This window comes from Brachypodium distachyon, chromosome 5, assembly GCF_000005505.3.
Source record: "Brachypodium distachyon strain Bd21 chromosome 5, Brachypodium_distachyon_v3.0, whole genome shotgun sequence".
NCBI classification, from domain to species: Eukaryota; Viridiplantae; Streptophyta; class Magnoliopsida; order Poales; family Poaceae; genus Brachypodium; species Brachypodium distachyon.
The window spans coordinates 13266522-13817450 of NC_016135.3; the positions used below are offsets into that span (position 1 = coordinate 13266522).

Genomic DNA, 550929 nt, shown 5'->3' on the forward strand with positions numbered 1-550929 from the left:
TCCTCAAGGTAGAGGGGACGGTAGCCCTGCTTCCACCAACATGAGGCCATAAGAAATTCCCGCTACCACCTCAACGAGAGTATTCAATAAAAGCGCCATTGCCATCTTAACATGGTGCGGGTACATCATGTTATTAAGCAAGCTTCCAGAGACCCCGACCTTCAGTATAACAGTGTTCCTCAGCATGCTTGATGAGACGTCTAAGTAGAGCATCCATCTATAGTAGCAAGGCAACGTAAACAATTAGATACCTAAGTAAGGTTGAGGTTAACAACTTTCACAGGGTGGCCTTGCCTTTCTTAATACTTTGCTTTCCAAGTGTCCAAAGAGAAAGTTACCAAATAAAGTGTATGTTTTCCTTGAAATCATATTATTGTTGTAATATTGTCGCCTTGCTTTACATCATAAAGACAAATGCTTGTTCTGTCAGCTGGTGAGTGTGTTATAGCTCGACGACTTGTACTCTGGCCTTGTTATGTTCCTTAGGCCCTTTTTGGATTCAAGATATTTTCTATGGAAGCTTATATATTTAGTTGATCGCGTGTGCGAACGCGGACACCGGGAGTGCGGACACTCCCTTTTTTGTTTAGGTAGAGTGGGGCGTGGGGAGAGTGCTCCGAGCCTCATCAGTATGGACTTCGACTCTGGCGATTTACCCAGGTTCGGGCCACTCGAAGGTGTAATATCCTATGTCCTACTTTGTGTGTATAGATGGTGGTGGATGGCACAAGGAGTGGTTACAACGAGCGGCCAGAGCGGCGAGCTCAAACCTAAACTACGGCGGCCCGAGGAGGAAGGAGAAGCTAACGCTGCTCTTCTCCGACGGTCGGAATACCAACCCTTCACCTACCCGAGCTGTCTGTGTCTGGTCTATCCCTGATGCCAACCTGTTTGAGTGGAAGCCTTGGGCCTCCTTTTATAGTTCAAGGGGTCACCACAGTGGCGAACTTAGGGCACACGGCATGCGTGCTGCTACAGGGGGAACATCCCCGCTACAAGACGAATATGAAGCTGTCCGCCTGCTCTGTGGCTCCTGTCCAAAGCGATCTGTACCCGGTCCAGGGCGCAGAGAAGCTTTCAGCCCTGTCTGGGCCAAAACAGTGATAGTCCTGGTTTGGCATTGAAGTTGGCCGATCAAAAGGTAAAGGGGACTTGCTGCGTCCTGCCTGTCGTCCTCGCCAGCGATCGTCACACCGCAATCGCTCAGTCCCGAGGACGTCCTTTGAACGGGCAGATTCGTACTAGTCCAGACTCGTGGGTGCAAAATTAGCCGCCTAGGACTGGCTGAAGTAAACAATGACGCATTCTCTCCCCGGGTGCCAGACCAGGCACCCCCGCGGAGCCTTTCGGTCCCGGGCCCGAGGGAGGAGAGAACAGTCACAAGTTTTCCGAGAAGACAATCCCGAAAAGGCGGTCCCGGGAAGCCTAATGCTGACATGGTGGGGCCGCATCTCACGCTCCTAGGATCCGGGATACCTCCGTATCCCCGGAGCCGACACAGTTCAAATTTGAACTAAATAATGAAAATTTGCAGGGGAATACACCTCTTCCAAACAGGGCTTGCTTCTTTAGTATCCACGTGCTGCATCAAGACAGACGTTTCCATTAATTAGCTCACTGAAGATATGTTACATATTAATTAAACATGTAGTTCTACAATGTTCCTTTCAAACAATAGGTCCTACATTAGTGATTTTAGGACAAACACTGATAAACCTCCAACCCGTATGTACATTAGGACACTAGAGCTACAACAAAGAATAACTGTGAACTCACAGTTCGCATATTGCATAAAACGATAATCCACAAGGCTTACAAGACCGAAGGCCGAAGCACAATCTGCAAAGCTCTTTTCCAGAAAGTAATGAGTCCAAAGACAGATGAAGGCCAAGGATTCTTTGAACTCCAACAGTGACATACATTTTTGCAGAAACGTGCTAATAATTGGTGGAATGGTCTCTAGCCTAATGGTTAGGGACTCCTGTGGAACCCTTGAGGTCCTAGCCTCCTAGGTTTGACTCCCTTGGCAACAAATTTTTAGGCTCGGGTTGGGGTTAAAAAAAATCCTCGTCCGTCCCACACCAAAGCCACCAAAACACAGGTCTAATTAAAAAAAAATCCTCATCCGTCCCATACTAAAGCCACCAAAGCACAGGTCTAAGATTCGGCCTAATGTCACACAGGTTGCGATGCCGCTGGGTATGGGTGGGACCGAAGTTCGGTGATTTTCAAGACTTGCGTGAGAAGTTCTTAGAAAAAAACGCCCTGGGGCTGTCAGCTCCTGACGGAACCTTTTTTTTCATGTGCTGATTATTTCTTTATGTCCTTTATCGAGGAAGTTGTATTTGCGAGGTATATATGTTCTCATCTGAACCTGCATCATAAACAAATGAGAAAAAGTGAGCAGCCCATTCAAAATAATTTCAACAAAATAGTTGCAGCTGCCAAATTTTGGAAGGGTGCAACTTCATAAGCCTGTAATGAAACAAGGGTGAGCAAGAACAAACAACTGAATGGAGTATGACTTAAAGTGCTCTGATCATCTCCCAAGCGGCAAGAACTAGAGAAGTCAAACGCAAACTTGTAAACACCCATCCGTTCTCCTTTTCCTGGATTGGTTTCGGCCAGACTACCGAGAAAGCTCTCCTGCTGGGCTGCATCCAGCAAATTCTTCAGCTCAAATACCTACCAAGTTGAAACCCACCCTATGCCGTTTGGTCCAAGCACACCCCTAGCCGCAAAGACCAAGAAGGCAAGTAGTCCTTGAGGTCCAAGTCCACTGGAATGCCAGTGTAACTGCTTCATGCAAGGAGGAGAGGACACATCAAAATGATCAAATCGAACTGATCAAGATATTCCACGATATCTGGGTGCAGATTTACTGTAAACTGAAAGGTCTGGTTTGAGGTGAGGGTTAATCATGCAAGTTAGGCAGGCTATTTTACTTATGAAATACTCCGCACTAGTCATTCTGTATAGCAGATACTCCGTAATTGAATATACAGTAACATACAGAGCATCACGGTATGGTTGCGTCTCCATTAGCATTAAAGCATATACGGAAGAGAAGAGACCGGCTAAAAATCGATTGATTCCTCAAAAACGCTCGGTATTTGTACGAGTAATTGCTATGAAGTCTAGCGAGAAAAATTCTGAAGTGCTCCTACCTGATTCAAATGTCGGACGAAGTCCAACAACATGGAAACTGGGGCCCCGTACAGCACGGCCCAGACGGCGCTGCCACAATCTCCGGATTGTCTTGTCCAAAGTTCAAACTGGAAAGTCCAAGCACCCAGATAATGGGTTTGGTACCACCGAGCAACCAAGCCAGCAGCTACAGGCATGCCATTCAAATGCTCGCTATAAAAGGCGCCAAACGCGGGATCAGTAGGAGCCAACCAAGCAGCGAAGAGTACATCAATGGCCACCACTAACATGAAGAGCCTTGCCCTTCTCCTCGCTCTCGCTGCGACGCTCCTGTCCTGCTGCACTGCCTCCTCACCGGCGGCAGCTCCGGCTTGGGCACCCGATGCTGACGGTGCCTCCCCGCCTCAGCAGTACACGTTCCCGCCGGTGGCAGCACCAGCTCCAGCCGCCTATGGCGAGCCACCAATGACGGCGTTCCCTGCACCTCAGTCCGGGAAGCCTCACCACCATGCCAACTCGCCGGTTGCCGAGCCGCCAGTGTACCACAATGGTTCTGAGGAGCACGGGAAGCATCACCACCATGGTAACTCGCCGGCTGCCGAGCCACCGGTGTACCACAACGGGTCTGAGGAGCACGGGAAGCATCATCACCACCATGGGAAGAAGTCGCCGGCTGAGCCACCGGCGTACCACAATGGAACTGAGCACAAGAAGCACCATGGTCATCTTGGGCATCACCACCAGCAGCACCACGATGCTCCGCCGTCTCCATCCCCGGCTCATCACGCGCCACCACCTCCGGCTCACCACTCGCCCCCGCCCCCGGCTCACCAGCACTTGCCGCCGCCACCACCATCCCGTTATCCACCGCATTTTCCAGCACCTCCGGCGCATAAGTATCCACCACCCCCAGCCCATCACGGCAAAGCACCGCCACCGCCGCCACCACGGGGTCATAGGAAATTCCCACCTCAGTCGGGGTACTCGGCAATGGCGCCATCCCCATCTTATGACGGTGCGGAAGCAACATCTATCTAAGCCACGTCCAAGCAGGGCATTAACAGCATTAACAGGAAGATAAACACTTTAATTATTTGTCTAAGTACTAGTAACGTCGTGGTCGTTCAACTACTGTGCAAGTGATCAAGAACTCATCAACAGCCTTCGGAGGGCGTCCTTGCCTGTTGTAATACTTTGCTTTCCAAGTTCCCAACAGGGAGTTCCAGAATAAAGTTTGTATTTTATATACTCCGTATGTCCTAAGAATAAATGTTTGTTCTGTCAACTACTCAGCTGATGAGTGTTCTGTCAACTACATCATAGTAAACTGGAAGTATTAAGGGATAGGGATCCTTCGAACTAATTAAAACTAACTGTTCTTAAACAAATTGATGATATTAATTGTGCCCCAAAAGCAGCTAGGCCTGAAACAAACTGATCATCCATATTGCAATCACAGAACCTGCAGCAATCGCTCATGCAAGAACCGAATTAACTCTTCTGGATGGGATACATAGGGTGTCTTCTCATTCTCAACCACAACAACTCAAGAAACGAACTATCAAATGACAAAAGAGCAGGAGACAATACTGTATAAACTATGAATCCAAACTGCTAAAAGATTACACCAAACCAAAAGCATTGAACAAAAGTGTGAATATATGGGACTCTATTCTCCAAAGGGACTACCTTTCTAAGATGTCGGCATCGACACCTAGTATATGTCCTATTCAACAATGCCTAAAATAAATGTGCATGTATCTAAACTTGCTGGATATAGCAGGTCAAGCGAAGAGACATTAATTGGTCAGAGCTTTCATGTGTTTTTTTAATAACAAAAGCACCCCTGTTTGGTTGGAGGATGGGCATCATGCAGACGTGACAGGCGATTCGATGAGAAGAACTGAGAAGCCACTTATCTGAACGTAGAGGCCAGGGGTTTAACCTCCTCCTTTTCGAAAAAAGAAAAGAAAAAGACAGTACTTATCTGAGTCTTGGGCTCTTGGCCTACTCATCTTTTGCTTCAAAAATTTGTACTCCCTCCGTCCAACAAAAGAAGTCTCAAATTTGTTAAAATTTGGATGTATCTAGACCTGACTTAGTGTATAGATGCATTCAAATTTAGTCAAAGTTAAGACATCCTTTGTTGGATGGAGTATCAAATTCCACCTCTATATCTTAGTTTATTTGTGTTTCCTGGTCGTAAAACAACACATTCACATTTGGTTGATACAAACACCAAAAGGCTAAGTAAGAGTGTAGATGCATGAGTAAGTAGTCTAGACAAATAACAGTCTGCATTATATGGACAGATACTGTGCACAGACGGATATCAGAAACAATTACCTCGTGCCAAGCGGATTGAGGTACCTGGAGAACTCGGAAGGAAGAAAGGTGTCATAGAACCGGAGTTTTTGTTCGGCAAAATACTTGGCTTCATCACCAGAGAGGTCCCCGACTTGTTCTACAAAACTCATGTATAGAGATGACGACTTCAACGTGGTGTTGCTCATGTCAATGGCAACAAGCCATACCTTCTTATGCATGCCATACCCTTCCCGCTCCAACATGAAGTACACGACATTGGGCTCATCCATGCTGATGACAGGGAATTGCAACGGGGTACGCGGAAGATGTGCAAATCCATCAAGATCCCAAAGCTCACTGGATCTAAGAATTGCATCCTGCTCCGACTCCATCGTGTTCTCGCGTTCTGTTATCCTAAGAGACCAGGAGGTGACAGTGAAATCAGGAGTGTCAGGTTCGATGGTTTCAGGAAACCAGCCCTTGCCACAGACGACGGTTACAAATTTCATGATATCACCCTTGGTGACACCCACAGCATGGTAGGCCTGTATCCATGTCCGGGTTTCGCTTCCACGAGCAAATTTGGGGAGTTGGGAAGGAAATTGCAGGTACTCGAGCTTGGGGCTCTCATCGAACACATCGCAGAACAAGATACCAAAGCAGTAGTCAACCCAGCACAGGTAGTTCTTGAAGGGGATGACCGTGTCAGCATCGAAGTAGAAGAGCAGCTCCTCCAAAGAAAATCCCCTCCCACAATTGCAGTGCAGGGGAACAATGGGCAGGGTGCTTGACCTCCCATCTCCTAGTAGATTTGGGCGAGGAGAGGAGGACGTGGAGCTTGGGTGGCGCCTTGGACCCGGTGATCTCGAGCTCGGCGACGGCAAACTCAAACTCCCCCTCTCCGCCGCGGCACAGCACGCCTAGGTCCAGGCACTGCATCCTGCGCAGGCGCTGGTTCGTGAGACCGTTCGTCTTGGCCTCGATCCGGTCCCGGACCTCGGCGATGGTTCCACCGAGAGGGGGAAGCAGGGTCAGAGACGGTCGGGAGCAGCCACCACAACCGGCGCCGGTCCGGTAGATGAAGTAGTCGATCATCGGGTAGTTGTTGTGGTATCCGGGCATGGAGATGTGGCAGCCCATCGCGAGGGGCAGGACGTCGCGGTAGGAGGCGACGACGTCGAAGCTGTGGAGATCCGACATGGCTTCCTCCTCCTCCTCCATTATTTGCAGGTGAAGGCGGGACACGCGCGGCGGCTCGACGAGCTTGAAGCAGATGCGCAATTTTTGGCCAATGGAGTTGGTGCCGTAAGCCAGGGTCGATCCGGCGTCCTGATCGGGGAAGGCGAAGTGATCGCTCCAGAACACGAAGCGGTCGAGCACCAACCAGTCCGGGAAGGGGGGTGGAAGCCATCGCGGGCGGCGGCGGCGGTGACAAGGGGAACGAAATCACCCAACCATGCAACTAGTATAGCGAGGATTTGCTTCTTAGATCTGAGGGCGTACATGCCGGGCACCGTGCAGTTCAGCACACGTAGCCAACGAAACCCGTTGTTTCGGCTGAGGAGACTACCGTGCTCGCCGGGGTGCACTGTTAGATCAAGGTTTGTGGCAATGAATGATCAAGGTTTGGCTAATACTCCTCCGCCCCATCACATTAAGTACTCCCTCCGATCCTAAATTGTTATCGAAATATTACATGTATCTAGACATTTTTTAAGAATAGATACATTCATATTTAGACAAATTTAAATCAAGAGTTTAGAATCAGAGGGAGTAACTTTCTATTACATGTATTTAGACGCTTTTTAGACGACAAATTTGAATCACTTAATATGGGACGGAGTGAGTATATCCTTCTGTTTCAGTGGCCGGCACTAACATTTCCTGAAATCTGATAAGTTGTGATACTTATGCATGAATCTCGATGTACATGAACACACCTTTTAACTAGAGAATGTGGCATCAGCTGCCAAAATTAAGTCCTATGTGGCCCTGTTTGGTTCATCTTAAATGTGGATTTTCATTTTTGTCTTATAAGTCACGAAAGAACCTAAACTTTGTCTTTTTACTTATACTATCGTCTAACAATATCAACCTTTGGCTTTTTACTTATACTATCATCTAACATAAATAGGTACTTTTGTGCCCTACAGCATGTACAATGGTTGATAAGGTCGCATTTCCTTATGTGTTCCACATCATTTAGATAAGACAAAAAAAACATGTTGTACTATACGTCATTTCTTAATGACATATCTTACAATTAATGCGTAGATAAATAAAATTAATCAAATAAATGTTAAGAAAATGTGAAATCTATTACAATGGTGAATTTGCCTATTTTTTTGCCTCATTCTTCTTGTGAAGAGATCATTTCTTAGCTAAGAGAAGGCTCATGCCTTTCTTCACCTCTCTCTCTCTTCCACGCCAGCAATTATCCTACGTGGCAGGCTTAAGAAAAGGCTGACGTCACCCCATTGTACATGCCCTTATTCTATATCTAAGTAGGAGAACCCCACTACTTGATTTCTCTCAACATGCAAGCATGCCACATCATCATGTCATTAATAAGTTCACGCCAATTTAGTGGGAAACTCATATTTTTGCAATGCATGCTATTTTTTATTAAGCTATCATCACTAAGTGAAGAATCTATTATACAATTTCATATATATTTTCAATTTTGAATACTCTTTCGTTGCTACTCAATATCACTCACGATGCTAACTAAAAATTTCCGCAACAACGTGCAGGGCACCATCTAGTAAGCCAAAAACCAAAACCAAATTTAAGCCTAACCAAACAGAGCATGTGTCTCTTAAGTAAGGAATTAACATCTTCATATTGTTGTTTCATAATCAAGATGACTGAAATGTAAGTCTTTCAAACTAATTCATATCGTTGAATCTTTTATCATGTGTGTTGTTGTTCTAGAAAACAACAGGAGTATGGGGTGCCAATGCACGATGGCACAAATGCGAGAATAAGGTGTATGGGGTGTACGCCGGCCTTATAGCGAAGGTCGCTGTACACTTGGGACAAGTTGACGCGTCGATATTTTTTGAATAGGTTCGGTCAACCCTGCGGGTACGACTTAGTCCTATGTTAGGAGAGGCTTCGAGGGGGTCGTTAGCCAAGCGCTTGGGCCGAACTCGTCTTCTCAAGTCGCCTATGGCGAGAGATCTCTAGGGGCCGCCTCAGACTTGAGCCGAACTTGTCTTTCCAAGTAACGAGGTTGTGATACCCTCGAGACTCTAACCCGATCCCTCTACTTCGAGTCGAGGTCGTACTAGACGGCCCGGAACCTCGAAACTAGGCTTCCCAAGTTGCGACCCGAGGTTGAGTCGAGACTAGGCTCGACCCAAGCACTTGAGAGCGGGCTCCTTGAGTTGTTGTAGTCTTCTCCACTTTGATCTTATTTCAATGGAGAGTGAATGATACATTCCCCCCATGGAGGGTATTTATAACTTAGGGGTACATGACAAAAGACCATGGCTACCCTTAAGGGAGAGGGAAAGTGAGGGTAAGGTGGTAAATTTACTCTTAGAGTTTTCTTGGCCCTTACTCTAGCTCTTTTGACCATGGCATGGGGGGCTTGACCCTTTGATTCCTTTGACCAGCACTTAGTTGGCACGGCTATGCCTTGTTTGCAATTTAACCGGTTTTTGGGATTCGTTGACTTGGTCGCCGCCACGTAGGATCGCGGCCCAGCCCACGTAAGGATTTCATTAGATTACAACAATGTGTGTAGCCGGCCGGTACAATTTGAGACCGGAGGCACAGTAGGCAATTTATACCAATATATTAAATTGGAGTTGGTGGTGATGGTACGGTCGCCGCCTTAAGTTAACTTCGTTAAAATTACAACCAATATGCCACGGCTCATTATTCTCTTTTCCTCTAGTTTTTTTTTCACGATTTCTCCTACTCCGTCTAACAACCGACGCCACCACACCCGCATGCCGATCTCGACAGCGTCATGAATTGCCTACACAAAAAATAAAAATAAATAGTTTGTGATTTCGTTGACCCGTAGCAACACGCGGACATACTTGCTAGTAATAACTGACTTAAGAGCCACCTTCTGTTTCAGTACCACCTGACCACTACGCATGAACTTTGGTCCATCGATTAGAGTCGATCTGAATATTCATGCATATATAGGAAGACATCACTGTACTAAAGTAAAATATTGTGTCTCCCAGTCTTTGAATACGGAGTACTGTTTTTTGAGGGGGAATAGGGAGTACTGTTATTTTGCGTGTGTTGGCAATTTGCCTGCGCAGAAATCGGGGTGCTAATTTTCTCACCTCGCAGGTGTATTGGGCCTTGTGCGGCCCAGTGGATGCGCTGTTAGCCTGATCAGGCTTTGTGAATCTGAGTCGGGCCATGGCGCATAGCTCGACCCATGAAGCCACTACGAGAGCCGAGTCAACCAACCATTCCTCGCCCGCCCAGCCGCCAGCTCCTGCAGTCTCCGCCTCTGCCTCCACCCTTCTCGAATCCACAATCCCACTCTCCAGTTCGGCCGCCATGGCGGGCAGCGTCAGCAATGGCCTGGCAGAGCTAGGGAAGCGGGGGCTCCCCGAAGAGGCCGCAGCGGCGGCTGCGGAGCCGCTGCCCGAGGAGCTGGAGCCGGAGGTAGCGGAGGGGATAAGGGAGATCGTGATGGGGAGAAACGTGCACGCGTCGTGCTTCGCGGTTAAGGAGCCCGACGCCGACGACGAGGTCACCGGCGAGCGGGAGGCCACCATGGCCGGCGTCCTCGCGCGGTACCGCCGCTGCCTCATCGAGCGCACCAAGCACCATCTCGGTAAAGCTGGCGCCTGGCGCCTGCCTCCCCCTTCGCTTCCTCTCTTCGTCCCTATTGCCTTGGGCTGTGGCCTGTGGTGGCATATTCCCCTTTTGGAACCTGTTTTAGTAAAATGCCGATTTAGTGTGGAGAAATCGGGATCCTAGTGCATATTTATATCACTTTAGCTGACCACGCGCTCTTCTTCGAGAAATCAATTAATTGCTGCCTGATTGTGATTGTTAACATAGCGTTATTACATTATCATCTAGCGATGGAACGATTTGCAGGATGAGGATAAGTAGAGAACAATGTATCGCTGCTGCAGTCTGGTTTAGTCACCCCTTCTCATGCTGACACCCAAATAAGTGGATTGCCTAGCCCTTTCCATGCATGTCACCATCATGCTGCACACATGTCTTACAATTAGTTAATGTGTGTTGTCACTATGATTAATACAGTCTATATGCATTGGTTGTTGACAAAGTTGTTCTCCCGTGTGTTGAAGAGTGGATTGCCTAGCTTTTTTGGTTGCTTTGGCTAGCGCATGAAGCTCTTCATGGTATCAGAGCCAAGAGGTCTCGAGTTCGAGACTGGTTTGCCGCAATTATATTGCGATACACTTTCGGTCCACGTTTAGGCCTGAGGGAGCCACACGTGAGGAGGAGTGTTGAAGTATAAGTGGATTGCCTAACCCTTTCCATCAGATCGGTCTTTTCGTTGCGTTGGCTAGCACATGAAGCTCTTCACCGTGGAACAAAAGAATGAATATCTTACCCCTGATTGATGGTTTCAGCACAGTCAGGTCCTTCTCAATTTAGTCAACAATCTGAGACGGCAAATGCAAAACCGTGTACTGGAAAGATAAAACTGCTGGGTTACTGTGCAAGGTTCTGTTAACCTCGTGGTCTTGACACATAAAAACGTCCCACCCTCTGACTATTATTTGTATGTTATGATGTTCTGTAGTTTGCATTCTCTCAAAATGTGTACAGTACTAATTATGTTATGGTGAAAATCTTCGTAGAATTCAGATCCTGTAGGGGCCAACTAGTTTCACTCTTACAACATTCATTTGTGTGCTTGTAGGCTACCCATACAATCTGGACTTTGATTATGGTGCTCTTGCCCAGCTGCAACACTTCTCCATTAACAACCTAGGCGACCCATTCATTGAGAGCAACTATGGTGTCCACTCTAGGCAGTTTGAAGTGGGTGTGTTGGACTGGTTTGCGCGTTTGTGGGACCTGGAAAAGGACGAATACTGGGGATACATTACAAACTGTGGCACTGAAGGAAATCTGCATGGGATTCTTGTAGGGTTAGTACTTGAAATGCCTATAGAGGAATCACTCTTATTTGTGAAATCTATTTACATGTCAAACTATTTTACAGAAGAGAAGTTTTCCCTGATGGGGTCTTGTATGCCTCTCGTGAGTCCCACTACTCAGTATTCAAAGCAGCAAGAATGTACAGGATGGATTGTGTTAAAGTGGAGACTCTTGTCTCTGGAGAAATAGATTGTACTGATTTTGGAAGAAAGCTATTTGAAAACAAAGATAAACCTGCTATTATTAATGTCAACATTGGTAAGTTATACAATTATACTATACTCATTACTCCACTTGCAAAACTATGATCTGGCTGCCGTACTCAGCTGTTCTTTCATGTAGGAACAACTGTCAAGGGGGCAGTTGATGATCTTGACTTGGTTATTGAAACACTTGAAAAAACTGGGTTCCAGAATCGGTTTTATATACACTGTGACGGTGCTCTATTTGGGCTGATGATGCCATTTGTTAAGCTGGTAAGTGGTAATTGCATTCTGCCCTTTTCTTGTTCCCCTAACTCATATCAATTTCTCTTCTGAGAAACTATTTTATCCTGTGTTGATTTATTTCCTTTATTACCACTGTTCATTAGGCACCTAAGGTGTCCTTTAAGAAGCCCATTGGAAGTGTCAGCGTGTCTGGTCACAAGTTTGTTGGATGCCCCATGCCTTGTGGCGTCCAGATAACAAGGTTGAAGCACATAAACGCCCTTGCTAGCAATGTTGAGTATCTAGCTTCAAGAGATGCTACAATCATGGGAAGCAGGAATGGTCATGCTCCCATCTTCCTCTGGTACACCCTGAACAGGAAAGGTTATAGAGGCTTTCAGAAGGAAGTGCAGAAGTGCTTGAGAAATGCACATTATCTGAAAGATCGTCTCAGGAATGCTGGAATCAGTGCGATGCTTAACGAGCTCAGTAGCACAGTAGTATTCGAGAGGCCAAAGGATGAGGAGTTTGTGCGACGGTGGCAGCTTGCTTGCGAGGGAAATATATCTCATGTTGTGGTAATGCCTAGTGTCACCATCAATAAGCTGGATAGTTTCTTAAATGAGTTGGTGGAGAAGCGGGTAACCTGGTACCAGGAAGGAATATGCCAATCTCCTTGCATTGCAGGAGATGTAGGCCAGCACAACTGTCTATGTACTATGCATAAGGTGTGAGTTTGCCTAGGGATGCTCTCTTGTTCATCTGTGAGTTCAAATGTTGAATAGTTGAGTATTTACATTGTTTTATGTTGTATATTTCACCTTACAATCTTGCATCCTTTTTGTTCCTTTTAGTTGTCATGCAGTCAATTAAAATTAAGTCAATGAATCAAGTTTGTACCAACTCAATTCCTCGCTCTCTGTGTTTATGAGCCAGATTTTAGCACAGTAGCATGCATAACTTTATGTACTTTTGATGTGTCGTTATTGTCTTCGTCTATTCTTCAAATAAAGTTCTGTCGAAATGATATATGCAACCAAGTGACCGGTGCTGTGTCTGCCTACCATACCCATGAAAGATCTTGATTTTTTTTAAAGAAAAGCTCATCTACTTATTAATGAGACTTAATTTTCATCAAAACACAGAATTGCTGTCTATTCTTTTGCTGGCATGAGCTGATAATAAACACATGGTTAAAGTTAGAGTCGATTAACTGTGGATGATATAATATTTTTCATTTTTCATGAGAAAGAATGGCACATAAAACTCCAAAGAATCTTGACATGTCCTCTGCACATATTATAGTAAAAGCTTAGCTATCTAAAGTGCAGTTATCCTATCCATAACTTGAAACGCCTTACATCCGTGTTCTGTAAAATTCTAGTGTAGGTGCATGCAACCAACTCTTGAATCTTGATATGCACCCTGATTTGAATGTGGTTCATGTCGGAATAATTACCGTACAGAGGATTGCCGGACAGCATGGCTGGAAGTTGAAGGAGATTAGGGTATTGAGACATATGATGATATGAATGAGAAAACTATAATGGTTGGGAGATGGCAAATGGAGGTGAAATTTGTTTTCCCCTTGCTAAAAGAAGAAACTAGACCAACAGGGACTAGCCCCTGTGACTTTTAAAATTAAGTAGAGACAACCATGAAGCACCCCTGCAGAGCACAGGGTTATGGGCACAATTACTGTTCACGCGTGGTACTGTAGCTCAGCAAATCCTAATCTGTTCCGATCAAATACAGATGAAGATCTTACTTAGGAAGTCAAAGATAGGAATAAGATTATTTTCTTTTAAAGATGGTTTTCTTCAAGTTAAATTACTACCTCCATTCCAAAATGTATGAAGTTCTAGCTTGTCTCAAGTCAACTTCTTAAAATTTGACCCAGTTTATAGAATTAACATCTAGAATATCTAATTGAGTATACTATGAAAATATATATCATGATGGATTTAATAAAACTAATTTAGAACCATAGATGTTGGTAGATTTGGACACTAAGATTTGATCTCTGACATGGAAACTGACTCACTCCTATCTCTTCTCTTTCCCTCTACTGGACAAACTAACATATGGACTCTATTTATTATCTCTAACCTCAAGCTATCCTAATATACTATGGACTCCCTGGACCATTTAGTTGCATCATCTGCTGCTGGTTTCCCCAACCCAATCAGGAGTCCACAAAGAACACAGTATCATTAAATAAACTACCTTCATCGGTGTTTTTTGGCCTGTGATTGAATGATAAGCTAATTGCCGTGGTAGAAGTTTGCAGCCCGCATTAAAATAGTTGATTTTTCACAGTAACTGTGTTCTGAATTCACCATGTAAGTGATGAGATGCTGCCTCATAAAGTAGACACAATATGGAAGTGCCTCTCCAATACATGTATTACTCGTTTTTTGCTGTGTATGTCGATTTCATACTCATCCCAGCCCAGGTGATAAACTTGTGTGTCAGCTTTCACCACAAAGTGCTCTAAGCCTATTGTACTTTGTTCTCCTTTTGACTGTTAGTCACACCTGATTATTCAAGTAACATGCTTTAGTTGTTCTATGGTTGCTACGAATTAGATAAAGTCACTCAAACTTTGAGGGATTATGCATGCTGTGTCTAATCTAATGCAGTTGACTGACCCTATCCCTTATCTAGTATTTATCTGCTAACTTTATATGATGCAGAAGTGTGGGCAAGGGATAACTTCCTTAATGAATCTGTGACATGGGATTTCTTTCCCTTTTACCGTGAGTCATCTGGATGCACAATTCATCAATATTCATAGTTTTATTTTAATTTCCCATATCCTGAGTTCCACTTTCTTCTTTGTCTGCTGAACCTGGATGGATGCTATTCCTGAGGTAACCTATAGATTTGAGGCATTGTGCTCTTATAACTTTATTTGTTAAATAGACTAAGACTACAAAGCAGAAAGTGACTTAAGATAAGGTTAAGCTTGAATGATCACATGATTTTTACACGTAGATGTCTACAACATCATCACTGAATGAGCGTTTCAGTGCCATGGTTAGACCAATAAGTGTTTGCGACAAACGCTTATATATTTGAAACCAGAAGTTTGGAGCCATTGGCACATACTTTATTGACATTTTACAAGATGATCATAGGATAGCTTTGCTCTTTGCAGATATCATAATTAGAGATTAAAGACATCCGCCTTGTGGGTACTGGGTAGTAGTAACAGGGCTTTTGATTATCCTGGTGAGGTGATCCTGCAGACCATGCATGATGTCTTTGTGAATGTTGTTACCTGAACTTCATTCTTTTGTCAGATGATGTCTTCTTAAATCAGATGATGTCTTCTTATATCTTGGGCATTACATTTACACCTCATTTAGTATTTTTGGCTAAATGAAGCATTGGATCCTTAGCCATCCTACCGTCTCATCTAAAGCAACCAGATCTCTTTAGTTCACGTGTCATTATGTAATTTAATGGTTACCTAGCAATCTATATCCAGAAAACATCCTTCTTCAGCTCCGTTTGGCATTGCGGTGGATTATTATAATCCCGTTTTTTCCACCCGTTTTTCACTATTTTCATGTTCTTCTAACCAACTTTTTCCTACTTTTGTGTGGATTTCTACACAGCAGATTATAAAATAAGTTCAACGCAGCACAGTTCAGCAATACCAAACTGAGCCTTCATGTTTCATTGTTAATCTTTGCAACTGTGCATTCTGAATAATGTCTACTAGTATTACTGAAGAAGTTACTATAATACTACCCTGATTGACAAGATATTGGATGTAGCTGACTTGGATACCAGACTAGCCATTGAGCTTGTAACCGTCAGCACCGTGTGAAAGAAACATACAGCTTCATGGAGGAAGCAGCACTGCAGCACTCACGGTTTGTATAATGCTTCGTTACGCAACGTATTTAACTTGTTTTTGTGTGCCAGAGTTGCTTTGTTATCGACTAATCACTCATTTAACAGGTGCTTTACCCACTAGGATTGTCCAAGCAGCTTTTTGTGTGTGTCAAATCAGCCTCCAAATTGCTACATGGCCGATTCTGGTGCACTCATAGTGGGGGGCGGTTTCACAACAGGATAATAAACAACCACAGCAAATACATGGCTCTTGATTAGCTTTGTGCTGAAACATAAATGATTCTCTCTTTTCCTTATTTAGTATTTGGTGCATTCCTTGTAGAGCTACATAGTTAATTTAAGTTGCGACATATTTATAATTTATAACTAGTTACAATGATTTCTCCTTGGATTTTTCAATACCAAAATAGAAGCATTTTCACGATACGTCGGGTTAAATACATAAATCATAAAATCAAGACTATCCAAGATGCCCTGGAGCTGTTATGTAGAGGATGCAACTACACAAATAGGTCGCTATTTATACAATTCTAATCTCCTTGCTTACATATGTACTTAATAGCATTATTAGGCAGACAAGAGATGGTGCTCTGTCTGGCCCCTCTGATTCCCAGAAAACGCACTGCGAGCAGCCCACTTGCCACAAGCAAAGAAACTTCCAATTGTGCACCTTCTGACAATTGCTAGAAAGCATTTGTCTCTATTGGCTGGTAAGGACTAAAAGAATAGTCTATCATATCCGTACCAAATAAAATAATTCACACCATGTTGTTGCAGTCTTAAAGGAGTCTATAAATACTTCAGCTTAACCCCAGCCTATTATTCTACCTGAGGCAAATCAAATCACGTAGCAACACACTTACTAAACCAGATTGATCCACATATTTGCAGTTGCAGGATTCTGAAGAAAGATCCAGCCAGGCAGGGAGGGTAAACATGTATGCAAGAAGGACACTGCTGCATGCATTCTCTGGGCAACCCTCTGGTCCGAGCCAGCCAGTGGCTGCAACCTCGGCGACTGATGATGGCGCTCCGGGAAGCAACTTCGATGCGAACGTCGTCATGATCCTAGCTGTTCTTCTCTGTGCATTGATTTGCGTACTCGGGCTCAACTCGATAGTCCGGTGTGCACTGCGGTGCTCGAGCCGGGTGGTCGTGGACTCTGAGCCAAATCTAGTAGCACGGCTTGCTAAGGGTGGACTGAGGAGGAAGGCCCTCCGAGCCATGCCAATCCTGGTATACTCGGCTAGGTTGAGGCTCAGTACTGCCAGCCCGTTGTGCGCGATTTGCCTCTCGGATTTTGAGCCCGGGGAGCATGTAAGGGTCCTCCCCAAGTGCAACCATGGTTTCCATGTCAGATGCATTGATAGGTGGCTCTTGGCGCGGTCGTCGTGCCCTACATGCCGCCAATCCTTGTTTGAGGCGCCACAGAAGACTGGTGGCTGCTACGAGGTGAGCCGGACCGAGCCAGTGCAGCTCCAATCTGTACTGGTGCCACTCAGACCTGAAGGTTTGGTCACTGCATATGACTTCTAGAATCTTCTTTAGTACAGTAGCTTCCAGTTGTTGCAGGAAGAGCGGGGATATAAGAAGAATATGAAATTGTGTTCAGTAGATGTTACTGCCAAACTGGCTTCTAGAATCCTGTTACTCCTGTACATTGTGAAGTCTCTAGTAAAAGAAATTGTACATTTCATCGCGGTTTACTTCATGTGTTATACAATTATTGCTGGAGAATGTGTTATAGAAAGTTAAAAATACTAGGTGTCATGGGTTTTTGGGAATCACATTTAAGTGCCATTTTGGAAACGAGAGAGAGAAAATTGAGGGAAAGGAGAAGACTAAGACTGGTGGTCTAATCATATGGCAGGTTCTGCACCACCATTATGCTGAATGTTGATTGGAGATCAAACTTTCGAGTAGTGGTTGCTAAGGTTCAAGTCTCGGTGGGAGCAACATATTCTCTAGCCATTACCAAGAGATCAGGTCTTGTAATCTGCCTTAGAGATCATAATTTTGCCCCCCATAATTGGCTGGGCCCAGTGCCCACACCCAACTATAGCATGGCCACTTTGGGTGTTTGAGTGATTTGCTGCTGCCTGTGAGCCTGTCTACATAAGTTCAGGAGACATGAGGTACCTGGCCAATGCTAAAGGTCAGGTCATGTGTCGAAATGCTATTGCATAACTGTTTTCTCTTACATTCCTCTGAGGCTCATGGAGTCATGATGCCTTGAAGTGAAAATCGGCTAACTTAGCCGTGGCTCTCGTAGTCTCGTGAGACTTGGCAAGAAAATAAGCAAGAACATTGGATTGTGCTCACTGAAAACGAAAATTCCATGAACGCCCACCGGATGGAAAGCTGAGACTTTTAGATCTTACGTGGTCCCGTTTAGACCAGACACTTCAGTGCCACAATGATTATGGGAACGTTTTAACTTTTAACAGTGTTTATGAAGAATGTGTTAATAGTTTCTACCCCATTCTCCTCTTTCTGAGGAAAATTCCACTAACTTTCTAAGGTCCCACTCACAAGATTTGCCAACTAAACATGATTTTGTCACTGCTGCTGGCCCAAATGTTGAAACCGAGTTCTGCGCCTGAGTTTTGACAACCAGGTACAGTACACCCTTTCATTTCTCTGACGAACTGTTTGTCATACCTGTTGATTTTTTACAAAAGCCAAGGCATTTATGTAGGTATGAAAACACAAAATCGCCCTAGGTTTGTATTTTTCTTAAACTTTTAAAAAACTCAGAACAAATTTATAGTTGCACGCATTCGGGGTTAGACATGCATGGCCCCTGTTCTTATCAGTCAGATCATTATTCCTGACCGCTCTTATATCTATCTTGCGCATGGTATGTTTTGATACATTATGCTGATCGCTATCTGCCTATCTTGCGAAATCGAACAAATCACTAAACTTTTCTAAACAGGTTCTTCCTCCACCTGAAAGATATCGTATTTTCTAGACCACGGCTCGCGCACCTATGACTGGCACGGTTGAGCAGCACATATCGAGATAACCTAGTCTACAAGTGGCAAGCTTAAAGCGAATCTGGCCAGTGAAGACAAATCATGTAAAGCTTAAGGCTCTGTTTGGACACAAAGTTATTTTAACAACTGCGGTATTCTAAAACTGCAGTATTATTTATCTAGGGCAAAGAATACTCCAGTTTCCAAAAAACCTAGATTTTCTGAGTTTTGACGAAACCACGAGTGCGTTTGGCAAGTGCTCTGTTTTACCATGTACAGTATTCCTTTAGTTCCGCAGCGTGCGTGGACTTGTTTGCAGCAGGCAGCGACCTGCAGCGGACGACGGCGCGGCGGTCAGCAGCGGGGGCGGAGCGGCAGCCTGGACCGGCGCACACGGGGCGAACAACGGCGGCGGCGGCGGCGGGCTGGCGACCCGCTGCGGGCACGTCCTGCAGCGGTGGCGGCGCGACAGCGGCACGGCGACCCACCGCGGGAGGCCTGGAGCGGCAGCGGCGCCCGCCGCGGTGGCCCTGTAGCGGCGGTGGCCCGACAGCGTAGCGGCCGATAGCGAGGGCGATGCAGTGCCCTAGAGCGGCAACGGCGGCCGCGCATCGACCGGCAGCAGCAGAGGCACGATGACAACTCGATTCCATGTCATGCTCGGCGCCGGCGGCAAAGGATTCAATCATTTGAGGTGTCCCCAATTTCTTCACCTAAATTCCTCGCGGCTGCAGCCTCCCGAATCAAGCTCCAATGGTGTCGTCTTCTGCCTCCCTACGCTCCAATCTCTTGTGCCCCTCTCTCCAGCTCCTCCCTCCGTTGTTCCCTGCCGATGGAGCCTGCATCGCCCGCCGCCGCCCACAGCACGCCAAAGCTGCTCCAATTTCTAATCTATGGTGGCGGCCGCGACATCGACGTCTATCGTGACGGTGGCTGTTGGGTCTGCGTATGCGTCGTGCTGGGAGGCATGCGGCATGATGGGCGTGCGTCCTGCCGGCCGGCGGTGGCGCCGGCGAGGGGACATGAGGCTGTTGCTTGAGGGAATTGCAAGCGAGAGTAGCTAAAGACCACGCAGCGACGCAGTGCTTCGTTTTTCCTCCGTGCTCTCTGAAAAATAAAAATAAAGACGTCCGGTGCTCTTTATTTTATACTGCGAAAATACCATAGATTTAGCGATACTACGGTATTAAAACTACATTTTTTGTTGTAGCCGAACACCTCAAAGTATTTGAAACCAAAGTAATTTTAGAAACTGTAGTATTCACACAATACTCAAAAAATACAGAGCTACCAAACACAACCTAAGACGATTCCCATGCGATAGATAAGATTAGCTTTGAGGATCATGTCAAGCGGCGAGTTTAGAGCTCAGTGGGCAGGGCTCATACGGGTGCCTTTCAAATCCCTCGATTTGACGCTGGCGTAGGTGAAAACGGGTGGATTCGTGCGTGCATGGCTCTTCGGGTAGAGCCGGGCCGGGTCTTGTGTTCGTGGGGAGACGACACGGCGCCGGCGGGAACAGCTAGCCTACTGGCTTCTACTAGGTCTTTAAAACTTCTTTTCTTCGCTCCTACGGCGATGAACTCTGTAGAAGTTGGAAGCGCATCCATCCAGGAACCCAATCATGTCTTCCGTGCTGCATTTTTCTCATGGAAGGCAGCGAAGACACATCTTGGTAGTTAAAGCAAGCCCGACGGGTCAATTCATACAAGAAAGATAAGCTGATCATATATCAGCACTTCGGCAGGTAAGTGGAAGGTTTGTACGTTATCATGGCAGGGCATCCACACGATTGATTTGATTTGACACTCGCCATCCGTTGATCTCGTTGTAAAAGTAGTCTGCTTTCGACTTTTTTTTTTATAGAAACAGTCTGTTCTCGACTGAACACTCAGTTTTTCCTTTTGAGCCTAGACTGAACACTCGGGTTTTCTTTTTAGCGTTAGAGGGCGTCTGGCCTCGGACACACCATAATGGGCCAATGGCCATAGGCAGACGTGACCACGCCCGCGACCCTTGGGCTGTTGGGCCTCTCTCGCGGGAAAAGATAATACATAAACTGAGATAGAATCACACCAGCGCTTGTCTCGCGGATCGGCACTAGAACTGGCGTCATCTCCCCCGTCGATATCATCCAACGCTCCATGCTCAACCAAATCCGGAAAACCCCGCCCGAGCTCACCGCCCGAAATTTTTCTCGATCCCGCCTTCCCAGCCACCACAAATAACTCCCCTCCCCCAGATCCAAATCTCAAACCGCAGCAACTCCACAGAGCCATTCCCCTTCCAGTTTCGAATCCACCAAATTCCTCTCGATCCTCTCCAGCGATCCCCAATGGCCCGCACGAAGCAGACGGCGCGCAAGTCCACCGGCGGGAAGGCGCCCGGAAGCAGCTGGCGACGAAGGCGGCGCGCAAGTCGGCCCCGGCCACCGGCGGCGTGAAGAAGCCGCACAGGTTCCGCCCCGGCACCGTGGCGCTGCGGGAGATCCGCAAGTACCAGAAGAGCACGGAGCTGCTGATCCGGAAGCTGCCGTTCCAGCGGCTGGTGCGGGAGATCGCGCAGGACTTCAAGACGGACCTCCGGTTCCAGTCCTCCGCCGTGTCCGCGCTCCAGGAGGCCGCCGAGGCGTACCTCGTCGGGCTCTTCGAGGACACCAACCTCTGCGCCATCCACGCCAAGAGGGTCACCATCATGCCCAAGGACATCCAGCTCGCGCGCCGCATCAGGGGCGAGAGGGCCTGATGATTGAGCCTTTCTCCTCCGTGTGTTCTTCGTTGTTAATGTTTCGGTCTCTCGTTGTTTAGGAAATGGTAGAGCCTAGATCCGTTTTCCTCTGTGACTTCACCCCAAACCCAGCGAGCATTTCGGGCGAATTGGCAGGTGCTTGCCCTTGTATCGATGGCTCCGTCTATTCGGCTACTGCCCAGGCAGCTCAGCACAGCGGCGGCACCCTTGTTTGTCCCGGCACAGGACGGTGAGGTTTTTAGGCTAATACGGAGTAGTTTTTTTTTTGGAGATTTCTGTCAGAGATGCGCCAGTATAATCTCAAGCCTCGACAGGGTTCTCATTTTAGAGTACTCTTATCTGGTATAGAGCAGTTCTAGAATGTTCTAGACGGATTTGCGTGCTTTGCCGCGCCGCTGAGCATGATAAGTTTTGTAGTACGGCAATCAATCTATTCACTTTGACTAGTATTGAGGAAGAAAGCTACTTCCTCCGATTCATATTAGTTGTTGAAATATTACATGTAGGAGGAAGTAATTTTGGATCAAACTAAGGTAAAGTACATAATGGTTCAAACAGATACTAAGCAAATAGGGGTGGGCATGATTCGAACACAATGGTTCAGCACTTGAAATTGGCAATCCAAAATACCATATAGTTATAAATTGTTAATCCATTTGCTGATCCATAAAGAACCGGATGTTCCAATGGTTGTGAATGTTCGAACCATTTCAGCATTATTGCACATATGACATAGATAGCACGTACAACATCAAGCACAACAAGATAAAAATAATAGTTCACAAATCTCTACTTTTCTAGCATGAAAATGACAGTTCTCCACACAACAAAACGCAGCAGCAACAGTGTTCAGAGATCCACCTTCAATTGGGCAGGAAAATTACATGTACAAAAAGGTCACAACTATGCTTTCAACTGGATTACAAACCCTTTTCTAGCAATTTTACATAAGAAGGTTTTGCTCTTCCACACGGGTACATGTTTCCATAGATGGCACTTCAGTGTTTAGTCTCATTGTGATCAGTTTCACAATAAATTGCACCCTAGTGTTCAGGGCCATTGTGATCTTCGGATGCAGCCCGCGGGAAAATGGTATCATGCTCTCATTGTCTCAAAGTCCCACCAACCTGTAAAAGAAGATACAAGTAACAATGTTCATCACCCAATTTATGAAGAACATTGTTCAGAACAAAGAAAAAAAAAGCCGCTATAGTGCTATAATGTTCACTGCCCAGTTTATAATTGGATCAGATTCCAGCATGTAAAAAAAAGTGATCCCCATTCCACATATTTCTTGCATAGAACAAAATCAGTACAAAACTTACATAAAATGTATGTAACCACTAACTCAAAAGGCAATTCCATCAATTCACACAGCTTTTACTCTTTATCCTTTTCCTGTCTTTTGCCAAATATACAGCTAGAAATGCTAACTACTACCAGGTAAAAGCTAAATTTGGATCAGACTGTAGACTCCCGTTTCAGCGGAAAAAAAGATTGTAAACTTAATTAGACAGTGGATCACTTGAAACAAAATATACGCATGAGTAATGCTGAGGCATGCTCTACTATACTGGGAAATCCAACTGTGGAGGCAAAAACACAACTCTTTTTTTACAGACCATGGCTGAACCGTCATGTAGTTGACAAAGCTGCATGCTCTACTTACTATATGTAAACATCAGTTCAAATTGAGTGTGGCAAATATCCAGGGAAACAGGTGCATAGTACAGGCCATTCCAATGCACATAATTGGGACAAGCTTGACATATATTAATAAAGTTGCTTCTCAAAATCTGTAAAAAGGGGCACCGACCAGGCAAAAATCTGTAAAAAGGGGAACCAACCGTGCAACCATTACAATTATGATGTGTGTTCGTAGATTTAGCAAGAGCTTCTAAAAAATCTGTAAAAATCCCTAAAGTCGCCTACTGCAGTTTTGAGATATGCTCTTGGCTCGAGGATCAAATAAGTTTTTCCTTATCACATAGAGCATAATCTAGCTTCCTCTTTTGTACAAGATTAATCACCTCGACCCAATGCCTATTTCCTAGTCTGGATATCAAACATGAGCCAATTTATCTCGTCGAAGGATAATGAGTCAATAGGACAAAACTGAATTACAAAAACATAAATATGCAGCTCTTCTGGATGCATGAGTATCCCAAAAAAATTATGTGATGATCAAATTACCAAATTGTGCCTTCACTAAGTCCATGTAATCTCATTTCTTCATCCTACAGTCTGGGCTCCCAGGCTTCCAGCGATAGTTCTCTGTGCAAATAAAACTAAGAAAGCAATCAGAATATGCATCATTAAACTGAGCTTAATTGCAAATGCAAGAGCATGACCTCACACAAGAAAATACCTCGCTGCAGTGGTCCTTGGCCACGACGCGGTCGAATGGCTCGCCGCTGGTGCACGAAGAGAGAGTCCTCATACGAATGCGGACGACGTTGGGGTGCTCGGATTGGTGGTGCACGATCTGGATCTTGCGCCAGACGTCCTTGTACTCCCCGCGGCAACATAGGGGCATACGGTTATGCTGCTGCTCAGATCAAGAACCGACCGAACGGTGCCGCGGAGGAAAGGCCGCGCCGGAAGGTAGACTGAGAGAGGGAGGCGGCGCACGAAGGGGAGGGAGGCGGCCGCGCCGAGAGGGCGGCGCTGGATGGACAGGGAGGCGTCCGCGCCACTCCATGGGAGAGTGAAGGGGGCTGCTGGACGGAGAGGGAGGCGTCCGCACCAAGGGGAAGGAGGCGACCCGCCGAGGGGGCGGCGCTGGATGGAGATTGAGGCGTCCGTCTAGTGTCGCTGCATGTCTTCTAGCGAAAGCCTCCCTTCCGTCTTCTCCCAGACTCCCAGCGGCGGCAGATCGGAGAAAGAAACAGCAAACGTCAGCGATCAGGAGAAGCGAACGGTTCAGATAGGAGCGCGTGGACACAAAAATAAGGCCTCAAATCTTTCGCCTTCAGAGAGGAGAAATATGTTTTATGTAATTGTGGACACCTGTGCAGAGCTGAATCTAGGCGTGTTGGACGAGAACTCAGCCCACCTGCTGTACTTCACAAGTTTCTGTGCAGTGCAGGGCACAGTGACCCAAGTAACCAGGTGTGCATGAAAGATGCTACTTTCTCTCTCTCTGATCCATATTATCTGTCTCAAATTTGTTCAAATATGATTGTATCTATGTTGTTTTTTTGACGAAACGGCAGTAGCGCTGCATTTCATTGATTAAGATATAACAAAAGAGTTATTTACAACTCCAAGAAGGAGAACAAAAACAGAATGTATCTATGTTTAAAAAGCGTTTAGATACATGTAATATTTCGACAAGTAATTCCGGCCAGAGGAGATTAGTTTGTGTTTTCTGAAACGTTCTTGCTAAGTTGGGTTGAGATCAATGCTCAAAGCACGGCAGGGGTTACCACCTTTCATTAAGAACATGAAGTTGAGTAAAAATACATGCTGTCAGCCTAGACTGGTCAATGCATCTCAGTGACAAGTTATTTGCATCCAGAAATCTAAAGCTCCATGGATATGATGGAATTCTGTGAAGTTGAAGCAAAATGGTATAGCACCAGACTACCAGTGATCTTGATTAGTTAACCTAAAGCCGAAGGTAACTTGATGGTGACTGCGAAATTGCAGTACTTATTACTGTTTTTTTTACCGAATACTTATTACTGTTTTGGCTATTGGTCATCTGCAAAAATCATCCTACGTCAATCTCTAGAGCAAAAATCACATAGTCCTAAGAAAAAACCGTTTGTTAGTTAGCTGTTTATTCAGGTGTCCCAATTTGCTTGACGCTGATAGAGCCTGGACATTTATGGTTGTTTCCTGGCAGGTGATCCTTGAAGAAAGTGAAGATTTTGCGTCACTGTCAGGAAAAGAAAAGTTATGTTTCGCTCAACACTTTTGTGGTTAGCAATTCAGTTGTGCCCCAACGGCAAGGGAAGCGGTCACGATCTCTCCAGTCTCTACCATGTCTAATCTCCTACTGTTGTACTATGTTTCCTTTCCATATAATGTTAATGCAGCCGATTGTATTCTTATAACCAGTGCCACATTGTTTCCTCATCTGTTGTACTTCAACATGCTTCTTCTCCTAATACTTCTCGGACATCTGTTCACCCTACACATTCCTACATGCTCTGCTGCCATCGACTCCATTTCACCTGGGCAAGGATTTGTTTGCGGGGACAAGCTTGTCTCCCAGGATGCCAAGTTCGCTCTTGGCTTCTTCCAAACAGGCAGTAAGTCCCACAACACCTTCAACTGGTACCTAGGCATTTGGTTCAATAAAGTCCCCAAGATAACTCCAGTATGGGTCGCAAACGGTGATAATCCCATCACAGAACCTGCGTCAGTTAGGTTCACAGTTTTCGAAGATGGCAATCTTGTCATCTTAGATCAGGCCAACAATTCCATGATCTGGTCGAGCCAAGTTAGTCCGAAAACCAACACCACCATTGCTGTACTCATGAACAATGGGAACCTTGTACTACGAAATAATTCAAGCTCATCCAACATCTTATGGCAAAGTTTTGACCACCCAACAGATACTTTCCTCCCAGGTGCAAAGATTGGCCGAGACAAGACCACCGGTTTGACTCGTCGTCTTGTTTCCAGAAAAAACTCAATTGACCCAGCTCATGGTCTATACTATTATGAGTTAGAACCTAACCGGCTGATCCTTGCTGTTTTGGGCTCATCCGTAGTATACTGGTCTAGTGGGGAATGGAATGGACAATATTTTAGCTCGATACCAGAGATGTTGAGCCGCAGCTTGATAGACTTCGAATTTGTCAACAATAAACACGAAGAGTACTTCACATACACCTTACTGAATGACACGATGATCATGCATCATCTCCTTGATGTCTCTGGTCAAATGAAGACTTTAATCTGGAATGAGGCCTCACAGGATTGGATAGGTTCCTACGCCAACCCCAAAGCTCAGTGTGATGTCTATGCTCTGTGTGGACCATTCACTGTGTGCAATGACAACCCAGCTCTATATTGCAGCTGTATGAAGGGTTTCTCCATAAGATCACAAGAGGACTGGGAGCTAAACGATAGAAGCGGTGGATGTGTGAGAAATATTCCTTTGAATTGTGGCAGTAACAGGAGTACTGCAGGAATGACTGATGAATTCTACTCCATGTCCACTGTTCAATTGCCTCAGAATGCCCACAACATAGGTCCTACTACTAGTGCTGGAGAATGTGCAGAAGTTTGCCTAAGAAATTGCTCTTGCACTGCATATTCTTACACTGATAGCAGATGCTCCATTTGGCAAGAGGAACTCCTCAACGTAAAACACCAGCATGCTGAAAATACTGATACAAATGGTGGAGTTCTTTATCTTCGCCTAGCTGCAAAAGAGATGCAAACTCAGAAACATGACAGAAGAGTGATCATTGGGGTTGCAACAGCTGCCATTGTTACTGCATTGAGTTTGCTGGCACTCATATTGCTACTATTTTGGTTACTGTTGGTTTGGAGAAACAATAAGTGGTGGTATGGTGGGACATTTAAAAACCTTCAAGATTCTGGTGGAATTATTGCATTTAGATACATCGATTTGCAGCGTGCAACAAGAAACTTCTCAGAGAAGCTAGGTGCTGGCGGCTTTGGTTCCGTGTTCAAGGGATATCTAAGTGACTCAGCTACAATAGCAGTGAAAAGGCTTGATGGTGCTTGTCAAGGAGAAAAACAATTCAGGGCTGAGGTGAGTTCCATTGGAATTATACAACATATCAACTTAGTTAGACTGGTCGGTTTTTGTTGTGAGGGTGAACGGAGGTTGCTTGCGTATGAGCACATGCCAAACCGTTCTCTTGATATCCACCTATTTCAGAGCAACAACACGGTTTTAAACTGGAGTACCAGGTATAAAATAGCTCTGGGAGTTGCTAGAGGACTGGCCTACTTGCATGAGAGTTGCCAAGACTTGATCATACACTGTGATATCAAGCCACAAAACATACTTCTCGATGCATCATTTGTTGCTAAAATTGCTGACTTCGGCATGGCCAAGTTGATGGGGAGGGATTCTAGCCGGGTTCTAACTACAGCAAGAGGAACTGCAGGATACCTTGCGCCCGAATGGATAAGCGGGGTTGCTATCACATCAAAAGTGGATGTTTACAGCTACGGGATGGTGCTAATGGAAATCATTTCAGGAAGAAGTAACTCACTTGAACAGTTCACTGCAGGAGGTGATCATGCTGTTTTCTTCCCTGTGCATGCCGCACATACACTTCTCCAGGGAGATGTGGAAAACTTGGTGGATGGAAAATTATCCGGTGATGTAAATCTAGAGCAGGCTGAACGGCTATGCAAGGTTGCTTGCTGGTGCATTCAGGATGATGATCTTGATCGGCCGACGATGGGCGAAGTTGTTCGTGTCCTAGAGGGTGTGTTCGATCTTGAAATTCCCCCGATGCCAAGGCTACTTCAGGCCATTACAAGGAGGGCACACCCGGCATCAACCTATCTGCCCAACGAATTGGAACAGTGAAGATGTAGCGTGATGTATGTATTGTCAGCATCTACCTATAGGCTATAGGAAGACAATAAGAGAGACCGAGCTCAGTAAGAAGAGTGTCATCCTAGTTGTGTAATTTAAGCTCTACCTTGTACCAACACCAGGTGCGTAAATGGTTATGCATTTCTATGAGAACCTTGTGCTCTTTTGTTTTGTTTTCTGTTATGGCTGGTGCAACAAAGTGGTTTCGTCCATTCATTTTGAGCCGCTTGGATTGTTGTATTTTTAGTGGGAGGGCTGGTATTTAAATAAAGTTCAACTTTCCTTGTTCCATTGTCTGGCACGAGCCTGACGACGAGAGCTCACAGGCCATGGTCCTGGGCATAGATGCAAGGAATCTGTCTTCCTGGTTCCGTTGCTAAGCCAGTATATATAAGCCAAAGATCTCCAAGAAATCCAACTGCATAAACGGTTTGCTTCTCTTCAAGTCCCAGGGTCAGAGGAATACGGCGTTAAATTTCCATTGATTTCAGTTTCCACGACGACGTTGCGTCGTTGTTAGCCGTCATACCATCACGTGTTATTTTTTTCAATATCGTTGTCAAAACTTGATTCCTCACTAGTTGTGCGAAATCAACATGTATATGTGTCGTTCAATTGGGATCCTCCAGCATAAATATTTGGTTTTTGTTTGTGAGGGTGACAAGAGGCTGCTTGTCTTTGACACATGCCAAATATTTCCCTTGATGTTCATCTGTTCCGGAGAAATGCAGAGACAGGTGGGCGATATGGGCATTAGCTATTTTCAGTTTCAACCGAACGACCACCATGGCAGATTCATACTGGTTCGATCATCGCTTACTTCATACAGTTTCAACCGAACGACCACTCCGACTGGCCATCACCTCTGTTATTTAAATTGATTGAAACTCTGAAATAGCAGCATGGTTGCTTAGACAAAAGTAGCTAAAAGTTATCATAAAAATTAATCATCAACAAGGAGGAGCCATACTAGATGTAGATGAATTGTCAACCGGTTCGGTTTTATTGAATAGTAACAAGCTCTAAAGTATCAAATGACTTGGAGTCCATTTATGGCATCAAGTTTCGCAAGAAGCTCCTTGAGGACAGAGGGACTAACGCTCCACAGATGTTGAAAGTTATCACTTGTCATGACTAACTTAAGATTTTTGCCTGGAGTCGTCAGGAACTTGAAGCATTCATCCTTGAGCCCGCAGCAACCGTGTTGCTCAGCCAACGCTAACGTAGCGGCTGCTGTTTCTGTGTCAATGCTGTTGCATAATATGTCCTCGCAGATCAACTTTAGCCTTTTGAGGTCGTATCTATCCGCCGCAACAAGCAAATGCTGCGCCATCAATATTTCTTCACCTTTGTCAATGTCAGGCAGCGAGTCATTGTACACAAAGTAGAGAAAAGCTTGAAAGACCGAAGGTTCTAGGTCATCAATTCGTATAGAAGTTGCTGTATTTTCTTTCATCGGACCAAAGAGCTCTGCCATAAACACCGGCGACCGAGCGGCGAGCACGCATCTGTGAGCCGCAAACGTCTCGCGGCCGACCTCAAACGTGACGTCTGTCCCTTTGCCGGTCAGGAGGAGCTGCCCAAGATGCTGGTGAATGTCAGACAGTGGCACCACCACGGACTGCTTCGTGGTATCCTCGGTGCGGATGCCGCTGGTAATGGTGACATCACATCTGACCGTGAAACAATCACCTTTAAGATAGCTCGACTCCAACGTTTTCCTTTCAATGAATCTTGCACTGACCAACGGCTCCTGCCTTGTCGACAATGTAGTCACCGTGTGGGTTTCCGTGGTGTAGAGCGGCACCGGTTTGCCACCATGGTCGAGCAAGCTAAACTTAATCCTTGCGTTGATGTGACTAGCGTGGGTTTCCACAAAGAGTAGACCAATGGATACCCAATCGGCGCAGTCCGAGCGACATCCATCGGGGTAATACACAATGCGGCAGCAATGCCCTCCGACACGGAAAGTGTCGGATAAGATGCCGCCGAGGCCAAGGCCCTTTGTGTGGGAGTAACTCTTGATCTTCAGAACATGCGACCCCGACACGGTCTTGGCGACGATGGCCGACGCTGTGTGCTGCGCCGACGCGTCGCTGTCACAGCCGGCGAGCATGGTGGCGTTCGTGATCGTGGACGCGCCGTGCTGAGCCGGCGGCATCTCGTCGCCGGCATCGGCATCGGCATGGAAAGGCCCTGGCACTGAATCGACGACGATGGCCGACGTGTGGCCTTGGCCAATAGCAGGCCCGGACACGGCCTCGGTGATCGTGGTCGACGCTGCCTGCTGAGGCAGCATGTCGCCGCAATCGTGGACAGATCCGGGCTCCGAATCGGCGACGATGGCCGCCGATTCGTTCTGCGCCGCCTTATCGCCGTCGACTAGACCTGGCTCGGCCACGGCATCGGCGATGATGGCTGACGCTGACTGGCGGGCCGGCCTGCCGTCGCCACGGACAGATCCGGAATAGCTTGACATGTGAACGAGGAACGGGGACGAGAATTGCTGGCCCTGCGGCGGTTCGAAACGGCAAAGAGAGACGCGATTGATTCGAGATTTCGAGGGGTTACAGGTTACTGGTTCAACAAGTATTTATGTCGAGTACATAAGTTGGGTACGGCACTACTGTGTCTATGTTGAATCAAATTAAGTGGAGTCGGATGCGGTGTCGGGAGTCGAAATCCGTGGGTTTCCTTCTCCGTGAAGACTCTCCATCGCTCGTGAATATGTGTACGTATTTCGCGTGACCAGAATCAAGATAAGCAAGCTGCCTTAGAGGCCCCTGGCACCTTGCCGCTTCTCTCCCGCATCCTCCAGACTCTTCGTTTTCCTCCCGTCCGGCCTCCCTCTCCCCCTTCTCCGGCTGCTCCGGCGGTTGGAGAGGCCGGAGAGGGAGGCCCGGTCCCTTCTAGCTTGTGTATTACCTCCTTTTCTCTTCTTATTTTCCATCCAGATCTGAGGCTATTCTTTCTCTTCTTCTCCACTGCTGTTTTAGTCATGGTGGCCTGCACGGTGGTGTCTAGAGACGAAGAATGCTTCAGATCTGTATCACAGGTTGGGTTCTTGGCTGATTTCTCTCTAGATCTGAGCTTGGACTCCTCCTCTTCTCTGGTTCCTTGTCCCCGTGGTGGTGGACGGGGTGACGGTGGAGGAAGGCCTTTTGGTTTTGTTCTGAAGGCCTTGCGCCTTCTCTTTTCTTGGGTCGCCATGGTGGCGGACAGAAAAAAAAGGTCGTGAGTTATGTCGGCCCTCCCCGATCTGGTGATTCTCTTCTGTTTTCCTTCCTCTCGTCCCGTTGGGTACTGGAATCTTGGGGACTCGGTTCTGCCGTTGTCATTTCCGGCAAGCCGCCATGGTGGCGGATGCGGTGATGAATGTGTGGAGTTGCTTAATCCTCTTCGATTTGGTACCTGTGTCCAATCCTCCAGGGCCGATGTTCAAGATTTGGACCAGCTGCATCATCTACAACTAATGCATACCATTTTCTTCTGGCAACGAAGCTACTGGCCACACTTGGGTTGCGTCATTTGTGCTCGGGTTGCTCGCCAAGGGCAGATGGGAGAGCCCTCGTTGCTGAGCCTCAGATGTGACAAACTTGACATATTCAGATTGAGTTCGGTGAAACGTCTTCAAGATCTACAACTCAATCCTCTACCTCCTGTGCACAAGTCAGAAAGACTGACCGTTGAGCCACTGGCGGGGCATCAACTGGCTAGCACCACTTCGGAGGCCCTTAAAGGTTCGGTCAGCTGCTTTGTGTCGGATGTCTCCCCCGAACAAGCAGGTGGCTTCTGTCGAAATCTTCAGCAACTTTTAGCCGTAGTTTTAGCCTCTTATTTACATGGGTGTATGCTTCTGTATGTTGCAAGTTGTACTGGAGCTTTGTAATCTTCTTTACTTTTAATATTATATATCTCTTTAAAAAAAAATCAAGATAAGCAGAGTTTTCTTTTTCTCTGTCAGCTTCCTTCTCCGAGAAATACCGTCTTAGCACGGTAGCACCAGATTTAAGCAATTGATCTTATATCTCATATTAGCTTCACTTTGATCGTTTCTTCCGTCAGGCAATTGATCTTATATCTTATATTAGTTCGGGAAAAGGATCCTCTTGGAAAATAATGAATTCTTTATCTTGCTTGATAGCCTAACTCTTGTATCGCTTGTACGCTCGAGATTATCACAGCCAACAAAACACAGGAGTATGATATTACCTCTATGTAGAGGTCTAAATCTTTGTCTTATCACTACAATCTCTACGGCTAGGCAGAATTCTCGCGTTGTCAGCGCTCTCCCTCTTTTGTCGCCTGGGTCTCCTGCTCGATGGGCCGGCCTGTCAGTGAGATTGGTGTTAGACTAGTCATAGTGGGAGTAACAAAGGTGGTAACTAAAGTACGAACTAAGCAATTTTGGTGATGTGTCGTGTTATTAATGAGGAAAGAGAGGGTTGGGGTAACTAGATATGTTACCATCACATCACACTTCCCAAGATATAGCGAGTCTATAAAGCTAATACATGAGGCTTCTATGTTATCACAAATATGTTACTACCCACTATTGAAGTAGTAACATAGACTTAATAACATATGCATGTTACTAGCTTATGTTACTCCCCACTATGACAGGTACGTGGCTTCGCACATGCGTCGTTCAAGAGGTTACGTGTTGGCCCCGTGGACTTTCTTTCGGCCGCCTCTTCCTTTACCTGGTCTTGTGTTTCCTTTTTTTTCGGCGAGGGTCAGCCTCTCGCGATTCCTCGCTGCTCGTGGTTGCTGCGCCTAGCCGTCTCGGTGTGCGTTGCTGCTCTCGCTGGTCTCTTCCCCCGAACTGCTAGTGCGGGCTGCAGGTCCATTCTCCCTTGTTCTTCTTCTTGGTTTGCGCATTGCTTTCAATGGCGTGCTCTCTGCTGGTGTGGTGGTCGGGTCTGCTGTTCGCTGTGCCTTCGAAGGGCTCGGGGCTTGCTGTAACATCCCAAAATTTGCTCCATGTGCATTGCATTTCATAAGCATCATGCCACCCTTGCATTTAATCACATTTAAAACCCCAAACTTAACCCAGAAAACCCTTTTGCAAAAATGCCTTTATTTAAATTTGGGCTTTGTTATTTTTTACTTTTGAATAATTGCATTTTAACCCATGAGGGTTTTGGCATAAAAAGGGAGTTAATGCATATATAAAGCTATCCCATAATTTGGCTTTTAAATTTGTTTTGAAAAAACAAATTATTTTGATAGTTTAAAAGTCATTAAAGGCTAATTTATAGGCAAAAATATTTTTAAATATTTTATTTTGAGGGACTTCTTGTCCCAAAAGTTAGATCATATGAAAATATGATTTCACAAATTTTGTTGCAATTTATTTGGAGTGATTTGGAGCTTTGAATCAATTTTGGTGTTCAAAAACAGAAAAATAGAAAAAAAAGAAAAGGAAAAGAAAAAAAAAAGAAAACCGAGGACGGCCCGGCCAAATGGGCCGAACCGGCCTGTTAACCGGCCGCGCGCCGAGCCGCTGCCACTGACATGCGGGCCCCGCTTGTCAGCTCCTCCTTTTCCAACTGCCAAGTGAGATCCCCGGCCACGACGCCCGCGAGCACGCGCCGCGCCTCCACTCCGATTCCTTCGCGTCCACGACCCCAAATCCGAAACCGCGCGTCACATCGAAGTCCCCGTTTTCCTCTTCTTTTCCCCCCTCCTCTCTCGCCCGAACCGCCAATGAGTTGCCCGAATTTCGCCGTCACATCTTGCATCGCCGCCGACGATTCGAGCTTGTCGCCGGCGAATCAAAGGGTCCGAGCCATCGCCGCTTGCTCCCCCTTCTTCCCCTTCTCAATGCTCAGCTTTTGATGCGTCCCTTTCTCCTTGTTGTGCACCGTAGCGCGAGATCGACGACGAAGCCGAAGCACGCCGCTGCGCCGCCACTTCCCCGACGACCTAGACGTCGCCTCCGTCTTCCCCGCGAGGAACCAAGGGCACGGGGAGCATCGCCTCACCGAGCCGCGCATCCCCCTCTCTTCCCCGAGCTCAGGAGTCGCCGGACCGCCCGCGCCGCCGCCCGAGACCTCGCCGCTGCCTCGCCTCGCTGGAGAAGAAAGCCGCCGCCGCCAGTAAGCCCAAATCGCGTCCCGTCCGTCCGATCCCCATCCTACGGCTCCGTTTAGAACACTTAAGTGAACCGGTACCCTCCAATGAGGAGCTGCCATGTGTCCTTTCTTTTTAATAAAAACAAATCCCGGCCGGAATCAAATGGTAACTTTGCAGAAAAGCCCCTAGAACTTCAAAACATCATATCTTTCAAACCGTTTGTCCAAAAATTATGATCCGCACCTTTCTGGAATCCTCAGAACCTATAGAATCTTTTAGCATAGTTTAATTTAATTTGAACAACTTTAACAGAAACAAATTACAGAATGTTTAATTAGGGTTTAATTTTCAAATGATTTATTTCAAACTAGTTTGGAGCATATTAGCTTGTTGAAAAATATTTTGAGTATACTCTCTGTCCATTAGTACCAGAAGATAAATTATTCTGTAAACGTTATGGCCACATAAATTTAATCTTGCTCTATGCTTGACAAAAATCAAATAAGCCTTTAATTAAAGCCCAACCTTGTTTCATGCTTAGTAATTACCTCCTTATTATTGTATTAATCTGTCCAAATCTTTTGAGAAGCCTTTCAAAACAGAAAACTAAACAAGTTACATTTAGAAGCAACCTAGGTGTGCATCATCATGGCATATGCATCATAGCCTGTTTATGTATTGAATGGCATGTTTATTATGTGTGTACTTTCTTTTATTTTAGGTCGTGTGGATTGTGAACCTTGTTGTTGCGAAGAGTGCGAGAACTACCACAATCTTGGACAAGGCAAGTTCACTTTGATCATATCCTAAATATTTTACTATGCACTAGTTGTTTTATTAGATGCATTAGGAATATTACTCGTATCTCTATGCTAACTATAAATCTCAGGTAGTATGGTTTACCCTTGCCTTTACCTTGCTACCAAATTGCCATCGATTGTAGTTGAATGCTAGGCTATGGTAGTATCGTGGAGAAAATTACTACATTATCATATTGTTATGTCTATGGAGAAATGAAATGTTTTACTAGAGTAAAGCAAAACAATTAATTTAATGAACCATCCTGCGTGGGCGGCTTTGAGGATTTTGAGGATCATCGGCGTCAGGTCCATTTCTATGGGTCCCTCTGAGTCGACTTCCCATGGATTCGGGAAGGGATCGTCCATGGACGTCTCTCTCGTGAATTCGGGGAGTGTCTACGTTGCAACAGTGGAATTTCACCTGGGGTAACCGAGACTGGACTAGTTTTCTATTTAGTAGCTTCCAGTACAACCACAATGCTATATGGGCTCTGACGAGACAAGAGTAAATTGTATGAACCTAGACCCGAGAAATTGTACTGAGGTAGAATGTGTAGGGGGAGCGTGATTCTCTCGTGGTTTAGGGAATTACCTATGAAAATCTCGTAATCGACGCCGTTGCTACTCTACCCTGAGGACAGCAAGGGATTAACACGTCGGTTTCTTGTGGGGAATGTGTACAAACTCTCGAGAGCGTCAACTAAGTACTTAGCCGTGTCCCCGGTTATGGACAATTTTGAGCAACTAGATGTGGAGCTGTAAGGAAAGTCTCACTCATTCCAACTTCATAATAAAACTTGATGGTTTGAACTTGGGATAGGAGTATTGATGTGTCTACTCAATATCCAATAGATTAATAGGAGCATGTGTGTGTCTACCCCATATCCAATAGTGATAAAACTATTTTGTCTAAAATGATAGGATGAAACATTGAGGCTTTTATGCAAATAGCCAAACCCCACCTAGCCAAATACTGCATGTACTTGATAGGATCTGTTATAACCTTTTGGTGAACTTGCCAATACATTCAATGTATTGACCCCCTAGTGGCTGTAACGTTTAAATGTTGCAGGTGAACCAGGTGAAGAGTGAGGTACGAATTGTTAGGGTTGCGAGTTTACATTCCAACATGATTCGACTGTGGAGTTGTTATGGGACTCCTGTATCTTCTGCCTTCCGCTGCAAGATTTTATTTTCTTTGAGCTAACCCATGAGGTTATGCAATATGTAAGGTATTATTAAAATTCTGGATCATTGCGTTGTAATACTTGAGACCTTTGTATCTTGATATTACATTTTGAATCTGTGTGTGCTAGCGAGTCGATCCAGGGACTAGCACTGTAAACACAGAGATCGAACCCTTGTACGGGGCGGTCGCTTCACTTGCTGGATGGGGGCCTGTGTCGCATCGTATAGGGATTTCCCCCTCGATGGGTTCTTTTCCTGTGTTTCTGGGCGGAATGTGTCGTGTGCTGACTCTAATCTGATTGTTCTGATTCAGGTCATTTTTGGTGGGGGCTGTCCTTCCGGTGTGGTCGCCTCCGTGTGTTCGGGCGCTTCCTGCTGTTGTTCGTGCCAAGCAGTTGCAGGATTTCGGGCATGCGCATGTTCTTGTTTACTGAGCCGTTTCATTTTGGGGCAGGTTTTCATGGCTACATAGTTCTGGTTGCAGGCTATTGGTGGTTGATTTGGTGCGTTGTCTACCTGTTGGATTGCTTGCCTTCTTTCCACCGGCTTGCGAGGTTTGTACTCGTGCCTTGATTGATTTTCTGTTATTGGGACGATCTGTGATTTGTTGTGCAACAATGTATCCTTTCTTAGCTATTTTTGATATTCACCAACCATTATGATCTAGCACTGCTGTTTTCATACCAAAGTATGATTGTTTATGTGATTCAGTTGGAACTTCTTCTACTGCTTGATCATTTGATAAGGGAAATCTGTACGGCATTCATCATGACAAAAAAATCAGACAACACTCCATGCATCTTCTTTTTTTTAGAGAAAGGAGCCTTGCTTCCGATTTCATTCAAGAAACCGCATCGTTCAGGTCCACAGTTCCACAGTCATTCAAACAGAAAATAAACCACAGCCGGGACAAACGCCCGAATCATGCACTCCATGCATCTTCTGGCTTTCATTAATTTGAATTGTGCAATGATTAAGGGCAAAACCTCTCATAGATAGTGTAGCAGGTTTCTTGTTAAAGGTATCAGCTTCTCTGAATCTAATCAATTGTTTCTCATTTTGTGTGCTTGCAAATGGTAGAATCAGTTAGGCACAGAACATTTGTGCATGTACCAGGGGTGCTGAAAATTGAATTCTTGACATGCTCACATGCATAGTATTCTGAATGAGCTCCTCTCCTTGTTGTTGTCTGAATCAGAGAGCTGAGAATGCAACCAAGTGTATCTTTGTTTTCCTTCTCTGTGAATTTCTGATAACTCTGATTGTAAGAGCTGAAAATGAATCGCGTATATCAATGCTTTTGTGTCTGAAATCAGCATTTCAACGTTTGTTCTGAATATTGGCACAATCCCCATGCATTGTTGTGATAAAAAATATACAAGTTTAAGAATAGTTATCTTAATTTATATAATTTATATTTATTGTAGTCTCAATGATGTGTGTTAAATCAGTAAGTGGCAAAGCAATAAAAGAATAAGTGACATGGTCCAAAGGTGACGAACTGCCATCACTACTTGAGTCTATAATAAGAGTAAAATTGTGCTTTTCAGACCATGTTATCCTATGTAATGCCGGCTACAACTTCTAATCTATTTGTGTGCTCTCCCCTTTTTGTTCGATTGTTAGCATGTGATTGCTAGCTTTTCTTTTGAGTTCCTCACTATTATGTCCAGTAAAAGATTCATTGTTTGCAATGTAAGTCTAGATTGTGTACGTATATAATTTTGCTGCTGATTTATTGGTTTTATTGGTAATTGGACGATTGTTTTGATACAGTTGGACATAACCACACTTATCTTAAATAGGGTGCTTACAGGTTTGCAGCTACGATAAATTTTGTGGTCCAAGATTGTTGGGTTTTCCTAAAGATCAATCACATGAAGACGCACACGCTCACACGATAATCACCGGATTATGGCCAAAGACACATGTCATGCCTTTTCATTTTATTTCTCCAAACTCAGAGGTCAGGTTACAATCTTGATTCAACCTACGCTGGCTAAATACACGCAACATATCGTAGCAAGACTTGGACCCGATCAGCTATACTAGACTGACACGGACACAACCTGGACACGTACTACTGGCAAACTTGCCTTAACTAAGAAACCTAGTTAGATTCGGACATGCACTGCATGCATACGAACACACTCCTGCACTAACTCAATTAGGAAAGATTAGTTCTAACAATCTCCTCCTAATCTTGACTCGCATCTCCCATGCTCTCCTTATTTTGACTCACCTCAGCTTCGACTTGTCGACTCAGCTCAACGTATGATCTTGACTCCCAGCCACGCTAACCTTGTGCACTACACCATACATCCCGTGGCAACACCGTCCACTCCTAGCGCAAAGCATCCACATGCTACTAATCACATAGTCTCATGCAGGGAACATGGCCTCACTGAAGAGACTCATCACTGGTTACCGTCTCACAATACTCCTGAGCTTCATCTCCTCGCCAAGACACAGATGAACACCCGTCACCTTCTATGCACGCACGTCCTTCGCCCTTGGTGATACGCCTCACCGGACAGCCCTTCGACCATGACGCACTTCCACTGCAACAGAGCCCCACACAGACGAGCACTTGGACACACATAACTCCTCGAAGACGATCTTGACGAGATTCTCCGGTACCGCACCTCAGCACCACAACCCTCATGAAGGATAGTCAACGACCTTGCCTGTATTTTATCTGATTATAATACCAGCATACAAGTGGTACCAAGTTTATGTGATAATTAATTATTAAATTGTACTCCCTCCGATCCTAAATTGTTGTCGAAATATTACATGTATCTAGATGCATTTTAAGAATAGATACATTCATATTTGAGCAAATTTGAGTCAAGAATTTAGGATCAGAGGGAGTACTCTTTAAGTTTTCCTAACCTATTAGATCGATAAGGGTACGTATTTTATCTTAACTACATCTAACTTCCCCGTTCGCTTTGCAGATATTGTTGTGAGAAGATAAAAATCCATGTATCATAGAACCATGTGGCGAGATCTAATTGTAATTTGAAACATGAAGAGGTGTGCCATCTTGCTAGAACCAGTTCTTGTGGCTAGATCCATAGCACTCTCCTTCTGTAACGCACATGCAATTTTTGCAGTGTCTTCTGGTTAAATATTTTTTGCCGCAACTTATCATGCTAACAAACCTTTAATTTTGTCATCTTATTCTTTTCTATACACAAATATATGGTTTGGAGCCATTAGTGTTTACTCAGATTTATGGCACAGGCACAACCTCGTGAACTTTTTTCTATTATCTGAAGCTGATTCAATAAACATCTTTTCAATTTTCAGGATCAACATAAAGCCATGAGTAGTCAATATGATTCGGTTGTCAATTTTAGTACAAAACTAAACAGTAAATTTAGAGTAATATCCATTCTTTAGAGTAATATCATGCAATGCGTCTCATAGATGGGCAATTGAAGAGTCTGTAGTGAAGATCTTCCTACTGCTTACTCTGAATGTATGCAATTAATTCTGAGTAAATATTCTTCGCAAAAAAAAATCTGAGTAAATATGGTTGGCTCATATATTGAACCTTATTTTCTTGGACAAGACTACTAAGCGGCCTTCCCCACGAAAGCCGTCGCAGCGGCGCATGTGCATGCTGCCCGCGTCGAGCGTTTCCTGCCCGCGTCCAGCAGCTCGCCAACCCAGCCCACGTCGAGTCCGGCTCCTGCATGCCCATGCGACGAAAGCGCAGCCCAGCCACGCGACAAAAGCCCACGAGCCAGCTAGCACGTGCTAGCCCCCAAGTGCGACCGAGTGGCTTGGTTCTACACTTCTCCTCATTTAGCTTTCTTCTTCTTTTAGACTACACATATTTTCCATATTCACAAATAATTGCCAGATTTTTTTAGGAAAATAATTGTCAGATTAATCGTGCATAATTGCCAGTTTAATCATGCCTACTTGTCAGATCACATCTACTTGCCTGATTATCCACGCGTGCTTGCTCGATTATTCGTATGCTTGCCGGATTCTCCACATAGATTTGCCAAATTAATAGTGCATAATTGCGATTCGACAATGCCTACTTGCGGATTATTTCACGTCTATTTGGCGTATTATCCACACATAATTGCCGGATTATTCACAACTAATTGTCAGATTAATCGTGCATAATTGCCGGTTTAACCATGCCTACGTGTCGGATTATCCACGCATGTTTGCCTGATTATTCGCACCTAGTTGCCAGATTCTCCAGGAATACTTGCCGCATTCTCCACACAGACTTGCCATATTAATAGTGCATAATTGCCGATTTGACAATGTTTACTTACCGGATTATTTCAGGCCAATTTGGCGGATTATCCACACAAACTTGCCGGATTATTCACAACTAATTGTCAGATTAATCATGCATAGTTGCTAGTTATCCACGCCTACTTGCCTGATCATTCACACCTACTTGCCGGATTCTTAATGCATACTTGCCGGATTATTCACCTAGAGTTGCCATATTAATCATGCATAATTGCCGATTTGATGCCTACTTGCCGGATTATTTCACGCCTATTTGGTGTATTATCCACACATACTTGCTGGATTATTCACAAATAATTGACAGATTAGTCGTGCATAATTGCTAGTTTAACCATGCCTACTTGTCTGGATTATCCCCGCCTACTTGTTTGATTATTTACGCCTACTTGCCGGATTCTTCACCCATACTTGCCAGATTATTCACATAGACTTGCCATATTAATAGTGTATAATTGCCGCTTTGACAATTCCTACTTGATGGATTATTTCACGCCTATTTGGCGGATTATCCACGCATACTTGTAGGATTATTTACAAATAATTGCCAGGTTAATCGTGCATAATTTCCAGTTTAACCATGCGTACTTGTCGGATTATCCACGCCTACTTGCCTGATTATTCGCACCGACTTGTCGGATTGTCCACGCATGCTTGCCGGATTATTCACATAGACTTGCGATATTCTACTGCATAATTGCTGATTTGACAATGCCTACTTGCCGGATTATTTCACGCCTATTTGGCGTATTATCCACACAAACTTGTCGGATTATCCACACATGGTTGCCAGATTAACTGTGTCTAGTTGCCAGTTTAATCAGGCCTACTTGCCGTCTTATCTACACTTACTTGCCTGGTTAATTGTGTCTAGTTGCCGGTTTATCTACCCTACTTGCCGGCTGATCTACACTTACTTACCAGGTTAAATGTGCATCCTTGTCCGCTTATCCACATCCTAGAGATGTCAGGTTAATTTTAACAACAATGGCTAACATATATATCAGCAAATATCATCAGCATATGCGTGTTGTTCACGTGCCACAGGCAACCAAATTTTCCCAACTCATATCTAGAGGCTAAATCGATGAATTTAATCGCTCTTCTGCTAATCTACTTCCTCCATGGAGTTGTGTACGCAATTTGGACAAGCACTAATTATAAGTTGCTAGATGGAGTGCTAGAGTAACCATATGCAACAAGCTGGAACTATAGAACTAGCAACTCCTCGTACTCACCGTCGCCATCGTCTATAGAGCTGACATGAGGCCGCCGCCCTCCAGCTTGCAACTACCATACTCCATGAGACACGGCTGCAGGCTGCTGTTGCTAGGAAAGCCGTATGGCTGCCTGCTGTTATCCTTCTTGCGGTCATTAAGTAGACAACAAATAGCCTTCGGTCTCTCTCTTCGGTGGCTGCGATGGTGGTCGGCGGTGGAGGAGTTCAGCATCGATTTGGTGCAGGCCAAGGTGTAGACTGCAGAGGTTAGGTGATTATGTCGAGTCGTCCATGGCGTCAAAAAAGGATTCGCCAGCGCGCGCTCTTGAATTAGGTTCTTCATGGTGAAGGCCAGCAGCAAGCCCTCCGGCACATCCCCACGCGAGCAGCCCGCCGCCGCCGGCCGTGTTCCTGCTGTCCGTCCTCTGACTCCTCCCAGCAGCCTGCGGCGGCGCCACTGCCGGCCACGTTCCTGTTTTGCGTCCTCCACCCCCCACGCCAGCAGCCCGCAGCCGCCGGCCGCGTTCGCCTTGGACAGCAGGAATCCCGCCATGAGAACGGTGAAGGTCAGCACCTCCCAATCTTGCCGATGATGGTGGCCACACCGCTGAGCTTCACTGCAGCGTTGTCTTGTCCGCTCAGTGTAAGTGAGAGAGAGGGAGGAAGGGAGAGATCGGGGGGAGGAAGGTGGGATCGATACCAGAAGAAAAGGGGATCAGAGAGAACGGGGTGAAGAAGCGCCGCCCCGTGAGACTACGTGGGGCACGTCTTTGTGTGTCATCGTTTGGTGACAATGGAAAAAAAAGGCTCAACAAAGCATGCCGGTGACAGGCCGCACAAATAAAAAAAAAACTTGCGAGAAGCAACAATCTTTCTCCACAGTGACGCACCTCACGCTATTTTCAAGTAGCCGTGAGAGAAAAAAGCTCACATGGCAAAACAGAATAAAGTATTATCGAGATGCAGGCGGCAGGCCTAGAAAAAAAATGCACATACCTAATAATACATTAAAAATTATCACATCAATTACGCAAATGCCTATTGGTGTAACCATCTTGCATCCACTTCCGTGCACTACCCCGAGTATAAATTTAACACCAACTGTCAGTGCGCCAGGTGGGGACGGTGTGCACATTCAAGATTGGATCTTTGTTGCTTCCATCAACAATAGATTGACCATATTGTCTACTTTTTCGTCGACGGTTTGGTTCCAAAGCCGGGCCAAATTTTCCACTTCGAGGGGTCGGACTTCATCGTTGATCGCATAGGCAAGCTTCACCTCCCTGACTCGACACACCTCACTGACTCATGGAGACGATATCAACATCCGCACTCGGATAAAGGTATTTTGGTTTTTCTTGTGCTATGAAGATGCCTTATCGAGCGATGCCATGGGGTCAATGGGTGTTAACTCATCGGCCGGTTTGATGTGCGCGATCGGCAGATTTTGGGTTTTGTCCTCGTAGATCCATTCATAAGCATACGGTAAGTTTTAGTCAGTGTGTCGTGATGTTTTCGTTGGTCTGATGTTCTGTGGCTGAATTTTGTAGTTCGACGACATATACCTTTGGAATGTCATCATCGGTCCATCATGGCTTCCCACCTCTTCGGATGGGTGACTCAAAGGTATTTTTTGAAACCAATGAAGGTTTTTCAAAAGTTCGTGCAGCGATACGAGCGATGATACTACCTCTCTAGTCTAATTGCAGTCTCTTTGTGAACCTTAGTAATATTTTGTAATACGACTAAGAAGATTTTGTTAAATTTTTAGTTATATAATAGCTACTTTATAAGTTACTAGATCTACTACGGAGTATATATATGATCCAAAGCGCTGTCCACTTTGAACAATTTACATTTACTAATCATAATAATGTAAAATTCTAGAAACACACACGCACAAAGGACCCATCCTTTCCCCTTATAAATAGGAAACGACCCACCCGTTCCCCCAAAACGATCAAATCGCATCTCCGCGGATCTCGATTTCTGCCTCCTCCCGTAACCAAACCCTACCTCCACTCAATCCGAACCTCTCTCTCCGGGCAATGGGGGTCGGCAAGGGGAACAACGATGAGAAGGGGAGGGTAATGGGGTTTAAGACGGAGGGAGAGCCGAGGGATTTCTCCCAAACTTCTGATGCGCACGACCTTCTGAGATTGGCGCTGCAGGAGAAGGCCCCTCCAGACTTTGTGGCGGGGGCACGGCTGAAGATGGACAAGGTAATTGCTACAGAGATGCACGCGCTCGGCCTTGAGGCGCCGGCGGAGCTCGTCGCGCAGGTTCGGGAGCGGGTGGAGGAGGAGATCCAGAGGGAGGCTGCTAACACCGACTCCAAGCCACCCTTAAGGTTACATACCGCTATTTTCTCCCTGTCCCTAGTGGTAGTGCCGTAATGGTTAAGATGTTACCGCTCAAGGTGCTTCCGGTTTGAGGGCGTTCATATGTGCGAAGCAGGATGATGTGCTAATGGTGTCTTTAGCTAATTATGTTGATTAAGATGCTTTCATCTTATGTCTGGTTGTGATGATTAAGATACTGCAATGTATTGTGTGAAATGATATATGTCCATTTTTCAGACAAAACCTTCCAATCATTGAGCAGAAGAGGGCTGCATCCAATTCTGGGGAAGGGAAAATCAAGGGCATAGGGGAGGATGAGAATAGGCAGGAAAAGAAGGTGACAGACGCAATTGTCCACTTCGTTGATGAAAGCGAGAACAGGAAAATGTTCCAGCAATTTGAGAAGCACAAGAAATATATGGATATGCCCCATCTGGCAGACCATCTCAAGGAGGACCCTGGAATGTTCTCAAGGTTACTTTACTCAGCAATCACCCTCTTCTTTTTAGTAATTCTTGTGAGCTGCGCCTGCTAGTTAAGTATTGGCAACAAATAACAGAATATAGCAAATTATGATTAACCTGCTATATCTATTTGTTTACTGTTCTTGCTGGAAATGTTTCTCCAGGATTGGATTGACCACTCCAGGAGCTGTTGTTGCTTTGCCTTTATGCAGTGATTGTCCAGAAGAATTCAAGGTATTGTGTAGTACTTCTCAAAAAGTTAGTTATTGTGTAGAGGTTATATGAGCAATGAGGGCTGGAATAGTATGAAGCGGATAGAGGTAGAATAATGCTTGTTTTTACTGGTTGCCGGTCTTGATTTATGTGGTATATGATCAAGCAGCTCGTTTTTGGATGCTCTAGTCATAAACTTATGATTTTTGTAGATGTCTACTAGTGAGTATTTTTTTTTCTAATGAAAATGCTAATAGCTACAATCTGATTTCATGACTAAATGGATCAGCTAAATTTTACGACTACGTACTTAGCTATAAATGCTCCCCTTCTAGTTTCTGTTACCAAGTCAGTTTGTTAAATTCTTTTCCATTCATACCCTGTTTATCGGCAATGCAATACAGTAATAACACTTTCTTTACGATTCTATGTTTTTCTCTGTTGGTTCCCACTGAAATGAAGGTCACCGACAAAGAAACGGATTTCTTGAAGATGAAAACAAGGCTGGCCATATACTATCAGTTCCGCTCGTGGATAGAAGACGAAACATCTAAATTGTTTGTTGAACTGGAACCTTCTGCAATAGAGAATGCAATCAGAGGCCAAACTCCTTTTGCCAAAGGGGGATTTGGAGATGTGTATAAGGCTTACATCAATGGGTCAGAAGTAGCGCTTAAAATCCCAAGGAACCTGAATATCGCAACTGAAAAAGAAGCTTTTCATAAAGAGGTAACGCCCCCCCCCCCCCCCCCCCCCCCCCCCGTTTTTTTTCTTGTATTATGTTGGTTAGACTATCTGTTATGCATTGTGGCTGGGTGGAAATAATTGTTTATTTTTTGTACAAACTAGTGCCCTTGTTTTTTGCTTGGTCCAGCTCCAAAAGTAGCTAATATGTATAAAAAAATTTGTAGGTAGCAATCCTTAGGAGAATTCGTCACCGAAACTTGGTTGCCCTCAAAGGAGCATGCATAACAAAGTGTGCGTTAGCATATGAGTTTATGCCCAACTTCACACTCGATGAACGCCTATCAGCTGGAATGCTTCATCTCTTCCGATGTGATGATCGAGTTCAAGTTGCAATTGATATATCTACCGCTTTGGTGTTTCTGCATGCCACCAGTCCAGTCCCAATTGTGCACGGTGATTTGAAGCCTGCAAATGTGTTGTTTGATTTGAATATGTGTGCAAAGCTTTCTGATTTTGGCATCTCCAGGCATCTCAATGAAACAACACTTTCCGGTACCCCTAGCCACATAACAGGAAGTCCAAAAGGAAGTGGACCCTATATGGATCCTGAGTTTGCTGCTACCCGTACCCTAACGCCGCAATCAGATATATTTGCATTTGGTATAGTTCTATTGCAGCTTGTTACTGGTCAAGGAGCTTCGGGCTTGAGGATATTTATATCTGAGAAGTTGGAATGTTCAAAGACAAGATCAGAAGAGAACATGAAAAAAAATTATCTGCAAGATACACTTAGCTGATAATGTGTGGGCCCATGACAGTGTAACCCGGGTGGTTGCCTTTTGCATGCTTAATCTCGGTATGTGTTGCAGCTCACCATCACGAAAGGAAAGACCAGACCTGGAAGGTGACATATGCCCCAAGCTCAATGGTGAGTGAGAACCTGTATTTAGCAAGTTGATTTATCCAAATTAACCTTTTTTGGTATTTAATGTTCTCATTGGTTACAGGGTGGCGAAAACTTCTAGAAGCACGAATCTGATTTGGAAGTGCTCCAAGTGGAATTTTCTTCCGTTTATCAAGATCTAGCAACAGACCTAAAGATACCGTTACTTTTACCTGGTTTGTTCTCTGCTCATGTAAGACATCATATGCTTGATCTCAGAATAGTTCTAGGAACTGATCTTATTTGCAATTTTAATATCCACTAGTTAATATGGGGATAGTTTGATCTTCAGTTAGCTTTGCCCAGGTAAGCTATGAGAAGGTAACTCAGTTGAGCCCAGCCACACCCTAAGTGACTGGGCTGCTTTGGCTTCTCTCTCAAGCCTAAGCTGACAATACATTTCGAGTTGACATTAGTTTCTCACTAAATGTTTTCATTGCTTTCAATTGAAACCATCCATATTCACCACATGTAACCTTTTCACTAAAGTAGGGGAGGAGTTTGGCAGTTAGATGCTTACTCTATAAAACCTGGAAGCTCTTTATTCCATATGAACTGCATGGCAGTTGTTTTGCTCCCTTGCTAACACAGGGTAGCTGATTGGGCTCTCCTTTGCAATTAAGGATTTATGCCAATTACAAGCATTTGACAACCTTTCTTATCAAAACTATCTTTCTTTTGAAAAATACAATTGTCCTTACTAAGCAAGGCTAGAATTTAGTTGCTTCTGATCCCAACAAATCCACATCTATCTATGTTGTCGTGCAATTTGGGATTGATTAGGAATGCTTGAAGGAACATGTCAAGATCCTATTCTTCATTTATTGGCAGACAGAAGTCATAGAACATTTTCCAGAAGGAAGAAAATTGGTGGTTGATAATTAAGCATGTAATGGGCCAATGCAAACAACCTCATTCCTTTCACTACATTGTTGTAATGCTACTGAGCAATATGTTCTTGACAGGAAAGTGTCAATGGATTTCGCATGTGCAAGAAGAAAAGTACAGTTAAGAAGGAAGATTCAGCTGGAGCTAAACTGGGTTCTTCCACAACGAAACGAAGTTCTACAGTCAAAAAAGCGATGAATGAAGTGGTGGGTTGGTGGCTTAGATTCCACAATAGACTGCAGAGAAGATCTTATTGTAATTAGTTCGTCCTGTGCATTTCATCTCAGTGACAGTAAAGATTAGGCTGGTGGCATACAATTTTACCCTGTCAATATAAACATACACAGTAAGCCTTGGTTACTATCGTCCTTTGTTAAAGTGATTTTAGCGACTCGTTGTCTAAACTGTTGTTGTGCTTCCTCATATTGCTGCTGCTTTACCCTATTGACCGGTTCCCAAGGTCCATTTTGGAATGAATTTTAGCACTGCTGGTTATTTGTTTAGGACCATTGCTGATACGGTGTGTACTGATTTTGCTATGCTTATCTGAATGTTTTATGATGGTTCTTGTGACAGTATCAGCGTCAAGAGCTGTACCACTTACTAACAGAGGGATCTGGGATCCGGTGCCCTGCTAGAGGCAAGGCACGGCATGCCCTGCCCACCTTTATCCACCGTCCAATTCAATCCGACGGTCAGCAGAGCAGGAAGCGATTTTTTTTTCCTTGGAAGAACAGACGGTTTTCACCCGACTAGTTGACTCCTTGCACGGTGGGATCTGGGATCCGGTGCCCTGCCCACCTTTATCCGACGGCCAGCAGCGCAGGAAGCGATTTTTTTTTTCTTGGAAGAACAGACAGCGATTTCACCCGGCTAGTTGACTCCTTGCACGGTTAGGCAAGGAGACCTCGTGTCCCCACTCCTTTTCGATTTCGTTGTTGATCCGCGCGAGCCCGCCAAGCTTTTCTCCGTCCCAGTCCTTTTGCGCATTGCGTTCGTGCTGAATCGTCCGGCTCCTGCCTGCTAACCGTCCAATGCAAATAGACGGTAGATGCACAGGGTCAGGGCACGCGGTGACGATCTGGTTATAGGCTCATGCACCCTTCTAAATACAGGCTCATCAGGGCAAAGCCCGGGCGCAGAAGGAAACTCAATGCCTGACATATATACATCATAGAAAGGCCGAAGTCTTTTAAATCCACAAACAGAACGATAGTGCATATACCCGCAAAAAAAAGAACCATAGTGCATATGACAGTAGAAAAGAGCACGAGATATACTACCGGATCGTACATTGTTAAGAAATTGCTAGGTGGAATAATTCCGGTGCACAATGACAAATAACTTGAATGAACTAGGTATGGTGCTCCATGACAACTGCTGAATTCAAAGGAATGTGAAGTTATTAAGTAATGGTGCAAACAGGTGTTCAACTAGTTCAAATTTTTGCTCTAGCAAAATTTGGAGATTTATGTATGTACAGGATAAACCGGATGCCCGCTTGCATCCATATAACCAGGTGATCCTTTTTTCCCCTTTAAACTGACCTAACCATTTTTTTTACTCTAGCACCTGACCTGCTACCCATGGTTTGAAGTGTGGTACAGCATGCAAAGTACATTGATTTTAGAATTTGTTTTGGTTGAAGGGAATTTGAGAACTCCAATAGCAGGGACTGTTTGGCTAGTCTGATAATCATCTTTTTAAAATAGTAAGTTCATTTGTGACAGAAGAAAATACGAATCTCTGCACAGAGTTCATGAATTGGACTAATGAGCATTAAGAACATCTCAAATGGGAGCTTCCAGTTTCAGTCATAGCTTGAAGTAGTCATGGCATCGAGGGCACGCTGATGTCGACCATCCCCTCAAGAATCTGAACCACCCGTCATATTGTCGGCCAATCAAACTCGTCATCTCGTATGCACCAACATGCAACCTTGCAAGCTATTTGAACCTCAAGTAGATCGACATCACCCTGTAACATGTGATCTACCAAGCTCCCAGATTCTCCCTCGAGAAGCTTACGTGCAGCAAGCAAAAGGAAGTAGACACCATGATCACTGCAACAACCACAAGAGCGTGGTGCTTGTGAGTTCCTCCTCCCAGATATGATTTCCAGCAACACCATCCATAGTTTTATGCCTGTACACACCGGCTTTCAGTGTGATTGTGATGCCACAGATCCACTCAGGTGCAAGGTACCAAGTAGTCCCTCTCATCATAGTCAGTACATGGCTAAAATCCTTTCCCAAAATCTTGGCCATCCCAAAGTCAACGATTTTTGGAGTGAAGGAAGCATCAAGAAGGATATTCTCTGTTTTAATGTCGCATTGTATGATACAATCTTGACAGCTCTCGTGCAAGTAAGCCAATCCTCTAGCAACTCCAAGGGCTATTTGGTACCTAGATTTCCAGGATATTGTGGTCATGCTCTGAAACAGATCGAGATCAAGTGATTTATTTGGCATGTGTTCGCAAAGAAACAATCTGCTGCCACCCTCACAACAAAGACAAATTAATCTGACCAAATTGACATGCTGGATGGTCCCAATCGAGCTCACCTCAGCCCTGAATTGCTTCTCTCCTTGGCAAGCTTGATCAAGCCTTTTCATTGCGATGGTTGTGGAGTCACTTAGGACTCCCTTGAACACACAACCAAAGCTTCCTCCCCCAACCTTCTCAGAGAAACTACTAGTTGCATGTCGCAAATAAGTGTACCCAAACGTTGTGATACCAGTGAAACCTTGAGCATCACTCAAGCCCCATATACCACCGGCAGAGAACTTTGTTTTGTTCTTAAAAATCACCGGTAGTAAGAACAGTAATAACAAACCTAAAGCAGTAACAGTTGCACAAATGATAGCTCCAACAATCAATCCTCTTCTGTTGGGTTTCTGAGCGTGCAATTCATCGGCGTTAAGCCGAACGTAAAGTGTTTCTCCATCTATGCTGGAAATTGCACTGCCTTGTTGCTGACTTATGTCAAGCAGATCATTGTGCCAAATGGAGCATCCACCATCCCCAATGCAATACGCGGTGCAAGAACAGTCCCTCTATCAAACTCGTGCACATTCACCAGCGTTAGAGTGGGCATTTTGGGGCAATTTAACACACGCAATAGAGTGGAACTTGTCTGTGGAGCTTGTGCTTTTGTTGCCAATGCAGTTTAACAGAGTATTCCTCAAGCACCCATCGGCTCAATCATCATCTCCCAATTCTTTGGTGATCTCACCTTGAAGCCCTCCATACAATTGCAAGATGACAACGCATCATTATTGCAAAATTGTGAAAGGTCCACAAATAGCATAGACATCACAAGCTTTGGGTTGGGCAAACATCATTACCCGATGTTGTGAGCGTTCTAGCCAAACATATACCTTTGCTTTCATCGTCTAGGGTATACATGAAGTACTCCTCTTGATCATTGTCGACACATGTGAAATTGACAAGTTTATGCTTTGACATCTCCGGCATTGATGCAAAGTATTGGCCATTCCAGACACCACTAGACCAATATGGCATGGAAGAGTTCAGTGTTGTAAGAAGGTACTCTGGTAGACACCACTGGGGTCTAACTCCTCAGAGTAGACACCAGCAGAGTACATACACTTCTCCAGGGAGATGTGGAAAACTTGGTGGATGGAAAATTATCCGGTGATGTAAATCTAGAGCAGGCTGAACGGCTATGCAAGGTTGCTTGCTGGTGCATTCAGGATGATGATCTTGATCGACCGACGATGGGCGAAGTTGTTCGTGTCCTAGAGGGTGTGTTCGATCTTGAAATTCCCCCGATGCCAAGGCTACTTCAGGCCATTACAAGGAGGGCACACCCGGCATCAACCTATCTGCCCAACGAATTGGAACAGTGAAGATGTAGCATGGTGTATGTATTGTCAGCATCTACCTATAGGCTATAGGAAGAGAATAAGAGAGACCGAGCTCAGTAAGAAGAGTGTCATCCTAGTTGTGTAATTTAAGCTCTACCTTGTACCAACACCAGGTGCGTAAATGGTTATATATGCATTTCTATGAGAACCTTGTGCTCTTTTGTTTTGTTTTCTGTTATGGCTGGTGCAACAAAGTGGTTTCGTCCATTCATTTTGAGCCGCTTGGATTGTTGTATTTTTAGTGGGAGGGCTGGTATTTAAATCAAGTTCAACTTTCCTTGTTCCATTGTCTGGCACGAGCCTGACGACGAGAGCTCACAGGCCATGGTCCTAGGCATAGATGCAAGGAATCTGTCTTCCTGGTTCCGTTGCTAAGCCAGTATATATAAGCCAAAGATCTCCAAGAAATCCAACTGCATAAACGGTTTGCTTCTCTTCAAGTCCCAGGGTCAGAGGAATACGGCGTTAAATTTCCATTGATTTCAGTTTCCACGACGACGTTGCGTCGTTGTTAGCCGTCATACCATCACGTGTTATTTTTTTCAATATCGTTGTCAAAACTTGATTCCTCACTAGTTGTGCGAAATCAACATGTATATGTGTCGTTCAATTGGGATCCTCCAGCATAAATATTTGGTTTTTGTTTGTGAGGGTGACAAGAGGCTGCTTGTCTTTGACACATGCCAAATATTTCCCTTGATGTTCATCTGTTCCGGAGAAATGCAGAGACAGGTGGGCGATATGGGCATTAGCTATTTTCAGTTTCAACCGAACGACCACTCCTGCTGGCCATCACCTCTGTTATTTAAATTGATTGAAATCTGAAATAGCAGCATGGTTGCTTAGACAAAAGTAGCTAAAAGTTTGAACGACCGACTATGAGCAAGGTGGTCCAAATTCTTGAGGGTGTTGTTGAAGTTGACACGCCACCGATGCCAAGGCTAATCGAAGCTATCGCTGGAAGATCGCATTCAGCATGAGCCTAACCAGGCAGGATGCAAATGGGATCCGTTTGTCTTGTGTAAATGACTTGCTAGTTCAAATTTTTTCTCTAGCAAAATTGGAGATTTACTTATATACAGGATAAACCGGATACACGCTTGCATCCCTAAAGCAGGTGACCCATTTTTTCCCTTTAAAGTGAACTAACCTAACCATTTTTTTTACTCTAGCACCTAATTTGTACAACATGCAAGTACATTGAGTATAGAATATTTTTGTTAGAAGGGAATTTGAGAACTTCAATATCAAGGACGGTTTGGCTAGTCTCACACAATCATCTTTTTAAAATAGTAAGTTCATTTGTGACAGAAGAAAATACAAATATCTGCATAGAGTTCATGAATTGGACTAATGAGCATTAAGAACATCTCAAATGCGAGCTTCCAGTTCCAGTCATAGCTTGAAGTAGTCGTGGCATCGGGGGAACGCTGATGTCGACCAGCCCCTCAAGAATCTGAACCACCCGCCCCATTGTCGGACGATTAAACTCGTCATCTTGTATGCACCAACATGCAACCTTGCAAGCTATTTGAACCTCAAGTAGATCGACATCATCCTGTAACATGTGATCTACCAAGCTCCCGGATTCTCCCTCAAGAAGCTTACCTGCAGCAAGCACAGGGAAGTAGACACCATGATCACTGCCACAAGAGCATGGTGCTTGTGAGTTCCTCCTCCCAGATATGATTTCCAGCAACACCATCCCATAGCTGTACACATCGGCTTTTGGTGTGATTGGGATACCACAGATCCACTCAGGTGCAAGGTACCCTGCAGTCCCTCTCATTGTAGTCAGTACACGGCTAAAATCCCTTCCCAAAATCTTGGCCATCCCAAAGTCAGCTATTTTTGGAGTGAAGGAAGCATCAAGAAGGATATTCTCTGGTTTAATGTCACAATGTATGATACAATCTTGACAGCTCTCGTGCAAGTAAACCAATCCTCTAGCAACTCCAAGAGCTATTTGGTACCTAGATTTCCAGGATATTGTGGTCATGTTCTGAAACAGATGGAGATCAAGTGATTTATTTGGCATGTGTTCGTAAACAAGCAATCTGCTGCCACCCTCACAACAAAAACCAATTAATCTGACCAAATTGACATGTTGGATGATCCCAATCGAGCTCACCTCAGCCCTGAATTGCTTCTCTCCTTGGCAAACTTGATCAAGCCTTTTCACTGCAATGGTTGTGGAGTCAGTTAGGATTCCCTTGAACACACAACCGAAGCTGACTCCCCCAAACTTCTCAGAGAAACTTCTAGTTGCACGTCGCAAATCAGTGTACCCAAACGCTGTGATACCAGTGAAAAATTGAGCATCATTCAAGCCAATATACCACCAGCAGAGAACTTTGTTTTGTTCTTCCAAATCACCAGTTGTAAGAACACTAATAACAAACCTAAAGCCGTAACACTTGCACAAATGATAACTCCAACAATCAATCCTCTTCTGTTGGGTTTCTGAGTGTGCAGTTCGTCGGCGTTAAGGCGAACATAAAGAGTTTCTCCATCTATGCTGGAAATTCCACTGCATTGTTGCTGCCATATGTTAAGCAGATCGTTGTGCCAAATGGAGCATCCACCATCCCCAAAGGAATACGCAGTGCAAGAACAGTCCCTCTGACAAACTTGTGCACATTCACCGGCGCTAGCAGCAATTTGCATGCTTTGGGCATTTTGGGGCAATTTAACACATGCAATAGAGTGGAACTTGTCTGTGGAGCTTGTGCTTTTGTTGCCAATGCAATTTAACAGAGTATTCCTTGAGCACCCACCGGCTCGATCATCTAGCTCCCAATCCTTTGGTGATCTCACCTAGAAGCCCTTCATACAATTGCAAGATGACAGCGCATCATCATTGCAAATTGTGAAAGTTCCACAAATAGCATAGACATCACAAGCTTTGGGTTGGGCAAACATCATTACCCACTGTTGTGTGCTTTCTATCCAAACATATGCCTTTGCTTGACCGGACACATCCAAATAGTTACGAATTACCATGCTTTCATCGTCTAGGGTATACATGAAGTACTTCTCTTGATCATTGTCAACAAATGTGAAATTGACTAGATGATGCTTTGACATCTCTGGCATTGATGCAAATTATTGGCCATTCCAGACACCACTAGACCAATATGGCATGGAAGAGTTCAGTGTTGTAAGAAGGTACTGGTTGACACCACTAGGGTCTAACTCCTCAGAGTATATACCAGCAGCTGGGTTGACCGAGTTCTTCCAAGAAACAAGGCGGTGGTTCAGGCCGGTGACCTTGTCCCATCCAAGTTTTGCCCCAGGGAGCGATGTATCAGTCGGGTAGTCAAAGCTCTGCCACAAAATTTCTGATGGGTTTGAGGAATTCTGTAGGATGAGATTTCCACTGTCCAAGAGGACAGCGATGGTGTTGTTGGCTTTGACGTTTGCTCGGGTGGACCAGATCACGGAGTTACTAGACCGGTCTAAGATGACAAGGTTTCCATCATGAAAGATTACAAGCTGTAGCAGGGTGGTGTTCTTTACTGGGATAACCCTATTTGCAACCCATGCTGGGGTCAGCTTGGGAACTGTGTTGAACCATATGCCCATGTACCAGTTGGACTCGCCGCCAGTCTGGAAGAAGCCAAGCGCGTACCTGCCATTCCGGGAGACAACCTTGTCGCCGCTGCCCAGTGGTTGTCCGGCTGAGATGGTGTCCGTCGTGGCGGCAATGCTTAGGTGGAAGAGAGTGGCGAAAACAAAGAGGATGAGATGCACCATGGACTGAGGGGGGAAAGCGAGCTTGAAGTTGCAGAGACTGCAGGCGTGGTATTGTGGTAGGACGAGCGCTCGGTGTTATTCCAAAAATAAGCGTGTTGAAGTCTATTACCTAGTCAAGTGTCGAACAACCACCAAATTAACTACTCCGTATCAGTTAACTAATGGAGTGAAAGAAAACATGTTTCAACGCTGATGTAGGATGCCAGGCTTATTTAGTTATCATCAACCGCGACAACATCCACGACCACGACAGGTAGTCCGTCTTAGCTTCTATTTCTATAATACCATCGCTTTCCTTGAACTTGAAATAATTAAGTTGAAAATGGGCATGGTTTATGAACGACTGAGTTGCTAATACATCCCGCATTGGCCATGGCGACACAAGATCTTCAGCGATCGGCTGGTGCAACATCCACAGCACAAACAGGGACAGCGCAATTTAGATTTTATTACTGCCCCGGAATGAATGGGAAGTTCTGTGACCAACTAAGGTTACTAATTTATTGTCTTTGACTGGACGTGTTACTAGTGGATGAAAACAGTGTCTGTCTCACGGTTGTTTTTCTGACGCTTATTTACCGCCCTCTCCAAGCAAATTGTCTTCATCTATTTGGTGGTTCCAGTGCGGTGGTGCAATATGATCGACACTCGAAGGGTCAAAGTTTCATGGGTAAAATAAGGAACGGTGACGTCTCCCTCAAAAAAAGGAACGGTGAAGTCTGGATTTGGTACAGATTAATTTGCCAATCCAACTGCTCCGTGTGAAGTTTTTAACCGATGGAGTTTCGTCCTTGTTTCCATCTCCGACCGTAGTTAAACCATCCCTGTAATTTGATGCTTTGCTACATGCAGGCCACGAAACAGCACACGCCCAGGGCACAGATGCAAGCTGCTCATCACTGTTCTCATAGGTTTTTATGTCTTCGCCCTTGCTCATCACTGTTGACTTGTTGAGCTCGTAGGCAAACATGGATACGATGCTGGTCCAAAATCGTCATCGTCAAACCTCAACGCCAAGCAATGAACTGGTCCAAAATCGTAGGCAACCTGAACTGGGAAGTTTTTACAGAAATTTTCTTCCAACAATGGACAAGCGAACGTTATATCTAACCATTTTCACCTGACCCAGGCAACACTTGCTTTATTTTATCGGTTTTGCTATTTCTTAGGCGACTGAGAAATAACTATTTCTTAGTCGATGATCACAACCTTTTGATTCAGTCATTGAGATTCATGTAAAATTAATGTAGGTTTGATGAATGAGAAAATCTTAATTGGATGGTTACGATTGTCGACTGAAGAATAACTATTTTTTAGGCGAATGAGAAATAGACACTCCCGGTTTTGCTATTTCTTAGGCGACTGAGAAATAACTATTTCTTAATTGATGATCACAACCTTTTGATTCAGTCATTAAGATTCATGTAAAATTAATATAGGTTTGATGAATGAGAAAATCTTCATTGGATGGTTACAATTGTCGACTGATAACTATTTCTTAGGTGACTGAGAAATAGACACTCACTTATTTTATTTGGAAACGAGGCAGGCAACATTTATTTGACCAAGTAATGGATTCAGACTTTATTTCCAAGATACCACGACAGTCCTACTTACGTAAGTTGTTGATACTAGATCCTAGTTAAAGCGATTTGCCGTCGAGCACAAATTTGGGTCATTCTTGAGACGCCATGACCACGGCACTGCAGAGTCTAATCCACAAGCCTCTGATAAATGCCAGTCGTAGTCAGCGGCCGGCAGCACCGTGCCCCAACAGAAGCTTACGTATCACTCGGTCTGTCCTGTGGCTAGCTAGCACTATGCCGCAACAGATGCTTACATATTACTCGGTTGTCTTGTGGCTAGCTCTCTCTTCGTTCCATATACTTGTGCCGCATTCCTCGTATCCTCACGCTGAAGGAAAGCAATTCCAGTGGTTCACCATGCAGAACCTGATAGTCATCGTCTTCAGCCTCCTCCTTTGTCTGCTGCACATTCCGGCGAGTTGGGCAGCGACGGAAACCATCTCAGCTGGGCAGGCACTCGCCGGCAACGACAGGCTCATCTCCAGCAACGGCAAGTTTGCGCTTGGGTTCTTCCGACCGAGCAGTAAGTCCTCACACAATGCTTCCAACTGGTACCTAGGCATATGGTTCAACCAAATCCCAAAGTGCACTCCGGCATGGGTCGCCAACGGTGATAAGCCTGTCGCTGGCTCCACTTCACCGGAGCTCATTATCTCCGGTGATGGAAACCTAGTCATCTTAGATCAGGCCACTAAGTTGATCATCTGGTCTACCCAAGCTAACACCACAGCAAAAAACACTGTGGCCATGCTATTAAAAACTGGTAACCTTGTCCTGCAGAACACCTCAAACTCTTCACATGTCCTGTGGCAAAGCTTTGACTACCCAACGGATACCCATCTCGCCGGTGCAAAGCTCGGCCTGGACAAGGTCACCGGCCTGAACCGCCGTCTCGTTTCCAGAAAGAACTCAATAGACCCTGCTCCTGGCATTTATAGTTATGAGTTACACGAAACAAAAGTTTCTGCCCGTTTCAGTCTTGCCGCGTTTAACTCGTCCATAACATACTGGTCCAGTGGAGAATGGAACGGATACTACTTTGGTTCAATACCAGAGATGACAGGTCGGCAATTGATTGATTTCACATTTGTCAACAACCAACAAGAGGTGTACTTCACATATACCTTACTAGATGACGCAACAATTATGCGTTTTGCCCTGGATGTCTCTGGTCAAGCCAAGATCTTCTTGTGGGTCGAGCATGCACTGGATTGGGTACCAGCCCACACCAACCCCACCAACCAGTGTGATGTATATGGCATTTGTGGACCTTTTGCAACATGCAAAGAGAACAAACTTCCATTCTGCAGCTGTATGGAGGGCTTCTCCGTATCATCACCTGATGACTGGGAGCTAGGAGATCGAACAGGCGGCTGCATGAGGAATACTCCATTGAATTGCAGTATCAACAAAAGCACAAGTGTGCAAGACAGGTTCTACCCTATGCCATGTGTCAGGTTGCCTAATAATGGCCACAAGATAGGAGATGCTACGAGTGCAGGTGGGTGTGCGCAAGTTTGTCTGGGCAACTGCACTTGCACTGCATATTCCTATGGTAATAACGGGTGTCTCATTTGGGAAGATGAACTAACCAATGTGAAACAGCTACAATGTGATGATAGTGGTAACAATAACCAAGCTACTCTTTGCCTTCGCCTTGATGCGAAAGAGGTGCAAACGTTACAAAAGAATAGAAGAAGAATCAATGTCGTTGTCATTGGTGCTAGTGTTGTTTCCTTTGGTTTATTGTCACTCTTTTTGATACTAATAATCAGGAGGCTGTGTGCTCACAGAATGAAAAAACTTCAAGGTGGTGGCGGCATTATCATGTTTAGGTATCCTGATTTACAACGTGCAACAAAAAACTTCTCAGAGAAGCTAGGAGCAGGTGGTTTTGGTTCTGTATTCAAGGGGTTCCTAAATGACTCTTCTGTGGTAGCAGTTAAAAGGCTCGATGGTGCTCTTCAAGGCGAGAAGCAATTCAGAGCAGAAGTGAGATCAATTGGAATCATTCAGCATATCAATTTGGTTAAACTCATTGGTTTCTGCACTGAGGGTGATAGGAAGTTGATTGTCTACGAACACATGCACAATCGTTCTCTTGATAACCATTTATTTCACAGTAACGGTACAGGCTTGAAATGGAACATTAGGTATCAAATTGCTATTGGAGTTGCTAGAGGACTGGCCTACTTGCATGATAGTTGCCGGGATTGTATCATACATTGTGATATTAAGCCTGAGAACATACTCCTAGATGCATCATTTGTTCCGAAAATCGCAGATTTTGGGATGGCAAAGTTTCTTGGAAGGGATTTTAGTCGAGTTCTAACTACAATGAGAGGAACTATTGGATATCTTGCACCGGAATGGATTAGTGGAACTGTTATCACAGCAAAAGTTGATGTCTACAGCTATGGCATGGTTTTGTTGGAAATCGTATCAGGAAAGAGGAACTCAGGTAGAGACTGCACAAGTGGTGATAATTATGTCTATTTCCCTGTGCAAGTTGCAAATAAGCTACTGGAAGGAGATGTGGAGACTTTGGTGGACAAAAATCTACATGGTGATTTCAATTTGGAGCAGGTGGAAAGAGCTTTCAAGGTTGCATGCTGGTGTATCCAGGATGGTGAGTTTGATCGACCTACAATGGGTGAAGTTGTTCAATATCTTGAAGGTTTTCATGAAGTTGAAATTCCCCCAGTGCCAAGACTACTTCAAGCTATTGCAGGGAATCCACACTCAAAATGTAAGCATGAGCAAACATATTAATTCAAGCATCGCTTGTCGTAAATCCTAGAATATAAGCAGAGACATGCTGAACTTATCAGATACTGTCACAAGTACATTTTGTATAATATTGATAAAAGAGTATAGCATTCATTGCTAGCATTCCTAACTGCATTATATTTTGTTCGTGCATGTAGCCGATTGGTACCTGGACCGAACTTCAGAAGAGGCAGAGAAACTGAAAGATACCAGAGGTAGTGCACTGCACCAGGGAGCTCATTCTTGACATGAAGACAGGTTGTTACAAGGAGCATGTCTTCCATTGTGAATGTCCATACCCTGAAATAGCAGTGCCAACTTTGCATATGTTTTGTTAAACTGATTTTTCTCGAAGTTACTGACAAAAGGAGCTTGCATCTTCCTAGTATTCATCATTTTCCATTAGGTTTTCTGCATCATGCTTACTGGTGTTGTTTGTCAATATATGATGTAACTTTCACTGCCATGTACATCGGGTACATGGAAAATTCAAAAGAGTAAAATACACTGGGTGTCCTAATTCTTTTTTAAAGATGCCAGGTTAGACTTGTAAGATGTACTTCTTTATTATGTTCAACTTTTATTTTAATTGCCATTTGTGTGGTAAAAAAGTCCAAAATACCCATATTAACAACCAAACAGTCACAGTTCAATTCCAGGGGTAGCACAGTCTTTTCCTACATAAATCAGACAACAAGCTACATTTCCAGAAGCTCAAAAGAAGGGAACAGAATAGCTTCTCAGGGCTTCCTATGGCAGCAGCTTCTCTCAGAAATTAAGCTGAAGCTGGTTTATGGAGAAGCTCCAGCTGAAAAGAAGGGGGCAATAATCTCTTTGTACTGAGAGACCTCTACTTGCTGATGATGAAAGCCTGAAACTAACCTCACATGTACCCAAAAAAAATACATGTACCAATGGTAAGCCATGAATAGAAGTTTTCTGCAACTATTTGATTTGTACATAAGTACCTTGATGCCTCGTCAATTCTCTTAAGCATTTTGCCAATCTGATCTCTGCTCACGTCAATCTAAATTTCCATTAAACTTGGTGTATATAGAAGATAATCAAATATATGAAACTTAACAAGGTATGCTGCAAACATGGTTTATATGTGGAGCAAACGTGCTCCTGGCAAAGAAAATGTAGCAGCCTGACTGCTGGTGCTGGCCAAAGGGTGTACACATTCTCGGTCTAGGATGAACAGTTAATGCAGCTCCTGATACTAGCTAGCGAACCAAGACATTGCCGCTGATAGTGATATGTTTGCATTGTGAATACTGAAATACTGATGAAGGATTAACTCGCCCGAGTGGCTAACATTCTCCATCCCATCTCCATCTGCAATGTTCGGGCAACAAAAAGCAAGAAGCCTTTTCACCTGCCATAAGCTACCCAGGTACAGGGTAAACCATAGATTTTCTGATCACAACTTGGCTCATAATTGGGCTGATAAAGATCAGGTGACATATTGAGGAAATTTGTGGAATTCTCTGGAACACTTCACTAGCTATGGGTATGGTACGTATATACACTGACATGGGCAAATGGGCCAAAGACATACACATGCACGCTCAGCCCAACACATATGGAACATGTACTCAATGCAATTCAATGGTGTTACCCGCGATTAAGCACTAATGTGCCATTTCTAATTAAGGTCATCCAAGACATAGCTGCAATATTACCCATTGTTTAACTACATTGTTCCTGCAGTAGATTGAGCCTTTAAACATGCATATGTGCCACTTAGCCGCAGTTCTATATGCTCTGTTTAACTCTCTACTTTCAGAACAACAAACATGAGAGGTGACTAGGTGAGGGTAAGGTCAAGATTACGAGAGAGGATAAGGTCAACCAAATGGAAAAGGGTGCACTGGTTAGCCAGCAACTGTTACAATAAAGCATTATTTTCTTCATCTCGTGTGCAGCATGTGTTCATACAGATAACTACCAGTCAGAATCATTGTCAACACCTACCCACTTCACATATATTTTTCCTGTGACTGCTGGGAGTTAGCAAGGATTCACACCACTTGATTACTAAATTAGGAGTATCTATCACTGTCATGAGGGGAGTGCTTGACTTTGCAACGATTTGGTGTTCCTGAATGTTTTTATGCACTCAGTTTAAAGCAAAATTTAGCATCCATCTCATAGTTCTTACTCTGCTATCTCTACAAGCCATTCAGCATGTCTCTTTTCCTCATCCTTTTTGGATTTCTCTTGTCACTACACTTCCCCATTTGTTGTGCTGCCATAGACACCATTACATCCAGGCAAGCACTTGTCGGCAATGAGAGGTTAGTCTCCAGCAACGGCAAGTTCGCTCTCGGCTTCTTCCAGACAGGCAGTAAGTCCTCCCACAACACCTTGAACTGGTACCTAGGCATATGGTACAACAATGTCCCCAAGCTAACTCCGGTATGGATCGCAGACGGTCATAACCCAGTCACAGACCCCACCTCATTGGAGCTGACAATATCAGATGACGGAAACCTTGTCATCATAAACAAGGTCACCATATCCATCATCTGGTCGACCCAAATGAATACCACAAGCAACAATACCATTGCTATGCTATTGAATAGTGGGAACCTCATCCTACAGAATTCCTCAAACTCGTCCAATTTGTTGTGGCAGAGCTTTGACTACCCCACAGATACCTTCCTCCCTGGTATAAAACTTGGTTGGAACAAGGTCACTGGTCTGAATCGTCGTCTGATTTCTAGGAAGAATGTGATCGACCTAGCTCCTGGCAGATACACTGCACAATTAGACCCAAGTGGTGCCAATCAGTACTTCCTTACACTGCTGAACTCATCCATACCATATTGGTCGAGTGGGATATGGAATGGCCAATACTTTCCGTCAATACCAGAGATGGCAGGCCCCTTTATTTTAAATTTTACATTTGTCAACAATGACCAAGAGAAGTACTTTACATATAACTTACTAGATGAGACAATCGTGTTCCATCATGTGTTGGATGTCTCAGGTCGAACAAAGTCATTTGTTTGGTTGGAGAGCTCACAGGATTGGGTGATGACCTACGCCCAACCCAGAGTTCAGTGTGATGTCTTTGCTGTTTGTGGACCATTCACTATTTGTAATGATAATGCACTTCCTTTCTGCAACTGTATGAAGGGATTCTCTATCAGATCGCCCGATGAGTGGGAGCTAGAAGATCGAACAGGCGGATGTGTGAGAAATACTCCATTAGACTGCAGTATCAACCAAAGCACAAGTATGCAAGACAGTTTCTACCCTATGACATGTGTTGGATTGCCCAATAACGGCCACAATAGAGGAGATGCTACAAGTGCAGATAAATGTGCAGAAGTTTGTCTGGGAAACTGCACTTGCACTGCATACTCCTATGGTAACAATGGATGTTTTCTTTGGCATGGCGAAATAATTAATGTGAAACAGCAACAATGTGGTGATAGTGCTAATACTAACACCCTTTACCTTCGCCTTGCCGATGAAGTGGTGCAAAGGCTACAAAGCAACACACACCGAATAATCATCGGCACTGTCATTGGTGCAAGTGTTGCTTTGTTCGGTTTATTGTCACTCTTCTTGCTATTGATGATTAAGAGGAACAAGAGGTTGTCTGCTAATAGAACGGAAAACATTAAAGGTGGTGAGGGCATTATTGCGTTTAGATACGCTGATTTGCAACATGCAACAAAAAACTTCTCTGAGAAGCTAGGGGCAGGTGGTTTTGGTTCTGTATTCAAGGGATTTTTGAATGACTCTTGTGCCGTAGCAGTTAAAAGGCTTGATGGTGCTAACCAAGGAGAGAAGCAATTCAGAGCTGAAGTAAGATCAATCGGAATCATTCAGCATATCAATCTAGTAAAACTATATGGCTTTTGCACTGAGGGTGATAGTAGGTTGCTTGTCTACGAACATGTGCAAAATTGTTCTCTTGATGCTCATTTATTTCATAGTAATGCTTCAGTTTTGAAATGGAGCATTAGGCATCAGATAGCTCTCGGAGTTGCTAGAGGACTGGCATACTTGCATGACAGTTGCCGGGATTGCATCATACATTGTGATATTAAGCCAGAGAACATACTTCTTGATGCGTCATTTGTTCCAAAAATCGCAGATTTTGGGATGGCAAAGTTCCTCGGAAGGGATTTTAGTCAAGTTCTCACTACAATGAGAGGAACAATAGGATATCTTGCACCTGAATGGATTAGCGGAACTGTTATTACAGCAAAAGTTGATGTCTACAGCTACAGCATGCTTTTATTGGAAATTTTATCAGGAAAGAGGAACTCAGGTACACAATGTACGAGTGGTGATGATTATGTCTATTTCCCTGTGCAAGTTGCAAATAAGCTACTGGAAGGAGACGTGGAGACTTTGGTGGACAACAATCTACATGGTGATGTCCATTTGGAGCAGGTGGAAAGAGCTTTCAAGGTTGCATGTTGGTGTATCCAAGATGATGAGTTTGATCGACCCACAATGGGTGAAGTTGTTCAATATCTTGAAGGTTTTCGTGAAGTCGAAATACCCCCAATGCCAAGACTACTTCAAGCTATTGCAGGGAATCCACATTCAACATGTAAGTACAGTTCTATTTGTGCAAACTCTTAATTCCAGCATAACCTTGCCTAGTTGGAATCCAAGAAAGTAAACAGAGACATGCTAATCACATCAGGTTTTGACACGAGTGCATTTTTTATATTACCTATAAAATATTGTGGCACGTCAGAATTCATTGCTAACATGCCTAACTGCCTTACCTTTTATATTTGTAAGCAGCTTATGGGTATCTGAACCGAGCTTCGCAAGAGGCAGAGAAACTGCAACATGACGGAGACTGTGCAGACTTCAGAGCACCAGGCGGCTCACTCTTGACATGAAGACAGGTTGCTGCAATCATGCAGAGCTTCCCTTCAGTGATTGTCTAAGTCCTGGATACCCGGGCCAACTGAGTATTCGGTCCCCTAAGTATTTCTCAAACTGTATGAAGTGAGATGATGTAAACTGTGTTGTTCAGCATATATTGTTGTATACAAAGAAATCATTTGGGCACTCATCCAAGGTTGCTGACACTCTTTGGAATGCACAGATGTTTACTTTGCAAATTAAAGTTATTGGTTGCCCGCGTGCTCTTGAAAAAATGGACATGGGCAAAGACAGAGTACGTACCATTTGATTAGTGTTCGCGCACGGATGGAAGGTCTAGACCTCAAGGGGTCCGCTCTCGAGTCCGGCATTCGCACCGAGGAATTTCGGGCCACCGAAGCCCCCGAGGCAGGTTAGGTCTCGGTGGGTGGAGTGAGCCAGGGCGGCCTGACTGCTTGAGCCTTGAGGAACTCAGGATGGGGGGGGGGGGGGGGGGGGGGCTTCTCCTAGCCGGGGCGCGGCAGGTTTGGGAAGTTTCTTGCGCTTGTTCAGTTGTTCTGGCACTGCCATTTGTGACGGAGACGCCCTCCCACAGAATAAAGCGACTAGTATAGTTCACAGTACATTTCGATCATTCGATGTGTATCAAAGAGAAAAAATAGTCGGGGATCTTGGCTAGCGTGTGGCTGGACCTGCAACTTTGCGACTATCAGAGTATCTTTCGATCCTACTTAGTTCAAACAAATAAATTAGTTTTTTAAGGATCACCATGTTGCACCTCTATGTGCATGTGTGGCATTCTCAGAGTACCTTTCGATTCTACTTAGTTCAAACAAATCAACTAGTTTTTTAAGGATCACCATGTTACACCTCTACATGCATGTGTGTGGCATAATGATCCCCCTGATTTTATTTTGGATGTAATCACAAGCGATTTATCACTGTTCTCTGATTAATAATGCGTGCCATGATGGCTTTCCCTAAAAAAAAATAGTCTCTCCACTATTCTTCATTCAACAGAGATAGATGAGCAACATGTAGTCATGAACATCTCAAAGTTCAAACTGAGTTAAGAAGGAAATATGAGTTTTATGCCTGAAAGTAACAAATCAAAGGGCAGGAGAGAAAAACACCATGGCAGATTCATACTGGTTCAATCATCGCTTACTTTCTGAGTTACTGGAATTCTGGTCACTCAACTCTGTGTCAGTTCTGAAATAAACTACAACAAAATTATCTGTGTACAAAAAAGAATGCGCCTCGAGACTTAAAGCATATCCATAAATGGAGTATACACCTAGTATATATGAAATAAAAAGAGAAAAAGAATACTCATGTCCCTGATAAAATCACACGATAACAGGATTCATGTCGACGGAAAAAAAATCATATATTCATCAGGCTAACAATTACAACACCAGCAGCGCCTTCCACAATTTTGCATGGCACGGTCAACACTCTGGAAGCTGAAGCAGTCTGCTCAGAAAGAGCCTTCTTCGGAAATAGTATAACAAGCGACAGAGCTAGAGTGACTGGCAGGAAGCTCCAAGCATCAGACAATACTCGGAACATCTCCAGCCCAGTTGCAAACTGCTCGGGGCCATCGAGTTCTAATACAGTCCACTAGCGGCGCATGCTGAGAAGTCTGAACAGGTGGAGCAAGAGAAAGAACACTGTCATCCTTGCTGCCGCTGGTCGATGAGCTTACTACATCAGCTAGATATTCATCCTGACTCCACCTAGGTGGGACACTGACATTTAACCTGCATATCCTGGGTCTTTGTATTGGACTTGAGCCTCCTGTGCTTGAATTCCCATTCAGCACAGACTTGGCGATTCCATTAAAGTGGTACATAGTGAATTGCTTCTTACCCATAAGGCCAGTTGGATCCTTCATGCCTCCAGCCCGTTTATCCAACTGTAGTAGTGCCTGCCAGAATTCACTCCATACTATAATACCCGCATTACAGAGATCCTCAAGCTTATCAGGAGGAAAATTTATGTCAGTATCCCTGAGAACTTGTTGGAATCCCTCAACGCTAATAAAGCCTCCACCTCCACTTTGATCTTGAGCATCAAATGCCCTCCTAATTTTGGATTCCCGCTCTTCCAGCTCATTCTCCTCTTGGACGTTGGGATTTAGAGCAAAAAGGACAGTGTAGTGACTTTCACTTCCCACCACCCATATAGGCCATTTTGGGCATTTCAGGTACTGACCAACCTTGCACAAATTTAGTGATTCCAGAAGGGTAAGGAAACCAACTTCCACATCATTTGGAATGCCTTTCAGAGACATGCCACCACCAAGGTCCATCTTACCATCAAATACATTTGGAACAGCCTCTCCGCAAAGCAATAAATTCACAATTTCCTGCAAAAGATCACATTATTTACATAAGAAGTTGTGATATAAAATTGTTACTAATATAAACAGGCAGCACTAGGGCATTAATTTTGGTTCAATATTGTAGTTCCTAAGTGAATTCAGTACTGCATTGCAAGAGTAGGCACAGTGTGAACTGCTAAGGTACGGTTGCGCTAAATACTGCAGTATATGAAGATGCTATCTTATACCTGTGAAGCATGCCCAAATGGAGCTGTGACCAATGGTTGGCTTGGATCATCCCTGTCTGTTTGGATAAGTTCCTGAATTAAAAAATGAATTTTCAAATACAACTTTAAATTTACAATGTATTTAGTCAAACAGAACATAATGCAGCAAAAAGGTACACAGCTAAACATGGATAGAGACATACCAATCCCCGTGAGAGTAGAGAAGAGATGAGAAATAAAATGGCTCCCAGTCGACTTTCGAATAGAGGAATGTTTGCCAGAAGCATGTTGAATGCATCCTTCCTCGAGGTAAATGTACATACTCTAAGAACTTTCTGGAAATCCATTGCTGATTCAACAGAAAGGCCTTCCAAAGTGGGATCAATTTTCTGCAGAAATTTCATAAGAAAATTACTGGCATGTTGTACATGGAAGTATAACAGCCTCAAAATATCTCATAGCCTATAAGTACCTGCTTGCTATCAGATCCACTTACTCCACGATTGACACCTCCAACGATAGCCACAACAGCCTTTTTCCCAGCTCCACATAAAAAAAGAATTTCCACCATAGCATGAACCAATGCTCTAATAAACACGAAAGAATAAATTAACAGTCATTTGAATAACAAGAATATTAAGTACACTGATGTCTTGGTGTAGCTAATAAAAAAAGACTGAGCTTAAACTCAAACGGTTGATCTTTCATATCAGCTGCTAGTTCTTTATTTTTCATCATTAAGAACAGTGGCTCATAAGAATAATTGAATAGATAAATGATCCCAAGGCAACACTAGCATCACTGTCATTTTTTAGAAGCAAAAGAAAGTACCTCTTCTTTCCATCCTCAGTTAGGGAAGAAAAATCATCCCTGGCAGCAAAAGAACTCTGATAAAAGCGTCTTTGTCCCAAAGCATATGATGGATCACTGACCTCTGGATTATCCAAGTTATCAGAGAAAAACAAAATATATTTGAGGACATATGCCTGCAAAAGAAAATCATAAGTTGACATGAGAAATGTTTAGCTTGCTGAGAGCAGAAACAATTTCACAGCAGATAAAAAAAGAAATAGTTAATAGTGCGATAAATCAAAAAATAAGATTTAAACTCATATCAAACTAAGCTTATACAAACAAAAGGTAGAAATTAGATAAGCTCATCTTCAAAAACTGTTTCTGTTAAATTTAATGTAACAGCAGAATGCTCTAGCCTATCTCTTACTAAGAGAAGTCTATTCAGACTTATCGTCGTCAAAGACAGGGGTTTGTTCTCACAATAATTTATGTGAAAAATCAGGAAATAAGATTTAAAATCAGATAAAGGTGAGCGCATATAAAAGAAAGTAGATTGGGAAGCTACAGATTTGAACTTTTCGCTGCAAAATTTAGAGTAACAGCAGAATGCTCCAACCTATCACATACTAAGACATTTAATGGTGTTCATTAATATTGACATTTGACAATGTTCAGTTCAGGAAGTCCAACTGAAATGATCCAGTTACTGTAGCCCAGTTAGCAGGATGGGAAGTTTTCTTCTTTTTTGAGGGAGACAGGATGGGAAGTTAGGTCGCTGCAGCAACAAGAATGGTTTCATAATACTCCCTCCTTTTTCACAAAGCATGGCGTATTAGTCCTGTGCACTTATACCAAGGAGGCTTCTTGCTCACGTATCCTGGACTAATTTGCCCCTGATATCAGCTTGGGCAGACGCGCTATGGAATTAATCACCACATGCAGCCGCTGCAGTAATACTCGTCCTGGCCAGTGCGCGTGCAGTTGGGCACTCCATGTGCAGCACGTCCCTTGGGCCCATGCACTGCAAGCTTCCATTCTTTTCCACGAACAGAGGAAGATCTAGAAGCAGCCAGCGTTGAACATGGAGGAGGATTGGTTACTGTTCATGGCGTCAGCCATGAAGGCAAAGGGACCATGGGCGGTGGAGAAGCAGAAGGATCTGAAACTGCACATGACGCCATGGTATGTTGCGCCGGGCACACGGGCACAGTACTCTTTGCATCTCCAGCCAAGGGCGCCGTGTCCCTCTTGGCGTCTCCGGCACACCCAGCATCGTAGGACGCGGGTTTTAAGATACACCAACCAACTATACCAAAAAAAACCCGATCTGATATAGATATACTTAACACGCCCGTTCACATCCGATGTGGATGTGGAAATAAATAATAACTCCCCTCACGCCCAACGTGGGCGTGGATAATATAATTGGGAAAATGCGGGGACTGAGACTTGAACCAAAGATCTCAGCTCTGATACCATGTTAAGATATAGTAACCAACCATCTATCCCAAAAGACCGATCTGTGAAGAGGAAATATGATATACTTAACAGCAGGCACGCAACCTTGCCGGCAGCAATAACGCCAAACTCGGGCTCGCTGGACGTGGGTGTGCCAGGTGTGGCTGCAGCAGAGGCAACCTCGAGAGCCATGGACAAACTGGGGGACGAAACGACAACGCCAGCCACCGACAAGCTAGCGGCAGCAAAAACGCCAGCCAAGGGCGCCATGAAGATATTGACGGCCATGCAGACCAAGGAGAAGAAGAAAGCTTCGAAACAAGTAAACCATTGGAAGAAGCAGGAAGAGAAAGGAAAGAAGGAAATTAAGAGAAAAAAGGAGGAAGACGATGCCGTGATAGCGAACAGAAAGGAGAGATTTTCTCTCGTGCGCATTAACATGTGCATGCGGAAGAAGAGTAGAGTGTCGGCCATGCGTTTTTTGAGAGAGAGATTTCAGGAGATGGGGGGAAGGCAGCCGTTCAAGAGGCTAAGCAGGGGCAATATCGGGAGATCATTGACAATAAACGTTGTGCGCCATTCTTTGAGAAAAAAGGGAGGAAATTTTATGCGCCATGCTTTGTGAAAAGGAGGGAGTAGATCATAAATGTAGCAACTTAGGCCTTTCCCAATGCTCCTACGTGATGCCGTCTCCTAATCATTCACGTCAGCATTTTGTCTACATGGCACATAGTTAATGAGGAAAGAGAAGGAAACCTCTCTTATGCCAGATACAGTCTCCTTCACGCAAACCAATACAAAGACATTAAATCCATCTCCCAAATCTATCAAATAACAACTATTTTAGATACAACACTAAGATACAATGCATTGGGGCAGTGGCGGACCCAGGTTTTCAAAATTGGGTGAAAAAATAGTGTATTTTCAACATTGGGTGGGGCAAATACACTACAATTTATTATTTTCTCTAATTTTTTTAGATTTTTTTACTTATGATAAAAGGATTTTCAAATTTATTGGGTGGGGCGGACCCCGCCCAATCACCCGGCTGGGTCCGCCCCTGCATTGGGGAGGTTGTATCTTAACACTAGTGACGCACTCGGAGACAATTTAATTGGGAGAAGCCTTATGTGTCAGCTAAAGAAGTAGCGGACAGTACAGACAGAGTGGACAATGAAGGCAAGAAAATATGGAGAACTTCTCTAGACACTAGAGTTACCCAAAACAAGGAATCACAATTATATAAAGTGAGGAAGATGCACCTGTACTGTAGCTAAGACACCACAAGGACCACCTTCATGCTGTACTAGCCCCATAGTTGTTTCTGGGTCCGAGCTAAATCTGCATGCATTTTAACAGTAATTAGACGAAAGCAGATTATTTGTATAGCATTCAGTTGTGCGATGAAACGCATTATATGGCCAATGTTATGTTATCTCCAGGAATGCATTTACTTTAAATGGAATATGCATGCAAATGCCTGTTAATTGTCCTCAGCAGGTCTGGAAAGTTTTACTCCACTTAAGAACTAGAGCTTGCCAGCGACCAGAGTGACAAACAAATTAATCAATAGCAGCTTCTTGTGTTTCCTAAGGACGTTTTATGAAATGGTTCTGTGTCTCGTCAGTAGTCAGTCAGCATGTTAAACAGATTAACTCAGAGGACCATTCTATCAAAGGCATACTTAACACTTATGTGTTAAATCAGTTAACTTATGCAAACTAAAAATCCTCTTTGGTCAATGGGGAGTGAAGACATGGAAGCCAACTTCGATCAAGAGGAACAAAAACTGTTCGATAAAGTCAATGCTAGCAAGTTTAGATGGAAAAGGATGCTCATTTCCCCTTCCTGAATGTTTTTCCCAACTTATCTACTTGTGAGTTTTCCTGTAGAGTCTATCTTTCTACAATTATACTACTTGAATCTTGTTGACCCTCTCCTTGTTTTACTTTCTTTCCTCTATTTAACCTTAACACCGTCAATCATTATATGCCCTATTTGCTCTAAAATCATTATATGCCCTACAAAACAAATCAAAACCTTTTATGCCCCTAAGCCCACATGTCACAGACGCAGGGTGTGTTTCCAACGTTGCAGGGCCATATACAAGGATTTAACCCTGAGACCCTTCCACCATAAAACTATTCTTTCTCAACCAATCATCAATGCCGATTTACGGAAGATAATGTATCAACTTATAACGCCAGAAGCTCTGCTGCTCTTATTTTCACAGATACCACTAACAAAGTTTCAACAACGTAAATACCAGTGAGAGATGACGACTTCTGTTTAATATTTACTTCAAATTTTGGAAATCATAAACTGTCCAAAATTTAACCAAGTCCAACCAGTAACAAGTCGAAACGAGTTTTCATAAGCCGGCAGGAAGCAGGCCAGGCACCAGAAACTGAACCTCAGTCACGTCCTCCTAACATCCAACTTTGACAAGCTTCCACCATATCGTAAACAGATCTCAAATCAGAAATGTACTAGACATGACAGACAAACAAAACAAGGCCATCAATCCAAATTTCCGTAACAGAAACTCCAACAATGAATAGAAAGCTTCTCGCAATCGCCTCGGAAAATGGGGACATGCTACCCTTATTAAGTTATAAATACCTTAAAGAGAACTAGTAAAGGAAAAGCATCACTAAGCTCAGCTTGGGTGCTCATCCCAGCAAGGTATGCTGGCTGTCCACCAGGGTTCGATCCTCGATGGTCGCATTCTGGTGTCTTACTTTGCAAAAATTAATATATGTATCTATACTGTCGGAATGCAATCGCGCATCTCTTACAGTTTAAAGTAAAAAAAAAGTCTACATGCACAGCATCTATTCTGCCACAAGAATAGGAAAATTACGGGCCTTAAAGTATAAGCATAAAGATTTTATGAACGACCAGCAGTCGCGGTCTCCATATACACTATGGCAATGTCTCGTTTATACGCTAGTCGCTACACTTGATTATAGTTAAGCACATCCACGCGTCATCACTCGTGCCTTTCAGAACTATAAATTGCCAACAACGTAAATACCAGCCTCATAAACACGCATCTAAAATTAGTTTTTAGATGCCCATTCGGCCAACCCCATGCCTTTCAGAACTATAAATGAGTCCGCTTTTGCTGCGGACTGTCGAAAACAGAAGTACCCGAAAAGGGCTCACCTGATACCCTGATTGCTCCACTGCGCCAGCACTGCCTTTGAAACCCTGCTCCCAAACACCATGGTCCAAAGCTTCTCAGCAATGTTCGGAGGTAACTCCTCCCCTTTCTCCTCCTCTTCCACCTCCACTTCCGCCTCCTTGGGTTCCTCCATAGGTACCACGGTTAGTTCCGACTCCACCTTTACGTCCTCCTGCGGGGAGGGCGTTTGCTCCGCCACCACGGCGGGTGGCGGTGGCGGCGCTACCACGACGGTGGCGGGCGAGGCGAAGGAACGACGGCGCTTCTCGGCGGCGGCGGCCATGAGCTCTCGCTGCTTGCGGCGCGCCTCTGCCTCCGGCGACTCCCCGGCGGTCGACGGGGGTTTGCTGCGCTTGGGCTCCGGCTGCGCCGGCGGCGAACCGTGCAGGCTCATGCGGAGCGCCATCTGGAGCTCCTCATCCTCATCCCGATCCCCCATTGGAGCAACTCCGCCGAACCCTGGCCAGATCGATCCGGCCCCAGACACAAACCCTAGGGGGGCAAACCCCTCGCCCCCGGTCAGAGGCTTCGAGCTAATGAGGGAAAGCGGGCAGCTGTTGTTGGAATTTGGGTGTGTCGCATCGGGATCCGAGAAGTGGCGGCGGCTCAGGAGGCCGAGACAGTCGTTGTATTTGTAGGGGCGCCGTCGCGACGGCGATGCGACGGGGAGGTGGATGTTTGTGTCAGAAACGGAAGTACGCTCCTAGCCTCCTGGGGACTGCTCTGTGCACTGCTCGCCTGCAGCTCACGCGGGTGGTTTGCTAGAGCACCCCATGACCTGTGGGGCCGAGATAGATTGTGGCCCAGTTGTCATTACCTAATGGTAGTTGCACTGGTTGTAGCTAGTAGAACGGCGCGAGAGTTAGGTTCCTTGCTTTGGAGTTTGGACAGTTTGAGGAGGAATTTACGAGAGTGGCCCCGACCCCAACGCTTGACGATCTCGTGAGATCGGTCTCCATCGTTGGTCTACGGCTCCATGCTAGGAGCCATTCCCTTCTGGCCGAATTCAATTTCTAGGGTTAAGGGCTTTTTCAAATAAAAGATGAACTAAAAAACACGAACAAAAGAAACACGGAAATAAAATGTTACAGTATGATATGTTAAATCCTACCGGAACTGAAAACATGAGAATAAAAGAATGCAGAAATTTGTATTGGAGATTGTCACGGACGCAAAGAGTTTTGTTTCTGCATGTCCAACTTCTCTTTGATTTGCATAATTTTAAAAACATAGAAGCAGGAAAAACACATAAATATGATAGGGACGCATGTGCAAAACATATTGTTCAAAATGTAGGAATTTATAAATTTTATAAAGTTGAAGCTCACTAAATGCATTTAATTTAGCAAACTAAACATGCAGGCTATCCACATCAGCATTCTCTCAAAAAAATCCACGTCAGCATTTATATCTAATTTTTAATTTCTAAACCACGTCACCGCTTTTCGTACGAGTAACCATACAACGTCGTCCCGAACTCCCGTTCCCGCACGAGGCTTCGCTAGAATCACGAATCTACCAAGTTCATAGCCCACCCAAGAAATCTGGCCCAAGTTTCCAGCCCACCACGTCCACCAGACCGTTCTCATGGGCCTTCCAGCATGTACCTTTTATTCTCCCAGACTCCTCTTCTTCTCTACCGAATGTTCATTTACTTCCCACATTCATCGGCAGCATCTAATCCGTCGCCACGCCGGATGCTCTCCCGAACCGACGAAGGGAGTTGATGAGTCGTGTTCCACTGTTCCCTTTAAAGGCCTACCCCCTCCTCCTCTGTCATTGCCCCGTCCCTAGGGTTCGCCCGTCGCCTCGCCTGCGCCGTCGCCGTGATGCCCCAGCCTCAACAGGCGACGTGGGGCACCATCCCGTCGTCCATGCCGCCGCTGCAGCACTGTGTGCCCCCTCAGCAGCACCAGGCGCCTCACTCGCCGTAGATGTGGGACCAGGTGCCTCCGCCCCAGCAGGCCGTTGCGTACGGGCAGGTGCATGTCCGCCTCCCCAGGCCGCCTTCTACGGTGCGCCGGCGGCCCCTGCACTGGCAATGGCATTGAGGAGGCAAATGGGGATGGTGACAAGCCACCATTAACACCATCGCTTATATGAGCACCTGGTGAGTTTCCGCAGTCCTCGACTCGATTTTACACGCTAGAGTGGTTTCTGATATAAGCGATGGTGTTCCTAGTGGATAGGCTGCAATTTCAGTGTGTTTGATGCAATCATCAATCAACCCTACGATTGCTATTGGGGTTACGCATGTTTGATGCAATTTTACTATCGTGCCTAGGATTAGCAGGATTCACAAGTTCAAGCTGGTGGATTCAACAATGTTGTGCTCCATTTATTTCTACTGCACGTCTCTGTAGGCCGTAGCTTCTTGACTCTCATGCTTGGTGTTTCCATTAGTACACAAGACCTATATTTTTTCGTTGCTGCTACTCATATGTCGCAGGAGATATTGACTACAAATACGAGAACATCACATGTTCATGTATCATTTTTAATGTACTTCAGAAATTGAGGTTAGTACCTTCAATTTCATCTGTTCTTTTTCTTCGCAAAAAAAGTTCATCTGTTCTTTTCACTGAAACTTATATTCTTTTCATCTTCGTTACTCTGATTCAGCTTACCATAGTTGAGAATGTTTTAAAAAACATTTGACGGAAAAGAAAATTTAAATTTCAGAAAGCTAAAACATTGAAATTTTGCGGCGTATTTTTTTAGCAGTCGAACATTGCTTCATATTTGAGGTCCTGCTAATTTTCTATCTTGCAGATGTAAATGTGCAGATAATGATATTCCCATGAGAGTAAATTTTCTAATTTGACACTTATTAGCCGACTTTTACCATAGCTGATTGCCAATGTCTCAGGCTGCAATAAGTTTCTGAACTGTGGTCTCTACTAGGTGAGAGCAAAAATCAAGTTGTCACACCCATGACCAAAGAAGAAAGCTACATGTGAGTTAAGCTGGTGATGATGTGCATACCATAATCTAACGACAAATGAAATTTGGAGTTCAAACATATATCCGAAGGACGGCTAAAGTTTATGTGAACATGTTCCAATGAAGGATTTCATTTCCATTCTGAATTGTAAGCATTCATAGGTTTCAAACCCACTACACGGCAATACTAAATTTATGTTAGAGTGTCATGCAATGGACTTTCTTTTAACCATGCTTTTCCGCAGCAACGCGCGGGGAATTCATCTAGTTTTATATACTTTGGGCCCCATTCGGGGCTCCTCCATCCCGCCAAATCCAAGCGCCCTGAATTCCGCGAGCCAAATCAGGAGCCAGACGTTGTGTTTGGCACGAAACTCCAGATCCTAGTTTTCTTTATGTGGTTGGCTATGTTGGTGGGAGGGTAGACGTGTGGTTTGTAGAGGCGTGGTTGATGACGAGGCAGTGGAAGACATCGCTGGGGGTTGAAGACGAGGTTGCGAAGTGTGTCGCCTGGGGTGAAGATGTGGAACCCTAATGCCGAGTAGGAAGAAGATATCGACATGAGCTCGAATCCGACCTGAATCGTCGGCGAAGGGCGGCGGCGACCTAGCGGCACTAGGGTTAGCTCAAACTTGTGGAAAGAGGAACGAGGTGGAGCGAACAATAATAATCAGGCCAGATGGTGTAAGTGGTGGCAATTAAAGAGGCTAACGAACAAAAGTAATGTCTGTCCATTCTCTCGCCTGTTGAAAACTAAAACTCCAAACCGGTGTCTATGAAAAAATGGCCCACGTGCACGATTGCTGTGTGGATTTGATTCCACGGGAGTATTTGTTGGGCCCGTTTCGTCCAATCCGCCATAGAGAGTTGGGTGGCGAAGGGCCAAATGTGTCCTTGGTGTATGATTCGCAAAAATAAATAAATAACACAGGAGCCATGATAAACATGGTGAAATGAAGATGTCAAATTACAAATTATCATGTCATTAAATAAATTATTTCGTCCTTGGAATAAAGGAAACAAAAAAGATGTCTCGCTGGATTGTAGGAAATCTGCATTTTTCTTGAAATTGTGAACAAAGGAAAATTTATGTTCCTTTCCTTCGCTCAATTCCTTTGAATCCAACGGATGAATAGTGTCATCCAAAGAAAAATTCCCTATTTATATGGTCTTACTATGAATCAAATAGACCCTAATCTCTTGCAAAGATATGCAACGGGTTATGAAAATATTCCATAAGAATCTGAGGGTTCACTCGTTCGAACCAAATGGTCTATACGAGGGGAAAAAACTACGGACTAGCATCCTAAATAAATCCATTAGAAATTCTTCAATTCGAATAGATCTTAACATGACGATGTCCAATCAACATAGATTTTTGGCACTCAGGCTCCTCGCATGACTTTATCTCGGTCATCCATTTGGGCATGCGATCAGTTAATGTTGACCCAATACTAGGTATAGTATAGTGGTTATACCGGGCTATTTGCGATGATGTTCCCGGCCAATTCAAAACAATTTGAGATGGTACAAGTCCAGGCCCATCCCGACCCAGGTCGTGAAATATCCCCAAAGGCATGCCCAATCAAGATCGCTTGTTTCGTCTCAAACAACTAAACTCACACCGTCTCAACATTTACACATGACGCTACACTAATACGGAGCAGTGGCGGAGGCACAACCCAGGCCAGCCTGGGCCTTGGCCCCCCCCTAAGATTTGGCGTTTTTAGTTAAGCCCCTATATAATCTTTGTGATTTCATCCTATAAACTTCACATTTGTATGCTTTGACCCTCCGTAATAAATCATTCCTTTTATTCTGGTCCTTCCGACTCCGCCATTGATACGGAGTATGATCAAACGTCTTCCAAGTACTCCAAACATAGACCTGTCTGACACTCCTCAAGTTCATGGATCGATACCGAGTGCACACTGGCACTAGCATGTCCCGTCAGGAAATCTGCTTTTTTGTTTGAGAGGGTCAGGAAATCTGCTGATTCCGTAGAAGCATCGTGTTTTCACGGGAATAAAAATTCTATACATTCCCTTGCCCAGCGACCCGGTCGTTGGATCACAAGATCCATTCACGCTCAGATCACAAGCCCAGCTCCTCTGCCCACTGATTCACATCGCACGACCGCATAGGATTTTTTTTTTTCGTTTTCACGACAACGCAAGTTCAGCCTGTCTGCCTGTCCAACTGTCCAACCAATTCTTCTCGGCTTCTCGCCAGTACACCACGGCTGCCGGAACCGGGTTCAGGTGTTCTGGTCGTACCATCGAGCCAGCATCCGAGCACAGAGCCACACACGAGGCGGGCACGCCCGCCTCCGAACCACCGTTCGGTCCAGCCAGCGGGACCAGCAAACTCCGTTCCGTGCGTGGTCACACCGAAATTTCTCCCTCTCTCTCTCACTCGCCCGACCCTCCTCGTCATCTCGTCCCCTCCCCCCCCGCCGAGATCCAGGCCCCCGACACCTCCGGCCATGAGCGACAGCGATGTCGACGAGGACGAGCTCCTCCAGATGGCCCTGCAGGAGCAGGCGGCGCGGGACCTCAGCCACCAGCGCCCGGGCGCCGCGAACAAGCCCGTCGTCAACCTCGTCCGCCCCCCCGCCCGCGGCGCCAACGCCCGCGGAGGGGGTGCCGCCAAGGCGCGCCAGCCCAGCCGCGGCGGGGACGAGGACGAAGACTCCGAGGTCGAGCTGCTCTCCATTTCTTCCGGCGACGAGGACGGCGCCCCCGCCCGCGAGCGCGGCCCCCCGCCGCCCCGGGGGGGCGGACGTGCCGGGGCCCGGAGGGCGGCGTCGCGGGACGATGGCGATCTCGACGACGCCGAACCCAGGAGCTGGAAACGCGTCGACGAGGCCGAGGTACGGGTTGGCGAGATCTCGATCTCTGGTGCGGCGTTTGTGTAGATCATACGCTTTGATCATCCGGACAATTGTGTTTCTCTCGCGGGTTTCTAAAGCAACGAGCCAACGAGTAGATTTGCTTCATTTGAACAGGGTGTGATCGTGGAAAATTTAGCTAGTGTCGTGAAGCTTGTACTACCATTTCGGTTTGAACATGAGCATCGTTTTGGTTCCATATAGAGCTTGCCCAATTTAATTGCGTGGTGCACTGTGTTAGTTTCGTCGTACTGCAGAAGTGCAGAGTAGGCCTGCTTGTTTGAGCAAGGGGATTTTTGACAACCGTGCGGTTAATCATGCGAGCTGTATCCCTCATGACATTTGGAAGCTGAACACGAGTATTACTATCACAGAATTTAAACCAGTGCTTATACTACTTTGCCAATGATGCACATGCAATGACACAACACTATTGCTCGGTTCACCACAACAACTGCACAAGCGTGGTTATGCATACTATGCATTTCTGCTAGGTGTTTGATTTATATGTTGCTGAATATATTAATAATATTCGTTGGTTGTCCTCCAGTTGCAAATTCACGTATTTCATATACATCAAATATCTGGGTGTCTGAACTATGACTATATAGAATGATCATGTTAAAATGAATCTCTGTACTCAGCTGGGTGTCTCACTATACATCATTATCATCTTATATCTGCATTTTTTAATAATAGTTATTGAATTCTGCTTAATGCTCATCCTTCTTTCCTACATTTAGCTTGCACGCAGGGTTCGGGAAATGCGTGAAGCAAGGGCAGCTCCTAGTGCTCAAGCAATTGATCAGACAGCAGCAGCAGCTCGGAAGGCACTCACAAGTGTACAGACTTTACCTAAAGGAGTGGAGGTTTTGGATCCATTGGGCCTCGGGTAACTATCTGGGTCATTCGAACATTTGATTAATAAACATGTTTTCTTTTGTGTTCCATAATCATATCCCGCTTGGAAAGTATCTGTAAAGGAACTACAGTCCAGTTCATGCTCAGTTCTCACCTACCTATGCATTCTTTGCATAAAACATAGCAACTTTGACTCCAAATTTCTTAGAGATCATTTCTATACTCCTGCAAAGATTTTAATCGGAGGCCGCGGCCGCCGCCATTTTCATTTTCTTACACGTGGAACCTTCTCAAAAAAATGTGCTAAGTTTTGAAGGACATGGCACGTAGAACGGTAACAATAGCTAGACATGTTACAGTAATTTAATTTATTTTATCCGTTGCAAAACATAGGTATTTAGCTAGTATTCTATACCTCCTGGCGTGCTGGCACTAATGCTCAGTTCTCACCTACAGTGCATCCTTTGCATCAAAATTTGCTACTTTGACATCACGTTTATTAGAGTATTTACATATACTCCGATAAAGATTTCAATCAGTGGAAGTGCTCCGTCCACCACCATTTTCATTTTCTTACATGTGGAACCATCTAAAAAAGTGTGCAAAGTTTTCAAGGACATGGCACAGAGAACGGTAACAATAGCTACTTAGCTATACATGTTACAGTAATCTAATTTATTTACCCATAGAAAACCACAGGTATTTAGCTAGTAGTCTAGAAATACCTGCTGGTGTGCTGGTACTAATGCTCAGTTCTCACCTACAGTGCATCCTTTGTATCAGAAAATTTGCTACTTTGACTTCACGTTTATTAGAGTATGTAAGTAGTCTTATTCTATAAACACCTTGTGCCTTAGTATGAAGCTTATGATGGGCATCCTTCTGCTGTGCTCGTACTAATATTTCTTTCTCACCCCCTTTTGTGATTGCATATGAAGTATAAACTGGAAAAGTACTATATTCTTTGGCATGTTGTTTTCTGGATAAGTTTGCATCTGACTTGAAGCCTACAAGGTTTTTGGTTGGAAAAGCTCAGAACTCAACTTACGGTGGCGTGTGCCGAAAAGTTGCGGAAAAGCTAGAGAAGCTAGACGGATCAGCTTTATTGCCTTCCTTTGAGGCAACCTGTATTTTTCCATAAGACAAGGGGAGAAGCCGTTGTTTGCCAAGACATCGGTATCTGGTTGCACTACCTATAGCTAGAAGCCTGGTTGAACAGGCCCAGTCATTGTATGAAATAATTTGAACCATAATGTGTTTCTAAACCTTATTAAAGCAATGAACATGGACTTTGATAGCAGTATATTTGAAATTTGGTTAGTAAGAAATATCAACTTTAAGAGCATTAATAGTGTTGTGCTGTGCAAGAAAATTAAGAATATTTTCTGTTTTTCTGTATCAGTGTGTCTATTTCCTTTTCATGATTGTAATGTTTGTTGTCTTACCAGTATCATGGACAATAAGTCCCTGCGACTAATCACTGATTCTTCAGTAAGTTCTCCAATTTCAAGGGAGAAGTCTCAGGGTTTGGACCCCAGTATGCGAGGTATGCCTGTTAGTCATATTCAAGATTTTTTTTCTTTGTTTGCTTGATTGTACTTGTTTAATAGAAGGTATTCCTTGTATTTCTGCAGACAAAGTTGTATATTCTTCTCCAAATTTCGATCCCAAGGTTTTTCTTTCGTGGGTTCACAAAGATACTAGTGCTGCTGATTTAGAGTCTGGTGCTCTTACCTTGAAAACTGATCTCAAAGGGAGAACACAGCAGAAAAAACAATTAGTCAAGGAGAACTTTGATTGTTTTGTCTCATGCAAAACTACAATAGATGGTAGGTACTACTTACTTGTTAGTTCTTATTGCAGCTAAATGTTCATGGAATTGAAATTCTGTGCAAACATTGCTTCTCTTTGTAACACACCAATTTTTTTCTGCAGACATCGAGTCGAAACTTAGGCAGATAGAAGAAGATCCTGAAGGTGCAGGTACTGTTCACTTGTATTCAGTCACAACAAAAATCAGCGGTGTGGCAAATCGTGCATTCGAGCCTCTATTCGAGAGGCAGGTATACCAACTAAGCTTTCTCTGCAACTAGTTTTCATTATTTTGATTGCTATCTCTGTAAGGTTCCTTCTTGAGAGCCTTAAAGTAAACTGCCTTGCACAGGCCCAAGCTGAAAAGATCAGATCTGTTCAAGGAATGCTTCAGAGATTTCGGACACTATTTAACCTCCCAAGTGCAATTCGTGGCAACATTAGGAAAGGAGAGTATGATCTAGCTGTCAGAGAGTACCAGAAAGCAAAATCAATTGTCCTTCCTTCTCATGTAAGCCAACTTAATTTTTTCTGTCTGCACCTATTATCCAATGATTATCAGTTATGCGAATGGGCATGGATACATTCTTATGGGTCGTAGTCGCCAATCCCCTATCATGGTTATCAACATCTGTATTTTAAAAACCTTTGGGATTTTAGTGGGAATCATGGACCAATGATCCCCATCATATTCTCACAGCATTACAGCATTACTGTTTATTGCTCCATGTATGCTGAAGTAACGTATTCTAAGTTCTAACAACATTGCCATTATACTTTTGTGGTGCTTTCCCTTGCTGTAAGGCACCACATACCACAATTAACAGGTTTAGTGCAGTTTATATGTTTATTGCATGGTATTACAATGAACAACCTGCAGGTCGGAATACTCAAACGTGTACTTGAGGAAGTGGAGAAGGTAATGCAGGAATTCAGGGGCAAGCTTTATAAGACAATGGAAGATCCTCATCTCGACCTTGCTGAGGTTAGAGTAATGGCTTAAATAATATTTAGTGTTGGTTACAGCCATGGTTTTAAATAGCGCGTTATAACATTTAGCGGCGGCTTCCTCCAGATGCTATACATGTTATAGCGTGCGCTATTTCAAATAGCGTTTTGTAAAATAAATATATCAAATATAGCCCAAAATTAAAGATTTCGGCATAAAAACGTACTTAAAAGTTCTCCAATCGTTCGCAAGACCAAATCCATGGCATAAATCTCTATTAGGCATAATTAAAGGACTACATGGTTTTAAAGAAACAAAGTGCGTAACATCCACAGCCCACGGGGCAACAACATAGCATAAAGTACTCATTCCAAACTAGAGGGAGAATGCGCTGCCCTCAGGGTGGAGCTAGTTAGGGATCGCGCTCTCGTTTGAGTGTGTCAGGTTTGATATATTTTGGGCCTAGGCCTTTAGGTCGACGTGGTACTATTTGGATTTTGGATGCAAAATATTTAGCGCGTATACGAAATAACGTATAACGCCATTTAGCGCGCTATAGCGAGGAGATAGCGTGCTATAGTGGGAATAGCGGCATAGCGAGAAAAATAGCTTAAATGTAGCGCCGGGTCTTCAGATATGCTATAGCGAGGAAATAGCGCGCTATTTAAAACCATTGTTACATCTCGAATCTATTAGACAGTAAAGATGGCTTACCTTGTGAACTTGGTTTAAGGGACTTTGAGCTTTATCAGATAGTGCAGCAATTTTGTAGCATAGTGGATAACTGTAGGATGCTGCTGGCTTTAAAACGGATTATTTAGTTATTATTACTTGTATTAGTTATACTATTTTTAGATCGAAGTTATCTGATGATTTGGTTCTACTTGTTTACTGATTCTGTTCCCAACTTTCAGCTTGAAAACATTGTCCGACTACTGTTGGAGTTGGAACCCGAGACTGATCCAGTGTGGCATTATCTTAATATTCAGGTTACCACCGTTGACCAAAAGCTTTGTGCTATCATGTGTGCTATCTGTCTTGTTCATATTTTCAGTGTACTTAATATGCCCATATTTTTCATCAGAATGGCAGGATTCATGGATTGTTCGAGAAGTGCAGCTTAGATCATGAAGCACGAATGGAGATTTTGCAAAATAAAATTCGTGAGAAAGTGCTATCTGATTCAAAATGGAGACAGTTGCAACAAGACTCAAATAAATCAGTAAGTGCATTTCTTTCTGTTGTTCAGCATGTCAAGTGTTTGGTTATTCTTCCGATGTCATTTACATGGTATTCATGGCTTTTCTTTTTGTTAATGTGGCCCTTGTCTATTTTGTTTGCATAGTTGGAAGTTGATTCTGGTGATTCTTTTCAAGATGATCAATTGTCATCAAACTTCATGGCTGAAGAGGCTGATAGTTTAAGGGCGACCTACATCCGAAGGTTAAATGTTGTACTGATGCAGCATGTTCCAGCATTCTGGAGGTTAGCATTATCTGTCTTCAGTGGAAAATTTGCCAAGGTATGGACATGCAAAAACAGATTAGTCGCATAGTAGCGAATAAAGCGAATGATTCACCTTGAGTATATTGATGCAAGCAAATGGATTATGTTATGCTGAAACTTAGAAACCCTTTCACCCCCCTGTTTATACAACATTAAACTCAAATGAATTTTATATAAGTTTGTTCTGATAATATTTATATGAAAATGATTCCTGATTCCTGCAGCCTGCTTCACATAGTCACATGAAAGCTAGAAGATCAATCTTATATTTATTTATTTATGCCTAAAAAAGAATTACATGGCTGTGTTTACGTATTCCTTTCAGGCAGCTGCTGGGAATGTACTTGCTGATGCTGACATGAATGCAAAATCTGGTACAAATAAAACTGACGATAAAAGTGCGGAGGCAAAGTACACAAACCATAGTCTTGATGAAGTTGCAAGTATGGTTTGTGCTACTGTATCTGCTTTCGACACCAAGGTAATATTTGGCAATTTTAACCCCACAAACCATGATCACTTATTATCTGATTGTATTTTTGATTGCTTTGAAACATGCTTTGGCACAAACAGGTTCAGAATACATTCCGTGATTTTGCGGAGTGCAACATTCTTCGTCCATATATGGGTGACGCTATAAAAGAAATAGCTAAGGCCTGTCAGACACTTGAAGGGAAGGATTCATCTCCAAGTGCTGGTACAGTCAGTACCATTATCTAAAAATTGCATATACGCAAATTTTTTCCTTGTATCCTGAATGTGCTTAACAATTATGCAGTTCAAATGTTACATGCCCTTCATTTTGAAATGACAAAGCTTTACATCCTACGACTTTGTTCTTGGATGCGGGCAACAACTAAGGAGGTATCAAAATGTGAGACTTGGGTTACTTTGTCCACCCTTGAGAGAAACAAGTCTCTCTATGCAATTTCATGCCTTCCATTTGAGTTCCGTGGAATCACAATTTCAGCAATGGACCGGATCGAATCGTAAGCCTGCTCCTTTATTTCTGTTTAATACCTTACTTTATAATTTTGTTTTGTGTTTTATGCACTTGTGCTTCAGTATTTCTGAGTCCTGTGGAGGTTTCTTTGCATTGTATTTTTTTCATTGTAGTTGACCTGTTGTAATGTTTGCATTTGACGCTTGTTTCCTTTTTGTCCACTACAATGGTGTCTAAATATTTTCCCTTTTTGTAAGTACTCCCTCTGATCCTAAATTCTTGTTGTGGTCATAGTGACAAGAATTTAGGATCGGAGGGAGTACAATATTGTTTCTAGCAACAAATGGGGGCAATCTAATTCTTATTACATCAGATGTACATATTGCAAATTGAAACCAGCTTACACATAAACAAGACTATGTAGAGATCTTCTACCTTCATTTTGATAGTATTAAACTGCATCCTGATCTATGTTGCTTATGCCAGAATGATCTTTAATCTGAGGAGTGAGACTGCTAAGTCTTTTGACATTTCTCAACAGCTTCAGGAAATCAATGAGTCTGTTAGACTCGCATTTCTAACTTCTTTTCGGGATTTTGCGGGTATGATGTTGATTTATAGCATATTTATTTGAGTCGTTTGAAATTTGTACAATTGTTGCATCATTCTTTATTCTTACCAATCTGTATAAACACATTAGGTTATCTGGGGACATTTGGTGGGGAATTAGCTCAGAGTAGATCAAATAAAGAGAACAATCATGTGCAGAATGGGTATATAAATGGTACTGATAAAGAAACATCTAGCATGGATGGAGATTTGCACAAGAAGCTGTTGGTTGTTCTGAGTAACATTGGATATTGTAAAGCTGAACTTTCAGATGAACTATATAACAAATATAGGCACATTTGGTCCCCAATCAGGTACCTGACCAGCATTTCTTATTTTCTGACAGCATTCTTAATGTATATTTTATCTTCTTTTTAAAGGAGGGTTGGTATCTTTATCAGTGACAGTTTTGCTGTGACAGGGATAATGATGAGCGTAGTGCTGACATGCGAGAGCTCATGATGTCCTTCTCCAGACTTGAGGATCAAGTCCTGGAACAATATACTTGTGCAAAGGTATGGTAGACAATTCAGGACTTGGTGTTAGTTAACCAGTTTATTTATGATGTTTGAAAAATAATGATCTGTTATGACCAAAAGTGTATTCCCTTCATAATCCTGGTGTGCCAATGTTTATCTGGAAGATTTTATTTGCTGAAGAGTTGCTATGCAAACACCAGATATGTCATATATATTAGAGTTGTATATGCTTTACATATAACATATCTTTGTTGTGTATTTCCCCCGTTGTACAAGGGGTTTCCTGCATATTATTACGACACCTGTATATGTATATATACTGGCCCTTGTCCTCTAGGAAATACAAGTTGCATATTTCCTCACAGTATCAAGAGTGGTATAATCTCTGAGAGGACTAAGTAGTGGATATTTTATTTTGGTATACCATATACAAGCAATTTGATTAGAACTCATAATTACTGTAAAGGGTCAAATGTTTGTAAAATAAATAGATAGTGCTTTCTAGGCTATTGGCTTTCGAGCTTTATTTGCACATTATATTCTCTGCCTTGTTGCTCATCGTGATTTTTGTACTTTGGTTAGTCAAACTTGATCAGAAGTGCTGCACAGAGCTATCTGTTAGATTCTGGGATTAATTGGGGAGCAGCACCGGTAGTAAAGGTATGTATCATAAAGGATGACAAGTCTTATTGATGTTATGTTTATCTATCTTGTTACACTCCAATTTGATTCATTGTCCTTGCAGGGCATTCGAGATGCAACTCTTGATTTACTTCATATCCTTGTAGCCGTACATGCAGAGGTTTCCATCAGTTTCTATTCTATGTTAATATGTTTCATTATTTTATTGTTGCAAGTTCTTTCCAGGAATAACATGCTTGAAAATGGGTAGAGATCAAACATTTTCTTACTTTTTGGCCCATGTGCTCTTTATACCAAACTTCCGCAAAGCTTTCTATTGCGCAAGCAGCTCTGCTTCTCTTTAGCTGGCGCAAAATCTTTCTTTTTTCCTTCCAATACTAAAAAAGGATTGAAAAGGGTAAAAATTTCTTCATGTCACGAAGAATTCGATTTCTCGCATTAGGAAAAAGACCTCATTCACAAAAATATAGCACATGTTCTGTGGAAGCTACCCGTGCTTACATTTGGAAAAACTAGTACAGTTTGGTACCTCAAGTCTGTAAGGTGGCTGCTATTGAGTACTGGACCAGGCATCTGGCAGTGACAGCTGAACCAGGACTCTTCCTTGTAACTGGATAGTTTTGGAAAGCTCCTTAATCCATGCACTATGTACTTCTTCTAGAACTCAAAGCATTGTATTTCATTCAGAGCTAAAGTTTGTGAAACCCATATTTAAGCCCAAGAAACACTGATTACAATCCCTAGGGCCTGTTTGTTTTCCTAAACATCAGGTATTTGTATTGCCAGTGGTTAATAGCCTGTTACCACATGCATTTCATATCTGCTTCTACCTGTTATTTAATACTCCCTCCGTTTCATAATTCTTGACGCAATTTTTTTTCTAAAATGAACGAACCTACGCACTAAAATGCGTCTAGATACATCCGTATCTAGACAAAATTGCGTCAAGAATTATGGAGGGAGTATGTTATTTTGTATTATCTGTGTATGTGTGCTACTTGACTATAATCTATACAGTAGAATAAACCTGCTGTAGTTCCTTTCAATTAATTTTATTTCACATAGGTCTAATTTTGCCCCTGTTTTCAGGTGTACTCTGGTGCAAGGCCTTTGTTGGAGAAGACGATGAACATTTTGGTTGAGGGCTTGATCGACATTTTTCTTAGTCTTTTCTACGAGCATAAGGCCAAGGATCTCAGACTGTTGGATGCAAATGGTTTCTGTCAGCTCATGCTTGAGGTAGTTATTTAGTTAATTTTGTTTGTCTTAAGATTAACTCTGTAAATATCCAATTAGTCAACTTAAGCATTGTCCTCTTTGTTATATGCTTGCAGCTTGAGTATTTTGAAACTGTGTTAAACACATACTTCTCAACTGAGGCACAGCAAGCTCTGAAATCCTTGCAAGAGAGTTTGTTGGAGAAAGCCTGTGAAAGTGTGGCTGAAGCCTTGGAGAATCCTGGACATCAGCGTCGACCTACTCGTGGCAGTGAAGATGCTGCATCGGATGATAAACAAGTGCCATCAGTATCACCCGATGATTTGCTTGTAAGTACTCCAAAAAGGGCTGCTTAAGGATTCATGCCTGTCCACGAATTTATAATACACGACAAAACAAATCTACCAGAGTTCCATGACATTGATTTTGTGGAATATATATAAGTACGCCTTTATATTTATGGTCTTTGGATTAAGTTGGATTGAACAAATCACTCTTTAAGGAAAGCTTACTTTTGTAATGGACTATGTATAATTGGAAATCTGTGTTTTCCTCAGGTTCTTGCTCAGCAATGTGGGAGCGATCTACTGCAAGGGGAGCTGGAGAAAACCCGATTAAATATAGCATGCTTTATGGAGTCAACTCTTCAGTCAACATCTGCACCTGCAGGCTCAAAACCTTCAGCTTATTCTTCTTACCAGGCACCAGCACCACATCACCCGGTTCAAGTCTCCTCCCCTAGTTTTAGAAGGCAGCAGACAAGTACAAATTCTCCTATAGTCTCCAGACGACGTCGATGAACTTGATTCTGAGAGAGCGATTGTTCATGATGTGGTCTCTTCACTAAATTTCTTTATTCATCTTGCCTTTTTTTCTCTCTCTTTCCACTCATTGTAATTAGTGTCCTGTTGTGTATTATGAATTTTGATCCATGTTTCTGGTGTTGTATGATAAAAGGGGGTACAGGTGCTGCCGAACGGGACTATCTACTTGTAAAATCTCTGGAAACTGGAATTGCTAGTAACTTGTTTTCTGAGATACCATGATAAATTACTTATCTTGAAGCCAGAGGTAATGTTTAACCAAACAATGATTCAGTTGACCGAGTATTCTAATTAGGTTGTCAGTGGGTTCGTGTACTATACTATTTTATTCTTGGTGAGTTGCCGCTCACTCAAGCAGTCACGGCTTTGATATTTTCTTTGATTTGCTAGAGTGATAATATTTCTTTGTGGAATGATATACATTTGTACAGTTGGCCTTGAACTTCGGTAACGCTATTGTGTCCTCACTAGTTTGATTTCTCACGTTTTTCTTGGATGATTTGTCTGCACAGGCTTCTCTTGCTTTTTATACTGTTTTAGTACAATGTTTTCCGGCTAACATATTACTCCGTGATTTATTCTGGTATGTTGATTTCCGTTGATCCATTGTGCCCTTTGTTTCTCGATTTGTTTATGTGTAGCCTGTAACTCGTGCACACAATATGGTTTCGTTATCACCCCATCTACTGCAGTTCCTTTGTTTATTCAAGATCCGGCCATTGCGTGATGCACTTTCATTTGTCTTGCACTGTTGTTCGCACATGTCGCAGGCTCGAGATCCGGCTCTATATAGCGGCCACCGATGGACGCCATGTTTTTATATTTGCCATTGAGCAGTACGCTCGCTGCCGGGCTCATGTGCTGAGCTTCTGATCCCTCTCTTGCTGGACTCTCAGGAGCACAACGTTATCCTACCAGATTGTGGCCACAGTTCGCAGCCCCGCCCACCTAGTATTAACACGTCTCCCTGTAGCCTCCCGCATGGGCGCGCGCAAGGGAGGCAGCATCAGCATGGAGCAGCTGAAGACTAGGCCCCGCGAGTGAGCTCGCCTCGCCATCCACTCAGCCTGCCTGCTGTGCCATGGCAGCTTCCGTTCTCTTCTTCTCCCCCTCCGCTCACTGCCGCTGCATTACGACGGCCACGACCCGAAGCAGGGGAGCACCGTTCTCGGCAGTTTTGCTGCCCCGGTGCCGCAGTCGGCGGCGGCGGTCGCGCTGCGCGGCGCTGGTGGCGAGAGCCGCGGCTGTGCCTCCCGGCCACGGCTTGCCTCGCTATGAGACTCTGGGTGACGCCAAGGCCGCGCTGTACCAAGCTCTCCAAGGTTTGAGCGCCGTTTTGTTGCTTTGCTGCCATTTTGGTGCCTGTTTGAGTGTTTGACGATGGTTCTGAACTGAGCTCTGCTTCATGTCTGTATGCTCTGGAAACAAAACAAAAAAGGTGTCGACAGAGGGATATTCGGCATAACCTCTGCCAAGAGGTCGGAGATTCATGGTCTGGTGGAGCTCCTCGAGTCCCGGAATCCTACACCGGATCCCACTGACAAACTGCAGGACAAGGTACATAATATTCAGCTACGTACGCTATCCTATGCAGTTTTCAGCTACGGCAATTTGAAGCGTTGTTGCATTCTTATCGCATCATTAAGCTTAAGTCTGACTGCTGATTTGGCACCTTTGTAACTTCTGTTAGCTAGCTATATATGGAAGAGTAATGCTGGCTTGGTCTGCAAAATTTGAAAAGAGAGAAATATTTTACTAGTTATTTTTAGTAAATACTGATAGTGTGGTGTTGAGAACGTTGGAAGGTAGATGGATGTTGGAAGCTCATCTATAGCACAATTTCGATACTGGGGAAAAGGAGAACCAAGTTGGGCCTACGAGATTTCATCAGCCTAGGGGATTTCTTCCAGATAATTGATGTCAAAGAGGTTAGTCATGTTGTCCACGAAATTTTGGCAAGCTCATTTTGTAATTTTTGCCGGTTCCTTCTAGTCTTTTCGTACCTCTGTCGTCGGTACCTCGGCCTGCATATGTTTTCCAGTCAGTACATTTTTCTCCACCAAGCTTGAAGCATTAAAAACTTCTGTACCTCTCTTGACTAGATTTTGAATGATAGTGCTGGAATCAATTTGAATGCAGTGACATTAGGATTCTTAGACAATGGCAAGCATGTCAGATTTGTATTTTTAACTGTATAAGGAGTTCTTGAAACCAAGTGTTATTCTAAAGATTGTACTTGCCGACAAAGTATGTTTTGATTTTGGTATATCTTGAAATAAATGGAGATTTAGCATCACTTCTGTACACCCAAAGGAAAAGGCGGTGAATGTCATAAAGTTCAGCGCAAGAGCATTGAAGATATTGTCGGGGCAACTTGCTATCGAAGCATCGTACACTATCGCTACTAAAACAGTAAGGACTTCTCTTTTACTCCGTATCATCTATTGTTAAAAAATTTCCTCAGTCTGATTGCTGAGAGCCTGTAATTTCCTCACAGCTTGTAGTGTCTTGTTTCAGAGAGTGGGTATCAAGCTTCAGAGTTCAACAATCACCCCGGACCAGGTAAACATTATGATCAGTGCCAAAACAAATGACGTTGTTATCCTGAGAAAGTTGTGAATATTAATGGAACACTACTTAGCTGTAAAGGCAACATAGAGAGAAAAATTCCTGGATTTAAAATTCAGGGACAAGAGTACAATCCAGGGAGACAATTTCCCCCAGAAGAGTAAAATAAAATCCAGGGACAGTTACTGATAATATTTCACGAAAATTTGACAGAGACAATTGGGGAACCAGAATTCACTATGTTTATCTGAGGAACAAGAATGATACCCTAGACTTCCACTTATCTAATGTTCAACATAGAGAGACAAATTCCTGGATTTAAAATTCAGGGACAAGCGTACAATTCAGGAGACAATTTCCCCCAAAAGAGTAAAATAAAATCCAGGGACAGTTACTGATATATTTCACGAAAATTTGACAGAGACAATTGGGGAACAAGAATTCACTATGTTTATCTGAGGAACAAGAATAATACCCTGGACTTCCACTTATCTAATGTTTATTTTGACCGTTTTGCACATTGGGCTATGCAGCTGATGAATATCTTCCAGAAGAACTATGACATGCTCCTTGCTATATTTAATCCTGAAGGTTGGCTCGAGATAACGTATCCTTTTGATAGTGCAGACTACCATATGCTGCTACACTTTTATGTTCTCTGTTATTCTTCTACCTTTACACATAGAAGTGGCAAATTACCGAGTTTGCATACACAGTCAGACAGTCTTCCTCCTCAAATTTTGATTAGATATGTCGACGAGTCCCTACGGATCGGAAGAGATGACAAGGAAAACATCTTCGTGCTGGAGAGAACAGGCCCTTCAGAAATTTGAGAACATTTACAAAGCAAAACTGTCTGCAGACATCTTTGAGTGCAACGACACTCCAAGAAGGAGTTAACGTCCACATACGGCGCATCATTCTTTCTTTACGAGCATAGAAACATTTCCATTCTTTGGAGAAATTTTTTGCAAGTCCGGAAGTGTCATGTAAGTATGTAAACTATGTAAGTTCAGTTACATAGAGAATCGGTAAAATCCGCCAAAATCTTAGAGAGGAAATAAACTACTGTCAGATTTTTTGAAGTACTGTACATCGTTGCTCAGGTATTCATCCTTCCTTGTAAGAGCAAGACACCTTTGGAAACTACTCTAGTCTCCAAAATTTGCAGCCGTGGAGATATTCTTCCTTGGAAACTAGTCTCCAAAATTGGCAGCTTTGGGGTTATATATTCTTCCTTGGAAACAAGTCTGAAAAAATTTGCAGCCTTGGAGAAAACCGACGACGCGCGCCCCGGCCGGCCGCCAGTTCGACCGTACAGCGCGGCAGCAGCATACCTGTGCCATGACGTCAGCCTGCCACCGCTCTCCGTCCTCGCACGTACATGTCCCTGTGCGCGAAGACGCGTTCATAGGTTCTTGCAAAGCTTGTGTACGGACAACGCGACACAGGCCTCGGTTTCACCAAAAACACAAGAGAACCCCCGGCGCTTCGCTAACACCCTATACGTCTGTACATAAGCATTCCAAGGGGATTGATTTTGTTCTGTTTTGAAAGTGCATTCGAGGAGAATCAAAGTAAGCAGCTAGGGTAGCGATCATGGGGATCGGCGCGGGAGGTGGCGCCCTTGACGCCGCGAGGCCGGCGGCGGCGATGGTGTTGGTGGAGTTCATCTTCTCGGCGCTGCAGATCTTCATCAAGCTGGCGCTGGACGACGGCATGGACGAGCGCGTCCTCGTCGCCTACCGCCTCATGTTCGGCGCCGCCTTCCTCTGCCCCGTCGCCTTCCTCCTCGAGAGGTGCATGCAATGGAATGGAATGGATGGATGCCTCCGTACAATGCCAGTAGTATCTAACCATTTACCTTCATTGTATTAGCATACTTTTATTAGATATGATTAACACGGCTGTTTGTGTGATTTTTAGGAAGAAAAGGCCACCACTAACCATGAAGGTGGCGACAGGGTTATTCTTGTGTGGACTTTTCGGGTAACTTCCCTTTGGTGACCTTGCTTACTGAAGTATGATAATCCTGTCTCTTTAATTAGCCGAAAAAAAAACAGTGTGGCTTATTAATTCTGTTGTATGTGACTGTACTTACTACATTCTTTGTTCACATACACCTGCAGAATTACCATAAATCAGAACCTGTTAGTGTTTGCCATCAAGTTGACGAATTCCACGACCATCGTTACAGCTCTCAGCAACCTCACCCCTCAATCTACCTTCATCGTTGCAATCTTGAGCAGGTCGTACTACATCACCATTTGTTTCACTAAATCTTATGCTGGCTTTTGTCAGTGTTTAAAATTCAGAAACAAAAGTACTTTGGTCCTCAACTCCTCACTGGAAATTTCATGAAATTATGATGATTGTTTACCAATATTTGATTCTAGTTTCAAACAAAAATACTTTGGTCCGACAAACTCTTGAAGGCTTTGCCAAGGAAAATAACCTGTTTTTTTTCTTGTTCTTGGAAAACTGCAATCTCCGATAAATTTCTAGGCCCCAAACGGATCATTAACATTGGTTGTCGTCCAAATTGAATTTTTGAACCCAAAGAACAGGATGGAGACCCTGAAGCTCAAAAAGCCCAGCGGTCGAGCGAAACTGGGGGGAACGCTGGTCGGGCTGGGCGGCGCGATGCTGCTGACGTTCTACAAAGGCCCAGAGATCAAGTTCCTCCACCATCTGGCCCACGGGCTTAATAGCCACGCCCACGGCAACCACAAGCAGCTCCTGATCCCGCCGCCGGCCGCCGGCACCCGGATCCTCGGCTCGTTCCTCGCCATCACCAGCTGCTTCAGCTTCGCGATCTGGCTCACGATCCAGGCCAAAGTAAGCCAGGTTTACCCGTGCCACTACTCCATCGCCGCGCTGGTGTGCGTCTTCGGCGCGATGCAGTCCACTCTGCTCGCGCTCTGCATGCACCGGGACGCCGACCATTGGAGGCTCGGGCTCAACGTCAGGCTCTACTCCTCGGCTTACGCGGTAACCAATCAAGTGACCTATCAGGATCACTGCTTCCTGAAATTAGCATGCATCATTTTAATTCATGTTGATTTCAGATCTTTTTAGTTTCTTGATTGGTTGATTGATGCGCGCAGGGTATCGTGGCCTCCGGGTCCGCATTCCCGCTGATGTCGTGGTGCCTGCGGAAGAAAGGGCCCCTCTACGTCTCCATGTTCGGGCCTCTCATCGTCGTCTTCGTCGCCGTCATGAGCTCCATTGTTCTTGAGGAGACCCTGCACCTCGGAATGTACATGATGCATGTGGATTCTGTTCGAGTTTCTCACTGCGACTCGTGCGCGCGTGTGATGTGATGCCATTTTTGTTTTGCAGCGTGCTTGGTGCTGTCCTGATTGTGGCGGGGCTGTACATGGTGCTGTGGGGCAAGGCGAGAGAGCAGGAGGAGGATGAGAAGGAGGAAGAAGAAGAAGCCGATGCGCCAAAGGTTGTCAGTCAGGACGAAGAGCTGGGCAAGGAACCCATTCCCCCGGCTGATCATGGTGAGAAAGAACGGGGATAATTTGGTGCTGTCAAGGAATTGGAGGACCAGCATGTACACACAAATGTTCTTTCATGCTGTTTCCCTTTCCTTTTGGATACCCTGACGTTCCAATAAATTATTAGGAGGCTTTTGTTTTTTGACATCGATCATACGAGGCTTACCAGGAGATCGTCCACATGCCAAGGTGTTGCAAGCGCACTAGTCAAAAAACGACGCCACCGTCAAGGGATATAACTCAAACCCCCATCACTAAATTGTACTTTCTCAGATCCTAAATTTTTGTCATTGTTTTAGTACAAATTTGAACTAAAACAACGATAAAAATTTAGAATCGGAGAAATACCAAACAGGGCCAAGCCTGAGATTTAACCCAGGCATCATGTTGCAATGTCCGATAACATTGCCTTCAAAAAGAGAACTTGGGAGACGTCATCCTCCCTAGGTCGACACAATGGCAAGACCTAGGTTTTGATCCTGGATAGCCGATACGGAAGCTGCGGGCTGAAGCCTCAAAGAATAGACACCACACCGTCTTTGTTTCTGCAATCATCCTTGCCGATTACCTCAATACCACTTCAAAAGTTCAAAGCCACCTAGCAGACAGTACTTCCTCCATCCCATATTAAGTGACGAAATATTACATGTATTTAGACACTTTTTGGGTATAAATACATCTATATTTGAACAAATTTAAGTCAGTTAATATGGGACGAAGGGAGTAGTTGCCACAACGTCTACCACCAAAATAAACCAACTTATACCGGAAAAGGAGATGCCTCGGTGACAGCCAAAACGGCTCGTTGGAGTACACTTTAGGAGGGAGGACACGCGCAGAACAACAACAAAAATATATATGGAAAGAACGGAATGCCACACAGCAAGGCCGATACATCACAAGCCAAATGTCGTACGTACTCCTTCCGATCCATATTACTTGTCTCAAATTTACCCAAATATGAATGTATCTATGTTTAAAAAGCGTCTAGATACATGTAATATTTCAACAAGTAATATGGATCGGAGAGAGTACATTAATGTCGTACCCTCTAGAGCAGTCCCTGCCGACCTTATATACTCGGTCAGCTTAGGGTATATTACAAGCCTTATCCTAAGTCTCATTGAAACCGACTACGTCCCTTGTCTTGTAGAACAAGTGTTGCTCGTCGTACGAGGCCTAGGCTTCTCTCTGTGGTCTGCTTGGCACTAATATCTTCCTCCTGGGCCTACCCGGTTGGGTATTCCCTCATGAAACATTTCTACTCAAAACTCCAAATCATTGTGAATAAACTTGTTATAATCCAAAAGATCATATTTGGATGCCTGCCATTAATTATTTGCAGTAATGGGTATAATAAATGCATTTATTTTGGCTGCAAATATAGGAGGTTGGAAAGATATATTGCTATTTCCTTGTCAAATATGGAGTATATTTCCTTGTCAAATATGGAGTATATGAAGTATTTATTATTGGATTCCGAGCTAGGTATAATTTTGGTTTTAGATATTTGCTATTTTAGGGAATATCCTTTTAGATTTTTGCTCTTATAAAGATGACAATCTGTTTAGGGTAGACATTGCTATTCCCATATCATATATTCACTATTGGATTCTGAGCCAGATATGTTACTCTCATGAAGATGACAATCTGTGACCGGCTTGCGGTTTCTTACGTGTGGAGAGAATATCTAGTGCTCCGAGGCATGAGGTGCTCCCAAATAGTGTCGTGCTCCAGAGCCATCTAGACCGCTTGATTTAAATCCAATGGATAGAACTAGAGCATTTGACAGTTTTTCATTTAGATCCTTATGTTTTTTGTGAATCAACCCGCACTACACTCCTCTCTAGTCAGACTGAGCCCATCTCATTGGTATATTTGTTGGTATATGGTATAAGAATGATATATTTCATTGGTATATGGTATATGAATGGTAGATGTCATTGATATATGGTATGCCATTGCTATATGTTATTGATATATGGATTAAGAAAACATGTGGGCTGGTAGAAATGTTATATCAATGAAATAATATATGCTCATGAAATTATCAACAAAGTTTCAATGATATATCAATGAACATTACCAAAGTTTCAATGATATATCAATAATGTACATATGAATTGTATATGTAGACTGCAGGTGGATTTTGACAAAGCTCAGTGGTGTAAATGAAAAAATGAATAGAGAGAGGAGTGGAGTGCGGTTTGATTGTGACAAAGATCAAGGCTATAAATGAAAATTGACTAGAGAGAGGACTGGAGTGCGGTTGATTTTGACAGAGCTCAAGGGTGTAAATGAAAATGACTAGAGAGGAGTGTAGTGCGGTTGATTCACAGAAAACTTAAGATCTGAATTAAAAACTATCAAATGCCCTAACTCTATAGGAGCATGGCACAATTTGGGAGCACTCATGCCACAGGAGCACTGGATATTCTCTACTTACATGTGGTGCAATTTCAATCGGAGATTTGCTAACTGTACGAAATCTACTAGTACAACTTACGTACGATGCAGAGCCAAACTAATGGTCCCACAACAATCAGGGCTTGGGATTTGGGCCTTGGAGAATCGGCAGAAAATTCAGTATCGTACGCCGGCAGTTCTGTACAATTTTCAAAGGCATGGCATGAAGCACGATAACAGTGATTAGACATGTTCAGATTTGCTATAGACTGATTTTTAGTTAGAGGTAAGTTTTTTTTTTTGCGAGAAGTTAGAGGTAAGTTAATTCCTCAGACATTGGATGTGGCCCTTGCTTTCAGATTAGGAAGGAACCATGGAAAGAGAAGAGTGAGATTTGCCTAGTAATTCAAGCATACGCCATTCAAATCCTGGAAAGAAAAACACACGCACGTTCATTGATTTTTGTCCCCTACCCCTAGTGTCTCGTGACACCCAAAGCGTACACTTTCGACCTCGATTGATACATGCATGATAGTACTACTCTACTACAATTGATCTGCGAGGAGATCATGTTGTTAATTGTTCAGCGGGCCGTGACGGCGATCTTCATGCCTCTCTCACAGTGCCCCGGCTTGCCGCAGATGAAGAAGGTCATGCCGCGGCTGAGGGTGATGCGGTCGTCACCGGAGCTGTACACCATCGCGTTGGCGGGGATCTAGCTTGCACATGCTGCATGACAAGTTGTCCACCACCATCACGTTGTGCATCTTGGGGTTGTAGCTGAACTTGCAAGTAAGAAGCACCCATCGCCCCATCATCAGCGATCAAAGCTCAAATCAACGTACTTACTCAGCGAAACGGCCCTTATAATACTTACCGAGCAAATCTCCTGCCTTGAAGGGCTTGTAGTTGGGCCATCCAATGACACCGAGAGACCAGCCTTTGCTGTCTCCGACGGGCCACACCCTCGGCTGCGCCATCGCCAACTCAAGCATCACGAAAGCAAGAAGCAACCCAAGCCCGACCTTGCTGCTGCTTCCCCGTGCCATTGCTACTTTCGCACAAGATGTGTGTGCGATCTAGGGGATGATGGCAGGTTGATTCTTCTTGTACGTAGTCCTTGAGCCCCCCCTGTTATATAGGCACATAAACGGCGCTTCATCTTGATCTAGATTTTGTGTATATGGTAATAATTCAATGTGAATATAAGGATAAGGAACCAAATATTTGGTACGATGCTACTTGTGGCTTTCTTGACAAAATTGGCTAGTAAAATTACCTTTTTTATAAGAGTAACTTTCACAAAAACCACATCTCTTGCATGTGCCCAGGGTTTCACAAAACCACGATTGCTGCTTTCTTGACAAAATTGACTAGTAAAATTACCTTTGTTGCAAGAGTAACTTTCACAAAAACCTCATCTCTTGCATGTGCGCAGGGTTTCACAAAACCACGTTGCTGCTAATAGTCTGATGAAACCACAACTATTCGGACATTCTTTCTCGCAAAACCTAAATCGGGCAGATTAAGACATTCAATGGTATTTCCGATAGGTGGGCCCCACCTGTCATATGTCACGTAGCTTACCCGGCTCGTTCCGTCGTCATGTCACCTTAACGGCTAACGGGTCGGGTCGGGTTGTAATGTGACATGGCAATGAAATTGAGCCGGATAAGCCAGGTGACATATGATAGGTGGGCCCGACCTGTCGAAAATACCACCAAATGTCCCTGCTGATTTTTGTTTTGCGAGAAGAGTTGTCTGAATAGTTTTGGTTTTTTGAGACTATTATCAACAACCTTAGTTTTGTGAAACCTTAATCGCAAGAAGTGCGATTGTGTGAAATTTACTTTTTTTTTAAGTTTTCCCAAGGAGTTGGGTCACAATTTAGTGAAACCTTAATCGCAAGAAGTGCGGCATGGCTTGGTTGCGTAATCTTATGTTAATCTAGTAGTGTGTCGGTATTGAAAAAACTCCTCTATGACTTCGCTGTTGTCCACAACCCGGCTTCATGGCAAGTTAGAGATGGGTATAAAATAACCGAGCACATGAAAAATGACTGCAGAAACAAGCAAAGAGGCGATCCGAGATACATGTTATCTTAATTCGGCATTTCTTTGTAACTCGGTTATTGCCGAGCGAATTCTTGAGTTACTTTTTTCGAGAGAGTGGTTTTATGACTTTGCAATTCATACGTCGAACGCCGGTTAGGCAGACAAAAGAACCGAAGTTGTAAAATTTCACTAAGAGAAAAAAAATGCACTCGGGGATTCGGTCGGGAATTTGATAAACAAAAGACTTAGTTAAATTTGAGAGCATAGAAGTATGTCGGTTACACTTGCACGCGGCATTCCGGGGATCTAACCATTCTACAATGTTTCATGAATAAACTAAGAAGATACATCAGGGTTATTGGTGCCGGAACTCGGCGCAGTGGAGCCCGACTCCACAGCGGCTTCTTCTTCTTCCGCTTCCTCTTCCCCATCTGTCATCTCAGCCTCGGCGTCGGAGATTGGGCCTTCAACAAACTTATGCACGTCGGCATATTGTATGAAGGAGTAGGCCCGTTCTTTGCGTTTGGCCACCAACTCCGGATCCGAGAGATGGGGGGAGCCAGCCCACATTGTCTGCAGCACATCGAGGTTGATGCCGTCGTACCAGGATAGTACGAACGACAGGCTCGTCGGCACCGACGCATGCAGCCGACTCCCGCCATTCTTACAGCCGGGACAGGGCCTCATGTAGCCGCCTCGCCAGGTCCGGGATCTCCATCGGAACCTCTTCGCCGGGCCACAACGCGCGGAAGGTTTGGAGGGCGGTGTCCAGCATGTCGACGCCGAATGACTTGAGAGGCTTAACCCGGCTCGCGATGCTCACCAGGTAGTCCACCAAGTCCCATTCGTAGGGCTCCCCCGCCGCTACCGCCGGATCCTTCTTCCGGCGAGCGACACTCACGCTCTCTTGAGCATGCTGGACGGATAAGGGGAAGAATTTTGGCAGAAGCAGAGGAATTGTAGTCAATCTCAGCATGTTAGTGCTACTATTCAAACAAGTAACTGAATGAAGAAGTTCAACTTACTCGTCAGCATGCTATCGATCTTGATGATGTCACGACGGAGGACCTTAAGTAGGCCGGCTTTCTCGGCGTCCTCCAACTCGGCGGAGGTGGCACGAGTCTCGAGCTGGGCAGCGAGGGCCTTGCCCTTCTTCACCTCATCTTCCAGGCAGATTTTCTCATCGGCCTGGGAGGAGAGGGCCGAGTGAGTTGGTTCACCTCAGTCTGGTGCGCCTCAGCTTGCGCCGCGATTTGCGCTTGCAGTTAGGTAATTTCTTCCTGGTGCTGATCGGCCAGCCGAGTCTTCTCGTCTGTTTAAACGGATGTAGATTACAGAGGCTGACATTTAATATGAATGGAACCCGGACTGAGGATGAAATGTTACCTTGAACCTCGGCGACGCGCTTTAGCAGCTCCGCTACTTGAGCGTTGTCCCTGGCTGTGAACAAGAACAAGTGTTAGTGTGTGCAGAATACTGATACTCGGACAGAGATCTTATCTCGGTAGGATATACTTACTTTGGCTCTCGCGCTCAGCCTTCAGAGCCTTGTGCTCCGCCTCCAACTTCTTGTACTTCGCTAGCAAAGTCTTGAAGATGGCGGAGCGCTTATTCATGCAAAGCTGCAAAACAATGATTCACAGCTAAGATTACTGCAGTAGGAAGTTAATACCCGAATCTCGGGGAATAAGTGTTCAAAGTATTATAAGCTTCGGGCCGACTATTCTAAACCCGACCTGAATCTCGGGGAATAAGTGTTCGAAGTATTCTAAGCTTCGGGCCGACTATTCTAAACCGAGCCCGAATCTCAGGGAATAAGTGTTCGAAGTATTCTAAGCTTCGGGCTGACTATTCTAAACCCGACCGGAATCTCGGGGAATAAGTGTTCGAAGTATTCTAAGCTTCGGGCCGACTATTCTAAACCCGACCGGAATGTCGGGGAATAAGTGTTCGAAGTATTCTAAGCTTCGGGCCGACTATTCTAAACCCGGCCCGAATCTCGGGGAATAAGTGTTCGAAGTATTCTAAGCTTCAGGCCGATTATTCTAAACCCGACCTGAATCTCGGGGAATAAGTGTTTGAAGTATTCTAAGCTTCGGGCCGACTATTCTAAACCCAGCCCGAATCTCGGGGAATAAGTGTTTGAAGTATTCTAAGCTTCGGGCCGACTATTCTAAACCCCGCCCGAATCTCAGGGAATAAGTATTTGAAGTATTCTAAGCTTCGGGCCGACTATTCTAAACCCGACCTGAATCTCGGGAAATAAGTGTTTGAAGTATTCTAAGCTTCAGGCCGACTATTCTAAACTCGGCCTGAATCTTGAGAAATAACTGTTTGAAGTATTCTAAGCTTCAGGCCGACTATTTTCTACTCGCCCAAAACCTCGGGGACTAGGAATACGGATACGATGCTAAATTTAGAAGTTAAAGTTTTCTGAAGGATTGTTCATACCTCGGTGGCTCGGCCGGCCTCGAACAAAGCCACCCTGGCTTGCTACATCCGGGTCGAGATCGACTCCGGAGTCGCTGCCGGTGGTGGCCCCACCAAGGGGCTCTGCCGCGCCGACTGCACGCTGCTGGAGGTCACTTCATAGTGATCAGCATTGTTCCAGTCCATAACGGACTGGCCCAATGACCCCCAGCTGTGCCCACTGGTTGTCCGATGGGGAACCTCCTGCGGCCTGCCGGAAGGCCGCGAGCCAGCGGAGCCTGGGGCTACCAGCTTTGTTGCAGCAGTAGGGCCCTTGGCTTTCTTAGCCTGTGCGGCAGCAACTTGGGCATCCTCCGGCCGCGACGTAGACGGAGGCGGCGTCGGAGTCGGCTGCGGCTCTTGGCGGTCCTGGGGACCCGTCGCCGGCTCTTGCGGCGTCTCGGAGGCCGGCGGCTCCGTTGATGTCTCGGCTGCGGCCGAGGAAGGGGCTACCTCGGTTGCAGCCTCGGTGGCCGAGGCCCCGGCCGAAGGAATCTCTGTCTGGCCGACGACCGTGGCGTCGGCACTTAAGCCGACATCCCGAGCGGGGGATGTCGGACCCCCGGCGGTCTCAGTCCCGCCCGTAGCCGGGTTTGAGGCCTCGGCACGGGAAGAACGAGCCGTCGGGATCTCAGACACGATACACGTCTGAGATTGTGTGGCCGTCAAAGCCTCCATGCTGAAGTAAAACTTAGCTATTTGCTTGACAACGAAAGAAGAAGACCGACATAAGCGATCAAGGTGAGATTGGCCTTACCTGACGACCAAGGGCTTGGGCTTGGGGCCACGAGCCGCAGCCCTCTTCCGCTTCACATTCGCCAAAAGGTCCTTCTCGGCAGCGCACTTCTTTGAGACGGCGCGTTTCTCCCGAGTCGGCGCCTCCGCGGCTGGCTCGCCCGAGTCGTCTATATCCGGAAAAAAAGCAAGTATGAGTATTTTACTAATAGATATTGAAGAAATTACAAAAGAGTGTCAAAGGTGCTTACTTTCGGTACGGCGAGGACCGGCATGGGGCATTGGCATGAAATCCTCCGAGTCTGGATCCTCGGCGTCAGCGGATCTGTGCAGGGCAGCGAAGCGCTTGCTGGGAGAGCCCCCGTCTTCCCTCCGCTGAAGAGAGAACATCTGCACAAAGGAGTCGGGTTGAACCGAGATAAGCTTATATTGGAAGTGCGCAAGGAGCAGAGGAGAACGAAGGGGTGAAGAGAGCGAGGAGTGCGAAGGGTTTTCTGCCAACGCCCTCCTCCTCCTTTTATATATGAGGCGAAGTAATGGGGTGCGCGTTTCCCGTGCCACCACCTTAGTGGCTAACGGGAAGATTGCGCACGATTTGGGCAGTTATGCTCATCAAGGCGCATGCTCGGTTACTGCGCGGCGTGTCGCCGAGAATCGCGCGAGATCCGGAGGATAAGTGTTCGCGTGGGAACCGATGTTCTATCCTTAAATGCTCTGTCGGCTTTACTGTCCGACGCGACAGCACGCATGCCTCAAAAAGCGCGGTGGCAGTAACTCAAGCCTTATCCTCCCGTTGGTGGCGGTTATGTCGGCAGAAGTAAGTTTTTAATTGTCGGTCATGGAGAAGAAAGAATCTCGGCTAAGGGGTGGATAAGCACGCCAACCCGGAGTCCCGGAATGAATTGATCTCGGCTAGGAGGACCTGGGGTTGTCTCGGCATCCCTCTTGGCTGGACCCAAGTAGGTGTCAGTGGTCTGTCTATGGGAAACTGTCGCAGCCCGACATCCTTCTATGCCGGACCACAACAGCTTCGGGGACTAGTGTCAGGGGGATGACACCGGGTAGGGTCTTGGCGACACAACTCCAGCCGAGATAACGGAGGCAAAGCCGGCATAGCAACGTATGCCGGCATCATAAAGTTAAACTAACGCTAAGCCAGCATCCCGGGCGTATGCCGACATAGTTTTCTTATCTTGTAAGTTTGCAGGATAAGGACGAGCTCGTTGACCTCGGCGGTGCCGAGATCCTTCAACGGTCTTATCCTGACCACACGGTGCAAAGTAAAGCAGTGCCATCATCATCTCAGAAAAGCAGTCAGTGCCTGCGTACCGGTGTCAGGTGACCACGCTAGAGAAACACCGAAAGAGAATCTATGACGGAAACCGGCAGAGGATAGCTGTACCCGTTGCAGGCTGGCAGGGAAAAGTAAAGTTGTCTTGTCCCCTGCAGTACTGCCTGGAGGGAACCGAGCCGCGTGCCCGGCGGGGCCCAAGGAAGGTGACGTTAGACTCGGCCCGCATGTCAGTGTGACATGCCTGGGCCATAAATAGAGCACTACACCTCCCTAGAGAGGAGATGGAGCACTTAGACATTTTAGGATTTCCCCTTCTTCTTCCTCAAGAATACGGCTCAAGGAGCGCCATTGTTGAGCTTGCCTATCTCGGCTAATACAACAAAGCAGGAGTAGGAGTCTTACCTCGACAAGAGAGCTCTGAACCTGGGTAAATCTGTGTGTTCTTGTGTGAATCGTGCGTGTTCTTCTTTAGGTCCTCCCTCCTCCGGTTCCTCCTTCGTCCATCGGCCCCAAGTTAAACCATCCTAGGGCATCTGCCGTAACACCACCACGATAGTGTGAAAAAATTTAAGTCCTAAAAATTTGAAATCCTTCGAAATTTTGGGATGTTACGGCAAAGAATGACGCACACACATTCGTGGTTTACCTTGACCAAGAATTAGACTAATGATATGAGGTTTACGTGATACAAAAATTATATCACTAGATCCATATTTAAAAAAAACGTGTCCAACAATATAAAATTTATTACATATAATGTACATATTAGTGGTCTAGTTGTTGGTCAAAGTTCGACGGATTATATAATAGCATTTATTTTGGATCCAAATATAGGATTTCACTGCATTGAGATATGGACTGAGCTAGAGGGCAGAGCATGTGTTGACATTAAGGTATTGGCTACCTTCCTTTTTATCCTCTTCTTTTTTAGTAAATTTCAAGGACCACTTTTGTGGCAGTCGTCTCACCAAGCCTCATTTTTTGCTATTTTGCCCCCAGAACCACACATTTTCGGTTAGACTGTCTCAACTAGCCCAAAACACAAATTTAAACTCATTTAACCGGACTCCTTATAGGTGGGGCCCACCTGTCAGGTGCCACGGACCTGAAAATGTAGGTTTCCGGTGGAGAAGGGGGCAGGAGAATTAAATGCAGTTTCCCAGGTCCGGTCGGGTCCGACGCGACACCTGACAGGCGGGGCCCTCTAGTTAGGAATCCTGTCAAACGGGGTTAAGTGTTTTGGGATAGTTGACACGGTTTGACTAAAAATGTGTGGTTCTGTACACAAATTGGAAAAAATCGGGACCCCCACGTCCCCGTTCCTCCCTCCACCTCCCTGGACCCCCCATCGAGGTTGCTGGTCGTGCGCGACGCGAGGAGCCGCTCCTCCATCGCTCGCCGGGACGTCGTTGTTGGGATAGTTGGGCAGGACAAAGACGACAACATGTCAGTTTGGGGGACGCTATTTGGGAGGGGGGGGGGGTGTTTTTATGGGTTACATGTCCATTGGACAAAAGAAGACATATGAGATAGCTTTGAAGATCCCATTGAAGATGCTTTTAAACACGGTTATCACGGTAACCATAATTTTACCAAATCAAAATTTTCTGATGTCTTAGTAATGATAATATCCAATATGTCCCTTTCTTTGTTAGGTGTTTAAATTCAAAACTACAGTATTTTTTGTTCAGTATGTACATTTACCGCCAGGTGGCAAGTGCGGTTACCGTGCGGTAATCAAAATTACTGTGCGTTGACCAAAATCCTGGTTGGCATAGCGCCGCTCTATCTCCGTCTTCCATTTTTCATGCTAGTCGCGGTTTTTTTAATTGTACTGGAGTAGCTATTTTCCACTCATGGCGCTGGATTTGCATACAATGTTTTTGTCCAGAACTTTAAAGTAAAGGCAAGGATTAGGGATCAGTCGTCGGACTAGTCCATGACCGCTGGATTGAAGTTTTCGTAGCTTCCGATTGCCCGAGAGATTGTAGGGGGCATGGCCGCATGGCGGTCGTTATTTTTTTTCCTTTTTCCCAGTTGCCGGTAGTTAGTTTTTATAAATCATGATTTAATTCCTAATAGTCCGGTTTAAAATATTCCAAGATGTCATTGTGTTGGAGTTCAGGGCTGAATCTGGAACTGATAAAAAATTGTGGGACTGAAAATTGACTTTGCATAGAGTAAACATTTTTTAGAATGGGACCAAATTTGGAATCGGTAAAGTAGAAATACTGAAGGTTGTGATTTTAGTACTCCGTACTAGTATTTCACGGCACATCAATGTGAAAGCATTTTTAACGTTACAGCCTTTTCCAAAAGAAAATAAGAAATACTGACCTTTACAGTTCATTTTTGTTCCTTCAAAAAAATACAGTTCATTTTTGCTGATACAAACTGACTAATATTATTGGACAAAACTGTACGTGCCAAATCTAAAAAGAAGAAGAAAAAGAAAGAAAAAAACTGATTCTCACTGGACCGGTTCAGGAAGTACAAGCAAGCCACTATGATCAGAGAGATTCTGAATCAGACAAGTGCCTACACGTCTCCAAGAACAGAGAATGTGATAATTCATGGGTCGAGGACGACCATATTTTCAGCCTCATTTCTAATGGACTCGAAGAGGAACGACGACAGGTAGCGCTCGCCGAAGCTCGCGAACATAACCTGACACGAAACAAGAACGGAAACACACAGTGAATAAAAAATACTGCAGCAAGTAAACAATCCGGCCGATGACCGACCGGCGAATTGAACTAAGACCCTGACGCCGGGCGGCACTTACGACGATGAGTTTCCCTCTGTTCTCCAGTCTCCGCGCGACCCTGATGGCAGCAGCCGCAGTTGCGCCGGATGATATCCCAACCTGCACACCAGTCAATCGCCAAGAACTATGCATCAGCTGCGAGCATGTACAGGACAGATCAGTAGCTAGCTTTGAATTCTGAGGTTGCTTGCTTGCTTGCTCACCAGAAGCCCTTCTTTCAGGGCGATCTGCTTCGCCATACTCGCGGCTTCCTCGTTTGTGATCTGGCCGATCGAGTGAAACGCAAGTAAGATGCTGAGCACAGTCGTCGTATCAAGGAAAATGCATTCTGCAGACGAGCTAGGGACGACAGCGGTTCACTCACTGGGAAGACTTCGTCGAGGATGCTGACATCGAGGACGCCAGGAACGAAACCGGCACCCAGGCCTTGGATCTTGTGTGGACCTGAAACCCAATAATCAGAACGCATCAGGACTTAGGATGATGGAGATAGTGGAGCAAAGGCTAATTAACCGCGGTTCTTCTCACCAGGTTTCCCTCCGGACAAGACGGCGCTCTCTGACGGCTCCACGCCATAGATCTTCAGGTAAAAATGAACACCACAATCAACCCACAGTCGAATCAGACACAGAAAAAAAAACAAGAAAATTAAGGAACAGAAGTCAGTCGTGTCTGTCACCTGGATGTCAGGGTTCATCTCCTTGAGGAACTTCCCAGCCCCCGTAATGGTGCCCCCAGTACCTATGCCAGCCACGAGAATATCAACTGTGCCGGCAGTCGCGCTCCAGATCTCCGGCCCCGTGGTCTCGTAGTGCACCTTCGGGTTCGCGGGGTTCTCAAACTGCTGGAGCACGTAGGAGTTGGGCGTCCTGGCGGCGATCTCATCCGCCCTCCGCACCACGTCGTCCATGGCGAGGAGAGGGTTCGTGAGCACCACCTCGGCGCCGAAGGCCTTGAGCACGGTCCTCCTCTCCGTGCTCACCGACGCCGGCATTGTCACGATCAGCTTGTAGCCCTTGGCGGCCGCCATGAAGGCCAGCCCGATGCCCGTGTTCCCGCCCGTAGGCTCGATCAAAACACTCTGAAAAAATAAGACAAACTATCCTCAGAATGATTTACGTTCTGGCTTATCTCGACTCTCAGTGACCAGTAGTCCTTCACCTTTCCAGGAGTGATGAGGCCCTTCTCCTCTGCGTCGGCGATCATGCTGTAACCAATCCTGCAAAAGCAACATTATCCTCAGAATGCCAGCACTGATACGAGAAGGATGTATGTACTTGAAGCCTTGAAGGATGGTCTCGTATATATACCTATCCTTGATACTGGAGCAGGGCCCCATGATCTCAAGCTTGGCAGCTATCCGAGCCTCGCACCCAGCCACCACTTTATTCAGGTACACCAATGGAGTCCTGCCAATCAGCTGGCATTGGAACGGTATCAGCATTACATAATTTGCAGGTCTGTACATTTTGCGGATTTGGCGAACGTACTTCAGTGACGTCTTTCGCGATCGTTGGGCTTGGACACCATTCCCCCATTGATGTTGATGTTCAGTTCTTTCAAAATAAAAAAAAACATTATGGTGAGTGAATTGGAGTTGGCCCATATATATTGACCTGTGTGAGCCGTGGATCATCGTGGGCTTTAACCCTTAGGACAGGGTCTTGGGTTCGCACGTTGGGCCAACCTTACGTTGGCTAGCACATATTCCCTTAAAAAAAAGTCAACAACATAGAGGATCTTCTCTAAAAAAAATCCCAAAGAAAAGAAAGCTCAGAGGAGATGGCCACGCTATTCCAGAGGTTAGAACTGAGTTCCTTTCCACAAAAAGAGAGGACAAAACGATTATTTCCTTTGAGAAACCAAAACAAAATGTTGAAAACTTTAGCATGCCTTCACGGATGAGATATGTTTATGCAAGAATACAGTTTTGAATGATATCTCGTCAGTACAGCTTACACGAATCAAATAACCAGTAAATTTAAATACTACTCAGTAGTACTTTTTAGGAAGGGCAATTCGCCAGATTTCTGGGTAAGATGAAGGTAAGAAAGTCAGAAGCCAGTGTTCCATTACTCAAATCATCACAAAGATGGAACTAAACTAACGCAGAATTCCAAATTCGTTGCCGAATACGTAGTGCAGGGTTCAAAACTGGAGTACCGGATAAGAAGAGTAAGTTTTTTATGCACTCACCACGGATGGATGCGAGAGGATAGACAGAAATTCCAATATCAGGAACAGGAATTCCGGGGTCGGCAACCCTTTGGTATAAAAGAACTTTTATGCATATAGCACTGAAGTGTCCGATCTCTACCCGGCGAGAGATCTAATGGCGTGCTGTACGTGTTTCATATGGATGGTTTGATGTTCAACCATTGGTCGGACAAAGAGCATCGTAAATAAGATTTATATATAATGCAGCTCGCAAGAAACGGCATATGTTGTTGGATCATGCATGATGCCCGATATCTCATTGTATTTGCCATTTGTGTTCTCGCTGTTCTCGGCCTCAGATTTAGCACGTCGATGCAGTTGTGCGACTCTATTGCCGACAATTACAAAATGTGCTGATACTTACAATGCGCCGCGTAGAGCAGGTTATATATGCTGCAAGCCATGCAAGTTTTTCTGTGTTTTTTTTATCATGAAACAAGTGGGGACGCATTTCCAAAAAATGAAATAGAGAAATACCTCTTGGTGTGGTGGTGGAATTGTGGGTGCATGACTCCTCCCAAGTCATCCATTTATTTTACCGTATGTTAGTTCCATTTTCCTTTATACCAAATGAAAATAAACAATGTTTTCTTTCCATGGATGACATCATTTTATCTCAAGCTGACACCATGTGTTCCATAGATGAAGATTTTCCGAATTATATGCTTTAAATACAGTGGCGGTCCCAACTTTTAAACATTAGGTGAGACAAACACTGTAATTTTTATGTTTGGTGGGGCAAATAAAGTGATTCTATAATTTTTTCCAAAAAAATTCAATAACTTCTGCTAGTAAAAGGGATTTTTAAAAATCATTGGGTGGGGCAGGGTGGGGCGGGCCCCACCCCGCTACCCGGCTGGGTCCGCCCCATTACAGTGCAAACTTTGTAAAAATCATGTTTAGAAGTTTCAATTTTTCTTTTAGAAAAATACCATATGTTGGAGATTTGATGTTCTATGAACATACAAAAATCCAAGTCAAAACTCAATTACACTAGGACGTAATAAAAAAAAGAGATATATACAAGTGAATAGTGTCAAAAGGTACGGAACCAATATACATACTGAATTTGTGTTTTCATTGTCCCTAAATGAGATTGAGTTTGAACTTCAAATTTTACGTACAGATGAAACATCACTTACCTAACATATGCAATTTTTTAAACATTTTATAATGGTTTTCAGTGTATACGTCCCCTTAAATATTCATAAAGAAAATTTATAAAGGTTATACCTTGCAGTAACACTAGTAAACTTAGCAAATTTAGATTAAAAAAATTATGCATTCATACTCATAACTTATACTTTATTCCGTACCTTTATCCAATTTCGACTTCTCACTATTTGATGCGATATGTTCCAATAAAGCCCAAACATCATCAACCTTCGAGTTATTAAAACTCCTGCCAGAAGAATTATCCAATATTTCTTTATCAAAGACCAGAAATCTTGCGTAAAGATTTGTCAATAAAACCCAATTGTCCAAGCCATGAGAGAGGCGTTTAGCAAGAGGTCTCCTGTATCTCCCCTAAGCTTGGGCAAGACGTACTCTCTCCTTCATGTAACCAAAAATATATAAATAAAAGATCGATCCACGTGATCTTGAGAAGGATAATAGAATCTGACATAGAAGTCGTTATAAAGGTAGTCCCAATCATGAAGATAAGATAAATCCAGGTATACCACTTCAATGCTTCGTCTCTAATGACATACTCCCTTCGTCCCATAAAGATTGGCACGGATTTGAACTGAGCTCTTTATAGGATGGAGGGAGTATAAAATAATTTCCTTTCTATTTTATTAGTATTAGATAATCTAGGAAGCTTAAAAAGATCGCATACATCATGAATATCATCCTGAGATGTTCTATTCGATGTTCCACCACCTGCATATTGGTTAGCTTTAACATGATCAACGACACAAAAAAGGTATACGGAACTCGGTTTCTGTCTTAGGAGGCTTTTAGGTAATCTCAACTATTATTTGGAAATAATCATTTAATGACAATGCTATCAAGGCTTAGGAGGCTTGTAGGTAATCTCGGGTAATATTTGGAATTATGTTGTGTTGTAGTAAAATAAAATCCTTATATGGACCGGGCCGTAAATCTTACGTCACGACGACTAAGTCAACATTTCCTAAGCATGAGTCAAGACACCCACATGGCGCAGTCAATCATACGTGGCAAAAAAAAACAAGTCAACAAATCAAGCCTCTCATACCATCGTCAAAGGGTGCAATGAGTTAGAGTAAGGGGCAAGAAAAGTGTGGGGATGAGACTTTTGGTTCATGGTGGACCATGGACCAACCCTCGCTTTCTCCTCATGGTGCACAGCAAAGTTATGTAACAAGGAGCTATTTTTACAATTTTACCTCACTTTTCTCTCTCCCTCAAGGGTAGCCACGGTTTTTTGTCATGAACCCCTAAGTTATAAATACCCTTGATACTTGGAAAGAGGCGTTCGGTCCAAGTACGAGGCGGCCCCGATGAATCTCTCGCTAAAAGGTGTCTTGGAAAGATCCGCTCGGCCCAAACCCTTGGCTAACAACCCCCTTGAAGCCTTTCCTAACATAGGATTAAGTCGCACCCGCAGGGTCGACCGAACTTATTAAAAAAATATCGATGTGTCAACTTGTTCAAGTGTACGGCGACCTTCGCTATAAGGCCGGCGTACACGCCCTACTTTCATACCCACACTTGTGCCATCGAGCATTGGCACCCCTTACTCTAATTGTTGTCGATAACAACAACATGTTGAAACATAGTTTGAAATGGAAAATAATTATCTCAGGAAGCAAGCTTAAAAAAATCCTTTAAAAATATGCATAGGGTCGACTTATAATAATGTCAGCTAGAATTGTTACTAGTGTTATCTTGATTGTACTTGTCATTGTTTTGTACCGTCAATATTTGATTCGGGGTCACAGAACAACGGAGACATATATTTATACAGGTGCTGGCCTTTGATGAAAGGTAACACAATACTCTGGTTTGTGGCTGCTTGTATTGATCTGGCCTCAAGGTGTTCGAGCAACTCGGGGGAAGAGATCCCCAAAAGGTCGTTGAGATCCATGAGTACAGAGGTGGGTTGTTGAGATCCATGTGTTTCTCGCCTAAACCTGTTCTAGCCGAAAAGGATGATGCAGGGGTGATCTAAAGTGAGCTAGCCTCCTTGTCTGGTTTTTTTCCTCACCGGCTTATATAGTCTGATCTCGGTGAGAGTTGCAAATGTCCAGGGAGTTACAAGAGAAGATTCCCTGGGCAAAGGACTAGCCTATCTCTAAAATATCTTGGGGTTGCTTTGGCTGCTATACCCGATCTTGATGCAAGGCCTCTTGTTAGGGCCGGACATCTTGTAGCTCATGAACCATCCCATGTCAGTTGGGCCGAGATAGAACGTCGTGGCCTATCCAAGTGCCATGAGACATCATCAATACCGCACCTTCTAGAGACATCCAAAAGGGTGGAATGTGAAAACAATGTTGTGTCTAGTTTGGAATGGCATCAGATACAACTACGAACAACTTTTAGTGGGTATTCTTGCCACGCCCTTCTTTTCTCTGCTTGCCTCACCTTTTCCACTTCATAAAAACAAGGGATATGCATATTTGATTAGAAGCCACTAGTAAATAGGGCGCATTCATTGTTATCACAATCTTCTATAAATGATTTCGGTTGTGCAAGATATCGACTAGAAGATTATGCATGGGGAAAGCGACAATTTTTAAATATACAACATTAATGCAATAATACGGTTCAAGATACAATGTACTAGAGCTATTGCTATAATTATCTGGAATTTTTTGCAAGGGGGGGAATGGTGTTGAAGTCCAAGACTTTTTCTCGCATGTGAGCACATAAATCCCAGAAGGCCAACACACGCACAATCCAAAGCCGCATATACATCAATTTGGTAAAGGCTTATACTTTCGGTAGAAATTCATGCGAGATAAACAAGAGAGGTGTTATATCTTTTACTCAAAATATTTTAGTTTGCATTTGAGTAAAGTTCGCTTTGTCACAATATGTTTCAGATTGACGCAAAACTCAATGGAGGCAAACTTCGGCATTGCTGCCAAACGCTTGGTGAGCAACGACGGGAGCTCCACACCTAGGGGCACAAAGAAGCTGAGACGGCACGACGGTCTCATCATCGACATCAACAAGGCACCACACTGTGATGATGACAACTTCACCATCCCTCTCGCCAGCGGCAAGCAGAAGAGCGCACCACCACCACCACCATCACCGCATAGGCTTCTGTTGCTGAAGATCAAGAAACAACAACGAGACATCAGCGCCAAGCGTGTGGCGCTGAAGCAGCAACATTGCGGGTGGGCGAGTGCGAACTTGAAAAAGGATTTGGAGCTGGAGAAGATGCGACTGGAGAACAAGATGATGAAGCTAGACAATGAGCTGCTAGAGGCACAAGTCAAGTATAAGGAAGAGGAGCTCGGCCTCCATGTTAAATCAAAGAGGATTTAGGGCATGTGTATGGTGAGTTCAGATACATTTACTGTTGTTCTATTCTTGACCTAAGGCAGTGAAGATTCGGGTTTTCGACATTCTTTTGTTTTTGTTTAGTTTGGCTTCTGTCAGATTTTGCTTTTTTCCCTAGAGAATTTTCAAATTATTTCATCATGTCGTGAATCTCTTATGGATATCCTAATGTGCAACCAAATGTTTTAGGTCTTCCAGTGATCAAAACCAAATTTGCTTCCTCCTCTTGTTTCCTTTTTTTTTCTCTCCCATTGTACGACATTTCTAGTGCCAACAGAAAGGTTAGGATTTTCAAGCGCCTCTGCTTAGAGGGATTATCAAATGGAAGTTGGATTCAGAACAATTAGGCGCGGTAGTGGCAGGATGTCTTGTGGGTGGAGTCACTTGTCAGGTCCAGTGAATTGGAAAGGAGAGTCTCAGGAGATGGGGAAGATAGCGGCGGTAACACTAGCTATTGGGGATTCGACAACAATATATGGCAAGGGAGGGGAAGTGGGGCGGGTGATCTCGTTGGCTGTCAACATTGCTAGGCTAGGAAAACAACCCCTAGAAATTTGGAGATAGAGATTCCTAACCACTAGATAATACCCCGGGCGTTGCTGCGGGATTTTGGGGATTTTGTACTGATGTATAAAAAAGTAAATACATTGTAAAATGCTGAAATTAATTCATGGAAATATATGTTTATTTATTGGAAACTACTATATGAACTTTGATATTTTTTGTCGCCAGGAACAATGGTCGTGACATGTCTTCTTCCATTTTTTTATGTACTCCCTCCGTCCCATGTTAAGACGGAGGGAGTACTAAATTGTGAAGAAGTGCAGATGGAAGAATGCTTGCGATGTCTTGTGCCTGAAGTGATGTATACAGATCTTAATATAACTTGAATTCTGCCTGAAGTGGTCAGCTGTCTCAGCATACATATCTTAAGATAACTTGAAGTAATTGGCATGTTATAGGACTAAACATAATCTGCAGAGAAGAGAGTAATTGTTGATTGCACTTGCAGGTTTTGGTATTAGCTTGACGAATATAGATAGTAGTAAATATTTCCAGAGATACACAAATATTACATGAAGGATTTGGCATGGTATGGAAGCAAGCTGAAACTGCCAAAACTGAGAAAAATGCAGAGGTTTTATTCACTCAGATAATGCATATGCATGTATTGGACAAACATGAAACAATATTACCAAGAGATCTGATGGATTACAATTTAAGTGATCAATATAGTGGCCAGTAATTTTATCCAAGCAGCACTACAACTAATTTTAGTTAGAAGGCATTGCAGCTGTGATTTCTGGTGTTGCTTCCTGTGTGGTGGATTATGTCCTGCATGTTTTGAAAAAAACTCTGAAAAGGGATAAAGGAAAAACTCTTGATTATCTACTGCAGTTACAGACTTGCAGTGACAACACATTAGAAATGAACGATTTCAATTTTCCTGTAATAAGGTGTCATATAAAGTTTTAATGTGAAATCTATATTCCTAACTAACAAAAGGAAAATCCGATCAGTATATGAACTGCAATAGACTCAGCACACATCAGGCCAGAATATGCAATGCTATTGAGGATTTAAAAAAGAGAATTGTGGTTCTCATATTCGGTTTGAGATATGAGAATATATACGTACTCATGCTTATGCAGTTTGAGATCCTGAAGTTGCTCTGTTCCATCGGTGAGCTGTAGCTCATTTCACTGTGCCATGTAAAAAATTGCTTAATCTATCAAGCAAACTGTCACAGACCATTAAAGAAACTGCCTCAATGAATATATTTTGATCCACAAATTTGTCATTGATCCTGATGTCTGCTTCAAAAAGATCACGATGATCATGGTAATTCAGGAGTAGAAGTTGTCTTAGTTCAACTTTGAATCTACAGTTTTTAATGGATTGTTACGCCTATGGTATGATAGACTATGACATGCTGTAGTTCTATGATTGATTTAGTAAACAAAAAGAAAGGTGAGAGCCTTGTGTACCGATGCAAGCATGTCATGTTGTCCAGCGTGCAGCATGCAAAATCGAATCAAAACCTAGGCTCTGTGCATCGTTGACAGCTTCGTCCTCGTAATTTGAGCGAGCAGCACGCCAGACCGAAGTAAATCCTGGACCGGCAAAACATCAAACAGTTTGTAGGCGGGTGCCGATATCAGAGATTGAGAAACATAAGTTGTGGGGTAGAAAAAGGAAGGGGCAAACAAAGAGCATGAGAGGTCACCTACCAAAGAGAGACGGCCGGTGCCATATTGGGCGACTCAAGCAGGTGGCACAGGCAGGGGTTTAAAGGACGAAGAAGGTGACGACCCAGCTTACCTGGACGGCTGGGGACGGGCAGGCGAAGCAACGCGCAGGGGGACTGAGATCCAGTGCCCTGCCAGAGGCAAGGCACGGCGTGCCCTTCTCCCATATATCCACCGCTCATTCAAATCTGATGGTCAGCAGGGATTCACTCCCCATGGGAGGCACTTGTGCTGTCAAAAAACGAGCACAGGAAACACTTCGCAAGGCTCGGCTCTCCTGCCGCCGTTGTCGAGGGAAAGGGATGGGATGGAACTCCGGCGGCGCGCGGACGAGGGCTTCCTGATGCCTCCATAGAAACCGTCGCCATGGATGGTTGTGAGTCAGGAATCCGCCGCGACGCAAGCCCGCAAGGGGTCTCCGGATTTGGGGGTGGTCCTTTCAGCAGCAGGCGGGCATGCATCAACGAGAGAGTTTGAGAGGTAGACGAGCACGAGGGCAAGCGTCACCGCCCAGCACTGGAGCACCCGGTGTCCGCAGCGACCTGCCCTTGGCGGAGCAGCCTGGGGTGGTCACAGGGGGAGAGAAGGAAGCCGACGGCACGGGGCATCGAAGCGGCGGCGCGAGATGGTCGCATGGGGAGCGGGAGGAGCAGGCCGCGCGGGCGTCGGAGCAGGGGGAGCGGAGGGAGCCGGCATCCCAGTTGGTGGGCGTGCCATTTTACGTGGCGGCGGCGGCCGGCGAAGCAGAAGTCCTGCACCGTTTTCCTCGTCTAATCGAAGAAATGACTTCATGAGCACTTTTTTTTACAGTACCAAGGGCTGTTAATATTTGCTGGCCGTCAGATTGGAATGGACGGTGGATGAGGATGAGCAGGGCAATGCGTGACCTGCCTCTGGCAGGGCACAGGATCCCAGTCCAAGCAACACAGGCAACGGGAACCGGGAATTGAGGAAATTGCATTAGAGATCCTTAAATTTGGCAGCCATGTTCACTTTCAACCATAAACTTGCGGATTTGAAAAACGGCTCCTTAAACTTGACAAGTTGGATCGTTTTAGTCCAAAGTGACAATTTCGGACCAAATTAGGCCACGCTGACATCTGACGTGGCTCGGGGGTTCTTTTTGCAAAATTGCGGCTTCTGGAATCTTGCGTTGCCCCCCCCCCCCCCCCGCGCGAAAAAATATGGGTTCTAACCCGGAGCTTAAATCCCTAACCCTAGCCTCAGAAATTCCCAAATCTTCCCACTGCTCTCCTGAAGCAAGCGCCGGCCGTGACGCTGTTACAGTAGTTGCCGCAGAAGCCATCGACATCATTCGTGTGGACGTCGATGGAGCCGCCGTTCAAGTCGTCATCATCTACGCGATTCCATCTGTGTGGGTGTCGCCGGTTGTGCCGTCGGAGATTGTTGACAATCGCCTCCGGCAGTCCGCCCTTCTGTTCCGTCGCTTCGTCTCCCTCGGGCGAGGCAGTGTAACTTAGGAGGACAAAGGCCCAACGGTCTAACACACAACGAGTGAGGTTTTTTTTTAATAAATCAAACATGCTATCTCTTTGTAGCGATGCCTGGACCGCGGGTTATAGGCCAAAAAATACTTGGGGTTCAATGAAAGAAAAACAACGGCCACAAATTTGCAAAGAAGACCCATCCAGCCACGTAAGATGACAGAGTAGTCTAATTTAGCCTGAATTCATCAATTTGGACTATAAGTGAACCCACATGCCAGATTTAAGAGGACGTTTTTCAAATCCGCAAGTTTATGGATGAAAGTGAACATCACTGCCAAGTTCATGGATCGTCCATGCAATTTCCTCCCGGGAATTCGGGATCGAAGCTTTTTGTTTCTGCTGCATTAGTGGGCTGCAAACTGGGCCCAACTACGGGCGCCGGCGAAGCCCGGATTGCAGCGAGGTGCGACTACACCAAGAGAACGGGACTGCGTTGAGTCAACGGGACAGAATCATGAAACGATGCGCTGGTGAAAAAAATTCACCAACATCTACAACTTTGAATTGCTTTTAGCAATCTCCGAGTGGGCGAGAGGGTGAAAACAAACCTAAGTTTCAAAGGAGAGGGATAAATTACTTGTTTGTCTAATTATAGGTTTAAATAAACATATTGTAATGAACAAAAAGTTCTAAGCTAGCGTGGAGGCAGCCCTTTGATTTTTTTTACTAAAGTTAAACATTCTATATTTAGTACTCCCTCCGTCCAACAAAACATGTCTCAAGTTTATCAAAATTTGGATGTATCTAGACATGACTTAGTATATAGATGTATTCAAATTTATTTAAAGTTGAGACATCTTTTGTTGGTCGGAGAGAGTAACAGAGTAGTAATATGTAAATTGTTTTAGGAGACAAGAGCCTTGACGAGCAAGCCAACGTCACTAACAGCCACTTCATTTCAGTCACTAGCAGCCACTTCATTTCAATGGCAACGTTGAAAGGAACGAGGTCACGCCTGGTCGTTGTACTGCCGTCCATCTATACCTATCTAAAAAATATGGACCGTGTCCTTCATCGTCGTCTGTCAAACCTTTTATGAAACTTGTGGGCCCCCTAAGGCTGCGTGTATATTAGGCCTACTAAACCGGCTGGCCCGTTACCTGCACCAAATTGGACTGGAACTCCACCAGATCGGTCCAGATCCAGTCAATCACAAATACAACACAACTTCAAACTTAACGTATCAATCACGAAATATCGGTATGGACTATGGATCGTATGAAGAAAAAAAAGTCATAAAGCAATCTCAGGAAAATCAATCCAATCCGAACCAGAAAAACTGATCCATTCCTCTCTCTCCTAGCGAAGCTCCACGCGATGGCCCATGGATCGTTACGATAGTCGGGATAGGATCGATCAATGTACTTGCTCGTAAATTATGCCTACGGCCTACAAGTGTCCCTAAAAAAATTACTACTCTCTCCGATCAATATTAATTGTCTCAAATTTGCCCAAATATGGATGTATTTATGCCTAAAAAGTATCTAGATACATGTAATATTTCGACCACTAATATGGATTGGAGGAAGTACGTCTACGGATGGACAGAAACTACAAGTCCGAACGCATGGCACAAGCCGCTGCACAACGCAATCACCCACGAAGATGCAAATCGGCACAGGCGCACAATGACAGTTCGACTGTCGGCAGATCGGCCAGATTCTACACTAGACTCTAGACATCGCTGACGCCTTGAAGCCAAAATTTATTTAGGTGGATCTACTTGTAAGCTAGCCTTTTGTGATAGGTTTAATTATCCCTAATTGTTGGTTAAAGTTTTGAGATTGTCATGTCGACTAAGAAATACACACATCCGAGAAAAGAAAAAAAGAGAAAGCGAGTAGATGACTTGATAAAATCACAGAGAGGATAAAGTTATAAAATTTTATGTGTTGTGACGAGTTTTTGACATATTTTATACATACATATTTGGATATTATTTAGACGTTTATATTAGGGCCCCGGTTTTTTAAGTTCGTCCAAGACCCCCGAAATCACAGGACCGGCCCTGGCCGGATGCCACCCAGTTACCCACCATATCATTGACAGCCGCCTTCGTTGCTCCCATCAACACAACGCCAAGGCCGCCGCCGCATCCACCCTCCAATCCACCACCACCACGCTGGTGCCTATCGTTGTTTCTTCCTCACAGGTGAGCCCCAGGATCGTTCCCTCCTCTTATCTGGGCAATCCGGCCATCGCCTCACATCTGCGCCGACGAGGTCATCCACTGCCGGACCCCGAGCCGCCTTGCTCCCGTCTGTTTCCGCGCGAGGGGTTCCGTCGAATCAGGCCGCCCTTGTGTATCAGTACTTTGCCAGAAAGAGTGCACCTTCTAGCTACTAGCTACATCCATTAATTCAGAGAGATACATGGTTTGTGGATCGAATTTAGCTAGCTACTAAATACCCAGTTTTAATTTACTCGGTTGATCGGTGTATATACATGCGTCGAATTTAGCTAGCTTACTAAATACCATGTTTTTGCTTATGCTGCTACAGGTTTTTTTTTATGGAATCTTGCAATGTGAGAGAAGGCTTATGGCACATACGGAAAGTCGGAAATGCAGCAACAGAGATTTTTGTGATAGTGCTCCTCCGTCTTGCGGGCTTTTGGTTTCCGGAGGTCTTCAACCGAGGAGGCGTCCCACTCGCATACATAATCAGAAAGAGGAGCAACAGGATCGGCCTGTCATTCACCTACTAGACGGCATGTACCTTCTGTGGAGTGTAGATGATGAGGACATCTCTTCTGCTGTTACACCCTCTACTACACCAACAAATATTCCACAAGGACCAATGACTAGAGCTCGTACACGTCAATTAAATTGCTAGGTACTCTCCCTTCTTAACATATAATTTTACTGATAAGAATATGACGAGGCCCTCATTGATTTACTTGTACTCAGGAACGAGGGAACTGAAGAATCGATAAAGTCACAAGCAGCTGCCTCGGTGATATGTGAAGAACTATCTCCAATTAGTCCCAAGCTGGCCGCGTCAAGACCAAAGAAGCAAAGAAGTGGGCCCCAGGCCCATGAGTTAGCATGTATTGCATACGTGCATGGGCTTTCTTTGCCCAGGCTGCCCTGATTGATTCCACGAGGAGGCCCGCCAGCTTTGTCCAGCGATGCTTCGTAGCAGGCAAGAAACCGTGGCGGCGGCGCAAGTCTTCCTTCTGCCTCCTAAATAAATAGCTACTAGCTCATCTAGGTTAAGACTTGGGTTTTGTTGAATCTGCGGGATGTGTAAGTTTGCCGTCTTGTTCAGATCATCACTGGAACCCCAACTTGTTCATCTATTCTCGTGCCTCAATTTTTATCCGTAATTTCAGATTGCAATTTATCATAGTTCTTGCTGGTTCTTCGATTGTTTGCAGGAATTTGAACCTCGTTGTTCAGGTTGATCGTGCCTACGGCAAGATCAATAACCATCGGAGATTGGTTTAGCGATTGCTTGAGTGTATCGTCGGGTACGGTATAGTCGGATCGTCAAGATCAAAATCCACCAAATCCATATTTATCGCCAGTCTTATCGAAAGATCGGGCCACCGGCACATCAGTGGACAAGCTCAGCGGGCCATGGTCGTGGCAACGCACGGACATTTCGGTTAGTAATAATTGAAGTTAGCAGCTAGCTGATTTTGTTTCGTCGTCAGTCAGATTTTCTTTCAATAGCCAGCTAACACGTGTCCCTAAAACGAACGATGGCACAGACTAGGCAGGCTGAAGAAAAAACAAACAGACCAGACCCAAGCCTGATTTCAAGCTGAATCGATCGCTCTCTAATTTCCCAGGCTGCTAGGAAGGTCATTTGGGGCGGGGGGAAACTGAGCACAAATTTCTAAGCCCACGAAACATTCCCCAGGATGTATCCCCTGCCTTACGAAACACGCGGGGCTGAAAAAAGAAAAATATGAAACTAACACTTAGAAAACTTTGCTGAAACTGAAACAATCAGTGACGATTCTACCGGCCAGGCTTCGATAGGCTCTAGCCTACCCTCTGCTTTGAACAATCATCTATTGTGCATGTGCGGGTGTGGCTTGATCCATGATTTTGTATTAGCGATTTCAATCAAGGGCAGGAGAAAACCTAAAGGTTTTGCTGGGTCAACCACAACAGCCTAGCTAGGCCTTGCGGTACATGATATGGCCCATTTGAGTAGTTTTATCCTTGCAGCGTAGAATAAAACCCACATACCGTGGGTGATTTTGCTTGGCAATGGCAGATTATATTGTGAGCTTTGCATTGATTATGTATTTCTAATGCTAAAACTATGATTATTTGTCAGTCCAATTATGCATGAATTAATTATGGAAGAAACTGCTAAATACTTTGTTGCACAAAAAATTATTTTCGGTTTTAGAAGACGAAAATGATTTTATTACTAGTATCTCTCGACAATCTCTATGCGTGATTTCTTCTTAATTTTGTAAACTTGATTTTTTTTAAAGAATTTTGCTATTTTCCTGTACCCTAGTTAGGGATAACATTTTTCCTGCTAAATTTAGCTTATGGATTTTGTAGTTTAAGCCTATCCTCTATTTTCATCCTAGAATCGCCACTGGAAACAATTGAATGAAACTCAAACTGAGAAAGTGAAAAAGAGAAACGAAAACTAAGAAGATGAACTGAGAATAATAGACAAACAACGGATAAACTGAGACTTACAGTACAATGACGTATAGACATATACATCTAGACTAACATCGTTGATGAAAACTGAAAATGAAAAAACAAGACTGAAAATCATGCTTAGAGTGGTAAGGCAAACGTAAACTGGGGACTAGACAAGACACAAACTTAGACTTAGGTAAAGAAGCACCACTGCAAATAATGATGTTGAAAAAGAATAAACAAACAAGACTGATTATGGTACATAATGATAAAGAAGCATCACTGAAAATTATAATGAGACTAAAATTTAGAGTAACACTGACTAATGTTGACAAGAATACTGATAAAGATACCTACAGGACTAATACAAAGACTAAGAAATATAGAAATAACTCAAAGACTGATAATGTAAACAAAAATGACTAAGAAGATAACCCAATATTGCAAGTTCATCTTTCCACAAACAAGTTCTCATAATACGTGATAGTGCCATCTTCTCTTGCTGTTGTTCATATATACATTTTCAAATAGGGATGATAAATTACATACACAATATGTAACAGGGGCAATATGATGTTGAGCTAATGAATTGCCAGCTCCATATGATTTGTCAAGACGAAAAGAGAAATAATAATGACTGAATCACAACCATACAATCAGCTAACGAGTGAAGCATAGCAATCTATCTAAATTCGAAAGTAATGTTTTCATTGTCTCAACACGTCTAAATAAAAACACATAGTCCATGTTCATGGTCTTCCCTCGGGTAATGAATTGCTAGCTCTAGTCCATAACCTCGTGTAAGAAAATGAACACTTTAGTTCATAAACTCAGAAAACACATAGATAAGTCCATAAACTCGTTTGAGTGATGCAGGCTAGTCCAAAAACGGTTTGGCAAGGCTAAAAGTGGATACATGGCAGGAACCTAGTTACAAGCCGTGGTCCAGGATCATGCCACGCGTCCATTTTTAGCCTTTCTAAACCGTTTTTAGACTAATCTCTATTACGGACTCAAGCTTATGGACTTTTATGTGTGCGTTTTTTAGTTCGTGGTTTAAAGTGTTCACTTTTTCCAAGTTCCTGAATCAGTGGTGTATTTAAAACCATCGGAAGACCACAGATTAGTGCATTTCAATTTTAAAAAACAAAACAAACACAAGCGACGCTGGCACGGTACACCTCAATATCCCCAAGCATCCCCACCATTAGACTGTTGAAATGATAAAGGACAATAAATTCCATACTCCTCAAGCACAACTAAAAAAAAGGAAATCTGGTGCCTCTTCCATGTGAACAACATTTTTTTTTTCAGCGAACGTCCATGCAAACAACAAATCATCCGTCCATACAAAAGCCGTACAGGTCAGCAGCTAAACGGGCTTCCCTACAAGAAAAACACGACAAGTAAACAGGCTGAAGGCAATTGGGCGCGCGAAAGGGTCCGTGCACGAATCTTCGAAACAGAATCATGCGGCTAGAAAAGTGAATGACGGGCAATCAGAAAACAGCTAGCTGTAGAATAGCAAAACTGAATAATTATGGGTGTGCCTATTTTTCAGTTGTGTAATTTTTAAACAAAAAGTTTTAAATCTCAATTGAAATATCAAAATCATTGGATTAAAATCTGACGGTCATCTTCACCCACTCTATTTTTTCACGTGCTATCGTTGAATTAAGATCCGACGGCCAATCGCATCGAACGGATCTCGGACTAAAAACATGCAACTGCACATTAGCAAAACATAATTATTATCAGGCGTACGGAACTAATCAATGCGCCACCTTTCTCCGAAAATATATTGACGTGCCACTCCACTTATATATGCAACTATGCAAGAGTCTGCTGTCACTCTGCTAAGAGCATAGTAGGAGCCAGCATCCGTGCGGCCTCTCGGGTCCAGCAATGATGGTAGAAATAAAGGCTACCACTGCAGCCTGCGTACTCCAATTGCAGAAGCCAGGACAAGCCACGGCAGAAACAGCAGCCGAGCCCCCGGCCGAGGACGCGCGCCAGCTGCGCCTGCGCGTACGGGCACCACGACACTTGGCACGCGCCTCAGGCTCGCTCGGCACGAATAAACACCACGACTTTGAGTTCATTTCAGCAGCGCGCTCTCGTGACACAGAACACACTACATAGCTGCGCTTGAGCCGGCCTTCGAGTCATGGAGGGAGGAGGAGGAGGAAGAGTGGTGGCTGGGGCGGCGACGCCGGCGGCTGCCATGGTTGGACTTCAGGTGCTCTTCTCGGTGCTGCAGATCTTCATCAAGCTCGCGCTCAACGATGGCATGGACGCTCGCGTCCTCGTTGCCTACCGCTACATGTTCGCCGCGGCCTTCCTCTGCCCCATCGCCTTCTTTGTCGACAGGTACACGCAGCCGCAGCTACCTAGCTACCTTTCGCAAATTCATTTCTACATGTTTCGGATATACAGTATTCACGCCGATCCATGATAAATGTCGCTGATTATACAATTTTGTATTATAACCAGCGATATTTATTATGTATCGAAGAAAGTAGTTTCTTCTCAAATCAAAATACTGGCTCGTTCGCGGAGAGTTGAAACTCAAAAGGTCACACCACAAATGTAATCTTGGTTGCAAAATGATTTCTGGATTAATTTCAAGTGGCGACCAAAAGATCAAAGATGAGCAAGTGAACACTTTCCTGTGCAGATCTAGTGATTCTTCTCTGGCTTGCACTCCCAGCCTCCGTGATGACGTTCTTGGTCGATTAAAAACGCCCATATTCCTCCTACGCCCCGGGAAAACGGAACCCTTTTTTGGTGTCATCTGGTCAAACGACACGCACATGCATTACTTGTTCTTTACCTTAATCCGAGAGGAAAAATAATACTCCTTCTTACATGTATCTAGACGCTTTTTAAACATAGATACATCCATACTTGGACAAATTTGAGACATTTAATATGGATGGAAAGAAGTAATAGAAAGACCTTTATACGCGGCAGCTTTTTAAAGTAAACTGAAAAGTTTTACGTTTCCGTGAAAACGCAAGATCTTCTAACATTCTTACTTGTGCACGGTTTCTTTGCTGAAAAGTATTGCCCTGCTTTGCTCTGTTACAATCATAGAAACTACCTAATTATTATGATACATTGGGTAATTGATGAATGTCGTGTGGTGTGGTTGCAGGAAGAAACGGCCACCACTAACCATGAAGGTGGTACTATACTTGTTCTTGTGTGGGTTGCTTGGGTAAGTATTGATTATCAGGACTTCCAACTTCTACATTTTTAGTCTTCCTGCTTGTTTCAGAAGTTACTACTTGTTTTATTTTGAGGAAATTATCCTGTGGGTCCATGAACCTGGCAGCGATGTTCAGTTTCATCAATTAACTTGAAAACTCCTCAAATGATTCAGTAAACTTGAAATCTTTGCTCATTTTAGTCCAAATGGTTAGATTCGGGCGAAAATTGGTCATGATGGCATGTGACGTGGATCTGTCCGTTCGAATAGCCGCCGCCGAACCCATCGACGGAGCCATTCGCGAGGACGCCACGTATGCCGACCTGAAGTGGGTTCACCGGCGAGGGCAGCGTCTCCCCATTCTGAAGATTTGAGGGGGTTAAATAGAAATGGTTCATAACCAGAAAATTGTGAAAAGTGCCCTCACACGCCGGCCAAGTCCACGACACATGCCAGCGTGGCTGAATTTCACCTGATTTTGGTCATTTGGACTAAAATGAACAAAGCTGCCAAGTTTAGCGAGTCATTTGAACAGTTTTCAAATTAATTGATGAAACTGAACATCGCTGCCAAGTTCATGTACCTGCAGTGTAATTTCCTCTTTTATCATCTCTTTGATTTCTAATCACCTCCATTTAAGTAGCATGTTCTCGAGGCGGCACTATGCTTCATTTAATAAATGATCTATCAAAAGCTTTCGGTTAGAAAGTTACTATGGTTGTGTGCATCGATCGATGCACATTTCCTTCTTTTCAAAAAAAAAATCAGCAAGTTACATAGTCTTTTGGCATGTACCTGAATGACGACTATGCACATCACCCTAAATGCATGGCCAAACCAACAATTATAGCGATAATGGTCACTTTGTTTTCCTTTACTGCAAAAAAGTTCATGATTTTTTTCTTTTCTTTTTCGAAAAGGGGAAAAGTCTCGGCCTCTGCATCCATCGATGCATACATATATTTTTATGGCACTAAACTTCGTAATAAAAAACCAGCCAGTGGAAAAGATGGTACACAAAATGCCTATGCATCATGTAGCTAGAATTCTATAAGTGAACCGCCATCCACCCCGGCTAAAGGTATCGCGAGTAACCATCTACAGACGTTGCACTCAGTATCCAAAAGCTCATGTTGGTCCACAGGGAGTAGATAAGACCACAAACGGATCCAGTGAGTGGCCCTGTAGATGACTTGAAGAAAATTAACCACTCTAGTCTTGTTGAAAACAAGGCAGTTCCAAATACCCCAACCAAAAGCAGAAACTCCCACCCAAATTTGAGTTTTTAGTTTTTTATCAACACCGTTTAACCAATTCTCAAACATATTTGTGACATTGGTTAGAGGTGGCAAATTAAAAGTTACATGAGCAATACGGCACACAGAACAAGCATATGAACATGTTATAAGCAAATGATGGATAGTCTCTTCTAATTCTCAAAAGCAACATTGTTTACACCCAACCCAATTACGCTTAGCAAGATTGTCTTTGGTGAGCAGCACTTTTGTATAGAGAAACCACATAAATATCGTCACTTATGAACAATTGTCTATTTCGCTATTTGCAAAAGCCAAGAGCTTCAAATTACTTCAACATTTACTATACGTTTAGTATTCAGTAGTTTGTACTTCATCTGTGTGCACACTAGAAGGTAGTGCAAAATGCAAACCCAGTTCAGGCCTTCAGGGTAAGCATACTGAAGGTGACATCAAGCTGTGCACATTTCCTTCCATTATAGTATGGTACTATGGAGTAAAACATGCACTAGTTACTAGATTATGCAAGTTGTTGTGTTTGCAAAGTAACAATGAGCAGAACATGCACGCAGGACCAAATGCATGAACATGGTATAGTACCAATAGTTAAATGTTCTTGGACAGAGCATTTGTAACTTTGTTCTAATCAATGAAAATAGTAGTTTTACTGCTTGTTTCTAAACAAAATATTAAGCATGTGCAGGAAAATAGCTGGATATGGCATGTAACACCAAGCAGTCGCTTGAAAAGCAAATTACTCTTTTTTCACTTAAAAGAAAATTAATCCCCCATCCATAAAAAGTGTCGCCCATTTAGTACTAAATTTGTACTAACTTAACATGCAGATCTTAACGTGAATCGGAGGGAGTACTGGTCACCCCCATAATTAAACTGCATACATCACTAAAATATATAGCATTTCTTAAAATATTTCTCTAGTTTTTGTTCTTTAGCTCGAACACAAAGTGCATATATATAAGCATTTTCGTAGAATCTTACTGCATGTCTGTTTTATACAAATGCAGATTTGCTATAAACCAGAATTTGTGCGTGCTCGCTATAAAGTTGACTTCAGCAACCTTCGTTACAGCTATCTCCAACCTCACTCCTGCAACCACCTTCCTTCTTTCAATCTTGACCAGGTTACATACTTTCCACTGGGACAGTTTACATCTCTTTCGTATTTATTTATATCTTTATTATCATCGTGTGAGTACCAATGTACAAATTGACTGACAAGGTAGATTTTCTGTTATTGTAGTTAATGAAATTCCCATGTTACTCGCAAAATGATGGGAAGAAATGAAATCTTAGTTGTCCTAAAAAAATATAACATCGGCCTTCCACACTGAATCAAACAACAGGCTTGAGACTCTAAAACTTAGGAATCCTGCTGGACAAGCCAAACTTGTGGGAACCCTTGTAGGCATGGGTGGTGCAATGTTGCTTACATTTTACAAGGGACCAGAGTTCACACTTCTGCGACGGCTGCCCCGCCCCAGGCTTGTCCACATAACCGAAGCTCACCACTCCAACCAACAATCAACCAGCAATCAAATTCTGGGCTCTTTTCTGGGTATCGTCAGTTGTTTCAGTTATGCGGCATGGGCAGTCGTCCAGGTCAATTATCTCACGATGTGCTACACTGCTACTTCGTTCCAGTCGGCAGGTGCAGTTTTTATGTAGTAATGTCTCTTCTGGTAATTTTACAGGCGAAAGTCGGAGAACTCTACCCATGCCACTACTCGATGGCTGCAATGGTGTGCCTCTTCGGTGCACTTCAGTCCACTGTCGTGGCTGTTTGTGTTCAACATGACATGGCACATTGGAGGTTAGGACTTCACATCAGACTCTATTCCGCAGCTTATGCGGTAAGTGAGACTATCTCCATGTTTCAGAACGATAACAAGACGGGAGACGAGAGCTGTTGCATTTGTTCTCAATCTACACAATTTAGCATGTTTGTTTGGTTCATTCAGGGCTTTATAGCAACCGGATCTGCCTTCCCGGTGCTATCGTGGTGCTTGCGAAAGAAAGGTCCCCTCTTCGTCGCTGTGTTCAACCCGCTGATGCTTGTCTTCGTCGCGGCGCTGAGCTCCATTCTTCTTGATGAGGCTTTGTACCTCGGCAGGTGAATACAATTTACACTCATGGCTGCATATCAACATATGCGCTCCACTTTCTCAGCTAAGTCCTTATGTTTTGCTACGTTGCAGTGGGCTTGGTTCTATCCTAATTGTGTGTGGCTTGTACCTGGTGCTTTGGGGCAAAGCAAAAGAACAAAGTGATATGTCGAAAGATGAAGATCTGGGCAAGAAATCCATTGCTGTCACTGCTACGAGTGAGGATGGAAAAGACATGGAGAATCATGAAATTAGTACAATATCCTTTTCGAAGAAAAAAAATGAAATTAGTCCAAAAGTACCTGCTTGGCAGCCCAAAAATTAAGGGGAACTTTCTGATAGGATGTTAGTCACTAAGATTGGATCTGGTATTCATCTATGAACTTTTAATACTATATCTTTGAAATCCTGGCTGCCTTTTTTTTCTTGAGAATCAGAAATCCTGGCTGCCTGTGTCTGTGTGAGCGAACCGTTGGCTAGCCAAAAAAGGCATTTGTGGGCTTTTCTGCTTAAAAAACTCACCGAGATCCCAGCATAGTGGCGCCTCTCCTATTTGGTCCGGAACGGCCTGGGCCGATGTGCAACAATGAGAACAAAATAAAGAGCCCAAGGAGCTCGAAGAAACGCAAGGACTCCCTGGGTCTCAAAATAAGTGACGTGAAATTGTATAGATTATGTATAATTTCACGTCACTTATTTTGGGACGGATGGAGTATTATTTTGGAAGAGAAAAAAGAAAGGCTGAAAAACAGGAAGGAATAAACAAGCGGATGAAAGACCCTAAATAAACAAGCGGATGAGTTAGGTCCGGGGATGTCTTGGGAGCTCAAAAGGACAACGAAAATTAAAACCCAAATATTTCAGCATTTCTCACGTACGCCTCCAATGAAACCCTAGCCGCTAGAGAAAATGTAACCGTCGTTGTCGAAGGAAATTTCGATCTCCGGCAGTTCTCCTCGTTTTTGCAATTTTCTGATTAGGTTTATGTGTTCTTTGCGGTGGCATCTTGATGGTGGAGATGACATTGTCTAGAAGATTCATATCCTGGTTCTGTCCTCGTCCTGGTGTAGGCGTCGCATCCTACTCCATGGAGTTAGTGGTTCTCGCGACTCGTCTTTTAGTGTTTTTGGTCCTTTTTCTTGTCAATTCATCAACGGAGAAGCAGTTTCACAGTTTGCCTTGTAAGCGGTGTGTCCCCGGCCATGGTGCGTTCAACGATCCTAGATTCCCACTGTTTGAGGTGGGCGGCTCATGCGGCTTTTCGAAACCTATAAGATTAGTCCAGCTTGTGCAAGTATGGTGTTTTGCAATTTCGTTACCGGTTACATGGAGAAACATCAAGATGCGGAAGATGGATCTAGAGATATTGATTTTGAAAGACAACGATGGAGCTTTTAGTTTGTAGTGGATCTTCGTTTCTTATGTTTGTTTCGATTGTATCGATCTATTATACTTTCTTTTATGAATCAATAAAGCCAGACTGTTGTTCTAAAAAAAGGTACATAATTCACTCAAAAAAGGTACATAAATTCAAGAATAATCCTTAAGTTCTAGGAAAATCGTGGAAGAAACTTCACAGAAATTCAAGAAAAATCCTCGAAAGGAAGAGGTGAAGCAAGAGCCCCATGTCATTCTCAGAATTTTACCGAAAGGCACTACAAATTACACCTCAAGTGGACTTCTATTGCAATACGATGTCATTTACATGGATCGGCCTACCAATCTTATGGGCAATGACCAAGTCAACAAAAACCTACATCCATTCAAGATACCAACTAAGAGGATGAAGCCAACAAGTCATGGCCAAAGAAGTGAACAAGTGGTCAAGTGACGAAACGATCAAAGGAATAGAAGAAAAGCACAAAAAACGGAGTCAAAAGGAAAGTGGCAGGAGGGATAAGGAAAATGATCCATTATGAGCCACGAGCCACTCCCTCCTACGCCCGGCATACCACACACCATAGAGAATGAAGGCAGGGTGATTCGGGCAGAAAATGAAGGCTTAACGGGTCAAGTCGAATCAGAATCATACGTGACAAAGACAACAGTTCAACCCGTCCACGTGCCATATGACATTTAGGCCCTACCAGTCGAATCCCCTGTCAAACGACCTAATCTACGAGATTTGCGGTATGTGAGAAAGCCCATCCAAAGAAGTGTGATTCTGTGAGACAATTAGTTTTAAGTGTGGTACTGTGAAATGCTAACCGCGAAAAGTGTGAATTTGAGAATTTACTCTTCAAAGAATATCGTTGTATCAACTTTATCAAATTGTCGTACATGCACCTTTTACCTCTTACCCATTGATACCCCTTAAAAGTTTTATTCGAATACGGTAAAATGACATAATACATATGGGTAGTTAGAATAAAATTATCAAATTCCATTAATAACCGTTACTGAGATCTAAAATACTTTTAGTGGGTGTACCACAAAACTTCACAATAAATCATATTGTAACCAATGTTCTATATGCTTCAATCGATGGCGGTTTTCGTTTCAAGTTGGACGAATTGACAAACACGGGCTAATTTAGAGCTTGACGAATGCAGGGTATATTCAACCCACTTAAGAGCATCTCCAAGAGCTTCCCCAAATCTCATCTCCCAAAAACTTTTATACGGGGAATTAGAGATTCCCCATAAAAGATTCAACCCTCAAATCACTCTTTTCTCCAACAGATTCCCTAGATCTCATCCCCTATAGTTCACTTGTTTATATTATATTCATATCTTTCAACCGATTTTGTAAACAACGATATTTCAAATGAGTTGATTTGAAATCTTATATTTGAAACACAAAATGTTTTATTTTATTCATAATTGCTTCAACTTGCAAAATATCATATCCTAGTTTTACAAAAAAAATTGCTTCAAGCTACAAAATATCATATGCTACTTTTAGAAAAAGTTGCTTCAATCTACAAAATCAAATGCATCAATTACAAATATCAGTACAGTCTTCTGATCTTCTCCATCTATATCTCAATCACCAACCTAGCCGCGCACCCTCTTCTCCTCTACTCCACCAGCGCGCCTGCCTCTGCCCCGTGCGGCCGTGCCGGCCCAGCCCAGCGCCCCCTGCCTCTGCCCCGCCGCCCCTGACACATGGCCCGCGCCGGCACCTGCCTTGCCCTGCCCGGTCCCGCCGCCCCGGACCCATGGCCAGCGCCGGCTCCGACCAATGCCTAGCATCGCCGGCCGCTACCCCATGGCCTCCTTTCGTCCCCTCCCACTTCCTCAAATCCGTGCAGCTCCATCATCCCACGCTCTCCACTGCTCCCTCTGCTCAGATAGATGGCGGCCGAGTTGGCGGAGGACGAAGGCGCGGACGTGTATCTGGGCGGAAGAATCGGCGGGAGGGAAGTTTCACCTCGGTTGGGCGATCCCTATGCTCCATGCGGGGAAGCCCGAGGCTGATTTGGGGGACGGTTGGAAGTGTTGGGGAACCGGACAGGGCTTCTGCCGGAGTTTTTTTTTTTTGTATTTAGCTATTGGGCACCTGATAATGCTTCTTTTGGAGATGCTCTAAATTATATTCACGATACACAACCAGTGCCAAAGAGACGGTCACTTCGCTCTCTCGATCGGCTTTGTCCTTTTAGCGAGCACGGAGCATCCTGGCCTAGTCGCCATGTCTCTCTCTAGCCTGGCCTAGCCAATAATTTGTTGCTGACGGAGGACAATCATGGGCTCGTGGTTGTTTTCATCTTAATGCGAACTCCTGTTTTCGTGGATGAAAATGAGAACCAATATCTCTCATCTGAATATCATGCTTTCCGGCCCGAATTACTCCTTGCGTTCAGGAGGTGTAGTCGTCGCATCTACACTGTTCAAAGACAGGTTTTGGAGGGGAATCCAGTACTCAAGGCTTAATCCTAGCTATCAAGTCGGTCAATCACAGAAGCACGTGAAACAAAACTAATCATTGCGCCATCTCTTCTCGATTTTTTTTTACTAGACTGGCCCATCACGGCCGGCGAAGCTCCTCAAAATGGGTCAAGTGATGTGGTTAGTTTGGCTGTTCCTCGTTATTTTTATGAGATTGTATTATTAAGTACTCAGTAGCACGAAACCTACCCCTTGTTATTTCTGAACTCAATACGTACCGTTGCTTCTCTCCAGACTCCAGTGGTAGGCAAACCAATGTTAGGCTAAGCTTGAGCTAGAAATGGAGGGAAGGCAGGCAGCTGGAGGTGGAGGAGGAGGATGTGGCATGACGGCAGAGGCGGCGAGGCCGGCGGCGGCGATGGTGGGACTTCAGGTGCTCTTCGCGGTGCTGCAGATCTTCTTCAAGCTCGCGCTCAACGACGGCATGGACGCGCGCGTCCTCGTTGCCTACCGCTTCATGTTCGCTGCCGCCGTTCTCTGCCCCGTTGCCTTCCTAGTCGAGAGGTAACGCAAGAAACACATGCGTTACTTTTTTGTTTACAGAAGAACTACCCGGGCAAACGGCAGCTTAATGAAACGCTTTTCGTTTCTGTGCCGGAGCACCATATATACTGAAAACACATGGGATGGACACACAAAAACCGCTGGAGATTACCTAACGTATGCCCATAAAACAGAGATTTTACCTTTTGTTATTTGGGTCAGTTAAATGTTGTCGATCTCTTGATTGAGAAGTATCTATATTACGATAGAGAACGATATGCTTTTGCAGTTTTGCTGCATCGTGTTGTAATTTGATGAATGTCGTGTCGTTGCAGGAAGAAACGACCACCACTAACCATGAAGGTGGTACAATACTTGTTCTTGTGTGGATTGTTTGGGTAAGTACAAGTTATTAAACTTCTACGGTTTCAATCCTTTTACTTGTTCAGAAGTTACTACAATTGTAATAATCACCTATGTATGATTCAATTCACAACTGCTATGTCAGAAGCTTCAGTCAGCAAGTTACTCTGCCTTTTGGCATGCACTCGTAGGTGAATGTCTACAATGCCGGTTGACCAAACCAAAAATTATACTGATATAATGGTCAGTTCTTTTTTCCTTTGCTGGAAAGCAGTTCATGGTGTAGTAAAGTTAATGATGTGCCATATATGATCATATTGTGTAAGAGTGTAACTGCAAAACAAAGACCTTCAAGTTACTTTAACAAGGAGAATTAATTTATTATTATGTGTCGAGTGAGGTTCTTTTGTACTGCATTTGTGCACACACTAGAAGGTAGTGCAAAGCCATTTCTTTGTAAGCGCAATGGAATGCCACACGTCAAACCCATCGAAAAGGGAAAATATAGCAAAACACCACACCGTATGGTTGGTACTCCCTCCGTTCCACGATAAGTGTCTGAATCCCCGACACTTGTTATGAATCAATTTTGTACTAAATTCTAGACAGTTACTATGGATCGGAGGTAGTAATAAAAATAGATGTGTGTATCACTTGATGAAAAGGCCAGAGTATGTACCTTTTTTTCTAAAAAAACGTATACTAGCCAGAAATTTCCCTTGCCAAGTTGAATACGTAGCCACTTGCCGGAGATTTTGTAGTTTCAGGCGAGCCAAGTCGTGATCATAGGCGAAGAAGATAACTCGCCTGACAACCTCCAGTATAGGAGGGAAATAAACATCCCGATGCCATTTTATTCCGTGAGTCTTGTGCATCGGAAGGGAATGGCCGCCAGACATTAATGATCTGACCCCGGGGTGCCATATCGTGACTATACTCACTCATGAATAATTGTTTTTTACATATATTTTCTCCGTTCCATAATTCTTGTCGCTATTTTAGTTCAATTTTGTTCTAAAACAGCGACAAGAATTATGCGACGGAAGGAGTACATTTTTCTTTGCATATCTTGCACTGTTACTAGGCATGGTATCGGTGTAATTGGGATGATTCAGCAAAATTTTACGAACATAACGAATACAGTAGCATTTAGAACCTGTAGAAAAAGGACGGAGCTGGGGCCCGGTCCAGATATTGTTATTCTTACGGAGTACTACTATATGTTTGGCGTTAGATTTGACACGGCCAAGCCCACCTAGTTATCCATCTTTACCTACAGGCTTTCGGTTTTAAGAAACGCAGACCACGTGACTGAGCCCAATAAAAATAAGAGCAGTCAGGATCGAAACGTGATCAAACTTGAAAACAAAAATCCTTTTCACTTCTGGTAAAAAATAAATCCTTTTCACTTTAAGTCAATTAGCAGCCTTGTAAACTGAACTACAGTAAACAAAAAAGGTTTCGGTGGGTTTGCTGGGTTATGTCGTCATGTGCGCTTTGACTTTTAGGCCATGGTTATTGTTTAAGTTTTGACCGTTTAATATGTCCGATGTCTTGAGCGGTCGGTTGCTTCGCCCTAGACTTAGGTTTGTAATTATCTTCTTTCTATAAATAGATAGATACTCGAGTTTTGTGTTTTCTGAAAAAAAAAATGATCCACTTGTTCTAAAAAGGAAAACTATGACTATGCATCTTACTATATGTTTGTTTATACACATGCAGAATTGCTATAAACCAAAATTTGTATGTGCTGGCTATAAAGTTGACTTCAGCAACCTTTGTTACTGCTATCGCCAACCTCGCCCCTGCAACCACCTTCCTTCTTGCAATCTTGACCAGGTTACATACTTTCTAGTGGGACAGTTAACATCTCTTACCATTTATGTATATGTGTATCATCATGTGAATGTAATGCACAAATGGAATCTTTGCAAGTTGCTCAACTAATTAAATCAGTATCGAATCAAACAACAGGCTTGAGACTCTGAAACTAAGGAATCCAGCTGGACAAGCAAAACTTGTTGGAACGCTTGTAGGCATGGGTGGTGCAATGTTGCTTACATTCTACAAGGGCACAGAGTTGACACTTCTCAGACGGCTGCCACGTCCCAGGCTTGTCCACATCACGGAAGCTCATCACCACTCCCACCCACCATCAACCGGCAATCAAATTCTAGGCTCGTTTCTGGGCATCATGAGTTGTTTCAGTTACGCGGCATGGGTAGTCATCCAGGTCAATTATATAACGCTGCGTGTGCTACTTGTTCCAGTCAGCAGGTGCAGTTCTTATGTAGTAATGTCTCTTCTGGTAATTTTTACAGGCGAAAGTGGGCGAAGATTACCCCTGCCACTACTCCATCGCTGCAATGGTATGCCTCTTCGGTGCACTTCAGTCCACTGTCGTGGCTGTTTGCGTTCACAGGGACATGGCACATTGGAGGTTAGGACTCAACATCAGACTATATTCCTCAGCCTATGCAGTAAGTGATACTGTCTTACTGTGTCTGGACACTAACAAGACAAGTTCTTGCATTGTTCTCAATCTAAACAAATTAGCATGTCAATTTGTTTCGTTTACTCAGGGCTTGATAGCATCCGGATCTGCATTCCCGTTGCTATCGTGGTGCTTGCGAAAGAAAGGTCCCCTGTTCATCGCTGTGTTCAGCCCGTTGATGCTTATCTTCGTCGCGGTGATGAGCTCTATTGTTCTTGACGAGCCTTTGTACCTCGGCAGGTGAATACATTTTACACTCTTGGACTGCGTATCCAGTTCTACATGTGCGCTTATACGTATTCCACATTTCCACTTTCTCGGCTGGATCCTTACCTTTTTGCTACATTACAGTGGGCTTGGTTCTATCCTAATTGTGTGTGGTTTGTACCTGGTTCTTTGGGGCAAAGCAAAAGAACAAACTGATGTGTCCAAAGATGAAGATCTGGGCAAGGAATCCATTCCTGTGACAGCTACGAGTGAGAGCGGAGTAAGACAAGGAGAATCAGGAAATGAGGCCTCAAGTAGCTGCTTGGCAACCCAAAAATAAACCTTTCTTATAGGATGTATGTTTTCTCCTAATACTTATGTGTACTCCTTTATTTTGGGAGTACACATAAGAATGGAGTACTAAGGTTAGATTTGGCATTGATGTATTCCAAAATGCCATGTATCTCACTGGACATCATGCAATGCTCACTGAGCCGATCCTATCCTACTGTTATAAGTTGCATCATGCAATGCTCACTGAGCCGATCCTACTGATCGCTGTTGCATGCAAGAAAGTATAACGAGAGGAATGATTAAGAAGCAAGCACTAATTAAGCAGGGGTGACCGTGTTTACAGATGGTTAGAGCTTGGAACAGATCAACAGACTAGAGAGAGGGCATTGCTGATTACAGGCAAATATACTGACAATTAATGGACGGATTCATCAGTCAAACGAGGAAAATAAAACTACAGCTTCAACTAGAGCGCCCAAAAGGAGAGCATCATTGCGAGCGGAACGAGCAGCGGCACCGTCCTGGCCTGAAGCAGGGCGCCCATCCCCACGTCCTGCAAAAGCGCCCAAGCCAAAGAAGCAAAAGAAGTCAGACCAAGGTGAAATGAAGCTCGATTGACGCAAATGAAAGGGCAATGCCACAATGCAAGCTCGCAGATAAGCAAGAAAAGCTAAAGAAATCAGGAGCTTCAGATATCATTAGAAGTTACTTACCTGCCGTTGCTCTTGTCCAGGGGTGGGCATGGGAAGGACGGTTGCGGAGTCGGTGACGCCGGCCGGGAGCGGCGCCGCGGGGTTGCTGCTGATGAAGGCGGTGCTCGTCCCGGCAGGAGCCGGCGCCGGCGCGGCCGCATTGCCGCCGGACGGCGCGCCCTCCGACGGCAGCCTCGGCATGTAGTCGTCAGAGCCGGCCACCGGCGTGGGTGGCGGCCGCGGGGAGTAGTCCGGCACCACGACGCCCCTGGCCACGGGCGCCTTCTCCGCGCCGAAGAAGGCCTGCGACGGCTGCACGAAGAAGAGGGAGCAGAGCAGCAACGCAGACGCGGCGAGACACGCGCGTGGTTGCACTTGCATCTCCCCCATTTTCCCCCCTCTCGCGCTCTCTTCTCGCCACGGAGCGTTTTGGTGCTCTCTTCTCCGGCTCTTCGTTCTGGTTTGGTTTGGTCTGAGGCCGTGCCAGTGCGCCCGTGACCTTTGGGTGGGGTGCGCCGGTCACCGAGGGTCAGTGCGGGACTGCGGGCGGGGACAGCGCAGGGTAAAAAGGCAAAGCAAAACACGGCGAAAGGAAACGGCTACTGGGCTACTGGTTGTACTGTGCGAAACAAAAGGCTGCGACAAAGCGGTCACCTTTCGGGACTTTCTTGCTTGGGGTCGGGCGTGCGTGACTGCAAGGAATCGCAGGGCAAATAGGACGTGCAAATCACCCGGTGATTACCAGCAGATTGCTCGCCGACGATTGAACAGTACGGGCGCGGGGTCCGAACAATGCGAGTTCTTTCTGATGGAACCCGAGGTGCTTTTCGGCCAGATAATTGAAGCATCAATTGGGGCCGACGCGGGCACCGGGGAACGAGTGATTCCGATGCCGCTTGCTGGTCAAAGCTTGGAGCGGCTCGAGAGCGACCAACAGCACGACTGGCTGGAGTAGACTGTAGACCTGGGCATTCTTGGGCCAGGCCGGGCTTTACAAAGCCGGCAGAAAACTCCCGAGCTCGTTACCTGGCCCAACCTGGCCTTTTTTTCCCTTAAAAAAAGCTATTTTTTAAAAAAAATGATGTTTTTATACATTTTGGTTTTCTACCGCGAGGATTCGGGTGGGAAATGAGGTCATGTTTCGTTTGTGCCCAAACTTGCCTTGCCAAAATTTTGGCAGCCAATGCAAATTTGATCTCCATTTGGTTTGTTGCCAATAAATTGGTAGTCAAAAGAATCTTGCCCACCTACCTCACAATCACTTCACAACTTTTGCCAAATATTTGGTCAACTTGGAGTCAAAAAATCTCTAACCAATATTTTGGCTGGCTAATTGTTGGCAAGAATTGGTTGGGCAAGCATTGGCATGAACCAAACAGCCCCTGAGGCTCAGCCCCCGCCCATGCCCAGGTCTAGGATGAAGTAACTCAGTTGCTATGGGTGTGTTTGGTTGGTGTCCCATAAAACACTACCAAACAAGTGCAAGATTTGGCTTACCAATTTTTTGGCAAAGAATTTCTCAACGCTTACTTTGTCAACTATTTAGCAAGAATGTATGGGAGACATGGCATGATGCATGTTGGCAACCAAAATCTTGGTCACAAACCAAACAAGTGCCAAAATAATATTGGTTGCCAATATTTTGGCTCGGTTAGTGTTGGCACCAAACCAAACAAACCCTAAAATTTCGTGACTTGGACTGTAAAAATATAAAAATAGAGAAAACAAAAGATCACAATATCACGTCTCTTCAAACTCTATCGTATTGTGTTTGTACCTATGTTTGTCTATTTGATTGAACTAGATGAAAAACAAACAAGAAAATTGAAGATGATTGGGTGGAGTGTAAAATTACAGTGCAAACAATCTCATAGATTTCCTTTTTAGGGTTTAATCCCATGGATAAAATAACCAACATAGAAAAATTATTATGGAGTTTTATTCTCTAATATTACTATGGAAATCCTTTTAATCAAAGCATCACTCTAGTCTTTTACGATTGCACTCTATTCTGCCATGGCCATGGTGGTGGTTGTGGTTGGGACCAAATCGCTGACTTCGCCTAAAGAGGCAAAGGAGGGACTATGAGAGTGAAGGTACCCACTTCGTCGGGAGAGGCAGAGGTGGTTGTACCAACTTCGTCGAACGAGCTGGTTGTACATGCCACCTAGACCAACGTCCAGCAACAAGTTGAGGGCCATGTATAGGTCCTCAAACAGGCAGAGCCACTGTTGGTGATGTTTTTGATAATATGGCGATGATCCATGTGGTTGCACCGTCGGTTGTTGCACCCAATGTTGTTCGTGTGAAGAATTACGGTGCAGATAGGTCGGGCATGCGACCTAGGAAGGTCGACAACCTTGGTCTTCCGGCTCCGGGGCTCATTTAGGATCTTTGTTGCTCCCACAATGAAGTCACATTCCATCATTAAACTGGGGGTTTGTCACTTGTGAGCTCCGGGAAAAAGAGCTCTCTTTGTAAAAGCTATTTCCAGGTGTCTATTGACGAGTTCCAAGGTGATGAAACACCGGAGCGACATGCTATAGGAGGAGGGTGTTTTTTCCTAGTAGTAACCGAGATCGTTATGCGTTTTATGACTCCAATAATATTAAGGCCGTGACTGTTGAAGCATAAGTGGATTGCCTAGCCCTTTTCATCAGATCGGTCTTTTGGTTGCGTTGGCTAGCGCACAAAGCTCTTCATGGTATCAGAGCCAAGAGGTCTCGAGTTCGAGACCCAATTGCCGCAATTAAATTGCGACGCACTTTCGATCCACGTTTAGGCCTGAGGGAGCCACACATGAGGGGGAGTGTTGAAGTATAAGTGGATTGCCTAGCCCCTTCCATTAGATCGGTCTTTTGGTTGCGTTGACTAGCACATGAAGCTTTTCATGGTATCAGATCCAAGAGGTCTCGAGTTCGAGACCCAGTTGCCGCAATTAAATTGCGACGCACTTTCGATCCATGTTTAGGCCTGTGGGAGCCACACGTGAGGGGGAGTGTTGAAGTATAAATGGATTGCCTAGCCCTTTCCATCAGATCGGTCTTTTGGTTGTGTTGGCTAGCGCATGAAGCTCTTCATGGTATTAGAGCCAAGAGGTCTCGAGTTCGAGACCCGGTTGCCGCAATTAAATTGCGTCGCACTTTCGATCCACGTTTAGGCCTGTGGGAGCCACACTTGAGGGGGAGTGTTGAAGTATAAGTGGATTGCCTAGCCCTTTCCATTAGATCGGTCTTTTGGTTGCATTGGCTAGCACATGAAGCTCGTGGGGCTAATTTATGGGAAGAGGTGGAGTAGAGATTTGGAAAGCACAGACACCTGTAAGCCCGAAGATGATCGTACGATGGGTGAACACCGTGTAGGCGAAACGAAGGGGTGACGAAATTGATGGATCTGGATGGGCGTAGATTTAGGAGATGGGTGGCGGTGTGCAATGCTTCGACCCAAAAATCAGGGGGGGAAATTGGCTTTAATTAGGAGAGTTCGGACGATGTCGTTGGTTGTACGAATAAGTCATTCGGCCTTGCCATTTTGAGGGGAGGTGTGGGTACAGGAGAGGCGGAAGCAAACTCTCCATTGGCTGAGAAAAAAGCACGAAGAGATTCGTTGAGGAATTCTCCCCCATTATCGCACTGCACACAAGAAATGATCACATGATATTGAGTTTTGATGAACGAGAAAAATTGCTGGAGCGTGATAGAAGTATCAGATTTACGTCGTAGGGGACAGGCCCAGGAATAGTGGGAGTAATCATCGAGAACAACTAAATAATAATTATAACCAAAGAAGCTGACTACAGGAGATGTCCACAAATCACAATGAATAAGCTGAAACGGAGCAGTAGTACTGAAGGAAGAGGAAGCTGAAAACGGGAGCCATGGCTGCCATCCTAATGGACAAGCCTCACAGATAGGAGATGGTTTTGCTGCTTTATTACATGAAATAAGAAAATCTTGAGTGAGCCGAGAGAGGGACTGAGCGCTGGGGTGACCAAGCCGACGGTGCAAAGTGTCGGTGGAGGAGATAATGGAGAGAGCCGTGGGATTGCGAGCCTGTGCGCCGAAGAATGGGTAGAGCTCGCCGAGACTATTGGATCTCAGAAGAATTCTCTGTGTGGCTAGGTCCTTGACGGAAAAACCAAATGGGTCAAATTCAACAGAGCAAAGGTTGTCTATAGTGAATTTGCGCACGGAAATAAGATTCTTAACGATAGAAGGTGAGACAAGAACTTTGTATAAATAAAATGGTCGACGAGTAAGAGTAGTAGAACCAGTAGAGATGATAGGGAGATGAGACCCATTGCCAATGACTATGCCACTAGAAACAATGCTAGAAGGGGAATGACACGAGGTCAAGTTACCCGAACTGTTGGTGACGTGTGATGTCGCTACCGTGTCCATGAACCATTCGGCGCCAGACTGATGAGGAACAACGTTGCTGTGGGCGGCGGATTGGTCCCACGAGTACGCATACGGTGATTGAGGCGCTGGGGCCATTGGGGGCGGCATGGTGGCGTATGCCTGCGAGGGGACACCGGGGCGCGGCCCTAGAACGCCCGTGGCATTCGGCGGGATCCAGGCCGCTCGCGGCCATTGAGGTGCCGGAGTGCCCCATGGAACAGGGGCAAAATAGCCCATCCAGGGAGCCTGCTGGTTGCCGCGGCCGCCATTGTCACCACGGCCGCGACCACGTCCGCCCCGGTTGCTGCCGTTGTTCTGACCCCCACCACGGTTGCCGCCATTGTGTTGCCCTGCACCGCGTCCACCTTGATAGTTCTGGGGGCGGCCGGAGCACGATCATTGGAGGCATTGCCACCGTGATTCGGGTTGGAGGAGTTGTGGACGACGAGGACCTGGGGATTCGACGCCTTGGCCTTCTTCTTGAGGGAGTTCTCAGCCAACTGAAGGCGAGATTGTGCCTGCATGAAAGACGGGAATGGATCGAGGGACGGCAGGAGTTCCTGCTGCACCTTGTAGCGCTCATCTAGCCCGTCGATCATCTGAAGAGTCAGGGACTTGTCGGAGATGGGAGCATCGATGTCGGCAAGGGCGTCGGCAACATTCTTGAGGCGGCGGCAGTACTCCTCGATGGAGAGATCTCCCTGGACGATGGAGCAAAATTCCTGGCTGAGCTGGAGTTCACGGCCAGGCTTGTTGGAGTGGAAGTAGAGGTGGATGCTTTGCCAGATGGAGTAGGCGGTGGCGTCCACTGACATGACGATGTCCTGCAGCGTTTCGGAGATGGTAGTGTACGTCCAAAGGACGGTCGTGGCGTCGGCACGGCGCCACTCCTCGTCCATCAGATGCGGAGAGGACTCCTCCTCGACATGGTGGCGGGCGCCAAACCTGGAGAGGAAGGCAAGGAAGAAGAGTTTCCACCGGGTGTAGTTGCCTTTGGCAAGATCCAGACGGAAGTTGATGTAGTTGGTGATGGTGACGCCATGCATGTTTTGGTAGGGGGAGGGAGGGAGGTCTGAAGATTTGGAGCCGGAGGTCTCAGATTGGGTGGTGAGAGAGGAGGCGGCGGCGGCAGCAGCAGCTTCGGCAGCGGCGGCGGCGGCGGTGTCAGCCATCCGGTTTTGCTGAAGGCGAGATCGTGTCTGTGCTTTCCAAATCTCTACCCCACCTCTTCCCATAAATTAGCCCCATGATCCTCGCGTTGTGTTCTTATCGGATATCCACACGAACAGAAAGGGTATCGTTGCCTTGATCTAGCCTCCAGGCCTATTATTATTTCCCGGCATGTCATTTTCGACGATACCGTTTTTCCTTATTTTACTCCAGCGCCTAACAATTCTACCTCACAGATTAGTCCAGCCGCAGAAGATCGCACCTACCAAATCCCCCCCGGGATCCGTGCCGTTCCAGAGCCTTCCCCCACCAACCCAACCATTCCGCCATCGCCTCCGGGACCCACGCCATCTCCAGGATTCACCCAGGCGCAATCTACCCCGGGATCTGCGCCCCACTCACCAACCTCGGCATCATCCTCGTCCGCTGCGCCCACCGAGAGCCCCCCAACCACTCCACGCTCGTCACGTCGTGATCCTCTCCCGCCCAATGCCAAACTAGTATGTCCACTCGTAAATCCACACAAAATGGCAACCCGAGCGAAATCCGGATATCTCATGCCCAAACGACTCTTCAACGCTTTGACCACCAGTGCTTCCATCTCCCCAATTCCTGCCACCTATCGTTCTGCCCTTAAGGACCCCAATTGGCACGACGGTATGCTCGATGAATATATGCCTTAATGCAGAATGATACTTGGTCTTTGGTTCCTCATCCTGCAGGTGTCAATGTCGTTACCGGCAAGTGGATTTATCGGCACAAGCTCCATCTAGATGGCTCTCTCGCATGCTACAAGGCAAGATGGGTCGTGCGGGGATTCACTCAACAACCAGGCATCGACTATGGCGAAACCTTCAGCCCGGTTGTGAAGCTGGCCACCATCCGCGTCGTCCTCAGCATTGCGACGTCCAACTCCTGGCCGCTTCATCAATTGGACGTCAAAAACGCCTTTCTCCACGGTAACCTCGAGCAAACTGTCTATTGCCAACAGCCATCCGGTTTTGCTGATCCCGCATATCCTGATCATGTGTGCCGCCTAAACAAATCACTCTATGGCCTAAAACAAGCTCCACGAACATGGTTTCATCGCTTCCAGCAATTTATTCATTCTCTGGGATTTGCTTCCTCCAACTGCGACACTTCTTTGTTCATCTTACACCAAGGGGATTCTGTGGCTTACTTGCTTCTCTACGTAGATGACATAATCCTTACTGCCAGCAACACCACATTTGTCAACTCTATTATACATTCCCTCGAGTGTGAGTTTTCCATGTCTGATCTTGGTGACATTCATCATTTTCTTGGCATTAATGTCCACCGCAACCCATCTGGCCTATTTTTGTCTCACCAACAATATGCTCTAGAAATTCTAGACCGAGCGAATATGCTTAATTGCCATGCTATCTCCACTCCCATTGACACACGCTCAAAACTTTCCAGTTCAGATGGCAAACAGTTCGCAGATCCCACCCTTCATCGTAGCATCGCTGGAGCTTTGCAATATCTTACTCTTACTCAGCCAGACATAGCATATGCTGTTCAGCAAGTTTGTTTATTCATGCATGATCCGCAGGACAGTCATTTTCAGTTGATCAAGAGAATTTTGAGGTACATCAAGGGCACATCTCACTTCGGGCTTCAGCTACACAAATCCTCCACGCATGATCTCATTGCTGATAGCGATGCTGGCTGGGCGGGCTGTCCTGACACTAGAAGATCCACATCTGGATTTGTGTTTTTCTTGGTTCAAATATTGTGTCATGGTCATCGAAGCGGCAACAAACGGTGTCCAGATCCAGTGCTGAAGCCGAATACAGAGCAGTAGCAAACTGCATTGCCGAATCTTGTTGGCTGCGCCAGCTTCTGACTGAGCTACATCGCCCTCCTCGCCGAGCTACTCTTGTGTATTGCGACAATGTCAGTGAAATGTATCTCTCCTCCAACCCGGTCCAACACCAGTGCACCAAGTATGTGGAGATTGATCTCCACATTGTCCGTGACCGGGTAGCCCTTGGAGAAGCCAAGGTTCTGCATGTGCCTACATCTTCTCAGTTTGCGGATATATTTACCAAGGGGCTTCCATCGTCAGTCTACAATGATTTCAGGTTCAGTTTAAACGTCGTTCCATCCGCCGTTCTCACTGCGGGGGTGTAGAAATATGTAGTAGACTGTTTCCTAGGATTCTATTGTAACTACTTGTACGATTGTTATGGCCATGCGTGTCCTGCATGTGCGCCCCACTCTCCATCTCATGTATTTATACCCTTGTAACTGAATCAATACAATCACGGAGAGTTTCAGAATTCAGCTAGAGGAATGACCTTTTCGAAGAAAAAAAATGCACTCAAGCGGCTGCTCACACTAGCAATTTCTAGTAGTACAAGATTTTATTTTGGAGATTGCTTCTTGTCCGTCGATTCTGTGAGGACCAAATCGGAGGAGATCCTGCTTGCCCACGTATTGGCGAAAAATACACGCTTTCGTGTATGGGCTAGCCAAAATTTTGTTACTCAACCAAGCACATTCAGAATATACGCATTCAACATGAAGACACAGAGTTTTGACATGTGGGGCCATTCTGTCATAATGGCCGAAAATCGTAGTAAGAGTAAAATCGTGTCAAAAGTTGTTTACATATGATAAAACAAAAATTGTTTGCTAAACGAGGTAACACAAACTCTCTCAGAGTGGGCAATAAAAAGGGAAATTCACTTAAAAAATATCAGAAAACTGAAATCAACCGTAAGAAAGTTGAACACATGCGAACACGGTGTAACCGTCCATAAACACACGGGAAGGTCCACACCGAAATGACACTAAAAGACCGTCACTCTCAAGTTGACCCCTGCCCTGACGCTGCGTTCCTGGACCCGCCAACCACTATCAGCAGCCATCTCCGTCACCACGACAGCGTCAGATCACATGATGTTACGACGTAACAACAGACCAGAGCTGCTGATCTAGGCCAAAGCGACTTTTTTGTCTCATGTTACTTTGTGTTAGTTACGCGCCCACTAGTCTCGCGCCGGTGCATATCATAGTAGTACGCCACCACCCCTCGATCTGGCACACCTACCAATGTGCAGTGTATACCATATCGTCCTTCTCTGTGGCAAGCGCGCATAGCCGGGCAACAACCATCACGAGCTATTGGCCAGCGAAGATCAACTGGGTGACGATGGCCAGCAGCAAACCACCGGCATCATCATCGGCGGCGGCCGTGGACGCGGAGGTGGTCATCGTTGGCGCCGGGATCGGGGGGCTCGCGACCGCCCTGGCGCTGCGCCGGGTCGGCGTGGGCGTGGCCCGGCCTGGCGGCGTTCTGGTCCTGGAGCGGCACCCCGAGCTGCGCTCCACGGGCGCCGCGCTCACCATCTTCCCCAACGGCTGGTTCGCGCTCCGCGCCCTCGGCGTAGCGCACAAGCTCACCTCCCGCTACGATGCCTTCGAAACGTACGTACGCGTCCCTTGCGAGTATCAGCTGAAAGAAAGCAAACTTACTGCAGGCAGCAGCACATACATATGCCCAGCTTGCGTGTTTCCATTTTATCTGACCGAGATAGTTTTCCTGGGTGCGATTTGCTCTAATCAGTTGTTTTTACTGCGCGCAGATCCCGAGTGACCACTCTTGAAACTGGAGAGACGCAGGTATTCCGCTTTGCCGGAGACAAAAGCAGGTTGGTTGAATCCACGGACTGTAGCCTAGTACGGCTTCTTTCCGATTCTTAGTCTGAAACTCAAAAGTCTGATCAACTGCGCTGAACCGATTAAGAACTAGCGACGACGTCAGAGTGAGGCCGATGCATCGAAAGGCGCTGCTGGAGGCGCTCGCGGAGGAGCTCCCTGCAGGCACCATCCGGTTCTCTTCCAAGCTCGTCTCCATCAGCACCGAGACGGCCGAGGGTTCGCCGGACATCGCCGCCCTACGGTTAGACGACGGCACGGTGATCCGCGCCAAGGTACGCCATCGCAACGCAGCACTCACATGGGCACATTATTCCCCTTCCAAAAAAAACATGTGCACATTATTAGAGTCGACATTTAATTAAGCATGACTAGCGGTGGTTTACAAGTCGTGTTATAATACGTTCTTGATTAATTAATAAGGTGGTGATCGGTTGCGACGGGGTGCACTCGGTGGTGGCGGAGTGGCTGGGCCTGTCCGAGCCGGCGAGCTCAGGCAGGTCTTGTGTCCGCGGGCTGTCCGTGTTCCCGGACGGCCACAACCTGAAGAAGGAGCTCCGGCAGTTCCTCTCGGAGGGTCTCAGGGCCGGCATGGTGCCCATCAGCGACACTGACGTCTACTGGTTCCTCGTCAACAACACCATCGGCGCAGGCAAGTTAACCCCAAAACGTGTCCAGTCGATCGCTACCGATTCAGAATCAACGGAATTAAGCTTTCTTCTGCCTTGGAACACTGCAAAACTGAAAGTAATCGAGCTGCAGAGAAAGAAGCCGGCGCGGACCCCGTGAAGATCCTGCGGGAGGTGACCGACAACCTGGGCAGGAACATGCCGGCGGAGTACCTGGACGTCGTGCGCCACTCCGACCACGGCAACCTCTCATGGGCTCCCTTGCTGTACCGGCCACCGTGGGCCATCCTGAGAGGCCCAGCAGCCCGCGGGCCGATCACGGTGGCCGGGGACGCGTTCCACCCGATGACGCCTGACATGGCACAGGGCGGGTGCTCGGCGCTGGAGGACGCCGTGGTGCTCGCCCGGGCTCTGTCGCGGACGGACGTGCCACCTGCCGATTGCGTGGCCGCCTACGTGGCAGAACGACGTGGCCGGGCGGCCTGGCTGGTCGCCGGGGCCTACCTGTCCGGCTGGGTCCAGCAGGGTGGGACCAACGTGCGGGGCTTGTGGGCGTACCTGGTCAGGATGTTTCGTGACTGGATCTTTTACAGGTTCTTGTTCCCAAAACTAGCGGATACAATGTGGTTCGACTGCGGTGATCTGGTGCCGCGGACGGAGGATGGCAAGCGCCACTTGGAGTAAATTGGATGTTTGTACTCCGTTCATTATACAGTGTGTCCTAATCTGGGAACCTTCAGTATACTCGGTGGATCACTGAACATAATGGGAGGATGAGAGTAACTGCAGTCCATAATTTCAGATATCAGCGTAGTACAGTACAAGTCCTCGGTTGGTTGCATGCGCAGGATGATCTATAGTCTACCTGATGCATATCCAGCCAAAGAAGACACTTGCCACTGTTGCTGTAAAAAAACATACTTTCCACTGCTTAAGCAAGTACCAGCCCTTTTCTAAAACAAAATGAGACTCCAATCGTCAACAAATTTTAGTTCAAATTTCTGTTGGTATTCATTTGTCCCGACAAGAATTATGGGACGGCTTTCGCAAGCTGTGAGATGGAACGACAGGAGGCCTGAGAGCCTGGCCCTGGGGAGGCTTGCTGGGCTCAAGAGATGGTTGTTGGCCCGAAGGAGACATGTCTCGTTTTTTTTTGTTTTACTTTGAAAGGCTTTCTGAATCAACTGAGCAATGTTGCCTTTGAGAAGGTCACCATGTTGAAAAAACAAGCTAGTCACCCCACAGAGCAACCAGAGCTCGAGGTGTGTACTGATTCCACTCAAATTTCGCTGCCAAGACATCTCCAAATACAAGTCAAATATGAGCACTAAATTTGACTAGTAAATTTAAAATTTGAATTACACGCAATTGATGCCTAGCCATTTTGTTGGATGAGAAAACCTTCACACACCCTGTATGTATCGGTGAGTGGCCAGGTCTAATGTTTCAAGTCGTTTTCGTTATTTTTTATGTGTGATGTCTCTACCATTTTAGGGATTTACGCCCCCGAGCACAGGGGATGTGAGTACGTCCCGTTTTGCAAAGGAGTTAGGATTTCACGCATACGTGAGCGAGGGATATAACAAGATGATAGTATTTCACGCATCCATCGTGAGGAATATAACGCTTCCCAATCGAGATATTGATATGGCATGAAGGAGGCGCCACTTGATTCAACATCCCATTCTAGGTCTTGAGGTTAATACTGTCGATGTGGCATAAACATGTGGATCAATGAACACCAATAATTCTCATCAGAAGTTGTCAAAAAAAATCCCACCCGAATGGTATCATCTTAACTTATAAAATAAATGGTTGAAATGACAATAAGATAATTTTACATTCAATCGAATTTAACGGAACAATTGCTTTTGTCATGGAATCCATAATTGTCATATTCCTGAACGTGAGAATTCTGAGTCACTGAGTGTATTACCGACTTATCGCTGATTTCTTCAAAGGATGCAAAGGCCGGTCCTTGCCCCCCCCCCCCCCCCCCGCCCCACACACACCGGAGCTAGGCACGGGGTGCTGCAGGATGGCCACCTTGTCCAAAGGGTGGAGAGGCCGGTCCTTGCCCCCACCGGAGCTAGGCACTGGGCGCTCTAGGATGGCCACCTTGCCCGGCGGCAGCCCGTGCATGAGCAGCCATACAAAGAACCTGCTAGCAGAGGAGGCGGACGAGCATGCCACGGCAGCGGACGACACCTGGCCTCGGGTGATGAGAGGAGGGTATTGGCGTGGCAGGCGGCGAAGAGGATGCGGGAGCTTGAGTGCGGGCACGAGCGGCTAGGAGGGAGGCGACGCAGGGAACAGGGAAGGGAGGAGGCAGCGGTGGTTTTGTCGAAGAAGACGGCAGCGGCAGGCGAGACGGAGGTGGAGGAGGCCATGGGTGGCGCTCTAGATTCGGGTGGGCGGTGGGTGAATGGTGGCAGTGAAGCGCAGGAGGTCGGTGTGGATGAGGGGACGGGCGGCTGCGCGGCGTCGGGGCGGAGGCGAGCGTTCGGCCGTAGAAGGTGGAGCAGCATCGTGGCAACCAAAGCGCCGCCGCAGCTATTGGGCTGGCAGATGGAGAGAGAGAGCGTGGGGAGGGGGGGCAAACTTGCAGAAAAACCTAGATCCGTGGCACGACGGGACAGCGCCTTGGGTCCCAACTCAGCAGGAGGCAAGGCGAGATGCGGGTCGAGGACTCGGGGATGAGTCGGGGAGAGATCCGTGGAAGGAGACGCAAAATTGCAGTTTAGTCGAAACCTTGGAAAACAAACCCAGTTCCGTCCTTTATTTGGATGGCGGGTTGAATTAACAAAAAAAATGAAGGGGCAAATTGCAAAATTCAAGGACGGACGACGACGAAGGAAGCGTTCCTTCCTTTATTATTTGGGTAGATGATACGAAGAATATACTTTTGCAATCATTTGATATAAACTAGCAGAATGCCCATGCGCTGCCACGGCCCAGGAAAGCCACTTTTGGGTTTTCTATTTTTTTCTCTTTTTCTTTTTTCGTCTTGGGCCACACCCGTTCTTCCTCTTGGGCCAGCTTCCCCAAGAGTGTCCCACCCATGCCCGCACGAGTGCTCGTGCCCGTCTTCCTCCTCGCGCCAAAAGCAGCACACGCACGCGCTGGCCGCCGCACTCCCCACTTTCGACGACGCCTCCTCGACCCTCAACCCGTACATGTGCTCTGAACCGTATCCCACTGCCCTTCCTTTCCTTTTCCCCTCCTCAATCATCCCTCATAATCACGGCTGAACCGCCTTAGCGCGTGTTGTCGTAGCGGCTCCCGTTGGCCCAGATCAACACGCCGGGGATGAGGGCGGAGAGAACGAACATGTTCCCTTGTTTTCTGTGGAATTAAACGGATGCTGAACCGCCTTAGCGCGAATTGTCGTAGTGGCTCCCGTTGCCCTAGATCAATACGCCGGGGGATGAGGGCTGAGAGAACGAACATGTTCCCCTGTTTTCTCTGGAATTAAATGGTGCATGATAAGATGGAGCCTGCAGGCCAGCGCCGCCGGCTCTCGGATGGAAGGAGGCACCGCATGCTGGACCATATTTTTTGTAAGAATCAATCTGCCGCTGCACCTACAGATAATGAGCATTAGCAAAGCGGCGGAGCAAGGTCGAAGGTGTGAAGAGATACCTTTGGGCTTTTAATTGGGTTTTCTTCGCTGCGTCAGGGGAAGTATTTTTTATGTTGGATTAGGAAGGGTCTCCTATTGGGCTGCGCCAGGAGAGGGGAGCTCGACGTCTGGAGCGCACGGAGGAGTGATTTGCGTGCGGGCGAATGAGGTGGGTCTCGAGAGCTTGATGAAAATAAGGGAGAAAAAAAGGTGGAACGATGCGTATTTTTTACTTTGATTCGGTGCGATCCTAGGGACTCACAAATTTTATGAAAAGTTTGACAGACGACGGTAAAAGAAACGGTCCGTATTTTTTAGATAGGCATAGATAATGAACGGACGTAACAAGAACTAAACTTGTCTAAGATACCCAGAAGATCATGCAGAAAACACCAAAGATTCAACTTTTGTTTTGCGAAAACCAAAGATTATTCAAGTAACGATTGCTGTTTAGGATAAAAGCCTTTAATTGGTCAGATCTGGCAACAACTGACACATCTGCGTCGTCTATTGTGTGTCCATTGACAACTAAGCCAAAGATGGGACTGATGTATATGTAGGTAGGATTCTGCTGAGGCGCATGCCAGTATGCAGTTATATTATTATTACATAATGTTCCACGGGGGAAATAAAACACGTACGTATATGTACGCGCGGGAGAGCACGAGTGCACGACGTACAGTAGTTACACGCGCAGGCACACTACACACAACCTGAATACTCCGCACAACGCACAACGGCACAACATATATGCACGCGGGAGCAACACACATGCCGAAACGTACAAATACTGAGCCCAATACGCACAAAAAACCCTGGCTCTTATTTGAGAGAAACGCGCGCGCGCAAGGCACAGATCCATCAGCTAGCAGCAAAAGCTAGCCGAAGAAGTGGTGCTTCTTCTTCCCCTCCCCGCGGCCGGACTCCTCGTCCTCCTCGGCGTCCTCCCTGGACTCCTTCTTCTCGTGGTGCTCGTGGAACGCGTAGCCGCCGCTGCCCACGGCCGCCACCGCGGCGACTTCCTCCTCGATCTTGTGCCTGTGCGCGTTCTCCGGGTCCTTCTTCGCCTGGTGCTTCTCGTACTGCACACGCACGCGCGCACGCACAGCCGTGTAAACGTAAAGCATCAATGGCAGACATGCGATGGAAATTAACCTTGCGTATTATAAGTAGTTAAGTACCATGGCGAAGGCGCCGGCGGCGAGGGTGCCCATCTCGCCGAGATGCTCCTTACGCTTGTGCTCCTTCTCCTCCTTCCTGTACTTGTCGGACTCGTCGTCGTCGCCGCCGGGGGTGGACTTCTTGTAACCGCCGCCGCTGTACTCGTCGTCGTCGCCGGTAGACTTCTTGTACTCCTCGTCGCCACCGGACTTCTTGTACCCGCCGCCACTGTACTCGTCGTCGCCGCTGGACTTCTTGTATCCGCCGGCGCCGCTCCGGTCGTAGTCGTCGGTGGCGGACTTGTTGCGGCCGTAGTCCTCGTGGGTGGACTTTTTGTAGCCACCATCGTAGTCGTCGGCGCCGGCGCCTGACTTCTTGTACCCGGCGCCGCCGCTGTACTCGTCGTCTCCGGCAGACTTGTTGTACCCGCCGGCGCCGCTGCCGTCGTAATCGTCGGTGCCGGACTTCTTGTACCCGGTCTCGTAGTCGTCGGTGCCGGACCTGCCGTAGGCGCCGCTGCGGCCGTACTCGTCAGCCATCTCAAGTTCGTTCGTTCGATCGGGTCTGAGACTTTGAGAGAGAAAACAGTACACTTGTCACAACTCACAAGTGTAAAGCGCGCTGGTTTGTTTGTCCTATGAGCACAGCAACGTGGAGTATTTATAGCAGAGAGCTCCAGTTTGGCAGGCCAGATCGATCGTGGCTAATTTGCCGCGTACGTATTGCTGTAATGCATGCGAAATCAAATAAATCATACTCTACAGCTCTACTTGGAAGTTGGAAAAGTGGATTTATGTTCGCAGAGATGAAACTGTGTTTGCACATCGACATCAACTTGTTGGACCACAATTAATGTGGACGGGGTTTATTCCTTGAGTTTCTTGGATCTCAGACTATGTTAGTTTACAATACTCCTAAATAAATATGGACCGTCCATTTATCTTAATCTAATGATCAATTTTACGTGAGACTACAACACAAGTCTCAAGGAGTACCAACCCTAAAACCTAGGAAGTACCTTCACATTAAGGGTAAAATTGTAACAACACATCAACAAATTACATTGTCCACAGGTGATTTAGGAATCCAATCTGATGGGTACCTGTTAATCAAAATGAAATCAGAATGCTCACGCGCGCTCCTGGGTCTAATCTAATGTGTGTGTTAATCAACATTAAGAACCATAACAGGATCGCGTATTCGGGCACGGCGGCCGGCGGCGTGGATCGCGTATTCGGGTACCGCGGCCGGCGGCGTGGATCGTGGATTCGGGCACGGCGGCCGGCGGCATGGATCGATTGTGCTCGTCGGCTATCGGCACGGCTGCCTGCGGCGACCTAGGGGCACAGCCGCGTCGGAGAGGTTGACGATGACCACGACCGTTTGTGCTGAACAGTGCACTGTCGATCATCAATGATCCTATTCCTTGAATCAGTATTTCATTGTAGTGTAATGAATCTTGCTAACTGACGTACTCCTGTTTGTGAATATGGATCGGGAGGTTAGTGAGCGCCTGAGCAGTAGGGGGGAGAGTTAGCCGGAGGGAGGGGAATCAAGTTTGCCGGTGAAGTGCATGCGTGCAATGGCAGGCACGCAAGGGTAAGAGGGGCGGACATGGCCACATGGGGATTCCTGAGTACACCGTGATCGATTTGGGAAGATAGATGGGAGACAATGCTAAGACAAAGTCTAAATTAACCCTGTGAACGGACGGTTAGATTTGCCAGGTACTCCTCACGGTTCCTATGGAGTACCGGGCCCGGTACTGTAAAATTTTCCCAGACTAATGGTTAGGGACTGTTGGATATGGCCCAAGTTTGTTCTACCAAATATTTGGCTTTCTAAAACACTGGCCAACTTTTTTTGTTTGAGTTGGCTTGTGGAAGTTTGACATCCATCCAAATAAGGACCAAACTTTAGCGTTGGAGGCCCATACAAGGAGACTCAGTATGCCTGAAACAATTGTCAGTTTTTTTCATATTGACAAAATACCCCCGGGTCCACAGGTTGAAGTAACCAAGTTGAAGTGCTTAACTATTCATTTAATTCTCTCATAGATCTGACAGCTATGGCGTCCAGCTGTTGTTTAACCATTCCTTTAATTTTCTCCACTCCAATGCCGAGACATACGAAGAATGAAATGGAAAACTAAAGAGTGGAACAATTTATCAACACGCTGAGGCATAACATTATGAATTTTGTGATGTTAAGTAAAATCAAGGAAGTGTTGCTAAAATTTTCAATTTTTAATGCCAAAATCATTATTACTCATTTCAAAATTTTACAGAAACTTACTCTGAAACAGTGTGTTACTGACATCTAAAAATTCTAAAATATATAAGTTCTCTAAAATGAGTACTTTGTTGTAAAGAAAATCAACATAGTATCTATGGAAAAAATTGTCTTTTCATCTCTTACTTAACGGTCAACTAGCGGTCAACTAACGGTAGTCGCATATTTGCACCCCATGCAAAATTTGAGTGACAAATTTGGAACAAGAAAATTCTGAGTGGCATTTGGGCAAAATTTGAATGGTAAATATGAAATTCTCTCTTAAAATTCGTGTTACTCCGTCTAAGGAGTAGTTCATAAAATAATATTAAAATGCAGCATAATTATCTCTAAAAGTTACTCCCTCTGATACTAAATTCTTATCTCAAAATTATCTAAATATGGATGTATCTATTCTTAAAAGACGCCTAGATACATGTAATATTTCGAAAACAATTTAGAATCGGTGGGAGTAACTAGTTTATAATAAAATCACGCAGGTGATACTGTCTCTTTGATTTGGCCGTTGTGTCATCATCAGACATAAAGAAGTTAGTTATCACTTCCATACATCGATCGCTGCCCGCATACGTGCTCGATCCGTAGGCCGGTGTGTTCAATGCGACTTATCATGGCCGGCGTCGGTACGCAATTAAGATCCAGCCTCCAGAGCATGAATGCGCCCGCGTACACCACGCAGTCGCTCGCATCGCATCGCGGTCCAAAGTCCAAACTAACAACATATGGACTGAACCCATACCGGCCGGCATACCGCTGGATGGCCGGATGGAGCCTCGAGCTCAGTTCTCAACGGGAAAGGAAGGCCGGGACGGGATCGCTGTTCGCGGCGTCTCTCCGGAACAAAATTCTTCACAGTACTCTCCAGTGCGCCGCGCACGTACAGGATTACATAAGGCCACTCACAGGTTCCAGTGTTCCATTCCCACCAGAAAATAAAGATCTGGATTCTGGACTCAATCTCCTCTTCTTTTGTCCTTTCCCAGAGTTTAGCGTCGGCGAGCAAGTGGTGCGCGCGACTTGCAAATTAAAGGCAAAATCTTGCATCTCGCAACTTGCATGCAGAGCATAAAGCTCAAAGAGATTCAAGCAGATAAAGCCTGCCGCCTGCCGGTTCGCTCAAAGTAAACCGGCCGGGGGCACATAATCGAACCATCGAAGTGGACGCGCCGGGCCGGGCCAGCGGGATCAACATCGGCATGTGTGATGTGTCGATCTCGAGTTGGTTGGCTCAAGGGCGGGCTGGGGAAGCAAGTGTCGGCAGGGTGCGTCTCAAGGGCGCGCGCGGCCGGCCTGTGCAAGCTAGGCGCGGATATCCCGCGTTGATACCCCGACGACGGCGATCGATCGGTCGTCGGTACACGCCCGTGCCCGCGCGCGGCTGGCTGGTCGCGTCGCGCCAGTGGATATAATGTGGTTGCACGTCCACTTTGGCCTGCCGGCCCTGGGCGTTCAGGTCGCCGTCGGCAACCAGCAGTCCGGAACCGACAGCCGCGACGGCGACATGGATATGGGGCTGGATGAGGCCAGTGACGCGTCGCGTGCGCGTTCGTTGATGGGAAGACGTACGTACGACCGCTAGCTAGTTGCGTCCACGTGTAAACGTACGTACGTGGGTGGTGGCCGGTAGTATAGGGGTATATGGTACGAGTGGAATACGATCGATCAGTGTGCTTATGCAACGTGTATGCTCTCGTCTCGATCTAGCGAGACCATTCGTTATTCGTAAGTGTGGTTAGGCGTTCGTGTAAGGCAGGCAGGCAGCTTGCCATTTCTTTCTGTCTATGATCGACTTCATTGGTTGCGTTTAAGAAGAGTTAACACGGAACACATGGATTCATGATTCCGCCTACATACATACGCGCAGGCATTGCTAGCATGTGCGATGATCCTTTAATCCGTCAGGATAGCTAGTTCACTTTGCGCGCGAACGGTTCAAGAGGTTCGCAAGGTCCACTTTCCACAAGGATTAAGAAACTGCAACCAACCCAGTTCTAACAGAAAGAATATGACTGGGGGAGTGGCGCTGCACAGCATTACAAAGGATTATACGGAGTACTCCCTCCGTCCCATACTGAGTTACTCAAATTTGTCCAAACATGAATGTATCTATGCCTAAAAGATGTCTAGATACATGTAATAGAAATTCACTTAATATGAGACGGAAGGAGTACTATGTTTTATGTTTTATTCAATGTATCACAAAGTAGCATTACTTCTATTACATATTTGTACATGGAAAAGGCATAGTAGTGCTGTGGCAAGCAAGACTGCTACATACAGACCGGTACGTGCTACATATAGGTAAATCCATCCTGTGGATAGGAGTAAGAAAACACATATGCTAAATCCTTTACCAAGGACCAGTAACAACAACCACACATAAATGATAGCATCAAGGACACACTTATTCACTTTCTTGACAATCTTCTCTAGTAATCGTCAGAGCCGGTCTTGCCAGTCCCGGCAGTATACTCATCGGTGCTGGACTTGTTGTAGCCACCACTGTACTCATCAGCGCCTGGCTTGTTGTAGCCACTGCCGCCATAGTCATCAGTGGTGGACTTGTTGTACCCACTGCCACTGTAGTCATCAGTGTTGGAGGTGTTCTTGCCGCTGCCATAGTCTTCGATGCTTGATTTGTCGTAGGCAGACTCCTCGGTGGTCGATTTGGCGTAGGAGTCCTCCTCAGTGCTTGATTTCTTGTAGCCGCTTCCGCCATAGCCATCCTCGGTGCTGGAGTTCTTGTATCCACTGTCATAGCCACCAGCGCTGGGTTTGTTGTAGCCGCCGCCGCTGTAATCATCGGTGCTAGATTTGTTGTGACCGCCACTGAAATCGTCTGTGCTGGACTTGTTGTAGTCACCACTGGCACTGTAATCATCGGTACTAGTTTTGTTGTAGCCGTCACTGGCACCGTAGTCATCGGTGCTAGATTTTTTCAGGCCACCACTGGCACCATCCATGCCCGACTTGTTGTAGCCACCACTGCCACCATAGTCGTTGGTGTTGGAGTTCTTATACTCGCCATCATTGTTGTCATTGCTGGATTTGTTGAACCCACCAGTACCACGGCCATAGTCTTCCTCGCTAGTCTTGCTGTACCCGCCTTCATCATCATTTGCACCAGACCTTCCATAGCTGCTGCGATCATACTCGTCTGCCATTTCAAAATGAAAAGCAATGAATCACACAGAACACAAGTAGATGATACTTGGTTGCACTATGGTACCAAGAAGCATACGGTAGGAGGTATTTATAGCAGGTAAACCTAGCAACATCTAGGGCTCTAGGCAGTTTAAATAAATTATTGGATCAGAACGAGGCTCCATAAACCCAGAATATGGGTGGCTAATATCATGCACACTTAATGACTGAAAGCACTTCATTTGTTCTCTGGTGGAGATTTTTTGCAATCTTTGGAGCCAAGGGACAGTTGGAATTGGACCAACGTGTGACCACACAAAAAAGAAAAGGTAATCCACAAAATAGTATGTTCTTCAACCCTGCAAGATCTCCAATGCACCGCATATTATTTTAGCTAACGAATGTAAACATACATGGAAAAAAATCACTTCCCTTATCAACCAGATGAATACTAGGGCAAGTTGTTTACATATAATTTTTCTTAGAAACACTACTGCAGGTTTATGCAGTACAGCTGTTTAACTGTGAAAGCTTAAACGGTTCTGAAAGGGAAAGCAAACTATACACAACTCATATTGCAACAGAAAGCACAAGCATGCTGTGAGAAGAAAACACCACGAAAAAAAAAACATTGCTAACACTTTTGCAGCATGGTGCAGCACTACATCCATACGAAGTTTCAAATGAAATCAAGATGTAGGTACAGACTATTATTAGCTCAGCATCGAAATATGCACCTACAGATCAATTATCTGCAGTATAAAAAGAATTCAGTATACACACAGCACACAGTGAACACCATGCAAGTTGGAATATCTTTTAAACAGAAATTTGTTAACACTCCAGACAGAGAGAAGATATTTTATCAGCAGCAACCGCTTTAAGTAGATAGGTGACTGATGGGAATAGACATGCCGCCCCATTAATGCGGACAGTTTAATTCCCCACTAGTTAGATCGGTGGAAGCAATTGCGCACGCAAAGGAAGATGCCAAAGTATATTCTGACAATTATTTGTCACCAGAAATCCATGTTATTAATCTGATAATTATGAGAATGGCAGTCACTCAACTTGTTATGGCAGTGTAATGTGTTTCTCAGTAATCAAATTTGTTTCGTTTGTCGTTGCAGTCGAATTAATCTAAATTTCTGATAACCATGAGATATGTGTATAAAAGGAGTTCTAGAGTGTAGCTACAAGTTACCTTGACTTGCTACAAAGAAGTTAGTTAGCATGAGAGTGAGCAAGCATAAACATAAAGCAGCAGTTGCATGAAACTGTGCTTGCTATCATCTGAAGGATCCACTGTACATTTGCTTACATATATCTCTAGTGTGCTTATGAAAAGGGACATCCCTGCGTGAAAGATTAGATTAGGGTAAAATGTAACTAATTAAAAATACAGGAAGGACAAAACCGTTCATCATTCTAAGATTGACAGTGCGGGAAACAAGAATTAGGAAAAAAAACATATTCAGCTGACTAGACAAGCAATCCACAAATTCTGTCCACGTGGAAGGATGCATGTGTTACAAGTCACCAGCAATTCCAGTAACTTCACTGAGTAAACTCGTTTCTTATGACTGTATTGAGTGAGATGTCTCTGGTTTAAACATAGCAATTAACTGTCACCATATCACTCGTCCGGAATACTTTTTTGTTTCTCACTAAAAAACTGAGACAAGTACCTGGAGCATTTCCCATTTAACAGTTATGCGCCCCCAAAAAACTAAGATATTTATATTCTTGATCGAAGAGGCAAAAATATCATTTCCAGTTCATTGAACCAAGACATACTTGTGACCCAAAATAAGGAAAATTGTTTCTCACTGAAGTATTGTAGAAAACATATCTTGAATTATTGCTAAATGACATGATTCTACACTGCCCTGCCGACAACATGCAACTTGTGTAATCTATGAATTGGGAGTAGTATCCCCACAACACCAATAACTGACCTCCGACTAAAAACATAAAAATATAATAGCTTGCTTGCACCTTTGCTTGAAGTGGAGATCTTCGTGGCCCAGTTTGATGATGATTTTTCCATGGGCAAGTACAAGAAGCATTTGTATCCTAACCAGGAAGCATGTGCATACGTTTGCATAATGCGATAAATTACCAATATAATGGTCCAGGGATCAACTAATACTGAATGTTAGCACGAATATCTTCAGACACTGAGTGCTGGAACACACTTGGAGATAACTCTGCTACACGATTATACAGAAGTAGGCATCTTAAATGGAATCAGAACCGCAGAAGCATGTCAGGGACTTCCGTTTTAAATCTCACTGTTATTAGCTTTGTTCATCAGAATAAACAGACTTGACAAATTGTGCCCGTAAGAAAATATGAGTTTAATCCTTCAACCATTTAGAAGTAAGCTTCACAGCCTTCAATAATGACAACAGGGTATACACAAAAGCCACCACAGAAAAATTCATTGTCCAAGATTAATACTTTCAAGCAGATCTTTAGCATGAATTGTCACATAATGCTGTGGACCATAGCATATACTTGCAAGATATTTGCAAAAGTTGATGCAGCAAATAGCTAAGCTGAGAACACAACCCTTCTGTTCTTCGATGGAAATCGGTAACCCATCTGCATAAGAAAGGTTGGCAGAATCTTCTTCAGAAAGATGGAGAGACTGAAATATTGTTGTCCCAAGCCAACTGAAGTCTATAGGGTTCTTTATCTTTTCCAGAATGAGTGAGCTTTGAGCTAGAAATGGCCAGCACTGCAATGATAATGATAACATGCGCCTGCCAAAATCATCACAAGTTGATCTGAATTGGTGGTGCTGGATGGAATCATATTGTGCTGAACTTACTGAACATGAAGCAAAGCTGAACTTGGCTTCAGATACATTCTTCCCTGCCCCTCCCTGTATACATTGAACAAGATCTAACATGGACTGTCCAGTACTTAACAAAAAATGCGACAGTGGGGTCATAAAACAGCATTCAGATAAGAAGAGATGGTGTGTAGCTCCTGCAAGAACAAATGAATAAGCTGCTGCAGCTTTGGTCATTTCGAAAGAAACATTACTGTTTTCTCCGTTAAAACCATCAGTGTTTGATTTTAGGGCGCGGAAACGGTAAGCAGAGGCAAGGGCCATGTAAGCTCTAAGACTTATATGGTGAAGAGGATGTAGCATATGTCTTCTCCGTGAAAGTTCCACTTTCTGCAACTCACCCATCCAGTTTTTGGAAAGCATGCTTTCAATTATATCACAGCAAGCTTTAGGGTCATCACCTAATGAGTATTGAGAGATTGCCTGTTGTAAGATATCATCCAAATTCTCGATTGCTGGAGACATAACAGCATCCTCCAGTGAATTCAATTTCCTAAAGTCACACTGATCAGGTAGCATGTCAGCCTTGCAGAAAATTTAAGAGCTTATTTCTCTTCGCAAAGGAAAATTTACAAGTTTAAGAGTAAAAGTGTTAACAACTCCAACATATCCAAGTAGCTAACTAGGGTTGCTAGATTCATGTATAACTGACTCGAAATAAACCACTCATATTACTTACTACTAGTACCTTACTGGTGAATATACATTTTTTTTGTAAGTTATGTTGGGGTGAAAGGTATCTAAGAGAAGTTCAAAGACGTAAATTGACTAGAATGTATAACACCAAGAGTTGAAACAGTAACAACACAGTATACAAACCACACCACTTAAATTCAAAATATTCCAAACTATGAATGGACACAAAAAAGTATATGGTGAAGTAGATAATAATGTTTTCACCAAAAATAGTAGCTAATCATTGAAACTTGCCTAGAAGTTTTTGGAACATTGTAGGGTACTAGCAAGTGCCTAATGTCAAAGATACCAAAATACCTAGCTCCATAGGGTGCATATGCACCCTATATTTATAAATATCGTCTCTACTACAAAAGGTCATACGATCTTTGAAAAAAAATCTTGCGTGGAAATCATTCAATAACAATTATCCTGTATCATTGCCAAATTTGATGCAAAAATATGATCTTCTGCATTCTACACTAAAAAAAGAAAAGAAATTATCAAAGTTTCGGTAACCAATACTTACTACTAGTACCTTACTGGTGAATAAACATAGTACTAAATCACTACATGAGGCACATGGTAATTTGCAGAAAAATGATAACATTTTCTACGGAGTTGCCTCTTACATTCAGAATAAGATCCACATATGGTTCAGGTGATGCAGTACAGCGCTTGCAAAAACAAATGAATTTGTACTTTGACCAAAGATCTGAATGCCTTGCTTCCTGAAAAGGGAAGTTGGGACTTGTGAGTTATGAGTGTGACAAGTGACAACAGCAGCGAAATAGAAGTAACTACTACATTATTTCATGTGCAACCAGTTAGGAAGTCCAGAAATTCCTTCTTTTCTTCAAAGATAACTACCTCTTTCTGAATACATGACATTCTAGCATTAACTTTTGTGTTCGTAAATTTCACTCTACCATTTTTGTGATAGTTTTACACCAATTTTTTTCCCTTGCATACCCTCCCTTTGGCTATTTCCAATGCCATTTATTAGTAGGCGTGGTGCAGTCTTTTCCATATGCAACTTGATTGAAACATAAACTCATAAAGCGTCATGCATTTGAGAACGTAGTTTAATATCGTAAAATAGGTAAACCTACAATGCGGAACACCCTGACAACATTAGTTGTTCACAATACCTTGACCAAGACAATAAGTGTGCATCAACTAAGACCAAAGATATACCTGCACCGATGAATCTAAACAGAAACATATAATCTACATGGATTGCCTTATAATCTGAAAATCCATCCTAAAGTAGGTGCGCATTTAGATATATCTTTTGCATAAGGTGGAACTAACCAGTGATCAGAACATCTATCAATAAAAACAGTCTGTACAGTTGTCAGCAGTAGTTTCATTTGAAAGAAAGGTGGCCCTTTTTGTTCTAAAAGAAATAGTCATACTAAGTCAATAAAGAGTTCTATTAATTACAGTTGCCTAAAATTAAGGGCAAAATTGATGATGTAAACACTAGTACTAAGTGGACCAGTGATAAAGTGGCACATGTTATATTTCATGAAACAATTAAACACTTGTCTGATTCCTCAAAACTGTATTGTAAAACTCATGCAAAGTAGGAGAAAATGAGTACCCTGGTCTGGAGAAGATCAATGTATGCTATGCAAACTTCATCACCCTTATTGATTGGCCTCGTGCAACGGACAACAACTCTTGGACCATATTTCCCAACTGCTAAAGAGTAAAGAGAGTCAGGATAAAAGTTCAATATTTTGCCTCTCAAGTGCAGCATGATTACATTAATGAACATGAAAGAAATACCATGAGTAAAACCATCTTCAAACTGCCAAGCACGCCACTGCAACCAATACAAAGCCCAATAACTTACTATACATTGAGAAATATGTGGCATGCAATGTAATCAATTATCTTCTCTTAAACCAATACAAAACCATCTTAGAATAGTGACAGAAAAAGTTTAGAAGATATCCCGTCCTTCCTGAAATATAAGTTTTTAAGTTTTGACAAGTTTATAGAAAAAATATATCAACATCTACAATACCACATTAATATCAATAGATACATCATAAAATATGTCTCCATAGTGTATTTAGTTGGTATCGTACATGTTGATATCTTGTTGTAGTATAAACTTGGTCAAACTTAAGAAAACTTAACTTATATCACTTATATTTTGGGAAGGAGGGAGTATTAAATAAAAATATGATTTGATTTCCTTTACCGCGTCTGATGCAATTCCTTTGCTTGCAGGGACTGCACGGTATGGTGGTTTGTCTGAAACAGAATCTTCCTTCCATGGAGCCAATATAAAATTATAAGAAGCATTTGGAAAGCAACTATGATTGAACCATGAGAAATTAGGCCCATAAACTGCGATGCCCAAGTCTCGTCCTTCACAAATCTGCACCTCAACACTGTTGATCATCACTGCCCATAATGCCACCATCTCTACTGTCAGACCATTCAAGAAAACAACAGCATTTTGCGTCCTCATTTTTCTGGCCGACGACATCAGCATGCTTCCCTCTAGTATCCTCTCAGAAACCTCACCACCTTCCTCCAGGACTTCCCGAATACCACTTACTGAAAGCCCACCAATTCTACTGGACTGGTTTATTGAATCTGAAGAAACAAGACCATGCATCTCAAGCAAATAAAGAAGGCGTAAAGCAGCACGGAAATCACTTGTTCCTTCAGTGGTGCAGGAAGTAGAGGCTTTTTCAAGGTGGTTTGCAAAGAAACAACATTCGCCAGAAGACATATGCACTTGACAATCCGAGCTTAAGCAGTCTGAGCAGCAGTATCGAACAGAGCAGCACACCATGCAAGACACGACACATGTACGTTGTGATGGCAAGTCCCTGAAACAGGAGGAGCAGTGGGAGTGGAGGAATTCATCATGCAGGGCCATGGCATAAGGCGCGATAGCTCGAGTCAGGTTCTCCGATATGTCTAGAGATTCACCTGCTCTCATCTCCATTGCCATGAGTCCTATTGCAAAGTTCTGTTTTGCATAGAACAAAATCAGGAGTTCAGGACTTGACTAGATTATCCAATGCTCAGCAAAATTGGACTAAGAAATGGTTTGGCACCCATCATTTGGGCATAGAATTGTAGAATTCATTTTGAATTCCAAAAAACAACTTATTTGGTTGGCACGGAATTAACCACAGGAATTCAATCTCAAATTCCATGGAATCACACTATAACTAGCCTCAATTCCTCTCTAAAAGCCATCATTTCTCTAGAATTGTCTCTCACTCTTCAATTCCATGTGGTAGACAAACATGATTTTTCAACCCGGAATTCAAATTCAACCAAATGAAATTCTATCAAAAATTGGATTTCATTTCATTTTGATCAAATGAAATGAATTCTCGGTTGCCAAACGAGCTGTAAGATTTCCCCACAACATAATAATCCATCAGCTCTCCGTCCATTTATATTAGTACATAGTATATGGCAGACCTCGCTATTCTGTGTACATGATCGGTTGCTCTTACTGTCTTACAACTACACCAAAAAATTATACCGATTTTCTTCGTCCAGTGCCTCTGCCCAACCAGTTAATTTTGGGGCAACAAAAAAGAAGAGTAGAAACACTCGAGATCCCTATGAATTAGAAAGAGGAAACTCTACCGGCTGGCGGAATCCAAGGCTACTTTATGCCCCCAGTCACCAAACCCTCGCTACAAAAAGGAAGTGCTTGAGAAGGTGAGCTTTACTCAACTTGACACCGAGATGAAAGCCGAATAACAAAGCCGCAGGCCTTCGCTGAGTTAGGAAAGCGTGGTGAGTGGTGAGTTGACAACCGCGGAAGAGATGAGAATGGGGGAGGCGGCGGCGGCGTGATGCCCCGGCCCCGGGCACGGAGAAGACGACAGTGTTTTCTTTTTTTTAGGGGATGTGTTGTTTCTGTTTGTGGGCCTGATGATGTGGGCCGTTCTAAACTGGGCCTCGTGTATCTCCTGACGAGAAGCGGTTCAGATCGACGCGTTGAGATTTCTAGGTGGTGGCAGTTTGCATCTCGAGTTTTTTTTTTTGAAGGGGAGTTTTTCTTTTAAGTACAGTAATCAACTCTGCTCTGAGAAAAGAATGATCACTTTCTGATTTTGTTTTACTTTATTTTAGCAAGAACTGTCTTCATTAGATTCTTTCAAAAGAAGGAACTTCTCTAGGGTCAAGTTGTTTAAATTGCCCCTCAAAAAACGAAAATGAAACGTCAGGCTTTCCCCCCAAGAAACTTCAAGTTTGAAAAGTCTAAAGTAGCCCATATTGAAAACTTTAGGTTTTCAAGAATGATGGGAGTATTTATTATTCTACTCATCTTCAGTCGGAGCAGACGGCAGAGGAAAGAACAAGGAGGGCGCAGTTCATGACTAGAGAACAGCTTTAAAAACATGACTGGAAAACAATTTTCCAAAGTTTTCGAATTGGTGCCACTAAACTGAACTTACGTTTCTGCTCAAACATGTTTACTGCCAGAAATGGCACACAACATTCTCAGCCTACAGAGAACAACAGCGTAACCCAAGAAATAGGGTAAAATTCTAGCAAGTGAAATCAACCGTCGCTTGTTAATGTAAGGGCAAGGACAACACATGACAGGGTGAAAATAATTGTAGCTGCAGCGAAGGCCAGGATGGCCCTTTGAGAGAAAGCCTGCTTTTCATGGCCCGCTAGCTCAACCTCTTTCAGCAGATCACGGACCTCGTCTATGTCCGAGTCTTTTGCAGCATGGATTAGCCTGCTCTGAACCTCTTCAAGTTTGGCAAGCCTTCGAGCTCGGCTGGCATCTCTTGCAGACCAGATGAACCGCGTCATCCTCCACAAGAGAATTCCTACATAGATTGCCACGATGCAGTCCACGGTGTAATGATGACGTTCGCGTATCTCCCTCTGTGCACTGTGTAGGACAAGAAGCCATATTGCAACAGAGATCCATCCCCCATAAGCTTCCTATGCATGTGAAACAAATTGAAAAGGGGTTAAGATGCTACCAATTACAAGTGAGATTGGTTAAAAGTTAAAACAATATCTGGGCAAATGGAGTACAGATAGCTGATTGAACAAGGTGGCTCCAGACAAAGGTAATTCAGTTTCAATACATAGCTGATTGAACAAGGTGGCTCCAGATAAAGGTAATTCAGTTTCAATACGACGGAGCATATCGGAACTTTGATGCTGTGACAAAAAAAAGTAAAATATATAACATACCGTCCATGCCATGGCAGTAAGAACAGCGACAAGCATGTGCCCACTATACATAAGATCGTTGCAACCTCCACTGGCTTTTTTCAATAGATGGTACCATGAAGGCCCCTCTCCAGGGGTTGGCCTCAAAATGTCTACTAGGAAGCTCATCTGACCCCAGTCAGGACTATACTCGCCAGGGTAAGCTTGGACGTCAGCTGTATTTTTAAAGGGCGACTTAGTTTCTCCAATCCCACAAAAATCAATACATCATTAGGTGATAAGCCAAAAATACTAACCATAGGCCACATCATTATCTATGACCCTACGAATAGCATCTGAATCAGAAGCATATGGAACAAAATATTTTTGTGCCCAAGGATGAGGATGCCCAGGTATTTGATAACGAGCTGCGGCGCACCAAGGTCTCGCAGATGGAAGGATTGTACCAATAAAAGTTACCGTCCGAAGCAACCGACCAATTGCCATAGTGAACATATATCTTGTGGCTATACCAAGACCAGGAGCTTTAATGCAGTCAAACAGCACTGAGAAACCCAACATCATGAATAACATCAAAAAATGGTGAAGGGTGATAATATGAGCTCTCAATAGATCAACAACACTTTCAGGAAGCTTCTCATTCAAAGCTAGAAGCAGCCATTGACCAGTGTCAGGAAGTGGAGCAGCAGATCTGTTAAAACAATAAAACAGAGTTCAGTTCACAAGTACGTGTGAGATTTCAGATTCATGCATGTGTTTATCCCAGTAAGGAACTGGTGCGCCCAAAAAAACAACTTTAGAAAAGTTCAAGTTAGGATGCAAAGTCAGCCCATCTTAAAATATAGTATTTGCAATTGTCCTCTTGAGTCTTGACAGTGAAAAATCAAACTATGAAAGAACAATGGTCTTTTTAGTTGAGTTCACAAAATATCACAAAAGGAAGTTGCAGTTAGCTGAAAACTACGACCGAATAAAACTGGTGCAATCTCAGCCTGCCATCTAATGAGACTTGACATGACCTTCTTGCTGATCTATATTAGGATACAATAGAAGCTTAAGGGGAGGATTTATCTCAGTTATCTAAATCAACTGAGGGAGGAAATATCATCACTGGGTCAGAAACCTAATTCTCCAAGCATGGAGTGATGCTTATGCTTTCCTTACCCACCTGACTTCTAGATGCCCCTTTGTTCTAAAAGATCATTGATGCCTTGCTGAAACTGAACTCAATGAAAATTTGATTAGCCTGTTCTAGAAGCCAAACTTGACAGCAGGGAGAGGCAAACCTAAGATGCTTTTGCCATACAAGGATCAGCAAAATAAATCTACAGTAACAGGAAGCCGAAGTAACAATTACAAATACTCGGTACCCTCTATCTCCATGAGACCATGACCACTACTTATGCTTTAATCAACATATCAATCTCTACTGAAGGCCTGATTTTGAGCATTGGTCATGACAAATACACAACGGTTTCTTCATTTCTTTTCTCTGACGTACTAAAGATATTTGTTCAAGATCCCCCGAAGTGCAGTTCTCTCTAAATGTTTCACAAGCCTCTCCAAGATAACACTTCTATGCCATGGCAAGCCCAAATCTCACCCATCAAACTTAGCCATTATCCATAATAGACAATTAAACCCCTCATGCTGTACGCTGCAACAGGCAGATCTCTCCAAGACCACAGCTACCGACTATAACAACTCACTCGTTTCACAGTTCAACAAGCAATCCTCCAAAATCACACCATCCTAACACGATCGATCATTTCACTTGAAACAGCAGAAATGCAAACCTTTGAGCATTATACACCAAAATAAACACCAGAAATAGCATCACGGAAGCTGAAATATCTCCCAGATCCATGGCAATTCGCGCCCAAACAGCCGAAACGATGAAATCTATGTCCAGGCTGAAGCTCCCTCCCCAGTTTCCAGGAAGATACTGACCTGTGCCACTGGAGCCCCATCACGGCGGAGACGAAGCGGACGGAGATGGCCTCGAAGAGGAAGGCGCCGAGCATGAAGGCGATGGAGCCGAGGAATGGAAGCGCGGCCCGGAGCTCGGCGTCCCAGTGGCGGTAGAACGGTGCACGCGCGGCGGCGGCGAGCGCCAGCGCCGCCCAGAGCAACGGCTGCAGCCGCTCGTGCCATGTCGGCGAGAGGTACCGCAGGTAGTCAGTCCCCACGTACGCCACCGCCGCAAAGCTCAGACCGGCAAACCCGAGGAGCCGTCGGGTGACTGCGCGCGTCGGCTTCGGCCTCGGCGCCTTCGCCTTCGCCTTCGCCATGGCCTCGAGAGCTTAGGGTTGTTCACTTGGTCATGGACTGGTGTCAGCGAGAGGACTCGGGGAGTCGAGATCGGGACACTTGACTTGGTTGCGGACCTGCAGTTGGCGACTTGGCGTCCTTAACTGTCCGATGTGAGAACAACGGTCCAGATGAGATATTGCGGCCACCAGGACCGGGAGAAGAGAACCACAACAATGAGAGCAACTCGAGCAGTTACCACGCCCAAGTGATCGGAATCAACCGAATTTGAGAATTCGGTACCGGTTTTTTTCTGACAAAATCGATACTGAATATCAAAACCGAACAAAAGAAAAATTTGAAGCTTTGTGCGAAATTCATATAAATAGGGGGTTGTTTCGTCGCGAATCACATCGCACATCATCGGAGTTCGACATTCGTCCACATACTTAAGTTCTACTACATCTACTAGTTTAACATTTACCAAAAGTTAACAAAATTAGAGGAGCAAACACCCAAAAACAAAATGCTCCTTCGCGCCGCGTTGGAGAGGTCGTAGGCCGCCGCGCGCATCCTCTCCTCCGTGGCTAGCCGGCGCGCATCTTCTTCAGCGATGGAGAGCTTGGACGCCTTCTTCGCATTCGCGATGTCCTCGGGATCGAACCCCGCCTCCCCCTCCCCGACTATCTCCACCGACGAATCGGAGGAGGAGGAAGAGAAGGACGGAGCCAATCCCTCGCCGGCGTGGGGTGGACACCGCTCGAGCTCCCCTCCCTGGCGGCGTTGTAGCGGCGGTCGAGCTCGGTCGTGCAGGTGCTGAGGCCGGCCCACCTACCCACTTGCGGGCTCCCCGCTTGTGGCCTGCCTCAGGCTGGCGGCGCCGGGCTTCTTCCTCAGCGATGGTGAGTTGGCCGCCGCTAGGATTTCCGCGACCGTAGGACCAACGGCCAGATGCGCGGCGAGCGGTGGAGGAGATCAGGGGCCGCATTTTCAAGTGGAGGCTCGCCGGAAATGGAGTGGGTGGCGGCGGTGGAGGAGGGGGGTGGATTGCGGCGGAGGGGAGTTCCGAGTTCGAAACGAAAAGCCCCCTCCGAACGCTACATATAGTGCGCAGAATTGAAACGATTCAGTGATCCAAATTAGGTTTTCGATTCTTGGGCCATTTTTGGTACCTGGTCTGGCCCATTTTTCGGCCCAAATCCAAAAACCGAGTTCGAATTGTTTGGGTTCGGTAACTGCTAAAGTTGCTCTGAGGATGGTGCCCTCCTCGACAAGCATTCGATTGAAGGGTCGAAGTTGAGGTAATTCCATGTGAATTTGTCCAAATACTCAAATAAAATTTAGAATTTCTATTTTCAGATCTACCATTCATAATTTTTTATTTTCAAATTTGAGTACTGTAGTAGATTTTTTTTTACGGAAAATTTAAGTAGTAGATATGTCATGAAAAAATTCTAGGTGGGATTTGAACTCGAAAATATTTGAACTGACTCCAAATTTGGTGAGTGAATGAATTTGTTGAACTTAATTGTTAATCGCTTCTTATTTGAAAGTTGTTAATATATAGGAAAGAAAAGAGAGAAGAAAAGTAACTCATCACTAAAAGTCGGAATTTTAGCCCAGAGTCGACCAAGAGTTAGCTAAAAATCAATCTCGTCACTACTGTACTTGCATTAAATTTAATAACCAACAAATCCGGTGCTAACAAGTTGTGTAAGACCTCTTTGATTCAAGGGTCCTTGATTCAAAGGATTGAAAGTACGGGAATAGAAAAATGTAGAATTGCAATGTTATGTCCACTCGATTCTTTTGGGATTTTGTTTGCATCAAAGGAAAAAAATAAAGGATTTCTTTCAAGAGGTTGAAGCGGATGAAAAAAAATCCTATGAAATGTAATCTCTCTGTCCCGTATTAAGTGAACTCAAATTTACCCAATATAAATGTATCTATATCTAAAATTGTCTAGATACATGTAATATTTCGGCACTTAATATGGGACGGAAGGAGTAGTATAAATGAATCCTTGGGAAAAAAAATCATATAAGGATTGTGTTGTTGTTCTCGACAACAATTAGATTAAAGGGTGCCAATGATCGATGGCACAAGTGCGGGTATAAAAGTAGAGCGTGTACGCCGGCCTTATAGCGAAGGTCGTCGTACACTCGGACAAGTTGACACGTCGATATTTTTTGAATAGGTTCGGTCGACCCTGCGGTGCGACTTAATCCTATGTTAGGAAAGGCCTCAAGGGGGTTGTTAGCCAAAGTTTTGGGCCGAGCAGATCTTCCCAAGACACCTTTTGGCGAGAGGTTCGTCGGGGCCGCCTCGTACTTGGACCGAACACGTCTTTCCAAGTATCGAGGTTAGGATACCCTCGGAACTCTAACCCAACCCCTTCTCCCTCGAGTCCAGGCCGAACGCGTCTTCCCGGATCTCGAAACTAGAGCTCTTTGCAAGAGGCTCTAGCCCTCTCCCCTTGAGTTTATTCAAGTTGAGAGTGAATGATACATGCCACCATGGGGGGTATTTATAGCCTAGGGGTCCATGACAAAAGACCATGGCTACCCTTGGGGGAGAGAGAAAAGTGGGGGCAAAGTGGTAAAAGTAGCTCTTTTGGTACATAGCTTTTGTGTGCACCATGAGGGAAAAGAGGGGCTTGGTCCATGGTCCACCATGGGCTAAGGGCCCCCTCCTCACACCTTTCTTGCCCACCACTCTAGCTTAGTTGACCCTTTGACCATGGCATGAGAGGCTTCGAATCGTTGATTGGTCTTCCTTTGCCACGTAGGATTGACCGTGCCACGTAGGCGTTTTGACTTGTGCTTGCGATATGTTGACTTGGTCGTCGCAACGTAGGATTTACAGCCCGGCCCATATAAGGGTTTTATTTTACTACAACAGTAGCCCCCTTGAGCTGGAGGCATTGAGAATGCCTTCGGGTCAACCTCTGAGACGAGACTCTTAGGTCATGTCCTTGATGAATTCCCTGGCTGGCTCCCTTATGAGAAGCAGAGGTACTTGGTGGTTTTTCTGCAAAAAATGGGAGTCTTGGAGGCGTTGCGGGGAGATTCCATGCCCATGACGATGTTCTCTGTGAGAAATCGAGTTTCGGGGGGTATTTTTAGCAAAACCGGGACCCCAGGGGCCTCTCTGCGAGAAATCCAGTGTCCCGGAGGACTTTTTTGCAAAAATCAGGGGCCATGTGGGCCTCCCCGAAATTTTCAGGGTCTTTGGCAATTTCCCCATGATTTTGGGCTTTTTTGCAATCTTCCCGAGCCTCGTCGTCCGCATGGGCCAGCTGGGCTGCCTTGGGCGGGCCTCGCGCGCGAGCTGGGCCGCCCTCGGGCAAGCCACCCCTCTTTTTTTTCCGGCCGGCTTCTTGGGCTGCAGCTAGGCTTTGGCTTCGGCCCAGCTGGGCCCGGTAGCGCTTCGGGAGTAAGTGGCAAATCCGGCAGCCATGAATGAAGGGGAACCCTAGATCGGACGGCCCCGGTTCATCTTCCTCCTCCATACGGGAGGGGACCGGGGGCCCTCCTTTTCGAGCTTTCTACAGGGGGGCGCCCGTCACCGGAGTGACGCCGGTGCGGCGAGGACGCGGGGGCCCGCGAGCAGGGCACCTGCTTTTAGTCAGGTCGGCTCGCTTTAGGGAAAAGGAAGGGCCTTCCCCCCCCCCCCCCCCAATTCTCCTCTTCCTTGTCTTGTTCTTTGGAGATGAAGGACGGCGAGGTGTTGCCGCACCATTGGCCCGGCCCGAACGCCTAGGAGCTCCGGTGGCCTATAAAATGGAACCCCCATCTACTGGAGAAGCCCACACCATGCTTGTTTGATTTGTCTGGCGTCGAAGACGAGTTCAGCGGCGCCCGACATTTCTTCGAGAGGTTGGTGTAGTAGGGAGCTCCGCAGGGGCGTTAGCTACTCCTTGGTGACGACGGAGGTCGTGTTGTTCGTTAGGACCAAGCCGCGGAAGCTCTCCATCGTTGAGTCGTCTTGGGGGCGCGGTGCCGATCGTGCTTGCAAGTTCTTCCGAGCGATCCCCGCCTTTGTCTCCGCCCGTCCTGCTCGTGCGAAGGTAGGAGGAGGCTTGGGGACCCCGTTCTCGACAATTCTTGAGTTGGCAACCCTTCCGAGCATTCCATCGAGCGCTCCGGGGGCGTCGCGGTCGGGCGTGGGTGCGGGCATGTTCCGCGCGGGAATGGCCGGGGCTCGGCGATACGAGGAGGTGGCATGGCAGTGCGTAGACCGAGACGCGACGCGGGCGTCGGTTTGGCTCTTGCTTAGCCCCGGCGAGTTTCTAGGGGCGCGCACGGGCGCGAGCGGCAGAGCACGGGTGCGAGCTTCGGCGCGTGTGCGTGGGCGTAGGCGGCCTAGCGCAAGCGCGGCACGGTGGCTGAGCGTCGGCGCGGGCGCGAGCGGCCGAGCGCGGGTGCGGACGCACGCGGCAGAACACGGTCGCGGCACGACGAGGCTTAGGTGCGCACGGCCAGGGGTGCGCGCAGTGCACGGGTGCGGGCACGGCGCAGCGCGACGCTTGGCGTGGCTTGGTGTTTGCGTGGGTACCGGTGGTAGAAAGTGGACATTTTGCCAAGGACCTTGCGGGCGAGGGTTGCAGCACCCCTGTGGCTCCTCCTTTTCTTTTTAGTTGATTCCTTTTTGAGATTTCCCACAGTTTGGTAATTTTTGGCAGGTCTTTTCGCAGGTGAGAGGGCAGGACCCGAGGTCGAGCGTCCGGTGGGTGAGTCAGAGAGTGGGTCTTCGGCTGCGCAGTTTGCAGCGAACCGACCGTCGAGGAAGAAGATAGTTTCCTTCCGCCCTCGCGGTGGACCGCCCTTGGTTCTGACAGTGCCGGTGGACGAAGGAGGTTGGGTGCACGACCACCTTCTTCCTTCGTCGATGAGCCCCAAGGACCTTGCCCAGCTGGAGGAGGCAGGGTACTTCTCCAAGGGGGATGGTATCCTGCCCGATGGCGAGGAGGTGAGGCTTGACCAGCGACGGCGTCCGGGATGCATCGTGGCATTCTAGGCCTGGTTTCATGCCGGACTGTGTGTGCCCGTTCACCCCTTCTTGCTAGAGTTCCTGGAGACGTACGTCATCGAGCTGGCCCAGCTTCACCCGTCGACGATCGTGAGGTTGAACGTTTTCAGGTGGCTGTGCGAGACGGCGCTTCACGAGGAGCCTTCGATGAAGCTTTTGCTGTTCTACTTTACCGTGGAGGTGAGGGAGTTGCTCACCCCGGACGGCTTTGCTCTGTGCGCCTTCGGTTTGGTGAACTTGAGGCTTCACCCCGGCTTTGGAGACAACTTTCTGCTCATGCCGGGGAAGAGCACGGAGAAGTTGTTCGTCAAGTGGGAGTCCCGGTGGTTTCTCCTTCGGGCTTCGAAGACCCGTCTTCGGCACACGGGTGATCTCCCCCGGCACTCTGGGGCCAGAGGTCTCAGGGAGGTGTCCCACCCCGGCGATCCTCGGTCGGCCAACCTCTGGAAGGTGGCCAAGATCAAGGAGGTGTCTGCTGAGAGGAGCTTTCGTGACCTCATAGAGGAGATGGTGATGGCGGGACGCTTCATGATGAGGAGTCGTCCGAGGTCCGAGATTGGGATCCCTCGATCTTTCCGTCCTCCACAGCTCGTCACTGCACGTGAGTGGCGCTCCTCTCCCCTCTGCGCCTCGATTGTTTTCCCTTGTGAAGGTACTTAACAATTTTGGGCTTGTCTTTTTCAGCGACGTTTTCCAAGGAGAGGTCGGCGTTGTGGGCCACGCAGCGGATAGGTCCGTACGGCGGGCCAGAGCATCGCGACTACGAGGCCAAGATCAGCGTGGGGGGATGTCACAACATCATCGCGAGGTGCTTCGGGAAGATGGTACCTGTGCGACAGGATCCGAAGCTTGGTCGCCTTCTTCGAGAAGGCGATCGCTACTCCCGCTTGGCTACACCGTCGATGTTGGCGGTGGGGTCCAAGCTGTGGGATTCCTGTGGGAAGGCGAAGGCGGGAACGGCGGTGCTGGGCCCGGCGGTGCCTGTCGCGCCGGTCCCCAAGATACCTCGTCCGTCGAGCGGATGCAAGAGGAAAGCTCCCCCGACTCCTTCTCTTGACTACGCCCCGGCGGATTCGGCGGATCCTGTCGTGGGTGAGTCGAGGTCTCCCCTGAAGACAACTTTGGATCTGCACATGAAGGGGAAGATTGGATTCGAGCAAGTTCTTCCTCCTTCGAGTCACGAGGTTGAGGCTTTCGCTCACGAGACAGAACTTTGGCTTCGGAGCAACTCAGTGGTGGAGTTGTCGACCGGAGCCAGCGGTGCGTCCGTCCAGGTGTTCTCCATTGGTCGCAAGCGCCCTGAGGAGGATGCTCCTACCTCGGGTGAGTGCCCTTCTTTTTTGTTCACGTCATTCTTTTCCAGAATGATTTTGACATGATCTTCTTGGCTTGTTTTTAGGTGCGAGGGCCGCGGAGCCCGGGGTTCTTGAGGGCGAGCCCCCGACTCAGGCGAGGGATGGAGCGCTTCCGGCGTCCAAGGACGGAGCGAGAGACCCTTTCGTGACACTGGAGCTGGTGAGCATCCGTGATGTATCTCCCTTTGCCCTTCGGGTTAGCTTCGTGCTAACTTCCTCTTCTTTGCAGGTGAGAGGCTTGGTCGAGGCCGTGGGGTGCCCTTCCTGACCTGAAGACTCAGGTGGGGGTGCTTTCCGCTGCTTTGGACGTGGAGATGTCCAAGTCTACCCTTGCCCTGAGTGAGTTGGCTTCAGAGAGGGTGCGGCGTGAGGCTGTGGAGGCTGAGCTCTCCCATGTTTCGGCGGAGCTCGCGGCCGTGGAGACCAGGCCTCGACTCGCTGAGGAGTGCCAAAAGGACGAGATCGCGAGGACCCGTCGAGTTGAGGAGGACTTGGTGGTGGCTAACCTTGATAGGGCGCACGCCCGCACGGAGGCAGCTTCCCTCAAGGGGGAGTTAGCAGCTGCGGGTGACGGCCTGATGCTTGTTCCTCGTGCTCGTCCTCCACTGGATCGTCGTCCCGAGGTGGTTTCGCTTTTGCTTGCCCAAGCCACCGAGATTCGGGAGACGATGATTTGCCTGAGAAGTGTTCCCCAGCCGGATCTTCCTCCGTGTCGCACGGTGGATGAGGCGAGCAGGGTGCTTACTTCCCAGGTGGAGCTCATTGAGCCTACCGTGAAGAAGTGCCTCCTGAGTACGGGTGCCCGACTTGTTTCGTCGGCGGTTGCGGCAGTCCTTGACGGTGGTGCCGGGATGAGCGGGCTTGAGGGTGAGATGTCTCACGGGGCGAAGAAGTTTCTGGCGGACCAGGGTGCTCCTCTTCGCGCTCAGGCTCGACGCTTCGTGCGTTGCCTTGAACCCGCTCTTCAGGAGGGTGACGGTGAGGCGTGAGCCTCGTCGCCCTTGGAGGTGGTGATGTACCTCAGCTGCTTACTTATGCGATGTTGCATAGCCCCACTTGACTTAGCCTCATGTCTAGCATGCTTAGGCTCTTAGTCGTAGAGGTCGTAAGGCAGCTTTTTTGTTGTGTTTCATGCTTTACTATGTAGTCGACATTATCGGAAATGTTAACCTAGCTTGGCATGTATTTCTCATGTTTCGCCATGTAGTCGACATTATCGGAAATGTTCACTTGGCTCAATATGTGTTTCTTGGAGTACTATATTTCCTTCTTGTGAAGTACTATATTTCCTTAGTTTATACAACTCGCGATCGTTCGCTATGATTACACTTTTGTGCCATCAATTGTTGTCGCCGTTGGGATACGACTTGGCTTCGGCACCTTAGGCCATGGTTACGAGCCACGGGTCCTAGTACCCTTGTGAGGGTTGCTATCGATATGCCGGTAGTGATCCGGACACTTCGACCTGCTGTTCGGGAAATTTCATGCGGAATTTTCCTTCTTCGGACTTCAGGAAGCTATGCTTTCCCACGATTATTATGGACCCTTAGCCCGGTTACCATCATGCAGGCCCGTGCGCGACGTCTCGCATACGGGTAGCATGGTTCTCCGAGGTAAGTATGCTCATGCATAACTCGCTTATTTACGGTTCTCCTTAAATGCGTTTTAAGGAGCTTCCGGCCCTCGGGGGACTTGGTTCTACTTGGCGGATGGCCTCGAAGCACGCTAGGTTCCACCAAGGAACAAGTCGCCAGTAGCGACCTATGTCCATGGACATTTTTAGAGGACGCTTAGGCCAACGGAGGCCTTTTCGTGTTCCTTGGCGAGCGGCACAGGGGCAGCAGCACTTTTACGACGATGAGTCATGTGAGTGTCTCGTGTCACTCTTAATTTTTCCTTAAGGACTTGTTTTTATTGATCCTTACTTTCTTGTCTTAAGGTATGGCTCGATGGGCACTTACAAGCCTTATGTAGACGTTGCCTCGTTGGCGCTTATGATCCCTCGAAGTTTTGCAGGGAAGAGGCCGGTTGGGCGCTGATGGTCTCCTTTGGGAGCGGCAAGAATTGCCCTTGAAGGTTCTCCTTAGGCGTAGAAATGCCGGAGCTTGTCGCCGTTCCAGGTATGGACAAGATTTTTCTCCTTCATGTTCTCGAGGTGGTATGCACCATTTCCCAATACTGCGGTGATGCGGTATGGTCCTTCCCATTTAGGGTCGAGTTTGCGCTGGAGCTTTGGGTCGACATTCTTTTTCAGCACGAGATCTCCTTGGGAGAAGGCTCGTTCCCGCACTCTTGTGTTGTAGAAGCGTGCGGTGCTTTGCTCGTAGATGGCGTGCCTCATGAAGGCTTTGTCATGAGCTTCTTCCACAAGATCGATGGCCGTCTTGTGGTGCTCTTCATTTTCGATGAAGGCAATTTGGGTGGCTTCCTGGAGCCTTTCAACCTGAGGTGAGCGGAACTCGACCTTGGCGGGAAGAACTGCTTCGGCTCCATACACCAAAGAGAATGGTGTTCGGCCCGTGGAACGGCTTACGGAGGTGCGTATGCCCCAAACCACGCTAGCGAGTTCATCTCCCCATGCTCCCCTTGCTTTGCTAACCGTGTTCTCTACCCGTCGGCGGAGTCCTTGGAGGATTAGTCCATTTGCCCTTTCACAAGCGCCGTTGCTCTTTGGGTAAGCAACGGATGCGAAGTGCAGTTTGATCTCAAGGCATTCGCAGAATTTGATGAATTCCGCACAATCGAACTGTTTGCCATTATCCACGGTTAGCTCTCACGGGACGCCATATCGGCATATGATATTCTCCCAGAAAAAAATTTGAACGGCCTGTGACGTGATCTTGCCGAGCGGCGCTACTTTTATCCATTTGAAGAAGTAATCAATCGTCACCACGAGGTACTTGCAGCCCCCGTTGTATGCGGGGAAAGACCCGAGAAGGTCCATTCCCCAGCGTGCAAATGGCCATGTTATCGGGATATTCTTCAGGGAAGTCACGGGCACATGGATTGACTTAGCCATTTTTCTGGTAAGCTTCGCATTTCCGCAATATGGTGATTGCGTCTTGCACCATGGTGGGCCAATAGAATCCCTGTCGTAAGGCTTTCGCCGCGGTGGCTCTTGGCGCGAGATGGCGGCCGCATATTCCCGAATGGATTTCTAGGAGGAGCTCGGCACCCCGGTCAGAAGTTATGCACTTAAGCAATGTGGCCGCCCCTTTCTTGTACAGGATGCCGTCGAGGAGGACGTACATCTTGACTTTCGCGAGTAGAGTTTTGGTGCTCGGGCCTTCTGCTTCTTCGTCCACCTCGCCATTCAAGGCGCGGATAATCGGTGTCATCCAAGAGGGTGGAGCATTGATGACCATGCTGGTTTTTGAAGCTTCGTCAAGGGTGTCGGCTTCTTCCTTTATGGATGGGGTGCGAATCACTTCGAAGAATGCGCCGGGTGGCAACGGTTCTTTGGATCCGGCCGTTCGGGCTAACCTATCGGCCAGGTGATTTTCTCCTCGTGGAATGCGTCTCGCCTCCATTCCCAGGAAGTACCGTTCCATCTTGCGAACTTCTTCGATATATTTCTTCATCCTCTCATCAAGGCATTGATACGACTTGTCCATTTGGTTTATCACCAGTTGAGAGTCTCCTTGGATGAGAAGGCGTCGGACTTCCATGGCCTTGGCCAGTCGAAGCCCGAGAAGTAGCGCTTCATACTCCGCCATATTGTTGGTGGCGTTGAAGTCCAGGTGGGCGGCGTACTCCAAGATTTTCCCTTCGGGGCTGCTGAGTATGACTCCAGCCCCGGTGCCATCGAGGCGCTTGGAGCCATCGAACCTCATTATCCAATGTGGTTTGGGGGGCTCGGTTTTGGACGTGACTTCTTCGGGCGGGGCTAGTGGAGCATGCCACTCGGCCAAAAAGTCAGCCAGGACTTGGGAATTTATGGCCGTCCTCGCCATGAGTTCTAGCGAGAAAGGGGCCAATTCCGTTGCCCATTTAGCGATTCTTCCGGTGGCTTCCTTATTGCCGAAGACTTTCTTGAGTGGGAAGGTAGTTGGCACCATGATGGTGCGGCCCATAAAGTAATGACGGAGTTTTCGAGAGGTCATGAGGCGGGCGTATGCGATCTTCTCGATCTAGGTGTATCGACCCTTCGCTCCTCCCAAGGCTTCACTCACGTAATAAACCGGGCGTTGTGACCCGTCTTCCTCCTTCACGAGTGCTGCGCTTACGGCGACCGAGGTCGCCGCAAGGTACAGGAGCAAGGGCTCCCCCTGTTTTGGGCTTGTGAGGAGCGGAGGGGTCGACAAATAGGTCTTGAGTTGTTCGAAGGCCCTTTGAGCTTCATCGGTCCACTCAAAGTTGTCGAGGCTTCTCAAGGCTTTGGAAAAAGAAAGACCCTTCTCGGCTGACCGGGCGACGAATCATCCCAAAGCCGCCATTCTTCCCGCTAGGCGCTGCACATCTTTGACGGAGCGAGGAGGCTCCATTTTCATGATGGCCCGGATTTTCTCCGGGTTGGCCTCGATCCCTCGTTGAGAGACGAGGAAGCCCAGGAGTTTTCCTCCTTGAACTCCGAATGCGCACTTCTCCGGATTGAGCTTTACGCCGTACTTGCGGAGATTGTCGAAGGTTTCCTGCAGGTCCTTGGGATGAGTTCGTGCAATTTGACTTTTGATGACGGCGTCATCCACGTATACTTCGGCGTTTCTCCCTAATTGTTCTTTGAGGATAAGGCTGACGAGGCGTTGGAAGGTCGCGCCGGCGTTCCTCAATCCAAAGGGCATTCTGCGATAGCAAAAGATGCCGACGGGAGTTATGAAACTAGTTTTTTCCTCGTCTTTCTTGGCCATGCGGACTTGGTGATATCCCGAATAGGCGTCCAAGAAGCTCAACCTCTCGCATCCTGCCGTGGAGTCGACCAGTTGGTCGATCCGAGGGAGCGGGTAGTCGTCCTTGGGGCATGCCTTGTTCAGGTCGGTAAAGTCAACACACATTCGCCACTTACCGTTGGCCTTTTTCACCAAGACAGGATTGGCTAACCACTCGGGATGCCAAACTTCTCGGATAAGCCCGGCGTCGGAGAGTTTAGCGATTTCTTGATGACTTCGCTTCGCTCGATGGAGAGTTTCCGAAACTTCTGCTTCACGGGAGCTTTGTCGGGTCTCACGGCGAGGCGATGTTCCATGACGTCACGTGGGACTCCTCCCATGTCGGAAGGTGACCAAGCAAAGAGGTCGGAATTCTTCCGGAGCAGGCCGACAAGTTCTTTCTCGAGTTTACTCGGGAGGTCAGCTCCAATCTTCACCGCACGTGTGGCGTCATCTTGGGAGATGCGTACTTCCGTGAGCTCTCCCTCGGGGAGAGGCTGGGGGATGTAGCGCTCCTGAGGATTGGTTTTGGATGCTCCCGTGCTCGAAAGCAAGTTAATTCTCTTGGATGATTCTCGCTTTTCGGCGCACTTGGTCTCGTGGCGGTAAAGGGTCTTCCTGTCGGAAGATTACTTGCCGCGGACCGTTATCACGCCCTTCGGGCCTGGGATCTTTATGCACAAGAAATTGGGGTGGACGGCGGCACAAAGACGGTTTAGCGTCGTCCTCCCGAGGATGGCGTTGAAGGAGGCCTCCATATCCACCACGTCGAAGCGTACAAGCTCGGTTCGATGATTTGTGGTGTCTCCGAAGGTCGTGAGGAGCTCAATTTGTCTGAGCGGCTGAACGGACTTCCCCGGCACGAAACCGGTGAGGGGATAAAGGGACGGCCGAAGCGAGCCGTTCTTGTATCCCCCCTGTGGCTCCATCAGCTTCTTTAATGTGCTCAGATATAGGATGTCGGCGGAGCTTCCGCCATCCACAAGAATCTTTTTGAGCTCACAATTGGCGACGATTGCCGTCACGAAGAGGGCGTCGTCATGCGGGAACCGTATCCCCTTAGCGTCTTCTTCGGTGAAGGCAATTGGCACGCTCGCCCACTTTGGGGTGAAGGTTCCCACGACATTGACTTCGCGAGCGTACTCCTTGCGTTGCCGCTTTGACCCCCGTCCCGTTGCGGAGCCCCCGAGTATCACTCCGACGTGATGTGCGGGTTCCTGGAACGGGAGGTTGTCTTCCTTGGGTGCGGGGTCAGCGACAAGGACGTTGGCGGGGCGCGGAGCCTCGGCTGTCTTCTCATCCTTGCGCCGGGCTTGCATTCGCGCCTGGAACTCTTCGCGGGCCGCGATGAGTGTGTTGCACTCTTCGGTGCTATGGCTTGCCGAATTGTTGATGAGGCACCTTCCAGCTCCTCCCTCGGTCGGACGAGGTGGCTTCTTGGGTAGCCAAGTCTTTTGGGGTGGTGCTTGTCCTTCGACGGCGAAAATTTTCCGAGCTGGGTCACCGGCGCCCTTTTTCCCCCACCTCCTCTTCTTGGAAGACGAAGCGGGCGCAGGGGGTTTGTTGGACGAGGGAGGTCCTTCGGGAGCGGCGCGTGGCACGTCTTTCTTGGCGATGTCTCCGTCTTCACCCCGGGCGTATTCCTGCAAGATCCGATAGAGCTCCTCGGTCATCTTCGGCGGATTGCGACTTAGGGCCCGATTCACTTCTCCTTGTAGAAGGCCTTGCATGCACGCGTCAATCACGGTGGTTGACGGCGGATTAGCGATTCAGCTTCGTACCTTCGCGAAGCGATGGAAGAAGCTTCGGAGAGATTCTCCCGGCTTTTGTTTCACGGCGTATAGCTCGTGAGCCTGCACGGATTCTTTGAAGTTTCCTTGGAAGTTGGCGACGAAGACCTCTTGGAGTCGTTCCTACGAGTGCACAGTGTTTTTCCGCAGGTTATAAAACCAAGTCTGCGCCATTCCGGTGAGCGCGAGCGGAAAGAGGTTGCACATCTCGACGGGACCTCCCCCGGCGGCCCGTATGGCGGTGGAGTAGACATCCAAAAACTGAAGAGGGTTCGACTCCCCGTCATACGGCCGTATTGTGGGTGGCTTGAACCTTGGCGGAAAAGGCGCGTCCTGAATCTCCCGCGTGAGCGTATTCTTTTGGTTCCTCCGGTGGCGAGGTCCTCCCTTGTCGCTTTCGTCGCTAGAGGGGTCGCTTGGAGAATGATCTCGGCATTTTCTTGGAGGGTCGGAGCGTCGACGGGAATTCCTTTCGCCGTCGGCACGGGCTCTGGATTCTGCCACTTGCTCGTTTCCATGCATGCTAGGGTTTTGTTCCCCGCGAAGCGCAGCTTGAGGTGGTACCTGGTGGCCGCCTTGTTCGGCCCCGGCGGGGGGAGCAAGGGGCGCTTGCGGGGCAATCGCAAAGCGAGGTTGATGTTGAAGGTGTGCGATTTGGAGAGCACCTTGCGGAGGAAGCCCCCAATAACGATGATACCAAGGAGCTCCTTGGGCGGTCGTGGCGAGCGCCAGTGGAGGTAATTTAGGGTTGGAGGGGTCGTAGGTCAGGATTCCTTGGTTTTCTGGCGCGGATCCTCCCGACGCCACATTGTTTCCTCTTGTAGGTTCTGAGGGTAGGGTTACCACCGGTCGTTGGGAAGGTGGCACAAAGCCCATCGAGCGAGACATGCCGAGTTCCGTATCCCCTGTGGGGGCGGCAACCGTAGGCAGCTCGCCGATCATTGCCCCTACGTTGGTGAGTGTCGAGGGACCGCCTACGACGGTTTCGAGCATCTCGGTTCCTTCCGGGACGGCTGGTAGCGGAGGGGCAACCGCGACTTCCGTCGTGGCGACCATGCTTGCAGCGGCGTCCAGATTGGTGATGTTTCCTTCTTCATCAGGAGCCACCGAGGCACTTGCTTTCTTCGTTTGCAACCGTGTAGACTTCGCGGCAAGTTGGGAACCCGATGAAGTAGGCTTCGTCGGGGCCATTAGATCTTCAATTGCGGCGAGGGTTCCCCACGGTCGGCGCCACTGTTGTTGTTCTCGACAACAATTAGAGTAAGAGGTGCCAATGATCGATGGCACAAGTGCGGATATAAAAGTAGGGCGTGTACGCCGGCCTTATAGCGAAGGTCGTCGTACACTCGGACAAGTTGACACGTCGATATTTTTTGAATAGGTTCTGTCGACCCTGCGGTGCGACTTAATCCTATGTTAGGAAAGGCCTCAAGGGGGTTGTTAGCCAAGGTTTTGGGCCGAGCAGATCTTCCCAAGACACCTTTTGGCGAGAGGTTCGTCGGGGCCGCCTCGTACTTGGACCGAACACGTCTTTCCAAGTATCGAGGTTAGGATACCCTCGGAACTCTAACCCAACCCCTTCTCCCTCCATGAGGGAAAAGAGGGGCTTGGTCCATGGTCCACCATGGGCTAAGGGTCCCCTCCTCACACCTTTCTTGCTCACCACTCTAGCTCATTTGACCCTTTGACCATGGCATGAGAGGCTTCGAATCGTTGACTGGTCTTCCTTTGCCACGTAGGATTGACCGTGTCATGTAGGCGTTTTGATTTGTGCTTGCGATATGTTGACTTGGTCGTCGCCACGTAGGATTTACGGCCCGGCCCATATAAGGGTTTTATTTTACTACAACAGATTGAATCCTACAAATCAAATGACCAACGTAGGAAAAATTCCTAAGAATTTCAACCCTCCAAAATTCTTATGAAATTCCTTTGAATCAAAGGAGGCCTTAAAATTAGTTTAAAACACAATTCATTGTACACATTATTTCACCAGTATTGACTTGATTCTACCTTTATGGAAGTTCTAATATGGTTGCAGTGTAAATTAAGTGCCCGGTGTTTGTCGTACTTTAAGATTTTCACCTATTATTTTAAAAGACAACCCCCCTCATTTTTCCTAAACTTGGCTGATGCAACCTCTGCTTTCGCCCATTAATAGTTGAATGTGAAGATAGTTGCTCTTGATAGTTCCAAATTTATATGGTTGTCTTTTATGGTTTTTTTTTCGAAAAGGAGGTTGAACTTGAAATCCTCGTTCTCTGCATCAAAATGATGCACACAGCTACATTTTATTGATTTATTTAACAAGCACGACAAAAAGAATGCATCGATCAAAACATCTGAAGCCACCAAACTATGCTTACAAGCACGATGAGGAGGGTAGCTAATATCGGGGCCGGATGCCCTGACCGAACAGCACCCACAACAACAAATCTGGAGGCTGCACTGGACACTACCGGTAAAGCAAGTTCTCGATCAGCGTGTCCCGACGCACGCTCATAATCAATCGCTACCGTCTTTTGCCAACCCATCATCAGAACAAGGATCGAAGCATTTCAAGTTTTTTATTTTTGTGAGAACTATGCGGCTCTTGCCTAAGATCGTCTTTAGCAGGTTTTCTAAACCTATTCTAATTCCTAAAAACTGTCATCATTCTCTATAAATGACCAAACCCCTCCGGTTATCTATCCCATACTTAATACTCCCTCTGTTTAGATAAGGTTCTGACCACAAATTACTATATTAAAGTGTGATTTATATGTCATGAAACCACATGTATTATGAAGTACTTTGTGATCAAAATCTTGTCTTAATAAAAGGTAATATGCCATTCTTTAAAAAACGGAGTGAGTACCTGTTCTTTTTTAAAAAGTCTCTAAATTTTCTCTCCGCTTCCCTAAATCCAGGGATGCAACAACTCATTCCCAAAAATCCCCAATGCAGTGGTAGCAATACGGAAATTTCCAGTCCCGACACGGCTCCGGTGCCCTCCGGCCGCCACCGGCGACCCATTCCGCCCCTCCTTCGTCGGCCTCGTCGACCCTATGCCCGGCCGGAATCGAGGCCGGGAGCATGTGCCAATTCTAGTGACTCATGCAAGCTGACAGCTCAGTTAGTATAGCTTGTTATACCCAAAATGGTCGGCAGAAAATATATATCAAGCAAAATAAGCTTTCTAACTGCCATGCTAAGCAGATAGATGCACGCACTTTAGAAAGCGTCTACTTCATTCCTCACCAGTGCTGTGTTTTCTTCTGTACGTCTACCTGAACCCAGTGTGCAATGTGCATAGGTTGTACTTACTCTGCCAAAAAAGGCTGTAATGGAGGAGGTGAGATCGAACAGCGCTGGAAAGGGCCATTACCGGCTCCCTCAAACTTATTTAGAAAACATTATCACATTACCATACCAACTTCCTTATCATTTCCCGCTGCATGCATATCTGCAGCATGCTTCCTATAAATACGTACGTAACCAGTCCTCTCTTTCTCAATCAAGTCACTAACACAAGTAGCTATCTAGCTCGGGTGCCATCCATCATCTCTAGCGCGATTGACCCAGCTCGCCATTAGGAGATGGCACTGCACTGGAGCAGCGGCCTGGCGGCGCTCGCTGTCGCCGTGTCGCTCTTCGCGGCGGGCGCCGCGGGCCACCCGTTCCTGGTGCCGCAGTTCTACGAGCACACGTGCCCGCAGATGCAGGCGGTGGTGGGCGGCATCGTGGCCAAGGAGCACGCCAAGGACCCGCGCATGGCGGCGTCCCTGGTCCGGCTGCACTTCCACGACTGCTTCGTGCAGGGCTGCGACGCGTCCGTGCTGCTGGACGACGCCCACGGCAGGTTCACCACCGAGAAGCGGTCCAACCCGAACCGCGACTCGCTGCGAGGGTACGAGGTCATCGACGAGATCAAGGCCGCGCTCGAGCACGCCTGCCCCGGCACCGTCTCCTGCGCCGACATCGTCGCCGTCGCCGCCAGGGACTCCACCGTGCTGACTGGTGGGCCCGGCTGGGAGGTGCCGCTGGGGAGGAGGGACTCGCTCACCGCCAGCCTGAGCGGCTCCAACAACCTCATCCCTGCCCCCAACGACACCCTCCCCACCATCGCCGCCAAGTTCCACAACCAGGGGCTCGACATCGTCGACCTCGTCGCCCTCTCAGGTATATACATGCCATTGCACATGAACAGAATGGTCACAGGAATTACTCTCTTCGATCCATATTACTCGTGTATCTAGACAAAACTGCGACCAGTAGAGTTACAAGTTACGTAACGAATTAATGGACGGCGTTTCGGGCATGCAGGGGCGCACACGATCGGCGACTCGCGGTGCGTGAGCTTCAGGCAGCGGCTGTACAACCAGAACAACGACGGGCGGCCGGACCCGACGCTAAACCCGGCGTACGCGGCGGAGCTCCGCGGGCGGTGCCCCAAGTCCGGCGGCGACCAGACCCTGTTCGCGCTCGACCCGGCAACCCAGTTCCGGTTCGACAACCAGTACTACAAGAACATCCTGGCCATGAACGGCCTGCTCAACTCCGACGAGGTGTTGCTCACGCAGAGCCACGAGACCATGGAGCTCGTCAAGAGCTACGCCGCCAGCAACGCGCTCTTCTTCGAGCACTTCGCCAGGTCCATGGTCAAGATGGGCAACATCTCGCCCCTCACCGGGCACAGCGGCGAGATCAGGAAGAACTGCAGGAGGATATCAACCACTTCTAATTAAACAGTGGTCCTCTTTTGATTTCGGAATTCCTTTTGATTTGCGTGTTTCCTTCAAGTATGTATGCGTGTGATTACTTGCATTTTGGTATTCGGGGTCATGCACCGTAAATGGTTGCGGTCGTTTTTTCTTCCCTCTTGTAATTGTTCATATTTCATCTTTGCTGTCAATAAAGTGCTTATCGGATGTTCCTGTCAGTGGCTTGTTCAACTTACGAATGCGGCATTGTTTAATGCTGTGAGGAAAATCACAAAATACGGTCAAAACACGGTGACCATAAGTTGAAAGAAAAAACGAGCATTTAGCGGCATACGTGTTTTCTTTCGGTTCAATAACACCGGTGGTTGGATAATGAGCCAGTTCGGTTCAATTTGGTTCAACTCGCTAAGTTCGTCTTGACTTGTGTAACTCAGGAACTCATGAACATGGGTAAACAAATTAGATATATATCCTTTATAAGTTTGAATATCTTAGCATATACTTCCTCCGTCCCAAAATAGGTGATGTGAATTTTTATAAATTTTTATACAAATTCACGTCACTATATAGGCATTTATACATGTAGCCAAGTAGGGGACAGGAGTCGGCCAGTTAGGATTGGTTACTCGTTATCGCTTGTGCTGCGTTGGGAGCGGATGGACTACGAGCCGGAGATTGTTCATGGATAGAATCTGTCATGCCCCGGATTTATTTAGATCAGTTAAATGAGTAACTCATTACTTCACTTGTTTACTTGTTTTAAACCCAAACTTGGTTCAACTCATTAATTAGTTCGAGCCGAGTAACAAGCTACTTGTTTAACTAGTGTGTTTCAAGCTAAATTTCCAGCCTTTTGTACCACACTAGGATTGACTCCCACGACAACTATAATTGCCCCTTACAGTCTACCACAATGGAATTATATAATTGATCCATAATAAGTCGTGACGTAATCTTTACTACTGCTTAATTTCGAGTTTGGTACATATGTACGTTCGTCCGTCGCACTCGTCCCGCCCGTCCGATCCTCGCACCCCACGAAAACCATCCCTATCTGAACCCTAAAACAAACAAAACAATTCAACAATCAATCACGGCCGTAATTAGCTCCTCTCTCCCGCACCGCGTTCCACCGTTCTCCACGCACCCGTTCTTTCCGTTCTCTCGATCCGCCTCCTCCTTTCTAGCCCTCCAGATCCGCCACCGTCCCCATCCCATCCCCTACTCCAGAGCGACGTCTCGTCACCAGCGCCCCTCCTCTCGCACGACACAACGGCGGATGACGATGGCAGCCTCCACTGCCAATTGGCCACCGCCGAGGCCGCGCTCGACGGGGGCGGCACCGGGGCGCACGACGTCACCGTCGTCTCCCGCGTGGGTGCCCTCCACCATTCCTCTTCCTCACACATGAAGCAATGGCGGACGATGAAGACGATGGCTGCCGCCGCCTGTTGGCCACCGTTGAGGCAGCGCTTGGCGGGGGCGGCACCATGCTGCTGACAGTCATCGGCGTCCCTTGCGCAGGCGCTCTCCACCATTCCTCTTCCTCACACATGAAGCAGCGGCGGATGATGAAGACGATGGCCGCCGCCGCCTGTTGGCCACCGTTGAGGCTGCGCTTGGCGGGGGCAGCACCCATGCTATTGACAGTCATCGGCGTCCCTTGCGCAGGCAATCTCCATCGCGGATACTCTCCCCTGGCCCTCATGGACCACTCGTTCAGCATCCAGCACCTCAAGGTAACTAACCCTATCCATACCTCTCTCCGTCTTACTCCTCAATGTGCCCTTGTATTGATTGAGATTTCCTTCCATCGATGGGCACTTGGGAGTAGTTTAGACTTTTGCCAAGAGTAGACACTTCCTTCTTACTCATGGGTCTTCTGGCAATCTGGTGCGGTATTTTGAAACAAAAGAAATTCATGTGGTGATTTATAATTTTGTAGTCCGTAAAATGTGCGGAAATCTTTGGGTCATGACTTGATTACTGCAATATTTTGGTAAAAGAGCGTCAAGTAAAATGCATGATCTTTTAATATAAATGAAGGTTGTTATAGGAAATTTTTATGTTGATGCTTATCTGAGATAGCATAATTGGACATAATTTCGATAAATCATAGGCAATTCGTCAATCACTTGCTAACGAATTTGATCGTGATTCCATTTGGCTCATTGGTACCTGGAACTCACTCAAAAGACTCAGAATATAATTCATGTAAGTAGTAGGCAGGAATAAATAAGTTTTGGATGCACATGTTTTGATGTTTTGCTCATTCTTTGTTTCCAAATTCCATATGTTTCATATTCCCTTGTTTCTTATTTTTGAAATGCTTTGTTCTTAACTTAAATTCTGTACAACTGTAAGTCTGACAATATATCTGAATTTTAACCCATTCTCTCTGTCAAATAGATTTTGATAGATGAGGAAGTCAATTATTTGGGGAACATGTGTGTAACAGGTTTGATCCCCTTTTTCCTTTTAAAATGTTCAAAGAATATATGTCAATTATATGGGGAACACCACTGATGACACAATGTAACAGGGAGGAACATAATTATATGTTTTTTTAAGACTAAGGTACTGTATACTTGCTGCTTATGCTGTCATGAAGCATGAGAATGAAACCCACCTGAAGTGGGGTTAAAGGTGAACAACAAATAGACTGAAATATGAAGCTGAGTTTGTGAGAACTGAACTTTGATTTCTGCAGAGCTGCTCATAATACCGGTAACACAATGTCACTTAGTACTCTAGAATCTGTGTTTATTTATTTTTCCAAGTGACCAATATTTTCTAAAAGCATTATGGTTTTTTGGTTGGACTAATAAGCTGACGTATGAGCAAAGTTTCACTGTCATGCTTTGCATCTGTAGGTTTGCTGTGTTATCCCAAATCTATAAGGGCAATGTTTCGGCCTTCCGGGGAGGATGTTGGTGATATTGTTGCTCCTCTTGGGACTGTTCACACTAATCTAGGAATTCCCATAAACATGATATTTCATACGTTTTGTTTGGATGTAATAAGGTAATATCTGCATTTTGAACGTATCCCTTTACTGAGTTTGGTTGCTTAATTTTAGTGGTGTAATTTTGGGGCTTACTAAAATTTGAAAAAGCCAATGCTGCAAATGCGTTGGTAAACTCAAACCATCCGGTTACGGTCTTCTGAACCCTGAACAAATTCATTAGCCATAAGTAGCTGAGCCCTTCAACTTCCATTTCTTGTATACCTCTAATATAAAAATTGTATATGTTACAAGTTGTCTATATTAATCTGTCATAATCTCTAGGATACATGTAATCTACCTTCTGTGATTCTATGCTACTGTACAGAAGAGGTACCAAACTGTGCCAGTTGTTAATATCAACTCAAGTCCTTGTAGAAATGAGAGGCTTGAAAATACCTGGGAGGCTGTAGAGAATGGCCACATCGTTCTTGTATGCTGTTAGTGAAGGTTTGCTCCTACCATTTCATCAACTAATAGATGTGGTAAGTGTTTTTGTTGTCACTAATCATGATCTTTGTTTCCAATTTGCCTTCCAGGCATATTTTTATTGTAATATACTTGAACAAGCTTGCCCTATTATAGGTTGGTTCCAGTTTACCTTTATTTGGTGTTGTTTAATGTGGTATTTTAGATAGATCTGTTTGTACCGCATCCTATGTATGAACCAAGTTCTGTATTCTTGATTCTCATATTATTTATCATCGTTTTTTAATGTTTTGGTATTGTCGAATTTTGTTATCATAGCAATTGGGTATGGCCGATATGTATTCCGTGCAACGATATACACCTTGTTTTCAATATTCGTTTCCATTACATGTTGAACATCAGGCCGTCGTGAAGCACGGGCATTCCACTAGTTTGGTCATAATTGGTGAGGACAGAACTTAAACCTGTATATTGCTAGGTGACTAAAATTTAATATACATTGTACAATATGAAAACCACGTGAAAAATTGGATTTAGCCGATTAAATGGCTAGAATCCTATATACCTATCCAAGCCATCCACACAAGTATTTTTCCTACACATATATTTAACATGCAACATCATCATACCATCAATTTGTTCACACTTACCAAGTGGGGATCTCATCACTAATATTTTTTCGCCCATGCATGCGTGCAACTCGCCATCAAGCCATTTCCACTAAGTATTTTGTCTACACATGAAAACATGCCAAATCATCACATGATCAATTCGTTCTTCTTTTTTACCCAGAAAATAGTAGGAGAGACTCCTGCTGTTGTCACATGATCAATTTGTTCCACCTACTTGGTGGGACCTCATCACTAAATGTATTTTTTTTTGCAAATGCATGCATGCAACTATCCATCAATTTGTTTTGCTGATCATATTGTTTCTCGGTGATGTCATAGCTCTTAATCAATTTGTTTCGCTGATCGCATGGTTAATTACATAAGATACACAAGCTACTTTTGATATAAATCGTTATATATTTTTTGTTATGTTGGACAATGAGATTGTTGTTTGTGTTTTCGAAGATTCCTTCGGGTTGTGACCGAGCGTAGCAGTTCCTTTATCAAGTGAACGATGAAAATTTGGTAGTACCATTTTTTTATAATGTTTTAATTTTGCTGATGTCTAGAAAGTAAAAATAATCTATCATACAATTTAACTACACGCGTCCAATTTTGGATATTTTTTGTTGCTACTAAATTTTACTGATATTTGTAAAAAAAAAATTAGCAAAGTCACACGGTTTTATTAATCAATAGATAAGGCTACATTAGAATCGGTCCATGGCTGAAGAAGCCAAGTAAACCTGCCGTGCCGGAGCGAAAGAGCACTCCTGACTAAACTATGAGCATCCATATTAGATTTTCTACTTTCATGAATAAAAATGACATCTTGGAACTCTTTGCTACAAACTGCTATTTCCCTTGGAATTGTGTTGTAGCTACACCGCGTCCCTTGAAGAATGTCCTTGATAACGGCCTGTGCGTCGGAAGCAATGCAAATCTTCTCAAGATTTAAATCCTTGGCCAGAGCTAATGCCTCACAGCAAGCCAAAGCTTCAAGCTTAGGTGGATCCATGGTACTTGCCAGATATTTGTAATTAAAAATTCTAACAACAACGTGCCTCTCTTCTCAGACAGCAGTTTCCATCCCTTTATAGGATTGCATTCAATCGTAAGGCTTCGGTTGCCGATGTGCTGGGGGCGGATCCTCCTAACATTGCTTTTCGTAGAGCAATTGTGGGAATCGTTTGGTGGCATGGTTGGAGTTGTGTCACAAAATTGAGTCAGTGAATCTTGTGGATCAGACTGACTCCTTTACCTGGAATCTCAACTCCTCTAGGTTGTATTCGGTGAAGTCCCTGTACAAATCGCTTATTAATAATGATTGCCAATTTCGACATAAAGTTATTTGAAAACTTAAGGTTCCTCTTAAAATTAAAATTTTTGCTTGGTACTTATGTCGTGGGGTGGTGCTTACTAAGGATAATTTGGCCAAAAAAAATTGAGGTGGTAGCAAGAAATGTGTTTTTTGTGATCAAGATGAGACCATTCAACATCTATTTTTTCAGTGTCCGATGGCGCGTTTGGTCTGGCGAACCGTCTTTGTGACATTTAGTTTACCTCCTCCATCATGTGCTACTAATATGTTTGGTCGGTGGCTTCGGGACAACATTTTCTTTTCTCCTCTTTGTAGGGACTTGTGCGATATGTTGGTCTATATGGAATTGCAGAAATTTTTTGGTTTTTCATAACAAGAAAGTGTCTAATTTCTTACAGGTTGTTCTTCGGGCGTCCCATTGGCTCCGCACGTGGTCCCTACTGCTTCGGACGGAGGCACAGGGGTGTATGGAATCTGAGTGCAACCATTTTGAGATGGTAGCACGGGAGTTATTCAGTCGGTTTGGATGGCGCGCAGGTCTTAGACTGGAAAGATATTGATGTTTACTTTCGTCCTTTGTCTTCATTATCTTTTGCAAATCTGAGACATGTACTTTGAATACCTTTAATAATTAATGGCTGTGTGCATATCGATCGATGCAGAAGCCGGTGATGTCCTCTTTTGGGAAAAGAAACGTGCCTCATTTTTTTTATTTAACTCGAACCCTTGGCCATTTTTGTTTTTAGAACACCCGGCGGCCATAGCTTCGCCTTCATTCGTAATATTGGTTCGTTTATGGCCCAATAGAAGAGCCGAACATCAAAAGCCCGTATCGCCCGATAATAGCCCACCAACATGCCCTTGCCACACTATCATCTCTGGTTAGTTTTCTCTCTCCGCTCCGGCCTCCTGCCGCCTCCACCGTCAGTTCGCCCCCTTAAACCCAAAACCTCTCTCTCCTGGGGACAAATCCATGGCGGTGGAGAAATCCGGCGGCGGTGGCGCCTCTTCCTCGTCGTCAGCCTCCGTCATGGAACGCTTCTTCAAGATCGTCCTCAGCTGGGACTACCTCCGCCTCGTCGCCGACTCCAAGGTACACACGAGCCCACCCACACACCGCACCAACCGTAAAACGATTACGCCAGAATCCTGAACCTTCTCCGGCTTGGGGGCAGGGCGCGGATAAGACTAAGGGGCTGCAGCGCGTGAAGAACACCTACACCTCGGTGGCCGAGTACCTAGGCGTCTTCGAACCGCTGCTCTTCGAGGAAGTCAAGGCACAGATCGTCCAGGGCCGCAGCGGCGAGGAGGAAGGTGGGCGCCTGGCTTCGTTTCACTTGCTGCTTGTGTGCGTTACTCTATTTTTTTTGGTTGATTTATTAAGCAAATTTCTGTTCGTGTTCTGTGTGGTGTGAGTAGAGATTGGGCTGGACTGGCAGAAAGGGTTGGTGGGAACATACACGGAGTCTGAGGGGTTCCACAAGGTGCAGATGGCGGTCGTCGATTGTTTTCAGGAGATTGTGTCAGAGAACGACCTCCTCTTGCTTTCCAAAGAGAAAGTAAGTTTCGTGCTAGTAAATGCAGCAGCACAAAAGGTTCTGATATGCAAGTGTAGAAGTTGTCACCTTGCTAAATTGTACTCCCTCCGTTCCCAAATTCTTGTGGTGGTTTTAGTTGAAATTTGAACTAAAACCACGACAAGAATTTAGGAACGGAGGAAGTACACACGATGGACAGAAAGCACTGCAACAGCGGCGGCGCTACTTCTTGCATCCTTTGTCTGGGTCGGCATAGAGAAACTAGGGATCACTTATTTTTCAGTTGCCTCTTCAGTGCCTGCTGTTGGGCTAGGATAGGCTTTTCATGGGACACTTTGTGTGAACTAGCCCCCAGATTTGCTCAAGCAAAGTCAGTCTTTGGCCGACCTTTCTTGAGTTCTTCCTGGAAGCGTTCACTGCTGCTTCCTGGCATAGTTAGAAGCAAAGAAACACCTTTATTTTGCAGGATGTAGTTCCTTCCTTCTCGGGTTGGTTCCTCCAGTTTAAGCAGGAAATGTCGATGCAGACTGTTAGGCTAAAGGAATAGTTCTTATGTTGTCTTGTAGCCTTAGGCTCTGTGCCATAAGTTGTTTCTCTTGAACCTACCTTGTAAAGTTGTTTGTTTATATTAATATATTTAATTATTGACACTGTTGGAGCCTCTCCTACCGTTTCCCTTAAAAACAACTTACTAATTGACCAAACAATTTGGTGGAACATATAGTGTCAGTGTGTCAAGCTGTTTAATGCTAAGTCTTATATTTGGAAAGAATATTTGAGATTAACTGTACGTACCAGATTAAAATTCCTCATACTGCTTTGAAGATTTTTACATAATTTCCTATGGAAAAATAAGTAGCCAGTCAGTTATGCACAGTACGTTATGAACACACATTTCCCCACATTTACTATGCACCATATTGGTAATGACTAATGACTGATGAGTTGAATATGCCTGCATTTTCAGTTTGAGGAGGGAGTGACTCCTACGGCATATGCCTTTGCGGTAGTGGAACAGCGCGGTGGTAAAGGACCGGTTTCTCTTAGAACATTTGTGGAAGGGGAAATTAAGAATCTGGATATTGCAAAGCCTGTGAAGTCTTCAAGGCTGCAGCGCATTGCTTCCATTTTTGCAACAAATGGACAAGTCCTTTGGATTCTAAAGGTGAGTTTGGTTGTTATCAAAGATTGCTCAAATTTTACCATGAACATGCATTTCTTGAAATGAACTTGGTATTTCATTTTTTTGGCAACATTTTCAGATGTGCAGCCTGTCTACTATATTGAGAGAGTACTCTGCTATGCAATCTGTAGCTTCACTTCCTTTTAAGGATTTGATTCTTTCAGCTTCTGAGAAAAATAAAGATGGAGATGATCAAAATCGTGCTTGGAATGTCCCTGAGCCACTTATGGATTACCTCAAAACAAACCTTAATGATTCACAGCTTGATGCAGTTAATGTGAGCATACTTTGTAATATTTGATATTGTTGTCATATCAAGTTCCGACTTCCGAGGGAAATTATGTGCCTAACAGATTATTATTGCCTCTTGTAGGCCGGTCTTTCGCGCAGATCCTTTGTCCTTATTCAGGTTAGTTTGCCACTTCTTATAGCTGTTGCTAACTTCAGTGTATTTTCATTTACATTGTCAAGAAAAATGGTCAAGTGTTGAAGCAATTTATATGTATGGATTTTCTTGAGAACTATAAGATCTGCACACATTGTGCTCATTAGAATGATGCACCGTTGATCTAGAGTTCTACTGCTTATTTTAGGGCCCTCCAGGAACAGGAAAAACACAAACAATCCTTGGACTTCTCAGTGCTGTTCTCCATTCTGCTCCTGCAAGAGTGCAGACCAAGTAACGATCTCCGCTTTCATTTCTGTAATGTCGACTAATTCTATTTTGGAGATGGGAAAAACTTTCTTTTTCTTTTGTCAGAGATGAGTTACTAGAAATCAGAACAGAATCATATATGTTCACTGCAATTGGCAGAAACTAATTTCTCATCTATCATAATCTTCCTTCCTAGATAAAAAGATTGCACGTATCTCACATGATTCATGATCTTTTTGTGCAGAGGAGGATTTGATGTTGAAAAGCATGGGCCAGAGCTGGATATAGAGGGCAAGTATGATAAAAGTGCTTATTTCCTTCTTCGTTTATGACATTTATTTGACCTTGGGGCATGTGAACATAGCATAATATGCTGATTGGCCGAGTAGGGCTGGGAACCCGGTCCCATCAGTTCATTTTATTTTGGTTTGTGGTGAATTTGGTTTTCTAAAACTGGTGACCAAACTAACCTTCCATTTTACAGGAACTGACAGTTTGGGTGGCCGAAAATTTGCTTCGGTCTTTGGTACCGAACTAACCGAGGCTCATACAATAGTGGTCTGCAGTCAATAACATTAATTGTAGCAACTGTGTATGCGTCCAGAATAAAGATACACCTGTGCATGGAACAGCATATCAGATTAAATTAACCCTTGGAAATGGCAGTTTGCAAATACATAATTTGATCAATCAACAGGCAAATATGAAGTTCAACATATCTGTCAGACTCGGTTCTCAAACATGAAAAAAATGGAAATGATGGTCTCAAATAGAAGCAACAATCTTAAATTTAGCTAAATAAATTGATAATTGACAAGGCACTTGATGTAGAGCAACTTCATCTTCCATCGATCCACATGACGTCAATACTTGCTCATTCCTTTTCTTGAAGTACTTGAGTACTTGCCCAGTGATCACTTCCATTGTCCATGCAACAAAATCTGAGAAAATATTTGTGAATTATAGAAGAAAGAACTCCCAGTTTGGCACCTAGTTTGAGAGTACATAAGTCACAGAGCTTGTGAAATGAGCTTCGCCTTGGCCATTGGCGAGAGGTCTGATGTGTGTCCCAGTAGCCAGGTGAAGAGAAATACAGTTGCCACTTCCGCTTGGGCCGGGAGATTGGGAGTTAGGACTTTGCACTTGGGCCTTAGAGAGTTGGTGGTTTTGGCCCAATAATCAGGTAGTTCAGTTAGTTTGGGTGACCTGACAACAGCTAACCCGATTCCACTGAACTTATTTGGTTTTCTTATTTTACAACAGAATTAAGGACCAAAAGTTTTCCGAGTTAGGTTTTCTTGTTTTTATGCCCACCCCTATGCCCGATTGATGAGCATGTAGCAGCTGCAGAATTTTGTGAAACAATATTCTTAACTACTGCATGCTTTGCTGATTTTTCTTGTACTTCTGCATGGCACGTAGTACTTGCTAAATTAACCTCAGTTCTTGGTGCTCCTTGTGTTTGTTTGATGGCTCAAATCCATAGGCTGTGATCAGGTGTAATGTGAAGGAGAAAATTGCTGTGCTTTATGTTTGCACTATCATTTCCTAACAATGCTTTATGTGTTGTATGGATTTTTTTTTCGTGTGCGTTTTGCTGTAATTTTGGTTGTGCTGTCTGTAGTGAAATACTGAAAGTCCAGTATTGGCTGCATGATTCTACTGCAAGTATTTGTTGCACCATCTTACTGCACTTTTTTACATTATAGGCATACACACTGGATGAAAGCATCTCCATGGCTAATTGGTGCAAATCCTCGAGATTTGATTATGCCTGTCGATGGTGATGATGGCTTTTATCCTACTGGGAATGAGCTGGTACTCTTCTGTACTTTGTTGTTAGCTATATTGTGCTTATTATGCCTGGATGTGAATGGTTTATTCCTTACCTGGTAACGGCATTTGTGGACAGAAACCTGAAGTCATAAGTTCCAATCGCAAATATCGGGCCCATGTGTTGGTCTGTGCTCCATCTAACTCAGCACTTGATGAGATTGTATCGCGTGTTCTTCAAACAGGTTAATGGTTGCCTGGTTGCCCCAATTTTGCTCTAGGTCATGTAATGCTGAAATATGTTCTCACACGAAAAATATTACTCCCTCCGGCCGGAATTACTTGTCGAAATATTACATGTATCTAGACACTTTTTAAACATAGATACATCCATATTTGGGCAAATTTGAGACAAGTAATATGGGTCGGAGGGAGTATCTCATTCATATGCCTGCTAATCAAAATATTTTTTTGTAAGCTCATGCTTTTTGCTTTCATCATCAGAAAGTTATTGCCTATTTTCAGGAATACGTGATGAAAATAATAACACTTACAGTCCCAAGATTGTGCGTATTGGACTAAAGGCGCACCATTCTGTCAAAGCAGTTTCTATGGATTACCTTGTATGTGACTGCAGTCAACTAAGCAATCTGTCTAACCTGTGTCAATTATAGTGGGTTCATTTATTTTCAGATACAACAAAAACTTTCTGGTGTGGATCGCTCGTCAGATGGCGGGAGACGAGGAGCTGGTGAATATGATCGAATTAGGGCTTCAGTTCTTGACGAAGCAGCCATTGTAAATACATCAGTATTCATTAAAAATCTTTGAAAATTTTATTCTTATTGTCAACGAAAATTTGTAGGTATTTTCTACCCTCAGTTTCAGTGGATCGACCGTTTTCAGCAGGATGACTCGTTCTTTTGATGTTGTTATAATTGATGAAGCTGCACAAGCTGTGAGTCTATGTCTTTTGCTTATTGTTTTTCAAATGGAGCATTAACGTAATCAGGTTCTGATAATGGAATTTATATTTAATTTTCCATATCCACTTCTTTTCTTCAGGTAGAACCAGCAACTCTTGTACCCCTGGTTCATGGTTGCAGACAAGTTTTTCTTGTATGCCATCTGCTTTTCTCAAATGATTTGCACTGCTCTTTTGTTCAATTATTTACCTTTTCCTTGTCAATGTGTGTAGTTTATCAATGTACTACAAGGTAATTGCTTAATTTGCTCAACAGAGGGATCATACACATGATGGTATTCTCGGTTTCTTTACGGATTAAATTTAGAATCATTTCACTAGCTTAGTTTCTGTTGAATTTTTTTTTTATTTCTTGGTGTACCTATGTATTAGTGCTCATGCACGCCTTACCTGTCCATCAGTTGATGACCATTTCGCATGATATCTTCTAAACTCTGTTGATACCTTGATTTATGAATATCTTCACTAGAGTTCATTTTCTAATGGTGGTGACCTCGAATCCTTGATATATCATTTGATATGCCTAACAGGTCGGTGACCCAGTTCAGTTGCCTGCAACTGTAATTTCATCGACTGCTCAGAAGTTAGGGTAAGGCAGCTCCTTATTTTCTTTAATTTATTTACAACATTAAGTCTTCGCAACACTAATACAATGCCGACGTGTCTATTAGATATGGCACAAGTTTGTTCAAGAGATTTCAAGCTGCTGGTTTTCCGGTGCAAATGCTCAAAATTCAATACCGTATGCATCCAGAGGTAGTATCCCACCCTCAGTTCATCAAGCTGGAAACTTTATTAGTTCTCTGATTTTGTTAATCCGTTCAATAAACAGATCAGTATATTCCCTTCGAAAGAATTCTACGAAGGTATCCTACAAGATGGGGAGGGACTTAACAAAAAACGTCCATGGCATTCTTACAGCTGCTTCGGGCCATTTTGCTTCTTTGATATTGATGGGATTGAATCTCAGCCGTCTGGAAGTGGTTCATGGGTGAATGAGGATGAAGTGGAATTCATAACCCTCATATATCACCAATTGGCCACGCACTATCCAGAACTCAAATCTAGTTCTCAAGTAGCTGTTATATCGCCATACAGCCTTCAGGTAAAACTCTTGAAGGACCGTTTTCGGTCAACCTTTGGCGACCAATCGAAGGAAGTGATAGATGTAAACACTGTTGATGGATTCCAGGTAACTTCTTTATTACCATGCATTTGCAGATTTGCTCTAGCAAGTTGTAGCAACTGTAATATTGTCTGACAATTTTGCTGCTCACATGTAGGGCCGTGAAAAGGAAGTTGTCATTTTCTCGTGTGTTAGATGCAATAAGGAGCAAAATATTGGGTTTGTTTCTGATTTTCGACGAATGAATGTTGCCATCACCAGAGCTAGGTCTGCTGTACTAGTAAGTGTTATTTATGCAAACTCAAAATTTTGTCCTTAGCTTCCCACCAACCTCTACCCCACTTTCGGTTCACAGTAGCACACTGGCACCATTACTGCTACTTCATGATCTTTTTCATGGTGCACATTGCATATGCTCTCCAACTATTAGAAAGAAATGAATTTGAATTAAATGACCAAAAAACTTTGTGGCTTAATGGTAAAAGGAGCGACTTGTTCTCTCCCTCCCTCTCATGCACGCATGCACATACAGACAACTGAACATGCTTGTTCATGGACACTGCTGCAGTTTTAGTTATGCCATGTGATGTACAGAGGTTACAGGGGCTGTTTAGTTGCTGCCCTGGAGTCCATGTGCTTGGCCTGGAGACTCCCCTGGGAGCTGCCTGTATGTTGTTTATTTAATAGTGCCCGAGTACCTTTTTGAGATCAACGAGTTGTATGGTTTGTAAATCAAGTTCATGGATTGCATTCTTGCTCCATATCTCCAATAGTTACCTTTTAGTCTACTGAACCAGGCATCCAGATAGATCTGTTTCTGGATGTACACTATTTGGTTATATTATTGTGCTGCTAGCTTACTAGTTAACCGAAATAACAAATTAGCATAATGCAGGTAATAGGTTCTGCTTCAACATTGAAGCAAGATAAGCACTGGAACAATCTTGTTGAGAGTGCCAAAGAGCGAGACCGCTTCTTCACGGTGAGATGCCTATTATCTTTGTTAAAGCTTCGATAGCAAAAATTTGGTGAATCTAACTACGAACATGATGCAGGTCTCAAAGCCATTCACCACGTTCTTTGCTGAGGATAAGTTCAAAACCATGAAGGTGGAAAGGCTTCCTCCGGATGCGAGAATATCTCAGGCACTAGAAGCAATTAATGAAGTAGTTGCAAGGCAAGAAGTTATGGATGTCGATGATGCTGTTGACGGAGCAGATGCAGGGGATTATGATGCCATGGAGGCTGACGATGGAGGTGGCGATGATTAATTGTGGGCCATAATATAGGTTCAGTCTGCATGGATAAATGGTAGCAGAAACCGAGTACATAGTCTCGCAAAAAAAGTACATTGAGGAGCATTTTTATGGGCAGTTGGATATGGAGGTTGGGCCTTGTTCCAGTCGAGCCTTCAGTTAGAAATTCTGGACAGTTCTTAGCAAATTCTGAGAGGAAGTGGTATTTGAATGCCTAACTTAATAGTAATTACGTAACAAAATATTAATTTCACAATTTTTAGAGTTGGCTTCCATGGTCTATGCTTGCCTATGTTATTTATTTTTATGTGTGCTGTTATTTCTCGGAGAAAACCATATTCCCTGTCTGCTTTTCTTCACCAAAGGGCAAAGTCACAAAGATGTTCTCCGTCATTGATCCGAAGGTCTCCCAATGCTTGGTTGCATGGCTCTGTCTGCTCCCCGAAGGTCTTTGGTGGCCTGGGGATTCCAAACCTCGAGCAATGCAAGGGGAAAATTTGTGATATTTGGTTCAGAAAAATGTGTTGTGTAAAAAAAAATAAGCTCCAGTTTCATAAGCTGTTTAGAACGGGCGACAAAATTTCCTCAGAGCTTCCCCACACCGAAGCTCCTAGGAGCAGCTAAGCTTTGACTGGCTTATGCACAAGCTCAAGCCGTCTAGAAGGGGGCCCTCGAATGGTTGGGGCTCAGCTAGACTGCTGCTGCTCTCCCGTTCGGCCCGGAGATTGATAGCTGCACCCGTGACCTTTTCCGTCAATGCATGCACTACTATCACTGTTGGAAATGGCTCCAAGATCTCGTTCTGGTTCGACTACTGGCTTCACCGCTGCTCCCTGAGAGATTCATTCTCGTTGCTGTTTAGCACTTGTAGGAGGAAGAGTACCACCCTTGCGGCTGCGGTGGCCGACGGGGCGTGGATCTGTTCCCTTTGGGTTGGCTGACCTGAATTCGTTCAGCTCTGGACTGTGCTGAATGACCTAGCCCTCCACCCTAACGCTGAAGACAAGATGTCCTGGCATCTCACCGAAGACCAAAGCTACTCCACGAAGTCTGCATACATGGCGCAATTCCATGACTTGGTTCGCTCCCTTCTTCACAAGCGCTCTCTGTCGGTGTCATCCTGAGAAGAACCACGGTCATCTCCTGCTTCACTGCTCCTTCAGACCTTCACCGCTGATTTCTGGCGATCTATTCTTGAGAGGCCTGACTTCCCTGCTGGGCTACGCCCCAACCTCTCCCATTCTTCCTTGCTGCAATGGTGGGTGCGCACTCTGCCGCTATGCTGCCGTCCTCTAGGCGAAAAGGCTGGAATGCCATGGTCATGCTCGGCTGCTGCCTCATTTGGCTCGAAAGGAACGCCCGCGTTTTAAAAAGGAATCGCCTCCAGCAAAGCGTCCCTGCTGTGCTCTTTCAAGGACGAGCCCTCGCAACCTGGAAAATGGTTAATCTGTCCGGCGTCGCTTCCCTAACATGGTTGTAATCAACCTTATTTGTAGTTGGTTGTGGCCCCTCGTTGTGTTGGCACGGGCGAGGGAATGGCACCCTCCTTGAACTCGATTCACCTACCTGTATTTCCTCTTGTACATTCTTTGCTTAATGAATGAATAGCAGCGTAAGCAGTTTTTCGTCCAAAACAAAAAAACTAATGCGCTTTGCAATTTAAGGCCCAGATTGTGTCTGCAGGCAGAGATAACTAATGTACTCCCTCCGATCCTAAATTGTTGTCGAAATATTACATGTATCTAAACGCTTTTAAAAATAGATGCATCCATATTTGAGCAAATTTGAGTCAAAAATTTAGGATCAGAGGAAGTACGTTGCAAATTTAAGGCTCCGAGTGAAAACTCATGACATAATTTTTTAGCTCGGCAACTATGGTTATCTTTGGTGCTAAATGGAGAACTGCGACTATGCAAGGGGCTAGCCATCGTCTCTAGTACGAGAGGACTAGGTTGGGTCACCTGCAGTGTACGAGTTGTAAACCTACCGGCACGGTTGTTGGTGCAAATATACTAGAGCGAAACTATTGTACGAACCCTGGATAAAAACTAAGCTGGCACTAGTTATATTCCCATGAGACGGAATATAATCACGCAACCAAGTATAATACTGGTATCTATACCAATATATTAAATTGGAGTTGGTGGTGATGGTACGGCCATCGCGGTACGTCACTTCACCGAAATTACGAATCTACCACCGTTGTCCCCACGCGCCTTTTAATCCCGGCTCCCGCGGTCCTCAAGCGCAGAAAAAACACGTACTGCCCAAAAAAGAAAAAAATAACAACAGAGCCCTCCTCTCCTACGAATCTCACCCCCACCCGATCCGGATCTCGCCAGCGCCCGCCGCCGCTCTTGGTCGCCTCACCGGCTCACACGCCCCGACCGCCGCCTCCACCGGCTCGTGTGCGCCGGTGACTCCCTGCGGGACTTGGACGGCGACGGGATAAGCCTGAGGCCGGGATGGCGGTGGCCTCGCGCAAGGCAGCAGGGACCGCGTCGACGCGAGCCATCGGTGGCCCTCCCGACGGGCAGTGGAGCGCGGCGACCAGTGGCTGGACGCGACGTGTGGGCGGCGTGCGGGCGCAGCGAACGGGCGGACAAGGCTGTGAGAGGGTGCACAAGCGTACCGAGCAACAAGTGGGAGCAGGCGGCGCGCAAGAGCGGACGGGCAGCGGGAATCTATGGGCGGAGGCGGTGCGCACAAGCGGGTGGCCGCGCAATGTTCGGTGGCGGCAGCGGGAATCTATGGGCGGAGGCGGTGCGCACAAGCGGGTGGCCGCGCAATGTTCGGTGGCGGGATGAATCAGGACGGTGAGAGGAGGAGTTTGCACTCAGGGTGGATGGAGAGGATAGTCAGAGGGAGAGCGAGAGAAATTGGAAGAAGTGATTTGAAAAATAAAGTAGGGAGTAGGAGTAATCGGAGAGCAGCAAGGCTGCTTTATACTGCCGCTTGCTTTATATGATGGCTGCTGCTGCTTGCTGTCTTGATTGATATACCGATGCTTGTTGTTTAAATCATCACCACACGGGAGGTCGAGCGGCTTGGACGGATGGAAGTGATAAACGTTATCATTGCGACATGTTTTTCATTATTCATGATTATATTGAGAATCACTTCATGAATTCAGCAAAAAAGTAAAAAAACGCTCACACATGACTTTTCGAGTGTGGTGTATGTGAGAACAGTGATAACCTGGAGGTAAAGAGCAAAAGAGTTGAGAATGTGTCACTTTCTCTTTACACGAGATATAGAAATAAGACATGTGCAAAAGAGAAAGAGACCAGAGTATAGTCTAGAAAATAAACATATCATAATCGTTATATACATATGTGCCCATGAAACACATCAGCATTTGATTTGACGTTTTGATACAATTTTCCGTTGTTCCGTAGCAACGCACGGGTCTTTTGCTAGTTATTCCTCAATCTAGGGTCAAACCAATATTATAGTGGTCCCCCTCGGGCCGCTTTGATTCGCGATCGGCTTACCGGACCCTGTTCCTGGAATATAATCACGCAAACAAGTATAATACTTTTTGAGCTTGTTTGGAGGCCGAGTGCCCCCTTGAAGCACAAGATCTTTGCCTAGTTGGCCCTTCGTGACCGCTGCTGACACGCAAGCGCAGGCTGCACAAGGGATCTTGTGATGAGGCTACTTTGTCCCCTCCGCGACCTAAAGTTTGAAACCATTGATTATCTTCCGTTGTAATGTCCCTTTTCCAAGTCCCTTTAGTTCGCGATTTTTGGATGGGGCTCCTGGACACCGTTTTCTTCGGATCCTCTTAAGGTTTGGTGTACCAGCTTTATCTCTTCTCTCCAGGGGACAACTCTCAAGAAGGCAGTCTCTCTCATTCTTTTGTTGTTACGCGAGATCCGGTTTGAGCATGGGTGGAGACACCGCCCGGCTACCCCGGGCAACTGCCTGGGCTCCCCGGCTGATCTCCCTTTAAGATAAACTAAGTATGTGGTTAAATTGATAGATTTGTGTGGGCAAATTCTAGTTCAGAAGACTGACATGTACTTTGCCCAGGCTTCATCAATCTGCTGGCTCCGCCACTGGGCTTGAGCATAATGCCCGTATATTCTGCAACATTGATAGGCCAGTTCTTGCCCTGCTGGATGCTATTCACAAGTGGGTTTGTTGAGAGAGTAGAGTCTTGTATTTGGTTGTTGTCTTGTGGTGGCATGGTGTGTCTTTTGTACTGTAATTGTGGTTGGCGGCTCTCCCGTCCCTCTCTATGCTACAAACTATGCTACAATGCTAAAGAAGTATATTCCTTTTTTGTGGGGAAAAGAAGTATATTCTTAACTATCACGTCAACTATCACATTATTTAGCATCCCCATCCATCAATGGATATTTTAGTTAATTGCCAACCTCAAACATGGCCACAGACGATAAACGGTCATTTATTTAGCAATCCTAATTGCATTTTCATATAGTTTATGGTTTACTATGGCAATGATAACCATCTTTTTGCATTATATTCTTTAGCAGACAAAGCTTCCGAAAGTACATTTTGCCAGCAAAAACACCTGCTATAACAAGATCAAGTTACATGTGACTATGTGAGTGGGTCCTCTTCTATGTTGCTGCGTGACTACAGGGACCAATAACGCATCAAAAAACAGCGAGCGATGAGAAAATCTCTTATATTTATGCAAGAGATCGAGTATAAGGTAGTTGAACCTGCTCTCCATGGTGAAAACCCATGTCATAGCCTTCATTGTTTGGATTTGTTAAGGTGGCGGTGCTCCTGTTGTTACCTTTTGAAGGTGCTTGCTTTGGAGGAACATTCTAGATTCCTAGGTGTTGTCGATGGTGGGGGGCTGAAGTTGAAAACTGCTACCATGCGCTGATGTTCGCTACAACATGACAATAGGTTGTTGTCTTTTTTTGTAATAATTTGATTGTGTTCACCCTCAAATTCTGGATTAACTCTTTACATTGTGTTTGCGTGTGTACTCTGTATGGCACCGCTATGGTGCTCTTGTAGGTTGCATGTGTTGTTAAAAAATAACGCCATCGATATAATATTAACTCTTCACATTGTACAAAGTCACCACGAAACAACTCAGCCATCGATATAAACCTACAAGAATGCCGTAGAGGTGCACTACCAAGGACTTATTTTTGGATTAAATCCGCCATTGGGAGTTGAATTATGTGATGCACACAACCCAATCATATTTATTCGTGCTCACAAGTCTACCATATTTGGGTATGTTAATGTTCACTTCATGTAGTGATGCGATAACCTACCATTTTCATGGTTGTGTTCAGGCAACCAGCGCTCCGTTTGCCATCTTCGTGTACCATCATAGATCCGTCGAAGAAAACCATTACCCCAGGTCTATTTCTCTTCACCAAAGACATGTGCATGTTCATCTCGATCACATGCAAGTAGTTGAAAGTTGAAGAAAACCTTGACATTTTTTTTGTGTGGGGAAGACAACCTTGACATTGAGATCGAGTTTTGGAGCTTTCAATTTTAGAGTTGCCGCATGTATGAATTAATAATGTAGTTGCAAGGCAACAAGTCATGGATGTTGGTGATGATGTTCATGGAGCAGATACAGAGGATATGATGCCATGGAGGCTGACGATGAAGGTGGTGATGATTAATAGTGGGCCATAATATAGGTTTTGGTCTGCATGGATAAATTATAGTAGAAACCAGGTACATAGAGGAGAAAAACAAAATATTTTTTTTTTGGGTAGGTGGATATGGAGGTTGGGCCTCATTCCAACGCTGTTACCCAAGCCTTCAGTTAAAAATTCTGGACAGTTGTAGCAAATTCTTTGTGGAAGATGTGTTTGAATGGCTAACTTCATGGCATCTATAGGACAACAATATTAACTTCACAATCTGCAATGTTGGCTTCCTTGGTCTGTGCTTATTTATCGCATATGCCTATTTTATTTGTTTTACATGTGCTGGTATTTGGTGAAGAAAACCATAGTCCTATGGCTGCTTTTCTTCACCAAAGTCATAAAGCATGTTCTCTCACATTGAGGCCTCCACAATGAAGACGTCTTATAAGCTAGAAACATTTTCCAGGTATAAAAGGTCGCACAAGAGAAGACCGACTCTTGGCTCGCAAGCAATCGACAAAATATATAGAGTGGGAGAATGATAAGCTCCGCTAGAGCAGAAAAAGAAAATCTTGACGTGCTGCAATATGTGGGAGGGAGGGGCATCGGGATAAGACATTGCTCGAGGGTGGGCAACTGGGGTACTGGACAGCTGGATCTAACCAACCATGCCACTCGCGCATGCCTACGCAGGTTCAACTTCTCTTGGATTAACAATGAGTGCCCATGTTAGTACGCCGCAAATTTGGGGCCCCAATTAAAACGCATGATATAACTTTTTAGCTAGGCAACTTTGTTTACCCTTGATGCTGTCGACGGGGGAGTGCAACTCTACGAGTAGCAAGATAACTCTCGTATGAGAGGACTATTTTGGTCAACATAGGGTGTACGAGTTGTTAGTCCAAATACAATCGAGTGAAACTACTTCAGTTCAGTTGGACTAACTCGGGATAAAATGTAAGCAGACAGAAGTCACATCTTTATGAGGAAATATAATCGAGCAGGCAAAGTACTAGAAGGCTGCTTTTGTTCCTCGATCTGGAATCAAGAAGAGGCAATTTTACCGATCATGGATTCAAGACAAAGTATGCTACAATGCATAAGGAGTAATATTCTTAACATTATCACGTCCGGTATCACATTATGTAACACCTTGTCCATCAATGGATCTCTAGAACTGTCACACCAGTGGCACCCGGAGTACCACCGTTGCCCAACGCGTTGGTCGCCTCACTTGCTCCCCGCAGGGACGGCACACCGGGCAGCGCAGTGCAAACTGTCCGAGAAGCCACCAGCCCGGCAAAACTAGCCAGGCTGCGGGGGTTGCTCCGGGTGGCAGCGTGGAGGTTACCGTCAGAGTCCCCCCCGGGAAGGTCACTTACCGGGGAGGGTGTTCCCTGGCGCAGGCGTTCACAACAGGACCGGCACCCAATGCAAGCAGAGTATTGGCGCCACGTGACCGTCCGGCAGGCTCCTCTTGTGCAGGCCTGGTCGGGGCGTGGAGTATGGCACAAGCAAACATTAAATGCTCCGACAGAAGGGTGGTTCCCTGTTTAGTCAGCCCACAGTGAGTGGCTCGCAGTGAATCTAAGGCACGTACCGCCCCAGCTACAGCACTTTGCACCATGCATGCATGTCAGCGCAGCGAGGGCAAACTACCTAGAGTCTTTGCTCGACACTTGTCCCCTATGCACCGAGCCACCTGTGGTATCCCCTTGAGTATAACAAGAGGACCAGCGTCATCGGTCGGGGGGGTTCTTTTCTAGGTTACACTCCAGTGGAGTTTGAGGGAGAGTCTTTAGTCCAGAAGTAGCAAGTAGCCACTTAGCAGAAAAGGAAAGAGAGCACCCGGAGGCTCTCCCGGCAACCTGTAAACACTTGTTCATTGGCTAATATAAACTTAGAAGCAGGACGTAGGGTTTTACACCCCTGGGTGGCCCGAACCTGGGTAAACGAGCTTGTGCATTGTACGCTCGCCATTGGCCTCGCCGGCTATCGCCGGAGTGATCCCAACGCCCATTGCGGAACCAAAAAAGGGGTGCCTCGCATCCCAGGTGTCTAAGCACCGGGCTACGACAAGAACTTCTAAAACTAAGATATCAAATATGGAACAATTAATTGCCAACCTCAACGATGGCCACGGGCGATAAGCAAACATTTATTTAGCAATCCTGCTTCCCATTTCCATATATGGTTTATGGTTTACTTGAACATCGATAATCATCTCTCCACATAATATTCTGTAGCGACCAAAGCTTCCGAAAGTACATTGTGCCAACAAATACACCCGCTATAACAAGATCAAGTTATACATGAATGTGTCGTATGTTGCTCCGTGACTGTGGGACCAATAAATCCATCTAAAATCATAAACATATGTGCATAATGTAGTAATTATATACTCCCTCCAGCCGTCCCATATTAAGTGACTCAAATTTGTTCAAATATGAATGTATCTATACATAAAAAACGTTTAGGTACATGTAATATTTCGTCACTTAATATAGGACGGAGGGAGTACAAGGGATAGAGTATAAGCAAGTACAATTGAACTTGCTCTTCATGTGAAAACCTATGGTCTAGCATTCGATGGTTGGACCTGCTGAAGACGATGCACTCCTGTTGTTCCCTTTTGGAGTACTCTCTCCGTTTCATAATTCTTGTCTCAAGTTTGACCAAAAATGGATGTATGTATCTATTTTTATAAAGTGTCTAGATACATGTAATATTTCGATAAGAATTATGGAACGAAAGGAGTAGTTTGCTTCACAGGGGTTGAAGTTGAAGACAATTGCCGCGTACCGATCTCCTACTAGCTCGAAGCGTATTTATTGTAGTTATAATGCACCAAGAAGATACATAATGCACCTGGCTCTGCAGCATTACAAAGTGGAGAGCTCTAGTCAAGATATTAAAGGTGCACACAACAAAATTATTAACAAAAAAAACATGACAGCCTAGTAATTTTGGGACGGAGGGAGTACTTTTTACAAGAAAAACAATTTTATGTACACCGTTGTCGTTGGCGAAAACAGAGCTCCGTTGTTTTGCAAGGCATGGAAGTGGCAGAGTACACTATCAACACTCAACAGAGACATGTGCTACTTGCTACCTACCTGCAACGAGTTTGAGTTATGTGCATTTGCTTTACCTGCATGCATGATTGCGCCGACCAGCGACCATTTTAAAAGCAAGATGAGGCGAGCACAAGAGGCAAGAAACAGAGAAGTGTAAGTACAAGGGTGTGGTAGATGAGCTAGCCTGCAGCGAGATACCAAGGTACGAGATGCGACACACTGCAATGGCATGTAGTCTGTTCCTGAGGACCGGACGACATAGGATTTGGATGCATCGGAAACTAAGGCATGCAATATTTCCATTCGATGGATCGACTCGAGCTTCGTACTTGTGGAAGCTCGACGGCCTGATGCATGAGGATGGTACGACGCGTGCATTGCTGCTCTACAGTTGAGTGCTCCTCACACCAGATGAGTGCTTTTAGTGGAGGTGTCGTGACGCCGACAGGAAGATGCGGCGCGGACGACGTGCCGCCGGCTCTAGCGAGATGATATAAGATCTGCGCTGAGCACCGCGCGCTAAGTGGCGTCCGCGGCGGCTCCGGAGAAGGTGATCCCGCTGCCGCCAGATGCCCAAATCACAGGAAGGCGTGGTTTGCACCTTTGTGACCTTCGTTGGGTGGCGAGTCGTCCATGGAAGGCCCCCTTGCATTGCCACCATCTTTGATGGCCAAAGCGGTGCTGGCGCCGTCGCGCTGCGCACCGAATGGATTTCGAGGGCGCACTTCATCACTGCCTCTGCCGGGCTGCCTCTGCAGTTCATACAATTGATGAATTGAGGATGACATAGCATTGAGGCACTGCATGCTGCGCTGCACTTCAACGCTTCCCAGTCACACATCCTGCGGTTCCTGCCACGATCAAGTATGCGGCAAAGTGGCCTGCTATTTTGAACTCCAAGCTTCGAGAGATCAATTTCAGCCTTGTGAGTATGGGTCCTTTTAAGATCAGTTGGGTTGAAAGAGATGGTAATTCTCTGGCCCATAATCTTGCCCATTTCCCTATGAAAGGCTACTGCTGATGTTTTAGTTCAGTCTATTCCCAAGCCTGTTTGGGAGAGAGTCAAATCTGAATGTAATTTGTGCTACTCGACCAGCTAATGGAATGCCTGTTTCCCATTAAGAAAAGATTGATGCTTGCCCCTGTCTCTCTTTTTTTTAACACGGAACAACTACTTGAAAAAACTGTGCTTTTTTATGGTTTTTCTTGGCTGATGGCTGATGCTTTTAGCTCCGTTTGATTGGCCTGTCAACATGATGTTCTTTTTCTTTGTATATTAGTTCCTCCGTTTCATAATTCTCGTCGAAATATTACATGTATATAGACGTTTTTTAAGAATAGATACATCCACTTTTGGGCAAGTTTGAGACAAGAATTATGTAACCGAGGTAGTACTTAATAGTTTGATTACTTTTCAAAGTGCATTGTTGGAAGATATTAAGGGTGAAATTCAGTTCTTATCTCTAATATTGTGCACTAATTTCTGGCAATTAGTGTAGATTTGTTGTTCTGACATTGTTGGTATATATTTCCTGGCTGATGGCATTTAGATGCATGTAGTTCTGCTATTCTCAAGTACTTACATATGTATTTCTAATTGTAGTTACTTTGTGCATATTTCTTGTTCCATTTCTTTTTATTGTTCTGTAGGCGATTACTGTCCTTCCAGAAACCCATCCCCCAAACCAAATTCCTTGTGTGGTCATTGTTCTTGTCTCTCGATCACAATTGAGGATTGATCTGGATCACAATTGGGGATCTTCCTATCAATTTCTAGCAGCATGTTTAATTGCTTGCTGCTTGCATCCTGTAATTCTGTGTACTGATCATACAAAACTAATTATGTGGCAACCAAACTGTAGGTTCTTGGAATCTAGATAATTCCAGGATTTCACGCCCAAATGATGTGAGCCCAAGGAGCCTAAATCTAAACACACAATTAGCTCGGTGACTGATTTTAAAGAGGAGATTTAGCAAGAATTCCATTCCACCAAAACAATTTACAGCTTCGCACAATAGGTTACAATTGTTACTAAAAATCACCGATTTTTTTGTATGTTCATAATGTTTCCGGTCGTATCCGAAGGGGACATGTTCTCATCATATGTAAATACCAAAAATGTCCATAGATTCTTATGCGTATTTTGTGATATTTCCATCTAAACATTTGTCCTCCAATGGACATTTGCGCTGGTGGACCTAATTAGCTACTCCCTCCGATTTATAGTAAGTGTCGCTGATTTAGTACAACTTTAGTACAACTTTGTACTAAATCAACGACCCTTATTTGGATCGGAGGGAGTATTAATAGACAACAACAGCACATATAGATAATTATATGTGTACATCTAATCACGTACAAACTATTGAACCGTAATATGAAATTTAACTCAATATACACATCTAATGTCATGCAAAATCGATAACCTTCAGATTTGAACTTCAATTCCGTGTACTAATATGATACTCCCTCCATCCCATATCAAGTGTGTCAAATTTGTCCAAATATGAATGTATACATACCTAAAAAACATCTAGATACATGTAATATTTCAACACTTAATATGAGACGGAGGGAGTATATCATGCATAACAACACTAACAAACAATAATTTTATGATATTTACAGATGACATACATAATCATTAGTTGGCAAATGAAAGATGTTTTTTTTAATTTCCCTCCTTAAAACGAGACGTTCCCCGACAGTTCTAGTAATTTATATAGCATAACTTTTGTGGTGGCTATATAGAACCAGACTATTTCTGATCAGCAATATACTCATTTAAATATAATAATTTGAACTGTTTACATTATTTTTTAAACATTTCCAGCACACTAAAAACCATATGCGAGAGCCACCGTGCTGATATAAAGATAATAATTTAAAACCTCATTTAGAAGTTCTGAGAAAGTTGAAATTTTCTTCTCGGTTGGAACCTACTATTCACAATGAAAAACAGTTCTATGTACCGTTATGTTGGCGAAAACAGGGCCCTGTTGGAAGGCATGGAAATGGCGAAGGGAGAGTACACTGTCAACACTCAACAGAGACAAGTGCTACCTACCTACAACGAGTTTGAGTTATGTGCATTTGCTTTAGCTGCATCCATGATTGTGCCGACCAGCAACCATTTTAAAAGCAAGATGAAGGCAGCAAGGCAAGAATAGAGAACTGTATGTACACGGGTCTGGTAGATGAGCAAGCGTGAGATACCAACGTACGAGACGAGCACGATGTTAGAATCTAAGGCCCTAGCACACACACGAACACGGTGGATTAACACAGGAGATTCAGTCGCTGGTTCCCAATTCTCTCAATCGCTCTCTACCGCGGCAGACTCTGCGGCAGCGAAGGACACACATAGGAAACGAGACTGGTTTTTTTTTTCGACGCATAACCGTGCGTCTTTTCTTCTTCCTTCTTATTCCTCGGACTGCGCCGTCTTAGCGAACTCACCGGCATCCTAACTCGCCACGATCCTTAATGCCCGCCCCATCCCACGGATCCGGATCATGCCGAGCGATCTCTAACAGAAATCAAACGGGAAAGCTGCCCCTAGTGAATTAGCACAAGTCAGGCTTACAAGCAAAACTACCTAGCCTTATTTCGCGGCCTACCTAATGACATGGCAGCGCACACAACAAACTAGATCACGTTCTGGACGTGACACAGACACAAGTTCATAAAGGAAAACGAACTAGCAACAAGATTAAACTGGTAACACACGAGACACAATACAATGACACGTAGTCTTGTTCCTGAGGATAGGGCGACCATATAGGATTTGGATGCGTCGGAAACTAAGGCATGCAATCTTTCCACTGGATAGATCCACTCGAGGTTTGCCCTTGTGGAAGCTCAAGGGCCTTGCATGAGGATGGTATGACGAGCGCATTGCTGCTCTACAGTTGAGCTCCTCAAAACCAGTGAGCGTTTCTTTTTTCAAAATATTAATGTGTTCCAAAATACACCTCATATAGATTATCTATACACGTTATATTGTGAAATGGAGGAAGTACCAATTAAAATACTCATTGTTGGTTTCCTTTTTTCGTCATAAACAAGATAAATTCTCTTATTCTTAATGAAATTCAGGAGTCCCCATCCTTTTGGTGAAATTCGTAAAAAGATACTACGAACATTGTATGAGCATTTGCACATCTTCTTGAGTATATATAATATACACAGGCTTGAAATATTCATTTAAACAATTGGTTCTTTGGTGCAGTTCGCTACACCTGTTAAGATGCCACGGTATGAGGTGGAATACAGATCGGAACTATAAATTGGCGGACAGATACACTACAAGCTGAGTTCAGTACATGACTATGCATTCCACAAGTCCAAAATACACTACGAAGTACAAACTGACTTCGAACTCATAGCGTCATAGGAATAAATGGTTCAGTAAATGCCTTTCATTTGTGTCGAAATGGACATTTCGGCTTGCCACCATTGTAAGTAAATCAACCAAACCTCTAGCGCAACCAAGCATGTTCCTTCTCATGAATAACCTGGACTCCTGCCTCCTGGAGCTTATGTACTCCCTCCGTCCCATATTAAGTGACTTTCTATTACATGTATCTAGACGCTTTTTAAACATAGATATATCCATATTCGGCCAAATTTGAGTCACTTAATATGGGACGGAAGGAGTAAAATAACAGAGAGAATCAGATCGGCATATTAATACTGTACTCCCTCTGAACCATATTACTTGTCAAAATATTACATATATCTAAACGTTTTTTAAACATAGATACATCCATATTTGGGTAAATTTGAGGCAAGTAATATGAGTCGGATACTTTTGACACGCTCGCTTGGGCTATGCATTTGCTCTCTGAGATTGAAAGGTGATCATCAATGTGGTCGCAGGATTGCACGGAGAAAAAAAACATGTGAACGATTGGGCCTACGGCATTAAGGTGTCTGAGAGCTTGAGATGATAAATAGTCAAATGTGTCGGTGCAGTTCAGTGGGAGAGGGAGAGTCAGACGGGTAGCCGCTGGAGCTAGCAAAGCTAGGGTACGGTAGAATGCCAATGGGTGTTCAACACATGTTTGTAGTCTTGCGAGGCATCTGGAATTCAATCATGCTGAGCGTCCATAACTCGTGGTTTTCCCTTGGGTGCATCTAGTTTCCTTCCTAGCCTAACGACACAATTCAATCCTGGTGAGCGTCAACTCGAGGCTTTGCTGAGCGTCCATAACTCGACGTTTTCCCTTGGTTGCATCTAGTTCCCTTCCTACCCAGTTTCAGCATCGTAGTTATGTCGTTTGTGCATTGGAGTTATCCTGACTAGTGAAACCTCAGACCATTTCCAAAAAAGTTTCGTAGCTTCACCGTCAACAAAAGCTTACTAAACAAGTTAGTCCCAACTCACCTGCTGCACCCCTCGCTTAATTTCATTTGGAAAATAAGAAGTCACATGATTTCAACTAGTTGAATTTGAATTGTGAACTCAAAAATCATGTTTGACTGGCATATAAATTTGCAAAATGATGAGAACGTTCCAAACAAAATGACAGCCTCCGGAGCAGAATTGGGTTTAGGCATGCTACCATTCAATGGAAACCTAGATTAAATTCCGACGTCCAATCTGTGGAAGCCTCGCAGTCCAAACACACAATTAGCTCGGCAATCGGTTTTAAAGAGATTTAGCAGGAATTCCTATTCCACCAAAACAATTCACAGCTTCACACTAAAAACAAGGCATACGGTCGGTTCAAACTAAAAACGACATCATTCAAATCAGGTTGGACCGACTGCCATATTAACATGCAACACATGCAAAACAGAATTGTAAGCTCACTAACGAGTAAACACTTGCATGCGCTGATTCAGTACTGACCGCTGCCTTTCCAGCCAAATTTCAATCTACACGTACGGTATCATGTCACCATTTAAGATTAATAGGTTCCTTAAGGGTAAAAGTAGAAAAGGAATGCAAGCACTGGAGTTACATCAGTGCTCCAAATGGAAAACACATTCAGTTAAACGCTGCAGTTTGCTTGCATCAAGCTTCTGGTTCGTCTGTGCCTTTTGCTTTCTGACAGTAAGCATCTTGGTTGCCGCATCCAGACTCCAACCATTTTGCACGGCATCTGCATTGACAAACAAGAAAAATATTGTCATCAACTGCAAAGACGCAAGTAAAATTTGCAGAACTGCTGGCTTCAACAAGACATTTCCCCCCAGCACCAGTTAAAGGAATCTTAATAACCACATGCAAAATTCTTTTCAAGACAACAGCAATAATGTGTGACGTCGATCAAGGAAAAGCAACTGGGCAACAAGAAAATTGAATCATCAATAATCAAAATCGAACTACCCTTATAGGTTTATCTTAATACTGACCAGGAATTTTGGTAAACTAGAGGTGAAAGGATGCACTAGATAGATCAGGTCAAAATGTAGACAAAAATGTAGTTGATTGCATCTGACAACGTGGTGGTCAATGGACAATGGGATGTCAATTTAAGAATAACAGCCAGTTCCTACTACGTATTTTGTATAGTCCAAGTAAGTCTAATTGTGTAAGGAATATTACTCTTGCTCTATTACTTCAAAAAAATTGTTCTGACTCTGAATATGTAGCAAATCATTGAGTCTCAAATACAAGTTAGTACTAGAACAGTATCCAATCTAGGAAGGAAATGTGGACAATAAAGGAAAAGTTTCTCCTTTTTGTTAAAGTCGGCCATCAAGGCAAGGGTATTGTAACAAATGCAACATTACCTACAACCATAAGATCATTATGCCCGTAGAAAACTTAAGGGGACATCAAGTATTCACAACCCAAAAAGTTGGCACTGGAAGATTTACCATCCTCTAAGAAATTGATATTTGGCTCCAAGGTCATGTCAGTGTGACATTAATGTTAACAATTGGGGTGGCAAATCCAATTTTTACCAATATTTTAAATGGGGCACATGGCACTTACAGCTTCAAATAAAGCAACTCATACACAATTGGAAGGAAGGCAGAATATACATTATAGATTCTTAAATAGTGGATGGATAGCAAGAGAAAGAGTAGCATTGTCGTTTATCAGTGTAAGTTAGACATATCAAAATGATAGGATTACTGAAAGACGTTACTGTATCTAGGCCGTCATGCTTAGCAATATATGTGTTTGGAGATATTCAAACATTGAATGTAAAAGAAAAGTAGCCATCTTAACATGCATAGGCTCTCTCAATTTGAAGAAATGCAATCTCAACACCAAAAAATGTTGCTGGAAGATTTACCACGCTAGATGGGCAAAGATCTACTCTAACATGAAGAAATGCACTGTACATGCTTCAAACAAAACAAGCATCAAAATATGTTAGAATGTTCAAATTAGGTAAAAGTCCTTGTTAATTTGATATGAATTAGGTGCACTCCAAAACATACAGTTAGTAGCATCCTCCTCACTCATGCCCATGAAGTGAGACACATCTGCAACGATGATTGTGGAATACGCAGAAGTCAGCAGCTCGAATATCCTCTTTCTGTAGCTTTCTACATCATTAAAAACCAAAGTGAAAAATTCATGTTCCATTAAGGTACCAATTTAATAAAAAAACAAAAACAACCATACAATTACTTCCAGACATTATAGTTGTATAGGACAAAACTAGTTGACTATTGAGTTCAAAAAACAAGGAAATATTCACCACGTAATGAGTTCAGAGATCATCTTAAGTTCTGGGAGGAAATGATTGATCAAAGAATTTAACATCTCTAAATCTACAATAGTAACACATCAGTGCCACAAAACAGGCTGTAGCTACCATAACCTGTATTATCCAAATTGTTTAAGAAGAAGCATGCATCAAAGTGTGCAGCGTGCATGGTTACTTCCATTTGTTGCACCATGTTGTACACAAACAGTCCAAATCTACAGTATTTAGACACCAAACAGCCAATCTGTTACTCCCTCTGATCCATAAAAAGTGTCGCCCACTTAGTACAAAATTTAAACTAACTTAGTAAAAATGGGCGACACTTTTTATGGAGCAGAGGGAGTAACCGACTGTTAGTAGGTTCAAATCCTACTTGGAGAGATTTGATTCATTCAAGGGCTTGCTTTGACCCTTAGGAGTAGGTAACTCGTTCGATACCCTTGCTTTTATTTCTATTGCATTCTATCTCATCGTATCGCTTTCTGTTTTACGATTCCACTTCGACAAAAGGAAAGAGCATACCTAAGTTCAATAGCTTTACGTCCGCTATCCCGATCATGATTTTCCTACCCTCAAAGCTGTGGGCGAAGAGGGATTCGAACCCCCGACACCCAAACATTACTAAAATCGCTTGTCAATACAATAGGAGATATAAACCCAGTGTAATTAGACTTCTACAACAACCAGACTATCTTAGCACAAACTTTACTACCACTGTCACAATCATATTCAATAAGGACTTCCAGCGCAAAAATAATAATTCAATAAGGACTTGATCTAATTACACAGATAAATCTTCTCGCTGAATGCTCCATAAGGATCACCTACCCATCTGACACCACCAAACCACAGAACAGAACTACCACCAGTCTATCAATACTTTACATTGCGCGGATAGAACAGGAAGGCTATATACCATGTTATGATGCTAAACAGTAAAAACACAAGCAATACCTAGGAAGCCGGCCACAAAATCAGCGATTTCAGGGGACCACTCGAACTCATGTGCAGTCGTGTAGACACCGGCATAGTCACGGTTCCAGAGGCACTGGCCAATCTTCCAGATAGCAGCGAGCTCCGGACGGGCGTCCTTCACCTCCTGTGGCACCGTCTTCCACAGAAACCTCGCACTGTTCCTGCTCACGCACACAGACCGCACAGGATTGTCAGAAAACCCTAGCTTAAAACCCCAAATCCTGAGGCACAAACATTAATTAACAAATGAAAAGGGAGGGGGGGAGAGAGGAAGCAGACTACATACAGGTCGTTGAGATAAAGGTGGGCGAGGAGGTGGACGGCGTAGGGCCAGTCGTCGGTGGCGGCGCCCCGGGATGCGACCTGCGAGTCGAGTCGTGGAACGCGTGAGGGGGGACGGGCAGGTAGGGGAGACTTTTTCGTGGCCACTCTTATGCGGGTGGGACGGAGGAGAGGGCAGGGAGGGGAGAGCCCGTACCTGGAGGAGGAGGTCGTCGCAGAGAGGGCCGAGGGTGGAGTAGGACTTCGCGGAGAGCGCGGCGTGTATGGCGGAGAGATCCATCTCGTCCGAGGAAGAGGAGATCGCCGGCGGTAGGGGGAGCGGGGGCGGGGAAGGAGGGTTTTGGGAGCTCCGGCGTTCGAGTAAATTCCGGGGAGTTTGGGCGTCTTAATTACAGCCGCATTTTATTTCCGGGGAGAATACGTAAGGAATACTCCGGCCCATCCAGCCCACGGAAATAAACAGAACATGAGGCGAATATATCTGGCCCATCCAGCCCATATGATTCATCTAATGGACCAGCCCAATCACTTTGGATGTCTTCGGTGCGGAGTGTACACCGCTCGGGCTTGACAATGCTCGGAGCATCTCCAGCGGATGTCGTAAAATATAGGACCCAACCACTTTTTTAGAGCATTTGAAAGCCAAAACATTGCTTAGACAAGTGCCTTGTTCTTATATGGTGATCTATATTTTTTAGGACAGGCCTATATTTTGACCCCAAATGATGCAAATTTGGGCAAAAGCCGTGCCCTAAAAAAGTTGGACGCGTGCAGCGCAACCTGTCTTTTCCAACCGTTGGATCTTATGTTGGGTGTCCTATTTTACATCATCTCATGCGGCAGAAAATTTTCTGATGCCCTGGAATCAACATTTTGTTGCATCTCCTCCGGAGATGCTCTTATGCTAGCACGATATACCAGCGAGACACTGGGCAAGACACTAAAAGCGGACTGGTCGATTTTTAGCTCGGTCAGCCTATCGTTCGTACATTGATTGAAATAAAGCGTCAGGGGACGAGATTGGATGGAGAGACGACAATGAAGCTCAGACGAGCTGCTCAGGCGTAAGCAGTGGCAGAAACTTTGGAAGGTGAAGGTCCCCACGGATTTGGGGCTATTTTGTGTGGAGGTTAGCTCAAGTTTCTGTCCCTACTCAGGGTTTGTCAAGATTCGGTCAATAGAACTTTTCTTCTGGAGCTACCCTCTTTCTTTCCTTCCTCCTCTCACCTGTAACCTATTTTCTCTGCAGGAGCGTTGCTTGGCCTTGGCCGTATCTGTCGCCTGCTTCCCTTCCTCTCTTCTCCACCGGCGCTGCCGACCGGAGTTGGAGGGGAAGGGGAGTATGTGCGTGTATAGGTCTAGTTTCTAGTATGGTGCTCGTCTACGGGCCTAGCAGGAATCGGTCACCGGCTGGGAAGCTCCGGTGGCTCGGAAGGATTCTGTTCTCTGCTGTAGTGGCCATCATCGGTACCTTCGGTAACGGCGACCCCGGCCAGGATGTTTCCTTCACTCCCTCTCTCCCTCTAAATAACAGCTCCCCTTACTCAGATCTGTATTTTCCATCTCTAACCTTGGTTGGTTCTTGTGGATCCTCACGGGTTAGTTCTAGATCTGAGCCCCTTCTTATTCCTTTTCTCTTTGTGTTCTTGCCTGGTACCTCGGATTGTCGGTGCTTTTCTCCAAAAATATTATTCTCGGCGATCTATTGTTGAAGCTCCAGTTCAGTCTCCTCTTTGGTCTGGGCAAGTTGTCCTTTTCTCCAGCGATGCTTCTCACATTCTTCTTATGCGCTGGCGACGAGTCGACTTTGGCGGCAGTGGCCATCATGAAGCTGTTGACTCCCCCTTCAACCTCCATACGAGAGGCCCGCTTTGTGGTTTTTGGGAGCAACGGCCGATTGTTGTCCACCAAATCGTGGTCTGGATCGGGCATGAGGAGCACCAGCCCATGGGAGGGGCTCTGGATTTGATTCGACGTCGTGGTGACCACCTATATCAGAAGCAGCGGCGATCTTGTTCTCCTCCAGGCAACTGGCCTCGGAGGCAAGTTTGTCGTCTGAGGTATGCCGGATTTCGCTGGAGTTGGGTGCTGCTGTCGGTCGGCGCTCTCCACGGCGGTCCGCGGCGACGCTCCTTGCGGACGCATGGTATTTTCCACCCGTTGAGGTGGCAACTGAAGAGGAAGCACAAGACGCGTGGTGTTTGGTCCTGTCGGTCAAGCTACACGTGTCCCATAAGGACCTCATTTTAATTTCTTTAGCTTTTATGGTCCTACATGTAATTCGAGTTGTACTGTACTTGTGGGGTTTATACCCCACTGCTTTAATATTACCAGGGTCTTTTCTTCCAAAAAAAACTTTTCTTTTTCATATTATGTTCTTTGCACTTTTCCTCTCTCTCCTGGACGCTTGTTAATTAGGTTAGCTCAAGTTTATGTCCCTACTTAGGGTCTGTCGAGATTTAGGTTTTTCCCTTCATACAATAAAGGTTCCTTAAACCGAATGAATCACAAGCACTCGAGTATGCTGCTGACGCACATTGAGGACGAAGGGAACGTGCTTGTGCCCTTGTCATTGGGCTGGTCATTTCTTTTTGCTTTCTAGACCATAGATTAGTGAACTTTCGCTTCTAATAATGAAATATATCTTGATGAAAGTTTTCATATGAGACTACTAGTCATATATTTGTATTTTCTTAGTTCTACCCGAGATAGGTATGGAAGCCGCTATGAGTACATATATAGGTATGCTTCTAACGTCACCTCATATCATAAACGAAATCCCTTTAATGGGCGCAGTTGTATTTATAAGTTCAGTAGATCGAGTGAGCTTTCTCCTCAATATGGATGTGTTGATTGTTCATGAACTCGTTCAAAATCAGATAGACTTATTACAGTGCTCAAAGCTCTATGTGTTCTGGCCTTCTGGGGCTAAGACTATGTTGGTGTAGGCTCTTATTATCCTTCCTATGGTATTCGCTACTCGATTTCTAAATGAGTGGAATTTCGATTATCCTTCCAATGGCATTCCCCACCTGAATATACAAAAAAAAAGGAAGATAAATAATCACGTCACAGATCGGTGTCTATTTTCTTAGAATTGCATTTTAGTCTAAAAGACCACAAGGTGATATCCTGGATTAGGGATTCAAGAACCAAGCGAGGAAGAACATCTTCTTCTGAGAAGACCTTTGCATTTCTTAATTTCCAAATTTGCCAAAGAATGATAAGGAGGATGGAAGGCCATGTACTGTCATGCAAACTGAGCGGAGGGGAGAGAAACCATAATTCTTCAAAGAGCAGGTTCTGTGGGCTCGGGCTGGGGCGACTGGGCTTGGAGCACTACTCCTGTCGGTCACTGGTTCCTAGAGGTGTTGCGTTGTTGTTTTTTTGGTGTTGCCCTCTTGGACTTGTAAATAACTCTTTCTCTCTTAATATATGCACCGAGACGCAAAGTTTTTGCGTTTTCTTGAAAAAAAGAGAAATATATGAATGAAATCCCAAAACTGAACAACAAGGGGACATGAGATGAAGAGGTGCTCACGGTCCTCAACCAAACCCAGGCAGCACACACAGGATGGAAGATGCCAGTAAGGTCTTGTGCATGAGGTTCTTTCTAGTGTTCAGGCGGTCCTTGAAAAGAAACCAAGCGGAAACCTTACTTTGTTTGGAACAAAGGACCGCCAAATCCCCTTTTCGTTTTCATTTTCTGGACCAGCAGTGATCGCCATGTTTCGTACAATGGTTTCATGTTTCGTATTGACCCTAGAATTGGCGATTTGGCTTAAACAATATGGGTTGTGGCCATAGCATGTGGAGTCACTCAAACTGCATGCGAAGATGGGCGGGGGAATTTCCTCTGAGCGTCCGTGGTGGCCATTGAGGCTTGCTGGACAAGTCGTCCTGGCGTGTTTGGACTTTGGAGGCTTCGGCATGCAACAAAGCTCTCTTGCTTGCTTTTGATTTCTACCTCCAAGAAGTTAACGATCTGAAGGACATGAATCCATACAGCTATGGGCTATACTTAAGGAAGTACTGGAAGCTAAGCGGAGGTGTTTGCAACGGGTAAGCTTCACATACGAGCGGCAGGTGTTGAACGAAGCCCATGATGTCGTTCTTCCGCGCGGTTCTAGCTTCATGAATAAACGTGAAGAAGTGTTTTTTAGAGAGCTAAAAACACCAAAACCTGAAGCAGAAACAAACAAACAGGGCCTAGGCATTTATGGCATTATCTCCTCCAGATATCACTTGTATTAATTCCTCTAGACATTATTGTTGATTTACACGGAGACTGCTACTCATTTATTTCTTCAAGCTCCTCCATCCAACGAATATGGCTTGAGCTACATGCTATTCACCCTGCGGCTTCGTCTTGTCTTCGCATCGCCGACCTTTGGAAATTCAGTCCCAATGACAAGGTCCGCTCTAAAGTGCTCATCTCGCTGCAGCTATGGAACATCTGGAAACGTATGAACGTCATGGCATTCCATCAGGAACTCGAAGGCCTTCATACCATGGTTCAGCGTTGCGCCAATGAGCTTCACCTCTGGGCATCCCGGTGCTCGGCGGCTACTCGAAAGGTTGTACTTACTGATTGGGCTGTAATGTTGGCACACTTGGCTCAACAATTGTAACCTCCATACCCTCTAAATTCTAGATCCTCTCATTTCTGTAATTACTGTAAATGTAAACTCGGGTTTTAATAAAGTTGCGCTGGCTTCTGCCCGCCGTAGTCCCCTTCAATTTTTTTTTGTTGATTTATCAAGTGTCCTGGTATTCTTAAAAATGACAAGACAACGATGGATTTTTCTTTTCCATTGGGAGCTATCATTATGGCTCTAAACGAATAGCTATGCATCATGAATAAAGAGCTTCAGATTCTTCTAAATAGAAGGAGGGCTCCCTTCTTCCTCAACAGAACGAGGAGGGCAACCTCCAAAAATGTGAGCGTGCTTTCCAACACGACACCTGACATCTTCGTACGAGTGCCTCTCATGCTACGTTTTTGTTTTTTTAATAAAAAAATTCAAAGAACTTTTTAATTGAATGTCCAAATTTTGAGTAGTATTAAGCATTGCATTACTCTCGACGAGATCTTTCAAACAAAATAAAAGTTAAACATATGTATCATTGTAATAATTTGTCTCATACTATACATGTCATGCCGTAACTATATTGGCTTAGGCCAGACTAATTTGAGTCGAGTTAGAACAAATCAGCATTTCCTAACAATCCATTGCTAAGATAAGAGAGAATGAACAATCTTAGGCAAAGTAATAACCGCTCCAACAAGTAGCTTCTTCCTCTTGTTAAGACACTAAAAATACCAAACAAAACAAATTTCGTTCCCCTACAGCCTACAGGCAATTATGTCGTCTTTTTTTCTGCAGGTAAATAAAACTACAGCCGTGTATTGAGATCACAAATTTCGTGACACACAATCCTGAAAAGGGAAAACAGTCATGAGCACCACAACAATGGCATCGTACCAGATTGCAAAGCTAGTTGACCAGCAATGCAAATCCACAGAAGGCATGGGTGCGGTTTCTGACATCACAAAAGAATTTCCTGAGCTAAATTTGGTGATAAACACATTAAGGATGCTACAATGCACAGTTGGAATGATACCAGTTCCGATATAAAAGCAAATGGAAGAGTAACCTAGCTACAAAAAATCATAACTAGCCTCATCCCCCACACTAGAGTCATTCTGTCAAACTTTTAAGTTTTAACATAAACCTAACCAGATAAAGTTACAACAGAAGATAACATTAATCTAGTAAAGATGAGCTGTTGCATTCCATAGATGCCAAATCTAATCTTGAGGAGGAGGAGGTCCACGGCCACGACCCCCACTGCGTCCACGGCCACGTCCTCGACCTCGGCCACGGCCCCTACCTCTGTAACCTTCTGCACAAGAAAAAGATTTTTATGAGCGCTCATTTACAATATCAATATGCTACACTTTCAATTCCACAAGAATATACAGGGCTATGCAGATCCTGAACTATTTCAGAAATCAACCGATTAAATTTCAGTCATCAAATCAATTAAATGTGGTGCTAATATCAGTAATAATAATAGATGATGGATTGCAAGAGCACCAAGCAAGAAATAAAAATTGAGTCAAAATAAACTAACAGGGAACAATTAAGTTTATTGCGATGCAGAGTCCTGCCTTTCGGCAAATAATAATAATAGTAACAATTAAGTGGGTTAAAGAAACTAACCGTATCCTTGCTCATGCTCAGGAGGCCCATGCACAGGAGGTGCATCATGCTCCACACCATGATATCCACCAGCTTCTTCCATTACATAGCCATCACCACCATAACCCCTTCCAGGCCCAAAGGATCCACGTCTACCCCTTCCTCTTCCTCTGCCACGATATCCACGTGGACCCTCCGAGTATCCATTCTCGTCATCATAATCTGCCCCTCCATTGCTAAAACCTATATCACAATGATTCAAATGTGAAGAAGATAAAAGAATCAGGAATCACCAAAAAGAGCAACCATAATAATCCGGGATTTGCAGAGACATATGAACATCAGCTTTACCAATAATTACAATCAAGTGTAACAAGGAGTACCTCTTCCCCTGCCCCTTCCACCACGGCGACCACGGCCTCTTCCACGGTCACCTGGCAAGTCCTCTGCATCCTGATCAAAGTCAGTTGGAGGCCTGACCTGATCAGCTGGTATTGGTGGCTGGTAACTACAATATTCAAATATGTGTTTAATAGATGTCATGAAGAGAATAATCTGTAATTTCTTACATAATATTTGATTTCAAACAGACATCAAAAACAGGGAAAAGGCTCGTACTAACCCAGGAGATGAAGTATCCAGCTCCTTCTTTGACAAGGTAATGGTAATCAAGGAAACATGGCGAGTAGTCTCAAGACTGTCAAAAGGACATAAAGGAATCGTGTCAAAAACACTTTTTCCCGTCCAAAATTGAACCAAGTTAACTTTTTTTTTAAATGCAGTGCTTACATGTTAAGCCCTTCTTCCAAGGGTTCCCATGTGTCAGTTATATCAATTGATTCGATAGAGTTATTCTGATGGAGACCAGCAATCCTTCTCTGCTCAGGGATAGCATAATAAGTTACCATAAGACTAGAACTTCAAGGTGTATCAAGTATTAAAAAGTGGCATCACAAAGTTTCAGTTTTACCTTAAGAAGCTCCACGATGGCCACTGTCTTGTTGATAGCCCTTCCCATGGCCTTGATAACAATTTCATCTGTCGCATCGTCCTGTTAAAGGAAGAGTTATAGATGAGCCCATACTTAACCAGAGGAAGGCAGCCCAACCACAAGACAGCCTAATGACTATGTAATCTTACTGCCATCGTACACATCAATATCCACATTCAATCTCGTAAACTCGAGTTAAGTAGCATAGTTAGATTCCAAAAAGGTTGCATCGCAACGGAAAGCGGTCCCTGACTAAAATAGTTCAAAATAACCAAGTGCATACTAGTCAACCAACGCCCCAAAACTAAGAGCAGATAACCGCAATAGAGCCTTAGAAACAGTAAACATCTGCAGTTGGACTTGGATGGCCACCTAACCAACATCGAGGAGACACATCCAGATTCGACCCCACGAGGTTCGTCCGCCGCACTGAACCCACACTAAACCCTAGCCAGAAGTCGCCACCAAAAAAAAATAATTCGATTTCCCCCGCTCCATAGAACCGAGGGGTACCAAGCGTCAGTAGCAAGCAGCGATGGTTTACCTGGAGCAGGGTAAGGGCGTAGGAGATGTAGTTGCGGGTGCGGCCCTGCGCGGTGATGCGGATCTCGTTGGGGCCGATGGCCGCCTCCTCCCGCGGCTTCTCAACCCTCTGGTACCGATCCATACAGCCGACCTCTCCTCTACGGCGCGGGCCGCGAATCCTCTCGCTCGAAACCCTAGGGCAGGCTCGAATCGGCTGCTTTGTGGTTTCGGTGGATGGATGCAATCGTTGTGGCCTCGGGGGAGGTCGTCGGGGTGGGCTGATATAGGAGGGAGAAGGAGGAGGAGGAAGATAGGGTAGGGTTTGCGTGGGGTGGCCGGGTCCGACAGGGACCCCCGGATTTGGGGTCCGGGCTCGGTCGGCGTGCTGCGTTGGGTCACCGGTTTGGCTCGTTGGTTTCAGGTCCGCCGCGTCGGAGTCGAGACTGATCTGAGCCGTCGGTTCTCTGATCGGGCGGTGGTTTACCAGAAAGCGGTTTTGTCCTGTCCTGGTTTAGCATCCACGCGTGTTTTGTTTGCGTGACCTTGTGAGCGCCGTCTCCTGTTCGTGTAAGAATCATCAACGTGAGTTATATGAGTCCCGTTCACGAATTGAGATTGCTGCCGTAAAGGGGTCGGGCTCGAATTCTACACTGGTTCGGTACAAAGCTGTTCGGAGCCAACATTACTGGTACATACAAATTGGAGTAGATCCGTGGTATACAACTGAAATATCCGAGAGATAGAATTCAATTGTAATACCTGAAAGGTCTAAAACGCGGCAGCGAGAATAACCGGAGAGGAGAAGGAGATGCCTTCAACTTTGCTGTGGCTTTTTTGCTTTTACTTTAGCAGCGCTTCCTTCTTGGCTTTGCTTGTCCAGACCAGTGGCCGGCACTGCGACGGGTCCTTGCAAAACCTGACAACCAAATGAATCGTAAAGTCATCACTGACGCAGAGATCGAGCGGGTACGTGTTCTCAGTTCTCACAGCCGTTCATCGCTTTGCACGCACGCGCATGGTAGTAGATACAGTGTTGTTCTCAGTTCTGAGTTTTCACAACCAAATGAAACCACGCTTGCAGCTTCAAGAGTTCAAGTGTTGAATTGTTGATCGAGCAAAAAAAAAAAGAACTTGGAAGTGTTGTTCTGAATTCTGAGTTTCTGACGTGTGTGTCCAGTGAACTTGGAAGTGTTGTTTTTGCGAGAAACTGCCTTTCCGCACGCCGTCAGAGCTTGGCTCCCCCGTCCCGTATAGCCCGCCAGCCGTGCCTGCTGGCTTAGCCTCTTTTTTCTTCCTGAAGCCGTGCAAAGTTTCCACGGGTCCAACATTCAGGACGAGGCTCGGCCCAGTTATCACTGTGGCCTCAAAAGTCGAAGATGATCAGAGGAATGCGAGTGACCCGCGGGCAAGGTTTCATTTTTTTAGTCCCATACTGGAGAGGCAAGCTGGCATTCTCCTGCTCAAATACGACCGGAGCACAAGAGCGGCGTGCCGAATGAAGGCACACCCAGAGCAAGATGAAACTCTTGTGCTGGTGGCTCCGTGCGCGCTAAGTGCACTTAGCAAACCAAAAATTGTGGAAAACACTAGTTAAGTGCCTTGCGTTGCAACCACAAGATGAACATTTTACAGCTCAACAAGAATGGAAATATAAAAAATCGACGGTCATGGTCATCGGATAACAAGGCACCACTGCTCATGTACATGTACATCATCCAAGTCATAACATGTACATCGGAAACCAAATGCTATAATGGACCAATAATACAATGCACATCAATGATTAACGAAGAACTTGGCCATAGACCCTCTTCTTACAATTGTAAATATGACTAAGTATCCGCAAAAAAGAGAGTAAATATCACTAAGTATGCATGCTCAAGTACCGAAACAATCAAGACAGCCGCCCATGGCTTACAAATATACAAGTACTAAATGCACAAGGAAATGATGTAAATTAAACACGTCAGATCAAGACAGCCGCCCATGGCTTACAAATATCCATTTCATAATTTGCAACATGAGAAATTCCTTTTGGGAAATGAATGTGGTTACATGCAGAGCGCTTCCTATTTGTATTAAAGAAATTGAGAAACCATGTTGTGTATATGAGTACAAACTAAAAAAGAAAAGAGTAATCTAAAACAACAAAAGATCCCCTACACCATACAAGGCAATGCAAACCGGGCTGAAAAAAAGCTCTGAGTTGAACCAGTAATGCCGAGGATCATCCAGCTATAGCTTTGATGGTAGCAGGGAAATACTTCAATTGACATGTGCCAACAAGCATTCACCTGAGAATTTCTTGTTTTCCAGTTTTGGCTGCAAGAATGCATTCAATGACGAATGTGATTTATGAAAGCAATTGGATCAATGAGCATATTATGTTTAAAGCATGCTTTACACCTGTGTTCTGCATAGACAACACTATTGCTGCAATCTCAAAAAAGCAAGCTTCTGATCCTTTGGAGGGTAGAAGCATATGATCCAACAACATCGAAGAGATGGATACTATCCTGGCTGATTTGCAAGTAAGCATTAGCGTCTCTGCGTTTAAGTTGCTCTCACCTACGTGTACCCACGGGAGACGATGATGTCGATGATCTCGCTGACATCGAAGCCACCTTGCGCCGTCTTGAGCGCGTTGCCACTTGCCACCCTTCTTGAAGGATGTGTAAAGCTTCATGGTACCAATTAGTGGCCGTAACAGAGATATCAACCGTCTTGTTCTGCCTACAGAAAATGTTTGCAGTTCAAATGTCTCCAGAAGTGGAGAACTGCAATGCAAGATGTGAGAACAGAACCATCTCAGGCAACAATAATATTAAACATCGAGGTTGGGGATTCATCAACATTTCTGAGCTACTATACTCTGACAGTTCAACAGTAGTACTAATTACTTAATGAACTTCAAATTGACCAAGTCGATAATTGGCTTTAGTTTGTATTGACAACTACTCTAGCACCTATGACAAGTTTGGCATATATAATGTTACTTTTTATTGTGTGCGTGTGCATCAGTACATCAAGACAGAATCCTTTAATTGATTGAGTAAAATAAGCAGATTAATTTGCATACATTGAGGTTGAGCCAGCCATCGGGGGAGCAGCAGAGAGTACATTCATCCATATACTATACCTATGTACTATGTATGTAGACATGTAGTATGACAATAGTATCTTCGCTTGCACATTCAACAAATTGGTGTGCTGTGTGAGCAGCGGCAGCTTTATTCCCTCCCCTATTACCTGAGAACAAAGTTGGCGCATGGTTTCATGCATCCCCATAACACTGAAAATTTCATTTACCTGCTTCATGCAAAACTATATATGCAATAAAAAGTACAATATCAAGCAAATGAACAAACTTTTTTGTCCTTGGTACGGTCGCAAGTAACAGAAATTATTTGTTCATTTCCACTTTTCGTTGAGGATCGCAATAATCATACAATTTTACCGGCAGTGTAGATAAAGACAACCATGCTGCTGCTAACAGGTAGCAAAGTTATTTATAGCTTCAATTCAGGCAGTAGATAAGATGTAATAGTCTAGCAAAAGGATTTATAGCTTGTCCTATTTGCTCCAAGTATGAAAATGCAGAGCAAACCCACACTGGATATGAACACAACTGAGAGAATAACTGTGACTTGTTTTCTTCCTTTCTGCAGTTAGTAGATAATTTTTGATTCATAAACTTAATCACCAAGATGGATTTCATTGACTTGTCTATTCATGATTAGACTCATTCTAGATAATGCATCCTTGCCACTTCAGATCTGGATTAAAATTCTGAAGAAACAATTTATGAATGCATAAATATCAACCTAATAAAAAGAAACCATACAGAACTTGCATTAATTGTATCATAGACGCTGACCGGCTGATTCCATATCCAGCTAGCCAATGATTGATTAGTGCAAGGGAATAAGCCTTCACCTTACTACTCTTGCCCTGCTCCTGTAATGCATTATAACCTTTTATTTTCTTTACCTATATAACTGAATCAGCCCCAGTGCTATCTAGAGAAGCTTCTATGTGCTAGCACTATGAAATTACTTGGTGTAGCACAAAAGCGGCTGCTGTAAAGGAACTACTGAATGAATCAATTTAACTGCCAGCGACATGATTGAGTGAAGTACACATTCAGATCAGTAATTTTGGCTGCTCATAGTAGATATCAAGGACTCAAGGAGTACCTGTTCTGCCACCATTGTATTTTGAGTTGAGTACCATTTGTCTGAAGAATTAATTTGTAAAGATAGTCAGACAAGCAGGAGGCATATCAGGTGCCCCAAATAGCAAACACAATAAAAGATATCTCAATGATATAAAGTTTGTATGTCCAGATCCTTTCGATGCACATACACACTTTTGGCATATTACTTTTTTTTACTTTCATGTAAAAGTTCTTAGCCTTATTTTATCACGAAAAATTAAGAGATGTCTTTGAAAGGGATAAATTCGTTTTCTGTACCGAATGGAACTACAGGAAAAAAAATTAGTTTTCTTTCAGGCATTAACACAAGCAGATATTGAGCAGAAAATTCACTCTTGTTCCATACCTCAAAGAAACCGAGTGGCGTGCAGGGGTTCTATCGAGCGTTCGTCGTGCCGGTTGGCATCCAGGCCCGCATCTACATCAGGTTCGAGGAGCTCGTCATCATCTTTCCCTAGCTGTTGCCATGGACAGATCTCCGGCGGCGCCATCACGGGGCAATTTGGTTCGAGTGAGCCGGGACTAAGGAGCCAGGTGCAGCCATGGCTCTCTGCCTCTCTCCACCTCCTCCGGCCACTCGTCTCCTTCTGAGCCTCCACGGCCTACAAAATAGATGGATGAAACAAACTATCAGCAAATTTGGTGTACAGATAGATAAAGAAGCAGCACCAACACCAGGTTTGAAGCCTGTTCGAATTACTTGTAACAGCATGGAAGGAAACTCCAAAAACGACGACAGATGCTTACTCTAACGTGATTAATGGCTCCAACTTTCTCAACTTTGCGCACAAACTGTTCATAGGAGTTGGCAAGGTCATACAACTGACAGAAGACATAAACTCAAAATTAGGACTAATTTATTGGGAGGAAAATGTCGCAGCCTCACCATGAATTATTCTGCTCTTAACAACCCAAAAAAACACAATGGAGATGGATACCGATAAAAAACAGATACAGATATAGAAACACAATGGACCAGAAAGCCTAGTATAAATTCCAATTTTGAAGAGCATGCTCTTAACTACCAAAACACACACAATGTCCATGGATATCAATAGAAATCAGATATAAATTAATTGCAAGTCAATGAGACCAGAAAGCGCGGTATTAATTCCAAATTTTAAAGAACCTAATTTGGGGAAACCTCACAATCAGTCATGGACAGGAGTTTGCACTTGCACGAGCAGACAATACGCATTTTCAGGAGTTGAGAAGAGAGGATTTCTCACCAGATGCGCGGCGGCGGCGGGCGGGGCCTTGCTCCCGGCGAGCACGTAGGAGGAGACCGCCAGGACGGAGCTCAGGCGCGCCGCTAGCCTGCAGTGGAGTGGCCTCATGGAGGCGGCAGGGAAGGAAGGCGCCTTGTTTCAGCGGCAGCGGTGCGGACGCGGGCGAGCAGAACGGAGTCGGCAGAGGCTCTTAGGCAAGGCGCAAGGCGGCGGCGAGGGACGCAGATGCCGGGGGAGGATGACAGCAGGCGGCGGCGGCGGCAGCGAGCGATGCGGGGTTTTCCTCTTTCTAGGAGGCGAGGAGACGCACGATGGCCGATGGGAACTGGTCTCCCCTTCCGCTCCGGCGACAGCTGCGACTGGAGGGGACGCCCTCATCGAGCGTCGGGAGCACTCGGCGGCAGGGCCCCGCGAGATGGTGGCGGCGCGGGAGGAGCAGACGGAGCGAGGAGGGGATCCCTCAGTGGACGATTGGATCGGGGCTCGGAGGGGGCCGGCGGCGCCGGGCACGCCTCGGGAGGTGGCGGAGGTCGCGGGCTTGGAGGGCGCGGGCCGAGGTTGGCGGCGGCGCGCGCAGGGGAAGGAGATCTTGGCCGGCGGACTCGCAGGGGAGGAGGGCGGCGACGGCGCTCGAGGAGGAGGGCGTGAGCAGCAGGCGTTTTTTTTTTCTTTTCTTTTTTTTACCGTGCGGAGGGTGCGGGACTGCGGAGCGATCGCGGGGTGGTGTGGGACGGGAAGAGGTAGGAGAGCTTACCACGACGGACGCAACTGCAGATTGAGCAATGGTAAAGATGACAATGACCAGAATACGGCTGCCAGGTCAAACCGAGATTTTTTTTTTCTTGAAACTGTTGTTACTAGCATTTCGTGTAAACATTTTTTTTATGTGTTTTCCAATAATCAGGAGCTGCAGTTGAGTGGACTACTCCTACTTGAGATCAAGCCCGTGGTTAGCAATAAACATCAATCGAAGTGTTTAGTAGAAACCACCTCACAGGAGGGTCATCTCTCTTATTTCCGTCTATTTCATAAATTTAGGACCGAAGTGACACCAACTCAATAATAGTAGGACCACATATGTGTTTGGCTCTTATATGAAATTGTCCACTCATTAGATTGACTAAAGCTTATTTAAATCCAGCACCTTTATAAACTAGTGTGTTAGCATCCAGTTGTCCTCTCGCGTGGGAGGGAGTACAATTTATGTGACATAAAATTGATAAGATTAAAGTTTAGTATGTTTAAAAAGAGTCAGTTACTTGAATTCGGCGTGGTTCCAATAACAAGCTGGCCAACAAAACAAGTTGACGCACACTTCAGTTACACAGTCAGTGCGACTCAAGTCGAAGCATCTGCATCAGTCATCCTCGGCTAAATCTTCCTCCATATTTCTCCATCAAACCAATACAGTATTATAATTATGTTAACTGAATATCGCAGTTTCATGTAACTGAGATTTACAAAAATATCAGACAACTGCAAGTTAGTAAACGGATGTTGCACGTACCTGGCTATAATCTTCCGTACCCAACATGTTGCTCATTCACCTCGCTCTACCGAACCAACAAAACGGCAGTAACCTTTTCTTTGGACTAATAGAAGTTACATTACAAATGGTAAGCAAGCGATGTCAAACAGGGCATGAGATTGCCAAATGAATTATCGATTGCAATTGACCATAAACAAAGGACCAAGTCTACATGTTGCAGGAATGTAAATTCTACGGAGTAGTACATCTTTATTTGCTTCCTGATTATCTGCGGTTAGTCCTAAAATCCCCGATCGGTCGCCCGCCTCCGGTCGTCGCTCGAGGTTGCTGCTCTCCCGTCGTTTCTGCCGTCGGAGGTGCAATTTTAGCCGGGGCACTCGAATTGTTATGCCAAATCGAAGAATGAAGTGGGGGCGGGGCGATCATCCGGAGATGGGGAATTCAGATGGCTCTTTGATAGATTCCATCCATACCTGGAGCAGGATGTTTATCAAGCCGTCACGAACAGACGTCATGCTTCTTCGCTCTCTAAAATATTGGTTGCTTTCGCTACTCTCTTCTTTTTTTTGGAAGAGGTAGCAATCAGTACTTGTTGTCCTTATACGAACTTACTGCTCTGCTTCCAGCTGCTGCCGCTGCCGCTGCCGCATTGAAACAGAGGACTCGCGGAGGCGGGCCCGGCCCCTGCGAGCGACGCGCTGGCTCCCGACGACGCCGGCGCCGTCCCGATGCTCCACGAACCCAGGAAGCGGCCGTTCCCGTTCCCTTCGCCGCCGCCCAAGAGGAAATCGCTCGGCCCCGTCGTCCCCTCGAGGATCCTGGAGTACTCCAGGTAGTCCATCACGTCGTTGCCCTGCTGCTGCTGCGACTCCAGCACCGCGGCTGGCTTCGAGGACGCCGCCGCGGCCGCGTCCGTGGCGCGGCGGGCGGTGGCGGCCGCGGCGTCCTCGGGGAAGTTGAGCTTGGCGCGGCTCCCGCGGAAGCGGAGCGCGGCTGCGTCGTAGGCCCGCGCCGCGTCCTCGGCCGTGGCGAACGTCCCCAGCCACACCCGCGCCGCCTTCTGCGGGTCCCGGATCTCCGCCGCCCACTTCCCCCACGGCCGCCGCCTCACCCCTCGGTACTTCCTTGCCGACGCCGGCATCCCCTGCGGCTCTGTCGTTCCTTGGCACGACGAAGACGAAGACGACGCGTAGAGGAGCTGCTGCGCCTGGACGCCCGGCATGGCCAGCGGCGGGGCCGAGCATGGCGGGCCGCCGCGGCCGCTGGAGATGACGTGCGTGAGCGCGGACACGATCGCCGCCGTCTCCGCCGCGAGCGCCTGCTCCGAGAACGCCCCTGCCGCCGGCGCCGGCGTCGGCGGGGGCAGCATTGCTCTGTTCTTCCTGTCCTCGCTCGCAAACGCGCTCGGGGTACGGCACAGCAGCTTTTTGCAGGTCAAAGCATGTCGAGTCCTATTTATACTTCCCTTCCTTAAAATCCCCAACAGGAGTACAGGACCGACCAAAGCGGCGATCCAGAGCAGAGGAAGCGAACTTGGATTAAGCCGGCAATTACTTGGGTTAAACTGTGATTAGCGAAGGCGACGACGGTGCTGGGCGCAAATCCGCGCTCATCATTCAGGTAATGCTAAACAAATGGGAGGGTCAAGCGAAACCGACTTAGGCAAGCACCTCCTTCGCCATTAAGGATTCTGATGTCTGATGGCATGCTGCACGCATGCATCTCTGGCTTCGCGAAATGCTTGGCCTCTTCTTCCCCGCTCCGCGAGAAAAACTTGAACTGAACTTTTTCTTTGGATCCGTGTGTTCAAAGGCGCCGCTGGACTCTTGCTCTTTTTGCAGGCTGGACACAAACCATGACTTGAGTTTGACCATATTGAAGTCAGAAGGTAGCGGAGGCAAGAAAGATACGTCAGCGAGGCAAGCCCCACCGTAATCATTGGCACCTTCTGGTAGACCGGAATCCATGGGACCCTTACCGCAATTGGTGAATTTATTTTGGAGGAGAATATTTATCTCCAAAATATTTGCGGTTTGACGAAAATTTATGACATGCCTTAAAATATTTGGGGTGAATCCTTAACGTCTGCCTTGTTCGTCTGTTGTTACTGTTTGAGTAATTTTTATTATTTTGCATGTACTATTTTTTACAATAGATTATACTTTATTAAGTGACTAAAATTTGTTTAAGCATGGATGTATCTATATACTAAAATAGGTCTAGATACATGTAGTATTTTGACACTTAATATGACACGGTGGGAGTATCATAAATTCACGGCAACACAGTTCACCGACCAAAACTCATTTATGAAATCCCTTCTTTTACCCCCACATCAGGGGTGAATTCCAAACGACAAACAATGTGCCATGAACAATGAAGAGTCTAACCTTCGTCGGTCCATCATTCTCACTTGGCATTGGTCAATGTTGATCTCATCATCTGTAGCAATCGTGCAAACAGCAAGGGTGGTGCTAGGAGACGAATATCTACGTGACCGAAACAACTGTCATAAGATGACGCCAACAAAGCGTGAGGAGCACTGAAGGCATTGCAAGTGGGTCGACGTCAATAGGAGTGGAAAAGATGTCTCTGCATAAGTGCTTACTCCGTCACATATTAAGTGCAGAAATATTACATGTATCTAGATGTATTGTAGTATATAGATATATCTATATTTCGACAAATTTAAGTCACTTAATATGGAACGAAGGGAGTATTCATCAATGCCGAAGGCTATAAAAGAACGCGAAAGCGGGATGACCATGAGTTCGTGACAAGCGGCCAACATAGACAGTTCATACAATGATGAAGATTCCTGCAATTCCTTCTTACTCCAATACTCACTACATGGCCATCCAAAAACTTCATATGGTACACTATTCATCATTTATCTATTTGCAAATCTCAAAACACATTTTCTAAGCATGGATCAACATCCAACCATGCCTCTTTTTTGCGAGAATCCAACTGTGTTCTTTCACAAGAAACTCCATATATGACCTACAAACTAATAAATTTAGGAGTAAAAAAGTACACATTCAAAGAGTGCAGTTTCAGGGTTAAGAGTGTGCAAGTTTAGGTGACCAGTATGATTTTTTTTAAGTAGGCAACCGAGAATTAATCTACTTGTGTGGTTACATCCCAGACATTTTTGTGTTCAATTTGATTATTCATTTCATATGCTCCATCAATTCATCGTTAGGACAAACCTTTGACCAACAATTAAACCCCTAATGTAGTCCTCCCGTCCCATAGTAAGTGATTCAAATTTGTCTAAATATCGACGTATCTATATACTCAAATGTGCAGATACATGTAAATTTCAGCATTTAATATGATATAATTACATTTATATTAAAAAAATACTTAATAAGAATTGTGGCTTTTCATAGAAACAGAATCATCTTTGATGCTGCCAATAAAGATATCGAGGACGCTTTCAGAATGTTTAAAGAATATTTCACAAAGAGCCAAACCTAGCTTGAGAGAAGGCATGAGTGCCTGGTTGGACACTTTGTAGTTTACCTTCCTCCCACACTTGTAAATATTCATTGTACATACCATTAAAATTTATAAAATGATACAATAGGGACCTTCCCAACTATTTTTCATCAAAAAAAAGAAAGAATTATGGCTTTGTATGATGTTGACCACATATTCGAGGATCAGCTTGGACGGTGAGGACGGTACAATCTAGGGCCTGTACAAGCCAAAATGTATTTCTCTATCATATATTTATGGCTTTAGAACAAAAGAATATAAGCTTTATTTTCTTCCCTCGCCATGCTTGGATTGGTGCCAAAATATGTCATGCCATTTTTTTTTTGTCATGCATGTACTATCGTCTATTTATTTTTGGTTAAAGTAAGGCAACCCATGAGAAAACAAAACTTTAAACAATTTTTTGGCTAGCTAAATTTTAGCACGTCAAGCATAGGTTCAAACCAAACACACCTACAACTCCATTTTTTGGACAAAAGACCACAACTTCAAACACTTGCGGAGCCACCGCCTCGGGGGTTGCGACACTTAGTTTGGATCGGAGGCCGTGCTAAAAGGCTTTATAAAGGTAACCCGTACTGCAGAAGCGGGCTGGCTCCACCACTAACTTCAGAACACCGAAGTTACCAAAACCTTAAATGCACAAATTGGTCATTTACTATTGTTTACAACACGTCAAAACCTGTAAATGCACAAGTTGGCCATTTAGCCGTACATATGTCCAATCATCAAATTTCAAAGAAATCAAATTTATGTAAGACGATGGGACACATGAGAATTAAATGGTAAAATCAGGTAAACAAATCATCCTATATATATGGGTTAATTGTTACTCCCTCTGATCCTAAATTCTTGACTCATGCATCTATTCTTAAAAAACGTCTAGATACATATAATATTTCGATGACAATTTAGAATCAACGAGTAATTATTAGGATGATGTGTACTCCCTTTGTAGAGTTAAAGTTCTGTTAGTACTCTTCTCACAGCATGTATCTGTGCAATTTACCCAACTGTTGCGATTGCTAACCACGTTTCCCTAGCGGTCAATTTATCCAACTGTTTATTGAAGGCAAGGGCCGTCGGTACTCGGTTGTGTACAGCCGGACGAAAATGGTCGACGGGAACTGTGGATGCATTTCGGGTGGGGACGTGTCCACAGGCGATTGGTTGTTGTCGCACTTTTGGTGTCGCCGCCATGCTTTCTTTTCTGCGTACGGAGCGAGGTAAGCGGCGCATGTCTATGTACGGGATTGCAACCGCATGCGTTAGGCCGTACGGCGTGTACGGAAGGAAGGATCAGCGGCGAAGCTTTGGCCTTTCCGAGCCACGCTGTTGGAAGTAACCCGAAGTGTTCGATGGCCGGGAGTATCCATCGAAGTTGTCTGCTCCTACCACGCACTGTACGTCGCATTCCTCCTTGGGACCTGCGTGAAGTTTCTGAATCCTCGGTTTTGTGTTTGTGTACCCGCTGGCCCTTTGTCCGACTTGCCGCGGTATCGTACGCCGATCCTTATCCATTACGGACGACATTGGATGCTCATCTCTATCTCTAAATCTAGCCAACGGTTCTCACCCTGAGGAACCTGCACACTTCATTTTTCACCTTAGGATTGATTGTGTTTAGCGATTAATTAAAATCGAACCATACTCTACATGTCGCTTTGAACAAAGACAAACTTACAAATCAACATAAATTTGGCGAGCCATGCACAATGCAAAAACTATATTAAAAAAAGTCATATGTCGTTCAAAAGAGGCTAGCAACGATTACAAGAAAAAAGGTATGCCTTCCCTTTTTTCTATGCAAAAACTATACAAAAAAGTCATCTGTTGTTAGGAAGACAAAGCTGCTTGAGAAATGAGGGGTAGAAATAGAGGTGAAGAGGAAATGTGAAACCTGAGCCCGAGATGCAAATGCAGATAAATAAAACAAAATAAGGCGATGAAGAAAGCTTAACACGTCTGCACATCAAACTCCAAACTAAACGATAAAATTACGATAAAACAGATCCATAGAAATATTGTGATAATAAGGAGAATAAAAAAAATATGTACTCCTCCGATTCATATTAGTTGTCTAAAATTTGCCAAAAAATGGATGTACATATACTTAAAAGCGTTTAGATACACGTAATATTTCGACAATTAATATGGATCGAAGAAGTATTGCATTTTTTTTAAACAACCATGTGACTTTGTTATTTAAAACAAAGTACAATAGATTGATACAACTGAGATGAACATAAGTACTGAAGATCCTCTCTAGAACTAAAAGCTCCATCAGGGTCATTCAAAAATCAACGCTACTAGATTTATCCTTCACATTTTGACATTCCTCCTCGTTGGTGACGAAATTGTAGGACATTATCTTTGCACAAACTGGAGTAACCTATTATGTTTTGATAAGTTGCATGAGTCGTCCAACTCAAGCTGTGAAAACTTAAGACTGTTGAACACACCAAGGTCGGAGACACACCCCTTACGGTGAAACCGCTGCTTCATCGATGACTGAAGCTCACTTTGGCATTGCTGAATTGTGCTGCGCTGAACTTATTTATAATTTGCTGTGAAAAATTACACACAAAGTAGGGAAAAATTGTTTACCCAAACACAAAATAGTGAAAAGTGAGCTAAAAAAACGAGATTACGACAATCCACCGCAATGCTAAACAGAGACTCAATGAGGAAAAAGACCAAAATCACCAAAAGATGAGCGGCGAGAACCACCGACTCCATGTATTAGGCCACGACGCCTACATAAAAAACGGGGACTGAGCCATGACAATCTTGTGGACGACGCCATCTACACCGTCAAGATGCCACTCTGAAAAACACACAAATCTAACAAGAAAAAGAGCAAAATTAGATGCCAAACATTGATCAATGTTTTTCGGCCCCATCTCTCAACACTAGGTCGCATATTAGCATGTTAGTGACGCGACAATGCAACAAAGTTCGTATGGAAGTTATAGCTGACCATCGGGCTGGGGCCTAGTAAAAAACCATGCTCGACACGGTTTTTGCCACGAGAGCCTCTACCTTGAGCCCGCAAGCCGGCTCGGCCAGATTAAGTGTTTTTTCTTTTTTAAAAGTTATTCTATATTTGGCTCATCATCCCTCTAAATTCCGGTCCAACCCTTTTTTTTCTAATTTTTCTTTATTTTAGCCCATGTACTGAGCCCGTTTAAATTGGATGGTTTAGTCTATACCTGGGCAAACTCCGGGTCGGGCTTCATAAAAGCCCGACGGTCAAACCTGAAGCCCGAGCCCGGCCCGGCCTGAAGCTCGGAAAATAGGCCATTTAACCATTAAAATAATTATTTTTAGAATAAATAAATGTATTTTATACCTATTTTTTCTAAAACATACCCAATTTAAGCCATTTCGTTTTTTTTTCCAGGCTTTTGGGCCGGCCAGTCGGGCCGGGTCACCCATGCCCAGGTATAGTTTAGTCAGACTTAACAGGCCCAGGCCGGCCCGCCTGGGCTCGTTGTCGCGCCTGGGCCGGCAGGTGGCCATTTTGGGGCTGGCCCGGCCCAGGTCCTTTGTAGCCGAGCCGTGGCCCGGGCTCGGTCCGTTAACAAGGGCCAGCCCGGCTCGGTGGCCAGCTACCATGGAAGTAGAGGTAATTTCCAGATGACCACACCAGCCCGTCTCCCTAGTCTGGGAGCCCATCTACCTCTCCCTCCTTTTCTTTTTCCTTCCTGAACCGCACCCCTCCCTCGTTCTGGCCCATCTCGCCGCCGAGCGCCCCATCCCCCCCCCCCGCTCGTCTGACTCCTAGCGCATGACTGACTCCGGCCACGCAAGCGCCGCCGCCGCCTCCGGTTGATCTCCCCTTCGATTCTCTAGCTCCCGACCGTTTCTCCTCCCATCACCCACGAACCGATTCTGCCTATTTAGCTCCCCGATTCATCTCCTTACTCCCCAATTCGCAACTGAGGCAAAAATCAAGGTAACCTTGCCCTACTGGGTCCTCCGCCCATGCGGTCCTCCCCCTCCAGGTAGCCGCCTTGTTGTCGCACCGTCCAAGAGCTAGCACCGCACAATGGTATTCCTGCTGCTAAAAATCGTGTTCATCGATTCCTCCAGGAAGTCGTCTGTATTGGTTTTGTTATCTCTACTGAAGTTGCCAAGTTATTTTGCTTGCAGGAGGAAGAGCACATAGAGCCACCGCCGTACATACATATCGAGACTAACGATTTCTTGCACAGAAGGTGAGCAGTTTTACTCTCTGTACTTCTCTTCGTACCAATCCACTGTGTCAGAATTCATTGGGTCTTGCGGTTTTTGTTTGTAATGCAAATCTCATATTTGTGTTTGCAATGCGTGTAGGCACAAGCGGCAGAAAGAGGAAGACATAGCTGTATGTGAGTGCCAGTACAATCTGATGGATCCGGATAGTGCGTGTGGCGAGAGGTGCTGGAATGTCTCGACTAACACAGAATGCACTCCTGGTTATTGCCGCTGTGGCGTATATTGCAAGAACCAGGTTAGTTTTGGTTGTCTAAGTGTTGCTAATTTTAGGCCAACCTAACATCGTCTGGTTGTTATTACTCTTTGTTTTGTTCTCGGTGATCTGAAAGTTACATTGTACACTTTGTAAGTTGAAATAGCACCTACAAATGTTTGGTTCATACCTTTCAAATTCCCCCAAATCTTTTGGAATTTCTGTAGTATTCCTAGTTCAAATTCCTGTTACTCCGTACCTTATTATATTCCACACCCAATTCTTGTTATTCGAAATTTTGACGGAATGCTAAAGCGAAGTGTTGCAGTACAGTGAATCGTGTGTGTTCTCCATCATCTCCCACTGTATTTTTTCCTTCAAAAAGTAGAGCATACCCCCAGCGTCTGCATCAACTGATGCACAGAGCCATTATATTATTAAGGTCTCCAACATCATTCAAATGAACTTATTACAACTCATCAGAACTCTCCCACTGTATGGAATTGCTTTATATGAATTATTATACAATTTTGCTGAACTAAAGTTATTCGCAGGATGTTTTTTATGTACCACATTCCTTATCTCAAAATGTTTTTTTGTCATTTCATCAATTTTTCCGTTCGCAGCGATTTCAAAAATGTCAATATGCTAGGACAAGGTTGGTAAAAACTGAAGGGCGTGGATGGGGTCTTTTGGCCGAAGAGAATATTATGGTGACTACATTTATCTTGATGTTTGTTTTGCTTGCGTCCCATATACTCAGGTCAGCTTCAATAACTAGTTGTTGTCTTACTGATATTTATAGGCTGGACAATTTGTTATTGAATATTGTGGAGAAGTAATATCATGGAAGGAAGCCAAGCGGAGATCTCAAGCATATGAAGACCAGGGTATGCATATACTAGATCTTCCAATTAATTGTGTTGCCTTTTTGTTTGCTATAGCTCTTTGCTGTTGTTCCCCATTAGGTTTAATGGAGGCTTACATTATTTACCTCAACACTGCTGAGTCTATTGATGCAACAAAGAAAGGGAGTCTTGCCAGATTTATCAACCATTCGTGGTATGTTTGTAGCAAACACATAAGTCATCTGCTGTATTTTGTTTCTTTTATTTTCATTATTGATAACTACACATTTTGCCTCTTTTGCATTTTAATTATAAAATTAACAGCTTGTTATTGAACATTCAGCCAACCAAACTGTGAGACAAGGAAATGGAACGTCCTTGGGGAAGTAAGAGTTGGCATATTTGCAAAACAAGATATTCCTATTGGAATGGAATTATCCTATGACTACAACTTTGAGTGGTTTGGTGGTGCGATTGTGCGCTGCCTCTGTGGAGCTGCCAGCTGTTCCGGGTTTCTTGGGGCTAAATCACGTGGTTTCCAGGTGGGTGGAACAATTCTAATGTCATGTATCTCATTAACTTAATAAGAACCTATTTCATGCTCAACCTTCTAGTTTCTACACTAGGATTTGACAGAAGGAATCACCGGTATCTTTCTGGCCGTCCAATTAAAATTGCGGGCACTTACTGTAGAATTTGTCCCTTCTTTCCATTAGACCGATAACATAGCAGAAGAAAAGCACTGATAGCCCTTTGGTTTGGCGCCTTTGAATGTGTGCTGGCACAACTGTTCTGTGTTGCTTCATCTAAAAACTCTTTTCTGTTGTCTATTTATTTCATGGAAGATTGTATTATAACTAGGAGCACTATGTGATATAGTATTAGGAACCAGTTATCTCTTATTGTTAGCAAAATTTTCCTTCATTATTTGTGGCCGTACTTAATGCGTGCTTTATTTTCTGCCATGTTTTAGGAGGCCACATACTTGTGGGAAGATGATGATGACAGGTAAGCTTGTGCTTGTATGTAGTCTGCTGCATGGAGTTAAAGTTCGCGCACAGTTTTTCTTTTTGGAAATTAATTGGCATAACCTGATGAAGCTTTAGTTCAGTTACCTGACAATTTCTGAACTAAATCTCGGTTGCTAAAATGATCTATAGTTATCTTTGCCGATCAGATGATTCTGTATAGCAATACCCTCTTCCCCGAACTATGGTCAATAGGTATGTTTCCAAAGGGGTTTCTTAATTTAACGCTAGTTAGCAAATGAACTTGTCTTGGCAAGTGAATTTCTTATTGCTTGAAGTGCTAAAACGTTTTTGATGGGTACAACAATGCTGAACAATCCACCTCTAGGCATTACTAAGAGCATGACACATAATCATTTAGGTGATGTGGAGGAGAAAAGATGAGCGAGAAGGAAGTAACGGTTTGCACGTGTACCAAGATGTTAGAGCATCTCTAGCAGGTTCCTGAAAACCAATTTTAGGGATAGGAGAGAGAAGAAATTTTGAAAAAAAATTGTGCTCTCCTTCAGCAGAGGGTCGGAGTTGGTCGTGGGGAAGCCGCCGGTGGCCGGCGATGGCTGGAGGGTGGCGGCGCGGAGCCGGGTGGGACTTGAAAATTCTGATTCCTTGTAGTTGGGTTCCCGCAGAGCTTCTCTTGTTTTAGGGAACGAGGTCTTGGTTCCCTAGATTTGGGGATGAGGAGAGAGAAAATAGGGAATTTCTTAAAAAAAATAGGGATTGGGAATCGGATAGAGAACCTACTGTAGCACGTTTTCTGCTTGTTTTAGGGAACGGTGGCGGTTTTTAGGGATTGGGAACCAATTTAGCGAACCTCTAGTGATGCTCTTAGTAACAACCTAGTTTGTCTATTGAAGATACCATTGTTACTTAAAAGCTCATCTTGTAGGCTCCATGCTCTCACAATCATATGTTACTTTTTTTGGCCTAGTAACAAGTCATAGTAACAGGTCACCAGTAACAACTTGTTGGAGGGGGTATTTCTATGGAAAAGTTGAAATATCCTCTCTCCTCGAAGTAATGACCATACTAACCACTTGGTGGGGATGCCCTAATACTTCACATCTTATATGGCAGGTTTTCTGTTGAGAATATCCCAATTTATGATTCTACTGATGAAGAACATACAAGCATTCCCAAGGACATCCTTTTAGCAAAAAATGAGCCAATTACCCAGAGAAGCAACAACAGCACAGTCCAGAGCACTGAGAATCCTGGTATAGCAATTTCAAATGAACTCATGGCAATGACTGTTGAACCATTGATGGCAGGCTCAAATGAACTCACGCCAATGACTGTTGAGCCATTGATGGCAAGCTCAAATGGACTCACACCAATGACAATTGAACCATTGAGAGCTATTCCAATGGGAGTTGATTTTGTTGAGAATGGATCAACTGAATACGGTGCACAATATGCTGACGATGTTCTTGAAAATTCAGCTCATAGAGTTGCAAAGCTCCAGAATCAAAGTTCCCCCCAGAGCAAGAACCACCATACAGAGTTGGTTCCAGTGAGATCCAAACCCAAATTTCGTGGTGGAAAAGCTAAACGTGGTCTACGCAAGCAACTGAACGTTGCGGATATCTGTGACCGGTTATCATCAGCTGTGGCACGCGAGGAGATATTGTACTGCGAGGTAAACACCTATTACAACCTTCTTGTCTTGAGTACTGCACTGGAAACTAAATTTTTTGCATGTTCATGGTGTTTTTCTGAATCAAATTTTGCAGGAAGTGAAGAAGCAGGCCACTGCTGAAATTGACTCCCTGTACGATGAGATCAGGCCAGCAATTGAAGAACACGAGAGGGACAGCCAAGACAACGTGTCTACAAGCCTCGCAGAGAAGTGGATCGAGGCCAGCTGCTGCAAGTACAAAGCTGAGTTTGATCTATCTGCTGCCATTATCAAGAACATGGCATCCACACCCCTACGAGGAAAAGAAGACGTGATCCCCGGAGAACGGAATGGACTGTTATACCTGCAAAACGGTACCTGATTCAGCTGGAAGCGCGAGTTTGTGAGCAATCATTGGAAAACCAGTGGTGATAGCTATGCGAATAGTTTAGATTTGGAAACCCGCCTAGTTGATATTATTATTTAGATTCAAAGTGTTGTAAGGTGATAATTTTCCTCAATAAATATGCAGCAATCCGGTTAACATTTTGTTGCATCCTACTATTTGAGTTAACCATCCATTTTTTTTTCTAAAACTAACCACGCCCCTATGACCAAGTTGAAGGAAGAGATGCAAAACAAAAAAATAAAAAAATATTCCACCAAGGATATATATTGTGTAACAACATTTTTTAGGTGTCCCCACGCTAATTAGGAACCATACCATAAGTTCTCTTAAAAAATTTATGGCGTAAGAAAATGAAATCAGTCCAAAAAAATGAAAATCTGGTAACTACCATCCGCCTTTAAACACCACTTACTATTTAATCGTAAATCAAACTTATAAAAACTTGAATAGGTTTATATAAATATCATTATACCAAACAAATACACGTAAATATATATTTTATGTGTGTGCAATGATACTCCTTCGGTTTCATATTAAGTGACGAAATATTACATGTATCTTGACGCTTTCTGGATACAGACACATTCATATTTCGGCAAATTTGAGTCACTTAATATGGGATGGAGGGAGTACTTAATTGTCGTTATAATTGTTGGTATATTGTCTACAAAATTGGTCACATTAATACCCTCCATCCATAATAAGTTATGTACTAAATCCCAGACACTTATTATGGACCTGAGCGAGTTGTTGTTTTCTCTTTAATCAAATAACCACTCTCAATTCTCGCAAAAAACAAACAAGTAACCACTCTCAAATTTTCAAAACAAAATCCAACTCCAGACACCAACAATGCCTTCTTCTCAATACTGGTGTCTTTCTTTACCTTTTTCTTTTCTTTCTATCCCTCTCTTGAGTCCTGACCTGGCTCGAGTTGCCGCCATGTTGTAACTTAGTATCACCACCAAAGCTTTATATCACCGACACCTCTGCATGCCCCGTGCGTGCCGCCATTGTCGGTCTTGTTCTACCGTCGTTGTTGTCCATCCCCTCCGCAATCTTGGTCATTGGTTTCTCTGATCCAGTGATTAGTTAAACCTCCTTGATCTGCACAATTTTTGGGTGGTGACACCATTTAGACCCTCTTGGCCTCCTCCTCGTAGTGAGAGTTCCCTACCGGCTGTTTTATGACAATTAAAAATTCGTTCATGAAACATTAACCAGGATCCACTTTAAAACTGTATAAGTTTGTATCTAATTTTCCACGCCACTAGATGCTTCGAAAATGAGTTTATCTTTGGTACCTTTAAAAATATTTTTTGCTAGTTAATCAGAATACCACAAAACAGACCCACTGCAATAAGAACAAATATCTGTATTTTAAATACGCGATGCAGAGTCGTTCTGATTTAAAAATCGGATGAATTTCCAGCCCATCTATCTTTCACTCCTCTCGTCCCCTGCCGGAACCCAACTACTCCCTCTGATCCTAAATTCTTGATTCAAATTTGTCTAAATATGGATGTATCTATTTTTAAAAAACGTCTAGATACATGTAATATTTCGACAATTTAGAATCAGACAGACTATCTCTCACTCCTCTCATCCTCTGCTTCCGGGCTTCTGGCCCATCTCGCCGCCGAGCTCCCCCATCCCCCTCGTTCCAGATGTTCTCAAAAAAAGAAAAGGAAAATCCCCCTCGCTTGTCTCGCTCTCCCTCCCTACTCGGGCACGGCTGACTCCAGTAACGCCGCCGCCGCCGGTTGATCTCCCCGTCGATTCTCTTGCTCCCGACCGTTTCTCCTCCCATCACTCCACGAACCGATTCTTCCCTTTAGCTCCCCGTTTCATCTCCTTAATACCCCCAGTTCATAACTGAGGCAAAAATCGAAGGTAGCGCGGCCGCGCTACCTTGCCCTACTGGGTCCTGCGCCCATGAATCTGACTGATGCAAATTATTTCTATTGATCCAGGTGTGGTAAAATTGGTCAAGTAGGAAAAACTCTGGAATGGAAACAAATTTAGGTATCTAAGTGCTGATTCTGTTTATGCAAAGGATAGTTGGGCAGGGCGAGTCTAGTCATGGGAAGGTTTGAGCACGGCAATCTACTGGTATCTCTTAGTGACGGAAACCGGCATGGTTATAGTCTTACAGCCGTAGCTGTTGTACTGGGGATGGCAGCTGCTGGGTTGTGCAAAGCGCTTCATAGCAGTTCTGTTATACCATCATGGGATTTTCGGAAGTTCTTTTCAGGATCAGAGAGACTATACTACTCTGGAGGCCTGGAAAATCTTGGCAATAATTGCTTTCTTAATGTTATCCTGCAGGTAGTTCCTATTTATAATGAATTGATATTGCGGTGTGCTTCATGTGTCATTTCATCATTGTGTTGGAGTTCATGCTAAATGGGAGAATGTTTCCTTGACAGGCACTTGCGAGCTGTGGCCATTTTGTGTCCTCTCTAGATGGTTTGCTTGTAAGTGATGGCGCACTACCTGAGGAACAGTCTGAGAAAATGCCTCTTATCTTTGCTTTAAGTTCCCTTTTAAAAGGTATTTTTGTTAATAGGCAGTTATGCACTGTTAAGCTTTTTAGCATCTTCAAGTTTATCAGTCGTTTGTCTACGATTAGTGTTTAAAAATCAAAATAAGTTTGTCTACAATTAGTAGTCAGTGCATATGTGTAGTTTTCTGCACTTGAGTTTATTCTAAACAGCTTGAGTACTATTATAAAATGTATTCCCCATGGGTGGAACCAATACTTCTTTTGATTTTTAAACACAGTCTCCTTCCCAACCTAACCTCCATTTCGATGTTTATGGATCTTTTATACTGAAGTGCTGAACTCCCATGTCATTGCAATTACATTGCCTCGTAGTTGGTATAATAGATTTTTTTTAAATTGTGAATGCCCAGTTTTTAGGTTGTTCCTAATTTAGTATTTTTGTTGTAAATTCTATTTCTACTGAATGAATCTTTGTTGTGTGTAGACTTGAGCATAGTTCGAGGCGAAAGAACTGTACTGAATCCTCGAAGAGTAATGCATGCTTTGAGCTTCTATGTTAGCCACTTCAATTTGACCAGACAGCAGGCATGGTGTCTTCTTCCATATATTCTTCTCCACAAATTTTTACCTATCTATCATATATATATATATGTATATGATAAGAACTATTTTATCCACATAGGATGCTTCGGAAGCTTTTCTTCATCTATTGACATCAATGAGGGATGAATTTTCCCATTGTTATGTACCGCATAGGAGCTCTCTGGCAGACATCACCATGTTTCCCTCCAAAGTATACATGCAAAGGGAAGGTTACGAACCTGAATGCAGGCGCTGGATAAAAAACATATTTGGTCCCTTTGATGGGACTATTGGCAGCACATTATCTTGCAGAAATTGTTCATCTGTGGTAGATATCTCTGCCTCTTTTTTGACCATCAACATATAATTTATGAACTATTTAAATACTGTTGTTTCTACAGCCACCTGTATTTCTATTGCTAGATGCATTTTACCCCTTACTGAACACATCTTGTTCTTGACTTTGTCAATCTCCAATCCATACCTTGGATCATCATTTTTCTAGCTACACGCTAGTGTATTTTGTTTAGGATAGAAAGTATGATATTATGAAATCTACTAAGTTTTCTATGTGATTAATAGAATATTTTTTGTGTACTAGCACACCGCGCATTGGTACGGACTAAAAAAATACACAACATATTTAAAGGGAAAGTTGTATTATCATCTATTATCTTAAATCATATAATCCATATTTGTTCTCATCTCATTGATTTGTGCCAGCTGCCAAATCAACAACTGATGCAGTCTGAATGTGTGATGGACCGCCGCTAGTAATTGAGTCTTTTATAGGAGTGAAGATATCTGATGGTTCACATGAGAGAATTATCAGTTTATCACACAGAAACCTGCCAATTTGGATGTTAGGTGTAAGAGAAATTTGGATTTCATAATTTATTGCTTATGATAACCTCCTACATGGCCAACCTTTTATAAGGGTTACTGACACCTGTCCTGACTCGAACGAAGATACTATATGTACATGGACCCAGCTAAATAATCTCCCTGGGAAGGGTGCCTAATATGCTAATAACACACATGGACTCTACTCCCCTAACCCTATAGCTGCTGCGTGCTCCGGCTGCTCTCTTTCTGCATTCCCTGGCTGAGTCCAAAATAAGAGGACTGTCTTAGCTGTAGCTGACTTTACAGCAACATTTATTTAGTAACAGAGGGAGTTTGTTGGACACATGCATGTTATGTTTCATCATAACTATTGATTTTCTGCCCTCATTGTTGTTAATGTATCACAGCTGTCATTGGACTTCGAGAATTTTCACTGCCTGCCGCTCTCACCTGTTTCTGATAGAGATGGAGATATTGTATGTCCAAGCGAACCTTGCTAAGCTTTGTTTACTCAGGATACATCAATTGGTACTATGATTCGTGCATTATCCATAATGCTTTGTCTCCTCTGTCTTATTGTATGTCATTCAGATTAATGGGTGTACTTTGGTGGATTGCCTGAAGCACTTCACTGTGCTGGAGCATATCGACAATTATCGTTGTGATCATTGTTGGCATAGTGCTGCTGCCAAATATTTCTCTCGTCAGTCAGAAGTCGATGAGGTAATTCTTGCTCATATTTTGCAAGGAAGTTGTACTTCTTCCCCAGTTGAGTTTGATATGGTACCTTATTGATATCTTGCCAGGAAAAGGTTAACAAACTGCGCACCTGTGTCGACTATGACAGTTGTAGTTGCAGGCACATATTTGGTCCGGAAAAAATAGCGTGGACAGTATCTTCAAAAGCAACGAAGCAGTTGGCTATCACTCGTTGTCCGAAGGTATCCACAGTTGTAATACACTTTTCTAAAATTACATGAAGTAGTGTCTAAAAATGGCATGACACCTATATTAATGTCCTGTTCCAGATCTTGTGCATTCATTTGCTACGTGCTTCTATTAGTCTAGATGGTGAACTCATAAAGCGCGAGGTAAGCAGTAAAAGCATGTGAAACATTGCCACTTTCTATCACTCCATATGTATAATGTGCTGAATGATCTTTACTTTGATTGCAGGGACACATTTCTTTTCCTTTACTTCTCGATCTATCCCCATTTGCAGGAGGCACATTCAGCAATGGTCATGGACCTGAACCTTCAGCAATGAACATGCAAAAATATGACCAGCCATCTCTCCATCTGTATCGACAACTAAATGCACAGATGCCCATTAATATGTTTCCTACTGGTGGGAACTTGTCAAGTCATCCACACAAGGATGAATTGACAAATGGTGGTGGATGCTCACCGTACAAGGCATGTTATCTGCTTTCTACTCCCTCCGTTTCAAATAATCTGTACATGCATCCTTTTAGAGACACAATAAGGCAAATGGACAAAATATCACTTGATCTCCCTCTTCATACTATATTTACAATTAAGTTTAAACGGAGGGAGTAACATTTTTTAGGCCCTGTTTGGAACACAGGATAGGTAAAATGCTGGAAAAGGAAAAGTACTGACATGGCATACATCTTCAATCCTATAGGAAATAAAAACATAGGATTTAGGAAGAGAGCCATTTGGAACACAGGAATACAAAAAGGGCAGAAATTTAGTAAACATAAAAAGCGGTATAAGTTGTAATACACAAAAGACCCCACCTGTCAGCATGAAGTTTAGGTAACCACCTGTGCCACGTGTACATCCATCCATAACCTTCATCATACCAGCCGGTTACACATATTCCATGGAGAAGATAAATCTAATCCTTATCCTCTCGGAGACTCGAACAGGGTCCAAACAACACAATGTTTCTTGTACTGAATCCAGCCTACTCTTGTTAGGATATGAGAGGCTTCGGATTGGGTCATCAGGTAGGGGCATCGCCATACCAGTCTGTTCAGCGTAGAACCGCCATGGTGTTTCAGGGCTTCAGGCTGAAAACGGGTGCAGGCAGCAGCATTGGAACTTTACTTTTGAGGGGCTCTCTCCTTCGCTGGCTGAGGCAGGATCGACCTCTTGACATCAGCCAAGTAGGCCTCTTGACGACCGCGGAGCGGGCCTCTTGATTTGATCTCCCTATCACCTTGTTGGTGGAGCCATAGGCTGGAGCTGGAGCGGCACCGGTGTGAACATGCTCATGGTGAGTTGTCGACGGCAGGAGTTGCACTCTCTCGTGCTTGTAGGTTGGTCTGTATCTTTGCCTCTTTCCTACGTGAGATAAAAAGAGCTCGGGGCAGATGTTTTGTGTCCTTCAAATCGTAGGGTAGGAGTCCATTCCTATTGTTTGTCCCCAAAAGGGCTCAAAGGAGTCCATTCCTATGGAATCCAGTTGCTAGGGAAAACCTGTGAAATTCCCTTATTCGAAACCGTCCCTTGATTTATCTATAGATAATGATGATGATGGCCTTCCTCATCATCTCTATGAAATTACAACTTATATGATGAATTTATTTACCCTCTTGTTCTCAGGGAAATGTTGCTGTGGCTACAAGTTCTTTATCACCATCCTCATCAAGAAATGAGTTATATGGTCTTTCAGCTGTCATTGAGCACTATGGTATATGCGGAGGTGGGCATTATGCAGCATACAGGAGAGTACTGTCAAATTCTGACACTGGTGATCTAGTGGGGCCTCGTCGCAGACACTGGCTTTACGTCTCTGATGATCATGTATCACAAGTGTCAGAGGGTGATGTTTTGGCTGCGGAAGCCACACTCCTCTTCTACGAAAGACTCTAGCAGTGGCCTGCTGAGTCTGAACTGTACTTCGAGATACATCGTGTTATTTTTTGAAATATCTGATGCCGTAGGATGTAGCATGCCAAGAAATACCCTCTTTTATTTGAGCATCTTGGACAAACAATAACTCAGGCCAGTGGCAATTTTGTTCGAATGGCTATCAACTAAGATAACACTGCAATCCGGGTTTCTAAATATTGCGAGTGTTATTGCAGTGCAAGTTCAAACTAGGTGTGGTCAGATTCTTGACAGAGTGGGAGAAAGAAACCCTCAATCGGACACCTGCCTTAAGCCAACTGGTAAGTTGTTGTGTTCTTGTCTTCTCTGTTCTCTTGTGCTACAAGCTTCTCAAGGGCTTTAAAACGGCAAGGCAATCACAACTTTTTCAGTTGCTGCCAAATCTGATGCTATATACCTGCTGAAGCTTTGTAGCTGTTACTTGGCATATATCTGCAAAATGTTCGGCGAGATACAGAGATACTAAAGGTGCAGATGGAACCGTTGGAACTAGCCGTGCCACGAACTGTTGACTTCAAACTTCCGGTAATATGCTTTCAGTACTGTTTCTTACATGTTACAGTGATAGTTCTAGGCAGAACCTAAATTAAGCTTCAATATATATTTTGAAGCCCCACTCGTTAGTTCCTTGTGCAGAAGTGCACAAGCGCACCCACAATCAAACCAGCCTTCACCTTGACACTCCACGGGATCCCATACCTCCCCCTGCTAACAAGCCCTCTCACGAAGGGCCAGAAGCACAGCACCGTCCAACAACAATAGAGGAATTCTCCGATTCCTGGGCCACCATGAATACCCTTCACCGTCCCGGTAACAACAGCATGCCATACACCGACAGCGATGGCGACAATATTCAGGATTGCGAGCACCGTCACTGGGATGAACACGGGCGATGAATCGAAGGTGAACAGCCCTGGGTCAGCCTCGTTGGTGCTCCCACTGCCATCAGATGTGCTGCTCTCCTTGCGGGTGACCTCGAACACGGTTTCGGACAGTCCCATGGTCTTGAGGAGCACCGTGAGGAACGCAAGGAGCCAGGCGGAGGCTGACGTGATGCGTTGCATCCTGTGGTTGTTCCACCATGCACGGGCCGAGAGCCCGCAATCCTTGTACTCCATCAAGTAGTATACCTGGAAGGTCAAGAACAGAGCCACTGGGATATAGAAACCTTCATCCGACGCCTGCACAAGCATTATAAAGTTCAGGACAACTATGCATCAAAGTAGCAAAAAAGAGGAAATTTCTTTGTGCCTTATTATCTAACAAATTTTGAACAATATTTTGGACTAGTTTAAGAAACCAGGCTGGCTGAATAGTACTACCACCGTTTCTAAATATAAATTGTTTTCGCTTTGTCCTAAGTAAAATAAAATTAAAGTTTGAAGAAGTTTATAAGAAAATGCACTAATATCTGCGATACCAAATAATTATACTATGAAATAGTATATACAATGGTGAATTTAATAAAGCTAATCTAGAACATCTTATATTTAGAAACGAAGCGAGTATATTTTAAAATTTTCAGCTATGTTAAATGTGCCGATGGTCGATGGCAAGTGTATGTACCTTTGGCAAGAAGGACTGGTTTGCGAGGAGGCAGAAAGGCCCCAATAGCGCATAGCACAGCTCGAAAGGCGCCCTCACTGGCCACACATCTACAATCAGGTAAGCGAGGCACTGCCGGAGCTGGAGGCGCCCGAAGATGGTGCCGAGGATCGGGCTGTTCTTGCTGATGAGTATCTCCAAAACCCCTGTTGCCCATCTCTTGAACTGGGTCAAGCTGGCTGGTCCCCCGGTCGGAGCGCATCCTAGGAACGCCGGTGGGTTGGTGTCCATCAACACGGATTTCCAACCTGTTGTATGGATTCGCTGCCCGGTCAAGATGTCTTCTGTCATAGACCCGTAGACCCAGCCAACCTGCAATACATGGTCATGGAACCAACTGTCTAAAAACTGCAAAATATGTGCAGTTATACTGTGGCAAAACCTGCAAAAATACGCAACGGCTATACCTCCTGGCCCCAACATGTACCAGCCTCGTAGTTGCAGGCGCCCACTTGTTTTGCCATTTCGATGCGGCTTGACATATTTGCTGTTGTTCTAGCGAGCACATCTCCGGAGATGATGCTCCTAGATGAGTCGATCAATTCTTTCGAATTCCCAAACTTCATTTGCAGCTCCTTGTAAGATGGTGAACCTGGCAAATTAAGTAAGAACACCACTTGATGTGAGGGCTCGAGTTGAACCACAATATGTTGATCAGGACATCAGGTACCCCCCAATTCACTAATCTAGTGATTTACATCTTTGCGCAGTTTTACCTGTTGTCCCATGTTTAACGGTGTCTGGTGGTGGCGTGCCGTATATGACTTTCCTGCGGTGAAAACACCCGGTGCCGCCGTAGAACATGCCTTGGATCCCAGCGACTCCACCTCCAAGTTTCTGAACACGCCACAAAAACAGTAGAAATTGTAACATCGGTGGGCGCACGGCAAAGCCATCCTTCACCACAAGAAAATGGTGAAAACAAGGACCAGCGGTACAACACTGGGTGCCATGCATGCATATATACCTGGAACAAAACCTCCATCTGGTTACCAAAGGGATCATCCCTGAGGCTACCGTAGAACTTCTGCGGCGCCTGGACGAACCCGCTGTCGGTCTCGTCGTCAAACCCCAAGAGGAGACACATGGCATGCAGGGCGACCCCTGGATTGTTGGCGAACATGTCGCAATCCACGTTCAGCATGATTGGCGCGTTGGTCATCACAGCCGATACCCTTGTCTGCACCCACAAACCCCCAGCAGGGTGCTCAGCTCAATTATCAACTTTGTTCTGTAGTTCGTCCCTGTGTTGAACTGTTCTTTTACACTACTGTATTTATAAGAGAGATGACTGACCAGAACGTTCATGGCGCCGGCCTTGAAGTTGTGGTAATGTCTCGGGCTCTTCTCTCTCGAGACGTACACGAGATGTGGGAACCCTTCCCCTGTCTTGCTCTTGCTGTTATCCCAGAGAACCTGAACTCAGAAGAACCACACCAACCACCATGCACGTACGTTAGCAAAACGAGATGGCTTTGCTGAACCTTTGGCACAAAGATGTAAATAGTCATGTGGCGATCGACCTTAATGATGGTAGGATGGTTCCTGCGCTCGGAGCCAACGAACTCGGCGAACTCGGCGTCCTGCAGAATGGACCCCTCGTCGGCGTTCTCGATTCGGCTGGCTAGCTTGTCATACTCGCTCTGGAAACACAAACCAGGAATCAAAAGATGGTCACGGCGACGATGGGCGGCTCAAGCATGCATGGAACCGAGACGATGGCCGGCAGAAGAGAACGCCATTGCCTAACCTTCATGGATGCCCAGCTTTCCAAGAAGTCGGCGCCGTGGCTGCCAGCCTCATCCGGAGCGGAAGAGAAGTACATGAAAGGGGCTCTGACCCCGACGGCATGCCGCTTGCAGAAGGGCACCCAGAGCGCGGCGAACGCGGCGACCTCGCTCAGCGCGTAGCACGTCACCGGGGAGCAGCCGTCGTCGGAGACGTAGCACGCCAGCTTGCGGGCGTCGGGGTAGTCGACGGCGAGCAGCGAGAGCACCGTGTTGACCGTGATCACCGGTGGCTCCAGCGCCGGGTCCGCCGTGGTCACGAACATGTCCACCGCCGGGAGCTCGTCGTCGGCCTCGAGGAGGTGTTCGGGGAAGGTGTCGAAGCGGACGGGGCTCCACTTGCCGTTGATGGTGAGGAGCCACACGAAGGTGAACCAGGCCTCGCAGACGAGCGCCGCGAGCCATGGCCATTGCCACGTCGTCGACGTGTCCCCTAGCGTGGCGGCGCGGCGGGCCAGGAGGGCAAGCAGGAGGAAGAGGACTACGATGTCGGCCAGTTTCCACGCCGTTCTCCGGAGGGCCACCCTCTCCTGCAGCTTCTTCCTGGCGCCCGCCATGGCCAAGGAAGCTATAGCAGCCGCCACAAAGAAAGCTGATCGATAGGCAAGTGGAGGACAACAAAAGGAGGCGTTTACAACATATGTAAGTACAACAACGTCTCTGTCCGACCGGTGCAATTTATATCCATCCCAGATCCTCCCTTTAATTCCTTTCCTTAATGCAGCTCCAATCAGAGCAGCTAGCATTCGCTAGTCAGTGGCCCGCACTCCATGATTAACCAGTAGCAGTATGATTTTGTGATGTGCATGCTTGGGCCTCGGAGGGCAAGAGAAAGTTATCTTTTTCCTTGGCAGCCATAGGCCACTGTGCGTGGTTACGTACGTAGCGATAATCTGTGAGATGGGGATGGACGTTCTTGTCTCTTTGCCGCAGAGGGTGTGTGTTCGTTACTGGCTTCGCGCTGTGTACCGTCAATCCGATCCAGGAAAATCTAGCGCGTGCATGAGATGTGCAGAACAGGAGTCCAGTTAAATTTGGACCAACCAATCCTACGTACGTACGTGATCCGTGACGACATACGGCAAGGCAAATTATTGCCCCAGGCTATAGGCTGTAGCTGGGGCCGGCCGGCGATGGATCTTGGACGCACGCACTCAGCCACTAACCCTGGTCACGGCTGACGAAGTCGATCACGAGCCAAGCACCTGGAGATCATATGATGTGCTTATTGGTCTGATCAGTTCGGTAGGAAGTTAATTATGATGGATGGAAGATTGGGATTTGTTGGCTCCAACCGGAATCGGTCGTTTCCTTGGTGTTTCCTGATTGTTGGCTCCAACCGGAATCAGCCGCAAGAGTCTCGTACATCAACTGCAAATGGCGTGGGAAGTCGTGGAGGCTCACGTGAGGCCGACGGTGACAGCTATAAACACACGTTGGGTAAATATCCTAGCAGTGTGTAAGTAGATAGGCTGTTTCTACTTTTGCAGCGGCGGAGCTTGAACGTAATTTGAGGAGGCAAATGAACCTACTGCAACTCCTGAGTGGAGATGCCAATAAAGAATGGGTCAAAATTGTACGGATTATACTACATGTTCAATGGTAATTAAGAAATTTTCTTTGGGTTGGGTGTGAGAGCTCCGCCGCTGGTTGTTTGTTTGGTTTCCACAGGAGTGTGTCAGGTATCATTAGGGCATCATCTCCAAGAGCAGCCGTTACTTAACGTCACGTGTCTGATTTTTGCTTAGGTGGAAAGGAAAAAGCAGGAAGAAGCATAATACTAGTTACTTTGCAAGAAACTGCTACTTCACGGATACCAAGAAAAATTGGAGTATGACAAATGGGTCTTAGCACAAAGAATACTTTTTAATCAGAAAAAAGTGATGGATAGGAGAGAGAGAAGTGATGACATGGAATGCAAAATAACGGCGCTATAGTAACGTTTATAGTAACGGCTTGTTGAAGATACCCTTAGGCCTTTCCCAATGGTGGTCACTTAGCACAATATCTTAAGCATTTTGCTTACAGGCCGTTAATGAAGAAAGAGAGAGAGAAAGGTTGGCTCTTGTTGAAGATACTACTCTTGCACATAGATATAGGTAAAAACATTAATTCACCCAATCACATGCAAACACAACTACTAAATTAATTAATGCAGCCTTGTTTAGAGACAACAAGTAAGAGACAAGGCATTGTGGGGTTAGTCTCTTGTGAAATTTCATCACTTAAGATAGCATATTAAGAGACAATTCATTGGGAGAGGCCTTATCTTCCTATCATTGACTGTGATTTATACTCCAATAAGAGAAAATTGATCAAATGTATCTTAAGTTGAAAGATGTGCCACGCTGGATCGCTGTGGTTCTAAAACCATCATTGAAGGGTCTTTGTTATACTCGATGGTGTTTTCGGTTACTGCCTAGGCAAAAAAGAAATAGTTAAGCCTGAGGCAACAATGTTTTCAAAGGGATCACTCAACCCATGACAACAATGCTTGCAAGAAGTTCAGCCTGTGGAAATAGGGTCGATTAACTTTTAGGACACGACTGTCTGGTACCATAGTGCCAGGCCTCATGAAATCTCGTAGCTTTTGTCAACTCTTCCTAGATGCCATTGTTCCAACTCTTAATGAAAACAGCGATGTTGTATTCGTATAAAAAAATAGTTAATTTTCTTTAAAACCCTATGTTACCTTGGTGCAATACCACTTAGCTTGGAGGCTTATGTGCACCAGTTTTGAAAATGTTTGGTTGGACATAATAATGCACCAAACGACAGAGAGAGAGAAAAAAAAACCATCATGTGTGGTGCATACCTCACTTTGGTAGAGAATGAGGAAGAATTCATACGACGAGGGATCTTCGGTGGGTCGGTGGCCATCATCGTGAGGAAGGGCAATGTCCTGATGTATTCGAAGCTCAGTACGAGAGTTCGAGTTCAAGTCGGAAACATAGAAAAACATTAATGACATTATTGGACACCTACCCGAACTCCTCGCCCCCATGCTGGATGTGCTTCCGAAACAAGTGCAAGCCCAGGCCTTCACCTAGCGGCAAAAAGTCTCTCAGAGGTAGGAAGGATTGCGCCTGTCCGGTGGCGGAGCCAGGATTCAACCGAGCACCAGGCCAACTTTGTATTATGCATAGTGATTAGTCTAAAACCCAGGCCAAACCAGCTATTTATACTAAAACATAATGCAAAGAAGTTCCAAGCCTCAGGCCATGGCCGTTGTTGCCTCGGCCCTGGCTCCGCTTCTACGCCTCTCAAACGGAGGAATTCATCGCAGCCAAACACTGAGTGAAGTATGCACCACACGATGGTTTTTATTATCTCTTTTGGCACATTGCTATGTTTATTGCAGTGAGATCAGTGTATGATATAGTTGTCATAGACGCAAAGAAATTTGTCAAGTCTTATTAGAATTCCTGTGAGATTAGGATGTAGGAAACCAATACATATATATTTTGGAGGATCAATATTCATTTGAAGCAAAGAGCTCTATTGGAATAGTTGCTTAGGGGGAGTCAAAAATATCTTGAAATTCCTTCAGCCCAAAAAGGCCAGAGGTGGTGTCTCCTAGTGTATGATTAATGTTAAGGTGCAACCTCCCCGATGCATTGACTCTTGATTTGCATATAAAATATAGTTATTATTAAAAGACTTGTGCAGGATATTTAATTTACTTGAAGACGATATATAACATAACAAATGGTTTTCTCATTTAAGCGTTTGATTAAAAAATATCGCCGCAAACAAAAGTTGTCAGGTGCTGCGATAAAATCTTTATCGCGGCAACAAATAGCAGGTTTTTTTTACAGTAAAAGACCTTCTTTATTGCTTTATTGCATGTCAGACAAGGTTAAATCCTCCAGGAGGAGATTTACAATAGCATCGGGGGATTCTTCTAGCCAGACGTCCGGTGGAGGAACATTTTTCTTTTTGTTTACTCCTTGCTCATTCATGGGCTACCATACTATTGCTAATTCATGAACTTAACTACAAATAGCAGCGTTGATGTGGTGCCGGATGCAGACTTTTCTTTTCAGAAATTTGCAAGAAGCATTTTTTCGTCAGTCGCACATAGCTTATTCTACATTTTTTAAACAACATTATTTTGGCTTAATAGATTCAGAAAAAAAAAAGATCGATACAATTACAGCTGAAAATTTTATGCACCGAACGAGTTCGCCCAAAAGGATATACAGAAAGGATGGTAATACACTTATACTTCAACGCTGCTCTTCAAGTGTGGCTCTCACATGCCAAGTGGACCAAAAGTGGGCCACAATTTAATTGTGCCAGTCAGGTATCTTGGTTTGATATCACGAAGAGTTCACCTAAAAGCTCAAGCTGATAGGGAAAGAGAGCAATCCACTTATGCTAACACGGAAATCGAAGAACCTTGATAAAATTAAAAACTTCATCTTGCTACTTTGAAATCAACTTCATCTAGGTCTTACGTTTCTCCATGTATTTGGACGAAATTACAAAATATCATGTTTGCACAGCTGTAATAACTGTGTAGGTTTTGAAAAGCTATATGAGCCGTCCACCTCTAACAGTGAGAACTTAAAATTATTCAACACACCATGCCTCAAGACACACCTCTTGCAAGACAAGCTGTGAAATTGCTGCTCCATCGATGAATCGACAAGAAAAAAGAAAGGGTGGTGATAAGGATCAACGTGATCCAAAAGGGTTTTAGGCCCAATCTTTCACGGCGATCGACGAACAAGTAGATCAGCAACCGAGTGAAATCAATCTGAGGTAATCTAGATCAAATCCCTTCAATTCCTCATGTTGGAACTGATTAGAATCAACTCCACCGCAGTGCATAACATCTGATCTTCAAGATCAGCAAGCAAACACGACGATATGCGCCCCCAAATATTGGGACTTTTCTGATCTATTCTTAATCTCGAAAATTCAACAACCCTTTACAACGACGGCCGCCAAGAGCCCTTTATAGAGCGACTCTAACACAACTTGGGTGGGACAGGCCCGCACGCCTTACAACTAAGGCCCACGGACTGAACTAAAAGTGGTTTTGGACAAGCCCAAAACCATCAAACGAAAATAAAGAAAACACTACAAACTTACATAAATCTCAAACTCTAAAACGAAGTAAACTTCAAAACCGGTGGTGTTTTGAAATTGGGCTTCACCTAATCTTTCGAAAGAACTTGAACGCAAAAAGATCCAAAACTCAGAATTATGGAGATGGTGAAATAGTAGGAGTAATAGATGTCCTCCCCTCACCCCCCCCCCCCCCCCAACTTGAGAGGAAACCGTCCTCGGTTTCAACTTGGCTTGTTGGATCTTCTTCTTCACAGCAAACGTAGCCACCTTAATATCTTTGTCAAGCATAGGTTGCAGCACATGACGCTTCCCTTGATGCCATAAAGAATAAACATTGGATCTGCCCTGATGTGTGGTACGTTTATCAAAATGCCACGGACGGCCTAGCAGCACATGACAAGCATCCATAGGCAAAACATCGCAAACCACCGTGTCCTCATAAGTACCCACCGAAAATTTCAGGCGCACCTTATGTGTCACCTTCAGCTTCCCGGAATTGTACAACCACTCAACACAATGCGGCTGTGGGTGTTTCCATGTAGGCAATGAAAGAGAATCCACCAAACTCTTGCTAACAATATTGGTGTAGCTGCCACCATCGGTAATCATCTTGCAAGCGGTGTTCTGGACTGTGCATTGGGTTTGAAATATATTCCAGCGTTGTCCTTGTCCTTCTATGCGATCTTCGGGTATACGCTGCACCATCAAATTAGTGCAATTAGGAGCAGCATCCTCAGGATACACATCGAAGTTATCATGATCTTCAGACGCCACAGCAAATGGCACATCAACCTTGTCATCATCGCTAGCAGAAACATAGCCATCTTGTGTAAGCATCACCCTTTTTGTGTTCGGACAATCACGCCTCATGTGTCCTCGGCCTCCACAAGTAAAACACTCAATGGAAGAGGCGGAGTGTGTACTAGGTGCAGCTTTGGACACTCCTTATTTTGGCGCCTCACTATGATAAACCTGGTTGGAGCGTGAAGAGGATGCCGTCTTCGCACTAGAACCAGCAGCCTCGGTCGGGAAACGACGCCATGAAGTTGCAGGAGCTACAGCTTGACGTCGCTTGAATTGTTGCTCCGCACGCTCAGCTTGCACTACACCACTGCACAGGATTTCTGACAGCCAAGTTGGTCGGGAAAACAGCTTTTAGCGACGAAAGATCGGTCGGGAAAGGGTTTTCCTGACCAACATTGTCACCGAAAGTCCTGTCGGCAAAGGCCTTTCCCGACCAACAATTCTTTACCGACCGACTGTTTGTCGCTATTATGAAATCTTTCTTGACCGACATTTTCTTTTCCGACCGACGGTCTTTTCCTGACAGACAACCCTTTCCCGACCAACAGTCCGATGGCATGCATCTCACCGAGCGACCGTCTGTTGAGCCAGCCACAACTTTCTGCTGACCAACAATCTGATGGTATTCAGTTTTGCCGACCAACTTTCTGATGCCACTACATCATCTTTTCCCGACCGACTGTTAGATTATGGTAATTTGCCAACCCAACTTCGGGTACGTGCACACTCAATCAAGTTACATATATCACAACAGTAAGTTTTGACACACATAAATAATTCATATCTTCGAAACATAGTTACCATTCAGATTCTCATAAACTAAAGGAAACATCATCGTTCAATGTTCATGAAACCATACAAGTTTACAAAATAATTCATTGTTTGGTCCATTACACAAAATATCCATTTGACAGAAACCCCGACTTCATGGTTTCTCGCCCGCCAACTTCTTGGTTCTTTCTCCTTACGCAGACCATCCCTATAAAAGATAAGAAGGCCTCAATACATTTATAAGTTGGTAACACAATGACGTTCTAAACATTTGCATCATGAAAAAGGAAAATGCAATTCATGCTGTTATAAAACAGATAATGGATCTTATGTTGGAGAGAAAATTTTGATGTACTTAGACACGTGAAGGCAAGGTCTCAGGTGAATCATGTACGAAAGAGAGAGCACACATACATAAAAAGCTGTTATTTTACATATCTAGGTACATGACAACAGAGAGAAACAGCACAATGAACCAAAAACTTGTTTCACATATCAGTATAGCAATTATTCTTATGTAAATAGCCTATCTAGAATTAATCTCCACATGATTATAGCTATATAGAGGAGCACCAATAGTGGGTCCAGTGTACATTAACAAATAAAACAAAAACAACACACTAGCAGAACACTCTGAGCATGAAACATTATTGGAAACAAGGCAATTTGTTGTTGCTTCTGTATTCCACAACAGACCAAGTGAGAAGATAACAAATATCCAAGATCAAAACTAATTTGGTATTACAAATAAATCCAGCCACCAGTTCTTTTCTGAAATATACTAGCAAAAAAGACAGGATTTTGTATCAAGATTACTAAGCCACAGATTAACAAATACAGATTCTAGTTTTTGGCTTGTGCTTGTTGGTGTGTATAGTTTCAGACTAATGTGCTGCTATAATATGAGGTGTTACTTGACATGTCCTGAACCGAAGATCTCAGATAAGCACACACAAAAGAATTCTAGAACAATACAGAACTGGATGTTGACAAAAATCAATAAGCACATCAGTAGTGCCACCACAAAATAAAAGGCATTGTATTTCCAGATGTACTGAGACTTAAAGCACAATTGCTAGAACAACTACAGGATTTTGGATGAAGCAACTACTACATCATAACACTATATTGTTCATCAAGATTCAGATTTGGATAAGAAATTACTCAAAGTGATGATTCTTTTATAGAGCTTGAAGGTACAACTGTCTCAACAGTTATCCCAAGTTTATAGAAAAGAATACCTTACCGACATGTGGAGGATAATGCCGCAGCAGTCTTGTAGGGCTTCATCTAGAAAAATCATCATCAGTTAGCAGCTTACATCCAACAATACAAGGAAAACTCAAAAAATTAACAGGGTAGGTGATTACCTTGCTTGATGGCCATGCAATGGACATCTTGACAGCATCGCTGATGTATCGTAAACCATCATACTGAAAAGGTAGCGTAGATTCCCTTCTAATCGCAACATTGACGATCACCTCATAATTCTCTAGCCCAAGGGGCTCCCCGCCAACAATAGTGTCTTCAGCGATTGAGATAATCCTTGCCTTAGCAACAGGAGTTTCAGGACCATTCCAAGCAAGCAGAAGCACATCCATACCAGTCTGCGAGATATTTATTTTAGGAACATGCAAACAAAAATGTTTAAATATGTAGGTAAGGATTAGAAGATAGATTACCAGGCTTTCATCTTGGTGATTTGGGAAACTACTTTGGGGAACCCTTATAACTCTTCATGGGTAACACGGGCATGACTCTTGCTACCAGTTATATGTGACACCATTGACTTGGCACGATTCTCTTTCGCTCTTGCACTGCGAGCCTACAAGAATAAAAGTTTGATCACCAAACTTTAGGTTAATGATTGTTAGGACAACTGAGCAAGGGGAGGACCATCAACATAAAAAAAACCAGTTCTTGAGTACTGTTGGCGTATGCAAAGTTTTATCAGCATAATATAAACTCTTCCAAGCAAGACTACTGCCATTCAGTTTAGTTTCTGCACATAAAGCTAAAAAAATGCTAAAATATCCAGTTCATATCAAAAGTTTTAAAAGAGCAGTTCAGTATATCTATATATATGTAGGCAGGATGGCTTACTTCAAATTCTGGAGATCGCCAATATTCAATAAGGGTAGCCCAATCACGTTTACTAATTCTCTCATCACATCTTCTCATAAGTTGTTCATCAGTCAATTCAGGATCAAACTTTGTCTTCTTTAAATCAGCATTCCATTCCTTCCATTTAGTGTGTGAAGTGTTATATACCTAGCTCAGAGCAGTGGAGTCCAGCTCATAGAAAGCCTAATAATTGAAATCAGAAAAGGACGATCATCAGCTAGATAGCAACAGACATGAGAACATAAATTGTAAGTAATAAGCCATGTCTGCAACACATACCTGTAAGTGATCCCACACCAATGACTTCTGTGCTTCCAGCTCAACATCTCTCCAATCTAACTTCGCAGGTGATATATGCTTCCTCACCAAAGTACCAATGAAATTTGCAAATTCAGTTGCATCTGCCCCATAAGGCTGGCCAAGCTCATTAAATGGAATTTTGATTTTAGATTTAGTCTGCCTCGAATAAATGTTTAACTTCTGAGTAATTTTTCTTCCACCTTTCTTTTCACCATTACCATTACCATCAAGCTCATGAATAACCTCTACATGACAATGGTCATAGTTACTATCTAGTGCCATGAGATCACTATAATAAGGAGAAGTATAATTAACTATATGTACCTTTTGGAGGTTGTTGTCCAGAATCTACAGGATCATCTTTTCTTGCACTCGGCCTTAAAACACGCTGTTCATTTCTACTGTCAGGTATTCTGGAGGATGCCTGCATAGACGACGTAGGTATCAACATAGAAAAGTCATAGTTCAAACTACATTTTCTACACTTCAGGAATAGTTAGTGTTGGAAGCTCCACATGCACATGTAAAACATGTAAACATACCTTTCTTTTCTTGTTAGGAGGTTGGGTTGCTTCCATATGACCTCTAAGTGCATCTCGTCTTTCACGAACAATTGCCAGCTTCTTGCTATTTTCTTCTATTTGCCTAGTTCTTTGTAATTGATATTCAACTGCCTTTAGTTCATCCGACGTGACCCCACCATCTTTATCCTTTCCTCTTGTACTTGCCATTATTTTCCGTGAAAAAAAGGCATAATGTAAGAAAGTATGTGGCTGAGTTTACAAACAAACATAAAAGCAAAATTGTACATCACACTTACTTTTTTCCAATATCACTTGCCTTAAAACCTAATCCATCTACATCTGCCCTAGCAGAACCAACGTTTTGTTTCATTCGGATAAATTTGATGGAATAGAGAATCTCTAACAATGGCAGAGGACAGACTAAATTTTTGGTATGGCAAAAATCAATCGGATGAACCAAATCACCTAAATATGAAATCAGCAAAAAGTTCTTCACAAGTACATTAAAATTCACATCAAGTCTTGGTGCAAGACTGCTACTGTTGCGGTCTAATACACTAATACACTAAATGCTTCGATTTTATTCTTTCTAAAAGACAAAGTAACAGAAAAATCCCAGTATAGAACTCCCAGCTTGCAGGCACATGGAGAGAGAGAGAGAGAAGCTCACCAGACTGAAGTTGCCGGCAGCTTGGGGGTGTGACCCCGTACAGGACCACCTTTGCGAGGAGAAACGGCGGGGCTGCAGGCAGTCCAGCTCCTGTGGCGACGGGGTGGCGGTACAGATCCTGCAGTGACGGTCCAGAGAATAGCGGAGAGGAGGGATGGGGGCGGCGCTCTAGCGGCTAGGGTGGATTGGTGGCTGTCGAGCGCAACGGCAACAGCTCTTGGGGGGGGGGGGGGGGGGTGGCAGGCGGCGCATGGGATAAGCTGGCGAGGAGGCGGGGCGAGGCGCACGACCGGCGGTGTGGGACGGGGCGGAGGCGAAGTGGCCGCTGTTGGGTCCGTTGCATAGGAAACAAAAATTTTCCTACGAGAAGTGCGGAAGAAAACCCAAGAATATATATACTAGATGTATGTAACGAGAGGGATCATGAACACCATACCCTCGTAGACCGCTAAGCGTTACGATTACGAGATCGTTGTTGGTGTAGTGGAACTTTCAATGAGATCAATCTCAGTGCCGAACGGACAGCACCTCCTTGGTATCCACACGTTCAGCTTCACGTTATCTCCTCCTTCCTCGATCCAGCAAGCGAGAGGGAGAGGTAGACGAGATCCCGGCAGCACGACGGCGTGGTGACTATGGTGAATATTCTCACGGGCAGGGCTACGCCGTGCGCGTGAGAAGAGGAGGAGAGAAGGGCTCAGGGAAGAGAGATCCAACTGAAAGCTTGGGGTGTCTCTCTCCCTTGTCCCCCCTTCTATTTATATAGGGGTAGAGGAGGCGTGGCCGGCCAGGACTATCCCGTGGCCAGGACTCTCATGCGGCCAGGACTCTCCTCCTGGCCGCATGGGCCCTGTGGGCTAGCCCCTCGGCCCATTAAGGCCAGGGTGCTCCCTCACAGGCCCATTTAGCCCAGGGATAGGTGGGCCTCAAGGTGGAACCCTCCGGATCCCTCCGGAACCTTCTAGAAGCTTCCCGGTCAAAACCGGGAAATATTCCAAACTTTCCAGAACCCTGAAAACAACTTTCCATATATAAATCTTTATCTCCGGAACATTCCGGAGCTCCTCGTTGCGTCTAGGATCCCATCCAAGACTCCGAATCATAATTCGATATCATCATCATTTATCTCATCTAACCCAAGCAACATGAAACGTTAAGTGTGTGACCCTACGGGTTCGAGAACATGTGGACATGATCAAATATCAATAACCAATAGCGGGGCCTGGATGTCCATAATAGTTCCCACATATTCCACGAAGATCTCATCGGTTGAACCACTATGTCGAGGATTCAATTAATCCAGTATCCAATTCTCTTTGTCTCGCGATATATTACTTGCCCGAGATTTGATCGTCGGTATCGCCATACCTAGTTTAATCTCGTTACCGGCAAGTTCTCTTTACTCGTTCCGTAATATAATACCCCCGCAACTAAACACATTAGTTGCATGCTTGCAAGCTCATTAGGATGTTATATTACCGAGAGGGCCCAGAGATATCTCTCCGTCACAAGGAGTGACAAATCCCAGTCTTGATCCATACAACCCAACAAGCACCTTCTGGGATACCTGAAAAACACCTTTATGATCACCCAGTTACGAGATGACGGTTGATGCCCACAAAGTATTCTTCCGGTACTAGGGAGTGGCATGATCTCATGGTCTAAAGAAATAATACTTGACATAATAAAACATAAGCAACTTAAACTTAAGTGACACGATCAAAAGCTATGTTTAGGTTTGGGTCTGTCCATCACATCATTCTCCTAATGATATGACCTCGTTATTAAATGACAACACATGTCTATGGTTAGGAAACCTTAACCATCTTTAATCAACGAGCTAATCTAGTAGAGGCGTATTAGGGACACGGTATTTGTTTATTTATCCACACATGTATTTGAGTTTCCAATCAATACAATTATAGCATGGGCAATAAACATTTATCAAGAACAATGAAATATGATAATAACAAATTTATTATTGCCTCTAGGGCATATTTCTAACAGCCGCACCGGCCGGATCGGAATCAGGACCGGCGGCAGCGGCGTGCTCTCGTGGACTGCTGTCTCGTGGACTGAGAAAGCGAATGGGAAGAGATAAGAGTTGGCTTGGCTATGGATTTGGAATTAGAGGGCGGAAATGTTCGTGGGCTGGGTCAAAATAGGGCGCCCAAAATTTCATTTTCGGGTGGGTAAGGCCCGACCAACAGTTGGTCGGCGATTTTTGCCCACCGACCGTTTGACACTAACACCGGAATTGCCGACCAACTGTTCGACTCCTTTGTATTTTGCATTCCCGACCAACGGTCCGTCGCCCTACATACAAATTCCCGACCAACTGTCTGACATCAACTTCCCCGAGCAATCGTCCGACACCATATGTACACTTTTCCCGACCAACAACAGTTGGCAATTCGATGCAGTGGTGTAGTGTTGGTGTACAAGATCCTGAATATCATAATAGCTAACCATCTCCACACGATCTTGTACCTGAATATTCAGGGCATTAAAGAATCGAGGCATTGTGGCCTCCGGATCCTCTTGTGTTTCTGTACGTATCATCAACAACTCCATTTCTTATAGTACCCATCCACAGATTTTGTGCCTTGAGTGAGTTGCTGCAATTTATTGTACATATCTCTCTTGTAATGCTCAGGAACAAAGCGATGTTGGGCGAGTACGCATACGAAGAATCTGATTCCACCAAATCAGCACATAATCGGTGAATTCAACCGCCGCAAGTTGAAGTCTCCTTTCCTCGCTATAATGATAGGAAGCAAAAATCTGATCCATACGCATCTCCCACTCCAAATAATCTTCCGGTCCACAATCACCGAAAACGGAGGTATGGACAATTTGATACACCCAAAACCACCATCATCATGTGGAACACGAACAGCATGACCAACTTGATCACGAACAGGTGGTTGTCCATGAAGAACGCCTGCAGGATGAGCAACAAACGGGCGCTGTTCTGGTACATCATCTTATGGTTCGCCATCAGCAGCGTATCCCATGTGTGGAAAATGTTGTTGTTCAGCAGGGCGGCGATGAACCACGTCGTGAGGATGTGCACGGGCAGGAGCATCGCCCAATGCATCTATCCAGGTAGCTAACTGCGCAATCTGTTCCGGCAACGCAGCATGACTACGACAAATATAATCGCAAGTGCTGTCAAAACCAGCCCGGACATTGGGAGCCAAATCTGCAGCAAAAACAGGCAGCTCGAGGTTCTTCGGCTCATCGGCAGCAGGGGCTACTGAATTTTCCCCGGTCTTGGAAGTCACAATCGCGTGCAAATAATGGAAAACTAGAACAGCCGCAAAAACCAATCTGGCGAGATGGTCGCGGAAGGAACTGCAGCGTCGCAGCAACAATCAGCAACCACAGGATGGAGCAGCGCCACAGACGTACGCGGCAAGCCAACACAGAAACCTTACGCGCACGAAGCAGGAACGCGCGGCAGGGTAGGCGTGCTCTTGCCGGGTGAAAGAAGTCACGGCAAGATAAATCTAAAGAAGGTGAATTGGACGAGGACTCCCAGGCAGAACCGGACGAGGACTCCTTAGCGGACACGAATAGGTGAAAAACAGATCGATCCGGATGGAATTCGCCCAGAACAAAAAATCTCCAAGAGAGAAGTCTCCGCAGGAAATCGCCGTAAGAAACCCGACAAATCTGATACCAAGATGATAACGTGATCCAAAAGGGTTTTAGGCGCAATCTTTCACGACTATCGACGAACAAGCAGATCAGCAACCGAGCGAAATCAATCTGAGGTAATCCAGATCAAATCCCTTCAATTCCTCACGTTGGAACTGATTAGAATCAACTCCACCGCAGGGCATAACATCAGATCTTCAAGATCAGCAAGCAAACACGTCGATATGCGTCCCCAAACATTGGGACTTTTCTGGTCTATTCTTAATCTCGAAAATTCAACTCCCCTTTACAACGACGACCGCCAAGAACCCTTTATAGGGCGACTCTAACACAACTTGGGTGGGACAGGCCCCCACGCCACACAACTAAGGCCCACGGACTGAACTAAAAGTGGTTTTGGACAGTCCCAAAACCATCAAACTAAAATAAAAAAAATACTGCAAACTTACATAAATCTCAAACTCTAAAACGAAGTAAACTTCAAAACCGATGGTGTTTTGAAATTGGGCTTCACCTCATCTTTCGGAAGAACTTGAACGCAAAAAGATCCAAACCTCAGAATATATGGAGGTGGTGAAATAGCAGGAGTAATAGATGTCCTCTCGTCATCAGGTGGGTAGAGTTTTCCCATGGCTGACTCTCCGCAAGAAAGTTTTTTCTTTAGGGCAATCTCAGCTAGAAAGTTAGGACGAACGCAATTCCGCACGCGGATTAATTTGTACTGTTACGATTAGACCAGCCCTTTTATGGGCCAGGCCCGCTCGACCGAACATTAGGCACGTGCTGCGTATCCATTCTAAAAACAAAACAAAAACCTGCTGCATTTATTCTAAAAAGAAACATGCTGCGGATCCAGCTAGAAAATTGTTGATCCAAAAAAACTACCTAAAGGATAGTTCGTGCAGCGCACTTTTTGTGTTCTACGGGCACACACCCAAGAAAGGAAAAAAAAAGACCGCGTTAACAATGTGCGCTCCAAAATTCGAACTATGCGGTGGTCCATGCATCAACTAGTCCTCGCACAAGCAGTATAGTGCATGGCATGCATGCATGTGAGGTTTCTTTGGAATCCAAAATATTTCAAAAAGCAATAACTTTTGAATCAAGCGTCAAAATTACGATCTGTTTCCAAAGTTGGAATTTTCTCGACGAGATCTTCAAAACTAGACCACACATGGGTATGTTTCGACAAATATTTTATGAAAAGCAACTTTTTGTTAAAAAGAAGAACTTCGACTAATTGTTTTGCAACTTTGTCTAGTTTATTGAGAAATTTTGCCCCACGACATTGGGGCAACAATGTCTCAAATGCTAGCAACTTTTCTTGCATTGCATGCAACTTTGGCTCCCCTACAAACAATTTTTTCTCATCCTTCACAACTTTTGTTCCTCTTTCACGAACTTTGGCTTCACCAATGGCAACTTTGGCTCCAATTCTAGCAACTTTCGCTACTGTACTTGCAACTTTGGGTTCAGAAGACAAACTTGACAACGTAAAAGACAAATTTGATGTATGCAAATTTTTTTGACCAAACACTCAAAAAATGTCTGCAATGGAGTGTAAGTTGCTAAAGTAGAACATAAAATGCCACTAGCATGGGAGGCCAAGTTGTCAGTATGAGAGTCAAAGTTGCTAGTATGTGAGTTAAAATTGATAGTATGAATACCAAAGTTGCCATTATGAGAGGCAAAATTGCAAATATAGAAGACAAAATTACTAGTATGGGAGGGAAAGTTGCTGCTATGGGAGGGAAAGTTGCTGGTATGTGAGTTGTTAGTATGAGATTCAAAGTGACAGTATGTGAGACAAAGTTGCTAGTATGAGCCAACATTGCAAATACAGAAGTCAAAGTTACTAGTATGTGAGTCAAGAAAAGTTGTTATGTGAAGGAAAGTTGCTGGTACGAAAAGAAAATTTGTGGGTATGGAAGGGAAGATTGTGAGTACGAGAGTCAAAGCTACTGATATCTGAGTGGAAATTGTTGGTATGTTGAGAAAAATTGCTCGTATGAGAGGGAATGTTGTTTGTATGAGAGTCAAAGTTTCTAGTACGTGAGCCAAAATTGTTATTATGGAAGATAAAGTTGCTACTATGATCGCAAAATATTGCAAACATAGAAGTCAAAATTACTAGTACGAGAGTTCAAGTTACTAGTATGGGAGGGAAAATTGTTGGTATAGGAGCCAAAATTAATAATATGAGAGTCAAAGTTGCAAGCATAAAAGACAAAGTTGTCACATTAGTGAAAATGACGACCGAGCACACCAAAGATGCTAGCATAGGAGCCGTAGTTGTTAGAGTTGAGCAAAAATTGCTACTGGTAAGAAAGCCAAAGTTGAATACATAGTAGCTAAAGTTACGAGTATGAGAGTCAAAATTGGCAGTATGTTGAGCCAAAGTTTCTAGTGTGGAATGGGAGCCAAAGTTGCCGGTATAGAAGCAAGCATTGTTACTATGGGAGTCAATATTGCGAAAAGAGAAAGGTCGCAACACATTAGTAAAAGTTCTCGTCTGAAACACTAAAGTTTTCTGCGATAGAGTGAAGTTGCTAGATGGGAGGAAAACCTGTCACTCGTGTGGGAGCCAAAGTTGTTAGAACAAAAGATAAAATGGACGACACAAAAGACAAAGTTGCTACTTAAAGGCCAAAATTGCTACAATGTGAGTCAATTTTGCTAGTATAGATACCAAAGTTGCTACCACGGGACTAATATTTGTCTGCATATGAGCCAAAGTTGCCAACTTAAAAGAAAAGTTGCAAGAACATAAGACAAAGTTTTTAGCTTAGAAGAAAAGTTGCCAAAGCCAAAGTTGCAAGTATGAGAGCCAATGTTGCCACTACAGGCGCCAAAATTGCGAGGACAGAAGAGAAAGTTGTCGAAAGATAAGAAAATGTTGTCGGCACGAAAGACAAAAGTTTTGACACACTAACGCTAGTTGCTATTGAACACATCAAACTTGTATGCGCTAGAGCGAAAGTTGCTAGAGCGAGCAAAATCGCCGCTTTTGTTCCAGTGTAGCACTGCGGATAAAGTTGTCGATTGCTACAGCAAAGTTGCAAAAAAACGAGAAATTTGCATTGTTCAACAGAGAAGTTGCTTTATAGAAAATATTAATCAAAGCATACTCAACTTGGATCTAGTTTTGAAGGTCTCGTCACGAGAGAGTCGACAGTGAAAACGGAACATAATTCCGACGCACAAATTGAAAGTTATGGCTTTTTTTATGTTTGAATTCGAATTTATTACACATGTATCATATCTATGGGTGGGAATCATGCGGTAGTTCACGTGTGGAGAGAAAGAGAAAGCGAGCGAGAGGGGGACCTGCATGCATGCAGGACATGATTCTAGGATAACCTGACGCGTCGCGATCAAAATTGAGAGAGACACACGCAGACAGCGGGACGGGGGTTTCCGATTTTATTGCCAATTATTGTGAACTTCCCATATACGGGGCGTTGGCTGGTTGAGCTTAACCAGCCAACGGTCGCTCACTAGTCTCGTCCAAAAAACTAACGTCTGCGTATTAGATTCTCAATATGTCGAACCAACGTCGTCATGCTCCATACCACAATTGGTTGCAACGGATTCAAATGAGACTATGAGAGAACTATTTGAGTTTTTTTTGGCGAAGAGAGCTATTTAGTTTAGTGCAAAGGTATGATGGTTTTGCTATATATAAAAAAAAGGTGATCCCACGTGAAAAGAGAAGAAAAAGAGGATGAGCCAACCATCATCACCAATTGATTTTTTTTACAAGAGTATACAAACCTTTGAAAGCATCACTAAAATATGGGTGAAGCTCATGTGATTGGTATCTTGTGGTGGATCAAAGATGGCAATGGGTCACCGAAACCCGTAGACCCGCAGGTTTTTACCCCATTAGGGTACGGGTTTGGGTCAAATTTAATCCCCGTGGGTTTGTTCATGGGTCAAAATAGAAACCCAGCGGGTTTGGCGGGTCTAGACCCGGGACAGCACTCCCCGAACCCGGTACCCGAGAAACCCGCGAAAATTTCAATATGGCCCATATGATTGGCCCAATAGAGCCCATATGTATACCCCAAACACTAACTATAAATTTCCCTAAACTATATGTTGCCTCTTAATTGATGTTGTCATGTTGTTGTTGTTATGTGTGAATGGTACTAAAATTTTATTGTTTTTCTTTCATGTTGCTGATGTTATTTTGACTCTCAATGTATTTTACCTGACGGATTTGGGTTCCCCGACGTGGATGAAAAACCCGACGGGGACGGGACTGGGAAAAATCTGAAACCCGTGACCGAGGACGGGGACGGGGATGGGTCTAGGTTCAGGATCACGTGGATGGGTTTGGGCAGCCACTACCCAGCAGGTTTCGTCCCCGTTGCCATCCGGAGTGGGGGAACCTGCCCACACAGTTGATTGGTACCCTGAATTTATTTCAGGGCTTGGTGTTGTGTTTTCAGTAGGATCAACTACGAGGCACCAGTGGTGAGTGGTGATTTCGTCAACCTCAAGTTGTTGTGCCGGACCAATCTCTCGGATGCGTTCATAGTATACCTGGGCAAACCCCGGGCCGGGCCGGGCTTCATAAAAGCCCGACGGTCAAACCTGAAACCCGAGCCCGGCCGAGCCCAAAACACCGAAAATATGCTACTTAAGCATTAAAATAATTATTTTCGGAATAAATAAATGATTTTTTATAATTTTTTTCCTAAAAAATACCCATTTTTAGTCATTTCGGAACAGGTGCCTTGCCACAGCCAGGGCACGGCGTGCCTTTCCCCATGTATCCACCGTCCATCTGAATCGGACGGCCAGCAGCGAATTTCATCTTCTTCCTCCTTCCTATTAGTCTTCCTCCGGACCACAGACACGTTCCTCTCGGGGGGAATCCTCCGCCCCACTCCGGCGGCCGCTCTTTCGCTCGATGCCTCATCCACCCCGCGCCGGCGCCGCCGCTCCTGCAGGATCCTCCTCCCCACGCCGCTGCTTCGGCAGGATAAACCGACCCCGCGCCGCCGGCTCCCTCAAGTTCCCCTTGCGCGCCCACCTCGAGCTCCAGGCCAGGGTCTGCATTTCTGGTTGTCCTCTAGAGTCTAGAGGCATCCGTGCGGAAAGGAACGTATTGAACATGGAAATGTCATCTGCTTTGGGTGCTTTGGCCATTACCTGATTGGAATGTGCTTCATTTCTGAACCTTCCTGCTGGAAGATGGCATTAGCTTCTGTTTTTCTTCCAATCATGTATGAACTACTGGAGTATTGAAGTAGCGTACCTTAGTGAGAAGTAGCATACTCACTGGGTGTTCTCCAGCATGCAGTTTCTTGTGCTAGATCATTTGTCACCGCGAGATACACAGTCAAATTTCTGAACAATTGAACGATTTCTGAACAATTTCGGCCACTGCTGGAGGACGATGTCAGCGGCTAACGGCTGCATGGAAGATGTACGAGGAGGAGTCGCCGGAGGAGCAGAGGGAGCAGCCAGAGGTGGGCGGAGCCAGCACCGGCGGTAGAGCGGCAGAGAGCCCGCACGATTTTCCCCACCCTGCGGCTGCCTGCGCTCGTTCCAGGTGACGGGCAGGTGACCCCATGGGCGTCCCCGCGGCGCGGGCGGCTCTGCAGTTTCTCCCGAGAAGCCCGCGTAGCCTAGTGGCTGTTTCAATTCCTTCGTTGCGCTCGTGCAGGACTGCCAGCCGTCAGATTGAAATGGAGGGTGCATAAAGGGGCGCAGGGCAAGCCGTGCCTTGTCTATGGCAAGGCACTGGATCTCGTTCCCGTGGCGGCCTGGCACGGGCGGAGCTTTCATTCTGTCTCTTCCGATAAAACAAGGGTCAAATGCAGCCTGTGATCTGCAAGCGGCGGCAACACACTTGCGCATCATGACACCGATACGCACGCGCAGCCGCAGCCAGACGTACGTTTCATAGCAACATGTAAAAGCAATCTCCTGATAAGCACCCGTCTGTCCCTTAGCGATGTGAGTCCGTTTTCAGGTCGCCCTCTTGGCCTCTTGGTTGATTCTTGAAGGCTTGAAGCTAGCAAGACTACCTACATAGGTACGCCCTGTCATCAGGCTGTCTACTTGTTGTAACGTAATAGACCAATGAGCTGTCTAGAAAGAATTTTACACGGCGGCCCATCATTCAAAGGTTGCCAATTTCCTTTATGTGGCTTCTTTTCAGCTGGGTCCTCAGTCCTCACGGCAGAAGTTTTTCGTAGGAGGAGAACATGGGGGAAGGAAGGAAGGAAGGAAGGAAGGGCAATGGGAAGACCGTGAAAGCTACACTTGTTGCTGTGGTTGGATTTCGAAGGATTTGGTTTTGACAGTGACATGGTCGATGGTGCATTAGTTTTCCACCGGATAAACATACTGATGGAGATGCTTCGTCAGATACAGCAGAATTGTGGAATGCAGACTTTATCACTTACAGTGCGTAGCTTTGCTTGATTGCTTCGCAGTCAGCCAGTCAAAGATCAAGAAAATGTGTGGTGAGAGTACTAAAATATTTCTTGGGTGGTTAGCGAAGATTGTTTTACCCTTGCCTTCTGTCAGAGAAGGTTATTGGTGTGTACCCTTGCCTATCAGAGAAGGTTTTGATGGTTTCTCCTGTTTCACTGATGTGGATTGTTCCTTACTATAGTGGTAAACCATGTCCGCGGACAAAGACACCTATGTGAGAGCAATTCCAATGGGATCTCCAAATTTGTCCCAAAATGTTTTTTTTTTGGTCATTTGGGGGAGTAAATGGACATATGTCCTCTCCATATCCACCCTCATCACCCAACCACATCCCCAAAATTACACTCCCAAATTAGCTTTTTCTTTTCTTTATCTTTTCTCCTCTCCTTTTCACTTTTTTTATTCTTTTCCCATCTCTTGTAGTGAGTCGGGGCGGACAAAAGAGAGCACCGGACAAACATGCCATTTTGTCCGTTTAGGGGGTGCCATTGGGAGATGATTTTAGGGACAAAATGTTCATATCCCCCAAATAGGACATTTGGGATGCCATTGGAGATGCTGTGATGATCACTTCGTCTGATGTCAAATGGTGTGCCACCAATGTTTCACCGTCAATTTGTAAATCTTAGTCATATTTTGAACTAGCAAATCCTCAGTAAACTAAAAGTGGGACATAAGAGGGGGCCCGCTTGCATTCTTAACTTCATCAAATATTGAGATCAACCTTCGAATCAAACATTAGCTAACAACGTGAAAAAAATCCTTTAGAAATTCCAAGGCTTTGAGGTATAAAAAAAGAAATTCAAAGGCATCTTCTATCTTTCTCCATCTTCTATCTCTAAACAAATAAACAATTACCCCCTCCATTTCAAATTATAATATAGTACATATAAGTTTTATTGGTTATCAAAATTTATTACTATTTTTTATAGCAAATCATATACTTAGAAAATATATGTCTTGTTTTGACACTAGATCGACGTTAATAATTTTTGCTATAAGGTTGGTTAAATTTTAGAAAATTTGGTAGTCAACGAAAGTTATATGTCTTCTTACATCATTGAAAGGACCAAGTAACTCTTAATGTCAAAATTCTTCATATTTTTGCTTTTTAAATACAAATCATCCCGACCTCTACATTAGTAGCTAGAATCGCATTTTTGTGGAACATCCTCCAACAACCCTTTTCAACAACTGCGAGGAGATTCCACTGGCACTTCCAAAGACAAAGCTCTCGTCTTTGGCGACCAACAACGGAGGGGGCTGGCATGTTTGGTTGGTATACTGAGGTTGTCAACATTTGCCACACTTTTTCTTCTTCTTTTTGCAATGCATGCCAAAGGTAATGCAATCAAAATTGGCATCACATTTAAGAAAGTCTTGTCACATTTTTTTAGTGACATATGAGACATTTCGATCAACTGGCCTTATTACGAATCGGAGGGAGTACAATATAAGAAAGTATGCCATATGTTTAATAAAGTATGTAGGCTGCTATGTGCCAAGTGTCTCTTTCCTCCCTGCAAGATGGAGTACAATAGAAGGCCGGTCAAAGTTTGTCCATCTGCTTAATAAGTGTGTGTGGTGCTGTCAGGAAGCTGTGAGATCTTGCCTTTAAAAGTTAGTCATCCACGTAACAGAGTCGATCAAGTTTAGCAAAATTTGCTAGCGGTCAGCGGGCAGATGTCTGCTTACACCAGGTTCAGAGTGTGCCACCAAATTTATCGTTTGCTGATTGGAGTATGTAAAAAAGATCTCCTTACCTCCAAAAAAGAGAGTCCGTAGCCGTCTTTTTAGATGCAACGACGGATAAGGTGCGCAGCTCTAGTGTGCCACGGCCTTTCGACTTTTTAAAAGTTTGCATCCCGTAAATGCTCCATTGGTCCTACGACGAAAGTAGGAATATCCCCATTGCCACAAATCCTGAGTCCTGAAAATCGAAAAAGATAAAAAGGGGTCCCGGCCTATCGGCGGCTGCGGCCACATGAGAGATCCGAGTCTGGCGAGGCGATCGGCGAAGATTCCTGCGCTTACGTCGGCCTCTCTACAAATCAGGCCCGCGGAAAGAACGAACAAAATGAACAGAGCCACCACTCACCAACCGCTGTAACGCACCTTCGTTGCACAACAAGCCTCTCACGGCCACTGGGGCCGAGAATTCCGTTGGCCCACAGTCATACAGTACGAGTAGCCTTTTGATGAGAGTGCTTTGTATGATAAGAAAGCAAACCGGAAAGGTGGGTATATACACTTGTATGATTGCGTCCAGAAAGACTTGGAATAACCTGGCCAGAAGGGAATTTGGCAGTGGTAGGATTTCTAGCTCGGTCCTACAGTTAACAATAAATCAGTTCTGGTCTAGGAACACCTGAAAGATCTTCGTATTTTTTTTTGATGAAAGTTCTCGTCATCAAATTTGTTTTGTGCATCGTACTTGTAGCACAATACGAGCAGCCTAAAATTTTGTCTCGCAGCGTAATTTTTTAAACTAATCGTGCTACATGCATTGACGATGACAAGTTCAAATTTGAAGCACCCGGTAAGAAAGAGACGAGGGCAATCCATCACCATTAATTTCCTTTTGCATCTTACGGTTCTGACTTCGTCAAAGTTTTAAAAAATGACTCTAAAACAAATTTATAGTAGAACATTTGATTTAAAAAAGTATATGTATATTTTATTATGTGACTTTCTTTTTAATCTTTAAATTTTACAACAATATCTGTATCTAATAATAAAATCAGTAACGTTTCCGTTGTTGGGTTTCGTCCGTCGGGGCCTTTTTCGTTTTAGCCCTTCCTTTTTCCAGAAATCAACCCCGCGGTCCAGCCGTCCAAGGGCTTTTCTGCAAAATTTCCACGCGCCCTGTTTGCCCAATCTCGTCGCACCACGCCCCCGTCTATCACTTCTCCCCGGGCGCCGCTGCCTCCGCCAAGCCTACCTGATGCCGCCCTATGTCCCTGCCCTTCCCATCCCGTCGCACCACGCCCCCGTTCCCTCCCCGCGATCCGCCTGCAGGTTCTCCTCCCTGCTCGTCGCCGCCTCCTCGCTCTTCGCTGCCCCGCGCTCAAACCCCCCCCCCTTCGCTCCTTGCCGCCCGCCTCCTCCCCTTCCACAGACCAAGCTGAAGACGGTTAGGCGCGGCGGCAAGCAGGCCCTGTCGGTCTTGGCGACGACCGCAACGGTCTCGAGACTTGGGAGGCGATGGAGGGCGGCCCACTCAGACAGCGAGAGCAGGACATCGTGGCTAGACAACTCATAAAAAGGAACGCATAGTCATGCAATGCTTGCTTTCTAAACTATTGCTACCAAAAATAACCTTTGATCCACTAACCTTTTTTTTACTCAAAGTCGAATTTACCGCCCTCGCTCTATCACATGTAAAGAGCATATGCTGGATCTCCTTCGGACCCATCTTGCAAAACAAACATTGAGGATCGACCTTATGTGACAATCAACCAAAATTGACCCGGTGGCGTCCCGTGAAGAGCCTTCCGACCAAAGGTTTTTACCTTCAATGGGACTTTGAGTTGCCACATAAGACTCCACACACAAGGTGCATTCATACTAGCCTGCCCGTGCCCATGGAGGCGACTCCACTCTAGGTGGTATGTCGAGCGAACTAAGAAGATGTCTGATTGGGTGCAGTTCCAAGTTACGAAGTCTTTCATCCATAGATATATCAGAATTTGAAGAATTGATGGGCATAAAATTATCAGGACTTGCACCATGTCCAAAGAATTATGGCCCCTTTGTGTGGAGTCTACGTAACTTGCGTATCCAAGGGTCCATCTGCATTTAAAACTTGTGCAACCTATTTTACTCGGTACATAAAAAAACTGATGTTCCCTAAAGGAAATTGAGAATCTAGTACTCCATCTGTCCAACAAAAGATATCTCAAGTTTGTCAAAATTTGAATGTATTTAGACATGACTTAGTGTATAGATGCATTCAAATTTAATCAAAGTTGAGATATCTTTTATTGGACGAAGGAAGTAGCACTATATTGAAGCATTGGCAGTCAATTGCAGAGGAATTTCCTTCTGTAAAAGGTAAGCAACTTTGCAAGGGCATATTTGTCATTGACAACTTTCCCTTGGTATATGCCTGAATCTTACCAGCCCTATAAATGGCTCCCAACCAAGCTTCCAAATTCCAAATCAGCCCCTCGCGTCTCCTCCTTCCCCTCCCGGCCTCCAATTGCCTCCTCCCGCGCCTCCTCCCCTCCCCCCCGAAGCTTCCCACGCCTCTGCCAGGTTAACCCTAGCGGGGACCTACTAGGAGCTCCAGTCCAAGGATGGAGGCGACGGCGCCTACCGCGGGCGCCGACGCCAACGGTTCCCTGTCGGTATCGGCGGCGAGGGCGCAGGTTGGGCCGCCCACGAACCCCATGGCGACGGCTCTGCTCACCGATCAGTACCAGTTCTCCATGGCCTACGCATACTGGAAGGCCGGCAAGCACGCCGACCGAGCCGTGTGAGTACCTCCATCTCTACCTCGTATCCTCCGCTTCGCGTATCTCCGGTTCGTCTGTGCCCATTGGATTGGATCGACAGGTGGTGATCTGGTGCCAGTTGTCGGATTGGTTTGTTCCGGGTTAGGTTCGGGAGAATTAATTGGCGAGAGCTGAGATTTCCGGAAGATATTTGGGCCGTTCGTGCAATTCTGCCGTTGCTGTAGCGAATGCCACAATTTAGTTTTTGTTTTAATCAATGTGGTATTTGTTTTGTTCTCGTAAATTGGTACGTTGGTTGGTGCAGTGTAAATTTTTTCACCTCCACTTCCTTTTGGTTAAGAGGACTGAATTTTGTGCGTTGATAGTTTATTATTTGGTAGTTGGCTAACTGATACTCTGGTTTTGCTTTGGGGAGTTCTCTCCCAGTCTCCCATGTAGTTTTGATGGTCTTCCTTGTCAAAGGTGGCATTTTAACTTTAGACAATTCAGTTGCACAACTGTACTACCAAAACAATTCCTTTGGATCCATATTTTCATGTTAGTTTTCTTAGAGGGGTTTTCTATGTGGAAGGTGATATTTTCTGAGGAACCTTGTCTTGATACGATGTAATAAATGTAAAAAACGGACCACCAATTTAGTTGCGTTTGCTGCTTTGAGTGTTTCGCTCGTATTTCTTCTTGTTAGGTGTTGAAGTTGTTTTTTATGGTTATTTCTTCATTGCTTTGGTATTGCTTTGGACAGCCTTCTCCATCACCCCTTAATGTTAGAGCTTAAAGTCAGCTGTGGTTAATTGCTTGGAGTTGCCATCGCTTTTCATGTAGGTCCTGATGTTCCTGTCTGGCCTTTCTTTTACGGTTTGCAATTATTGTTTTAGTATTTGTTGCCTCTTGTGTGGATTCTAAATTCAAAAATCCATTTCTTATGTCATTGTTGTTTTCTTGAATTTTATTTTTAATGTGCGTGGAGTACTTCCTGAATGGTAATGTAATTTACTCCTGGTGCGTAGGAACAAATGGATGGGGACATTTGAATGATGTCACATTGTTGAATGAACAATGAACCTTGGTACTTGATTAAACAAATGACTATTGGTTCTTGGATTTCATGTCTAACTGATCTATCTGGATGGGGTGGGGGGTGGTGTGTGTGGGGGGGGGGGGGGTTGTTGTGTTCTGCATTTTTTTAACAGAAGGTGATGTCTGTTTTTAGACTTCTAGTTTGGAACCTGGGAAAGTTACAAGAGAAAAACTATGATGTAATTTTGTCATTAGCGGAATATTCAGGGAGCTACTTCGGAATTTCAGTTGGTATTTCTTTCTGTATATTGATATGAGTAGTGTAGTAATAAAACTCAGAAGCCACAAAAAACTATAAATGAAAATTGCAATAGAAGTGAACCACACTGGGTGAAGCTATGTTTCTATATGTTTGAATGTAAGCATGGTTCTGCACTAGGCTGTCTGGTATTACTTATCATAAATTAATGCCCATATATTATAATAGGTTATTATGCTACATCCAAATGGGATAATATGACGTGTTTTGTTAGTTTTATACTCCTTCCGATCCATAAAAAGTGTTGCCATTTTGTACTAAGTGGGCGACACTTTTTATGGATCGGAGGGAGTACATACTGGTAAACAATATGGTCACAGTTTTGGCTGTGTTTTAGGTTATGAAGACGCATCACTCCACACCTCCGGTTCCAAAATTCCCTTCTTTTTTTTTCCCTTTGATCGATCCTGCTTTGCTGTCTTACAACATACTCCCTCCATTCCTTGAAAGAGGGCGTTTTTTTTTCCTACTGTTTCGGTAAGCATGCCACTGAGCCCTTTTTCCCCTATCTGACTAAACTGCCCCTCTGTTTAGGCTCACGAATTAATTAGCCGCACACCGATCGATCCCATCGCTCTGGTTCTGGGGTGAGCGAGAGGCCAGGTCCCGCTGGGCATGCGCGTCATGCAGTAGAAACAGAAGAGACGTTGCCCACTGCATGCTGCACAAGCATTAATAGTTCCAGCGCAAGCTAGTTAAAACACGATTTGCCAGTGCTTAAGAATTTAATTCTAGAAGGGGTAAAATCGTACAAAAAACATCCTGATTTGCTTTCTTGGTATGTGTTTTCATCTCTAATATGCCCTCCATCAAGGAACAGAGGGAGTACTAGTGTGCACACTTCTAGCATAGAGTTGTTTGTAAGTTCTATCACCACCAAAGTTATTATGTACACTACTATTGTGTACTCCCTTCGTTTGGGTTTATAAGGCCGTTCTCCAAAATTTAGGGATTCAAGATTATAAGGCCTCTTTTACATGTCTCTATCTGAACTACAACATTAATTCCCGTTGTTTTCACTTCAAAATTAATTCCGTTGCATGCCTTGGTACAAGTGTTTTGCTTTGATATCAGCGTTTCATCTTGGTACTAGTGTTTTTCAACATTAAATCTACAGTTATTCTCTCCCTTTTCACAATGCATTGGTTATAAGGCCCTCTTCAAAAATGGTTTAACCAAAGCCATAGTAAACAGAGAGAAAATAAATGTAGATTTAATGTTGAAAAACACTAGTACCAAGATCAAACACTGATATCAAAACAAAACATTAGTACCAAAGCAAAAATTGCTCAATGCATGTAAAAGACTTAATGCTAAAGTGGAAACCAAGGGAATTAATGCATGTAGTTAAGAGAGAGAGAGAGAGAGAGACATGTGAGAGGGCCCTTACATTTGGAAATCGTGATTTTTTGGAGATGAGCCATACATACCCGGACTGAGGGAGTACCATTTTTCAAATTAGCCTTATAAACTTGAGTGGAGTGAGTAAATGAGAAGAAGAAAAACAAAGCACAATCATGAAGCATTATTAACTAATGAAATTCTTGCCTACTGAAATGAAAATAATAAATTTCGAAAGTGCTGGTCACTTCATTGGCCAGATGTTCAGCACTTATCCATATTTGAGGCCTCTCCCAATGGGATTCTCTTCGCACGTTATTTTAAGCATTTTGCTAGCATGGCATGCTAATTAAAGAAGAAAGAGAAGTTAGTGGTCTCTTAAGGTATAGATACAGCTCTTGCACGTGGACATAGGTAAAAACATTTATTACTCCAATCACTTGCAAGCTTGACTACTAAATTAATTAATACAACCCTTTTAAGATACACCAACAAAGATACCATGCATTGTAGATGTTGTCTCTTATAAATTATCAGCACCTAAGATAGCGCGCTAAGAGGCCATACATTGTGAGTGGCCTGAGATCCAAAAGGTGGGAGGTAGTAACAGAATGATGGGATGGATATGAGATTTTTCTGGTGTTTTTCCTCTATGTCTGATAAGTCTTGGACATTCATGCTGGGTAAGTAGGTCTGGAGCTGGGCTCTATGGCCATTGAATTTCAATCTGCCAGGGAATTTACAAAGTCATCTTTTGAGAAACCAATCAGCAGCAGTGCAGAATTATAATCCCAATCCTCGGTTTTGGAACTCACTTTATCTTGTCAGAGCAAAGTCTTCTCACTAAGTTATTGCAAAGCAAGAGTCCTGGCTCTTTTAGAAAAATCTAAGAACTCACCTATAGCAATTTATATGGCCATCAAATGTGGTGTCATGTGGTGCAGAGTATATGACCTCTGCAGCAAGGATAAGGGAAAGGATTTCACGGCTTGATTCTCAAGTCAGGCCCCTGATTTCCATCTCAGTTATCTTAGTTTATTTCCAAAGTTTGTTAGTGCTTGCTTTATCCTTATGATTCAGCTGAAGCTTTTTCCTATTTCCTAAACTCTATATAAGGAGTGCCCTATGTTGTAATCGGATCAGCTATGGGTAAAGCAGAAAAAGGGGAGATCAGACTCCAAACTCTAAGCACACGGCATGTGGTCCATGTTGGTGCACTGGTAGCTTACCTAAAATACGGGACACGCTCTTATGTTCACTTTGTCTTTGAAGTGTGACTTGTGAACTTGTTCGCTGTATCTCTAGTTTTGATGTGGACCCACAAATGACTAATGGAAAGAGCTTGTTAGTTCTTACAGCTACCAACTCAGACATGCTCAATCTCATGCTGATTTGGTTCCTTTTCCTTCGTCAGGTTTGACCTGTACTTTAGGAAAAATCCATTTGGTGGAGAATTCACTGTTTTTGCTGGTCTTGAAGAATGTATTAAGTTCATTGCGAACTTTAAGTTCACTGAAGATGACATTTCTTTCCTGCAATCAGTCATGCCAATGTGTGAGGTATCGCCTAAACACTATCTACATATACATTACTTTTCCTTTCTTCAAATGGTAAATGGTTCTTAAATTGGCTGCTAGGCTAGCTCTGAATAAATGTTTTAGTTGGTCATACAAATAGGCTGATTAGCATAGGCTACAAAATAAGGCAACCTCAAATTCTACAAGGAAAGGAGAGGTGACTTAAACTTTCTGTGATGTTCCTTCTATAAGTTTTTCTTTGCCCAACTTTAATATACTTTCCTGTCAGTTAGTTACCCTAATAAATTTATTTACTAATGTATTTTGCAATTTGTAGGATGCCTTCTTTGATTATCTCAGGGAAATTGATTGCTCTGATGTGGAGGTTTACTCCATTCCTGAAGGCTCAGTTGTCTTTCCAAAAGTGCCCTTGATGAGAGTTGAAGGTCCGGTTGCTGTAAGTGCAAAGCCCCTTAGCAATTGTTGTGTCTAATAATAGTGGCAACTCTAGTTCGTTTAATCATCTCTTGATTTTTTTTGGAATAACTAAACTCGAATGGTTTCTGTAGCAACTTACTCTTGTTATACATCATCAGGTGGTTCAACTGCTTGAGACTCCATTTATAAATCTCATCAATTATGCCTCTTTGGTAACCACCAATGCCGCACGGCACCGTCATGTTTCTGGAAAGTCAAAGGTTCTAATGGAATTTGGTTTAAGACGAGCACAGGTGTGATCTTCTGCCCCTTCAGGCTCTCACTTCAACTCTGTTCTATATAGATTTTGTGTTTCTATGTGTGATGTTCGGGTTTATGTTCACAGGGGCCTGATGGCGCAATAAGTGCTTCAAAGTATTGTTTTATGGGAGGTTTTGATGCAACAAGGTGGGTTCTTCACTTGGAAGAAACATTTAAGCCCAGGATATCTCTTATTTCACCATATCTTTAATTTCAAGTCTTGTTTTTGCAGTAATGTATTAGCCGGACATCTATTTGGCATACCACTCCGTGGAACACATTCTCATGCTTATGTTAGCTCATATATGGTCAGTAAAATATCCTTCCAGTTATCGATGAACAAAATCTTTCATGTATGTAGTAGATTAAAATCATTGAAATGCCTAGTTTCTTCGTGCAAACAATTCTTCACTACATTGGTTACTGAGACCCATAGATTATCCAGATTCAGGTTGAAAGATTTTTTTTATCATCATATTAGACTCAAATTGTGAAATCCTGGTGACAATCTAGGCTCACTGCTGTTCTAAACTTACTTTATAATCTGCTGCCCAAAAATATCCATGGAAGTAGGAAAAGGTAGTTAAAGAAACTGTAAAATAGAAAAGAGCTGATTAGACAGAAGGGATTATCATTTCACTTGCATGTTTCTCTCTCTCTTTCCCTACCATACTAGTACTCTTCTTGTTCCTTTCTAATTTGCATTTCTTCTAGATCATTGGTGTACTTACTTGATAATTTGACATGTTATCTGAACTGAAATACATGGCAAATCATTATTTGAACAAATCAACTCTTTTCTTGCATCAGTTATGAGCAATGTGAGTGACAATTGTTACCATCCCTTTGTATATGCATCTATAGAAACTTGTGTGTCGATGTCAGTTATAAAAAAAAAACTTGTGCTTAGATATTTCTGGCGTTCTGGAAGTTTCCTTTTTGGGTGCCATTCATTGTCAGTTCTGTTGTTGGCTGATTTAGCAATCATTTTAAATCTTCCAGAGCCTTGATGAGATCCCAGACAGGACCCTTAGGTACAAAGATGGTTCAAGGATCTGCAAAGATTTTGTTGGTTTAGTGAAAGAGTGGCTTCACAAGATTCAGGTATAATCGCAGAACTTTGCTACGTTGTTTTCACTCGTTACGGTATTCTTATGTTACTGTGTTCATTTATTTCAGGTAGCAGATTCATTGTGTAGTGTATTTGGCGAGACAAATCAAAGTGAGCTGGCTGCATTTGCATCCTATGCATTGGCTTTTCCAAGCAATTTCCTAGCTCTTGTGGACACTTATGATGTGAGTTGTTAACTTATTGCAATCTGCAACTCTTCCTCTTGTTGCTTCTGTGCTTACACATGTCTGAAACTTGCACACCACATAGTTTGTCAATTCTGAGTTGTTTGTACAACTTTATCCTTGTTTTGTGTTGTCTAACAAATAACTCTATCGTGTGACACTCTTCACCTGCAGTGTGTATATTATTAACTTATTTATGCATGTCTTGTATTTGGAGAATAATGTCACTATCTTTTTTTCTTTTCAGGTTATGCGAAGTGGGATTCCAAACTTCTGTGCAGTAGCTCTTGCACTCCATGACTTAGGGTATGTCAAACCTATCCTTCGGCACTTATTATGTGTGAGTTTGGTTATTGGATTGGAGCTTGGCTTATCATGGAAACCTTATATGGTAAAATACCATAATTCAGAAAAAGAAGGCATTTTGAAATAAAATACAAATGAAGCTAAAGTTTGTCAGCAAGTCCATTCCAGTAATGCTAAATTTAAGGGTGGTCTAAGCTTACAGCAATTTTGTGTTTTATAGGCTTAAGCCCTCCTAAAAAGGCTGATGTTTCTCTGATGTGTACTTACGAAATGATCCGATTTATCCAAGTTTTAGACAACGTTATGAATAACTGCATCTTTGTTCATTGTTTACCTAACAGTATGTTTAAAACAATCAATTTGGATAATTATATTTTGTTTTGTAGATATAAGGCATCTGGTATCAGATTAGATTCTGGTGATCTGGCCTATCTGTCTATCGAAGCTCGAAAAGTGTTTCATGCAATAGAAAAGGAGTTTAATATACCTGGTTTTGGGAAGATGATCATCACTGCTAGCAACGACCTGAATGAGGAAACTATTGATGCCCTAAATAAACAGGTAAAAAAAAATTTCGTTACTGAGTGGACAATTGTTTTTACGATAGTGAATTGAGAATTCATAAAGAATTTTGTGCCATGTAGATATGTTTTGTTTCACCGGATTTTTGTGGTACCTACGTTGTTTGATGCATATGCATGTGATTCTCAAGCTAGTGATCATGCACTACAAAAAATATACTCCCAATATATAATTCAATATTTCATCTTTCTTGCAGGGTCATGAAGTTGATGCCTTCGGAATAGGAACTTATCTTGTAACATGTTATTCCCAAGCTGCACTTGGCTGTGTCTTCAAGTTAGTTGAGATCAACAGCAGACCTCGTATCAAACTTTCTGAGGATGTCGCAAAAGTATGTTTGCTGTTCACACGTTGAAAGAGAATTGCATGTTTTTAGTGATCTTTATGGAGGTTGTCATGAAATGTTATAGGTCTCTATTCCATGCAAAAAGCGATGTTTCAGATTGTATGGAAAAGAAGGTTACCCATTGGTAGACATCATGATACGTGAAAGTGAACCATCACCAAAGGTAGCAATGCACCTCCTATACTTCTTACACCATTTTTTCAAATCACAGAAGCACATAATATTATAATTTATCTTAGAATGGAATATAGCTGAGATAATGCTTGAATCGGTCGTATGCTTCACACTGTTGCTTTTGTCCCTTTGATATCCTTGTTGACTATTTTTACCTACAGTGACTAATTTCTATTTTAACTGAATTTCACATCTGTAAAATATTCCAGGCAGGAGAGCGGATCCTTTGTCGCCATCCGTTCCTTGAATCCAAGAGGGCTTATGTTGTCCCCCAGCATGTTGAGGAGCTTTTACAATGCTACTGGCCGGGTAGTTCGAGTATGGACCTCGTATCTTTTTTACAATGATAAGTTTGGATCTAGTTTATTTCTTATGACAACTTTGTATGTTTTGCTTGTATTAACACTGATCTGGTGATTGTTACAATGGAAATAAGTAACCTGTTAAACTGTGGACTGTAGTGTTCTCACAGTTGATTGAACATCAATTAATGCACATCTGTGTTTTCTGCAGATAAACCCAGAGCAGAGCTGCCCTCCCTGGACAAGATCAGAAGCCGGTGCATGCAGCAGCTCGAAAAACTGCGGCCAGATCACATCAGGCGGCTAAATCCGACACCTTACAAGGTTTGTTTCACTATTTCTTTCCTTCAATTACCTTATCTTTCTGTATCACACATAAGTCAGTAACCTTACAATCTACTTCACTTCAAGCAGGTGAGTGTGAGCGCAAAGCTATATGAGTTCATTCATTACCTATGGTTGAACGAGGCGCCAGTAGGCGAATTACAGTAGATGGCTGCACAAGCTGGAGTCGGTCTCATTCTTTGCAAGCATAGCAATACGTTATACGTCAAAGAAAATAGAGTCTAGTGTTGTTGTACCACATAAACATCCATCAGCTCATGGCCCCATCTTGTAGGGTTTTATTTTTTATCCCAAATTTCCATTTGTACAAACTAATTAATTGTATAAAGGCAGGTAGATCAGTTTACCTGGTTATACATCCCTTTATTGTGGGGATACTACACTGTATACATTAGAACGGAATTGAAATAATAAACATCAGAAGAGAGGAAATTTGATCTCTGTAGTATAGAGATCTTGACTTGTTTGTCCTATGCAGCACGCACATTTGTAGGTGATTGATGGACCACTCTAGCACTAACACAAATTTGAAGCTGAAACTTGAGGTGAGAATAAAAAATGCTGGTGCCTGATGCAGAACGTGTGGGAGCTTTGGTCTTCTTTCTCCCTTCTAGGGTGTTCTTATGCAAAACGACGGGGATAAATCCAAATGATGCCGTCAACGGAGTAAGCCGAAAAGGATAGTTGATGGACTTGCCAACCACCGTTGCATTAACACAGTATAAGCTGCTGTAAAACAAAGACAATAGGTAGGCTGAACAGATTGGTTAGTGGTGGCCATCATGGTTGTTTGTTCAACTACACAGGTTTATGCTCAAACGTGCAAGACTGACGGTGGAAGGCTCGAAGTAAGCTGTTCCGTTTCATGGGCAAACTGAAATCGGGTGCGTTTTGAGATTTTGAGCAGCTCCACTTACCTCGATACATATTTATAAATTCAAGGAGTTAGCATCATCTAGAAGTTGTCAGATCAACCTCTGCAGATCAGACTTGATCACGCCTTCAAAAAAAGCTTCTCCCAAATAAAAAAGAAACTAGAATTTTATAAAATATTACCAAATATAGAAATGATACGGAGTATTATATTTTCGAATTTGATAACTATTGGCAACATGTGGAGCATATATTCATTATCCAAATATGATAAATATCATATATATGTGATTATCCAATGCGTATATATCATAGTTAGGCAAATTAGTCTACCAAACAAATTAAATTTTATATCTGTTCAGATATAAAAAAGATGGATAATCACATCTAAAATAAGATAGAACAGTTAAACATCACAATAAGATTAGGGATTAAAGAAAACAATGATAAACCAGACATTAACCAAGCCAAAACAAAAGATATAATCAAAGAGGAGATACAAATAAAAACATATAGGGGAACTAAAAATCCATTAAAAACAATAAAGCTATAAATTACCATAGGTATGTCGATTATTCAACAATTTGAAATACAACATTTAGCACATGTTAGTGTAAAATATTAGTAATTTTCATTTAAAACCTAGAACAAATAAATAGTCACTAAGTCATGATAAGATAGTTTCACCAGTAATGTAGTCACGATAGTATGTCCTTCATCTCGGGAAAAATCACTACTTGTATATTACTATAACTATGTCAATTTCGACAACTTGATAGTTTGGTAGTGTGGATGTCATTTGTTGCAAAGTTCATTGAACTCCAAATTGGATCGAGATTTGGGCTTCTTTACTATGGAGAACAGATATATAGGCTAAGCTTTTGGGTTGAATAGCTCCAAGGAAAATTGGACGAAGGATTTTTGTTGTTTTGGTATATCTAGATCCAAGTTTTGAAGTTGGCATTTTTTTTGGGTAGTTTGATTTGTGGTGCTTGACCTAAGTTTGGAAAATGGTTGACGCATTTATTGAGTGAACATATATACATACACATACATTCATCATTTGGTTCAAAAAGCAAATACATCCATACACATTACTAGTAAGCAATCATCGCATACATACCAATCATCAATAAGCAATCATCTCTAGGGATTGCATTGCGGATTGAAGAAAAAATATGCAACATGCACATTGCATTTGGATTGAATGGAAAATAACAAGAAAATAGTAATGGGGAAGGGGGGGGGGTGTGGTTTAACAATTCCAGTTCTTGTTGTTGCTATATGTGCATAGCACGCATGTAACCACCACAACACGAGCGGCAACCTCGTTATGGCATATACAAAATATTGCCAGGGGTGGTGTTCTTGGGTTTGCAATCATCCTTAGGGACTGCACACATACACACATTGGAATTATCCCTAGGGATTGCATTAGGGTTGGAACGAAACAACGCAAAGTAGGACAAAATAACCATAGAAGTTGGGATGGGAGGGGAGGGTGAGGTTTACCTTAGAGAGTGAGAATTTTATGAATCCCTCGAAAAATCGCTTTGATTTGGCTTGTTTTTTTAAGAGATTTGGCAGGACAGAGAGAAGTGAGAGGGAAACTCTCCTTTTTCTTGGGGTTGGAAAGGAAGAAGATGGAGAACGGATGGATGCCCACTGTGGCCCCTCTGGACTTATGTCCTAGAGGGGAAACACCAGAAATTGTGATGTTTGGGTCAGTGAGATGAAACACCGTGGGCATCGGCGTTTGGGTCGTGGAGGGTGGGGACAACGTGAGGCGTGTGGTTTCAATTAGCCATGTCAGCCTGATCAGAAGCAATTGGCCAACCATTGGCCATGGTGGCAAAGACATTTGACATTGGAGTTTTGATCTGACGCCAAACATAATGTCAGCAATGACTGGTTGAATGCTGACCAGGCTGTCAATGTCATTGACCTGTGCGTGACGTTGGTAAAAGGGTTAGTTTTTTTAGACAAGAATCCGTTTGTGCTAGACTTCCGACAAAAGTGTCGGAAGCCCACTTTTGTCGTTTTGGCCAAATTATGATTATCTTATACTCCCTCCGTTCCTGTATAAAACAACGACAAGTATTTAGGAAGGAAGTGAGTACCAAATCTAATTAGTGGTATCTACTCGTGTTTACTAAACACCGATGTACTCAAGCCACATAACATTAAGTACTCCTTTAAATTTCTCCTTCAAACCATCAATATAAAATTATTGCTCTCACCCTCACCCGGCTTGCTCCAGGTCTGCCCTCCACCCTCAAGCTGTATTTCACCTCAAAATATCATTTTTCCTATCCTCCATGCTCTTCTTCTGACTTGGTTTAGTTATTTATTAGCTCTTGACTGTTGACTTGTCTATCTCCTACTAATACAATTATCGATGCATGCAAAATTGCAAAGCAAAGCAGCTACACCCTGTCGACACTCCCACTAGTGCTCCTCCTGCTGCTCAGTCCCCTTTCAGCTCTCTACATACTTGGCACACTTTTGTAGGAGTACAACTCATAATTGCATCCTCGCTCTCCATTTTCTTCTTGATTTGTTGTTACTCTAAAGATCACCACCAACCACCCCACACCCAAGTGCCCAGACTACAGCAGCACCCTCCTCCCAACCACAATCCAATCTTTCATCAAGAGCAAATTAGCCAGCCCTCACTTTTCACCCCGAAATAATCATCCAATCTTTAGCCTTTGCCTCTACATTGTCCCCAAATCCAATATTTTGGGCCCAATCGCCCGTAAATCCTCCTTTTTGCATCACTCCATCCTGTTCTAAATCCCCTTCTCTCCCCCAACAAAGTCCAACCTTTCCCACTGCATCCTCTGCAAAACCCAATCTTGGCCACCTTCGTTGTTCATTTATTCTTTGGAGCAATCCAGCCTTTCTGCATCCAATTCCCTGCAGGGACCAAGCTTTAGCGGGTTGTTCTCTTCCAAGCCCAACCTTTAGCACCGAATTCTGCTCAAAACCGAGCGTTGTTGCGGAGATCCACCATTTCTGGTTGAGCCAGGCAGCTCAGCGCCGCCGTCCGATGTCGGACTCGGAGCTGTCCCAGAGCACGGTGGTGTTCGGGCTCCACCTGTGGGAGCTCGTCGGCATCGGCGTCGGTGCCGCCTTCGTGCTCCTCCTCGTTCTCCTCTCCCTGCTGTGCCTCCTCGCCAACCGCCGGCGCCGGCGCCGCCGCGTCCCGGCCACCCCCGTCCTCCACCTCGCCACCGTCGCGCCGAATGGCCATCCCAAGCACCCCAACAAGCCACCCAAGGACATCCAAGAAGTGCCCTCTCGCGGCGCGGCAGCCCCCGCCGCCGCGTCAAAGGTGCCGCTCGCGCAGATGCTCCAGGCTCCCCCGCAGGAGTCCATCCAGATCGAGACCGGCAAGGAGCACCGCATCACGTTCCCGGAGCAGCCGCTGCCCCACCACCAGCGGAGCGGGGGGCCGTCGTCCCGCGGGGCCAGCGGCGAGAGCCGCGGCGGCGGCACGGAACCGGGTGTGCCGGAGGTGTCGCACCTGGGGTGGGGCCACTGGTACACTCTCAAGGAGCTGGAGGCGGCCACTGCTATGTTCGCCGACGAGAAGGTGATTGGGGAGGGCGGCTATGGCATTGTGTACCACGGCATTCTCGAGGACGGCACACAGGTCGCCGTCAAGAACTTGCTGAATAATAGGTAACCACTCTTCCTATGAACCGAAGTATAGCCAAATTTCGAAGTTTGTTGTTGATTTGCGCCGAATTTAGAATGTGTTGATTTGAAGTTAAGCGAGATGTATACTTTAATGAGTGCATCGAAGCTACTGAATAGAGATGTTGACAATTCAGATGGTAACATTGTGCAAGAACTTGATTAAAGAATGACCAAGACTAACATATGCTTATGGTTAGCATGCTTAGTATGGAAGCTGCCATTTCAGAGGCTGAAATGCATGATGTTGTGTAGCGTGTGGTTTTTGTGTTGCTTAATTTAGTAAAATACTTGGTTTGTTAGGGGGCAAGCAGAGAGGGAATTCAAGGTTGAGGTTGAAGCAATTGGGCGAGTGCGACACAAGAACCTGGTACGGCTGCTTGGATACTGTGCTGAGGGCAACCAAAGGTACATCTTTGTGTGATCATTAGTGAAATTCGTACTGTGGAGTTCTGGAACCGTGGAGCTTGTAACAAAATTGTGCTGTTGTGATTCTTTTCAGGATGCTTGTGTACGAGTTTGTCAATAATGGAAACTTGGAGCAATGGGTTCATGGTGATGTTGGTCCTGTGAGCCCTCTTACATGGGACATAAGAATGAAGATTATTCTCGGATCAGCAAAAGGGTAAGTCTGGCTGAGTTTTTAATGATTTAATATTTGTCGTTATGTGTTACTTGCACTAATTTACCTAGTTGTGCAGTTTAATGTATTTGCATGAGGGACTTGAGCCAAAGGTGGTTCACCGTGATGTCAAGTCGAGCAATATCCTCCTCGACAAGCATTGGAATGCCAAGCTTTCTGATTTTGGGCTAGCAAAGCTTTTGGGCTCAGAGAGGAGTTACGTTACGACCAGGGTTATGGGGACATTTGGGTTAGCACACTACTTAACACTATACTATCATAATCATAAAAGATAAACATGGGCATATTGCTTATGTATCTCTTGTTATTTGCAGGTATGTTGCTCCAGAGTATGCAGGCACTGGCATGTTGAATGAAACTAGTGACGTCTATAGTTTTGGAATTCTTATTATGGAAATAATATCTGGTCGGGTACCAGTAGATTACAACAGGCCACCTGGAGAGGTTAGTAACAGCTGCGGCTCCTTATAACGATGAATTAAGAACTCATCAAATGCATTTACGAATTCTGTAGATGAATCTTTCAGGTTAATCTTGTTGAATGGCTGAAGACAATGGTCAGCAGCCGAAATTCAGAGGGGGTTTTGGACCCAAAGATGACCGAGAAGCCTACTTCTAGGGCATTGAAGAAGGCTTTGCTAGTGGCTCTGCGGTGTGTAGACCCTGAAGCTCGCAAGAGACCAAAGATTGGGCATGTGATTCATATGCTTGAAGTTGATGATTTCCCCTATAGAGATGTAAGTCCAGATGGCATGCAGATCTTTTTTATCTTTATTATCTAGTGCCTCTCATTTGATAACAATGACCATAAGCATCATTTTGCAATATATATGTTACCTGTAATTAGTTTTCCTGGTACCGAAGTAAGAAAGAAATCATGATGGACAGGTCATCAGACCATACCTTTTCTCTATTCATCTATTGCCTATCACTAAATGCTCCCTTTTGGTCACTGTAGGTTATTTCATGTGTTATAACTTCTAATTTTGGTTACACAAATTTTGGTTTCAGATTTTTTTTTTCCAATTCGACACAATAATAATAATAAAATGGCCATGTGCTATCATTGTTTCTTTGCCTTTGTTGATCTGGACAAGATTTTTTTTTTCCTCCTTAGTTCATATTATATTTAGAAAAATTCAATGCAGTGACTAAAATTGTGTTTACTTATTGGCAGGAACGCCGAGGTGGCAGAGCACCAGGTCAAGCAAAAGTAGCAGAAACAGCTTCAAGTGAACCCGGTGATAGTAGCGGGAATGACACACCGAAGGATACTCCAAAAGGTCAATCAAAAGCAGACAATTTCAAGTGGAGAAATCAAGAGGCCTAGTTATCAGGACAATGGTGGTTCTTCTGAATTTTTGCGCCTGATCAAGAAGCTGGATGAAGCAAACTTACAAACAAGCTCGTTTGCTGCTCTATCCGTTGGATCAGGTGTGGAACCGTGGAAGGCACCTATGGAGATCATGATAGCGCATATGTACATTTTCAGATTAATATCTTAGGGATAGTGATTTTTTGGTTGGTTTCCTTGGATCATATTTATGTAAAAGATATTCCCGTATGGTAAAGGTGCTATAATCTTTGAGGTAAAGTTGAGCATTGTTCATGACCTGGTTGGTGCCTTGCTTATATTTCCTACTGCTTTTCAGATCAAATGTGATAATCCAACTCTGTCAGGCTGGATACTGAATCAAGTCTTGTCTGCCATTTTAGCTGGTTTGACAGCCAGGGACTTGCATGTCATAGCACTACAAACTATAATTGCTCCTTCAACCTGGAGGGAAAAAAAGAAGAGGTTGTTGGCATGTGATGTGAGGGCCTGACCTAACCTAGCTGTCATTGTTTAGCACAGAATAACACAACTCGCAAGATACCATTATTAAGCCATGCTTGACAGTTAAGCCATCTCTCACACTCACTGGCGACCAGTTAACACACTAAGATTTTCAGAGTAATGTCGGTTTTAATGAGCAAACAAAACCTTGCAGTGCCCCTGTCTAAAAGTAGGATCCATTCAGGTGGCAATCATGGATGGAATCTGAGGAAGAAAAATCCAGATTAGATACAAAACGAAATTGATAATGACCAAGAAAGAAATAAGGTAGACGGTAGAGCCTTTTTTATCATGGATATTTTCTGGAAGTGGGGCCGGTGAGAGTTCAGCTTCTCCTATAAACCTCTTGCCCGGCCTCGCTGCCCTCGTGCGGTTGCCCGTACTGTCTCCCTGGTGCTTTGCCGGGGCGACTGCCGACGACGGTTTGCTGTCATGTAGGTTGCCCGCTGCTACGGCCGATGTTGATGTGTCGGAGAGTAGTACTCTGTACTGCTGTCCCTTTTCCTTCGCTTCTTTTGTTTTTGCACTGAATTTTTGTGTAAATTTCTAAGGCACATTCAAAGGAGGTAAAGTAGGAGTCATTGTATAGGTGTCTAAAACTTGACATACAGAGGGAGGGGGGTCTAAAGTTCCAAATTTTGCTTTACTGTAAAGGCGTGCGATGGACTAAATTTTTTTGGTACGGAGAAATCGATAGCTTATGTGGCAAAGAATAAGATGTAGATCCAATTCATGTATACATTGATGCTTTTTTCTATAGCTGCCTGCTTTTAGTTTGATCAATCACGTGGTAGTCGGATTTTAATTCAACGGCAACATGTAAGACAGGAGAGAGAGTGAAAATGACACCCAGATGTTAATCCAACCGTTTGGATGCGTCGATCTGAATCTTTTTCTTAAGAATTAGACTACTTAGATATAGCTTTTTTTTTTTTGCGAATCCATACATTGGTGTTAAACTATAAACAGATAGCAACTACAATACGTGCATATATATATGTACGAGATTAACGTAGGACACTGATAGTGATCGAAGAATATCTCAGTAATCTTAATTTCATTTGTTTGGTCGGTCCGTTCTATAAGTATCTCTTAACTAGACTTTACCTCTGATTTATACGTGTGCAGCAATAGTTTTTTCCGTACCTAGATGCAATGGCGATGGTTCTAGTCAGCAAACAGGTTGGAGCAGTTGTATTAGTGGCCGGAATTATAGCTCGGGCGGACGCCAGAAGAAAATATCCAGGTTGGAGCAGCTGACGGCCTGACACAGTCTTATATAATGCTCTATCCGTCCCATATTAAGTGTCGAAATATTACATGTATGTAGATGTATTTTAGTACTTCCTCCGTCTAACAAAATATGTCTCAAGTTTGTCAAATTTGGATGTATCTAGACATTACTTAGAGTATAGATGTATTCAAATTTAGTCAAAGTTGAGACATTTTTTGTTAGACAGAGTGAGTATACCTCTATTTTTAAACAAATTTGTGTCACCTAATATGGGACGGAGGGAGTAGTAGTTTACTAGGACAAAAAGAAATCCGAATTCCATCGACACATTGTGAAAGAAGAAAATAATTTGTGGTGAATAATAGTCAAAATGTCTTCTTGTTTCTCAGTTCATGAGCTGAATTTAGTTTTGAAATTTTCTGGCAAAATATATGCACCATGTTCATTGTAGATGCTATAATTGGACACCTAATACAATGGTGCACCGTAAAGCACATTGAATACATCGTGAAACTATGACTTTCTTACAATCTCTTTGAGGCAAGGAATTTTTTTCACTTTTAAGACTCAGTTTGTAGTTGCTGAACTGTGTGTTGTGTTGTTTTTATTTATAGTCTAATTTTGAAAACCGACAACAATTATAGGCAAAATTAGGTTAAACAAAAAACTAAAATAGACAAGAACTTGCCGAAAATACGGAGTATATTATAAGTCACAAGCCTAAAGCAACAAAAAACTTTCGTTTTTTTTAGGAAAACACACGGCCTTTATTACTCAATTATCAAAGGTATACAGGCATCATTCCAAGGCGACAAAAGCCAAGAGAAGAGAACATACCGTGTGTGTCGTAGCATGGGGATTTGACACCGGGGATGCATGGGCACCCCTTTTAGGTTCGGCAATGGGCTACGGGGATCGCTCCGGCGATTGCCGGCGGGACCAGTGCGAAGCGTGAGAGCACGATGAACACGAGAACACTTTTTTACCCAGGTTCGGGCCACCCTGAGGTGTAAGACCCTACGTCCTGCTTCTGAGTTTTTATTAACCAAAGGACTGGGGTTTACAGGTCGCCGGGGAGAGTCCCCGGGTGCTCTCTCTTTTCGGCTAAGTTCCGCTTGCTATTTCGGGCTATTGCTAATAGTGAACTGTGTGCTGGTCCAACCCTTTGACCGTTGGCGGGAGTCCTCCTTTTATACTGAAGGGAATGCCACGGGTGCCACGGTGCATGGGTGACAAAATGACGAGCAGGGAGTTAGGGCAGCTCCCCCTCGGTGCGTTGGCTTGCATGCAAACTAGGTGGCCCTGCAGCTAGGGGTCTAGGCGCCTGAAATTTATCCCAGGCAGGGCACTGTTGGGTGAAAAGATAAGGAATCCCCTTTTGGTCGGAGCATTAAATGCGGGCGTGTGCTTCACTCCTCGTCCTGACGAAACCTGCACGCGGCGTGCCCGTTGAGGCACCACGTGGCGCCGCTGTGGCTCCTGCTCGCTCCTGCCTTTGTAACGGTTGCTTGCGCCCGGGAACGCCCTCCCGGCAAGTGGCCTTCCCTGGAAGTGTCCAGGCGGGATTCCTCCTGCTGCCCCGCAAGGCAAACCCCCGCAACCCAGCTAGCCCTGCCGGGCTAGAGACTTGCCGGGCATCTCGTGCGGAGCTGCCCGGGGCGCGATCCTTCCGGGACCAAGTGAGGTGGCCCACACGTCGCGCAGCGGTGGCGCCCGGGTGCCACTGGTGCGACAGTAGCCCCCGGGCGTGGGCCAGCAACGCCTGTTCCCGGGTAGGGGTCTTCCCAGGTCGGTTGCCGGGCTACGCCCTTAACCGACGCGTGGGCCCCGAGCTGCTTCGGGGCCTTACCGTTACGCGCGGAGTAATGGGTGCGAGATTTCCGCCCTAACCTCCCCATTAAACACGGGCGGTTAATGCCAAGTCCTGCAATATCCCCTCTTGGGGCGTAATTATCCCAGCGCACTCATAGGGTGCGGACACGACCGTTGCTTGGCACCGGGCCGCTATAAGACTTTGCCGCTACGCTAGGGGACAAGCACTTAGCTCCCCTGCTTTCCCCTCCGCCTCCAATCTTCCTCGCATCTCTGCCTCCGGCCAGCTTTCGCCCACACTCCTCATGGCGCCCCCTGCTCCCACGAAAGGAAAAGGCTCCAAGAGGCCTGCAACCGGCAAGAGCGAGGCGGCTTCCCAGAAGCCCGCCTCGAACAAGGATCAAAAGAGGAGGGAGCTGAGGGCCTCGTGGGCCTTCTTTCGGCCTGGCTACAACGGCGAGGCGCTGGACAAGGTCTGGCACGCCGTCGCCTCGCGCTTCAACGAGTACGGGGAAACTCTCATTTTCCCCGCCGGCACCGACCACCAGGAAAATGACTTCCCGGTGTTCGCGTGCTTCATCCTTGCCGGGCTGGTACCCCCGTACTCCCTGTTCCTCCATGCGCTCATGGAGGCGTACCAGCTCCGGGTGGCACAGCTCCACCCCACTTCCCTCTTTCTCCTCGCCGTCTTCCAGTTCCTCTGTGAGGCGTTCGTCGGAGTAATGCCGTCAGTGGCGTTATTCCGGCACTACTTCTACCCCCGCATCGAGCAAGAGGGGGCGATGTCATCGGGGGTGGTGTTCCGCGCCCGCGACCGGATGAAATCAGAGTTCATCGTCCGGTCGGAGAAGAAGATAGAGAAGGAGTGGCGGGCGGACTGGTGATGGGTCCGCGTGGAGGAACCCGAAGAGTTCATCTTCACGCCTACCGAGCTGCCGGTGCCCAACGACACCTGGCAGAACCGCTACCACCGCGACGCCGAGCTCCTCCCCATCGTCGTGAAGATCAAGGCCCTGCGGCTAGTAGGGCTCACTGATCTTGACGTGGCGCGCGCCTACATCAGCCGGCGCAACGCGCCGCTGCAGCTTCGTTCCCGCCCCGCGTGGATGTACACGGGGTCTGGGGACAGGACACGCCTCCATCAAGGGACCGTGGATCTGGAGGCCATCCAGGCATGGGTGAAGGGGATCACCGGCGAGGACGCCCCTATGATGGAGCTGCCGCCGAGGGTTTTCTCCCTCCCCGCCTGCGTTCCGGAGCTACACGACATCATCGTCGCCTACCCGCCCTGCAACGAGTGGGGGCTGAGGGTCGACTCCCCCACTCGAAGCCCGCGCCCCCTCCGCCTGCACCCTGCGGGAAGCGGGTGCTCGAGGAGAACGGGGAAGAGTCGGAGGTCAGCTAGCCCGACATCCCATCCTCCGACGACGAGGCGGGTCGGGTCGCTAGGACCCGGGCGGTCATCCCCGTGGCAGAGATGATGAAGATGACAACGCGCCCCTGATCTTACGGAGGTCAAGGGCGCCCACGGCGGCGCCCACCTCCGTAGCGGCCGCTGACGCCGCGGTGGTCTTGGTGGCGTCCAGGGCTGCGGCAACCCCCCGGGCGCCTCCTGGAAATCCATTCGGGAATATGCGGCCACCATCTTGCACCAAGAGCCACCGCGGCAAAAGCCTTACGTCAGGAATACTATTGGCCCACCATGGTACAAGACGCAATCACCATATTGCGGAAATGCGAAGCTTGCCAGAAAATGGCTAAGTCAATCCATGCGCCCGTGACTTCCCTGAAGAATATCCCAATAACATGGCCATTTGCATGCTGGGGAATGGACCTTCTCGGGCCCTTCCCCGCATGCAACGGGGGTTGAAAATACCTCGTGGTAACAATTGATTACCTCTCCAAATGGATAGAAGCAATGCCGCTCGACAAGATCATGTCACAGGCCGTTCAAAATTTTTTCTGGGAAAACATCATATGCCGATACGGCGTCCCGCGAGAGCTAACCGTGGACAATGGCAAACAGTTCGACTGTGCGGAATTCATCAAATTCTGCGAATGCCTTGAGATCAAGCTGCACTTCGCATCCGTAGCTTACCCCAAGAGCAACGGCACATGCGAAAGGGCGAATGGACTAATCCTCCAAGAACTCCGCCGAAGGGTAGAGCACACGGTTAGCAAAGCAACGGAGCATGGGGAGATGAACTCGCTAGCGTGGTTTGGGGCATACGCACCTCCGTAAGCCGTTCCACGGGCCGAACACCATTCTCTTTGGTGTATGGAGCCGAAGCAGTTCTCCCCGCCGAGGTCGAGTTCCGCTCACCTCGGGTCGAAAGGCTCCAAGAAGCCACCCCAATTGTATTCATCGAAAATGAAGAGCATCACAAGACGGCCGTCGATCTTGTGGAAGAAGCTCGTGACAAAGCCCTCATGAGGCACGCCGTCTACGAGCAAAGCGCCGCACGCTTCTACAACACAAGAGTGCGGGAACGAACCTTCTCCTAAGGAGATCTCGTGCTGAAAAAGAATGTCGACCCAAAGCTCCAGCGTAGACTCAACCCTAAATGGGAAGGACCATACCGCATCACCGCAGTATTGGGAAATGGTGCATACCACCTCGAGAACATGAAAGGGCAAAATCTTGTCCATGCCTGGAACGGCGACAAGCTCCGGCGTTTCTACGCCTAAGAACCTTCAAGGGCAATCCTTGCCCCTCCCGAAAGGAGATCATCAGCGCCCAACCGGCCTCTTCCCTAGGAAACTTCGAGGGATCATAAGCGTCAACGAGGCCATGTCTACATAAGGCTTGTAAGTGCCCATCGGGCCGTACCTTAAGACAAGAAAGCAAGGATCAATAAAGCAAGTCCTTGAGGAAAAATTAAGAGTGATACGAGACACTCACACGACTCATCGTCGTAAAAGAGCCGCTGCCCCTGTGCCGCTCACCGAGGAACGCGAAAAGGCCTCCGTTGGCCCAAGCATCCTTTAAAAATGTCCATGGACATAGGTCGCTACTAGCGACTCGTTCCTTGGTGGATCCTAGCGTGCCTCGAGGCCATCCGCCAAGTAGAACCAAGTCCCCCGAGGGCCGGAAACTCCTTAAAACGCATTTAAGGAGAACCGTAAATAAGCGAGTTATGCATGAGCATACTTACCTCGGAGAACCATGCTACCCATATGCGAGACGTCGCGCATGGGCCTGCATGATAGTAACCGGGTTAAGGCTCCATAATAATTGTGGGAAAACATAGCTTCCTGAAGTCCGAAGAGGGAAAATTCCGCATGAAATTTCCCGAACGGCAGGTCGAAATGTCCGGATCACTACTGGCATATCGATAGCGACCCTCCCAAGGGTACTAGGACCCGTGGCTCGTAACCATGGCCTAAGGCGCCAAAGCCAAGTCGTATCCCAACAGCGACAGCAATTGATGGCACAAAAGTGCAATCATAGCGAACGATCGCGAGCTGTATAAACTAAGGAAATATAGTACTTCACATGAAGGAAATATAGCACTCCAAGAAACACATGTTGAGCCAAGTTAACATTTCCGATAATGTCGACTACACGGTGAAACATGAGAAATACATGCTAAAGCTAGGTTAACATTTCCGATAATGTTGACTACATAGTGAAGCATGAAGCACAACAAAAAAGCTGCCTTACAACCTCTACGACTAAGAGCTAAGCATGCTAGCCATGAGGCTAAGTCAAGTGGGGATATGCAAGATCGCATAAGTAAGCAGCTAGGGTACATCACCACCTCCGGGGGCGACGAGGCTCACGCCTCACCGTCACCCTCCCGAAGAGCGGGCTCAAGGCAACGCATGAAGCGTTGAGCCTGAGCACGAAGAGGAGCACCCTGGTCCGCCAAAAACTTCTTCGCTCCGTGAGACATCTCACCCTCAAGCCCGTTCATCCCGACACCACCGTCAAGGACTGCCGCAACCGCCGACGAAACAAGTCGGGCGCCCGTACTCAGGAGGCACTTCTTCACGCTAGGCTCAATGAGCTCCACCTGGGAAGTAAGCACCCTGCTCGCCTCATCCACCGTGCGACACGAAGGAAGATCCGGCTGGGGAATACTCCTCAAGCAAGTCATCGTCTCCCGAATCTCGGTGGCCTGGGCAAGCAAAAGCGAAACCACCTCGGGACGACGATCCTGAGGAGGACGAGCACGAGGAGCGAGCATCGGCCGTCATCTGCCGCTGCCAACTCCACCTTGAGGGAAGCTGCCTCCGCGCGGGCATGCTCCCTATCAAGGTTGGCCACCTCCAAGTCCTCCTCAACTCGACAGGTCCTTGCAATCTCGTCCTTCTGGCGCTCCTCAGCAAGTCGAGCCCTGGTCTCCACGGCCGCGAGCTCCGCCGAAACACGGGAAAGCTCAGCCTTCACGGCCTCGCGCTGCACCCTCTCCGAACCAACTCACTCAAAGCAAGGGTAGACTTGGACATCTCCACGTCCAAAGCAGCAGAAAGCGCCCCCACCTGAGTCTTGAGGGCAGGAAGGGCACCCACGGCCTCGACCAAACCTCTCACCTGCAAAGGAGAAGGAGTTAGCACAAAGCCAACCCGAAGGACAAAGGGAGATACGTCACGGATGCTCACCAGCTCCAGTGTCACGAAAGGGTCTCTCGCTCCATCCTCGACCGTCGAAAGTGCTCCATCCCTCGCTTGAGTCGGGGGCTCGCCCTCGAGAACCCCGGGCTCCGCGGCCCTCGCACCTAAAAACAAACCAAGGAGACCAGAAAAGTCCCAATGTTTGGGAGCGCATATCGTCGTGTTTGCTTGCTGATCTTGAAGATCTGATGTTATGCCCTGCGGTGGAGTTGATTCTAATCAGTTCCAACGTGAGGAATTGAAGGGATTTGATCTGGATTACTTCAGATTGATTTTGCTCAGTTGCTGGTCTGCTTGTTCGTCGATCGCCGTGAAAGACTGGGCCTAAAACCCTTTTGGATCACATTGATCCTTATCAGGCCCCCAAAGCCATTCAATTTTGCATGCAACTCCCCAATCGTCCGGCACCGACCTGCCTCCTTCTATTTACTAGCCACAAAGGACGCAAAATCTTCATGTGATTCCCACATCTTCTCATACCGAAATCCTCGTGCTGTCCTCTCCTGACTGCCTTGACGAGGTTCGGCTGTCTTAAGGAGAATCGAACAATGAACCGATTTTACTGCCGTAAGATGGAACACAGCAGCAAAAGGGAAATTGGACCACCATGAAGTTGATGCAAACGCCCTGTCAAGACGAACACGAGTGAAGGAGCCACCACGCACGCGCTTCTCAAAAGTCCACCCATTCCCATTAAAACCTAGATCACAAAGACCACAAAGATCCACTGTCTCATGGAAGCCTCGCATTTGTTCCGACACCAAAATGTTCGCCTTGATCTAGGACCTCATTAAAGTCACCAATACACACCTAGGGCAGATCCGACTCACTCCGCAGAAAACGAAGGACCTCCCATGTCTTATGTCTTTCACGCACATTGGCCTCACCATACACGCAAGTAAGTCTCCAGGGGTCATCTTGCCCAGCCCGAACCTTCATATCAATGTGATACTGGGAATAGTGAACTAAATTCATTTATAAATCATCATTCCAATACATGGCTAAACCACCACTTCTACCACTACTACTCACTGTAAAGCAATTCTTAAAACCCAAAGTGAAAGCAAGATTCCTAGCCCTCGTAGTAGTTACTTGCGTCTCCTGTAAACATAGCACCGAAGGGGCAAACCGTCGCACCATAGTGCGTAGCTCTCGAACTGTCACGTCGTTGCCAATCCCACGACAGTTCCAACAGAGAATACTCATTGTGCCCGGCGATCCTCCTCGAGGGAGGTCGCCGATCCAGAAACAGATTGTCCCTCTGAAGAAGTCAAGGTCTTCTTCACCCTTTTGTCATCCTTTGGTTTCACATAATTGGGAGGTGGTGGGGGTACCTCTTCTTGCATCTTCTCATCCTGCTCCTTTTCTGCCATGTTGATATCAGGTAACTCTAGTGCAGATTCACCTAAGTTAAGTGTACGGGCCACATCTCCCTTAACACGAGACGGATCATCAACAATTGGTAATTTTGCAGGACTAGTCGCCGTGTTAGACAGGTCTTCAGTTGTATCAAGGTTAGCCTCCTCCGACGTGCGCTTCAACGAACTGAAGTCTCTATCCCCAAATCCACATCCAGCACGACCCCTGACCCCTCCTCTTCTTCCACCAGAGATTGCACGAGGGGCAAAGGTCAGCCTGGAAGACAAATCACGGCATACAACAAGCATCCACTTTCCATATTGGGCAGTGTTAGGGTCATGCATGCCATCACCACACTCGTCCAAGTTATGGCCAAACATACCACAAACTTCGCAAAAGTAACCAACCTTCTCATATTTGACTTCCAGGAAAAAATACTCGGTTCTAACATTCAGAGGCACCACCCGGATAAGAGGATCACGCACATCAATGCTCGCACGAACCCTAATGTAATCACCTTCATAATACTTCAGCGGGTTCGGCTCCACATTCTGAACTTTCCCAATTCTCCGTGCCAATTGATTTGTGACTGCTGGGCGCCGGTAAGGTTCCGGAATCCCGAGGATCTGTGCCAAGATCAGGACACGATTCAGAGGAACTTCATCAAATTTCGTCCTTCCATCATAGTCCTCCATCACCACTGTCGGAGCACGGGTCTCCGGCACCGGGGATGCTGAGCACCCCCTTTTTGGTTCGGTGGAGGGCGAGGCGATTGCTCTGCGATCGCCGACATGATGAAAGACACGTAGTGTCGACGCGTGAGTTTACCCAAGTTCGGGCCACCCGGAGGTGTAACACCCTACATCCTACTCTGTGTTGTATTCATGAGAATGTGTGTGTTCACAGGTTACCCGAGGAGTTCCCGGGGAAGCTACTCGTTGCTACTACTAACTATAGGTCGGACTGGAACTAGAACACTTTGACGGGTGGCATTGGTCCTCCTTTTATAGACAAGGGGATACCACAGGTGCCGATGCATTCAGTGCGACACGTTTCCTACACACGTGTCATCGCCATAGGAATTACATTACTGTTGATCCATGTTGGGCCATGCAGCACCCAGGCCACTGTACACGGTAGAAAAAAATGTATTATAGGGTAGACGCCCTAGCCTTGCTGAGCAAGACTAGCCCTGCGGATGTGACTCTTGTCGATGCATTAAATGCACTGCGTCCGCTGTCTCGTCCTTTCTTCACTGTTCTGCGGGTCCCGCCTGCATGCCCGAGCACGGGTTGCTGGGGAGCCCCGTCCCGGCTAGCGCACCCGGCCAGCTGCCGAGGCCGCGTTCCTTCCACTTCCCGGGACCAGTGTTCCCGGGTACCCACCGAAGCGAGTGCTTCTCCTGTTCCGGCCCTTGGCTTTGTCTTCGCCAACGACCATCTCCTTGAGGCGGGCTTCCCGGGCCTATCGTTCCCGGGAGGCCAACCTGACGGGGCTTTATCACTTGCGATCCACGTGTCCCGTATCAGTGGGACCTCATGGACCCTTGGTGCGATAGTAGCCCCTGGGCATGGGCCGGCAGCCTTGAGGCACCGGTGAGTGCTATCCTTGGTCGGTTGCCGGGCTACGCCCTATCCGACGCGTGGGTCCCGGGGTAGTATCCCGGTACCCGGTCTCGTGGGCCGCATTTACAGTTCCACTCTCCCGAGCGAAACGGTCAGGCGCACGATTTCGTGCCTTATCCTCTATAATCACCAGAGAATTAAGGCCACGTCGCGCACCCACATATTAATTCCCGATTCTTTAGGGCACTTTATTGCCGATCGTGGGGGTGTCCCTTGCAGCCTGCCAGCCCTGATAAATACCCGAGGCTAGCGGCGGGCACTCCCCACTGCTTCCTGCTTCTGCCATTGCCTCCCAAGCTCTCCATGCCCCAACTCCAGCCAAATCACTCCCCCCACTCCCACCGATGTCTTCCAAGGGCCAGAACCGACCCAAGGGGAGCACCAGCAACGAAGAGAAGCGCGAGAAGGCCAGCAAGAAGGAGCTGTCGGACCGAGCTCGAAAGGATGAAGAGATGCAGGCCAAGTTTGCCTTCTTCTCCCCCGGGTACAACGGCGAGGGGGTGGAGAAGCTGGTCTTGGTGCTCGCCACCAAGTATAACGAGCACGGGCCGACACGGGTTCTCCCTGTCGGCGCAGAGTGTGACCTGCAGTACTTCCGAATTTTCGGGAGGTTCATCCTAGCCGGGTTCGTGCCGCCGCATTCTTTTTTCCTTTCATCCATCATGGAGACCTACAGGCTCATCATGGCTCAAATTCACCCCACGTCGTTCTTCACATTGGCTGTCTTCCAACACCTCTGTGAAGCATTCGTGGGGGTGATGCCGTCGGTGGCTCTGTTTTGCCACTACTACTACCCGAGGGTGGAGGCGAAAGCTCCCCTATCCTCGGGAGTAGTGTTCCGGTTCCGCGACAAGCTCAAGTCGAAGTCCATCCGGCAGGGGAAGAGGAAGATCGAGAGCGAGTGGCGTCGCGACTGGTGCTGGATGCGCACCGACGAGCTCCAAGATTTCCACGAGGAGCCCCTTGGACCCCAAAGGGCTCTGACGACTAGACACTCCGTGACAAGAAGGACGAGGACCTGGCCCCGATCTGCGCCAAGATCAAGGCGCTCCGCGAGGCTTGGCTCATGGACACGGATGTGGCACGCCCCTTCATCGGGTGGCGCGTAGCTCCCTTGCAGCGGCGCTCACCTCCGGCATGGATGTACACTGGGTCGGGCGACTGAACCCGGCTGCAGCGCATAGAGCTCTCGCCGAACAAGGTGCAGTTCTGGGTGAAGGGCATCACCGGCGAGGATAAAACCTTCCGTATGCCGCCGCTTGGAGCGCACCCGCTCCACGCCGGGATCCCGAACCCGGGAGCCCAGGATCTCCCACTCTGCGATGAGTGGGGGATCGTGGAGGAACCCTCGTCGCAGCCCTCACCCCGCAACCCAGGCCCCGCAAGGGCAAGGAGCCAGCTGCCGATTCAGGGAAGGGGGCCAGGACTAGGGCTCCGCCAGGCGGGAGGACTCGGACTCCGACGATTCCTCGCTGGGCGTCGCAGGAGAGTCCGACGATGACGGCCACGACGCTCCCCCGGAAGCCGGCGGGGTCGCGCCGGAGGAGGACGACGTCCCCCTGGTGAGGCGGTCTGCGGCAGAGAGGGCGAGCAGGCAGGAGGCTAGCCCGTAGCCTCAGGAGCCTCACGTCGATGGGGGGGTTGTGGCCTCCGCCGGCAGCGGGGGGGCTGCAGCAGCCGCCCCGGCTACCCCGGCGGCTCCGCCAGTTCACCCCCGCGCGAAGCGGCCCCCGGCGAGGAGCATCCTGGCGGACAGGGTGCGCAAGCTCAACCTGCCGGGGTAAGTTTGGCGTTGCTCTAAACATTTTTCTTTTCACGAATTTTACATATCTTGTTAGCTTACTTCTACATTTTACGAATTTTACAGGTCTTCGAGGAAGAAGGGGCAGGCCAGCACTTCGCCGGCGGCCCCGGCCAAGAAACCCCGCCTGCTGTCGGGCGGCGGTGACCAGGACGCCGCAGACGCGGCTGTTACTGCGGCGGCAGCTGCCGTTGGGGACACAAATGTCCCCGATTCAAGGTTGCAGGGCACCGGCCCGGCAACAGGTACGTGCAAGCTGAAGCACTTCCTTTACTCATCTGCGCTTTCTCCTAGACTGACGTATGTGTTCTCCATACAGTAGCCGGGGACGTCCCAGCTACGCCCGTGCCCATCGATTTGCGGGTAATCGATGAGGTCGACGACGATCCTCCGGAGGAGGTTGCCTCGGCCAGAGCCCTTCAATAGCCTGCCCCAGAGCCTGCCGACGCGACTGCTGCCGCAGGTGACGCCACTTAGACGGCGCCCCCTGCGGCGGGTGACCTGGGGCAGCCTCTGCCAACCGAGGCAGGCAGCGGCACGCTGGAGCAGCCGCCGAGCCGCCAGCCCGCCCCTTTGGACGGGCAAGGAGCGGCGAGGCTCGTCCAAGCCCGAGGCGCGTCATCAAACCCTGACGCGGCCTCGGGGTCACAGAAGGTTGCGGCGGGGTCCTCCTCCTCCGCCGGAGCCGCAGTCAGCCTGGGAGCAGGGGAGCTTGCCAGGCGGTCATGGGGTCGGATCACTTTCGACTCCAGTGTGTTCCAACAGGGGCACCAGGTGATCGACAACATCCAGCAGCAACAGCGGATGTTTGTCGATTTCTTCAATGACAACATCCAGCCTGGGAACTGGGCATTGCGCGACGGGAAGCAGAGGAGCGGCACGCTGAGCTGCGACGGCTCCGGGGGGCGCAGCCAGCTAGGGCGGAGCCCGCCGTGCAAGGAGTGCCTGAGGCCGAAGTCCTCCGGCAACTTTGGGACCTACAGCAAGAGCATCAGCGGGAGCTCGAGCTGGTGAAGGCCGCGCACGCCAAGAGCGAGGAGGAGCACCAGCTGGACCTGGACTCATTTTAGGGGCGTCTCCGGGAGAAGAAGGACTTATTGTCCAACTACTCCCTGGAGATCCAGTGCCTTCGTCGCGAGGGCGGAGAGCTGGAGACGGCGGCTGCGACGGCAGCCAAAGCCTCGGCACGCCAGGAGAAGGAGCTGCAAGACCAGACTCGCTACCGGGAGCGAACTTGCTGGGCAGCTCAAGCTCGTCCCTTCAGGGCGGGCTTGACATGGCACGGCAGGAACTCCGGCTCATCGACGAGGACAACACCAAGAAGGCGTCCGAGATCGGCAAGCTGAAGTCCGAGTGCCGCGAGCACAAGCTGCAGCCCCAGGAAGCTCGCGCTGCATGCACCGAGCTGCGGGCTCGCAGGATGGGGGAGGTAGCCAGGCTGAAGAAGCTGGCAGACTCGGGGGTGGAGGCGCTGCAGGGGTTCGACATCCTGATGACCTCTTTCGATGGGGCGAACATGGGCAGCTTCACCTCCTTCTTTGCAGATTTCAGGGACCGGCAGGTCGGCCTCGCAGCCGAGCAGGTCGCCGGGCAAATTCTTACCCAGGTCCACTCTGCCCATCCCGACTTCCCGTTCGAGTCGGTCTTCGACGCCTGGTCAGACGAGGAAGAAGCCAAGACCCACCGGGAAGCGATGCGAGGCGTGGTGGACGAGATGGTGGCGCGGATGCATAGCAAGGCTGGCGAAGCTGAAGCTGCCGACGAGGAAGCCGCCGGAGAAGCCCCCGGTGTCGAGGAGGCATCTGACGCCGATGCGGCTGCCCCGGGAGCACCTCCTGCATAGTTATCTGCCCGTTCTTTTTTGTATTTACATTCCTGCAAGTGGCGCAAGGCGCCTTAGAACTTGCTTTGTGTTAGCCTTTTTGTCATTCTGAATGTTATCTGTGAACTCGTTCGTTCAAGTTTATCTTATCCAATGCCATTTTATTTGCTTTTCCGCTTATGACCAGCTTGCCGGGGAGAGGCTCTGTTCCTCCCGTGCTTTAACCTTGTGTATTCGGGGGCTCACAAACTACGTGCTCAGCCAGACTAGGGACCCGGGACGGACCCGCGGTGCCAACCTAGGGCCAAACAGCAGCGGCTAGCCACTCCGCCTGCGGGTCAACTACCCCCGCGCACACGCCTCCGGCACGGACCCGCGAGCCACGTGTGGGGCGCGTCCTCCGCCCGCACGCGTCCTTCCTACACTCCGGCTACACGGGGACTGAGCTTACCTTAGCAAACCAGTGTTAATAAAGGAAGAACCAAGGACTGAGAATAAAGTACTTAGCTTTCCGTTCTCTTTGCTCTCGGAGCACCTTGTTGAGAGCCGTGGCAAGAACGCGGTGGCAGTGCACCCTCCAGCGGCACACGCGGAGGCATGCACCACTACTGCGTCTTCGCGACGCCTCTCGTCTCTTGCATCGCCATTTCTAGGGTCCTTCCATAAGAGGTGTGGCAGGGCCGCGATGGTGGGAACACCCTCAGCGACAAGCGCAAAGGGATGCACCACCATCGCTTCTCTGCGATATCTCTTGCCTTCTTGCCCGTTGCTGGTGTTGCGCTTACTCCGGTCTTTAAATAGCCAGAAGCGTTGCCCTTCCGCCACGCACATGGTACCACCAGCGGACGCGTGGAGGCACTGGCCATGTCATAGTTTTCTGCATCAAGTCTCGAAGTAATTGCCATATATGTACAACTTACTCGCAAGACGACGACGCCCGTGACCACCCCACGAGCATCACAGTGGCCTTCGTCCCCATCTCCACCCTGCATGGCAGATTCTTGCAGTACCCAAGGTGCATAGCAAAAAAAATCGAAATACACGAAAAATAGCACAAACTGGATAACCTCCTGCCTCCCAGCCCTCAGGTACAGAAGAGTCGACCTTAGACTTGGGTGTGAGCATTTTCATACTTTCATGGTGCCTTGTTGGCACGTAGCACGTTGCGAACGGGTCCGGCAACTGCTAGGCCTTCCGGGGCGTCCTGGCAACGAGCTTGGTTTTCAGGGTTCCGGCAGCCCCCGGCTCACAACCAAGGATGAGGAGGCAATTTTGTGCACGTAGGGCAGGAGACAGAAGCAAATATTAACAGGAAACATAATATTCATTGAAATAGCACTTATCTTTATTCAACTTTGTGCTAGCGGATTACAATCGGACCTTGCCCGGCTACACTAGTTTAAAGAGGCACGCTGCCGCAGCGTCACCCGTGAGTAAGGCACCATCGTTTCACGAGTAGAACTTGCGCATGTGCTTAATGTTCCAACTATTGGGCACTGGCAAGCCTTCTTCGGTTTCCAGCCGGACAGCCCCCGGTCTGGTCACCTGCACTACCCGGAAAGAGCCTTCCCAGATTGGAGTCAACTTGTTCCCGGCCTTCGTTCCTTGTATCCGGCGCAGGACGAGGTCTCCAACCTCGAGCCCCCGGGGACGGACTCTCCTGTCATGGTAACGACAGAGTCCCAGCTGGTAGCCTGCAGCTCGCACAGCAACCCTGCATCGAATCTCCTCGATGAAGGTAAGGTCATCAATCCTCTGCACGTGTTGGCTCTTGTCGCCATACGTGCGTACCCGAGGTGACCCATGCTTGAGCTCGAGGGGCAGCACAGCTTCTGCCCCGTAGACGAGGGCAAACGGAGTTTGACCCGTCGCCCGACTTGGTGTGGTCCTTAGCGACCACAGCACGGGCTGGAGTTCTTCAACCCAGTGTTTCCCGTGGTCCTTGAGCTTGTCAAAGGTTCTCGTTTTGAGCCCCCGCACCACTTCCGCGTTGGCTCGCTCCACTTGCCCGTGGCTCCTCGGATGAGCGACGGAGGCAAAGTGAATCTTAGTGCCCATGTCCTCGCAGTAAGTTTGGAACACCGCACTAGTGAATTGTGTCCCATTATCGGTAATGATGCCGTTGGGCACACCAAACCGGCACATAATGTTGTTGAAAAACTTGATGGCCGCTTGTGTCGTGCCTGCTCGGACAGGCTCCACCTCGATCCACTTCAAGAACTTATCGATGGCCATGAGCAAGTACTTATAGCCGCCAACTGCTCTCGGCAATTTTCCGACGATGTCCAGCCCCCAGACCGCGAACGGCCACAAGAACGGGATGACTTGCAGGGCTTGCGCTGGTTGGTTGCTCTTCTTGGCGTGAAACTGGCACGCTTCACAGGTCTTGACTAGTTGTTCGGCATCGGCTAATGCTGTTGGCCAGTAGAAGTCGTGCCGAAATGCTTTCCCAGCTAGCACCCTGGAGGCCACATGGTGCGAGCATGTGCCTCGATGGATATCCTCCAGTAGCGTGTGCCTTTCTTCCTGCGGCACGCAGAGGAGCATAACTCCGTTGGGACGCATGCGGTAGAGATTCCAATCCACCAGAGTGTACATTTTAGCTTGCCGGGCTACTCGCTCCGCGGCAACGTCTTTCTCCGGGAGGGTCCCGTCCCTGAGGTAGCGAATAATATCCGCCCCCCAGGGTGGCGGTTCCCGGCTCGTGCATGCCACAGGCTTGGTGGCATGGTGCCCCGCAGCTGCGGGGTCTCCTTGAGTTGCCGGAGGGGCTTCCCCGGCCACTGTCTTGGGATCGACATAGGGCTTTAACTTCCTCTGTACGAACACCCCAGGAGGCACCTTGCTGTGTTCCGCTGCCCACTTGGACAGTTCATCCGCAACAAAGTTATCCTTGCGCTTCACGTGCTCAAACCGAAGTCCCTTGAACTTGGACTCTCGTTTTCTCACTTCTTCCACGTACGCTGCCATTTGGGGCATTCATAGTCCTTGCTCACCTGGTTTGTCACGAGTTGTGAGTCCTCGCGAACAACCAGGCGCTTGATGTCGAGGGCGATCGCCACGCGTAGCCCGGCTAGCAGCCCCTCGTACTCTGCTGTGTTGCTGGTGGAGTTGGTGAAGTCGAGTTGTATCACGAACTTGAGTTGATCTCCAGTGGGCGACTCGATCACCACACCAGCACCGGTGCCCTGCAGGCAGAAGGCCCTGTCGAAGTACATGACCCAGTACCCCTCGTCATCTTTCCGGGAAGGCTTGCTTCCGGTTCTTCTTCCTCTATGCCCGTTGACGTCCACTCCGTGACAAAGTCGGTGAGAGCGGCGCTCTTGATGCTTTTGGTATTCGCGAAACGCAGTCCGAACTCCGCCAGCTCCATTCTCCACTCGGGCACTCTCCAGGTGGCTTCACGGTTGATGAGGGCCCGCTCCAGGCAGAACCCCGACACCACCGTGATGCTGTGCGCTTGAAAATAATGGCGCAGCTTCCGTGAAGCGAGCAGGACCTGTGGGTACCGTACCCGAGCATCGCGCAACACCGTGCTGATGAAGTACATGGGATGCTGCACTAGCCGCTTGCGGGGGGCAGCGGACGTGGGCTGTCCCTTGGCTCCAGGGGCAGAGGTGGTACCCGGGGGTTCCTCCGGCTCATTGGGAGCCCCCGGTCCTCTTGTCTCAGCCCCCGGGACTTGTTCTTCCCTCTTGGCAACGACCACGGAGCACACTACCTTGTCCGTCGCTGCCAAGTATAGCAGCAACGGCTCGCCTAGCTTGGGGGCGACGAGGACTGGCGGCGACTTCAGGTACTGCTTCATGTCCTGGAACGCCGCTTCCGCTTCGGGGGTCCAATTGATTGGGCCCTTCTTCTTCATCACTTTGAAGAAAGGCAGGGCTCGCTCGACCAGCCTTGAGATGAAACGCCTGAGCGCCGCAACGCACCCGTTGAGGCGCTGGACGTCTCTAACCTTGCGGGGTGCCTCCATCTTCTCGATCGCCTCGATCTTCTGTGGATTGGCTTCGATTCCCTGGTGAGACACCAGGAAGCCCAGCAAGTGCCCCGAGTCCACGCCGAACGTGCACTTCTCGGGGTTGAGCTTGAGCTTGATCCTTCGGAGATTATCGAATGTCTCCTGCAGGTCGCCGATGAGTGAGTCCCTGCGCCGTGACTTGACCATGATATCGTCCATGTAGGCCTTGATATTCCGGCCTAGCTGGGGTCCCAGACACTCGCGCAAAGCGCGCTGAAATGTAGAGCCCGCGTTCTTCAGCCCGAAGGGCATGCACGTATAACAGTAGCAGCCTACCGAGGTGATGAATGCTATTTTCTCCTCATCTTCGACCGCCCTCTTAATCTGATGGTAGCCGGAGAAGACATCCAGAAAGCACAAAGACTCACAATCTGCTGTAGAATCTACTATTTGAACGATTTCCGCCGCAGGAGAGCTGGGCGTAGGAGCCCCTTCTGGTTCCTCCCTCGTCCCCACGTCCTCGGCGTCAGAGCCGAGATCAACCACCACCGCGCCCGCTTCCGTTGTGAGCACGGTCGGGACTGCGACAAAGAATGGAGTTAGAATTCAGAAATAGGATGGGTTGCCCAGCGATAAACGCAAGGGGCTCTGAGTGAATACCTTGCGGGGCTGCCAAACTTGCGGGAAGAGCTTCCTCCCCTCCCGTTCCGGCCCCTGTCGCCGGGCCGCCTGCCGCGGGCTGGATTTTGCCTGCGAAGTTTAGAAGGCGGCACAGTTGCAGGTAAGCGGACGGGATTAACATATGCCATGGGATCAAGGAGGGGATCGGTACCTGCTGCCGGCTCCTCCTCTACTGGAATTGGGTCGGCGGCGGGCGCAATGGCAGCGCCGCCGGCCCCCGCGCTGGCCGGGTCGGTGCTGGCGCCGGCCCGGATGCGCGTCCTCTTGCTCGGTGCGGCGGGTGGCGAGTCGGATCTCCCCCTCTTGCCGCCTCCCAACGGGGTGCCGTCTTTCAGAGGGTTGAGCTTGAACTGGAAGCCCCGAAAGAGCCCCCGATTGGGCGGGGCCGTGGGCGCCCGGGGGTTGCTGCAGCCCTGGGTGTCGCGGAGGCCGCCGCGGCGCTAGCAGCCACTGCGGAGGTGGCCGCCGCCGTAGGCGCCCTTGACCTTCATAAGATCAGGGGCGCGTCATCATCTTCCTCCTCCTCCTCGTCCGCCACGGGGCTGACCACCTGCGTCCCGGCGACCTGGCCCGCCTCTTCATCGGAGGATGGGACGTCGGGCCAGCTGACCTCTGACTCTCCCCCTCTCTCCTCGAGCACCCGCTTCCCGCGGGGTGCGGGCGGAGGAGGACGCGGGGTTCGAGCAGGGGAGTCGACCATTAGCCCCCACTCGTTGCAGGGCGGGTAGGCGGCGATGATATCGTGCAGCCCCGGAACGCCAGCGTGGAGGGAGAAAACCCCCAGCGGCAGCTCCGTGACGGGGACGTCCTCGCCGATGATCCCCTTCACCCATGCCTGGATGGCCTCCGGGTCCACGCACCCGTGCTGGAGGCGTGTCTTGTCCCCGGACCCCGTGTACATCCACACGGGGCGGGAGCGAAGCTGTAGCGGCGCGATGCGCCGGCTGATGTAGGCGCGCGCCACGTCGACATCGGTGAGCCCTGCTGGCCGCAGAGCCTTGATCTTCGCGACGATGGGGAGGAGCTCGGCATCGCGGTGGTAGCGGTTCCGCTAGGTGTCGTTGGGCACCGGCAGCTCGGTGGGCGTGAAGATGAACTCTTCGGGTTCCTCCACGCGGACCCAGCACCAGTCCGCCCGCCACTCCTTCTCTATCTTCTTCTCCGACCGGACGATGAACTCTGATTTCATCCGGTCGCGGGTGCGGAACACCACCCCCGATGACATTGCCCCCGCTTGCTCGATGCGGGGGTAGAAGTAGTGCCGGAATAACGCCACTGACGGCATTACTCCGACGAACGCCTCGCAGAGGAACTGGAAGACATCGAGGAGAAAGAGGGAGGTGGGGTGGAGCCGCGCCACCCGGAACTGGTAGGCCTCCATGAGCGCATGGAGGAACAGGGAGTACGAAGGCACCAACCCGGCAAGGATGAAGCGCGCGAACACCCGGAAGTCGTTTTCCTGGTGGTCGGCGCCGGCGGGAAAATGAGGGTCTCCCCGTACGCGTTGAAGCGCGAGGCGACGGCGTGCCGGACCTTGTCCAGCACCTCGCCGTTGTAGCCGGGCCGGAAGAAGGCGCATGAGGCCCTCAGCTCCCTCCTCTTTTGGTCCTTATCCGAGACAGGCTTCTGGGAAGCCGTCTCGCTCCTGCCGGCCGCAAGCCTCTTGGAGCCTTTCCCTTTCTTGGGAGCGGGGGGCGCCATGAGAGGTGTGGGCGAAAGCTGGCCGGAGGCAGGGGTGCGAGGAAGATTGGAGACGAAGGGGAAAAGCTGGGGGGCTAAGTGTTTGCTCCCTAGCGCAGCGGCGGGGTCTTATAGCACCCCGGCACCGAGCAACGGTCGCGTCCGCACCCTACGGGTGCGCTGGGATAATTACGCCATAAGAGGGAATAACGCAAAGCGTGGCCTTAAACACCCGTGTTTAATGGGAAGGTTAAGGCGGAAATCTCGCGCCCACTACTCTGCGCGTAATGGTAGAGCCCTCGAAGCAGTGCATAAGCAACGCCCCGAAGCGGCTCGGGACCCACGCGTCGGTTGAGGGCGTAGCCCAGCAACCGACCAGGGAAGGTTCTACCCGGGACCAGACGTTGCCGGCCCACGGCCGGGGGCTACTGTCGCACCAGTGGCACCCAAGGTACCACCGCTGCGTGACGCGTGGGCCACCTCGCTTGCCCCCCGGAAGGATCGCACCCCGGGCAGGTCCGCACAAGCTGCCTGGCAAGTCGCCAGCCCGACAGGGCTAGCCGGGCAGCGGGGTTGCCTAGAAGGGCAACATGAGAAATCCGCCTGGGCGCTTCCCGGGAAGTTTACTTGCCGGGGAGAGTGTTCCCGGGCGCAAGTGTCCGTTACAAGAGCAGGAGCAAGCGGGAGCAACAGCGGCGCCACGTGGCTGCTCGGCGGGCGCGCTACACGCTGGATTCGTCGGGACGAGGACTGAAGCACATCCCAACATTAAATGCTCCGACCAAAAGGGGATTCCCCGTTCTTTCAGCCTATAGTGACCCGCCTGGGGTAAATTTCAGGCGCCTAGACCCCTAGCTGCAGGGCTACCTAATCTGCATGCAAGCCAGCGCACCGAGGAGGAGCTACCCTAGCTCTTTGCTCGTCATTTGTCACCCATGCACCGTGGCACCTGTGGCATCCCCTTCAGTATAAAAGGAGGACCCCCGCCAACGGTCAGAGGGTTCGGTTCGTTCGGATTCGCGCTAGCACAGGCCAAAAACAGCAAGTAATACTTAGCCAAAAAAGAGAGAGCGCCCGGGGACTCACCCCGGCAACCTGTAAACTCAAGTTCACTGGTTAATAACAAACTCAGAAGCAGGACGTAGGGTTTTACACCTCAGGGTGGCCTGAACCTGGGTAAACAATCTGGTGTTCATTGTGCTCTTACGCTTTGCATTGGCCTCGTCGGCGACCGCCGGGGCGATCCCCGTCGCCCACTGCCGAACCTAAAAGGAGGTGCTCGCGCATCCCCGGTGTCTGAGCCCCGTGCTACGACACGTGGACGATGTCGCTGATGAAGAAGCCGGCAAAGACGATGACGCCGGCAGTCACCCGAAGCTCTCTGCACGCCCCCCTACCTGGCACGCCAGATGTCGAAGCACGGGTCTCCGGCACCGGGGATGCTGAGCACCCCCTTTTTGGTTCGGTGGGGGGTGAGGCGATTGCTCCTGCGATCGCCGACGTGACGAAAGACACGTAGTGTCGACGCTTGAGTTTACCCTGGTTCGGGCCACCCGGAGGTGTAACACCCTACATCCTGCGCTGTGTTGTATTCACGAGAATGTGTGTGTTCACAGGTTACCCCGAAGAGTTTCCGGGGGAGCTACTTGTTCTCCTAAGAGAATTTGCTATCCACAGGAGCAGTACTCCTTGCTACTACTAACTATGGGTCGGACTGGAACTAGAATTCTTTGGCCGGTGGCATTGGTCCTCCTTTTATAGACAAGGGGATACCACAGGTGACGATGCATGCAGTGCGACACGTTTCCTACACGCGTGTCATCGCCACAGGAATTACATTACTGTTGATCCACGCTGGGCGCCATGCAACGCTCAGGCCACCAACGCTCAGGGCACTGTACATGGTAGAAAATTTTTATTATAGGGTAGACGCCCTAGTCTTGCTGAGCAAGACTAGCCCTGCCGATGTGACTCCTGTCGGTGCATTAAATGCACTGCATCCGCTGTCTCGTCCTGTCTTCACTGTTCTGCGGGCCCTGCCTGCATGCCCGAGCACGGGTTGCTGTGGAACCCCTTCCCGGCTAGCGCACCCGGCCAGTTGCCGGGGCAGCGTTCCTTCCTCCTTCCACTTCCCGGGACTAGAGTTCCCGGGTACCCACCGAAGCGGGTGCTTCTCCTGTTCCGACCCTTGGTTTTGTCTTCGCCAACGAACGTCTCCTTGGGTCGGGCTTCCCGGGCCTATCGTTCCCGGAAGGCCAATCTGACAACGCGTCCCGTATTGGTGGGACCTCGTGGGCCACTGATACGACAACCACCATATGACCTTTGAATAGCCAAGGACCTTGCTGCATCACCTTCTTCCAATCCCCTAGGCAGAAGAACTTGCAGAGGAACCGATTATCACCAACTTCTCTAATCTCCGCATCCTGGGATAAGCTCCAGATGTATCTCATATGATCCTTGAAAGTGGACGGACCAAAGGGCTTCCTGGTGTACACTCTCGCCAGAACTAACCATCTTGCCTCCTTTTCCATCACCGCCGCCTCATCATCATCGATGCACACCTCATCAAGTTCGACGTCACGCAGAACCAGATTCTCCAGGGCTCTACCCAAGCCTGCGCCCACCTTCTCCTTCGATGGAAACTCCGATGACGAAGACATGACCAGATTAAGAGACGATCGTCGCCGTAAAGATAGATTAGATCAAAACCGAAACCCTAGCTCCTGACTCTGCTGGATACCAAGGCCGGACAGACGAATAAAGCCGTCCCCTTAATCAGCCCGAGCAACCGACCGAGACAAGGAAAGGCAAAGATAATCGGATCGAATAGGTAGCCGAGCAAACTCGTCGCCGGAGATAGAACCGCCGGCGGAGTAGGGAAACCCTAGTCGCCTAGGGTAGTGATAGATCGAATTGGAAAGGGAAATCAACAAAGAAACTTTCTAATCTAACTTCATTAAAGAACTGGGATTGTAATCAATCCATACGGAAAAGCCTGAAAGCTTGTAGTTTTTGAATTGTTGGGCCCAGGCACCCAACAATCCTACGCAAACTAAAGTCAAAATGGGCTATTACATCGACGTGCCATTCCCAATCAACTGGGCCTATAATTCCCAAGAGTCTCCACCTTTGGTATGTACCCCTCCCTGCCGCTCTTTCGGTTCCGCCGTCTAACCCTACACCTCAGCGAGCTCACTCGTCGCGCCGCCGCCGAGGCGCCGACCCTCCGCGCTGCCAGCACTTGGAGCTCGCCATACCCTTCCGCAGCTGCGACCATGGTAATCGAGCAATCCGAGTCTGCTATCTGCTATCTTCAATCTGCTGTTGCTGTACGATTTTACCTGCCCTGACGCGGGTGGTAATCTCTTGTGTTGTTTCTCTCAGATCATCTCCAAGAAGAACCGCAATGAGATCTGCAAGTACCTCTTCCAAGGTTTGTAATGCTCAATTCCTTTGCCTCGTAGCTACAATAATCTCGACTGGCATTGAATATGCTGGATCTGATACACTCATAGCACAACCACTACGTTTAGCGCAACTTCTGTACATACCACAAACAATTTTACAGTATATTTGTTTACAGGATTTGATTCTTTGGTGAAATGTTTGCATGTGAGGTACTTCTGTATAGTATAGTAGGCTCTTGTATGTTGTTGAAATCGCATGCTCATATTCATATAAGGGGTTTTAGTGTTCTGGTATGTAGTCAAGTTAAGTGCATCAAGAAACTAACTGAAAAGATTTCATGCTTTGTTTTGACTTTGTACATCAGGAAATTAAAAAAAAAGTGAATGAACGTGTACTAAAATTTATTGGTGAAATCATTTGATTTTATGCATGTTTGTTGTTCCAGAGGGGGTGCTATACGCCAAGAAGGACTACAACCTGGAGAAACACCCACAGATTGATGTGCCTAACCTGCAGGTGATCAAGCTCATGCAGAGCTTCAAGTCTAAGGAATACGTCAGGGAAACCTTCTCGTGGCAGCACTATTACTGGTACCTCACCAATGATGGTATTGAGCACCTGCGCAACTTCCTCAATCTGCCATCCGAGATTGTGCCTGCAACGCTCAAGAAGTCTGCCAGGCCTCCTGGTCGCCCATTCGGCTCTGGCCCACCTGGTGATCGATCAAGGTATACTTATTTTGCTTGTGGCTTTCTAGGATTCTATGCATATGCAAACTATCTCTATTGTAATTCATAAACCTGTGATCTATTTCAACTACTGAAAATGCTATCTTCTGTCCTTAATGAATTAATTTGGTTTAGGAAGGCCACTAGTTGCACATTTAAACTTAGAGGTATTTATTGCATGCGTATTTTAATTAGGTTTAACACTAAGTCCTTTTGTGTAGGCATAGCTTCACAGCATGGCTATGCAAACTTGAAATGAGTCTTTACTCTTTATTAAGGGACTGAATCTACAGTTATTCTAGAGTTAATGTATGAACCAAGAACATTGTTATTTTTTTTTTATCTATGGTAAGTTCTGCTGCTTGGGAACGATGGTCAGAATTTTACTGTATCATTTGCTTCATTTGTGCATGCACCCTCGTTTGCTTGTCTACTGGTCCCTGGATTGTATTTAAAAGAAAACTGCAAGATAACTTTATCCAAGATGTTGCATTTGCGGTTACACTGGTCGCCCTATTGATTGAAGTAATGGAGGCTAATGCTAGCTCTATAACTTTGCTTATGTTTGCTTGGATTTCTTGTAGGGGCCCACCTCGTGACTTTGATGGTGACAGGCCAAGGTTTGGTGACAGGGATGGCTACCGTGGTGGTCCTCGTGCTGCTCCTGGTGACTTTGGTGGCGAGAAAGGCGGAGCTCCTGCAGAGTTCCAGCCATCATTCAGGGTAATCAACTCATTCTTTGAAGTGGAACATACGAATTTGAATTCTGTACTGTCCGGAATGAAATTTTTCTATGTGCACCCTAAACTGTCCACTCTGCAAAGGTTAAAATATCTGCAGACCCACCTTTATTAATGTTTTTCATCAACAGTTCCATATTAATATACTCATGGCATGTTTTGTAGTTCCATAGGAATTTGGTCGAATTCAGTCCTGCAGACTTTTGTCAAATTTTCTGCATGGTCCTGTTTGCCATTCTGAATGCTGCTTGGCTAGGACCATAATTTCTTGGTAGTGTCCACTGAGCATTTAGCTGATTGCATAAGAAATGTCATATCCTACTTCTATTAAAAGTAAAACTGTTTTCCTATCTGCATGGTTATTGCCGAAACTATTTGTATTAGTTGGGCTCCGTTATCAGTAAAATATCAGGGAGAGCAATAAAACAAAACATTGCATGACTCAATTTATTTAGATGATTTTTTTCAATAGCATTGATTTTTCAACGTATAATTTTGCAGAGCTCTGGTGCTAGACCTGCCTTTGGCCGTGGTGGTGGTGGTGGATTTGGCGCTGGTCCAACCTCTTCCTCAATGGAGTAAACTTCCACTAGTTTGGATATGATGTTTCCCTTCACCTGGGGCGCTTAATTTTGATGATGATCATTATATAGTAGTGATGTCTGCTAGATCAACCAGTCTCTACAGATGCTCTTCATACCTTAAGTACTAAAGTTTCTCAAACGTTGAAGTTCGTGTTAATGCTATCAAGTTTGAGCCATCAATCATCTTTAGCTTCTCGTGTGAGTTTGACATGCTTGGCCATTGCTGCGAAATGAAGTCGCTTTTTAGCATTGAGTTGATGCTGTAATGTAGTACCCATCCAATCCATAATACTCCCTCCGACCCAAGACAAGTGACGTTAATTTGCATAGCATAGGTTATTATACAACTCCACATCATTTATTTTGGGACGGAGTGAGTATAACTTCGTACTAAATCCCAGAGGGATGTCATAGTGCTGCTTGCCTGCTTTGCCCAAACTTGTGAAATTTTGGAACACATGAGAAAGAGTACTCTATTTTATATTTGCAATTTTGTCGTAAGTCAGAGATTCATATTCAAGAAAGCCATCCATATTCAAGAAAGCCATCACCGCTACGTATCTGAACCGTGGACTTAAATTAGTACTCACTCCGTTCTTAAATATTCCTAAATACTTGTCGAGTGAGTACGGGCTAACCTATGTATTTGTACTCTAGAGAAGAGTCTACGATCCTTCACAAGCACAAGAGTGAAACAATGAGAGCGGCTGGCAGCAACATCGCCGGCGGCCGCCACGACGCCGCGTCCGAGGTCTTGTTGAAGATGCCTTTGGGCGTGGCCCGGTGCCTGGACGGCGTGCACGTACCATTCACCTGCACAAACACACACATGGCGTCTTTATCTCGTTAGGTGCTCGATTTTGTCAGCAAAGTAACAGCTTACTGAAATGGAACACATCTCACATCTTCCATTTTTTTTTAGTGATGATATATTTTACTCGTAGAACCAAATCAGATTCCGTTACCTAGATGAGATACTGGATTAATTCAACCTCGCAGTACGATCTAAATGCAATAAATGTCTAAATGTTTTCGAACCGAGGCCTTACATTGCAAGCAGCGATGCTCCCGCATCCACAAACCAGCCCGCCGTTGGCCTTGTCTGTGGCCTCCGCCGCGCCGCCGCCATCGCTTCTCTGTAGAACCATCAGAATCGACGGCATATTTTAGCGCCAACAATTAACAAAATCCTAATCATCATGTTGATATTCATAATGCAACTGACGACGCACGTCGCCGCAGAGTCTCATAGTAATACTTTGTAGAAATCGACGGCGACGAAGTTCGCCCATCGGTTCCCGGCGGCGGCGTGGCAGGCGTCGAGCATGGCCAGCAGCTGCGCCGAGTTGTCCTTGCACGCCTCCGGGAAGTTTGGGAGGTCCCGGAAGTAGTTGACCAGCACCAGCGACCTGGACAGGTCGCTCATGGCGGCCGACTCGGCCCGGTTCGGGCACGACCCCTTCACCATCCCTTTGCTCCCATCTGCACACACATCCACATAAACATCGTCAAATTAATCCCACTAAAACTAGCTGACATATGCCATGGATGATTCGAATTCGGGGCCGTACAACATACACTGGTTCTCGACGACGTAGCGCCACTCGTGCGCGAAGCCCTCGGAGGCCTCCTTGGCGGACCTGGAGGTGAAGACGAGCAGGCGGTGGTTGTCGCGGACCATGTCGCCCAGCAGCGGCCAGTCGCCGCCGTTCTTGGGCATCCGCCACGCCGGGAACAGGTAACGCGTCAGGCCGGAGGCGTTGAAGACCCGGGTCAGCCCCCGCGGCGACTCCACGTAGTCCTCGATGAATATGGTCACCACCTCCGACGGGTTCGCCGCCAGGAACGCCTCGATCTCCCGGAGCACGTCCACCGCCGGCGTCTGCAGGGAAGGACGGCAGTTAGTTAGTCTGCGTGGTGTTCGTCGTCGATCAGAGAGACTTGTGTAACGGCGGAGCCGGCGCTTACGAAGGCGGTGAAGTTTTGGCAGGCGCCGCCGTAGGAGTGGCAGAGCCAGATGTCGTTCCGGAAGTCGTACATGTCCAGCATCAGCCCTCGCACGCCGTTCTGCGACACGGGGGGATTCAGTCGGTCAGCCGATCCCAGTTAATTTGACAGAAAATGCAGCGTGCTTTTAGAATCTGCTTGGTCGAAACGAAGCCTAGTGAACACAATAATCGATCTACAGCCAGGCAGTAAATCAGGTATTCCCCATCCGTATTTGTTTTCAGGATGGCGCCAAGTTTTCCTTGGAGCAAGCGAGAACGCGACCTAAATTACTCAACGGAAGAAGAATGCGACCTAAATTACTCAAAAAAGAAGAAGAATGCGACCTAACATTGACACGCAGATCGACCAGATTTGAGCAGACACCACATGTCTTATCCGCAAACACGTACGTACATGACCAGGAGGATTGTCGCCCACGTGTGCTTGACATGTGTGTGGTGCCGGCGGTGCGGTAGTTCTTGCGGCATTGTCGTGCCAACGCTTCAAGCAAGCGCAGCGTGTGGCTGCTCCGCTCTGCAGCCTTGCACGCAAACCCGCGAAGACACAGCAGAATAAAAAGGACCCGTAGTCTGCAGGCGTGCCGCTTCTTCGACACGTGGACGGGCCTCGCGCCATCTGTTGCGTCCCTGGACACCTCACCGCTCTCCGACAAGTTTAATCATTCCCTGTGTGCGGCTGTGCCTGCCCTATGGCTTCGCGGCCACGAACGTCAAAAGGCAGCAGCGGCTGGACATGAGCCTTGTGCTTTAAGATTGGAGCAGGAAGGAAACAGAGAGCGGGGGAGGAGGACTTGACTTACGTTGAGCTGCTGGGTGACGGTGTCCTGCTGGTTCCATGCCGTGGCGATGGCCGTCCCCGTCTGGGAGCGGGTGCCCAGGCGCGCGAACGAGTTGTGCGTCGTCAGCCACGAGTAGCGGTTGAACGGCAGCCCCCGGTCCTGCACCAACGGCACGCACGGTTCGTTGAGGCGCAGACAGACACCAGACAGAATGCCGCCGGCTGCCGGGGCCAGCCAGCCAGAGCACTACGGAGCGTACCTTGGTCTGAGGGTCGACGGGGGTGACGCGGGTGCAGCGGGGGCGCACGTTGCCGTCGGCCACGCACGTCTCGCAGTGCAGCCCCGCGTCGCAGTTCCGCCCCAGCGCGCACGTCTCCCCCACCTGCGCGCGGCCGCCAAACACCCCGGAAAAGCTGTGAGCCAATAATGCCCAGACATGCCGAAGCAGCAGCGCCTAGCTGGCTCAGTAATGCCCCAAATCAACAACAATGCATTTATGCATACATAGCCATACCTTACGAGCGGAGACGGCGGCGGGGCACGAGCACAGGAAGACGGCGGCGAGAGCCACGACGAGAAGCATCGGCGGCGACTCCTGCCGCTGCTCCTTGCCCATCTTGATTCTTCTTGCCGCAGACGCTCGCTTCTGGCTTCCTCTCTGCTCTGCTCTGCTCTGCGTCGGTTGGTGTCCCGCTGACCCGCTCTTACTTCCTGGAGACAGAGATGCAGCAAGAGCTAGTGAAGATGGTGTGCAAGGCTTCGTGTGGCTTGTAAAGACGGGTAATCACGGGTTGCGTCGCTTGCTTATGTGCGATTGTGTGTGGTTTCCGCTCTCGCTCTGTTTTTCTTGGTCGTTGCTGGTGCGGGCCCATCCGGACGAGGTGCCCGTTACGGTGGGCCGATGCATGACATATACAAATGACCGGGTCCGGGTGTCCTGTACCAGTATCAGGGGTAGGCGTTGGGTGTATGTTAACTAGGAAATCTGTTTGGTTTCTCGGTTAATCATAAATTCGTTAACAAGAAATGTCAACTGAAATTTGTTCGGTTTTTCAGCTAACCGAGAGGTGTTCAATCGGACATCAGGACGCTGGAGTCTGGACGCGTGTTCACTGGACCCGAGGAAGGCTCAACCGCTTCTATTTTTAGACCAGAGTGATACTTAATTCTGAACATGCTCCAAACTGAAAGATCACACGCGATGACTTCACTTCTCGAGGAAAGCTCTGTAGTCTCTGCAAGCAGAAATTCCATGAACCGTGTTATCCGTTGCCGGGAGAATATTTTATGTACTCCAATTGAACATGTACGTTAAGCCAATTGTGAATGAGCACAATTATCATGATTCTAAATTTCTCATGAACGTGTTTTTTTTTTCAAAGGAGGGAAGCCCGGCCTCTGCATTCTGTTAAACATGTACATGCAAATTGCAGAGTCTTCTCTTGAGAAAAGAAGAAGCAGATGGAGAGGCACAAGATAGTTGGTTGGGTTTTTTTCGAAAAAGAAGTTGGTTGGTTGAAACACCAGTTGTTGTTTGATATTTTTGTCCAAACACATACATTGACTCACCTACTCTGGAATTTAAGATTTGGCTTGACGTGGACACATGGTTAGGTTTGGTACCCAAAGCAAATTTAGTAAGCATCATCTTTGTTAAAATAAATGACTGGTCATTTTGACACCCGTCATTTGAGGTCTGGAATTCATTTTGGATATCAGAAATCAACTTGTTTGGCTAGTGCAGAATTGGATACAGGAATTCAATCAGACATTTCATGTAGTCACATTATAACTAACTGTAATTCCTCTCTAAAAGACATTATTTCTTTGGAATTGTCGCCCACTTTACAAATCTACATGGCAGACAAACATGATTTTTGAATCCAAAATTCAAATGCAACCAAATAAATCCTATTAGAAATTTCATTTCCTTTCCTTTCGTAGACGAGGGATACCAAACGAGTTGTAAGGATTTTCAGGTATGTGAAACCATAGATGACGAACTAGTACTACCCGGCTGATCGGGGGTTCCGTGGATCTGACTGACTGATTAGATTTCCTATCAAATGCCAATAATTTCAATTTTGGGATGCGGTGTTACTAATTAGCGTAATACGTAGTTGGGAACATGTTTTTCTCAATATATGGGGTTTTCTGACACCAGGTCTCCGATTGTATGGGTTTTGTAATGTTTACTTCCTCTTGCTCGTTTTTTTTCCAGAGAAGAGAGGGTTTTTTTTAGGAAACACAGTACAACGCAATCACTCACACACACGCGCACGTTACACTCACCCCTAGCACACCCTACTCTTATGAGCACCTCCGAGAGACTGAGCTACCGGCCGATCATCTTGAAATTGACGAAGTCACCACAGACGCTTCATAATTGATGGGTACGTCACTCCCACTGAAAACACAAAGCCGGTTAAAGTCTGAAATAAATTCAGGATACCAAGTCAAGTAGTTTTGACTTTTGAGGATCCAACTCTCCGGCCGAAGCAATGGCGGTGCCAGTGGAGCTGAATTGTCCAGCGAGCCGGAATTTCCTTCTCGGTAGAAACCAGTAAGGGCGTCATGTAAGTATGTGACTTTGTCACTGAGCACAATTTATCCGCTTCGCTTCGATCTGATGCATGCAAGGCTGCCTGCTCACGTCGAGTTGTGCTCGGTTCTGCGGCAAGGTCTTCGTCGCCCCTTCGTCTCCGAACCACAGAGCCGCACTTCCGAACCGTCGATGTCAAAAACACGTAAAAGCCGGCCGCATTCTGTGACACGCTGCCGCAAATTGGTGTTTTGTGGCACCGGTCGGGTCCCAGGAAGAACATAAATATTGGAAGGTGGGGATGCGAGTTCCGTAATGCTCAGCAGCGGAGTCACTACCACAGCAAAAATCATGGCTCACATTCCGTTATTTTCCCTGTTCTCTCTGCTCTGCAATAGAGATTCTGTTCCGTTGGTGCTTGCTTCTTTTCACACAACTGATCTCTTGTGTTTTCAGTTGCACCTCAAGCATACCAACTCAAGAAAATGTTCTCTCCCAACATGGTACAAAGTGAGAAGTATTTGGAGTGGTGCTGATTTACGCTACAGAATGTCATAAACGTAACCACGTAGTACCAGAAACCAACACTGGCGTCGTTACAATGATATGTTGCATTATACAGGTCGGTATAATACTACTCCGTATGGGCGTTCATATCTTCTGGTCCTGCACAGCATAGCTGCATGCCAAGCCAGTTAACAACGCATGTTGCTTGGGTTAGCGTAGGATATTATTCCAGCAGGCAACTTTGCAGTTTTTTTAAAAGGAACTTTGCAGTTTCAGTACACAGTTGGGTGCCATTTTTGATTTGTGAACGGCTGGCCGGTATGGGATGAACTGATGGACACTGTTAGGGGCCCATTCCTCAGCGCCTCACCCTGATGATCGACATCATCCACAAAAGGACATCACTAGTGGTAGTAATGCACAGTGTTGTGCAGTACGGGTTGGTTCTCGTATACGGCGCCCCGTATTGCTGCCGTTTCGTTGGGCGCTTTGGGCCGGTGACTCCCGCGCGCTGCCGCGCCATGTGCAGCGCACCCGTCCCGTGGTCCGCGGAGCCGGAAGCGCCGAAGCGGAAGGAGTCCCCCAAGGCCCCAACTAACCCCAAAGCACTCGCACTGCACACGCAGTTTCGCCCGTGAATCCGTGATCCCGAGCCCATCATCCCCAAAGACCCCAAGGGCACCGAGGCAGGCGCGCGGGGAAAGGAGAAAAAAAAGACACCCCGCGGCCGCGGTGCGACTGCGACCCGCAAAGCAAAGCGCAGGGGAAGAAAAAGCGGCAGCCCCGCCGCGGCCGCAGCCGCAGCCGCAGCCGCAGCAACACATACTAGCAGCGGGCAAAGAGCATATTGGGCTGGCGTCGGGGCAGCGGCAGCCTGGCATCCCATTCCTTCCTCTCCTCCCTCGCCCTCCCGGCCTCCCCCGACAGCGCCCACCTTTTGCGCTCCGCTACACCTCCACTCCAGTACTCCACTGCTCCTCCTGCCGCTGCCGGTACGGCGTCTGCGCTGCGCCGCCGGCCCGCGAGGCATCCCGGATGCGGCGCCCCTCACCGCTCATCTATGCGGCGCTGGCCGCCGCCGTCGCCGCGCTTCTGGCCCCCGCGGCGATCGCAGCAGGTAAACTACTCAGGCCACTCAACAAAAGCTCATTAGCGGTTCCCGTCTCTCTGTTGCAAGCGGTGGAATCCCCCACTCCACCGCTCCTGTGGCGAACTGGCGATGGCTGCATTTGGAGTTGGAGGGGGACGGTTGCGGGCGCGCTTCGCTCAGCTTACTGCTTCGGATTTCTTCCCCTTCCAGTGCTCATTAGTCATTTCGATGAGTCCTTTGAGTATTCTGTTCGGCAATTAGTACATCCCTCCCTGTATAACTGCATTTTTAGTAGGTGGATTAAGGCAGGCGATTAGGCAGTTTTAGGCTCGAGACGCGGTCACCTAGCAGGGGAACAATCCCTAAGCAGGAGTGGTACGTGGGGCATTTGTTGTCTGCCTTATTATGTGGTAGTGGCAGCGGCAGCGCCGGCTAAGTTGGTGCAGGGGACCGCCTCTCACTCGCACTGGAGTGAGTCCTCACGCCATTCAATTCTCTTACCTAATGGTGTTTGCTGTACACGTACGACGAGTGAACAATGGCCTTTCATGGCTCTAGGATTTCGATAGACGTTGGTCCGTGAAGGTCTCCGTCCTGCCATTTGGCGTTACTGAACCACTAAGTACCTGGACTTGATATTTTAGATCCATCTGATGTTCCTCACATGCACATGGGTTGTTTTTAGTTTGTGCAATGGACTAATACGGTGCAAAACAGTACAATCGGTTGACTTGTTATATAGCAGTACTCCACATTCTGCCCGTAGCAGCTCTAATGTAGCGATGGACATATGGATTTTGGGATTTATGACATGCAATCTATTGGGCATGTAGTCAGCTAGTACTGGTCAAGTGGTCATGTGATCATGTGGTCTGCTCCCGGTTGTTTTAACTTCAGATCTGCTTTATATAGTCACAATTCATGGTGTGGATGTCGCACACTTTTCTCTTTCTGTATCTCCATATTTGCACACGTTTGTGAAATTCAGAGAAAAATGTGCCCAACGATGATGGGGGGCTAGTCTTCAAAAGCTTTTGATGATGTGCCAGCCAATTGAATCGTCACTCATATTTGTTGTTGGGTCATGCAGATTGTCCATTGGATTTCAGTTGGCCAAACTATGCGCTGATAACTTCCCTGTGCTCAGATCAAGATGGGCACTCAAAGTGTTGCCGCTACATCAATGCTGTCCTTGCAGTATCATCTGCCATGTATGCAAACACAACAGGCACTCTTGGGGTTCCATCTGAACTCGCCGATGCCTGTATTGGCAATATCTCTGATACATTGGTGTCGAAAGGGATCCTTCCTACTGCAGCATCATTTTGTGGCCTCGGGATCAAAATTCAGGCGTCCTATCAATGCGTTGGGATGACCACTATCCTTCAAATGTTACAGTCTCCAAATTTCAGTGATGTGACCAGGAGCTGTGCAACTTCACTTCCAGATGATGTTAGTTGCAAGAGATGCTTAAACTCTGGTCTGTCATACCTCCGACATCTTGTGGGAGAACAAGATAATATCACATTGAATACCTGCCGTGATGCTGCCTTTGTTGCTTTTATGAGTCAAGGGAATATATCTATTTTTGATACAGCGGGCTGCTTTTTTAGCGCTCAGGGGCTTAGTGCTCTTCAAGGTTCGAAATTTCTCCTATCTTCCATTGAATGGACAGTGTCTTAACTTTCTGTGGCTACAGTTGCTTTTTGGGTTGATTTGATGACCTTGTTCATGAATGCATATTTTGATTCTCTCGAGCAAGTTTATCTATGCTAAAATATTAGGTATTTGACAACTTACAGAGATAGAACATATCTTAATTATAATGACAACTTACTACTGATGAACAGTAGAACATATCTTAATTATAAGGAATTATAATGTGTTAATGCTAGTGCAATGTGTGAACCCCAAAGGATCTCCAACTCTGGTTTTCTGTGAACTTGCTTCTGAGTGGGGGAGCAAGTTTATCTACGCTAATATATACACCATTTGTCATCTTAAAGAGGCAGATTTGTTTTCTGCTAAATTGTGTAAGGCTAGTGCGTTTCATGAATCCTTTTTGAGTGTGCACATTTGCAGATATATTCAGGACATGTTTGTGTAGTAAAAGTTTGGTATGCAAATACAGCTTTATATGTGTGGGCATATTTTCATATTATCAGTTTCATTTTTATATGTTCGTTGGCAAAACAGTTAATTGTTTGTAAGCTGATTAATTTTTCTACTCCAAAACATGTATATTACTAAATTTTGTTGCACTACTGTTAACAGTGACTTCATTGGCAGCAATGGCACATGAGGCAATTTATTTTGAGAAGTAGTGGCATAATTTTGTCTCATTACTGTTAACTGTGACTTTATTGGCATATAATTCACTACTCTAGGAACTTCCAATATAGGGTAACTTGAATCTTTGTTTTATACTTCATAGTATGCCTTGTTGTGCTGAGATGAGGTAGGTGAATATGCATACTAGAAATGATGCGTGGGACAAGTTTTGGACTTATCAATGATGTAATATTTGGTCAATCTTTGATGCAGTGAACATATCGTCCCCATTGTCTGGTGGACATGTTGCACCAAATATTTCTCCCAGTCCACTTGCAGCGCAAATTCCTGGGGACCATGTTACTGGAGTGCCAGCCAATCATCATCGTAGTTACAAGCGTGTACTATTCCCAGTAATTGGGGCTCTGGTTACAGGATTATCAGTTACACTAGTCCTAGTACTAATTCTGCTCATCCGTAAAAAGAGCAAAGAACTAGAAAAGATTGAGGGGATAAACCCTTTGGATGCGTTGAGTTCCTGTGTCAAGAAGCAACAAGAAGGTAAGCCTTTAACGAGTTGTGTTCGTGGCTGCCATTCTTTTATGAATGTTTGATCAATTTTTAGATGTCTGAATGACTTTTACAGTCTCATGGGGTTAGATTGCATACCAGGTCTGTTATCACAGGGTCAAGTTTGTGACTAGATATCAAACCTACGTAGTACAGTGCCTTTTATGCCTTCTCTTTTGGTACATAATTTTAGAAAACAACAAAAGTGATTTATGAATGTGGGATTTGCCTGCAGAAAAATATGGGAGCAAAGCCAGAATGTGAACTGTACCACGTGGAAATTGAAAAATACGGCAGGGTATCCAATCAACACATTTAACCACTTCAATGTTGTTCAATTCCAAAAATAACTAACACGCATGAGCTCAAAACCTAGGGATACCATTGTATGATTATGCTGAAGCTATTGAACAGGAAAATGACAAAGATGCTATATGCTCCAGATCATATGATTCTTACCACTATGCTCTATTTTTGACATTTTGTTTCAGGAAACTTTATGGTATACTTTTATTTGAACTACAGAGTGATTTGTGAGGCTGCAATGTTTGAATTACTTGCAATCACAACCAGTTATGCAACACATTTCAATTTATCTGCGTAACATGATTGTTTTGCAGGTACTTCCACCATTTTTGGCAGATTTAGTTATTCGGAAATGAGAAGGGCAACAAGAAACTTTAGCACCACGTTGGGAGGGAATGATAATGGTACAATATTCAAAGGACAACTGAGCAATGGTTCTGTGGTTGCCATTAGACGCATAGAGAGCACGGCAAAACAAGGCCAGCTGGAATTTTGCAAAGAAATGGAACTTCTTGGGCGACTGCATCATCGCCATCTTGTTGGACTTAAGGGATTTTGCTTAACAAGATTTGAGAGGTATAATATGCTATAAATAAGTTCAAATATCAACCATTTATGGTTCTTTATAATTTTGCACCGTCCAGGTTCCAGGTGTATGAATACATGGAAAATGGAAGCCTTAAGGACCACCTTCATTGTAATATCTCATGACTCACGTTTCATGCTCATTCTTTGCCTTATGCTACATCATTTGTTGAATTATGTGCAGAAAAGCATTATTCTCTTTGCAGCGTCAGGTAAACGTCTGCTGCCATGGAAAAATAGGATACAGATTGCCATTGATGTTGCAAATGCTTTGGTAAGTTTCCGGAAGTCAGTGTTCTGGATTTTGAATTGGCTTAAGTAGGTCATACTTACTTCGTTAAGTTCTTTATCTACCGAAGTCAGCAATTGGATAGTTATTATTGACTTCAAACTTGCGAACGAACAACAAGTGTATATCAATTTCTATCATTTTCCTTGTCTTGACAGTTGACGCCAAGTATATTTCAAAATGTTATGGTACTGTTGACATTCAATTACCAACCGTGAAATTATCTTGGTTTCAGGAGTACCTTCATTTCTACTGTGACCCTCCGTTGTACCATGGAGACATAAAGCCCAGCAATGTCCTGTTGGACAAGAATTACCTTGCAAAGGTACCTAGACCTGGTGCATAACTTTCTTACACTGGGATCAATCCCTACTCCACGGAGACTAATGGATTGCTTTTCAATAGCTTGCTGGCAGTGGCCTTGCACATGGCTCGAGTGGTGGTGATACTACCCTCAATTCCACCCCAGGGACTGTCAAGATCCCGGCAACTGCTGGTAAGAATATTGTTCTCTTGTCATGATATTCAAGAAAAGGTTTTCTGCTGTTATGCTACAGCAATGTATATTTGAATCAGGGGTAACTTTGTACTCTGTTTTGGATTATGCCTTCAGTCTACAAGTGAATACTAATTTGTTCAATCAACATTGTCGTCAGTACCGTGCGTGTATCTCCGTGCAGGCTATGTAGACCCAGAGTACGTGGTGACTCAAGAGCTGACCGCGAAGAGTGATGTGTATAGCTACGGTGTGCTGCTGCTGGAGCTTGTCACGGGGAGACCTGTGGTGCAGGACAACAGCAGCCTCGTCGAGTGGTCACGGGACCTGATCGGCACCGACTACCGTCTCCACGAGCTGGTGGACACGGCTGTGGCGGACACGTTCGACCTGGACGAGCTGCAGGTCATGGCGGATGTGATCCACTGGTGCACCCATAGGGACGGCGACGCGCGGCCGTCCATGAAGCAGGTGCTCCGGATCCTCTACGAGCGGCTGGACCCACTGTCGGGCGTGTTCGCGCGTGCCGTGGAAGGCGAGCAAGCATACTACTATGGCGGGCAGAGCGGGCGGAAAGGGAGTGTGGGGCACCAGCGGTGGCGAGATGGCGGTGACGTGATCCAGTTCAGCAGTGAGGCCCGATGCCCACCGTCGTCGTCAAGCACGTCCAGGTCCCACTGCAGCCGCAGCGTGATGCTGGAGTGCAACTCGCCGGAGACCCAATCCCCTCCCCACGGTGGCCACGGCGCGTTCTTGGTCTGAACCGTGATACCACCGGATGGCATTTCCAGCCCATTTTTGTCGATTAATTAACACATGAGCATGGAAGAGTAGCAGCTGCCGGCCGGTTTCTGAAGCTTATGTCCGTATGGTAGGCCAGGTTTGGTCCTGCGCACTGCGCGCGATTCCGACTTGTGACTGATTCTACGCTGGAACCAGTGTGATCGGGAAGCAGGGACCCAGAATCTGATACGGAGTACATGTGGTCTGCGAGCTAGGGTCACGGGAGTCAGAGATGGCGCGCGTCGAACGATTCCATTCGTGTTCAGATTTCTTTATCTACCGGAGTGCCAGTGGACTGGTCACTGGTGGTGTACTCCCATGAACGGCAGCGGCCATTGTGCTTCTGTTTTGAGCAGGAAATTTTTTTGAATTATCGTGAGGAGTGCACTCCTGTAGTCCTACATGAGGCTGCGCCTTGTATATACACCCAGGTGGTCACCGCATCAAGACATCCTCCTCTAGAACACCATGAAGGAATTCTATACATCTAACTGTCTCATCTCCCATCCTCTTGACACTGCCAATGATATTAATGGGATTGTTGCTGCCTTTTTTTTTACTGGACTAAGAGTGTCGTCGTAGTCCATATCGTTGCTTGAACCCTTTGGCTACAAGTCTGTAGTCCATGTCGTTGCTTGAACCCCTTGGCTACAAGTCTTGCTTTTTATCGATCTATGTTTCCAAAAGCTTTTTTTCACCTTATACACCCACTAACAGTCAATGATATTGCTTGCTTCTTTGCCGGTACCAAGTGTTTTGTATCACCTCTTCAATGCCTCCTGCATTGTATTAGTCCAATTTGGATCACCAAAGGCTTCATATAAAGACAGCTACCTCCTATGGAAGGAGCAGGTTTGCTAACAAACCTATGGGGGAATCCAACTTGTCGACATAGTTGACGGCTCCACCCTAGCACCGCCCATTGTCATCACCGTTGAGAAGAGGTCGAGCTGATGTGAAATCCAGTATATGTGCGCTGGATTGCCTAGGACCAGATTGTCCTTGGGGACATCCTCTCCAACCCTTGAAGGAAATCATGGTGCAAGTGATGTCCTGCACCACAGCCACCGAGATATGGCAGGCCCTTAAAGCTGTGTTCACGTCCGTCTGGGGCGTGCATCATGTAGACTCGTGGAATCCTCGGCTAGGTAGAGAAGGGCACAAAAAAGATGGCGGACAAAACCAAGACTATTGCAAATTCAATGGCGGCTGTAGGCAATTCTAAGACTCCTCGTCATCCATGACGCCTGCAGCCGCCATTGAATCTACCGTAGTCTTGATTTTGGTGAAGTTGTCCGCCATCTTCTATGTGGCCTTCTCTACCTCGTTGAGGAGCCTGCGAATCTGCACGCTGCACGCCTCGGTGTGGGACGTGAACATGGCTTCAAAGGCATGCCCCATCTTAGCGGCTGTGGTGCAAGACACCATCTGCACCATGATTTCCTTTTGACATGTTGGAGAATGTACCCAAGAACAATCTTGTCCTCGGCAACCCAGTGCACATATGGTGGGTTTGGCCACGTCTCGTCCTCTTCTTCTTCTCCCTTCTTCTCGACGGTGATGACAACGAGCAGTGTCAGGGTGGGGTCATCAACTATGTCGATGAGTTTGTTCCCCACATGTTTGGCAGAACCTGCGCCTTCCACATAGTTGTCTCTTGTGAGCTTCACCGTAACCATGGGAGCTGTGAGGCCTGCGAAGATAGACCAAGAGAATGACATATCAGAGATGAGTTCTGAGGATTAAAATCTCTAATACCATGTGAATTATGGCAGTGGTAGTGCACTCTTATAGGAGGCTGCGCCTTGTTTATATACCATCAAGGGAACGGTGATTGATCAATATAATCAATCAATCAATTACTTGATTACAGGGAATTAGAATCACCCTCGCTTGATCTCCAAGTTAGACTATACAAGGTATCTATATGGGTACAGGGCAAGGCAAATTGGTCTATCTTGCCATATATACCTCATCACTCGAACAATTTGATAGAAGTAAATTGTGAACCAGACAAGAATGAACGGTAATCTTTATTGATGATTGATTGTATAAATATATAGGGGATTAAATATGGCAGTTTCCGAAGACAAGACTCCCGAATGGCGACTTCCGACAGTTTTTGGAGGAATCGTGGATGCCACGGTTAAGGAGTGATTCTCCTTAATTAATATTTGTTAATTAATCTTAACACAATTTTCCATGTGCAAGTTTAGTTTACTTGTTAGCCGCTCTGACCGTGGATTTGGCTTTGTTTGGCCATGAAAATAAAGCAGGCTAGTCTCACCTGTTCACACAAAAAAAGCAGGGTTTGTGCACCGGTGTACCGCCGACACAATTACCGAGCGGCCGAGCCCTGTCCGCTGGGCACCGTTGGGTTGGCAATTACGGAGCACTACTCCCGACAACAGACGTTGCCTCGTTTCCACGAGCGGAACGCCAAGGTCATTTCTGTGGGATCGGCGGTGTTCACATCGACAGACTCAAAGTCAATGCTGTTGTCACGGCTTACGGTGCATTCCATGCTTTAACTAATCCAAGACCAAGAACAGTTGAGCTCCTCACGGTCACTGCATTTGAACCTCCCTTTGGTTTCTTTTTTAGCGATTAAGCTCCTGAAACGCAACAAGGATTAGGTGGGACGAGCAAAAGCAGCAAAAGGGGACAGAACGGGGTTCCAAAACAGGAGCGGGGGTTCCAAATCCAGGGAGCTTTCTCATTCCTCACGTCTCTCTCGCGGGCTTAAACAAATCCCTGGTAAGCAGCGCGCATGCACATGAGCTGGCGGCGTTTGGCGTTGCCCCTTTATCTGCTTACACAGCTCCACGTCTCTCCCGGTCCCGTACAGACTGACAGGGCCCTTCCTCAGCAGGCGGGTTTGGTCGCTAGTCGCTACGGACACTTTCCCCGCTTCGGTGCTTGGCGCCATTTTGGCTGATTCCTCTAGCATTTCCGCGTGTTGCTGCTACGATCGAATCGGAAATGTTAGCACAGAAATGGTTTAAAGCATCGACCATTTGTGTCGAGTGAGATAACTCTCTCTCTCTTTTTTTATGCGGGTGGAGTGAGATTACTCGACAGGAGTCTATAAACAGTGAAAGTGAAGTCCGATGATTTATGTCCGCATCAATGATAGCTAGACAGCTAGTTAAAGATCGAATAGCCCGATGGTAAGTAATAACAGTCTAGGACTTGGTTTTACACGATGTGAACTTTCTTGGATCTTTCGTCGTCGTGTGTTCCTAATATCGATCCCATCCATGTGAACAATATGCAAAGGAAACATGTTGGAGCAATGCCATAATCCCCGTGAACGTATCCCAGACCATATGACGAGAGAGTAGTCACGTGGCGGTGGCGCCTTCTTTCGTAGGTGGGTGACGACGCGCGCGCGAGAGAGAACAGAACAAGGATATTACGTTTGATGATCAGAGGGAGAGATAAACAAGGTTAACGTTCTATTAACCTACTCCTGCTGTCCTACCACTGATGTAAAAACCCAAAACTGTGCTTCCTTACGCCTCTTTGACCCGCACGATTTAAAAAACACATGAATAAGAAAAGCATGAGAACCGAATGTCATGCCGTGTTGAATGCTACAAATAACCCAAAAAAAAATGTAATCTCCTATATCTAACTAAGTAGAAGAACGCCGCTACTTGATTTCTCTCAACATGCAATATTACCACATCATCATATCATTAATTTGTTCACTCTTATTTAGTAAAAAATTCATATTTTTTGTACATACATGCTACATTTCATCAAGCTACCCTCCACTAAATGAAAAATCTATCATACAATTTCATTATATGTTTTCAATTTTGGATACTCTTCCGTTGCTACTCAATTTCACTCACGTATGTTAACTAAAATTTTTCGCAACAACGTGTGGGGCATCATCTAGTAATGATGTTTGACTACACCACATGAAAAATACATGAACTCAATAGGATCCAATCGGAGATCAACATAACTCCAAAGGAAATACTTCGCTTGTTTATTGCAAACCTAATAGATTTTTCGATGAAATTCTCACTCCATTGAATTTCCTATGAAAAACTATAAACCAAATGAGCTCTAAGGCCTTTTTTGGTCTCGAGTTTTTCCAAGAAAAAGAATCAAAAGATTGAGAATTGCAAAAGAAAATTCGATATAGATGCATTTGGTTTGTAGGAAACAAGCAAAGGAAATTGAGCATGAACTCCAACCTTTTTTCTGTTTAGGAACGAGGCAGGACGCTTCCTTACCTAGGAATGCAATCCTATCACCATCCATACTCTTCAATTTTTCATATCTTTCACTTGTTCAGACCGAATGAGTCCTAAAGGCCTCTTTGGTTTATAAGTGAAATTTGTCCAAATATGAATGTATGTATATAAAAAAATCTATATATATGCGATATTTCGTCAATTATATGGAACGGAGGAAGTATTATTTTTTATTTTATTTTCTTGACATATACCCCACTGGATAGTTCGACGCCGTCGTAGTTGCCGGTGGTACAACTTGCGCGGATCCGCGTTCCCCAGACCATCCCCGGAGCCGGAAGTCACCGCTCCGCACTCCTCCCAAGTCCCAACTACCCGAGCCGGGACGCGAGCCGATCCTCCGCGCACGCCACACCCCTACACGACGAGAGCAAAAACAGACGTGGGCGCGCACTACGCCCTCTACACACATCCACGCGACCACGCGCTACAAGAGACAGCCACGCCACGCACACGAACGCCGCGAGCGACCAAAGGAGAAGACGACCAAGAATTAGCCCGAGGTTCAGGTGGAGGCCGGAGCCGCACGCACGACCGGAAGCAATGCACCACGCGAAGACGGACTCGGAGGTGACCTCGAGCATGGCGCCGTCGTCGCCGCCTGCGCGGGCGGCCTACTACGTGCAGTCGCCGAGCCACGACGACGGGGAGCACAAGACCACGGCCGCCTCCTCCTTCCACTCCTCCCCGGCCGCCTCCCCGCCGCGCTCCCTCGGGAACCACTCCAGGGAGTCCTCCTCCTCGCGCTTCTCCGGCAAGGTCCTCCCTTCCTCCGCCGCCACCGGCTCCTCCCGCCGCACTGGCCCCGGCGGACGCGGCGGCGAGGCGGGTGCGGGAGCGGGGGGACGGCGCAGCAGCCCCTGGATGAAGGAGGCGGCCATCGAGGAGGAAGGGCTCCTCATGGAGGACGACTCCGAGGACGCCGCCCACGGCGGCGGATTCGCGGCGCTCCCGAAGAAGGTCCGCTACGGGCTCGGCTTCGTCGGCGCCTTCTTCGCGCTCTTCTTCTTCTTCGCCCTCATCCTCTGGGGCGCCAGCCGCAACCAGAAGCCCGTCGTCTCCCTCAACGTCAGAAATCCACTTCTCTTCCTCTTGGATTCATCTTCAGTTTGCTTCTCTATGCATGCTCGGCCTCAACTGATTCCTCAATTGCTGCTGCTGCAGAGCGTGACGTTCCACAACTTCGTGATCCAGGCTGGGACGGACGCGTCGCTGGTGCCCACGGAGCTGTCCACCATCAACGCCACCGTCAAGCTCACCTTCCGCAACACGGGGACCTTCTTCGGCGTGCACGTCACCGCGCAGCCCGTCACGCTATACTACTCCCAGCTCCTCATGGCCTCCGGCAACGTAAGCACCCCCGCATCCTCCTCATGCCGATTTGTTTCTTTGTGTGCCCGTTTGTACGATTGGCCGGTGGATCCAACGGAATGGTAAAATCTCACTAGATTTTTTTTACAACAAGACTCTTTTTACTGGGTCTGAATCACAATGCTAAATCCTAAACATGGCTGGGAAGATTTCTCGTTAGAAACTAGTAAGATGCAAACTTGAATTAGATATTAATTAGCATGGCAAACTGGAATGCTAGATATAGCAGCATCATATTGCAGTGGCAAATAATTACACCCTGCTCTGGTTTCTGGATATGAACATTGGAGTACAGCTGCACACATTGACCGAAACAACCATGCTTCAGCTGTGATAACGTCTGCCGATCGCAACACGAAAGCAGAGGCCACTCCATTCCACACCGCTGACAAAGCTTGAACATCACACCTTCATCACGGGTCGCCGTCATCCTATTCACATTCGTCATTTCTTTCCCTTTTTTTCCCGGGGTCAAAGAATAAATAAATCAAATTCACACTCACCCAATGTGCAAAACCATACGTAATCATCATCCATTCATTAATGCCTGATCCTCACAACTGCCACACAGATGAAGTACTTTTACCAGCCGAGGAAGAGCCAGCGCAACGTGGCGGTGACGGTGGTGGGGAGCAAGGTGCCGCTCTACGGCGGCGGCGCCGGGCTGAGCAGCACCCCGGGGCCCAAGGGCGCACCGCCGCCGCCGGTGCCGCTGCAGCTGACGTTGAGGATCAGGGCGCGGGCGCTGGTGCTGGGGAAGCTTGTGAAGCCCAAGTTCTACAGCGACTTCCAGTGCAGCCTCCGCCTGGATGTGGCCAAGCTCGGCAAGCCCGTCTCCCTCAAGAAATCCTGCACGCACGTCTAATTAAGCTGCCATTTTTGTTCTTCTGTTCCTTCTTTTCTTTTTGCCCTCATGTTGTCGTTGCATATGTGTTGATGTAATGTGATAGTACCTTGGATATATGATTTGGACGGTGGAGGAGGAATTGCCGTAGTGGATGTGTTTGTACAGATCAGTTTTGTTGCAGACATTTGGGATGGAATCACGGAATGGATGGTTTGCTAGATGAATAATTTATGCGTTTCTTGCTGCGTTTTCTCCGGACGGTGCGGCGTGGGTTCTGTGACGCGTTGAGTTGCCAATGCGGAAGGCGTTGCTTATGTTTCTGGTGCAGTACGGATTAGCTGCACGTTGCTGTCCCATCAGTGTATAGCCGCTCCGATCAACTGCGATATGATTGCTTCCTTCCTTCCCAGAAGAAAGTACCCATCCAAGAATTAGTTCTTCCTACCTTACAGATGCATTGCTTACATTTGCTCCACGAGCTCTGCAGCCTCTGATGGTTACATTACTCACTCATTAGTAGTAGTAGTCCTTCTCACAGTGAAATCTGCTCCTATGAATCACCGAAACGAACCTCTTATTATTGTGCAGAGCCGTTTCCCTGTTGCAGATCAATAGCTCGACTGGTATTGAAGGATTTGGGGTCAGTACTCAGTAAAGGTGTCGAGGGATCTCACTTGACTTCACATCACATGGAAGCTGTCAGGAAGGGAATGGCCGAATTCAGTTTCCGCTCATGGCATTTATGAGAGCGTGTACGGCACAGGGAACACTGTGCCAGATGCATCGATCGGCTGTACGTTTAGTTTTGTAGTGCTTGTACACACAAGTACCGGTAATCACTGGCAGTACGGATTAGCTTAATTTTGCAGCTGAAGCGTGCGGTGCTGCTGACTTAGAATCTGTAGTTCATTGTGGATAATAGTTTAGCTCTTATTTCTAACAGAGGCCGGCACCGAAGTGTCCATACTCCGGAGTTCCACGACCAGGATCAGCTATGTATTCACCAGATTGCTTGGCACTTATTTTAAAGTGCGATCTCATCAGCTCAAAGTCAAAGCCAGGGGCATACGGTATTTGCTAAATACTCCTACAATTTTCTAGTGCCAAACTGCCAGTATACAATATCTGAAGGGTCGAGAACGAGAGCTTGAACGCGTCAAGCCCATTTCAGTCTCTGTGTGTTCCGATCATAAAATAGATCAATCTTTCTGATGATGACCGATTAGATTGTGAAATAGGAACTATTTTTGCTTGGTCTTTGACCTCGACGCGAAAAATATTCAAGTATCACTGTACCAGACCAGTTTTTGTGAATCGCCAGACGAATGAGTTTTTCTAGCTCTATAGACGTTCCAGCCCATGGAACCCTGATCAGGAAGGTCCATAAGATTCCTAGCTATGGCCCATGTCTAACCTGGACGAATTTAAAAAAACACACCCCGAAACGAGCCCAAGCAGCTTTGGCACAGGTCTCTCAGGGACCAGTTCAAAACAAGGAAGAGAAAAGAACGAACCCTTTGTTTTGGCCCATGTTGGTACAGTAAAGACTTGGGCCAAAAAGCGATGTAGGGAATTTAAATGCGACAGCTGGATGGGCCAGACCTGGACCAAATACATTCGGAATACATATAGGCCGACATGCTCTACTAAAACCAATCGAACTTCCTGCGCCGGACGATAACAGTGAAACGATGGAGGGGATAGATTGATGCAGAACTAAATTGTTGGTGACCAAATTTTGTACCAATGGTGAACTTTTTTCGAAAAGGAGGGAAAACCTCTGAGCTCTGCATAGATTGATGCAAAAAGCTTAAATTTGTTAAAGTTGTATTACAAGTAAACAACCAATCGCAACAAGTTTGAAAAAGATTACACTTTACCAAACCTATTGCTAACACGCCACCCAAACTGGTTGAAATATTTGCGACAGTATCCACACGTTCCACTTAGACTTCAAAGAATTCCTGGCATCCGGCCGGTGCAGTAGGGCAGGACCAGGAGCGGATCCAGTATGATGCCCGATTACTAGTCGTAAAAAAATACAATATGATATCATCAAATAAACTTCATCGTTCGGTCGATGAATGGCTCGGTGCCTTAGATCAACGACTGTATGAAACTGAAAAAAAAAACACGGCGCAAGATGAAAAACATAGATGAGAAGACCTACAAGAGAGATTGAGAGAATCAGGGTTGCCGAAGAACTAGCAAGGTTTTTGCACAGCTAGAGTTCCTTACAACAAAGAGCTTAATTTCTTTTGCAACTATAGGACGGGGCGAGAAGAGAAGAGGATATGTGCCTTTGTTTTAGAGCAAAATGCTGGTTTTACTGATTCGATCAATGCAAACAGTCAATCCTTACTACGCCGAAATATGTTGCAAGGCCCCTCCCAATGATACGTCTCGCCGGAGCAATCACATTGAGTAACAAAAAAAGAAAAAAGATATGACTACAAACAGCAATGAGACTGCAACACAGGAGCTGCTTGCGCGGGTGTGCGGCCTCTTGGGTGAGAATGCGAAGCTTGATGAAATTACTCGTGCGGCATACATGGATATGTTCAAGAGCCCGTTGTCTCCGCGCTCCATCGCAGCAATTGAAAGCCTCGTTAAGAATGTGGAGATGGTGAAGAAGAAGAAACCAAAGAAAGGTTGCGCCAAGGAGAAGGCGACCACAATTGTTTGATGGATCTTTCTCAGTTTTCTAGGTCATCAGTGTTGCCGGCATCTATTATGTTGTGGTGGTTGATGTTGTCAGTGTGGTTTCAGTGGTTCTCTGTTAGTCGCCGTTTTCGCTTAGGCAATGTTGGTTGTGTGTCGACGGATCGCTCTGCTGACGTGCGGGATAAGAAGGCAATGTTGGTTGTGTGTCAATGGATCGCTTTGCTGACGTGTGGGAGAAGAAGGCTCGCCTCTTCAAGATGGTGCACGACACTTGTTACGCAATGTTTTGTTGTTTCTTATTTTGGGAGTAGTCAACATGTGGGGCAGTGAACTTTGCGTTTATCCTTAAAAACGAGTTGTCTGTAACAAATTGCTTTCTTCTTAATGAAGAGGCAGAGCTCCCGCTGGTTTCTAATAGAAAAAAATTAATGCAAGCAGTACAATATTAAGCAAATTTGAACGATAACCAACAACAGCAATTATCCCTAGTAAAATTTAAAATTACACAAAACCATCAAAGTAAATATCTCTGGTTCCACCGTCTACAACTTGATATTCCTACAAATCTCTAGTGATGAAACCGCAAGCAACAAAACATATGCAAGCTAGACTAACCGGCATGCTCATTACTTCTCTGTTTTCAAAGAGCCTTTGCAAACAACAGTCTAACAGTGGAGCAGTTAGTTAACCTGGGCCCAAACAAGGAGAGACAGCAGTACCCCGGGCAGGGGCCTATCGCCTCGCCTCCTTTTTCCCCTTCCTCTTTTCTTCTCAAGTTCTTTTTATTGCTCCAAGAATTGTCCGGGGCTCTAGATAACCTTAGTTGGAAGCTGATTCATTACGCATCAAACAGTGTTCTTTCTTTCAAGGACGTAGGCATCAAGCTTTGATTGATAATGAGGTCCTTAGGAAACCTTTAATAAGCCTGTAACTCATCGATAACGTCTTTGAAACAAAGCGATCGCTAGCCCCGATCGCCGCCTCCTTTTCCCATCCTTCCCCTTAATTTGCATCCCCCAAATAGTAAAAAGCCGCGCACTGCCTGATGCACCAACCGCCTATGATTACTTGGCCCCATCAAGGACTCATCGCCATCCCCCTTTGCATCATGCGGCCTCTCTGTTTTGTTGATAATTAAGCACTTTTGCTAGGACAAGACTGCATTCCAACTTCCAAGCCTCGGCAACGTAGTACTGCTGCATTCTACCAGCAATCTTCTCTCGTGCATCCAGTAGCATTTATGAAGTTAGTTGGATAGATGGATGATTCTAACAGAGACCTCTTCAAATATTAAATTGTAACACTCCTCTAATTGTAATTGTGCAATGACTTTGCAGCAAGACGTTCCTTGGTGCAACTGAATTGCGAGATTGTCAGCTGGACTGAATGCAACATGAGGAAGTATGGTGATGGAGTACTCCAAGTTTCCCAGATCAATTACTACCAAGCCTACTACAGTACAGTACGTATTCGATTTGAAGCCCACAGCAAGCAGGGTCTACCACGTCGATAGCTTCTCTCACGGTCGGTGGCTTGGTGCAGAGCAGAACTGGGTTGGACCCTGAGAAGGAACTCCGATCACTTTCAGGCATGATTTAATCCGGTCGCCGTCGCCGGCAATTAGAATCCGGCACGCGAAGATCCAGAGTTTAATGGGCAGGCAATTTAAACCGTGCAGCAGCCTTTCAGACTTCCATACCCCGGCTCGGTCGGCCGGAGATTCTTCCCCTTTCTCGGCGGCTTCAGTCCCTTTCACGGATTCAGTCAGACAACCGATCCTTGTGCGCCAGTCGCGAGCGAAGTGCGGCGGCGAGGATGAGGAGGTGTACGACGCGCCGTTCGAGGGTTGACGGCACCACGGACGGCGGCCCGGATGGAAGAGGAGCCGTGGATTTTGAAAAGACCGAAGCAGCTTCCTGGCTAGCTAGACCAGGCTGAGTGCGGCACCAACGAAGATAACATATCTTGAGACTTTGAGAGCACATCCACGCGTGGATGCCTCCCTCTCTCCATGCCATGAATTGACATGAGAGCACGCACGGTGCTAAACGAATTGCCGACTTGATTGACGAAGCCATCAACGGACGAGACGGTTATTATTTCCAGGGTGCTTCTCTAGCGCACACCGCGCGCTGATTCAAATTTTTACATCCTGAGTGGATAGTCTGATCAAACTATAGCACTAACTTTGATTTCATCTGAAAGTCTGTCTCATAACCAACCATGCATGTCTCGTGCAAGGTTTTGGTCATAGGATCTTTTTTTCGCCCGATGACCGTGTTTCCTGGTCGAAATGGGTGTTCAATTTTGAATTTAAGACACGAATGAACATATATATGGATACAAATTACTCCTTCTGTTCAACAAAGGATGTCTCAAGTTTGTCAAAATTTAGATGTATTTAGACATAACTTAGTGTATAGATGCATTCAAATTTAGTCAAATTTGAAACATCCTCTATTGGACGGAGGAAGTAGGAGATATCATTGCGTCTTCTGCAGTATGATTGTGCTTACGGTATTACAAACGTGCAGTACATAATCATCCTTTTTAAAAATGAATTCAGAATTCGATATACCTGTCTGGTAAATGGCCAGGATTTTTCGGCTACCGCAAACGGGATCCGGTAGAAAACTTGGTCTTGTGGAACCATACATGTGTTGCTGTTGTGTTCCGCTTTCGTGTTACACTTTGGTCCCTTCAATCATTTTGATATTCCAAATGGATCTAGTAGAAACTAACTATACAATACTTATTCCAATTTTGGCATAATGTCCTTAGCTATCGATCATGCCTAAGGTCTTCTTCGATTCAACCCAAATACCACCAATCCAGAGGGATTAGCAAGGATTGAGAGGGATTTTAGTTCCTTTTCCCCTAAATCCTTCTCAATCCCCTCCAATCCAAGAGAATTGATCATGAACCGAACATGGCCTAAAGAGTATGCACACGTGTTTCGCTTCTGTGTAACAACCTTTTCCCATTAAGAGTAACGACTTCTTAATGGACATACAGAAACAGCAAACCCGCTGGACATACAGAAACTAAGCAGAACGCGCGCTATCGTGGGAGGAAAGCAAAGCCAGGCCGGCGAAATGGTCGCACACCGGACACGGGTACACGATTATGCGTTCGTGCCAAGCTACTCCTGGGCCTTTAACTCAAAGGCCGCCGCAAATGATTGCAACATACGACGAGGAGGAACCGAACATGGCACCCATCTGCTCGGGGGTCCCGGCTGTCTGAAACCGCCTTTTTTGTCTGAATGATCTTGAGAAGATTCTTTGGCTAGTATTTCCAGCTCAACGTCTCCCATGGAATAATCCCCAATATGTATATAATGCATCCGGCAGGCTGCCACCACCACCACGGCGCCCATTGCGAGTGCTGTCCACTCGTAGCATCCACTCACCCACGCTCTCACTCCCCCTCTCGATCAGCCAGTGTACTACATAAGAGGAGGATGCTCTGAGCTGAGCCGAAGCGTGTTTCAGAATCATCTGTACGAACTGATCTGCCTGGCACGATGAATCATCGGGCTTCACATATGCTGAGTGTAAGCTTCTTCTTCCTCTTGGTGGCGTACACGTGCGCCGCCGGAGGCGACAGGCGGCCGTACATCGTGCAGATGGACGTGTCGGCGATGCCGGCGCCGTTCACGACGCACGAGGGCTGGTACACGTCGGTGCTGTCGTCGCTAGGCAATAAGGAGGCGGCGCCGGAGCACCTGTACACGTACGCGCACGCCATGAACGGCTTCAGCGCGGTGCTCACGCCGCGGCAGCTCTCGGCGATCCAGAGGATGTCGGCGCACGTGGCCGCGTTCCCGGAGACGTACGCGCGGCTCCACACCACGCGCACGCCAGAGTTCCTCGGGCTCATCAACGGCGCAGGAGGATCCGCCCCCGCGGGTGGCGTCTGGCCCGCGTCGAACTACGGCGACGACGTGATCGTGGGGATCGTGGACACGGGCGTGTGGCCCGAGAGCGAGAGCTTCAGAGAAACCGGCATCACGAAGCCCGTGCCAGCCAGATGGAAAGGCGCGTGCGAGCCGGGCAAGGCATTCAAGGCCTCCATGTGCAACCGCAAGCTCATCGGCGCCCGGTCCTTCAGCAAGGGGCTCAAGCAGCGCGGGCTCGGCATCGCGTCGGACGACTACGACTCCCCCCGGGACTACTACGGCCACGGCTCGCACACGTCGTCCACGGCTGCCGGGGCCAGCGTGAGCGGCGCGAGCTATTTCGGGTACGCCAACGGCACGGCGACCGGGATCGCGCCCATGGCCAGGGTGGCCATGTACAAGGCCGTGTTCTCGGGGGATACCCTGGAGTCCGCGTCCAGCGACGTGCTTGCCGCCATGGACCGGGCCATCGCCGACGGCGTCGACGTCTTGTCGCTCTCGCTGGGCTTTCCCGAGACATCCTACGACACCAACGTGATCGCCATCGGGGCCTTCGCCGCCATGCAGAAGGGGATATTCGTGACGTGCTCGGCGGGCAACGAAGGCTCCGATGGGTACACCGTCATGAACGGCGCACCGTGGATCACGACCGTCGGCGCGTCCACCATCGACAGGGAATTCACCGCGACCGTGACCCTGGGAAGCGGCGGCCGCGGCGGGAAAAGCATCCGTGGCAAGTCGGTGTACCCGCAGGCCGCGGCGATCACGGGCGCGATTCTCTACTACGGCGGCCACGGCAACAGGAGCAAGCAGCGGTGCGAGTTCTCCAGCCTGAGCCGCAGGGAGGTGGGCGGGAAGTACGTCTTCTGCGCCGCGGGAGACAGCATCCGGCAGCAGATGGACGAGGTGCAGAGCAACGGCGGCCGCGGGCTCATCGTGGCCACCAACATGAAGGAGGTCCTGCAGCCGACCGAATACCTCATGCCGCTCGTGCTCGTCACGCTTTCGGACGGCGCCGCGATCCAGAAGTACGCGGCGGCCACGAAGGCGCCCAAGGTGAGCGTCCGGTTCGTGTCGACGCAGCTGGGCGTGAAGCCGGCGCCGGCCGTGGCGTACTTCTCGGCCCGCGGGCCGAGCCAGCAGAGCCCGGGGGTGCTGAAGCCGGACATCGTGGCGCCCGGCGTGGACATCCTCGCGGCCTGGGTGCCCAACAAGGAGGTCATGGAGATCGGCAGGCAGAGGCTGTTCGCTAAGTACATGCTCGTGTCCGGCACGTCCATGTCGTCGCCGCACATAGCCGGCGTCGTCGCCCTGCTGCGGTCCGCGCACCCGGACTGGAGCCCGGCGGCCATCCGGTCGGCCATGATGACGACGGCCTACGTCAAGGACAACACCGGCGGCACCATCGCCAGCTTGCCCAAGGGATCGCCGGGGACGCCGCTCGACTACGGCAGCGGCCACGTCAGCCCCAACCAGGCCACGGACCCTGGCCTCGTGTACGACACCACGGCAGACGACTACGTCAGCTTCCTTTGCGGCCTCCGGTACAGCAGCCAGCAGATAGCGGCCGTCACGGGCCGGCGGAAAGTCAGCTGCGCCGCCGCCGGTGCAAGCCTGGACCTGAACTACCCTTCGTTCATGGTCATCCTTAACAACACCAATTCGGCCACCCGGACGTTCAAGAGGGTCCTGACCAATGTCGCCAGCTCGCCCGCCAAGTACAGCGTGTCGGTGACGGCGCCGGCTGGGATGAAGGTGACGGTGACGCCACCGACGCTGTCGTTTGGGGCCAAAGGCAGCAAGGAGGGGTTCAGTGTCACCGTGCAGGTCAGCCAGGTGAAGAGAGCGCAAGATGACTACAACTACATTGGAAATCATGGGTTCTTGAGCTGGAACGAGGTTGATGGCAAGCATTCGGTCAGGAGTCCGATCGTCACAGCATTTGCCCAATGATGATAAGGAAATTAAGTTACCATAGCAGGACTGAAAAATGAAGTCATGACAATAGGAAAACAATAACACTATATATAATCCTGACCGAAAAAGGAAATAATACATAGATCGAAAAAGAAGACAGAAAACACATCAGGATATTGTCATATTGATGTTGCCAACTGCATTTATAGCCTCTCTATAAATTATTATTTCTTAACATATGCCATTCTGTTTATAAGAACTAATATATTTCAAGAGTTTGATTTGCTTCAAAATGTGTCAAAGTCAAAATGTAATAGGGGTGTAATTTATGTGGGAGACTCAAATGTCTGATCCGTTCTCTATCAGAAAATTACGATGTATACCAATGTACCAGCATTGATAGAAAGGTTATTGGCGCATAAGAAAAATAATGAACCTGATTGTCTGCCTTTCTAGATACTGTTGATAATTTACATGCGGATACAAATTGAACTTTAGAAAAGAGTGCAGTAGATGATTTTTACAGTACAGATGATCCAAGTAATTTCAACGTAAAGCCTCAGTAATACTGGAGAAAACACACATACAGAGTCAGCTAGTACTCTCGAGTGATAGCCCCATCAATACTGGGATTTTGAAAAATTATGAAAGACAGGGATATCAGCAGGTGATCAGCAGCAGAATTTCGATCTCCATCATGTGGAATGTGATATGGTTCAGCTGCAGCTACGTCTAGCTGAAAATTCCAGTGATCACCAGGGAGATGAGAGAATATTAGTGCGCTACCTCCTCCTCAACAGGTTGCTCTGCATATTTACAATTCTGAAAAAACTGGACAAATATATGTAGGACTAGACAACAGTAGCTGCAACTGTGATACTGTAGTCCATGGGAAATGGAGTAACATCAGCAAAGGAATTCAGATGAACATTATTAACACTCGTAATGGTGCACACGTATTGCACAGGCGAAACTGCTTCACACAAGACGGTTTACGTCAGATATATACGACGCTTCTTTCCTTTGTTATTCTGCCCTGGAGCTTTTGCTGCCCCGTGCCCAAGGCCCAGCCCAAGTTTGCCACATATTGAGTTGCAATGCCAACTAATGCACAAATTTCCGTTCTAGATATTGTTTGAAAATATCTAGGAATTATGGTTAGAACAAATAATGCACAGTTCTTGCACAGGTGAACTAATGCACAGAACTACGAGTATCATTAGACCATATTCCACTGTAAGACAACTTCATAGCTCCAAGTTGAATTTTACTGGAGCAAACAGTCTGACTAAATATTGTTGAAGGAAATAGCCTCAATAATATTGGAGAAACACACATTCCCAGCCAGCAAAATACTCTCTAGTGATAGAGCCCCCATCAATATTGGGATTTGAAAAATTATGAAGGACGGGATATCACTAGGTGATCAGCAGAAATTTCGATCTCTATCGTGTGGCATATGAGATGGTTCAGCTGCAGCTATGTCTAGCTGAAACTTCCAGTGATCACCATGGAGATCAGAGCATATTAGTGCGCTACCTCCTCCTCAACAGGTTACTCTGCATATTTAAAATTCTGAAAAAACTGGTTAAATATATGTAGGACTAGCCAACAGTAGCACTGTTGGAGCAGCTGCAACTGTGATACTGCACTCCATGGGAAATGGGGTAACACTAACAACAGCACAGGAATTCAGTTTTTCAACTGCAAACTGAATTACCCAACATAATCCAACTGAATTCCCCGCATCATTTCCCCATACCACAACATTAACACTAGGGTCACATTACCACCGCAAACTCAGTTCTCCATATTACTACATATGCATTACCACTGCAAACTCTGTTCTCCATATTACTACATGTATATGATGTATATACTAGCATTACAGTATCACTTCTTCAGACCACATCAACACCCAGCCCAGTGTTGCAATCCTGCTGTGGCCTTGCACCAGCCTGCTCTCCTGTCATAACAAAAGAGCACTGGTTAAGGTTTCGAACAAGGCGACAAGTTTTTCAAAGGCTGGTATAGACCTCCTAGCATGGAGATTAAAGCAAGAGGCATCGACCTCCAGTGCGATAGGTTATAACGACTAAAGTATGGACATCTGCTATACAAGATTAACCTTTCTATTTCTATACAACAGAGATCGAATAGAGCAGAAAACTATTCGGTTCCATTAGTATTAGCACCGTGATGGATTATGTCGTGAGCCAATCGCATCATCCAACCAACCTATCTCGAACAATATATGCCTCATATTTTGTTGGCTAGTGGCTACACGCAATGACGAAAATACCATCCAAATTTTTATAGACACTCAATGTCATACAAGTTTAGCATTCACTGTTTGATCTATGTGATACTTTTGTGTAACCAAGCATCTTCCAAATGATCAAAAGTATAAGGATGATAACAATAGGTATGAAATTACTGACTACTAATACCAACTTAAGGATAATAAAGGAAGATCAGATATCAAAAGCATTACCAGTTATACTTCACTTCACATCCTATCTACTCGGCCGATTCGTCTTGCAAAGCGTCTCCTCCTGTAGTTGCCTAGTTGGGACATGCACCTCATGTTGCCGATTGCCAAGATGTTCTTCATAGTCCGAATCACTCTCAGACTCACTGGTCCATCCATATCAAGGACGCCTTGTGCGACCAATAACTGCAGGTAGAGGATGTGGCAGCATATCTCTGAGAGCAGGCGCATCGATGATCATAGGGACCACTTCCTCTTTTTCATCAACTGTTAACACAGCCTCAGATGGTACGTCAGTGTGCACCCTCAGAATGGCATTGCTGCTTCTTGTTGCTGCATTACACATGAAGCCCATGTAAGAATTACACAAAATGCATATGCTTTGTTGACTGAACGGAATAAGAAACTGCAACAAAATACTAATAACTCAGGGTCTTGGTTTAGAGCTAAATATCACACAACTAAAAACAATTTGCGCATGCTGCAATTTTATTTTATTACAGAAGTATTGATAGCCAACATAATGCAATGCTAAAAACTCACAATGCCAAATCATGAGTCAATTATATCAGCTAAAGGCAACACAGAAGACATCAGTCAATTCAATTCTTCTGCACCTAAGCAGCAACAAGTGAATCTCCCCCAAAACAAAGAAATTAGGAGAGAATGGCTGCATAAATCAAGTAACCACTCTACACTTCAAAAGCTACTTAATTTTCCATATACCATCTTATTCTAGCACATGGAAATGTTCTTGGTATATCAAGGACACTAAAATAGCATCAATGGCTAAAAAGTTGTTGCTTTCTACTTACTTCGAACTGTGGAAATACATAATCATTTGTTAAGTTTGATAGTAGTTTGGGTCAAGGATATAGGATGCTAATAGCATTGAAGATGATATTTATAAGGAAATGCTCAAATGCTATTTCCCATATTGTTTGGTGAAGGATATATAGTAAACGGGTTCATCGTTGTGGCATTCCACGTGAGTATAATATCAATAGAAAATGAAGACTAAATTCATGCTAGAAAAAACCACGGATAACATTATGATGGACCAACCATCCTAGACTTGAGGTTGTCACTTAGATAAAGCATGCCCATGATGATGGACCAACCATGCATTATGATGGACCAAATATCCTAGAATTGATCCCATCGTTGAGATTCATGCAAAAATCACACAAGTACAAAGGATGAGAAATTTTTAATAGGATTGATATGATTGTTGACTAGGAAATAACTATTTCTAAGCTGATTGAGAAATATACACTCCTTAATTAATTATACTAGCAAAAGACCCGTGCGTTGCTACGGAACATGGGAAAATTTATCAAAACGTCAAATTAAATGTTGACTTGTTACATGAGCACATATGTATATAAATTATGATATGTTTATTTTTCGTAAGATATACTCTGGTCTTTTTCTTTTTTGCACATGTCTTATTTCTATATCCCGTGTAAAGAGAAAGTGACACATGGTCAAGTCTTTTGCTCTCTACCTCCAAGTTATCACTGTTCTCACATACTACCTCCGTTCCATAATTCTTGTCAAAATCTTACAAGTATCTAGACACCTTTTAGTAATAGATACATCCATTTTTTGGCAAATTTGAGACAAGAATTATGGAACGGAGGGAGTACATCACACTTGAAAAGTCATGTGTGAGCGTTTTTCAACTTTTTTGTTGAATTCATGAAGTGATTCTCAATATAATCATGAATAATGAAGAACATGTAGGAATGATAACGTTTATCACTTCCATCTGTCCAAGCCGCACGACCTCCTGTGTGGTGATTTAAACAGCAATCATCGGTATATCGATTAAGACAGCAAGCAGCAGCAGCCATCCCATAAAGGAAGCGGCAGTATAAAATTTTGCTTAATGGATCATTGCCATGCTCTCCTATTACTTCTACTCCGTACTTTATTTCTCAAATCCCTTCTCCCAATTTCTCTCGCTCTCCCTTTGACTATCCTCTCCATCCACCCTAAGTGCAAACTCCTCCTCTCCCCATCCCGATTCATCCCGCCACCAAACATCGTGCCGTCATGCAAGGCCGCCCGCTTGTGCGCACCGCCTTCGCCCGTAGATTCCCGCCGTCCGTTCGCTCCCGTGCGCTGCCTGCTCCCACTTGCTGCCTGGTACGCCTGTGCGCCGCCCGCCTGCGCCCTCTCGCCGCCTTGTCCGCCCGTTCACCGCGCCCGCGCGAGCGCCCACACATTGCGTCCGGCCAGTGGTCGCCGCGCGCCACTACCCGTCGGGAGGGCCACGTGCACTTATGGCTCGCGCCGACGCGGTCCCTGCTGCCTTGCGCGAGGCCACCGCCATCCAAGCCTCAGGCTCATCCCATCGCCGTCCAAGTCCCGCGGGGAGCCACCGGCGCGCACGAGCCGGTGGAGGCGGCGGTTGGGGCGCGCGACGTAGCCACGGGTCCGTAGCCTCCTTCCGCACATGGACGCCGCCGACGCACACGAGCTAGTGGAGGCAACCAAGAGCGGCGGCAGAGCTGGCGAGATCCGGATTGGGCAGGGGGTGGGGGTGAGATTCGTAGGAGAGGAGGAGGAGAGAGGAGGGCTCTGTTTTTTTTTAACAATTGAAAAAACCTCGAAAATATTAGCATTGTTATACTACTATAATAGTTGAAAAAATCAAGTGTCATTGAGCAGGATCTTTTGATCTTTGATTCTTTGGACGCCAGTTGGTATAGTAGCATTATTGTCAGTTAAGAAACAAGACAGTATCGCACATATTAGTCTGCAGGGAAGCAACTGGTAAATTGGTAGCAATGGCATACACTGTCAAACACACGGGAGATAGAAAGAAGATGGGGGAATAGAGAGTTAGTTCACTTGAGCTCCCCCCCTCCTCCTCGACATCCTCCACCGGCTGCTGCTTCTGCTCCTGCAGCTGCAGCTTCTCCTCCTCCTCCTCCTGCTTGAAGAGCTCTTGCTGCACCACCTCGTAGCAGTCTCCCTCCAGGAGCGGCCACCCATCGTTCCCATACACCTAATCGGACCAGCCAAAATTATGATCGTGAGATCACTGATCCATCACTAGAATCAGCACCAGCTCTCAAATCGGTCGATAAAGCTGCAGGAAAGGAAAAGGCGCCATCTTTGCAGCATTTTAGGGTTTGGGAGAGGGAACCTTGAGGAGGCTGTTGACGACGCTGCGGACTTGGGTCTCCTTGTAGCCCATCGGGGTGAAGTGGTCGATCGCAGCGTCCATCCGCCCAACCCTCGATCGCCGCCTCGACATTGTGGAACCTCGCTTGCAGGGGAGATGGAAGCTGGGCGTTGCGCGTGAAGGAGAGAGGGAGAGTGAGCTGAGGACTGACTGAGGAGAGTGAATCCTTGATGGGCTGATTGGCTTGCTGTGGTTGGGTTGGGTGAGGGTCGTGAGGGCCGGCCAAGTGTGCTCTGGTCGGGGTCTCCAGCCCCAACGAGCCAATCGAGCCGAAGGAGCTGGTCCCTTGAGAGAGATCGAGCGCTTTGTTAGCCATGCAGCTCATGATGTTGAAATTTAGAACTTGATAATGTGTGCTAGCTTGGTCACGAAGATTTTCGTACTGTAAAACAAAATTTCATGTTTCTTCTTAGTGTCTTCTTCTAATAAAAATGATCCACCCTTAGGGATGGGTTAGAGAGAAAAAAAAAGTGTACATGTATTGTAAAGTGTTACATACTTCATATTACTCTTTCCGTTCCAAAATACAAGGCATATAAAAAAAATTCACTGCCAAATTTGATCAAATTTATGGAAAAACCAACAATACTAAAAATCATAAATCAAGATCACTATAACTATAATGAAATATATTTTCCTAAGTATTCATTTGAATAGTAAATGTTAATACTTTTGGTTATAAGCTTTGTCAAAGTCTAAAAAATTTAACCGTCAACGAAGTTATAAGTACTATATTTTAGAAAGGAGGGAGTACAACACGTGCGGCATATTTACACGGAAATAGTTTCTTAAAATGTATCAAACCATCGTCTCGCGTCTGGTAGCGATGGTTGACCAATAGACTGTCACAGACACAACCGCTCCATTTCTGAACTGATGCAGTTGTTGCTGGTTGCCATGCTTGGACGCTACAAAAGAGAGAGCTTCTTTTCCCTCCTCCATGAAGTTTATAAGTAGTGTATCCCCGATGTCCACAACTGCTATGAATTTTTTAGCATGTTTCCCAATCGAAGGTATGAAACCATCCACATCACGGCAACATTTGTTCATGAAGGAGTAGTAACCTTTGGAGATGACAGTCTTACCAAACATCCGCACATGAAAGCCCCCTAGTGGAACCTCTCGACGAAATCCAGCTCTATAGTTGCCTCAACGCCCTCCCTAACAACACATGACTTGAATGTGACCCTACCTTTGGTATCATCAACATGGTTCATACTCCATGGGTCAAACAGCCCAAGGGCTTTCAGAGACCCATCGACAATTGTCAAATCTTCCTCATCATCCTTTCCTTTGATCCTTATATCGATTTCTATCGAACAACCCGTTCCAGATATTCCTCGATCAGGGTTCCTCAGACGTAAATAGCCACCGTTCTGAAATGCAGCAAAGCAGAACCAATTAATTAAGGTTAATATTGTCATCCTCAGTCCACCTTATACAAAATCACATGAGAATGATGAATGCTGAGAAAGAGTACGTATGGGATATATTACCACATCAATAGCTTGCGCCTTTTCTCTAGTACGGTGAAAATAATAGTTCCGGGACGAATCCAAAGAATCCCTTATACATCAACACGTGAGCACGTAGTATTATCACCCATAACCTTCATCAAGGCTTGCATATAAAACTGGACTGAAATACCAAAGATTTGGATCATGGGAATATGGGTTGCGGAACATGAAAGCATATGTCGCCGAGTTCACAGGAAGTATACCGCATAGGCCCCAATAGAACTGGGAAAGACAACAACATGAAATTAGCCTTTATGTCATCTGTCAGTCCAAGATTAATTAAAAAACGACGGATAGTCGGATACTAACTGAAAATTTTAATTATGCAACTTACATTCTGTGAGGTCGCGTATGCGATCTTTTGGGCACCACAAAAGCTGATCCGGGTCCCGAACATCCCTGGATAATGTGAGGCTGTTGCTCGGATAGATTCTCCTCCCTCCATATTCGGGGCTCGAGATTTGGGATTCGGGATGACACCCTCGCCACTCGCCAGGTCGCCCCGTAACCTATTTATATATGAACAGGATCTCTGATCCTGGCTCCGAGTCCTAGTCGATTTCTTCTGGCGGAAGGACTCTCAATGCTGTTTCTGTCGGGCTGTTCGTCGCCGCGCCCCCCGAAACTCCTCCGGCTTCCCATGTGCGACATGCTCCGTCGAAATGCCGCTCTCGCTGGCTCGCTTCTTGTGGCATTATGAATGGTGGAGATGAACTGAGGCGGGGGACACCAGGTGGAGGAAGAACGGAGGCACCACCGCCGTTGGCAGATGAGAGTGCTGCGATCCGATCTGATTGGCGCCAATAGAGATTTTGACTTTGCGCGCCTGCAAGCACATCAAGGCTCTGTTCGCTGGTGAATCTTCCCGCTGTTTAATTCGTGCAGACATGAAAGAGTACAGGAGCACACCCGCAAAAAGAAGAAGCAAGTGTACAGGAGCAAGAACTGATTCCTCTACGGTGAGTCCATGGGCGGCGCCGTGACGCTCCTACTGTACAGTAACGACCACCGAGGTATGGTGCAATAGCATCAGATCGATGCACAGCTTCCTAGCTAGCCTGAAATCTGTTCACCTGAAATCGTATTCAAATGCAGGTAAGTATGACGAATGGATGGGAAAAAACATCTCCAATGTGGTTTTCCAAATAGGCTGACAAGTGGTTCCGAGCTGTCATAATTTGTGGGAAAATGGAAAAAAAACACTAGATGAGTTAATTCGTGTTACAAGTTTGCTTTAATCGGGTAACTCTATAGAAAAATGAAAGTAGAGGATCAAAAAGTTGAATTCACTGTCTTTTTTTACCCACATACAGCGGGCGAACTCCATTCAAAACATGAACGGAGCACAAAGTTCAAATATCCTCTAACTAAGTTCGGCAGCTAACTGAAGCGGAAACAAAGTGCTGAAAGAAGTAGCTGGCACTGAAAGAAGTAGCTGGCACATGGCCCTACAATTATTACAGACATGAACTAGAACGCCAAGTTTCATCTTCCCCCCAAATCCGAACTGACTGGACCTTCCATCTCCCACCGCGATCTTTCTTAACTCCCTTGACCTACATCTGAATACTGTGACCTTGTGTTGCCAAATGCCCATCAGTGTTGTTGTGGGAGGTGGAATCATGCAAGCGGAGAGCGCCATCCTGCATCATCTCTTGATCAAGTCCTTTGTGAAGACCTGCCCAACATTTAAAGAAAGCACATGTATAGCATATCGACTCTGCAGTAGGGATGTAAGCAGGATGCCTCTTAATTATGTCCCACTTCTAGTTCACAAGAGATTTGTTAGTTTAAAATTTTGGCTCAAAATTTGAGCTAAAATTTAAAAATTGGCCTATAAGTGGGACACTGGTGGGTCCCACTTGACATCCTACTCTGTAGGCAATTTGATCAGCTTTTGCTCAAACAAAGCCCTATTCCTGGTCTTCCACAGCACAGAATATATGGCCGGCAAACCACAATTTGGAAGTTAGCAGAGACATCTAGATACTCACAAAACCACCGAAAGAAGTGTAAAAGGCAACTTGGTCTAACAGGGGCCCCAATCACTGAGCTCACTATGGACCAAACATATCCTGCTGAAGGACATTGGAAAAACAAATGGAGAATAGTTTCCTCAGCTAGACAGAAACGGCATTTAAAATCACCAATCCAACTAAGCTTCTTCATATTATCTTTCGTGGCAATGGCATCATGCCAAATTAGCCACAAGAAAATTTTAATTTTCAGAGGCAGTTTGGCTTTCCACGGTTGCTTAAAGGCTCTATCTGGGCATTATTATCGTGCCTTTGATTTGGAAGAAAGAGGCAACAGATAATTGATCGCACAATAACAGCCACAGAGAGCCGTCCTACATTTAATTAATTTTTGTCATCTCATGCAACATAAATGGAGTAAAAATATAGATCGAATTTTGATCAGTATATTTTATGAGTTTCCTTCTGAAAAAATTGGGTAAATATATGTAAGACTAGCCAACAGTAGCACTGTTGGAGCAGGCTGCAACTGTGCTACTGTAGTCCATGGAAAATGGGGCAACATCTGCAAAGATGGAAATTATCAACATCAAGCCAAGGAATCCAAAATGGTTTACCCATGCTCCACTCAAACCACTCGGCTTACACTCCAGCAGCCACTTTGCCCTAGTCCTCAGTATGGCAGACTAAAAATCCCTGGCACCATGCTACGGTACTCACCGACATTCCTACACTGATCTAAGATTTTATTCCTTGCAATCTTTTACCTTCGATTCAAGACTTCTTTATCAGCCAAACAAGACCCGCAGGTTACATCCTAGGAAAGCTAAAGGGGGATAAAAGAAATATTGATGACATTCAAAGTTTTTCGCCTGTTGAGTCTAGCTAGCAGACATTGCAGATAAAGACAATAAAGAATATACTACCTCCGGCCGGAATTACTTGTCGCAGATTTAGTATTTGTACTAAATCTGCGACAAGTAATTTCGGCCGGAGGGAGTAATAAAAACTTGATAGATACCTGGGAGAATTAGCTCAGCAATAGCAGCCTAGCAGAGAATAGCACTTGCACTCACATAGCAGCAGGAACATGACTTTGTAGAAGGATAACTTCAATAGGTTAGCTGTAATCTCTTCCAAAAAATATATGTTAGCTGCTTCTGTATATAAGTAATCACAATAATGAGAATCATGGAAACTAAATAATGGAAGATTCATATTAGCTTCAAAAATAGCATTTAAAAATGCAATGGATGAGGGTACCAAAGAGGAGAAAATCTACACGGGTAAGAGCCACCAAAGTAAAATATAAGGGAAGTCCTAATTTGACTTCATTTTAACGATATATTCCAAGGACCTTAAATATGCAACCCTGTTTCACATCAATAACAACAATTATCATCCATTACAGCCTTAGGAGTAAAAAGAAAGGCTCAACATTTCTTTTCAGAATTACATCAATATTTACATTACAGTTGCGAAGCAGGATAACCCCTATGTCCAAGCAGAAGCTCATGTTATAACTCCCACTTTACCTTCAGTACTCTTTCACTACTGGCAGTCTGGCAGTGATAAATCAAGTATATGGGAATATTATCAGGACCAAACAATGAAAATAAATTATGACCGAAATGATCACTGTTGCGAGAAAGATTTCTCAATGGCCCTCACATAAACAGCTTTTGGAAGAGTTCCAGTAATACTATGTATTTTCTCTCCATCCTTGAATAGTAAAACAGTCGGAACCCTCTCAATATTGTAAGATGTTGCAGTTTGTGGGTAATCATCAGCGTCAATCTTATAGCATTTTATCCTTCCAGCATATTCTTCCGCAATCTCGTCAACAATTCGATGGACCATTTTACAAGGTCCGCACCATGAGGCCCAAAACTCCACAAGCACAGGTACATCACTGCAGATAACATATTGGTTCCAGGAACATGCAGTGATTGCTTCAGCTGTAAAAACGGACAGAACACTGCTGTTAGATATCTTCTCCACATGTGCAGATTAAATTCACAGAGGAGTGAGAGAAAATTAAGCTAATTTAACAGAGTTAGGAAAACCGAACATTTAACAGAAGTGTGTAGGCCAGGTAGTTACTACTCTTTAGTCTTCACTGAGATGAATCACAAGTATGAACTAAGCTAATAGGTTAATCTACCAAATTCTAAAACGAAAGGTTCTGCTAATAGTGCTCCAAGTCCAACTGCAGGTTCCGAGGCAAAGTTCGATTTTGCAGCGATAAAGGATCTGCTGATGGGTTCAACTTAATTTGTAACATATTCAAGTGGTTCGAACATGAATTCATATGATCAACTCCTCTGGCCCATTCCATTCCTTTTTTTTTTTGCGAGGTGGCCCATTCCATTCCGTTCACTAACTATGTTACAGTCAAGCTTCAAGAGTGCTACCTAAACCAACGAGAAATCATACAGTGCTAATTTAACAGAGTAGAAACGAAGACATGGCGTCCAGAAAAAAAAACGGAAATGGGGCTAGCGGTCAACGAGCGCAAGAACAAAAAGCTTAACAGGGGATCACCCCAGTGAAGCGGACCTTACCGCCGGTAGAGTAGGCGCAGCTCACCCTCGCCGCCTTCGGGCGAGGCGTCGTTCGCCGGATCCGGGACGCGGCGTCCGGACGGTGGGCCCACCGGCGGCACGGCCACCTGCGGGTGGATATTGAGCAGCCGACCCTCCGGCGGCTGGTCGCGGCGGCGGCGGAGGGAGCAAGCTGCGCCGTGGCGCAGAAGAGATTGCGCGGAGGCGCGGAGCAGGCAGCGGCGGCGGCGGCCATGGTTGGGTTTGGGAAGCTGTGAGCAGTCGTGGCGGAGAATGTGGTAGGTGGAAATTTACGAGTCGCCCGCACAACGGCACGAGGTCCTCCGAGCTCATGACGGCGACGCTGGCTGAAACGGCCGAAACACGCTAGGTGCAACCGCAGCCCTCCGATCTCAAATGGACGCGTGAAGATGGAGGCGCGACGCCCTCCCGCCGCCCCCACAGAAAAGATACGGGCCCACGGCCTGACGGCCCCGCTATCTTATTGGCGGGGATAAGATCAGTCAGTTCATAATGGGAGTAACATAGGTGATAACATAAGTGTCAACTAAGCAAATTTAATGATGTGGCATGCTATTAATGAGGAGAAAGAGGTTTGTAGTAACTAAATATGTTACCATAACATCACACAAATCAAGGTAAAATGAGTCTATAATCTAATAAATGACACCACATATAAGTCACTACTATTATGAAGGTAGTAACTTAAACTTAGACTCACTGGCGGAGCTTAGTTTGGTCCAAACTGGGCCATGGCCCGCCCAGGATTTTTGAAAAAAAAAACCATTACCACCGGTAGTCATAGGGCCAGCCCAGCAGAGGAAACCAACCCTCTTCGTCCGATGCATGCCTGCCTCCTACTTCTTGGTCGCCACTCGCCCGTCCCAGGCAGGGGCGCCCCGTGCGCTGAGCTGCTGCCTCTGCCTCGTGACGACGACAGGAACAGCGTGACGAACTGAAGCCAGCCAGAGCCGCCCCACACGCCGCCGCTGCTCACCCCCCTGCCCTGCGCTGCGCCCGTTCGCTGCCTCGCCGCGGCCCGCACCCGCTGCTCCTCCTTTTCCCCAACTTCTCTATCCAGGCAGTATTTGTTTTCTTTTTTCCCTCAAATCCCTAATTTGTCAATTTCATAGCACACCACCGATTGGATTATTGGTTTGGTCTCTTCCCATCATGGCTAGAGTACTCGGAGGTGATACATATCTTGGTTTGGTCTCTTCCCTTGCCCTTTTGTGTGTCAGATACTAGCTTTGAAAGACCAAAATCAGCTACCTCTGCTGTTAGACTTTCATCCAAAAGTATATTGGTTGATTTTATACCCCCGTGGATAATAGGTGGATTTGCAAGGTCATGGTTTGGTCTCTTCGCATCACGGCCAAATATCGTACGATTGAGAACAAAATTTTGCGTTTTCTTTTAGCCTGGCCCGCCCATGGATTTGTTCGTAGCTCCGCCGCTACTTAGACTAATAACATAACCATGTTACTATTTTAAATTACTTCGCACTATGACCTTCCTGAGAAATATTATTACATGAAATATTTGTTTTCTCACCAATCAAATTCAAACAGGCTTTATTATCATAATACTCCTCCTAATCTGCAGTGGCTTCCTGTCAAGTGATAACCTCTTACTGTTCAGCCGCAAACATCATCTTGTCTACTCCCCGTGCTGTGAAGCGTGTTCAGCCTAATCAACAACCGGACCACAATCTCCGCACGGGGACCCGAACCTCACTGTCAAAACGGCTCCACACATTTCTCCCACAAGGCCACAACCGAAACGACCGGACCGCAAAACAAATCAGAACTTCTCGTTTGACTCCTAGACATCTCCTTCCGGGCTACTCGTATTTACGAGTTATCCTAATTTCCTCCTCCTCTTTCGTCGCAAAAGCTGAACGAACACGTAGCTCCGGCTTCGGAGACCCCAAATCAAATCTCGAACCGCGGCTCCGATGGCCCGGCGCACCACCGCCGTCGTCCAGCCGTGAGTCCGTCTCCCCCGGCCCAGGGTTCGTCCGATTCCGGCGCGCGATTTCTCGCATTCTTTTTTTTTTCTCTTTGGTCGCCCCATTTTCGGTTGCGTGATCCCTGTCGTGCTGCATCTGCTCCCGCGGATGGATCGGGGGCAGCAAGGCGTCAGCCTGCAGCGATTCGACCAGCCCCGGATGCAGTACCAACACGGCGGCGGCGGCGGCAACCGCAGCCGCATGTCGCCGTTCGCGCGCGGCGGCGGCGGTGGCGCCTACAGCCGCGGTCAGAAGCAGTTCTACCAGCCGCCGCCTCCTCCTCCTCCCATTCCGGCGGGTCCGTCGCGGCAGAGCAGGTACGAGGTGCTCATGGAGGCCGGCCGCCTGGCCGCCGAATACTTGGTGGCCAAAGGAGTGCTCCCGGCTGCATCCTTGCAGCGCGGCGGTGGCGGTGTTGGTACCGTTGGATGGGGCCAGATGCCGCCTCCGCCTCCATTGCCGCAGGCACTGGAAGCCCCTGGGTTCTATGACTCCCGCCGGAATGGTCGGCGGCGGCTCGATGACGAGCAGAGTAGTCCTAACCCCCGCTCTCGGCGTAACCATGGTGGTGATTACAGTGACAGTAACAATAGTGACTACAATGGAAGGGGGAAGAGGAAGTTTAGGGCTTACAATAGGAATTCTCAATGGGGCAGGGATAGGGAGAGGAATAGGGGTTACTCGGATAGCCGTAATTATGATGATGGTGAGGAAGAGGATGGCGCTCCTGGGTATAAGAGGGATCGGCGAGGAGGTGGTGTGATTGATGAGGTTGGGAGTAGCGTGTCAGGGGTGGCTGGGGAGGGACAAGCATCAAAGGTGGAGGCTGTGGGGGAGTCTGAGTTGGAGGATACTGGGTCAAAGGTGAGCTCCAGCAGTAATGTCAGGAAGGATGCTGATGCTGTGCAAGAGGTGCAGGATGACAATGAAACTAATAAGATGCAGGAAGACTGTAAGGTGTCAAATTCAGAGGTCGCGGTGCAAGGAAGGAATGATGAGAGTATTAGTAATAATGCTTCTTCTGGTATTGTTGAGGAGACGGAGATAACGCATCCACCAGTGCCCTCAGATGACAATGTTTCAGATGAGAAGCATGATGATACTACTGTTATGGATGAGAAGGCTGAAGATGACACTACTTTGGATGAGAAGGATGACAAGGCCTCAGATGCGAAGATGTCAAGTGTGGAGAATAATTTGGGTGATGATTGTAAGAATTTGCTGAACTATTGTAGTTTTGCAAGAGCCCCAACAAGACCACGGTCAATACTTGGACACAGGAATGGGGCACCAGCCCATAGACAAACTTCATTGGCCGAGCAGGCAGATCTAGTTCCTGTGATGGCGATTGATGAACAGGTAAATGACAGCACCTTGGCTGTCCAAGGAGACAGCAAAAATGGTCTTGTCTGCCTAGAACATACTGGCCCAAGTGTTGCTTGCGATCAAATGGTGGAACAAGTGAGACTCCAAGAAAATGTTACACAAGACGGGGTAGAACATAGTACAGCACAAGATTGTGCAGTTCAGGAAATTAAGGAGCACAATGGACTATCTGCTACATTGGCCTCTCATCATATCAGGGAAGGAGTGCAAATTTACAATATTGATACGCCGCCTGAAGATGAAAGCTTTATTGATTCAGCTGATAAAGGGAAAACAGTTAGTGTGGAGTTATTACCTAATAGAGGAGTAGAAGCTGTTGGCACAATGGAAGACGAAAAGCTTGATCAATCTAGCTCATTTAAAACACGTGATCTCAATCTGATTGGTAGCCCAGAGCTTGCTGAGATACGGAATGATCCTGGTTTGGGCCAATGCTCCAATATTGTGTGTTCAAGTTCAATGGATGCGCAAAATCAGCAGCATTTGGATTTTCAAGCAGTTGTAGGTAACACCACAAGTCATACTGACAGGTATGCCCAAATTCCGTTGGACCATAAGGTTGTCCAAGTTATTGATATTGAAGATGATTCGCCAATTGAACCTAGTGCCTGTGATACTTCAAGAGCAAAGTGAGTTCCTTTCTTCTCCTATCTGTCTGTTATTCCATTCTGCTGCTAGATACACAAGAGTGAACATTTCATTTCATTTTGGACATTACGGAATGACAATGACTGGCCTTTAAGATAGTACTTGTCTTGGGACTAGTTAACTTTATGCAATCATTTTCATGTAGCCAGTTTTTACTGGTAAGCTGGTCCAGTAATCAATGAAAACTTGTGATAGGTAAATAGGTTGCAAGCTATCCTGCAGTAGTCAATTTTTGATTGATTCCTGGCAAAATCTTTATGGCAGCTATCAGCAGCAACGCAAGGCATTTATTTCACATTTATGGCATTATCATAATGAGCTACTGATTTGCAGTCAAGAAAAGCATGAAACTTGTAGATATGGAATTTGAAGTAACTCAGCCAAAACAACAATAACCCATGACTGCTTTGTAAACCAGACTTGCTAGATATATTTGTGTAGCATGTGTTTTTGTTTAGGCACTATGCCATAGTAATGTTGTAGATGGGCTGGGACTGTGTGGCCATTCTCTTTCCGCTGAACTATGGTCTGACCATGGCTTGTGTATTTCTGCATAGTCCACTGGTCGGTACATGGGGTAACCATGTTAGATGCCACACCAATCTATGTCAAAGTTGACTCCTGTTATTAAGTCTCCTTGGTATTATTTATTTATCCATTATGGCTGCTGGAAATATTTTGTTTGCATTTATCTTCCTGTACTAATACAATATACTGTCTATCAGAAGTGAGATGGTATATTCAAACATGGATAATATGATTGACCCTACGGTGAACACCAGCATTCTTCCTGGTATGCAAGATGGTTATAACCTTGCAATTCCAGATTTCCTTGGTGCTGATATGCCATGCTATCCACCAATACAAACAGACCTTCATGCTGAAATGGGCCTAAATGGTTCAGAGGTGAGGGTTTCTGGTATTGTTAGTCATCACAGAGAACCCTACTCCCTCCGTTCCTAAATACTTGTCATGGTTTTAGTGCAAAATCTATGGCTAAATTTCGTGGGGTATTTAGTGCAAAATCTATGGCAAAATTGCACTAAAACCACGACAAGTATTTAGGAACGGAGGGAGTATAATTTATGGCTAAATTTCGTGGAGTCATCTTTCACATTCTTTCATAAGTAATGTATACATATTTTTTTTGCAGGTCATCACTGTCATGGATGATCCAATATATGGTTCACTAAGTGATATTGGTAATTCATACTTCTCTGCTTAACTCCTTCTGTGATTATGTTCTTTCATGTCTGTTTTGGTTTCTGCCTAACGTGGCCTTCGTCTAATTTATTTGCCCTGAAGGCTGTTGAAGTGTTGAAAACTTAAAAGACCACGAAATCTATGCTTAAGTGCTAATTTCTACTCCCTCCGATCCATAATAAGTGTCGTTGATTTAGTACAACTTTGTTATCCTTGCAACGTAGTCTTTTTGGACTTGGTATATCTTAGTTTAGACAAATAATCAGCGGAAATGCTGATAAAGGAGTGTGTCTAAGTTCACCCTAATTGGCAAATCACAACTATCTGTACAATTGGAAAGGGGTATCTCATCTTATGATCTCTAGCTTTACTTCGATCTGTATCTACGTAGCTCTATCATACCATTACCAAGTGAGCTCAAATATTCCTAAATGCAATCGGTTGCCAGAACTGCGGGTCATAGATTTGCATAAAATCATGAAAACCAAGCTTTCTCTGTCTTCAGTTCATTTTGAATTCCTGTTGGTTTCCTCACAAGAAAGAAAAGGAGGAAAGTGTTACTTAGTTTGTTGGAAATGCAGCATGCCGTCCATGGCAGTAGCTTGTCTTTCCTAAGCTCCTGTCATTGCGTTCCAATCTTGTCAAAGGCTGGGATGCAAATTTAACTATTTTGTGGTTTCAGGTTTTATGGAGGTTTGGGACCAGCAACCTCCAGACTACGAGAAATTCTTCTGATCCAGCACTGAAGTTTTGTTGCTGAAACTGTTCAGGAGTTTGGCAAATGAACACAAGTTGTTTCAGTATAGGGAGAAATAAACAAGTAGATTGCTGCTGATCACCTTCCAACACATTGCTGTGTCAGGGTCAGCAGCATCCCACGGACAAACACACGCTCACGCACAAAAATACACGCCCCTGGCCATGTTGGCCACTCTTGACTTCTTGAGGGCATGGTCTGCATCATCCAGTAGAGTAGACCCTCAGTGTTCTAGTCATTTGGACCTGGCGCCTGAGTGCCATAGAATTCGCGGAGTTGGCCATTTGGTCCCTGTTCGATAGTGTATTCATCCAAAAAATTGGACTTTTTTTGTATAAACAGTTTGATATGCAATACATAAATTTCTTCTTTCAACAGGATTCCCATGAGCAAGAATTGTGAACAGTGAGTTGCTAACGCAGTCATTTAACTGAGCAATATTGTGTGAACCTTGATCTGCTACCGAGGGTGAGTTTGGCATTGAGATGGATTATGATAATTCAGCGTTTTCAACCAGCTTGGCTAACTAACTTCTCCCTGATTTCGTGCGTATTTCTCTACAACTGATTATAAAATAAGTCTGGCGCAGCACAGTTCAGCAATGCAAACTGAGCCCAAGTTGTCTTGTTGACAACCTGCTGCAGCGTCACCTCACACCCCGCTAAAATCTACATAGAAGACAATCTAAATATTCCTTTAGGATACGTGCAATCACCACAAATGTACATTCCCATATCTGTTGATTCAAAAAGGACGTTTGGAATCTAAAGACTCCACTTCATATGAACAGTAAAGACAAGAGCTCCCAAACAATGGTGCTCTAGCTACAACGAATTGCTATGCTGGTTTCCAGCGGACTCAGACAACAGCATCCTCTTGGGTATCCTCCACAGGCTCCTCGGTAGGCAGGGCGTTCGAGTTTTGGTCACCAGGACCGGTAGAGACCTTCACGGTGGCAGGCCTCAGCACCCTCTCCCTCAGAAGGAACCCACGGTGGACTTCATGTGAGACGATCCCTGCCTTGAACTGCACAGATTCTTCTCGGGCGATAGCCTCATGGACCTTCAAAGGACAAATAGAAGGTATCAGCTCCTACTAATATTGCATATGATATCGAAGGGAGAGTAGCATGATCATGACCAAGTATTTCCAGGTGGATGCATTGTACGAAGGCAAATAATCAAACCTTGCTATGTACCCCCTCGGTACAAAAATATAAGACACATGTTTTCCAAGATTTAATTTGAGCAATGATTAGTCTAACTATAAGTGGATTATCTCATGCAAAACCAATACTATTGGAAAGTGCTGAACAAATTATTGGTCAAAGATAAATGTTTAAAAGCGTGTGTGCCTTATATTTATGGAGATGAAAAATATTTGTTGGGAGTACAATCAGTCTAGATGTTAGTAGTTAAACGCAAGTATTATTCATCCTCTTAATTCTTTTAAGAGCATGGGTGCTATTTCTACTTCTGTAAGGGTTCAAAATGCATGTTGAAGTAATTTGGTAGCTCAGCTAAACTCGGCACATGGCGTATATTAAATATATTTACAAGGCATAAATATTGAAGAATCATTTCGCCAACAGATTACCAACAATCCACTTGTTGAGATATGAACATACTGTTAAACTAAGATACCTACATCTCATCAACTACATATCATTAAACTACGTCCGAAACAAACCTAAAAATAATATCAATCTGCATGTGTTGATAAAGGAACAGAAAACCTTTAGCATGCTCACATTAAACCTTAAATCATTCACTCTGATGAAGTATGTAAAAATACGATTGTAGAAAAAAATGTATACTTACCAATGGATCAAATGGCTTGCCGACAGTTTCCACAACCCCCACCCCTAAGCCTTTCAATGTTTCTACTAATTGCTTGTATATGCCTTGATAGCTTGTGCTAATCTTCTGTTCTTTATCTGTCTCTAGGGTGAGCTCTAGATTTGCCTTCTCAAAGCTATCAACCAGAGGCAACAGACTTTGTACAAGTTCCACTTGTATATTCGATGTAAACTTCGCACGGTCCTTTTCAGTCTGCTTCCTGAAATTCTCTAGGTCGGCATTTAAGCGAAGAAACTTACTCTTCCCTGAAATTATTTCAGCTGTAATACTTTCAAACTGAGATGCTGCTTTACTCTTCTCTTGCTCCATGCCAATGATTGCTTTCTCAATGTCACTAACAACATCATCGTTTCCATCTAGAAAAGCCTTTTTGTATAGTCGAATCAGGTCATTCATAGGCGGGAAATCCTCCCCATTTACAATCTGCAGTAAACAAATTAGTTCAGTCAAACTTGATAAATTAAATCCCATCAAATATTCCTCCGTTCCATAATTCTTGTCGTTATTTTAGTGCAAATTTGAACTAAAACGACGACAAGAAATATGGAACGGAGGGAGTACATACATACAGCAAGAGAAATTTGGAGCTAAAAAAAGAGGTTCAATCTCCTCAATTTTCTTCTGCGGGAACAGCACTTCTCCTAAACAGCTAATCCCTGTGCCCGTCAACCAAGAAGAGGCCCAAAGAGGCGAACTGGCGAATTTCTCGACGAAACAAGCACAAGTCCAAACCTCGTAGCTAAAAATAGTGAGGAACTGAGGGTAGATCCCAAAGATCTCACCTTTGGGTCAGCGCCAGCGACGCGGAGCGGCGGCAGCGCGGCATTGGGGCGCCGGAAAGAAAGGAAAGAGGGGAGTGGGCGGCTGGATTTCCGGACATCAGGTAGGGCGGCGGGCACAGTTATGGTCCGGGGACGGCGGTAGGTAGGGTTTGCGGCGCCGGCAACGGCGGGATAGGCGCAGAAGGTTGCCGCCATAGTGGATACCTCTCTATCGTTTCGCTTCGGCGCTGTCTGGAAAGTACTGAGAACGCAGTGGTGAAATTATACGGTGCACCGTGCACGACGTACAGTCCACACTCCAGATTGTTCTGGCCGAGCAGAGATCTGCAAAAGAAAAATGTATTCTGAACTATAGTTTTATAATGTTTTAGATATAAGAAAAGTTCCTGCTTGTTCTCAAAACCTTTCTTCTATAATTTAACTCATAAATTTCAAGTAGGAGTATTTGCTACTCCTTTTCCTATTCGTTATTTTTTCAAATTAAACTTGTGTTTGTTGATAAATTTGATCGATGTCTCTTGTACTCTCTCCCATTCCTAAATTCTCGTTGTAATTCTTGCCGTCCTTTGAACTAAAACGAAGACAAGAATTTAGTAACGAAGGGAGTAGGCACGACCAACTATCTACATCTCACAGCAACTAACTGAGAACAAGAAATATGTGGGTTGCTCATCGTTGAGTCCATTCTACGGCATTAAAGAAAGATGACTTACGCGAATACATTAATTTGTAAACAAAACGGAATATCATGTACTCTACAACTAAAGACTTGACATAATCAAAATAGTGCCAACGAGTAAATTACAGAAAACAACCATATTAGTGTTAGGCTTTCAACCTTGTGCAATTTTTGGTGACCGTTACTAAAAATAACCACTTTTTGTGGCACGCCGGCCGTGACAAAATCGCACCAATTGCTAGGTTTAGAGTGTTTGACATTGATTCCGACGGGACTAGGCCACCTGTCGGGCCATCGTGGCAACATGCGAACTCCCCCACTAATATGACCACAAGTCAATGGAAAAATCGTAAATGGCCATATCCATAGGAAAAAACACACCGTCTTCACCACCTCTGGCGGCGGCGGGAGGCCCTAGTGGCACCCGTGCTCGCATTGGCCGTTGAGGGACAGCCCAAACGTGAGTCGGACCGCGAAAGCGAAAGTTCGCCATCGGCGTCCTACCCTCTACGGCGGAAACTACGAGGCCACCGCCAAAGGAGGTGGCGGTGGTCGTGGCGATGAGAGGGGGGGGGGTGCGGCTACTTCTACCGGTAGTAATGACGTCATTTGTTTTTTGCTATGGCTCTTTTTGGTTTCCCCTTGGACTTGTTGTGATATTAGCTGGAGAGCTCAGCTCTTGCCGTGCTGCCCGATAGGTAGGCCAGTCCTGTCGGAATCGGCGTCAAACGCTCCAAACATAGCAATTTATGCGACAGTCACCACGTGCCACAAAAGTGTTTTTTTAGTAACCATAACAAAAATGGCACCGAGTTGAAAACCTAGTCACTAGTGTGTTTGTTTTATGTAATTTACTCTAGCGCCGACACATAATTATGGCAGAAACTAGGATAACCAGCCTCGAAGTGTCAGGATTACCGCAAAACATACGATCTTAATCTTTTCTTTGTTTACCTATATGTCTAGGTTATCGTATTTTCCCTTAAAACATGAATTTTTAATTGATCAAAATATATAACTTAAGTTAGATTGTTCATCAAATATTTATCCTGGTGTGTTCTCTCTCTCTTTAACTATGACTTTTTGAAAAAGAGTTATGATGAATCATTTTTTGTTTGCAAAGAACTTTCTTTTTGTTTGCGGGTAAAAGAACTTTTAGTTTTACTCAAGTACTGATAATTCAGAATAAAAACTTCCAACTTTGCTTTTTAAGGATGGAGAACCGTGGTACTTTTGATAATTTGTTAGCTTGTCATACTTCCTTCAATTCTAAATTCTTATCGTGGTGTCGTGGTTTTGGTTCAAATTACCATGACATCACGATAAGAATTTAGGATCGTAGAGAGCAGTAAACCAGAAATAAAAATGGTCCGTCAGAGGATAAAACAAGTAAAATATGCTAGAAACATAATTACCACGATCCAGTTTACTGCCAACCTAGATTAGTGTAAATTTGCCGTCTAAGCGGTCACACACACATCACCTTGTACAAATCTGGGTGTACCGATCGGGTGGACCAGACGATTAGACCCCTCAAATTTGTGGCCGTAAATAAACCAGCAGCAGAACACAAAAACACGAACGATCCTCTCCGGAGGCCATGAGCTGAGCGCCTTCTCTCTTCTCCCCTCCTCGGACACATAGGATTCGGCGCATCGGCCCGTACGGACCTCCCCCGGCTCCCCGCTTCGATTCCTCCGGATTTCTTGCTCCCCATGGCCTCCCCAGGTATCTAGCCCACCCACTCCATGCGAATTTGTGGATTAATACGGTTAATTTTGTTACTCTACCCCGTTGATTTTATTTTTTCTGAAAGAAATCAGCCGTATTCGATATCCATTACGATCCCTGCTCCTCCGCGCACGGGAGATTGCCGCAACCACGAGCCCCCGGAACGTCGCAGCGATGAAGAAGCCCTTCTCAGCTTCCTCTCCCGTCCCTTCTTCTCTACCGGAGCAAATTTGCTTCTTCCACTCGCTCTCCAGTGCCCTAGCGCAGTCCACCTTTTGATTACAGATTGAATATCTCTGTAGCGCCGGTGATCCTCCACGCTAAATTCGCTGAGCTGGGCGTGGAATCAATGTCCCAACTAATTTGCTGTCGATTCTGTCTGTGTGTGCAATGATATAGTTGGAGCTTTCTCGTTCTCCTCTTTTAAATTTCTCTTGATATCCTTTTTATAAATTTGCTGCTGGATATGTGACCTACTGGGACCATCGTGGTGTTGACTGGTCATCATTGTTAAATATCGTTTCACCTTTACTGAGTAGTCCGATAGATAGTTTAACAAATTCTAAAAGCTTCCTTAGTTGGATCAAACTAATCAGATGATCATCTGTCACAGCACCAAATTGCTTGTAACCCCATTCCCATTATATTTATATTACCAATCTTAACAAAACACTGCCTAAGTCGGAATTAGGAAGCTTTTTGGTTAAGGGAGATGGACTACCTCTGCTAATGACTAGAACTGAGATGGACTGATGGACATTTGGAATATCGATGCCCTGAAGTGTTGGTATAGTGTTTGTTGTTACAAGTACCTCTACCAAGGGCATAATTCAAATCGACATTCTACAAGGCACATCGATAACATGGTGCAATGTTTTAGTGTTTTTTATTAGAAGTACCTGTACCAAGGGTTAGAAGTCAGCGAGATTCGACAAGGTCAGAAGGCACATTGAGGTCATGATGTGTCGTTGAAGTTGTTATTCTGTATCAAGAATTATAGAAAAAAATAAAGTGGCTAAACTAGGGTGCAAATTGCTTATGGAATTTGCAAGGTTTATGTTGTTCTAAAGCTTAGTTTTGGAATGCATAAATATATCTCATAATGCTGATTCTGATGTCGTGATGGAGTTAAGTTATTATTTGATATTTCTGTTGTGGTGGATTATGTTATCTTGAGAGTGGTGAAGGTGAAGCCGAAGCTGCAGAGATGGACCAAACATTCACTTAACGCTGCTAGTTCACTTATATCATAGAAAGTTCTGCGTGCAGTAACTATCACAGTCGCAGGCCTGTTTATTTTTGTTGCAGGATTTTGGATCAGTTCTCAGTTGTCACTGCTCACTTTGGCAAACTTACGTGATATGTTAATATCTTACCATGCAGAAATCTCCATTGATATCTGCCCAGAGTTTAACACGTTTGAACATTTAAGAAGCACGAGATATATTGCAACAGATAGACCATGGCTGAGTAAGTACAACTGAAGTTAAAGCTGGAATTGAAGATTGTTTGTCCCTTCTTGAATTGGAGATTAACAAGCTTTGTCCCTTCTGCTTTTTTATTTGCTTCACAGAACTATATGGAGTAAGAGTCCAGCCTGTATCACCATTCAGCAGTTTGAGCAGTTCACCTGATCTGGCACTCATTCACCAGTGCTTACCTGATGAACTGCTTTTCGAGGTGATGATTATATATTGACTAAGGACCAATTTTTTTTCATCTTTTGATCCATGAATTTTAAATACTGTGCTAATCATTTTCTGTTCCATTAGTAATTATGTACTTCTGTTCTCAGTATGTTCCGTTTAAAAATGCTGTCAAAGTTTTAAGACTTTGACCACTAATATAGAAAGAACTTTTTAGATTCGTGGCACGGAAATGATGTTAGTGGATTTGTTACAGGAGTACTTCTAGTTCTATATCTTTTTGCTAACATATATTTAGAAAAAATAGCAGCCAAATGTTTTTATTTGAGACCATTTAACATTTTAATCTCCAAAACAACAAGTAAAAAAGAAATGACGATTTATTTCCTTGTAAGTATATAAATATCGCTATGTAAGTGTCACAACATTAGCATGTATGGCATTGATTGACCATAACGTAAGTTTCTCTTTCACTCGGTACCTCATTCTATCATGACATCAGTGTAAAAAAAAACCTATTATATTATATCACATTGGTCAATAAATTTTGCTTTCGTTAACTGTTTTGTGGCAATGTTTTCAACAGATCTTTGCAAGAATGAGCCCATATACTTTAGGGAGGGCTGCTACTGTCTGCCGCAAGTGGAAATATACTGCACGAAATCCTACATTGTGGCGGAACGCTTGCCTCAAAACCTGGCAGGTTAGTGCACATTTTTATTTTAGTATTTGGTTTGCATAGTTTTTTCTCAAACATCTGATTTGTTTTCTATTAAAGAGGAATGGAACGGAGGCAAACTACAGGTTGTTGCAGTTGTTGTATGATTCTTCTTGGAGGAAAATGTGGACGCAGAGACCAAGAATTCGAAATGATGGTAAATATTCAAGAAGCAGTTCCGAATTTGATCATATGATATGGCTCAGTGAAATCATATTTATTCGAATAGACAAAGTGTTTTGAAGATTTATATCTTTACTTTTTAATCTGTTTAACCTGACCAGGTGTTACCTCAGAAATTCCGATTATTACCGATTTTTGCGAAATGGTCAGCATGAAAACAATGTAACTTATTAGGGGAACTTCCTTCATATCGTTGTGTCAGTTACTGTGCCATAAGTAAAAATTCTTGTGAAGTGCTCGTTAGATTCGCATCACTGTCTAAACATTTTTTTGTGTGTGTGCGCGCATCCGCTTAGCTTTGCACACTTTATGTTTTGGGGTGTCATGAGCAGTACACCGACACATACATGTTAGTATAACCTGCAGTGAGCAGGCTATTCAAGGTATATTTAGGTTGTTCAAGTATGCATTCATGTTTAACTGCTTATAGTGGTGGATTCTCCCACTCTTGTTGAGAAGCATCATTTACGTTTTTAGCACTTGTCCTAATGTATTCTAGAAAAAAAAAGTATTCTAGAAAACTTTGTCCTAATGCACAGATATAGTTGTAGTGATCCGTGATAAATACTTAAACTTTTAAAGGACCAGCTGAAAGGCATTCCTTTAATTTTTTCAATGTCGTGTTATTTCTGTGTAATTGCTAGAGCATTTAGTATTGTGGTTGTACTTTATACTGACTTTTCATACTCAATGCTTCTTCAGGTCTCTATGTTAGTAGGAACACATATATCCATACTGGAGTTACAGAATGGCAGTTCAAGAAAACTGTCAATGTGGTATGGTGGCACTCTATATGTCTTTTAGAACAAGGATTTTTTTTTGCTCAAAGGCATAACTCTAATCATTAATGATATATTATTGGTCTGGTGCATGCCTAAAAACTTAGTTCTTCATGTCGTTCGGTAGCTGGCTTGTTTTGCTTCCAGCATCAAGGTTTTAATTCCTGTTTTTAAGTTAAATTTCCTTTTGAACCTCGTTCTCTGTTATGAGAGTAATGGACTTCGGCCTCTGTGGCGGGTGTCTGGAACTTTTTAACTACTCCCTCCGTCCAGAAATAAGTGACTTGGATTTGTATGAGAATCTATACAAATCCAAATCACTTATTTCCGGACGGAGGGAGTATTATATTATTGAAATTTTTATTGTGGTGTTCATTAGTAATATTTGTTGATGCTGTCTACTATTGTTTCCTAGTTGGTTGCACTTGCATTAGTTATACTTTCCTTTTGGCTTCAGGTTTGCTACTACCGTTACTTGAGATTCTTTCCAAGCGGGAAGTTCCTGTACAAGGTGCCTATTTAAACCCTTTCTTTGGTCAATGATATGGTTTATTGTTAGTGAAACATCGTTTGATGTTCTCTTTCCTGCGATGAGCAGATTTCCCCACAGAAAGTTAAAGATGTTGTCAAGTACATGCATTTCCGAGCATCAAAAGGAGATTGTGTGTTTAAAGGTGACTACACACTATCAGGGGATGGCCAGGTGAAAAAAGATTAAGACTATTAATTCTTGGTACTATGCATCTTGCTAATTTTAGTTTATCTTTCCTGGATGCAGATAGAAATGGCACTCCTATATCCAGGGCATCGCTACACACTTGTTAGGATGCGCCTTAGGTATTTTGACTTAAAACTTCTGTATAGGTGTTGATAATGATCGACTGTTCCTTATCTTCAATTTTTGCATGAACATCCCGCAGGGTTAGAGGCACTACAATTGGCGCAAATAATAGGCTAGATGTCTTAAAGATCTTAACCACGGGGGTGAATGGAACTGAACTGAGAAACTGGAAAGGCAACATACTTGAACTTGTTGAGGGCTGGGGGGAGGATGAGACGCATGACCCAGACGTGCCTGCTGTTTCCCACAGCAGGGGTTTGACTCCCTTTGTGTTTGTTCCATTTGAGGAGGTATGTCATGCTGCTGCCAAGTGTGTGCTCTGTGCTGCACTATTCCATGGTGACAAAAACTTCGTTTCAGGGGCCAGCCGGACCTTGTGAACTAATTTCTTGCATTTCCAGGCTGATACTTCAGTGCTAAACTTACCAGTGGAGAAGATGGATTACTTCGTCCCTGGGTGAGCACCTCATGAAGACAGAGCACTATGATAGAGAATGGGGATGATCGATAATCTCATTCCAGGCTGGGTTGATGTTAGAACAAAATGTACATACTAGTACTTGTTTTATTTCCTTTTCTGGGTTGCAGGTATGTTGTTGCATCTTTATATGCTATGTATGTTGTTACTTTCTAGCGGGCCAGAAAATAACCACCATGTTTAGGGTGGAGGCATGCCCCCAGCCCCGCAACAAAGTTATGTGTAATTGGCTGGGAGGTATGTTGGCCTGGGAGGTATTCCAGGCTAGATATCATGAAGCCTGGACAAAGCTATGCATAATTGCCGGTATCAATCGTTGTCTATTTGAATAATTTTGTGCCTGGCTATTAATATCATGGCATGGGAATCACAGCAAATACTATGGTTCTATATGATCTCTGAACATGTATAATTGATTGCTGAATAATCACAGCATAACACATGGATATGCTGGCTCTCGTAATCTTTTGCTCGCAGTATCAAGAAAGTTAGACGTACGGCAAAGCAGTTTCTGATCTACTGACGTTTGGACACATCAAAAGTTCCAACCACATCAAATGTTGTTTAAACCTCTAGCATCGGCCATATAATTCAGTTACATAAAAACTGCTGATGAGTCCTGAGGATATCAACTCCCGCGACGAAGAGCTTACAACAAGAGGCATGGTGTTGACGCCAGTGTGGTGCCATTCAGCTGCTTATTCAGAGAAATATATGCATAACAGTTGAGCACAGGCAGAGCCTTTTAGTGAATGTGCTACATGCTACTGCTGGTGTTGCTGGGTTTGGGTTCGTCGTCCTTGCAGAGGAGCTCGTTCCACGCCGGATTGCGAGGGAGGTACGTGTCCTACAAGTTCAGAAAACAGGCGTCAAGATTCAGGAATTCCAACGACTGAAGACAGTATGCAAAAGGAGAAACGCATCGAGACTATTTGAGAAACAGTGTCAATTTTCGAAAAGAAGAATCACGTAACAATAGCCAAACTAGCTAGAGTTGTGGTTGAGACGTTTGACCTGTAAAAGATCCAAGCTTTTAAATCATCGAGTTCCGTGTCCACGCAGCTCAAGAACAGTTATCAATTACTCCCAGGATTTCAATTTCCCCTAATCGCTATAGCTACTACTGATAAATCAATTAGAACTCCATATTCCCTTTTTGCAGCAGATGAGTTAGCGCCGCCCAATTACTCGAAAACTCGAGGAGCGAGAACTGATTTGGACTCGGGGAGGCGAGGAGTGTTCAGGGTTAGGGAAGAGGATAGGTTAATTACGGAGATGTAGGAGCAGGTGGGGATGACGCGCAAGCCGTGGCGCCGCGCGTGGGCGAAGGCGGCGTCGCAGAGGCGCGAGGCGAGGCCCCGCCCGCGCTTGCTCCCCGGCACGTACGTGTGCACCATGACCATCGCCGCCGACGCCGGGGTCGCGCCGCCGGAGGATGCTCGCGGCAGGGCGACGAGGCGGTACTGGAGGAAAGCCCTGCCGTCGGGCGTCTCGAACCTCCGCGCCTCCTCCCTCCACACGATGCTGTCCTCCGCCGCTTCCCGCTCGCCGGCGCCGCCCTCCTTCGCCATCGCGGTAGGCTGCTGTGTTTTTCTTTCTTTCGTGTCCTTTTTTGGGATTCCAAAGCAGTACTAGCTTTATGGGGGCGTCATGCTTTGGTAAGGAAAAAAGGGGGCCAATGAGAAGCAAAGTATACCCGCCATACAGCCAGTATATGCAGACAACAAGCAAGGAATCAATCGTGCCTTCTTTACTTAGAGAAAGGGGATTTGTTCAGAAGCCAAACTGCCAAGGCTTATGTGCTGCAGCGTCAGAGGACGACAAACCATATTACTCCTGCATATCTTGCACCCCCTGCTCTGAGTGATTTGGGACTCATACTAGCAGTAGCAGGAGCAGATCGATCGCAGTACTTCAAATTGTTGACATCAAGTTTCATTTCTCAAAAGCTACTCGTGTTAAGGTACGTACGATCTAGTAAAAGGTACTAGTTGCATTCGCTACTGCTTGCTTCCTTTCTTGGTGCCATCAGCATTGTTATGCCGAAAATTGCATGGAGCACTACTTTTAGATGATGGTGAAACAGAAACCTAACATGTTATTGTTTCTGTTCCGTATGTAGGTTGTGGCGACAAATCTTCAAATGACGGGTTAGGATTAATTGATGAACTCGCTGCTGCTTTTCTTTCCTGGTCTTCCACAGAGGACTTCGTCATGGATATTCCTACAGAGGTTTACTAATTAATTTTTTTGGAAGAGTTCACTAAATGACTAACGTGTATTTTGCGATAACAAATTAGCAGATGGCATTCTTTTATCTAATTTATTTCTTGAGACTTTTACGGCTGTGTATGATATTTCATCACATCAACCCTGAATGATGATGCATGTTGTATATATAAATAGTTCTATCTCGATTAGGTCTTGGAGAATGGTTTCTGTAATAATACTGCAACACCTGCACCTCACGAAACCTATCCACCGGCAGGCGGGTCCTAGCACCCAGCAGCCTCGGTGGTGACTTACTGGTCTACCTCCCGCTAAAAAAAAAAAACTTACAGGTTTACCAAGTCCGTAAGTATAGACAATTTAGAAACAAAAAAATAGCGGGCCAGACCCGTAGGCCCAGCCAACTCATCTAGAATGCCGACGCTCGCCGACGCCGCACTCCTTCTCAGGCCACGGTTGCCGCTCGCCGGCGTCGACGCAGACCCTGAGCAGGCGGACAAGTGTCGTGGCATTGCCGTTCCTCGCGGTGTCGTGCTTGATGGCGACCTCGTAGCCGTCAGCAAGTGATGCGCCACCGAGGGTGAAGTCGGCTTGGCATTGATGCGCCAGACGCCGTGGGAGCTGCTTCTGTCGTGAATCGGAAGAGATCGAGGAGAAGATCAAGAGGAATCTAAGAGTGAGAGGGGGGGACTGGGGGAGGGGGTGGGGGGCATTTAGGACTGTTGTAATTATGTGGCTAGTTCACTTATGCTCCTGTTATTTGTTCATGTATATGTATTCAGAACATATGTTGGTACGAGCTAGATTAAAGCTGCTGCTGCTAGCAAACACTGTCTAACTCAATTACAACTTTTTTAATTCAGGGAATTTGCTTTACCGATGTTGGTGGTGCCGCAGAGTGGATAATTTGGTATCTTCAGTACATCGACAACAGGGTCATATATTTTGATGGTTGGAGTGGATTCGGGGCATCGGCTGTTCTTAGATCCATAGCAGATGTGCTTCCATCTTGCAGACCATCTTGGTCAGTATGCTTTGACAGGATAATTCACATAGACTGCTCGGTGTGGAAAAATAGAAGGGAAATGCAGAGGGTAATTGCAGAAGAGCTCAAACTTGACCGCTCGGTGATGGCCATTCTAGATGAGGCAGATGAAAACGATGATTTTTGGGGAATACCGGAAAGCTCAAGGAACGAGATGTTAGGTGTTTCAAGAGAAATTTATAGAACTCTGAAGGACAATAGGTTTGTGGCGATTTTTCATAACGGAAGTGACAGCGAGGTTGATTTATATAGTTGTGGTGTTCCTCCATTTGGCAAGTTTGGTGACAACTTTTTGATATGGACATTCGGAAGGAGGTTTTTAACCATAAAAGACCATGACCATGGAAAACAAAAACTAGTAGAAAAATTGAGGCTCACCCATTTTTTGCTTTACGACAGAATACGATATTTAACTGGTGATCAGTATTATGCAGTCCTATGTAAAGAGCCTGTCGCAATAGCTGCAGGCATGGACCCGACAATGGTCGCAGATTGTCATATGTATGAACTATTCATGCATTGTAGCTTTGACACCACCACTAAATCTGATTGGGCTGGACATTTTCCAAACTATTTGATATGTGACGGGATACTGCAAGAGGACACAGCAAGGGAGATAAGCAAGGTGTTACATAGAGAGATAACTTGGGAGTCTGATGCTTCTTTGCTTGAGGATGTGCTTATAAAGTTCAAGAAACATTTAAAGATTCCATTGCTGGTACTTAAAGAGAATGATGCATATGAAGAAGGGCCATACCGTTGGATTTCAATCACATCAACAGATATAACAGTACATGGTATGCAACATATACCTGCAGAGGCATCATCTTTCTTATTGGCAAGTAAAAGATCTGCACCCCCACTAGCATTACCAAATGGTTTGTTTGCCCGTTCCAGCAAGCTTGGTGTGCTAATTCTCCGTTGTTGTTCATTCGATTTTGCATCACCTCCTTTTGTAGAATGCAATAGCCTAAGGTTCCTTGGAGTGGATCGTTGTATCAATGACCAAACATATGAAAGAGAGGATCATACTGAATGGCCATGCCTGAATACCTTGTGGGTGCTGGACCTACGTTTCACTGCTTGGAATGAAATCCTATCTGAAGAAAAGATTGATCTCATGGCCAACACAAGAGAGCTAAACATAGAGGGAGACATGTGTTGGCAATACACAACTCGCTTACAAGACCGGCTACCTAACCTTCAGAAACTCCGGATAATCAAGCCTACACAAAGACCAGAGGCAACAACAAACACATGCAACTCCTTCGTACACAAGACAAAGCTAGAGATACTTGACTTGTCTGGCAATAGTGAGATGGAAACTCTACCAAATAGCCTATCTAAGGCAAGCAGCCTTCAGGTTCTTGTCCTTGACGGTTGCATTGGACTCGAAGATGTTGTTCTGCCTGATGGGCTTCCACACTTGCTAAGGTCATTCAGCTTTGACGGCTATGGGCCATCATCCCAATGGACACCAGCCCTTGAGCTACCTCCAAAACATTTTCGTCCATCTACTACAGCAGATAAGAAGGAGATCAATGTCTCCAAGATCTCCCTAGAAGGCTGCACACACTTGGAGAACTTCTTCATTCGTGGATTAGCCAATCTTCTTGAACTGGACCTTTCTGGAAGTGCAATCAAGACACTTGATTTTGAAACTATGGTGCTGGAAGTGCCGAGGCTAAAGCGACTATTTCTGCTAGGGTGTGAGCACCTTCGTGCAATACGATGGGGGGAGAGTGATATCAGCCTGGAGTTGTTGTGCGTAGATACGAGAGCTCAAGTTGGGTGTCCACGACCGTCCCTCAATCAGAATACATCCTCCAGGTTGCAAGTGTATGCTGTTCTTTCAGATGCGAGACTTGTTCGGTCTTTGAGGCATCCAGTAGATAAGTATATAAGCAGTGGTGGCGACAATAAAGATGTTTACCTTGATATCCATGTCACTTCCTCATCTGTGCACAGTGAGTCTGTTCAATTCGAAGCAATCTGCAAGGAGAAGAAGATTGTCATGTACAGTGGTCAAGTGCAGCGCCCTGTTGTTCCAGTAGGCATGTACGAAGATATCCTTAGTATGGTTTGTGTTGCCCCGATGCAGGCTTTCCCAGAGCCTCCGGATACCACCAACTTGGATGGACATATCGAGATTGCTGAAGAGAGCCGTGGCTTGGATGAACATAATTTTTCTGAAATATTGCAACAGCACGCAAGATCACTGCATGTGCACGATGTCTTCATTGGTGCGGGTTTTGGTGGTCCGGGAGACTGGAACTTGCTCAAACAATGCCGCATGGAGAGGTGCCCCAAATTGGATGTGGTCTTCCCGTATTGGTCATACAAATTTGATGAGCTAGAGATCTTCTGGGTGTTGGATCTCCTGATGGTCCGCTGGATTTGCAATAAAATATATTACCACTACGATGTGGATCGTCCGTTCAGAAATCTGCGCCACCTGCACTTGGGCTCCTGCCCAAGGCTCCAATACGTGCTCCCGGTGTGGTTCTCCTCCTTCCCCAGCTTGGAGACCCTCCACATCATCCACTGCGGTGACCTCAAGGATGTCTTCGTGCTGAACTACAATTATCCGGCCAACGGTGTACCATTCCCGAAGCTGACCACCATCCACCTGCACGATCTCCCGGCACTGAAGCAGATATGCGAAGTCGACATGGTGGCACCCGCGCTGGAAACCATCAAGATCCGAGGATGCTGGAGCCTGCGCCGGCTGCCGGTCGTGGAGGCCCGTGGGCCAGGCGTGAAGAAACCAACCGTGGAGATCGAGAAGGACGTGTGGGACAAGCTGGAATGGGACGGCGCGGAGGCCAGCCACTACGAGGCGCCGGTACATTGTCGCTACTACAAGAAGAAATTGCCCAGGGGCTCCGTCCTCAGGTATACTCTCTGCATAGTTATTAATCCATGTTTTTTTATCAGTTGTTATACTAACTGCATAATCAGAAACAACTTAGTTCCTAACCTCTTGTTTCTCTGTATCTCACATTGCCTAGGTGAATCCTGCATCGCACTCCACTGCTGCATTCCTTTCATGTCGAATTGATGAGGGTCATGGATGGATGCTCCTGCTCCTGCTGCTGTATGATTGTGTTTGGTTTGCTATTGTGTGCTTTGAACAACGAAGGACAAATTCAGGTGTGCTGGGCATCGATCGGTCGATCGCCTGTTGTGTCAGGTGTGAGCTTATGGTGGCTCTCACCTCTGTGGCTTTCAAATAAGAAGCGGCGTTGTTCGTGCCTGGGTGCACAGACCTGGCCGATATGTGTGGGTTGCGATTGAGAGTGTTTGCTGCCTGTGTGCCTGAATGCAGTCTCCTGGTGGCTGTACGTATGGGTGCTTGGTTGTTTGCTAGCTGTGTTTGGAACAAAATAACCAAAGCAAGCAGCCGTGTGTGCCTGCGTGTATTTACATGTGAGTGTGTGCTATGTATCTGAACTGAGCAACAGCTGGTTGCATGCGGGGCATCGACCATGCTGTCCCTTGTGTGTGTACTGTGATTTCGAAATAAGCAGCATCTATATAAACCTGTGTGCCTGTTGTATCATTGCGTTTGTGAATTGTGGCCTGCACCATTGCGTGCGTGCGTCAGTTGGAAGGAGGCTTTTGCAGCTGTTCTCGGTGTTTTATCCAAAAGCATCAAGACCATACATAACCCTGTTCTATTTCCAGAAACAAACGCAATACTTTCATGTACAAGATCAGGATATGTCGCAAGAGTTAGCAATGTGCAGAGAGTAAAATGGGCCGATACCTTTCCCTGCAATAAAAAGGCTGATACCAAAACTCCAGTTTTGGCACCGCGGATTCCAAACTCAGGCTAAATCACATCGCACAGAGCTTCCATGATTTAAGCACTCTGCCAGGGGAAAGAACGGCCCTTCATAGGTACAAAATAGGCGATTGTGTTGACCTACAACCGTGCTTATTACCTAGCCCAGCAAAAGCTATGTAAGGAGTACACACACATAATAACTTGCTTACCAAAAGGAGTGACAACGGACAGTGTCTATTTAACGGTTTCTTGTTTTGGAGGATTTTCAACCGTTGCTTCACTCGCTTGGGTGTCGATAGGCTCTACAGCAGCGGCCTCTGCTCTCCTCATCGCAATTTCTCTTTGCATTTTTATTTGCTCTTGCATTACTTTTGCCATCTCCTTCATTTGCTTCTCTTCTTTCTCCATTTGCATGTCCGTTATGATCTGAGCATTCTTGTCAATCGGTTTGAAATATTCATCTATGGCAGTCTCCTGAAAATTAAGATGGAGAACAAGTTAGCAAGTCATTACATAATTGTGTACATAGACAACTGGCATTTGAGTTTGTTACCAGCAATCCTATAATAGTGAACTGGAAACCTAGACAAGAAATATGTCTATATGGGAACCCCAGAAAAAGCATGTTTCACATCAATCAAACATGAAGAAACCACTGTGTTGCACTATTGTCAAACTCTGTTTCTCACAGTACTTGACACAGACAGCTACAACTTGAGGTACAATTCATAATCCAGGTTGCAAGATTGTACATTAACTCATAAATAGCAACTTCCTAGAATACAAGCACGTTGAGCAATTAATTATATACTTGTAGCAGAGTATCTTACAGCTTCTTCTAGGTGCTGATTGAGAGTTTGCATCTGCTGAACCACTTGTCGAACCTCTGATAGAATAATTTGCTCTGGCTGTTTCCGCACCTCTTCCTTCCTAGCCTGAGCCTGAATAAATAATACTCAATTTCAAGTGCTATTGCCATTGAATACAATATTGGTTCTTGTTTAAATTAATATGTACATATGAAGGATGGTTTATGATGTTACCATGGATAATTTCAACCCTACTTTCTACCTGGAAAGCATGGTCTTAGTTTCAAGCCTGTTTGGTAGTTTCCTAATATTAGATTTATGATTATATAATCAGCAATGGTGCAATAAAAACTGATGAAATTGAGAGAGCATATACAGACATGTGATGATTTAGGACTTCATGTTTCTGTGCTACAACTAAGATGCAAATTTAGCCCTAAGTGACACCCAAATATGACTGGGAAACATATTCTTTTAGATTTATTAAAAAAATCATTTGCTCTTTCTCTATTTCTCTGTCCCGCTCCCGCAGGGCCAATATGCCCTCCGATGCTACAACATTAGTTTCCTCGATTGTAAGTAAAATTTGACAGTACACATTATTTTGGAACATAGAATAGAAAATTGTTCTTTACATGATAGCAAAACATTATTGCTAAAGGAAATTGAGTGCCGGAAAACCATTTCCACCCCATATTAGCGTTGATCAAATGCCAGTCGACAACACCAACAACATAACTAGGGTATATCTGCATCCAATCTTTTGGGTACTCAGGTGAATCCCTTCTAAACCTACGATGCAAATGATCATGAAAATCTTAAAACGTAAGAGAAATTGATCACATTAAAGCAAAATAAATCAACAATGCCACAACATTTCAAATCTAAACGAAGTAAAGAAAGACAAATTCTACTATAGAAAAGGAAAACAGAAAAACTACTATTAATTCAAATTTGCCTCTCTTTTTTGTTTCTCCTAATGTAAGTCTTCAGTGGTTATTTTTCAGGTGTTTGACTATAAGGTGATCTAAAAGTCTAAACAACCAATTTTTTTGAAATTTTAATGAGTTCATAACTATCTTCTGTTTTCAGGGATTATTATGGGTGCAAGTTAGTACCCAACAGGTGGGATGCACTGAATACACTAACAAAGAGAATGACACAAGAATTGCAATAACTCAAAACCCACAATAAGACAGGTCATAAGGACAAGTGCATTCATATCATTGTTGTATTGTATGACAAACATATAGTCAAAGACCAAAAGTATCAAAATATTTCCAATAATCAGGATAGGGCTATTAAAATTAGAAATAAAGTGCTGGAGTGATGCGGTATGCAGTATGCTTCTAGTGATCTGATAACAATTCGAACGGAAAACACCTTGAAAGATAATTAGGGTCCAAGCAGCAAACTATTGAGGCCAGGTGTGTCGCAATTAAAGGAGATGGCCAGTTGAAACAACGCTTGAAACCTGTGGGATCTGCTAGAGAGACTGTAACTTTGCGACCAAAAAGAAAACCGCATAGGTTTCCTCCCGAAGCGGAATCATAAATTCGTATCACAAGAATTTAGTTTGGAGTTATAGATTGAGGTCTACCATATGGAGAAGTTACGCTACATGGTACATTGCAGAACTGTGTAAAGATTAAAACTAATCTTTACATAACGCTATAGAACAGAGAGCAGTTATCATCTCGGAACAATATGGCAGTAACAACTATTTCTAAATTGATACAGTGTAGAACGAGTTCTAACTGACGGAAAAAACTTAACTTTGCAATATATGGTGCACCATTTCCAACAAATTATTTTGACCAAACAGCAGATTTCGGGTAGCTACCACCTGACCTGTACCCCTTTTTTTCCCACACATGAACAGTGGACCAAATTGGACATGAATATGCGTTGTCATTTCCATCCGAGCAGTTATTCTCTTAGCATAATATTTCCAAACTGCTCTCATTTACAGTCATGTCAGACAACTTAAAGAGGATATCACAAGTTCAATTTAACACCAATTGTCAAATCTAACACGAGACCTCTACTGAACGCAGCACAAACTACACACTTGCCGGTCAAGTTCCACTAAATTCATAGAACACATAGATAGATCATCAAAGAAACACGGCCGCATCCAAAAAAAGAAAGCCTTACCATCTCGAGCCGCTTGTGTAGCTGCAGCCTGTAAGATCGGATCCTCCTCTCCTCGTATCCGGACAGAACCCGCACCACGAACCATGCCTTCCTCCCGAACTGCACTAGCCTATCCATCCTGCCCAGGACCAGCAATTCGCCGGCGGCGCAGGCCCACCTGATCCTTTCCGATAACCAACGAGGAGACCTGATGAGGGGGGAAGAAGAAATCACCAGAGATCTGACAAGCGGGCAAGGAGGTTTGAGACCTAGTGAACGACTGAACGCGACGGCAGGTATTTGCGGCCCGGGGAGCACGGGCGAGAGCCGCGGCGTCGGCGGCGGCGGCGATCGACAGCGAAGAGCGAGGAGTGGGGCGGAGAGCCGGGGTCGACTTGGGAGGAGTGGGCCGGACGAGTTGTGTTACGGCCACCTACCTGGACCGGGCCTTACAAGTGAAGAGGCGAACTGAAGGCCGACAGAAGCTGCGTGAAGCCCACCTGGCCAAGGCCCAAGTCGATCAGCTGCCTCCGGCGACTCATATTTAGCCTGCTACGGACGGTGAAGTGGATTATCGAATCAACTAGTGTCTTGTAATCCCCTTCGTGGGCAAACTATCTCTTCCTCCTCTCTCCGAGACCTGTTCTCTGGATTCCATCCCCTCGGCGTGACGCTGAGATTACTTGAGTTTGAGCCCTAGTAGTGAATTCTCTACTGCCTGTATCGTCACATCTGGTATCAGAGCCACTCGATTCTTGGGTTGGCGGTCAAAAGTTCCACGAAAATCCACAAAAAAAAAGAGGGGGAGAGAGCGCACTGGGTGCTGGATCTGCAATTCCTTCATCGATCGGTGGGCGCGCGTGGAATTGGCGGCGATTCGAGTGCTCGAGGGTGTGTGGTTGGGATCTCTCGTAAAATTCCACTCACAATCGGCTCTCGCGGCGACGGTGTGTTGCGTGCCCTTCTGCAACAACTCCGGTGGCGTGTGGTGGCGGTAGACTGCTCGGGTACAAATTAGGTGGCTGCACGGGTTGGTCGCGGTCTTTCCGGCGGCTGTGAAATTCCAGTGTGCAGGCCTGATTCGTGTATCAGTGGGGGCGCATCTCGCTGGTGGCGGTAGAATCATCCTCTGGTGTGGTGGTGATGGAGAAGTTACAGAGTGACCTCACGGAGGTGAAGGCTCAAGGGGCGCTCGTGGCCAAGGCACTTCAGGCTCTGCAGAATTGGATGCCGAAGGTGGATCAGAACTTGGAGACGCTGCAAACATCCCTCACAGCGGTGGATGTGTGTGTGGCAGCTCTGGAGGCGGAGCGTCCATCTGACGATGCGACGTGTACACCTCGGCCCAATGGGCACGGCTCAGCTTCAAATCACCAGGGTACTGTGTCTGGGGCTCCTCGAGCACCAGGACCTACCCTGGTCAAGGGTAAGCGCCACTTCACTCATTCTCCAGTGCAGTTTGAATTGGGGGAGCATTCGGGCAAGGAAGATGATATGGATAGCTCTCATTTTACTGATCATCATGAGGATCGTCGCTCTCATTCTCGCATGCCTAAGACTGATTTTCCTAAATTTGATGGGGATAATCCCAAATGGTGGAAGGCAGTAGCCGAAAAATATTTTTCCATGTACCATGTTCCTAGAGATACTTGGGCTCGATTTGCTACCATGCACTTCTTAGGAAATGCTGCATTATGGCTTCAGACTTATGAAGCTGAACATGAGGTTGATGGCTGGGAAGAGTTAGTGGTAGTGGTTCATGCTAAGTTTGGCAAAGATAGGCATCATCGTTACTTAGAGGCTTTAGAGCGTTGTAAACAAAATGAATCTGTCAATAACTACTTCCACAAGTTTGAGGAGTTAAGGCATAAGGTGCTAGTTCATAATAGGCATTATGACGAGGCGTTCTTTGTTACGAAATTTGTAGCTGGGTTAAAACGTGAAATTCAGAAAGCAATTCGATTGCATAAACCTAGAACTGTTGATGCTGCGTTATCCCTTGCTGAAACGCAGGAGGAAATGCTAGAGGAGGCGCGTCTGTCTTCGAGCTCCAAGTTAAAACATGATTATAAGCCATCTTACCAATTCCAGGGAATTGGTAAGGGAATTCTTACTGTACCGGCTGAGGACAAGAAGAAGGGGGACAGTAAACCTGTTTGGTCTGAGAAAATGGCAGCGCTACGTGCTCAACGCCGTGCTCGGGGAGAATGTTTTAAATGTGGAGACAAGTACCAACCAGGGCATAAGTGTGCAGCTTCAGTACCATTGCATATGGTTGAAGAATTGCTTGCGGTTTTGCAAGTGAGTACAGAGTCGGACACTGAGCAGGAGAATGAGGACAGTGATAGTGATTCTTTGATGCATTTGTCCATATGTGCTACTTCAGGAACATCTAACAAGAAGTCTATGCGTCTGCAAGGAGTGATGGAAGGTAAGCAAGTCCTCATACTCATTGATTCTGGTAGTAATGGGAGTTTTATCAGTCAAGCTGCAGTGGCTGCAATCAAGCTCCAAGTGCAACCAGTTCCTGCTGTGGTTGTTACAGTGGCCAATGGAGGCAAAGTGTCTTGTGACTCTGCTGTGCCCAATGCAACATGGACCTGTCAAGGCCATACTTTCAATTCAACTCTTCGAGTGTTTAACTTGCCCCACTATGACATGATCTTAGGTATGGACTGGTTAGAAGCATGTGGAAATATGTGGATTGATTGGCCCAAGAAGGTTCTGCGTTTTTGGCACAATAGTGTCAGAATCACCTTGCGAGGAGTGAGGCCTAACTTGAGGCAATGTGATGTGATTTCGGTAGTGGAATTGCATGATTCCTTGGAGCAAGATGCTGTGGCTCATATTGTTCAGTTAACAGCTATGTCTCCGCAACCTTTGATTGATCAGGTGCCACCATCTGTTGCTCAGATTATTTCAGATCATGCAGTGTGTTTCCAAGAACCAAAAGGACTTCCACCACATCGCTCCTATGACCATCACATTAATTTGTTACCTGGTGTGCAGCCTGTAAATGTCAAGCCCTACCGCTACACACCACAACAAAAAGATGAAATTGAGAAACAAATCCGTGAGATGTTGAAGGCTGGGATAATTAGACCAAGTCAGAGTCACTTTGCTTCGCCTGTCCTCTTAGTGAAGAAGAAGGATGGTTCATGGCGTATGTGTGTGGACTATCGCCACCTTAATGCGGTTACAGTTAAAGATCGCTATCCTATGCCAGTGGTGGAAGAATTAATGGATGAGTTAGCGGGAGCTCAGTTTTTCACGAAATTGGATCTTCGCTCAGGTTATCATCAGATCCGTATGTGCCCTCAAGATGAAGCTAAGACAGCGTTCAAATCACACAGTGGGCATTTTGAGTTCCTTGTAATGCCATTTGGGTTGACCTGTGCGCCAGCCACTTTCTAGGCTTTCAGTGCTCTGAAGCAAGCCTTGGTTCAGGCGCCAGTGCTTGCATTGCCGGATTTCACCAAAGAATTTGTGCTTGAAACGGATGCTTGTGCTTATGGAGTGGGCGCAGTTCTGATGCAGCAAGGACACCCTCTTGCCTTCTTGAGTCGTGCATTAGGGCCGAAGAATCAGTCATTATCTACTTATGACAAAGAGTGTTTGGCTATTTTGTTGGCCATTGAGAAATGGAAATCCTATCTCCAGCATCGACCCTTTACTATTCATACAGACCAGAAGAGCTTGGTGCAGTTGGGGGACCATCGTTTCAACACTGCATTACAGCAACGAGCATTTTTCAGACTTATGGGTCTTCAATATAAGATTGTCTACAAGAAAGGAATCACAAATAAAGCAGCCGACGCCCTGTCTCGTCGCCCAAATTTATTGCATAATTATGCGATGTCTGCAGTTCAACCTCGTTGGGTGGAGATTATCATTGAAGGATATCAACATGATCCCCAAGCGAAACAACTGTTAGCTGAGCTGGCTATTCACAGCCCTAATAGTCAAGGTTATTCTTTGACAGATGGCATTATTCGTTTTCATGGGCGCATCTGGCTGGGAGTTCATAAGGCTGCACATCAAGCTGTGTTGTTAGCTCTCCACAGTAGTGGAGTGGGTGGACATTCAGGTGTGCTAGCTACCTATCATAAGGTGAAACAGTTGTTTGCTTGGCCAAAACTGAAGCAAGATGTTCAAACATTTGTTCAACACTGTCGTGTTTGCCAACAAGCTAAAAGTGACCACAATCGAACGCTGGGACTATTGCAGCCGTTCCCTGTTCCGCCTGAAGCTTGGCACACGGTCAGTATGGACTTCATTGAGGGTTTGCCGTCTTCTAGTCACTTTGATACCATCTTGGTGGTCATAGACAAATTCACTAAGTACGGGTATTTCATTCCTCTCAAGCATCCTTTCACGGCGGCAACAGTGGCACAATTATTCTTGGATAATGTATATCGTTTGCATGGGCTGCCAAAAATTATCATCTCTGACAGGGATAAAGTGTTTATCAGTTCTTTTTGGCAACAATTATTCAAACTAGCTGACACCACTCTAAATCTCAGTTCATCATATCATCTACAGACCGACAGGCAAACCGAGCGTTTGAATCAGTGTTTGGAGACCTATCTCAGATGTCTAGTTCATGCCAAACCAAACAGGTGGGCTCGTTGGTTGCCCCAGGCTGAATACTGGTACAACACCAACTTCCATTCTGCTCTGGGTCGCTCACCATTTGAAGTACTTTATGGGCGCAAACCTCGCAACCTTGCTATGCAAAACACTACCCAACTGTCCAATCCAGATCTGGCACAATGGTTACAGGAGCGGCAAGATATGTTGCCTTTGATTCGTCAGCGCTTGGAGAGAGCTCAAGCTCGTATGAGTGCTCAAGCCAACAAGAAACGGATGGAACGTACGTTTGAGGTTGGTGATCAAGTGTATTTGCGCCTGCAGCCGTATGTCCAACGCTCTGTCATGCCGCGAGCCTCGCAGAAACTGAGTTTCAAGTACTTTGGGCCATATACCATTCTGCAGCGTGTGGGAACAGTTGCTTATAAGCTGCAGCTACCACAAGGGGCTCGCATTCATCCGGTAGTGCATGTGTCACTTCTGAAGAAGGCCCTAAATGCCAATGCTCAGGTGAGTACTGAGTTACCTGTTTTCACCATGGATCTCTTTTGTCAGGTCCAACCCCAGGAAATTCTGCAATCACGCCTGGTACGTTGCGGCAGCAAGCTCAAACCTCAGGTGCTTGTGTCGTGGAGTGCTTTGCCTGACAACTGCCATACGTGGGAAAACTTGTTTGCTCTTGTCAATGCATTTCCGGCTGCCCCAGCTTGGGGACAAGCTGGGTCTCGAGGGGGAGGTGATGTTACGGCCACCTACCTGGACCGGGCCTTACAAGTGAAGAGGCGAACTGAAGGCCGACAGAAGCTGCGTGAAGCCCACCTGGCCAAGGCCCAAGTCGATCAGCTGCCTCCGGCGACTCATATTTAGCCTGCTACGGACGGTGAAGTGGATTATCGAATCAACTAGTGTCTTGTAATCCCCTTCGTGGGCAACTATCTCTTCCTCCTCTCTCCGAGACCTGTTCTCTGGATTCCATCCCCTCGGCGTGACGCTGAGATTACTTGAGTTTGAGCCCTAGTAGTGAATTCTCTACTGCCTGTATCGTCACAAGTTGATAGGAAATACAAGAACATACGTGGGCCGAATATGAAATGGGCCAAGATTTTGCAAGCATTAGATTTAGAGCGAAAGTTGGTACTCCAAAATACGTTGATGGGACATACAAGGCAGGCATGTATGTGATTTGATTTGATGCATCGATGGGGATCAATTTTTGTGAATTGGACCAAAGAGTTCGTCACATTCGGTCGTTTCGGACATTCAGTTGTCTCACATAAATGTCAAAATTTATGGTTTCGCGTGGCATTGGGTGCAACACATCCCTTGGACTGTACCGAAACATGTTTGGGGTAAGATGCAAATTTTACAGATCAAAATATAGGGGATCTGATAGAGATGCTCTTAGCCCTTGAAGCATTTTGGACTCTCATCATAGCGGCAGAGCGCACGGAATGCATAGTTCGGAATCTTGCGCCCTCTTTGGATCAAGGGAATTTTGGAGGGAAACTACAGGGTTCTAATCCTAAGGAATAATTCCTATAGATACCCTTTTGGATCATAAGATTGCCACAGGAGGAATTTAATAATATTGGAAATTTTTCTCCAAATTTTGTAAGAATCTAAGCATGAGGTCTAACCTCGTGAAATTTTTCCTTTGAAAGTTCCAATGCAACGTCTCTCTATCTCTCTCCTTTCTCCAATTAAGTACCATCTAATCTCCAAATTCCTGTGTTTTTCCTGTGTAGCACCCGAACACTTCTTTCAAATAGTTTCCGTGTTTTTTTTTATTCCTATAGTATTCAACATGCCATGGCATTTCAATCCTACAATTTTTCCATTCCTATGTTTTTTTATTCATGCGACCAAAGAAGCCCTTGAATTTGGGTGGTTTGAATTTCCCCGAAACAAGACCCGGGCGGTCTGGTCTGAATAAACCAAATTGAAATGGATTCTGGTCTTCTGGAATCCGGACCATTCTTCCTTTTAGGCAATCGATGTCTACTTCCCCTCCCCAAATAAATATTTGGTCAGTTGCATGTGAGAGCTAGTGGTTAATTCCGCAGCACGGAGAGTGGCTCCGCTTGGCTTACTGACTGTTCTCGCTACCTGGCTGGCTGTCTGGCTCCTTGGTGCTCCGATAATCCATGTTCGCGGATGCGTCAGCTTCTCCGAAAACCGACCGCATTAGGTGAAGAGTCTGAACCGCTCCGGTAGCCACGTGAGGCGTCAGCCGCCCAGGTTCATGCTGCATGCATCCTCTTTCCTCAGCTTAACGCACGGTGCGTGTGCGCGAAAATGGTCTCTTAATCTGCGTAATATACTCGCCGGGAGGGAGCAAAACAGCAAAGGCGGGAGATCAGGCCGGCCGGCCGGCCACATGCGAAAGCAGGTGCGATCGAGTACGCAGTACGTGCGCAACGCCGTCGATGCCAATATGCCATGGCTCGTGGTGTGGGAATCTTCCGAGAAAGTCAAAAGGCCGAGCAGGTCAGTCAATTTGTACGCTAGTTAGCGGTAGTAGCTACACTTGGCAGACTCTCGTCTCGGGGGGTGCGTGCGTGGCCGACGCGGCTCACCAGCTGCTCCTGCAGGTGGTCCGGCGCCAGCGCTTGATCCACAGCACGTACGCGGAGACTCTTGGAGTCCACGCGGGTCCGTGAGTGAGAAATCGTACGTGGAATGCTTTGCCCAGGCAGGCGATTCCCGGGCCGTGCATTTGCCGGAGGACATACATGCGTGACGCTAGCCTAACGTTTGTTGAGTTGGGTGAAAGATGCGCGCATGTGCCGGGCTCGGGTTCGTGCGGTGGGTGGCACGCAGCGCACCGGCCTGGGCGCTGGGCGGCGGCGAGAGGAGGAGGAGGAGGAGGAGCCCATGCTACCGCCGGGGCCGCAGGGAACGGAGAACCCATGCAGCATTTCGTACTCTGCTTACGATCTGCTCCTGGAGATGGAGGAGTCACGCGCCTTGTTTTTATTAGTTTTCTCGTGCGTGTCCCACGGCGGTAGCGCTACTGCGACCGGTGTGCCGGTGCGTGCGTACATCAGCATGGCCGACGCGGCAGCTCGACCTGCGATTTTCTTGCAAATTAAAAGCATGTAAATGGCGGCCGTGAACCAAACAAACTCACGTCTGAAAGTGGAACGTGGGCCAGGGTAGGTCATCAAACCCCCCAACATTTTCAATACTTCTTCTCTTCCTAATAATCGATAGCATGACCGATCATGACGGCTGACTTTTTTTAATAAAAAAAACGAGTCTCTCATTGCTCTTCCACGCCCTACGTTGAGACATGCACATTACGACTGCTTCCTACCCAAAAAAGAAAAAAACACTGAAACATCAATCCCAGTGGTTTCTCTTGCCCATCCCAAGCTCCATGAGACCGTGATGACGGTCGCGATGGGATGTTTAATACACTAGCTACATACTTAGTGTTAACCTAGCGAGCATGATGATATCATTTTCACACGTTTAGGCCCCTCTTTTGGTGGAGCTTTGTAAATTCTACCCCCTCTAAAAGTTTACGTGCGTTCTGTCCCGCAGAGAAAATGCCTGTGAATCAAACACACACCCGCAATGGCTAGTGTTTAGTTTAACAAAATGAACACGAGAAGCCATGGTGTGGCAAGAGCAGCTACAGCATGCGTTCCTTCTCAAGGAATCTCGGCGCGCGGCGCCATCACGCTGTGCCTCCTCACGTCATCTCTGCATTGACGCAACGCTTCTCCCCTTTCCAAATCTCTCACTCAGATAAGAATTGAGAGCTCCCGACTAGTTCCTTTCTTTACAAGGATTAATGGTGAGTGGTGAAACGCTTGTTTAGGCCTAGCAAAAAACGACCATCCAAGCATTTTTCTTCTTCTTCTTGTCCTTCACATCCAACAGGTTGGAATGAAAAATTGGATTGCCTCTGTAATGGACAGTCAATTAAGAAGAGTACTCGTGAAAAGTGGTGTGCATCCACCCGAAATTGCGAACTCAGTGAAACTCAGGTGGCTGGGACTAGAACGAGACAAGCTTCACACCGGGCCAAGCCTCGGTCCACCGATGATTCGTGCAACAGTGTACATACTGGCTCCGGGTGACAAGGGTTAGCAGGGGTGTGGTTGCGTCCCGTCAACTCGGGTGAAGTCTCAGGTTTCGTTGTCTCGTACCAGAGGTCGGACACCGAAAACTTCTTCACAGATATTTGCTCTTCAGGCGTGTGTATGGGACTTGGGTGTATTTGTACTCAAAGAGACGGAGCAGCAGACGGAAGAAGGAAGGAAACGGAGGGGCGGGATCGCAAAAAAGAAACCGCGTCCAGGTTTAAGCTTTAGGTGCCCGATTCGGTCGCATCACACGGTCCCCCACGCTCGTATGATCGTATCCAACGTCGTACACGGCACCCGCCCACATGTGCCCGCAGCCGCCTGTGGCCGATCCAGCTGAGTTCAGTGGGATTTCGCGGACACTCCCACCAGCTCGCAGCACGTACTCGATGCTGATGGTCAAACGTTGGGAGACGCCTTTCATTCGTTCATAAAAAGAAAAGCTGACAGTGCCGAACAATTCCGCTTCACAGAATTTTTTTCCGGCCCCAGTTATAAGAGAGTTTTTCATTTCCAAAGTCTGAACACGTTATTTTCGCCTGTGGCTACTTGCTATGAGGAATTCCCCGTTTCCGTAACAGTTGGGTATTGTATCCCGCGTGACAGCCAGATCTCGCCTGTTTGGGAGGCCAAAGCTTTGACTCTCCTCAGTTACTGCTCCTACTTACTGGAGTATCGTACTGTTCGCCTGTTCGAAGAAGAAAGCAAAGCAAGCCAACGGGAGCCAGACTGTTACTCGATACGGCAAGGTAAGCAACAGAGAGCAAAAGTTAGGAACCTCATAAATTAGCAGGAACCATTTTCCTAAAAAAATTAATAAATTAGCAGGAACCAAATGGCCACTAATTCATTCCCCTAAAAAATAAAACCGATAACTATTTCCGGAAAAAAGCAAATCAAGAGCACGCCGTATCATGGCACAACATCATTATCTAATCACCAAATAAACTTAGTAGCTCTTCACTCTTCTCCAGCAGTACCAGTAGCACGAGTATTAATTAATCGAGAACCCCATGCCCATCCCAGCAGCGGAAGAAGAACAAGACGCGCAAGACGAAAGAAACCTTTCCTTTAAGCTTCGAATCCTTCCCTCCTCCACCTCTCCCACTCTTCATCTCCGCCAAGACAAAGCTTCCGAAACCTCCAAGAGGATTCGATTCCCCCAATCCTTCGCTTCTGCCTTCCTTCCGGCCCGATCAAGCTCTCAGCAGCAGCTAGCGCGCTAGCGATCCCCTCCCTCCCTGACCCTGAGGCGCGCGGCCGGGATCCATGGAGAGGTACGAGCTGCTCAAGGACATCGGCGCCGGCAACTTCGGCGTCGCGCGGCTGATGCGGAACAAGGAGACCAAGGAGCTCGTCGCCATGAAGTACATCCCGCGGGGGCTCAAGGTCCGGATTCGGGGTCCCCGTGATCCAATCACGGGACACGAGCGCGGCTCGAGTTCTTTTTGCGTCCCGATTCTTTTTGGGTCTTCTGATGGCCGTTTCTTACGGGTTTACACTTTGCAGATTGACGAGAATGTGGCCAGGGAGATCATAAACCACCGGTCGCTGCGGCACCCCAACATCATCCGATTCAAGGAGGTATTAAGCGGGGAGACGGAGCAATTGCTATGATTTCCTATGCGTTCTTGGGCGAAGAATTCGTGTAAATCTTTCGATTGTTTTGCAGGTTGTGGTGACGCCGACGCACCTGGCGATTGTGATGGAGTACGCGGCCGGCGGCGAGCTCTTCGACCGGATCTGCAACGCCGGGAGGTTCAGTGAGGACGAGGTGAGGAGGATCGGCTCGTCGGCCGTGTCCATTTTGGGCTGGATGTTCATGTCCTAATTCGTGTAATAACCGGTGGTTCCGCCGTTCTTGCAGGCCAGGTACTTCTTCCAGCAGCTCATCTGCGGCGTGAGCTACTGCCACTTTATGGTAAGAGCAATCCGGTGCATATCTTCACCCAAAAATAAGCTTACCATTTGTGCCGATGCTAAATTTGTCCGCCCCGGATTTGCAGCAAATTTGCCACCGGGACTTGAAGCTGGAGAACACGCTGCTGGACGGGAGCCCGGCGCCTCGCCTCAAGATCTGCGACTTCGGTTACTCAAAGGTAAGCAGTAATTTTAAAAAGAAAACGGACACGGATTTTTCTGAGGTCAAAAGCGGCCCTTTGCTTCGCTTTACGGCTGAAAGAAAGATCAGATGGAGATTCATTCCACTCCACCTTCCAGAAACGCAATCGCTTTCCTGTTCTCGCGTGAAAGCTGATGGGAGAAGCAACACGTCACTCTCCTTGTTGACCCCCAAACCAAGTTTGGTGCCACACTAACGTAAAATATATGCTCTCTTCTTCTTTAATTTGCAGTCGTCGTTGCTGCACTCCAAGCCCAAGTCGACGGTTGGCACGCCGGCGTACATCGCCCCGGAGGTGCTCTCCCGCCGGGAATACGACGGCAAGGTCAGTAGTCAATCTCCGCCGCTTTCTCTACTCTGCTCTGTTCCTCCCTCGTGACACTGCAATTGGGTCCCAGTTTCAGTGTCGGTACAGTCCCACTTGTTGTCCTGGGCAGCGAGCACGTGCCGTCTGCCGTTGCAGTACACGTAGCGACTAGCGTGGTTCTTCCAGTTCCCGAGGCCGCCACTCAGCGTCTGTGTGCACAAGGTCTAGCGCAACAGCCCACTTGCGCAGGCAGGTGGGCCTGTGGTGTCAGTGGCATAGGTCTATAGACCAAGCTCTTGGAGCTATCTCTGTCCCGCGGATTCGGGATTTGTCCTTAGTTACAGATTTGCCTGCCTGTTACCGGGCAGACGTGCACCCTCCCACTGGGCGTGGGGGCCCAACAAAGCTGTAGAATTGGACCCAAGGCCATGCTGGCTCTCAGATAGTGTCCTTTTGCTGCTGCTCCTGTGGCAGATGATTAGATTCCCAGTTGATGTGAACAGTTGTCCTACACTCCAACTAGGAACCCCCGGAATAAAATAGATTTGGAAGGCAGTGGGTTTATGTTGACAAACTTGGTCCGGAAAGCAGGGTGAGATTGTGCAAGGATATGTTCCTTCGAGTGATCTCGATTTGGACATTCACATTCTCTTGCTTTTCCTCCGTGATCAGAATTCATACATCATTGCTCGATCGATGGCGATTGTCGCGCCAACGGGCGGGTCTGCTTTTTCTGCACACCAACTAAACGTAAAAAGAGAAAATGGGTAAAGGTTGATCAGATTCATAATGGTTCGCTGGTCAAGATTTTTACTCGAGAGCGACGAGAGTTTTTAAAACTGTTATGTGGCCTCGTCTGAAGTTAGATTAACTTGAGAAATCGTGAGATTCTTTTTTGGTACTTGATTCGAGCAAGGTTGGAACTGGGATGGTTCGTACTCCGTCCTCCAAATATATAAATACCAATACGGAATTCTATGCCAAACTTTGACCAACTATTAGACTAGTATGAGGTTATTATGATGTAAAATCGTGATATCATCGGATTCGTGTTGAAAAATATTTTCTAACGGTATAGTACCTTCTATACACATATATCAAATAGTATTTGTCTAATAATTACTCCGTAGTAAACAATTGTCATAAAAATGCATACTGCCTTGTATATTTGGAAGGAGGAAGTATTCAGTTGCATAATGTGATTCCGCAAATGAACTGACGGCAGCCTGGTATTGTCTATAGGAGCATGCGTTGAAAAGAGCGATTTTACATCACTATGGAACTTAAAGGAACAGATGTAGATAGATCAGTTGAACGCATGCTTGTGACAAGCTCCATCAGTTGGATACACCCGTATGCACTCTTATTTGTTGGACGAGTCATCTTTTTAGGTTCACTGCACTTTATGACTTTATGTCCTTTTCTAAGCCATTTTACCGTCATGGTTTTAGTGCTACAGGATTAGCTAATTGATGTTGTCACAAGGGTCCCTCAGACCCAATCCTTTTCAAGTAGCCTTGGTAGACTGAACTTCTCTTTGGCCCTTTGTGGTCCTTCAAAACTGTTTCCTGTTTTTCTCTTCCTTGTGCTCCTTGTCAGCTTCTGCCGTCATATCGTGTGAAGAATTTTCTGTACGACGGTTATTGCTTTTTGTTCCTTCGCTATCCAAGAAGTCATATCAGACTGTTCATATTTTTTGCTTTCCAGCACTGCAGAATTGGTTGTATTTGCTTGTCAAAGAGAAACAGTATGATGCGCTGGAGATTAGCATGGATAATCTATGGAGAGCGTAGCAACTATTACTTTATTATTGCTTTTTAGGCCAGACCTTTAGGATTGCTAAGTGGCATTGATTTTCCCAACCACAAGGCACACACTTTTCGGCTATAAAATGATGTGCTTTTTGGCTACTTCCACATTAAATTATCCTAACAATCCTCGTTTAGTTTGCTTTGGCTTACCTGATCTTCGGTTAGATTGTTCTGAAATTCACACATTGCATTCTTGGAACTAAATTTGTATAGAACTCATTTTTTATGAAGTTCATAAATGATGCAGTAATTTTATTTTACTTTCCAAAAGAACAATGCATGCACTAGGCTACTGGTCCCTCAGACTTCTCAACTGCCGTAGTTTTTTGTGATGTTTTCATTTGCAAAAGCACGAGGGGCCTTTAGGAAAAAACATACACGGTTGCCAAAGCATAATGTCCTTTGACTGCATTTTTATCTCTCCCCAGGGCATTATTGTCATCATAGCAGTAAATCCTTGATCTTGAAATTGTACACAGATGTAGTGATGCATCATCGCCTGTTTAGCTGACTTTCATTGTAAATTATGTGAAGATTGGATCATTTCAAGATCAATAGAATTTTGCATATAAAGTTCGAGTTTGAGCACTTGGGCTTTTAGCACATCGAGTATGCTAAATATAGCTGGTAGCATAAGATGCATATGTTCCAACTGTGCTTTCATATAAGCTGTTCTTAGCCTTTTGCCCTCGTGTATCTATTTGTTAGTATGTTTTGTGTACTAACTTATTTTCATCTATTGATGGTTCAGACAGCGGATGTGTGGTCTTGCGGAGTGACCCTTTATGTGATGCTAGTTGGTGGTTACCCTTTTGAAGATCCTGACGACCCCAAGAATTTCAGAAAGACCATCGGGGTAGCAATTTCAGATTATTATTTTCCTGCTAAGTGGCCTCAAATTCAACTTATTGCATCTGCTTATTCTTCTGCTTGGTGCATTCTTTCTTATCTCAGAGAATTATGTCAATCCAATACAAAATACCAGAGTATGTCCACGTATCCCAGGACTGCAAGCAACTCCTTGCCAGAATTTTTGTCGCAAACCCCGCAAAGGTACTTTTCCGCTTAAACTCGGATCAGCTTAGAAGAGCAATTCCTCGTCGGCGGCTTATTCCCTTTCCAATTTCATGCAGAGAATAACAATGAGGGAGATCAGGAGCCACCCCTGGTTCTTGAAGAACTTACCTAGAGAGCTCACAGAACCTGCACAAGCAATGTACTACAAGAGAGACAACAGCGCCCCAACCTACTCTCTCCAGTCCGTCGAGGAGATCATGAAGATCGTCCAGGAAGCACAAAAGCCACCTCCTTCCTCCACCCCAGTGGCAGGTTTCGGTTGGGCGGAGGAGGACGAGCAGGAGGACGGCAAGAAACCAGAGGAAGAACCGGAGGAGGAGGAGGATGAAGATGAGTATGAGAAGCAGTTGAATGAGGTCCGTGCCAGCGGTGAGTTCCACATCAGCTGATCGGGTTTAACTGGCATGAGAAGACCGCAAACGGGATTACGGGAGATAATTGGCATAAGTGTGGTAGCAGATGATGATCTTACCAACATCCTTGCAGTTTGCGGCCTTGTTCTCAGAGTTTTTCTCTCCATTCTTGTCTCTGAGGCTGCAACAGTGTAAATTATTAAACTGGTTCCGTCGCTGTCTTATAATGACTGATTAAGTTAGCATGCGGGAACATAATTTATGAAATAAATCATCTTATTGGGCATGTTATTTGCAATTTTATTTCCTTGTACTCTCTCCTGTCCTGAAAATTACATTCCAGATGCGACATTCGCTGTTTATGAATCTGGTGTAACCGTGCTGGGACAATGATCACACGAAAGCTAGTAGACAGAAACAAGCTAGAGTTAAATGCTCCAGGATGGTGGCAGCTCCTTGTTGATACCCATGTACTTTTCCATCTGAATCCTGAACTGCAACTTGTCTTTCTAACTCCAGAAAGAACTGAAAACCGAAGTGTGCTCCCCGTTGTGCACCGCTTTCATCGTAGACTCTGTGAGCTAACTTCAGAGTAGAAAAGAATAGCAAATTTTAGTTGGTTATTACTGTCCAATCATATGTCCTCCGACATTGCTTGCATCAATCGATGCAGAAGCCAGGGGTGTTCCCTCCTTTTGAAGAAAAAAAACATGTATCCTCGTATGGAAACAATAGGTTGGAACAAGAAAAGTCTGCAGGTCGGTAACAGATGCATATTTCCTGTAGCAAGTGAAAAGTGAGGTAAATTAGCAGGCTCTTAGGACAACACATAAGTACTGAAAAGATAACAATAGGACAAAGGGATGTTATTCCACCAAGTATACATTTAACTTTTCATATCACAACATTGCGGCCAATTAGAAAACAACATGTAAGTATGCTTTTGTCAAATACTACTTCCTCCGTTCCATAATTCTTGTCTCCAATTTGACCAAAAATGGATGTATCTATTCTTAAAAAGTGTCTAGATACATGTAATATTTCGACAAGAATTATGGAACGGAGGAAGTACCAAATAATATAACAATTCGGAATGTGATTGGCATCCCTCTAAAATAGTACTCTCTCGGTTCCATAATTCTTGTCTTAAATTTGACCAAAAATAGATTAGTCTATTTCTAAAAATTGTCTAGATACATGTAATATTTCAACAACAATTATGGAACGGTCCGATCGCACTAAATCAGCGACACTTATTATGGATCGGAACGAGTAACTCATCAACACTAACATGTGTTGCAGTTAATTGCATACAGTTTCCATTTTCTCTCAACAAATTGCAACCTTGGACGCACCAACTTCCTTACTGAATCAGAAAAAAAAAAGTACTTCTTTGCCTTGGAGAAAATTGGAGGAGTTGCACAGTCATCATTAAATGCCCAAAAGAGTCGGAATCAACACTAACATGTGTTGCAGTTAATTGCATACAGTTTCCATTTTCTCTCAACAAATTGCAGCCTTGGACGCACCAACTTCTTTACTGAATCCGACAAAAATAAGTAGTTTGTTTCCTTGGAGAAAATTGGAGTTGCACAATCATCATTGAATGCCAAAAGAGTCGGATGGCATTGTCAATTAGGTATACTCATCAGGATTTGACCGGTTTCTGATAAGTGGGACACCATCTTCTCGCCACACAATACGGTCATCACACAAAGCAGCAACCGCCTCAACATAAACTTGATGCTCCTAAGATATCAATTCACCAGATCAGCAAAAGGATCAACAATGTCGTTAATCTAAAAATAGTTTATAAATAATTTGCAACCTGTAAAGCTTAACTCTTACCTCGTGAAGGACTCTCGCAGCTAACTCCTCTGGTGTGTCATTGGCTAGTACAGGCACAACCCTCTGGGCTAATGTTTTTCCTGTGTCATAGTGCTCATCCACAAAGTGTACAGTTGGACCTGAGTATCTGTACATGGCTGATGATTATTGTCAAATAACAAAATAACTCCATTTGACATTTAAAATTGAGTCCATTGACTAATGCGTCACATACTGTAATTTGCAAAGGTGCAACAATTGAAATCGAATGATAGTGCCGGGTAACAACAATTTGTAAAGTGCTATGCTCCTTGAAATAACAATGGTTACTGCATATTAAATGAGGCCATTTAGTACTACAGATATCCAAATTACCTTGCTCCAGAGGCAATGGCTGCTTTATGCACCTTTAAACCATAATAACCTTTGCCTCCAAATGCTGGAAGGAGGGAAGGATGGATATTCAGTATGGATCTTGGATATTCACGAACCAACTCAGCAGGTATAAGTTTCAAGTAACCAGCTAGAAGAACAAAGTCTACCCCAAGGTCCCTGTTAAATACAAAATACTATGAGTTAAGAACTATTTCACTGTCAAAGAAAGGTGATCATGCTATATGTGAGATGAAGTTGCATAACTAAACATGTGCAATTCAAAGGCACAGCAAACAGATGGAGGACTTGTTCCTGTCAGTGTAATTTAGACAACGACATGGGGCATCAGAATCCAACATGTAACACTGGTTCCAGCAAACCATGGGTAGAGTACAACATGGATGGCCACAGTCAAGTCTAGTAATGTGTTAGTACTTAGTACATGAAGAATTTGTTCAATACGATCCTTCTACCAGCAAAATATCCTATCGAAGTCACATATGAACAATAGCTCAAATTTCTGGATGGAGGTTTCACAATTCAAGGGAATTCACTACATTGGCTTAAACAAAACTAATCAAACTTGCAAAAAGTATTAAATAAAACCATCCCCGAGTCCCTAAATAAGAACATCTGATCTCAGTTTCATGCCTAGTTAATTCGAACATTATGTACCGCCCAATCTGACATAGAGCAAGGCAAGGCACACTTCAGCGGAGATGCAGATGTCACTGCCAAGTGCCAATCAACATTGGCACAACCAGTTTTGTTCAAACAATCACGTATAGATAAAATCTCAGATAATCAACCTCATGGTATTCAGCAGTTCAGATACTGAAACCCCCTCCGTTGCAGACTTGGATTTGGGAAACACCACCACAGGAACGCCATTGCTCCTCGCGTGCTCAGCGCCTCCACAACCTGCACAGACTCACTCTCACATGAACACCTCTAATTCCACCAGCAATCCAGTACTACCTAAACCCGAATATCCCCCCAAGAACGCAGGAAGCTTCACCTGGCTTGTCTGTGACAAGAGCAACCACGTCTCCGCGCACCACGCCGCTCAACGTGGCCTCGTGGATGGCCCGGTAGTTGGAGCCCCCGCCGGACACGAACACCGCCAGCCGCTTCCTCCTGACACCCCCGGCGCCGGCGTCACCGCCCCCGCTATATCCGTCCTTTGTCGCCGCGTTAGCATAGACGCGCGGCTCCGGAGGCCGCAGCCGCTTGCACCTGAGTGCGTTTGCTGGATTCTTTGTCGCCGATCGCAATCCAGGACTTGTGGTTGGTCGCGTGGCCAGCACCGGGTTCAGCGGACGGCGCAGGTTTGGACCGGCTGGAGCCGCCGCCGCCGCCGCCGCCATCTCCTTTGAGGAAAAGAGAAATTCGAGTGTTAATAAAATTAATTAAAAACAAACTGAAATTGTGTTGGACCCTCTCGGGGCCAGCGGTCATAGTGCCATTCAATTGTCTAGCATCGACTCTTTTTTTTGACAGCATTGTCTAGTTTCGACTTGTTTTGGTTAAAAAGCATGGAGTGAGTAGTATTTATTTTTTTAATTGCTGATGTGAGCGAGATGAATGAAAAAATGGACTTTTTTACTAAGATGATATCTTCGTAAGAAAGAAGGTAAAGTAAAGATAAGCATTTCAACAACCTGTTAGTAATGTTGTTATTTAGTGAAGAAAGAATCAAACGTAAAGACACTAGCAGCCTATCCAACAAGTAATTTCTTCACCTTGTTACCAAGACTTTAAAAATGTCTATAGTCAATAGTGAATTTAGTTATTGCTTCGACTTCGATATCTGTTTAGTATCAATTTCTCTAGGGAGGAACCATCGTTTTATCTTTGCTCTTCTTTTGCTATTCATATCACCAAATGTTATCATGTCATGTTTTAGTAGCATCCGATTCATCTCGTTATTGGAGATGCCCGGAGACCACAACCCCTAATTGATGTGGTTTTTGAGCTCCACGAGTTTTTGCCAAAGTTACATTACGTACACATGGACTAGAGACCACCCTCATTTTCTTGTCTCTCCGTTTTTCTCCTCTTTATTCTCTCTTTGTCCATGGCTGCGCTGGAAGGAGGAACCAACATCAACAACTCCGTCAAGCTAGTTACTCAGAAAAGTATTGCAAGCATAATTTTTCTTAAAGAAAATCATGGAATAGAAACAAATTGACACCACCGTCGCTATCGCCACATGCAAAACAGAGAGAAGTGACACATGCCAATCCACCAAATCAGAGGTCTATAGGACCACACCGCAAAGCTCTCTGGTGTGTACAGTATAGACCATATGATAGTCACGACAACAATATGAAAATAGAGTAAACTTTTATTCCACCTACTGTCACCGCCTCCGCCCTTGAGACGTGCCCTTGTTCCTTAAGAGCATACAACATCAACAAAACTAAATTTGAACGTCAACCCGACAATCCGAACTGTTGATCCACAGTTCTTCTTGCCTTCTAGTGATCAGTCTCCGAAGAGAACGGTGCAAAATGAAGGCCAGTGATGGTTTGTTCTAGCTTGGAGCCTTCTGTTTCTTGATCGTCTCTCATAAGTGTGGAGTGTGACAGTAATTGGTGGAGGCAAGTGAATCAAGGCCCTGACCAACTATACGATTTAAAGTTTAACTGGGAGTGTCTATTTCTCATTCGCTTAAGAAATACTTATTTCTTAGTCAACAATCGTAATCATCCAACCAATATTTTCTTACCCATCGGATTTACATTAATTTTACACGAATCTCAATGTTGTTATCATGACTAAGAAATAGTTATTTCTTAATCGTCTAAGAATTAGCAAAACCGTTTATGTTTTTAATTTTTATACTACAAGTTGTGTATTTCTGCGCTCTGACTCGTTTAATAATCTTATTTTCTGCTTGGTCCCTCTTAGAAAAAAAAATCTGCGTCTGAGGATTACAGCAAGTAGCACCACGGGTTCCAGCAAGCAATGGGATCACTTCACAGAACGCGGGCTGTAAAGGGGCGCCGAGGACAGGCCACGAAGCCTGGAGCCACCGACATTGAAATTGTGCATTACTGGGCTCAATCAGCACCCACCCAACCCGCGGGCCGGCTGGGTTAGCTGTTGTTTCTAATTCCCGGTCAAAAAATGGCGCGCCGCGGGCCTAGGTACTCCGTGTGCGACGGAACAAGGCGAAACTTACTCCGGTCCACAGAATATCATCATCTCAAAAAGGAAAAAGAAAAGGAGAGACAGCATATATTCTTTTTCTTTTGCGAATAGACAGCCTATATTCTTCTTCATTGATTGCGACGACTGACGGGTATGCACCGGAGCGATCAAATTGACGTACTACTGCTACTGCTGCTGCTATGCTAACGATGATACGCCTAAACGGCATAATGCATTGTCCAATCTAAGCACTCACGAGTCTACTTCTTCACAAAATCAAAGCAACCAAGGGAATCAGAAACCGCACAACTTTTGTTCTCCTTTTCAGGCAGAGTAAAATATACCCTAATTCCCTGTTCTTTCGCGAAAATGTCAAATAGGTCCCTAATCTTTGAAAATGCATGTTTAAGTCCTCATTGTTTGTTAAGTGGTTCATCTCAGGTCCCTCGCATGTATGCGCAGCTCCAGCCACATGACATGGCTGCCACCTATGCTTTTGGCCCATATGTCAGGCGACGTGACATTGCAATTTTACAGAAAACGCCAATGAGGTGAGGACTCCGGATTTCATACCATACTGCGGTTGCGGCGCCCCCGACAGCCGGCAGACTGGTTCCATCCCGTAGGCCGCGAACTCTGCCGCCAAGAAATCGCGCCGAAGCCGCAAGCCCCCTCCGCCACCTAGCGTCGCCTCATCGAACACCAGTGAGGTGAGGAGAAGGAGAGAGGGCCGCGAAATTTGAGGAGAATGTGTGTGTGTGTCGGTTGGGGGGTCTATAAGATTGCAACGCCACGTCGTCGCCTGACGTGTGGGCCCAAAGCCTAGGTGGCAGCTACATCGTGCGGCCAGAGCTGTGCATACAGGCGAGGGACCTAGGATGAACCATTTAACAAACAATGATGACCTAAACGTGCATTTTCAAAAATTAAAAACCTACTTAGACGTCTTCGCAAAAAAATAAAGACCTCGTATCCATTTTACTCTTTCGGGCGTATCAGAATCGCCTACGTACACGCATGCGCTTAGCACGCACGGGCCACGGGGAGGCCCGTCGCAGTCGCCCGCATCGGCAGTGGGATATTCCGCGAAATCCCCGGGAGACGCCAGGCCAAAAAACGCGCATCTTGTTCCCGCTCTGGTACGTGCAGAGGACAAAGCCTCGCCAGAATATCGCGACGGGGACAAAGCCGGATTTGGAGAGATCTCGCGTGACACCCGGTGCACAGCGCTAGCCGGCCACACCGGATTATCCCTCTCTACTAGCTCGTCGACAGCTGCTCCTCCACCTGCCAAAACGGAATCTCCCCCGAGACCCGACGGGGTGGACTCTGCGATAGATGTTGACCTGGAAACACTGCAGAAAGTAAGCAGAGTTTGGTAGCGATAGGGGGGAAATGGAAATGGGATCGAGTCGAACACAACAAGAAGGGAGGGAACATTTGCTCCAGCCGCCGGAGGGTAAAGAATTCGCATCAATATTCAGCCTAGCAGCTAGCGTTTGCGGGAGGGGAAGAAGTCGTTGTCGATGCACGTACTGTTATTCCCTTGTTCCGACCAGACTACTCTTGTATACGGAGTATATATGGTATCTATCCATCTAAAGTATTCTCTTCCGGACAAGATTTGGAACATATTGAACGTGTCCGGGAAGATATTCGGGCGCGTTTTCATACGCTCCTTTTCTGCAGTGCCCGCCGTTGGTCTAGAGGAATCTTACGTCTCCTAGATTCCTCCTACTACAGTGTGGTCTTCTCAGCCGAGCTGAGCTGGAGCTTTCGCATGCATGAAAGATAATAACGAAGTCAGAGCAGAGCACCTCCATCCATGCATGTAGAGGGGCCAACAACGTAGTAGATGACAGCGTGGCCACCCGATCTTATCTGTGAATCTGTGATGACCCGTGATCTCTCAACAATCTTCACTGTAGATGACGACGATTATCGGATTAATTAACTAGCTCGTGCCTGAGGTCCGGAAGACACAAATGGCAGCATTTCAACAATGCTAGCTGCCCGCTGCGGATCTTTATTAGGTGCCGACGATTAACGGTTTGGTGAACCACTCCTGCGTGTTTCTGATTGTCTCCTGCACATCGATCCTTGGCGACGTGTTGGAGACTTGGAGTCGAAGCAAAATTGTCAACTGGACAGTGGGAACCCGACTCGATGTCAGAAATTTTGTTTGCAGCATTTTTGTCATGGATTAGTCAACTGCCCTGTCTGGGTCATAGTAAACCTGATTACTGCAAGAAAGAATTGTGGTAACCACAGTAGTTACTGTTAGTGCATGAAGCTCGCGATGCAGTTGATCATTCATGGAGTACTTGAAAGGAGAAGGCACAATTTTGCATTTATGGGCGGGCGATGATTTATGTGAATATGTACGTATCAACTGTATATATTGAATTAATACTACCACTTTTTATCGCTTGTACTGCTAGCATACATCGTGAACACATGAAGAAACCATGCATGTGCATGGTCTCCCGGCCTATCTATGTACTAAATCAATGAATCGCATTCATGTCTCTCAGAGATCGTTCTGCTTGCGGCATGGCCGCCACGCGGTGGCCGTGATGAGAGCCCTGTCGCGCCACCCCAGCGACATGGCCTTGTCCTCGCCGCCGCACTCGATGACGCGGAACCCGCCGCAGCCGCCGCTCTTCATCTTGAGCAGCAGCTTGGCCTGGCTCACCGTCCTGGAGCTCAGCCGCGCGCCCTCGAACCCAGCGCCCTCCATCACCTCCGTCCAATCCCCGCCGTGTTGACGACGGTCCCCCTGCAGAGAGGCCATGGCGTGGCCGATCTCGGCGCCGAGGTGGTCCCGCTCGATGGCGAGCCGCTCGGCGCTGTCGGCCGGGAGGCACTCGTGGAGCGACTCGAACACGGCCGCGTAGTACCGCAGGCTGGCCGCGAACCGCGGCAGAAGGCTCGCGCTGTCTTGGACTTGGACGTCCTTGTCGATCAAGAACACCAGGGACGGGTTCAGGGAGCGGACGCACGCCAACGAGCTGGTCGTCGTCGTCGTCGCGGCCGGGAACACCAGGTTGACGACCACCGTGGAGTCCGGGTCGACCTTGATGTTCTTCAGGCCATGGAGGGCCGATCCGTTATTGTTCACGATGCCCTCGAACTCGAACCGCAGGTTGGGGCAGCCGGCCGCGAACCGCGCGAGCCGGGCCTCCGTGTCCCGCAGCTCGTCCGCGCTCGTGCCGAACCCCGTGATGCGCAGGGAGTAGAACGCTGCTGCTGGCTGAGGCTCGGCGTCGCTGTTGTCGGAGGACTGGGGGCTGGTGGTGGCGGCGGCGTCGGAGAGGGACTGGATGAGGGACGGCCACTGGAAGCCGAAGGAGACGTCGAAGTCGACGACGTGTAGGCTGCGCCGCGCGCCGGCCTCGAAGGCCTCCAGGATGGCCTGGTTGGCCGTGAAGTGAGCGAACTGGTAGAACGGGGACGCCTGGTAGAACATGGTGAAGGCCAGGAACGACTGCTCCGCGGGCGTCGCCCTCGGAGCCACGATCGGCGCCGGAGCCCGCGGCGATAGAAGGAGCCTCGATGCCAGCGCGTCCGCGAAGTGGGCGGCGACACGCTGGACGGGGTCGCCGCCGCGGAAGGACGCGTGGCGGGAGACCTCCCGCAGCGCCACGGCGGCCGCGTGCGCGTCCCCGACCTCCGCGGCGGCAGCCGAAGACAGCAGCAACCGCATCAGCCGCAAGCCGCCGCCGCCGCGAGACCCGTCGTCGTCGTTGCCGTACTGGTCTCCGAGCTTCACCTTCGCCACGCGGTCTCTCGCCTGCAGGAGCCTCATGATCCTGCCGTAATCCCCGCCGTCACCGGCGGCGCCGACGACATCGCCGTCCCTCACCTTGCGCTTCTTGGCCGCGGCGCCTCCGCCATCAACGCCTAGACTCAACGTCAGGTTCATGTGCGCCCAAGTAGTGCCCAATTAATCTCTCCAGCCTCCCTTCCTCTCCAAACAAATTAAGCTTGCAAAGCCTCTCAAATTCGGTTCTCCAAGAAGCTCAAAGCGCGCGCGGCAATGGAGACCGACAGGCCGGAAGGGAGGGAGGAAGGGAATGTTCTACGGCGACGGCGATGGCTATATATAGCCGATAGACAAGAGAGGGAATCTAGATGTCCCGGCGTCGTGTAGCTTTGGTTGCAAGAAATGCTCCGGTTTTGGCTGGTTCCTGGACGCGCTGCGCTTGGATCCCACGGATAGGATATGCTCCCTTCCCGCCTTGTTTTATGCGCAAGGATCTATTCCTATTTGCTTTGCCAACAGTGCCAATCTATCATGATCTATCTATCTACCACTGGTTGCTAGTTAGGTGCATGCTAATGAAGAATCCATCTCTATGGTCTAAGTGGAATTAAATATTGTTCAACGTGGGCGTTAACAATGTGGTTAAAGGACGAGAACAGGGTGGACTAGTAGCCTGTGATGAAATATACTATAGTTGCTTCAATGGTATCCAGTCCTGTAGTCCACACTGCAAGATGCGATTTTACATTGTATCATTGTTCTGGCTGCCCAAGTGGGCACATATAAATGTAGCATCGTTATGACAAACCTCGATTCGATGCCATTTTTATTCGGTTGGGTAGGTACAGGATTGGAGCCCAAGTTGAGCTCTAGTTTACGCATTCAAACTTGCGATTCTCTTTGAAGGTGCGGGGCTAACATTGACTCGACCGAGCATCATCGTATACGTCAAATACCGTTTGGGGCATACGTTGTGTCGACTTGACTATGTGGATGCTGCTGCTTTGGACATTAGAACCAGTAAAAGCTGTGGAATTGCATGACGAAAAAAATGTAAAAGCTGGGTAAAAGGGGCGAGGGGTGGTTGGGGGCAGAAAGGAGGAGGAGCATGAAGATGCGACGAAGGGAAGAATGTGGAGTGGACCCTTTGCGAAGGAGGAGCGTAGCGACCAGATATTGGGCCAGGAAAAAGGGGGGGATCAACCGTTCCTGCTGATAGGTACCCCTGATTCCGTGAAGCTGCCTGCTCATTGTCGCGCCGCCACCTTTCTAGAAACAATGGCACTACAGAAAAACGACAGCTGGACTTGGATCACTCCATTCTACTTTCTGATTCCATTCTAGAGAAGTTGAAACTCAAGTAGATTCATGATCTGTGGTCGTTGCCCTTGTTAGGATCTGACACGCTCGACTCTATTTACCTTGGTTTCTATTGGAGATATATCAGATAAATACCACAAAGGTTGAGAAACAACTGCCATATAATACTCCCTCGGATCCATAATACATGTCTAAGATTTTGTACTAATTTAATACAGAGTACAAAGTTGTACTAAATCTGACACTTATCATGGATCAAAGGGAGCAGCACACAAGTATTGTTATATGATGGATCAATTTCAGATTTTGGGAAAGAAAAGCAAAGAAACATATCCTGAAATTCCTCCATATTGTGATGTGGTAAAACAAATATAATTCAAATTGTGATAGGTAATACTCTCTCCGATCCATATTACTTGTCAAATATTACATGTATCTAGACGTTTTTTAAATATAAATACATTCGTATTTGAGCAAATTTGAGACAAGTAATATGGGTTGGAGGGAGTGGTAAAAAAAGGTTCGTCGTCAGATACTATGTATCAGCTGACAAGACTTCCGTATTGTGCATGTGGGTGCAGACTCCAAATCCTCCGCTGGTCCGTTGTCACTATTTTACTGACCTTATCAATTTATCATGTATGTATCTCAATTTTTAGTAGTTTCGCAATAAAAAAAAAGGTAATCATGAATGTAGTACAAACATCAATATACCACAACTAAACCTTACAAGCCAAGTTCATATGTATACACTTCTGAAAATTGGACAAGGGTCTAGTCAGCACCTCAAATTGTTGCCCCTGGCATATTCCATTGCGCAAAGTAGTTTTCTCATCACCGATTCATCATTACGACAGTCTCTTGATACACGTATTGCTTTCGGAGTAATGACTTCCTACACATTACGTTGGACGAACCTCGGAATTGCATGCGTTGTGACATGAATATACAATTCTCTAAATAAGTCAAGTAAATGCAACAATTTTCTTTTAAAACCATCACATGATCGGTTTCCACTATCAAAAGATAACGAAATACATCCAGTTTACCCACGTATGTCCAAACATACTTGCCGCCAAAGGCTAGCAAGAACACACACAAAAGTACTTAAACCACCAAGTATCAAACAGAACATAAACTAGCACCAAGGGCTAGCACAAAAGTTAGATTGTTTTTCCATCAGGAAGCGCCAGCTTCTAATGGCCCACCATTCTTTCCGGCATTGTCCCCTTCACTCAGAGGTGCTCCATCGTCGTCGGCCTCGCGCTTGGCCTTCCTGTCAACTTGGTCATCCTGGCGCGACGCCCGTTGCTGATCCATATCCAACCGCGCTTGCCGATCATGGTGCCGTAGAGCCTCTGGCCGTAGAGCTGCAGTACCTGCCAGAAGATTAGTTTTGTCCACCTCTTTTTGGAGATCTGCCCAATAACGCAAAAAAGCACAAGCATAGCAAACGATCTCAACAGGAGGTCAGATGAGTTTTTGTTCAAAGCAAGCCCTATTGCGCAGTTTCCACAGTGCCCGGCAAATAGCTGCCACGCCTACAATTTGCAGGTTCCTAGAAATGGGAATATGTTGTGTGATCCACCAGAAGTATTGTGAGAAATTAGTAGGTCTAGTATGAGCTCCAATAGTCATACTAACAATGCCCCAAGTATATTTGCTCCCCCCACATCCAAAAAACAAGTGGTGTATCGTTTCAGGGTCTGAGCAAAACCTACAAATGGTATCCCCAACCCAATTGCGTTTAGTCATATTATCTTTTGTTGCTATGGCATTGTGCCAAATCAGCCAAAGCCAGACCCTAATTTTAAGAGGAATCTTGGCTTTCCAGAGGTGCCTAAAGGAACGATCCTTACCTCCCCATGCAAGATTCTCATATAAGGATTTGACAAAATATATCCCAGATTTAGTCCACTTCCATTTAGGTTTGTCAGGTTCCTCATTGAGAGCCACCCCCCACAACCTGTCATGTAGGGCATTCAGTTCCATCTGTAGTATGGGATCTAACCATCTCCTAAAATTTAGATGCCACCGTCGCTCATACATTTCCCTCACAGTAAAACCTATTTCCTGGTTAATGGCCACTAGGTTAGGAAACATCTGGCAAAAAGGAGTGGGACCACACGAAGCATCCCCCAAAAAATCAGTAGTTCTCCCATTCGCAATCACCACACATCTGCCCTGCAGATAGACCTGTCTAAGATGTAACAAATCTCTCCAACAAGCAGAATCACCAGGCCTTCACTTAGCATAAAAAATCCCTTGCCCCCTCAGCTATTTGGCTTTAACAATATCCTGCCACATGCCAGATTCATGCACTAATTTCCACCACCATTTCCCCATGAGAGCAAAGTTAAATCTGAGCAGATCCTTGACCCCCAAACCACCTTTCTTTTTAGGGGAATAGACCAATTTCCATTTTACCAGGTGATATTTCTTCTTCTGCTGCCCCCCTTGCCAAAGGAACCTTCTTCTGATCTTATCAAGTTTTTCAATAGTAGTTTTAGGCAGGATGTAGATAGACATGTGATATGTAGGAGTCCTGGTAAGACAAGCATTCAACAGTGTAACTCTGCCACCAATAGATAAGGCACTTCCTTTACAACCATCAAGCCTTTTCAAGAATTTATCTTCAAGGATCTTCTAATCAGCTACCATGAGTCTATACTAACAGGCATGCCCAGGTATTTCATAGGCCATCCTCCAATCTGACGATTGAACAACTTAGCATAGATCTGTGCTTTCTGATCATCACAATTTATTAAAGTAAGTTCACTTTTTAGAAAGTTTATCTTCAGACCAGACATAGATTCAAATAGATATAACACCAGTTTCAAGTTTCTGGCCATTTCCAAGTCATCTTCCAAAAGAATGATAGTGTCATCTGCATACTGTAGTATAGCCACCCCAGTGTCAATCAGATGAGAAATCAGGCCCGCAAAAACCCCATTATGCTGACCAGACCTTATCATCTTATATAAGCACTCAGCTGCATGTCTAACACCTTTGAAGCTACCAAAGTACTTCCCCATGGTATCATTTACCTTCACACATAAAGTCCCATTTTTTATGTATGGAACCATTTTTGCCACATTGGACTGAAGTTCTTCATCTGTATGCAATGAAACAGGAACTACCAATTGACCTTGTCATATGCCTTTTCAAAATCAAGTTTAAGAATAATATCTTGCTGTTTCCTGTATTTTGTTTCTCTAATAATTTCCTGTAAAGACATCACCCCATCCATAATGTTCCTGCCTTTAATGAAAGCATTCTGATAGGGGGCCATCAGTTTAGGCATCACAGGGCCCAATCTAATAACCATCCCCTTTGTAAAAATCTTAAAAAGCACTTTAAGTAAACAAATTGGTCTGTATTTCTGGATTACATCAGCATTATCTCCCTTAGATAACAGAGTAATGACACCATAGTTAACCTTGCTTAAGTCCAACCTGCCCTGGTGAAAATCATGAAAAGATGACAAGAGGTCAGATTTAATGATCTCCCAGCATTGTTGATAGAATTCAATAGGAATCCCATCAGAGCCAGCAGCCTTGTTTTTATTCATACTATCAATAATGAATTTTACCTCTTCTTCAATAAAAGGTTGATCTAGAGTCTCATTATCAGATCATTAAGTTACTCATCCTCAGTCCACATGTTTAAGTGCAATCTACAATCAAAACCTGGCGCAGGCCCAAAGAGCTGTTTATAGTAAACAGTGGCATGTTCCAAAAGATTCTCAGTCCCCTGTATGGTTGTGTTTCCATCTTGTAAATAAAGAAACATACTCTTCTTTTTTCTCCCATTGGCAATTCTATGAAAGTAAGTAGTGTTTTCATCACCCTTGTGTAACCAGTTAGTACTAGATCTTTAGTACTAGATCTCTGATGCCAGTAATCCTCTTCATCAACATACAATCCTTGTATAGGATCAGTAACCAGAAAAGTGTTCTGTTGAGTTCTAGCTTGCATAGGATCTACAATCTCTCTGACAAACTCAAATTCATACATGCCATCAGCTAGTTCTCCATCACGCGTTGCAGGAACAAGGGAGACATCTTGACAAGCAATATAAACTCTGACATAAGCATAGTTGCGCAAACTCTCCATATCCATGCCCTTTGCTTTACCCACCATGTTAGCAACATAAAAAACAGTCTCGCAAGATCGAAATCTCATGGGAATACCCTTAACTCTGAACCAAGACTCCTGCAACACAGCCTTCGGCTGAATATCTCCCCGACACTTTTCCCACTTTGAACGAAGCCCTGGCAACATGGTGCGTACAGAGTTCGGGGAAGTAGCTCAAATCAAGGAAGAGTTTCTCAGTGGGGAATCGAACAAGATACTCAGTGGGAGAAATCATCTTAGCAAAAAAGCGCCAAGTAGAATCAGGACCAACCCACCCTTTGAACTCAACTTCAACTTGTTTCCCAGAAACAACACCACGGATAATCGTAACCAAACCAAAGAAAAGATCCTCACGAGCATCTGCTGAGCTGTTATTAACAGGAATGGAGAAAAAACACTGACCAAAAGCTTCGCAACCTAGGAAAGGAGCCACATATTCCCATGGCTTCTTGTGTGGACAAGATGAAACCAGATGTCCAACCCCATCACAACCACCACACCTCAGAGGGGTAGGTGTTTTGCCCAAGATCTCCAAGTCTACTGGTTCCTCAACTCGACGCGAAACCAAATTAGATTCATACCTTGCACTGGACCCAGCAACATTCGCCGAGGAGGTACTTGGAGCCACGACCGAGGCCACCATCGGTGGAGCAGCAGAAGAAGAGGGGGTATTAGAGGCACCCCGTTCACGTTGCATCTCCCGACGATGTCCCCAGCGATCGCGGTCAGAACCAGAACCACGACCGTCTGCCTCGGCAAGGCTGTGCACACGCAACTCCTCTTCAAGCTGGAGATCCTCACGATGCCGCTCCTCCAGACGACGGATCTCTTCAGCACGCCGCAGATCCGCCACCTTAAGCCGCTCCAGTTGAAGGCATTTCTCCTCCGCCCGCTTGAGATCAGCAAGACGCCGCTCCTCCATGCGCCTGGCTGCACGAGCCCGCTCTTCATCTCGCAGACGCTCCTCTCGCGCAACCAGATCTGGGTTGTTCGGCCAGTCAACAGATCGGCGTGGGGGAGTTGGACTGCGACCACGACCCCCCATCCCACCGCCGCAAGGCGGAAGGTTGAACCGCGGAGGGGAACGACGATCCGCACAGAGGCGAGATCTGTTCCGATCCATGGTCGGATCAGCCACGACCTAGCGAAAGACCGGGAATCGCCCGGAATTCCAACCCTAGGAGAAGTAGGAGGCACCGCCGAGGACAACTCACGCGAACTCGTAGAACCCGGGATGAAGACCACACCACAAGGATTAGGGTTTACCACGGCCACCACACCCCGGTAAAAGCAAAGTGGGAGAGGCTTAGTAGGGTATCCAAGGATCCGATGCACCGAGCCAACAGTAGGGGGCCGAGTTGGAGCTGGCGCCATGGACCGGGCTAGACCAATCCCCCAGCCATCCGGAGAAAAGATTTGGTGCGGACCACCAATCTGCACAGTAGCACAAGTACGCACCAGAAGCCCATCACTGTTGAGGCAACCCGAAGATGTCACGGAGGGCACCTCGATTGTTTCCAACAATGGCAGATCTGACGTTGGTATCGTACACTCCTCCCCGACCGCAGGACACGTAGAGCACGGCCGTACAGAGGACGGCTGTGTCCGTATCATCTGCCTGGCCGGAGAACGAGATTGCACAACACCATCAACATCCAGAATCACCGCTGGACAAGTCCAACTGATCGGCTCGAGTGAAGCATCAGCAATAGTTCGTCCTATCACCGACACATGACAAGGAAATGATAGCATACTTGTCTCCCCAATCGGACCATCACCAGCGAGAAATCGTTCATCGATCGGGGAATCGTCCACATCCAAAAGAAGAACGCGATCGAAGACAGGATAGAACAAGATGAAACCCTCGTAGAGAAAGTGAGAATCACCACGTAAGGAGATCGCATACTTGGCCTCCCAACGTGACGAGAGAGGAGACGAGAGCGCGGTCATCGAGGAGAGGAGACGAGAGCCTGTGTTTTTCCCTCGTCAGTATAGATGAAAATGAAAAAAATTCTTCAAAGTCCAAAACCAAGTAAATGCAATAATAATGTCATAATGGAGCATGCAGGGCAGCACACACCCATAAAAGTTCAATATGAACGAGCCCAGGTAATCATCCGTCACTGCTACTCAATAGCAGTCACTACGTAGCATCAATCCCAGTATCTGTATAAAGCTCTTATGCTCCAAAAAGGCCAGAAGCTGCATAATCTATTGATACACATTTCCATACTCTGCATTCAAAATTAAGGTTTACCTCACCATGATAAATCACGATTGCTTGAAACATCATGCTCCTGTTAGCACTCTTGAAGAGTTTCCATTCAATTTCCGTGCTCAAACAGGTGGGCAGTGGAGTCAATTTAACTAGTGATCCCACTAAGACGTGCACGGCACTTCTGCTAGCCACTAAGGCGGGACATCCGTAATTTCTCGTGTGTGTGAGATGAGATCATAAGATCACATGGTAACATGGAACGCCATCAAAAAGGTTAAGAAAAATTGGTTCTTATTCACTAGTTAAGAGACATCTCTTAGACACAACCGAAATAACGAACTGTTGCCCCAATACACTAAATATAAATACAACTTTCTTACTAGTCAGAAATACAGTTGCATGATTCAAGGATACATGTTCTGTCAGGAAAAGACTACTTAGTTACCAACATAAACACGCTGAAGTGTATCAGATCATGTGCAACTTAAACCCTGTACCTGATATGAAGACATTTTTTATGTTGATTCTACCACGGCTCCAACGTTATCTCTACTGCAATCCATTGACCTAATGGAAGTTGCAGAAATTAGTCTCTGCATAGCGGGAACCCATCTCAGCCGTAATTAGGTAAATCTTCGAAGGCCAAGAGTGATCAATTTTTCTCCAGGAAGAATCAAAAGATTAACCGCGAACCTACTAGCTATAGTTAAATACATCGCAAAGCTTGTTTTTTTACAAGTTTTCCATGCAAAATTTCAAAACTGGAAGACACAAATCTCCATAAGAACTTGTTTGTTTACTAGGACATTGCATCTGCAAGATCATAGTTTCTTTCTCCTCCTTCATATGACCTTTTCTATTTTTGCCAATAAATGATGAGCCACAAAAGGATTCATTTTTTTTCATGTCACAGCTGATTACTCCTTTTTTTTCCTTTTTAATAAAGAGCGGCAATCTATGTCCAATATCTCGATCGAAGTATGGAGGTCAGAATAAATAGAATACTGATGAAGGCAAAAAAGAGAAAATCCTGTAGCTGGATAAGGGACGGATGTAGCTGCTCATTTCTCCAAGTAAGATCATGTTACAAGAAAAACTTAATATGAAGAGATTACCAAACTTCAGTGTTGTTGGGCCTTGTCTTCTTCTAACAGTAAATGAACAATGGATCTGACAACTTCATTGTCAACAAAAGTTGCCATCTGAAATCATACATTTAGATCAGCTAATTAGAAAATGCAAGTTACAGCATATGGTATGAATGCTATCTTGCTTACTCTTTCAAGCAGCCTTTTGTTCAAAGCAGGTTACATATTTTTACAAACAGTGTAGGGATACCAAGCAACTGTAAGAGACACTACAGCTACCTTGTATAATGTATATGTCAAACAAAAAGGAGACAGCATACCTCAGGCTTTCTTGTCAATTCTTTCAGAACAGCATCAAGTGTTATGCGTAGTTGCTTGAATAAAACAGCAGTCTGTGCAGCAGCAGTTAACCTTAACCATCCATCTATAACAACCACTCCTGCCTGAAAAAATAAAGCCAATACCATTTTCTGTTACTGAGCCTGTCACGATAGCATTTAGTGATGACAGCATCAAATATTTCCCTGAAAGTGGTGGTGTGATTAATGGTTCTTTTGATATGAAGGAGTGCAGGTTGGATCCAACAGAATATCCGATGCAATTCCCCTTTTACATGTATTATTCAGATAAAAGATAATAAAGTTTCTATAAGCTGGTTTCTTTATCTACAAGTACCAGCATGTAACGTGGCTGTTGTGACCCAATACCAGGATATTTAGAACCATAGAAGAACTAAATCTTAGTTGAAGATTAAAAGATTAACTGCGACCTTAGGTTGTTAGGCACACCCCAGAGAGAAATGAGTCAAAATCGTGATTCTGGAATGTTATTCCAGTAGAAATGGAGTGACATCTAGAAGGAAATTATGGAACACACATGACCAAACCTAGACTTGTAGACTGGTCACGCAGCCCAACTGCCCAAGTCATCCTACTATATACATATACTACACTTAAAAGATGGGCTTTAATATCTTTATCCATCTGTCTCACATTTTAAAACATGTGAAGGGGTAAGGGGTGCGGACGTGGAGGCATACCTGGTGTTGGATTACCATCGAACCACCAAACAGCAGGAGTGAGTAGGGGGAAATGACACTAGTATCTCGTAGAAAAACCTTACTAGTCTCGACCTGAAAAATAGGGAACAGAGATTGCAAGAATGTGACAATAATCAGACATTCAGAGCTCGAGTTTGTTTTCTGAGATGGTGTGGTGGGTCTTATGACCATAATCAGAAATTGGAAATAAACTAGTAAATACAAATTTCTCTGGGGTCTGGTATAATTTGGACCAAGATAGTTACAACATAACATATATACTGTTTGGCATCAACAGCAGCTCTCACAAAAACTAACCAAATAGAAGAGATCCACCTTGTGAAGAAAATAAAATAGCTGATGCAACAAGATTACCAGTAACCAGTCATGTACAAGTGAAATACAAACCTTTTCTAGAAACACCAAAAATGGATATTGCACTGACTTCAAGCTGTGGTTCACAGATGATGGGTGTATATGGACTTCTCGCTTTCCATCATACCATCGAGGACGATCCTTGCCAAACAGAATATCAGATGGCTTTCTGCCACCTAGGGCTCCGGGATCAACACCCTCCACAGTTGCTGCGACATTAGGGTATAGACCTGCACTTATGACCGACTACAAATTCCATGTAAGCATTTTTTAATTAACATATTAGATCATAATTAACTCATAAATGAACAACTACAGAGTGATTACCAAAAGAAAAATAGACATGATGTTAGGATAATATACTTTTGAACAAGCAACAGTATGACATGATTTCATAAGCACATGCATTTATTTTTAACTCTGGGGCACATCAACAAGCTGTCAAAAAGGTATAGAAATCATGCTATTACCTTGATAACTGAGGTGTAGCGAGCATATAAGTTGAATGGAACAGACATATTGGCAAACCAACTCTCAAGATTGCTTTTCCTATTCCCACTCATCGACCTCTGGAAAAATGTATTATAATTGACATTAGACGATTGATTCTGATGTCTGTGTCCATTAAAACTAGAAACAATGAATTCCCGGCTGCAATATGTAAATAAAGTGCATGGAAAATTGGCAATTTACAGTTCCCCAACAGAAAGCAAACACTTCCTCCTCCCTTTTCTATTTGATGCCACTGATTTTCAAGGTCTCCGAGACATGAACTTTAACCGTTACTACAACAAACAAAGGAGACTCCAATATTGCTAAAGTAAAAGGAAAAAAAAATCTATTAAAATCTATTGACATATTTAGATAATTTAAAATATATGATGGTCAAGTTCCAGAAAGTTTGAATGGATGTGTTCTAAGACATCAAACAAAAAGGAAAAGGAGGGAGTCTATGTCAAGCGATAAGGCTGGAGAATAGCTTTGACGTTAAAAGCCCAACAAAATTTACTAAAGTTGCATGGAGGTCTCTAAACTTGTAAGAATATGTCAGTTGTCACTAAAGCTAATAACTAAACATAAAGTATTAATTTAGCAGGTTAGTGCTCCTAAACCTGTAGTTTGTAATATCTGAAAACTAGAAGTTTGGCTATTTTGATTCATTAAGAAACTTGTGAGATTACCAGCGTCTCCTTTCTTTCAGGCCAGATATTGCCACAGTAATGAAGAAAAGAAGAGCCTAGAATAGGTGTTACTATGAAATCCTATTTCCAAATAAAATGCTAATAGGTGTTTACGCCTTGTACTCTAAGCCCTGAGTCAGGTAGAAGTGCACTGGAGGCTCAGACAGTGCCGGCCCTGGGGCAGGGCAAATGGGGCGCCCGCCCAGGGCCCCAAGGTGGCAGGGGTACACTGTGTGTTCTTAATCGTACGGGCCTTTGATTCTTCTAAACAAATGACCAACTAGAAATCAAGCTAGCAGCCAGCAAATAAATCAAGCTAGTACATTATTAGAACTTTTCTATGCACCAAACAACTCGTATGACTTATTGTAAAAAGGGTTAATTTGATATATGCCACTGCAATTTTGGTGAATTAAAAATGCCACTGCACCTTTGAAAAATGCCGCTGTAGTGGCATCTTTTAACCCAGTGTACTGGTATTTTTCAAAGAATTTGTAAATTTGCAGTGCTATTTTTTGAAAGATGAAAACTGCAGTGGCATCTCTCGAATTTGCCAAAATTGCAGTGGCATATATTTTTATTTGTTTTATTTTTTATTTAATATGCCATGACATTCAATTTCTATGTTTCTTCATATTTTTCTAATCTTATGAATCAAATAGGCCCTAGAATATGCACTAGAGGGAAGTGAAAAATAGTACTCCCTCCGATCCATAATAAGTATCTCAGATCTAGTACAACTTTGTACTAAGTTAGTATAAAATCTGACACACTTATTATCGATCGAAGGGAGTATAGTTTTATGAATTTTCACCGATCTAACAGTAATTTTCTGGAACCCTAAAAGCCGCTACTATATCATCTTCTAAGAGAATGTGTATTTATGCGAGGGATAATGCTACTATTCTTACGATTTAGTACCCATTCAAGTACTCTCTCCGATCCATAATAAGTGTCTCAGATCTAGTAAAACTTTGTACTAAGTTCGTACAAAATCTGAGACACTTATTATGGGTCGGAGGGAATAGTATAAAGGCCTAGACCTGGGCGCAGAGATAACTTGGACCATCATGTGACTTAACTGTTAGGATCATCTCACTGATCCACATCAGCATTGTGACTTAAGTTCACAACTTGTAATCCACTAAAGGGACACAATGATGTGACACACTATACAAATTTAGAGTAAAGCATTAGCAGGTTAGTTTTCAAGTTAGGGATTACTTTTTTAAGTTAGGGACCACTAGTGCAATTATCTTTAAGACATACCAGACTATCTTTCGGAAGATCCACGAGTCCAATGTCAGCTAACAATGTCCCATACTGTAGACGCATGTCCCTGGGGGTAAATTAAATTAGATAGTTACTTTAAACTTCTGTAAAATTGGAAAAAGCTGCAGCATTAATGTTTGCCAGCAATATCAATTGACACTATGTTAAGGTACTAAAAAATTACTCCCTCCGTTCCATAATTCTTGTCTCAAATTTGCCCAAAAATGGATGTATCTATTCCTAAAAAGTGTCTAGATACATGTAATATTTCGACAAGAATTATGAAACGGAGAGAGTAGGAAGTAGGAAAGAGCAAAAAACAGGTTACCAATAATGACTAGAGAAGACATGTTCTTGCACCGATACAGTTAAAAGAGCTGCAGGTTCTCCTAAACCCTAAAACGCATAGCAACATACCCTATGTGATATTGAGATGCTTGGGTGGTTGCTAATGTGATGTCAATAAAATGAGAAAATTAACTTATTTACGCATTTATTTTTTAGCTTTCATCCCCTTAAAAAGGTGATGATGACTAATTCCTTTAATTAATAACCAGAATCAGTCTAGAATCTACTCCTTCCGTCCCATATTAAGTGACTCAAATTTATCCAAATATGAATGTATCTATGCCCAAAAAGCGTCTAGATACATGTACTATTTCGGCACTTAATATGGGACGGAGGGAGTATAGATTAAAAACTGTAAAGAATCCAACCTGATCATATACATCACTGTACTGTTCAAGTAGAATGAACGGCAAAACTGATGAGCAGATCTAGCACCATGCTGCAATTAAAAATCATCGCATTAGAAATCCTTATAGTAACTTTATTTAGTCTGGTATGTACAGCACAAGCACAAGCAGTGTCAATTGCAAATTCTAAGATAAAAATAATACATGGTGCCAACTGCAAAGAATACATACTCCCTCCGATCCATAATAAGTGTGGCTTCTACCAAATGAGCAAAAATGTACTCCATATCAAAAGGAAGCAGTTACCTCTTGAAGTATCCGGGACCACTTGTTGTATGCAATAACCATTAGCAAATGGTCTGATTGTTTGGTATCTATTACAGAAGTAGACCCATCAAGGTTTTCATTCAACAGTGCAGCTTTTGCTTTCTCTACATTTTGCTTCTGTGTTTCAAATGAAATAAACCACGAAATGTCAGTGCATATCCAAAATTATTTATCACAACATGTGGCGTAATACCTCGTCTTTTGGAGAGATGAAAGGGGATTTATAACTCAGAAAAGCAGCAACAGAAAGGACTGGTGATAAGCAACCAAAGATAGCCCCATAGAGCATCATCTGCAGTCTCACAGGCAGAATTAATCAGAACATCAAACAGATTAAAAAAGGGTCAGTGCCAAACTATACTAATAAATAAATAATTGCACATAAATTAATTTTAAAGAACCCTTGGCGGTGCTCAAAGAGCCACTAGATTTGAAAACGAAAAGCGGAAAAACACATACAATCCCAAGGTATGAAAAAGAGCACTACATATACAAATCGATGTAAATTCACTAGCCATTAGTACAGAAAAGGATGGGAAAGAGTACGCAAGAATTCCAAAGTACATCAATAACATAATAGGATCAGTTCACTGAAATTTTTATTTCCATCTTGCCTTGAAAGTATAATGTACCTCCAGGGTGGAACCAGGAGGATATTGTGAAAAGTGTAGTAAAGACTAAAAACAGTTAATAAGGAAGAGGGAGTAAAAGATTTTTCCAAGTTTACATGGCAATCTTTGCATATACAAAAGAATAATAAGATTATGTATAAGATGGTCATTCCATATTACAACTATATGGTGAGATTGCTTTGTGGTAACCAGCACGGATGAGATGCTAATTAGCGAAGGTATAACAGCAGTATACCAAGTTACTTAGCTGAGACTGTACGCATCAAATAACTGCTTCCCCGTTCATAAATAGTTGACATTTTAGACATCAGCATGGTCTCCAATATGCATCTTTGGGTTTACTTTTGTATGTATATGCTACTAGGAAATTAAGAAAATATTTTCATGACAAATCTAATGATGCTATTTTCACCTTACCAATCTAAATACTTTTACACATATTAATAGTCAATGAGAAATGTTTGACTGCATGCTTTCTAGGAAGTCATGTATTTACGAACAGAGGTAGTATTACATATAACAAATTCCCACTAGTAAAATATATTTAGCCACACCTTGCCAATCAAAACGTCAACTGGCAGTTTTGCTAAATGATAGCCAAGAGGTGATAACTCCTCATGTCCTTCAAATGCTCCAACCTAGACAAGACAACAAACTGACAGAATAAAGTTTGATGAACTACAAAAGAAATGTGAATATTGATCTAATGCTCATCAAACTGCAGAAATGTGCAGTAGGTTTACATGATAGGAAGCAGAACAGGACCTTGTATAACAAGTCAATTGCAGAGGAGATAGCTTCTTCTTTTGGGGGCTCTACAGCCTGGAACATATGATACGAAACATAAGTACTCAACATCAAAATGTCGCACGGCTGACACTAAACAGCAAGCAGAACTAACATATATCACGTCCCATAAGTATCACAAACAAATGACAGCACGGAGAGGGTTTTCCATAAGCAACACAAACAAATGACATAAAAGAGATCCAGAAGAGCCAGTCCTCCCATGCACTGTTCCAAAAGAGAGAGGGACAAATGTACCTTTAGCAGGAAAGATTTTATGTCACCCAGATGAAGTGATTTTATTTGCAAACACAACTCAGTCAATGGCATCCGGAGCATCTCAGGCACCTTAACAGCAGAGTATATGGAATTGTCAGTGCAATGATTGCATGTGTGTTATCTAAGATGATTGAGAGTATCTTGGCTAGTAATAATGCAAAAGTGTGACCCACATGTGCGAAGAAAATTCATGTCTTTCATATGTTGCAGATAATAAATACAGAATCTCATGTGGAGGATTTTGATTTCTACCTTCAGATGGAATGTCAGGACTGAGGTAGCAAGTGCAGGAAAGTGGAAGGATTTTATGAAGGATGATTGCCAAGCAAGGAATAGCAAAAAAGGTCGGTACACCCTAGAGAAGCGGACTGATATATCTTAAGAGGAAAAAGCTATCTTGTAAAAAACAAAGTAAGTATGATATGCAATAACCTGAAATGGGCGCATCAATTTTTCAAAACGATGTTGAGTATACAGGCAGAAACACAACCCAGGCCTCACACGACCAGCCCGTCCTCGTCTCTGTTTTGCATTAGCACGAGAGATCCAATCTTCTACTATGCTTGACATTTTCTGCAAAATTATGACAGAACAGTTAAGCGCCATTTACTTGAAATATTACGTCTCAACCATCGTTATAGATTTACTGTGACACTTTACAAGGATACTGTTCTATTAAGATTTCATCATGTTAACACATGCATTAAATATGAGATGGGCAACAATGAAAAGATTGAAGCTGCCAAACAGTGACTGTTGTGTTCCACATGTGTATGTCTTTCAGATCACATCCATGTGCACTTGCTTCTGTGGAATCATGGGCTGCAAGTCCAACTATTATTTATGTACATAGGTCCTTGGTCCACCATGGCAGCCCCCGATTATGGGATAAGATCCCAACCGATCAGTTAGGTAGTTTATCTTTTAAATTAGAAAGATATCCTTAGCTTGGGCCTTAAGCCAATTAGAGATTGGATTGTTAGGCCTCTATATAAAGATGACCATCTATGAGAACTTTATAAAGAAAACAATAAACATAGAAAGTAACTGTGTTTCACACAGCAGGTAATATGTCTCAGTGAATCAGTGATGGAGGGACCTGAGGAGAATTTTATGGCAGTACTATGTAAAACCAGACAATGCAATTTTCTAACATAGACCGTACGACAAAGACAGGCCAAAAGGATTCTTCGCTGGAAAAGGGACAGTATGCCGACCAAGAGTCGACTCCATGCCAACCACAAGCACAGGTTTTCCAAGAATAACTTTGCATGGTGACTTTTCAGCACATATAAAGTAACTATTAAAAAAAGGATGAGGAAATTCCTGCGGAAGGATAATGCAAATGTTAGATATGCATTTTATTCAAATTCACTACACAAAAGAGGTGTAACCTTCTGTGGATTATAACGATTCTCTTTGTGCTTCCCAGTATCAACTACATATACAACATCATCAATTGTAATGCTGGTCTCTGCTATGTCCGTGGCAAGAATAACCTGCAATACTATGTCATAAGTACTGAGTAACTAAGTACTTTCTAGGTTTAAAGAGATGAATACGCACCTTGCGAATGTTTTCTGGTGGAGACTGGAATACCTTCCTTTGATCAGTGGGCGAAAGCATTGAATGCAAAGGGAGAATCCAATCAGATGATACCCCTTTAAATCTAACTGAAGCAGATAATCTATCAATCAGCATTTCAATCTCTGCAACTCCCTGTAGCACCATCAGTGGCAATTGGCAAATGCGTGCTCCATACGATAGGAATTAAGAAATCTATCTATTTGAAAGCAAAGCACTAAGATGACAGAATACACTAAACTTACAGGAAGAAAAACTAGAACAGCACCATGGGGGCAGTTCTCATCAATGTAGCATATCAAGTCTTCCAACAAATCAAAATCAATGACTTCTTCATTTATGCGTTTCTGAGTTAGTAACAGAAGATCTTCAGTCAGAACTGAAACATATTCCACATAAAATGGTGAAAAGCATATGGTTCACAGCACAAACTCACAAGATTTTGGTTGGTCCTTTCACTGTATGACAGATAGCAGTCAGAGGTATAATGAGGATTAACATAATTTTCAGAAAGGACTGACTCGTCCCCCCATGAGGATAAGACAAGGTTCTTCATTCCTCTCCGGTTATTCACCGAGCTACTCGCATGCTTCCACTGGAGCAAAACGAAGAAGTTTCAGGCACACATTGATGAGAAACGGTGAAACACAATGTCATGCATATAAATTTTGGCAACTGATTAGATTTGAGGATTTGAAGGCGCAGATAATGAGCATATGACTACAACTGTATACCACAAGAATAAGCACATGTACAACACTCTTCCACTAAAACAATTTAAATTTCCAATTTTCAAACAGGAAATCCTAGCTCTACAGGTAGGTGTCTCATCCAATCCTTATGCCATGTTGGGGCTGCAAATACATGGAAAATAAGTTGCATGACATTGGCATCCATGATTATGTAAAAAGACGATAACAAAGAAGATCGAGAAAGCATATCTAACAAAAAAATACAGCCCTGAGACATTCCGTAGTAGGAAATAATAGTCAAAGGGATCAAATGGTTGACAGATATGTACTCTACTGGGAATGAGAATTGAGCAACAGAAACCTTTTCTCCATGCTGTGCGAAGTATGCCCCTGATGCAGGAGAATCCAAAGCAAGACAGTAATCCATCTTCTCATAAACATCTTCAAGAAAGTGAGTTGAAACTGGGTGTGTTCTTCCTTCAACACTAATCACAGGGCAATCTCCAAAGTATCGTGCAAATAGGGTTGAATCAACAGTTGCAGACCTGAAGTTAAAGCGCCCAGAGAAATAATTAAACGATGCAAGAAAAAAAAGCTGCAAATGTGAACAGAAATAAGAAAATAGATATAAGGGAATAGATATTACATGAGTATCACTTTCAGCTTTCGTCCTGGTTGATTAGAGCGTTTTTCAACAAGACTCTTAAGAACAATCAGCAGGAAATCACTCTGAAAGGGGCAAATCAGGATCCAGCATGTACTTCATCTACCATAGGAACAAAACGAGATATTTTGTAGCATGAACAAAATAAACGCACAAACAAATAGTCAAATACATACCAAAATAGTACGTTCATGTACTTCATCTACTACGACATGAGTAACATCACTTAAGTCTTTGTTTCCCTGAAATATGTGACTTGTGTAAGAAAGTATTCTTAGGACCTACTAAAACATGATATAGACAAAAAAAAACAAGAAATAAAGAAAACCCAGGATTCTTTTTTATTAGCTGAAACCGAAAGCCTCAAGGATGAACATTAAAAAAACTGGATAGACCAAATGAAAGACATAACTACATAAGTAGTGGGATGTTATCATTTTTTACTTTGGCATGTAATCAAAACATTGCATGGAGTGCATATGGGAGCACTACTTACAGATAACTTTCTAAGAAGGATGCCTGTTGTACAGAACAGGAGCTTTGTCCTCTCATTCCTAAAACAGTAGAAAGAATCAAAATTATCAGAAGCAAATCTATAACACGTCATGTAGATTTTTAGTAACTTTGTATTTATATAGTATGCATATGAGAGAGAAAGAACAAGCACCGAGCACTGTCGAGACGAACTTGATATCCAACCAAGGAATCTTTAGAGCCAGGTGAAGATTCACACCTTTCATCAGACACTCGTTCTGCTACTGAAATGGCCTATAAATAAAGACTTATCCAAGTTATATGCAACAATCTACATCTGTTCAATTAAACAGAAGATATGGATGATCATCTCTGGTAACTCCAAGATTAGTGCTTTAAATATACCCCCTCCGTTCCATAATTCTTGTCTCAAATTTGCCAAAAAATGATGTATCTATTCCTAAAAAGCGTCTAGATACATGTAATATTTCGACAAGAATTATGGAACGGAGGGAGTAACAAATATAAAGGGGCATTTACCCTACCAAATGATCAACATTATTATGACATACAGTCACTATGAGGTCGGAAATGGTTTTTCATGTAGCACATGCAACCTTTTGTATATCATACAACTATATAGTATTATGCTGCTGTACTGAGAAGAGAAAGGAAAATGTAAGTTTGAAACCATGATCATACCGCTATCCTCCGGGGTTGTGTGCAAACTATATTGCAATTACCACCAAGCTCAGACTCAATCATATCATCCAAAATAAACTGTGGCACCTACAAGTGGATGACAAATAATCATGTGAAATTCAATGCTTCTAGAAAGATTAGAGCTAACAGCCTAAGATGGCAATTGGTGTGCATCATATTCGTACTAAACATATATCTCCATGTGTTCTAGAAGGAACATGCGAAATATAACATTAGTATTAAGATTGACAATGGTGAAAATATATCAAGGAAACATTAAGATCTTGACTACACCCATATTATGAGGATGCCACTTGGTGCTGAATCTATCAAGCATGGGCCTCATCTGTCTTGTTGCAACACCCTCTTCAGGAAGAGGCTTTCTCATTTAGTAACCTTTAGTAGTGCCCAACACTCGAGCCAGATTGACTTTGTCCTTACTAGGAGGATGGATAGACAGGCTTGTTTGGACTGTAAGGTGATACCTGGAGAGTGTGTTGTGGCGCAACACAAACTGGTGATCGCTGATTTTCGGTTCCACACACGTGTACTGCGGGACAGAGGTGCCCAGATCACAAGAACAAATTGGTGGAAGCTCAAAGGGGAAGCCCAGCAAACCTTTAAGGAGAGGATGTTAGCGGAAGGGCCTTGGAGTGAAGATGGAGATGCGGATAGCATGTGGGTGAAGATGGCGACGCTTATCCGGAAGGTAGCTAGGGAGGCACTTGGGGTGACGAAAGGAAAGAAACATGAATCTAAGGACACATGGTGGTGGAATCAGGATGTTCAAAAGGCCATTAAGGAGAAGGAATGCTACAAGAGTTAGTTTCGAGATAGAAGCTCAAGCAACTTGGAGAAGTACAAAGAAGCCAAGAAGAACGCAAGGCGAGCTGTGAGCGGAGCAAAAGGACAGGCCTATGAGGAGTCGTATGATAAACTAGGTACAAAGGAAGGCGAGATGGATGTCTACAAGTTGGCAAAAGTTCACGAGAGGAAAACAAGGGATCTCGACCAAGTCAAGTGCATCAAGGATGAGGCCAATTGAGTTCTAGTGAAAGACGAGGAGATCAAGAAACGATGGAGAGAATACTTTGATGGGCTGTTCAATGATGGGAATGAGAGCAGTATGCCCGATTTGGATGATTCCTTTGACGACACCAGCAGGCGGTTCGTGCAGAGGATACAAGAGAGCGAGGTTAAGGAGGCCCTAAGAAGGATGAAAGGAGGGAGAGCAATGGGCCCCGATGATGTTCCCATCGAGGTGTGGAGGTGTCTTGGAAACATGGCGATTGTATGGCTAACAAAACTTTTCAACCACATATTTCGGTCAAACAAGATGCCCGATGAGTGGAGGAAAAGTATACTAGTACCCATCTTCAAGAATAAAGGAGATATCCAAAGCTGTACTAATTACAGAGGTATCAAGCTTATGAGCCATACTATGAAGCTTTGGGAGAGAGTGATTGAGCATCGCTTAAGGAGAGTGACTAATGTCACTAAAAACCAATTCGGTTTTATGCCTGGGAGATCGACTACAGAGGCAATTTTCTTACTCCGCCAGCTTATGGAGAGATATAGGGAGCAGAAGCAGGACCTACACATCGTCTTCATTGACTTGGAGAAGGCTTATGACAGGATACCAAGGACGGTCATGTGGTGGGCATTAGAGAAACACAAAGTCCCAATGAAGTACATTTCCCTCATCAAAGATATGTACTCTAATGTTGTGACAAGTGTTCGCGCAGGAAGTGGCGAGACTCGTCCATTTCCAATTACGATAGGACTACATCAAGGTTGGCCTTGAGCCCATACATTTTTGACTTGGTGATGGACGAGGTCACTAAGGATATACAAGGAGATATTCCCTGGTGTATGCTCTTTGCTGATGATGTGGTTCTAGTAGATGAGAGTAGGGTGGGAGTCAGTAGGAAGCTGGAGCTGTGGAGACAAACCTTGGAATCCAAGGGGTTTAAGCTCAGTAGGACTAAGACCGAGTATATGTGGTGCGACTTTAGTGGCTCTAGGTGCGATGACGGAGAGGTTAGTCTAGGAGGGAAAATAGTGCCTAAGAGGGACACCTTTCGATACTTGGGTTCTATGCTGCAAAGCAATGGGGGTATCGATGAGGATGTTAGCCACAGGATCAAGGCAGGGTGGATGAAGTGGCGGCAAGCGTCTGGAATCCTGTGTGACAAGAAGGTCCCACAAAAGCTGAAAGGTAAGTTCTATAGGACGGCCGTCAGACCTGACATGCTTTATGGAGCAGAATGTTGGCCCACTAAAAGACAACACATCCAACAAATGAGTGTGGCAGAGATGCGTATGCTAAGGTGGATGTGTGGTCACACAAGGAGAGACTGGATCAGAAACGATGCGATTCATGATAGGGTAGGGGTGGCACCAATTGAAGAAAAATTTGTACAAAACAGACTTAGGTGGTTTGGGCATGTCCAACGGAGGCCACCTGAAGCACCAGTAAACAGTGGGATTTTAAAGGGCTTTGATAATGCAAAGAGGGGTAGAGGGCGACCTAAGTTAACTTGGGTGGAGGCAGTTAAAAGGGACCTAAAAGACTGGAATGTGTCCAAAGATCTGGCTTCCAACAGGGCTGCATGGAAACCTGCAATCCATGTGCCTGAACCTTGATTTTTTTTCTCTGTTTCCGTGTTTACTGTTATTTTCCACAAATTTCTGTTTGGGTTTCATATCTAGCCTATCCCAACTTGCTTGGGACAAAAGGCTTAGTTGTTGTTGTTGTGAAATTACATAAAAAGTGAGGATGTGGTTGTGTGATACTATGAAGGTGCATCACTTTTCATGTGAAATTGCTATGCACTAACCATTGGCCCCGAAAAAAGAAGACATTAGCAAAGGAAATAAATATCACTTCCTCCTTTCCAGAATATAGGGCGTATAAATTTTGTTGACAGACAAACTTTCTATGCTTTGACCAAGCTTACCACCAAATGAATACACTATGAAAACATATTTCATGATAGGTCTAGTGATCTTGATTTGGGACTTTAAATGTTGTTGGGTTTTCCTATAAACTTGGTCAAACTTCAAAGAAAGTTATACGCCTTATATTTTGGAATGGATGAAACAAAAAGAACTTGGGCGAAAATATAAGCATGGATACCTGAGTTGTTTTCCCACATCCAGTTTCTCCGCTAACAACGATTACATCATTCTCTTTCAGTAACTGCAGAAAATGTTTTTTCAGTCTGGCGATTGGTAGAGAAGCTCTTGCTTGAAGCATTTTCTGAATTGGGTGACGAGAAGAACACATTAGAACAAAGATAAGAAGAGAAAAAAATGAAGTCTGGAGAATACTTGTAGCACAATGCACATTTACTGCATACCAGATACTTGGGAAGCTTTATTTTGTGTTCCAACTGCTTTTTCAAAGCTGTGCTCTCTGCTTGCTCTGGTTGTTTCAATCCTAATTGCAGAAAGGCAACATTAGATATCCTGACAGGATTTATAGTTACACTTAGAATATTAGCAGAATATGGAGGAAATTTACAAAACTACAAGATAGAATCATTCGTAGTTAATCGAAGTTACAATACGACAAGATAGAATTCATTCGTCGTTGATTCGCTCCATGCACAAATATAGAGTGACAAATAGTAGCAATATCACAGTGAAAAATAATAATGTTAATTAAATACAAGGCATGCATGTTGCAAACAATATAGACAGTCCAAGATTTAATATGGTTTGTCCTGAAAAGTATCACAGGAACAGATTCCATTTAGAAGTAACCATATTAGTGCCAGAAAGTTCAAGGAAATAGAGAAAGCAGGTGTCATAAATAACACTAAAGCAACGGCATGGAACCAGTTCCGTCAGCCCCAGGGGCCTAGTGGGTTGAGTTGTATCTGAGGGTGTCCGCCTAGTTGGAGGCTTGTAAATAACTCTTCTTTTTTATTAATGCAATGAGACACAAGCTTAGCGTTTTCTTGAGAGAAAAAAAGCATGGAACAAGTTTGAGCTCTAGTGGCATCGTTATAAATTTCCCTTGTTAAGTACACTATACATTACAGAGAGGTCTACCATCAATGACAGACTAGCGGGTCTTGGAAGAAGGAAAACAGTAGCCATCGATAATCATGGTTGCTTCTGACACTGACAGTATTCAGAAAAATAGTTTGAGAAATAAAAAGTGGAGTTATGATCTTCAAAAAAAATATACCTGCGCGATTCAGCAAAGCAGGCTCTTTCTGGTCATCGACAGGATTGTGTTCCTCATCGTTCTGAGAGTCAATGTTTACCCCGCCATAGGGGGCATCTCTGATTTGATATGGAAGAGTATCATGTGTGTCCATATCCAATAAAATATCCACAAATCCAGCTCTTCGACTATCCTCAGTATCCAACAGCCTTGATGTTGATGACAATTCCAAGTCACCTATTGTTTTTCAGAAACATGAAATATGTAGCAGAAAAGCCTGAACGAACTATAAATCATCAGATAAGAATGGATGATCAAATTGATCTAACCTTCTTGCCATCTTAAAACAAGTGATGAGTATGGTTCGATAAGCAATTGACGTAATGGAAGATCAGCAAACAGTTGATATAGAGCAAAAGTCGCCACTCTACTTTGTGCTTCCTGTTAAGAAATTCAGCAAGCATTTAATAGTACCATTCTTGACAAGGAATAATAAGGTTATCCATTTTTCAGATGTTATCAAACGTTATCTCACTGTAGCATATCAGTGTGACAAGGAAATAGCATGAAAAATATGTCTGAACGCTGAAGTGATACACGCTAGAATACTTAACCGAATTCGACATGGACTTCTTTCTAAGAAATATCAATATCATGACATACGTATTTTATGGTGGGTAAACACTAACCTGAACAGATACATATTCTTCATCTTGTTCAGGTAACTCGATTTTTGTCAAGCCTCCAGCCTTCCGACTTTTACCACGTCCGGTAGAGCCACGCAATACATTCACAGTATATATAAATTTACTATCTTTTTCTGATGTTTTACTATACTTTGGCGCTTCCCAACCAAGTTTCTGACAGAACTTCTGTAAAACAGCTTTTGGCATTTTACCAGAATCTCCCTATAGAACACCATAAATAACGAAACAGTTAGAAAAAAATGCATAACAGGACCAAACAAAGTTGATAAATTATTTGGGCTTTCTGATTCGCAGGATTCAGAAAATATAGCATTGTAGAGTCATGAGTCATGACATCCCAAATCCTACAGGAAAGGATGTTTGATCACAACATAGGAAAAACATAGGAATTTCAGTAAAAAGAAAAACATAGGAACCATTCCAAGAGATTTGAGTAAATGGAAATTCTCCTATATAATATATTAATATAATGCAAAGGTTTCCTTAAGAAACAATCACATTGCAACCCCACAAATAGAACAAACGACATAGGAAAATTTTCTGAGGCTTACAATCGTCCAAAAATCCTTGAACCAAAGACCCCTTGCAATGTTTCAGACTGTAAAGATATGCAATTGACCAAATAACCAATCTCCACACGCTTCCAGATGTGGTATTAATTACTCCCTCCGTCCCATATTAAGTGACTTCCTATTACATGTATCTAAACATATTTTAGTATATAGATACGTCCGTATTTAGATAAATTTGAGTCACTTAATATGGGACGGAGGGAGTATTTGTCAGGCCTCATGGGAACATCACAACAGACTTTCCGTTGACAGATAATCTGTTCAACTTCAGTCTTGATTGACAGAAAATAAACAATAAGAGATCCCTTATGACTAACAGGTTTTCTGTACCACCTCAATTTAACTTGAGAACTTAGCGGTCTTACTCGATGTATTTTGCCTACCATGCATACTTGAGCGTTTTTTTAGCAATTCCTCCTGTTACAGCCCTCCCCTAAGGTATTCCCCAAAACACTTAGGCCACATTTGGAAACAGGGATTGTATCATTTCCTTCGACAACCCTGAGTCCCAAACAGGCCTTCCATATGGTGAGTCTGTACCAGCAGAATGGGAAACACGGGAGGAGGAATGAAGGTAAACTTGAAGGCTCATAAGGCATCCTGTGCAAAGTTGCATTTGAACTGGCAGTCTCTCGCTGCTGCTTCCACATGAGCTTAAGGATTAATATCCAACGTACGATGTTACGGTGGAGTAAGGGGGTATTGAGATGGTGGGATATATTCTCTTGTCACTCTAACAACAACAATCTAATATAAATCTTAAATGGTAGAGTGGTCACAGTTTACTACAGCATTTAGGGGGAAATTGCTTACACCCAGAGCTTGGAGCACAAAAGGTTCTCCGACTTTCCTACATGAAATTGGAAAGTCCAAGCAACCTTAGAGAAGTAAGGAGGTGAGGCCAACCATATTTGGCTTAACGTCTCCAGCCCCAGCCTAGAAGTCCAGAGCCACCCAAGCAAAACAGCCCCAAAATTATAAATATCAAAAAGAGCATACAGTATTAACAAGAGCAAAGGGTAAGGGCAGAAGATTCCTTAATACAAAGATAGTGTAGAAGCACAAGACCTTTTTCCATACATCGTCTATGTTCCCAAGAAGATGGCCATAACCATCACGTGATAATTTCTCCAATTTTTGCTGTTTCAAGATTTCTGGAGCCACGACTTCCCAAGCAGATGAGTCTTCAAAAAACATGTTACCAAGCTCAACTTCCTCTTCTTCTACCTCCTTGCAAGTTTCAACAACTTCTTTAGGAATTCCTTTTTGTAAATTGGATCCTTCATCAATATGGATAGGACTGTCAGATTTGTTCCCAGTTGCACCAAAGCCAATCTCACCACCCTCAACACTTGCAGTTTCCGTATCAGGAAACACATGGAATGCAGAGTTGTTTATATGTTCCTTTGTGTTTCCATTTTTGGCGTTCTCCTTTTTACCTGCAAATAAGAATTCATAAGATAGAACTCCATGAACCACAAGAACTTTAAAATGTATAAGAGACATGCAAAATCTGCTAGAGAATAGAAAATTGGTTGATACAGCTTACATATCAATATCAATAATACATTTGTTGCACTTACCCTTTTTCTTTCGCCTGCTTGGCTTTGCTTCTACAACTTCAAGGCTTGCTAAGTAGCGATCTTCCCATGTGGAGGAATCATTAGAATTTGCATCATCCTCCTAACATCAATGACAGCAAATGGAACAGGCACACAATGAGATAGGACATCAAAGAAACAAGAGAAAGAAAGAACATGAAAGAGGAATAATGACATAATGTTAAAAAAAACCTTGGTCTGGAAGATGGATCAACATTCGTAAGATGGTTCAATCTATGGTGCATCATTAGAAGTTGTGTAAATTTATCATTAGATGTTGCCTACAATATATACTCATGTCTCCCACCTTACACAACTAGTGTAATTTTACAATGAATGTCTCAAAAAATGGACTGTTTAATGACTAATATGGACAAAATATAGATTGACTGCATTAAAATAACATTAGTAGATTTGACATTATAATTAATACTTTTTATATAGATGTCAAGTGTAAGAGTCAAACATGTACGTTTCCAAACTGTGTCAATGTCCAAAATAACATCTTGTACTCGGTAATGGAGATAGTTAACTGACTGAGACAACATATAAAAACATGGTTTAACAGGTAACACTTAGTAAATTGGTGTGAAACAGAATCCTAGAAGATTAGTTGCCATCTTCTTCTACACCAAATTTTCTGTTCAGATAGCAAAAAGAAAACATGTTCAATAAGTGACTCAAATTAGCACAAAAATGTCAACAAAAAAGAGGTAATAGTTCAGAATAAACAACATGGTGATCTGAGCCCATAGCAGATAAACCAAAGTAACTTATGATTATGAACTCCACCAATTATTCCAAGATTATTAAAATCTGATGCAGTAATCCTAGTAATAAATCACTTGTTTGTATATCTATACTATACCTCCTCTTGTTGTTCCATGTACTGCCGGATCCATGCAGCTTGCGATGACAGCCCATCATCCAATGTGACATCCTCTTCTTGCCGTCTCACAATTTTAATTTCCACCCCCTTGGTGCTATCTTTTTCCTCCACAGGCTCACGGCTCTGCGGCACCCAATTCTCCTTCGCTGCTGATACTACCTTAACTGAACCCTCTGTCCCTACAAATGCACCACAAAAGTAATCAACTCGTGACATAAGCATGGCAAACTAACACACAACATCCAGTCCGGTGCATGTCTCCATTGAAACACAAATATAACAACACCCCTGGCATGCAGAGTGTGTGCCCACTTGCTGGAACACAGAACACAAAATTCAGGTAAGTGCAAACACACGTGCTCCAACATATCCGGCATTCACACTTAAAACAGTAACCACAGAACATGAGCAAGGGTGTAGACAATTGCAGATGCATGAAAACTCATAAACAAATTGCAACCACACACATACATGGGTAATGGGTGACACGCCTGCATGGCAGTTCACACACAAATGTGCCTGGTTATGCACAGGCCGGCTCTTCAAAGCACTAAAACCTACACCCTCAAATCCAATACCTGCACGAGAAGAGGAGGCGGTGGCGCTGGCGAACTTGAGGGGGAGCTCGTCGCCGGGCAGATTAAAGCACAGCCAGTCCAACGCCGACTCAAACGTCGCTGTATCCTACCCAATAAAAACATAATTAACAAACAGCCAATCCAATAGCACCACAGTGTTGTAGTACATGTGTTTGGGGACACGAACTGGTATAGCGGAGAGGGCCTGCTCGATTTGCGCGGAGGAGAAGCCCTCGAGGGCCAGCTTGTCGTAGACGCCACGCAGCCGCCGCCCCTTCTGCTCTCTCGATTCGGAACGCGCCACAGGAGCATCTAGGGGCGCGGGGGCCGTGGAGGAGTTCAGGAGGAGGCGTCGGAGGCGGCGCTCGTTCTCCGAGGAGATCTCGATGCGCGGTGCGGCGGATGAGGAGGAGGAGGCGGCGGCGGAGGGTTTGGGCTTGTGCTTCTGCTTCGAGACCGGCTGCTTCTTAGGCGCCATTTGGCCGCGCGGGGTTCGGGCGGCTGTGTCGTCTGATCGTCACCGGCGACGGCGCGCTGGGCTGTTGAAGTGTAGAGTCCCGGAATAGCGGGACACGTGACGGTGGCTGCTGGCCTAGGTGGCGATCGGGCCTGGCCGGGCGCGCCCCGCTGAAGCCCGGAAATAGAGCAACGTTCCGGGCCCAGGCGCGACACTAAGCCCAGACGGCCCTACCTCGGCACATGGGACAGATCTTTGAAAAAAAAAATATATATGTTTGGTCCTACGTTGGGCTGTCCAAATTAAAGGAAAAATAGAAAAATAAGGTGGGCCGGGACAAAACAAGAAAAAATGGTAGGCTAAAATAGAAAAACATAGTGGGCTGGACCAGAATTTAGAAGGTAATTGGGCAAAACGTGTAATCTTAAAGAAAAACATAAACGGGCATATGTCGGGCCGGCAAGGGCGGAGGCAGGGACCAGGCCAGCCCTGGCCCAGGCCCCCCTAAGATTTCGAATTTCTACTTGGGTCCCTGTATAATTTTGCGATTTAACCATATAAACTTCGTATTTTTATATTTTGCCCTCCCTCATAAATAATCCCTTGTATTCTGTCCCTCCCTATAATTTTTTCCTGCCGCCGCCACTGCGGGCCAGCCCATCGGGCCTCGGTCTGAAGCACCGGCGTGACACAGGCCATGCTTCGGGCCAAGCCGGCCCATTTAACTTGGTCCCGGGCCAGGCACAGCCGGGCTACCAGGCTTTTTAGAAAAGCTCGGCCCGATAGCCAGGTATACTGCTAGGGAAACCGGCGACAAGGATTTTGTTAGGCTCTTTTTCTGGGGAACAGTGCTCTTTTTTTTCTTGGAGAACAATTTGTGCTCTGTCAGGCTCAGCCACTCACTCAAGATGTCAGTGTTGAGTTGGGGTATGGAAATGGAAGCCCAATTCAATCTCATTGTTCGCTATGAGATAAATGATGGTGCACATACCATATAGGCTTCCTCAAAAGAAGGATTATCTGCATGCTCATGCATACTCACGAGTCAATTTCCAATATCTGTATACCAATATAAAAAGGGCGTGGCTATTTTTAAGTCGCTTATTTTTTAATAAATGAGCATTAAATATCAGTCGGTGTTTTAGAGCCGTTGGATTAAAATCTGAGGATTATTTCCATTATCTCATCTCTCATTTGCTATCATTCGATCAAAATCGGATGGCTAACATATCGATTGATATCTAACTAAGAAACAGACGATGTATCAATCGCAAAACCGATATAAAAAATACATAATCTTCCACCTTTTTTTCCGTCAAGTTTCGTCCGTTGTCCCCTCATGCAGCCCAGCTCCCCTGGTGCCCCTTGCCGCGGCCCAGCAGGCCTGGCGCCGCACCTCCCCTCGCTCCGCCCAGCAGGCCCTGACACCGTTTACAACTCCCCTACCGCTGCCTTTCCACCCTAAACAAGACTGTAACATCCCAAAATTTCAAACCTTTACTTGTGCATTGCATCCATGAGCATCATGCCACAATTGCATGTTTGAATTCAAATTTGAATTACAAATGGCTTTAAAAGGATTTTGTTTACACCCATTTGAGCTTTGGAATTTTCAAACCAATAGGGTTTATGCATAAAAGGGGTTTAATGCATATATAAGCTATCCCATAGTTTTTTGATAATTATTTGGAGTTGAAAAAGTATTATATTCAAATAGTTATATAGCCCTAAAGGCATTTATAGGACAAATGATTTTTTTATATATTTTATTTTGAGGGGAAACTACTCCCAAAAGTTGTATCTTGGTAGAAAATGATTTTACAAATTTTCTGGAATTTATTTGGACCAATTTGGAGTTCAAACACAAAAGATATCAAAGAAATGAGAAAAACAGAAAAAGAAAAGGCCTAAAAGAAGAAAAAAAAGGGGTAAACCGGACCGGCCCGGCCAAAATGGGCCGAACCGGCCCAGTCCGACCGTGCCCGACCGGCCCAGACCGCCCGGTCCGCGCGCGCGCCCCGCACCCGCTGACAGGTGGGGCCCACCTGTCAGGGGGGCTTCGTCCTCGCGGGGAAAGCTCCCGCAATCCCCGCGCCGCCTGCCATGGACGCCGCCACGCGCAATCTTTGCCGCCCGTCTGCTCGGACCTTCCCGAAGTGCTCCTCTCGCGTCCCTTTAAAGCTCTCGCCTCCGCGCTCCTTTCCCCTCTACTCGCCCCTGCTCGCACGCCGCCAGGCCGCCGGAATCGCTCGCCGGAGTAGCTCCGCGCCCGCCGCCGTCCCGAGCTCGCCGTCACCTACACGGTACGCCAAGAACGACCAGACCTCCCCCATACTCTTTCTCTCCTCCTCGCGGTTCGTTTGACGCGCTCCTTCTCCATCTTTGTGCCCTGCAGCGCCGCCCGCACCGCCGCCCGAAGCTTCGCCGGAGCCGCCCCGCGCCGTCGCGTCTTCCTCGTCCTAGGCGCCGCCCGTGCCGTCCCCGAGCGCCGCCGACCGCGGCCCCGTCTCCGTCGCGCCGTTCCCGGCCACCCCCGCGTCGCCGGCCTCGCCGGAGCGCCCCGCGCCACCGCGCCCGTGCCCGCGCCACCGTCTCCTCCAACTCCGGCAACCCGCCACCGCCCGGTAAGAAACCCTAGCCCCTCGTCCGTCCGATCTAGATCGATGGCTAGGATTAGATCACTTATAAAACGAACCGGTACGCACTGTGGAGCGTCCGATCTTTATAAGTTAGATCTAACGGCTCAGATATATTTATAAACCGAACCGGTGCCGTCCAATAATAACGCGCCACGTGGCCCCTGGTTTATAAAATGGGAATGTAATTTTAACCCCCCCGGAATAATTAAATGGTGTTTTTGCAGATAGGCCCCTGTAACTTCAAATGATCATAACTTTAAATCTGTTTGGCCAAATTTAGTGATCCACACCTTTTTGGAATCCTTAGGACGTTTACAATCTTTTGGCACTGTCCAATTTCAAATTTGATTATTTGAATCACAATCAAATTACAGATTAGGGTTTTATGCCGTTTAAATCATAACTAGTTATTTAGAGGTCCTTTTTGAATGAAACCAAAGCCCAAAAATTTGTTTTATTGTGCTCTGTTCAATGGGGCAGAGAAATAAATATTTTAAATTAAATTGTTTTGCAGATGCAAATAAAACCTCATTTTATGTTTTAAACCCTAACTTTTGCTTTTGTTTAAAAACCCCAATCGCATGTGCTTAATTATCAATGCTTTGGATCAGTAGATCACCCAAATAAAATAAACCAAAACTCATGTCACATGAGTTGCATTGCATCATGGCATACATATTCTTTGTTTGTATGGTGTGTTTATGTATGCGTATGTTTGCCTGATTGTATAGTTTTCTCGGAGAGCGAACTGTGTGATTGCGAAGAGTGTTTGAATACCAACTACTATCAAGGCAAGTTCACTTTGATCATTTAACCATTATTTTATTATGCACTAGCTTTTATTAGTTGCATTGTTAGGTTTATTATTGTATCTATGCTATGCTATGATTCTCCTAGTAGTATAGGATACCTTTGCCATGTCCTTACCACCAATTGCCATCGTAGTAGTAAAATGCTATGCTATGATAATATACGAGGGTGGTATTATTACAATGTGATACTATTGGATTACAAATATAGTTTTCCTAGTGTATGGCAAAACAAGTAATTCAATGAACCGTCCTGGGTGGGCTGCTTTGAGTATTCGGATGTCGTGACGTTAGGTCCATTTCTATGGGTCCCTCTGAGTCGAGTTCCTGTGGATTCAGGAATGGATCATCCATGGACGTCTCTCCCGTGGATTCGGGGAGCGCCTTCGTCACAATGTGGGATGCCACCCAGGATAACCAGAGACTGGACTAGTTTCCTGTTTAGTAGCTTCCAGTACAACCACATGGTAATATGGGCTCTGCCTGGATGGAGTAAAAAATGTTTACCCAGATCCGAGGGATTGTACTGAGATAGTTGTGTAGGTGGGAGCGCGGGTCCCTCAGGTGGTTTGGGTGAACATGTTCTGAAAATTCTTGAAGTCGATGCCGTTGCTACTCCACCCGGAGGACAGCAAGGGATTAACACGTCGAATTCTTGTGGGTAAAGTGTACCACCTCCCGAGAGTGTCAAACTAAGTACTTAGCCGTGTCCCCGGTTACGGACAATCATGAGCAACTGGATATTTGGGCTGTAAGGAAAGTCTCACTCATTCCAATTTCATAATAAAACGAATGGATTGAACTGGGTAGGAGCATTTATGTTTCTACTCAATGTGCCTAGGTTAATAGGAGCATGGGTGTTTCTACCCCGTGTCCAATAAAATTCAAAACTATTTGTCTAAAAATGATAGGATTTGAATAATGATGTTTTTATGCAAAATAGCCAAACCCCACTTAGCCAAACTATGCATGTACTTGGTAGCTCCTTTATAACTCTAGTGAGCTTGCCAATACATTCAAATGTATTGACCACGTAGTGGCTGCAATTAATAATGCAGGTGAAACTGACGAAGAGTGAGGTTCGTCGATATTTCTCTGGGTCATGTGCTTACATTCCAACATGCTCTCTCCTCTGGGAGTAGATGAGGCCCTTTTTCTCTACCTTTCCGCTGCAGCTTCATGATACATTGTTATCATGGTTTTGAACATTATTTGTTTATGCTGGCCTAGGAGGTCATGCAAGTTTGTAAGTACAATTTAAGTTCTGGATGATACGATGTAATAAAGTACTTTTGACCTTTGTATCTTGGTATTACATCTTGAACTGTGTGTGCTAGTGAGTCGATCCAGGGACTGGCACAAGTAAGCACAGAGATCGAACCCTAGTAAGGGGGATGATCGCTTCAAAGACCACGAAGAACGGTAAAATAGCTCCTCAGCCATCCCTTTGAGGTGTATTCGCCCTGATGGGGTACCTTTCAGTGTGAATGGCCCTGGGCCGCGTTTGCACGCGCGTCAATATCTGCTCGGCATTTTTTGACCTGTTTGCGACAGGAGGCATTGATGGTGGGCCGTCAGTTTTCCTTAGCCCCCGTGAGTTTGCTTATGATGGTGGGGCGCACAACTTATCCATGTCAGCATTGGTATAAAGAGTGGGCTTACAAGTGGGTCCCACAACTCATCCAGGTCGGCCCGTAAAGCGCCAAAAACCCTGACAGGTGGGACCAACTTCATTTCCGTGTTCGCATTGGACCCCACTGGACAGCCCTGAGACGGGAACGAGCCCCCGCGGCCCTATCCCCGGCCCTTTTCCGCTGCCACCATCTTCTCCGGCGTACCCGCGCCCCACCACTCCCTGCATAGGACGAACTCTCTGCAGCTATGGCACCCAACTGGCAGTTATTCCCCATTTGTCCCTCTCCTCTTGCCTATGCCGCCATTCTCAAAACCACCCTAGCCACTGCACCCCCCCCCCCTCGTCGTGAACCCACTATGACATCGTCTACATTTCCACCGGTCTTGGCCGTGGAGGCAACCTTGTCTTGTTTAGGGGCACCCCTGTTGAGAGGTAGCACTCATGTACGTCTATTACAGACTAGTGGGTCAACATTATTCATCGGGCTGACCATATTCAGCACAATTAATCAAGTTGAAGGTAGCCCTCGAGTTGAAGCAGAGGACGTCACGAACGAAACCACGCAAAGCTAGTTGCCCCAGGTAGGCTGTTGAATTGAAATTTGTTTTAAACGAACAGCAGGTGGACTGTTGAATTTCATTTCAAAATAGGAGAACATGCGCTCGAGACGAGCAAATACAAAGGGAAAGCAACAGAAAAGAAGCAAAAAACCGGAGATGAAAAAAACGAAAGAAAGGTAAATTAAGCATGGCAAAGAACAATTTAGCCATCAGAGTTGTCGATAGACACTGGATATTAATAATACGGATAATAGTAGCAGAAGGATAGTTTTACAGAGACAAACATGATATCGAGTTTGACAGAACAACGTAGCAAGTACTACAATTCACTCATAACATAATGGACACCCATTCATAATGGAAACATAAGATGATAGATGTATATACCAACAACTGCCCTCATGGTATATAATTGATCCCAAGCTTCTAGTCCCGTGCAGCCATCATGGCCTGAAGATTCGGTGGCACGTTAGCTCTCATGAAATGCAGAAGGCCGTGGTGTGTCCCCCTCTTGCCCCCCGCGTTTGGCCGGTCAAGCTTGTAACTCTCGGCGTGCTGCAGGATACTTAAGAAACGTGGGTTGAGCTTCCTGTTGCAGAAGGGGCACTTGACCATGTCGCCACGGATGAGCTTCCATTTCCCTTTGTTCAGCAACTGAACGATTTCGTTGGCCACCTTCTCGATGCCGTCATCATCTTCAGAGTCCACCTCTCGTTTCTCTGGCGGCTTATCATCCTGGAGTGTGGGAAGTAGATTAAATAGGGAGTGCTATATACTATCATTTAAATGAATATATACGCATTTTACTAAAATTAAATCCAGTAATAGGCAGATGGACCCAAAAACTCATGAAACTTCGCATTTCCTAATCATTTTCAATCTAATTCTTGATGAAAAAGTTGTGACTCATTTGGAGTGTTTGGTTTTTTCTTGCTCCTAATTGTTAAAATGTGTACATGTTTTTGGCCGTTTTGGACCCAATGAGTCCAGACGACAAAGATTCCGACCGAGCCGCACCTGATCCGACCCGAGCCGAGCCTGGTAGGGTCCGAGGCCAACCTAGTCAAAATCCCCTACCAAAACCCACCACCCCCCGCCCCCTTTCTCCTACCACGCCCCGCCCCCTTTCTCCTACCACGCCCCATTTCCAAATTTCCAAATCCCTAGATCCCAAATCCCAAATCCTAGATCCCAAATCCCATTTCTCTTAGCGCCATGTCCAGCAACGGAGCTAGGCTTATCAGCCACTTCGTGGAAGAGCACCGTCGGCCAGAAAGCAGGCACATCGTGGTGTCCCACACTAGAGGGATGCAAAAGAAAGGAGCTTCCCTTCTCAGCCACGCCCTCGTTGCAACTATTCTGCTGCCATCCAATACGACTTGGAGCATCCCCTTCCCCCAAGGTGTCCCGGAGGTGTCGGCTACGCACCTGGAGTCTGCCATCCAATGCGCCTTCCCTCAAGGCCTTGGAACGATGCGAGTGCAGGTATGTGCGCCTGGCTTTTACCTTGTCACTCTTAGGAGGCCCCAGGATTGCACATTCATTCTGGAAAGAGCCGAGCCTGTGTTGTGTGCCGGCGGCGAGGTGAAATTTGGCTGCTGGTTTCCTTGCTTAGGTGCAACCCCTTCCACGCTAGGGTATCTGGCGGACATTAGTTTGTTTGGTCTCTGGTCAGATGTATTGGACGAACAGATGTTGAAGCTGGTCGCGAACCGCCTAGGAGGTGAGCTCGAGACTGAGATGGCGATGCTTCCGCGTAGCAGGGAACGACTTGAAATCAGGTTCTGGGCATGGCTTCATGATCCATCTCCGCCGAAGAGCCTGACAGTGGAGATTCCGGAGCCACTACCGTCCATGAACGATGACACCGAGGACGAGGAGAAGCACCATTCGTCGCCGCTTTGTCCGAGTGCGAAGCGCACGCTCTCCTATCCTGTTTCCGTCTGTGTCAATGAGGTGTTTGTCAACGCTCTTGAAGATGAAGACCGCCGTTAGACTATGTTGTTTCTCCTATGGTTGTAAGCCTTTAGTTATTGTCTCTATGTTGTTTCTCCTCTGATTGTAAGACTCTAATTATCTACTGTGGTTGAAAGACTTTTAGTCATATTTAGCGTATCCACTTTATATAATGTCGTAGCTTTATTCTGACTATTCTAAGAGATGATTGTGAACACCACAAATACGAAATCTTACAACTGATTAAGAAAGAATAACATTGCCTACACATACAGTTACAACAATTACATTTCATAGTTATATGACTTTGCTGCCTTGCATCACATTTCATCCTTACAGCTCCTCATTCTTTTCGCCTGGCAAGGGCTATTGGTTTCAACCAACCTGTAAAATTCATGTAAGCGATCGATTAATCATGAAGCTGCAAATAAATAAGCAAAACATCATAAACTAGTGAAGCCGTTAACATATTCCGGCCTTCCCGGAGTCATATGACGCTTGGCAATCCTTCCAGCTAGGGGAGCACGTAGAGTGAATTCTATGTCAACCTCAGGCCATTGTGTCTGTTCTGCAAGCTATAGAATGGGGCTGGCATACGCTGCCTTGAATCTGGCAACTGAGTAGTACTCATGCAAGTAATCTTCCATCCTGAGTTTAGATTTGGAGCCAAAAGAAACAGGGCATGATGACAAGGTTTTCATGTATGTTGGCACTCAAGGCATGTGCATTCTTGCAGGTTAGTGTCCACAACATGGAAAGTATTAGTTCTGATATCCTTAACCTTAGCAACCCACGCTGAAGACGACTCAATAGCCAAGTGTACGACCTGTCTGCTTCTATTGAACCACTGCCGGAAGCTTATCCCCCTCCAAAAACTCACCAATTATTGATCTCTTGACGAAGAGGCGCATTATCTTCACCTTGATTTGGTCAAATCTTTCACATCCCTTACCCAGCTACGAAAACTTTCTGCCAAGTTGTTGTTGATATGATCGCACTTTATATCGCTATTAAATCCAGACCTATACCATATCCGAGAATGGTTGCTGGTCAGCCATGCACCAAAATCAGGACATTTTTCCAACATCACACCAATCGGAAATGCATGTGTCTCTGCAGTGTATGCTCTTGCTGCTGGCAACATGCACCCAAATTCTTCTCCTTTGAAGTTTTGGATCAAGTTCGACCACAAACCGCGGAAGCACTCCCTATTTTTTGCGTGGGGAAATACGCTCTTCACAGCGTTCTCTAAGCCTTCACACGCATCTGTGAAAATTGCTAGTAGTGACATTGGTCCTATGCACCTCTTGAGCAGCATCATGAACCATGTCCATGAAGACTCTGTATCAGAATTTAATAGACCAATTGATCTAGAGCATTGCATGCTGCCAATTGCCCATTCCAGGTGCCAATCATAAATGACGAGGCTATGCTGAGATACGACCGGCAGCCTGCTTTGAAGCCATCTATGCAAGGCTTCAGGGCCATAAAAACTTGGAGAAACACATTTTTCCATCCTCCGTTACTTCACTATCTATCTCTACAAAACTGCCCGGAGATCTCTTTTCCACCTCAGCCTTGAAACAATACAACATCCTGTAGGTGTTCGCGAGATCACCATATAATTCTTTCATTGCTCTCTGTTTTGCCTTCCATACTGAGCTATAACTAAGTTTTATTTTCTACAACCTCTCCAAGCCTACCTAGAGCTCCTTTGTTTAGCACGCAAAGTACTAGTAATCTTTTCTGCCAGCATAAGCTGCGGATTCATGCTCGCTACCCTCCGAGAAGTAGTCATACATGTATGTTCATATGGGATCTCATTGATCCTTACAGTCCTTCCGTCAGGTTGCCGTCGAGCCATAATGTACCACATGCAGGGCTGCATGCTGCCATCTAAACCTTTGCACTTCGCACAGAACCGACGACTACTTTTCCTTACGGTTTTGGCATCTAAATTGCAGTTCATTGCATAGGTATTGAATGACATACTGAACTCATCCATGTTTGGCCAAATCCTGCCTACTCGAAAATCAGGGTCTTCGTCAGTTGTCACCTCCGGGAACAACTCTGTGTCCACAGCCGTAGAACTCCCTCTAGAAGCATAGGGGGGTTGTCCATAATCAGGCAATCCACCATCCGAATTCTCACGCTCGTCATCTATTTCATCTGTTGGAACGCTGAAAAGCCTGGCCATTTGGTTGTCAGACATTGGTTCTGTAACTAAATCGGTTCGATGTGCCACTCTAACCATGTTCCAATCGACATGATCACCTATTTCGTCCATTTGAACATTCACCGCCGCCAGCAACCTATTCGTAGATGTCAACATGTGAGCTACCATACTGGAATCGCTGCCGCAAGAAGGTGCCATAGAAGGCAAATACATGGTATTGCTTTCTGGTGGCGGGCACATCGGTTGCTGCTGCACAAATTCGTCAAAAAAAGCTCCGCTCCCCACCGCTGGGGAATGGCTCCAAAATGCTAGGGTTCATACAACAAAGAAGGGGGAAGGGGCTCAGATCTCAGTGAGATAGGACAGAAAAAATCCTGGGGTATGCGTACTGCGCTAACCTGGTCCGCCACTGACAATGGAATCGAATCAAGCGCCGGCCGCTGCTGGAGAAGAAGGGGGTGCGGAACAGAGGAGGCGCGGTCTTGGGGGGGGGGGTCGGTTTGGGTGTCAGGTGTGGGACCCACAGTGCCGCTTACAAGATCAGAGGTGCCTGAACTAACCAGACCGGTAAAGACTGTTAACCTAAGCCATCTTAACCGTATCTCACTCGTAAGCGCCATAAATGCAGAGAATCCAGTTTGAGCAAAAAATATGGTGCCCAGGATCCAATGCATGCGAACGCAGTTTCCTCAGGCGACTAACCTACAAGTGTGTGCCCGAGGAGCGATTGGCCCACGAAGAACACGTGTAGAACCCCTGCCCCAACCCTCGCGTGCATGATTTCTCCCCCAGAAGGGTAGGGCGACCGCATCCCGATCCCTAGCCAAACCACCGCCGCCGATCAAATACCCCATACTGATCCAAACAGCCGCTGCCGCCACGATTGATGCGGTTTTCCACCTCAAAGATCGGTATGGTTGACTAGAGGGGGGGGGTGAATAGGTGACTAACGAATTTTACTTTTTATTTTCACTTTTAAGGATACAAGCATCAATACAGTCGACTGTTCTCAGGGTGACTTAGACCCATTGCTCATTCGCGGACAGGGTCCGGACATGAGACTTTCACATTGTTCGCGGGACATGCCTGGACACAGAATTTTCTTGCCACTCTCGAGAACTGTTTCCGGATGAGGCTGGATACTGCTCACCGTCCCCGGGGAAGACCCGGATAGGCTTTGTTGACCGCGGCACTTGAGGCGAGTGTCGCCTCACTACCCCTTCCGGGCTGACTGACGTGGTTATGACTAATCACGTACCCGACTCAAGTATACCCATCATGGCCCAGCCAGGGGTCATGAAGAAGCCTATTACGACAATAGCCCATATGCTCAACTTACAGTTCAAGACAAAGACGCTTAAACATAGTATATCTCAATGATGTAACCGACTTGGACTCTACCCGAGACCTGGTCTCCTGCATATATAAAGGGACCAGGAGGGGGAGTCAAGGACAGTCCAATCTAGCTTAAAGCCGCCTAGACGCACTCGCCAGATCGAATCTGAGCATCTAGCCTCCGCGGCTCCTTTGTAATCGACTTATCATTACAATCCAAACAAGTAGGATGTAGGGGTATTACCTTCCGAGGGTCCTGAACCTGGGTAAAATCGTGTCCCCTATGTCTTTGTTAGCCGACGACATCGCCAACACACACATACTCGAAATCTGTCCCCAGTATAAGTCCATCGATGTGGACATTGTTGAAGTTACCCCTTCGTCATTGGCACCCACCGTGGGGCAGACGTGTGTCGGAGACACAACCTCTGCGGTTCCATCTTCAATCGAGAAGTCGTCGACTCAGGTCGAGTCAATGACCTTCGTGTCACACCAGTGGCACCCAGGGTACCACCGCTGCGCGACGCGCGGGCCCCTCTCCCGGGTTCCCGGGAAGGTCTCGTCCCGAGGAGCGTCTATGAGCTCCCCGGCAAGCTACTAGCTCGAAAGGGGCTAGCGGGGCTTCGGGGAACATTCCCGCTTGGGCACCTCCCGGGAAGCTGCTTCCCGGGAGGAGGTTCCCGGGTGCGCTGGGCCCGGGTGCTTCCCGGGGTCGACTTGCAAGGGTTCCCGGGCGCGTGCCCCCGCCTCGCGCGTGGGGCCCGGTGGACAGCACCGCGTAGGCGCGTGGCGAGCGCGGGACGCACGGTCCCACCAAGGCAAGGAGTAAGGCGCGCGGCTCAGTAAACGAGCCGACTGACGGGTAGTTACCCGTCCGATCCAAGGAATAGTGGTTGTCTAATCCTACCCTAGGGTCTTAGGCCCCTAGCAGCAGAGGTGGCACCCATGCACGCCACCAACTCACCGGGGAGAGTTGCATGCCTCCCCGTTGGACACTTGTAGCTCATGCACCGTGTCACATGTGGCATCCCCTTGTGTATAAAAGGAGGACCCATGCCAACGGTCAAAGGGGTTAGACAGTTGGTAGGTTAGTGAGGTTGTCAGTTGGTTACAGTAGACAGCCAGCAGAGAGCAGTAAGAAGTACTTAGACATTGAGAGGAAGCCCAGGAACTTTCCCGGCAACTTGTAAACGTTTGATCCGTAATCAATATCAGTTTAGACAAGCAGGACGTAGGGTTTTACACCTCCGGGTGGCCCGAACCTGGGTAAAAAACGTGTGTGCACTTGTTCTTGTACTAGCGCGCACCCTTAGCACCTTGTCTCACCGGCCCCGTAGGGCCTCATCGGCCGTGCCGGCGACCACCGGGTCTCCGCCCCAGACGCTCCTACCGAACCTAAAAGGGGGACGTGGCCGCACGCCCCCCGGTGTCGGAGCACCGAGCGATGACACTTCGGCTCCTTCAACTTCACCTCTCATCCTCCAGCTAGGCGCGCGATCTTCGACGCACTTAGCGCCGGAGTCAATCTGGTGTTCGGGAATTCTCATCTCCGAGCCGACCGATCTGGCATCCTTCGACTGCCGAATTCGATTGGTCCTCCGATGGAGGAGTTGCCTTCATCACGTTCACTCAAACAGGTCCTACCAATGGATCTGACGGGTCCACTCGACAGATCGAAGTCGACCTTCGACTCAATCTACTCCAACCAGGAAGCCATTGGCTCCCAGCTTGCAAAAAGCCCCGTCCCTAGCGACGCTGGCGACTGCTCCGAACAGGAGAGCTGCCACAGCAATAGCGACTTCGTGCCCTCTGGGACCATTGCCCAAGTCTTATGACGAACCTGGTGCCGCGGAAACAGACACTGCCGGTGCCTCCGAAGCAGACGCCACTGACGGCCATAGGCATCACCCAAACAACATAAGCCGGCTACACCCCAGCCGAGAGAACCCAGTTCCAGACAGCCCTCGACACCGGGGTCCCCTTAAAGGACCCGACCGAGGCAGAACTAAATTTATACGTCAACTCCCTCACAAAGGCTCGCCGGGATCTAGCCAAAGAAAAGAAAGAATTCACGAAACTGTAGAAGCACGAATTCGACAGGCTAAAGACGCTAGATGTAGACGCACGAGCCAGCAGAAGGACCCGCCCAGAGCCATCCGACGGATCGGATGACGGCACTCCGCCTCGTCACAACTCGCGTCGCGATTCACGTTTTCGTGATCTGCGTGAAGCGGACAAAAAACCGGACGACTCGTAACCTCACTTCTAGTTTCATGCCAGTCAACGACTAGGGTGATATCATACCCGAGACACCAGAAGCTGTTCTCCTGGCAACCAAAACCTATCTACAGACAATCGAGCCGCTCAAGGGCGACCCACGGTCACGCCTTCATAAAAAGATCCTGGAAAGTTTAAACAAAGCGGGAGCATCCTGTGTCAGTCAGGACTTTTTCAACCGCAGACCGTCTCGAGACAGAACCCATCCCGTGATGTTGCAGAAGCTCGGATTCGTCACCACTAACCTTACTCAGGGATGAGCAAGGCACGTCTCCGTGTAGGAGTAGATGCTCACCGCGCCGAGATGACGGACGAGCCCACCCTCGACGGGACAGATACCACGACTACTCACCCGGATCAGACCACGACGTCAAGACTTGCAGAGCGCCGTGCTTCAGCCGTCACATCCGTCAGGAAAAAAGATGCCAAGGAACTTCAAAACTCCGACCGATCTGGCCAAGTATGACGGCACCCAGGAACCGAGAACTTGGCTAGAGCACTACCTCACCGGGATTCGTTGCCAGGGCGGATCTCGGACCAACCTTTTAAGTCCTGATCAACACTTGTAGTGAATAGCAGTAATAAAATGAGGTTCTCCACAGGGATTAATGTGCAATAGTTCCTAATCCTCAATCTTTAGCTAAACAAACAAATGGCAGTGTTTAAGAACTGATTCCAACAATTTAAAACAGGCTAAGAACTATGTTTTTGGTTGTTTTGTGTTTACTGTTCACAATCTGAAAACAGACTTTCTGACGAAACTGAATTTCAACACTGACAAACAAAACTTAACACTAAAGAAATTAAGACAGGGAAGAATCTAGATAGATGCAGATGTTAAGACCAGATAGAATAGCAAGATTAAGATTAGGGGAAGAAGATGCATCAAGCAATAGATAAGGAAAAGATTTAGAACAGGAAATTGAGACAGATCAAGACATGTATATTATAACAGACGCAGGAAGTTCCGAATAGAGGTAGAACAAGTTCAGAAATTTAGAAAGCAGGGTTTTAGCAAGATTCAAGGGTTTAGACAAGGAAGAACATCAAGGATTAGATCTAGACAAGATTTAGAAGCAAGATTTAAGACAAGGATGAGATCAGATTTAGGGTGATTAACAAATCAAGGCATAGAACAGGAAGAATTCAGGTTTAAGAAGGAAAGAATTAAGGACAGGGACAGAATTGAGCTAGAAGTTGAGACTAGAAGGTGCAGAGGGATGATCTACTGAGTAAAAACAACACATAAACATCTACTAACATCACAAGAACATGGATCTAATATAACAACAAGCACAAGCACAATTCTTGGACAGATTACAGCAACACATGACATGAACAGGAAAAACATCACTTAAACAACAAAAGAACTGAATTATAAGCAATTTAAGAGACAGAGAAGATGATCTACATAGCAAACAAGTCACAAATTAATAAACACTAGAACATATTACTAAACTGAAACACGAGTTTTACACGTAGGATTAAGAGTTTACAGCCAAGAACAACAAGAATAAGAAGGTTTCAAACTTAAGACATGGTAGGGATTCAGTTACAGAAGGATGTAGCAGCAGATTCAGCAGAGGAGTGGGATATGTGAGAGATTTGTGGCCTAGAACACTAAGAACTGAAGGGGAGAAGGAGGGTGGAAGCCATGAAAAGGTTTCTTCGAGCTCAGATCTCACCAACCCCTCCCTGGGCTGGCTTGGAGAGGAAAATGGGAGTGCAGGGCTGGATCCTTCGAGAGAGACGGGCTGCCCTCCTTTATGCTTTGCATTGGCCTCTCTCATGGGTGCATGAACATGTCAACATCAACTTTATCTTTTGCACTTTGCTCCTTTTTGCATCCAGGTTCAGCTTCTAAAGTGTTCCTCTCTACTTTTTGGTTTATTGCTTTTTGTTCTCTTTTCTTCTTCTTCTCTTTTAGCCCCTGATGCAGCATGATGTAGAGAAAGGGTGGCTTTTCGCACCAAACCTGCATATCAATGTAAAAGTGATGTAACTTGCAGTATTTAAGCTTTTCTGGTTCAAATAATTTTAATTCAAATTCAAAACTGCCAAATTCAAACATGATAAGTGCCAAATGTATTTTAAAAATTGTGTAAAGTGGGTACGGATCAAGTCCCCTCGAACTGAGCCAATTTTACAATTTCAATCCAATTCAAGAATGTACTTGCAGCTGCAACTCAAAGGCCCCGCGCGAACCTGGCTTACTGGCTTACCACGAGGAGGAATCGACTCATGGGATGAGTTAGTTCAAGCCTTCACTCGCAATTTCAGATCTACTTACAAGCAACTAGTCTCCCTCGAGCAACTCCGAGCGTGCACACAGAAGGAGGGTGAGTCTATCCGCTCGTATATACAACGGTGGACAAATACCAAGCACGCATACGAGGAAATCTCCGACGAGAGTGCTATCGACGCGTTTAAACGTGGACTCCGCCGGGTCGAGCTCAAGGAAGAACTGGGTCGCGTCAGGCCCGCAACTATCAACTACCTGATGGAAATCATCAACAGATGGGCCGACCAGGACGGAATCAGTGCGCAACGAATGACACCGATCCCTAGATAATGACTGAGATCATGGTTACCAACGCATGAAGAAACGCAAGGGACGCCACTTCGAGGAGTCAAGCCCACCTGAGTTCGTGGCAGCCACCTCCACTGGAGAAGGAAACCGCAATAGTGGATTTCGTGGAGGCGACAATCGCAAGCAACAATGGCAGCGCAAGGGGCCCTGCCTACTCTGTCTCAACAGTTGGCGGCTCCCTGCCCATTTCACGTCTAAAGAGACGAGCAAGGCAAAATCAAACCAAGCCACCCGCTGATGGACTGTAGATGAAGCAACCGCGCCCATAAAAGGGTTCGATCTCTGTGCTTGAGTGCTAGTCCCTGGATCGACTCACTTGCACACACAGTTTCAAAATGTAATATCATAGAACAAAGGTCTCAAATATTACAACACAATATCCAGAATTTAAGAGTACTTACAAATTCGCATAACCACATGGGTTAACTGGAATTAAAACAAAAAGTTCAATAGCGGAAAGCGAAAATACAAAAGCCACATCAACACCTTAGTGGTAGCGTGTTGGAATGTAGGCTCGCAACCCAAAGACCAGAATGTACCCTTACTCTTCGTCAGAACTTCCTGCATCATTAAACGATGCAGCCACTAGGGTCAATACATTGAATGTACTGGCAAGATCACAATTTGATATAACAGCACCTACCAAGTACATGCATATTTAAGGCAAGGTGGAGTTCGGGCTATTTGCGTAAAAGCTTCATTAATTAATCCTATCATTTTAACCAAACAGTTTTATCACTATTGGACATTGGGTAGACACACCAATGCTCCTATTAAACTAAGGACATTGAGTAGACACATCAATGCTCCTAAACCCAACTTCAAACCATTCATTTTACTTTAAGAAATTAGAGTGAGTGAGACATTCCTTACAACTCCCTAATCTAGCTGCTCATAATTGTCCATGACCGGGGACACGGCTAAGTACTTAGTTTGACACTCTCGAGAGGTTGTACAGTTTACCCACAAGAAACCGACGTGTTAATCCCTTGCTGTCCTTAGGGTAGAGTAGCAACGGCATCGATTACAAGACTTTCAGAAGTAACCCCCCAGACCCGTACCGAGGGGCCCGCTCCCACCTACACGGCTACATCATCACGATCACCTCGGGCCAGGTTCAAACAGCTTACTCAATCTTGGCAGAGCCCATATTACCATGTGGTTGTACTGGAAGCTACTAAAAAGGAAACTAGTCCAGTCTCTAGTTACCCCGGGTGGCATCCCACATTTGCGACGCAGGCGCTCGCATAGACATGGAGAGAAGAATCATAGAAATGGACCCATAGACATGGACCTGACGCCGCATAACATCCAAAATCTCAAAGCCGCCCACCCAGGATGGTTCATTAACAATTAAGTTGTTTTGCCATACTCTAAGTAAAAACTCAGCTTTTCTCCATAACCACAATATTATCATGATGTAGTAATTTCCCGCACGATACTACCATAGCATAGCATTCAACTACGAACGATGGCAATTTGGTGGCAAGGTAATGGCACGAGTACAACTACACTACCTGGGATTCATAGCTAGCATAGAGATACAAATAATATTCCTATTGCAACTAATAAAACATCTAGTGCATAGTAAAATATTAGGGAGATGATCAAAGTGACTTGCCTTGTTCAAAGCTGTGGTGGTTCTCGCACTCTTCGCAACAACAAGGTTCACACTCCAAACAATCTAAAATAAACAAGCACCATACACATAAACATGCCATTCAATACAAAGAATATGCCATTATGCAAAGTTTACCATGATGCACCCCTAGCTTGGTTTCAGTATTCAAAATTTTAGTTTATGTTTTAAAGAATATTTCAAGAGATTGGACAGATTATAACATATTAAAGAGGTACTCATTGTGCAAGAATCAAAATAGGATTTAAAAATAGTTTAATAGGTATTTTAGAAGGTATGGACAAATAGTTTGGTATTGCAAGATTATTTTATAAAAATAATTCTCTCTCTGATCCTATTGGACAGGGAATAACTTTAAACATTTTTCGAAATAATAACAGGTTCAAAATAATTTTTGAAGCATTTTATATGAATTATAAACCATATTTAGCCATTCTGTAATTTGGTTCTGTTAAATTTATTCAAATTCAAAACTGAACAGTGCCAAAAGAATGTACATGCCATGAGGATTCTAGAAAGGTGTAGAACATAAATTTTGGCCAAACGGTTTAAAAGTTATGATCATTTGAATATCCAGGGGTGTTTCTGCAAAGTTACAGATTAATTCGGCCGGGGAAAAAATCCTTTAATTAAATAGGCGACACGTGGCGAGCTGCGATTGGCCGATACCGGTTCGGGAGAAGATAAAACACGGGTCGTCTGATCTAACTTAAGTAAGATCCGAAGGTCGGATCTGCGTACCGGTTCGATTTAAGGATAAATCTAATCGTGGCCGTGGAAAAGAGATCGGACAGTTGAGGGGCTTCGGCCTTACCTCCGGCGAGTTAGGGTTCCGGCGAGGTCGGCAGCGGCGACGGGAAGCGACGGCTACGGTGTTCCGGCGAGGTCTTGGGCTCGGGAAGACTTGGGGACGAAGCAGCGAAGCCCGGCGAAGACGATGACGGTGGCGGCTCTCCTCGGCGTGCGCAAAGAAGAGGGGAGAAAGAAGTGCCAAGAGATGGCGGCTAGGGCTCACCGGCTAATCGACGCGACCAAAAAAACGCGGCGGCGTTCGAAGTTTTCCGGCGAGAAATTTGGGCAGCTTGGCGGCGTGGAAGTGGTCGAGCGAGAGGGGGAAAAGGTTGCGGGGGCGAGGACTTTAAACTGACGCGCTCAGAGAGGAAGATGGGGGTCGTGGGTGACTCGGACGCGAGGTGGAGTTCGGGGGCGAGGCGGGCAGCTCTGCGCGGAGAAAACAGGCAACGGTTGAAGACGATGCTGACAGGTGGGGCCTGCCTATCCGCGGCTGTGGCTTGGGCGCGCGCGGGACTGGGCTGCGTGCGACGCGGTAAGTGGGCCGCCCAGTAAGGGTCGGTCCAGTTTCCTTTTTTTTTCTTTTTCTTTTTCCTTTTTCTTTTTCTGTTTTTGAACTAACTTTTGATTCTAAGCTCCAAATTGAGTCAAATAAAATGCAACAAAAATTTTAAAATCATATCTTCATATGATTCAACTTTTGGGACAATAATTCCATCAAAATAAAATATATAAAAATATTTTTGCCTATAAAACGGACTTTAGGGCTTTAAATCTAATAAAATTTGAAGGGTTTCAAATTCAAATCAACTACCAAATATGGGGCAGAATTAACATGCATTAAACCACCTTTATTAACAACACCCTAATGGGTCAAAATCCAATGGCCAAAAAATAGAAGTGAAAGTAAGATTGAAATAAAGGAAACTTGGTTAATGGATTTTCTGAGTTAATTTTTCATGGTTTTAAATGTGGTGAAATGCAAGGTGACATGATCCTCATGGAATGCAATGCATTATGAAAGATTTTGAAATTTTGGGATGTTACAGCAGATGTTTCAAGGAGCTGCAGCTCGAGTTCACAAGAACCTAGCAGTCGGCAACAGATGCGGGTTACCCGCAAGCAACGGGTCAGCACCGGTACCCGAACGGCGGGGCCTCCGCCACACTGCCACCTCCCGTGCCAGGAGCTATAGCCGTGGGCGCTCCGCCACCGCCACCGCTACAAGCCAACTTTGCCAGAGCCGTGCATCCAGTACAGCGCGCACCGCAATCGGAGGATGCCCCAACCGTTGTCAACAACTACCCAACACCGGTCGGGCACATCTGTATGATTCAGCAGGGGAAACCATCCAATAGAGCTCAGAAGCTAATTACTCAACAGGTCCACATGGTCGTAAGGTCACCACCCTTCTCACCCGAATATCTTGACTGGTTCGAGATGGAGGTTACCTTCTCCAGAGAAGATCACCATCCATGCATCCCACGCCTAGGGCATGCAGCCCTGGTACTTGACGCCCAGATTGGAGGATACATGATGAATAAAGTGTTCATTGACGGTGGCAGCAGCCTCAACATAACCTACACGGACACCCTGCGGGGGATGAACTGATCAACAACGAAGCTCACCGTTACGGACACAACCTTTCACGGCATCATACCAGGCAAGGCAGCCATCCCACTTGGCAAAGTCAGCTTGGAACTGGTCTTCGGCACACCAGACAATTTCCGGCGCGAGAAATTCGACTTCAAAGTGGTCAACTGGCCATCCCAATACCACGTTGTGCTAGGTCAAATTGCGCTGGCACGCTTCATGGCGGTCCCGCATTACGCTTACCTCAAGCTCAAGATGCCTGGACCCAATGGCGTGATCACCATCTCCGGAAAATTCATGCGACCCGACAATTGCGACAAGGATTTTCAAAAAATCTCCGAGTCGTTCGGCATGCATGAGGAGCTTGGTCAGACTGGATCGACGGTCAATCACAACCAACTGCCTGACAAGAAGGCGGCCACTCAGCCCGAGGACAAGACAACGGCAAATTCAAGGGAAGTTCAGGTCTTTCCGGCCGAACCGAGCAAGACTGCCAATACCTCGGATAATGTCTCCACTGAATAAAAAGCATGCTCGCCGGGTCCCCTCGAAAGTGCTGGGGACCCCTCGGGCATGCGACGGTGGTGAGAACGTCAAGCCGGCTACCCAGCCCATGCGGCGTTCCTCAGAACTGAAGCTCAAGGCTTTCAGCAACTGCATCAAGTTAGTTCCTTAAGGCTAAGTTCATCTCGAGAATAAAGCAAACGACCTGGTTCTCAAACCCCGTCCTAGCTCCGGGAGTGATTCCCGGCTCTGTGGCAAGCACGCTTTGGCTTCGCGTTTCTGCGCCTCCTCCTTCTTCTTCCCGCCATCTGACTCAGAGTCAGAGCAGGGCTCTCCAAGTGCTCTCCGGGCTTCCTCTTGCTGGGCGCACTTGTCAGCAAGCGCGTACAGCTCGGTGGTGGTCCAAAGCGTGTGCGCGCTCAGCTTCTCCCACATTTGGGCATCATGCACATTCGCGTAGAACGCGGCGATGACCATCTCCGGGGATACGCTGGGGATGCTGCGCTGAGTCTTGCTAGAGCGCACCATGAACTTGCGCAGGGACTCCCCGGGCTTCCAGAGGACGCCGTGGCGGTCCCTGACCGTCCCCAGGCACTTGTACCCTCCCTGGAAGGCACCGAGGAACTGTGCGCAGAGATTACTCCAAGACTTGACGTAGTTGTGCGGGATGTTCATGAGCCATGACCTTGTCATCAGCCCCGACGGCGAGGCACGCCATGGAGTAAACCTGCAGGAAATATGCCAAGTCGGTCGTGCCATCATACGGCCCACGTCCGGGCGGAACTTCGGCGGCCACATGACCTGGCACAGTTCCTGGACGAACGCAAGGCATCCCCCACATGACCTCGCCGGAGTCCGCAGGTTCGTTATCCCATTCGCGGCGGCACTCCATGCGGCGCTCAATGCGGACGCGAGCGTCCTCATCGAGACGGCCATTGAGGTGCGCGCGCAGATCCCCGCTGGAGGGTGGTGCAGATGAGCCGATGGAGATGTGATCGTCTTGGCAGGCGAAGCGAGTCGGTTCGTCGCGTTTGTCGCCGGACTTCGGGCGCGAGGACGCAGGCTGAGCCCTAGCATTTTCCCGCACTCCAACAGCCCCAGCCGAGCGCACTGCTCCCATGTTGCGCGACTGGGCTTGGCGCACGCGCTGTGCCCGCGAGACAGCGAGCAGAGCCGCGAGGCGCGCCTTCCACTCACCTTGCAGAGGCAAGTCGTTGGCCGGCGGGAAACGAAGCATCGCATCCATCGCCGCCAAGGCTTCTAAAGCGGTGTTGAGCTCGGGCGGCGCCAGGGGCGAAGTGCCCCGGGTCGCACCAGTCCAGCCGTCGCGAGGCTCTCTATCCCGGCGAGAGGAATGCGAGCCCCTGCCACGCTAGGGCTGGTGGGACAAGTGCATGTCCGGTGGAGTCGGTGGACTCGACGGCGACGAGCGGACGCTCGGGATGTGCTCCCGCGATGGGTGCACGCTATGCGTCACCACGACACTCGGCGCCTGATCGCAAGCTAGACGGGTGAGACGTGCTGGGCTCGGCGTCACGCGAGGGGTGAGGGCTTGGGCCGCCAGGCTTGGCGTGCATGACGTATGACGGCTGGACGCGCCGTCACTCCTTTGTTGTTGGGCTGACGGCACTCCACACCGAGCACTCGTCCTGGTGGCGGCACGCGACGACACACCCTTGCGGCGGGGCGGCATGATCGCTGTTGATGCAGAGGATGGAAACGAAGTTGATGTTGGGTGGCCCCCTACCTGGCGCGCCAGATGTCGCATCTGCGAACGTGGACACCGGGAGTGCGAACACCCCCTTTTTTGTTTAGGTAGAGTGGCGTGGGGATAGTTCTCCGAGTCTCACCAGTAAGGACTTCGACCTGAGGTCTACCCAGGTTCGGACCACCCGAAGGTGTAATACCTACATCCTGCTTTGTGTGTACATATGGTGGTGGCTGGCACAAGGAAAGGTTACAACGAGTGGCCGGAGCGGCGAGCTCAAGCCTAAACTACGGCGGCCCGAGGAGGAGGGAGAAGCAAATGCTGCTCGTTTGCGGCGGTCTGAACACCAACCCATCTCCTACCTCGAACCCCTTATTCCTGGTCTGATCCTAATGCCAACCTCTTTTGAATGGAAGCCTCAATCCTCCTTTTATGGGTCAAGGGGGCAACATAGTGGCGAACTTAGGGCACACGGCATGCGTGCTGCTACAGGGGAACATCCCCGCTACAAGACGAATATGAAGCCGTCCGCCCGCTCTGTGACTTCTGTTCAAAGTGGTATGTACCCAGTCCAGGGCACAGAGAAGCTAGCTTTCGGCCCTGGCTGGGCGGAAACGGTGATAGTCCTGGCGCGTCATGGAAGCTGGCTGGTCAAAAGGTAAAAGGGGACTTGCGACGCCCAGCCTGCCGTCCTTGCCGGCAATCGTCACACCGCAATCGCGCAGTCCCGGTGACACCCGTTGAACGGGCAGGTTCATACCAGCCCAGGCTCATGGGCGCTAAAGTAGCCGCCCAGGACCGGATGAGGTAAATAGTGACGTATTCTCTCCCCGAGTATCGAACCAGGCACCCCCGCGGAGCCTTTCGATTCTAGGCCCGAGGAGGGAGAGAGCAGTCACAGGTCTCCTAGGACGACAATCCCAGGAAGGCGGTCCCCGGGGTACCCCGTCCCCGGGAAGCCTAGCGCTGACAAGGTGGGGCCGTGCCCCGCTCCTAGGATCCAGGATACCCCCGTATCTCTGGAACCGACAGACCCCATGTGGATCCGTTGATCTCTTTGTCAAGGTGGCCACGGAGCGTAACTTTGCCGAAGGAGATCGATTTCTCGGTTTCGCTGGATTTTACCTCTAGCTGATGAGTTTCTCCCATCGTCAGCCCGATGGTGGGCACCAAGTGTCGATTGTTCTCAGAGACATATAGCATCACGTAGGATGATCGTAGAACAGGGCCGACGACGAGAGAGTAGATGGCGAAAGTGGATGGATCGGGCGAGTAACGAAAGAGACAAGGTTTTATACAGGTTCAGTTTATCCCTTCGCGTGGAGATAAACCTACATCCTGTTGGCAATCTACTATTTTTGTATGATATTGCAAGTTGTGTTCTGCTTTTCGAGGGCCCATGGCTCGGCTTTATATAGTTGAATAGCTAGGGTTTGGGGCAAAGCCGGGTTCGTACCAACTGAGACTCTGCCTTTTTATGCTACTCAGGATTCTTCCTTTACAAGATATATGCACGGGGCATCCTTACTATACAAGTTATCTACGGTTACAATTTTACCATATCTTCATACTTGGCTTCCCTCTTTTCTACGGCATCCTCCAATGCCGGGTGGTTGAGTCACGCCTTTAGTCGGTCTCCTTTCTCAGTGGTACTTGGCTATCCGGCTGGGTTATTGTCGTCAAGTGATGCTGTAATTGTCTTCCTCAGTGCCGGCCTCAGCATGCCCGGCGGCACGAAATACTTCAGCTTGGTGGCCTTCTGCATCTCTGCGTCCCGCTAAGCAGAATATGTGTCTCCCCCTTACGGACACTGGCCACACCTCCATTCCGTCGCAGATGTGGGCTTTTTTTACTGAGATAAGCACATGTGGGCTGTTTTCTTTTATTTGAGTGAGATCAGCACATGTGGGCTGCTAGTTCTAGTAGATTTCTTTGGTGGAGGGCCGGCCGGCCCAATTAGCTAAGCCCAGGCAGACTAGATGGCCAGGATGGTGGAAAACTAGAAATCGACAGGTCCATTTTATTTTGTCACTATAAGAAGCGATGAGAAAGCGAAAACTCAATCCCACAACTAGGTTGGTGGACAACTACTATCCTTACCATCCAATGCTTTTAGATCCGGAAATGTCACACGCTCTTAGAATGTTTTGAGGTGTGGGAGTTAGGCAAATCCCACCCAAAACTTGCCTGGCCTTTGTGATTGTAGGCTGAACATTTTGGCCACACCAAGGTAAAGTCTGGGGGAGTAGATGGCGGCTGACCTAAAAATGGAGCCGGGCGAAAGTGTGGGGGAGATGGTGGGTTCTAGACGGGATTGGCACCTTAGGACACTTTGGCATCATTGGGGCACCCGAAGTGCACAGATAGGCGATTAGCCTACTGGTTTGCCCAGCGCTAAACTGTCTTAGCGTTTTTGTCTCACACCAATCTCAAAGCATCTGACGGCCATGATAGTAGTTGTCCACCAACCTAGTTGTGAAAAATGCAGGTTGGATGAGAAAGACCCCAACGCTCCGGCCGCCGCAACCAACAGAGAAACCCTCTTTCAAGGCGAACCCTAATCTGGATTGGCCTTGCCCTGCCTTAGCTGCCGTGCGCCATGCCCCGTCACGGTGGGCGTCGGAAGCCCACCGCGTCCAGTTCTGATATTCGCTGGGTGATGCTGGATCGCCTTGTCCACCTTGACAAGGTGAAAGTGGATGAGTTCGTTGCCGCAGCCGACGGCACGCTATCGGAGACCTGCTACAGCTGCACCGATCGACCTCTCATCGTCTACGTCAGGGTCGCGATTCCCCCCGCGGTGTCTCGTCTCTACCTCTGCTGGCCAGACGGGTTGAGGCCAAAGATGAGCATGGTGAATCCGCCCACCATCATCGCAGCTCATGGCCACTCCGTACTTTTCGAGGCCCGTGTCCCCCACGTTAACCAGCGATGCCCCGACTTTTACCCAATCGACTACTTCGTCTACACGGCCTGCCGCTCAGCCAAGTCCCCGTCGCTCAGGCGGCTCCCACGGTCCCACCTTGCTTCAAGGGAGGGCAAGTGGACCACGAAGTTGACCACTTCTTCCAGCCGTACCGTCTCCAGCAGCAGCGGGGGATGTCCAGCGGTAACATCGGCCTCCTGTGCTGTGGTGATGAGGCGTTCACAATGGCGGAGCTCTCGGGCAGTGGCGAGCTCTGCCTGCTACACCATGCACTTGGGGAAGGGAACGAGGCCAAGGACTGGGACATTAAGGCGCTGCAGATGCCTTATGAGGGCATCCCAGATTTCTTTGGCAGTTCCTGGCAAACCGATGTGGTCATCCCCTTCGGTGGTTCCTACTTGTATTGGGTTCATTATTACCTCGACTTGCTGTTTGTCAGCGTTGGTGGCGAGGATACAAATAAGCCATACTACGTCCCGATGCCTGCATTTCTGGAGTCTTGTCGTCTCTACATTGACGCTGGGGGCCCCTGACTTGGCCCGGCGTGTGTGTGTCACTGATAGTGGCGTGATTAAGCTCATTTGTATCAGTGATCGTGCAGGCCGCAGCTTGCATGACTGCAGTTGTTCAAATTTCAAAATTACATCATGGAATCTGATAAAAAGGAAATGGAACAAAGATGCAACCATGTAAGCCAGTGATTTCTGGGCTGTTATTGACGCTGACAAGCGCCTTCCACACCTCCGTCCAGAGTTTCCTACCATGAGCTTGGTTGATCCTGATGTTGTGTGCTTTGTGTTGAACAAGAACTACCGCATTTACTGGCTGATTGTAGGCTTAAGATCAAATCCGTATAGGAATTTATTTTCGGTTCAAGTCCTAGTCGTTTTAGGAGTTGTTTTTCTAGTCGTATTCAGCTAGAGTAGTACTTGTTTGATTCGGTCTGTAAGCTCAATTCCAGAGAAAATAAGAAATAGAAAAAAGCAAGACTCGACACGAGCCTTTGGCTATCCAAATCAATCATCGCGTGTGTGTGCTTGACGTGAGTAGTAGTGCTGCTTGCTTTTCTAATCGATCTGGTTTAGCTTTGCTTGTTGTACGTGCACGTCTCGCCAGAACCAATCAGGTTGCTGATCGTTGTTGTTGCTTGCGAGAGAAAGAGCTAGGATCTGGGCTGATTTCCAACACTGATTGAGGTCAACCTGAAGAAGAAGGTGCTGGGGCTGGTCACCCTGTGTATCAGCGATGATGAAGAAGGTTGCTCTGTTGAGATTTCCCGCAGCCACAGGAATATCAATGAAGAAGAAGATGAAGTGTGCTCTGACGACATGACCCGCAGGACCTACTTGGAAGGCTCCTTTCTCCCCGGCACTTTCACCCACTACTTGGATAAGAATTTGACCCAAAGGTAATTATTGGTCATGTTTATTTGTGCATGTCATTATCCTTGACATTCATGTTAAGTGTTCCATCTCATAGCATTTCCTAGTACTACTTAGTATATTTTATACTCATTTATTATCTATGTTCTAAATTTCAGTACTCAACAGGATATAATGTTTAATGAATAGAAATTTATCTTTGGAAAATTTATTAGCTAAATGACTAATCAATCCTGTCACCATGGTTTGATGTTACATCATAGCGACACACAATTCTCTAAATGGCTAGTCAATATTTTAAATATTGAATAGTCATTTGATTGTTAATCTGGAACTTCACCTCTCATGTAAGACTTGTGAACGATTTAAATGTTTAAAAGAAAATTCATATCTCACTTGGATCCCTCAGAAGCAACAAGTAGAATTTAGCATCTGGTCTTAAGTTGATGCCCATCCTCTCAAACTGTCAAACATGATCTGGATCTGATAGTATCTTAAACAGTCTGGCCAGGTAATTGTTTAAATGAAATTGTGATAATTCAACCAATTTTGGCAAAGTAGTGTTGTTAAACAAATACCATCTCCGTTTCCATCAGATAGAAGAATATAGTAGTTAGTATATTCTTACTCATTTGTCTTGTTATGTTCTTGTAAATTTAAGAACTCAACAGAACGAGATGTTTAGTAGCTAGGAAATTAGCTCAGGAATTTAAATGACTGATCAACCCCGTGAACCATGGTTGGTCACTTTGTCGTCACAGCATAGCAAAACAATTGTCTAAATGGCTAGCCCAATCATTCAAATGTTTAATAGTTATTTGATTATTAATCTGGTATTATGCTTTGTACTTCCTCTCATGTAGACTTGTGCGTTGCCTGTTACACTCAAATCCCTTGGGATCAACACAGAATTTCACTTTTTCTCTTATATTAACGCTGATTTTAGGCACGATCTTACTATCGTACACAGTTTGGTCGGGTAATTAATTTAAAGAAATAGTGTTCCTGTGGTCAAACTCAACTGAATTTGTTAAAGTAGTGGTGTAAAACAAATATTACCTCTGTTTCACATTGAATTTCATGTGTGCATGCCGAAGAGGCTTGGAATCGAAGCAATACTCGATAGGATTAAAGATGCTTACTTTGGTCAGATAGAATAGCACTATGTTTATCTGGCAGGGATGTTATGATTCCCATCAAATATTACATAACTTTGTACCTTGGTTTGCATACCAGAGATATATTCTGAAACTAGAGGGAGTATAACTTACATGCTGTAATACAAATATTATGCATTGAGAGTGGCAAAAGAAGTACTGTTCATTTTGTACTTTGTGTGGAAGGCCAATCTGCTTTGTAGTTTTCCTTGTGTAGTTGACATCTCCAGAAACATTAATCGTGGATCCTGTTTTTTCAATGGTGTTACATACTTATGCATGCCAGATAGGCAGATAGCATCTGACGTCCCTCTGGATGCTCAGTCCAGTGACATGTATCAGCAACTGCTCTAGAAGATCAACCGTTATTGTAGTCCTTGCCCCTTGGGAGTGATAGCTGCATAGTTTTGGTTTGTAGTTGTAACATGGAAGCGGAGTGTTACATCTCTTTCTCAGGATTTCATTAGGTACTACACTGGCTTCTGCTTGAATCTGGTCTTCGTTATATTCATGAAGACAGCATATCTTTACTCACCTCTTGTTTTTCTTTGAGGTAATCATTTGTTTGGGGATCAAGTTACGATAACTGCCATTGATCTAGCTCCTCGTCTTATACAGCCTCGAGTTCAGCAATAAGTTGGAGAAGGAAAAACTAAAGAAAGCAAAGGCGAATGGGTTGATTAAACACCTAACTGAAGGACCTGTTTGAGATATTGGAGAAATGCACTGATGTCTTTATTGTTCTTTTATTATTATTATAACCCTTCTTTCTGTCGGTGGATCTTGTAAGTCATGTATTGAAAGAGCCTTCTGTTGTACTTGAACTTGCTGATGTCAACCGAAGTTTCATGTAGATTTTGCTACCCAAGAAAAATATGCCCACGGCGCCAATTATCATCACAAACACAAGGTAACCGTGCATGATCCTTACTTAAATATCATACGAACGTGCCTGGATATGTGTAGCGAAACTCGTAGTTAACAGTGGCAATGTATCCTTTGAATCTGTCTGCTTTGTGACCATGATCCTTAATAAATACTCTTTTGCAAACGTCGCTTACCGCGGCGTTTCGGTCCCTAAGAGCATCTCCACTGGGCTATGTTTGGTTGTGTCTTGTCTTATCATTTGTCAGTAAATCTGATCCATGTCTTTAAGATGTTTGGTTTGGTGATTGTCGCATGATCAAAATTCTGTCCTTTACAGAGAATCTTTCCGGTTTCAGAGAAAGTAAGCAAAACAAGCTTGAGTTGTCTAGCTTTGAGAATTTACTTGATAAATGTTAGAAGTTGAGATGTAAACGAGACTGAGAATAAAGCAAATGATTCAAGCGTGTTTTTTTTTATTGATGATCAAGATATATATAGAGGTCCAAGGGGTGCCATCAAAGGTGTCTATTGAAAGATTTGCCACCAAAGGACGACAGTTACATGTTAGAGAGAGAGGAAATGGATGTGTCCCTTAAGCATGGATTCCTACATATTTAACGTGTGCTAAATATAATTCTAACACTCCCCCTAATTTATGCTTGTCCTCGCGATCATCTTGAATAAAGATTCCTTCAAAAACCTTGTGGGAAAAATGTGAGGAGAATAGTGTATAATATGTGGCTAAAACTCCTTAAAAACCTAGTGGGAAAATAAGGAGAAAATGTTACTCCCTCTAATCCTAAATTCTTGACTCAAATTTGTCCAAATATGGATGTATCTATTCTTAAAAAGCGTCTAGATACATGTAATATTTCGACAACAATTTAGGATCGGAGGGAGTACAACATAAAATGGTTATTGTCTCTGCGGTAACTCATATGAGAAAACCTTAAAGAATTCAAAAACTCTATGAATTTAGAGAACAATATTTATGTCTTGTATATTTCCTTCAAAAACCCCGGTGGGGAAAATAAGAAATATGACATAATCAATATGCCTTGTATACTTCCTTTAAAAACCCCAATGGGGAAAATAGGAGGTATGACATATGGTCTTGTGTTGATATTATCTCATTAAAAAACTTGATGAGAACCTTTGAGAGTAAACTCATAAAGTGAAAAGGAGTGTAATATATGTTTAGATAGGTTATATTTTAGGAAGATACTCCCCCTGACCCTTGCAAATCACACCAATTCCAAAATTGTATTTTGGAATGTTTTGAGGTAGGTAGTGATTTCATAAATAAATTAGCGAGATAATCACCATAACTTGACTTGCAAAATGTGTATATCCTCACTTAGTTGAGGTTCCCGAGGATAAAACAATTTAGCGGCAATATGATTAGTTATATTGCTCTTTATATAACCCGTTTGCATTTATGTGCAATACAGGCGACATTATCTTTGAAGATAATGGTTGGTGATTCAATGGAATCAATACCACATGATTGTGCATGTGGTTTATCATTCCGTGAAGCAATCCACAATTGTGTGATGTCTCGTAATAATTTCAGAATGATTGGTGGATGCTACCACTAGTGGGAAGTTTGGAAAACTTTCTTGGAAGGCTATCCCACCATGTAGGAACACGAAGCCTATTTCTGATCTAACTTTTTGGGATGTGATAAGTAGCCATAGTCAGTTTATGCGATGATATTGGAGTTTTCATATCTCCTGTCCATCTTCTCATGGTTTAAATGGATCTTTCTCAACGTCTAGAGATCGACCGACCATGAGAGATTGGGTGGATAAGATTTGTGTATGTTAAAATTTTCCAACATGTATGTTAAAATTTTCCAACATTTTCTGTATAGCTTGGTGTACTATAATACTTGAGAGAAGGTGATTGAATAGTAGACCCAAGTAAATTTGGTTTATCCAGATCCTTCATCTCAAATTCCGTCTTTAGGTGATTGTGGGTTTCATCAAACGTCTTGATGTATACCCTTGGACAATCATCATTTATTTGAGTAATCCTTCGGTGAAAGAAACTCATTTAGTCGGTTGTACCAATTTGCCCGACTTTGTTAATAAGCCATGTAGTGACTTATTAACTTTTTGCACTATATATGTTGCGTCTTTCGTGTGTATTCGGAAATTGGGATTCCTTGAGAAACCTATATGTCTAAATCAAGTGACTCGTAAAGATATTTTGTCACTACATCTATCAACTGCATAAATAGACGATTTAGAACTGCCGTTGAAATATGTTATCAGAAAATAATTCCACACATATATGGAGAATTGATTTCAGGTATCTGCATGAACCCTTGTGCTACAAGCCTCGCTTTGAGTTTCACCACCTCGTTATTTTCATTCCAGTTTCGAAAAAAAATTGATGTAGGCATTAATTTCGCTGATACCTTCCTTTTATTGAGCGAAGCTGATCCTGCTTGCATTGCCTCCTTCAATTGAATCCAGTCCGAGTGTTTACACACCATGCGATGGCCATGATCCATGGACCAGTATCATTCAAGAGGTTGTTTGCAATTATAGTGCAGAAATGTATGTCGACAATTTTGTAGTCTTTTGATAATTTCCAAAATCTAGATATTTGTGCATGGTTCCGTGTGTAGATCAAACACATGTGAGATCATCGTATAGATGAATAATGTACCCATGATGACTATTCGCAATTTCCCAATGCGGTCAAGTCTAGGTATTCCGATGTCTCAGTCATTGTGTGCACTGTTGAGCTGGGTTTTGTGGAGGTTTCCCTTCCACTGGGTGTATACTACCCATTTGGTATCTATCAACATTGAGTTGAATTGCATTTACTGATTTTGAGAGTAGAGTTTTCTTTGTTGCTTGGGAGAAGCTGAATCATGTGGTGTGCCCATACTTCTCCCCCTCGTGTATTGAATGGGGAGTTGAGTGGTTTTTTATTGGTACCTCCACTCTTTTAAGCACATTAGTTGCATGATTAGAGGATTTTATGATACTGTTGTAGTCATTAAATGAGTATGATAGATTATTTGCAATGTGTTGCAAATGAATGATTTTCTGAACTAGAGGTTCAGAGGGATTTAAGGAGAAAATGTGTTGGACATTCATATTGATTTCCTGGCATTCTTTCTGTTACTTGAAATCTCCCCTAATGCCTGGAAATGCTCCTCGGTGATATAGACAGTGTACTGGCCATAAATAACTCCCCCTGACAGGAACTTGAGGTATTTGTAAGTGACTGAAATACAGTTATTCCTCACATATATTCCAAATCTATGAGGGGCCATTGATGTACGCTGGGGTGGTGATATCGGTATTTGACCGAATGATCGCAGATGGGAAATCTTTGGGAGATGTCTACGTATAAATAGGAGAGGGGAATTATTAAGATATGCCGTTGTTCACTTATGAATTAAGTCATCAGCGTGTAAAACTGCATGACCAACGGAATTGTTCATTTACATTCTGGACCTTTGCTTTGATTAGTAGAACTTTGCAGTCTGCTGGTACGTCGTGTGAAAAGCAGATTTATCTCCAACACTCGGGGCTTTGTCATAAGACTCTGACGTGTATGTTTGGAATAGCAGCGGCCACACCATTAAAAAAAGATACTTCAATTCCACAAAACGCCTTAAACCAATTACATATGACAACTCTTTTTTCCAACAAAAAGGCAAGACACGGGAAGGAGTAAAATCGCATAATTTTTTGACAAAAATCACTACATTTACACAGAAACTACTACTATTGCATAGTTGGCACTGAAATATAGCAGGTGAGTAACTGTCAGCTCCGGGGATACGGGGGTATCCCGGATCTTAGGAGCACGAGACGCGACCCCACCATGTCAGTACTAGGCCCCCCGGGGACGGGGTACCCCGGGGATCGCCTTCCCGGGATTGGTTTCCTGGGAGACCTGTGACCGTTGTCTCCTACCTCGTGCCCGGAGCCGGAAAGCTCTGCGGGGGTGCCTTGTCTGGTATCCGGAGAGAGAATGCGTCATTGCATACCTCAGCCGGTCCTGAGCAGCCACTTTGGCGTCCACCAACCTGGGCTAGTACGAATCTGCCCGTTCAGAGGATACCCTCGGGAGTGCGCAACTGTTGCGTGACGATCGCCGGTGATCGAGGACAGCAGGCGGGGCGCAGCAGGTCCCCTTTTACCTTTTGATCGGCCAGCTTCCATGTCGTGCCAGGATTATCACCGTTTCGGCCCAGACAGGGCCAAAAGCTTCTCTACGCCCAAGGCTGGGTACAGATCGATTTGGGCAGGAGCCACAAAGCAGGCCGACAGCTTCATATTCGTCTTTTAGCGAGGATGTTCTCCTGTAGCAAGACACATGCCGTGTGCCTTAAGTTTGCCACTATGGTGAACAATTGAACTATATAAGGAGGCCCAAGGCTTCCACAAGAATGGGTAGGCCAAGTATGGGTAGTCCAAGGTAGGGGAAGGATTGGTGTTCCGACCGCCGAAGAAGACCAACATCTGCTTCTCCCTCCTCCCCGGGACGCCGTAGTAGAGTATTACACCTTCGGGTGGCCCGAACCTGGGTAAATCGCCGGAGTCGAAGTCTTTACCGGTGAGGCTTGGAGCACTCTCCCCGCGCCCCACTCTACCTAAACAAAAATTCGCACTCCTAGTGTCCGCGTTCGCACACACGACAGTAACATTACTACACAACAGCCTGCTTCCACCTTAATGACCTAACACAAAGCGATGCTCGATGAGACTGTATTTTAACTTCTGTCCTAGGATGACTGGCACGTCATCATCATACTTGAACTTGCCAGCCAATTTCCCTGATTTATCAAAATGCAAAAGCATCCCGAAGCAGCTGACAAGCAAATCACAGTCTTTAGACACAATCTTCGCCCACCAATCGCCCTGCTCCTGAAAACGTCTGATGTCAAATTTTAGAAGTTTGATCCGATGATGGAACACCCAAAACGTGTTATGCCGCTCATAATGCCCACGCATAATGAAAATTCTCATCCCCGTCATACGATACGTGCTTGAATACGCAGCAAGTACTCTTTCCATGTCAAACAACTGCATTTGATCACACGTCTTCACTCCTGGGGTCTTCGTATGACGGAATGTCTCTGCCAACGTGTCAAACACCAATATCTTGTGATAACAAATACTTTCTGCTCTATTCCTCCAGTGCAAAAACAGACGGTTCTGGATAAAGACTAGGGCATCGAAGATGTGCTCCAGCGCCACCTATCAACTCATATTCGATTTTAGGCATCTTGGGCATCAACAAGCACTTGACCACCCTAGGATTTTTGCACCCAACTGTCAGCACGAAATACTCAATTGGGCAATGTACCTCAATGGGGGACGGCGGCCGAGATACTCCCTTATATCTCCAAAACAGGACGCGATACTCTGACGAGAGTTGGTGTGCCAAAAACAACACGACTATAGAATCGACATGCGCCGCGAATGGCGCCCACTGACGCGTCGATGGGTTGCCGATGTACCCACCAATGATTACGAGCCCGTTGCATGAAGCTTCTATCGAGCACTGACAATTGTAACCAATCGGGGGCGTGGCCAAAGGATGTATTCCAGAGACACAAAAATCCACGACGCCGAGAGAAATACCAAGATCTGTGTCGTTAGAACTAGTGGCTACAAGGGGAAACTCCGGTTGATGGAGGTGGTGTTCGAGAAAGAACCGAGATCCAGATGTAAGGCGATGCCATGCCCACCAAACTATGCGACAACGAAAAACTGATTTCGCCATCAACCGGGCAAGAATCTCCTGCTGGATATCTTCCAGGATGGATGTAAAGGAGATGCCCTGAAATTTCCTTCCTCTCGCCATGGATGAGGATTTTGACCTAGCAATATCCGAGCCACCGGGAGTTTCGGGGTCACCGGTGTGGGGACGAAACGACCATTCCCCTTGAAAAAAGGTGCTAAAGAAAGAGAATATAGGAAACATAGCTCTCATAGAAGCACTGTGCGCCCACTTGCGCCACATGCCACTGGATGGTATTCAGTGATTTGCGGGATGCCTACAATAAGCGATGCACCGCTCCTATGCACTCGTAGTTGAACACTTGTGCTGCTCTATAAGCCCACAGCAGTGCACCGATTAACCAAAAAATGCACTGCGCCGCTCTGGCCGCCACCCACCTGGCGTGGGGCACACAATTTACACTTGGAGCAGTGCCTCCGAGATCCATACACGCAACGCCCCTTCCCACCCCTCCCTGATCAACACTTGTAGTGAGTGGCAGTAATAAAATGAGGTTCTCCACAAGGATTAATGTGCAATAGTTCCTAATCCTCAATCTTTAGCTAAAGAAGCAAATTGCAGTGTTTAAGAACTGATTTCAACAATTTCAAACAGGCTAAGAACTATGTTTTTGGTTGTTTTCTGTTTACTGTTCATAATCTGAAAATAGACTTTCTGACGAAACTGAATTTTAACACTGACATATAAAACTTAACACTAAAGAAATTAAGACAGGGAAGAATCTAAATAGATGCAGAGGTTAAGACAAGGTAGAATAGCAAGATTAAGGTTATGGGAAGAAGATGCAGCAAGCAATACACAGGGAAATGATTTAGAACAAGAAGTAGAGACAGATCAAGACAGATATATCATAACAGACGCAGGAAGTTCAAAATAGAGGCAGAACAGGTTTAGAGATTCAGACAACAGGGTTTTAGTAAGATTCGAGGGTTTAGACAGGGAAGAATAGCAAGAATTAGATCTAGACAAGGTTTAGAAGCAAGATTTAAGACATGGATTAGATCAGATTTAGGGTGATTAACATATCAAGAACTAGAACAGCAAGATTTTAGGTTTAAGATGGGCACAATTAAAGACAGGGACAGAATTGAGCAGGAGATTGAGAATAGCAGGTTCAGGGGGATGATCTACTGTGTAAAATCAATACATAAACATCTACTAACATCACAGGAACATGGATCTAACACAGCAACGAGCACAAGCACAATTCTTAGATAGATTACAGCAAAACATGACAAGAACAGGAAGAATAGCACTAAACAGGAACAGAACTAATTATAAGCAATTTTAGAGACAGGGAGGATGATCTACACAGCAAACAAGTCAAAAATAAACACTAGAACAGATTACTAAACTGAAACAAGAGTTTTACACGCAGGTTTAAGAGTTTACAGCCAAGAACAGCAAGAACAAGCAGGGTTCAGACTTACAGGGCAGAGATTCGGTTACAGAGGGATGTAGCAGCAGATTCAACAGAGGAGTGGGATATGGGAGAGATTTGTGGCCTAGAACACTAAGAACTGAAGGGGAGATCTCACCTACCCCTCCGTGGACTGGCTTGGAGAGGAGAAATGGGGGTACCTATGTGCTCAAAAGCGGTAGTTGTTGTAAAAATAAAATAAAAAATGTGGATTTCTTGTTCCAAATGTGGTGGTTTCTCTTCTTCTCAGGCATGCGGCCCCATACGATGAACTCACCAGCGGCGAGCGGCAGATCGACGGCAATCGACACGGGCTCAAGAAGATTCAACTCGTCGGTGCGCTCCTCTTGGTGGGTCAGTGGCAAGGGACAGCAACCAACGGCATGGCGCTTGCCTCTAGCTCGTCAGAGAGCTCAAACTCTGAAATCGACAGAGGGGAAATCCTCAGTGGGTGTCTAGGGTGCTCTGGGAGAAGTTAATCAAGATAAGGAGGAGCAAGGCAGTCCCATGGATGGAGGAGTTCGCGGCGGCGCACCTTGCCGAAGGAAGATCCGAAGATGGCCACGAGAGCCTTCGAGGATTCTATGGAGCGGGATTGAGGAGGTGTGGAGTAGTGTGGAGAGCTCGGAGTATCTTAGGGAGGAAAGAATTGGGTGGAGGGGGTTTGATGCCGTGGGCTTCGAGTCATTGACGACGAGGCCAAGGCGGCTTACCCTGTCGGAGACAGGGAAGAAGAGGCCGAGGCGATGGGCGTGCACAGCATCATTGGGTGCCGGTGCAGTTGTGGCGACGCGGCGGGCCTGTGAGTGGCGACGGGTGTGGGAGTGGGCAACGTTCCAGCAAAGGCACCTCACGGAGGCCCCGATGGGCGTGCACGGCGTCTTTGGGGCCCGCAGTGCTGCTGCTTCGGCGGACGCGGGGGCCGCCGCCGGCCGACGATGGCTTCGGCGGCATGATGAAGCAAATCTCGCCATTGCAATTGCAAAGCACCGAAATCAGGCATCGTTTGTGCAGCTGTCTTGGCGCAGTGCCGGTGGAGGCAGAGAGATGCGCCTGGCCGGAGCAGGAGAAGAAGATGGCGGACAACAGCAAAGGAAAAGGGGGCAAAATATGGAGGGAGTTATGTGAGAAATGAGGTATAAAAAAATATCTTAGATGTGGGCCCGCCTTGTCAGATTTGTTGTCAAATGGCCTAATCTAGAAGATTTGGATTATGTGAAAAGGACTACGCCTTGAGTTGTAGTTTTCTGCTGCACACCTTTGAAATGGTAGCTAAGTGAAACCGTAGCCTCAAAAGTAATGGTTTTGTGAAAATTTCTCTTTTTCTCAGGCGTTTGGCTAAAGAACGCGTGAATATTCTAAGGCGCAATATGCTCCTAGCATGGATGATTTAGGCCAACTGAGACGACTTTTGTTAGAGCAACTCCAGCCGTCCCTCAATATGGCGTCCGGCTTGCCACTTTTTTCAGCCGTAGGGGGGCGCCGGCTAGATTTTGTTTTTTAGGGGAGGACGCGCCGACTAGATTTTGTTTTTAAGGCCCAGCCAGTTCCCAGGCCGTGCCCCCAAACGGCTCCCAAACAAATTTACAAAAAATGCAAATTGAAACAAGCACATTATTTAATAACTTTTGAATCACAATTCAATCAAACAAATAAGAAGAACTAGACGTTTCCTCGGAGCCTCCACAAATTCTCGACCAGATCATCTTAAAGTTGCTGATGAGTACCAGCGTCTCGAATTTCCTGCCGCCTAACGAGGAAAGCACCAAAGGCGGCCGGCACCTGGTGATTAACTGACGCTAGAGGACCCATCCGTTCATACGGTTCAGTGTCATACACCGGACATTCCCGCTCGCTCTCAATAATCATGTTGTGCATGATCACATGGGCAGTCATGACCTCCCACATCTGATCTTTCGACCAGGTGAGAGCATAGTACCGTACAATGGCAAATCGAGCCTGCAACACACCAAATGCCCGCTCGACATTCTTCCTACATGTTTCTTGTTGCGTCGCAAACCAAGATCTTGCTCCTCCTACGGGTGCGTTTGAGATTGTCTTCTCAAAGGTCGACCATCTTGGATAAATGCTATCTGCCAGTAGTATCCCTTGTTGTACACATGGCCATTGATCTCATAGTTCACCGGATGAGCAGTGCCTTCAACTAGCTTGGCAAACACATTCGAGCATTGCAGCACATTGATGTCATTGTGCAATCCTGCCATACCGAAGAAGGAATGCCAAATCCACAGATCCTGATCGGCCACTGCCTCAAGCACCACACTACATTATCCCCCGTGGCTTTTATACATGCCCTGGTGTGCAAATGGGCAGTTCTTCAATGACCAATGCATATAGTCAATGTTGCCAAGCATACCTGGAAATCCTCTTTCTGCATTCTGTGCCAGGATCTGAACTGTGTCTTTTACAGTGGATGTTCTCAAGTACATATCTCCAAACACCGCCACAATTTCCCTACAAAACCTGTACATGCAATTGATGGATGTGGACTTGGCCATGCAGAGGTAGTCGTCCTGTGTATCGACAGGAATTCCATAAGCAAGCAACCAGAGGGATACCGTGCATTTCTGAATTGTTGTGAAACCAAGTGTGACGACGATGTCCCTCTTCAATTTGAAGTAATCGTCATACTCCCAGAGGTGCTCGGCGATCTTCAAAAAGAGCTTCCGAGACATCCTGAAACGGCGTCGACCGCCCCCCAGAGGTACTCGACGATTTTCAAAAAGACCACATCGTTGTGCAATGGATCATCGGCGACGTAGTCGGCGTACAGCATGCAGTAGCCTTCCATCCTTTGCCTCGCCTTGCTCTTGCGGCGGCCCTTCCTCAATCCTCCCCTTCCCGGCCGCTGTGCATCTTGGGCAATCAGGCCAAGAAGCGACGAGACGATGAGTTGATGCTCCTCTTCGTCGCCGAAGGCAGCATCATCGGCGACAACGACTTCCTTGTCAAAAAGCGCGCTGAGCATCTCTTCGTCATCTGAATCCATGGCCTTGGCAAAGCGTCGAACACCTTCCGAGCAAGGTGGCCGCACGGTGGGCACCGACGAGGGTGGAACAGGCCGGTGGCGGACGGAGGAACTGGAACTGTGGCGGCCCTTGGAAGGTATATGCGGTGGCAGGGTTTTTTCTATCGGCTGCGTACCATCACCGGTGAGAGGGGTGGTTCTGGCGGTGATTCAGGTGGTGGAAGTCGCCAAAGCCGACGGCGAGGGGCAAATAGGGTATGTTTTGGTTTGTGCCGCTAACAGTGCTATCCCGTGAGGTTTTGCACCCGAGCCGGTGCCCCCGACCGCGGCTATCATGGTCTACCACATGAAGTTTTGGTATATCACAGCTCATAATTTCGTAATTTTGGTCATCCTCATCATCGGTGGCGATGATTTAATGGTTCGATAACCTGTCTTGCGAGGGGTGTGTCCCGGGCCATGACGCGTTCAACGATATTAAGTTCTCACCCGCTGGGGTGGGCGGCTCGGTAAAATCTACAAGGTTAGTCCAGCTTATACAGGTTTGGTCTTCTATTGTTTCGTTACCAAAGATTTGGAGAAATATCAAGATGCGATTGGCGCAACTAGATTTTTATGTAACTTTCGGTTTATCCGAAACCTTTTGTTGTCGTTTTAGTTTTTTTGATACTACGTTCGTTGAATAAATAAAGTCAGATCATTGTAAAAAAACTATAGGTACACATCACTTGATAACAACTCGACAATTTGGATCCTCCTTCTCACCATGAGTCATGAGACTGAAAACCGAAAAGCCATTTCTTCGATGCCCTCTTACTTTTTTGCTACTCCATACAAGGGAGACAACCAAAACATGTCTTTCCAAATTAGGAAAGCAATGGTGCGAAGAACAGAATTGCTAGACCCAAAAATGAACATGCTCTTTTTGCCCACATGGTCGCCCACCAGCATTGATCAGATATCTTGTTACACCGTCCAAGATGCAGACCTCTTGAGCACGGGATTCATGGCTTTGTCCTCCTCGAGGGAGATCATGCCCAGGTGGGACGGGTCCTCCAGCATCATCTTGGCGACCAGGTACCCCGCGATGGACCACGTCTGGTGCTTCCTCGCCTGCTTCCCCACGTAACGCCCGAGCTTGCCGTCGTAGTACTCCGGCCAACTGTCCTTGGCCAGCCTCGCCTCCGCCAGGTCGATCGCCCGCCTCGCGATCTTCAGCCGCCCGGTCTTGATGCAGGCCGCCGTCAGGAGCCACAGGAGCACTGCACAAAGATTTAAATGAACAAAATTCAGGAAATCGAGTATGTAACAAATAAAATCTGCTGCGAATTAGATAGAGACCTGGCCAGGAGCCTCCATTGTGGTAGCTCCATCGGGTGTTCTTGGGGTCGCAGCCGGTCACGGACTGCCACTCGTGGCCCTCGATGGCGGGGTAGCAGATCTTGAGCGGCATCTCGCCGACGAGGTCCTCCCAGCGCTCCTCGATGAGGTCCATGATGGCGGCGGCCTGGTCGGGCGTGGCGAGGGATGCGAGGATGGCGACGCAGTTCCCGAGCGCGAACCAGCGGAAGTCCATCCTGGCGGGGCTGACGTTGCCGACGAAGTATCCTCCCTTGGAGGGCATGAAGTCCAAGAGCCAGTCCGGGATGGACTCCGGGATGACGTTGAACTTGTTGACGGCCGTGTGGGAGTACTCCTCCGTCTTGAAGCGGTAGATGACGTTGAGCTGCTGGAAGTCGAGCCAGAAGTAGGCCCGCATGTGGTAGCTCAGCGCGTGCAGCCGCGTCACGATCCGCTCCACCGTGTCCTTGTTCCCTTCCCCCTCGGGCTTGAGCAGCAGCAGCGCGCACCGCAGCGCCATGAAGAACAGGGCTTGGATCTCGATCGGGTACCCGTACACGCCCTGCAGTAGTGCAGTGCCACCACAAGTGGATCCATCATCATCATCATCATCATCGTTAAGGAGGACATTTAATTCCAAGCCGATCATTCATCTGCATTTGACAATGACACGAACATACCATCCTGCGGTCGATCATGCAGCAACCATCGGCGCAGAGGAGAGTTGGGAAGGTGTCGAACCCCTCGGCGAGGCACTGGTTCATGATGAGGCGGATCCCTTTCTGGCACTCGGGCGTCTCGGCGAGGGTGAGGTCGCCGGTGGACTTGGTGTAGGCACGGAGCAGGATGATCCACCAGAACCCGGAGTCTGCCGGCGCCACGCGGCCGATGGCGCTCTCGCCGAAGTCCGCGGACAGTGTGTCCACGCCGCGCTTGGGGTCCTTGAGCACCTTGAAGCTCGCCGGCATCGCGCCTTCCCCGAGCTTGAACCGGTCGATCCGCTTCTCCCACCCCTGCAGCAGCAGCGTCTTGAGCAGGAAGTTCTTCACGATCTCCGGCTCCCCGTTCATCAGGAACGCCAGCGCGCTCGGCACGAAATCCCTCACGAACACCTGCGAACAAAAATTACCCAGACAAGCACATGTTCAGTTTCACACGCCACAATCCAGCCTCCCAATTTTATACGTACAGACCATAACTTAAGTATCCAGACAAATTAACCTGGTCGTAGTTTAGGACTTCGCCGGCGGAGTGGTCGACGGCGGCGATGGTGCCGAGGGGCTGGCCGCGGAAGCAGACGAGGGAGCGGCGGAGGGCCTCCCAGGCCTCGAAGACGAGCGGGTAGGGCTCGAAGGAGTGGCGCGTGGAGGAGGCCGGGGTGCCGCTGAGCGACCGGAGCCCGCCGCCCGGGGAGTACATGGTGTCGTAGCTGTCCATGTAGCCGCCGCTGCGCCCGTCCATGGCGGAGAGGTACAGGTCGCCGAGCGAGCGGTCGTCGAAGGAGCGCTGCCGCTCCACGTTGATCCGCGGGCGGTGGTTCAGCAGCCGCGACAGGTCGAAGTCGTCCTCCGGGTCCGCCATGGACGGCGCCTTATTCGTCGTCGTCGCCGCCGCCGCCGCCTCCATCCCGCAAACCGCCGCAGTCGCCGTGACGTGCGAGAAGAGGGGAGACGAGGACGAGTTATATGAGTGAGAGGAAGCCAAAAGAGGCGCTGGAGTGAGGCGGACGCTTGATATACGAGCTCGCCGGGGTTGGGTTCCGGGGCGGTGTCTGGCTGGCTCGGCTACGGACTCCGGACTCCGGAGCGGTACATATAGGAGTCGGGAGGATGACGTGTGGGGACGGGAATGAGGGATGCCCACGTGGCAGGGAGCTAGTGGGTGGCGGGGCCGCGCGGTTCGGATTTTGTGGGGGCATGTGCTGACCTGGCGCGATGACCGAGCGGGGAAGGGCTGTGCTGTGGTTCGCCCGCCGGATGCATGCATGCTTCTTATGCTTTGCTTGGGGAGCTGGGGCGGTGCTTGGCTGTCAGGGCCTACCACGGCTACGAGTGATGAGCGATGACCGAACGGTCATTCGTTGGTTCAGTTCAGATTACCGAAGAGAATAGGGAGGTAGTAAAATGAACCGGCAGCCAGTGAACTTGTGCAGCAGGTTCAAAATATTTTCTAGATTGACATATGATGAGGAGAATGGGCTGCGGCCATGGAGCTTGAGCTCACCGGCGCGGGAGAGGTAAAAAAAAGATGGTAGGTGAAGACAAAACTGATTTTTTTACTCGGTAAACCCATTTCGGGGGACCGGGAAATGTTGTTATCACGCGGTAACTGGAAAGACCGTCCGGTAACCAAAAACTTGATCAAAGATGAGGTGAAATTGGTGTTACCGTGTTACCAATGGCAAAAAGTATCGAAAAAGAAAAACATTGTAAATATTTTGTTTAATTTTCTTGATAATACAAAATTTAACTCAAAACTTAACACTTGTAAAGAGCACAAAAATGACAAATTATGCACCGAGTACCTTCATCCTTTATCTCTCTCCAGGTAATATTCACAGTAAAAATTCATAACCCAGATTGAATTTGAAATTCAATGGCAATATCATAGATACATTCTGGTTAATACTAGAGCACCACGTTACTAGCACCGCAAGGTTCGGTAGCACTAGTCTCCTCTCCGATTGGGATCCTGCGCACTGTACATAGAAAGCATTGAGAGAGAATTTAATTGAGCCACACCTCATGGTGCGGTCTTGGAGTTGTGGGTGCATGATTTCACTCAACAGGATTCAAATCATCGTGCTCACAATTATATTTTAGGGGTTTCCCTACTGTCTTTCCCTAAAAAGAGAGAGAATGATTGGACGCTTTTATAATTACTCCTCCCGTTTCATAAAATGCCTTATACGGAGTATAGTTTTGTGCATTTGGATCAAGACAGCTTTCGTTTCTAGTGCTTGAACATTTATATTGGATTAAGAGTAAATAAGTGTTAATTATTGTCCAATTACAGGACCCAAGAGAAAAATGAAGTATATCATGAAATAAACGAGAAAAATATATGAGGTGTTTTGTGTAACGGGGGGAGTAACGATAAGAATTATGGGATGGAGGGAATATATTTGAAGGTGATTTCTGTCTTCCATGATGGAGCGCTGGAGCAAAGAAGATCCCACTAGTTAGCCATGTCGGCTGAAAATTCAATTTAACACAAACTTAGATTGTTCCGGAGGTTGCTAGCCTGCATCTAACATGCTGCCTACGGTAGCCTGTTGCCCTCTTTGTAATGGCATTCAACAACTGTTTGCCGGATCGTAGAATGCTTGCATTCATTAAGAAGCTATTCTTGCTCCTGCTACGTTGTTTGGTGCGTGATCTGAGATACAGGGTGTAGCACACATCACAGATTGCTTGCAAGCTTATCTATCATATTCGTCCAACTAAATTATTGCGGGTCGCGTCGTGTGGGTTCCAAGTTAACGAGGAGCACAGAAAAAGAAGAAACGTGTCACTCCTAAATCATTGTTGAAAAAGAGACACAGATCATTTCAAAGACGATGAATAAGAAACACGCGGAATGATGGTCTTTGTTATCTGTCATGCATTACAATTAAATGCAGGAGATCATAGAGGGAGCTATGCCCAGACTCACAGCATTGCAATTGAGTCTAGAATACTATTTCCGCTACAGGAAAACTACCGGTTTGAACCAATAATTCGATCTAATCCTTCAATCTATCATGCATGGCACCTGGAGCATACAAAAAGGACTAGAAGACAATGTTCATATGCTAGATTGAGTTTTGGTTGCGTGCTAATTAAACTGTTGATGCAGAAGAAGAGACAGGTTACTGACCGACTTACCGTGCAGATCTTTTGTGTTTTGGCTGTTTTTTGTAGCTAGTTATGGAAGGAAAGCGACACTTACCTTGCTCTTGAGGTTTTCTTGACCAGACTGCGCGGGTCCATTCGTTAACTCCCGGCCGCGCCGCCGTCACTTCTCTGGATCTCGTCGCTGTTCAACGCCTTGATGCAGCCGCTAGCTAGTCACTTGGTGAAATACACTTGCATCCATCGAGGGTGGAGAACTGGAGACGGACAACAACACGACACGAGAGACGAGCAAATCAAAGAGCAGTGCTTTTAATTTGGACCCGCTGCGATCACCAATCTGCACCGTAATAACAGCGGGCAACACGTTGATCAATTTCCTTTTTTATACTAGCATGCATGACATCGTACTACTATTACTACGAAGGATGGTTTTCCGAAGAGGGGGAGAGACAGTGAGACACCGGCCGGATCCGGCCAACCGTTTCGCCCCAGCCACCCACGTCACGAGACGAGCGTGCCTTTGTCCTCTCTCCACCGGCCGGATTTTAGGCCCGACGCCAAGCCCAGCTCGAGCTCTCGCTCGCTGTAGGACGGGACCCTCGTCTCCTCCGCATGGCACCTTTCCAGTTTTGACCAGCGCCTCCCCTCCTCGGTTGCCTCCTTGTCCGGGAACCCGTCCGTCCTTCCGGTGGGCCCCGCCTCGGCCAGATGCCACGACTGTGGTCGTCAATTGCGTTTACCTGTTCAGCGTGGAACCCCTTTTCAGGGGAAAAAAAACGTGGGGGTCGAATTTATGTGTCACACACAAGTGTTCGCACAACTCTGATGCATGAATGATTCAGAGAGCATGATTAGTTAGGTGGATGCATGTATGTATCACATCATCGTTGCATTGAACGGCCGGTCCCGAACGGGGTTTCAACCATATAAACTACAAAAACAAAAACCGGTTACAAGGCACTTCATATCTAGGGATGTCAGACGGCGCCCGCTAATTGCCCGCCAGGCCCGTTTCTCCATCTTTCTCACGATTCTAGGTTGTCTACGTTGATCCCTTCGCCAGGTTTTCCACGGTGCTGCACCTAAACGGCGCTAAGCGGGCAGCAACCGGGCGCCGTTTACAACCTGACTCATATCACCACTAGAAATCTAGAATGGATAGGCTCCGAAATTGCTCTAGAGGAAAAGTGCACGAAGTGTAATGTAATTGAGAGGATACTGCTGCCGCAAGGCTAATTTTTTTAAATAATACGAATTAAATAATTATTTTTAAAATAATACGCATTTTTCAGAATTTTCAAAAATAATACGCCCTTGGTCTGGGCAGGCCAATTAGTTCCAGTCGGCCTGGGCGAAGCCGATTAGTTCCATTTGGTTTGGGCGAAGCTGATTAGTTTCAGTTGGTCTGGGCGAAGTTGATTAGTTCCAGTTGGTGTCGTCCAAGTCGATTGGAACTAATGAGCTTCCCAAAACTACTTAGTTGCCTGATCAATGCATGTTTAAATGGACGTAGCTTGTGTTTCATCCGCAAACCCAACAATTCGACTGAAATTAAGGCACGTCTGAAATTAAGAGAGCAAATTAACAGAAGCTGGTTACAGAACTGAGTCACGATTGGATTGAAATTAAGGCACGATTGAACAAAACCTGGTTACAGAACTAAGGCATGATGGAAGGCACGATTGAACTATTTTCTCTCTTAATTTTCAATTTCAGTCCAATCATGCCTTAATTCTGTAACCAACTTCTGTTAATTTGTTCTCTTAATTTCAATCGTGCCTTAATTTCAATCGAATTGCTGGGTTTGTGGATGAAATACGAGCTACGTCCATTTAAACATGCATTGATCATGCAAGTAAATAGCTTGGGGAGGCTAATTAGTTCCAATCGGCTTGCGCGACACCAACTGAAACTAATCACCTTCGCCCATACCAATGCCCCTAGTCGGCTTGGGCCAGGCTGACTGGCCCTAATCGGCCTGGCCCATGCCGAGGGTGGCCTAGTTTTGTAACTTTTTAACGGCGCGTATTATTTTAAAAAATAATTAAATAATTTGTATTATTTAAAAAAATTAGCCCCCGCAAGAGCATGCCTAAGGTGTCCGATTTTGTCGGAGCGAAGCGAGACGATTTATGAATATTTATGAATGCGACAATTTATTGGAGACCCTGAGAACTCTAATTCACTTCAATTAAGCTTCGATCCTCTCATATCAGGCTTATCAGGAACACTAAGCTTGCTGGATTATATTAATATCCATGATCGAGATGAGCAAGCAGCCGATTTCTCGATTTACGTTTGGAACACATGTTTCTTAGCCATCAATTCGTATGCTTACAGCACAGTGCCAAATCATAAGGTGCTTTCCAACGTTTGGAAGAATAAGTATACAATGAAACACAAGGTTTTCATGTGGCCTTTGACTTTGGATCAGCTCAATATGTGGAATATGCTTCGAGGTGCCACTAAAACATTGGTAATGTCTTTAGCCCAAGGGGGCATTTGCATTGCCAGGCTGTACATACCACTTCGTACATATGTTGTAAACTTATGTTTAATTTAATCCTGCAGTAGGAGCCTCTTCTATTGGTTTCCTGGTAAAAAAAACTGATTGTGTAGTAACTAAACTAGGCTCAAATCTACCAACTTAGCGATATATCTTATATCCCAAGTTGCTCCTGGTTCAATCTGATATGTCCTCCTTGCCCCACTTGGTCCCTATTTGAGGATATATATCCTTAAAGCGGTTAGGGGTAGGACTCGTTTCCTCGTAGGATTTTAAACCTCTCAGACCAGGAGAAACCTTCCTAGTTGGGGTATCAACCAGATGTCCATGGGAATTTTCCATACTCATCCCAAGCTTCTTCCTTGTATGCCAAGGGAAGATTACCTGTGGTACGGGACACACATCACACTCTTCGAGGGTATGGTAACCTGGGATCTATCTATACACATCGCCAGGATTACATTTTGAGTACCAATAAAATTGATCACGGCATTTATTTTGGTTACATGTCAACATATAGGATAGATTTCATATTATTAATACAAGAAAATAACACACGGACATTTAATATACAAAAATATCAACTATAGTTGATACATGCTCAATATGAGAATGCATTAATGCTTCCAGATATAATTTGTATCCAGATTATATTTTACTATGAGATTAAAGGTATCTCATTTTAAAATATCATTTTCTAATACAAAAAGAATTTACTCCATAAATATGCTCATTCTCAAGTAGTAATTAATGCTCATACATTGTAATCCTTATACCATCTCGTCGAGATAATCACATCCCGAGAAAGTGGAACTTGTGAAACTGCTATATTAATTACTTACGAAAACCATGGGTAAATTTGGAAGCCAAATTATCCTGGTCTGGTGGCTTTTAAAAGCTGATGCCCACCACTCTTTGTTGTTGTAAGAGTGTGAGGCCTCTACCTGAACACCATCATTTGCTGCTTTTGTTGCTTACAGTGGTGCTTGTACCGAAGACACTAGTTGAAGTCAAAGGTATTCCCGTGAAAATAAATCATTTGGTATTGTCTTTACTATTGTTAACTTTAGCCGTTCATGGATCGTTAACATCGTAAGTTGAACGTGGATTCCGCGCAACGAGTAACGTTCCACGTGTCCTTGGAAAGTTTGTTGGATTTAGAAAGGCGCAAAGTTGAATTCAGATGCAGCAGGTAGCGCTCCACGTGTTGTTCTAGAGATAAGTGGTCCGGTGTGATGTAGATCTTAACTTTCTGTCCGCAGACATGGAAGACACTTGAAATTACCTGTATTCTTACGCAGATTGTACCCGGATACAATTTTTTATATGTATGGTTGTTTATTGCTTTCTATTTTTGTAGGAGTCAACACCACTTGATTATTTCACATTCACCTTATTTATGTGTATCACAAAGATGGGATCTGAGGCACGCACAAAAGATAGATCTACATATATACAGGGACAGAGAGTCCATTTTCTTAAATTCTGTTTCTTTTGAAACATTTTTCTTGAGTTAGAATAGCAAAAATGCGGCAACAGGGCTAGATAATAGTTTAATTGGTTTTCTTTATTCTACGGGGGCTGTAATTTCCTACACTAATGAGATAATCAGAGAAATATACATATGAGCATACTTATGGGAGATTAGTCTATAACGTACATTACTATTAATTATGGAGCATTCAGATTATTCTACTCTCCTAGATCTCCACCCTCCTCCAGTCGTCTTACTTACTGATGAGAAAAAAAGATTAAGAATTCTGCATATTGATATGTATTTCGAGCTATACAATTCAGTACAAGCTTTTTATCCGTGTTATTTTCATTTTACTGCTATTTTCACTGTAAATAGGGAACTAATTAATTCCCTTTTCAGTGCTACTATCCTGATGCTATTGGCTGTTATATGTTAACAAACCTTGGCAGTGAAATGGATGGCCTGGCGTTTGATCCCAACACCAACGTGGGGAACACTGATGGCGTTGACGCAGTTGCTGCAGGGAAAGACAACAACGTTGGTGCTACTGACAGCCAGAGGACGGCTACCAAGCGTTTCAAGCGCCATAGCAGAGACCAAGTCGCACAGCTTGAAGCGTAAACAAACACATAATCTTTTGATCTCCATTTTTGTTAGAAGATGTGAACTAATCTCTCCTTACTTTTATGCAGTGTGTTCCAGCAATGCCCACGGCCAGATGAGCAAGTCCAACAGGACCTTAGCGTGAAGCTCGGCATGGGAGCTAACCAGGTCAAGTTCTGGTTCCAAAACCGACGCTCCGCAAAGAAGGTAGATACCTTTCTTTTCCATGGTGCTATTGTGGATTACATCAGGTTTGACCAAGTGGGTCACAGTATATATGCAGTTATCGTAGCTTTACAGTTAAAAGTTTAATACATTGTGTTTGCAAAACGGAATGTAGTATACATTCCTTGCATGTAATTGCTATATAGGAGTACCTTACTTCTTATTAACAAATTGAATGGCTGAACTAATAAACGCAGAAGAAGCAGAAGCAGGAGGAGGTCAAGTTGTTGCGAGAAGAGAGCTGGAGGCTGCATGTTGAGAACCAAACCATCAAGACGGCGCTATTCAAGAAGACCTGCCTGAAATGCGGAGTCCCGATGGTACACGTTGTTGGGGACACCCCGGAGAAGCGGCGCCTGCTCGCTGAGAACGCGAAGCTCAAGAACGACCTTCTGCATGCAAACGCCTTTCTCAACATGATTTCCGGAGGGTCAGAAGGGGCCCCATCCAGCAGGGCGTAGACCATGCAACTGAACTGAACGTCATCGGCAATGCATGGTGTCCCTTTGGCGACTGACCATCTTGGCCTAGAAGGGATTTATTATTTCAGTCTTATTATGTAGTGTTCTTGATTGTGGGTCGGACAATAAAATGGCATGCGCAGTCGTCGGAATGACTTTGTTGAGAAAAAATAATTTTTGTAGTGGAATGAAACTGTTGTTCCTTCTGGTACTTATATAGACTGATATCAAATTTATTTCTCTTGTGGTTCCTCTTGTATATATCCCCTTTTCGACGCTACGGTTGGTTCTCTGGATCTATGGCTAGCATCCTAAGGCTTCTTGCTTGGTTTCCTGATGATCAAAGAAGATCTTTACGGAGCTGCTATGTGTTCTTTATTCATACTCTTGGTGTGATGATCACCTTTTGCCTCTTGTGCGCTGTGTCGGGGGAGATCTTGGTCGGAGCGTTAGAGGTGAGGTCCATAGTTCCTGTTTCATCTTTGTTCACTAGGTTTAAGTTCTTAAAAATTCATCTTTGTTCACTATAGTACTCCGTACTGCATATTTCCTCATTGCCGAAATGTTTTATTTACAGTATATCAAACCAAAATCTTGTGAGAAAGGAATCACTTGAGTGAAAAACGAAACAAATAAAGCACTAGATCATAATTACGCATTATTAACACTATCAGTTGTACAAAAGTATGACGACCTGTAACACGGAAACGTTTTGTACACCATATAATCCTCAGGGGAAAAAATAAATAGAAACAGTTCCATATAAGTGTCAAAATCAGGCTGAGTTTCTAGCTTACATGTAGGGAGACTAGTTGCTAAGCTCTAACCAAGAAACAAAAGCTGGGCAGAAAAATGAGGGACCTGATGAGTGCTGACAGAGATACGACGATCTCAGAAGCAACCGCTAAAGCCCGACCTCTTCAGTGCTAACAACAATTGGAACTGTGCAATACCACCTTTATGCTAGATCTCCAGATTGATAACCTCGTGTTGTTTTGATCCAAGAAACTACCAGCTTCCTTCACTCGTCATGAATTCGTCTTAGCTGAGGAGTATCATCTTGGCCAGAAAAGTATAGCATGACACCAAGAAGAGCAACAACAAACATAAGAATGTATAATGAGTTCATGCTGACAAGAGAGTGCATGAAACCCATGAAGGAAGGGCCGCTGACTTTCTTTTTTGTTGTTCTTCCTGCTCTATATCCCTCGAGGAATTGGCTTATTTGAGATGCTTGGTCACCTTCTTCTAACCTTTCTGAACCGTCCACCTTCACCAAGAAGCGTTTTTTTTGTCAATTTCATGATATGACGAATTCTCTATGGTTGCTTATCAAACTAAGCAGAAAAGGCAGATTACAAAAAAAATTCACATTTTAGTAATTTTATCGACACTTTGTATTTCCTTCTCAAATTTGAAGACATCAAATAAACATGGTAAAAAACATATCCCTTTGATTAATAATAATGCGCTAACTAGCATAAGCATGCTAATAAACCATGATACATTAAGCAGAGCATGGTGCTTTTATTAGGATGCTGGTAGCCAGGTGGTACAGAGAATAGATTGCTGAGTTGAGTGTTAACTGTCAAGTGTTAATACTTACTTGTTCATACTCCTCATTTCTATCCCACACTAGTAGCTTTGGCAACTGTGAGCTCTTGGAAACATCAAAAGTCTCCACAAACTCCTCCCATTGTTTAACTCCAACATATCCAAACACCAAGTCACGGTTTGCATTAGCAGCAGACCTCAAAACTGTTACCAACTGTGCAGAATTTTCATCTGAGTCATCCTCCAAAATTGCGAGAACAACTTTTCTGTCATCATCATCCAACAATTTAAGTGTCTCTGTGTTGATGGGGACAGTCAAAGGTAGCAGCGATTGCCGTATAAAATCTTCCAAGAAACGTCCTGAGCACAAAGCAAGATCAAAATTTACTAGCATCATAAGCATGGGAAGAAAATATAAACAAGTGTATATATGCTAAGTAAACCTACCTTAAGTAAGATAGAATATCATACATTCAGTTACTATTCAGATTAGTATCAATAAATTAAAAACTAATTAATTGTAGTAATAAATAATGTTGCCTAACAATTACCTTCAAATGGGCCATAGAATACACTTTGTTCGTTATACTTCGGATGCAACGCAACCAGTGCTGGGGCCTTATCAAAACCATATGCCATCATGAGCTCCTCCGAAAAATCTTGTGCAATAGCAAACCATGCTCTTTTCTTGTATTTTCCTCCATATTCAGTGATCAACGACTCATTGACCCCAAAACCGATGAACATCGGAAAGCTTGTGCCAGCATTCTCAACAAAGCTCTTGATTGCAGAATCAGACTCAAGAATAGAAACATCAGGTGCAACAAACTTCTTAAGATTCCGCACAAGCAAATCAGCTTTCCTTGAACCAGTGTATTCGATAGGGACCCCATGGATAAACAGCATCAGAGTTGGGAACCCACTGCATTCAGAATCAAAATAAAGATCATCATGACAGCATCTGCAAACCTATACTTACTACGGAGGAGGGGGAGGGGGAGACTTACTCCACTCCGTATTTCGATCCAAGTTTCCTGTATTTGTCGGCATTTACTTTGGCAACCATGATTGGCTCGCTCAGTCCCGCCAACACAGGTGCAGCTTCATCTAACTGCAACAGTTTATTTTCTCAGTCTTAAGTCCTAAAAGACAGATAGTCCACAGGAATTTCCCTGCTTTTATAAGAATTCAAATAAGCGAAGTGCAAAATTTGATAGGACTTCAGCCCATAATTGCAAATTTATCAAATCAATCTGTTAGTTTCCGTTTACATTCTTGTGGAAATATAGACTGCCATTGAAGATTAAATATACTCCGCCTGTCCCATATTAAGTGCCGAAATATTACATGTATGTAGACATATTTTAGCATATAGATACGTCCATATTTACACAAATTTGAGTCACTTAATATGGGACGGAGGGAGTATATTTTGTATGGTTAGTGCTGGGAAAAGCATTCTAATCTATGCAGGAAAAGTAACCAAAATTGTGAAATTTTATGGTGCCAAATCTGTTGAACATCTGTTTCCTCTAGCTAAAGCTATATAGAATTTAGTTAGCTGATGGTTTAAACAATTTTCGGCAAAGAAATATAATTGGTTGCTGTTGGCTAGGCAGCAGTAACGTGGGCTGTCTGGGAAGCCAGAACTCCCTCCTTTCCGCTTTACTAGGCAGATGATTTCTTTTGCCGATTTTCCGATATGTAGGGCAGATCACCAATCCATTCCACCCATTAATTGTGTCCGCTTTACTAGGCAGATGATTTCACTCTGGGAGCCGGCAGTTTGGCGTGCCTGACATCTGAGATGTTTGGACGAAAGCATTTTTAGGGGCCAGCTACGCAGCGGTTGGACAAAAGGTAAATTCATGATTTCGCCAGCAGGATTTAGCAATGTAATTGTATATCTGGTAATGTTAGTGTAGAGGTCGAGTTTCAGTGATGTTTGTTCGGTTTCCCTCTTGGCTTGCAAACTTTGGAGCTCAAGTAATAATGTTTCTTGTAACAGAACACTCAATTTCATACACAAATTTGGGATGAAAGCCCCTTTGGTCGAAAATATAAACTACACCTCACTATCTGTATAGTACCAGAAAAAGACCAAGACTTGTGTTCCAGTACAACAATTTCTGTTCTTCCACAAAGTGATCTACTCCCTCCGTCCCATAATTCTTGTCTCAAATTTGCCCAAATATGGATGTATCTATTCCTAAAACGCGTCTAGATACATGTAATATTTCGACAAGAATTATGGGACGGAGGGAGTACCTTTCAGATGATTGTGCATACCGTTCCATTGTCCCTCCGACAGTCAGGTCACTACAACTAAAATAATAATCCCCTTTCAAACCCTCCTCTGCTCTCCCCGGCCTAGCTCTAACCTGGCAGAGCTCCAAGAGATCTGACCAATGACTTGCGATCTGAAACTCCCAATCACCTCAGTTCCGTAAAACTCAGACGATTAAAGAGATCAATAGCGGCATCATAGGGCATCTGAATTCGCATCACTGACAGTCAAAGAAACCCAATTCGTATCACATCTCTCAGGGCCAGTAATAACACTACTAGGTAACAGGTCTGCTGGGTAGCAGGACAACAGGTCGACAGTAGTACCTCGGGGGCGAGGCGCTTGCAGTGGCCGCACCATGGTGCGTAGAAGTCGACGAAGAGGAAGTCGATGGAGCTCAGAGCCGCCTCGAAGTTGCTGTCGTCCAGGTCTATCACCCTCCCATCCCGCGGGAAGTTCTCGCCGCCGCCGCCGCCGCTGCCGCCGCCGGCAGTGGCAAAGGCGACTAGCAGCAGCGGGAGGAGGCAGAGGAGAGGGAGCGGCGGCAGAGTCGTCGCCATCGCTCGCTCGGCCGATTCGATCTTCTTCCGCGTCGCAACGGAAAGGAGTGTTTCTGGTCGACTTGAGTTTCTGGTGCCCACCCCGGAACTTGACTAGTCTTGATTGATGTTTTTTTTTTTTGGAAAAGTTCATCTTATCCCCTTTTCAGCAAAAGTATCCGAATTGTAGAACATGAAAACCATTGCACATCAAACAGAATAACATAAAGACCCTTTCATCATCATCATACAAAAATAAGCATCAAGTCCTTTCGATGATCTACAATTCCAAGGTGCAACCACCATGACATGTCGACGGAGAAGGAATCACAACATCAACAAAACAATATAAATACCAAAAAACAACTTGCAAGCCTAGCAAACTAGATCTGCAAGGACCAAACAAACTTACAACACTGGCAACACCGCAACAGGGAAGTTCCTAGAGTACCTTTGTTCCATGTGGCATGGATTTTCCGGCCATTTTAGTAGCAAAGAGATCAAACTACTCCCTCCGACCCATATATTTAACGATATATTACATGTATCTAGACGTTTTTTAAACACAAATACATCCATATTTGGGCAAATTTCACACAAGTAATATGAGTTGGGGGAGTACATGATTCGAACTGATGTGGGCATCAAACCCGAGAGGAGTTAGTGGATACGTCGGCTGAAAGAGATGAAGTCGCTGATGGCTAACGTGCAGAAACAAAAGAACAATCTTGGCACTCGTAATCTCATAATTACAAATTTAACTCACAGTTTCCATATGGGGCAACAATTTTGCATTTGATAAATTGTGTCATGACAAAAACATTTTTTAATCAATTTTAAAAACAACTACGTAGTTAGAAAAGCATGCTTAGCCAAATGAATATTACTCCACTTAAATTTTAGATAGGCAAACAAAATTGTTATAAACCATCCCAATACCAAACACAATTGCAATTTGATCAAGTACGTGTTCCTCCTTGCTTAATAATTGGATTATAAAATACTCATGTTTAATAATCACAATTATTAGCATGTAATATGTGTAAATTTAGACCGATATATAAGTTTATATGGCTTCTAAAGATTTCGTTAGGTGGTATTGGTAATTTGTGTTGGTTGCCAAACAATCAAAGGTGCACCGAGGAGCATGTGCTTCGTACTTTATTTTTCAAATCTCTTCTCCCAATTTCTCTCACTCTCTCTCTGACTATCCTCTCCATCCATCCTGAGTGCAAACTCCTCCTCTCCCCGTCCCGATTCATCCCGCCACCGAACATCGTGCCGCCATGCGCGGCCACCCACTTGTGCGCATCGCCTCCGCCCGTAGATTCCCGCCACCCGTCTGCTCAACCGTGCCGCCCGCTCCCACTTGCGGCCCCACACATCACGTCCAGCCACTGGTCGTCGCGCGCCCCTGCCCGTCGAGGGGGGGGGGGCACCGATGGCTCACGCCAACACGGTGCCTGTTGCCTTGCGCGTGGCCACCGCCATCCCGGCCTCAGACTCATCCCATCGCCTTCCAAGTCCCGCGGGGAGCCACCGGCACGCACGAGCTGGTGGAGGCGGCGGTTGGGGCGCGCGACGCAGCCGCGGATCCGCAGCCGCCTTCCGCACACGGACGCCGCCGACGCGCACGAGCTGGTGGAGGCGACCAAGAGCGGCGACGGGCGCTGGCGAGATCCGTATCGGGCAGGGGGTGGGGTGAGATTCGTAGGAGAGAGGAGGGATTTGTTGTTTCTTTTTTTTGTTGGGTGATACGTGTTTTTTCTGCGCTTGAGGACCACGGGAGGCGGGATTAAAAGGCACGTGGGGACAGCGGTGGCAGATTCGTAATTTTGATGAAGTAACGTACCGCAACGGTTGTACCATCACCACCAACTCCAATTCAATATATTGGTATAGATATTTTAGAATTTTTTACATGAATTTTGTTCATCCTTTTTTCTGCGCATAGAATTATGTTCATGTTTATTTCCGGCAGCACTTCCTAGGGAGTGTCGTCACATTTTCAGACCATTCGATTGTAATCAAGATTTTAAACAGCGCTTGAAAGCATTTCGCGCGGAGGCTTTCCAAAACCTATAAATCCTATAAAGCGCTTGATTGCAGATCTATAAGAGCAACTCCGGCAGGTTTCCTAAAAAGCCACATTCCCTAAAATAACTGCCACCGTTCCCTAAAAAAAGCAAAAATCTTCTCCAGCAGGTTCTTATATGATTTCCTATCCCTAAATTTTAGGGAACTTCCCTATTTTCTCTCTCCTCCTTCCCAAATGCAGGGAACCAGGAGCCCATTCTAAAACTAAAAATGCTCGCGCGCGAAGGTAACCGCCGGTTTCACGTCGATTCCGTTCGCCCCAACCCGCCGTCCCGGCCGCCCTCCGCCGCCGCCGGCCTACTCCGGTCCGCTGTGCCACCCCGCACCCACCGCCGCTGGCCGCCCCCGTCGATTGGACCGGCGCGGCCATCGATTTGCCGCGCCGCCCCGTCAAGGAGCTCCGCCGCGGCCTCCTATCTGCCGCCTCCAACTCCTGGTGGCCTTCCTCGGTGCCATGAGCCTCCCCACGGCCGCCCGCATCGGTTCCAGTGGCCGCCGCCGCTAGCTGTCCTGGCGCCGACGCGGGCTGCGCCATCACCAGATCTTCGACCTCCTGGACGACCTGCTGCAGGGGGCGACCCCTTGACGGCCTCCCCGCGGTGGCGCATCGGGTAGGTGCGACCAGCGGCCGCGCGGCCGTCGGGCACAGCACTGGCGGTGGGGGATTCCTGCGTCGGGGAGAAGAGAGGGTGGGGGCAGAGGTGAGGAAGAAGAAAGAGCAAGTGAGGCTGACGCGTGGGGTCCGGTTGTCATTGTGATACATACGAGAAAATAGGGAATCGACCACATGGTACATGTGGATAGCAACCATGAAGTTGAGATTTCTACAATTTAATTTAATAGTGTAAAATCCAAAATCCAAAAAAGAAAATAGGGAATGGGTTTAGGGAACCTGCTGGAGGAGAGCCCAATCTTTCTCAAAAATATTCTCTCTCCTATTTCCTAAAACCAGTTTTAGGGAACCGATTTTAGGGAAGTTGCTGGAGATGCTCTAAGACATTTCACGTTTTGAATATGAAATGACATACATGCCTCGCGCAGTAGGGAATTCAACATAATTTTGACACAAAACATTAGAGTTTCGCACGATCTAAGCAGGTCACATGAATATTAACCATGACAGCTGCAGCTTACAGTGCATGAGCAGCATAACAATAACAAGTTCGTAATTCAGATCAAGAAACAAACCATGACACAATCTAGTGAAGGTCCATAGCGTTATTGCAGACAAGATTGCTGATGAAGTTTCGCACGATTTTCATGTGAAATAGCATTGTTATGGCGGAATTACGGGCATTGCAGCAAAATTCATCATCGCACCTCGACAACTCGCCTGATGAAGTTTCGCACGATTTTCAATTGAAATAGCATCGTTATGGCGGAATTGTGGGCATTGCAGCAAAATTCATCATCGCACCACAGCAACTCGCCTGAACCTTGATAGCGCTAGATTTAAAATCAAGGGCCCATGCCGGAGATATAGGACTTTCAGAAAAAACGAGCTGAGGTGAGATTTTTTTTTTGCTGCAAAATAACAAGAGCATGAAAATTGTTGCACAATGAAATCAGAGCATACAATCTGCATCTGCCGCTAATCGTGGATATTTGCACTTTCAGCAGCATCTGGCAATAACCACGGTTTTCACAGGCAGACTAAGCAGTCAGTCTCTGACAACAAATACGATCAGCATATAAAGAAATGCAAACAGGAAAAGAGAGATCAACAGGTGCCAAGAACAACTCAAACAACATGTTTATCCACAGCCTGGAAAGTTCAAGCCACACTGTATTATTAACACAAGGCAGTGCCCTACAACAGACACGAGGAAAGAGGTTATAGCTTCAGAGCTTCTGCTAAGAGCAAATGGAGTAAAAAGAAACAACAAGGGTGGAATGAAGTGCCAGCTTTAACTTGAGAAAGTGCTATTGAAAATACGTCCAATAAGTAGGCCCTGGGAGTACGTAAGTAAGCTCATCAGTCATCCAGAGGAAGTCTTCTTCTGCTGGAAGATGACGGCGTATACTGGGACACCCACACCAATGCTAACTGCTCCCAGGACAGAAGACCATGCCGTCAGCTTCTGATGCTTCATCCTGTGCAAGTTGTACATGTGCTTGGCGTGGAGGTAGTATGGCTCATCATGACCGTGTCCTCCCATCCTCTTGACACCAGTGGCATGGAATCCACGTGAAGCTGATGCAGACACAAAGAGCAGGTAATCAGCAACCAGGAGTCAATTTAGACACGAAAAAGAACAGCACAACTTCATTCAATCCCCACAACTAACACCCAGTTCCACACAGTTTGCAGAATTGTGATCATGAAGCAAGTCGCCTAGCACAATGATAAAAGATTCCCATCATAAATCTGAGAACCAAACACAGAAGCTACATGATCATTCTACACAGCAACATGTGACAGAACAAAACAAAACACTAAGATCTAAGCAAATTCCATAGTATAATTATTACTAATATTATCAAACATAATCGGCGAGTTCTGTGAAAATTCATGTCCATGTCCAGCATGTCAGTTAGTACCTAACAAATACTAATAGTAACAGAAATGAAAATCCGGAACAAATCGATAAATATGTCAAACAGACATGAAGAAAACAAATGGAAATCATGAGGGTACAATACTGTTCCTTCACACCAAGGCCTGGTGGATAGTGGCGAAGTGAGAGAATCCTACTGCTAGTCTCCAAGTGTATGTGTGATGGTTCTTTATGAGCATCTATGACACATGATGGTCATCTAAAGTCCATCAACCTGATTCTCTGTTCATATTTACAGCACAACGCAACTCATGCGGCCTACCAAGAATTAGGACATAGACGAGCAAAAAGGGTTATAGTACCAAGTCCAACTAATAATCTCCCAAGTGTATGTGCGATGGTCCTTTATGAGCATCCATGACTCACATGATGATCACCTAAATTCCATCAGCCTTATTCTTTGTCCATATTTACAGTAGGAGCAACTCGTGTGGCCTACCAAGAATTAGGACATAGACGAGCAAAAAGGGTTATAGTACCAAGTAACTAATAGTCTTGCAAGTGTATGTGCGATGGTCCTTTATGAGCATCTATGACTCACATGATGATCACCTAAATTCCATCAACCTTATTCTTTGTCCATATTTACAGTAGGAGCAACTCGTGCGGCCTACCAAGAATTAGGACATAGATGAGCAAAAAGGGTTAGTGCCATAAGAAGAGTAAAAGTTTAGCATTAACCTATTTCCATATATAGATGAGAAAATAGCAGCACAAGGTGGTGAAAGCTGGAGGTCAAGAAACAAATATCACCTCATTCTTTATAGTCTCCTAGAATTCATGTGTGATGGTTCTTCATGAGCAAGTACCAGTCACACATTGCTCAACTAAATTCCATAAATGAACTCTTTGTCCATATTTACAGCAGAACGCAACTCATGCAGCTTTGCCAAGAAATAGACATTACAACCAAATATTGTTACAGTCATAAAAAAATAACATAACTATTTCTACAATACGAACAAGCAGTCTAGATTATCAGTGTACTCCCTCTGATCCTAAATTCTTGACTCAAATTTGACAAAATATGGATGTATCTATTCTTAAAAAGCGTCTAGATACATGTAATATTTCGACACAATTTAAGATCGGAGCGAGTAATATGTAAGCACATGAATGATAAGGTTTAACACATTATGTTTCAGATTCAGTCCATCTAGCACTCCCCACTCATGTTAATTCCTGGCTTGGCTCAACGCCGGATCCATTAAAAACTGATGCTATAATTTATATTCTATTGATGTACAAAGTGATGCGATAATGCCCATTCAATCGAAACTACAGCCATAGCACACATCGGAGGGAGGACCGGCAGATTATTGATTAATCATTCCGCCAAATTATATTAACACGCGACAAACAGATCTACCTCTGCAGAACTCCGCACCAATAGTGGGACCAAAACTAACAGCCGGAGAGGCGAATCGAATCACCGAAACCCCAATCGGACCATAGCGGGGGGGCAGAGGTGGAGGGGGAGTTCTTGCCTGGCTTGGAGGCCTCGACGCCGGTGGCGAGGAGGTGGATCCCGGAGCGGAGTCCGCGGTTTAGCGACGCCGCCATCGCCTTCGTGGTGGTGGTGTTCTCTTCTGGTCGCCGCCGCCGGAGCTGTGATGGTGGGTGCGTTGGGGCGTTGGGGGTGATTTCGCTGATCTGTACCGGCTCGGCTTTCAAGGGTTGCGAGCAGAGGAATAGAGGATGCTGGCGAGTGACTTCGGGCCTTTCGGGCTTTGCGTAGAAGAGAATGAGTGAATCACGAAGCGTCAATCTAAACTTTGGGCTTAAAGATGCATGGGCCTTGATGGGCTGAATGGACAGAAATGGTGCGCGGGCCTTATTTTCGTTTTCCTCAAAGAAAGAAGAGAATTTATTTTCGTTCGCGCAGCTTTTCCATTTGTGAATTCTGATATGCTGTACGAGGAAGAAGCCAATTTTCACACGCAAATGTGGACTGCTGATTTTGACCAAATGTGGACTGCTGATTTGCCGAATGCTGATTACGCATTTACAATATCGAAAAGCAATTTGGTTTATTAATTCGCGGTCGTGTACCTTCTTTGCCCCCACAGCCCACCTCAATCGAAGTTGCTATTTGAGTAAATTACAGACAACCACCACATTAGTGGATAGAGTTACACTTCGGTACCGATCTACGTTTTAGTTACTAAAAATCACCGAATTTTGCTAACCGCTCGGTCGCTAGTGTCTAAGCGCAAAACTGACGAGATGGGCCCACTGGTCGGGCCAACATGGCGCGCCAGCGTGGCCACAGACCCACCAGTCGGGTTATTTTATTCCGCAACCCGAACAACCAGTGCGTCCCTTCTTCCTCAACTCTGGCGGGAGCGCCACCTCTACGTGCTTCAACCGCTCCGGTGCCTCCCCCGACCCCGCCGACTGCTGCTACGGGTTGCCGGCCGGATCTGTCTCCGCATCTCCCTCCCCTCTTATTCCACATGCGTGTGTCCTTCTTCCGATCCGTGGCAGCGGCGACCCATGATCTGACCACATTGCCGCCGAGGAACCTGATGGAGGCACCTCCACTCTCTCCTCGCCCTCGCATGCCTCATCCCTGCAGATTTATAAATTGATGTAGCTAATCGGTGCTTAGACACTAGCGAACGAACTCGCTTCGTCGGGGCAGCTGCTGCGGTGGCGGCATCCCCGAGGAGGTCGCCCGAAAGGCGAAGCCGCCCATGGAGCGGTCCATCTCCGCCCCGTTGGCCAGCCGCTTCTAGTGCAATTTTTCAATTTTAGTTCAAATTTGAGTTACGTTTTTGAACTAGCAAATCCCAAATGAACTAGAAGTGTGACTTAGGGGCTCCCACTTGCAACCCTAATGAACACAGGTTAGCTAACCACTAGATAGCGTGAACGTTGGTGTCTGATACAATCACGTTGCTCTTTTGTCTGCTTAATTGATCGGAAAAAATTTAGATGGGCTGCATTTAGCCTGCTGCTGGCGGTGAGGCCCGCCAAGCTAACGGGCTCAGGCCGGCCCGGCTGGGCTCGTTTGCCTTTCCTGGGCGTGAGGTTCGCCGGCACGGCCCACTTATAAGTGCGGGCCGGCTCGGCTACGTTGGCCAGCTATACTCCGTGCTCTTTGGCTCAAAAAAAGAAAGAAGCTATGCTCCATGCTCTTCTTCGCAACAACACCAAAAAAAAATCCATGCTATTCAAGGTTTCCAAAAGAAGGAGTCCCTGATGACTAAATCTATCCCTAATCCCTAATAATAATAAAAGCAGGAAGATTTCTTTCGTCGTCGTCCGTCGTGCATCAATTTCCGTGCATGTTCTGATTTTCCGTGTCTCCTTACACTCCATCGAACCTTCCTTTTCATATTCTCACAGCGCTGCCTTCCTAGGCCGCCACCGCCGACTCATCTACCCACACAACACCTCCCTGTGGTGACCGCTCTCGATACGCGTCGGTGCCGGATTAGATTATCATGCCAAAGACGAGCAAAGGGTCCAGGGCTGATCGGTGCTATACACCGCCGCACGGTTCCTCGTGCACTGCGCCACCGCGTGCTCTGACGCCAGCCACGGCCGGCGGGCGGCGTGGACTGGGTGCCATGTCCGTGGCCGCGGCTGCTAGCATCGGCCCCGAGATCATTTTGATTGAATGTCCAATTATATTGTTATATTTTGTATAAACATGAATTTTCGCGTGCACATGTTTAAGAGCCCGTGGCAACACACGGTCACCGTACTAGTACACGAAAAAAAGAGTAATACCAGCAATATTCCGTTCGTAGACGGCTTCTCCGCCCGATGAAAAGCATCCTCTCCTAGACTCCGCAAAGGAGCCTCTCCCTTCCTCTCATGGAGTCGCTTGCCTCGCAAGCGAAACCGGCAGCCGTTCTCTGGCTCGCCGGGTTCCTCCAGGCCGCGCGCCTTCACCGCGTCTTCTTCTTCTGCGCCAGGTCCACCTCTCTCGACCCCACCGCTCCCCCCCTCCCTTTCTATTTGATCCCTGGCCTCCTGGGTGTTATCTGATATTAGCTTCGTCTAGTCGAATACAGTACGAAACATCGATTCGTCACTCCCTTAGTAATCTTATCGTGTGGTTGGTCGGATGCAGATCGAGGCCTTTATCAATCAGAATCGCGCAGTGCTTCCTGCTCAACGGATTCATCTTCCTGGGGAGGTACAGTTGTTCTCAATGGAGGTTCAATCTCGCCAAAATTTTTGCAATTTAGCTTTTTGTTGCGAGGGCAGCGCCCTCACTGGAGTCTGGTGAATGAAATTTTTGTGTGTGCATATTAAGACTGTGGGGGACGCCCAAATGCAGTGTAGTTGGTGAGTAGATATATCTTGCTTTGCTGCGGACTGAGATTTACACTATATACTGTCGTAAAATCAAATCATGCATGACCGCTCTGGTCCCAATGGTTTGTGCCAAATCAACAAGTGGCATGACCTAAAGCTGAACAGACCACCATCACCATTTATAGGAGTAATGAATAAGACCACGAGGCTAACAAATTAGCTAATCATGGGAGCAATTTAGCACGAATTTTAAAGTTCTTTCTGATGAGATAGTCAAATTAACTCGATGGAGCTTGATGTTCTGTTTAAACCATGCAGGGCACAATGGGCATTGACTTTACATATTTCTTTATGGCTGCTTGTCACTTTATTTCAGTTTTCTTTTGTTTTCTATGTTTGTTCTGTTGTTGCAGAATAGTAGAACCTTGATTCATTTTTTTACTGTTCTGCATTAAGGGAATTACATTCTCAAGTTCTAATTATGATGGCACCAGTCTCCTGATCTTGATACGAATCATGCTTTGCTGTTTTTGTGTTCATCCCATGAATACATCTTAAATAGTTCTTATACCTTATAGCTTGCTAACCCTGAAATCGGCGGTTATTCCAACTATTTTGTGGATACTACCTGAGGAATGTGATCAATTGCGGGGACATCTATGTGATCACACAGCAGCTGTTGCTACCTATTCATTCTTACGTTCTGGACTTGTCGAGATTTTTTATGTAAGTGCTTCTTATCGTCATTAGCATCTTCCAAAGGTGTTTTCCTTTAGACAAACATGTAATAATGACTCGAGCGTAGCTCCCCAATTTCAAGTTTTCCTTTCCTTCAAGGTCAAGTTATTAGCATTTAGATTTGCATAGACTGGCACATGCTACATGAGTATTGGTCAATGATCATTAACGAAGATTGCACTTTTACCGTCTAAAACATGTTGTCTGGAAAAGTAGTCTCTAGCATTGGAATTATGTTCAGCTGGTAGTTATCTCCTCAATAGTGCACTGAAGATTAAATAGAACTTGGAGATTGTTGGAAAGCTCATGATGCGCAAAAGCAGTTCAAATGTGAAATGCTACATTCTTGAAGCACTGTACATTTTCTCATACATAATTTGGTAATTGTAAATTCCTAGATGAGAAACTCCAACACAAAACATTTCTATGATTCTGCTATCATGTCCTTTAGTACTCTATATTGTGTGTGGCACCTACAAGTTTGTTCTGTTATTGTATCCTCTCCTATTTTTTGCCCTGAAAACACTGGGCATCGCTACTATATCTTTGTTTCTTATAACTAAAGCACTCTTTCAGGTATTTTGGTTTTACCCGCTTTACATCTTCAGCTTCATAATAAGCACACTTTGGTATGATGAGTTCCTCACATCCTAATACATGTTGACTTGCTTCCTTTGTCAGAATATTTGTATCTTTTCCTTCGAAGAGGAGACCATTGTTTAATTTCATGAGGGAATCATCTAACAGCAGCAGCAATCAATATGCTATCCTTTTCTATAAGTAATTGCAAGAGAACTGTGTCATAAGTATGCATGTGTCAAACCTCGATGGTACAAACAACGTTGTTGGTCGGTTGATATTGTTTCCGACATGTGTGGGCCACATGTAAGTGTTTACATGCAAAAATACCTAGGCAACGACCCGACCCGTTAACACTTATCCAATCCGCGGTCACCCGGAGGAGATCAAGAACATGTCGAGTACACGCTGAGTAAAAAGCTCATTAAGAGATGATGTAGCACTTACATGTGGGCCTATCGGAATCGCTGCCAAAACACACGAAACAAGTAGATTTGAGTTTTTTGAGAAAACGTGTCTCAAGATTAGTGGTTCTATGAGAAAATTAGCAGTAATTGTGGTTCCGTGAAAACTTATCCCAAAATGTGTGCTTGTAGTTGCCACTGTTTCAATTTCAGCTGCCAATTTCTGTTACTCTTAAATATGATGTATGTACCAGCAATTATGTGCGTAAACTTCAGATATGCCAGCAAGCCACTCTAGAGCCTCGTTACATCAGATTTTCTTTTTTGCCGTTGGAGTGCACCATGGCCCAAGTTCTGGAACACATTATTTTGTCACCTAATTGATGTTTTTATGACTAGTTTGATTTAACAAGGCTCACCTGTGCACATGTTTATTACTGGATATGGGAGATGTAGCTAAATGTTGAGGCGAGTTGTGATTTTGCATTAGGTAGATGGAACTGCTCAATCAATGCTGTTTTTGTTTCTTAATATTCTGTGTGTTATATATTGGCACTCCTTGGGTTTCAACACCACAGATTAAAATGAAAAGAAGTTAAACTTGCATTTAGTGAAGGAAGTTTGCGTATAATTTTTCTATGGAAATTCAATTCTTGATTTTTTGTTGTTACAGGTACAAAATATTGTTTTACTATCCTCAAGATTAACACGTTTGAGATGCTGAACAAGAGATTATCCCGTACCTTTTGTGATGTTGACCATCTTACGCCAGGTATGGTGACATCGCTAAGCATGCTTTGGATGTTGTGAAAAGTAAGAAGCTGGATGCAAGTCGGGCATTCGACGCTGACACTGACAAAACATCTGAATCAGCAGATAGGCCTGAAGGATTTGATGGGTAGGTGTGCTCACGTAAAAACTTGTTGGTAGCTGGTTGAATTTTGCATGCTCCATGTGCTGACGTTTTGTTGTTAGGCTTGCAATTGGTGTTGGAGAGCAGGTCTATTCAATACTTCTTTTGACTATATTCTTTGCTGAGGTATGGTCCTATGCTCAGCGCCGGCCTTCTCGGCGTGGAAATTAGCTAGCCCAGGGCTATATATATTAGCATTGAAAATAAATTCGTGATTTCACGAACAGAATGTTGATTTGAGGGTCAGCGCCATTGTACCCGATGCTGAGATTTGATACCTCAGTGCTATTATATTTGGTGCTGAAGCCGAAGTTTACGTTTTTATTCTTGCCATCAAACTACTCAATCGTGGTCATCTGGAAGAGTCTCCTTTTGGACTGTTGCCTTTCTATTAAATGCAAGAGAAAGTATACTAGTCTGCTACTCCTACTAGTGTACTACAAATCATCTACATCTATGGCTTCCCTCTCTCTCTCTCCCATCCATTGCTTTGGCTGTGGACTTGTAAGCTCGTAGAAATTCTTTCGAGGCATGCATGCACGCATGTCAGGAAACAGACAAGGAAAGAACGATCTAATCATGACAAGATGCACCCCACTGTTTCTGAATGGGATGCCTTTCATGTCACTCCAGACTATCTGGCCGACAAGATGCACTCCACTGTTGCTGAATGGGATGCCTTTCATGTCCCTCCAGACTATCTGGCCCCTTTCTTCTTTTTCACTGATAAAATACACTAATACAGAATACTAGTAGAATGGTACTGTAATTGCCGAGCTCAGCGCCAGGGACAACTGCGCTGACACTATAATTGACATTTTGTTTGTGATATCACTAAGTTATTTTTCAATGCCACTGATTTAGCCAAATTAAGTGCCACAAAGGCTGGCACTGAGCAAAAGGGTTCGAATTTAGTTAATTTGAACTAGGGTGGCTGAGCTTCCTTGAAGAGGTCAATTTTGTTGAAAGGACACACCCTAATTTCAGGAACCATATTGTTTCCTATAAAAAAAAGGAACCATATTGTTTGCATTTTGTATCTCCTGCTCATTTGAGCTCTTATAGTGCTGTTTTTCATACTACCTGCATTTTGACTAATATCCAAGATGTTATGCAGGTTACAGTGGTTGGTTACATACCTTACCTTGGTAAGGCAATGAACTTCCTGTTACTCTCTTTGATGTATGCCTATTACTGCTTCGAGTATGTACATCCAAATGCCTTTTAGCATCCATTCAATCTTTTCCTCAGGCCTTACACATTTGAGGTTACTTTTATTGCCTTAAAGTTAAAGTTTACAAACCCTTTTGCCAGGTATAAGTGGAACTTCTTTGCAGTGAATCTGAACCACCGGCTTGATTTCTTCGAGTCAAACTGGGCTTTCTTTGCGGGATTCGGTATGTTCATACTCTATCATCCTATGGTGCATGTGTTGCCTTCTTAGTATATTTAGGTAATTAGAGCTGCGTAAAAGAAACATTTTTGCTTTCTTAGTAACTACCAGTGTGAAAGTCATTATGCATCTGTGTGCTCATGTTCTTCTTGGTAAAATTTCATGTTTCACACTTCCAGTTCTGTACTCAAATTTTTTGTGGTCAAGGAATTTTCTCCAACTTTAAATGGACAAGCACATCTCTGATTGACTCCCTGCCATTCCCAAGGCACATACTCCTTGTGTAATTCGCACATCTCTGATTCATTCTGACATGATTTTTGGTACCATATTATGTCTGCAGGTAGTCCATGTGTACTTCCGATTTTCTTTCTCTCGCCCCTTGCAAGTTATGGTGTGATGGCAATACTTTACCCATTGGTATGGAGAAACACTTTATAGTAGCAGCTATAGTTTGTCACTTGATGGCTTCCAAGACTTTGCATACCTGAATATTTTTGGTGTAAAAAAAGGGATAAACGAATATTATAGGTTCTATGCATTTGTTCCTTCCTTAAAGAAGATAGAAATGAAACTCAATGGCATAGGAGCCTTATTTACACTGAGTTACTCCATGTTAGAGATCATTGGTTCATCCATTTTCACTTGGCATGGTTGATTTCTGTATAGATGAAAGAAATAAGGTTACAAGCTCATGGCGGCGTATCCGGTGAAAACCTCCATTCGGTGCAAACTCTATAAAAATCACGTATAAAAGTTTCAAAAAAATCCTATAAAAATGTCATATGTTGGAGGTGTGGTGCTCTACAAACGTGCAAAATTTCAAGTTGAAAATCAAGTGCATTTGGAAGAAATTAAAAAGAGAAATATGCAAATGAATAGTGTCAAAACTGAAGGCCCACTATTCATGCTGATTTTGTTTTTTTCGCTGCTACCAAACGCAATTGAGTCTTGACTTGAAATTTTACACATATATAAGATATCACTTCTCTAACACGTGTAATTTTTTTGAGAATTTTTCGAACTTTTTTGATGGAGTTTTCACTGTTTGCACCGTAGAGGTGGTTTTCACCGGATATTTTCCCATTTTTCATTTGTTGTACTTGTACCCCATACGCCATACCCATGTTCTCTCAGGTGCTAGTTTGAGCACATTCCACCGAAATATGACCTCTTAGTGTAGAAAATTCCTCCTTCCAATGTTACATTTCCTCAGAAATTCTACCGATGACCTAGCTATTCTATGGATGGGGGTGTGACTGCTTGTTTTGTATCCTTTGCAGCCAGTTCTGGGTCCAACTTTTTTTTATAGTTAAATTCTGAGTCCAACTTGACAACATTGTTTTTGTAGTTTGTCATGACCGCTGCTGGTACACAAGCAGAGCAAGAAATTGATGAACTGAAACCTTTGCATGGAGGGAAACTGAAAAGAATACCTTTGTTCTTTCTGGCAAAGCGATTAGCGTAAGCTCTCACCACATTCTTGATGCAAATAACTGTTGGTTCTATTTGAGACTTGAAGGCACTCATACCATTACCCTGTGTTTAGCTAATGTTTCTAGTGCTGTAGGATTTCATTTTGGAAATTCCTTGGGCCAGCAAGATGCCAACTACTCTCTCCGTTCCATAATTCTTGTCATGGTTTTAGTTCAAATTCTTGCTGTGGTTTTAGTTCAAATTACCTCGTTGAACTAAAACCACGACAAGAATTATGGGACGGAGGGAGTACTATTTATTGTTCTATGAATAGTTATTTACCCATGGTTTTGCTGATGATAATGATTATCTGATAGTAGGCCTTCAATTCTATTAGTATTTATTTATTTATTTATTTGAGAACATGTATATGCAGGACGCAACTGCTCCAGTTGTTTCCAGAGGCACAAAAAGAACAATGAATAGCCCACATGAATACATGATCACATCAAGGGAAACCAGATACTGTGATGTGCTTCTGACCACTGCTTCTCTTGAAGGTGAATAGTTCACCGGAAGCCCAGCTGCTCGTCTGCGCCACCACAATGTAAATATTACGTATGTAATTTCACTGCCTCTGTACATAACATACGGGGTGTTCGTTGTGACTGCAAGATGTTGCTCCTGCCTTTTTCTACTCCCTGCAACGGCTGAACTTCAATAGTTCCAATGCAGGAACGTATTACTAGCATTTTTGTTCTTTCTCGTTTATGCTTTGTCAAGGGGGAGGGATAAGTGTCTAGTTCATTTATTGCAGGCATTGTTGAAGGACGAAGGATAGATGGCGATGAGTTCCTTTGTTTTCTTGGCTTAAAAGTTCCTTTGTTTTCTTTTGTTTGGCGTTCCGTGTTTAATTAAGCTTAAACTATTCGCTCGTATATGCCCTTTATTATGCGCTCCGTCTCCACATTTAGATATTGTATGGGTATTTTAGAGTTCTTATCTTTTTCGACGATTCTCGGAAGTGCAGAGAGCTCCTGCATGTTATCGAAAAAGAATGGATATGTGTCCATTTTTCACTGTCCTTTAGATTACAAGCGTGACTGCTCGACCCAAGAAGAACGGCTGGTCCAAACCTCAGCTAGATTGGGTGAAATTGAATGTTGACGCTTCATTTGATGCGGATACTCTTCGTGCGACAATAGGTGCTGTAATCAGAGACCATCAAGAAGCTGCTGAAGCACATGCAGTCTGCATTGGGTTGGAGCTGGCTACTCTCTCAGGCTGTTTCCGAGTCCTTGTTAACTCGGATTCATCAGATGTCGTCCAGGCGATCTCCTCAGGTAACCAACCTCTGAGCGCGGCTGCAGCTATTTATGAGGATTGCTTCAGTACCATTGAAGACATACCCCAATTTGAAATCTTGCATTGCTTTAGAGAGACTAATAGTGTAGCCCATGAATTAGCGCAATTGGCAACCCCTTCTACCTCTTCTTATCGAGGATGTAACTATTGCTTCAAATCAATAAAGAGGTTTTATGCGGTAAAAAAAACAAGCGCGACTGCTCCATCGCAGCACACATAAATTGCTTATTTTTATCATGCCAGGCACCCCGAAGTCTCGCAGTACAGGCTGCTGCCTCTGTAAGATATTAGGCAAACTCCATGATTTCAGTACTCCATCATTGTTAGCTCGCATATATTTTTCTCTCGTTGCAATTATCTTGTCGGTATGACAACACTAACATAGTAACAGATAATTCTTCTTATAAGCTGAAACAGTGCTAGTAAATGATTAACAATAAGGCGTTTGCTTTACAAGCAACCAAAATAGAGGCAGTTAACATCAGCCATATCTATTTTGTTTCGTTTACTTAATGTAGTCCTTTGGCAGAGGATATGCCCGCTATTGGAAGAGTCTTTTTTTTTTCTAGGATGCAACCAAGCGGTTACATCATCGTTTAAAGAAGGGACAGCCAAGAAGCCAACACCGTCTAGCGGTAACAACGCCAACTGGCTAGATTACAAAGGGGCTCACTACCTCCCAACAAGCAACCCACTCACCCTAAGGGTCGAAAAGGAAAAGCTATCCCTAATCAGTCTAACACGCTCCCAGCAGACCGCCTCCTCAGCGATAAAGCGTAGAATGTGGATGTGAGAAGACGAGGCTCCATTGAAGACCACGTCATTCCGATGCTTCCAGATGGACCAGAACACCAGTGCCGTCGCAGTCCGGAAGTCCCGTCGAGCGCCCTACGGAACAGCAGCCGTGGCCCACCACTTTCGGATGTCGGAATCACCCTCCGGACGCCAATCAAGGTGGCCCCAAAGCGCAAGGATGGGCTCCCACACCTGCCGTGCGACAACGCATCCCAGCAACAAGTAAGAGACCGTTTCTGGCTCCTGATCACAAAGGGGACACCTTGCTGGGTGTGGCAGCCCACGCCGCTGCAACCGATCACCGGTCCAGCACCGGTTCCGAACCGCCAACCAAGTGAAAAATCGGCACCGCATCGGCGCCCTTGAGCTCCACACCGGCTCGGCCAAGGGATCGATCAATCTGCCCGCAAAGAGGTTGGAGTAGGCCGACTTCGCCGTGTACACCCCCTGGTTGGTCCAGTCCCACCTCAGAGTGTCGTGACCACCATCAGGGAGTTGAAACCCTTGGAGACATCCCCAAAGGGCCAGGTACTCATCAATGGCATCCGTGATCCAGGCCCCAAGCACTCCATCCCTGACCGTGCGAGTGCGCAGTAAGCGGGGTCTCACCGAAGCCGTCAAAAGAGGAAAGCGGTCACGGATCCGGACCCCCTCAAGCCACCTATCAGTACAGAAGAGAGTTCGTCGTCCGTCCCCTAGATGAGAGGATGTCGTGGTGTCAAAAATCTCGTCAACCAGCTGCGAGGCCGGGATGGTAAACACATTCCACGGCTTGGAGTCATCCACCCTGGCGAGCCACCTCCAACGCACCCTCAAGGCGGCGTTCATGAGGGAGAGGTTGGGAATGCCAAGCCCGCCCAACTGCCTCGGCATGCAGACCGAGCGCCAGGCGACCACACAGTGACCCCCATGGACGTCCTTCCTCCGCTTCCAAAGGAAACCACGGCAAAGTTTCTCCACCCCTTTTATCGTCTTGACCGGCAGATCAAGGGACATCATCAAGTAGACCGGCACCGCTGACAGCGTCGAGCGAATCAGAACCAGCCGTCCAACCTTCGAAAGGAGGGGAGCCTTCCACGATGCCAGCCGCATCTCCACTTTGTCGTCGAGCGCCGCGAGCTGGGTTGCCGACTGCTTGCGGATCCCAAGGGGCAATCCGAGATACGTGCAAGGAAAATCCCGAACAGCGCAGGTCAGCCGCGATCCGATAAGCTCATGCGGCATCTCTGAACACCGGATGGGGTGTGCCGAGCACTTCGCAAAATTAGTGCACAATCCGGAAGCCACACCAAAGTCATTGACGATGGCAGAACATGCGAGAAGATCACGCTCAGGAAGGTGACCACGTCATCCGCAAAGAGGGACGTCCCATGCCGGATGCCCTCAGCGAGATGAGAGAGCAGCCCTTCCTCCTCCGCACGCACCAAGAGGTAGTGCAAAACATCCATGACGAGGATGAAGAGCATGGCCGAAAGCGGGTCTTCCTGCCGCAAGCCCCTCCTGTTGGCGATCTTCCCACCCGGAATCCCATTGAGGAGGATTCAGGTTGTGGCGGAAGACAGGAGGCCACAGATCCAGTTGCGCAAGCGAGGACCAAAACCACACCGCTCAAGGACCTCAAGCAAAAACGCCTAGTCCACCGTGTCAAAAGCTTTCGTGATGTCAAGCTTCAACAGGACCGCATCACGCTTCAGGGCGTGCAGCTTCCTGACCATCCCCTGCACCAACATGAAGTTGTCGTACAGGCAGCGGCCCTTGATGAAGGCACTCTGGTGGGGGCCAACCAACAGGACAAGTGGGGTGCGACCCTATTAGCCAGAACCTTCGCAAAGAGCTTCGCCATGCTATGGATGAGGCTGACGGGCCGGAAGTCCCGGACCTCCACAGCATCCTGTTTCTTCGGCAGCAGGGTGATTAGTGCCTTGTTGATGCATCCCACGTGCGTCCAGCCATGCCAAGGCGTGGAACACTGCCACCACATCATCCTTGATGATGTCCCAACAAGCCACGTAAAAATGGCCAGTGAAACCATCCGGCCCCAGCGCCTTGTCAAGCTCCTGGGACCGGACCGCCGCCTAGATCTCCTCCACTGTGAAATCAACCTCCAAAGGCCGGAGATCGCACGTGGCAACCCCCAGGAAGTCGAGATCGAGGGAGAACTCCCAAGGGGGGGCGTTGCCGAGCAAGGCCTCGAAGAAACCATCCACTGCGGTAGCCTTGGCATCGTGCTCCGAGACAAGCCCGCCATCCACGAGCAGGTGAGAGACGAAGTTCTTCCGTCGGCGATGGCTCGCATGCAAGTGAAAGTACTTGGTGCACGCGTCGCCCTCGCGTAGCCAAAGAAGCCGCGACTTTTGCCTTGCGATTGTCCGTTCCAAGGAGGACAACCCCAACAGCTTCCTCTTAAGGAGCTGACGTAACCCACGCTCATCCACAAACAAGGCCCGAGAGTCCATCGCCATATCCAAGCACAAGATGACCTCGGTGGCCACCATGATTTGGAGCTTCGTGTTCCCAATGAATCGATCACTCCAGCTCCAAAGACGCTTGGCGGTAGCCCGTAGGCAACAATCCAAGCGCTTGAAGGGGTTGTGGATCACCGGGGCGGAATTCCAAACCCCCCGCACCACGTCCTCAAACCCATCCACACGAGTCCAGAAGCTCTCGAAGACAAAACGGCGTCCGCTCGCCATATGGGCCTCAAGGCCCAACAAGAGGGGAAAAAGGTCCGACGTGGCCGTACTAAGGGCCTACAGGAAGGCCTCGGGCCAACTGGCCTCCCAATCCACGGTGGAAAACACCCGATCCAGCTTCTCCAATGTGGCCCTCTCACGCTCGTTTGACCACGTGTACCGACGCCCATTGAGGTAAAGCTCCTTCATCTCCAGGTCCCTGATGGCCCTCCTGAACCGGCCCATCATCCTCCTGTTGATGTTTTCGTTGTTTTTGTCACTAGGGTCCACAATGAGGTTAAAATTGCCCGCAAGCACCCACGGGCTAGCATGGATGTCCCTGATATCGCGCAGCTCTTGGAGGAAGAGCAACTTATCGGCGTCGCTCCGCGGACCGTAAACCACTGTTAGCCACCAGCTGTCCTCGAGCCGCGGCCTTGACGCAAATCGTGATCGCGTTCTTCGTGATATGAGAGTTCGAGAGGGAGAACTCTCCACTCTTCCACGACACAAGAATTCCACCACGCGTGCCCTCCGCCGGGAGATAGGTGAAAGAATCAAACCCCGGCCCCAAACACTCAGCCACGATATACCGGGAAATCAAATTTAGTTTAGTTTCCTAGAGTCCAACTACATTCGCTCCGGATGATGCCACCACTTGTTGTACCGCCGTGCGCTTGGCCCTAGAGTTTAGACCGCGCACGTTCCACACCAACAGGTTCACATTGGGCTCTGACATGAGGCAGCCCACCGACTACGGCCCAAAGGCCAGTCACACCGCCCGAGTCAGCCCACCAACACCCCCTCGCCAACGCCCTCTAGCGGCATGGCCTCATTCTCCCAGCCGAACAGAGCCACGATGGCTGAGATCTGCTCCGAGCTGAGAGGCTTCTCGAACAGCTGTGCATACGCCTTCAGGGCTTCGTCCCCGATGCGCTCACCCTCCCTGGCAATCCCCAAGCGGTGCATCAGGACCCTCTGCTGGCTCTTCACGCCGGAGGGCGAGGCCGTTCGCTCGGCAAGGCGCCGGCTGCAGCGCGGGGAGGATGCCGCCACCGTCTTCTTCCTGAAGCTTCTCGGAGGTGGCCGGGGCAGAATGTGAGAGGGGGTTTTGCGCACCAACTCCCGGAAACGCTCCACCACCTGGGCGTCCATCGCCGACTCATCCACCGCCAGAGAACCACCCTGCTCCGCCCCAAGCGGTGCCTCCTCCGGCACCTGGGGCTCCACGCCAGACTCAAGGGGGTCGGCCGCGGTCAAGTCGATCCCGGGTGAAGCTTGGGCCGGCACCTCGGCAGAGGACAAGCTCACTGTGAAGTAGCTCGTTGTAGTCGTCTCGTCGTCAGATGCCGCATATCGGTCCTCCCGATCCACCTCAGGCGTGCTACCGCACGGAGAGGCCGCATGACTCCCCGGCGCGCTGCCTGCCGAAGAGACAAGTGAGGCTTCAAGCCGCATGGGGTCCCAGTCCTCCTGAGACAACGAATCAGTCGAGGTCCAAGAGATCTCGGGCTCCTACACAGTCCCGCGGAGGAGTCCCGCCAGGAGGAACTCTGGCGCCTCGGCCGAGAGGCGGGACCAGTGAGCAATCGCCAACCTCTCCCCATCCACATGACGACCATGGTCCGCATCCCGGCCATGGCGGTAGCCGAAATCGTCGTAATCCACGCGCCCCCTTGAGCAGGAGAAGGAGTTGCACCGAGGGCCACGAGCATCCCACCCCGAGTCAATCGTCCAAGTGGGGTTGCCATTGTGTCCATCGTCACCGTCATCCGAAGACCACCCAGCCGAGGAGGATCGGTCTGTCAGAGCCCCAACCTCCTCGGTCTGTAGCAAGTGGATTAGGACACGGTAATCAAGCAGGTTGACCTCGGAAGGAATCAACCGCTCAGGGGGAATCATCAAGTCATCGTCTTCCTCCTCCACCAAACTCAGCGGCTCGACAATCTCCAGCACTTGCTCCCGAGGAACAAGGCATGGGTCCGCAGTCCAGGCAAACACCCTGAAGTGACCCATGTCATCCCTGCTAGCAGTTTCGGAGCCCAGCCGCTCCACTTTGCAAGAAGAGTCGAGGATTGCGACGGCCGTCTCCACACTCCACGCGTGCGGTGGGATGCCTTCCAATTCCAGGTGCACACGGAAGGGGGGGGGGGGGGAGCGTCCCACGGCTTGCCGGAATTTGTTCCACGGGGCGAAATGGAGTGTGAATCGACGTCCCCCCATCACTTCAGCCGCCATCACCGCATCGCGTCCCTCCCTGGAACGGAAAACGACTAGGAAGTCATCCGGCCAGTAGCGATGCGTGGAGAAGGAGCCATCAAGTGCCGGAAAGCGGCTACAGATCGCCGTCGTGACAGAAGAGAGTGGCACGCGTGGCCGCGCGCCCACCACGCGCACCACCAAACTCCACGCCAAGGTCGACTCCTCGTCGTCGATGGCCGCCGTCCTTGGAATGATGCAGGTTTCAACCCGAGGCCGGAGAGAGGCCGCGCCCCGCGGCAAGGCCACCGGGGTCACCGCCGGCACCGGCCCCTCCCGAGGCGGCTCCGCCACCGCCGCCGCCGAAGGAGGCGCCACCACCGCAGGCGTAACCGCGGCAGGGGCCACAGCTGGTAGCGGAGCCGCATCCACAACAGGCCCCAGCCGCGCCAAGAGCGCCGGCCCTGGGCGCTGTCCACCACGAATGACGGCCGGGGCAGCCCGAGATTGCAGAGCAGGGCCACGCGCCGGGGCCTCTTGAGGCTGCACCGCGGGACCACGGGTCGGTGCTTGAGGCCGCGTCGCCGGGCCACAGGCTGGAGGCTGCCCACCTCGCGTCGGGGGGGAACGCGAGGAGCGTGTCACCCGGCAGAGACGCGCGACGTGATCCTCCCCCTTGCAGCGGAGACACTTGGTGGGATTGGGACAGAGGGCCGCCACATGATCGTCCCCGAGGCAATTGAAGAAGTGCCCGGCGAGCTCCGGCGGCAGCTCCTGGCGCACTGCCGTGGCCGGGAGAGGAGCCTGAAGTCGGCGCCGCTTCTTCTTCAGCTTGCCCGACGTCTGCCAGCCCCCGCCGTCGTCCCCAGACGAGCCAGACGCGCCATCCATCGGCCACACCACCACGGAGGCAATCTGTCGAACAGGTTGTGTGCCTGCCCCGACCGCCGCCACCACCCGAGAAGTCCCACCCACCGGAGGGCTCTTGCTCCGCACCACATCACAATAGAACCTCACCGAGTCATCGCCGTCAGACGGCGGACTCCCCGCCCTCCACCGCCGCTCCATGGTCGACAGCCGCGAAGGGGACGCCATCGGGCTCGAGTGACGCGAAGAAAGGGGGGAGACGGAAGGGACGGGAGGGGCTGGAAGGAGGGGAGGACGAGGAAGAGAGGAGGCCGCTGGAGCCGGAGTGGCTAGCGGCGTGGGGTGGACGCCGTCGCCAGAGTGGCGGCGGCGGTGGGAAGCCCTAGTCGCCTGGGAAGTTTCGCCTCCAAGAAGTGGCTACTGGTTGGTCTTGGTGCAACGTTCGAAGAACGCCCGGAATCAATGGGAAACTGGACCTGTTTCAAATCTTTTCATGTGGGTGCCACAGTTCTCATCACTCGCATCAGCAGTAGTGTACTTGCACATCATTGCTTGATGTTGGTGTAGCCCCCTAACTCACTAAAGCAAACAAATTAATCGATGAACAGAAGCTTCGCATTTTTGCACTATACATGGAATATATATTTAGACATTATGCTGCCATATATTTGCATGCAATGTTGACTGCTGAAGTGCTGAGTATTGTACCAGTGCAAATGCAAACACGAAAAAGTCCAATTAATATAATCTCACCATAAACCATGTTTTGTACTAGTACTGTAGTAGCGTACTCTGTCATCAACTTATCACGCGTGCTGATCAGATTACACTAAATTTTAAAATATTTATCGACAGATGTCCATGCATATACACTCTTATTTAGCCATATAGTATATGCTAAAAGCTCTCCCCAAAAGCAATACACTAATTACGCTTTTGCTTTTTATCCGTGATCTGTTAGTACGTTTTGTTTTTGAAACAGCGGGCCTCCTCACTGATTTTCAAACGAAAACAGAAAAACAAAAATGTAGAGTTCGGCCTTACAACTTGGCAAATCCTAACGCGAATCAACAAAGAAAATAAGAAATGCAAAGCATAGACAAGGACTCATAAAGGAACATCCATCAATGTAAATGTCTTCCAGTGGGCACCCATCCATGTTCTTTTTTGCAAAAACTTCATCAAGCACCATCCTGACCATCTTGAGCCAGCCCCACCTCGAGCCTTCTTTGTAGTTTGCTTCTTTCTGCAAAATTGCCCAAGCAGTAATATGATTACACAGTTGAAAATTAAGCATCAAAGGATCAGCAGGATATTGATGCTTGAAGCATGTTGCATTCCTAATTTTCCAGAAGTCCACTCAGGACCAGCGTGCGGATCAGCAGGAAAAGATTGTAACCAATCTGCAAACGAATCTTGTATTTTCAGACGGTCTTTGTAAACTGAAAGCACACGCTTGCGGAACAAAAAAAGGAGATGGTCCACAGTTTCCCAGCAACTACAGAAGTGGCATTGAACATGCCAGACCACCCTCTCTTGAGTAGATTGTCTTTGGTCAAAATGCTGTTGAACATTAACCTCAAATCAAGGTTCTTCTAGACTGAATACTTTGGAGACGCGGCACTTTAACTTTCTGCAGAGTGACGGAGTGACCTGCTTTGAGAAAGTAATCCCATAGAGCCAGGGGAACATGTTAGCCAAAGTCCCATCCACAGTCCAGGTATCTCGGAACAAGGTCTTGCACCATTTCCTACAACTCCCTGTGTGATCTACTTTGAAGCGGACATTTCTGAAACTGGGGAGAAGTTGATACGTGTCAGGCTAGCCAGCATTAATATTTAGTTGCCATGAACTGTCCAGTCAAGTGTTTAGTTCGTCGCGGAGTGCAATAAATTCATGCAGTTGCACTGCGTTTGTAATCTGCATTTTGCATGGTCGGTGTGAAGACGTGACCGGCCTACCGCCTACGTGCAGTTGCGTTCAGTTTATAATCACCATCCATCCATGGTTAATTCCACGAAACCATATATGGTGAGGAATCAAATTAATCTAGCGAAGAAACAGACATTCATTCATCTGTGTCTCACAAGCATCTCAGGTTGCAATCACTATAATTAACTTCGGTCGTGTTAGTGGTGGCTGTTGTGTCGATCCGCTCATACCCTACCAAGTGGCAAGAGAAGAGTTAAAAAAATAACAGGTGGCAAGAGAATATTATGAGTTGGCGCATGTAGAAATTTGGGTTTCCACACTTTAGCAAATAGGTTAACGTTTGACAGGTGTCTTATGTGCGTACATATAAGTTATAACGTAAAATCAAGTACACATACTAATAATTAAAATTGCAAGGCATAATTATTACGTGCTGGATTCTGTCGAGCGCAGGATGTATTATCATACAAAGTTGTTCCTCATTGTGACGCTGGTTGAAAATGCCGTGTGCCCAACAAACCTGGCATATTTTCCCCCAATGTGGTGGTGGTAGGAGGCATATCTCAGTCCGTACCAAGTAAAAGCATCATATCTCCCAAATGGAGACAGGCACGAACAAGGGGAGCGATCAGTTGGTGAGGTAATAATTAACCTGTGGACAGTAACCATCAACTGTAACAGGGATTAACTAATTAGATGGTACATATGGCGTCTTATATCCAGTGCAAAATTTCATTCGGTGCAAACTTGTAAACTATTCACACAGACAATCAGATCTAAAACCCACGGTACTGATCAAAGGTGGATTAAACACCCACTTAAACACATTTTTCATATAACCCTCTTTGATTAGCCCACTCTTACTAAAAGTAGATTCCCACTTTTAATTTGCACCACACATTTAGATCCAAATACTCAACGTGGCTAGTTTGTAAGTTTGCATTGAATGAAAGTTTGCACGGTGTCCCTTCACACTTAGAATTTACCTGATCACCAAAAATTTTCTACTCTCTCCGATCCATATTACTTGTCAAGATTTAGTACAAAACAAGTAATTCCGTCCGTAGGGGGTGCTTTTTTTTTCTTCCAATTTTGGGTGTCACGGCTCTATCAATGTTGCATACTTTTGGGTGAACATGAGTATTTCAATAACAGATCGACAACTGGCGTGCGCATGCCCCTACTAGCTAGAAATATGGAACATAGTACAATACCCCGCTTTTTATAGGGCATCGTGTTTTTTTTCCGAATCGGACCTCTCCCCACTTTCCATTTCAATCAAAACGGAAATAACAAGGTCTCGAGCAATTACACATCAAGAGCAGGAATGAAAGAAAAGCAGGAAGAGACGGATTCAGGCACCAACAGGAAATCCACTGCACCCAGCCCGACTCGGCCTGGGCACCATGGGGCGAAAACCTGTTGCCACCGAATAGCCAAGACTAACCTATCAACAGTTCAAAAAAGTTTCCACCAACACCATCTAGCTTATTACAGACCCACACAGGGGCCAAAAGGTTAGCAGCCAACGAGCAGGCAGTTTTTCAACGACGAACAGCAGAACTGGAAGATAGACAAAGAGCAGCTTCAGTCGCCCTCTATGTAGCTTGGTGACGGCGCCGAAGTTGAGTTGCAGATTGCATGAGTCTAGTCGCTCCATCCTTGATCCCCGGCTTCATGTGCGCGTCCTTCTAAAGTTCAGCCCAGTATTGCAGGAAAGAGCAAAGTAAGAAAACCACAGCCGTAGCGTGATGTAACATTTTCTTCTCAAAGCAAACAACATTCCTTGTTTTCCAGATGACCCAACACACAGCACCAAAGCCTTCAATGAAATAGGAGTGTATACCAGGCACAAAACATTTAATCCATATGAAATATTGCCAAGGATTCTGAGGAATCATATCAGTCCCCAACAAGTGTCCAATACATCCCCAAACTACCCTAGCAACCGTGCATTCAAAAAAGAGGTGAACTAGAGACTCATCTTTATGACAGAAGTAGCATTTAGGATTTCCAGGCCACTGTCTTTTGATCATATTTCTTTAGTAAGAAGGGAGTTCAAAAACATCTGCCAGAGGAAGATTTTAATCTTTAAAGGAATTCTAGCTTTCCAAATAAAAGCATAGTTGGGGCCAACAATAGATTTGCACAACTGCTGATAAGAAGATTTCACAGTATAGCGCCCTTTACTGTCCCATCTCCACATGAAAGATTCAGGAATATCAGATAACACAACATCCCTGAGAATAGTATTTAGGTCAGCCCATTGACCAGCCAGGAAGCCATGCAACCACCTGGAGAAAGTAACAGAGCTCAGGTGTTGCTTGAAAAAGGACACAGAGACATCTTTAGAATCACAAAACAAGTACAGTTCTGGGAACTTAGCATACAGAGGTTCATCCCCCCCCCCCCCCACGAGGTGTCTTCCCAAAACCTTATGACAGTATCAGAACCCAGCCTACACACTCTACCAGAAAGGTAAAGCTGTTTAACTTTGATCAGGTCTTTCCAACAAAGAGAATCAGTAAGTTTGACAGTAACAGAAGCAACAGAACATTGGCTCATATATTTTGCTTTGACAATCTCTTGCCACATACCTTTCTTATTATCCAACCTCCACCACCACTTACATAACAAGGCAGTGTTAAAGGAGCTAATTCTTCTAAAACCAAGCCCCCCTTTCTTTTTAGGTCTACAAACCCTATCTCACTTCACAAGATGATATTTTCTTTTGTTACTATTCCCTTGCCAGAAGAAGGTTCTTCTAGACTTGTCAATCCTTTCAACAACAGTTTTGGGGAACTTATACATGGACATATAATAAGTTGGGACACTCTCAAGGCAAGATTTGATCAAAACAGCTCTGCCCCTAGCAAACAAGGAACCACCTCTCCAGGCATCAAGTTTTTTTGCTATCTTAGAGCAAAGGAAAGCCCAGTGCTTAGTCAGAAGTCTAGACCCTCCCACTGACACCCCAAAATACATAAAGGGAATATCTCCTATTTTGCAGCCAAAGAGATCAGAATAGGCCTGAGCTACATCATTATCTTCACCAATAACATAAAGCTCACTCTTAAGGAAATTAATTTTCAAACCAGACATAAGTTCAAAGGTATAGAGCAATAGCTTTAGGTTAACAGCTTTTTCCATATCGTGTTGAATACGGAGAATGGTGTCATCTGCATACTGCAGAATGGCAATTCCAGTAGGGATAAGATGAGGAGCAAGACCACAAATCATGTTATTAGTTTGAGCTCTAAGGATCATTCTAGTAAGGCAATCAGCAGCAAAGTTAAAAAGGAAAGGGGAGAGGGGGTCCTCCTGGCTCACCCCTTTGTGACTCAGACAATAGGGACCCAACACCTCGTTCATCTTGACACAAACAGTGCCATTACATAGAACCATTTTAATCCAGGACATCCACAAGGTACAAAAACCTCTAACTTCCATGCAAGAAAGAAGGAAATTCCAATGAACCTTATCATAGGCATCATGTTATTTCTCAACAACAAACTTATATATACTTATATACTCGCCTAGAGTATATCGGAGACTCGCCACATATGTTCTTGAAAGATTATCCGCGTAGAGTGCCGTGTGTTCAGCGAAGTGTCATTTCTCGTCGTGCATATACGTAAGCGTTGTAGTCAAACAGAATGGCCGGCACTTGAGTGGGCTGGCAATGATCGCAGGGGCGAAACATGAGGAAAGTAGAGAAAGAAATGGTGCACTTGCCACTGCCACTGAACTCCAGCTCCTAGCTTTTCATGGGCTAGCTTTCCCTTTCTTCTCTTTTCCCGCTTCGATCGATCCAGAGAGCGGTAGACGCATTCATGCATGCCCCAGCGGCCCAGCCGGCTGCCCCCCATGAAGCTAACGGATGAACCAACACAGTTCGTCCCGCGCATGCGCGCGAATTGAAACGTAATCTAGGCCTTGCAGCCTGCAGGAGGACAAGTACGCGTGGAGTATTGGAGATTCGGAGTACCTGCTGCCTGGCTAGCTAAGTAGCTAGGAGTTGTAGTAGCTAGCCTGTGCGGAAGAAGGAATGGGGCAGTCCAACTGCAATGCACTACAGTGCCTTCCTTTCTTTCTTTTTTTGAACCAATGCAAGCACTACACAGTGGCTTTTGATGTTGGGCGAAGACGACCGATGACAGGGCAGCTACTGCTTATATGCACGCTTAGTACGCGACTTGATTGTTAATGTAGTCGTGCTGTGGTGGTACTCCGCTCGTGCTCTCGTTGGCCGGTCTGGTCTGTTGTACAATACGCAACCCCGGCGCCGCACGGTGTACGGCGTAGACGTCCCCTGCCTAGCTATTCTAGCTTTGGCTAATTTCCCATAGATCTGATCGTGGCCGGCCGGCTGGGTGGACGTACGTTGAGATCGACGAATCTAAATTAAGGCGCTACAAACGCGTTACTCCCTTGTTCCTAACTAATTGGCGTCGGTCATTTTATAAAAAAAACTGTTAATTTCATAAATCAACTTGCAGTTCACATCTTCAATTAAGAGTGGACTGCACGTTGATTTTGAAAAACTACAGGATTTTTTTGAAGAAGTTCTGATATAACGTGGACTGCAGCTCGATTTCAGAAAATAGTGAGGGTTTTTTTTCAAAATTTCCAGCGCCGGTACACAGCGAGTACGTACTTGCTGTACGATTCTCGTTGAAATTGTAACGTTTATTCAAGAATATCTCTATGTTATTTCCCTGAAGTTCATCCACGTTTATTAATTCCGTGGAATTTTCGTGGAACAGGGCGACCGGCCTGTCCGGCTGGCCCCACGGGGCACCAAGCACAAGTGCGATTCGGAGATGGTTGGTTGTTAGACTAGGTGAAGTGATTAGAGCAAAAAATCAATAAGCATGCAATTCCGACTGATCACGCGATTAGTACGTGGAACCTTTGTTTGTTTCGCGCGCGTCGCAGCCATGCGACAGTGGCAACGGGCCAGGGGTCAATTTGTCGGGTTAGCTTGTCCAGATCTGTGGAAAAAAAAACAGTCAAACTTGCAATCACGTAGTACACGATGTGACCAGCTGGTATAGTTCGGCTACGTAGTTTCGGCCTTTGCAAGAGTTAATTCAACGCCATAACTCCTCGCTTTGTTCGAAAACAGATTCTATGCTACATCTTACTTGATTCCGTCGTAAACTTTCTCCACTAAATTAAGTTGCATGAATTAATGTTCTTCAAAGCCGTTGTCTCTAGTTTCATCATTTGCATCTTATACAAACCAAAACCTGCAAAAACTGAACTAATCTCAAAGGCTAATCTTGAAACACCACGCTATATGAAACGCTAATATCGTTGAACGCATTCTGAACGAAAAACGCTTTCTTGCAAGGCAGACTTTGAATCACTGCTCCAGCTCCATCGTCGTCATGTTGGGGAAAAAGATCCGGGACAAGAAACATGCACAACAATCAAAAAAAAAAAACTTGACACTAGGCCATATCCTCTCTAGTGGACACCGTCGATACAGTCCCTCACAATAAGCTCTTAGGTGTTGAGCCCATGCCATGATGACAAAATCATGACATGATGCGTCTGTAGTGCACACGTCGTCAGATGAGTCGGGTCGTGTGGTTCTTTATAAATTACTAGCTAAATGTCTGTGCTTTGCTACGAAATTAAGAATTTTTATTATGCATGAGTTGTTTAAATTTGTGTCGCTCATATTTTTTAAATTTTCTGATAAATAAGAATTTTGTCAAATACTATTTTTTAAAACAACAATTATCTTGAAAGTCATGAAAACCAATCAAGTATAGTCAAAAGATCGTGACATGCGTATAATGAGTGTCAATTAGATGATTTTGTAGCCATTAAGGCATAATCTTGTTGGAGTGAATTCGCGACCACCAATTCAGATCTTTATAAGTGTAAAGATCATGGTGGTTTGGCGCCTACAACCATGACAATGCAAAAGGCAAGACTGTTGTTTTCAGAAAATAAAACATGATGAATCTATCATCTATCTTAATTTGAAATCAGAAGAATGCCAAAACTAACATACTATTTGTTGAGTAACAAAAGCTAGCTGCCGCCCATGACGGTGGTTCATGTCGATCGTCCCCTCGTCCAGATCTTCATGATTAATGTTTTTTTTACCATCTCTTGTAATTTGAGTTTCTTCTACAGTATAATACTTTGTGTGTGTTATGGTGGGGCATCTCAATTCCCAAGAGTGAAGCAGGCATCTTGCCTTTTGGACAATTGATCTGCACACCAAACTTTCCATTCGAGTAACCCATAAACGCACTGGAATGCATCGGCAAGGATAGATATGTCCCGTGCATTATCTGCCCCCACACCACACGGGACGCTCCCCTGCGTTTATAGATGGACATCATTCTGTCCCTTGATGAACTTTCTCGTGCCAATAGCATCGCCCGGAATTAATAAAAGTTCCGCCGTGGACTCGATCCACGTCCGCCCGTGCTAGGCGGCCACCACACCAGAGCAGCCCCCCAACCTGCAAACAGTACACACTCTGTCTGTCTCTCCCTCTCGTCGACCAGAGCACGGCCGGCCGGCCCCCATTCGCGCGCGCGCCATGACCCAACCATAAAAAGCCCACAAGCCCCGGACACTTTGCCCCTCCCCGAAACCGCAAATCCACAAACGCGCCAAAGATACCGCAATGCCTACCCCTTCCTCGCCGTCGCCTCTCCTCCCACCCCCGGCGCCCGCATCCGCTAGCCGCCGCCGCCGCCGCCTCCTCGCCTCCACCCACCCCTCCTCCTCCGCCGCCGCCTCATCCTCTTCCTCGTACTCGTCCTCATCGTCGTCCGCTTCCTCCAACCCGCCCTTCTTCTCCCCGGTGCCCTCCCCCTTCCACCACCGTTTCCTCTCCCCGCTCCGGGCCTCCGCCGTGCCCTTCTCCTGGGAGCACCGCCCGGGCATCCCCAAGACCCCCGCGCGCGCCCCACGCTGCGCCAAGCCCCCCGGCGCCACCAAGCCATCGCCGCCGCTGCCCCTCCCGCCCTCGCTCTTCTCCACCAACAGCAACAGGGTCAGGGTGGTCGCCGAGTACGACTACTCCGTCGTCCCCGAGAAGAAGGCGAGGAGGCGCTGCAGGCGGACGCCGCCGCAACGGCGGTGGCCCGCGGTGGCCGACGCCCTGGGCGACTGGCTCGCCGTGCTGAACCTCTACCGGTCCTGCACCAGGTCCCGCGATTGCCTCGCCCCCGCGACCGGCCCGCCGCCGCGCCCGCCGCGCTCCTCTGAGATCGATGGCGTACGACCAGTACGTACGTACTATACGTCGTAGAAAGTTTGTTTGGGCTGGGTGTATGCGTTCCGTACCTGGGCCGGGCGTACGTATACCGACCGATTGAGGAATTTGGTGACATGACGCTGTAATTAAGGACGGGGTTTCGTGTGTCGGCAGTGCGATGCATGTGAGCTAGCGTGCTCCACCAAGAATAATCAATGGGATACTGGTTAGTTGGGCACGATTAGCAGTGGGTTGGTTAATAATGCCATAATGTCTGCTGCTGTTATTGGTCAGTTTTTAGACTTGACATTATTATGACAGCATGTGGTGGTGTAGTTGCTGCGTGCGTGTCTTCTACAGTACTAGGAGTGTGCTTCTGCTCTTTTTTCTTTGGAGGAAAATGTGTGTTGGGTCTGATCGATGTTGCACCGGTCAATCACCGTCCAGCTAGTGGGTCATGGCTTCTGTGGTAAAGGATGCACTAATCGATCTGACTGAAAACATGCTATACCTTTCTCATCTTGAATCATGCATGCAGCGACCGCTTTGCATGCACGTACGGGAGTAAATCAACGTTTTATTACTCAAATTCTTGAATCATGCGAACGGTGAATCGGTGATTGGGTTCCCACTTTTCCTCCTCAACCGCATTGTATAATTAGTTCAGTCCGGCCCAGCGGCACACGTTTCTTTGTCTGGGCTATGCCCATGTGCACGTACTTGCCGATTATTAGGTGCAAATCTATATCTAGGCATCTCTGCACGTGTGTACAGCACCACATTCTTGAGATCTTAATTACTTTGGTCATACTCATACTGCTATATGTGTCGTCGTACGTACTACGTACGTACTCCGATTGATTAAGTACCGCGCCTGTTTCGGTTAGTGCTCCCTCAGCTAAACTCCGGATCGAGCAAACACCCAACATCATACTACAACCGTGAGAAAAGTGTGACATATCGCCAGATCGGTGCCATTTTTTGAAGTGTCCATCAGCCCATGTATATTTTTTGAAGTAGAAAAACAAGACAAAAATCATTAGTAAACACGCAAGCCGTACACGCAGAACGACGTACGGTGAGCCGCGTTGGGTGAGTCACGTTGGTGGTGGCCCGAGGTTTCAAATCTGCCACGGGGTAGTACACACCGCATGCAGGTGACTCTGTCCTGCCGGTGCCCCAGGCCAAAAGCGTGATCAGAAACTTCACCTTTTTCCTTTCTCCACGGCTGGGGTACTTTCTTTTTCGTCGGTTGATGCATGCATGTAACAAAATGTGTGGTGGAGTAAACTAGCCAGCCAGGGAAGGAGAATATGATGGCACACGCCACAAGTCAAATCGATCGCGACCGAGACATCACGGAGTGCCGGTGTCAATCGAATCAAATCAATACTGATCTGGGTGGATCTGTGGCAACGACCAGGCTGCAATATTTATAGCCAACAGTTGTTCAGGTTGCATTCCGTAATGTCTTTACCGTCTATTTGTTAGTTAGAGTTTAACAAACCATTTGACTCGTTGGTAGATGCAGGGTGGTAACTTGGTACGAAAGCATCGTCAAACCGTGCATTAGTTCAATCCTGACCTTGGTTACGCGCACGCAGAAGGCATTATTTATCTCCGCCGAGGTGAAAGTAATTTCCCTCGTTTAACGGCACGAGTTACCTTGGAGTGCAAGGGATCGCCAAAAATTCACCGATCGAGTCGACATCGGTTCCCAAAAGTCCGCTCCAAATATCTCTCTCTCTCCCGCTCGCTTGTCGTCACGTATGGCTGTCTCCCCTGGCCTGCCGGGTGCCGGCGCGCGTGAAACTTCCAGCAGACAAACTATGCAAGTGTCATATGGCACGAAGGAATCGTGGGGAGAACAGTGCGCTCTGATAATGGCCAATAATTGGAGACCGAGGCCTGTCTATACTATGCACTACCGTGCATTTCTTTTTCGTTTCAGAAACTGAAGTCTCGTGCTGATGCAAGACGAGACCACGAAGTCAGAGCTCCTACTACGCCCCAAAAGCGCATGATCCAGGCCGTCATATCGGCCAGATTTTGTGACAAGAAATTTGTGTACACTCGAAGAATTATAATACTGTGTTAATGGTGTATTGCTCGCGCTGTTTATTTCTGCTTGTTCGTCCGTTCATCGATCCCTTCCTATAGAGCTGCCATATAATTTGTTGGACTGTTGTGTGTCACTGAATTATAGAGAAATTAAAAGTTGGCTAGAACATGGAGCGCATCCAGGGAGCAGGCTCTCATCTGGTCAGTGAAACACGGATTATGATTTACGGTTTTGCTATATCTCATGCGACTGAGAAATAACTATTTATTAGTCGATGATAACAACATTTTGTTTGAGATTCGTGTAAAATTAATGTAGATTCGATGGATAAAAAAATCTTAATTGAATAGTTACGATGAGAAAGAGACACTCCCTATGATAAAGGCTGATCTAGGCGCTTAGTCCGTTATTGGCTGGAAACTAAACTTGAAATTCGTACATTAAACAAGCGAAATAAGTTTTCTTAAAAAAAGGAATAAGCATAACAAGTTTAATGAGTCAAGTAATGGGCTATTCGATTAACTTGGCCATATATATTTAATTCGTTGCATGATTTAGAACTCCAAGAGTTCAAGGCCACCCTTGCGAAAATAAGATCCTATATGACCTAATTGAAATAGACCCGGTGTTTGACCCACTGTTGCATCGTTATATCTCTTGATCAAACTTAAATCTCGCGGTCTAACTCAAATCTTGAAAATCCAACAATGCATCGATGGGTCAAATATTGTACTTCCTTCGTCTGAAAATAAGTGACTTGGATTTGTATATCCGTCTATCTATTTGATCTAGGCCAGAACACCATCCACCAATATCCTACACCACTCTTTTTTGTCAGAAAAAACCCCGAAGCATCGCGCCATCATCAAGATGCCAAGTCCAGATTTATAAACCATATGTTCAAGTTTAATTAATTAAATGAGCGCTAACTCGTGATCGAGTTACATGAGTCGAGCCGGTGCAAGTCCGTGTGCACCCGCGAGACCAAAAGTGCAGCTCTACCCTATGAAAGAGCATAGAGATGTTTGAGTCTTAAACATCCTGTACTTTTTTATGGTAAGAAAATCGTGTGATCATTTACATAGGTACAATTTGTCATATAGGTTTTTGAGCATGTTGCATAATTTTTAGAAGATTTTTTTTTGTCATATAGGTTTTTTGTAAAATACACTTTTCCTTCTTACTAAAACGTAGCGCTCATGTCGATTCCTTGGAAAGAAAATGCATTTGTCGCGATTTGGTTGCATTTCCAGAGCCCTATAAACCCATATGCACATGCACATGCACAGGCGGACCGATTTCATTTTCCAGCGGACTCCAACGCGCGCTGACCTGCCCTCCATGGCAACATATCGATCGAACGGGCAATCGGGCATAACCGGAGCAGCGGGCAGGCAGGTGGCCGGATGCAATGCATGCATGGTGCATGCAGCAGCGGGTTGCTCAGGCACGTAACGTACGGCAGGTCGGCAGGCCGTAAGCTTGTGGATACGTAGGCCCTGCTTTACATATTCTCCCTGCCGCACACCGCCCCAGCCCCCAGGCACGGGCAGTCGTCGATCGGGCAGCACGTACCGCGCGCGTCCTTGTAAGCTGCCACGTCGGCGTTGGGCGCGCCAAAAAAAAAAGCTAGGTAGGCCGGTGTTTCGTGTTGCAGACTGCACGGTCGATCGTGCCTCACTACGGCGTACGTCCGCGCGCCGCAACGCCCGTCAACGCCGACATACTCTACCCCGTGCTTATCCAAGATTCCAAGTGGAAGTTAGTGGAAGTTAATTTGGCGCGCAGAACATACTCTACTCCGTGCTTTGTTTGTATTGTGTCCGTGCATAGATAGGAGGAATCGACTGTTCAGATTTTAAAAAAAGAACTCCAAATAAAATAAAATAAAATGTATTGTGTCATATAGCCAAGCGTACGTGTCGCACGCTAGTACCATCACATCAGTGTCATGGCCATCGTGGCGGTTTCAATATTCTTCTTCAAGTTTTTGTTGCTATATGTGCATACCGCACATGTGACCACCACAGTACGAGCAGCGAGCTCGTCTGTTGGGTGTGCCTCCATTCGGCACGTCATTTGCTCGGCCGTTCCGGTTATAAAGTGGACCTCATTTGCGACGCTCTCCGATGTGGGACTAAATCAAGTCGTTGTCCGTCGCGATACCATTCGTTAATTTAGGTCTAGAAAGCCTACAGGGATACGTACGTCTCTGTTTCCAGGAACCGCACCAAACCGGCCGCCAGATTAGCTTTAGATCCAATTAATCCAACATGGGCAAGGCCTATGTAAAATAAATCCATCGGTCGATATGATTGTGTATGAGCACAAGAAGTTCACATAATCAAGCACGGCCCATGTAAGCTTGTGCCGATCAACGTGTCGGGGAAATTACCCAGCCGGGCCTCTACACTTGTATAGTTGCATAGTTTGGTCCGATTTGAGAGGAATTCACCGGTACAAAATTAAGTAAACTCTGTTGGATTGTTTGATTACTGGCAGGTCCTTGAACTTTAAAATTGCATCTTCGTCTCAGTTTCCCTTGAGCTAAAAGGAGCACCGAAGTTCAGCGAGACGCATCGATCGGGCGTCATATCGAGCCAAAAGTGCCAAATGATGCTGCTCGAAAAAAAGAAGTGCCAATAATAATGCCCTAAAAATAGCTAATTTTTTTAAACAATACGATTTTTTTTAATCATTTTCAAAAATAATACGCGCTTTTCAAAATTTACAAAAATAATGCGGCCTCGGCCTGGGCGAGGCCGATTGGGCCCAGTCGGCCTGGCCCAAGCCGATTAGGCCCAGTCGGCCTCGGCCAGGCCGACTGCAGGCGGACGGTTTCCGGGCGGCCAACTGGGGCGCCCCAGTTGTTTTGGGCCAGGCGACTGGCCTGTCGGCTTCGCCTGGGCCGACAGGAGCCGACCGCGGGCGGGCCCTCCTTTCTTTCCCTTTTTCCCTTTATTCCCTCCCTTCTTCCTCCCCAGGCCGAGCCCGAGCAGCCCAGACCAGCGCCCAGCTTCTTCCTCTTCTCTTCTTCCTCCTCAAAAATGCCCCCATTTTCTAGCCAAAATTAGTAAGTTTTGTTCCCGTTTAACCCACAAAACTGCATCCCCTTGCTATTTAGCACCCAATGACACCTTGATCTAGTGTTTTCGTAGACCATGTAGAGCTAATTTCGTGTTGCTAAGTTGGGCAATGGTGGTGGTTTGGAGGAGTTTGGAGGTGGTGGTGGTGCTCATCCGGTGATTGTGAGGCTGCTCGAGGTTGGGGTTCACACGCTTCAAGGGTAAATCCTAATCTCTCACGTATTTATCCTATAATGTATATGTTTATGAGGATACGTGTGTATGTATATATAAAAGTATGTCTTAGCGTTTGGTAGTGCTCATTATTTTGGACAACAGTTAATGTCATACTGCTTAGTATTTGATGCGTCTAAATATTATGGCCGGTAGCAGTATGTTTTAATAGAATATAATTTTTTTTATGCCGTACTGTTTAGTATTTGACGCGTATTAATATTTTTAATATGCTGTACTGCTTAGTATTTGACGCGCCCTAATATTTTTTATATGCCGTATTGCTTAGTATTTGACGCGTCCTAATATTTTTTATATGCCGTATGCCGTACTGCTTAGTATTTGACGCGTCCTAATATTTTTTATATGCCGTACTGCTTAGTATTTGACGCGTATTAATATTTTTAATATGCCGTGCTGCTTAGTATTTGACGCGTCCTAATATTTTTAATATGCCGTACTGCTTAGTATTTGACACGTATTAATATTTTTAATATGCCGTACTGCTTAGTATTTGACGCGTCCTAATATTTTTTATTGTCGTACTGCTTAGTATTTGACGCGTTCTAATATTTTTTATATGCCGTACTGCTTAGTATTTGACGCGTATTAATATTTTTATATGCCGTACTGCTTAGTATTTGACACGTATTAATATTTTTAATATGCCGTACTGCTTAGTATTTGACGCGTATTAATATTTTTAATATGCCGTACTGCTTAGTATTTGACGCGTCCTAATATTTTTAATATGCCGTACTGCTTAGTATTTGACGCGTCCTAATATTTTTTATATGCCGTACTGCTTAGTATTTGACGCGTCCTAATATTTTTTGTATGCCGTACTGCTTAGTATTTGATACGTCTAAACATTTTTTTAGGCATCAGAGTTGTCCAGTGTAGTGAAGTTTGTTTTTTACTACGGTTCCGGTACTGTCTTAACAACCGAGCACGGAGCTGATCTGAGTCAGTTTAAGTATGTGGAGTTGGATGTAACGGCCCCTCAAACATGGACGTTTAGTCAGTTGCAGGAATGGTTGGTCGGATGTTTAGCGGTCAATCCTGAAACATGCACCGTCCGTGTGCAAGCATTGTGGACCAAGTCAAGTTCAAATATTTTCTGGGTTTTGAGGCTGATAGACCGGACATCAAAGTGGGTGCGCTGGTTAGAGAGTTGCGAGAAAAGGGGAACTACACCTGTCGCCTTAATCCAGGTTGTCGCTCATGAGACCAATCCAGCTGAAGGCGAGGGTGAATCAAGTTATGACTTGTCCAATGCAAACTCTGTGTCGAATGCTGGAGGTGGTGGTTATGAATCAGGCCAGAGCTCCGGGGCAGTAGGAGAGGATGAGTACACTGGCGAGGCAGATGCGGACGAAGAAGATGGTCACTTGCAGAACGAGATGGAGGATGAAGATACAAATGGTCGTAGTTCTTATGACGATGAGTCTCATGAGTCGGACGAAGAGGAGGTGCCGATTCCTGCATCATGGAATCAACACTTCTCTTCAGCTATGACCGTGAATGATGGGCACGACTCTGCATGGCAATATCATCAGAACAACATTGCGAAGGGTGCCAGATTTCCTGACAAGAAATATCTGCAGGATGCCATAGTTGTTTGGGCAATGTCCATGCAAAGGGTTTTCAAAACAACAGTCTCTTCACAAAAATATCTGACAATGGAGTGCGAACAAATAGATTGTCCCGAGAGGGTGCATGGCTATGTTCCTAAGTATGACACAGATTGGGTTGTGAGTGACTTGGTGTTGCACACATGTGTCATTCCCAGTATCTCTCAAGACCATCGTAACCTCTTGTCGACGCTTCTTGCTCGGTTGCTTTACACAGAGATAGTGGAGAGCAAAGCAATGGAAGTGAAGGCCATCATGCATAAGGTCAGGGTAAGGTTTAAGTACAACATTTCGTATGGCAAGGCTTGGAGGGGTAAGCAGAGAGCTCTTGAGGAAAGATTTGGTTCGTTTTCGACTCGTACGACTCTGTTGTCTGCCTCCTCCATACACTGTAAACCCGTAATCCAGGCACCTATGTCGACATCCAACACTTCCTGCACCCAGAGTATCCAACCGTGAGGGTGCCGCAATGACTGTTCTTCACTTTCGATGTATGCGTCCAAGCTTTCGATCATTGTCGATCGGTGTTATGCGTAGATGATACTTTTCTCATTGGCAAATACAGGGGGCAGATCTTGACCGCCATTGGTCAAGACGGCAACAATCAAATCGTTCCGCTCGCATTTGCTTTCGTGGAGGGTGAGAACACTGAAAGTTGGTTATGGTTTTTCAGGCAGCTCAAGAGAGCAGTTGTGCATGATAAGCCGAATGTGTGTATCCTTCATGATAGACATGCAGGCATACTCAGTGCAATAAAGACACTGACAAACCCTGGGCCTGATGAACAGACTCCATGGCAGGACATGCAGAGTCGTTGGTGCATGCGGCATTTGGGGGTCAACTTCTTCTCGCAGTTCAGGAACAAGTCACGTATGAATCTATTCAAGAAACTCTGCAAACAGAACCAACAATGGAAGTACACTAGGATATGTGGTTATCTTGACGAGTTCACGAAGAAACATGTTAGGGAGAGGACAACGGCACGAAACGCAGCGGTAGCAGCACATGTAGCAGCAGTGGCTGCACAGACAACAGTTGGAACAGGACCATCTGAGGAAGAACCTGTTGGGATTTGTGACTTGCCAGGGTTTGACCCACCCGACACTAGGAGAAGGGTTGGGAGGCAGATTAAAAACTTTCAGCAGTGGATAGAGCACGAGCCTCTGGAGCGTTGATCTTTGCTGCACGACACACATGGCGCTAGGTACGGCGTCATGAATACTAACCTGGCAGAAACATACAACTTTGTCCTGAGGGGAAATAGGGCTTTACCACTTACATCCATCGTCGAGGGTATTTTCCATGGCACAGTGAAGTATTTCAGAGAAAGACGCCGGAGAGCTGAAATGCATATCATGAACAACCCAAATACACCGTACTGTGAAAAGATTATGAAGTACATGGATGAGAAGATGGAAAAAGTTAGGTCTCATACTGTCGTCGCCATCGGTAATCAAGAACACAGGTTTGAGGTGCGGTTGCCAACTGACAAGTTCGGCGTTGGAAATGAATTGAGGACACAGGAGGTGAAGATTGGAAATGAAGCGTGGCCAATGTGTGAGTGCACCTGCAACAAACCAAAATTGCTTCACCTTCCTTGCTCACATGTACTTGCTGCTTCCGGGCAGCTAGGGATGGACGCAATCTCATTTGTGTCTCCCTATTACCTGAAAGAGTATGTGCTTAGCACATGGACGGGTGAGATGCTAGGGTTTCGTGCAATGGGCAATTTCAACAAGGTAACCCCTGGTGAAAGGCGGTACATCTCTGACCCCGGGCTACTGTGGACAGGCACAGGCAGACGCCCGTCCAGGCGCATCCGAAATGATATGGATGAATCTAAAGCCGGAGGACCGTCACGACAATGTTTTCTATGCAACCATTTTGGCCACAGGGACACTTATTGTCCAAGTTTCGGTACTGGTGAAGCTACTGCCTGTGAAAGAGGGAGACGTGGACGACGAGGGAGAGGAAGAAACTAGGCTTATCATACATATGTGAAACTATGTGTTAATTTGTACTATGTTTTCATTTGTACTATATGTGAAACTATGTGTTAATTTGTGCTCTATGTTTTAATTTGTACTCTATGTGGAACCAAGTTTTATTTTGTACTCTGTGAAACTAAGTGTTAATTTGTGCCCTATGTTTTAATTTGTACTCTGTGTGGAACTGTGTGTTAATTTGTACGCTTTGTTCAACTATGTTTTAATATGTACTCTCGGTTTAACTATGCTTAACTTTAATTTGTATGTCTAAATATGTTTATAAATGTTGCAGGTACAAAATGGAGAGAGTATCATTGCTATCTCCAGAGATTGAGAGTAAGCATCAGGCTGCTCGACTGGTGGCGCATCCTGGGAGTGTCGAGCCCCTTGTCACGCGCACTCCTAAGGAAAATTGGATGATACACCCTGCCTGGATTCAGCGGTATTTATTCAATCATCCCTAGCATTTCCATTTTATTTATTCATCCCTTGCATGTACATTTTATTCAATAATCCCTTACATTTACATTTTATTTATTCATCCCTTGCATGTCCATTTTATTTATGCAGTTTAAAGTGGGCTGGCCTTTTACCTTTCGCATGACTTGTTGAGGCAACTCGTGCGGAAATGGTAGAGGCTGAGCGACGAGGTTTCAACTCTACACGGCTACAAATTGACCACTCGCTGCTGAGCTGCTTAGTGGACAGATGGAGGCCCGAGACACACACGTTTCACTTTCGCTGGGGAGAGATGGCTCCTACTCTCCAGGATGTGTCGATGCTGCTGGGACAACCATTGGTGGGTGATCCCATAGGACCGTTGCAGGCACCAGCTAATTGGCAGGAGGGTATGGCACTACGCTTTCAAGGTATGTGTTAATTTGTGCCCTGTGTTTTAATTTGTACTTTATGTGCAACTATGTGTTAATTTGTGCCCTACGTTTTCAAGGTATTTTTGCCAGAGCTGGGCCACTGACCTCGGAGGCTCACGGAGCTAAGCTAGATTGGTTGCTCAATTACCAGGTTAGATCGATGTGTTTTAAGTTAATATATCTAAGAGCATACCTCAGATACTTGCATGGGTTTACTAACACTTGCTTTTTGTTGCATGCAGATTCAGAAGTTTGGGTATCCAGAGATCCAAATGACTGAGCCTCAGATCACTCGGAGCCTTGAGGCATATATAATGTGGCTTCTCAGGAAGGTGATGTTCACCGAGAACCATGTCACCACAAGTAGCGCACGCTACATCCCTATTGCAGTGGAGATCGCGAATGCAACTTGTGGTGACGACATCACACAAAGGAGTTGGGGTTCGGCCGTCTTAGCGGCTATGTACCGAGGTATGTGCAACGCTTGCCAGCTTGCGTCGCCCAAGTCAGCCCTGCTTGGATATCCTTTATTGTTGCAGCTCTGGTCGTGGGAGAGGTTTTCTATCGGCTGACCAGACGTTACGGGTGATCACCCTAACCCTGAGCAGGAGTTGTTTGACTTAGAACACATTGACCTGCCTACTTTCGCGACAATTTGGACACGTAGCAAGATATGTCGAATGTGAAATTCATACATTAGTTTACATAAACCATGAATGAAGCTAACTTTTTTTTTTACAGAGATGCTTTGCACACGATCAGGTCAGGAATTGCTACCCATCATTCAACGAGCAGTTCGACGTGTTGCACTCTGAGGCGGTTGTCTAGGAGCCGTACTCACAGGACGCCTAGATACCCTGGCGGGATGTCCACGGTCTGCACGAGAGATTACGCTTACTGGATGACAAAATGAAAGATCATCTTCGACGTCTGCGTGGAGGAGATGGCCCAGCAGAGGGTCATGAGGCAGTTTGGGGCACGTCAATTGGTCGTTCCTCCACCGACGGAGGATCCACTTCCACAGATCGTCCACAGGTATGTGCAGTTCTACAATTTATGATTGTCGTCCAGAATTGTCCATAATTTAATTGTTCAACTTTCTATTGCGATCTCAGGTTTACCAGGAAGGGAAGTACCAGGACCCAGACTTAGTGGCTGCAGAGGGTTCAGTCGTACGTCACATAGTCGGAGACTGCGACGACACGGGTTTGGCCATTGGCGGCCTTTGATCTCGATCTATTCAACGGATATTTGCAGAGGTACATGACAGCTACCCGATTGAGCATCATTCAGCACTCTCACCCCCAGGAGATAGCCGAGCCGAGTTTGCAAGATATGTACCCTAGTCAGTCTACTTCAGGCTCTAGACAGCACGCGGTAAGTATCTTCTCTTAACATAATGCATGTGTTTGTTATGTACTTTGCCATATATATGTAATACTCTTCGTGCAAATTTCAGGCTCAGTTGACACAGGATTTACAGGCCGAGTTCGCAGCGTATGGACGTTCGCTTTCGACCGGTCCACTTCTACTACCACGGGAGCCGCACCAGTCCTGACTTAGACGAATGGAGGAGAAGCTACGCTCTGTTTACGCGGCTATCACGTGCACCCACACTTCGGACGTCGTTCACCACCAGGCGTCCGTACGGCCCCCTTGTCACTCCACGCACCAGCAGCAGCCACGTCAGCAGGAAGCAGCGCACCCCCGACACCACCCGCGTCCACGTCTACCAGAGCAATCGACGTCCAGGCCACCTCCTCCTGAGCAGGCCGGAGGTTCGTCGTGGCACCAGCTGCAGTCTTCTTTCGACTATTGGCACCAGCAGCAGCCCTCTTTTGAGGCTGGAGGTTCGGCGTGGCAGCACCAGCAGAGTCCCAGGATGAACTTCGAGTTTCGACCACAGACCCAGCCACAGGGTATGTATATTTCTATCTATTGTGTTCATTACCATGACTGCTACACAATTGTAATGCTAAGTACTTTCCCACATGCAGGAGCCTACGGGCATCAGTCGTCGTTGTCCGAACCCTCGCTCAAGGAGAGGACTATTCTGTCCAACACGGCTGGATGTTCAGTACTCCGCCATCAGACCCCACACAGGAGGATACACAGTATCGTGAGGATGGGTCCGTGATTCCTCCGCGCAATGTAGTGCCACCTCATAGGTATGGCTGGACCACGCCATAGGCACCCCCGGAACGCCGTCCCAGACGCCGTGCCTGATATTTGCATGTAGGTCCTATGTATGAGACATATTTCTATCTATGTATGAGACGTTTCTACCTATGTATGAGAGAGACATGTTACTAATTTTCGCATTCTTATTCAAGTTACATTTGCATATAAATAACGGTAGGACGGAAATACATATGCAATAGAAAGACTGAAATTAAAACCGACAACTTAAAATAAGATAACCTAACTCTAGCCCTACGAAGATGAAGTGCTCTTGCCCTTAGACGATGATGTGCTCTTCCCCTTCGACGGTGTAGTACTCTTCCCCTTGGACGATGAAGAACTCTTACCCGTTTTGCTTGGCATGAAGATATCTTCATCGGACGATGATGTATTCTTCACCTTGGACGATGATGTGCTCTTTCGCTTCGACGGTGCAGTACTCTTCCCCTTGGACGATGAAGAACTCTTACCCATTTTGCTTGGCATGAAGATATCTTCATCGGATTCCTCCTCTTCAACCCATAACAATGGATGTTTTCTAGCCCATTGTAGGTATGACTCACTCTTACCTTCATAGTGCTTTTTCCACCTTTCGTGCAACCTTAGCAGTTCTTGCCGTATCTCTTCACAAGTCCTCAATGGAAAATTGCACCTATATAATTGGTGGCTCAGCTCAGTTAGTAGGGTGTCACTACTAATGAGTTCGGCCCATGGAACTATCCTATTGTCTACCTTGAAATCATCGGCTAACCACAATAGCTCTCGGAACATACTTGACCAAAATCTACGATCATCTGGGAAGCCGGGCGACATCTTCCCAGATGAAATGGTGAGACTACACTTCAATACCATGCACGGTCTTTTATAGTTACAGAAGATACAAATAGACGGGAAACGGTGGCGCGAAAAGGAGGCGGGAAACGGTGGCGGGAAAACCAGGCGGGAAACGGTGCCGCGAAAAGGAGGCGGGAAATGGTGGCGGGAAAACCAAGCGGGAAACGGTGACGGGAGAATGAGTTTGAGAGCTTATAAATACCTCATCTCCGGTAGTCATCCAAGCATCCTTCCCACTACTGTTTTTCCCAATATTCTAGTGTCCCCCAATGAGTTTGCCTTGCTCCGACCAGGGCGAGAGGCCGAGGAGGATGAAAGATGCGATGTTGCCTCGGAGGGTGGAACATCTCAGGTGTTTGTGCGGCAATCTATGCAAGGTGAAGAAGGTGACAGATTTTTAAGATAAGCTGGGCATGAGGTTTTTCATGTGCGCGAACTATGCGTATGAACCACTTGTCCCGGTTTCGCCGTACGACAAGCCTCCGGTAAGCACATTTAGGTGTTCTAAAACATGTTTTCTGTGTCATATCAGATTTGTAACAGCAGGCTTTTTTGTAGTCTCCTCCGCCCCTATGCATGTGGTATCGTTAGATTGACACAGAGATGCCGGATTGGGCGGTGGAAGAGATCAAAACAAGGTCCCGAAATGCATGGCAGCGTTTCCACGCGGAGGAGCGTGCGGAAAAAGCTGCAGCCCAGGAGAAAGAGGAGCAAGAGATAGAGATGAAAGAGCATAGGAAGGAACAACGTCGTTGGGTTGACGAAGCACTAAGGAAAAATAGGGAGAAAGCGCTTGAGATGCAAGAAGAGGAACGAGTGCAAGGATGCTCGTGAGGCAGAAAAGGAGAGGCAAAGAAAAAAGGGCCGCCGTGGCAAAGGTTGCAGAAGAACGTGGCGATACGAGCGGAAAATGGCCTAGTTGGACTCAGTAGTGCTTGTGTTTCAAATGTATTTGCTATCTTTAATTATATTCAATTGCGGTATTACCTATGTATGTTAATTTAGTCGTGCCTTGGTTCCGTAACCAGCACATTATAGATGTATGTTAATTTATCCAAATTTATCCAAATGTCAAGTCTTTCAGTTCAAACAAAACCGCAAAGAATCGATAGAGAAATTATCCAGCACATTATCAATGTATGTTACTCTTTATCCAAGTTGTCAAGTCTTTTAGTTCAAAAAACCGCAACGATTCAAGACAAAAAATGCCTCGGCCGTGTATGCGTTGATCATGCAACGAACTAGCGGCGAAGACTAATTACTTTCAATCGGATTCGGCGTGTTACTTTTATCCAAGTTGTCGAGTCTTTTAGTTCAAAAAACCGCGATGATCCGAAACAAAAAATGGGCCTAATGACTTCTAATCGGCCTGGCCGAAGCCAACTGGGCTTCAGTCGGCCTGAGCCAGGCTGACTGCCTCGTGAGGGCCCTGCGCGCTTGGCAAGCAACATGCAGTCGGCCTGGCCGAGGCCGACTGGGCCTAATCGGCCTCGCCAAGGCCGAGGCCGCATTATTTTTGTAAATTTTGAAAAACGCGTATTATTTTTGAAAATGATTAAAAAAATCTATTGTTTTAAAAAAATTAGCCTAAAAATATCTGCACGACCAGATTCATTTGCACGCGCAGACTTAAATGTCGATTCACTGCGCTTGGTCTGGCTACCTAGATCATGGACACTTTTACATGAGCAAACGGTGAATGATGATGGGTAAACTTGGTGCCGACCATGGCCGGGTCCCTCGATGGGTAGAAACAGAGCCGGAGCGGCAAGCAGGCGGATGGAACACACCCCCCCACCCCACCCCCCACCCACGCAAAGGCCACCCACCAACCCAAAGGCCACGGCCCCAGGTAGCTAAAATTGTTGCGGTGACATGCACGGGACAGGTAAATCTCGGATCTGAAGCAGCAGCAGTGGCGCCACGATCGACCCCTGTGACATAGGACAAGGCATGAGCCGGCCAACACGGCACCTGGTACGTACCACGGACGGAACAGCCCAGCGCAGGTCAGGCAGGGCACGGACGGCAGGTCGGCAGCGGCGCCAAGCTCGTGGGGGTGGAAGATGGCTTTGGCCCTGCTCTGTTTCTACTTTGTACGGCGCCGCACTGGGCATGATTCGCTCGACGTCGGCGCGAGGTCACCGGCAGACAGGCCGCCCGTGGCCATACCATATCTTGCTAGTGCTTCGCCGGTGTTTAGACTTGAAAGCCTGACCTGCTGGGCTTGACGCTCGTTTTTTGAAACGGAGGCAAAAGTTTTGCCTGGTCTGAGCGTCCCCACTCGTCTAATTTGTTGTCTCAATTTTGATTTTGTTCATGATAATCGTTGGCATGGTTGCCACATTTCGGAAAACTCTCGCGTTTCTTTTTTTCCAAAGCTCCCAAGCAACGAGCATGGCCAGCGATGCGATGGCCATCTTCCGATGGCCATGGGCAAGGATGATGCTTGTCCACCACTGCTCAACTGACCGAATATGCACCCAAGTCGTTGGCTCGATCTCCGTCAACTCCATCCAATCTTTAATCATGTTCCAAATACGGGTCGAGAATCTACAACGAAATAGCATGTGAGTGGCGGACTCAGGCTCTCTTTCGCACAACGAGCATAGCCCACAGTTGGGCCGGGGGGCCTGACGCTCGTGAGTCGTGACTTCCATTTCGCATCGACTTTTCTGGCCGCTGCTCCAACCTGGGCGGGCTCCTTCGGCGCCGCAACACCGAATCGGGCTCTGTCTGTCTGGCCCTGCTGCTTTAGGCCTTATTACCTGGTTTTGTGCCTGTGCTCAACGGGCGTCTGCAAGTTGAGAAATCGACTGCTAGTGTTGCAAGTAATCTGGGATCCATCGCTCAAAAAAAAAATCTGTCAAAAAAGAAATAAAAGCAATCCTAGGATCCGGACGTAAGATCAAGTCCAGCAGCTCCCCAATCATTCTCCCGATACCAATTTTAGGGAAGAAAACGCAAAAAACGCCATCCAGTAGTTCCCCGATTGCCTCCCTGAAAAATCGGCATCCCCAATCCGTCCCCCCTTCTCCCCTACAGATCGGGGAGGTGGAGGCCTCCCCTATCCACGCCCGGGGCAATCGCTCGCCCCGAATTTCTTCGTCCCGCCACGAGCCAGAGCCCGAGCCGTTGACAGGTTCCTCCTCTTCCCTGTTTCTCTCTAATTTCATTCGGATCGAGCTCGAATCGACGGGGAGATGCACTGCGGCGGCGCCATGGGGCAGGGGAGGAGCGAGTGGTGCAGGGCAAGGAGCTCGTCGCGCCGCGGGGTAGGTGCTCAACGCGAAGATGGCGGCCTTGATGCGGGTACGGGGGCGCAGGGACCTCCTCCGCCTATGCCAGGAGGGGCGGGTTGAGAGCGAGGAGGGCGTGGTGGCCATGGTCCGGCAGGCCCTATGGTGGTGGCGGCGGCGGAGGAGGTCGGCTCCTCGATTTGGGACTACGGATGGCTTCGTGGAGATGGATGGATGGGGCTGCTCCTCGATGCAGTACTGTTTCGTGGAGATGGATGGAAGGATGGGGCTGCTCCTCGATTCAGTACTACTTCGTGGAGATGGATGGAGGGATGGCTGGAGATGGGATGCATGGATGGGGCTGCTCGTCGATGGATGGATATATGTGATCTGAAATTAAAAGAAGTATTGCATTATGTAGAAAATGATACAGACACCGAAAGCGTTCCGCAAATTCGCGCTGAGGAGAATGACGTCCTGAAAGTGAACCTCGATGGCGCGGAGCATCCAACCCCGCCTGTTCTTCCTCGCCTATGACTGCAACCATCATGAGATCCTCATCATCAGACAAGGAATCTTCGCAAAATTGCCGTCCCAAGCTTCGGCGGTGACTCATTTTGTTGTGGAAAGATGCAAGAGATAGTGTGAAAACGAAGTAGAAGAGGGAGAAGCAAGATTGTGAGAGATACGAGAGCGAGCTGATCATGTATATATAGATTAAAAAAACTAGCCGTTAGAAATCCGGCCGTTTCAAAACTAGCCGTTGGAGAGGTAGCCGTTGGGTTTCAAATAGAATAGGAAAGATCTTTTAGGGAACTGCTGGAGTTGAACAATTTTTAGGGAAGGAATTTTTTAAGGAAATTCCTTATTTTGAGACACTTTAGTAGAACTGTTGAACTTGTCCTATGCCTGCAGTAACGACATGAACCTGACTGATATTTCTCCAGTGCGAGTTTGTTTATAATCGTGAGCTGCACTGGTCAGCTAACTGGAAGAAGACGCTTCCAGCTGATTGAACAAAGATCCACTGCCTTCAGCTTAAAGAACATGACGTTTATTACAGGAATTCAGTTTTACACACCACACATAAAAACTTGCCTGGAAACAACACAAAAACATCGGCCAGGTTAAAACCTGACACGCACAAGAACCACTTAACACAAAAACTCGCCCAGACTGTATCTCGGATATTATTACAACAAAAGTTCAGTCAGTACTTCTTCGAGATTCATCCGCAAGCTAAGCTCATAAAACAATGACCTGATTTCAGATGCTGATTCAAGTACATAACTCCATCAATTAGCAACTACTCCCTCCAAACAACGACAAGTATTTAGGAACGGAGGGAGTAGAACTGTATATGACAAACACATATTTCAGGAAAAAAAAAGCAACTGAAGAGGCCATTAATGGACAAAATAACAACAATCTCATATATTTTCATCAATATTTCTCTACTACTTATAAAGGCACCAACATGTTCTTTCCAACGTCCACCCCACTAAACGAACATAAAGTATTAATAGCCCCACAATCAGACTCTCTGAACACCAGATTACTAGCTAACCGTGTGCGTTTAGTAATTACCTGTTGAGGCTGAAATTCCACCCCGCAGGAGAATCTTTCAGCCTCCGAACCATTTTCTTCATTCTTTTCTCCTCACCCATCCAGCCTCTAATGCCTCCTCCTCCTTCCCTTCCCCTGTGGCCGCCGCAGCCTCGTCCCCCTCCGCCCCCCACTCCCCCGTCCTCCTTCCCTTACCCTGAGGTCGCCGCCGCCTCCTCCCCTCCGCGGCCCTCCTCTGCCGCACCTCAGCCCGCCTCGCCCGCTCGCCTCCACCTACGATCCGCGGCCACCATCAGGGCCACGGGACGAGGCGCCGCCGCCTCCTCCCCTCTGGCCGCGGCCCTCCTCTGCTGCGCGTCAGCCCGCCCCGTCTGCTCGCCTCCACCTGCGATCCGTGGCCGTCGTTAGAGCCACGCGATGAGGCACCGCCGCCGCCGCTGATCCCCCCACACGAGACCAGGAATTCCGATCACGACCCTGCCACCTGATCTGCTACACGCCGCCGCTATCCACTTCTCCCCGGCCACCTGATCTTGCTGGACAGGGGAGTCTCCGCACCTGCCCAGGGCAGCGCGTGCCCGGCCAGGGAAGCTGCGCATCAACCATGGTCGTCTTCACGTTGGGTGCATCGTTGTTTGATCGTTGTCCACAAGCATTCTATATTTTAGGTAAGACATTTCTCAACACATCAATTGCCCACGGACCCACCACGTGTTTGCTGAAATGCCAATTGATATTCCGGCTGTTTACAAGCATTCTAGATTTCAACTGCCAACAAATCCATGCTTTAATTTCTCCATGGTTGGTATGTAGTGTGCAGGTTTGTTCTTCAAGTTATGTTACGAATTTAAATACTACTTCATGTTGTAGTTTTTTATTTGAATGCCTTAGGTTTGTACCACATTACTGTTTCACACCCATTTAAATGTAGTTTTAGAGAAATGTATGTTGATCAGACCACTTCTTGTTGTAGTTTTTTATTTGCGTAAGTGCAATGATTTCTTTTCCATGTGTGTTCTACAGTTTCAAGATGGAATAAATACTATAGAAGCATGTTTCCATCATTTCGCTTGCTGCTGATCTATTCCATTTCTAGATGAGATGGATTTATGTATTAGTTTAATTAGTCAATTGACATCTGTTGCTTTTTCAGGAAAAGGGAAGCTGGTACTTCGTTTTTCAGGATGACGGAATATATTTGTGAAATAAAATAAAATACCGCTTGTACTGCTTGCATGGAAATCACATTCTTCACCGAGATGTGAAGGTCAGTACCAGTGCGATATTTGGAGCATGTGATTATCTTTCTAACATGTTGTAATAATGTGCACCGAAGCTCCTAATTCGTTTCAGTGCTCCAATATTTTTATTTCCAGGAGCCAAACTATAAGACTTGGTATGTAACTTAGTCCCTTACAAAGTACAGTGCTTTATGTATGAGTTCAGCAATCCTGATAATGATTGTAATTCTAACATAAAAAATGCTGGTGACTTTAGGCTTGCAAAAAATATTGACTTCTGATGATTTGGCATCTTCCGTGAGTACTACTGTCTCCATTTTACAAAGGTTGGCGTATTTCGTTTCGTTAAGACAAGCCTTTCACTAAAAATTACTGTATTAACATGTAAGTTATATGATACGAAACCATGATCATTAGCAAGAACTTTTAAAAATGAATCCATTGATATAAATTTCATGTATGAAAAAAATACATATCAATAGAATTTTCATTGGTCAAAGCCTTGTCTTAATGAAACAAGATACGCTAACCTTTGTGAAATGGAGGGAGTAAAACATTTGTTCTCTTTCTTGTACATGTTCGATGGTGTTTTGACCTCAACACCAGGTGGTAGGAACACCAAGTAATTACATGTGCCCAAAACGTCTTGCTGATATGCCATATGGTAGCAAATGTGACATTTAGTCTCTAGCTATGTATGCGAAATCACTTTTCTGAACATAGATAGAGAACTTGCAATTCAACATTTATATTTGTTTTGTTTCTGTATGTTGTATATGCGAAATGGCTGCTCTCAGGCCTGCATTTAAAGTTTTGTAAGTCTCTACTTTTCTTGATCTATTTGGAGTTGGAAAGTCATCCTGTATCTTCTTTGCTAGGTTGTTAATCACTGTCCAGTTTGTTCATGACAGGTCACGGAGCTAAGCAAATCTGAGATACTTTAATTCTCAACTGATATAAATACAACATATTTTCAACTGATATAAATACAATACAAGTCATACTGACTACCTGCATTTCGTGAATATAAATCAACAATATAAGATTTCTCTGATTCTCTTGGACTTAAACGGATCCCATGTAACGCTTAAATTACAGAACTCTTTCTGAACAAGAAGTGATAAATCTTATGGATCTATGGACTAAACAACATGTTCTTCAAATTTATTTTTTGCGAGCATTTGCAGATGCAGTGATGCCATGATGACGAATAGGTTTAACATGTGATGCACCTCATTATGTCACACTTTCATTCTCTCAAGCAATGCTTGGCAGGTGTGCATTTTCTTTACTCTTCCCTCATTTATCAGATTATGCATTTTTATGCGAATAGGTTTAACATGTGATGCACCTCATTATGTCACACTTTCATTCTCTCAAGCAATGCTTGGCAGGTGTGCATTTTCTTTACTCTGCCCTCATTTCTCAAATTATGCATTTTTATCCTACAGTGATCTATTAATTAGTTTTGGCTTCAGATCTATTACCAGATTTTATTTTTCTTCTTATCCAGTCCCTTATTTGATTACCTGATTTCTAATTACTCTAAACATGAGTGTGCAACTATAGGAAGAATAGATGATGAAAAATCTGGAGGAGAAAGTTCTTTATTTTGAATAGAAAGTGATAAATTCCAAGTCTGCACCCTCCAGGTGATAGTGCCAATGGTATTCCAAACGCTACAAAGCTTGGGTTAAGAAGAACAAGGGATGTGTGTGTGTGTCCCTGTCAGTACTTGCATTCAGAATTGGAGACTTTTGGTTGAGTTTTTCATTTTTTTTTTGTAACTAAGGAGATCATTTTATTTGTTGTGGGGTTTGTTCGTACATGTACATGGATTGCATTATCATGAGCATGTGTTATATATGAAATCATTTTTATTTGTAAAGTTGTTGCGAAATATACAATGCCCACACTTGTCAAGAAAACTGATTTAAAATATGTGAACAATGTCACGCTGTGATCCAAACAATAATTGTAGGTGCACGCTTACATCGCTCAACAATTACACCTATATTAAGTGTCTCAATGAAAAAAGATAATAAAAAGCAACTTACTTAAAGAGAAGGAGATTCAGAAGACATGATTTATATTTTAGAACAGAACGTGCGGGCAGGTGCTCGCTTACTAGTGTCCAATAATACAAAATCTGCCGAGGGTTACACAAAAGGCATAGATAGAAGAAATGCAAGGATCTGTACACGGAGAATCCAATATCCGGCCTACTACAAGATGTTAATATCCCAAGGCTCGCTGATGCCGGCCGCGGTTGATCCGGGCTGCTGGCGCCGCTCCTCTGGTACGGATGGTGGCGGCGGGGCGCTGGCGGAGACGTGCGGGACTCGGCGTCGGACGCCAGGGGCGACGTAGGCGGCGTGCTGGACGGCGTGTAGTCCGGCGTCGACGGTGCGTAGTATGGAGACGTCCGCGACTCGGCGTCGGACACCAGGAACGACGGAGGCGGCGGCGTACTGGGCGTGTAGTCCGGTGACGCAGCACGCCTGGGACTGGGAGTCGATGGCGTGTAGTATGGCGATGCAGGGTGCTGATCTGACGGCGTCAGGGGCGTGTAATCCGGCGACGCGGCGCGTGAAGGGGTTGCCGGCGTGTAGTCCGGTGACGCGGGGCGCGGAGAAGGGCTCGATGGCGTGTAGTACGGTGACCCAGAGCGGAGAGAAGGGCTGGACGGCGTGTAATACGGCGACCCAGGGCGCGTAGAAGGGCTGGACGGCGTGTACTCCTCGTAGGACTCCGGGAACGATGAGGGCGTACCCGGGGTGTAAGAGGGCGGCGAGAGGACGGAGTCGGCGCGGGAGCAGAACCCGGAAGAGAGCGCCATGATCGCTGTCCGGATCTCGATCGCTTCGCTCGAGAAGTCGAGAGGGTGGTGGGATCAAGAACTGGTGCGGCGTGTGGTGTTGCGATCAAGAAGTGGAGAGACGGCCGGAGGAGATGGACTGAGATGCAAAGGGGTGGATGGGTGGGGATTATATGGGCGACTGGCCGTTTAGCTTCGCCGAGTTCGTCCCGGAGTCGGATTCGAAAATTCCGATCGTTTTGGCTGTGGCGAGCTGCTATAGTGCTGTATCGGCTCAAAGTTCGGCCTGCCTGATCAGCACACACAACGCGCGTTGCTTGCTTTGTCGGAGTGTCAGGACAAAACGAATAAATCACCGAAAAGCAACTATTGCTGTAAGACATATTCGCTATTTAGTCCCGTATTGGGTATCGTATCAAATGAATCAGAGCCAGCACTCGACCACGATGAGCACAAGGCCTGACGAAAAGGGTGGCATCCAACACATGAGCAGTGCATGGTGATGTGCGGAAGCGGAACGCACGCGTAGCACTCCAATATGGGAAATGAATTGAAGTCTAGAGGTTGTGGAGACAATATATAACTCGGCTTGATTCGAAATCAAACCAAAAGATATGGGAAATCAAATGAAGTTTACAGTAACTCGAGTATGCTCGGATCATAATCCTGCTGGCAAGGTTAAGGGGGAACCGAAGACCAAGATCAGAGAGAGAACACCTTGCTCAGGGGACGGAGGCAAGAGAGACAAGCCATACCCTCAGGGCCTCCTTGGCCCCGGTGTTGAACCTACAACTCTGAGACTTAATACAGACCAAAAACCTAGCAAACCCACTAGACAGAGAAACATTGGCGTTGTTGAAAATGCGGTCATTGCGGCCTTTCCAAATTTCCCAGGCAGCCAAACAGAAAATCTCCTTGTGAATCAGGCGAGGCAAAGAGCTCCTGGTCAGAGACACTCTGTCCTTAAGGAAAGGATTAGGGCCGAGCGACGCCCAATTAACACCCAGATGATTCCAACACCTTTTGCTAAGAGTACAATCAAAGAAGAGATGGGTGAAAGTTTCCCTGTCCCCGGTGGTGCAGAGCAGGCAACCAATCAAGCCATCTCTATTACAATTGCGCCGATCCATCATGTCCCTGATATTCAGACGATCCTGCGAGAGGAGCCACATGAAGCTTTTGATTTTGCTCACACGCTTGTTCTTCCAGATCCAGGTGTCCATGTCAGCGCTGAGTTGGGGGAAGCAGTGTATGTAAAATTTCTTAGAAGAAAAAGGTCTAGCGCCCCAGCGGGAGACCCAAAGATCATTGTCCGTAGGAACGAGAGTGATGCTGTCCAAGATGGTGTTAATGGACTGAAGCTCATGAAAGGCCAAGTCAGACAAAGGGAGGGCAAAGAGCTCGAAGCGATCAGTGGCAAGGCAAAATCTTTGAAGCGTAATGTTTTTGTCAATGGCAAAGGAGAAGGCTCTGGGGAAGCGAGTGTTGAAGGGACGGCCATCCCAATTGTCTCCCCAGAAAGAGAAGGATACACCATTACCGGGCAAACCTTTGGAGATCTCCTTAAAGCGAGGAATCAGGCGAGACAAATCTCTCCACCAGAAAGAGCCAACCCCATCATCCTCCGAGGGCACTACATGGCCATAGTAAGACTTCCAAATAAGTTTAACCCCAGGGGTATCGGCATGGTTGTAGAACTTGTGAAGGAACTTGATCATCTGGGCTTGATTGAAAACAGTTAAGTTGATCACACCCAGACCTCCCTTGGATTTAGGGAGGCAGACTTTCTCCCAAGCAGCAAGCGCTTTGTACCTGCTAGTGATTTCAGACTTCTTCCAAAGGGCGATTCTCCTGCCCTTATCAACCGTTTCAATAAAACCATCTTGGACCTTGAACACGCTAAGCGCATACGCCGGAAGAGCAGAGAAGACCGATTTCACCACCTGCAACCGACCCCCAACGGAGAGAAACGAGACACAAGAGGCCAGGCGTCTGTCAATTCTGTCAATAATGGGCATAAGATCACGGATCTTGGGTCTTGAGGTGCCAATAGGAAGACTGAGATAGGTGAACGGGAAGGATCCCACCTCACATCCCAAAGTGTCGGCCAGGGTGGCCGCACGTTGCTTCGAAATATTAATCGGCATAAGGCATGATTTGGCGAAGTTGACACGAAGACCGGTAGCTTGGTGGAAGGATTCAAGTAGCGCCCTGAGGCAGACCAATTGCATGCTGGAGGCCTACATGACAATCAAAGTATCATCCGCATATTGCACAATAGGAAAATAAACATCGGCATTCGGAATGGGAAGCCCAATCAGACCGAGATGAAAAGCTCTGTTGATAATGATCTGCAGCAAATCCGCCGTTAGCACAAATAAGAGAGGGGACAGCGGATCCCCCTGCCGGACGCCACGGAGACAGTTAAATTGCTTGCCCGACACTCCGTTAAGAAGCACCGACGAGGTCCCAGAAGCCAGGAGGTTGTCAATCTAGTCCATCCAAGTGTCATCGAAGCCCATGCGAGAGAGAATGGAGCCAATGGCGGAATGCTCAATCAGATCAAATGCTTTCTCAAAATCGAGCTTAATGACCACAATTTCTCTTCTAGAATGTTTACATTGATGAATATACTCCAGAGTCCAAGCCAAGCAATCTTGAATCGACCGACACTTGAGAAAGCCATACTGGTTGGCGTGCACTAGAGAAAGAATGACCCGTTGAAGACGAGAGGCGAGAAGCTTGGTGATCAGCTTAAGACACGAGTTGAGCAGAGAAATAGGTCGGAAGTCGTTGACCAACACGGGGGCGAGCCCCTTGGGGATTAACGTGATGAAAGAGGAGTTGATGCAGCGCAAACTAACATTGTCAGAGAATAACTCGTTGCACAGCTCATAGATCTTGGTCTTGATTAGCGGCCAGCAGGTTTTGAAGAACAACCCATTGAAGCCATCTGGGCCGGGAGCGCAGTCAGGCGGGAGGTGTGCCACGACGGAATCAATTTCCTGGGCGGTGAAAGGGGCCGAGAGGGCACCCAGCCCATCAAAGTGAGGGATGAGCGAGGCCAAGTCGGGATGTAGGCTACGTGGCTCGGACTGCCCCAAGCGGTCGCGAAAGGCCAGACAGAGAGCCCGAGCCTTGGCCAGATGAGAGTCCGCCAGAAGCCCATCCGGGCCTCGGAGAGCGGGAATGGCATTCCTATGATGTGCTTTAGTGGCCCAGACATGGAAAAATTTAGTGCATTCATTGCCAAGTTTAGCCCATCTAATAGAACACCTCTGCTGCCAAATAATTCTCTTTAGATTTCTGACAGGCCACCTGGCTCTTGAGTAAGATTCTGAAGTTGAACTCCTAGAGCACCAAACATCTAAGCTCCTCCAAAAAATCCAACTCATTAATGACAAGTTCACAATTGCTGATCAGAACATCAAGGCGGGGTAAACGCTTGCTCCATCTCTTGAGCCCACGTCTAACAGCTTTCAGACGCCCCACCACCCTACTAGCAACACTGTTAGCCCGGACCGGAAGATTCCATAAGGTGGCGACAACATCGGCGAAGCCAGGCATGTGAATCCAATAATTCTCAAAGCGAAAAACCGACGGCTTAGGAATAGCAGATCCAATACTAACCACACAAGGCACATGATCAGAAGTAGAGCGCACCAGAGATCTGACCGAGGTATTAGGGTGGTTGATGATCCAAGCATTCGAAGTGAAGAACCAATCCACTTGCTCAAGAAGGTGATCCTCCTGCATGTTGCTCCAAGTGAAGGCCCTGTCTTGAATGGGTAACTCATTAAGCTCCAGCGAGACAATGGCGTTGTTGAAGTTAAGGATGTCCTGGATGTTGCCCCCCGGTCTATTCCGGTTCTCCAGCGAACGATAGAAGTTAAAATCGCCCAAAAATAGCCGGTCTTCATCCTCCCCAATGTCCAGGGAGCAAAGCCAGTCAAGAAACTCCGTACGTCCCGGTTCAGAACAAGGGCCATTGATGTTGACCACATGAAAGCAGTCAGAAGACAAGTTGAAACACAGCAAGACATGCAGCGCAAAAGGCAAGGCATCGACGATGGTGCCGGAGAAGAGACCCCCATCCTAGACGGTGAGAAGGCACCAGAATTGGCCACAACACCAGACGCAGGGACAAAAGCAAAGTGGTCAAGCCGACGGGGGGCGAATTTCTTAACAAAAGGCAGGTTGAAGTCCGCTTTTTTAGTTTCCTGCAGACAAACCACCGCACAATCACCCTCCACAATCCTAGCATGCACCGCATCATGCTTGGCAGACGCATTGATACCACGAATGTTCCATCAAAGGACATTCCACAGCCTAGAGTTAGAAGTTCTACTATTCATTACAAACCAGAGGGAGAGAGGGAGCAAGAGACCAAGGCACGGCCCCGATCCAAAATACACAGCACGTCGGCACAAAATACACAAGTTCACCGGCAAGAGAGAGACTGACGAACACCAAAAGGAACCGCCTGGTGGAGTCGGGCCACCAGCACCCACTAATCTTTAGTAGCGTCAACATGGGAAACTTGGGAAGAATCGGCCAGCTTGTTCGCCTCGAGCGCCGCAGGGTCGAGGCCGCAGAAGGAAGCACCAGTGGATTGGATCAGCTGGAGCGGGATCGGAGCCGGAATGGGCCACTCCTCTAAAGTTTGAAGATGTTGCTGGAGCTTAGTGGGGATCAGCTGACTGACCGTTCCGCAGGAGGCCGCCTGAGCCTGAGAATCATCACTGGAGCTGGAACGCAGCCAGGAAGTGGACGCTCTTCTTTTAGACAAAGAGGCAGTGCCATGATGCATAGCGACAAAGTCCCGTTTGAAACCCTGGTGGAGGTTCCGGAGTCTTGGGCTATGCCTGACCTCCCCTTCCATGACGGGCCGGGCATTGAGGCGGGCCGGCACAGAGAGTAGGCCTAGGTGGGGAAGCACACTCACGGCCCACAGATTGAACAGACTCGGCGCGGGAAGCCATAGCAGCCATCGAACCACCTCTCTTGGCTCTCCTCACATAAACCCTGTCAAGCTACCGGCAGGCCTCATCCTGATGGCAGAAGCATCCTGGGACTGGACTGGCTGATTAGTGGAGAGAATGGGATCAATCCTGCAGATAGGAGAGAAGGCAGACTGTTGGGACTGACAAAGATCTTCCGAATCTGAGATATCTTGATGCTTGTCCTTCTCGATCAGGCTGGCTAGATAACGGATGATCCATTTCTTCTTGGCTGAGGTGGGAGCAATCTCTTGTGAGGCATTGACTTTATTCTGACTGATGAGGTGCAGGATGTTCTCAGCAACCGGTTCAGCAATGTTGCGGGATGGAGCCATCCCAGCCGCAGGAGGAGCAACAGTCGGCTGCGTATCCATGGGGGCAGAGGGTGTGAGACCCGGGATGTGGAACTGTGGCGACGGCCAAAGCACTGAAGAAGAAGGCCGCTCAGAATTCTCCTGGATCTTCGGAGCTCCCAAAGTCAGAATAGGCGCCGGCTCAGAGTAGACAGCCGTGCCGGGAGGAACCACCCGTCGGCATTGAGAGGAAGCCATTCTCTTTCCTTTAGGGTCAGCAGGGTCAAATTCAGCGTCTTCGGCCTCCAAGGCCTCCTCATGCTGTTCCAGGAGAGCGAGTTGCGGGTCGCGATCAAAAGAAGACTCAAATCCCAAATCATCAGCAAATAACATCAAGTTTGGCATAGGCTCCTGGCGTAGCACGGCCACAGGCTGGAAAGCTGTCTCTTGAGAAGACAGCATATCACGGCTTGGGCTCCTCAACGAGATGCCCGGGAGCACCCGCCGACGGGGGGCAGAGCAAGCCGTGCCCAGCCTCAACCTGAAAGTCTCATCGTCGCTGGAGTCCATGCTATCCAACGCCACAGGAGCGCGATCAAGAATGATACCAAAAGGGCGCTGGGGCGCACGAATATCTCTCGGGGATGGCGGGGGCTCTGGCATCTGCACGTCGGGCTCAATCTGCCAACCACCATTCCCGGCCACCTTAGCCGGGGCCGCATCCTGGCCCCACATCTCCCAACCATCATGCTCGGGTGGAGGCAGGGGACCGTGGCGGTTCCTGGAGCCTACCGGGATCTCTTCTTCAAAGGGCAGCACACCATCAAGATCCCCATCCAGGACCATAGTAGGCATAGTCCAAGAGCGCCCCCTACCACCATAGTGATAGATGTGCTCCAAAATCGTGCTACGAGGGACCTTTAGATGCTCTTTAACCAAGCAGTGGATCAAGATGTAAGCCTCTTTCATGTGACGGTTGACCCAGTTCAGCGGAAACCCGAAACGGAGCACCGCCTGGCGGAACAGACGTTCCTCACAGAAGTCAATCGGCCAGCCCAAAAACATGACATAGAAGACCCTCAGCCCTTCAGTGCGCCTAACATTGCGCCCCTCATTCTGACGAATGAAATAAAGCACCCTCTCACCAGCAAGATGAAAGAACCCCGGTCTCGACACCAGTTGGTCACGAATCAGCACACTCCCAAATCGAACAACCCCAGCACAGAAAGGATGGGTAATGGACAAATCGACGACAAGATTATGCGGAGGGTTGGTGATGACGTTGAGTACCTTGGTGAGGGTGTTCTGACGAGTCACATGCGGAGCGTTGTCGGGGTCAGGAGGATCCGCAACGGCCAAAACCAGGTCGTCGTTGTGGTGCCTCGGCGCGTCGCCGGTGTAGATGACCTCCTCGGGGTTTTGGTCCTCCCCGCTGTCGAGCCAGTGGAGCCCCTCCGGCACCCAGGCCGACGGATCGAACTCGAAGTTGGCCATCCACCGGAGACCAAGAGCGCGCCAAACCGCCAAAGGAGGGGGAGAGCACGGTGGGGGTGGGTTGGCAGAGAGGAGATGAAGCGCCCAACGAGCGAGCGAAGTAGTACTACTCGTAGAATGGACGGGGGGATGAAGCGAGACGCGTAATGGGACGAGTGGATCGAGGGGTGGAAAGAGGGCAGGGCATGGAGTCCCGAGACGAGCGAAAAGAGGAGACACTAGGTCGAAGACCCATCCAGCGAAGCGGCCACTAAAAGCGGGCCCAAGCAGCAAACAAGCAATGCAGGGGTTGGACAGGGGCCAAGCGCCGCAGCGCGCCGAAAGGCCGAGCAGGCCGAGAGCCCGAACCACAAGCCAAGTCCAATCCCGCGCCATTAATGCAAGGGAAAAGACCGGAAGCCACTGGGCTATGAGCGTTCCTAGGGGCCTCCATAGGCATAATGAGATTGTGGTCAGCAGAGCAATCTGGCCCCATGCCATCATTGCCAAGTGGAAAATCCTACCGCTTAGGCGGCACACACGCCACCTGCTGCTGCACGAGCCTCTCCCCAGTCGACACGTAAGGCTCAACAGTAACGGTAGCAGCAGGCGCACGCACATGGCCGAAGCAGCGCTTTCCCGACGGCGCCGAAGAAGAAGACAGAGGCCGGCTAGCCGGAATCGGACAAAAAAATTCACCAACGATTAACTGGTCTGGGGGCGCAGAAGACGGCCTCGCATATCCAAGGCAAGCCTCATAGGCGATGCAGTCCGTGAATTTCAGGCGGGAAGAGCGGGGACGACGGCCAACCGAAGCACGCTTCTTGAGGATCAAGTGTGTGCCCAGTTAGTCACCAATGGCCATGGCCTGTAACGCATTAGCCGAACACCGCTTAGAGCGCTGCACCAGAGTCCAGTCCTCCTCAGATTCTGAGAGCCAAAGAGCGTGCTCACGGCGCCAATTGGGACCTCCCGAGCGCCAGAGGTGGAAGAAGCAGAGGAAAGTCGAGTTGGAGGACGAGCTAAGCTTGATGATGTCCATGGCCACAGGCTTGCTGCAGACGGAGAAACGAAAGACACGCTCACCCAACCTTACATTTTGCAAAAGAGCACCCCGAGCACCTAGAACCGCCTCCAGTGCCGACGGCACAGTGTGGCACTCCAGGCGAAAATCCGCGCACCTGAAGGACACCACCAGCAGGAACGCCGCCTCCGCAGATAGAGGATGGACAGGTTGATGATGGCGTAGGAAGATTGAGCGAGCAAATCTTCTCCCAGACTCAAAAATCAAGTCTGAGAAGGACGGATGGGCCACCGCTCCGAGCAAACCCGCAGGGGGGCCCGACAGAGAGTGAAGCAACAAGGACTCTGGGTGGCACTGCAAGAAGGACGCCATATCCAAAGCCGTGGGGTGCCCGGCGACCCGCCGAGCAACATCCTGAAGGCAGATAGCCTAAAAAGCCTCTGCATCCGAGTAACCGGCAACGCAGAGGTCATTGAAATTCTCCTCATAGGTGCCCACCAAATCGGAGACAAAGGATCGACGAAAAAGAGGCCTGAGGAAGTCGAAGGCAGTTTGGAGATCGGAGGCTGCATTCTCCCAGAACGCGGGCATTGGAGGCCGACACCACGTCGAGAGCGGTTCCATCGGCATTGGAGGCCGACACCACGCCGAGAGCGGTTCCATCGGCATTGGAGGCCGACACAACGCTGAGAGCAGCCCTAGAGGAATCACCGAGCGCGGCATTGATGGTCGGAATGTCGCCCGGACAGATTGAGGCCGGTGGCGAGTGGGGGGCGGAGGCGGAGTGGGGCGTCGCCAAGATCGCCCCGGGAGTCGCCTCCCGCTCACGAGAGCCGACCGTTAGAGCCATCCGTGTGAAATTTAACCGCTTGATGAGTTAAGGGGTGCCAAAGGGGACTTGACT

The 550929-nt window shown here is 45.9% G+C and overlaps 58 protein-coding genes, 7 long non-coding RNA genes, 5 other non-coding genes and 3 pseudogenes across 138 annotated transcripts; 36 read left to right on the plus strand and 37 right to left on the minus strand.

Annotated features, from left to right (window-relative positions):
- Positions 1–1609: 1609 nt before the first annotated feature.
- Positions 1610–6675, minus strand: LOC104581361. Its single transcript, XM_024456044.1, has 3 exons — positions 6247–6675; positions 5494–6185; positions 1610–2374 (listed from the first exon to the last, which is right to left on the minus strand). The coding sequence occupies exons 1-3, from the start codon at positions 6673–6675 to the stop codon at positions 2365–2367; spliced, it is 1131 nt and encodes a 376-aa protein (XP_024311812.1). The 3' UTR covers positions 1610–2364.
- Positions 6676–9890: 3215 nt separating this feature from the next.
- Positions 9891–13017, plus strand: LOC100846361 (serine decarboxylase 1). Its single transcript, XM_003579680.4, has 5 exons — positions 9891–10267; positions 11336–11567; positions 11642–11835; positions 11920–12053; positions 12170–13017. Exons 1-5 carry the CDS (start codon positions 9988–9990, stop codon positions 12737–12739), a joined length of 1410 nt encoding a protein of 469 aa, XP_003579728.1. The 5' UTR covers positions 9891–9987; the 3' UTR covers positions 12740–13017.
- A 3558-nt stretch (positions 13018–16575) lies between these two features.
- LOC100833037 (RING-H2 finger protein ATL78) lies at positions 16576–17609 on the plus strand. The gene has a single exon (XM_010241591.3). The coding sequence runs from the start codon at positions 16809–16811 to the stop codon at positions 17406–17408; it is 600 nt and encodes a 199-aa protein (XP_010239893.1). The 5' UTR covers positions 16576–16808; the 3' UTR covers positions 17409–17609.
- Positions 17610–20962: 3353 nt separating this feature from the next.
- On the plus strand, positions 20963–22092 carry LOC100846666 (annotated as a pseudogene).
- Positions 22093–22279: 187 nt separating this feature from the next.
- LOC104585332 lies at positions 22280–24500 on the minus strand. Its single transcript, XR_733007.3, has 3 exons — positions 23967–24500; positions 23792–23872; positions 22280–22725 (listed from the first exon to the last, which is right to left on the minus strand). It is a non-coding gene; the product is annotated as an uncharacterized LOC104585332 (long non-coding RNA).
- Positions 24501–25628: 1128 nt separating this feature from the next.
- Positions 25629–28425, plus strand: LOC100833353 (G-type lectin S-receptor-like serine/threonine-protein kinase At2g19130). The gene is made up of 2 exons (XM_014895833.2): positions 25629–25857; positions 26164–28425. The coding sequence occupies exons 1-2, from the start codon at positions 25698–25700 to the stop codon at positions 28125–28127; spliced, it is 2124 nt and encodes a 707-aa protein (XP_014751319.1). The 5' UTR covers positions 25629–25697; the 3' UTR covers positions 28128–28425.
- Positions 28426–29065: 640 nt separating this feature from the next.
- Positions 29066–30615, minus strand: LOC100833657 (BTB/POZ and MATH domain-containing protein 2). The gene has a single exon (XM_024456045.1). The coding sequence runs from the start codon at positions 30613–30615 to the stop codon at positions 29167–29169; it is 1449 nt and encodes a 482-aa protein (XP_024311813.1). The 3' UTR covers positions 29066–29166.
- Positions 30616–43667: 13052 nt separating this feature from the next.
- LOC100833970 (proline-rich receptor-like protein kinase PERK8) lies at positions 43668–47689 on the plus strand. Of its 6 annotated transcripts, none has more exons than XM_014895836.2 (8): positions 43668–44058; positions 44288–44524; positions 44679–44748; positions 45190–45456; positions 45639–46342; positions 46422–46550; positions 47189–47246; positions 47323–47689. In XM_014895836.2, exons 1-5 carry the CDS (start codon positions 43757–43759, stop codon positions 46209–46211), a joined length of 1449 nt encoding a protein of 482 aa, XP_014751322.1. In that variant the 5' UTR covers positions 43668–43756; the 3' UTR covers positions 46212–46342; positions 46422–46550; positions 47189–47246; positions 47323–47689. The 6 variants fall into 6 exon arrangements, with proteins under 6 accessions (XP_014751322.1, XP_014751325.1, XP_014751321.1 ...); XM_014895839.2 differs by having other exon boundaries at positions 46422–46533; XM_014895835.2 differs by having other exon boundaries at positions 47189–47689.
- Positions 47690–49024: 1335 nt separating this feature from the next.
- Positions 49025–50852, minus strand: LOC100834281 (annotated as a pseudogene).
- Positions 50853–52392: 1540 nt separating this feature from the next.
- LOC100834576 (G-type lectin S-receptor-like serine/threonine-protein kinase At2g19130) lies at positions 52393–55061 on the minus strand. The gene is given in 2 exon segments (XM_024455529.1): positions 52393–53460; positions 53463–55061. Coding segments are annotated over 2 exon segments (2394 nt in total). The 5' UTR covers positions 54891–55061; the 3' UTR covers positions 52393–52494.
- A 1372-nt stretch (positions 55062–56433) lies between these two features.
- Positions 56434–60250, plus strand: LOC100834878 (G-type lectin S-receptor-like serine/threonine-protein kinase At2g19130). Of its 3 annotated transcripts, none has more exons than XM_010241596.3 (3): positions 56434–59225; positions 59404–59503; positions 59888–60250. In XM_010241596.3, the coding sequence occupies exons 1-2, from the start codon at positions 56582–56584 to the stop codon at positions 59490–59492; spliced, it is 2733 nt and encodes a 910-aa protein (XP_010239898.2). In that variant the 5' UTR covers positions 56434–56581; the 3' UTR covers positions 59493–59503; positions 59888–60250. The 3 variants fall into 3 exon arrangements, with proteins under 3 accessions (XP_010239898.2, XP_024312104.1, XP_024312103.1); XM_024456336.1 differs by having other exon boundaries at positions 59894–60250; XM_024456335.1 differs by lacking the exon at positions 59888–60250 and having other exon boundaries at positions 56435–59225; positions 59404–59840.
- On the minus strand, positions 57741–64584 carry LOC112269501. 2 transcript variants are annotated; one of them, XR_002961356.1, is made up of 4 exons: positions 64415–64584; positions 64006–64225; positions 59415–59545; positions 57741–57849 (listed from the first exon to the last, which is right to left on the minus strand). It is a non-coding gene; the product is annotated as an uncharacterized LOC112269501 (long non-coding RNA). The 2 variants fall into 2 exon arrangements; XR_002961355.1 differs by lacking the exon at positions 57741–57849 and having other exon boundaries at positions 59219–59545.
- On the plus strand, positions 61314–64359 carry LOC100835185 (G-type lectin S-receptor-like serine/threonine-protein kinase At2g19130). Of its 2 annotated transcripts, XM_010241595.3 has the most exons (3): positions 61314–61595; positions 61680–63824; positions 64025–64359. In XM_010241595.3, the coding sequence occupies exons 1-3, from the start codon at positions 61436–61438 to the stop codon at positions 64123–64125; spliced, it is 2406 nt and encodes an 801-aa protein (XP_010239897.1). In that variant the 5' UTR covers positions 61314–61435; the 3' UTR covers positions 64126–64359. The 2 variants fall into 2 exon arrangements, with proteins under 2 accessions (XP_010239897.1, XP_010239896.1); XM_010241594.3 differs by having other exon boundaries at positions 61314–63824.
- A 669-nt stretch (positions 64585–65253) lies between the features above and the next one.
- LOC100821161 (ubiquitin carboxyl-terminal hydrolase MINDY-3) lies at positions 65254–72801 on the minus strand. Its single transcript, XM_010241597.3, has 7 exons — positions 72086–72801; positions 70180–70258; positions 67496–67650; positions 67137–67251; positions 66868–67053; positions 66686–66757; positions 65254–66482 (listed from the first exon to the last, which is right to left on the minus strand). Exons 1-7 carry the CDS (start codon positions 72541–72543, stop codon positions 65664–65666), a joined length of 1884 nt encoding a protein of 627 aa, XP_010239899.1. The 5' UTR covers positions 72544–72801; the 3' UTR covers positions 65254–65663.
- Positions 72802–77532: 4731 nt separating this feature from the next.
- LOC100821459 (exocyst complex component SEC5B) lies at positions 77533–88058 on the plus strand. Its single transcript, XM_003579684.4, has 21 exons — positions 77533–77919; positions 78681–78829; positions 80247–80344; positions 80433–80627; positions 80734–80861; positions 80963–81121; positions 81491–81595; positions 82474–82548; positions 82644–82781; positions 82905–83081; positions 83391–83546; positions 83639–83762; positions 83844–84054; positions 84495–84610; positions 84709–84931; positions 85039–85132; positions 85679–85756; positions 85842–85898; positions 86828–86977; positions 87073–87285; positions 87514–88058. Exons 1-21 carry the CDS (start codon positions 77533–77535, stop codon positions 87754–87756), a joined length of 3276 nt encoding a protein of 1091 aa, XP_003579732.1. The 3' UTR covers positions 87757–88058.
- A 533-nt stretch (positions 88059–88591) lies between these two features.
- On the plus strand, positions 88592–94001 carry LOC100835497 (WAT1-related protein At1g68170). 2 transcript variants are annotated; one of them, XM_003581180.2, is made up of 12 exons: positions 88592–89102; positions 89219–89337; positions 89586–89708; positions 90072–90192; positions 90298–90342; positions 90882–90955; positions 91097–92147; positions 92275–92337; positions 92478–92597; positions 92916–93339; positions 93456–93607; positions 93691–94001. In XM_003581180.2, the coding sequence occupies exons 7-12, from the start codon at positions 91948–91950 to the stop codon at positions 93875–93877; spliced, it is 1146 nt and encodes a 381-aa protein (XP_003581228.1). In that variant the 5' UTR covers positions 88592–89102; positions 89219–89337; positions 89586–89708; positions 90072–90192; positions 90298–90342; positions 90882–90955; positions 91097–91947; the 3' UTR covers positions 93878–94001. The 2 variants fall into 2 exon arrangements, with proteins under 2 accessions (XP_003581228.1, XP_024311435.1); XM_024455667.1 differs by lacking the exons at positions 88592–89102; positions 89219–89337; positions 89586–89708; ... (1 more) ...; positions 90298–90342; positions 90882–90955 and having other exon boundaries at positions 92039–92193.
- Positions 94002–105103: 11102 nt separating this feature from the next.
- LOC100821984 (cysteine synthase) lies at positions 105104–114668 on the minus strand. 5 transcript variants are annotated; one of them, XM_003579686.3, is made up of 12 exons: positions 114528–114668; positions 114285–114410; positions 113935–113999; positions 107070–107135; positions 106890–106999; positions 106741–106798; positions 106259–106660; positions 106108–106159; positions 105944–106023; positions 105783–105842; positions 105598–105678; positions 105104–105479 (listed from the first exon to the last, which is right to left on the minus strand). In XM_003579686.3, the coding sequence occupies exons 4-12, from the start codon at positions 107115–107117 to the stop codon at positions 105384–105386; spliced, it is 987 nt and encodes a 328-aa protein (XP_003579734.1). In that variant the 5' UTR covers positions 107118–107135; positions 113935–113999; positions 114285–114410; positions 114528–114668; the 3' UTR covers positions 105104–105383. The 5 variants fall into 5 exon arrangements, with proteins under 5 accessions (XP_003579734.1, XP_024311229.1, XP_024311230.1 ...); XM_024455461.1 differs by having other exon boundaries at positions 106108–106660; XM_024455462.1 differs by lacking the exon at positions 114528–114668 and having other exon boundaries at positions 106108–106660; positions 114285–114521.
- On the plus strand, positions 111584–112483 carry LOC104585333. Of its 2 annotated transcripts, none has more exons than XM_010241600.3 (2): positions 111584–111709; positions 111831–112483. In XM_010241600.3, exon 2 carries the CDS (start codon positions 111847–111849, stop codon positions 112279–112281), a length of 435 nt encoding a protein of 144 aa, XP_010239902.1. In that variant the 5' UTR covers positions 111584–111709; positions 111831–111846; the 3' UTR covers positions 112282–112483. The 2 variants fall into 2 exon arrangements, with proteins under 2 accessions (XP_010239902.1, XP_010239901.1); XM_010241599.3 differs by having other exon boundaries at positions 111635–111758.
- A 7951-nt stretch (positions 114669–122619) lies between the features above and the next one.
- Positions 122620–127691, plus strand: LOC100836112 (WAT1-related protein At1g68170). Its single transcript, XM_003581181.4, has 7 exons — positions 122620–123041; positions 123829–123891; positions 126164–126280; positions 126503–126758; positions 126851–127009; positions 127118–127269; positions 127355–127691. Exons 1-7 carry the CDS (start codon positions 122839–122841, stop codon positions 127584–127586), a joined length of 1182 nt encoding a protein of 393 aa, XP_003581229.3. The 5' UTR covers positions 122620–122838; the 3' UTR covers positions 127587–127691.
- A 2621-nt stretch (positions 127692–130312) lies between these two features.
- On the plus strand, positions 130313–135224 carry LOC100836420 (WAT1-related protein At1g68170). 2 transcript variants are annotated; one of them, XM_003581182.3, is made up of 8 exons: positions 130313–131271; positions 131386–131655; positions 131970–132032; positions 133720–133836; positions 133972–134230; positions 134319–134477; positions 134580–134731; positions 134843–135224. In XM_003581182.3, exons 2-8 carry the CDS (start codon positions 131432–131434, stop codon positions 135036–135038), a joined length of 1170 nt encoding a protein of 389 aa, XP_003581230.2. In that variant the 5' UTR covers positions 130313–131271; positions 131386–131431; the 3' UTR covers positions 135039–135224. The 2 variants fall into 2 exon arrangements, with proteins under 2 accessions (XP_003581230.2, XP_024312218.1); XM_024456450.1 differs by lacking the exons at positions 130313–131271; positions 131386–131655 and adding an exon at positions 131676–131811.
- Positions 135225–135291: 67 nt separating this feature from the next.
- Positions 135292–136199, minus strand: LOC106865557 (forkhead box protein H1). Its single transcript, XM_014895773.2, has 2 exons — positions 135706–136199; positions 135292–135545 (listed from the first exon to the last, which is right to left on the minus strand). Exons 1-2 carry the CDS (start codon positions 136072–136074, stop codon positions 135459–135461), a joined length of 456 nt encoding a protein of 151 aa, XP_014751259.1. The 5' UTR covers positions 136075–136199; the 3' UTR covers positions 135292–135458.
- Positions 136200–144281: 8082 nt separating this feature from the next.
- Positions 144282–146531, plus strand: LOC100836731 (monooxygenase 2). 2 transcript variants are annotated; one of them, XM_014895498.2, is made up of 5 exons: positions 144282–144707; positions 144866–144931; positions 145033–145213; positions 145362–145590; positions 145701–146531. In XM_014895498.2, exons 1-5 carry the CDS (start codon positions 144433–144435, stop codon positions 146249–146251), a joined length of 1302 nt encoding a protein of 433 aa, XP_014750984.1. In that variant the 5' UTR covers positions 144282–144432; the 3' UTR covers positions 146252–146531. The 2 variants fall into 2 exon arrangements, with proteins under 2 accessions (XP_014750984.1, XP_014750983.1); XM_014895497.2 differs by having other exon boundaries at positions 144284–144707; positions 145027–145213.
- A 3204-nt stretch (positions 146532–149735) lies between these two features.
- On the minus strand, positions 149736–155917 carry LOC100822602 (RNA-binding motif protein, X-linked-like-3). Its single transcript, XM_003579688.4, has 3 exons — positions 155075–155917; positions 150371–150946; positions 149736–150271 (listed from the first exon to the last, which is right to left on the minus strand). The coding sequence occupies exons 1-3, from the start codon at positions 155804–155806 to the stop codon at positions 150068–150070; spliced, it is 1512 nt and encodes a 503-aa protein (XP_003579736.2). The 5' UTR covers positions 155807–155917; the 3' UTR covers positions 149736–150067.
- Positions 152963–154479, plus strand: LOC112269456. Its single transcript, XR_002961305.1, has 2 exons — positions 152963–153547; positions 153626–154479. It is a non-coding gene; the product is annotated as an uncharacterized LOC112269456 (long non-coding RNA).
- A 2136-nt stretch (positions 155918–158053) lies between the features above and the next one.
- LOC100823220 (protein SET DOMAIN GROUP 41) lies at positions 158054–163179 on the minus strand. Of its 17 annotated transcripts, none has more exons than XM_024456235.1 (8): positions 163046–163179; positions 161537–162319; positions 161116–161152; positions 160928–161028; positions 159954–160052; positions 159048–159150; positions 158623–158676; positions 158387–158529 (listed from the first exon to the last, which is right to left on the minus strand). In XM_024456235.1, exons 2-7 carry the CDS (start codon positions 162299–162301, stop codon positions 158651–158653), a joined length of 1131 nt encoding a protein of 376 aa, XP_024312003.1. In that variant the 5' UTR covers positions 162302–162319; positions 163046–163179; the 3' UTR covers positions 158387–158529; positions 158623–158650. The 17 variants fall into 17 exon arrangements, with proteins under 17 accessions (XP_024311996.1, XP_024311993.1, XP_024311991.1 ...); XM_024456232.1 differs by having other exon boundaries at positions 158988–159150; XM_024456236.1 differs by having other exon boundaries at positions 158412–158554.
- Positions 163180–163691: 512 nt separating this feature from the next.
- Positions 163692–166866, minus strand: LOC100823531. Its single transcript, XM_003579691.3, has 4 exons — positions 166462–166866; positions 164808–165202; positions 164533–164726; positions 163692–164274 (listed from the first exon to the last, which is right to left on the minus strand). The coding sequence occupies exons 1-4, from the start codon at positions 166800–166802 to the stop codon at positions 163879–163881; spliced, it is 1326 nt and encodes a 441-aa protein (XP_003579739.1). The 5' UTR covers positions 166803–166866; the 3' UTR covers positions 163692–163878.
- Positions 166867–183299: 16433 nt separating this feature from the next.
- Positions 183300–184723, plus strand: LOC100823836 (peroxidase 72). The gene is made up of 2 exons (XM_003579692.4): positions 183300–183963; positions 184108–184723. Exons 1-2 carry the CDS (start codon positions 183381–183383, stop codon positions 184527–184529), a joined length of 1005 nt encoding a protein of 334 aa, XP_003579740.3. The 5' UTR covers positions 183300–183380; the 3' UTR covers positions 184530–184723.
- A 6004-nt stretch (positions 184724–190727) lies between these two features.
- Positions 190728–198666, plus strand: LOC100824143 (probable helicase MAGATAMA 3). Its single transcript, XM_003579694.4, has 20 exons — positions 190728–190963; positions 191046–191184; positions 191290–191429; positions 192376–192573; positions 192671–192868; positions 192965–193000; positions 193185–193270; positions 193491–193541; positions 194956–195064; positions 195159–195264; positions 195545–195642; positions 195713–195817; positions 195885–195977; positions 196085–196138; positions 196535–196593; positions 196676–196760; positions 196837–197196; positions 197288–197410; positions 198026–198112; positions 198186–198666. The coding sequence occupies exons 1-20, from the start codon at positions 190844–190846 to the stop codon at positions 198399–198401; spliced, it is 2463 nt and encodes an 820-aa protein (XP_003579742.1). The 5' UTR covers positions 190728–190843; the 3' UTR covers positions 198402–198666.
- A 14128-nt stretch (positions 198667–212794) lies between these two features.
- Positions 212795–216384, minus strand: LOC100825058 (COP9 signalosome complex subunit 8). 2 transcript variants are annotated; one of them, XM_003579697.4, is made up of 5 exons: positions 216194–216384; positions 216002–216078; positions 215695–215876; positions 214469–214576; positions 212795–213174 (listed from the first exon to the last, which is right to left on the minus strand). In XM_003579697.4, the coding sequence occupies exons 1-5, from the start codon at positions 216275–216277 to the stop codon at positions 213035–213037; spliced, it is 591 nt and encodes a 196-aa protein (XP_003579745.1). In that variant the 5' UTR covers positions 216278–216384; the 3' UTR covers positions 212795–213034. The 2 variants fall into 2 exon arrangements, with proteins under 2 accessions (XP_003579745.1, XP_010239910.1); XM_010241608.3 differs by lacking the exon at positions 214469–214576.
- Positions 216385–216937: 553 nt separating this feature from the next.
- LOC104585336 lies at positions 216938–218368 on the plus strand. Its single transcript, XR_733010.3, has 2 exons — positions 216938–217126; positions 217247–218368. It is a non-coding gene; the product is annotated as an uncharacterized LOC104585336 (long non-coding RNA).
- A 3174-nt stretch (positions 218369–221542) lies between these two features.
- LOC100825987 (cold and drought-regulated protein CORA) lies at positions 221543–224075 on the minus strand. Its single transcript, XM_003579699.4, has 7 exons — positions 223739–224075; positions 223174–223254; positions 222993–223081; positions 222826–222900; positions 222587–222711; positions 222225–222446; positions 221543–221904 (listed from the first exon to the last, which is right to left on the minus strand). Exons 1-7 carry the CDS (start codon positions 223859–223861, stop codon positions 221810–221812), a joined length of 810 nt encoding a protein of 269 aa, XP_003579747.1. The 5' UTR covers positions 223862–224075; the 3' UTR covers positions 221543–221809.
- A 1597-nt stretch (positions 224076–225672) lies between these two features.
- LOC100837044 lies at positions 225673–229900 on the minus strand. 19 transcript variants are annotated; one of them, XR_002960927.1, is made up of 7 exons: positions 229165–229891; positions 228683–228757; positions 228282–228537; positions 227916–227956; positions 227597–227676; positions 226288–226496; positions 225673–226041 (listed from the first exon to the last, which is right to left on the minus strand). XR_002960927.1 is itself a non-coding variant. In XM_024455717.1 (4 exons), the coding sequence occupies exons 1-3, from the start codon at positions 229270–229272 to the stop codon at positions 228283–228285; spliced, it is 438 nt and encodes a 145-aa protein (XP_024311485.1). In that variant the 5' UTR covers positions 229273–229900; the 3' UTR covers positions 227802–227956; position 228282. The 19 variants fall into 19 exon arrangements, 1 of the variants encoding a protein (XP_024311485.1); XR_002960926.1 differs by adding an exon at positions 226859–226968 and having other exon boundaries at positions 226288–226452; positions 227597–227956; positions 229165–229889; XR_002960923.1 differs by adding an exon at positions 226859–226968 and having other exon boundaries at positions 227597–227956; positions 229165–229886.
- Positions 229901–230797: 897 nt separating this feature from the next.
- Positions 230798–231875, minus strand: LOC104581363 (ethylene-responsive transcription factor ERF110). The gene is made up of 2 exons (XM_014895660.2): positions 231262–231875; positions 230798–231126 (listed from the first exon to the last, which is right to left on the minus strand). The coding sequence occupies exons 1-2, from the start codon at positions 231873–231875 to the stop codon at positions 231039–231041; spliced, it is 702 nt and encodes a 233-aa protein (XP_014751146.2). The 3' UTR covers positions 230798–231038.
- Positions 231876–237885: 6010 nt separating this feature from the next.
- Positions 237886–242662, plus strand: LOC100826505 (histone-lysine N-methyltransferase ASHH1). Its single transcript, XM_003579700.4, has 10 exons — positions 237886–238211; positions 238313–238377; positions 238496–238652; positions 239237–239323; positions 239416–239500; positions 239579–239672; positions 239802–240000; positions 240432–240466; positions 241561–242122; positions 242217–242662. Exons 1-10 carry the CDS (start codon positions 238209–238211, stop codon positions 242481–242483), a joined length of 1554 nt encoding a protein of 517 aa, XP_003579748.1. The 5' UTR covers positions 237886–238208; the 3' UTR covers positions 242484–242662.
- Positions 242663–244132: 1470 nt separating this feature from the next.
- Positions 244133–249502, plus strand: LOC100826818 (ubiquitin carboxyl-terminal hydrolase 27). 3 transcript variants are annotated; one of them, XR_002960909.1, is made up of 11 exons: positions 244133–244838; positions 244940–245063; positions 245501–245601; positions 245699–245926; positions 246852–246920; positions 247036–247167; positions 247251–247385; positions 247473–247535; positions 247621–247860; positions 248391–248689; positions 249019–249156. XR_002960909.1 is itself a non-coding variant. In XM_024455705.1 (11 exons), the coding sequence occupies exons 2-11, from the start codon at positions 244593–244595 to the stop codon at positions 249286–249288; spliced, it is 1608 nt and encodes a 535-aa protein (XP_024311473.1). In that variant the 5' UTR covers positions 244136–244483; positions 244572–244592; the 3' UTR covers positions 249289–249502. The 3 variants fall into 3 exon arrangements, 2 of the variants coding, with proteins under 2 accessions (XP_024311473.1, XP_024311472.1); XM_024455705.1 differs by lacking the exon at positions 248391–248689 and having other exon boundaries at positions 244136–244483; positions 244572–244838; positions 249019–249502; XM_024455704.1 differs by lacking the exon at positions 248391–248689 and having other exon boundaries at positions 244136–244403; positions 244484–244838; positions 249019–249502.
- A 294-nt stretch (positions 249503–249796) lies between these two features.
- LOC100827122 (cellulose synthase-like protein H1) lies at positions 249797–253350 on the minus strand. The gene is made up of 8 exons (XM_003579702.4): positions 252662–253350; positions 252435–252554; positions 252208–252327; positions 251879–252091; positions 251628–251748; positions 251319–251503; positions 250873–251223; positions 249797–250487 (listed from the first exon to the last, which is right to left on the minus strand). The coding sequence occupies exons 1-8, from the start codon at positions 253253–253255 to the stop codon at positions 249927–249929; spliced, it is 2265 nt and encodes a 754-aa protein (XP_003579750.1). The 5' UTR covers positions 253256–253350; the 3' UTR covers positions 249797–249926.
- An 8129-nt stretch (positions 253351–261479) lies between these two features.
- LOC104585337 lies at positions 261480–262964 on the minus strand. The gene is made up of 4 exons (XM_010241612.3): positions 262319–262964; positions 262101–262200; positions 261756–262021; positions 261480–261659 (listed from the first exon to the last, which is right to left on the minus strand). The coding sequence occupies exons 1-4, from the start codon at positions 262505–262507 to the stop codon at positions 261624–261626; spliced, it is 591 nt and encodes a 196-aa protein (XP_010239914.1). The 5' UTR covers positions 262508–262964; the 3' UTR covers positions 261480–261623.
- An 8319-nt stretch (positions 262965–271283) lies between these two features.
- On the minus strand, positions 271284–272226 carry LOC112269250. Its single transcript, XR_002960794.1, has 2 exons — positions 271900–272226; positions 271284–271825 (listed from the first exon to the last, which is right to left on the minus strand). It is a non-coding gene; the product is annotated as an uncharacterized LOC112269250 (long non-coding RNA).
- On the plus strand, positions 272227–273241 carry LOC112269251. The gene is made up of 2 exons (XR_002960795.1): positions 272227–272682; positions 272809–273241. It is a non-coding gene; the product is annotated as an uncharacterized LOC112269251 (long non-coding RNA).
- Positions 273242–277238: 3997 nt separating this feature from the next.
- On the plus strand, positions 277239–286271 carry LOC100827434 (nicotinate phosphoribosyltransferase 2). The gene is made up of 15 exons (XM_003579703.4): positions 277239–277563; positions 281635–281779; positions 282075–282194; positions 282334–282468; positions 282561–282622; positions 282708–282783; positions 283478–283579; positions 283655–283771; positions 284019–284077; positions 284464–284638; positions 284856–284990; positions 285070–285168; positions 285389–285497; positions 285693–285805; positions 285896–286271. Exons 1-15 carry the CDS (start codon positions 277385–277387, stop codon positions 285971–285973), a joined length of 1704 nt encoding a protein of 567 aa, XP_003579751.1. The 5' UTR covers positions 277239–277384; the 3' UTR covers positions 285974–286271.
- Positions 286272–289162: 2891 nt separating this feature from the next.
- LOC100827946 (probable serine/threonine-protein kinase At1g01540) lies at positions 289163–292656 on the plus strand. Of its 2 annotated transcripts, XM_003579705.4 has the most exons (7): positions 289175–290386; positions 290705–290809; positions 290904–291026; positions 291103–291273; positions 291359–291488; positions 291572–291781; positions 292222–292656. In XM_003579705.4, exons 1-7 carry the CDS (start codon positions 289752–289754, stop codon positions 292372–292374), a joined length of 1527 nt encoding a protein of 508 aa, XP_003579753.1. In that variant the 5' UTR covers positions 289175–289751; the 3' UTR covers positions 292375–292656. The 2 variants fall into 2 exon arrangements, with proteins under 2 accessions (XP_024312060.1, XP_003579753.1); XM_024456292.1 differs by lacking the exon at positions 292222–292656 and having other exon boundaries at positions 289163–290386; positions 291559–291701.
- Positions 292657–316580: 23924 nt separating this feature from the next.
- LOC100828552 (40S ribosomal protein S10-1) lies at positions 316581–319144 on the plus strand. Its single transcript, XM_003579707.4, has 5 exons — positions 316581–316754; positions 316861–316909; positions 317330–317612; positions 318197–318335; positions 318854–319144. Exons 1-5 carry the CDS (start codon positions 316611–316613, stop codon positions 318932–318934), a joined length of 696 nt encoding a protein of 231 aa, XP_003579755.2. The 5' UTR covers positions 316581–316610; the 3' UTR covers positions 318935–319144.
- A 245-nt stretch (positions 319145–319389) lies between these two features.
- On the minus strand, positions 319390–322543 carry LOC100837959 (PI-PLC X domain-containing protein At5g67130). 4 transcript variants are annotated; one of them, XM_003581186.4, is made up of 8 exons: positions 322239–322537; positions 321984–322106; positions 321746–321883; positions 320905–321003; positions 320515–320818; positions 320195–320418; positions 319986–320072; positions 319396–319749 (listed from the first exon to the last, which is right to left on the minus strand). In XM_003581186.4, the coding sequence occupies exons 1-8, from the start codon at positions 322338–322340 to the stop codon at positions 319612–319614; spliced, it is 1215 nt and encodes a 404-aa protein (XP_003581234.1). In that variant the 5' UTR covers positions 322341–322537; the 3' UTR covers positions 319396–319611. The 4 variants fall into 4 exon arrangements, 3 of the variants coding, with proteins under 3 accessions (XP_024311735.1, XP_024311736.1, XP_003581234.1); XR_002961167.1 differs by having other exon boundaries at positions 319733–319749; positions 320169–320418; positions 322239–322543; XM_024455967.1 differs by lacking the exons at positions 321984–322106; positions 322239–322537 and adding an exon at positions 321340–321638 and having other exon boundaries at positions 319390–319749; positions 321746–321894.
- A 4-nt stretch (positions 322544–322547) lies between these two features.
- On the plus strand, positions 322548–323081 carry LOC112269349. Its single transcript, XR_002961168.1, has 2 exons — positions 322548–322678; positions 322781–323081. It is a non-coding gene; the product is annotated as an uncharacterized LOC112269349 (long non-coding RNA).
- A 2314-nt stretch (positions 323082–325395) lies between these two features.
- On the plus strand, positions 325396–331832 carry LOC100838261 (probable receptor-like protein kinase At1g49730). Of its 2 annotated transcripts, none has more exons than XM_024455965.1 (9): positions 325396–325890; positions 326954–327502; positions 328408–328695; positions 329325–329586; positions 329655–329707; positions 329802–329869; positions 330120–330209; positions 330290–330380; positions 330541–331832. In XM_024455965.1, exons 1-9 carry the CDS (start codon positions 325809–325811, stop codon positions 331140–331142), a joined length of 2085 nt encoding a protein of 694 aa, XP_024311733.1. In that variant the 5' UTR covers positions 325396–325808; the 3' UTR covers positions 331143–331832. The 2 variants fall into 2 exon arrangements, with proteins under 2 accessions (XP_024311733.1, XP_024311734.1); XM_024455966.1 differs by having other exon boundaries at positions 325399–325890; positions 330565–331832.
- A 3857-nt stretch (positions 331833–335689) lies between these two features.
- On the plus strand, positions 335690–337879 carry LOC100828851. The gene is made up of 3 exons (XM_003579708.4): positions 335690–336502; positions 336599–336784; positions 337377–337879. The coding sequence occupies exons 1-3, from the start codon at positions 335978–335980 to the stop codon at positions 337668–337670; spliced, it is 1005 nt and encodes a 334-aa protein (XP_003579756.1). The 5' UTR covers positions 335690–335977; the 3' UTR covers positions 337671–337879.
- A 5784-nt stretch (positions 337880–343663) lies between these two features.
- LOC100829150 (subtilisin-like protease SBT1.7) lies at positions 343664–346569 on the plus strand. The gene has a single exon (XM_003579709.4). It carries the CDS (start codon positions 343843–343845, stop codon positions 346168–346170), a length of 2328 nt encoding a protein of 775 aa, XP_003579757.1. The 5' UTR covers positions 343664–343842; the 3' UTR covers positions 346171–346569.
- A 1138-nt stretch (positions 346570–347707) lies between these two features.
- LOC100829447 lies at positions 347708–352096 on the minus strand. The gene is made up of 4 exons (XM_024456372.1): positions 351783–352096; positions 351485–351641; positions 348629–348958; positions 347708–348100 (listed from the first exon to the last, which is right to left on the minus strand). The coding sequence occupies exons 1-3, from the start codon at positions 351891–351893 to the stop codon at positions 348786–348788; spliced, it is 441 nt and encodes a 146-aa protein (XP_024312140.1). The 5' UTR covers positions 351894–352096; the 3' UTR covers positions 347708–348100; positions 348629–348785.
- Positions 352097–356616: 4520 nt separating this feature from the next.
- LOC100829756 (thioredoxin M3, chloroplastic) lies at positions 356617–358188 on the minus strand. Its single transcript, XM_003579711.4, has 2 exons — positions 357879–358188; positions 356617–357272 (listed from the first exon to the last, which is right to left on the minus strand). Exons 1-2 carry the CDS (start codon positions 358111–358113, stop codon positions 356950–356952), a joined length of 558 nt encoding a protein of 185 aa, XP_003579759.1. The 5' UTR covers positions 358114–358188; the 3' UTR covers positions 356617–356949.
- Positions 358189–359690: 1502 nt separating this feature from the next.
- On the plus strand, positions 359691–364260 carry LOC100830066 (uncharacterized protein At4g26450). Its single transcript, XM_003579712.4, has 4 exons — positions 359691–361904; positions 362649–362829; positions 363077–363125; positions 363809–364260. The coding sequence occupies exons 1-4, from the start codon at positions 359998–360000 to the stop codon at positions 363859–363861; spliced, it is 2190 nt and encodes a 729-aa protein (XP_003579760.2). The 5' UTR covers positions 359691–359997; the 3' UTR covers positions 363862–364260.
- Positions 364261–364552: 292 nt separating this feature from the next.
- Positions 364553–366778, minus strand: LOC100830374 (protein GrpE). Its single transcript, XM_003579713.4, has 3 exons — positions 366525–366778; positions 365704–366165; positions 364553–364945 (listed from the first exon to the last, which is right to left on the minus strand). The coding sequence occupies exons 1-3, from the start codon at positions 366717–366719 to the stop codon at positions 364742–364744; spliced, it is 861 nt and encodes a 286-aa protein (XP_003579761.1). The 5' UTR covers positions 366720–366778; the 3' UTR covers positions 364553–364741.
- A 1991-nt stretch (positions 366779–368769) lies between these two features.
- LOC100830993 (F-box protein 7) lies at positions 368770–373911 on the plus strand. Its single transcript, XM_003579715.3, has 11 exons — positions 368770–368931; positions 370318–370404; positions 370508–370614; positions 371167–371283; positions 371359–371455; positions 372184–372257; positions 372718–372771; positions 372859–372963; positions 373039–373097; positions 373181–373391; positions 373503–373911. Exons 1-11 carry the CDS (start codon positions 368919–368921, stop codon positions 373560–373562), a joined length of 984 nt encoding a protein of 327 aa, XP_003579763.1. The 5' UTR covers positions 368770–368918; the 3' UTR covers positions 373563–373911.
- Positions 373912–374074: 163 nt separating this feature from the next.
- LOC100831300 (acetyltransferase At1g77540) lies at positions 374075–375192 on the minus strand. Its single transcript, XM_003579716.4, has 2 exons — positions 374851–375192; positions 374075–374426 (listed from the first exon to the last, which is right to left on the minus strand). The coding sequence occupies exons 1-2, from the start codon at positions 375148–375150 to the stop codon at positions 374337–374339; spliced, it is 390 nt and encodes a 129-aa protein (XP_003579764.1). The 5' UTR covers positions 375151–375192; the 3' UTR covers positions 374075–374336.
- Positions 375193–375399: 207 nt separating this feature from the next.
- Positions 375400–380415, plus strand: LOC100838558. The gene is made up of 4 exons (XM_010241616.3): positions 375400–375542; positions 375702–375811; positions 376672–379748; positions 379865–380415. Exons 2-4 carry the CDS (start codon positions 375794–375796, stop codon positions 379866–379868), a joined length of 3099 nt encoding a protein of 1032 aa, XP_010239918.3. The 5' UTR covers positions 375400–375542; positions 375702–375793; the 3' UTR covers positions 379869–380415.
- A 101-nt stretch (positions 380416–380516) lies between these two features.
- Positions 380517–384015, minus strand: LOC100831603. Of its 3 annotated transcripts, none has more exons than XM_014896012.2 (4): positions 383858–384015; positions 383610–383766; positions 381474–381584; positions 380517–381117 (listed from the first exon to the last, which is right to left on the minus strand). In XM_014896012.2, exons 2-4 carry the CDS (start codon positions 383724–383726, stop codon positions 380878–380880), a joined length of 468 nt encoding a protein of 155 aa, XP_014751498.1. In that variant the 5' UTR covers positions 383727–383766; positions 383858–384015; the 3' UTR covers positions 380517–380877. The 3 variants fall into 3 exon arrangements, with proteins under 3 accessions (XP_014751498.1, XP_024312142.1, XP_024312141.1); XM_024456374.1 differs by having other exon boundaries at positions 383610–383772; positions 383858–384013; XM_024456373.1 differs by having other exon boundaries at positions 383610–384011.
- A 9526-nt stretch (positions 384016–393541) lies between these two features.
- Positions 393542–397978, plus strand: LOC100831909 (serine/threonine-protein kinase SAPK7). Its single transcript, NM_001317876.1, has 9 exons — positions 393542–393661; positions 393782–393856; positions 393945–394046; positions 394140–394193; positions 394279–394371; positions 394627–394719; positions 397264–397368; positions 397467–397565; positions 397646–397978. The coding sequence occupies exons 1-9, from the start codon at positions 393542–393544 to the stop codon at positions 397976–397978; spliced, it is 1074 nt and encodes a 357-aa protein (NP_001304805.1).
- Positions 397979–399036: 1058 nt separating this feature from the next.
- LOC100832826 (phosphoribosylglycinamide formyltransferase, chloroplastic) lies at positions 399037–401585 on the minus strand. Its single transcript, XM_003579722.4, has 5 exons — positions 401163–401585; positions 400954–401065; positions 400145–400321; positions 399791–399917; positions 399037–399691 (listed from the first exon to the last, which is right to left on the minus strand). Exons 1-5 carry the CDS (start codon positions 401509–401511, stop codon positions 399578–399580), a joined length of 879 nt encoding a protein of 292 aa, XP_003579770.1. The 5' UTR covers positions 401512–401585; the 3' UTR covers positions 399037–399577.
- A 4245-nt stretch (positions 401586–405830) lies between these two features.
- On the minus strand, positions 405831–407225 carry LOC100839172 (scarecrow-like protein 23). Its single transcript, XM_010228835.3, has one exon. It carries the CDS (start codon positions 407223–407225, stop codon positions 405831–405833), a length of 1395 nt encoding a protein of 464 aa, XP_010227137.1.
- A 2128-nt stretch (positions 407226–409353) lies between these two features.
- LOC100839482 (DExH-box ATP-dependent RNA helicase DExH7, chloroplastic) lies at positions 409354–435636 on the minus strand. 8 transcript variants are annotated; one of them, XR_002960999.1, is made up of 35 exons: positions 435242–435635; positions 435055–435160; positions 434456–434655; positions 433570–433669; positions 433055–433425; positions 431397–431615; positions 431037–431148; positions 430729–430944; positions 429893–429972; positions 429670–429792; positions 426531–426617; positions 426022–426122; positions 425851–425908; positions 425531–425596; positions 425337–425419; positions 425052–425235; positions 424435–424593; positions 424244–424345; positions 423981–424133; positions 423809–423913; positions 422847–422987; positions 422394–422483; positions 422115–422171; positions 421904–421987; positions 420911–421009; positions 420697–420834; positions 420412–420482; positions 419693–419762; positions 417713–417811; positions 417276–417488; positions 416868–416960; positions 416149–416271; positions 415856–415942; positions 415238–415307; positions 409354–409756 (listed from the first exon to the last, which is right to left on the minus strand). XR_002960999.1 is itself a non-coding variant. In XM_024455851.1 (34 exons), exons 1-33 carry the CDS (start codon positions 435530–435532, stop codon positions 415862–415864), a joined length of 4275 nt encoding a protein of 1424 aa, XP_024311619.1. In that variant the 5' UTR covers positions 435533–435635; the 3' UTR covers positions 409354–409756; positions 415856–415861. The 8 variants fall into 8 exon arrangements, 6 of the variants coding, with proteins under 6 accessions (XP_024311619.1, XP_024311620.1, XP_024311618.1 ...); XR_002961000.1 differs by having other exon boundaries at positions 409354–409765; XM_024455851.1 differs by lacking the exon at positions 415238–415307.
- A 24703-nt stretch (positions 435637–460339) lies between these two features.
- Positions 460340–461184, plus strand: LOC112269374 (annotated as a pseudogene).
- A 9974-nt stretch (positions 461185–471158) lies between these two features.
- Positions 471159–472521, minus strand: LOC112269429. Its single transcript, XM_024456155.1, has 2 exons — positions 471788–472521; positions 471159–471672 (listed from the first exon to the last, which is right to left on the minus strand). Exons 1-2 carry the CDS (start codon positions 472224–472226, stop codon positions 471608–471610), a joined length of 504 nt encoding a protein of 167 aa, XP_024311923.1. The 5' UTR covers positions 472227–472521; the 3' UTR covers positions 471159–471607.
- Positions 472522–474919: 2398 nt separating this feature from the next.
- On the minus strand, positions 474920–477524 carry LOC100833452 (cytosolic invertase 1). The gene is made up of 4 exons (XM_003579723.4): positions 476804–477524; positions 476263–476694; positions 475583–476144; positions 474920–475503 (listed from the first exon to the last, which is right to left on the minus strand). The coding sequence occupies exons 1-4, from the start codon at positions 477206–477208 to the stop codon at positions 475208–475210; spliced, it is 1695 nt and encodes a 564-aa protein (XP_003579771.1). The 5' UTR covers positions 477209–477524; the 3' UTR covers positions 474920–475207.
- A 3271-nt stretch (positions 477525–480795) lies between these two features.
- On the plus strand, positions 480796–480893 carry MIR7727 (microRNA MIR7727). The gene has a single exon (NR_127011.1). It is a non-coding gene; the product is annotated as a microRNA MIR7727 (primary transcript).
- A 1967-nt stretch (positions 480894–482860) lies between these two features.
- Positions 482861–485212, plus strand: LOC104581365 (homeobox-leucine zipper protein ROC5). The gene is made up of 4 exons (XM_024455442.1): positions 482861–482940; positions 483851–484018; positions 484094–484211; positions 484427–485212. Exons 2-4 carry the CDS (start codon positions 483855–483857, stop codon positions 484688–484690), a joined length of 546 nt encoding a protein of 181 aa, XP_024311210.1. The 5' UTR covers positions 482861–482940; positions 483851–483854; the 3' UTR covers positions 484691–485212.
- A 119-nt stretch (positions 485213–485331) lies between these two features.
- Positions 485332–489173, minus strand: LOC100833755 (protein disulfide isomerase-like 5-2). The gene is made up of 5 exons (XM_003579724.4): positions 488858–489173; positions 487252–487355; positions 486796–487166; positions 486297–486604; positions 485332–485960 (listed from the first exon to the last, which is right to left on the minus strand). The coding sequence occupies exons 1-5, from the start codon at positions 489089–489091 to the stop codon at positions 485712–485714; spliced, it is 1266 nt and encodes a 421-aa protein (XP_003579772.1). The 5' UTR covers positions 489092–489173; the 3' UTR covers positions 485332–485711.
- A 3710-nt stretch (positions 489174–492883) lies between these two features.
- On the minus strand, positions 492884–495404 carry LOC100840087. The gene is made up of 2 exons (XM_010241620.3): positions 495213–495404; positions 492884–493361 (listed from the first exon to the last, which is right to left on the minus strand). The coding sequence occupies exons 1-2, from the start codon at positions 495286–495288 to the stop codon at positions 493147–493149; spliced, it is 291 nt and encodes a 96-aa protein (XP_010239922.1). The 5' UTR covers positions 495289–495404; the 3' UTR covers positions 492884–493146.
- Positions 493878–493982, minus strand: LOC112269544. Its single transcript, XR_002961436.1, has one exon. It is a non-coding gene; the product is annotated as a small nucleolar RNA snoR103 (small nucleolar RNA).
- Positions 494054–494159, minus strand: LOC112269543. The gene has a single exon (XR_002961435.1). It is a non-coding gene; the product is annotated as a small nucleolar RNA snoR103 (small nucleolar RNA).
- LOC112269542 lies at positions 494229–494334 on the minus strand. The gene has a single exon (XR_002961434.1). It is a non-coding gene; the product is annotated as a small nucleolar RNA snoR103 (small nucleolar RNA).
- On the minus strand, positions 494504–494609 carry LOC112269545. The gene has a single exon (XR_002961437.1). It is a non-coding gene; the product is annotated as a small nucleolar RNA snoR103 (small nucleolar RNA).
- Positions 495405–497459: 2055 nt separating the features above from the next.
- Positions 497460–504333, plus strand: LOC100834064 (protein EI24 homolog). Its single transcript, XM_003579725.4, has 11 exons — positions 497460–497651; positions 497810–497875; positions 498576–498723; positions 499312–499364; positions 500491–500616; positions 500694–500757; positions 501749–501834; positions 501946–502028; positions 502368–502444; positions 503376–503488; positions 503877–504333. Exons 1-11 carry the CDS (start codon positions 497551–497553, stop codon positions 503920–503922), a joined length of 963 nt encoding a protein of 320 aa, XP_003579773.1. The 5' UTR covers positions 497460–497550; the 3' UTR covers positions 503923–504333.
- Positions 504334–519608: 15275 nt separating this feature from the next.
- Positions 519609–521023, plus strand: LOC100840390 (glucocorticoid-induced transcript 1 protein). The gene has a single exon (XM_014895616.2). The coding sequence runs from the start codon at positions 519926–519928 to the stop codon at positions 520553–520555; it is 630 nt and encodes a 209-aa protein (XP_014751102.1). The 5' UTR covers positions 519609–519925; the 3' UTR covers positions 520556–521023.
- A 19401-nt stretch (positions 521024–540424) lies between these two features.
- Positions 540425–542256, minus strand: LOC104581366 (DNA-directed RNA polymerase II subunit rpb1). Its single transcript, XM_010228838.1, has 2 exons — positions 541751–542256; positions 540425–540428 (listed from the first exon to the last, which is right to left on the minus strand). The coding sequence occupies exons 1-2, from the start codon at positions 542254–542256 to the stop codon at positions 540425–540427; spliced, it is 510 nt and encodes a 169-aa protein (XP_010227140.1).
- Between the last annotated feature and the right edge of the window lie 8673 nt (positions 542257–550929).

Excerpts from the sequence above, each read along its gene's own strand:
- LOC100840390 (XM_014895616.2), top strand. The coding sequence starts at position 519,926 with ATGCCTACCCCTTCCTCGCCGTCGCCTCTCCTCCCACCCCCGGCGCCC.
- LOC100826505 (XM_003579700.4), top strand. Across the intron at positions 238,653-239,236 it reads GCGTATATTGCAAGAACCAG|CGATTTCAAAAATGTCAATA; the intron begins GTTAGTTTTGGT and ends TTCCGTTCGCAG. Across the intron at positions 242,123-242,216 it reads AGGAGATATTGTACTGCGAG|GAAGTGAAGAAGCAGGCCAC; the intron begins GTAAACACCTAT and ends CAAATTTTGCAG.
- LOC100839172 (XM_010228835.3), bottom strand. The coding sequence starts at position 407,225 with ATGAACCTGACGTTGAGTCTAGGCGTTGATGGCGGAGGCGCCGCGGCC.
- LOC100826818 (XM_024455705.1), top strand. The coding sequence starts at position 244,593 with ATGGGAAGGTTTGAGCACGGCAATCTACTGGTATCTCTTAGTGACGGA. Across the intron at positions 245,064-245,500 it reads TTTAAGTTCCCTTTTAAAAG|ACTTGAGCATAGTTCGAGGC; the intron begins GTATTTTTGTTA and ends TGTTGTGTGTAG. Across the intron at positions 247,386-247,472 it reads CTATCACTCGTTGTCCGAAG|ATCTTGTGCATTCATTTGCT; the intron begins GTATCCACAGTT and ends GTCCTGTTCCAG.
- LOC100839482 (XM_024455851.1), bottom strand. The coding sequence starts at position 435,532 with ATGGCGCCTAAGAAGCAGCCGGTCTCGAAGCAGAAGCACAAGCCCAAA. Across the intron at positions 431,149-431,396 it reads AAGAATATGTATCTGTTCAG|GAAGCACAAAGTAGAGTGGC; the intron begins GTTAGTGTTTAC and ends ATTTCTTAACAG. Across the intron at positions 425,236-425,336 it reads AAGCTGAAAGTGATACTCAT|GTCTGCAACTGTTGATTCAA; the intron begins GTAATATCTATT and ends CTTTAACTTCAG.
- LOC100821984 (XM_024455461.1), bottom strand. The coding sequence starts at position 107,117 with ATGGGGGAATGGTGTCCAAGCCCAACGATCGCGAAAGACGTCACTGAA. Across the intron at positions 106,661-106,740 it reads GCCTCATCACTCCTGGAAAG|AGTGTTTTGATCGAGCCTAC; the intron begins GTGAAGGACTAC and ends TTATTTTTTCAG. Across the intron at positions 105,843-105,943 it reads TCCTCGACGAAGTCTTCCCA|ATCACAAACGAGGAAGCCGC; the intron begins GTGAGTGAACCG and ends TCGATCGGCCAG.
- LOC100829756 (XM_003579711.4), bottom strand. The coding sequence starts at position 358,113 with ATGGCCGCCGCCGCCGCTGCCTGCTCCGCGCCTCCGCGCAATCTCTTC. Across the intron at positions 357,273-357,878 it reads CTGCGCCTACTCTACCGGCG|CTGAAGCAATCACTGCATGT; the intron begins GTAAGGTCCGCT and ends CCGTTTTTACAG.
- LOC100823836 (XM_003579692.4), top strand. The coding sequence starts at position 183,381 with ATGGCACTGCACTGGAGCAGCGGCCTGGCGGCGCTCGCTGTCGCCGTG. Across the intron at positions 183,964-184,107 it reads CGACCTCGTCGCCCTCTCAG|GGGCGCACACGATCGGCGAC; the intron begins GTATATACATGC and ends TCGGGCATGCAG.
- LOC100821459 (XM_003579684.4), top strand. The coding sequence starts at position 77,533 with ATGAGCGACAGCGATGTCGACGAGGACGAGCTCCTCCAGATGGCCCTG. Across the intron at positions 82,782-82,904 it reads AACAAGACTCAAATAAATCA|TTGGAAGTTGATTCTGGTGA; the intron begins GTAAGTGCATTT and ends TTGTTTGCATAG. Across the intron at positions 87,286-87,513 it reads TATCACCCGATGATTTGCTT|GTTCTTGCTCAGCAATGTGG; the intron begins GTAAGTACTCCA and ends TGTTTTCCTCAG.
- LOC100833452 (XM_003579723.4), bottom strand. The coding sequence starts at position 477,208 with ATGGAGGCGGCGGCGGCGGCGACGACGACGAATAAGGCGCCGTCCATG. Across the intron at positions 476,695-476,803 it reads AAGTCCTAAACTACGACCAG|GTGTTCGTGAGGGATTTCGT; the intron begins GTTAATTTGTCT and ends TTTTGTTCGCAG. Across the intron at positions 475,504-475,582 it reads CAATGGAGGCTCCTGGCCAG|TGCTCCTGTGGCTCCTGACG; the intron begins GTCTCTATCTAA and ends ATCTTTGTGCAG.
- LOC112269429 (XM_024456155.1), bottom strand. The coding sequence starts at position 472,226 with ATGGCGAGATTTGCTTCATCATGCCGCCGAAGCCATCGTCGGCCGGCG. Across the intron at positions 471,673-471,787 it reads TCGGATCTTCCTTCGGCAAG|AGTTTGAGCTCTCTGACGAG; the intron begins GTGCGCCGCCGC and ends TGTCGATTTCAG.
- LOC100833970 (XM_014895835.2), top strand. The coding sequence starts at position 43,757 with ATGGGGGTCGGCAAGGGGAACAACGATGAGAAGGGGAGGGTAATGGGG. Across the intron at positions 44,525-44,678 it reads GACCCTGGAATGTTCTCAAG|GATTGGATTGACCACTCCAG; the intron begins GTTACTTTACTC and ends ATGTTTCTCCAG. Across the intron at positions 44,749-45,189 it reads ATTGTCCAGAAGAATTCAAG|GTCACCGACAAAGAAACGGA; the intron begins GTATTGTGTAGT and ends ACTGAAATGAAG.
- LOC100830374 (XM_003579713.4), bottom strand. The coding sequence starts at position 366,719 with ATGGCGGCAACCTTCTGCGCCTATCCCGCCGTTGCCGGCGCCGCAAAC. Across the intron at positions 366,166-366,524 it reads TCGCTGGCGCTGACCCAAAG|ATTGTAAATGGGGAGGATTT; the intron begins GTGAGATCTTTG and ends TGTTTACTGCAG. Across the intron at positions 364,946-365,703 it reads GCAAGCCATTTGATCCATTG|GTCCATGAGGCTATCGCCCG; the intron begins GTAAGTATACAT and ends TGTCCTTTGAAG.
- LOC104581363 (XM_014895660.2), bottom strand. The coding sequence starts at position 231,875 with ATGCCGGGCGTCCAGGCGCAGCAGCTCCTCTACGCGTCGTCTTCGTCT. Across the intron at positions 231,127-231,261 it reads AGCTGGAAGCAGAGCAGTAA|GTATGGATGGAATCTATCAA; the intron begins GTTCGTATAAGG and ends ATCCTGCTCCAG.
- LOC100825058 (XM_003579697.4), bottom strand. The coding sequence starts at position 216,277 with ATGGATCTCTCCGCCATACACGCCGCGCTCTCCGCGAAGTCCTACTCC. Across the intron at positions 215,877-216,001 it reads CACCTTTATCTCAACGACCT|GAACAGTGCGAGGTTTCTGT; the intron begins GTATGTAGTCTG and ends GTGCGTGAGCAG. Across the intron at positions 213,175-214,468 it reads TGAGGAGGATGCTACTAACT|ATGCCGTGCAAAATGGTTGG; the intron begins GTATGTTTTGGA and ends TTGTCAATGCAG.
- LOC100833353 (XM_014895833.2), top strand. The coding sequence starts at position 25,698 with ATGCTTCTTCTCCTAATACTTCTCGGACATCTGTTCACCCTACACATT. Across the intron at positions 25,858-26,163 it reads TGGCTTCTTCCAAACAGGCA|ATACTTTCCTCCCAGGTGCA; the intron begins GTAAGTCCCACA and ends ACCACCCAACAG.
- LOC100834878 (XM_010241596.3), top strand. The coding sequence starts at position 56,582 with ATGACCACGGCACTGCAGAGTCTAATCCACAAGCCTCTGATAAATGCC. Across the intron at positions 59,226-59,403 it reads AGGGAATCCACACTCAAAAT|CCGATTGGTACCTGGACCGA; the intron begins GTAAGCATGAGC and ends TCGTGCATGTAG.
- LOC100827122 (XM_003579702.4), bottom strand. The coding sequence starts at position 253,255 with ATGGCGGGCGCCAGGAAGAAGCTGCAGGAGAGGGTGGCCCTCCGGAGA. Across the intron at positions 252,555-252,661 it reads AAAGCTGGGCATCCATGAAG|AGCGAGTATGACAAGCTAGC; the intron begins GTTAGGCAATGG and ends TTGTGTTTCCAG. Across the intron at positions 251,224-251,318 it reads GTACATGTTGGGGCCAGGAG|GTTGGCTGGGTCTACGGGTC; the intron begins GTATAGCCGTTG and ends CATGTATTGCAG.
- LOC106865557 (XM_014895773.2), bottom strand. The coding sequence starts at position 136,074 with ATGGGGGAGATGCAAGTGCAACCACGCGCGTGTCTCGCCGCGTCTGCG. Across the intron at positions 135,546-135,705 it reads CTGGACAAGAGCAACGGCAG|GACGTGGGGATGGGCGCCCT; the intron begins GTAAGTAACTTC and ends GCGCTTTTGCAG.
- LOC100838261 (XM_024455965.1), top strand. The coding sequence starts at position 325,809 with ATGCGGCGCCCCTCACCGCTCATCTATGCGGCGCTGGCCGCCGCCGTC. Across the intron at positions 328,696-329,324 it reads TGTCAAGAAGCAACAAGAAG|GTACTTCCACCATTTTTGGC; the intron begins GTAAGCCTTTAA and ends ATTGTTTTGCAG. Across the intron at positions 329,587-329,654 it reads TGCTTAACAAGATTTGAGAG|GTTCCAGGTGTATGAATACA; the intron begins GTATAATATGCT and ends TGCACCGTCCAG.
- LOC100831603 (XM_014896012.2), bottom strand. The coding sequence starts at position 383,726 with ATGGATAGGCTAGTGCAGTTCGGGAGGAAGGCATGGTTCGTGGTGCGG. Across the intron at positions 381,585-383,609 it reads TACACAAGCGGCTCGAGATG|GCTCAGGCTAGGAAGGAAGA; the intron begins GTAAGGCTTTCT and ends TTATTTATTCAG. Across the intron at positions 381,118-381,473 it reads ATCAGCACCTAGAAGAAGCT|GAGACTGCCATAGATGAATA; the intron begins GTAAGATACTCT and ends CTTAATTTTCAG.
- LOC104581366 (XM_010228838.1), bottom strand. The coding sequence starts at position 542,256 with ATGGCGCTCTCTTCCGGGTTCTGCTCCCGCGCCGACTCCGTCCTCTCG.
- LOC100828851 (XM_003579708.4), top strand. The coding sequence starts at position 335,978 with ATGCACCACGCGAAGACGGACTCGGAGGTGACCTCGAGCATGGCGCCG. Across the intron at positions 336,503-336,598 it reads AGCCCGTCGTCTCCCTCAAC|AGCGTGACGTTCCACAACTT; the intron begins GTCAGAAATCCA and ends CTGCTGCTGCAG. Across the intron at positions 336,785-337,376 it reads TCCTCATGGCCTCCGGCAAC|ATGAAGTACTTTTACCAGCC; the intron begins GTAAGCACCCCC and ends ACTGCCACACAG.
- LOC100837044 (XM_024455717.1), bottom strand. The coding sequence starts at position 229,272 with ATGAGGCCACTCCACTGCAGGCTAGCGGCGCGCCTGAGCTCCGTCCTG. Across the intron at positions 228,758-229,164 it reads CCGCCGCCGCCGCGCATCTG|TTGTATGACCTTGCCAACTC; the intron begins GTGAGAAATCCT and ends GTCTTCTGTCAG. Across the intron at positions 228,538-228,682 it reads GAGCCATTAATCACGTTAGA|GCCGTGGAGGCTCAGAAGGA; the intron begins GTAAGCATCTGT and ends TCTATTTTGTAG.
- LOC100827946 (XM_003579705.4), top strand. The coding sequence starts at position 289,752 with ATGTCGGACTCGGAGCTGTCCCAGAGCACGGTGGTGTTCGGGCTCCAC. Across the intron at positions 290,387-290,704 it reads AAGAACTTGCTGAATAATAG|GGGGCAAGCAGAGAGGGAAT; the intron begins GTAACCACTCTT and ends TTGGTTTGTTAG. Across the intron at positions 290,810-290,903 it reads TGTGCTGAGGGCAACCAAAG|GATGCTTGTGTACGAGTTTG; the intron begins GTACATCTTTGT and ends GATTCTTTTCAG.
- LOC100831909 (NM_001317876.1), top strand. The coding sequence starts at position 393,542 with ATGGAGAGGTACGAGCTGCTCAAGGACATCGGCGCCGGCAACTTCGGC. Across the intron at positions 394,047-394,139 it reads GGAGGTTCAGTGAGGACGAG|GCCAGGTACTTCTTCCAGCA; the intron begins GTGAGGAGGATC and ends CCGTTCTTGCAG. Across the intron at positions 397,369-397,466 it reads ATTTCAGAAAGACCATCGGG|AGAATTATGTCAATCCAATA; the intron begins GTAGCAATTTCA and ends TTCTTATCTCAG.
- LOC100827434 (XM_003579703.4), top strand. The coding sequence starts at position 277,385 with ATGGAGGCGACGGCGCCTACCGCGGGCGCCGACGCCAACGGTTCCCTG. Across the intron at positions 282,195-282,333 it reads GAGTTGAAGGTCCGGTTGCT|GTGGTTCAACTGCTTGAGAC; the intron begins GTAAGTGCAAAG and ends ATACATCATCAG. Across the intron at positions 285,806-285,895 it reads TAAATCCGACACCTTACAAG|GTGAGTGTGAGCGCAAAGCT; the intron begins GTTTGTTTCACT and ends CACTTCAAGCAG.
- LOC100833657 (XM_024456045.1), bottom strand. The coding sequence starts at position 30,615 with ATGTCAAGCTATTCCGGATCTGTCCGTGGCGACGGCAGGCCGGCCCGC.
- LOC100833755 (XM_003579724.4), bottom strand. The coding sequence starts at position 489,091 with ATGGCGACGACTCTGCCGCCGCTCCCTCTCCTCTGCCTCCTCCCGCTG. Across the intron at positions 487,356-488,857 it reads GCAAGCGCCTCGCCCCCGAG|TTAGATGAAGCTGCACCTGT; the intron begins GTACTACTGTCG and ends AAACTGTTGCAG. Across the intron at positions 487,167-487,251 it reads GGATCGAAATACGGAGTGGA|TGGGTTCCCAACTCTGATGC; the intron begins GTAAGTCTCCCC and ends TTCTGAATGCAG.
- LOC100835497 (XM_003581180.2), top strand. The coding sequence starts at position 91,948 with ATGGGGATCGGCGCGGGAGGTGGCGCCCTTGACGCCGCGAGGCCGGCG. Across the intron at positions 92,148-92,274 it reads GTCGCCTTCCTCCTCGAGAG|GAAGAAAAGGCCACCACTAA; the intron begins GTGCATGCAATG and ends TGTGATTTTTAG. Across the intron at positions 93,340-93,455 it reads TCTACTCCTCGGCTTACGCG|GGTATCGTGGCCTCCGGGTC; the intron begins GTAACCAATCAA and ends TGATGCGCGCAG.
- LOC100823531 (XM_003579691.3), bottom strand. The coding sequence starts at position 166,802 with ATGGCGAAGGCGAAGGCGAAGGCGCCGAGGCCGAAGCCGACGCGCGCA. Across the intron at positions 165,203-166,461 it reads ATGGGGCTCCAGTGGCACAG|ATCTGCTGCTCCACTTCCTG; the intron begins GTCAGTATCTTC and ends TTGTTTTAACAG. Across the intron at positions 164,727-164,807 it reads AGATAATGATGTGGCCTATG|CTGACGTCCAAGCTTACCCT; the intron begins GTTAGTATTTTT and ends TTAAAAATACAG.
- LOC100829447 (XM_024456372.1), bottom strand. The coding sequence starts at position 351,893 with ATGTCGAGGCGGCGATCGAGGGTTGGGCGGATGGACGCTGCGATCGAC. Across the intron at positions 351,642-351,782 it reads TCGTCAACAGCCTCCTCAAG|GTGTATGGGAACGATGGGTG; the intron begins GTTCCCTCTCCC and ends TGGTCCGATTAG. Across the intron at positions 348,959-351,484 it reads GGAGGAGGGGGGGAGCTCAA|CAACAAGAAGCAGCAATGCC; the intron begins GTGAACTAACTC and ends TGTGTAATGCAG.
- LOC100825987 (XM_003579699.4), bottom strand. The coding sequence starts at position 223,861 with ATGGATCGGTACCAGAGGGTTGAGAAGCCGCGGGAGGAGGCGGCCATC. Across the intron at positions 223,082-223,173 it reads CCATCGTGGAGCTTCTTAAG|AGAAGGATTGCTGGTCTCCA; the intron begins GTAAAACTGAAA and ends ATCCCTGAGCAG. Across the intron at positions 222,447-222,586 it reads TGGAAGGGGCAGGGGAAGAG|GTTTTAGCAATGGAGGGGCA; the intron begins GTACTCCTTGTT and ends ATTGTGATATAG.
- LOC104585333 (XM_010241599.3), top strand. The coding sequence starts at position 111,739 with ATGCGAGATAAACAAGAGAG. Across the intron at positions 111,759-111,830 it reads ATGCGAGATAAACAAGAGAG|ATTGACGCAAAACTCAATGG; the intron begins GTGTTATATCTT and ends AATATGTTTCAG.
- LOC100836731 (XM_014895497.2), top strand. The coding sequence starts at position 144,433 with ATGGCCAGCAGCAAACCACCGGCATCATCATCGGCGGCGGCCGTGGAC. Across the intron at positions 144,708-144,865 it reads CGCTACGATGCCTTCGAAAC|ATCCCGAGTGACCACTCTTG; the intron begins GTACGTACGCGT and ends TACTGCGCGCAG. Across the intron at positions 144,932-145,026 it reads TTTGCCGGAGACAAAAGCAG|AACTAGCGACGACGTCAGAG; the intron begins GTTGGTTGAATC and ends GAACCGATTAAG.
- LOC104581365 (XM_024455442.1), top strand. The coding sequence starts at position 483,855 with ATGGATGGCCTGGCGTTTGATCCCAACACCAACGTGGGGAACACTGAT. Across the intron at positions 484,019-484,093 it reads CAAGTCGCACAGCTTGAAGC|TGTGTTCCAGCAATGCCCAC; the intron begins GTAAACAAACAC and ends ACTTTTATGCAG. Across the intron at positions 484,212-484,426 it reads ACCGACGCTCCGCAAAGAAG|AAGAAGCAGAAGCAGGAGGA; the intron begins GTAGATACCTTT and ends TAATAAACGCAG.
- LOC100840087 (XM_010241620.3), bottom strand. The coding sequence starts at position 495,288 with ATGGCGGCGTCGCTAAACCGCGGACTCCGCTCCGGGATCCACCTCCTC. Across the intron at positions 493,362-495,212 it reads CGTCGAGGCCTCCAAGCCAG|CTTCACGTGGATTCCATGCC; the intron begins GCAAGAACTCCC and ends TGTCTGCATCAG.
- LOC100823220 (XM_024456221.1), bottom strand. The coding sequence starts at position 162,301 with ATGGCAATGGAGATGAGAGCAGGTGAATCTCTAGACATATCGGAGAAC. Across the intron at positions 161,153-161,536 it reads AAGGAATTGCATCAGACGCG|TGGCGTGCTTGGCAGTTTGA; the intron begins GTAAAGGAAATC and ends TATTGGTTGCAG. Across the intron at positions 161,029-161,115 it reads TGAAGATGGTTTTACTCATG|CAGTTGGGAAATATGGTCCA; the intron begins GTATTTCTTTCA and ends TTTACTCTTTAG.
- LOC100836112 (XM_003581181.4), top strand. The coding sequence starts at position 122,839 with ATGGAGGGAGGAGGAGGAGGAAGAGTGGTGGCTGGGGCGGCGACGCCG. Across the intron at positions 123,042-123,828 it reads ATCGCCTTCTTTGTCGACAG|GAAGAAACGGCCACCACTAA; the intron begins GTACACGCAGCC and ends GTGTGGTTGCAG. Across the intron at positions 126,759-126,850 it reads CGGCATGGGCAGTCGTCCAG|GCGAAAGTCGGAGAACTCTA; the intron begins GTCAATTATCTC and ends GTAATTTTACAG.
- LOC100846361 (XM_003579680.4), top strand. The coding sequence starts at position 9,988 with ATGGCGGGCAGCGTCAGCAATGGCCTGGCAGAGCTAGGGAAGCGGGGG. Across the intron at positions 11,836-11,919 it reads TATTATTAATGTCAACATTG|GAACAACTGTCAAGGGGGCA; the intron begins GTAAGTTATACA and ends TCTTTCATGTAG. Across the intron at positions 12,054-12,169 it reads TGATGCCATTTGTTAAGCTG|GCACCTAAGGTGTCCTTTAA; the intron begins GTAAGTGGTAAT and ends ACTGTTCATTAG.
- LOC100824143 (XM_003579694.4), top strand. The coding sequence starts at position 190,844 with ATGGCGGTGGAGAAATCCGGCGGCGGTGGCGCCTCTTCCTCGTCGTCA. Across the intron at positions 190,964-191,045 it reads GCCTCGTCGCCGACTCCAAG|GGCGCGGATAAGACTAAGGG; the intron begins GTACACACGAGC and ends GCTTGGGGGCAG. Across the intron at positions 196,594-196,675 it reads TCGACTGCTCAGAAGTTAGG|ATATGGCACAAGTTTGTTCA; the intron begins GTAAGGCAGCTC and ends CGTGTCTATTAG.
- LOC100831300 (XM_003579716.4), bottom strand. The coding sequence starts at position 375,150 with ATGGCGAAGGAGGGCGGCGCCGGCGAGCGGGAAGCGGCGGAGGACAGC. Across the intron at positions 374,427-374,850 it reads CCACCTGCTCCTACATCTCC|GACACGTACCTCCCTCGCAA; the intron begins GTAATTAACCTA and ends CTGAACTTGTAG.
- LOC100832826 (XM_003579722.4), bottom strand. The coding sequence starts at position 401,511 with ATGGCGGCGGCGGCGGCGGCGGCTCCAGCCGGTCCAAACCTGCGCCGT. Across the intron at positions 399,918-400,144 it reads GCCATTGCCTCTGGAGCAAG|ATACTCAGGTCCAACTGTAC; the intron begins GTAATTTGGATA and ends AGCCATGTACAG. Across the intron at positions 399,692-399,790 it reads CTGCGAGAGTCCTTCACGAG|GAGCATCAAGTTTATGTTGA; the intron begins GTAAGAGTTAAG and ends TTGATATCTTAG.
- LOC100836420 (XM_003581182.3), top strand. The coding sequence starts at position 131,432 with ATGGAGGGAAGGCAGGCAGCTGGAGGTGGAGGAGGAGGATGTGGCATG. Across the intron at positions 132,033-133,719 it reads TTCTTGTGTGGATTGTTTGG|AATTGCTATAAACCAAAATT; the intron begins GTAAGTACAAGT and ends ATACACATGCAG. Across the intron at positions 133,837-133,971 it reads CTTCTTGCAATCTTGACCAG|GCTTGAGACTCTGAAACTAA; the intron begins GTTACATACTTT and ends ATCAAACAACAG.
- LOC100834064 (XM_003579725.4), top strand. The coding sequence starts at position 497,551 with ATGGAGTCGCTTGCCTCGCAAGCGAAACCGGCAGCCGTTCTCTGGCTC. Across the intron at positions 501,835-501,945 it reads TATGCCTATTACTGCTTCGA|GTATAAGTGGAACTTCTTTG; the intron begins GTATGTACATCC and ends CCCTTTTGCCAG. Across the intron at positions 502,029-502,367 it reads GGCTTTCTTTGCGGGATTCG|GTAGTCCATGTGTACTTCCG; the intron begins GTATGTTCATAC and ends TTATGTCTGCAG.
- LOC100830993 (XM_003579715.3), top strand. Across the intron at positions 370,615-371,166 it reads CTGATGAACTGCTTTTCGAG|ATCTTTGCAAGAATGAGCCC; the intron begins GTGATGATTATA and ends TGTTTTCAACAG. Across the intron at positions 371,456-372,183 it reads ACCAAGAATTCGAAATGATG|GTCTCTATGTTAGTAGGAAC; the intron begins GTAAATATTCAA and ends ATGCTTCTTCAG.
- LOC100821161 (XM_010241597.3), bottom strand. The coding sequence starts at position 72,543 with ATGGGGGATCGGGATGAGGATGAGGAGCTCCAGATGGCGCTCCGCATG. Across the intron at positions 67,252-67,495 it reads ACTGAGGATGGAAAGAAGAG|AGCATTGGTTCATGCTATGG; the intron begins GTACTTTCTTTT and ends CGTGTTTATTAG. Across the intron at positions 67,054-67,136 it reads GTGGATCTGATAGCAAGCAG|AAAATTGATCCCACTTTGGA; the intron begins GTACTTATAGGC and ends AAATTTCTGCAG.
- LOC100828552 (XM_003579707.4), top strand. The coding sequence starts at position 316,611 with ATGTACCCCTCCCTGCCGCTCTTTCGGTTCCGCCGTCTAACCCTACAC. Across the intron at positions 316,755-316,860 it reads CTTCCGCAGCTGCGACCATG|ATCATCTCCAAGAAGAACCG; the intron begins GTAATCGAGCAA and ends TGTTTCTCTCAG. Across the intron at positions 316,910-317,329 it reads CTGCAAGTACCTCTTCCAAG|AGGGGGTGCTATACGCCAAG; the intron begins GTTTGTAATGCT and ends TTGTTGTTCCAG.
- LOC104585337 (XM_010241612.3), bottom strand. The coding sequence starts at position 262,507 with ATGGCAAGTACAAGAGGAAAGGATAAAGATGGTGGGGTCACGTCGGAT. Across the intron at positions 262,201-262,318 it reads CTCCTAACAAGAAAAGAAAG|GCATCCTCCAGAATACCTGA; the intron begins GTATGTTTACAT and ends TCGTCTATGCAG. Across the intron at positions 261,660-261,755 it reads TGGTGTGGGATCACTTACAG|GCTTTCTATGAGCTGGACTC; the intron begins GTATGTGTTGCA and ends TTCAATTATTAG.
- LOC100837959 (XM_003581186.4), bottom strand. The coding sequence starts at position 322,340 with ATGGGCAAGGAGCAGCGGCAGGAGTCGCCGCCGATGCTTCTCGTCGTG. Across the intron at positions 320,819-320,904 it reads GCCAAAACTTCACCGCCTTC|ACGCCGGCGGTGGACGTGCT; the intron begins GTAAGCGCCGGC and ends CCTTCCCTGCAG. Across the intron at positions 320,419-320,514 it reads CTACGTCGTCGAGAACCAGT|ATGGGAGCAAAGGGATGGTG; the intron begins GTATGTTGTACG and ends ATGTGTGTGCAG.
- LOC100830066 (XM_003579712.4), top strand. The coding sequence starts at position 359,998 with ATGGATCGGGGGCAGCAAGGCGTCAGCCTGCAGCGATTCGACCAGCCC. Across the intron at positions 361,905-362,648 it reads TGTGATACTTCAAGAGCAAA|AAGTGAGATGGTATATTCAA; the intron begins GTGAGTTCCTTT and ends ACTGTCTATCAG. Across the intron at positions 362,830-363,076 it reads TGGGCCTAAATGGTTCAGAG|GTCATCACTGTCATGGATGA; the intron begins GTGAGGGTTTCT and ends TTTTTTTTGCAG.
- LOC100833037 (XM_010241591.3), top strand. The coding sequence starts at position 16,809 with ATGTATGCAAGAAGGACACTGCTGCATGCATTCTCTGGGCAACCCTCT.
- LOC100822602 (XM_003579688.4), bottom strand. The coding sequence starts at position 155,806 with ATGGCAGACGAGTATGATCGCAGCAGCTATGGAAGGTCTGGTGCAAAT. Across the intron at positions 150,947-155,074 it reads AGACCGGCTCTGACGATTAC|CAAGTGTACTGTTTTCTCTC; the intron begins TAGAGAAGATTG and ends TGTGAGTTGTGA. Across the intron at positions 150,272-150,370 it reads CCGCCGGCGCCTTCGCCATG|TACGAGAAGCACCAGGCGAA; the intron begins GTACTTAACTAC and ends GTGCGTGTGCAG.
- LOC100829150 (XM_003579709.4), top strand. The coding sequence starts at position 343,843 with ATGAATCATCGGGCTTCACATATGCTGAGTGTAAGCTTCTTCTTCCTC.
- LOC100835185 (XM_010241594.3), top strand. The coding sequence starts at position 61,436 with ATGTCTCTTTTCCTCATCCTTTTTGGATTTCTCTTGTCACTACACTTC. Across the intron at positions 63,825-64,024 it reads AGGGAATCCACATTCAACAT|CTTATGGGTATCTGAACCGA; the intron begins GTAAGTACAGTT and ends ATTTGTAAGCAG.
- LOC104581361 (XM_024456044.1), bottom strand. The coding sequence starts at position 6,675 with ATGGAGGAGGAGGAGGAAGCCATGTCGGATCTCCACAGCTTCGACGTC. Across the intron at positions 6,186-6,246 it reads AATCTACTAGGAGATGGGAG|GAGCTGCTCTTCTACTTCGA; the intron begins GTCAAGCACCCT and ends TTTTCTTTGGAG.